The sequence below is a fragment of the Pseudoliparis swirei genome, chromosome 21, assembly GCF_029220125.1.
Source record: "Pseudoliparis swirei isolate HS2019 ecotype Mariana Trench chromosome 21, NWPU_hadal_v1, whole genome shotgun sequence".
NCBI lineage: Eukaryota > Metazoa > Chordata > Actinopteri > Perciformes > Liparidae > Pseudoliparis > Pseudoliparis swirei.
The window spans coordinates 5568672-6143279 of NC_079408.1; the positions used below are offsets into that span (position 1 = coordinate 5568672).

The following is a 574608-nucleotide window of genomic DNA, read 5'->3' on the forward strand; positions in this document are numbered from 1 at the left end:
AAATGGCCGCTCAGGCTGTAACGAGATGAACTGGAATGATGAAATCATCCCAAACGAACTCTGTCTTCCCAATTAAGAAACGTTTTGGTCAGAAATGGGAGCGACAGTTAACACAATGGTACAACACTGTAGTTTTAGCATTGTAGCATGGAGTTGGGAAACTGACTCAATTAAAGCCACCACAGAGGAATATTTGCCTAAATGGAAGGAAGCATGAATAAAGGAAATTATTATTTCTAGAATTAAACGTCTTCTATTGCCAAACGTTCAGATTCAGAAACAGTTAATTGCCAAGTAAGTTTGTTCGGCTCCATGTTTTTTGTTACTATCTTCAAAATAGAAAGAACGTAATCAATAACAATGAACTGGTTAATGTTAAAGTTACATGTTTGTTTGTTATCTGGTAAATATAATACAATAAACATGTGGTTGGCTCAAGGTTGCATTTCGTATTTTGCTTTTCTGCCTACAGGTGTTAGAGTGTGTATGTTTTATTCTACTGGTGTTAGAGTGTGTGTGTTAATCCACTGGTGAAAAGAATAGAAAGCATGGAAGAGAGCTATAGTACAAAGGTTTCATTACACTTTATCTAATGAAATCCGAAAGTGAAAACAGGCCGAAAAAAAAATCTCATTCCATTTTATTGATATGATCATCATTATAAATATCATTACCATTATCATTGTTATTAACTAAAATAATTCACCTTCAATTAAAAAAAAAAAAAAAAATCATTGAGCACCATCAAACCATCAAAGTTCATAAATAGCATCGCTTGTTATTCTGTGCCGACGTCGCCGTGACTCCAGGTGTTTCAGAGTAAAAAGAAACTCCCTGAACTCACATGTAGCCCCCTGATCTAATTCATCTCATGCCGAGTGTAAACTGGGATTCATCTCCGCCATTGTCACGTTACGCCTCTGTCCAGCAGGACTCCGAATGACAATGTACAAAAGCAACAAAACAAAACAAAAAAGTCCCTAAAACTTTACCAGGAGAACAATAATAACAATAACCATACTTATAATAACAACACTTTCCCATAACGACGATAATAATTAAAAAGAATTGCACTATACTGTTGGAAACTGTACCGCTTTCTGACACTTTTTTTTTTTTTTTAACCAGCAGCTCTGCTCCTATTGGTCAACAACAAATGTACTGGAATGTTTTAAATCGTCACGTTTTTTTTTTTAAAGAAAAATATTTTTTCCCGTCTGACTGCTTACACGGAAAGAAGAGTGATGCTCGTGAATCAAGTTGCGAGTTAAAAACACACAAAGACAAATCGCCTCCAGCCGCCACGTGACGAGTCTGACTTGTGGACGCGATCCTGGATCAACAAATCCTGGATAAACAAATCCTATCCCTGCATGTTCAAAAGTCAAAAGGAGCTGATGGGAGAGGATCTTCTGAGTAGGGCTAGGTATCACTTTCATATGTTCTATGCTGGTGTGGATACCGATTACCGATATCAAAACAATATTTGAGAAATAAGGACATTAATAAGAAATGCTCAATAAAATTGGCAGAATTCTTGTATAAAATCAGAAACTATTCAATGAAAGTAAAATAAGTAGACAAGTTTACGTATATCTGACCATGAATGTCATGCCAACGTGATAGTTGTAATGCATTTAACACTCTTCAGGAAGAACTAGGTCAGCATGATGTCAGATACCCAGCCCTAATTAGTGGTAAAATAAAAAATTAAAAAACAGTTGATGAAATACTGCATTGCCGAATATCAAAACTTTTTCCAAAACAGTGGATTGTTTGACAGCAAAAGTATCTCAGAGCAAAAACTCCGGACAGAGGTGATGAATTTCGCGGGTAAAACCCAAAAGTGAAACACAGATCTCATTCTTAGACAGGAATCAGACAGCAGTTCAGCCGGAGTCGTCCAGTTAAAGTTAAAGGAGAGGAAGGAAGGAGGGATGTGAGAGAGGAGAGGCGGGAGGGAGGGAGGGAAGTCGTTGACGAGTCTTTGTTCATCTCTGAACACAGAGCAGTAAATACTAACATACTAACACATTTTCCTGATTTCAGTTTCTAGGGCCTTTTTTTCCTTCTCTTCCACCACCACCAACCTCTTAACACATTGTCCCCCCTCCCATCCTCCATTATTTCTTCCTCTTCCATTTCTTCCTCCTCTCAGTTTCCACCTTCACCCGGCCCTCGTTCTCTCTCTCGCTCTCTTCCCTCGTTCTCTCTCTGTCCCTCTGCGGCAGTCTGTCACTCCCCTCCGTCTACACCTTGTCCAGGAGGGATCTCTGGCAGTAGAGGAGGCGCCGAGGCGTGCCGTACTTCCGGAAGAACAAAAGCGCTCCCAGCGTGACCACGACCAGCACCAGCAGGAGGAGAGGGATCACCACGGCAACCGGCCCGGCCCCGCCCTGCGACTCCTCCACCTCGATGATGATCACCTCCTCTTCCCGACCCTTCTTGGGCTCCTCGCCTTCGCAGCTCATCCAGTCGCTGAGCACAGACTTGGGGTAGCCGGACTCCACCTTCATGTACTGGTTGTTGAACTTCCAGTACTTGTTGGCTTTGTAGAAATAAGTGTAAGCTGAGGAGAGAAAGAGTTCAGAGGTCAATATGTCACTTATTAAAGTCTATTGTTTGGTTTCTCATCTTGAAAATTAAAAGAAAAGAAGTAAATCCTCAAAATTGAGAAGCTGTATCTTTCATACAGTGTCATATTCATTAAATGTGGTTATGTAACTCTGTAATTCTTCATTCTGGTCACATGACATCTATTCTTCTGTCCATCCTGGAGAGGGATCCTGAAGGTTTCTTCACTTTTTTTCCCCGTGAAATTGTTAGTTTTTCCTGATCCGATGAGAGGTCAAAGGTCAGGGATGTTGCACGTGTACGAATTGAAAAGCCCGCTGAGGCAAATTCTTAATTAGTGATATTGCGCTGTATAAAATAAACTGAATTAATTTGAATTGAACTGTATCTGACAGTTTTTGGTGTATTTTTCCCCCGGATATGATGAATCGATCGTCAAAGTAGCCGCATGTTGATTTCCCGTTGTCGCTTTTGTCTCTAACTGGGATTCAGGAACACTTACATCCGTCTTCACTCATGATGACAGCTTTAATGTTTTCCGGCGCACCGCTCCACATGCTGATGGGCTTCGGATAACCGCTGTCCACGGTGAGAGTCTGCTCGTTGAAGCGGTAATACCTGCAAGGGACACGAAGACACAACGCTATTAGAGATGTGCCGTGTTAGAAGGCGTTTCCTAGGAAACAGCGAGCTTCATGTCCTCGCTGTTGTTTTTTTGGGAATGTGAGTCTTTTTTCTACAATTACTCTTGATTAAAGACGAGAGGGGCGAAGTGTGAGTCAGATAACTGAAATGTGGGATGCTACCGTCACAATAATTTTCAAAGATAACCACGGTAGTAGTACGAGTTGTAACAGGTTACGACAACTGTGCTAAAAAATATGAGAAATACATGTTTGGACAATATGGAAAGAGATTGCTGCAGGAATGCTCCCAATATGATTTACAGAAAAGTGATGAGGAAGTAGTTCCAGTCTTTTGGGATTTGAGATGAGGAAACACTTGTTTTGACTTCTCTTTAAAGATAATTTTTAGTCGAGTAAATAGTTTTAAATGTGTAAGAAACCCTCAGTCGAGGGCAGACTCACTTGTTGCCTCTGAAGAAGTACGTCTGTCCCGTCGGCGTGTAGAAGAGAGCGGCGTCGATCTTGTCTTTGGGTAAACCGGTGCCCAGATCTTTCAGGCTCTTGGGAGAATCCTTCTCCATGTTGGCCTCGTTGAAAACCCAGTACTTGTCAGCTGGAGACGGAGAAGATGGTCAGATAGAAGACGGAGAAGGGAAAAGATGAGATGAGATGAAAGAAGTCCCGTCATAACATCATAACAGGCGTTTGACTTTTATGACAAATATTCCTCTTTACCGTCGCATTGAAAATGCGGAAGGTTATGTTTTGATCGCCGTGTATTTATTTATGTGTATGCGTGTTACTCGCATAACTCAAAAAGTATTAAACCGAATCGCATGAAATTTGGTGGGATGATTGGTTATTATCCGGGGAATATTTGATTAGATTTTGGGATTGATCGGGTCAAAGGTCAAGGTCATGAAAATGTCAAAATCTTCTTTTTACCATAGCGTGGTCAATTTCTATCCAATTGGCATGCAACTCATGCCAAAATGTTCATAATTCAATGCCCAATCTTGTGATATGCGAAGGTATGAGCTCTACCGAGTGCCCGTTCTAGTTTATGATAGTTTTAATGTGCTGGCTCTGTGGCACTCTGAGATTCTTGGCTGAAGAGTAACGTACAAATGGAATCCATTATTATTATTATTATTATTATTAGTTCATCACTCAATCATCCCGAATCTGGTTTCAATCAGATGCGACCGACCTTTGAAGAAGACGAATTTCCCGTCGTCCCTCTCGTAGGCGGCGTTGATGTTGGAGGGCAGGCCCTTCCAGAAGTGACCGATGGTCATCGGGTAACCCGGCAACACCTTGTTGTTACGCACACGCCAAAACCACTTGTCCTGCAAACGCACACACACGCACGCATAGATTATACATAATCGTTAACGTCGTCACTAACTAATCCTTTCGTCTCTTCTGAAGCTTTGAGAAAACGTTGGTTACCTTGAACACAAACTTCTCCCCTCTGAGGATGGCGATGGTGTCAAAGTGTCCCTCGCAGATGTCCGGGCCGTTGTCCGGGGTGGACGACTTGGTGGGTCGGGGGGGAGGTGGGGGAGGAGGGGGAGCCCCAGACTTGGTTCCTGTGGGGAAGATATTGCGAGAGAGAAGTGTGAAATATTTATTGCCGTAGTTCAACGTACCTGTGCACCACCCACTCACACACTTTGGTCCAGATTGAGATATCAACTGAGTTGCCTTTAAATGTAATTTAATAAATAAATGTAATCAATACTTGGTTTGACTTAATATCTATAGCCAGATGTTTACATAGCATTTATCTCTACTGTTGCATATTCTACTTTGTTGTATTGTTTTAATGTTGTTTCTATCTTTCATGCTTTTATCTTTTATTCTGTATTATTTTATTGTAAGGTGACCTTGGGTGACTTGAAAGGCGCCTCCAAATGAAATGTATTATTATTATTGTGTATTTTGTATATATGGATGTTCCTTGAGGCTCATTTGAAGGTATTTGGAGTTTCTCCGAGATGATGTTTACATGCTTTAGTTTTTTAAAAAAACTTTATTTTTCTCATGCTGTTTGTCTGAATAATACCTGAATATCTGCAACGCTCCATTTTAGCCCCTGTCTCTTTAAGCCCCGCCCCCAAAACCCCCAGTCTGCTCTGATTGGCTTGTGAGGAACATCGCTGCAGAAACCTCCAATAAAATTCCCTTCTTCTTCCTGGAGCAGAACAACTGACCGTAGATCGTCTGGATGCCTCTGCGGTCGTCGTACGGGATCTGGAAGTTTCCCGTCTCAAACCACTGGTAGAAGGGGGCCATGATGGCCGAGGGGTCGTTGGAGTGCTCCAGACCCAGAGCGTGACCCAGCTCATGGACCGCCACCAGGAACACGTCGTTGCCTTCGGAGAGACAGATCACGGTTAGGTTGTTGGTTTTCGTTTCCTCCAGGATCTGCACGTGGCCGTCCGCTCTCCTCCGTCTCACCCCCCCGGTCCGTGGTCCCGGCGGTCCAGGGCTCGGCGAGGTCAAAGTGCGTGTCTCCGCCGATGCCGTGGCCGGGGAAGTACGCGTGAGCCAGGAAGCCGCCCTCGCCGTCGAACGGCGTGCTGTCGCCGTGGAAACCCTCCGAGAACGAGAGCATGATGTCCGCGAACTTGTCGACCTTGTCCCTGATCTGGCTGTAGGGGATCTCCCTGAAGGTCAGCGGGATCACGTCCTCCCAGACCTTGAAGGCTTTTCTGATGGCTTCGTATGTGCCTTGCTCCCCGATCTTAGGGGTGTAGTTCTGTATGCTGACAGGAAGGACGGAGAGACGGGGATTCAGGGCCGACTCGAGAGGAGCAAGTCAACAAGTAAAGCAGCTTTCAAAATAAAAGCTACGTAGTGCTTCACAATAAAAGCCTGTCAAATATGACTGCAGTGTCTAAATAAAGCAGAAATTTAAAAATAAGTCAAAACGCATTCTTTTATGGCCTGTTAAAGTAATATTTAGAAATTTTATTTTGAGTTTAAATGTAATTCTATTTCAGCTAAACAGATAAATTAACTGGCAACAAGTTTGATAATCGACTCTCAGCGGGTCCCACTTGTTATCTCCGATAGAAAAGTGAATATCTTTAGGTTTTGGACTGTGGCTCTGACAAAAATAAAAGACTATGAATATTTGAACTTGGAGTTTATGAATTTGTTTTAACAATGTTAACGATTAAACAAGAAAATAGTTCAACGAATGAAGACTTGAGAGTGAAAAACCACTAGTTGTGTATCCTAATAAATCAAATTCACATGTGAGATTTTTGTAGCAGAAGCCGTAATATTGCTCGGCGTGGGCGTGTACCTGAAGGTCACCTCTGACTTGTCCCACTTCAGACCCTGCACCGCGTATCTCTTCCTCCTCAGGTTGGTTTTCAGCTGCGGGCCGAACTTGTCTGGGACGCCACACCGGGGGCGGCTCATCGCCCTGGCAACAGCAAAATATTTTAAAAAATTAATTCTTCTTTTGCTATCTTAAACGACCTTAAGGCCACTTCTCACTCGCTGTAAATCGGGACTCACTCTAACGTGTTGGAGTCGATGGAGCCGGTGACGGTCAAACCGTAAAACCTCTGCATGGCTGATATCGCCGTTTCAATGGACTTCGGCGAGCGGATGGCCTGGGCTCGGACATCACCTGGAGGCAGGTAGCCATACTGCTGCAGCCAACCCTGCAAGAGAGAGACGATTATGAGTGTCTGTTGGTTCACCTATACATGGAAACTGGAACTTGTGTAATAAAATCCAAAATAAACCTTCCAGACCAATTAGTTACAGGCAGAATGAGCAAATGATAAAGTATTACAAATATAAGTGTTTTTTAAACCAAATGAAACAAAGAAATGTTCTTTATTATAATTACAATGTTTACTTTGGCATCCTGTTTCATTACTTTTACAACCGCGGGATTTCAGGTCGGTAAAAGTGCTTCTCCTGCTTGTTTGTTCTGATTTGAGTTCAATATTGCAATCTTCATCGCTTTGATTCAAGTGTATTTTCAATTATGATTGGTCGCAAAACAATCAATTCTTATTAATATATAAAGAATGTTCGAACAATTTTATCAATTTTGTAATGTTCAAAATTTAATTTTTTCTACGTAGATTGGTGTTATGTAGTCAATTATTGCATTAAAGGCTATTGTTACATGCAAGAATTCTTGCATTTGAATTTTCTCTAAGTTGCGTCAGGCATCTTGATGAACGTCGCGGTACGTTAATAGTGTTCTTGAATGATTTGCTCGAAGGATGAATGTTTCGACTGAGATCATTGTATCTTCCTTGAATTAATCTGCAGGCAAAAGGGGAAATGCGTGCCATGTGTCTCATTGTGTCTTAACATGTGTTGTATTGTGCATTCATATTATCTGCTACATGATTACTACACTAGCTGACATTAGCTGTTACATATTGACAGCGATGATGCAAGACAGCTTAATATCTCGCTGTTTCAGACACTACATATTTAATATGTTTGGTTTAACTGCTTACTTATATTGACTAACACTGCTGACTATTCCAGTCAATCAGCTAGTCACGGCATAGTTACACGGTCCTAATCTCGTAATCTCCACTCCCGTCGGCAACTTCGTGACCACGTCGTCGCATGGTTGTGTCGGTAGTGTCAGTGGCCATGTACTGCAGACGATGGACGACTCACTGTATCTCAGCGTCTCCCGCAGGTGCGAAGCGGTGGGCTCTGCAGTTACTGCGGAAAAGGTCACCGGGCCTGACTCATCATCAGCACAGGGAGTATCGCTGAATGCGGGATAATGTGTTTGCGAGGGACCAGGTGCTTTAACACTGTTTGAATCTGGTGTCGTCACAACCGCGAGAATTTTTTGAAGCAGAAGGGATCTGGCAGTGATCGATCTTAGGGGGATTTCCGCGATGAGGTCAAGTCTACACGAAACGGACTAAGAACAACGCGTTTTTAGCCGGTTAAAACGCCTCATGCTATGACAGCCACAAGTGGCTGGTTTGTGATGAACATCTGAAATGCGTTTTAACTAGTGGCTCTTTTTCTGAATATTCTTGAATATTTAACTACTGTAAAGATGGCTTGAAATGGATCTGTTTGATACGCTAGTAATGTGCTGCGTGTATTGCTTTCGACAGATTGCACGCGTGGCATCGAATCGCGTGTCGACTGCGACCAATGGCCGCTTGGAGCTTGGACGACAGCCGGAGGACAGCGACTCATTGCAGGCTGAACTCTAGGTAGCGTGCGAGATCTGCGGTGGAGGATTCGACAGAAGCCCCAATCGATGACGGTAAATGATACTGCTCTATGAGTGAATAATCATCGCAGCTAAGCAGGTCTTAGAATCTCGCGTCAGCTTAGCAATGCATGTACTTCAAACTTTGCAATCTTGATTTGCTAAATATTTATATGCATTATTTTGATGACTATATATCAGAAATGATTTGAATTCTGAATAATTGGTGGGTGACACGATAGTAAATTATCCATCCTTTTGATAACTATGGTATGGTACATCCGGCATTAGATTAGATTCTTGAATGATCGATAGGATATGACGGTCAAAGTCTGAATGCTGAAAGGCATGAGTATATTGATGTAATTGTTCTTGGTACGATTGAATTTATATTCAGCGGAACTCAATGGTACTAAGCTGTTATAATCCTTCATTTGCATAGAGCGTAACAGTCAATCTATGAAGTTGCGTGAGTTCTAGTGCTATTTGTCATTTCACATATTTGTGTAACTTCTCTATCATAATTTGAACATCATCTTGAACAAATTGACTATTAATACATAACTGTTGAATCTTCTTCACAAACTAACTTGACCCCAAACATACGGTGAGCTTACTTTTCCTTAAAATCCCTACACCCGAGAGCATGCTATCATGAGCTTCAAGCGCGACAACCGAGTTAAAGCCAAGTGAAAGTCTATCGCACCTTCGTAAACTGCAGTCACTGCCGATTATGTAACTTCCTATACAGGCAAAGCCTTGTACGTGCATGCTATTGTACGGTGTCGACAAGTCCTACGGCTCTCTATTGCAGAGCCGCCGTGTCTTCTCTCAGCAATCGCCCCAGCCCTCGGTTCCGGAGCGTGCACCTGACGGCGTGCGTGCCGGGCTTTCGCGTGCGAGGACGGAGGACAGGTGAGTTGCTGAGACATCGTGGTGAGTGCGAGCATAGTCATGGTCAAGCCGTTGACTACTCCGTCCCAGATCTGGTCGATCCACGTTGAGTGATATTTAGGCCAGCTGTGTATGATTGCTTTATCCGTCTTAGGCCGTCCTTTCGCCTCCGCTCTCGCTCTCGGCCTCTCCGATCCCTCCGCCGGCGCCCGACTCGACGCGCCGGCCTCATCCGGCTCTCGCCGAGGGTGGCCGTCCCGCGCCGCGGCCGGCGGTCGCAGCTCGCGGCTCGGAGCCGCTCTCGCCCCAGCCCCGTCCCGCTCCCGTCAGCCGTACATCAACCACCGGCCTGCAGAACCGCGTCAGCCAGTCAGCCGAGCGCCGCTCCGCCTTCCCTCCTCCCGTCCGCGCTCCAGCCCGGCCTCCCCCGTCGCTCCGACTCCGCGCCCCTCGCCTGCACCCTCAGCTGGCCTCATCCCTGTGACACTTCACTGCTCTTCCGTCTGCACTCTCGCTCACCGTCCTCCCGCTGATCTCGGGTCTCTGCCCACGTCGAGGAGCGTCCAGCTGTGATGCTAGCCCTGACCCGTGATCCCGCTCCTTGCATGTAACCACTGAATACTCTTCCACTTACTTGAACTGAAGCCCAGTCTCGACCGCATGATGCAGACTGTGCTTGCGACTTTGATAATTGCATTTCGAAATACACGCAGTCGATGATAAGTATTTTATTACATGGACTTTAACGATATATGCAGTTGAATAGTACTAAGTGATGTAAACGATCCTTGAAACTGTGTTGATGGCACTATTTGGAAGTTTGTCTTAGCTGTAAAGGGTCATTTGTCGATAGTGAAGTGATGCATGATTTTCGCTGTTGATTGGACTGATGTAGTAGTTTAGACTGCCAAATTCTTGTGATATCACTATTCATCAGTGTATAATGTATTATCTTTGGGATTCTCAACGTATCTACACCACCAGCCCTTTAACAAATCCATCGAGGAAGTCCTATTATAGCCCATGATCCAACGCAGGCCACAAAACAAAACTGAACCAACAACTCGCACGAGTTTAATTCCAACGAATAAGAAACACAGATCAATCAACTTGAAAAAAATCTGATTTCTACGTGGGAAAACAAAAGAATGATGGCGTATTCTTAGGATGTGAAACTGTTATTGCGTCTGAACATTTATCATGTGGGTGCTTGTCTGTATTTATGCAATATATACTGAACGAAATGAGGAATGAATTAGGGATAAGGATGTGGGTTTGTGTATATTTAACCACGTTTAACACGGTGCTGCAGGAAGAGTGGCTTTTTGTGTACAACAATGTCAAAACACTATTTGTTTCAAGCTGCGTCGTTTAAAAAAAATGTCAATAAGTATTTTTTTTGAACCAGAAAAGTTATGTGGACGCTTTAATTCCTGCCTTTAAAATCTCAGCAGAAGTTGACGGAAGAAAACAGAAAGAGGGAAAAGGACAGAAGGAGATGATCTAAAGCGCAGAGTTACATTAGCAAAAGGGTCGGTAAAGACATTAGAAGGAAGAGCGGTAAAAGAGAAGTGGGGTGAGAGAGAGAGAGAGAGAGAGAGAGAGAGAGAGAGAGGTTAGGCTGAATTTAAATGTGAGGGACTGAGTCAGTTGTTCCTCTCACCCGGTGCCAACGGAAAAAACAGAGAAGTCTGCTTATGAGTGGCTGAATCTCACATTGCCTTCATTTCTTGGCGTCTCTGTACCAACTTAGCACTTTTTAGAGCATTTTTTTCTTCTATTTACATTTCCGACAAACAGGTCAATTAAAATCACATATTCTGCTTCGTGGAACCTCATTTCACTGATGCATGGCCATCTGTCACTGGGCTATGAATAAGATGTCTTTTGTGACAGAGATGCAACTGCAGTGATAATGAAGAGAGATGTTGCTTGTATGGAGAATATTTCCACTAAAATAACCAGTTTTACTCAAGTGCTGCACAGAAGCACCATTTTAAATGTACTTAGTGTACTCAAAGGCATGTATTGTGCTGGTTACTGCACTTCATTTCACAGAATAAACCGATTAAACATTAACGATGCAATATCACGTTTATGCATTTGGTTAAGTGACAAAAACTGAGCCGTCTCCATCGGCTGATGAAGACTGTGAGATGCAGTTATGGCTCCAAAAGCTAGGAAGTAGAGTTGAGATGGATTTCCTCAACAATTAAAAATGTTGTAATAAAAGTGGTCGTGTAAATGTACTAACAGGCTATAACGAGCTCGACTTAGATTATGGCAGTGCATCCTAATTTATAACATACAATAATAATGTACGTCGTGCAGTAAAAAGTGTGTCCATGATGAAATGTAGTGGAGCAAAAGTATGAAATAGCATGAAATGCAAAGAGAGCTCTCTTCCTTGGGTCTGTAAACTGAATTTGCTTGAGCACACCTGGCCTAAATGAAGTTTAATCCCACCATCTGAGCACCTGAGAATATAAATGTATGTTGAAAACCTGCATCATCTTCAAAACCTGCACTTCTAACTGTTTCCTAGGATTTGGGACAAAGTAAATAAGCTCCCTTTCTCCCTTTGAAGTCCATCAGTTTCTCATTAAGGCCGATCCAGCTGATTATTTTGACGTCTCTTAAGTGTCAGAGCAGCGAGCGTCAGATCTCGAGCGAAGCCTTTTCTTTTGATGCTCCATCAACAGCCACTCGAGGACAGATAAAGAGAATTGAACCCAGATGTGTTTGGAGCGGATCAGTAACGCTCTGCTGGGATCACGAGACATGTGTCTCCACATGGCAACGGGAAATCTCCAGAAACATTTTTTTTTTTCCAGCCAGATATGGAGAAATCCTGTTTTAGACGCCGTTGTTTTCATTGCTGCCCGCTTCCTTCGCTCCCCAGGTCGCACTGAGCTTCTCATTGAAGTCAAGGAAGGTTAGACGAGGCAAAAAGTGTGCGAATGAAAACATGCCGGAGGCCGCAAAGGTAAACTCCATTTCCCCAGGAGTCGTTTTCAGAGAATAGTGGAAGTCTTATTTCTCTTTTCAGTGGAGCTGCTTCTCTTTTCACTCAGTGTGGATTAAGTGGGTTTACTCTGTCAGCGTGAAGTCAGGCAGGGATGTTCAGATGTTGAGCAACGAGGATAAACCGCAAAATTCCTCTAAACTCAGTTCCTCTGGCGGACTTCTGCTTCCTCCAAGCCCCCCGAATCCCCTCAAAGGAGCGTCAACGAAACTTAAATGAAACATTTGTGCCACTCAGTTGTTGTTCTGGACTCTGCTTCCCGCAAACAGACACGTCTACCTTTTGATCACAGGGTTCATAAACAGCGTTTAGGTGATGTCATCCTGAACCCATAATTGATCCAGAGGATCTGAGGACTCTGTCTATCACAACGTGTATCATTCATTTGATTAATAACCTGCACAGTGGGTCATCATCATTTCAGCACTGAGGTGATACATGTTAGAGGTGTTATAAACACTTATAAACAGTCACGTTGTTTACAGACATTCATCACCGTGTCGCTGCGTCGGCCTCAGGAGGGCGGCCGCCTGCGGCGTCTCGTAAACCGCCTGACTCTCTCGAGTTATCCACCACGTCTGGCTTGACTCACACGCCGGCTAACGTGCGGTCGGTGACCGAGGCCCTCCTCCGTACGTCGTCAAGTGGACTTTTTGCTCCGTGAATCAATTTCCTGTGACGGCTGCCTTTTTTTTCTTTTCGTGGTGCATCTTGTCTTTTGGAGAGGAAAACCTTCGAATGTGCGGTTCCTGGCAGGATGACTGAATACGGATGAGGCGCTGTTTCAATACTAACACCAGAAACACCCTCATGACCTCTGGGACAACACACGGCATTAATGTAAAAGGGAGCTGGGAGACGGAGGCGCCCGTTTACGAAAGCTGCCTGCATCCCGGTGACAAAATATGTCATTTATTCGGAGGCTTGATTTCACTTTAGTGTCTCAAGGCCGGGGTTTCACAGCCTGAGGGCTTCAGCCTCCCTCGATGGAGCCACTCATGTCCGGCTTGTTGTGAATGCAGCTTCCCAGCAGTTTCCTCGGGCAGATGAAAATCATTAACCCCCTCCTCCAAACCACCACTACCCCCTTTTTTTTTTCTGCGAACAAAGCGACTCAGCTGAGGTTTCCAAACTTGGCACTGCCCCTGAGTGGCTGGATCTCCTCCTTCACAAGCCACAAGAGTTTTGACTCATGACATTCTTCCTCTGGTTGAAGTTTCATCTCTTGTTACAGACGGCGTCTTTTAAACCGGCACTCAGTGCAGAACGATAAACGTCAGGAGTGTTTGAGGAAGGCAGAATAAACACGGGGGACATAAACAGTTCCTCCCTGGCGAGATTAGAAGAAGAAAAAAAGCTATAAACACAGCACAGACCCTACAGATATCAGTGAAACTTTAATTTCCCCTTGTGATACAATAATGGTGAACAATCAGATTGTCTTGCTTTCTGCAGCAGAACACTTTAAATTGATATCCTCCAGGAATATCCCCTTCATGTGAATTGCAATAACAGCATCAAGTCAGACTTTCCATCAGACTTACCTCAGCTTTGAGTACATTTGCAGTGACGGAGGTAAAACCAAAGCAGCAGAGACCACAGGCCAGGGTGAGGATCTGGGGCAGCATTCTTCTCTCTGCAGACTGCCCCGAAGAAGAAGAAGAAAAAAAAACCTTCAGCAAACGATTGACGCTACTCCGTTTTGTGCTTTTTAAAATTAAAAACAAGGCATAGGCTACAACTTGTGCTCGTATCCACATGGACACTCGGAGCGTGACCGGGCGGCTTTTCTGCACGACAGAGAGACTCCCTTGAAGTCGGAGCTGAGTTTGGAAAACACTGAGCAAAATGACCCCCCCCCCAAAAAAAATCGTCAGGCTGCGGCTCAGCTGGTGTTCGCTAGAGCTTCATAATTTGGCTTCCTGTCCTCTGGAAGGATTGTCTGCAGCGCGTGTGGACGTGGTCACACCGGGGGGAGAGAGAGAGAGAGAGCGCGAGAGAGAGAGAGAGAGAGAGATTTGTGGAGAGATTTCCTCTGAGTCCTCCTCCAGATGTGCATACGTCATTTCTTTTTTAATGGCTGATCAGAAATATCAGTGTACCGATTATTGACACTGAGACAAGTCACAATCTGAAGAGACTAAACTATTATAGGCACATTTGAAAATAGTTGTTTTATTTGGCACATAAATTGCCAATATTTGTTATTATTTATTTATTTTTAGGCTAAAAGATAATTTTTTACATTCAGTATTTAAAAATAAAATTCAAATACTCTATCAGTTCTAAATATAGAATTCTTAACTCTCCATCTGTATTTAAGTAAAAGCCATATCCATCTTTATACATTTTAAAACTAACTATAAGATACTACACATTCATGCATCAGTAGATGAAGATATAACATAATCAGAAAGATATACAAACAAGAGATGTGATAATATATAACACTGAATACTATAGGTATTGTTGTACTTTTAAGAGGTAAATTACCGATTGTTAAACTGCAATATTGCTATTTCCACTTGAAGTCTCCACTCAAACACGTGTTTGCTTAATAGATGTTTGAGTTACTGCAGAAGGAAACGTGCAGAGTTTGTCACGAATATGTTGACTTAAAACCTGGAGTTTACATAAACTGAGAATGGACATTTTGCATCTCGCAGTTGAGTTTTTTAAAATGGAAAATATTTACACAATCATGTCTGGATAGGTAGAAGCATAATTTTAGAAACTTTCAACGAGGTAATTTAACTTGTTATAAAGAAAAACACATCAGACCCACATTATATTCAAATCAGAATAACGGGGGAAGAAGTATTGAAATTCGTTGTAATACTTACGTAAAATACATACTCATTATAATGTTATATCATAAAACATGCATTGAGTTATTTAAGCAAAGGATTTGAATATATTTTCTCCCCATGCTAAAATTCGATGGAGTCGAAGTATAAAGTAGCATCAAATTAAAATAAATATAGGTCCCTCCTACATTTTTGTGAATTAAAACTAATCTTGTATATTTTTCTAAACCGACACTGACACAGTGCGTTTAGAAATAAACATTTCACGCTAACTCTTTTCATATATTAGCCACCTTTTAGAATATTTAAAAAATATATCGATATATATTTACAGTACGCTGACTAACGCATGTATTCAGTATAACACGTTTAACGTGCAGAGTAACGTTAAAATGTATGAATGAAAAGAACGACGACGACCATTAAGCCCCGCCCCCTCCTGTCACAGGCTAAAATATACGGAAGTAGATCAGAACTTGTCAACAAGAAAGGCCGACTGACATGGTAACGTACTGGGCGCCTGTCCTTTTTCACAGAAAGCCTCTTTATTGCCTCGGTACCGCTTCTCCCCTCCATGTTGTGATTGTGTCGGGCACTAAAAGCCTCCGCGTCGGGCTCGGAAACATTTCCTCGTGGTGACGTCGTCCGTAAAAAAGCTTTTTTAACGAAAACAAAAGTGAGGATGTTAGCAGTTAGCTGCGAAGCTAACTAGTTAGCTGTTAAAGCTCTTGTGACTGAGGACGTCGAGCAGCTGCCCCCCTCCCTTTCTCCCCCCCCCCCTCTTAAACCGAAACTATCTCCTAACGCTGTTTAAATTAACGTGTGAACTAAACGACTGGTTACGTGTCCAGAACACGACTGTTTTATAGTTTTTACTTTACTGAGAAAGACGGAAATACTTTGAAATACTTTGTGTGGCGAGGATTTCGCTCTCGGAAATGGTCACGAGCGCTACAGGCGTCATTGTCAAGGTGTGTGTGTGTGTGTGTGTGCGCACAATGTTCAAGGTACACATACCTTTTTAAGACGTAATACCAGTGGCGGCTGGTGATTTTTTTTTTGGGGGGGGGCGCAGTTTAAATAGCACTCAACAATGAGAAGAAAAGAGGTTTTGAGTAGAATATTGTAAAAAACAAAGCTTTATTTCAAGAACACAGCGTGCTCAACACTGTCCAATAACAACTATCAACACACTGTAACTTTAACATGAGAGGTTCAGAGCAGCTTTAAGGAACATTGGGTTGGGTTTCAGGGGTTTGCAAAATAAAAGAGTTTCACCCTCACATGAAAGAGGTTCAGAGCAGAATAGAGTCAGAAAGAGATCACATGTTACATTGGGTGACAGAGTAGACTCACTACTGTAAAGACAAGTAGCCTCCTCTCTTTAAAGTTGGCAAACTTCTCAATAACTCTCTGGTTAAAGTCAATCATGTCTGTAACCAGCCTGTTTCATTATTCTTGAGGAATGTGTCTGTTTCCAGAACTTCTTCGTTGTGTTTCGATGCCAGTTCGGTCTCCTACTGCTCTGCATGAAGCTAACTCGCTAACAGCTGTTAGCGAGTTAGCTCCATGCTCTTAGCTAGATAACTGCGGCAAGATTCGTGCTTTACACTTGTCTGAAGCTCTGTAGATCCCTCACCCCGTTGTAGTCCAGAGAGTTTCAGTCCCAGGACTTTGGAACAACAGACAGGGGGAACAAAAAACGAATTACTCATGGAGCATTCAGCTAACCAGCTCCGGTTAGCATATCGGCGTGAGGAGAATCTCCAGGTGTACGTCCTCCCGCGGTCAGCGATTTGCTGCTGAATTTTTAATTCCGGATGTTCGGGTCCCAACTCTTTCAGCCTCTTCTTATCAATATCTGACCGTCGATTGAAAGGTCTTTCGCGTAGAGATACCACAGAGTTTTCAGTCACCGACGCCATGCTAACAACAAGCTTCTGCTAGCTATGTTGCTCGCGTACCTGCGTGGAGGTGGAGCTCCCTGGCAGGGTTGCCAGGTCTGTGAGATAAAACCAGCCCAATATCAGAACTCAAAATATGCCCGTGCCAAACCATATACACTGCACCTAAATTCCAACAGCATTGCTATCATTGCCAAATGTATTGTAATATCTACAAAGTAACAACATATGTTTAGTTTGCCAGCATTAAAAGCAGTTTTCCCTCAAGTTATTTCACCTAGGTCCTAAAATGGCCTTGTGTAATTAGATACAGTATATTATCATAAATAAAATGTGTGCACGTGCTGATCTGGAGTCAGTTTGGTAGGATTTGGGTATGAATAAATTATTTCATTTAAAATATGGATTTTTATTTAAAGATATTCATGTAATTTGCATGCAAAATAGGTCTACCGAACCAAGGACACAAAATTCAACCAGCGCAACACTTCAAAAGTGGCCCGATTCCGCAGGAAAACCGCGGACCTGGCAACACTGCTCTATGGGCTGAGGAACATACGGTCTCTGATCTGCCGAATAATCCAATCGCGCGCACATTTGTGCGCACAAGATTCAGTTTCATCCGCCAATGTGAAGCCGGTCATTGCCAAAACGACTGAAATGTTTTCTCGATGCCGTACACACACGTTAGACCAGCGCCTCGGAAAAGGGGAGGGGCTTCTCTCCGTGATAATGGCGATATATTATATTTTTTCACATTAATTTAAGTGGTTGTTGACAGGGGCTTACGGTCTCCCACACACATTTAGCGCGTCAACACGGTATATTTACTATTTAAATGATTTGGCATATAATGTTTTTTGACAGAATTGTTTTTTTTTTCTTCTTCTTTTTTCATCTCCAAATTTTAAGAGGGGCGGCACACTAGCGCCCCCTATGGACGAACCGCTACTGCGTAATACTATTGTGTTTGGATGCATCGCAGTAATGCATTGATTTAGGTTATTACTGTGTGTATAAAGCCTCACAAGTGAAGTGCCTTTGGACTCAATCAGGGATAGTTGTGTTTATTGATCTAGTAAATAAGTCTAAAGCAGGAGCACTTTAGCAGATTAACCAAAATAAATTATGAAACAAAGTACCACACAAATAGATTGCTTACAAATGTATTGACATCCAGTTATTTTGATCAGGTAAGAATATACTGGTATAATTCTGTATATTTTCCTAAACTGAGGTCTTATACTGAAATAGCCAAATACTAATTTACCACTGATTATTTTTATTAATAATTAATCTGCTGATTATTTTCAAAATGTTTGTTTGAGAAAATCTCACTATTTATTCCATAGTTTGAATTATCTTTTTCAGATGACTCGTTTTGTCAGACCGATGGTTAGAAATCCAAATATATTTTATTTTAGTCACATAGAAGACAAAGAGAGCAGCAGGTGAGATCATTTGAAGAGGAACAAATCTATTGTCATGACAGTTGGTTTCCCAGCGACATAACGCTAATTATAAATAAATAAACTCTGATGATTCATTTTGTCGCCGCAGAAATAACAATATGATTAATTTTATGCTGCACATCCAGATCCAACACTCCTCATTCATCTTTTTCTTCTTTCACTTCACAGGTGAAGTCTTCCTGAACAAACCTCCCGAAAATGGCCCTTTTCTGACATTTGTTTATACTTTTTAAGTCTTCAGTTTTTATATAATTTCCGACATTTTAGAGGGGACGCGTTGCCACGATGACGGTCACGTACAACCTCTGCACCCTCCTAGTTTTCACCCTCACAGGTGAGTGAAGTCATCGAGGTGTTTGACTGTGCATCCATCAAAGGTTGTGTTTACACGTCTCGTATAATATGCTTAGAATCTGTCCGCCGTGGTTATAAAACTCCTGTTTGACTTGTTTTGCTTATTTCCTCCTCAGCGTGCAGCCGCTTTGAGCCGGCCCTCTGCTCCGGTAAGGAAACGATATAGTCGGCGCTGTCTTGTGCCTGCGGATGTCACGGTTTATTCTGGTCACATACTTTTTCTTTGACGTACAAATGAGGAAATAATATCTAACAGACCTGCCTTCTGGTTTCTGCTCCACGCTACTTCTTCAAACACCAATTTATAAATGTGGTGTAATGCAATTAGGCTGAATTGGAGGGATACATTATGGTTTATTCAAAAATAGTCAAGCAGCAACACCTCACATGTTTTCTTTAACCCTCCTGTTACCTTCGGGTCAATTTGACCCCATTCAATGTTTAACTCCTGTTACCTTTATATTTACTGACATATTTTACCCGTGGGGTCAATTTGACCCCAGCAATTAAAACCTCCAGAAAATTATTAGAATTAATATTGTTTCCCAAGTTTAAGTGTGAGGTACTTTATGTTTGTTTGTTGACTACCTAAATAGCCCTTTAAATATATAAAAAAGTTGATATTTCTTATATGTTTGCCTGGGGTCAAATTGACCCGAAAGAACACCGACATTAAACATTGAATGGGGTCAAATTGACCCTAAAGGTAACAGGAGGGTTAATCTTTTCCCTTGTGTCCTGCAGCTCGCTGTGGGCATTCCCTTCAAGTCTTGGACAGCAAAGTGGGGGAGATCCAGAGCTCTGCTTACCGCAGCTGGTCCTACCGCTTCGGCTCCACCTTCGACTGCTGGGTCATCACGGGTTCGGAAGAAGAACCCATCGTTCTCAGGTAAAGGCACGAGGGGAATCTGAAATAACCATCCGATGCCGACTGTGGTAAACACACACATAATTTAATGTAATATGAATATGAGATGAGCTGTACAAAGTATTGTCTGTATTTATTACATAGAAAATATTGGGTAACATCGATCTTGCTTGAGTGCTCAGTATGCATTAAAAAAAACAATTGAGAAACAGTTCATGGATGAATTAATTAGATCGGGAGGCTATTCCAGCAAATGAAATACTCAACAGATGAATACGCATGATTACATTTGTGCCGGAATGCATATAAACATCAAATATCATAATGTACTGATGCACTTAACATTTTTGGGTCAAATGTGAATCACTTTAATATCGCTGCCTCATCTCTCTGATCGTTAATCTAAATCCCTTTCTCAGCTTTTCACAGTTTTCAGCGCTGTGCGGTCGGAAGGAATGGGTGTCTATAAAGTCTTCAGCGGGCAGAGAGCCGGTCGTCCTCTGTGGCTCCAAGTTGCCGCAACCGATGGAGTTCTCTGGGGGAAATATCACAGTGATGCACCACTTCTTCCCGCACCAGTTCCCCGTGTCGTCCTTTCTGTTGAACTACGCCAGAGGTATGACATCTTTAGTTGAATTCAATCAGCGTTTGGAAATAATAACTGCATTAAATACGACGTTGTATTTTCGCTGCAAGTTCCAGTTATTCTCGTGAAAATCTTAATTTTGCTCTTATTACCTTCGCATTGAAAATGCGGAAGCTAATGTTTTGATCGCCGTGTATTTATTTATTTGTATGCGTGTTATTCGCATAACTAAAAAAGTATTAAACCGAATCGCATGAAATTTGGTGGGATGATTGGTTATTATCCGGGGACCATTTGATTAGATTTTGGGATAGATCGGGTCAAAGGTCAAGGTCATGAAAAGGTCAACATCTTCTTTTTACCATAGCGCGGTCAATTTGTATCCAATTGGCATGCAACTAATGCTAAAATGTTCATAATTCAATGCCCAATCTTGTGATATGCGAAGGTATGCGCTCTACCGAGTGCCGTTCTAGTATTCTTCTGTTTCTACTCATTCAGACTCTGGTGAATGTCCAGCAGCGTCCTTCAAGTGCCAGGGTGGCCGCTGCCTTCCTTTGTCTTGGCGCTGCAACGGCCAGGTGGAGTGTCTCGGGGAAGGCTCCGATGAACAGGGCTGCGATGCGGAAGCGGAGACGCCCGCGCCCCCAAAGCACGGCTTCACGCCGGCGGAAGGAGCCAAGGCACGGGCGTCCTCGGAGAAGAACCTCGACGGGGACTCTGAGAGGCGTTACGCGACGGATTCTGAATCTGATCTGTGGGCGCTGCTGAAGGAGAGGGACGAGGTGGCTCGAGAGCAGGCTCGCCGGCAGCTCGTTGTGACGCCCGTGCCCATCGAGTGGCCCTGCGGGGGCCTCCTCCAGACCTTCTATGGCACCTTCTCCCCTCCAGCCACCCGGGGCCCTGCGCTGTTCTGTGTCTGGACTGTGGACCCTGAGGACTCGAGGCCTCTGAGACTGGACCTGCAGCAGCTGGGGCTGGGACGCGGGGATAGACTCACCGTGTACAACAAGGAGCAAGGCAAAGGAGACGTCATCAGAATTGTGAGTTATTTTAAACTCTTAAATCGATCCAAACACTTTTTACCTTCGCATTGAAAATGCGGAAGGTTATGTTTTGATCGCCGTGTATTTATTTATTTATTTGTATGCGTGTTATTCGGAAAACTCAAAAAGTATTGAACCGAATCGCATGAAATTTGGTGGGATGATTGGTTATTATTCGGGGACCATTTGATTAGATTTTGGGATCAATCGGGTCAAAGGTCAAGGTCATGGAAAGGTCAACATCTTTTTTTTACCATAGCACGATAAATTTTTGTCCAATTGGCATGCAACTAATGCCAACATGTTCATAATTCAATGCCCAATCTTGTGATATGCGAAGGTATGCGCTCTACCGAGTGCCCGTTCTAGTTTTAAATGTATTTACGATATTTTAAAAGAGCTTTTGGTGACATGATGTTCCCTTCCTGCATCTCGACAGATCACCAGCGCGTCCAATTACAGATCGATCCAGGTGGAATCCCACACCGGCCTCCTGTCGATGAAGTACGAGACCCTTCCCGGCTCGGAGGGGAGCGGCTTCAACGCCACGTTCCACGTCGGGACCTACTGCCCCCCGTGGGAGGGCCGCTGTGGCGGAGCGGCGGGCGGATGCTTCACCCAGGAGCAACGCTGCGACGGGAAATGGGACTGTCCCGAGACGGGGAAGGACGAGGAGGGCTGCAGGGGATGCGGTTTGAACCAGTTCACCTGCGGGGTGGCGGGGCAGCGGGCCGTGCCTTCCAGCCACTTCGCCGGCAGACCGGTGTGCTACCCGGTCACGGAGCGGTGCAACTACCAGCTGTACTGCGCCGACGGCAGCGACGAGCGGGACTGCACCGTGTGCCAGCCGGGGACCTTTCACTGCGACAGCGACAGGTCGGTGAAAAGCTGCTTCTGCCCCCCCGGTCGCCTCCTGTTTGGTCTTTCCTTGACTTTGGGAACAGTTTACAAAACAATCTCGCCTCGTTTAGAAGTTCTGGAGCGTCATATTCTCACAGCTGCTTGAGTCTCACGAGAAGAAATGCTGATTAGCTTTAATATCAATTTAGTCATTAGTGTTTGTCGACAAAAAGTTGTTATTTCAATCAACTTTTTGTCTCAATTTGGTTAATTTTTTTTTTTGTCGTCAGATTATATTGGAGATTTCAGCCAAAATCAATAATTTTGTGACTCATAGAATAATTAACAGAATTGACACTCAGTCTTCATAAGGAGATTGCGTTAGCTCGCTCTTGAACTGTAGATGTCTAACTTTTAATAAGTTTGTTCTTAGAAGAGGCTGATTCTCGAAGCAGCGGAACCGTCTCCTTGACGACCATTTAAAAGCTGTTCATCTACTTACGTCTTTATCATAGATCATGTTGTCAAACTAACATTTGGTTTGGCTCTTCCCTGTGGATAGTTGCATATCAGTGCGAGGTGCATCTTGAATATGTGTGTGTGTGTGTGTGACAATGTGACCATCTAATTGATTTTTCTGAAGCGTGAGTCTTCAACTTTGTGTATTTTTCGTATTTAATCTGTAGTTGAATTTAACTTGGGGCGCAATGAGAGAAAATACAGTCTCATATATTCTCAGTCGTGTTACATTTCCCCAAAACATTTACATTTTTATTGTATTGGAGTCAGTTTGCATATATTTATTAGCTATACATGCATTTATTATACTACGGTACATTTAGCTGACACATTTGGAGCATCGATGACACAAAACGCAGAACCGAACTATATAATAATAACTACCAAAGACATATTTTCAGCACTTAAACAATATTTGAGTCAAATATTTTGGTGTTCAACTCTTACTTATTGATTCACACATAACCTCTCCTCGCTCGTACACTGTCAGTGTCTAATCATCATCGTGCGGCTGGGTTACCACCGCGCGGCGTCACAATAACGCTTCCCGTGGCTCGGGCTGAAGCTTCCCGTGGAGCCGAGTCTCTCGCGTTCGTAACTCCTCGATGACACGCAAGCGGCCCGTTGTCCCGTCTGCAGGTGTGTGTTCGAGAGCTGGCGCTGCGACGGCCAGGTGGACTGCAAGGACGGAACGGACGAGCTCAACTGCAGCGTCATCCTGCCCCGCAAGGTCATCACCGCGGCAACGGTGGGCAGCCTCGTCTGCGGGCTTCTGCTGGTCATCGCCATGGGCTGCACCTGTAAACTGTACTCGCTCAGGACCAGGGAGTACAGGTGACTCTTGAGTAACTGCTGTATTTGATGTGTTTTCTGAACGCAGGGTTGCTCTACAGACACTCGCTTTTGAATTATCTCGCGTGTTCGATCCACCGCAGGAGGAATTTATTATGACTCGGAGGGATGAAGTGGTGTGAATAATCTGCGGCAGTGAGTCACGAGTTTGTTTTCCTTTCTATGAGCGCCGGTGGTTTCCAGCACCAGACGCCGCCTCACAAACGCACAGCAGAAAGTCTCACAACAACAACCGTCGGTACACTTTATGATGAGAGCCACGAGAACAAGCTGGCGGTTGTTGTTGTTGTTGTTGTTGTGAACAGTCGGCCCATTGTTCTGGCCAGAGTGGGTTATGTGATGTGAACTCTTTTCATGAACTAATCTTTTAAACTAATGCAGCATCTTTTAACGAAGTGGAAACGATTCTCTCACAATATGTTAACGTGCTGTGAAAGGTCGCGATGAAAGATTGCATTCTGTCTATTTGCTTTTCAACAGAAAATGTGCCGACGGTAGAAAAAGCGACGCGGCAGAAATCCGCGTGCGACTGCGTCTCAATGTGTCCGTTTGTGTCCGGCAGCTTGTTTGCACCAATCAGCCGCCAGGAAGCGGCGCTGATCCAGCAGCAGGCTCCTCCCTCCTACGGTCAGCTGATTGCGCAGGGCATCATCCCGCCGGTGGAGGACTTCCCGACAGAAAACCCCAATGAGGTGAGAGAAAAGTTGTTTACTGCTCTCTGATGATGAATAAACCTCATGAGCAATGCAGTCGATCATTAGAGAGCTACCGGCGTGGCCGAGGCGAGAGCATCCAGTCAAACGCTACCGCTTGCAACTTGTTTGGTGTATTTCTTAAAATATTTGCTCCTATTTCTATATACACGCATATATGACACTATATCCCAGAACTGATTATTACCTTCGCATTGAAAATGCGGAAGGTAATGTTTTGATCGCGTGTATATTTGTGTGCGTGCGTGTTACTCGCATAACTCAAAAAGTATTAAACCGAATCGCATGAAATTAGGTGGGATGATTGGTTATTATCCGGGGACCATTTGATTAGATTTTGGGATCGATCGGGTCAAAGGTCAAGGTCATGAAAAGGTCAAAACATTCTTTGAATCGCATGAAATTAGGTGGGATGATTGGTGACCATTTGATTAGATTTTGGGATAGATTGGGGTCAAGGTCATGAAATGGTCAAAATCTTCTTTTTACCATAGCGCGGTTAATCTCTATCCAATTGGCAACTAATGCCAACATGTTCATAATTCAATGGCCAATCTTGTGATATGCGAAGGTATGCGCTCTACCGAGTGCCCGTTCTAGTTTTTCTTTTGTCTTTAACCTCGGTGTCTAGTTTTTAACCCTGACTCAAATACGGCTGGATCCGAATATTTGACTATGCGCATATTTTTTGTTGGGAAGATATTTAGTACTCGGATATCCACCAAACCTTTTTTGAAAATGCTTCTTGTAAACAAAAAACGAGTAAGAAAAACCAAACAACACTAGATTAACAATACCCTTACTTCTTTTTAATTAAACCAAAAACACGTGTGGGGGAAGCCTCCGCAGTGAGCGACGGAGGATATTCGTTGATGATTACCGTCAAAGACGTAAAGACGAAGAGTGAGACTAATCTATTGGCACCTCACAGTAAAATCCTCCTACCGTCTACCCCGGACTTAAGGCAACACCTCCCCCAGAGTTGTAAAGCACCTTGACGACTCATTCAAATGCTTTGAAGAGGACAGGCGTATTTCAACTGTCCTATAAACTGAAAGTAGAGTGCATTGACAATATATTGATTCACGGGGAGAGAGAGAGGCTTCGTTGTCTTTCTTGAGACCTCATCTTCATCTGCGAGCAGCAGCCCTCGTGTTCTCTCTCTTGAAGTCGTGCCCTCCTCTTCATCAGCCGTAATCGACCCCCAGCCGGCTGCGGGTTGACGTGGACGAGCGTTGAGACGTGCTGTTGCCGTGCAGGTCCACTCTGAGGAGCTTTATTGTTAGTTGGCGAGGACATACGAGGTAGAGGAGGCAGAGGGATGAAGTGCATGGATCAAAGGCTACTCTGTCTGAGCGACTCACTCGTTCCCTTGGATCTACGAAGTGTCATATTTCAAATGATTTGAACTTGAGGATACATTTAGGAGCACGAGTTGTAGTTGTTGTTTTCTTCCACTCACCGCTCCTTTTACGCCTCCTTTACAGACGTCGTCTCTTTCTCTGAGGGGAATTCTCCAGCTCCTCCGCCAGGACGCCACCAACTCCCCGCACCGCCGGCGCCGGCCCCGATTCATCCGCCGGGCCGTTCGCCGCATGAGGAGGTGGGGCCTGATCCCCAGACCTCCGTCCAGGCCGAGTCAGCCGGCGAGCTCCGACGAGCAGTCGGACGCCGCTCCGCCCGGGCAGGAGCCGCCTCGCTCCGCCCCCACCGGCTCCTCGTCGGCCGTGGAGGCGGTCAACCAGCCGGTGCCGCAGAAACTCGGCTTGTCGGCTCAGTCGGAGCAGCGGCAGGAAGCGCCGCTGCCGCCTCCCGCTTCCCCTCCTCCACCTCCGTACGCTCCGCCGGCTCCCAGCCCGGTCGCCCCTCACTCTCCTCCGGTCTCCGTGCCCCCGAGCAGCCCCTCTCTGGCCTCCATCTTCCACACGCTGGGCCTGAGCATCTCCCTCTTCAGGGCGTCGCCCTCTTCCTCCTTCACCAACTCCATGCCCCTCTCGGCCTCCCCGTCTTTCTCCTCGTCCTCCTCGGACGACGAGGTGCTGCTGATCCCCCTGTCCGAGGACGCCGCGTCGGAGGACGACGTGCCCATGCTCACCTGAATGACTTCCTCGCCCCACCCCCGGTAACCCCACCCCCTCTTCTTCACACACTGATAAAAACTGAAACCCAGTCTTTCCACGGTTTTGATTGAACTTGAAGCACAGGAGTGTCCCCCGGCGAGACTCGCCCGCACTGAGCAAGTCTGGTGCCTTTGGGAAATAGCTTTGAGTTGGATTTGTCGATGTATGGAATCAAGTATTTTACCTTTTTTCTTCTTTTTAAAAAAACAACCCACCTTGAAATAGTCCCAGTTTTAGATGAAACGCATGGGTGACGTACGTTTGAGATGTAGGCGAGTATCGGACACTCACTTCACGCTAGTCTGCACATATGAAGGTAAACTTTTGCACAGGTGAATCTTCCCGATCCAGAAACTGAGGCGGGCGACTGGCCGATTTGAATGATTTGAGTTTTTAGAGAACGTGATGGAAAGTATGTGTGTGACTGCAAACCGTGTGAATGCATTTGCATTTTAGTCTTACGTTGACAGTGGAGTATGTTCGTATATGTGGATTGTCTCCACGTATTTCTGCCACTCGCATCCAGTCTCGTGTTTAATCACAGCTAATCCCAATCAGAAGATAATAAATCTCCCCTATTTAAGTGCCTTTTTTGAGGAGTTTCCTGTCGACGGTTCCCTAAACACACACACACACACACACTGCAAACCAAAACACACGCAGGAGGCACATGTTAGCTCACATCATAGCCCGCACCGACACAACAGTGATTTTATTATAACGTGAACAGAAATGCATGAACTCTGCAAGCTGGCAATAACTTTTTCGGGACCTGTATTTTAGTGCACACTGATTGCAACACACTGTGTTCTGAGTACACACACACACACACACACACAAGTGAATGTATGTAATCTGTAAAAGCAAACGTGTCAAAAGACAATCTCGTCTGTCTGAGTGTGTGTGTGTGTGTGTGTGTGTGCCCTCGTGACGAAAGGGGCCCTGAATTCACTAAATAACTTGACTTTAGCCCTCGAGGGGAATCGATTGCATTCTGTCACATTTTGACACAACAGACTTGTGCTGTGCCATTTGTATTGTACATTTTATGGTGTGTGTGTTTTTTATTTCAGCAAGTTACTTTTTTTTTGTAAAGCCGTTTTGCTTTGTTGAATGTATTTGGGTCGATGTCGGACGTTTTAAATACGCAATTTAATAAGGTTAAATAAGAGAGAAAGTGATTTTATGGTTTATTACGGTCAACTTCACTGTATATAAGTAACAAAATGTGGCTGAGATTAAACAATTTGCACTTTTAGGTGTTGGGTATTGTGTGTTTTTTGTATGTGCATTAGACGCACCTGACGCCTCCGCAACAGGAGGACCGAGTCGTGGCATTGTGCTCTGTATTCAAAGCCCCGGGGACGGTCACTGGGGGGGGGTTTCGCTCCCGTGTCCAGGATAAAAGGGGGATGCAGAGGACAAGAAGCTGTTTGCCATTCAGAGTCCACGTGGCCATGGAAAGGTAATCGTAAGGAATACTTTTGATATTATTTGATTGATGTTGCAGGAAAGTGATGAAAATGTAGGCAAAAATAGCTTTTAAGTTTGTAATATATTTTCATGTTTGTAGAAAACAGGCATTTGAGTCCAGAACATTACATCTAGCTTCTTTTTTATTTATTTTTTAATTGACATATCTGTGAAAAGTACACCAAATAATAATTTTTTGCCGTTATGACCAACGCTTAATTCACAACGTAAAGTTCAACCGGCGAAAGCCGTGAAACGAGTAAGCTAAACAAAGTTGCGTGACTTTTGAATAAGAACTTTAACTTTATGATATTATACACATGGTCTGCATTTAGTTTTATAATTTATGTTGTGTTGGAAAAGTCATCTTTGCGTTGGTTTAACATGACGAACAAGACAAGTGCATCAAGTTCCTCCTGATGCTATTCTTATTTTATTATTATTATTATTATTATGCATGTTTTATGAAGGTCTCCAAATTTCTATGACAACCCTTCAAGCTCACTAACTCCTCCTCTCCAATCCCTGGGTATAAATACTCCAGATGTGAGCTCATTGTCCTGAACATCTGCTCCTTCTCTCCACAGAGGCTCGAAGGATGAAGTTGGATGACGTTTCTTTGTACGTTTCCTGCAGCTTCGCAAAAATCCAAAATGTCCAACGACTCCTCATACGCTGTGACCCTGAAACGGGGCACAGCTGTAATTATGGTTTCACCTCCATCCCAGTGGTTCTGGGTGGGGATGTTGGCGGTGCTGCTGGTGGTGGAGCTCCCCGGAGTCCTGCCGAAGTGCATCTTTGACGAGGTTCAGGCCGAGGCCCGGGTGGTCCGAGCTGCACCCGGCGAGCCCCGACCCGGAGCCCGGGTCGCTCCGGCCTCTCCGCAGCCAATCAGGATCCAGACCTGGATTCCGGTGGAGGGCGACGGCCTATCGGAGGCTGAGAAAGAGAAGCTGGAGGCAGCGGTGGAGCAGGCTGTGAGGATGGTGTCTTCTTTACTGTCAGGTGAAGCACACGCATTTACTCGATGCCTCTTTTGGGGAAGTTCCATAGACCTGCATTCATTTCCTCAAGGAAGTGACGTTTAGTCTGTAATGTGTCCGACGGCGGCGAACATTCACCATCGTGACCTGTTGACCTTTCTCTAGTGAACAGAGCGCCGGGTCCATTGCTGCTCAGCAGAGACGTCGGTAAATACTGCAAGTTTCTGTGGAAGGATTCAAGGACTGCAAACTACAACAGGTGTGTGTAGTGTGTACTTTTAGTCAGATTATCTGATTACTGTAAACATGCTTTTGTGTGTTTTATACATTTTTGTAGTTTATCCAAAGTTTTCATCTTTTAGAGAATTTTGTAACTTTACTTTATGGCATAAAATGAACAAAATGTGTATTGAATAAACAATCTTCTCCATGTATTTTCGCAAAAGATGGACACTTTCACGGCTTTCTTCTTTCAGGTGTGGCCGGGCCAACACCAACTACAGATCTGAGACCTGCCTGGATGTGACGGTGAGTGTCCGTTCTCACTGTATTCACACACAAACGACATGAAATCCAGTGGATCTTCGATGTCAACAGATCCCGGACGATCACCTTGCTGGTTGCGATGTTTACCCTGAAGCCGGTTCACCTCGAAGGACTCGGCTTCGTCCTGAAGGGGCGGGACTCCCCGACACCGACTTCCTGCTGTACCTCCACGTTCAGGCCACTGACAGGTGCAGAGCAGAGGTGAAGAAGACAACATATCCAAGACTTGGTTTAAAGTTGAATATTTCAATTAATGACAGAATATAATTTTATCTTGAATGATAAAATATGATATGATATTCCTTTATTTGTCCCACAATGGGGAAATTTCAAAAATCACAGCAGCGGTGCACATCAGAGAATCAATGAAAATAAATATAAAACTAAATACTAAAAACTAAATACTAATCCTAAATATACAGGGGGAAAACAAAGTAAAGTGCTGAGTAGATTAAAGTGCAGAGTTTGCCAGGATCTCCAGCGATCTACTGCAGTGTGTTGTGCAGCCTGACAGAAGCAGGAAGGAAGGACTTGTGTTACCTTTACCTCAGATAATTATCCCTTATAAACAAGGGAACAAGCTAAAAAAGTAGAGGAAAAAAAGGCTGAATAAACACGTTAACTGACTGTCTTTACTGTGTTCTAAGCGTCTAAAATAATATATATAATCTTAAATACTCACTGCTTTCATGTGTTTCCCTCAAAGCTCAGACATCACTAGTCAAACCGTGTGAACAGTATCATGACATTTTGCTTCCTTGTATTTTTTTTAAATGTTTCCTGCGTTAAAACATGAAGCTGATGAAATGTTTTAGTCGTCGTGTCCTGTTCACCTCTCAGCCTCACCTGTTGGCCTACGCTGTCCACTGCCAGACGGACACCTACGGACGACCTCTAGCCGGGGTGGTGGTCCTCTGCAGGGGCCGACGGGCAGCGGCCCCCGACAGCCAGCGGGCGACTGTGCAGGTAAAGTGTCTTTATTGTTATTGTTGGTGATGCTTTTTAATCAGTTTTTGTTTGTAACCGTGTGAATCGTCTGTTTCCCAGACTGTGATCCATGAGCTGTTCCATGCACTCGGTTTCTCTAAAGAGCTCTTCCACACCTGGAGAGACTGTTCCTCCACTCCTCAAGGTTTTTAAATCATGTTCTGGTATTTTTTTACGATAACTTTACTCATAAAGCACCTTTTTTAACGACAGAATTTAGAAAGTGATTTGACAGACAATGCAATAAAACAACAGAAAGCCCAAAGCAGTACAAACTGAGGTACAGTTTAAGATGAAACAACAAATATACAATCAATGTAGACAACCAAATTTTAAAAAAGAGAGAATTTGAGTAAAAAGGCGACATAATAGCCAGCCTCTATAAAATAAGTTTTACTTAAAATCCCCGTTTGTTTAACTGCATGGTTGAGTTGCGACTTAACTTTTATTCAACTTTTATACTTTGAGATCTGTTTTCGCAACACGCACATCGACGTTACAGGCACAAGCAACTATATACAAATGTAATTTAAGATGCATTAAAAAAAACAATATCAATGAGTGAAAAGTAGTAAAACATACTATTTATATTTTCAAATACACAAAAGTATTGAATATAGTATATACAGGAAGATTAAAAGAGAATCAGGCAAATTAAAGTATATGAAAAAAGAAATGAAAAACATGAAAGTGACTAGACTCATTGTAAAGGGAGGAAGAGCAAAACGATCATCGTCCACACGCGGTCCAAATCCTCTTTTCTCTCTTAAAGTAAAGATTAATTGACGATCCTGTGGTAATAAGAAGCGTTTCCTCCAGCTGCAGCGGGCTGCTCTCCTCGAGGCGGAGTGACTCACGCTGACGCATCGGGCCAGATGAGGATTTACACCCCGTCTGTTATCTCGGCGCTGCAGAGGCACCTGGGGTCCACTCACCCTGAGCTCGGGGCGCCGCTAGAGAACCTGGTGCTGAGCCACTCCAACATTATACATTATAGATATTTGTTTTACACATCCATCCGGTGCTCTGCTCACATGTTTCACGCTTCCTTCCTGCAGGATGTTCCTCCAGGCAGAGTGTCCTCTCACTGGGAGTCCCGGGTCCTGCAGGGCTCCATCATGGCGGCGGTGCTGGGGGACTGGACCACGGTTCGGATCGACCCAGTCACCCTGGCCGCGCTGCAGGACACGGGCTGGTACGCTGTCGACCTGAGTCGAGCTCAGAATCTCGTCTGGGGAGACGGTGAGGAAAGATGGAGATAGTCAATGTCATCATATGAAAACAGCTGCATTAACATTATTATATTTACAAAATATGAATGTGTTTTTGTTTTCTAGGGGAAGGAGCCATGTTTGGTTCCCTTTCAGCCTGTCTGAACAAGTCCTCGTCCTTCTTCTGCACCGGCAGGTATATTTATAAATATATATACTCTACATGACAGCTTGTGTTTTTAAGTGGAATGTGGGTCACTTTTCTCTTTTTCATCCTTTCTTTCCAACACTTTTCTTTGCTTTATCACTTCTTCTCAGTGGGTTTGGGTGTCATTATCTTCACCTCCACAAGGGGGAGTGCCAGACCGACGCACACCTGGAGGGATGTAGAGTGTATAAACCCCTCAAGAATGGAGTAAGTAAAATTAAAATAAAGTCTTTTACATCATCTTAAAATGTCCAAGATGATCAACTCTCTTCAAGCTGTTTTTCTAAATTTAAAATATGGGTTATTTTCTATTTCTTTTGCCTTTTTAATGTCAATGTTTGGTATTTTATTGCCATTTATTGTGTATTGTCACTCCTTTTCCTCCTCTTGTTCTTCAGAGTGAATGTTGGAAAGAGGAAAATGGAGGAGAAGAGGATTGGAGCGGGGAGGTCTTTGGTTTTCACAGCCGCTGCTTCTTCTCAAACCTGACCAGACAGGTGTGTGACCATGTACTTTGTGTGTGTGTTTGTGTGTACACATGTGTGTGGATTTTGTTTCCTTTGTTTGACATTAATTTCTTTCTTTTAGAACCGGAGTCCGGTTCCTTCACTCCGCAGCTCTGTGGAGGGACGTTGTTACAGACACAGGTGTACTGGACTGAACAGGTACCAGATCCAGGTGTCGGGCTGTGAGTGGGTGGACTGTCCAGCAGGGGGCGCCATTCAGGTAACATGCCACTAACTGTAACTAAATCAATAGACTGGTTGACTGCTGCTGTGAATCATAACCACTCAGTGGAGGAATGTGGGAGAGGAATTGATATTAACTGTTATTTTGTGGCCTGAACACCTGAATCAATGTTATCTGTACGATAAGATATTTAAAAACGTTATTAATCCTCTATATTATATATATATTGGTATGAATAAATACAGTATGCCTTATAATAAAAGTGTTACACTGGACATATATCATATTGAATATACTCATTATACAGGAATAATACTATTAAGTATATACAATAGAAAAAAGAGCATTTTTATAACAATTTATTAGTGTTATAGTATTATTTATGTGATATACTGCAGTGTAAATATATGAATACATTGTGTACATGGTCTTGGTGTATGGTAGTGCAACATTAAGCTGCTCATTGACACACACAGGAAGTGATAACTGAGCCAGAGGGTTTGTTTACTGACTGTATAGAAACGTCACAGTTGATATAGTGATTGGCACCAAATGGATCTCCAGTTATTATGAGAATTTGAATGATTTGATGTTCGAAACAGATGAAAGGTCACCGGGGGTCAGTTCGCTGCCCTGACCGGAGGTTGTGTCTGCACGCCGACGTCGCTCCTCCTCCAGGCGACGTCGGTCCACTTCCTGCTTCTCTCACAAGGCAAGTGCGACTTTAAACGAGTGGCCTGTTTCCATAGCAACCTGAAACTCTTTACTTTACTGCTTTTTCGAACAGTGGGACTTTACCTCCAGCCCAGAGCGGGACCCGGCCGGCCCTCAGATGTCCGGCGGCCTCGGTGCTCGGCGTCGCCGCGGCCCTGTGCCTCCTGGCTGCAGCCGCAGCGACCTACAGGTCACGTGGCCTCTGCAGGACCCGGGTCCACGTGACCCCGCAGGAGCACACTGACCTTTAGCGGGCACGGCCTTCTTAAAAAAACGTTGAATAGACACTCTCGGTGTCCAAGAAACTGTGGCTTTCCGTCTTAATGATTATTTTAATGAGAGGAATTATGAATTCAATCAGATATTGTATTTTTATTTTACAGGAAATGATTATTTTAATGAGAAGAATAATGAATTCAATCAAATATTGTATTTTTATTTTACAGGAAATTAATATTTTAATGAGAGGAATAATGAATTCAATCAAATATTGTATTTTTCTTTTACAGGAAATGATTATTTTAATGAGAGGAATAATGAATTCAATCAAATATTGCATTTTTATTTCACAGGAAACGCAGCAGAGTCGTGAACCGTTGAACGTTTATCAGCTGGTTTCCAGCACAACATATAATAAGTGATTCTAAAAAAGCGTCGTGAGAAACACAAACGACAGTAAATACAACATAAAAGAATGAATAGAGACACTGAGGCATTGGGCTGAGATGAAGATGACAGGTGACTCACAATAGACGGTGGATTGTGGCCCCTGATCATGACGTTCACATGGTTTAGTGCATTGCTTACAAAGAAGCAAAGTTAATGAATAACATTATGGAGTAATTAATTGCCTTTTTATGATCACCGTGTTCGGTGCTGATGTAAACTACAACACTAATGGCAAAGCAACAATTAGTACCACAAACAACACACCCAAGACAACGATGAGTGCAATCCAAAGAGGATGCATCTTGTAGCGTGGCTGAGGATTCTCACCTGGTGGGAAAGTAAAGACGGAAGTTAATGATCAAGCTCTTTAAATAAAGAGGTGTGTCTCCTCACTTTCTTTTTTGCAACCTTTGTCCAGCATCACCACCTCTACACTTCCGTCCAGCGGTTGTCGACTGGAGTTGATCGGGACTGAAACATCGCCTTGGATCGTGGACTCGGAGAAACTTGAAACTTCCTCTTTTTTCTCATGGCTTTCTTCTAAAGTGATCGTGTCGCTCCGGTCATCTACTCCCGGTTCTTTCCCCTCGTCTCTCGGACTCCCCGAGGCTTATTTTTTATGATAAAAAAATGTATAATAATAAAAATTAATTAAATTAAATATGATATCAGTTATTTTTGTATTATTTTGACGCTAATGATTTCTTGATGGTTTTTGGTGAACTCACCTCTGTACACGAGCAGGTAAGCAGTCCTGGAACTGTTGAACAACCATTTAAAAAATGTTTTGTTTGCATATAGAGCAATACAAAAAGTTGAAAGCACACAGTAAACATTTCTAGATATATAATATCTCAGGTTCATTTTGGAGGCGTTCTAAAGCATTATATTATTTTAAATTAATTTTAAATCCTTTTTTAAGTGTTTCACAAATGAGAAAATTGAACTTTTCTGTATCGGACGTGCTGGAAAATGGAAATAATCGAGCATACCTGTAAATCCCGGTTTCTGCAAATGGTTGTTCCTCAACCTGCGACATTTATCAGAAGAAGCGAGTGAAAAACAAACACTTTTTTTAGGTTTTTAATACGTGTCACATAAATCCTCACCTTGTTGACGCGAGTGTCGTCGAACTCGTACCAGGTGTGGTCGACGCTGGACAGGATGACAGCCGTGTAGTGGCCTCCTCTCAGGCTGCCCATGTGATTCACCATCCCGTACAGGTCGTACGTCCTCTCCTACGAGAACAGTGTGTGTGTGTGTGTGAAACCATGTTTAACGCCAACACAAGGAGGAGCTCCTCCTTACCTCTATCTCTAACGCACGTGGCACATCCACAGTGCGGTTCGTTTGCGTCATGTTGATGGAGTCAAATCTCTTGAGGAGTAGAGTCAGAATCTGAGGAAATGCCACCATGTCGCATCCCTAAATAATACAAGAGGCGTTATTATACACCACAGACAATATTATCAACAGACAACGGGTTCGGGCTCCATCGGGTGTCTCACAACTCACACTTTCTGCCTCTGTTTTCTCTTCACACTCGCTGCAGTACACCATGTTGGAGCCATTGAATGATTTAGGCCGGAAAAACTTTTCAAGGCCACTTTTCTGTAAAAACACAAAGGTTGCTTGACCTCTGTGACCTCTGGCAGCTTTTCCTGTTACTGTAATAGTGAGTTGGAACCACTTTCTATCTCTGCGTTATTAATAAAGAAAACAAGCTGTAATAACCGCTTTATTAATGGTTAATGCAACATGTGATATTGCTTTACAGATCAGTTATAAGCCATATTATTGAGAATTCGTCTTTATTCAGACAACTGAACAACTTCTTATCTTAAACATGGAAAGGCTCCCCCACCCACGACCTGACTATCACCTTCAACAGCTCTGTGTTGGCCCCTACCCGGACTGCCAGGAACCTCGGGGTGACACTCGACAGTCAACTCTCCCTGACGGCCAACATCGCTGCGACGACGCGTTCCTGTAGGTACATGCTGCACAACATCAGGAGAATACGTCCTCTTCTTACTCAGAAGGCGGCGCAGGTTCTGATCCAGGCTCTGGTCATTTCACGCCTCGACTACTGCAACTCCCTCCTGGCTGGTCTACCTGCTAAGGCCATCCGACCCCTGCAGCTCATCCAGAATGCAGCAGCTCGACTGGTCTTCAGCCTCCCGAAATTCACCCACACCACTCCGCTCCTCCGCTCTCTCCACTGGTTACCGGTGGCTGCTCGCATCCGCTTCAAAACACTGGTCCTGGCGTACCGTGCTCTAGACGGATCGGGCCCCGTCTACATCCGGGATATGGTCACACCGTACACCCGGCACGTTCGCTCCGCTCGGCAACAGCCAATCGACTTGTGACTACTGCACCTCGAGCTAATCACTCGAAATCCAGACTGTTTGCTGTCCTGGCTCCTCAGTGGTGGAACAAGCTCCCCACTGACATCAGGACAGCAGAAAGTCTCTACATCTTCCGTCGGAGACTGAAAACACACCTTTTCCGACTATATCTGGATTAAAACACAGATTAGCACTTCAGTGGCACTTAGATAGCACTTACTTATGGTACTTTTGTAGTTCGACTATGTTGAGGAAATGTTACTTCCTGTATTCTTGTTGTTCTTAGTTTGTACTCTAGGTTGAAATGCACTTATTGTAAGTCGCTTTGGATAAAAGCGTCTGCTAAATGACATGTAATGTAATGTAATGGAGCATTTCTAAGATAACTGCTATATTCCCATCAACATTTCACTCCCCATGAATTCTCTTGATAAGCATTTCCAATAACAGAGCAGGATAATCACCACGCTGAAGGTCGTGTCGTGGGAGTCCTTCAGGGACAGCGGGAGAGTCCAGAATGGATTTGTCTCCTCGATGATGATGTGGCCGCTGGAGCATCTGGTCGTGTACGTCAGGTGACCTTGGAAAGCCTTTGAGACAGAAGTACGTCTACATCACAGCTTTCTGGCGCGCTAGCTGGTGGGTGGAAGTCTGGATTTCAGGGGTGCTCACCTCAGAGGCGCGTGGGCTGATTTTATTTAGAATCAACTCCAGGCATTCGGCAGCATCACACTGTTGGAGAACTTAAAACATGGATATGTTCTTTTACATCCGCTCACTCCAAATCGGTGAGTGTGAATGTTCTCGTGATGACAGCTCACCGTCCTCTATCCCTAAACTCTGTGTGATGTTTTCTGTTTTGCACGTTGTTTCCTTCAGTTTTTTAAAGATTTTTTTCAGCGCTTGATCTGTGATCTGGGCTCTGGGCTCCAACCTATCGATAGAGGTCAGTTCATTATTGACCTTTTTGCTATTTTAGTCATTTTGCATGACTATTTTAACCATGACATCATCACCAATAGAGTGTTATTTAAGCACACGCACACATTTATTTGTTAATGAGCTTCATGGTACTGTTGAGATATTAAAAAACACATGGCAGATGTTTCTTGCAGTAATCATGTGGCTCAAGTTCTTGATGCTATAGTTCTTGATGCTATAGTCACAAATCAAGGAATCTTTAACCAGCGCCATTGACTGGATCACTTTAGAAAACAATGTTGAAGTACTTGTCTTCCGTCTATTGTCTATAATAAGCAGCCGTTTCAAACCTGTCGTGGATCTCTGTTGTCATGGAGAGAACCTGCAGGACACTGTTGAGGTAACATGTGGCGCCCTGGTTATACAGACCATAATGAGGAGTCACTACAGGGAAATAAAAACATAGTGTCAGTTCATCCACAGTAACTTAGGGATGTGAACAAATGAGGAGCAGCAGGGGGCCAAGTTCACAAGTGTTGGATATAGGAATCTCCAAACATGCACATTAATTTGATGACTCAATCCTCGACATACTGTTTATTGTGTTGTTAAATTGTGTTGTTAAATAACCCTTTTTGTACACCTTAGGCAGGCTGGACTCTAACACTCATAGGAAATATAATTAGTGAGAATTAGTGCTAATTTTGTAAGTTTTCCCATGAAATACAATGCATTATTTTTGTTTTATATATATAATTATATATATATATATATATAAATAATTATATTTGTATGTATATATATTGTTTATATATGTTTAATTTTATATATATATATTTCATTACATATATTTAATTGTATATATATATATATATAAAAAACTATGAATGCATTTAATTTCTTTGGGAAAACTTGTATGTCCTGCATTTTAACAGTTTTTTGAGACACTTGACATTTGTTAATGGTGATATATAGTGGCAGTTATTCAATATATATATATATATATGTGTGTGTATGTATGTATATATTATTCGTATACTTCATCTGCATCTTTATTACCTTTTTGTTTCTTCGACTGTTGCTCTGCGTCCTTGACATTCGATCGTTTTCTTGAGCTGCTCATCTTTCTTTGTAAAACGAGAAAGTAACGCCTTATCCTTATTTATTTAGGCGAGAAGAGAACAAAAATCAACTCCTGTGTAAAGTATATTTTAGAAACACACAACAACACCAGAAATTTGATAAAGAAGGATAGAAAATGTATTGTTACCCTGTAACGTGTTTTCTTTGACTGCAGAGGAGTCAGACGAGACGGTCCTCGTGTATCAGAGGAATTTAAATGTATCTTACAATCACTGACAGAAGAGGACAACCAACCTGTCTTTTCTTTTCAGGTCTGAAGTTTCAACCACGAATGACAAATACTTTTTCTTTCACTTCAGAACAAAAAAAGATGCCTTTCATTTTTTTACAGGGTGTGTGAATCTGGCATTCGTTCCAGGGTAAACCCAATGTCTGCCGAGTGCCATCAAACCTGTGGCAGCTTCCCCCAAACAGGTTTTCAGTCCTTCTCAGTGTCACTCTATCCAAACTCAACTCAAACTGTTTGACTTGTTTCTCTGCGCCTCGCATTTACACGTCGCCATGTTTTTATATCTTTATGTTACAATGTCGACCTTTCTGTTCAAACACACATTTCTTTTCTGCCCTGTAACTCTTCTCACTGACTATTTGGATATTTATTTCCCCACAGTGTGAGTCCTCGTCTCTTTTATACTTCTTTGTTCCTCATCCTCTGCGATGGACTGGCGGCCTGTCCAGGGTGTCCCCTGCCTTCGCCCTATGTCAGCTGGGATCGGCTCCAGTGCCCCCGCGACCCTTATGAGGATGAAGCGGTGTTGATAATGGATGGATGGGATGTTCCTCATCCTCTTCCCTGTCACATCTCTCTGCATTAACATCTTTCTCTTTCCTGAAACATCTGGACTATAGTTTGATGGCCCGGCATGAGACTAACTGCAGACACGTAAGTTCCAGGAGGGGGCGCTGTTTCCCTCTACATGACACCACAGCAAAAATGTAACATATCGAAACAAATCTGTCTCAATGAAATGAGCTTTCTCAATAGGAAGTCTGGGAGTTGCAACAAATAATTGCTTGCAGATACTTTGTCTTGCAATTTTGTTTTGTAAATTTGGATTTAAAATATTTTGACTTATTAATTTGTATATGTTTGTACTGTCGATTTTTGAGAATAAGCTCACATTTAACTTGTAAAATATGTCAAATTACTCCAGTCCAGTAAAAGCCTAAATAGACAGACTTTAACATCTGCTGCGGGAACGTGTATCAATCGAAAGAAATGTATTAAACATAATGATTAACGTACAAATAAATATCAGAAGTTATCTATCATTAGTATGCCATTCAATCTGCAGCAAAGTATATGAATATAGATCCTACCACCAGCAGTAGTTATTAGATGTTAGTTCAAAGACTTAACTAGAAATAACTTCACAAAGTTCAGGTTGTTCACTTCAAAACAGACATTTAGGAAACAAAGCTTGATGACCTATACTTTAGTTTTGCATGGCGTGCAATGACAAGTTGTTAATGACATAACACAGATTACACATACACACAATTCATATCTGCACAGATTCAAAACTAACGCATTAGAATAACTTTAAAATGACACTGAGATATTAGAGGAGTAATCTGGTACTTACTGCAGCTGCCTTCACACAACGAAGCAGGACGGTTTCATGGAGGACGTGTCGTCCTCAGCATCAGTTTACGTCATGAGCCGTATACCTACGACTTTGTGTTGTTGTTTTTTTATGGGAGGGAAGAAAGCAACTTATTCTCAGAAGGAAGTAAAGAAACAAGTTTTCCTGCATGATATCAGGAATATGGAAACCACATCCCCGTTCTTGTTGTTTCATTCCACTGACTGAATGTAGTCCAACTTGTCTTGTACTCTCAGTTTCTCTCCTCGTTTCGGTTCCTCATGAGCACATATTGTTTTATCATGTCGATCAGAATTCTTGTTTTCACTGAGGGAGATGACTCAGATGATAATTATTCAATTGTTGGTACACAAACTATTTGTTCTTCACCAGGAAGAGAATGCTATAAATATCTTGACGGTAATAACGAAGGATTTCCTCAAGTCTTAACCGTAAAACCAAAGCGTTCCTCAGTACCAACAGGCTTTCATTCCTCTTGGATTAACAAACTGATCCAACAAACTCATTGAGAAGAACTCCAGAAGAGTTCAGAGCTCTACATTCCTATCGTTTATTTACAACTCATTCAAAGTCATAGTCAAAGTCATCTTTTTTCACTTCTTATTTGTGCAAATAGAAGATCTAAAAGTATGTCTCTTGTCCAACATATTGTATTGTTGTAGTAAAATTATTGTCCATTATTCATTCATAAACATAAACAAACATGGACCCGCAAAAAAAAAAACAGTCTTCTGTAACCCACGAGCGGAAGAAGGCAGCTTTAGGAAATACTTTAGGTGTTTAAGTATTTTCGTCTCTGCATCTAATGAACACACCATGTTATATGTATGTGTATGTATACTATATATATGTATATATGTGTATATGTATATATATATATATATATATATATATATATATATATATATATATGTATGTCACATTTATTTGAGTAACTGCCACTTTATCACTTAAAACAGTTCAAGTGCAGGACATATATACATTTCCCCCAAGAAATTAAATGCATTTATGGTTTTATATATAAATATATATTTATATACATATTTAATTTGAATAACTTTTGTTCTCATTCCTGAAACTTCAGCAAATAAGTAAAACTACTACACACCTGTAATTAAAACTCAGAAGGAACTATTAAACTTTTTAGAGGCACTATGCCAACTCGTTTTCTAGCTGGAGACAGTTTTATTTATCGATGCATCCAAGAGAAATATAGGAATCCTTTTTAAAATGTTGAACATAGCCGTAAAAACAAATACGAATCATGAGCATACACCGTATTTATTTTATATTATTCAGGTTTGACATTATTGCTATGTGGTTGAAGCGGCTATAGGATCGAGTCCCGGTGCGTCTCCGTGACGTCAGATCCCTCCGCGCAGCATCAGCAGCGTATAGATGGTCGACATGTGCCGGATCCCGTAGGTCGACAGCATGGCCGAATCCTCCAGCTGCTCGGTCCTGAAGACCATCCGGATTTCATCAGCTGCACGACAAGAGACTGTTTACCACCAAGACAACTGATCCCCCCAAGAGAACATCACGTCAAAGTATGTTTAACTGTGTTCAAGCTGGACCATAACGTCATAAAACACGACTCGACTCGATAGTTAATGTGTGCATCTCCTTATTTATCGCGTTTCTGTGCACGTAGCTTGCAGAGATAAATACATCCGGGATCATTACAATTGCAGTGTATGTCATATAAATATAAAAGGTATTTCATATTGATTATAAAAAATTATGTAAAACATATTAAAGTTAATATTATTAATAGAAAGCCTTCGGACCCTGATCTCGAGGGTAAAAAAACCTTCTTTTTTTACACATAAAAGGTATATTGGCCTATATTTATTATTATAGGCTCTGTTATAAAAGTTTCAAAAGCCTGTTTAATGCATAATAATAAAAAACATATATAGCCTACTTATTCTCATCTCTTGAGCGATCTTCTTTTTGAGCTGGTGCACCGTGATCCTTCCCATCTCCTCCTCGCTCTCGCACAGGTCGATGATTTGTTCTTCTCCTCTCGGTCCATTTATTTTCAGCTGGAATTTCATTTAGCCACCGGGTCCGTCCAGAGCGGGAGGCTCAGGCTGCGTGTGTCCAGGTGAAATAATCCCGCTGTATATGTACAGGACTGTCTCAGAAAATTAGAATATTGTGATGAAGTTCTTTATTTTCTGTAATGCAATTAAAAAAACAAAAATGTCATGCATTCTGGATTCATTACAAATCAACTGAAATATTGCAAGCCTTTTATTCTGATTTATTGCTGATTATGGCTTACAGCTTAAGAAAACTCAAATATCCTATCTCTAAATATTAGAATATCATGAAAAAGTATACTAGTAGGGTATTAAACAAATCACTTGAATTGTCTAATTAACTCGAAACACCTGCAAGGGTTTCCTGAGCCTTGACAAACACTCAGCTGTTATAAATCTTTTTTTTTACTTGGTCTGAGGAAATATTAAAATTTTATGAGATAGGATTTTAGAGTTTTCTTAAGCTGTAAGCCATAATCAGCAATATTAAAAGAATAAAAGGCTTGCAATATTTCAGTTGATTTGTAATGAATCCAGAATGCATGACATTTTTGTTTTTTTAATTGCATTACAGAAAATAAAGAACTTTATCACAATATTCTAATTTTCTGAGACAGTCCTGTATATATTCAGGTGATGCAACATTTAAAAAAAGGACGCCTAATTTCTGGCAACTTGACGTCACATGACTTCACGGAAAAGGCGGCCCCGCGCACTCAGCGCGCCTTAAATGCCGCGCGCGCTGCTGCTGCCTCACAGCTGAGTCAACATGGAGAGCAAAGAGGAGAAGGAGCGTGTTGTTTTCAACGAAAGATGCATCGGACACGAAGAGGAGCTGAGTCGTCGTCATCGTCATCCTCCTCCTCCTCCTCCTCCTCCTCGTCATCTTCCTCCTCCTCCTCCTTGGCATCCTCGTCATCGTCATCCTCCTCCTCCTCCTCCTTGGTATCCTCGTCATCGTCATCCTCGTCCTCCTCCTCCTCCTCCTCCTCCTCCTCCTCATCCTCATCCTCCTCCTCCTCCTCCTCGGCATCCTCGTCATCCTCATCCTCCTCCTCCTCCTCCTCGGCATCCTCGTCATCGTCATCCTCCTCTTACTCTTCCTCTTCCTCCTCCTCCTCCTCTCCTCCATGAGAGGTGTTACGACCCCGACGACATCACTGTGACGTTTGTAGACGGAGATGACGATTTAGATTGTGAGTGGTTATTTCTTACATTTACCAAGCAAGAGTTGAACGAATAATTATATATATAATTAATGATTATCTTTTGATAAGAATGTAATGCTGATGAAATAATTAAGACATAGAACAATGATGTCGTTTGATGATAATAACAAACTCAAATGTATTAGAACATTTTTATAAAACTCAAATTGATGTATTGATTACTCTGTATTTGTGTGCATGCAATAATTAAGATATAGAATAATTAAGATAAAGAAACACAATTATGTCGTTTGATGATAATAACAAACTCAAATGAATTAGGATTATTTTGATAAAACTCTGTTAAATCAAACCAATGTATTGGTGACTCTGTATTTGTGCATTAAGAAAATCAATGAAAAAAAGTGGAAATATTAAAACAAATTCTCTGTAGTTTCACTTGAAAGTGTTAATTTTGCACTAAAGTTTCATATTTAATAGGAAAATACCCATGACTTTTTATTTGTCAAGCACTCTGTTCACACAGGAGTATCCAAAAGGCATTTATTACATATGGCATTTATATGTAACCGTCACTAAATGTACTTTATCTTGATATGCATCGCTATATATCGGGATATGAAATAACCGACATGGGGAAGATTTTGCCATATCGCCCAGATTACTTTTCCTTTCTTACCTTGCTGATACATTTGATAAAGTCTATTCGTAACCAGAGTGATTGCTGATATAACACTGCATGTCTTTTCATCTTGTCTCATAGTTTTTTGCGCTGACTTCAAGTCTCTCCGAGCTCAGATGTCCTGCGGTCATGCAGTCACTCCCACGTCTCTCACCGACTGGTGCCGCCATTTGTTGGATGGTGGATTTTGTTTTAATAATCACTCATCATCATTTTTTTTTTTTTTTTGAAACTGAACAACTGACAACATTTTTTTAGCGAGCTGCGAGCTGCATCACACGGTTCCCAACAATATGAAAAATTTTTTTTTTTTTTTTTTTGCTTTAAACAAACGCAAAAAAAAACGTAAACGTACGATTCTTCTTCTGTTCTCACAAATGAAGTTCATTTTCATTTATTCTTCATGTACAGGGTTGTTGCAGAATGTGCCAAATGAAAAAGAAAAAAAGAAAAAAAGAAGGGTGGAGGATGAGGTGGAGGGATGAGGTTGTGGCTATTGTTTGTTTTATTATTTCTGGCTTTTTGCAGCATATGAAAGTTATGTTGTTAAGTTATGTTGTTAATATTATTAATTATTATTAATTATCAGCTCCTCCTGACAGAATTCAGAAACACATTTCATGAAGAAACTGAAATTTAATATAACTGATAACTGAAAATGCGAAATAATTGTTTTTTCTCTTTCTTGTTTTCTGATTTTCTTACTTCTGGGTGATTACTTTTGTGTGATGTTGTCCCGGTTGTGATGACTGTGAGGTTTGAGGTTTGGCCCTTCTGCTTTCCTTCCCGACCCAAATCTGAGAGAGACTTTGAGAAAAATTCAAAACTGAAAACAAACAATTTTGAACATCAAACGTACCCCAACAAACAACATTACATCGAATCAACAAATAACACATCAACACATATCGCTCACAACAGTAGTGTCTGCAAACCTTAGTCCAAGTGACCGTGAGGCGCGCCGTGAACCCGTGTGTTGAATGCCCGGTGTCTGTGCTCAGCGGTGTGTGTCTGAAGCGAAGCGTGCCTCTGTCACTCTGGGGCTGATCCGGATCCTCGTTCAGACCGCTGTGCAAGTGCAAAAAACCAAACCGCTGAACAAGAGCTGCCGCCTCGAGGCACTCCCCAACACCTTGGAGGTCCTGAACCCCTGCTCCGTGCCCCTCCCACCGTGCTGCTCACACCACCGGTTGCCTTGCACGCGTAAACCATCCACTGTGCAAAGCATCCCACGCACCTTTCCTGTACTGTACTGACAACCACACCTGTGCTGGGTTGCGTGTGCCCTTGCAATGACCTTCTTCAACTCTGTGCGTGCAACGGTGACAGGAGGCACCGTGTACAGCCTTTGTGGATGAGGACGTGGGCGTGGCAATGCAAATGCACCTTTTATTTTTATTTGACTTGCATAATATATTTCAGAAACATTGCATTTCAGACAAGTCCACCACGTGTTTATTGTCTTTGAAATTCTTGTCTTTGATCATCGAAAATGTTTTGGTCGCATTTTGATTGTCCACGTCTTGTGTCTTTGCATGAGAAGTTACCGCATTGTTGAAAGTTAATTGAAATTGGTGATGATTGGTCATTAAATCGTTTTTCTATTTTGATCCGCATCTTTCAAAGGTCATGAAAAGGTCAAAATAGGTCAAAGGTCATGGCATGTCAATTTTCCTCATTATCCAATTTTTTATCAACCAAATGTTCAAAATTCAATGCCCAATCTTAAATATGCAAATAATCTTGCCAATTGAAATGTCATGCTCTAATCAATTGGCATGCAACTAATGCCAAAATGTTATTTGTGTGTGTGTGGGTTGTTGTGTTGTTGTTTGTATGTGTTTGAGTGTTTGTTGTGGTTGTTTGTTTGTTCGTTGTTTTGAGTTGTGAGATTGTTGTTGTTGTTGTTGTTCGTGTTTGTTTTCGTTGTGTTTGTTTCTGTTTTGAGTTGATTCTGTTTTTTGTTTTTGTCTGATATATTTAGAAAAGTCAAAAGGAAGTTCGTGTGTATTGCAAAAAGTGAAGTTAAACCTGCAATGTCAAAGTCTTTACTATTTATACTGTTTTGTTTATGTAAATAAAAACATAATCATTTAACTTCACAACAATAACTACGCATAAACCTGCAATGTCTGCTGGTCTTACTACACACACTACGCTGCTCATTTACTGTGTTTTCGGTGTTTCTCTACCCCTACTGCTTTATTGATTTATAACTATAGGTCCTGTCTTGTTGCTGGTCACTAACTTTACCAAAAACTCGATTCTCATTGTCTGTATATAAGTCTCCAAATTCTGTATACTCTATTTGTCATGCAAGTCTGAAACTATGTGTCTTTATATGTAAGGTGATGGTCGACCTGTTCCTGTTCCTGAAAGTGATATAGAAGAGGTGCCAAGAGATTGTTGCTGAGGGAAGAGGACATAATCAGAGGAAGGTAGCAGCAGCCGAAAAGGTGATGGTCGACCTGCAGTTAACCCATGAGAGAGAGTAAGGACTTTTTTGTTTGTGTTGTTGACTACAAGTTTTAAGTGAACCTATTATTTAACTTATAGTTATATTTGCATTGTGTTTGTTATGTATGCAACATTTTATGTGCGAAGGAATATTTGAATGTTTTTATGTTTTGTAAACAACCATGTGTGCTTAGAGAATTAGGAACCTTGTGTACTTCGCATGCCATGTAGCCATGTTCAGTTGTAATGTAGGAATTTAAAGATTACTGTCAGCTTTAAATTTGTGTGTGTGTGGTTGTGTTTGTTTCATTTGTGTCAGCAACTGTTTCATACTCCATCTGTGTGTGTGTGTGTGTCATGTGACATGTTGACTGTGTTGTACATTTTGTGTGTGTGTGTGTTTGTCAGGATACAATTGTGTGTGTGTGCATGTTCTTATTCCCATCGTGTGTGTGTGTGTGTGTCATTTACTTCCGGCATGTAAGGACATCGAAGTACCTCAGTCATTCATTTACTTCCAATAGGAGGAGGTGAGGTCATTCATTCCAGCATAGAAGATGCCTTTTGGGTCACCTACTCGAAAGAAATAACACCCTGAAGTATGCTTTTTTTAAAAGCGGGAAAGTAATACTGGAAAATTGCTGAGCTGAAAAGCAGAATAACAGAAATACCAGTTTTGAAAAGCTGTTAATTGCAGAAGAAGTATATAGATTGTGCTGCTCTACCAACTAAGAACTCTTGTGCTAGCGGGTGTTGAGTGAGTTCATTTGATTCCAATAAACTGACAGTCTTAACTGATATATAGTCATCATTAATTTTATACAACAGTTTCAAACGTATCAAAATTTTGACGGAAACTACAAATCACTCATAGCATCACAAAGGCCTTGAAACACAAAACCAAAGAAGCCAGAAGCAGACAACGAAGCACAGAATCGATCTCAGAGATCAGTGACCACTCTTTAGCCACTGAAGTAACATCAAGGACTTCGGAGAGAAGGACAAAACTGGATTAATCAACCACAAAACACAGCTAAGAATTCTTTGTAATGGTTTTTTCTATGAGACTCAGGAGGACCTTAAGAAAAGTAAAAAATGTGTCATCTTTTAGACCGTCAAATGTATTTGTAAAAAAACGGTTTAATGTTGGTCACAATAAAACACTCTTCCTGTTCAAAAATGTCTGTCAGTTTTTGTTTTGCATGAAAGTTCATCCAAGTGAATAACAGAACTAACTGATGGCTAATGTTGCTGATGAATAATGGTTTAAATAAACTAGGGGTTAACATTGTACTTAATTTGTATTATTGTTTATCCCTTCTTGGGTGAATAAAGTCGTCTCAATCAGATCTAATATTTTAAGGGGTTTTACACATTACATATATTTACTTCCATTTATAATTAAGGTGGAAGTTGTAACATTTTACATCTAAAGGGACTAATATGCTTCCATTTCGATTAAGAGCATGCAGATGGTCCATTAAAAGCAGAGTTTACTGTTAAAATGTGCACATTTTAATTTTATTTACACTGCAGAGTATCTTAAATGAATAAACGAACAAGAAAACGTGTACGAGCGAAGCGAGGTCATGAGAATTGACTCTTTACGCTTTCCGTAGAACGCCTTTTCTCTCCTCCCCTCAAACATGGCTGCCATCAGGAGCGGGGTGACACCCGGTTGCCTCGCAAGATGTTTCCTGAGACATTCTGGAAAATTGAGCCGATGCAGCCGTCCACTTACAGACGTCGGGATCCACGTATGTCTTCTTTACAGTATCCCATCCGGCGCTTTATCCCTGCTTTTGAAACAAAGACGTAAACAAAGACTTTCGGCCGCTAACGCGCTGGCCGGCTAGCGCCCTCGCGGCGCAGTGTGAGTGCCTTCTGCGTGACTTTGACAACCTCTGGCTCCTCGGATCTTAAACAACTGCTAGATATCCACGGTTTCAAGCAAGAACAACATTGCAACTCAATCCCTTGAATACGTGCTAAAGACCACCAGGAGTTTTCTGACTTATTGACTCATAAAAAGGTGCTTCTGTGTGGTTGTGCAGGCAGCCCCTTGACAAAGCTAGCCCTGCTATCTGAGACCTGCTGCTTGTTTAGGCTATAAAGTTCAGATACATGGTAGATTTCTACAGCTCAGATAGTTTAATTATTTCCCCAAATTTCAAATCTTTCATTACGTGAAGGCAGAATCGTTAAACCATTGAAGTATTGTGTGTTGTCAGGTGGATCACCTGCGAATTGTTTAATTATCTGAGGTTATGAGTCACTGTAGAGGTGCTCTAGTTATTGATGCTGCAATACATTTAAAGGAAACTGTTGTTATTGTCACGATCAAATGTTTCACGATAAGATTTACGCTTACTTTTAAAATTATTCTGCTTTAATAAAGATTAAATTTTAATGGAAACTAGCCCATAGATGCATACTTTCAGTTCCGGTTGTATTTCTTAATTTTAATTCTTACAGGGTTTGTACGGTCATGGAAAACCTGGGAAAGTCATGGAATTTTAAAATGGTCATTTCCAGGCCTGGAAAAGTCATGGAAAAAACTTCTATCATAAAAGTTTTGGAAAAGTCATGGAAATTTGTTATAATCGCAGCCGAGTTTGAAATAAATAATGTTTTTAAAGAAAGACGCTCAAAATATAAGCCGACATACGCTCTCAATACACAACATTTTTTAAATTGTTCATGTTTATACTGAGATTTCAGTTTGGTCATGAAATTTGGTGAAAAGTCCTGGAAATCCATTGGTCAAAATGTGTAAGAACCCTGTTCTTAATATTTGAGAAACTGTAACTAAATAATGTAACATTTTTGCTTGATAAATTACTTCCATGATTACTTAATCATCAACATATTTGCTTCTTAATGTTCTGTCAGACAATGACGCAATCTAAAGTTTCAGATTTAGTTTCTGCTCTAATCGAGTTAATTTTAGAAAGCAACGATGATTCGTCCCAACGAAGTGATGCTGTGTGACGCGGCCACAGCCCTCACGCGTGTCATCAGAGTGCAGATTGTTCTGTGAAGTGTGTGTGTCTGACACGCTGTCCCTCTGGTTCACAAACAGCGGTCGCTCCAGAAGTCCCAGCTGCACACGGCTCTCGAGTATCGCGGTCCTGCCGCCGGGACTCTGCTGGGCCGCGGGCAGCAAGGGAAGTTCCTGTGGGTGAGCGCCGTGGCCGTCAGGCACAACAGCTCCCAGGTCAGTTGTCACGCAGGTGAATAGACTCATGGCGACGCGGCTGTCGAGAAGCGTCGGCGAACGACACTTTTGAGACCAAACTCGGGTCTTTCTTGTTTTTTTTAATCCATGTGATTAAGGATAAACTATATTATAGGAGTTTGAATGTGGATAATATTGATGATATGAGTAGTGTCATAGTTGCATGTCTTTATTTCTATGCACTAAATGTCTGTTTAAACTATTTGTTGATATTCGTAAGCAATTTCGGTTCAGCCTTGAAAATAATTTTTTTTATTGCATTAGGACCCTCAGTTACTTCTATAGTTTGTATAGCAGTTGCATTTTCTCTGTGTTTTTATATTAAAATCTATCAAATTAAATACATTTCTTTGACGGTCTGAATGTGAGATTGTAGGATGCGTTGAATCTTTGCTGAAGTCAAGTTTAACAACTGTTTGAACAAACCGTCACACCGCCACCTTGTTGTTATGGATATTTCCAGATCCCACCTGAAGATGGCACCGGGGCAGCTTCAGTCCTGGACTCCTCCCCCCTCTCGCTGCCCGCCGACCCCGCCATTGCACAGCTCATCACCGAACAGGTGGAGCCCTCATCCGAAGTAAAATCGTCTTTCCTGAGGCTTTTACTTACCGTCTCACTCGCATGATGTGATTCCTTTATCAATATTTTCAGAGCGCAGCTGAAACCGTTTCCATGGCAGCACCATTAGTGGACCTCTCTCCTCCGGTCTTGAGTTCCTCCCTGGAGCTTCTGTCCGCGGACCCCGTCGCTGTCGTCGAGCAGGCGCTCGACGCTGCGCCGACTGCAGTGGAGGTCCTGCAGGCGGCGGCTACCGAAATCAGTTTAACGGAGCTGGGATTGGCCGCCCACACGCCGGTGGGGCTGGTGCAGCACCTGTTAGAGTTCATGCACGTGGACCTTGGTTTGCCCTGGTGGGGGGCCATTGTTGTAGGTCAGCAACCTATACTTATAAATCAATCTTTCAACAGTCAGGCATTCTGTTTTTTGTCTTTTCTGATCCTGTTCTTCCTGTTCACGGGCGTAAAGGGACGGTGTTGGCTCGTATGGCTGTGTTTCCGGTCATAGTGAAGGGCCAGAGGGAGGCGGCCAAGCTGAACAACGTGATGCCCGAGATGACCAAGCTCACTTCCAGGATGAACGATGCCAAACAGAGTGGAAACAAATTTGATTGTAAATGGTCTTTCTTCATTGCGTTTGTCTTTCCAGTCACAATTTAAATGTGTGTGTGCTTGAGGAAGACAAACTAGCCACATCAACTGGTCCTGAGCTGTTGTTTACATGTTTCAGTTGCCAAAGCCTACTCTGAACTGAACTTGTTCCAGAAGAAGCATGACGTGAATCCTCTCCGCGGCTTCCTCATTCCGGTGGTGCAGGTCAGTTGTTGTCTTTTTTTAATACTGGTTTTACTGTTGAATTCTGTTTTTAGGACCCGCAAGTCACATTGATGTCTGTTCCTCCAGGCACCAGTCTTCATCTCTTTCTTCATCGCGCTGAGGAAGATGGCGTATCTGCCGGTGCCCAGCATGCAGACCGGAGGCCTGTTCTGGTTCACTGACCTGACGGCGGCAGATCCGTTTTATGTCCTGCCGCTGGTCGTCACTGGAACCATGTTCTTCATCCTGGAGGTTCGCCAGCTTTCGCCCAATTTAGGGGTCGTGGTAACCGTTTAATGTAATCAAGCTTTTCCTTAATAATCCTCTCATTGTCGCTCCGTCTCTTTTTTAGTTGGGGGCAGAGTCCGGTGTCGACAACCCCAACCTGAAAGCCATGAAGACCGTGTTCAGGATCATGCCCTTCGTCATCCTCCCCCTCACGATCAACTTCCCCACGGTCAGTCTCGCATTCACGCACATCAGTTTTTATTCTACTGGGTTCACCTCCCCCCAAATCACAAAGAATGGATTCCAGCTGCTGATGGCGCCGTGAATTGCAAATCTTTTGCACCCACTATCAGTCTCGAGGTTCGATTCACGAAAGATATTTTGGTAACGATAGTGCAATAACATCCGTGTATTGTTGTAGAGGGAGTGGGGTTAATTAGTCTCTATAATAGCCTTATTTTTCATTAATTCTCTTAAGAGTTTAATTCAATTAAATGTATTAAATAAATTATTATTTATTAAATAAATTTTTAATTTAATTAATTATTACATTATTAATTATTTAATTAATTTATCTCTTCTCACAGCTTTGAGAATTATACGTTTTTTTTGTCTAGTCGGCACAAAAGCAAGTCCTGTGTTCTTTCTTTCTCAATCCTCCCTCAGGCGGTGTTTACCTACTGGCTGACGTCCAACTGCTTCTCCTTGGGTCAAGTCGCTCTGCTCAGACACCCCTATGTCAGAAACAGGTTGAAGATCCCCGAGAGGATCAAACACCCGGCCTCCGCCCTGCCCGAGACCGACGGCTTGTTCAAAAGCATGAAGAAAGGTTGATGTCTAACCTCGCATTGACTAGATTAGGAGAAATGTTAAACTATCGAGATATTCGTGATGGAATTATTTGTTGTAACTGTGGTTTGGTCTCCAGGCTGGAAAAACGTTCAGCTGGCTCATCAGCTGGAAGAGAGGGAAAGAAGAATCAAAAATCACCTGGACCTCGCTAGTAAAGGTCAGTGCCTCCGCTACGTCAGCTTGACCTGAGATTTAGCTGGTTATATTGGCATTATAACAATTATATTGGCATTATAAAAAATGTATGGTTGGAAAAAGTGATACCAACATATGATATTGACTATACGTATGTATTTAATATCAGAATCAGAGTTGTTTATTGCCAACTAGGTTACACATACAAGGAATTTGAATTGGTGAAAGGAAAATAAGATTAAACTAAAAACAGTGCAATAATATATAATAAATTATAATACTGGGTTGCTGGATTAAAAAAGAAAGTTTGATTTGTAGCTACAAATAACTGAGCTGCTTATTCAAATTGCCATTGACTTTTTAACAGTCTATAGTACTCCTTTATTTAGAAATGGTAGAGGTGCTCCCCCTTGTGGCCACGGCCGTTTATTGGCAATAATATGAATTAGAAAATATTTGTAAAACATGAGATTATGAGTGATTATGATTGTGATATTTTAACTAATCATAAATCAATTACTTATTTTTCTCACAATAATCACATTTATTTAAAGTCCTTTGATTCCAGCTTCTCTAATGTGAACACTAGTTACACTAGTTTTTAAAAATCTTCTATAAGAGTAAAGTTAATATAATTTGGATTTTGACTGTTTGTCAGACAAGACATTTCACATGCGTCACTTTTTCCTGAGGCTTTATAGATCTAACTATTTAAGTAAAAGTAAACAGTTGCTGGGAACGCTGCTTATAAAGTAAACATCCTGTGCTGTCCAGGCTTTGACTCTGTGGAACTAGATGTATTAATGTCTTCTCTTTATTTCTCGCTGCAGGGCCACTGAGGCAGACTTTTACCCACAATCCCCTGCAACAGAACTCGCCCGTTGCTGCATCACCCAAAAACAAGCAGGCTAGTGGCAAGGCGAGGCCATGGAAGGACACTATTGGATGAATCGGACTGATAGCGCGACAATAAGGATTAATGTAAATATTTATGGATTGGAGGACAGGATGCAGGTCTTTATGTATTCTAATTAAAATGTAAAGTCTTCATCAAAACTACCGATTTGCTGTTGTGATTTGAGTCCACGATATCTTAATTCACTTTCCTGTACACATCCGTGAAGCAAAAAAAGAGAATAGAGTACATTTGTGTTGTCAATAGGATTTTTTTAAAATTAAATACATGTTTTCAGTCTTTCACAATTCACAGCCTGTGTTTGAGTCGGACGCTGCAGGAAATAGCCCTTCGTGAGACCTCTTGGCTGACTCTATACAACCTTGTATGAACCCTTTCCTCCACATTGGTGGACGTGGGAACATATAATATAAAATGTATAATATTCTAATCTGATTTCCTTCATGAAAATAACAATAAAAATAAGTGTTTTAAAGCTGCTCTTATGTCCACTAAAACAATTTAACCAGAATAATAAATTGCAAAAGCTGTTGCACGTATGTCATTTCACACAAAATACTTTGTCTTGATATCAATTAAATAATTCTCTAATACGTACAGTTCTGTGAACAGGTGTTGATTGCATTAAAATGTTCTCTTCAGTGAGACGAGCACCCGGGCGCCAACATTCATACGTTCATTAATACGACCACCGGGTGGTGATTGACAGGTCAGAGAGCTGTGTCCAGCTCCAGCACAAATGTTCTGTCCAGCGAGGCCGGTGCAAAGCGTCTACTCGTGTTTGTCCATCTCCGTCAGGACGGAGAAGCACACCTTCTGAATCACCACGCCGCATTTAGCTGAAAGAGATGGAGGCGGGAGAAAGGTTAAAGGTCAAAGTCCTTTGCAGCTGCGATACCTGGTTGATTCAATGAGACTGAGCCATCCCTAGCACTCTTTAAAATAATACCCAGGGTGCATTTCTGTTTCTGAAGCAGACCATTTCAAGTGTTTTCCTTTCAAGAAATGAGAATAAATCACCATGTGTGCCATTTGTAGTGGAAAAAAAAAAAAGTAAATGCACTGAACAAAAAGATGGAAGACTAATCATGCAATATAAATGATCATGTTTGTATTGGATTATTATTATTTTTTTAATAACCAAAACTGGAAAGAATCCTGATTATAAACATTTTAGAAACTCTTTTCTCCTGCCTCATGTTACCTTCAATCAAATGATAAGTGCCTCCATGGACATTATAGCCCCAACCAAAGTTTCTTTAAATATTTGGGACACAACTAAATAATCGTTTTAAAAAAAACACGTGACCCTAACCTAACCCGGTTATTTGAGTTTGAACCCCCCGCGTCGTCTCACCAATGATGCTGCGTAGCCAGAGTGGCCTCTTTTGGGCCGGCGTGTAGATGCAGAGGAAGTAGACGGGCACTCCCGACAGAGCGATGCCGATGCCGATCAGGGAGTTGACGGTGTCGCTGTAGAGCGGCACCACCACCAGGAAGACCGAGAGCACGCAGAAGGTGATGGGGAAGAAGAGACTCAGCTGAGGAAGGAAGAGGCGACATCACGGTCAAAACGTGCAGGTCCGTCAACTTTGTGCTCGCGACAATCTGGTTTCTGGTTTCTGCTTCTCACCTTCAGCGGCCTCTTTCTGTCCGGCTGCTTCCAGCGCAGATACAGCTGCCCCAAAATGGACAGACCGACAAAGAACCAGTAGCTGAAGCTGTAGTAGTTGATCAGCCTGAAGACGTCCTCTACACACAGGTAGATCAGAGCCATGATGCCCTGCGGAGGCAAACGTGAAACACCGTAAGTCAGACTGCAAACTGGCGGGAAAGCAGCTCATGGAAAATCTACTAGACTGCAGGAAAGAAAACGGACGTTGAACAGCAGGGCGGGGACCGGCGTGTAGCGGTGGATGTGGATCATGCACAGGTAGTCGGGCAGGTGACCCTCTCTGGAGCCCACGAAGAACAACCTGGTAGAGACACAGAAACACACGCGACAGGGTGAGCGGGGCCGATAACGCACGCGTGACGCGGGCGCTCGACGGACACCGACCTGGAGGATGCCAGGATGGAGGCGTTGAGTCCTCCGAAGCAGGAGAGAGCCACAGCCAAGGGGATGGTCCAGTTCATGACCCCGAACACCTGGTCTGCAAACGTCTGGAGAGAAAGAGAGAGAGAGAGAGGATTATTACACGGTGCAACACTGCACTTACCAGAGTGAAGTCGGTTTTTGAGGTTTTTTTTGTGTGCGCCTACCACAGCCACGGCGTCACTGTCCAGGATGGCATTCATGGGGAGGATGGCGTAGTACGCCACGTTGGTCAGGATGTAGATCACGGTGACGACGGGCATGGAGATGGCGATGGCCAGCGGCAGATTCCTGTAGTTCACAGGGACGGGCAGCAGAGGGAGGCAGAAGAGATTTTTGAGACGCGGAGGCTTTAAAAACATGGCGAGCGAGATCGAGTCTGTGGGGTCGAGAGCAGAACGACCCCGTGGGTGAAGGGAGGAAGGGGATTGGGATGAATTGAGAGGGGGGGGTGTTTGTCACTTAATCTGCCTGGGAACTCCGGGAGAGGCTCGTGATCCGATCACACGTGTCGTCTGGCTTCATTCGATCGACGCTCGTCTGTGGGAACCGCGCCGAGAGGCCCGAACACGCTCTCCATTTGGCGGCGATTGTTTTCTAACCTGTTTTCTAAAGAGTCGATCGAATCGCACCGGAACTGGCAACCTGCTGCGGCGTTATGTTTCATAAAGAAAGTGTTTCCTTTGGCTTCATAGGAATGAATCACACACGCTTGACTGTCACAAGTGTTCACCTCCAAATAGGATGTTTGCAGCTTCACTCTGATGACAGTATAAAATACATTTTCCAACATGAATGACATGATGAGAAAATTTAAGATGTATTGCTCCTCATGTTTGAACCATTTCCAGCTTAGAATACCTACTTACCCATATATGTACATTGAAACTATCATATTTATCCTGTTTATTCTGGACACTAAGAGCAAAGTCCTCAGTTCAGAAAGAGGAAACTTCTTTTTTTAAAGACATTCCCTTTGGAAGATGCTCCCTGTATTTGGGTAACTCACACTATCCTCAGCTTAAGTTTACAGTGTGTCATTCAATCGTTTCACCATTATTCCAGACTAAAGATTGGCATTTTTTTTGCCTGCATTATGTATCGGTTACACATTCCAAGTTTGTTTGTTTGTGTATTTTATTCAGTCAATCAAATCAAATACAATACAATATAATTCTATATAATATACAAATATAGGTAGAAGCAAAAAATGCTTAGAAATTCCTATCCTAAATTAAAATCAAATAAATCAGAAAATTAATATAAAATAAAGAAAAAATGTAAAGAAAAAACAAAATAAAAACAATATTATACATATCCATATATCCATTCATACATACATATATATACATACATACACATATAAAGTGCTCCAGCCGGTGCACCGTTGAACTCTCCTCACCTCTCTGGGTTCTTGATCTCCTCTGTGACGAAGTTGAGGGTGTCCCATCCCGAGTAGGAGAACAGAGCAGCGTACAGAGCCAGAGCGATGTGTCCCGGGTCCTGAGACGAGCCTTCGAACAGGCCGTCGAAGTTCTGCGTGTGACCTGGAAAACGCCGACGTCATAACCATTTTTATTTAAACACGACAATCATCACCGTGAACTGAAAAGTCTGCCGTTTAGCATCGAAGCCGTAGCTTTTATATTCCTAAATCTTTAAGACGTTGTATTGTCACCTTGTCCGATCTTCACCAGGCCGGTGATGATGACGGCGATGAGAGCGATGACTTTGGCGTAGGTGAAGAAGTCCTGGACCCTCATGCCCCACTTTACATAGGCACAGTTCACGAAGGTCAGCAAACCTGATTGGAAGCAACCGAAGCAGATGCATCAATATACATATTACTCACACACACACACATTTGGGTGATATTTGCTCTGTAAACAGAGTGTGTGCCCGCATGTTTCTGTGGGAGTGAGCGTGGCAGACTTAAGGAAACGCTGCTGCTGACTCAGCAGACCGGCGGCCTGTTGTTTCTCAGATGAGGAAACAGCTGAGTGCAGCACGTACAACATCACACAGAGACACACGCCCACACAAGTGCTCAAGGGTACAGTCGTAAAAAGTGAGACACCACTTTTTAAAAGCTTTTTAAAAAAAAGGAGTGTTGTGATATCGCGGATCTGACGACTGGGACTTTTTCTTTATTGCCCTCCTTCCCTTTCAGCAGCGGTTGAAGTTCTTGGGAAACGTGTCTTTTGGCCTCGTATCAGAAAGTTCGTAAAAAAGTGTCACGTTTGTTCTTTTTGAATGTATAAAACGTGACGACTCAGTTCACGAAGCCTTTTTTCCTCCGGTGTAAAGACTCCGCGAGTCTCGTAAACAGTGATGAAACAAGCGTGGCTGCAAAAACAGCTGAGTGGACGTATTTTTATCAGTGAGTTGACTGTTAAAGCCCCCCCCCCCCCGCTATCTTGTCGCTCAACAGTGACCTCCATCAAGCAGACCTTTGAGGAAGAGACCAGAATTACATCACCTCATCCTCCTCCTCCTTGTTGACCATCGTTATGGAATGAATCATAACACTATCGTCTTCCCCTCCTTTGACAGGCGGGGGATCATAACAAGACCGTTTCCCAACGGGAGGCCCGGTCAAGTACAACAAAACACACAGAACCCGGACAGCGGCGACCGGGGAAGAGCGATGGAGACGGAGACCTCGCCACACAGAAGAAGAGGCGTGGCGTGTTGACAGTGAAAGCTTAGACGGGTGGGAGGTGTGAGATTGGGTTCAGCGGGCCGGCCGACTGGTAGTGGAGGTCAAACACAGTGAAATGGAGATCTTTAAAAATGTACTCAGTTGCACACGAACTGTGACCTCATGTTTGTTTGTTTTTTTGTTACATGGCGAGCGAAAGGGTCGAGTCTGAGATTTGATGAAACCCACTTGCTGTTGATAGAAAATGTAAAAGTACAAAGTCAATCGTCATCAAATGAGAAAGTTAAGACGTTCACTTACTTTAAGATATGAAGTAAACATCTGGATTTAACATTTGTGTTATGAGGGGGAAAAGTTTGGACCCAAGAGCAAAAACGATCTGACCCAGATCAAGCAGGAAGACACAGACTATATACACTGGGGAACGAGACACAGGTGGAGACACAGGTGGAGACAATCAGGGCGTGGCTGGAAACAATCAGAATTGAAACAGACAATCACAGGGAAGGAAGAGCAGGGAAACAGAGGAAACGAGACAGGGACTTCAAAATAAAACAGGAAACACTCCAGATCATAACAATTTGAAAATATGGGAGTCAAGATTATGAGATTACTATTCAAGTCCGTCAAGAGGGTTAGAATTATTACACTTTGAGTAAATATAATTTGAGTACATTTTTTTAATTTGATCTAATATGTAAAAATATGATTTTAAAAATCAAAAGTTTGAATTACTAATCTTGTAATTTTTAGTTTATTTATTTATTTTTAACAAAAGCATTAACTAGGTCTGTTTAGAGAACGAGGCCCAGTGTCTCAATGAGATATAAAGGGTTAAAGAATAAATAAAATATTTTATTAACATCAATCACTTTTTTTTTTCCTCCTACAAAAATATGTACAACTTAAATATATTTTCATAAAAGAAAAGAAAAATAAGATGTAAAAATGAAATTTTCACAATAATAAAGTAACCAAAAGTTTGTCCTAAATAAAACATTTTTTTTTAAAGTACAGCAAAGAGGCCGAGTGTCCCAGTCGCCGTCTCCCGGGCTGTGAAATTCCGTCACGGACCGGAAATTGTGTTGTGCTTGTTGTCGGGGTCAGAGTCTCACCGCGGGACTTTACCTCGCCGCTATCAGCCCCTTTCCCAGTAAACTGCCTGTCGGCGCGTGTATTAAAGTGCGTGCGAGTAAAAGTGATCGGAAATGATCCCTGCGTACATCCGTTTAATCTTGAACATCAGGGCTTGTCTGTGAGATTGAACCACCTCGTCTCAGCGTCCGGTTGCCCGAGCGTTGGTACTTATCTCTTTGTGCTCGGTTGCCCCGGTGAGCGGGTTCACGAATTTATTTGTTTGATTAATTCAGTTTGGCAGCTTTGCTCTTTTCTCCTTTGTGTTCTCGTTACCTCGGCAAACTTCGCTGGGTCCTTTTTTTGAAAGAAAAATATTTCTTGCCGTTTCCACAACAACGAAACACGTGCCGAGACATCGTTTCTAAATCTGAGATTGAGTAAAATGGCTTTTTCCCCTTACTCTTCCTAATCGTTTTCGGGTTCGCTCACTTCCTCTTCTTCCAGCCACGGACATGCTGACTGCAGCACTGGTGTCACCATTTTTCACTTCTCTAGTCTAAAGAGCTCACGTGCTCTCATCTAGATGTGGACGCTTACTCCGACACACACACACACACACACACACACTTCAGATGTGTACTTACATATGCAGCCAGCAGCCAGCAGCCTGTTGGCGGCGTATGGAGCGATGCAGGTGGGGAAGACGGGCTGCACCATGTAGTTGGAGAACGTGATGGCGATGATGGCCTGGCTGGTCGGCTCGATGATCAGCAGCGACGTCCACAAGCGGATGAAGGCCAGGAAACCCCCGAAGGCCTCCAGGATGTAGGCGTAGGAGGCCCCCGACTTGGTGATGGTGGTCCCCAGCTCGGCGTAGCACAGGGCCCCGAACACGGAGAAGATCCCTCCGACGGTCCACACCACCAGGGAGAGGCCGTAAGAGGCGCTGTGGATGAGGACGCCCTTGGGCGAGATGAAGATCCCCGAGCCGATCATGTTCCCCACGATCAGGCAGACCCCGTTCAGGAGGGTGATCTCCTTCTTCAGCTTCATGGACTCCCCTGGGCCCTCAGATGTCTCAGATGGGGGGCCACCATTGTTCTCCTCTTGTGTTCGGGCGGGGCTGTAGGACGCCATTGTTTTAAAAAAAAATAGTTTTGTATAAATACGGGACTGTTTTCTAAAATGTCCGTCACAATTGAGGAGTTTTTTTCTTCTCGAGAGACAGAAGACTTAAATGTTCCCCCTGGTTATCTGTGGCCGTCTCCTGCCATCTGTGGAAGGGACACGGGGCATATCAGTGATGCTGTTACCATGGCAACATACAGAGAAACGACGTTTCAATCCAGTCTTAAATCGTGTCAAAACGAGAGAAAAAAAACATATTTATATGTTTTCTGTCGCTCTGGTGGAAACAAACGTGTAAAAAAAAATAAAAGTTAAACACCCCACTGGTTTGGACGCGGTCGGATTGGATTGGAGCGCCATTAGGGCGCTCGGCAAATGGCCTTTTAAGGTTGAGTGTATTGACAGAGAGAAGAGAGAGGGGAGCAAACACCACACATGCCTGAAAACACCGGCTCTTCATTAGTAACCTCACGAGCTGAGGAAGAAGTACCGACTGAGACGCACAAACATTTTGACTCCTCGCTGCCCACACACACACACACACACACACACACACTCACCGACACACGCAGAGTTTGAGTGTCAGCATAGTGGCTGGTCACATGTTTTCCAAAGTTCATCATCTTCAACATTTCTGCGTGACTGGTTTCAATAAGGTGATGTGACTCGGATGGACAAGCACAAAATTCAAATTATGAATTACCCACCTTAAAATTGTAAGAGTTTTTAACGAAAAAAAAGGGTGCTGCTTTGAGGCAAAGAGAGCAGTGATATTACAGCTGGATTAAAATGTTTTCATTTAAAAGACACTTTTTTGGGGGTGATTCAAAGGGTGAAAAGTCATCCAAGCGCCCGTAGAGTTGGTTGAAATCTATTCAACCAAACCAATCAAATCCAGGTGACCTTTCAGCTTCAAAAATCACCATAAATGTCTTCACCGTTTCTGGATCAGCAGAGCGAAACAGAGATTTTTTTTAGATAAACGGAGCTTGTCAAACAAGAATAACTCTAATAAAAAAAGATTATTAAAAAGAAAAATTAAAAAGATACTAGGCACTGGATGCTAATTAAGAAATGAAATGGGCGAGATCCACTGTAGATTTAACTGGAAATAATGAGATTTAAAGACTAACCAGTTAGATAAGTTCAGATACCTTAAGGCAGCGACAGATCAGCGGCACGTGGGCTCTCAGAGGAGTGACTAGGAGAGTGAGACAGGAGAGTGAGACAGGAGAGTGAGTTCCTGCATGTGATCAAACGTGCGCCACAGACACTGAGAGGTGAGGCTCTTACAGAAGAAGAGTGCAAGGTCCAAAAGCTGCTGATAAGTATATAGTGCTTTTTGAGTTACTCAAGGTTACCCTCTGAATCAGAACAAATCCTCTCAAGTTGGTGGTCGTCAGCTCCTTTTTTGTTGTTGCCCATGCAGGGATCAATGACACTTTGACCTTTTATTATCACGAGGAGTAATGGCATTGAGAAATCAGGGGGAAGCCCCGGGCTGCAGGAGGTCTAACTTACTGTTACACTACAGCTATAAAAAAAGGAGTCCAATAATAAGTTTATAGGCTGAATCTAAGAGCATCTTTAGTCACTGGATTGGATTTAAATGACAACACACACGTGTGCTGACCTCACAGGTTGTATTTAGGTGTATTTTTTATTATTATCTTGCATCAGTGCACAGAAGCCCTGGTGCCACACACACACACACACTGAAGGGGAAGCAGCTGCTTCTCGGAGAGACTCACCTTCTCCAGAGCGTTTCAGTCTCCTCCTGGTGGGAGTCCGGCTCGATCCCAAATAGTGTGTAGAGCCCTTCTCGCCCTCTCGTCGTGTCTCCTCTCTTCTTCTTCGTGCGTCCTCCTCCTCCTCCTCCTCCTCCTCCTCCTCCTCCTCCTCGGGTTCTGACTCTGCAGCTCTGCGCTCCTCAGCTGATGCACTTGTCATATATGTACTTCTGGTTTCTCCCGCTCTACCTCCGAGGAAACGAGTCACGGAAGGGGGGGGGGGGGGGCTTGATTACCTAGCATTGTATCTCCGAAGTGAGTTATTAGAATGAAAGGGGGTTTAATTAGATTAGCGCGCGCACAGAGGACCTGAACTATCACTGGCTGCTATATTGCTTTGATAATGTCGAGGCGTCTAGAGATATCATTATAGTTTTATGACAATGAAACAATCATATGGGTTGTAAACGCACTAGTATAAACTTGGGAAGCAACTATAAGTCTCCATGTGTTGCATGCTAATAAAAGTGCCACGTTGAGTTACTTTTACGTGTAAATTTTTAAAAGTAAATATACTGCAGACTACTACTGCACTTAGTTAAAAGTGACTTAATAGATTCAGTTTTATATCAATAAATCAAACTTGTATTTCAGGCTCAGGGTCCAGATAAGATTGAAAATTAAATATAATAAAATAAATACAAAAGCAATACATAATGACTTATTATTAGAGAATAAGCCACACAGCAGTATAAAAAGTCATTATATTATACTGTGAAATGGACCACTCTGCATATTAAGCACTTTTACGTTTTATTTTTTATTTTTTACTAGGATTTCTTTTAGTCCATCAGGTCTATTCTCCAAACATAAAAACACTACTTTAATAGATACAAATAGAAACAATTAAGAACTTAAACCCACAATTAACTCATATATATACACATTACAGGACATAAAAAACATTAAAACAATGGATGCTGCAGCAGGAACCCATGAATATTATGAACTACCTATTTCTATTATCTCAAATTAACCTACGGTACTTTTAAAAACTATTCTTAAACATTAACGTATTGGCCAGATAGTTTTTTCCTTCATTGACAGGCTAATTCTGGCGTTGGCTCACCTTTATAAAAATGTTTTACTGCTGTTTGTTCTTTTCTTCTGATTTGTGTTTAATTTGAAAGGCTTACGTAAATTAGTTATACTTCTTTCACCACTGAGTAGAAATTAAAGATAACGATATCATAGTAATTACGTAATAATCTGAGTAAAATAATGCAAACTAAAATATATTGAGTCTATGCTGTCAAACGCCTTCACTGGTTTGATGGATGACGTCTGGGCCACAGCGCCCTCTTGTGGATTAAAAACAAACTGAAGAACATAGTTAGTGAGGCTCTCACGTGGAGTTTATTCTGACTTTGAGTGTCTTTTACAAATTAAAAAGCGGAGTTTAAAATGTATAAAAAGAAACGTGTTGTTATTAACAGTGTCCCCATTGAGGTGTGTTGCTGTAAGATTGACCTTCTCTCTCACAGGTGTACAATAATACCTGCGTCTCCCATGGTTTGTCCCTGCACCTGCAGGCTCGGTACAATTGTGTTAATCATTAACAACAAAAAGCAATAAAGCTGTCATAAAAGCAAAAGCTTGAAACCAAATGTAAAATATCACACTTAATACATGTAACAGGCATGTTTTCAAGTGCTGTAATGTACAGTATTTGTCATAAATTACCATATGAAGTTTGACTATTATTCATTATCTGTTTTCGAGCAACCTCACATTGGAAAAAGATTTGATAAATACACTAATAAACAATCTAATAACTATTAATTATGTATATTATGCTTTATCAGTGCCTTTATTTAAGTGTTAGAAATCAGTTTCAGCAAACCCTATGCTTTTCTGATTTTACGTTAGGAACAAGAGTGTGTGACATCACATTTGAATGGCTGTAATTACCAAAATCACCTTAATCAATTGCCAGAGCGTGAATCAATAACTTCTTTGTTTTCCAAAAGGTGTTGATTCTTCCTATAATTGTTGGCTCAATATGCATATTACATGACATGCAACGCCTTCAAAACATTGCGTCCTGATGTTTGATGTCATCAAAAGTTGATGAATGCGAATTGAGGAGTGATGAATCTGTGACACGTGATCGGCCATCTCTATCACACCTGTGGACCTTTGCATTCACCTCCACCTCCCTGGTCCTTTCTTATACTGAAAACTATTCAAATGACTTTCTCTTTTGTCTTTTTTTGTAGTTTTCTTTTTTGATTGAGACACATCTCTTGTCGCCCACTAACGCATGTGGACAAACTTCTCACACATGGCTCCTTTCACTCCCTTTTGTCTCGCTCCCTGCCCTGAGCATTCTTTACCTTGGTTACCGGTTGTCATGGTTTCAGAAGCCCCTGTAGGCTAAAAAACTGGAGGGATTAAAAGGCGGCCATTTTGGGGACAGCTGGGCCAGGTTGGTCCCTGTTGCCCCCTGTCCCGCTCCCAGTCACTTGGGGGGGAAGAGGGGTGGCATTGTGTGAGGATTAGAGCTTCCTGTGTGTCAGCTCATTACATGGGGTGCGAGGAAGGGGAGGGGGGGGGGGCGGTGTGCGGGTGAGCAGAAAGAGTGAGGGAGAGAAATGAAAGAGAAAATGAAAGCGAGTGCTTATGAAAGAGCGTATGACACACTGAGAGGGGAGGGGACGGCGGGGGGGGCTCTACAGCTGCACCCTCAATCACACTCATACAGGCTCTGATTATCCTTTTCACACATACACACACAAGTGGGGAACTGAAACATATTAAAAGACATTGAAGGCAAAAAAAGGCAGAATTAGGAGACAGCTAGCCCAGCGCCCCAGACAAAGGACCCCCGATCCAGACACGCCAAGAGCTGGAACAAGCAAACTAACCAACAGCGTACATGCACACACACACACCACGAGTCATGCAAACAGAATACTTAAACAGATAAATTAAGTCACAAAGACGCAGGCTTAAAGTGAACCCGGAGACACACACACACACAAACAGATGAGCAACAAACTTCTCCTCTTCTCATCACCATTGTTTTATTTATCTTTTATACATCACATGGGAGGGATGGGAACAAAGTGTGTCTTTGCTACAAAAAAGAAAAGAAAAAGGGGTTACAAAGAATACGAATACTAAACTGGGCGACGCAGGAATGCAGCGAGGGCAGACAATTTCTGCAGCAGCAGAAAACTCTCAAGTGCTTTGAGAGAGGAGAGCTGGAGGTAGAGGGGTGGGGAAATAGAGGTGGTGGTGGTGGGGGGGTTTCACGGACAGGGCTCATCCTTGTTGTCGGTTCGACACTCCAGATAGCATCAGCAACAAGAAAGAACATTTACAATCATCAGTATGAATAAGGTCATTTGCTGCTCGCAAATGTTACAGCTATAATTCCAAGGACTGTTCACAAAAGTAGGAACACAATCATCGCCATCATTATTATTATCATCATCATCATCATTGCTAACGTGTTCAGGGAGATGTTTCGGCAGCACAGGACACAGTGCAGCTCACAGTGCAACTCAGCACATCAGAAACATGCTTTCAGCAGCATGGCATTGAAAAAAAAGAAAGAAAGTAACAATAATAAAGGCATCGATTGTAACTGAAGCTAAAATTTACAAACATTGGCCATTACCAAATGTATGGCCCGTTTTGGTATGGGTTTAATCTTGTAAGAAAATGCTGGACCGTCCCTCTTATTCAAATCAGCTCAAACAGAATGTGCTGAAATAGGTTTCAGCAACGGAAAAACAAAAAAGGCGCAAACAATTAATTCTCATTGTGACAATTCTATGAAGTGTGTAAGATAAGGCCTCACTGTGGTCTTTGAAATACAAAAATACATAGCTAACATACTATGGTCACAAATCTCTTGCAATGCGACTACGATACGAACTAGATCTATCTCCCCCGATACAAAAAGGTAAACATGAATTCGAATCAATAACTCTAGAAAACGATTCTCATTCTATTGGAAAAGAAGAAGAAAAAAATACATTCCTTTGTCAGGACCCTTTTTTTAAAGACTGACTGCAGCCACTTAACGAAACTAACTCTACACGGTAGTGTCCATCGGCTTGTCCGCCACGCTAGATACCACACCGATTGGTGGTAGAGGATCTGTGCATCCCCTTTCTCAGGGGATTTAGCCAATCCCTGCTCTTCTTCCTTCTGTACCCGATTCTTCGTAGTTGTGCTCTTGCTGCGATCCTCCACAATGTCTGTGTCATTGGTTTGAGCCTTGGAGGGGGTATTGGGCAACGCTGCAGGGTGAGTTTTCATGTGGCCCTGTTGATGAGAGGAACAACACATTAGCAATTTACTGACAAGTCCAGAAGGATTCATTAAACCTTCACTTGACATAAAACGGTATTTCCGCTTTTTAAAAAAAAGTCATATTACGACATAAGAATCCCCGATCTCTTTAACTCTTACCTTAAGTCCGCTACGGCTGGCGTATGCCTTCCCACACTGCGAGCAGCTGTAGGGTTTGTCAGAGCGAGGAGGCTGGGCCGGTGCTGGGACAGAGGGCTCTGGGTCCTCTGAAGGCTCTTCTTGCACGCTACATTCCTCCTTCACTGGAGCATCCTTCCCTTGAGCATCCTTCCCTTGAGCATCCTTCTCCGGCTCCGAAACTGGCAAAGGCTCTGTGGGTGTGGTGGTCTCACTCTCGCCACTGCTTTGGGCGGCATCTCCCTCTCGTGCCCCCTGTGGTGCACCGCCACAGGCCTCTTCTGCGTCGGGGATAGCTTCGGGGCCGAGTTCAGGCGAAGCATCTGCAGCCGGGGGTTTGGGGTTCGAATCGGGACTCGCGGTAGGTTTGTCTGTAGAGGCGGCGTCATCATTATGAACATCTGCATGCGGCGTGTCATTTTCTACCACGGGCTTGGAAACGCAGAGGGATAGAGGGGTGTCATCCGCGTCTCCATTCACTACAGCTGCATGAGAAGCATCTCCGGGTGCTTTTGAAGGGCTGGTGCTGCCCAGGTCAGCGTGGGTCTCCTCCTCGGAGAACACGGCGCTGTTCACGGGGCGACCATCAGCTAGGGCGTTGTTTCTCAGACGCAGGGGGTCCTGGGCTCCTACTGAGGGGGGATTACGGGTCAGGGGTGGGCTAACACTGGGCGTTGAACCCTCGGATTCCTCCGTCTTCACCGAAGTGGCATCAGCAGCTGTGGATTTCTTAGAAGCAGACCCTGAGTTCAGAGCATCAATTGGAGACTTGGAGCGTGTCGTTAAAGCCAGAGGAAGGAGCTGTTGGGCTTTTGTCGGAGAGCTATTCTCACGCTCGTTGAAGACGGCGTTCTCCGTTTCCTCCGCGTCTTCAGCGGGCATATCTTCGTCGGGAGGTATCTGCCCTCCCAGGTGCAAGCGGATATGGTGCTGAAGAACCAAGGCGTTGGTGAACTTCCGCGGGCACAGCGGGCAGGAGTTCAGTGCGCGCAAGTTCGCCGGTCTCGCCCGGTGAGTGGCCAGGTGGGCTCTGAGGCTGCCCTTCGTGGAGAAGGAACGGCCACATAGCTTACAGGGGAACGGGCGCTCGCCCAGGTGCGTGGCTTGGTGCAATCGCAGCGCTCTGGGGCAGCTGAGGACGCGCAGACACACGGCGCACTGATTAGCCGCCTGGGCGCCGCCAGAACCCGAGAGTCCCTGGCCGGCCAGCAGTCCAGCAGCGTTGGCGCTCGGGCTCAGGCCGAGAGCGGCCAACATTTCCCTGCGGTAGGCGCTGGAGGTGGTGGACAGGTCATGGCCGTGTGCATCAGCAAGGCTTTGCGAGGAGCTGAAGGAAGACGACGCCCCCTTCTCGAGCTTCTGCACCAGGCGCTGCAACTTGGAGGTCTCCGACGTCTGGGTAGAGGTGGCGGGAGAGGACGAAGAGGGGGAGGAGGTCGATGGCTTGGGGAAAGGCGGAAACGGAAAGGGGAGCCGATGAGCCGAAGTGAGGTGCGAGGCGGACGGGTGGCCCGGGGGCCGGAGAAGTGCAAGGTGGTGAGGGGAGGTGCCGTCGGGGAAGAGGATCTTGGGGAGGTGGGCCAGCTGGGAGTACGGAGCGGTAGTATGGAGGGCAGAGTGAGGAGGTGTGTTTTCATCAAACCGCTGCTGCTTCGCTCCTTTGAACTGGCTGCCCATGGAGGAGGAAGACGAAGAGGAAGCAGGCAGTCCGGTGCTCGACGCGTTGGCGGCGGCTGCAGCCGAGGCTCGGTTGAGCTGGAGCAGCGAGTGGGCCGTGGATAACAACGCCATGTCCACGGACGGCGGCAGAGGGAGAGAGGAAGGCGAGGGCCGGGCGGATGCACCGGACAGGAATCCTAAAGCCATGTTCTCGGGCATCCCAGGAACGCTTCCTTTCACTCCATTAAATGACTCGTCATCATCAGCTCGCCGCTTTCTTCTTCTCTGGGTCGAGACGGGAACGATCTGCGTTTGCTCCGATAGCGCTGGGGGAAGCAGGGAGAGGGACAGCTCTGGGTTCTGCTCTCTGTGTCGCAAGAAATGGGCTTTGAGGTTCCCCCTGGTTGTAAATCGGCTCAGGCAGACCGGACACTGGTAGGGCCTCTCCCCTGTGTGCGACCTCAGATGGATCTGGAGCGATGAGTCGCTGCTCAACACCTTCCCACAAAAACGGCACACATGTTGAGGGCGACCCGCTGAGGAGGCAGAGCCCAGAGAGGAGCTGGGCTGGAGATCCTGGGAGTGGCTGGTGGTGGGAAGGGGAGGAGTCGAGAAACTGAGACCATTGCTATGACCAAACGAGGAGGTGTTGGAGGATTTCTCGTGGAGGTGGCGAGGCGGCAGGCCCAGTGACAAGGACAGAGGGTGCAGGGAGGCAACAGAGGAGGTCATATTGGATGAAATGGATGAGGAAGAGGTAGAGGAGGATTGAGCTCTGCTGCCGTTGACATGTGAAGCACCTGATTTGGAGACAGAGGGCTGGGGGAAGAGAGAAGATGGAAGGCCAGTCGAAATCAATGAGGCTGGGGTCGCTGGCGTGGCAGTGGAGGGGTGTGTTGGCGAGGAAGACGCTGCTCCTGAAGGCTTACGGTTGCAGTCTGCGCCACTCGCCTGCGTGTTATTATCTTGGCCAAAGACGGCGCCTCCGAGCCTCAGAACGTGCCGACAGATCTCCTCTGTTATCTGCATCTGGTGGATTTGCCTCTGCTGTAAAACCCTCAGCTCCTCGAGGAGCACCGCCAGGGTGGGCGACACATGGATTTGTCCATGCTGCCCCGGAGAGCCGGAGGGCTGCAGCTGAGATGGACTGATGCTGTCGCGGTGCAGCTGCACACACTGAGAGGACGAGGAGGAGGAAGAGGAGGAGGTAGTTCTGGTGGCTGAGCTGCCCATTGGTGGGGAGGTCATGGTGGAGTGAGAGTTGCCTTGGTGGGACAGGCTGTGGGAACCTGAGGTTTGACCCAGGGGAGGAGGCGAGTGAGTCTGGGATGACAGTGAGGGGTGAGGAAAGTCTGGGGAGAGGGACGAGTGGGTGTTTGGGAGGGAGGTGGTGAAGGGAGCGATGTGGCTGGGCCAGTGGGGAGGAGGCGAGCTCTCGCTGGGCAAGGAGGGCGCGTGGAGCCCACCAGGGGATGGGCGAGGGGCCAGAGGCGGCTGGCAGTCCTGGAGAGAGGTGGGGGATGAGGAGGAGGAACCTGACGAGGTCACTTCTGAGCCAAGAGAAGTGGAAGGGGATTTCATGCCCAGATGATCATCTGAGGATTGAGGAGGAGAAAAAAAAAGGAGATTTAAAAAAAGATTTCAACATACATTTAGTTTGTTCCTTTGCAGGTTCATTATTATGCAATCAGCCCAGACAGCCAGGTATGTAAAATTCATTCAAACTCTCCACTTCCCGTCTGTTTATTTCATTGATTCCAATTATTGTTTACAAGTTAAAGTTTGCAAATGTATGTGTGCATGCCAAAAGATCCTGTTACGACTTCAAAAGAAAATTCCTGCTCGGAAATGGCCTTGAACAAGCAAATAAACAAGTGGAAGAAACTTTGCAGTCGATGAGTCTTTGTAATGTCTCGTCTCACTCTGTGCTCTCTGGAGCAAAACTACTCAAACATCTTGCACACACAAAAAAGCTAACAGACCACCTTGCTGCTATGGCAACACATTTTAGAGGACAATGGGCATCACCAAGACAACCCATAACCCCTCTTAACCCACCCCCTCCCTACAGCAGTTACGTCTTTCATCTCCCTATTCACCCTTCCCCCCTTACGTCACAGTGGAGGTTAAGGGTCAGGCCACGCTAAGGGTTCTGGGCACTGTCCAGACACTCCGATTGGTCAACTAATCTGACCTCTGCTGCTAAGGGGTCAAATTCTTTCAGAATCTTGAGCACAGAGTGAGAAAGGGTAAAAGAAAAAGAAGGGGGAGGGTAACAACAATGGAGAGACAAACTAACTATTCCCTCCTGGAGTGATATAGTGATGGAATGAAAGACTGTACCTCAGTAAAATTCCTTCACTGTGTGACTTCAAATCTGAACCTGCAGGAAATGCATGAATAACTCCTCGGCTAAAACTTTCTTTTGTGGAAGTTTACCTGCAAAAAGTCGTAGGTGCATGCACATGAAGATATGACCTACTGCAACACAAAACAAGTGCGAAAGCAATCTCTTTATCCCCTCTGAATCTTTTTTTCTCCTTTCTCATCCATCTGAGCCCCCCCCCCCCAACTGTGTAGGAGTATACAGTCAATAGGGTTGAGGGGGCGAGAAAGAGGGAGAAAGAAGGGGATGGGAGGTATTGAGAAGGTGGAAAATGGGGGAAGAGGGGTGCATAAGAGAGAAAGGCATGAACGAAGAGCAAAAGAAGAGGAGAATAGACGGGTGGGAGATTAATCTTTACCAAAAACACTGCCTTCCCTTCCCCCACCCACCCATGCACCTTATTGTGAGCAAATAAGAGAGTGCGCTATAGGCTACTAATCAAAGACCTCCAGCAGTCAGCGCTGAGCAGCCTGTTGGTTTCCTAGAGGACGAACAGCACATGAAAATGGCCACAGATGTATGTTAGTTAATCCTACTCTATTCATTTAACAGGGACGCGTTTATTGGCCCCGACTAAAGGGCCCAGGGTTTCCATTTAGTGGGGCCTATGGCAATGAATGGCCGAGCAGAAGGAGTTGTCTTTAGTTGACAAAGTCCGATCTTTAACTTGTCTGTTAAATCAGGTGCGTTTGTCGGAATGCGACCACGCACAACTAAACTTGCTAAAAATGGCCGCAATCGAGCGGAAACCAAACAAATAAATAGCGCACACAATTCGTGCGGGTTTGCGTTTAAACCGACCACAAACTTTTGCTTTTGTTGAGCGCCCCGAGACGGCGAGAGCGAGTTCCGCGTGCAGTGTTGTGATGATCACCAGCAAGTCGCGAGACGGGTTGCACTCTTTCAATGAGAAATCCCCAAAGACCGAAACGCATGCACACTCGTAAAATATGTTTACTCACCGTGAGATAGCAGCCTCGGGCCCCCCGGATCCGCGTTAACTAGATGCTGGGGTCGCTTCTGCTTCCGGCGTGACATGATTCACTGCGACCAGACGGAGAGGGGGGCATCAGTCGGTTCACTGGCAGTAGGCACGTTTTTGCGCACTTGGAAGCGCCCCTTAAACCATCCAACCATCTAAAGTTGAAAAGACGCGCACATCCTGCAAACCCCGGGATAAAAAGGAAATGTTTTTTTTTTTAAAGAGTAAGTTAACTTCTAAATGTAAAAAGAACGTCTTTTTATAGACGAAGGTTGAAAAAAAAAATAGCACATAGGTGTTGAAAATCCGCAGGTCCGCACCGTGTCATATGAAGCTGCTGTGAATGCGTGTGTGTGGCTGTTTTCTAAAGTCTCCTCTCCCCCAAAAAACTTGTCCAATTTGCGCCCCTCCTCTACCACTGCTGTCCCGCTGCATGCACATACAGGGAACACACACACACACAAACACGCACGCACACACATACAAACACACACACACGCCATACACACTCACAGACACAGAACCACTCCTTGTTCTTCAATGATATTTGCATTTCAATGGCGTGTAACACACAGCCTCCCTGGTTCTCTCTTTCTCTCCAGCTTTATTTTTCTTTACACACTCACGCAGCAGCTATAAACGTTCAATAAAACATGACAATTAGGTGTCAAAGCCGTTGGATTGCTTAAAAACTCTTCTAAATAGGCGTTAGAATCGACAATTTAGCTAAAGATATCCCTAAAAGATGCACTACCATAAATATGGGTCAAATTAAGATGCAACAATTGTGTCTAAATTAAGTCTGAACAGGTGACTTATCCATCAGGTGACATCTGTTCAGGACCCCCAGGTGTACTGAAGCTACTTGTTTTCAGCAAGGTGGATACATAATTAAACCATTGCCATAATAATTGACTTGCAAAGTCAGAACTACGTGTTCAGTGTTATTGTGCCAGATGAGGAGCGTATGGGCAATATTTCTACCCTTTGATTTCCATATGGCCAATTACCAATAACAGTGCAGTGAGTTATGCGCAAGTGGGGCCACACAGCCATTCCACATGGATGTATTTGGTGTGTTATCACCAAGCGTATAATAACCCCCCCACATCAACTCCCCCCATCCCAAAAAAAAGCATCTTACACTGGAGCTCTATTTAAAAGGCAGAGAATAGATGGGAATCTTTGACAATGGCGTGCTGGACACAGTTGAGTGAGCATCTCCCCTCTCTCACTATGAACCCCCGGATCCACTGCTGCACAGCACAATGCCCCTCTTTCACCCTCCGCCTTTACTCCTGTACCACGTGGAGAAATGGATAAAAGAGAGAGAGAGAGAGAGAGAGAGAGAGAGAGAGAGAGAGAGAGAAAGAAAAAGTGGGAGAGGAGGAGGAGGAGGAGGGGAGGCCATATTTAAGTAGGTGTCTCACATTATACATATAACCACTCAGAGGCTGTGTAAGAGTGGGTCATTATTTTATTTGGGGGAAATAACTGTCATTTTATAATCGATGGTTATAGTTTGGGGCATAAAGTCACTTCATATAGCTTGTAAAATTAATAAAACAGAACATGGGGATGTAAAGTCGAAGAACAGGTGGTTTTCATGAGTAAAATAAGTAAACAAGTATTCGTCAGATTATTAACTGAAGTAGGTATACCAAATATCAGTTCAGAAAAGGTGCAGAATCCGCCTGCTAACTTAAAGTAAAAGTAGGCTACTATATATATATTTATAATAAAAAATATATATAATTCAGTAATTCAGTATACAATTCAGTATGTATAGACTTTATGAAGGTACATTTTTAATATTTAAAGTAAATGTTTTGAGTTTTCCGGTTGAGAGTTGAGTTGTAATCAGCCAATCAGATTACAGGATTCATCTCGCGTCACCTCCCGTCACCTGCGGAGTAAAGCGCTAACTGGCAGGTTAGTATCTCACGATTAATTAGTGAGAAACTACACTTTATACTCCGTTAAGGTTTCTGTTAAAGTTTTAAAAGCAGATTTAACAGTTCTGTTTCACCAACGGGCTCATAAATAACCGTTAAAAAAAGGTGAATGCTCATATTTAATAGCAGTTGGTATAGCATTAAGCTAGCTATGTAACAGTTATACTAAAGTTACCTTTATACAGGCGAGTTAGGATGTATGGCATTTAGTATTTAAATATCTATCGTGTTCTCACCTATAATGTGAAATAAGAGGACCAAATGCCCAGAAATATTAATGCCATTTATCCAATATGTGTTGCTTTAATAAGAAAAGGGGTCAAAATAATGCTTTACTCCAAAAGAAATCATGAGAAATATCTAACATTAGCAATGCATCAACTAGCACACGTCAATTAATACACACACACACACACACACACACACACACACACACACACACACACACACACACACACACACACACACACAAATATGATTTATTTGTCAGTTGCTCCCAACTTGATGTCTTTATTTGCTCCACCGTGACATGTTTAAGATCTTTCAAACTTCACATGTTTTGTGATTGCTTTACAGACCCTTCAGTGAACGACTCGCTGATTTCGATTACTAAATTATTACTGCGCTTTCCCCAGTCGTGGCCATGTCTCTCTGCGACGACACGCTGCTGTGCAACTACCCAAAGTGTCGGGCCAAGCTGAGCGGCTTCGCCTGGGTCACGGCGTGCTCGCACGTCTTCTGCGACCGGCACGGGTCCGGTGAGTTCAGCCGCTCCCCGGCCACCTGCCCGGCCTGCTCCTCCGCGCTGTCCGGGAAGCTGGACATCGTGAGGACGGAGCTGTCTCCCTCCGAGGATTACAAAGCCATGGTGCTGGCGGGTCTGCGACCGGACGTAGTTCTGGACATCAGCGCCCGCGCTCTGGCCTTCTGGAGCTATCAGGTCAAACATTTTATTCGTGGTGTAAATCGTCTCTTGAAATCCGGTCGTCTTTTCCCTTTTCTCGTAAAACGACGAGTTCGTGTTTTTCGTAACCAGGTCTATCAGGAGCATATGTATCAAGAGTACAGTCTGTCACGGGCTGAGGTGCAGCTGAAGCAGATGGATAAAGTGCTGACTCAGCAGAACCAGAGCAGAGAGCTGGAGCTCACCGGCATGAGGGGGGAAATCGCCTCCCTGAAGAAAGTAAAACTCAAGTCTTAAACTCAAGCGCAGAGCTCCACTGTACATGAAGAAATAGAAAAGGGAGACGCAAACCGAATGTTGCATATTATCTGGGCTCCATTAATAAAAGTAGAAACGCATACACTACCGTTCAAAAGTTTGGGGTCACTTAGAAATGTCTTTATTTTTCAAAGAAAAGCACTGTTTTTTCAATAAAGATAACATTAATCAAAAATACACTCTCTACATTGTTAATGTGGTAAATGACTATTCTAGGTGGAAGTGTCTGGTTTCTAATGAAATATCTCCAGAGGTGTATAGAGGCCCATTTCCATCAACTATCACTCCAGTGTTCTAATGGTACATTGTGTTTGCTAATCGCCTTAGAAGACTAATGTCTGATTAGAAAACCCGTGCAATTATGTTAGCACAGCTGAAAACAGTTATGCTGGTGATATAAGATACACAACTGGCCTTCCTTTGAGCGTGAAGTTTGTAGAACAAAATTAATACTTCAAATATTAATCATTATTTCTAACCTTGTCAATGTCTTGACTACATTTTATATTCATTTGATAAATAAAAGTGTGATTTTTCATGGAAGACACGAAATTGTCTGGGTGACCCCAAACTTTTGAACGGTAGTGTACGTCCAATATAATATATAAACATTTACGAGATCCTATCTTCTCCAGGTGATGGAGGAGTATAAAAGGAAGTACAGCGAGGTGTCCGAGAGGCTGATGGAGAGGAACCGGCAGTACCAGAAACTACAGGGTCTGTACGACTCTCTGAGGCTGCGCAACATGGTGGTGGATGTGGGGGAAAGAGACTCGCTGCCACAACCAGGACACCACGACTTCAACACGGGTAAGAACAACATGGGAGTAATGGTCACGATTTTTTGGTCTTTTTGTGCAGGAGAAAAAATGGTTTCGCAATCAGCGAGGTGGGTAGAGATTGTGGTTTATAAATAATCAGGCCACAATTTACGTCCTTCCGTATACACCAACGTTTTGATTGTTGGTCTTTGGAGATGGGGGAAAACATTAAACACAGAACTTTAAAAATTAAGATCGATTGACAGATTAGGCTACAGATTAATGGGTAATCAAAATGGGAAAATAAACATTCCTAGTTTTATTAAATCACTTGGCGTGTCACACTTATTAATGTTCGAGGGAGGAAGCACCAAAGAAGACACAGACATAGAGGTTTTGTCAAGCAGTGGTCATTTAACCCTCCTGTCGCCTTCGGGTCATTTTGACCCGATTCAATGTTTAATGTCGGTGTTCTTTCGGGAGTCAACAAACAAACATAAAGTACCTCACACTTAAACTTGGAAAACAATATTAATTCTAATAATTTTCTGGAGATTTTAATAGCTGGGGTCATATTGACCTCAAGGGTAAAATATGTTAGTAAATATAAAGGTAACAGGAGGGTTAAACATTGAATCGGGTCAAATTGACCCGAAGGCAACACAAGGGTTAAGAGCCGAACAGTGGGAGTAACGAGCTGATGGTCTATGTACGAACATTTAACTCAGTATACCAATAAGAGACGTCCGTCAACCTCCTGCGTGTCACCCAGGGGCGGCTCGGCATGCAACTCCCCAGAGAAGCCCTCAGTTCGTCCCCGCGGGCCACGACGGGGACAGCAGGTTCTTCTCCTGCCTGGAGGCCGACGGAGCCAAGACCTTCTTCCAGTTCAGCTCCCCTAGCCGGGAGAGAGGCCGGCCCTTCATGAAGAAGCACTGAGACACGGGCCCGATAACCCCAGAACATTTACATTGGTTCACTAAGTGTTAGAATGTTGAGGTAGTAATTTAGCTGGCAGTGTTTTTGCCCCCGAGCCATTTAGTAGTATTTATTGCAATATTGAACCAAACTTGACATGGAATCTCTTGTTCAACTTTAACAAAATAAACTGTTTACAAAGAGCATCGACTTCGTCTTCTCTCGTCAAATTCATGTAATAAGGAGGACTTCACCTTGATCCTTTCAGTATTTTCATGTCAGGTGTATTATTTAGAGGATTGGTCTAATTTACCATATCATTTATTTACTTTTTTAGTAAAAAACAATCATACATTCAATTGACTGATGCAGCACATGCTACTGAATTAATAGCAGTAGGTGTTATACACAATGGGTCAACTATTTAGACAATTTGGGTTCAACCCGAGCAAATGTTTGGTTGTTGATTGAAGGTAGAAGAGACCCACTGAGGTCCAGACTGCAGATGGCCAACCCGGACTGCAAAAATAAGTTTCTTTTGTACAAATGTTAAAACTTATGTAGTGAGCCAGAACGTATCGATATCTCTGGTCACGGAAGACATTTCACGGTAGGAACAACACCGGTATAAATCATATTATTAGCCTATTAAAATTGTTTTAGGAACACTTTTTCCAATATGAAAAGTAAAAAACGTCTACTGGAACAAAAAGAAAACAATTTCCCTTTAAAACAACATTTGCGGGGACCTCGTGTCCCAATGGTTTAAAAAACGTCCGTTTTAAAAGACACCACACAAACAATGCGTTTCAGATAAAAAGGATTTTTGTTCAGGGTAAACTTAAATCACATTTTTGACATAGAATTATCCTCACCACAGGTTAAATCATTTACAAAAAAAAAGAACTGTGTCTGCATACAACAGAATATAAAAAAAGAAATATTTTTAAATATGAACAAAATGTCCCTCTAAAGACAAAGTAACAGGGTAAACCATCTATTTACAAAACAACACATAAACCAGGCATACACTTATCCAAACTCGGAACGAAAACATCGGTCCTCTCGCTGAACTTCCGGTTCTGCGTTCGGCTCATTCGCTCTGCGGCTTGTAGCTGACGGAGGCAGCGATCTGACTTAGGACATTTTGTTTCTTGCCGTTGACGATGAGCAGCAGAGGGGAGTCCACTCGTATGCTCCTGAAGTCAAACGACTGCCGGAGGGAGGAAATGCAAAAGTCAGACCCTTCAGGAAGACATTGCCGTTTTACGTTTTTAGAACTGCACAAAACGAGACACTGACCTCGTCTTTATGAGTTATGCTGTTCCGCTTGACCTGAGGCTCAGGAATGACCACAGTGTCTCCGATGAGGACGCCCCAGCTGTCCGCTGTGTTGTACACCATCACCACGATACACGACTCCTCGCTGTCGACCATGCCAAATGTACTGCAGGGGGGGGGGAAAGAGTGCAAGGTGTTACATCACTCCAAAAATCTAAACGCTCACACCAGGACAGAAGCGAGCAGCATGCGTATTAGTACGTAAGTAACGTTTATTTCTATTTCACTTATCACAGACAAAGTGTCACAAATTGCAGTAAAGTAGTCAATTAAAACAATTTGGCAATAACGGGGGAGTTGTTAACTTGTTAACAGTTAAAAGAGCAAAGCAACAGTAAAAGATGGTGCAATAAAATAAATGAAACAGAGAAGATGAAAAGACGATATTAGTCGAGCTATTGATGATACAAAAAAAGCGCCACTCACAAGGCCATGCGCCCCTCGGAGGCCAGGCTGAACACCACCTTGCCAAGGGCCGCCGTCCCGGCGTTGTGACCGTGCGTGAGGGCGGAAAGTGTTCGAGGCTCCAGGCTGCCAACGCGGCCCGTCTGGGAACGAAACTGAGGGGAGGAGCAGGGCCCCAACGCCGACGTGCTGAGGTTGGAGAGCATCGTCCTTAACCTGCGCGCCTTCACCTTCCCCTGAAGAGATGGAGAGGCTGAAGGTTAGGGGCGAAAATAAAAGAGATATGGCTGTGCTCTGCTGCCCCCTTGTGGTGGAAAAGTGATTCATTGTATCGTACTTTTATTTTTTAAGTACAAAGCAGGCGGATTCTGCACTTTCAACATACTCAAAGATGACATTTAATCAAATAAATGTTACACTTTTTCAGACAAAGGCGGTGTCACATCAATGCAAATAGCTCCTATTGTTTAATTTTTAATCTTAAATCAACAGCAAGATTTTATTACATATTTCAAAGTGGGGGATTTTGACCAATTCCAGTGTATGTCATTCTTAAACTGAGGTTTTTTTGGCAAGGAATATAAAAAAGGAAACTGGAGCTAAAACGATTTGACGACAAATAAATAATAGGAAACCATTTTGAGTTCATTAGAGAACTTTTTTAAGAAGAATTTAAATAATTCACTGTATCCAGCGACTCAAATGTGAGGATTACCTGGTGTTCTTAGTCTGCTATGACAGCAATCTAAATACCTTTGGCTTTTGGACTGCAGATCTGAATAGACAAGACCTTTAAATACACACACACACACACACACACATACAGGACTGTCTCAGAAAATTAGAATATTCTGATAAAGTTCTTTATTTTCTGTAATGCAATTAAAAAAACAAAAATGTCATGCATTCTGGATTCATTACAAATCAACTGAAATATTGCAAGCCTTTTATTCTGATTTATTGCTGATTATGGCTTACAGCTTAAGAAAACTCAAATATCCTATTTCTAAATATTAGAATATCATGAAAAAGTATACTAGTAGGGTATTAAACAAATCACTTGAATCGTCTAATTAACTCGAAACACCTGGAAACACATTTTCAAATGTTTGATTTTGTTTTGCTGTTATAAATCTTTTTTTTAACTTGGTCTGAGGAAATATTCAAATTTTATGAGATAGGATTTTAGAGTTTTCTTAAGCTGTAAGCCATAATCAGCAATATTAAAAGAATAAAAGGCTTGCAATATTTCAGTTGATTTGTAATGAATCCAGAATGCATGACATTTTTGTTTTTTTAATTGCATTACAGAAAATAAAGAACTTTATCACAATATTCTAATTTTCTGAGACAGTCCTGTACACTATTGGCTGTATGAACTAGAGCTCTGAACCTTTCTTCATACCTTGTTCTGTATGAGCTCTGTGACTTTCTCCAGATACACAAGCAGCTGCTTCTCTCTGTCCGGAGGCTCCGCCCAGCCCGGGTCGAGCGCCGTGGCTCGGCTGTAGCCGCCGAGCGCAGACCCGAACATCTCCTCGTACTGGAACAGTGTGGCGCGGTTGAAATGCAGCTCCGGGTAAGAAGAAGCCGCTTTGTCTACTTTCTCCTACAAATTGAGGAAGAGCGGAGTAAAACACCGTCGTCGCAAAGCTACAATAGTGCAACTGGTGCCGATGGATCGTCACAGGCTCAGGACTTACAGATTGGGTGTAGGCGCTAAGAGCTTGTTGAGACAACTGGGGATTCTGTCCGCAGGTGAAGAACAGGGACACGTAGGCATTTCCCAGGATGTCTGTAAAAACAACAACATGAAAGACGATTTTAGGACCGCATACTTCATTTGTACGATTGTCCCTTTCCTCTAACCCAGACGCTTTACTCACACCAGGACGTCCCGTCTGTGACGTCCAGCTGGACAGCCTGCCGGGCCATGTCCACACTGACCATCACCTGCTTGGTATGTTTGTCGCTGTCTGCCGCCGGAGACTGCCTCAGCACCATGGACAGGTTGCGTAGAGACACCTTGTTTTTGCTCTACAGAGGTGGCAGGTGCAAGAAGTGTTGGCATCCACGTTTTCTTTTATTTTTTTAGAATTTTTTATTTTTCGTTTTTGGACAGTATCTTAATTTACAAAGTATACATCAGCACAGGTGTAGTATTCAATATATACCATCCAGTCTTTCAAATTAAATAACATTGAACATTTTTGGGAGAGTGTACATACAAACAGAGAAATACACGTTTTAATCCAGAAAAATATATTTACAATACCTTCTGTGTCACAGCATATGAAGGTATGTGGTGCTTAAATTATGGCTTTTATGTGGAAAGCCAAGGCAACAAAATGGAAAAGAATGCTTCAACCCTCTCTTTTACAGTCCTCCATGTACCTGTTGCAAGGCTCCGGTGAAGCAGTTCTTGGCACCCATCAGGTCTCCTTTCTTCCAGTACTGCTCCCCCAATGTGTTCCAACCTTCAACCAGACCAGGCTCCAGCTTCACAGCCCGGGAAAGGCACTCTTCTGCAACGGGACTGAAGTCCGGAGCTACATTCAGACACCTGCCCTTCTGCAGCAGAAACTCTGCTTTGTGTTTAAAATGATCTGTGGGAAATCGTAAACACAGAGATTAGGTAAGTGGGAATGATAATCTGCAAATTAAAGACTAAAGCCCTGTTGTGTAAAATGAAGCACTCGCTTTCTTTCTCCTTCAGCTTCTTCAGGGTCTTTTTGATCTCCTGCGCGACATCGCTTTGTTTCCTCCCGGCTTCCTCCACACTATGAGCCTCAAGATAGCAATCTCTGAAGTTATACAGTTCATCCACGAGCTCCTGTGATGGGAAGGCACATAGGAGGGGGAGGGGGACACGTTGTGTGTGTTGTACATTTTTAATAGTTAAAAATAGATCAAAGGGACATTTCTCAGAGTACAATATTAAGTCAGTGGGGCAGCTATTCTTCATTAACAAAGAACCAATATAACAAAAATAATGTTATTATATGATACACACTTTTGTGATTGTTTTTCGAAGAGTAAATCACGTCTTAAAAACCTTGGCCGTATTTGGTTTCGATTAATAACAACCGTCATACAAATTATAAATAATACTCAAAATGTTAAGCATTGCATTAAGATCCAAATTCTCTAATCTTTCGGGTTTTTTTTACAGAAAAGCTGCTTCACAGACTTAGCCAGTGGAGTCTTTAAGAGACGCATTAGCCAGACACAAAGGGTCTGTGAGATAATCTATTCAGTTGCATCATGGGAGTTGTAGGATCCACTGTTCTGGATGCTGGCTTGACCCATAGTTGGGTAGAAAAGTCAGGATATCTGAGCATCTGTTGCTTTGATTTTGTTTTGTTTTATGGAAGCACACTACTAAAATGCTGGAGAGCTCCTTAAAAACTATCAAACCAGTAAGAAAACAACAACTAACCTACCACAGTTGTTACAGAACACACAATACAGGTGCATCTTAATAATAGGCGTTTCTAAAAGGTGTACTAATCGATAAGGGATGCCTAAGAAATCAAATCTTGGTCCGTATTTCAAGAACATGTCAGTGCATCTCTCGTGCATTAAACCAGGCACACTGACAACATGTGACCAGGCAAGAAGTGGGTCGTTAGATGCAATGCAAGCAGGCATGTGCATAATTATGTATCTGACGATTTGTCAAGTTATTCAACCCATAGAATAAGAAGTATGGCACTCAAACACACGACACGGTATCGGAAATGAAAGCTGTGCACTAGGTAGGGCTGTTAACATGGCAGTTGTTATAGTAACGAGTCGTTTCCAGCGAGCAATCTGTGAGGAAACGCGCGACGCTGAGCTCACGATAAGTCAACAATATGTAGATGCCGATGTGAATGTTCGTGTGAATAAACGGGAGCAAATACCTTCATAACTTGCAGCTCGCTGTTCTCTTTCACAGGCTCGCCACTCTTCTCGTCTTCCGCCATCTTTGCGCTTGCTCAGCAGAAACAGCCTCGTAACGTATCGCTAGCTAAAGCCGACGAGACGTCGAGAAATGTCCAGTTACGAGAAGAGTATTACATATGACGCGCTAATTATAATATGACGACATAATATATTTATTAAGTGAAATAGCGCCAATTACATTATTTTTTTCACCGGAGAAGAAATAGGCTTTTAATTTGACTGACGCCGGAAGTTTGAGACCGGTAGTCGGTACGTACTCAAAATGAATCCGACAAAATATGTATTTGTAATTTACTAAATTATCGTTGCTAAGATAAAGATTTCAGAACAGTTTGACGAAAAGTATGTTTACGTCCTTAAACATACTTTTTTGAAGAAGTTATTTATTTATTTCAGTTGACAGACCATAATGTTTGTTCGTTAACAAAGAGCTAGTCCGCCGGAACCTTTCTCATTCAAGATGCGGGTCCGACGACATTTCGGTACGGACCGTGCGTTATTCGCTCCCGTCAACAAGGCGGAAAGTGGTCAACTTTTGTTTTTAGATTCTCTCTCCAGTGTGACCGGTGGCGGTGTTGGATCCAGCTCGTTATGTCGGACACATGGAGCAGCATCCAGGCGCACAAGAAGCAGCTGGACTCCCTGCGGGAGAGGCTGCAGCGGCGGAGGAAAGACCCAGCAGCACTGTCCTCCGGTACGTTCAGGGCCACAGAGCGCGAACCCAGCAGGGCGACAAAGAACGATTGTTGTTGTTATTGAGTATCAATGGAGTATTTATCACGTAATTATTGAGTCTGAAAATGTGAACCATATCAGGAATCAAGACGCATGCTCATGTTGTGTAATTATTGTTATTTGATAGTTCTACTTTCTATGTTTAGGGCTATTTGCACAATACATTTAAATGACGATTGTGTTTTTAATTAATCGATAATTGTTTGATTTATAAAACGTCAGAAAATAGTCCCAAGTCCATCATAATTTCCCAGAACCCAAGATCAGATCTTCAAATAACTAGTTATGTTGTACTAATAGCTCTAACTCAAAAGATACCAATCACAGAATGGAAAGAAAAGCAGCAACTATTCATTTGGTGAAACATTGTAGAAGCAGCCAGTGTTGTAGCATAAAGAATAACAAAGAATTAGTTAGTTGTTCAATTTGTTGTTGATTAATTTCCTGATGATTGACTTCTCCAATCATTATGTTCTTTCAGAGGTCTGAATTGAAAAGATATTTAACTTTTAACATAACATCCTTAAACTTAGAAACTCAAACCAACTTAATATTTACACTTTGCTTGATTGATGAATAATAAATACATGTTTATTTACTATTTGACGAATAGTCTTAGCTTGATTTGAAGCAACTGAAAAATGTGGAAGTGTTTCATCCCTGTTGTGTAGTTTTTCTATATTACAAATATGAATAGAGAGAGATTAGTCAACATATACATTTTTCAAGATGAAAGAGAGCCCGGAAAATGGCAATCAAGGCAATCAATTGAAAGCTTTTTAAAATTAATACATTTTCTTTTGTTCTAACATTGTTGCACCAAAATTCATCGTTATGCTTTGTGGACTCTTCCCCTCAGCAAAACCCCCACATCCAGATGAAATACTTAACAGCAGGCTGGAATGAAATGTTTTCATGTAATTGGTTTCACATTGTCACAATTGAAAACTCCTTTTAAATTTAATAAATGATCAGCACAACTTTTTCAAAATGAGCACGTTAACCTCTGTTGTCTCCTCTCGGTCAGATGGCAGCACAGACGGTTCCACGGCCAGGAGTGACAGCCCGGCTCCGACAGCTCCGCCCCCCACTCAGGAGGAGACGGAGAAACCACCAGACCCCGAACTAGAGAAAAAGCTGCTGGGATATCTCTCTGATCTGAGTCTCTCAATGCCAACAGACTCCCTTGCCATTACAAATGAACTCAGCGTGAGTCCTTATCTCGGGCTTTAAGCACAGAAAAGCTTGTGGCAAATATTAAACACATTTTATAGAGGAATGTAAAAATAAATGTAATGTTGAGCTTGGCCGTATGATAAGAACAACGTCTTATTTCTTTTTTTGTTTGCTCCTAGTCTGAATCAGCTGTCAGTCATGGAAGCATCCAGAGTCTGCTGCTTAAATTCTCTGCTCAGGAGCTCATTGAGGTCCGGCAGCCCACCTCAGCCTCTTCTTCTACTACTGCCTCCCCCTCAATCGTGGTAGCAGTGGACCACACAAAACTATGGGCCATGATCGGGACTGGGGCCGGAGCCCAACGGAGTGGAGTCAAGAGAAAAGCAGAAGATCAACACCACCACAAAAGAGCTTCGGGCCTCTCGCCCTCACTTCAGAGTATTGCTCCTCCGCCGCCTATTTCCTTCACCTCTGTGACGCCGGCTTCCTCCTTGCATCTGGCGGGGCCTTCGGCGTCAGGGAGCGGGGCTGACAAGAAGGGCAGGAGCAATAAAGGCCAGTCGTCCCATATGGACATGGAGATAGAGAGTCTCCTGAACCAACAGTCCACTAAAGAGCAGCAGAGCAAGAAGGTAGGAAGGTTTAGGGGACCGACCAATATCTCTCTTTGCTTCTTACAGCAACCAGTGTTATTGTAACCAGTTAACTTTTCAACGACTTCATGTTATTTGTGTCCAGATGAGCAGAGAGATCCTTGAGCTGCTTAATGCCAGCACAGCTAAGGAGCAGTCCATCGTGTTGAAGTTCCGGTCTCGCGGCCGAGCTCAGGTCCAGGAGTTCTGCGACCACGGGACCAAAGAGGAGTGCTCGCGCTCCGGGGACACGCCACAGCCGTGCACCAAGTTACACTTCCGGTCGGTGTTCCTCAGAAACTTTTCCTTTTTTGTGTTTGTGTCAACCCACACAATAACATCTTTCTATCCGTCAAATTCAGATGAATTATGCATTTTCGTGGCAGTTAAGTGTTTAAAAAATACACCGGGGACACCCTGGGGGCTTTAAGGGTGGAGACGCCCCGGGGGGCTTATGGGTGAGGGCACAGACCATGAACTGCAGTGCCACTGATTCGTGTTTACCACGGGGATCATGTCATGTCATTCCTTATCTGCCCTTCCCCTCTTTTCCTGTCGTCTCTCTAGTCTAGAGCAAATATTTAATGTCTTGGAAGAAGTACCCCCATTGGCCTGAAGAGGTCACTATAACAAAGCTAAAAAAGAACTGGCCTCATGCTCATAATTTCAATAAAGCTCTACATTTAAAACTTAGAAAGGGCTTCCTGCTACATTTAAGGAGAAGACATCTTGGAGGTTCTTCACATTCTAAATGATGGTCTATGGTCTTGAGTCCAAAGAATTCTTCTACATACAGTTTAGTTAAAAAAAAAAAATGTGTATATTTTATATTTTCCTGTGAAATGTTTGATGCGGTAAAGCTTTTCAGGTACATTTTTTAAACAATCAATTAAAGGCGTGTTTCAGGGAGAAAATGTCCAATTGTATTACCTGACATTAGTGAATGCAGATCTCACACGTTTGTATCTGCCTTCCTGTATTTCACCTGTGTGCTAAAGAAGTTGTTCAAGTAAAACCATGATGTTCCACAAATATCTTCATGCCGCTGTTTTTATTTTAGTCGCATCATCAACAAGCACACGGACGAGAGCCTCGGCGACTGCTCCTTCCTCAACACGTGTTTCCACATGGACACCTGCAAATACGTCCACTATGAGATCGACTGCCCTCCGGAGGCCGAGGGGAGCCTGCAGGGGCCGCAGGCCGGGAGCACGGAGCTCGGCCTCTGTGCGGGGGAAGCCGACAGCAACGTGGGCAAGCTGTTCCCCTCGCAGGTGAACACACGGAGAAAGGACGGATGAGGAAAGAAGATCCTCAGAGAGCGATTTCTTGACCGGGCTACGAATCTGACGGAGGCCGTGTTTCTCCTCTTGCAGTGGATCTGCTGCGATATCCGCTTCCTGGACGTGTCCATCCTCGGGAAGTTTGCCGTGGTGATGGCCGACCCTCCGTGGGACATCCACATGGAGCTGCCTTATGGAACACTGACTGACGATGAGATGAGAAAACTCAACATTCCCATCCTGCAAGACGACGGCTTCCTCTTCCTCTGGGTCACCGGCAGGTAACCATAGCAACCCGACCGGTCTGAAGCGCGTGGCTCCATCCACGCTGTTTGATGCCCCTGTGTATCCCAGCTGCACAGACACCATGTTTCTCTGTCTCTAAGTATACTTTTTCTGTCTTCAGAAATATTGTAGTTTAATGCACAACTAGTGGTGATTACCATCTCACAACAGGATGGATTATAACAGGTCAACAGTCATGTATCCATCGTTCCTTCCTTCAATATGAAGATGTCCTTAGACTAAACACATTGTTGAATTTTCTTCAGCAACAAACCTAAAAAAAAACGTTTTCTTCAGCTGAGACTTCACCACTACTATATCATGTGCCACAGTAAATGTCATACATTTTAAAAATAGAAATACACTCTACAGGTTTCCTCTTTTTGTTTTGGAGCGATAGCTTGGTGGTACTCTATTCCCATTCTTCCAAGGTTCGTCCACAAAGGGTTCAAGCTTTCTCCATTAATTTAAGTAGTAGTAGTTGGATTTCTCATAACTTACAACACTTAGACTTTTACAGGTTGAACCTGCATGGTGATACATTTATAAGAGAAGGCCGGGACCTAGTTCTGCACATCCAGATCGAGTTGTGTCTTCTCTGCTTCTCAAACCCCCCTGTGGCCAACTCTTCTTTCAGGGCCATGGAGCTGGGCCGAGAGTGTCTCAGTCTGTGGGGGTGAGTCTCCTTCGGTGCATCCACGGGCATCAAGCCGTCATATTAAGGACACCCATTTGATTTCTTATACATGTTCTGCTTTTTAAAATGTACGTATATATTTGTTCTCCGTCAGTTACGATCGAGCTGATGAAATCATTTGGGTGAAAACCAACCAGCTGCAGAGAATCATCCGCACGGGAAGGACAGGCCATTGGCTGAACCACGGGAAGGAGCACTGCCTGGTCCGTTTGTCCTCGTGACCGCTTCACTTCATATTCTGCACGAGCCTGCATGACACTGCGAAGCTCCGAGCGTCAGGGATCTAGCCTTCGGGAGTTCCTACTTTTTGCATGTTCATTCTCAGTGGTTAGAGGTCCAACCTTAAGCAACAGAGTGGCTTAGTTACAAAAAAAACACCTGAGAAATCGTCATTGGACATTGTTGAAATACTTGGCTGATGAACCGTCTGTCCATCCCACTATTGACGTAGCGAGTAGAGCAAAAACATCTCATTCACCAATCCCCTCACGAGAGGCCTGACGAGGTGGATTTGAGTGTGACGTGCGATCCTGCGATTCTCACGTGTTTTTTTTCCTCGTGATATCGTGAGAATCCAGCTGCGGCGCGAAGGTTAAAGAGAAGTCGCCCGATCGCCGTAACGCAGTTTGAATGGAGACGCTGCGCTGCTGCAGGCTCGTTCTTCGTGGATGCGTCACATAAACGCCTGTGATGTAACACGTGCCGTTTGTTTCCCTTCAGGTGGGCGTGAAGGGAAACCCTCAGGGATTCAACCGAGGTTTGGACTGCGACGTCATCGTGGCCGAGGTACATTCTTTCGTCCTACTTCTTGTGTTTAGGATATCTCTAACCAGAAAAAAAGGTTCCCTCCAGATATGCAACTCTTCATTCCACTTCAATCACTCGTCCAGGTCCGCTCCACCAGCCACAAGCCGGATGAGATCTACGGCATGATCGAGAGGCTGTCGCCCGGCACCAGGAAGATCGAGCTTTTCGGTCGACCGCACAACGTCCAGCCCAACTGGTAACGCGCATCACGCTTTCATTTGCAACGCCAAGAAACTGTTGGGGCGTCACATGTCCTGATGGACCCGTTTCTCCCCCTCCCACCATCTCCAGGGTGACTCTTGGAAACCAGCTGGATGGCATCCATCTCTTGGATCCTGATGTCGTGTCCCGATTTAAGAGCCGTTATCCGGACGGCGTCATCTCCAAACCCTAAACCTCCCAAAAAAAACATGCAGCGATGACATCACCGTCTGTCACAGGGTTGGAAGGAGTTTGTCTAGACTGTTTTTTGTTTTTTTTATACCAGTGAACTCATTTCTTAAATAAATGTTGTCAACAAGATGCATTGTCGGTGTCTTGGTTAAAAAAAAGGATAAATACATGAAACATGATTGTTGAGCTCTTTTGGAGCCATGTTTTCATCTTTCTGTACATTACTGTATGTAATCCCCAAATCTAATTCTGAAAAACTTCACATTAAACAAAAACACAGGAGACATTTTTAATGTACATTTACAGTTAGTCAAGAATAAAGATACTTTGTGTTGACGTTCTATAAAGTTGTATCACAAGGATCTTTGCATCAAAGGGCAAATATTTAATTTATTTTCTTTCAGCAGATTTTTCAGTTATTCGGGATCAGAGCGTGACTTTCATATCTTTGTTTTAGGCAAATACAGAAACCTGTTCATCAGTTAAGGTTTGTTAAAACATGTATCTAATGAAACCAGGAGTTTTGTTAAAGTTATCAAATATTAAAAGGCAAATAATTGGCCTGAGAGCTGAAGCCAAACATGGACAAAATACCTAACAGAAATATTTTATTCCCTGTGCAAAGTTTGCTTAATGCTTTCAAAACAAACTAACTAGAAGGCAAAAAGAAAAAGTGTTTCGTAACTGGGGTTAGAAAGCAAACCCAGTCCTGGTTATTAATATCCCCTCATGATTAGGGCGGGGTATTGTGAATAAAGTGACAATAACGCTACCCGTGAAGTAACGACACCAATACAGCGCTTCATTTTATACCTTCAACAGTCAGTTAAAATGCCACCACTCCGAATCCAAATGTTTTAAAAGAAAACATTTTAAAGTCTACAAATTATAAAAATTTGAATTTAAACATGTCCCATTGAACGTCTTTTCTAAATCTTCAGTCCAAAAAGGAATTTATGTCGGCATCATTGGACTGGAGAAGTTTCGATACCCCTTGGTGCTGGGTTGTTACGGTAGATACCTTTTTATAAAAAACTAATACGGTATAAAGTACTCGGTCCTACTCGTGATATTCATCTCACTTTGAAAGTCAACGCCCTCGTCTTGCTTTGTGGAACACCCCGTTATCTCAACAGTGAATCCAAAATAAAAAAGTTAGTAAAAAAAAAAAAAGGAAAAAAAAGCACTTTTTGGTAGTGAATGGTGTAAGCAAGTCTTGTGTCTTCCCTCCCATCAGCATTGGGACTGTTAGGGCAGCGGATCCACTCAATCCCAATGCACAGAGATGGAAAACCAGGTCTGGTTCAGTCCGTTTCGCCCGGTCCCGTGTTGAATCGGATTAATCATGGAGAGTTCTTTGTGGGCAGTGAGCAGTGAGGGGGTTAATTGCAAACTGTGGATCCCATCTATGCTCTTCCTCCGCGGTCAGGCTCCCCGGTTTGCGCCGCAGGGTCCGAGCACGACCGGGCAACAGAACAACCAGGATGCAGGAATCCATGCATCTTCTCCGCGGCCCTGCGTCCTCCTCAGTAGGTGGCGTCCACTGCGTTGATGTTGCTGTCCAGCTGGTGTCTGAAAGACAGCCTGGCCTTGGTGGAGAAATAGATCTGGGAGCCCCGACTCAGGCCTCCTCCTGCTCCTTCGCTCCCACAGGATGTGGTGGAGCGCAGGCGGGGCTTCATCTCCTCGATGGGAACTGAGAGGGGAGGGGGGGGGGGAGAGATGGACAGAAAGTCGATCGCTATGAAATGTTTTTTTTTTTTTATTGGTCGAGAAATATAATTTCTTGGGAGTGTAGCTGCCTCTCACCTGCCGCTGGGGGGCACTGTCTGCTCTTGCAGCGCTCTTTACAGCGTCTGTAGAAGGGGAAACACTGCAGCATCTTCACACCCATGGCAGAGACGTCTGGAGAGAGAGGAGAGTGACCAGAGACACGCGTTTAAGAGAAGCAGTCAAAAACACTTCAACTAAAATACAAACAAATACCTAAAAAGTGTTCAAAGGGAAGGTAAACACATCTGAAATTGAGTTAAAAGTATGATTGGAAGCTGCCCGGTCACAGTGAGCGCATGTCCGAGGCTCCTCAGCTCATCACCAGGTTACAGTTCAATAGAATTATGATCGTGTGCACTTCAGCGACATGATGTTTTAACGTAAACAATGCAACAGCACCGAGTCCCAGCACCCTCCAGTCAGTCAGTCGCCTAATCCTGGAACAGGACGTCAATGGGCCACGGCAGCCAGACGTGTATTAAGGCCTCCCGAGTCCCGAGCACCAGACAGATTACACAGAGGTCGATTGATGCATGACTAACAGACAGACCGGTGCATATCCCAGCTGAAGCTATTGTTTTCATGTTTAAGAACCCTAAAAGCTTAAAAATAAATAAAAAATGTTCCTCTCAGCCAGCAATTGTGAGATCCGGTCTGATACACCCACTCGTTGATCTCATGCTGCAGGTATAGAACCGATCCATAGGGCAAAGGGGCGGTGCGTTTCCCAGAGGATTGCCCCTCGATCTGTGACCCCACTGAATGATAAGATAAAGCCAGGGCCGCACGCCCGCGCTGAGCTGCATTCACTGAGAGCGCGGGAGAAAGAAAAAGAAAAAAAGGGTGTTTGTTTGAGTCTAATCGGGTTAGGAAATGGGTCAGGTGAAATGGAGCACATGGGAGGGGGTGGTCTCAATCGTTTCTATTGGGTTTGAAACAGTTGTACAATAGTAAACATTTGTATGTAGGCCTACAACCTTTATTCATTCAAAGTAAGATCGTGACAAAAAGACTCAAAAGAGACGCACAACAACCACAGGGACTTAAAGACAACAACAACACTCTAAATAAGAAAACAGAACGACGTGAACAGGACTTAACGCGACCACAACATTGCAAAACTATCATAAAAAGACTGGCGAAAAAACGAAATCCAAAACTATGGCAACAAGACTAACGCCCGGTGAGAGACACCAAACGAGACTACAAACAGCACGAAGAGACTACAAAAGACCGTAAAAGGACCAAAGAGGCTGCGCGTCTCAACAGAAATGCCCAAATCAGTCTGAGAAATTAAGAAGATTTGAATAACTGACGTCCAACAGTGAACTGTGATTGCAACATGAAGGAGAACATGTGTGTGTCGGACATCTCCCCCCCCCCCCCCTTGTTTACTCCGGATTCCTCGTGCTGCTCGACTCGGGGAGGGGTTCGTGGAGACGTGACAGCTCACACATACGCACAGCGGAGACCTTTTGGTCAATAAGTGAAACGCTTTCCTTTAACGGTCTCTTTTGCATGAATTCAAGCTACTTTTTTTCTCTCTCCTCCAGTTCCTCAGCATCCAATGCACCTCCCTTCTAATTTCTCTCTCTCTCAGGTGTGGCTGTGAAATCCTATCCCATTTTACAGACAGTGAATCCATTATGCGTAAAGGTCAATGTGGAGGTTCTGCCCGTGAAACGAGAACTCGGAGTATAGCTCACATTGTGGAGATAAGAGAATGGGGACAGTGCCAGCCAACAATGCGTTTCCTTATAGTAGCATCATAGTTTGCTCCTACAATCATGCAATAGGGTATTTCAGAATTAACGCTGGCAAGCGGGCAAAGTACCACACACACAAACAATATTGAAAGTCCTGGTCAGTGGTGAGGAATTTTGGGCCAAGATCATGATTGGCTGTGGGGGTCTGGCAGCAGCTTAGGAGCCCGGAGGAGAAAAACAACCTCAGATGGCAAACTCACTCGTGCACGCCCATGCTCAGAAAAGCACAGAGACACATTGATCACAGAGAGGAGAGGGTAAAAAAAGAGGAAATAGAAAAGGAGGTGGGTCAAGAATGAAGCTCCAAGTGAGAAAAGGAGGAGGAAAAAAGTACAAAGTTGTGCCTGGAACTGCTTTCTCCCCAGCCTGCAACGTGCATAACCTGAATAATGTTGTTTTTATTGCTCAATCAGAGGCGACTCGCTGATGGGAGCTGGGAATTGCGCAAGTTTGAGGTATTTTTGTGTGTTTGTGTGCATGTGTGCGCTTGCAGGGAGATCTGTGGGGAGAGTTAAACAGCCTGGGAGCGTTGGCTGAGCACGATCCCTTCGTTCTCACTTTATTAAAACATCAGTCGGACTTTTCCCTCTTCAAATCAACCAACACAGACCACACTTCGCTTCTCGTTGGCTGTGTAAACAACGTTAAAGCGAGCAGCAGAGCACACATGCGTACAGTAATGTGATAACAATCTTGTCACAGCTCCACATTTCCCCTGAGCAAACCCCTTCTCCAGGCTCTCTGGGGTTTCATGAAAAAAGAAAAGAGCAGTCTGGTGTCACAGCCCTCAACACAAAGCCTCACACAGGCCTGCCAGGCTGGATGACGCACACACTGCTGTGTATGTGTACCTGCACAAGTGTGTGTGTGTCCATTAATAGCATACAATCCGCTTTCATTAATATTCATCACAACCAGTGAATAAAGCCTCTTTTAAGGTGTTTCTATAGAGCTCAAACCAGGACTTTATACTCAAATAGTGCTTAAATATACTTATGGTGCTTAATACTATTACTTTAGGGGCAACGGTTATATTTATTTACAATTAATTGAGAGTTTCTTTACTGGTGCAACGGTCACACACATGTTTAAATGTGTTCTATACACCCAGCTCAATATAAAGTCGTTAAAATGAGCTCCACCTAATACATAATTAGCATGCCGACATCAATGTAATAATAATATATTAGATAGAATAATATAACAATATAAAAATGAGAACGTTTTTAATGCAAAACTTTTAGGGACTGCATGAAAGTTACTGGAGTGGTGTGGGGTCAGGGATGGATTAACCAACGGGCCTACCGGGCTCAGGCCCAGGGGCCCATGAGCTCAGGGGGCCCCTGGGCCTGAGCCTCCGCGCCGCTGTGATTAACATTGTTTGTGATTGTATTGATGATATGATGATGATGCGACGACACGATGCGCCGGCTTATGTATATGCTGGCAGTAACAGCATAGGTAACAGGACCCAATCCGGATGATGAGGATGGATTGGATTGCGCCCCGGCACCAGGGGCCCATTCCCCCCTAGGGGGGGGCCCCTAAACCTCCCTCGCCCGCATTAACATTGTATTTGTATTGATGATATGATGTATGATGCGGTATTATGCCATGTATATGCTAGCTAGGCTATATCATAGTGTCATTAAGTCATTTCTGTCATGGTCATATAATTTCAGTTATATTTTGCTCAGCTCGTTGACGTTTTTGTTTTTTTATTTTTTTAAAAATATTTTTTTAAAAATTTTTTTTTTTTTATGTTGTTTTTTACTTCGGTGGGGAGGGGCGTGGGGAGGGCCGTGGCACACATGTGGGGTAGATATTATTTACTTTGTAAAAATGGCCATGTTTATTTCATGATTTCTTTGAACCTTCCTCTTAAAATAAATTGGTATGACAACCTCAATTTAAACTAAAATATATTTATGGAACTACTATTGTGTGTACATTAATAAAACACGAATAAAGCGACCCTATAGATAACAAAAAGTAATGTATTGTTATTCACGAGAAGGTAAAAAAGGGATATATATATATATATTTTTTTAGGGCTGTCAGCGTTAACGCGTTAATCTATGCGATTAATTTGGCCGCGTTAACGCACTAAAATATTTTAACGCAATTAACGCACTTTTTTCCTTTTTTTAAACCGCGGCAGTACGGTTTGACACTGTTTCCGTTTTTAAAACAATCATTTCTCCGCGAAAATAAGGAGCAGAAATCAGTTTAACTCGTGGATTAATCAGTCGGGTTTCCTCCTGCTCCTCCTTCCTCCCGTCTCCCCCTCTGATACACAGAGGAACGGAGGGGCGACGTGTCGGGTGACGCGGCGGAAAGAACTCGACACACGAAACCTTCAACGTGATTGGTCAATCCGTTTGTCTGTCAACATTTTGGGAAAAAACAACCAATGAACACTCAGTAAATCACAAAGGACCTCCCACCTCACAGGTAAGGCTCATTTAGCAGCCTGTCAGTCAGAGAACCAGAGAACACGGCGCGAGGACAATGAGGCTCATTTCAGAGCTGAGATTGTTCTGGAATGTTTGATGTATAACACGTGGGGGTGTGTCACATGCAAAAGACTTTAAACGGTGAATTTAATTTATTTTGTAAAATGTATAAAATGCCCCAGCCTCCAGAGGGTTAACGTGACATATTTGAATGTCAGTCAGTTACCAAGGCCACTGGTTCTGCTGCTGTTCAATGTTAAAGATGACAGGACCAATGGGGTCTCAATATATTTTTTTTTTTACTAATCTGATGTTTCACTGAAGAAACAATTTATCATCCACGATATTAAATACCTCGCTGGCACTGTATATGTAGGAGCCTCTTTGAAAACACAGCTCTGTGTGAAGTTTTGTCTTTAAAAGAATGAAACACTTTTAACTGTTGCCTTGGTCATTTGACCCCGATTAAATATAACCCTCCCGCCTTTGGGTCATGACCCCGATTCATCAATCACCACCCTCTTACCTTTTTATATTACTAATTTTATTTTTACCCTTTGGGTTCAAATTGACAATTAAATTAAAAAAAAAATTAAAATTTTATTATTATTTGTTTTTTTAGTGTTTAAGTGAGGCACTTTTGTTTTGTTTGTTTATTGACACAAAGAACACCGACACATTGAATTGATTGGGGTCAAATTGACTTGAAGGCTGAAAAGGGTGTAATATTGATATTGAAAAAAACAATAAGAAAGATAACTTTTAAATTTTTTTTTTTGATTTTTGTTTTTTATGTAAAAATGATAAAATGAGCCAGCCCTCAGAGGTTTTTTGAACAGTTTTCAGTTACCAAGGCCTACCAAGATAACTTTTAACTTTTAATCGCGATTAATTAATCGCAATTTCAAAATGTGCGATTAATTAGTTACTTTTTTTTAATCGATTGACAGCCCTAATTTCTTTTTCTTTTTCATTTATATATTTTTTTTCAGAAGGAAAATCTAAAAAGTAAAAATGCCCTCCCGTAGCCCATAAATTAAACTATCCCAGTTTTAGAAAACATAAAATAAAACATATTCTCCCCCTTTCCTGACCCCTTCTCTTAACGTTGACAGTCCCTAGCCTGTGGTATAAAAACCACCACTAGTTGTGTCACGTGTGTCTCATGATTAGACACACGTGACACAAATAGTGGTGTTTTTATATATATTACCAACAGGTGTGTTGATTAGACTCCAATCAACACACCTGTAGTTGACAGTTTCACATGCTAATTTCAGATGCGTGTGCATGAGGTGCAGGCCGATTAACAACCTGCTTGGGTACATATGTGAAGTGTCACAAGTGGAAACATGTCCTAATTTAAGTGTCAAGTAAAGCCTGCAGACGATATAAAGTCATATATATATATATATATACATACATATACACACATATATATATATATATAGAGCTTTTATTTTTAAAGGGTTCATTGAACTAAATCCGGCCCAATCAGGGACGCCAATTAAACCGTTAAGAGGGCAGTCGGTGGTGCATTCAGGCGAGCAGAATAAAGTTCTTCAGAAACAGAGGCACACAAGTGGAGCTCTAGAACTCCTCCACTCACATGTTCTGCATCCAGCGCATGCACCACCTTTTCATTTTCTAATGACCCACCTGGTGAGTGAGATGCACTTGAAGACGCGGAGACAGAGCAGTGGAAGGTGGTTAATTTGGAGAATTCCCAACACAGCTGTCCTCAGTTCCTCTGCGTTTTATTGTCGCCTCCTTGGTTCAAAACGTGCGTCCTCGGAGCTCCGGCGGCTCCCTTTGCGGCTCTTGTTGCGGCTGCTGCTGGCGGAATGGAAAGGCTTCCGTGGCGCGGAGCAACTGAACTTTAAATAGCTAATCCCCGGAGCATGGCGAGTGAGAGGAGGACACGCCTGCTCTCCCTCCCTCCGAGCTCCCCGATTCTCCTTTCCTCGTTTGCTTCCTCTCACCCATGCATCCACGTAACCCACGTAACGCACGCACCCACCGCCCCTCCCACACACACACACACACACACACATACAATATTCCTCCTGCATGCCTTGTTGTGTTTTGCCTTTATCTCGTTTTTCGCATATTTGTTGATACAGATAACACAAAATGTTGATCAGAAATAGCTTTAGAGTATAAATAGACACTCTTCAAGTGAGAAAGGATGAAGTCACGCGTGATAACTGATACAAAATCCCTCACTTTAATCATTATTCAAGGTGATTTGACCTTTTAAATCAACAAGGATCAATAGGACGTAATACTTGCTTTTAAAGTGTATTAATCACTGATGAAGTTATTTTCACCTGATCCATATACTGACCTCTGACCCCGTGGAGAGGTCAGAGGTCACCATCACCAGACTTTTTCCCTGGTGGTGATATTGTTTTTTTATTTTTTATAATTTCTTTGCTGTTTTTTTATTTGACTTTTTAATTGTATTTTCCTATTCAAACTGTCTTTTAAGTAGTCTGCACTACCCAGAATAATTTACAATCAGCCTGAAAATCCACTTTATGCATTGCACAGCCATTTTGATTGAAACAAATTTCTTCTCACTGCAAACGTACCTCTTCACAGAAGGGAAATCAAAGACCTGAATCAACACTTCGATCTAATCTCATGTATCTTGGCTCACATCCACCTCAGCTCATGCTAAATGTTTTAAGAAATAGCAAGAGCCCCAAAAAAACCCACAACATTCTCATTGGGAGTAAAATGATCCTTCCAAGGAATAAAGGTGCTTCCGATCCAGCACAAAAGAGTCGTGCAGAACTGGTTACAGCCTGCTGGCTGATAAGATTTTATGCAATGTCAGTACATGCAAACACTAATTGGCTGAACCTCAAAATGTTCTACGCTGAAGTTGCACCAATTGTCAGGATTTGACGTGATCTCCATGTTTTTTTGGGGCTGGGAACTAAAACACTATAGGAGGCAAAAACCTGGAGGATAAATAAAAGAAATCTGACTTTGCAAGACAGTTCTGAACAAGTAGATTCCCACATCAGCGTCTCTGTAAAGACGAGTAGATAGACAGAGTTCTTGGCCCTCTGGATGTTTTATTGCTGCTTGTTGTTAGCTTCTTGGACAGGGTTTAGGGCTCATTCAGGTGCAGCTCGCTGGTTGGACGGTATTCGTCAGAGTGGAAATTTACCCAGATGAGCTCTCAGAGTGAGTCTGCGCCGCCTGGTTGGAAATCACCGTGGAAACGGTCTGTGAAGCAGCGGGAACATTTCTGTTCTGTGACCGCGGAGAACAGTCCTGTGTCACACGTTCTCCTTGGAGATGAACATGCAAAGTAATGTAATCTGATCAAGTTGAAAGATGTGTGTCCTAGAGCACCGTTGAATAGAATATTGAATATAATTATTTATAGTGAGTAATAATTCACTCTAATTGGTGTCCATAGGCAAAAAGCATCTATCCAAGACTTTTTATCATTCAAAACCACACAGATACAAAGATTTTATATTTCAACATTCAGTGCAAGTGAAAACAAGTGATAATATGAACTGGGCTGCAGGGGGAACACACGCTAGATTTGTTATTTGGAATGAAATTATACAGATGTATAGCAGATCTTAAACAGTGTTATTTCCCCCAAAATCTCCCTTGGGACATGGGTCTCTTTTTGGATGATTGACAGCAGAGCAGCAGACTTGGACTCGAGTAGTTGAGCAGAGTTGTAGCTTTGATTTAAAATATGAAACAAGCCTAATTTAATCTTACTATTAATACGGGTGACAATTCTATTACAATTAGGACTTCTTCTTTTCCCCCCCACTCAACTTTAACCTCCCGGATGAACATTTCACAATAAGATAAATTGGGAATTACAAAAGCGTGTTGAACAACAGCCAAACATTTATGTGGAGCAAATTCCAAACATGCACTTGTGTCACGCTGTCGCAGAGAGTCAAGTGGTCCCTCCGCGGTTTTCCTCCCCTTGTAAGGTGACAAATGCCCCCTAGCAGTGTGCCAGTGGGCCCCGAGTACGATTATGAGGTAGCACAGTCACTTCCTGTGAGGAGGAGGAGGCTCCGGTATCAGAAACTGAACCTCAAGTTCAACTGGATGGCGAGTGGAAAGCGATATTGTCATTATACTGACATCATCATGTGTGAATATTTGCCCCCTTTGGTAATTGAATCCCTCGCTGCCGCTGCTCTACTGGACGAGAGACAGGAATAGCAGCGACATGCAGACGGAAACAGATCGAACGAGAGACATGTGAGGGTCAAAAGTATCCCGCACGTATTCTAAAATGACTCCGTCTGAGGGGAAAGACATCCATTTAAACCCGTAGCAAAGTCTCACAAGTAGAGGGATCCACAGGAGGTGCCACGACTTCAAAAGTGAGCTGAAGTGATTGAGAAAAAGCTGTTACAATTATTAAAATGACCCGTTTAACCTTTACAGGTCTTCAACGGTGTTTAAAGCAGAAGGAAATATATCCCCGTGACCTTTTTATACATTATCCCAATAAGGATGATGATGATGATGACGATGATGATGAGTCTCATTCAAAGTACTGTGAGGCCATGTTTTTAAGTTGCAACATTTCTAAATGTTTCTCTATTGACTGTCACTATAATAAGATAAGATAAGATAAGATAATCCTTTATTAGTCCCACAGTCGGGAAATTTCAGGATAATGTTGTCGTCTATGAAATATTAATATTAAATCTTTTTCATCATTTCACGACCCTTCAGATTTGTATTGTGACGCCTTGTAGGGTCCAGACTCCCAGGTGGAAAAGCCCCTGGTTTAAATCATTTTAGGAGTTAAGGATGATACATTTTATGTGGAAGTTAATGATCTTACATTGCATGAGAAAGATATATAAGTGCAGTGTGCAGGAGCTTGAAATAAATATATTAATAACTCAAACTTGCAGTGGTTTATTCTAAATGTTTAAAAGAAAATCTATTTGGTTCATATCTTGTTGAAAAATATACACGCAGGACATTATGTTCATTTGCCTAAAATCTCTAGCCACCCAGTAACTCGTTTGCCCTGAAAAGTATTTCAAAATGAGGTAATTAGATTGAAAACACACACGAGTCATTGCCGACTCAAACCAGTCGGCTCCTCCCACAGCGTGAGTGTTTACTGGTCCCCAGCAGCCCACAACCAGACATTCCCACACCCGTGTTGTTGATGTTCTGTTGGTGCTGGCATGCCTCTGTGGAGCCGGGACCGGCGCCGACGGGCGGAGCTCGGTGACCGCTGGCTCCAGCCTCCTTTTATTCTCCTCGGCTCGCTCCTCCTGTACATTATCCCGATATATGCTTCTTTACCGTGCACGCTTTTTACATTTGCCCATTGCACAGACTGTACTATTTATATCACTTTGCACACATTGTAATTATCTGTATAATATCTGTATACACCCTGTGAACATGTTCTCCCTATGTGTATTGTTTTTCTGCTGTGATTTGTGTTTGTATGTTTGTGAGTTAAGTTAAGTGTATAAGCTACGGGATGACCTAAATTTCCCTCGGGATTAATAAAGTATCCATCTATCTATCTATCTATCTGTCATTTATTGTTCCCGAAGTGCGCAGACGAAGAGGCCTAATGGTTGTAGCCTAAATGCCATGGAGATCAGCTGATAATGCAGAGTGTCGTAAACGGACAATTTGAGGGCAAAGGTCAGACGTGGCAAAATAAAGTCACATACGATGTCTGGCTTTAAAAAGAAAAGGATGCCTTTACAAAAAAAACATGTTCTTTCAGATGTTTTGGTCATTTTAATTTGTTTTAGAAATGAACAGTAGTTTGATTATTTACAGTTCATCGAGTCAAATTATTTTGTTTTTGCTTGCTGTCTGTTTGTATATATATATATATATATATATATATTAAAAACCACTAAATCATCAATACATAAACATACAACCTAAAACATTTGAATATACAGTATGTAGCACATGATTCAGGGCTTAACTCTTAAGTTTTGACCTAGTTAATGCAGATTTTGGGGTTCTTTGTGCACGAGTTGATTTAACCTGCTGGATTTAAACCTTTCATGCAGAGCAGAGCTCACACATTTGGTGAAATACTTCTCCTCACTTCGAGCCTTCACGCTGCCGTTTAAGTAGTGATACAAAAAAACAAAAAGTGACGCAATGTCTTGTTGGTAATGTGGGGTTGCAGTGTAAAATATCACGTTTCAGTGTTATGTGATGATATGGTGCCAGAAACACAGACAGGTGCTGTCAGCATCTTTAAGCAATTGTTACCTAAGCAGAACTCACAGTCAGTTCAACTAAAATGATGACCTGGCAAAGAAGCTCAATCTTCATAAAATGTCATTTCCACTTGGTTGAATATCAGTGCAGAGTCGATGTATTGTTGCATCACATATGCAACACCAAGACGCTTTAACAGGGATATTAAAGTCAAATTGGAATATCAACAAAAAGGTAAGTAAAAGGTACAAATGTAGCTTTTAATTAAAACTGATTGATTTTGGACCAAGATGTAAATAAGCTTGCAAACCTGCTGAATGTGCCTGACTGTCTACTTTGTGGCTCGGCTTAGGTCACTCATACTGTGGCGGAGTAATTATTGGGTGGTGGACTCTGCTGAATTATCACTTACGTACATGTGTGAGTCTTGCCAGCATGACTGCTGCTTTTAAACGAGGCTGCGGTTGTTGTGCCGAGGAGATGTCAACACATGAGAAAACAGAAACAGGAGCACCATTGTAGAAATGTTAGTTCCACTAAAAGTTGTTTTTCTGAAGTTGCACAGATTGATGATTTGTGATATTGTCCTGCTCGGTCCAAATGCTGCTCTCATTAGTCCGGCCCACGCCGGCCAGTTCTGCTTCATGTCCTCTTATTTTTTTCACCTCTTTGTTTTTGTCAGTCAAGCTTGAAAAGCAGGGAGGAGGGGCTTAATTTTGGGTACATTGCTAAATAATGGCCTCACCACAGGGCGGATGTAATTTAGTGCTTGAATAACCGTCTTTTTGACCTGTTGTCGTTCCCTCTCTCCGTCTCTCTCGTCTCCCTCTGTGCATGCATGGCCTCGCATCAGTTTGAGTCCAATGCGTCATTAAACACCACTTTATGTTGCTCTCCGGATTCTTCAAGTGGCCACGGCTTGCATGAGAAGTGGCTGAGAATGGGCCCCCTTCCTGTTTTTCCTCCTTTTGTCCCGCCATTCTTTTATTCCAAATTCTTCTCACTGATGCTCCTTCCTTGCTTTGTGCTGCGCGTTATATAAGAGAGCTGCTCGACACCAGCCAATCAGTTAAGATGGCCACCTTATTTTCACAGCGACACAATTTCCCTCTCACCCTCCTGGAAGTATACGTGCACACACAGGAACTTGAAATCTGCGAGACATTGAATGGTGAAGAAGCCAAAGTACACAGAAAAGCTGACATGCATAATTGTGATGCACCTGGCTGCACACAGAGACCTCACCTCTTTTATCTGCACTGCCATGGAGACGTATACTAGCTTTAGCTTTGGGTTGATTGGCGTCTATATTTACCTCTGTGCAGCTCTGCAACAAGCTTTTAACTTAAAAGTTAGGTAACAATCACCACGAAGGAGCTCCGTGACAGCGAAAGATTATGAGCTTAACCTGCAACTTCAGTATGCTAAAAGGCTGTGTGCTGTTTAGGCAGCTGCAGTGTTCACATTGTCCACAGGGGGGCATTCTGACCTTTGACCTGGTCTCAGAGCACAATAATCCTGTTAGATCTGGCTGTCTGGCAATGAGGTGAGTAATTGACAGAGATATTAACAGTGAGTCTGAAGACGTTTTTCCACTGGATGATCAGAGTTATAGATTTACATAGTTGGTGCACAGGGTTCTGTATTTATTAGAGGGTTTTTGGGGAGGGAAGCAAAGCTCAAATAAAAACGGATCAGGAGAATAAGCTTATTTATGTTGATATTCACAGATGACTGATGTCACGTTCACCTGATATGCAGCACAGCCCAAGTAGAGGCACATTTGAGAAAGGCGAATAATTATTTACAATTATACTTTGATCAATATGTTCCATGTGGGATCTTCAGTTCTGAAATTACTTATAAATGACTTCAATTATATGTTCAACCAGAAAAAGGCGAGGCAATTCACGGAAACCACCAGCTAGAATACAATTCAAACAAAATGGAGTGAGGGTTTTGACATTAATACAAAATAGCCATAAGACACAGACTTGATTCACAAAAGAAAACCCCATCTCAAATAATTAAATGTAGAAATGCGTCCCGGCCGTACGACGGCGGGTTACAGGCAGGTCATCTTCTTCCCTTTCACAAGCCACCGTCATCCTGCAACAGCACAAAAGTCGCATGTTTATTTCACATTTTGGGACAGGAAGCTCTGAGATGACTGACCGAGCTGTTAATAAAGGTGAGCGCCATGTTAATGTGTCGATATTCGTTGTGACGTCGGCATTTTCCTGGGAAATGTTACAAATATAGTGCAATGATGTTTGTGTTTGTGAGAACAAATGCAAGTCAGCAAAAACATTCTGAGCCGTCCTCACTATATGTTCCGCCGTGTTCTAAATCTGAGTTTAATGCTCAACCTGTGTAGATAGTTATGTTCAAAAAGACACGGAAACGAGAAATGATCTTTGACTTTTCCCAGTTTTGCTGCCACGCTGCCAGTTTACTTATTATACATTCATAGATCAGTCGCTATATTGCTGAATTTTTAGTGAACCTTTCAACTATTTTATCCTGAAAGTGCAAAATCGGTCTTGCCAAGAGTTTTTTATGACTATGTTAGCAAAGACTTGGGGAAAAGTTATCCTGGCTTTATTATAAAAGAAAATCCTTGAAAAGAAAAGATCACTATTTTGGGTAATATGCTTCATCACTTCCTTGATTGATACCACTCTTGCGTATGAATTGAGCATTTTAAGATTAGCCTAGCACAAATACTGGAAACAAGAAGAAACAGCTCGTCTGACTCTGTCCAAAGCAAACAAAATATACTGACTGATCAGCACTTTATAGCTTCTTTTACTTTCCACACTAAAGTTTAAAAACATCCCACTCCATCAACACGGGATCAAAACTACAACACATTTTCTGTTTTCTTGTTTTACATCAGTGGCAGACTTCATACAGATCCAGAACTGCCATCAAAACACCACTAAGAGTAGCTGTCTAACAACTCTCTTGTTTGATTAAATAGTTTCACATTTTATCGCTTCCCTCTAAATCCTCCGTGCAGCTTTCACGACCTCCTGGACTTTTTCAAATACTCATTTCAAAGATACCTATGCATCCTCTCCTGACTCGTGTGTACTTTTTCTTTTACGTCTGGAGTTTCAGGACTTGTTCACCTACATCTTTGCTTTCGCGACAGTCCCCACAGATGCATCCCAGGCAGCCGTTGACCACCTGGAGGCCGCAGAGCACCAGCTGCACCACCCCCACGCCCAGCAGGATGGAGAACAGCACCACGTGCCACATCACCGCGTTGAGCGGATACTCGCATATTGTCCACAGGGTCTGGTTTACAAGGTAGCTGGCATTGCCGCTGTGAGGGGGAAGAGCAGGAGAGCGTGAGCACTGTGCAAGACACACACACACACACACACACAAACACAAACAATATTTGTGAGGCCGGCCGAGTTTGGGGTGCAGGAGGAAAAAGGGTGATGACTGAGTCGAGGAAAAATGTGTCAGTGAGAAGGTCAATGGAACAAGTGAGGAGTGGAGAAAGAAAGCTCATGGAAAATAGAAAGAGAGGAATTAGGAAAGAAGTTCTTGTCGAAATATGAATGTTTTTGTTTGAGAAAAGTAATCAACTGATTACAAACAGGCTGACCAGCACTGTTAAACGTCCCAGATTAACACGCTATTCCTTATTTCTGCAAAATACTAAGTTTAAACAGGACATATTATGAGGGCATTTGTTACTTTGGCGTGAACAAGGCTAGCAGTTTCCCTCTTTTTCAGTCATTATGCTAAGCTATTGACAATAAGGTGTTTAAAATAGACATTGTTCTGTCACATTATTGATATTTTAAGAAGAAATAATTCCAATATTATACAAACTGATAACACTGATATTTATGTTACTAAACAAACAATTATTTTCTATTATCTATTCATCTAAAATATTCAGATTGCTAGTTTAGCCGGACAAACAGCTCAAAACTTAGACATTTCATTTACAAGGATATGAATTTGAAGAAAGGAGCAAATCCTCACATTTGAGAAGCATGACACATGACATTGTTTGTCATCCTTCACTTTCTGTAGAACGATAAGTCTGTCAATTGACAAATAATTGTTGTCCGATTGGAAATATTTGAATATTAACGCTAATGCTGGTTCATGGTGAATTGTGTAACAGACAGTTGAACGACAGAGAAACAGGAATTGCCAAAAAAAAGAAGAAAAAGGGTGATTGAGGTTTGCTGACGGAAGGACAATCATTAATATCCCACCATGCATTGTTGGTTCTCTCCCTTTTAACCATTGGTGCACTTTAAATTGCTGTTGTCATGACCAGCAATAGCCTACATATTAACAACATGTTCATATTTATTAACTATTGTCCCAGTCACCTGATGAGTCTCTCACGTGAGTCAGTGAGTAAAATGCTTTAGTGTTGTGTTATCTTCACAATGTTGTCGCTCGGAGACTAATATATCTCCTGAAAAAGCCAAGAACCCTACTATTTTTGCGTACCATGAACAACAATCAAGATAAAAGATTTGAATGTTTTACATTCTTGTTTTTTCACGTTTGACATGAAGACGAGGACAAGACTAAGGAGGAAGAGTTTGTCACAGTTTTGCTCCACGCCTTCCTTTTTGTAGTAGTTGTTTTCATCCTGTCACTCACTATCATCATGTCATTCCAGATCCTGCTTCCCATCTCGTCAATCCGACTCCCTTCACCTGGTCCTCACGCCCTTCTCACCTGCAGCCCATCCCCTCATTAGTCCCTCACTTCCACTTGTCCTCTGCCAGATTGTAATGTCACGACGGGATTAGGGTGGACCCAAATGCAGGAGACAGATAATTCAAATAAAGAATATTTACTGAAAGCGTTTGTCAAGATCGGAACAGACAGAATAATCAAACTATGGAACGCTTGAGGGCTTGGTGGGAAAAACACAAGACAATCTGGCAGAGGACAAGTGGAAGTGAGGGAGCTAAATAGTGAGGGACTAATGAGGGGATGGGCTGCAGGTGAGAAGGGCGTGAGGACCAGGTGAAGAGAATGAGGGACTAACGAGGGAGTGATCAGAGGCAGGTGAGGGGAGTTGGACTGACGAGATGGGAAGCAGGATCTGGAATGACGTGATAGTCAGTGAGACAGGATGAAAACGACTAATACAAAAAGGAAGGCATGGAGCAAAACTGTTACAGAGTTGCTGCTGCATCTGAATTCCCAGACTCATCAATAGCACAGAATAATCAGAGTGATGGTCCGGCCTGCCACCTACTGGAGTTTAAACAATATTGCATTTGTTATCTTTATAATCGAGCACCGAAAATCCTCTGCTGCTCTCATAAAGATAATAACTGATGGAAATAGCAGATATTCAGTGTCTTTAAAAAACAGTCCATTTAAGTGTGTGACGATGGGAGGAACACTCACGTGCCGAGGTTCTCAAAGGGGTATTTCCATGCGCCACCGGCCACCATACACTTGGGTCCGATAGCCAGACCAGCAGAGGACACGCTGGTGCAGTAGATCGCTCCAACCAGGCCGAACGCAGAGGAGAACACAGAGTTCAGCATCTAAAGGAGAGATAGCAACACGTTGTTTACGTGACATTTGTGAATTACTGGCTCTAATCGCAGGTTTCCTCTTCAGGGCTATTTAAAAAAAATGTTTTAGGGTATTTATTTTCTCCTCTGTCAATGTTTCTATCGAGTGGGCCTCCATTGCCCTTTGATAATTAATGTGACCACACACAGTCGACATGATTTATGACAGACAACACACACTCCCGGCAGCCTGGTTTTAGTAAGTGGAAAGATTTTATCTTGTCATTGAATAAGACGCAGCAGGTGTCTATATTAAATACAATCCAGTGGTGGAAAGAGTAGATTTTGTTATGATATTTTAAAGGTGAGATGGTAGTTTATTTGGGCTCACTCAGCACTTATCTCATGTATAAAAGACTATAAACATGTTTAAAATAACCAAGAAATAAAATTAATAGTTTGACACTATAAGGCTCTACTGACTGCTATATTAAAAACTATTTAAACAACGATGAGGAGTGCAAAATTACACATAAAATACACGAATGAGGTTAAATTACACAACTTTTCTTGACTGAAAAAGCCTCCTTAATAAGTGTTCTTAGCTTCTTTATAAGTTAATACTTTTCATGACCCTACTTCTGTGAAATATACAAAAAAGTATTGACTTTGAATAGTAATTCACATTAGTGTGAATACGATCGTATGATAGCGTGATGGTGTTTATAAAATACAGTTAATACATGAGTCTCTCCCCCCCCCCCTCCTCCCCATCATTGCAGCCACACTGGCGCATACGTGTAAATCTTCCAAATGACATATGCTCACCCGGCAGCGGTTGCCACAGCAACCATTTCCGCAGCAACCCTTGCCCCCGGCCCTGATAGCCGAGCAGCTCGGGCACAGCATCTGAAGAGCAAAGAAAGAAAGAAAACATTCATCAAGCGTGACATTCGGGGCACAAATAGTGTTTGAGTATACTTGAAATGCAAAAGTTACTCCAGAGCCGAGTCATTGTACAGCTCCACATTCACACGTGTCCATATATGCGCGTCTCTATTTATGTTCCCTTATCTCCTCGAGCAAATATTTGTGAAAGCTGAATCGATGGTTTTATGTAAAAGAAACCAGCTTCAACTTCCTGGTCCATGTTCCAAGCTGTAATGTCCCGGCTATAAAGACGTGTCCTTTCCCCACGACTCAAAGGTTTCTCTGTTCCTTTCATGACATCAAATATTTATGGTAATATTTATTGACTGCTATCAGCTTTTTTTTAAACGTTGAGATAATGTTGGTGGAAAGTTGCAGAATAAGATCTGCTGTGTGTTGGTTTCAGTGGGTGTTTCAATATCTTAAAGGTGTCAAAGATAACCTAAATAGTATAACATGTACACCACAGTGTACATATATAAGGTACACCAAGTACAGTGTGTCGTGGTTTTATCTTGGACCTCCTCAAGGGGAGACAATACTTATACATATTGGGTGGTTTTATCTTGTGTCGAGTACATTTTATCTGAAAGATAAATGTAGTGTCGTCAATTGTAGTGGATTGGCCATATCACATGACTTTAAATGGAAATACTGAAGTGAAAATACCGTAAAACTGTGCCTGATAATGTACTTTGTTTTTTAAATATCTTAAAACAGAATATTGCATACGTTGGGTATATTATAATATTGTAAGGCTTTTTTATATACCAGTGTTATATATTTACCGGGAAGAACGGAATTTGGGTATCAAAGGATTATAGTCCAAGTAGAGTCAATTGGGAAGAATAATAAGAAATAAACGAAATAAATACAATTATTGTTAAACTACAAATGAAAATAAAGTGACGAAACAAAAAGATCCCCTAAAAGTAATAATACTTAATAAAAGCGGCATTATATTTTACAGGTTTACACAGAGCCGAGTCAATGACTATGAAAATCCAATAAAACATCAAACCTGTGTAAATACAGAGATCACAATCGTGTACTCACGAAGAGGCCTCCTCCGATGAGCCCCCCCATGAGCCAGACCTGGAGGGAGATCTGATCGTTATCCAGACTCTCCCCATTGGGGAAGAACAGCAGCAGGTTGGCGATCATGCAGATGAACGCCGTGGGCAGCAGGATCAGACCCACCAGGCGGGCACACTTCCCCGTACAACACATGGTTTCACCTTCTTTCTTTTTTAAAAATGTCTTTTTTCTTAATCTCACTTCGAGTACTTTTTCCTCCCAAAGTCGGACGGAATGCGGACGGAACAAATAGAAGGAGGCAAATGAGAGAGAGAGAGAAGCTCACCGCTGTCCCATTGGGAAAGTCAAACACGGCGGTGACGGTTATAACAGGAAGCAGAGAGGGAACAAAGGCCAAGTGGTGTGGCAATCTGATGTCAGACCTGAGTACCTTCTAATGAGTCAAAATACACATCAAGAACACATTATATTAACACACGTACCCTTTTAAGGTATTTGCAATTAATTATTTACATTTTCTATTCATGTTTTCTACTTTAAATTCACAAATCAGAGGGCAATACTCCTTTTTACACTACATTTGATGTCAGATATAGTTACATTAAATACAAAACACATGATGACTTGTTATGGATGGGGACCACACTACAAGTGTCAAGGTGCAAGGAAGGACACACATTGAGAGGTACCCCTCTCCTTCCTGTGTGTGTTCAGGGGGTTCGACGCCCTTTGTGATGATATCAGTCTGTTTGTTATATTTATGGCCTACAGTAAACACAAAAGTGGGATAGGCCTGCAATAAAAGCAAGTCATGCCAACCAGAGATACAAAATCTGACTCACTCGACCAGAATGAGGTTTAAATTGATAAGTGTGTGTGTGTGTGGTTAATTTAAAGCATCACAGACATGAATATTAAAATGTCCTCTCCTTTGGAGAATTTAGAGATCAGTTATTTAATGACCTATTTTTAGTTGTTAATAAATGCATTTTAAAATTGTATATATATATATATTTATTTATGTATTTATCTCAGGGTTATATGTGTGTACTTGACCTTTCGTATGTTCTAGAGAGTTGTTGGTTGTAGAGTAATGCTTTAATAACAAACAAATACTTCCATGAAACTAACACATCTTCTGATGGTTTGATTTTTTTTATTTTATCTTAGTGTCAGCAGAAACTGCCCGTCTCGTTTTCAGTGTTTGAATTGAGTATGAAACAATACAAGAGAATAATAATGAACATGTTAATATTTGTGAAGGTATTTGTTCCCTGCAATGTGATTAATGGGACGACCCAGACATGAACTAGATGAGGTGCAGAATCTGAAAAATAATATTGTTTAAAGCACACCACATTGTTTTTTACTTTCCCTCTACTTTCACAACATGTAACAACAGCAAGTGACTCCACTGTGGGAGAATACCAGTGTATATGTTAGCTCTTTAGCCCCACCTACAGGCCGCCTAGTGACATTACCTGTGGGAGAAGCCAGAAACAAATGAGAAACAATAGAATACAAGTGTATTTATTTACAACCTGTAACATGTAATCCTACCTGTGACGCCATCATGTGATCATGTTCTGTCATATCACAATTCATAGTATGAAGATTATTTACTTAAGGTCTGATTAGATTTTGTGTATTTTATTATTTCTGTAAAACCTAAAAAAGTTCTCTATAATATCTTTCTGAAATGACCATAAATGTGCGTTGAGTCAGTTTGGGGATAAAACCAAAAAAGTAAATAATCATAATTATTAGCAATATATATAATACAAAATATAATATTACTTTTTTCTAATTATTATTATTATTATTATTATTAGTGTATTGATAATAATAACCTTTAAAACAAAAAACAAACAAATTACTTTTTCTTTTCTTTTTTAATCATTTTCTTTTAAGTTTTTACAAGTTACACCAGTCAACCAAAAACAACAATGAATAAATAAAAATGACATAACAGCATGACAACCAACTATACGAACAATCAGACAAGGACAAAAATAAAAACACAAACATAAATCATTCCTTTTTTAATGTAAACAGATATTATACACAACAACTATGTAATTAATGTGACTATTTGAATCTTCTTTTTTAAATCTTCCTCCTCTGTTGCAGTCCTAGTAGAAAGGGCTGTCCTCTGGTACGGTCACCTTTGATCAATCAATCAATCAATCAATCAAACTTTTATTACAGACTCAAGGTCCAGATAGGACAACATATTAAAATAGAATAAAATACATACAAAACCACAAGTAAAAAACAAAGAACTGCACATGCTTTATAAATAAACAGCTGTACCAGTGTCTCAATTCAATTTTATTTTTCCCACAGCTGGGACTGGTAGTGCATTGTTGAATTTTATATTTGATTATGATGATCTCATTTTCTGAGTCATCAACCCGCCAGATACATTTGTTCATTTGAAACCTCTTTGAATGTATCGACTCCTGCAGCCACACACATCTCACCTGTCCACCTCGGGGTCAGTGTCCCCCTTCATTAACGCGATACGTGCCGTCCTTCAACAATCCTGCAATGAGACATTGCTCAGGTGTTGTGTATTCCGGACTGCCCTCAGCGACCTAACATTCCCAACTACCTGTTGGCTTTGCTATCGCTGCTGATATCCTTGGTGACACAGCGATGCAGAGATGATTCCCAGAGGCTTCAAAGCCCGTCCGCTCCGTTTGATAAGATATTATCTCTATACTGCTGGATACCGGCAGGTAAGGATGAAACATATCCCAGATTCTGTGATTTACAGATACAGAATGTTTTGTGATTTAGACCTTTGTGATTGTTTTCCTCCCGGCCGGACTCTGCAAAGGCCTGATGTGTTGTTGATGAGTCAACAAGGGGAGACTTTAATGGGAATGTGTGAGGCATGATGGAAGGATGCAGCAACGGTTAATGTAATTATATACAAACAAAGATATTTCACTGAATTTGATATTGATCTTATCATGTACAGTTATGAGAGAGTCTGTTTTTCTATATTGCTAGAAGTAACAATTATTTTCATTATCGAACATTTTATCAATTATGTTCTTGATTTTTATTTTATTTGTTTGACCTATATACAATATAAATAATGCTCAGCACAATTTTCGATATAGGCAGATATTAAGTTATAGATTATGTTATCAAACTGCTTGTTTTGTACGACCAATTTAGGTTAATATCACAAAAGAAAAGAAAAAACATGAAACTTCAAATTAAGAAATAAATCAATATACCATTTAGTTACCAATTAGGCCTAATATAGTCATCTCAGCAATTTTGAGTTTACTTCTGAACTGTGTTTTGTTACATTTCTTTGTCATTAAGTGTTTTTCCAACAAATTACAGTTTGTCTTATTTGTTTATGATAGCATTTGTTTTTGCAGGAATTTAAATATAGCTTAATTTTATTTTGTTTGTTCATTTCTTTGAACTTTTATTCGATATCCTGTTTTTCTCGCGAGATTACGCGGACAAAAATCGTGTGACACATGTGTGTCACGCCACATCAAATCCACAGCTCTCCTCCCAAACTGATCAATGACGCTCCGTTCGGCCAGCCAATGAGGTGAAGGTAATCAATGCGCGTGCTGCGGTCGTTAACCGCGTCGTTTTTTGCTTCCTGTTGACAAACCTGCCGGGTTGAATACAGTTTGATTTATAAACATTAACATACAGACATTTGTTTCCCAGCTGTAAAAGAGGATTTAACTTTAATCCAGCACTTTAATCCAACAAGCGAAAACTCCTCATCTGCAATGGAAGGCAAGTATTCAACATCCTGGTCATCTGCACGTGACAAATAATTCATCTCGTCATACATGCCGGCTCACCTCGTCCCGGTAACCGCCGGTGGTCTCTGTCCTGCTCAGATAAAGTCAAAGAGCTCGTGTCAAAGTGTCTGCAGGCCCGGGACATGGCCTACTGTCCGTACAGCCGGTTCCCCGTCGGTGCCGCCATATTAACAGCAGATGGCGCTATAATCACAGGTAACAAGCCAACAGGTGTGCGGCATCCATTCTAAATGCTCCATTCAAGACTAACCGAAATCTGGAAAAGAGATATTACACATTTACTCAAATACTTGGAATAATTTTGATGCAGGCTTTATACTTATATTTGAATATTATATTTTTTAATTGTAGTTTTGCTAAAAAAACCATTTGTTGTTGTTATTCTGCTCCCTATCTGATCTCATCTCACAATAGCCTACGATTCTGTGAATTTAATTATCATTTATTAAATTAGATTACCCCAAAGCTTATGGACCAGCTACCGCAGTAAAAAGCTGATAGGCACACACATGCATCGGTAATAATAATAATATTACAACAATACATTATGAGTGTGATGCATGATATGTATTTTTTAAACTTTTAAATCAAGCATATCTTATTCATAAAACTTTTTTATAGGACTTCAAGATGAAAACAAGAAAGAGCGGAATAGAGTAAAGGTTACAAATATAAAAAGCAAAGGGAATTAAGTTTTAAAATGTATTTAATGACAAAAAGGCCCAAATAAACTAAAGGATCTCAACACTTGTGAAAAGAGTCTTCAGTATGTGTGTGTGTGTGTGTGTGTGTGTGTGTTTTCAGGCTGTAATGTGGAGAATGTCTCCTACGGGCTGACGGTGTGCGCTGAGCGGACGGCCGTCCAGCGGGCCGTGGTGGAAGGACACAGACAGTTCACTGCCATTGCTGTGACATGGTGGGAATAAGGCTTAAGCTTTATGTACAGCTTTTATAAGCTTCGCAGTTATGTCTTGTCAAATAATGTAAAAGACGGCTTCCACACCTTCAGGATATATTGTTGTGAGTTTTGTTTTCTAAAACAAATCTGTTCCATCTTATTAGTAGAAAGCATTTTCGTTGAGCAATCTCCTAAAACATGGAGACTTCCTGTTTAGTCGTTTTAGCTGCAACCGTGTCAAAGCAATCAGATATTTACAAATTACGGTCTGGCTGGAAGTTTATTTTATATTGTTTACTCTACGTCATACCAGAAATGACCCCGTACTGAATTGTGCCAGAATAAGTGCGATGGGGATCCTTCGCTGATGCCACATTGATCAATTTGGGAGAAATGGATTCAGATACTTTGCTGAGTTTGCTTTAGAGTAAGGGAGTCTGTGTAATTTAAGTAATCTAGAAGTACTCAACATAACTTCCTCTGATACTGCAACAAATGTACAGCACATGTTCGGATGCATTTATCCTCTCTTCTGTGCAGTGATATCAAAGACCGTTTTGTTGGGCCATGCGGAGCATGTCGACAGGTTCTTATGGAGGTGAGGCATCTCTCTTATGACCAGCACAGATCATCAAGGAATACTCTGCTTCACTACTGTGCATCTCTTTCTCTCTCTCTCTCTTTTACTACAGTTTGGATCAGACTGGATCGTATACTTGACCAAGCCGGACGGATCTTACAAAGAAACCAGCCTCAGTGAACTGTTGCCTCTCCCCTTTTCTCCGGCCCACCTCGCGAAGAACTGATGAAACCTCAGCATCCTCTTCAGACGTCACTTTTTTTCAGACGTCACTCTTTTTTTTCTCCAGCTGCAGTGTCTCTTAACCCTCCTGTCACCTTTAGGGTCAATTTGACCCCATTCAATGTTTAACGTCGGTGTTCTTTGGGGTCAATTTGACCCCAGGCTGTTTTTCACTGTGTCAAACATATAATAAATATCAACTTAAACTTGGGAAACAATATTAATTATAATAATTTTCTGGAGGTTTTAATTGCTGGGGTCAAATTGACCCCGAGGGTAAAATATGTTAGTAAATGTGAAGGTAACAGGAGGGTTACATTATGTTACAGCAACACTACAAATTAAGAAATAAATAAAATATTTTTTTCTCCCTTCAACATGTCTGATTATTATTGAAACTGTATTATTTATACTGTATTATTTATAATGTATTATTAATTATTATGATAACAGGCTTTACTGGAGAGATCTCTCGATGACGTCGATTAGCTATATCACGTGATAAGATGGGCGGAGCCGAGATCTGTTTCCGGAAACATGGAGGCGGTTGTCAGCGATGTGGTAGCTCCAGAGGACCTTAAGGTACGTTTACAAATGATTTAACCTCTTTATTTCATAACACATACATAAAAAGGTATGTTCGACACATACGTTGTGTCATCTAAACGTTTGATATCTCGTTAAAGGCTGATACTCGCTTAAAAAGCGACGTGTCGGAGGATACTTTGAAGCGTCACCTAGCTGGCTAATGCTAACGACCGTGTTTACGATCAGACATTAGTCACGGGGACATCGGTATTTCCGTTTATAGATCGATATGACTCATGCTAACAGATTGTGACCGTGATGTCCTCTTTTTTTAGGTTATAGTCAGGAAACGATACATACAGAGTGCTAACTTTACGCGTAACGTCTGCCAAAACGAACGCAGTAACATTTGCAAAGTGTTTCGGTTTCAAATCTTCAAATTTTGTGGTTGCTTGATTTCTGCTTTGTTTTGCCAGAAATTTGAGAAGAAGTACAACAATGAGCTGGTGAAGGGAGCCGTCTCCAAGGAAACGAAGTTTGAGTATGCCTGGTGTCTGATCCGGAGTAAATACACAGAGGATATCAAGAAGGGGATTGTGCTCTTGGAAGGTAAGTTTATGTGCTTTTGGGGCTTATGTTTATATTTTAAAGTTTGAGAAATACACAATATTGAAGAAGGATGGTTTAAATGTTGTTCTTAAATAATTCAGGTATGTACCGGAACATATCGTTAGGGTCTTTATTGAAAAATGTGAACATTTGGACATTCAGCAAGATTTATGTGTATTTATATATATATATATATATATATATATATATATATAAAATAATATGGTATCTCAACATAACATTAATTAGTGTATTTTAATTTGGGGCTCAAGGAAATAATAAATACTTTAAAATAAAACGGTGTGCATTCCCTTTTTTTCAAAGATTAATCTGTGTTGAACCTTTTTATTTAAACTTGTAACATAAAGATTGGGATGAACTCTAAATGTATTATTATATGTGAATTAATTAAGAATGTATTTAGGTATAATTGTTAAATATACGTCTGTCTGTATTGACGTATCTGTAATCTTAAATCATGTGGTAATGTTGATTGTGAAATTGTAAGTGACTCTTACGGGGCGGCTTTAGCTCAGTGGGGTAAGAGGGCCCGCAACTGCAACAGGGGGTTGGTTTCCTCGCTCGCCCCCCCATTAGCAGTAGTGTTCCTCCTTGAGCACTGAGCAAGGCCCTGAACCCCCAGCTTCGCGACCGCTTCACACTGCCCAAATAAACTAAGGATTAAATGTTAAGAAAAAATTTTGGGGGAATTTAAAAAAATATAAAAAAAATTCTATACAAATAGCTCTTTGATGTTCTGATTGTTACCAGGAACATATCAGACAAGGGATGTGTCACCATCACTGTTTGCAAAGTCAGACTGTTTTTTTTGTGTTGGTCCTAGAACTTGTTCAGACGGCATCAAAAGATGACTCCCGGGACTTCTTGTTCTACCTTGCAGTGGCCAACTACAGACTCAAAGTTAGTGCCCATTGTCTTTTGTCTATTGTAGCATCTAATTTTCAATGCAGCCCTTGCATTTTGTTAATTAATTTAACATGTTCACACTTCAGAGAGTACTTTATATTTCCTCTCTCCTGTTCTGCTCCCAGGAATATGAGAAAGCCCTGAAGTACATTCGGACCCTCCTAAAGAACGAACCGGGCAACAAGCAGGCTCAGGAGCTGGAGAAACTCATCGTCAAGGCTCTGAAGAAAGGTACGAGCCAATCTGAGTCGTGACGTATAACAGAATATCTTTGGTTATTTCACCCCGTTTGTCTTTTTACCCACGATGCTGACATTCACTCGTTAACGCAGACGGCTTGGTGGGCATGGCGATCGTCGGGGGGATCGGTCTGGGCGTGGCCGGTTTGGCGGGCCTCATCGGCTTGGCTGTGGCGAAGGGAGCTGCTAAATCCTAACCTGGCCGTGGGACGACCTGTTTTCACTCTGCTGGGCTGACGGAGGGACTCCTCACCTGCATCGATAACAATAAAGTGTGTGGCGGGAGCTCGATGGATGTAACATTTTGATTTGAAGTCGAGTTTACTCCGCAACACATTAAAGGGTTTGAATAACGCCAGTGAATAATCATTTCTTAACAGGGTTGAGATTCACCATACATATGCCATTACTACGCTTTCTATTCACCCACCATAGCATTGCACTTTCTCATTATTTGTGTAAATAAATTAGGATAGTCATATGCAGCTTAAGTTTTATGTAATTTTTTTAAAACATTTTGTTTGCACCTCCTGCGTGAACTTCCCAAGTACAGAAATATCTTTCTAAAAGTGCAGTTGCGGTTGTGCAACTGTCTGTTTGATTATTTTTGTCACATAATTGTTAAGGAGTGTTATAGGTGCAGGTGGAAGTGTGGCTCGTGATACCAGAAGCAACAGGATGGTGTGTTCGCGGCCGTAATGCAGGCAGACGACTGAATGGACGAGGAGGCAACCAGAGGTTTGCTTTTATTTTGGGCATGTTTCTGTCTTTGTTGGTTCCAAATACTACTTCAGATGAAGGGAGCTAACACAGCTGTTTAAAATGAATATCTTGTCATTTAAAATGCATTTACCTGTGCTACGTTGTGTGTTTCATTATTATTAAATAAAAAGATTTTGAACTGAAGTTTTTGTCGTGCCGTTCATTGACAAGTGTCTCGCTGTCGGAGTATCACGCTCGCTGGTGTTTCTCTTGAGAGCCGAATACAGCGGAAGAAATAAGTGCAGAAGAAGAAAAAGTTTACAGTAGATTAAGGATCATTTGAGCACTGATGATTCTTTGGTTCATGAAGTAGGTTTGTTTGTTTAAAGTCTTTCATGTGAACCTTTCGTGTTTTAATCTTTCTTGTTTTTATGTAATTAGTGTGAGGTTCTTGTATGAAACCTTTAAACTGTCATCTTGGCCAGGGCTCTTGGACATGAGCTTCAGAATCCTGGCTAATTGAAGGTTAAATAAAAAATACTCAAATGCTCCAAAAGAAACCCACACTTATCCATATGATATGTACGAAGTGACACATTTACATTGTGTTTTGTCCACAATAAAAATAACATAATTCAAATAATTACAAGGAAAAAGTAGCACATTTTTCCAATTAATTCAAAGGCATGAAATGACAACATTATCAAAATAGTTTCCACTTTCAATTAATTATTTGACTTCAGCAAATTGTTTATGATCTTGATTAGTTTAATCTAAAACAAAGCACAGTTGTTTTTTAACAAGCTTTTTTAATGTTTTCGACTGATTAGTAGCTACGTCTGTTAAATAAATGTGCACTTGGTTTAGATGTCATCTGAAAATATAAAGACATTATAGGTGCTTTATGTTTTTAACTGTTATGAAAGATCAAGATACTGGGACTTCCCATTGATGTCAACCTGCATCTCATCAATTTATCAGTCATTTTAGAAGATTTTTTTTTTGATCGAGCAAAGTCCAATTCAATTCTTATCTTATCATTTATTGGTTAGTAAATTTACAATGCTGTTGTGGTAGAAACTGATCGATTGTGCATTGTGATCAGTGAGAGTTAGCTCCAGCCCACGGATTGGGCCCAGCCTTTTCCCCTCGCTTTTCAATCATCCTCGTGTAACCCACTGATTGGCTCAGGGAGGAAAAACTTTCAATTGGCCAATCCAGGACCCGAGTCCTAATAAATGTCCGGGTCAAGGGAGGTCACTTCCTGTTTCGTTTGGGTGCAGACAGCGGTCAGGTTTTTGAGATACAAACTTTGTATCCGATGAAGATGGCGCGCTACCCACGAGTTGGATGAACGCAACTGCCCACTGTGACAAAGTTTCTTTTCATTATAAATATGTGTACTTGATTTATTTTTATGTTCAGTAAAAGCCCTTAAACTTAACCATTTGATTTTGTGTTTTTCACACACGACTTGAGCTCCATAGCCGAACCTGCGACAACATCATAGAAATTAGAAATTAAATCTTGAAATTGAGCCACAGGTTACACTCGCATCTTGACCCACAGACCGATGCAAGTCTATGGCACTGTTTTTTACGACGGGAAGGCTTATGGAGGCTATCAGTTGTGTGGGGTGTTATCAGCCTCGTGGGGTGTTACTCATTAACTCATCTGACAGGACCGAAACTCCCCAGGGACAGATCAGTGAAAACATTAATCTTCTTTGGTGTGAAAGAGCTGATTGAGAAGAGAGAAAAGGGTGGGTAAAGGAAAAAGGGTAGGTAAAAGGGCTCAAATTTTTTTAAATTAATATCCAAACAGAGGAGCAGAAAAGAAAGTAATCGGCCACCAGAGCCGGAGTGGTTGTCAGTCTCATCCTGTGTGCAGTTTTAACACACGTTAACATTAATGATTCATCAAAACCCGTATAATTCAGATCGGCTTCAGTGAGTTCCAGTTACGAGGGCCAATGTTCATTGAGTGTGCGCTGGTTTAAACACATGGCTGAGAAATATTATTGTGTAATAATCACCATGAAGACATAGAAAGCATGAGGGAACATGATGTATTGGAGAAGCTACACCCTGTTGCTATGGATCATCACAGTAATATGAAGTTACTGTATAATCCAGTAGAACAGTGGTTTATTGTCACTTTATATCACTGCAGGTAGACATGGAGGAAAAGACACGAGTTGTGTCTTATGTGTGTAGTTAATGTGTAATATGTGTTCCCTGCTGGGACTATCTCCTTTTTTTTTTTACTGATCAAATTCTGAGATTGTATTTGCAGAGCAGCGTCAGACTAAAACGTCGAAATACCAACAGTGGGAAAGGAAAACCGTCCGGCAGACTGCTGCTTGTGTCCCGTGTGCACTTTATTTTGCTTAAACACAACCAAGTAGTTTTGTGGCGTTTAAAGAAAAAAATGAAATCGTAATCCAGGATAAAGTAGGTTTCCATCAAATGTAAAACGAGAGTTTGGTTGTATAGTGATGCTCATTTGCAGGAGACAGGCTTGCTCACACTATTCGGCTCTACGGATGGGCATACCGGTCTGTTGGTGGTGTATAATCAGTCAGTCGGCCCACCACTTTGGTCCAGATTGAAACATCTCTACATTAATTGGGTGCATTCGCAGACATCGTGGTTCAGGCATTTGTGATTCCCAGAGGATGAATTTTGACTTTGTGATCAACATTTTAATAACCAAACCAAAAACAGAAAAACACAGACTTCTCTCATCGGAAACAACTGAAACTGTTTCATCTGGCAGATCATTTGTGTTGATCCTCAATGCTCTGAGTAATAAGCCGATTTATGAAAGGTAGTTTTAGGGCCTTTTCAGGGCCAAGCATCTTCTAACATGTGTATCTTAAAGCGTGTTTGTTAAAAGGTTAAATTCTGTTTGATCTGAAATGTTTTCCCAAACTCTCCACACCGTGCATTTCATAAGATGTATCACTATAGCTGTAAAATAATAAAATCCAACTATCTGCACCAAGACTGAGTGATTTTTTTGATACATGCCTAAACCACAGAATAATAAATAAATAGTAAATAATCTAGCAGACACATTTTTTAAACTATGTTCATCTATTCTGTTCAGTCATCCATTGTGCCATGTGACAAGTAATGTATGGAAAGCACATAGTGAAAGGATGGAACACATAAACTTTGATTTCACATGTAATATCACAAACTCATCAGCAACAAATGCTACGAAGTGAGCTATAAAAGTTGGCTTTGTAAACAGCTCGGCCATAAAATTAGATGTTTATGGCGGCGCAGGATCCAGTTTTCAGAGCTCAGCAGGAGTTCAAGTAGATAAATGGTCAAATAATTTAGGGTTTACCCGTAGTTTGAATTTACGCCTTTATCTTTCATAAACTGAGACTCTGCAGAACCCAAAAATGACCTCAAATACTCTCAAAGTGTTTATAATGTTATGTATTATTCCTGGAACAGATTCATTTACAAAATGTCCTTTGGGATTTACTTTTCTTGATCCAAACACTCTTCATATAAAACATCTAACTCGGTAATATATCAACAAGCCTTTATCACAAAGACATTTTGACATGTCACGGTACAAACACCGTTGTAAATACAAAAAATTAACTGATTGATTGACAAAAGTTCCTTTGCAAAACACTTCCCCTCCCTTTTCCTTCAGAGACCTGATGATCTGAGGTCAGGTTTATGGTTGGTGCACTCACAGTTCATCTATTTCTGGAGCCTCATTCTTGACCTTTATACAAACGAGTTTGCCGGTTTACAAATCTCCTCACCTCTTTACACTTGAAGGCTTTTTCTGAACTCCTTGATAAGATTTATCTTAATATTATCAGTGTGTCCTGGATTTGGCAACACTGACCCATTTGCTGTCAAGAGGATTATTAATTAAGACAGAAACACGGAAACTAAAGGGTGAACTCGATAACTTCATACCCTTTTCATTTGCTTTTACCTGAGACTTTTGGTCTCAGTTAGACCAATTACACCCTGATACCTTTCCAAATTGATTCAAAATCGTGGTTGTGGCGCTCAGTGAAGCGTGACCTTGAGTCTTGAGATTTCTTAATCACTCCATTACTTTACAATCACATACGTAAACTAATTTTACAACCTGGTAAGTTTCCTATAATTTATGAGGGCTATTGTCTCCATGACACTAACTAGCATTCTGTTTGTAAATGATTTCATCAGCTAACGCTATGGAGCAACCAACGGCAGCTCCATGCAGGGTCGCTAGATGACAGCTAGCTCGCTAACCTTATCGCTTTACATAAAGTTAGCCAATTGTCTGTGTCTTCCTTGCATCACTCTTGGCTGACATAAAACAATCATTAAACCTTTCCTTGGCAGCTTACTGTTACATCGTTTATTGTTTGCTAAAAATCAACGCAGTTTGTCATGCGTTAGGATCGTGGATCACGTGAGCCGGTGGAGTTTACACAGCGAGCTGTAATCCAGCTACGCTGCATGGTTGCTTTGGCGTTGGTTTCTTCGTGATGTTAGCCGATAGGGTAATTTGTAAACAAGAAACTCAACACAGTTGGTGCTGCTCAGAGACAAGGCAGCTCGGGACAGCACGATTACGTCCAATTCTTTTAATTTTGCAGGGATAAATGGGCCTCAGTTTTGAGTTCTGTTACTGTCCGCTGACAGATTGGCAAGACAATGTGAGTCATACTGTTGATGTGGAAACAGGGTGAATCTTTACTTAGATGGATAATAGAATATCTCGGTGAGCCGCAATTGTCCTTCCTTGAATAGATATGTAGAAATATGTTTGTTCTTGGCACCACGTGCACGTCATTCCAAAAACTTAAAGTAACAGGACATTCAATTCATTTCATACACGTCATTCACAATCACTTATTATCACACTACCTTTGCAGAAGCAAAACAATGGTGTGTGTGTAATCCCTGGTTCGGACTGTTCAAGTCAGGAATATCTACAAAGTCCTAATCTTATTTTAACCGCCAGACACACAGATCCTCCTTACACAAGGCACGCCAAGCGTGAAGAACTCTGAGGACTTTCAAAATGCTAAACAGATGACAAAGAACTATTAATGCGTGTATGATGCCATTCAGGTGTCCAAAAAAAGTAGTGTTTAAAGACGCTTCGGTATGCAACTTGGGGTAAAATGGTACATTTTTGTGAAAGATCCAGCATAAATGAAAGAAAGTTAAATTGCTTATAATGGTCAGTTGTTCATGAAAGAAAACAACGAGGTGAAAAATGTCAAATAAACAGTGCAGCGTCATTAACAGTGACCGATGACCATTGGACCCTGAGAGTGAGCCGATAAACACCTGTTGAGTTTCAGGGGTGTAAAATATGAAAGAAAGAAGAGAGAGAGAGAGAGAGAGAGAGAGAGGGAGAGGGAGAGAGGTAAAGGGAGGGGAGGAGGGAGGAGAGAAGGTCATATAAATCATTATACATATCTGTAGAGCTGGACACATCTCACAGTGGCCGGACAAACACGCCACGCTCTCGCACCAAAATCAGATGTTCTGTTTTTTATAACAAAGTTTTTATTGATTTCAAAAACTGAGATCTGGATATACTTTTGCTTGACTGCTGGGCCGAGGTGGGGTCATGGATCAGATTGTGGAAGTAGTGGCTTTGTTGCTGTCGTTCGTCGCTTGGGTGATGGTGGGGGTCACCCTGCCGAACCGTTACTGGAAGATCTCCACCGTCGACGGGAACGTCATCACCACCTCCACCATCTATGAGAACTTGTGGATGTCTTGTGCGACGGACTCGACCGGGGTGCATAACTGCAGGGAGTTTCCTTCGCTGTTTGCTTTGAGCGGTACGGTGGCATTAAATATATGATGTAATCTAAATGAATAATTAGAATGGGTCGACTGTGGGTCAGTGGTCTAGGGTCAGCAGGTCCGTCTTTCAATCAACGGGTTGACGGTTCAATCCCCGTCCTAGTCGATGTGTCCTTGAGCAAGTCACTTAACCCTGAATTGCTCCCTGTAGCTGTGTCTACGGTGTGCGAATTAAAATCGCTTTGGATAAAGGTATAAGATAAATGTAGTGATAGAGAAAAAAAATGTCATTCTTGATCCACAAGACATCGATAGATCATTGTCACGTAAAAAAGTAGAAGAAAAAGAAGATGATTACATTCTATCACACAGGGGCGGTTTTTCCTACAGGCGGTATAGTTTATATTTTGACATATAAAAAATAATCTAACATTAGGGTAAAATGAGCCAAAAATCGAAAACGGAAGGAAACAGAAAACAAAAAAAACATTATTTGCAGGCGACGAGGGAGTGAATGGTTGATCAGGGGGGCGTGGCCGGAGCGTAGTTCAGCACAGACGTGACATTTTCTCAGGGATTTTGTTCTTTATTTAATGTTTGTTCATTGTTGCGATCGTTGTTCTGTTTATTTGAAAGAAATTCAGTCTTGCAGGGCAAAATAGCGTTTGAAAGTGCAAAATCGGTTTGGGGGGGGGGGGGGGGGCGCCACGAGTGAAGCTCGCCTAGAGCGCCAAATGTGCTCGGGCCGCCCCTGCTTTCACATGTTGCTTTGTCAGAAACACAGATGTTAAAGAACAATCCTGGAACATCCTGGACTTTTGCTTCTTTAAACTTTCAGAACAATTTATTGCGTTTACAAACCGGCCGTAGTCTCGTGACCCCTTTTCAAGGCAGGTGACACGGGAAAAGTTGTGAATCGACGGATGTTTTTGTCTTATTTCCAGGTTACATCCAGGCGTCTCGTGCCCTGATGATCACGGCGATAGTGTTGGGCTCGTGTGGACTGCTCGCGGCCCTGATAGGAGTGCAGTGTTCAAAGGCAGGAGGGGAAAACTATGTTCTCAAAGGGAGGATTGCTGGAACTGCTGGAGTCCTCTTCATACTTCAAGGTAACGAAGATAAGAACACATATCTGACCAGTCTGACCTTCTTATACACTATCCTATAATGCTTTATTGCACATTCAAGTCATTCATACATTTCCTCCTCCTGGTTATCTGAAGACATTTTGTGCAACTATCTGTAAGCTTCCTTCCGCTGCTTTCCCAATTACTAAAGGAGAGTTATTTTTCTATCAAAAGGTCTGTGCACAATGGTCGCAATTTCCTGGTACGCCTTCAACATCACTCGGGAATTCTTTGACCCCTTCTATCCCGGGACAAGGTAAGATGACGCGACGCTCACATGGGCCGACTGACAGTCCGCTGACAATCTGCCGTGTGTTGCAGGTATGAAATAGGAGAAGGACTTTACATCGGCTGGTGCTCCGCTGTGCTCGCCATTGCTGGAGGAGCCATTCTCACCTGCTCCTGCAAAATGGGCACAAAGGAGAAATAGTGAGTTCAATTCTTATGGTTGGATCCCTCCCCGTCAGACAAAATATGTTAATCATTTATTTGTTGATGGTGTTAATAGGTATAAGGCTCTGTAGTTCCTCCGTACACTATAGATGTAAAGGTGAGAAGGTTAGTTTTACATTTTAGGTCGTGAAATGAAGAATATAAGTATCTTTAATGAGATTAATTAGTATTCAAATGAATGGAAATTTGTGTAATAATAATACAAAAATAATAAAACAACTAATACAGCTAGAATAAGTAACACATTGATAGACTATCAACATGAATAAATTTATAAATATATTTAATAATAAATTTAGGAAACTAAATTGATTCTTTGTATTTCAGCTGCGCATTTATTTTGACATGTTTTTATAACACGAACACGTGTGATATTGTGGAACCTTGAACATCGTTTAGAAATGAATTAATGTCACTCTGGTGCCTTGTTGTGACAACATTTAATTAATTCACCTGAGGGATGTTTAGCAACTCCTATATTGGGCATCATCATCTGAAGTGGGACCATTGTATTTCTGGTTCCCCCAGTGGTGGATGAAAACACACTGGTGCATAAAAAATGACAACGGCACACTTTTTTTTATCGCCCTTATGATTTGATTGTAATATTATTTTTTAATGACATGTCACAAATAGGAAAAGCCTGAAATCCATATAGCTACTTTATTTCCAGGGTCCAGGTGTACTGCACTCATCATCAGTGACCTGTGTTTTGGTTCAACCTTCTTGTTTTGCAGCCCGTTGCCTCTTCACACCAGGGGAACGGTGTATTCTGGAGCAGCACCGTCCCGGAGCCAGGCTACCAGCACGTACGGACAAAATGTTTACGTTTGAACCAGAAGTGAAAACTTTGGACAGAAATCTCATCTCTTGATAAATCCTGGAGTAAAATATATTTGCATCAGTTTTTTGTCAGCATGGTGCTCAGCTTTTCTAATTCTTTGCCATGTGGAAAAGCTACAGGTCCATCATAAAGTAACACAGCACCATCAAACTGTATATAATCACATTATATAAAGTGTGTGCTCTGTAAAAATGATAGCATTGAAATTATAGAGTTGAAGTTGTAAAATTTGTAAAAAGCTAGCTTCTTATCACCTTATTGCCACACAGATGTGTGCAATGATTCTATTTATGTTTCGCACAAATACATTTTCATAGTCACTTATATCCAAAGAAATTGAACCATTTGATGATCCTCATACACACTTCCAGACATTAATTAAGGGGAAGGTCAAAAACTGTGATAATTCAGATATTTGTGTGTTGTTTTGTACAGTTTTATAGATAGTACCTGTGAAAAAGCGTTAGGGCAAGTTATCTTTTTTTTGTTGTACGATGGAGCACAATAAAAAGTGTTATGCTAAATATTTCTGTTTGACTTTGTATTCCCGTGATTGATAAAGAAAAAAACCAAAATTAAATATAATCTAATTATCATTAATGATTGGCGTGAAATATTGCACATTAAACACATGTATTTCAAATTCAAACAATATGTCATGAAACACAAATTATGTCGGCCACAGCATATTCAGACATTTTGAGATCACATCATGTGACTTAAATGTTATATTTTATTTTATAATCGTAAAGTTGTGTCTTTATGTTTACATATAATATGTATTACATTGTGCTCTGCTTCCCAATTAAGATATATATGTCACAATGAAATATTTAGCTAAATTATATTGAGGCCATGTTCTTATAGGAATTTGGGGGGGAAATGACATCAACATGGCTTTATATTGTACACAGGCATATTAGATTTTTCTTCAATTAGAATTTTACAATCTTAAAAATGAATACATTAAATAAGCTCATGATGTTTGCAGCAATAAGCCTCCATATCAGAGCCCCATTGGGTGAGTTCACTTTCGATGTCTGCCTCCACGACTCTTCCTTAGTGAGAGCGCGCGCCGCCTGTCTGGCCCATGCAGGGGATCGGCTTTAAAATAGTCCCTCCAATGAGAGCAGCCCACGTTTGGGCGTGTCATGTAGGGCGGACCATGTGGACCAATCACGGGAGTGCTGTGCAGAAAGGGAGGGGACGACAACCAGGGGAGAAAGGTTTTGTGTACAAAGGGCTGTCAGCTGTTCGTCGGCATGTTAGGTGAACTTGTTTTAAGTCACGTAAAGTCCGCCGAGTCGCTGTCAAGGCGGAGGGACTCCTGTTAAATCAACACCATTTTTTTTTAGGGGGGAACCTTTCAGCGGGGTGCCTCATTTCTACACGGAATTCTATCACACCGGGACCGTAAATACACCGTCGTAGCTTGTTCCTGCGGCCCGGCATAGACGGCGGGGGGGGGGGGGGGGTGTGTGGTGGGAAACGATGAGGATTTAACAAGAGAACATCGCCGTGTCAATGACACGAACCGATATCTTCCCCTCGACGTGAAAGCAGAGCCGTTAAGTTCGCGGGTTCCGGTGTGAAAACTCAAACCGAGGGATGGAGTCGTGTCGGCGGACGGGACTCAGCGGGGTCCTGTGCTCCCTGTCGCTGCTGTGCGTCGTGCTGGACATCCAGCTGGACGGTAAGCCCGGATCTACTTTCTCAAACAAGTGTTTTAAAAAGGACGAAAAAAAGCCTCCGCGGACGCAAGTTCGGGTGCCCCCGTGTGTAGGTTACGTCCCGCCCCGCCCCTTCGAGACTTGCTCACGATAGTCTGGTTATTTATTTAATAAGAATATAGTTTCAGGGCCCTTAAAACAACATGTAACAGATGGTTAAGAGGATGTAAGGCGTTGTCGGGAATTAAAAGGCTTTTTCGAGGGGTCCTCCCCCCCCCCCCTCCCGGTTACCAGGACTACACATCCGTGATTAAGTTAAGTAAATACTAAGTAAATCAAACTCATACTCCAGGGTGACGCCTTCGAATATCTTATTGTGTCCAATCATCTGCCCCAGAGATATTAAAATGTCTGACATGAAATCAGAAAGCAGAATGCTTGGCATTTTTCTTGTTAAATGACTTAAATAATTAAGGTATTTTCTAAATGTAGCTGATTATTTCTTCTTGTCGATTAGCAAATCATATTAGCCCTAAACGTGTATAAAACAACTCCTGTATCATGCTGTGTATTAATCCAAGTTATGTCCTCTTTCCATCAGTGTGAAATATTATCCTGATTTTAGACTTAGACAAAAAAGCTGTTAGTAGGAATATAAATCATAATGTAATTAGGTGAATATAAGCATAGTGTTATTGGATTAATTAATTTGAGCGATTGACGATTTGTGTGTTCTCAACACTCACGATTCAGTAATTTCCCGTGATGTCCGACTGTATTTTGTCTGTCCGTCCAAACGTTGTCTCCGAATCTTCGTCCCTGAAGTATTTCTAGCGAGGCTCAAGCGCCGCTCTGTGTCTCAGGTGTCCTGGGGGCGACTCACGTCGAGATCGAGCACCACTTGGAGATGGGTCGCAAGCTTTTGGCCGCCGGTCAACTGGCTGAAGCGTTGTCCCACTATCACTCTGCCGTAGGTAAGGTCGCTCACGAACTGACACGCATGTATCCTGGCTGACGTGCTCCACCGACGCCGGCCCCTCCACTGCAGACGAAGACGAAAGAGTGCTTTGACAAACTGTTGTGTTTGTTGACGTTTGACAGAGGGAGACTCTAAGAACTACCTCACCTACTACAAGCGCGCTGCAGTGTTTCTGGCTATGGGCAAATCCAAATCTGCCCTGCCAGACCTGACCAAAGCCATCCATCTGAAGCCTGACTTCCTGGCTGTAAGTTCACCTGATCACAACCAGAAAAAATCTGTCGCCTCAAGTGTGTTTATGTATTGATTTCCATCTCCCGGGTCTCTCTTTTGCTCTCCTACGTCTCCTCTTGACGTCACGTCTCTTTATTTTCCTGCATTTTCAGGCCAGGTTGCAGAGAGGGAATATCCTGTTAAAGCAGGGCAGCACACAGGAGGCCTGGGAGGACTTTGAAGCTGTGGTAGGTTTAAAGTCCGACACCACTGTCTCTACCTTAGTGTTTTACCCGAGACTGCAGTTTAACAGAACAATCCATCTGTTTTATTGTTATTTTTAGCTGCAGCGCTCTCCAAACCACGAAGAAGCTCGGGATCAGCTGATGAGAGCGAACGAGCTGGAGGAGCTGCAGGAGGAGGCCCACGCTGCGTACCACCAAGGGGACTACAGCACCACCATCAACGTGCTCGAGAGAGTCATTGAGGTGTGTGTCTTGTGACATAAAATGTCAGTTTGTATCTGTTGTCTTATGTCCATAGTACAATATTAAAAAGGGCATTTAACTGTAAGTTTTCTTGCCTTTTTTACATTTGAGGTGACTCCGTTTGCACACGTCTCTTCACTCTTTTATAAAAGCTGCCGTCCTTCCCCAGATCTCTCCTTGGGATCCTGATTCTCGGGAGCTTCGCGCTGAATGTTACATCCGAATGGGAGATCCGCAGAAAGCCATCCAGGACCTGACGCCGACCACGAGGCTACGCAACGACAACCGCGCCGCCTTCCTGAAGCTCAGCGTGCTGCACTACAGCCTCGGAGATCACAGCGAGTCTCTCAAGTGAGCGTTTTGTTGTTCCTTGAATAAACAAACCGCGTTGATTTAGCCGGCAGGGTCATGCAAATCGAGCTGATTTTCATCTCGAGAGCATCGTGTTCGCGGCGTCGTTTCCCCGAGGCCGAGACGTCCATCTCACTCGTCTGTTTCTGCGCAGTCACGTCCGAGAGTGCCTGAAGCTGGACCAGGACGACAAAGAGTGTTTCAGCCACTACAAGCAGGTGAAAAAGCTCAGCAAGCAGCTGAACTCGGCAGAGGAACTAATTCAGCAGGAAAGGTCTGTGCTGTGATCCTGATGTATTGAGATGCAAGTTGGCAGAGGCGTGTGCATCTGATGAGGCGCGGCATACACCTGCACCCTAACCAACCCGGTCATCTTCTGTGTACACACTATTAGGCACCAGGTAGCCATTGATAAGTATGAATCGGTGATGAAGACGGAGCCGAACGTCCTGTTCTACACCAACCTGGCCAAGGAGAAGATCTGCTTCTGCATGGTCAAGGTGTGAGAGAGTGAGTGAGAGAGAGATTACGTTTCTGTGATGAATGTTAACCCTTTGTCTCGCCCCAATTCCAGCTCCGATTGGCTCTGGAGGCCATAGACGTGTGTTCAGAGGCTCACCAGAGAGACCCCCGCAACGCCAACGTCCTCCGAGACCGAGCCGAGGCGTACATTTTCAACCAGGAGTACGGGAAAGGTGACGGGACTCCCTCCACCCCTCAGTGGATGCCTTTGACTTCAGAACTATACACTCCTTACAAGACGGATCTCACGGGAACGAATATATATGTTGTGACTTTTTAGCAGGTTCTTCGTGGAGTTAAGATAATACTGTGAACCATTGGGGCAAAACAAAGATTCCGAAGATTAATTAAAAGTCTAATTAAAGTATTTGTGGTTGTTCTTAACGTCTTTTTCTTATTTGTTTGGCTTCAGCTGTGGAGGACTACCTCGAGGCGAGAGAGTTTGACAGCGAAGGCGAACGCATGGATCTCAAAGAAGGACTGGATCGAGCCCAGAAACTTCTCAAAGTCTCTCGTAAGAGGGACTACTACAAGATCCTCGGGGTCGGCAGGTAACCAGCCCGCCCAGTTCACTAAGAGAACTGGCTCAACTTCCTTAACGCGAGCAAATCTGTCCGTCATCGAGCGGATCGCTCCAGATGACTCTCGCCAACATTGTTTTTTTTTTCTTCTTCCTTCTCAGGGGTGCAAACAAGCAGGAGATCATCAAGGCGTACCGGAAGCTGGCGCAGCAGTGGCATCCCGACAACTTCCAGTCGGAGTCGGAGAAGAAAGAGGCGGAAAAGAAGTTTATCGACATCGCGTCGGCTAAGGAGGTCCTCATTGACCCAGGTCAGGAGCTGACATGGCTGTTGCATCTAGCAGACACTTCCTCCACAAGTCAGCCGCTTGGCGTCGCTGGAGAACGACGAAGTTCTCGCGCAGTTTATGTCAGCCGGTCACATTTTGACACCTAGCTAATCTGAAAAAGATTTGGAAGAGAAGGTTGATGCCATTCTCACGCGTTAAATAGGAAGACGGCGGCATAAAGTTGGAAATGGCGTAACAAAATCCACTCATCGGCGTCTCTGAAGCTCACCGATTAAACGCTAATATCTCACACGTTGTGTTTATGTGCAAGACTTTTGCTTGGTAAGCTAATAAACTCGCGACTGGAGCTTCACATTGGACCGTCGTGTGGAGAACGAGACCATTCCCCCAAAAAAGGTCAAACTATTCCTCTTTAATTCACACCGTTATCAGGCGCCGATGTTGGACGTAATCGAACGCGTGCGTCGTGTAAAACGATGATTCAGCCTCCCGTTGTCTTGAGCGTGTCCCTCCAATACTTCCCGTTGTCTTGAACGCGTCCCTCCAATACTTCTCGTTGTCTTGAGCGTGTCCCTCCAATACTTCCCGTTGTCTTGACCGTGTCCCTCCAATACTTCCCGTTGTCTTGAACGTGTCCCTCCAATACTTCCCGTTGTCTTGACCGTGTCCCTCCAATACTTCCCGTTGTCTTGAGCGTGTCCCTCCAATACTTCCCGTTGTCTTGACCGTGTCCCTCCAATACTTCCCGTTGTCTTGAACGCGTCCCTCCAATACTTCCCGTTGTCTTGAACGCGTCCCTCCAATACTTCCCGTTGTCTTGAACGCGTCCCTCCAATACTTCCCGTTGTCTTGAGCGTGTCCCGCCAATACTTCCCGTTGTCTTGAACGCGTCCCTCCAATACTTCCCGTTGTTTTGAACGCGTCCCTCCAATACTTCCCGTTGTTTTGAACGCGTCCCTCCAATACTTCCCGTTGTCTTGAACGCGTCCCTCCAATACTTCCCGTTGCCTTGAACGCGTCCCTCCAATACTTCCCGTTGTCTTGAACGCGTCCCTCCAATACTTCCCGTTGCCTTGAACGTGTCCCTCCAATACTTCCCGTTGTCTTGAACGCGTCCCTCCAATACTTCCCGTTGTCTTGAACGCGTCCCTCCAATACTTCCCGTTGTCTTGAACGTGTCCCTCCAATACTTCCCGTTGTCTTGAACGCGTCCCTCCAATACTTCCCGTTGTCTTGAACGCGTCCCTCCAATACTTCCCGTTGCCTTGAACGCGTCCCTCCAATACTTCCCGTTGTCTTGAACGCGTCCCTCCAATACTTCCCGTTGCCTTGAACGTGTCCCTCCAATACTTCCCGTTGTCTTGAACGCGTCCCTCCAATACTTCCCGTTGTCTTTCCAGAAATGAGGCAGAAGTTCGACGCGGGCGACGATCCTCTGGACCCTGAGAACCAGCAGGGGGGAGGCGGGGGACAGGGCTGGCCTTCCCACTTCAACCCTTTTGAGTCCGGCAGCAACTTCCACTTCAAGTTCCACCACAACTAGAGAGGAGGACTTGACGGACACCACAGGGGGGGGGGAGATGGGGGAGAAGAACAACAACAACAACTTTCGGCGGATTAATGGAGAAGTCTTCCTCGGAACTTGTGCTTCAGCTTGGACACAGTTTTGTCGGTTACTCTGAGATTTTATTTTGAATGCAGCGGAGGCTGGAGCTGCAGTGGACAGGGACTCGAGCCAAGGTCTGCCGGCTCCCGTCGAGGCGACGAGTCTCGCGTCGACACTCGGAGTGGAAAGGCGTCGGGCGTCGACATTGAGGCGGGGTTGTCCGGATCTTATAGTTTCTTTCTTTGTGCCATTCTTCAAACCTTTTATCGAGGAACTTTTTTTTGATTTTACGCAGTAGCTGCTTGGATGTGACGTAGGAGGACTGTCGGTGCGTTGATTTCCACTCGCAGTGTTCTTTAAAGGAATTGCTTGTTCACCGATCTCGGTCTACGTTTTTGACCGCGTCGAACCACGATTTTTATACATCATGGCAGCAAGAGGTTCACGTTGTTGAGCTCGAACGTGAATGGGAAGTCCGCGCGTCTTCCGCACTAGGAGAGGAAACGTGTCGGTGTTAAAGCTTTGAAATCCTGTGGATCTTAAATCAGTGCGGCGCCGTGATTTTGTTTTAAATTCTTTTTGTTTTTCACCAGCTATCTCATTGGAATGTGATCCTAACATTATGGATGCAACTCTATTATGAACACTCGGCCAAAACAAACGACTAATATTCTGGACAAAAGTGTCGTCATCGATGAGTCGAGACGTGTAGTATTTAGCTCCTTTCCTTTTCACTTATTTCGAAGCAAATCTTTGAAAACTTGCACTTTTACCCTTTTTGTTGGACAAACTCCACTCCTGAAATGTTACTGCAGGTTTTTCAAAAGCCTCTTTACAAACTAAGTGTGTCTTCGATGGTTATCTGAGAGCCTAACTCCCACAGAAAAGGGCACATTTCAAATGTTATGCTGAGCTGGGGTGGAACATCAGTTATATTTATATATGTATTATATTTGTAACAGGATGCTTAACCTTTAAGTTCCAGATAAAATCAAACTTTTTATGAGGCTCTAGTTTCACAACCAGGAAAGACGCACAAAAGTTTAACCTTAAACTAAGATGACATTCTTTTAAATATTTTACTTTTAAGTTATTTTGTCCAAATAGGCTCGAGGATACAGGGAATCTAAACGTCTTTGAATACCGTCAACCGCCCGACTGTGTGAACCAAATGTGACCGGCTCTTTGTATTTAAACCGACTGAATGCGACTGGTTTTCTTTCTGGGTTTTTCTTTTTAGGGTTTTCTGCTGTTAGTGGCAGCGATTTTACTGTTGCCAAACTGAAATCAGCTGACATGCTCCAGCGTATTAAAATATTGAAGCAATCTAATGTTGTCCTAATTTCATGATGCATGGTATAAAGAAGTATTTAGATTTCTACGCTAAAGCCGGATAGATGATCGTCCTCATATTTGAGATTCCCATAATCGGAAAGTTTCCTAACTTCCAGAGCACACCCACAACATCAGACTCACGACTAAGAGTAAAAAAACAGAAATCAGATAGTCTTTTTTATTATTCGACACGTCAAAATCTTTACTTCTTTCCAACTGCGAACCGTGCGATTTATTTTCCATCTTGAAACTTCTAGTCCCGTGGTGTACGCAGTCGTACTCCAGCTCCTGTTAACCGACTGACTTTTAGAAAGCATGTAGCTCCTGACGCATAATTTAAAACGAATAGCACAATGTATTTTAAAACAACATGAAGCAAAGAAACACCGTTTCCACACACGTCCATGGATCTGCCGTCTGCGTCCCCATCTCATACTGCTGTGTCGTACAGCCGTCGCTGCAAATGGACGCCCATCTTCAAGCTTGGAGGACATGGCTAAAATCCAGAATGTTGACACGGGAGTTCTGCATCCGTAGAGGTGAAGTCTGATAAAATCCTCCGACGAAGATGTCCACTCTCCCTTGAGCGCGGCCATACGTCTGCCTCCCTGAGAGACGGTTGCGTCGAGTGTGTCGTCCAAACGGGAAGGGCCTTCAACAGCGGTTGGATCTAAATCCTCGTGCTTCTTCCAGACTGTCTGCCTCCACCTCGATGGATACCACGTGGTGACCGGGGATCATGGCCAGGCCCAGGACTCTGGGTTCGGCCTGGGAGAATGTGTCTGAGGACAACATGGAGAAATAAATAACAAAATAAAAAGACACCCCCCCCCCAGTTAGTTACACAAAACCTGAGTTTGCACTGAATTTTAAATTCCCACGGTTCATTATCGAAGGTGTTGCTGGTTGTAAATCCACCTGCACCTCTTTCAGATTGCTCGGCCGTCTTTAGTCTTCACCTGGAGACTTACCTGTGGATTTGAGGAACTCCTGCGCTGATCCGAGGATGACGTTGCAGTCTCGGTCCGTGCAGAGGAAAAGCCCCACCAGAGTCCGTCCGTCCGTCATGCGGATCTTCATGTTTTTGTTCAGGAGCCCCTCAAGTTTCTGCCGGGCCTGGAGCCACGGGGACACTTCCTCCTGGACGCGAGCAGAAAGAAAACACTGAATTTACTGGTGGAACGAATTGTCAATTTCTTTATTAGCTGGAATATATATATATATATATTTACACACACACACGTACAGTTTGCACTCGTATGAAGAAGTGCGTTCTGCAGTTGCCAATACAAATAGCTATTTGGAGGCTAGGGTTAAAAAGCATTATGTCTCCACATATTATCTGGTAAATAATATGCCCTGACGTCACACAATGTTAACCTCACTGGTGACAGTTGTATTAGCTAATTCGTTAGCCGTCGGCTAACATAAAGGCTTAACTTTGACTGTTTTCTCTCAGTAATAACGCGTCAAACAACGTGAACAATAATGTAAAATACAACACAAATTAAATACGTAAAGCAAGATGTACATACATGTGTGGAAGGACCATTTTCCTCAATCATTGTTGCCATAATGCTTCTTGTTCCGCGACATTTGCTTTCCGGATCAATTTGTCTGACGGACCAGCGAAACCGGAAACGTCATATCCGTCTCTTTTTTTTAATTTTTTAAAGGGAACGACACCAGATTATACGGAGCATTATGTAATCTAACATTGAGGTTTAGTATGACAATGCACCACAAAGTGAATCATTATTTTACGACACAGAAGCGCATAAGAGGAAGCAAACAACGGAAAGGAAGTCTATTTAAAGAAGTCACTGCTAAAGTTTCACACCAGACCTTTTAATGAACGTTTTTACGATATTTCAAGTCCACGGAAATACAGAGAGTAAAGTATTTTCAAGAAAACCTTTGTAAATGTTCAAGGATATTGGCTCATTGCATTTCCTTTAATCTCACAGGACTCTCCTGAGCCAGTTACTTTAAACACATCAGCTTACATCTTGTTTTATTTTTCCTCATAATTATAATAATTAGCTTTACTCCATATACAAATGAACATTTACAGATGGCAAATGCTATCTAACAAAGTTACGAATACCAGACTAAGTGAGGCTAAAGCAACAAACACTTTGAGTGTATAAAACACATACATTTTATGGCCCGTCAATACAAAATGTGTCATTTGTAAGCGAGAAAGATTGTTCTTATTTCCTCTTTTTTTCAATTCCATCGTCTCACAAGGACACAATGAGGGCCCAGATTTCACGAATTGTTGTATACCTGGTGTATTTGTGATATGTGAAGCCTTTAGTTTGGTTGTACGACAACATAAGGGGATTTAAAATCATGTCTTGTTCAAAAATAAATTGGAGTTCAGATATTATCTTTCCCCAACTTCCCTTTAAACTTTAAAACAGATGTATATACCGATGTTAAAATATGCATAATTTCATAGATAAGAGTATTGCTATGTTATGATGTTAGCGGAGATGATTTGGCATCCCGCCATGCAGCTATTTACTGTACCTGTCCTAAATATTGAATTGTGGAGGATGGTCTTCAATAATTACAGAATTTGACAAAACAACAGAAAGGCTTTTATTCCCAACTAAACATAATAAAAAGAAAAACATTTCTACAGACATAAAAAAATATTTAAAATAAATTGGCCACTTGGTTTCGGAAGAAATAGTTCACCAAAAAAAAGATGTTTAAACATTTTTGTAAGCTTACAAAGCACGATATTCATGTTTTAACCCTCCTGTTACCTTCACATTTACTAACATATTTTACCCTCGGGGTCAATTTGACCCCAGCAATTAAAACCTCCAGAAAATTATTAGAATTAATATTGTTTCCCAAGTTTAAGTGTGAGGTACTTTATGTTTGTTTGTTGACTACCTAAATAGCCCTTTAAATATATAAAAAAGTTGATATTTCTTATATGTTTGACACAGTGAAAAACAGCCTGGGGTCAAATTGACCCCAAAGAACACCGACGTTAAACATTGAATGGGGTCAAATTGATCCTAAAGGTAACAGGAGGGTTAAGTTCATCACCAAAAGAGTTCCATAAATAAAGTCCACAATATGTGTTTTGGTGCGATTTAGTTGGCAGATGGCCTAAAAGTGACTAAAGCTGGGAGTCAACACGGCTCTGATAGATGGCCACCGTCTCTCTGTGGCATGGCCGGCTATTTACACTGTAAGCTCTGCACTGTTTACGTTTGGACTTCTTTTCGGCGATAAAAAAGATTTAAAGGAGGTTGTTTTTGCAGAGATGTGCTAGAACCAGAACAATCTAAAGCAAATCCAACATGATTCAAGTCTCACCGGGTAGAAGGAGCCATATTTGGAACCTAACTGGCTCATATGCAAGAGAATATACCATTACTTTCCCTCCCACGCGCACCACTGCATGATGGTGCTTCAGCCTTATCTGCTCTCCGGGTCTCCTCGGCTCAGGCGGCTCGGCCCTGAAGTGATCACTGGGGGCCGGTGTCTTCCTCTGTGTCACACTGCTTAAAATCTGGGTTAGCTACAGCGCAGCACCCAGGGGGAGGCTCTTTGCCATGTCTCCCTGTCAAATGGACACAGTGTGGGAAGAGAGGAGGGGGGGGGTGCAGACTCAGCACAGAAGTGCAGTGTGTCAGGGCCTGCAGCATAAGAGAGTCCTGGCTACGTTCACCCATTTGTTTTGCATATAGACACATATGCACAGTCATAGCTACACATCCCTCAAGACACATCGGATGCTGTGGGTGACGGCGTATTAAATACAGCAGGCACACAGCCAGTCACCTCTTGCATTGTGTCTCTCGTTGGATCGGACACTAACAAATTCCCCTCTTGTCGCCGGAAGCCGAGCTGGAGTGCCGGCGCAGGCACCTGTTGCAGCAGAGCAGGCGAGGCGTGATAGAAATGCTTGTTTACACGAGAGAGAGAGTGATCGGTGTGAAAACAAAAAGCTGCAGGTGACGGAGTGACGAACACTCGACAGAATGACGAGTGGAGGAAAAAGACAAGGGGAAGCTTCACACACTGTGGCGGCTGCTGTTTTCCTCGTTTTCTTGACGAAAAAAGGCAGAAATGCATTAAAAATCCTGAACGTTCCTAAGATTTATTCCACAAATATCCCATGAAAGTGAGGATACTGTCACTCATAACATAATTATGTGTGTGTTATGTTGCTATATTTTAGCTTGGCAAGCGTTTTTGGTATTTTGTGGGTTGAATTATGTTGTCTAGGTTTCATAGAATACTATTGCAGCGAGCAGCAGCATTTGAATTGCGTGAATATCTTTAAAAAAGAAGACACAACAATACTTACACGCATGCAGTGAGTTCAGGCTCGTTAACTCACTCCTCCAAGTGTTGCTTCATGCCCAGCTGTGTCCAATTAACTGATTGGGTCATTGCTTATGTTGTGGAAAGTAGTCCACATGTGTACATATTTAAGAAGAATATATTTAAAAAAGACCTATTCCATAATGAAAATAATTTTTCTAATTCTTCATTAATGGTCATACTAGCACATCTCATGGTTTTCTGATGTTGGACACGGTTAAAAGCTCCAGGAACACCTCCACAGTGAATGTTTTATCAAGAGTTCTTTTGAGAATTAAGTTTTAATGAACCTTTAAACATATTTATGGAATTTGTAGGATTTAAAGCCCCTTACTGCTAATAAATCAACCGTTGCTGCTTGAGGCGATACATCTAGTCATTATTATAAATATGATTATCACATTGTTATTGCTCATTCACCTGCTTTGTTGTTGCTTTTCATTGACATAGTTGTAATAAAATGCCATAAAACTGGTCAAATGCGATGAAACCATGACCATATCAATTGTTTCTTCCATCGTGGATGCAAACGTTTAAAATCAGATAATTCTTCATATTTCATCTGCCACGCGTTCGCCCGTCTGACCCCGATTTGGTCGTGTGGGTTGAATGTTTCTTTTGTCAGAATAAAAGTGCCCCGAGCAGCCATCGAGGGATTCCCGTGGCCTTACACTGCCTCACAGCCTGCTGCTGATGAGGTTTTATAGAGTTACAAAATAAAAAATAAAATAAAAGGTTTTGTTTTCAACCTCTGCACCAGAGGTGGATAAGGCGCTCTGAGCTGTTTATTATCGTGGTTTATAAAGGGGGGGGGGGGAATATAGTTTGCATACTGTGAATTGTTTCCATCCCCACCACAAGTAGTTAATTTTTAAGCAATACAATCTGATGTAAATCTGGGCATGGCTGCGGCAGATTTTCCCAACCCCCCTCTCTCAATCCCTCCCCAACACTCGCGCACGCACACGCACACTGCTGCTCCACCAAAAATATTTTTTTATACAACGGTGGGGGCTCCGGAGAATATAAGGTGGCCATATTTGATAGATTTGTGTCGGGCTCTGCAATGCAGAGAGAGAGGAAGAGAGAGAAAGAGAAAGAGAGAGAAAGAGAGAGAGAGAGTTGTTGTGTGTGATGTTGCAAGTGACACCGACAACAGGCAAGTTTGATTCGGACTTGGAGGGGGGGGGGAGTAACACACAAGTAACACACAAGTAACAATGTAACTTACATGCAGTCACACACCCCTTTCTCTTGTAACAATGTGTACGTTTTTAAGGAGGGAGGGGGCGCGCACAAGGGAGAAGGAGAGACGGAGAGAGATAGAGAAAAGAGGAGGGGGGTGCGTTCTGAAATAATAGTCAGCCATTTTTTATGTAAGGGGATTTTTTTTCTTATTGGGGGGGTTGTTAAAAAATAAATATAAGAGGGCGGCCATCTTTGTTGCTCTGCCTAGTGTAAAATATTTCAAAACGCCCCCCACTTTTTTTTCCGTGCCGATTTGAATATTAAATAAATATCACACATTCGGGGCAAGAATACGCTTTTTTGAATACGAGGACGGATCCGATGACGGGAATATAATAATGTCCTCTCCTCTCCGGTCCTGTGAGGAAGACGAGGGCATGGTGGTTAATTCCGAAGGAGGCGATTTTGATGAAGAAGACGACGACGGAGACGGAGACCAGAACGCAAGCGACATAAACTCGCCGGCGGCGCCTCGGGAAACTGCAACACCAGCCGCGGCGCCAGGTACGGTAAAGAAAAACCGGCGGAGGAGTCGGGGGCGCGCGCACACCAAATAAAAGCACACTTACAGGCGGTAATATGTCGGTGAACTGGCGTGTTAGAAGTGGCCGGGACCCGCAGTTTGTGCCCCGGTTTCGGTGCAGGTCCAGTACGGTACAGTAGAGACCAGCGAGGAATCGGGTGCGCGCATGAAAAAAAAAAAATACAAAACATACTTACAAGACTAGATTTTTTTTTTGTCATCCAAAGAAAAAGAAAAAAAAGAGGCAGATTTTAGCACCTTAAACGGCGTTAACCCCCCCCCCTTCTCCACACCCCCGTTATTGCACCTATGTGTTGATTTAGGTGCCATGTTTGCAGCTTTAAGAGAGGCAGGGAAGATTTAAAAAGAGAAGACGAGAGCGCGCTTTGAAAATATAAACATTAAACTCCTCTCCAGTTTTGCAACAATGTGCAAAAGACGTGTCCTGTCGTTGTCGTACAGGACACACACGCTCATGTATTTGGTCCCCACTCCGCTTCCTCGTCTCCACAACATCCCGACAAAAGTTTAAACTCAATTTGCCAAGGCTGATTATTTTCTCCCCACAACGTCACAAAAGTCGCTGCATGTTTGTCCCCCTGTACGAATTCCCGCTTTGGCAGCTCGTATAGACTCGGGGGATGTCATGGAAGTGAGCAAGGAAACAAGGTCGCCCTGAAGGGTTAAAAAAAGGGAAAGCTCACGGCAAGAAAGGCTGGCGAAAACATGGACTCCCCTGGCCGGAGGCTACATATATAAATATATATATAGCTATATCTGGAGAGGGCGCGTGTCGCTTTGCAGACATGATAATGTGACAATGTGAACAGCAACTTGCCCCCCTTTGCCCCATGGCCGCTGTGACAGGTCCAAATGGCCCCTGCTGCAGGGCGGAGAGGTGTGACGGTTCTGCTCTTGTAGCTTAGCACACGAGCACTAATTAGCTAAATGCCAGGTTTATTACATGTATTTATGTCCCCCAGAACACGGTGTTTTTGTTAGCTTTGTTGCTCCTCTCAGCAGCAAGCGTGACTGTAGAAAAGAGGGTTGAATGCCGACATGACATTCTGGAAGTTTCTGTGACCGTGGAGCTGCGCGGGGTTGCAGTGAAAGTAAAAGGGTGCAGAAAGTAGTGGTTGGTTAACCACACTGCAACAGTCAAAAAATATAGCAGTGCAGCAGCCTTAAAGGTTTGCAGTTTATCCATGAAAACAAAAAATAACAACAATTATATTTGGGGTTTAGATGCAGATGTGATGGAGCTTTAAAGTGCAGATGTCACACGGGAGAAATGTGAATTAACTCGAGATAAACGGGGGACACGCGCGTGTCATTTCCTCTCTGAATATCTCATCCATGCTTTGTCTGCTAATTGGCTTCCACTCCGGACCCGGCCGCCGCCATGCGGGGCCAGACAGACACATTAGTGTGAGAGCCTCCCGTCGAGGACCGTAACCCCGTCGCGACCTCTGCGCGGCGGTGGTCGCGGTCCCCCGTGTGGGGAGTAAAAGGGAGGAGCGGGGGGGAGCGGAGTCGTTTCAGTTCACCGCACCGCCCGTCCCGCCGGCGGCCTCTGGATCACCGAGCTCTGCGTGCGTGTTGCCGCCGCCCACGGCGCGTCTTCGGCGGTTGCGCGCCTCACGGACAAGCGGGGTTGGTTGTTGAACGGGGTGGGAGTGAGGAGGAGGAGGGGGGGTGGAGGAGGAGGAGGAGGAGGAGGAGGAGGAGCAGCGGGGTGGAGGGCTCACCAACAAAGGCAGACAGACAATAAAAAACCCGACAAAAATAACGTGAGCCTATCAAACAGGCAGTTTGGTCCGGACCGCAGCCCATATTTTGGTTATGCTTTAATGCGTTGCTGCATTTCCCCATTTGTAGCAGTGGATGCTGCTATTTCCTCCATCTCTCTCTCTTTTTCTCCCCACTTCAAGCCAGATCAGGTTGCAGGTTAAATTGCTTTCCCCGTGGTCATGATATTGTACGTGCACGTGCAGAGGAACAACTGGGCCTGGTATTTTAATTTGCAGTGAATGCACAGATACAGTGATGCATTTTTGATATAAGACATTTTTAATAATAATATTTTTCTTATTGTGTTTTCTACACATCATAATTTATGGAAGCGTTGCTGCTTTCTTTGTAAGAAAAGGGTGCAGGTCACACATTTACATCGACAATAAACCAATTATCCCCATGCTATGGAACCCCCGACACCAGCTGTCAAATCGACTTACATCGCTCAGGCAAACTGTATCTAATTTAGCATGTGTCACAATTTAGACAGGGGTCAGAGGTCGCTGCTGCCACTGTGACTATCATGCAGCTTTTGTTGTGTGTAATTATGTTCTGTGGGGATTAGCCGAGTGGGAGGATGCGTTTGAGAAGTTCACTGCTCATCGGATTCGAGTAGCTGTCTCTCTTTCACGCTTTCTTTCTTTCACCCCCACCCCGTCCCTCCTCTGCTTTTTGTCCCAGCCGAAGAGCCCAAGATACCAGACAGAGACGTCCCGTGCAAAAAGAAAGGACGACCGAAGAAAAAGAAGGACACAAAGAAGAAAGACAAAGAGTTGAAACCGGTGAAAGCAAAAAAACGCAAGAAGATTGTAAGTCAGTCGCACTTTGTCTCTCTTTTTCCTTGCCCGCTACACGTTTTAATATACTCCTCTCTCGTCTACTTCACAGGGCACTGATGTAGAGAGAGACTCGGACCGAGAAAGAGACTTCGGAGAGAACTCGGACAGCGTCGTCAGCGACTATGGCTCCGGAGAGAAAAAGAAGAAGAAGAAACATAAAGAAAGGAAGGAGAAGAAAACCAAGAAGAAGAAAAAGGTCGATGGGGACAGCAGCCAAGAGGAAACCATCAAGGTAAAGAACAATACAAATAGTTTAATCCACGACAAGTCCATTACCTTTGGGTTCTGATTGGTGTGTTTTTCCAGCCAATAGAGCAGAAGACGTCAGCGCAGCTGGCGAAGGAGTGGGGTCTGGAGGATGTTGATCATACCTTCACAGAGGAGGACTACAGGGAACTCACCAACTACAAGGCCTTCAGCCAGTTCACGAGGTGCAGCGTCCCTCTCTTGTTTCCACACAGCGTTGACACACACACACACACACACACACACACACACACACACACACACACACACACACACACACACACACACACACAGGTGTTCAATTGGGATTTCAAACAAGCTCTATTTTGATGCTTTTTAATGCACTCTAGCTCTATAATTACATCTAAACTAAGCATCTCAATCATTCCATTGGAAAATATATAATTATTAAATTGAGATGTTAGTTAGTTGAATTAAAGTTCATAGAAAAAAATCAGTTGTTGGTATTTAGTAGTAGTATTAAGTTATATTAGAAGATTTTGATTTAGAATGTATCGCAATTTATAACCAAGTGTTGGAAAAAAAGTCGTTGAATGTGTTAAAGGACTTTTTCTCAAGTACTGTGCTTGAGAAGGATGACATTTTTAAGTACTTGAGTATTTCTGTTTTATGAGGTAAATATTGTACTTTATACTGCATTATTTTGTATGGAACAGCTTTAGATTTGTAAATGAAGTGGAACCTGCAATCACGATGAAGACAAATCCATTTCATCTTATAAATCACATAAATTGCTTTTCTTTTTTGGGAAATAAATACATAAATGGTTTTGGACCTGTAGCTAAACAGCATTTAAAGTTATATCTGGGGCTGCACTCAAAACGTTCGTGGCATTCGTCTGTGCAAAATGACCTGGCGGCGCTAACATAGAAGAGTCTATGTGCCACGGCCCAATTTAACCCCGGCGTGGACCCAGTTATTCTATTTGCTGCAACTCCTGTTGTCACTGACGGCGTTACAGTCATGTTTTGTTCACTCTCAAACACCGTGTTTGTGTTGAAGTAACAATTACGATTAAATTAAAGCCCGAGGGAAGGATTTCAGAAATTAAAGGAAAGTGTTTCTGCTATTGCAGAACTGTAATATTATCCACACTATTCATAATGACAGAGAACGTTGTTTTCCTCCCGCTTAACCCCCCCCGGCTCTCACTTCGTGGAGCGGGATCTTGTTTTATGGTTCTACCTCTCAGGTCGCCCTCTTTGAAATCATGTATTCCTGCGAGCAAACGTGTGCACATGTGCGGTTGCAGTGCACAACACGTCCGTCTGCTGGCGCGCGGTTAAACCTGCCGACACCGCGGTGGAGCTACCGGCAGCACATCGACACAAATACGAGGAGGCGTGGGCTGAAAACAACTCGCCTCTGCCTCCCCCTGGAAGCTGTGTCTTCATCATCGCTGCCGGTTGTGGCTGACTCGCAGCTGCTCTCACTGTGGCGACGTGAAGTCATCCATAAAGCCCTCTGCTCGTGTACGTCGGGGCGTTATTTAGTCGCCTGGCTGTAGTGGAACACTGGATTCCTGTGACTACATTCAATTTACCTTCAGCAAACAATAAAACATCTTTAGTCAATGCAATATACAGAACATTCGGTCCACCACCGCTCGGAGAATTGAGTGAAACCTTCCTGCGTTTTGCTTATGAGGCTTCTCTTTCAAAAGCGTTTTAATAAAAACAGATTAGCGGCAGTGGCACTTACTTTTGCTTTTGGCTCAGCAGCATCTCCCTCACCGCCTAAGGGCAACACACACACACCGGACTCTTTTAAGACTGGCCTAGAAACCTTTTTTATTCAGGAAGGCGTTTATGTCTTTGAGTTGAGTTTTATGACTGGTGTCAACTATTCCTTTTTTATTATAGTTTTGTCTCTTTGGCACTCTGAGGTTATTGATTGAAGAGTGTCACGCACACAAGAAAGGTAGTCCTTTTAACCCTCCTGTTACCTTTACATTTACTTCCATATTTTACCCTCGGGGTCAATTTGACCCCAGCAATTAAAACCTCCAGAAAATTATTCTAATTAATATTGTTTCCCAAGTTTAAGTGTGAGGTACTTTATGTTTGTTTGTTGACTACCTAAATAGCCCTTTAAATATGTAAAAAAGTTGATATTTCTTATATGTTTGACACAGTGAAAAACAGCCTGGGGTCAAATTGACCCCAAAGAACACCGACATTAAACATTGAATGGGGTCAAATTGACCCTAAAGGTAACAGGAGGGTTAAACTTGTGTATTTACTGTGTCGGTGTAATCGTTCAGATTTCTCTTCCTGTTTATGACTTTTAGTTTTTTAGGGAGACTCGTAGGTTCGATATGTGATTAAAGAGCGATTTTACCAAGTTGTCTTCAAACATCGTCCATTATGAATTCCAGTTGATTACCAACATTATTTTAAAAAAAATCGAATAAAATGCATTATTGTAATTATTTGTATTACTTATGGTATTTTTGTAGTTTGGCTTTCTTGAAGAAATGTTACTTTCTTGATTCTTGTTGCTCTGAGTTTGCACTCGTGGTTAAATGCACTTACTGGAAGTCACTTTGGGTTAAAGCGTCTGCTAAACGACATTTAATGTAATAAATGATCCTCGAACTCTCTTCCCCCCAGACCGTTGATCGCCAAGAAGAATCCTAAGATCCCCATGTCGAAGATGATGACCATCCTGGGGGCCAAGTGGAGAGAGTTCAGCACTAACAACCCCTTCAAGGGCAACGCGGCCGCGGTGGTGGCGGCGGCCGCGGCTGCCGCGATCGCCGTCGCCGAGCAGGTCTCTGCAGCGAACGCCTCGCCTCCGCCGCCGCAACCGCCGCCGCAACCGGTCAGAAAGGCCAAGACGAAAGAGGGCAAAGGTCAGAATTCATTCCCCTGTGGACTGTTTGTAATCCAGCAGATGTGATCACACAACTTTAATGTTGACCCCCGAGCATCAGGGCGGTGTGCAGACTGAGAGGCGCATGACACAACAACAGTAACGGTCTTTAACACATGCTGGTGGTTTACACGACAATATGAGATACAGACAAACAGACCTTATTTATTCTCTCCTGTGAAAACAATATACACACGTCTTTGTCTTTCTTATATTTGTGGTACTTTCCATCCAGGCCCTGGCTTTAAAAAGCGCAGTAAAAGTCCTCGAGTGCCAGACAAGAAAAAGGCTGCGGCGGCCAAGGCTAAAAAGATGGCGCCCATCCGCATCAAACTATCGCCGATAGGCGCCAAGAGGAAGAAGAGTTGCTCGGTGAGTATATACACCCCCCTCCCCCTCCCCCCGCCATCTCTTCGATCCAGCTTCTCTTCCACGTTCATAACCCCTTTTTTTTGTTGTTGTCTTTGCCGTCCGGCCAGAGCGAGGACGTGGAGGAGGACGAGTCCGAGCAGGAGGACTCCAGCGTCCACAGCTCGTCCGTTCGCTCCGACAGCTCCGGGCGCGTCAAGAAGAACAAGCCGGGCCGGCCCGCCAAGCGGAAGAAGAAAAGCACAAGTCCGAGCGCGACCTCGACTTTTAAATCATGTTTCCGATAACATTTTTTAAAATGTAAAAAAAAGCACATTTTCATCTATAAATATATCGATTTAACGTCCTTTTTGTGCTGGTGCCTCCAGTCCCGGGGGAGGAGGAGGGGGGCGACGGCTACGAGACGGATCATCAGGACTACTGCGAGGTGTGCCAGCAGGGCGGGGAGATCATCCTGTGCGACACTTGTCCTCGAGCTCACCACCTCGTCTGCCTCGAGCCCGAGCTGGACAAGGCCCCCGAGGGCAAGTGGAGCTGCCCGCACTGCGTGAGTACAACGAGAACGGACGCTGCTTTCTATTTGTGATTTTTTAAATTCACACGTTTATCTGCAAAAGTGTTTTTGTTTGTACCGGATGAAATGAGGCTTTGGTGCTGCATCACATATCTCAGTGGGAAGCATTTAGACAAACACACTCCGGTGATTCATTTAATGAATCTCATTACATTATTAATCACCAGTCCCGAGAAATTGCAGCTTTTTATGATTTTTTCCACCTTTGTGTATGTGATATTGCGTTTGTGAAGCTAAATAAACGGCTCACATGCTGCTTTTATACAGTTTAATACATCATTTTCCTTTTAGATTTATATCTTTAAACTAGCCAAAGGTATTCTTCTAGCTGGAAATGTTGCCATGCCCAAATAAACAATGTTGTTATACCTAGATATGCTCTCTACTGGAACAGTGCTGTGCAAATCTGGTAGATTTCAACGTGCGTTCTCCTCCTCGTTCTTATGTTTTCAGTCTCATATTCAGAGGCAATAAAACTCCATCACTTTCACTTGGCTCCACCTCGACGGTTAATGAATCCACTCGGATGTTTCTTCCGTCCCGTTCCTTCCCTCCCAGGAAAAAGAGGGAATCCAGTGGGAAGCAAAGGACGAGGACTTTGAGGACTTCGAGGAGGAGAGCGAGGACAAAGTGATATCCGAGGTCAGCGTCGGGGTCCCCGTCGAGGTGGAGGACGAGGACGACGACCACATGGAGTTCTGTCGGGTGTGTAAAGACGGGGGGGAACTGTTGTGCTGCGACACCTGCACCTCCTCCTACCACATCCACTGCCTCAACCCGCCGCTGCCAGAGATCCCCAACGGAGAGTGGCTGTGTCCGCGATGCACGGTGAGCAGCTCCTGTTGTACTGCACGCCCCTCCCAGTGCTCCCTCCATCTAGTTATGCATCACTTATTGGTGTATAGGATGGAAGTACATTTGGGTCACTTAGAAAAAGAAGAAAAAAAGTAGAAATGTCCTTATTTTCAAAGTAAAGCACTGTTTTTTTTCAATGAAGATAACATTAAATTAATCATAAATACACTCTATATATTGTTAATTTGGTAAATGACTATTTTCTGGTTTTTAGTGAAGTCTCTACATCGGTTTATAGAGACCCACCTCCAGTGTTCTAATGGTACATTGTGTTATCGCCTTAGAAGACTAACGGAGGGGTATAAAACCCTTGAAAACCCTTTTTATGTGAGCGCAGCTGAAAACAGTTATGCTGGTGAGAGAAGCTCTAAAACTGGCCTTCCTTTGAGCCACAAGTTTGAGAAACAAAATTAATATTTCAAATAAAAGTTATTATTTCTAACCTTCTCAATGTCTTGACTATATTTTATATTCATTTTGCAATTAATTTGATAAATAAAAGTGTGAGTTTTCATGGAAAACACGAAATTGTCTGGGTGACCCCAAACTCTTGAACTGTAGTGAACTTATTATTCAACTGTGGGGAAGACTGTTTGGGACTATGGATCTGACTTGGTCCGCCCTGATACTGGGCGGATACCTGGGCTTTGGGTACCAGCTGATACAGAGTGCGGGTCCAATAGCAGTATTTTATTAATAAGCTGCCTCAACTGTGTGGAAGTGACTGACATCATTCATATGTCACTGACATAAACACTGCTTTCCCACCTAAAGTAGACACATTTTTTAAAATCCATAATACGCTTAAAATGCAAAGATTTTGGACATTAACATTTTTAGTTCGTCAAAATAACTATAATTGTGATTTGTGCCCCCCAAGGATCCTTTAACCCTCCTGTTACCTTAGGGTCAATTTGACCCCATTCAATGTTTAACGTCGGTGTTCTTTGGGGTCAATTTGACCCCAGGCTGTTTTTCACTGTGTCAAACATATTAGAAATATCAACTTTTTTATATATTTAAATTGCTATTTGGGTAGTCAACAAACAAACATAAAGTACCTCACACTTAAACTTGGAAAACAATATTAATTCTAATAATTTTCTGGAGGTTTTAATTGCTGGGGTCAAATTGACCCCAAGGGTAAACTATGTCAGTAAATATAAAGGTAACAGGAGGGTTAAACATTGAATGGGGTCAAATTGACCCTAAGGTAACAGGAGGGTTAAAAATCTCTCTTATATGAGAGAAAGTCACAAAAAAAATTAATTCACTGTATGAAGCCCAAACAACAACAGCAACAACAACAACGCATTCCTTATATCCCTTGTCTTCTCCCTCTAGTGTCTGCCAATCAAAGGGCGAGTCCAGAAGATCCTCCACTGGCGATGGGGCGACCCTCCGCCCCCCATCCCCATCCCCACCGCTCCTGACGCTCCGCCCGATGCCCCCCCGCCGCCACCATTGAAGGGCCGAGCCGACAGGGAGTTCTTCGTCAAGTTGATGGGGCAGTCCTACTGGCACTGCACCTGGGTCACTGAGCTGCAGGTGAGAGAGAGAGAAAGGATGCAAAGCTATCGTCCAATCGAGTCGAGAGCATATTTTGTTCTCCATCCTTCTCTTCCTCCTTCCAGGTCGAGATCTTCCACTCTGTGATGCACAGAAACTACCAGAGGAAGACGGACATGGACGAGCCTCCCTGCCTGGATTACGGGTCGGGCGCGGAGGACGAGAACGCCGTGGGAAAGAACGAGAAGAGGAGGGCCAAGGACCCCCAGTACGCCATCATGGAAGACAAGTACTACAAATATGGCATCAAGCCCGAGTGGATGATGATCCACCGCATCATCAACTACAGGTGAGGTTTGCGTGTGAGCAGCTCGTAACCGGTCTTCTTCTTCTTCATGTTGGAGATCTTAAAGGGGAACTTCGGTTTCTTTCAACCTGGAGCGTATTTCCACTTTTTGCCTCAGTGACTAATGGGGAAAACTATTTTATTAACTGCTCCAGAATTGAGGGAGAACGCTGCGGCTGCAAAACGGGCTGCTGTGTAATCAATTGGGGCGATTCGGCATCGCCAATTAATGTCGATTAAAAGTATACTCGTTTCTGCCGCTGTCCGGCTCACATCGTTATTACGGAAAGGACTACAGCCCGTTTATAAGGACTCGTGTTTACCCTGTTTGTCGAGGCAATGAATCAAGAGAGAAGTAAGGTTATTTTATCATATTATTTCATATAATCTAGCTTCTTTCTGCAAACCGGAGGAGTCGCCCCCTGCTGGCCAGTAGTGATATTGCAAGTTAAATGACACGCAGGCTGCCGCCCGGAAAAAAGGACGGTTCCGAGAAATAAAACGGTTTTCTTTAACTTCCGCTTGATCCCGTCTGTTTGTTGTTGTGTCGCGTGACTCGTTGCCCGAGAGAGAAGCGGCGGTGTTGTCGGTCTGTTGTGTTGGAGATCAGAGACCGGAGCTTAGTCCGATCCGAGAGATTTACAATGTCGTGCTAGAGTATTTAACTCATTTCCACATTCCACATCCGGCGGGATTTCAAAACGAGACCTCTCGTTGAGCGAGACTCGGAGAGACGCAATAACGAGTAGACTGGGTCGACCGAAAGGGGAAGAAGAACGCTTTATTTATCAGAACAATCTGATCCTGTCGCAGGGAAAGAAAACAAGCGCAGCTCGTATGTTTCTTTTGCTTTTTATAGCTTTTTAATGTCTTTATCGAATTGATTTATTTAGCTTTTGTTTTATTGCCTCGTGTCTTGCTTCTGCTGTGCTTTGACTACCTTTATAATCTCTGTTTTTAAAGGTGCTATATGAATGAACTTTTTTATTATCATGATTATTATTACATTCCCTAGCAGCTCGTCTACCAGTCGGCCTTTTATTACCTCAAAGAAAGCCACGCGATACGTCTTCAGCTCCTGAGAAGCGTTGCTATTGATTCATAAGACGAGCCGCGCGATTGATTCACATCTCGAAACATAACTCATTGCAGGTGGCAGGATTTTTTTGTTTTTTGGGGCTTGTTGAAGTGCAATCATTCAAACTCTGTGCTGTCCTTGTGTGCCCCTGGCAGCGTGGATAAGAAGGCGACGTACCACTACCTGGTCAAGTGGAGAGACCTGACCTATGACCAGTGCACCTGGGAGAGAGATGACCTGGACATCCCCGACTTTGCTACTTACAAAGGCAACTACTGGAGACACAGGTGGGAGCGGGAGGCGTCTGCCCAGGAGCTCGTTCGTCACTCGTCTGTTTGACTCACCGCCACTTCCTTTGCAACAGAGATGCGACAACGAAGGAGGACGCGGAGAAACCCCGGAGGATGAGGAGCAAGACCCAGGAGGGCGAAGAGGAGCCTCTGGCCTCTCCGGTAACTGATGTGAGTCTTCTGTAGTGTTGGTGTCATGACTTCTCTCCCTACTCCTCCCTCTCTCTCTCCCTACTCCTCCCTCTCTTTCTCTCTCTATCCCTACTCCTCATCTCTCTCTCCTCCTCTCTCCCTACTCCTCCCTCTCTTTCTCTCTCTAACCCTACTCCTCATCTCTCTCCCTACTCCTCCCTCTCTCTCCTCCTCTCTCCCTACTCCTCCCTCTCTTTCTCTCTCTATCCCTACTCCTTATCTCTCTCTCTCCTCCTCTCGCCCTCCTCCTCTCTCTCTCTCTCTCCCTCTGTCTTTCTGTCTCCCGACTCCTCATCTCTCCCTCCTCCTCCCTCTCTCTCTCTCTCTCCCTCTGTCTTTCTCTCTTCCGACTCCTCATCTCTCCCTCCTCCTCCCTCTCTCTCTCTCTCCCTCTCTCTGTCCCTACTCCTTGTCTCTCTCCCTACTCCTCTCTACTTCCTCCTCCTTCTTTCGCTCTCTCTGTCTTTCTCTCTCCTCCTATCTCTCCCCCTCATCCCTCTCTCCCTCCTTGTCTCCCCCCCCTCTATCTCTCTCCCCCCTCTCTCTCATCCTCTCTCTCTCTCCCTACTCCTCGTCTCTCTATCTCCTCCTCTCTCCCGCCTCCTCCCTCTCTCTTTCTCTCTCCCTCTCTCTCTCCCTCCTCCTCATCTCTCTATTCTCCTCCTCTCTCCTTCCTCTTCCCTCTCTCTCGCTCCCTTCGTCTTTTGTCTCTCCCTACTCCCCGTCTCTCTCTCTCCTCCTCTCTCCCACCTCCTCCCTCTCTCTCTCTCTCTCCCTACTCCTCATCTCTCTCTTCTCCTCCTCTCTCCCGCCTCCTCCCTGTCTCTCTCTCTCTCCCTACTCCTCATCTCTCTCTCATCCTCTCTCTCTCCCTACTCCTCATCTCTCTTCTCCTCCGCTCGCCCTCCTCCTCCCTCTCTCTCGCTCCCTTTGTCTTTCGTCTCTCCCTACTCCTCGTCTCTCTCCCTCCTCCTTCATCCATGTTGTAAAATGAGGGATTTTCTTTTAAATGTACTTATCCTGACGCATACTGCTTTACTACCTGTTCCATATAAGATTAACTTATATTTTCTTTCAATAAAATGTCCAATACATTTTCAAAAGACTAATATAACTACCTTGAATTGATGAATGCAAATGTTAACTTGACTCATATAACACTGTAATATCGTGGTACTTCTCATACTGTAAACTACAATAAATGAAGATAACTTTTCCCGCACTTTCTTCTCTCCGTCCAGCCAACGATAAAATACGAGGAGCAGCCCGACTTTGTCACGTCGACCGGCGGGACGCTGCACCTGTACCAGCTGGAGGGTCTGAACTGGCTCCGGTTCTCCTGGGCTCAGGGCACAGACACCATCCTGGCCGACGAGATGGGCCTCGGCAAGACCATCCAGACCATCGTCTTCCTCTACTCGCTCTTCAAAGAGGTACCGGAGCCTCCCCGCGGCCTCGTTATCGTCCTCTCTGGTTTCCCCCGAAGCGCCGCGTGAATGGCCTGCTCCTCTTCCGTCCCTCAGGGCCACACCAAAGGTCCGTTCCTGGTCAGCGCTCCGCTCTCCACCATCATCAACTGGGAGAGGGAGTTTGAGATGTGGGCGCCCAACTTCTACGTGGTGACGTACACGGGAGACAAGGACAGCCGAGCCGTCATCAGAGAGAACGAGTTCTCCTTCGACGACACGGCCGTCAAGGGAGGGAAGAGGGCCTTCAAACTGAGGGTGAGGAAGGAGGGAGGGAAGGAGGGATGGTGTGGATAGAAGAACGATTATCCTGTACTATTTAATTTACATTTTTGTGTGTAATCGTGTTGTCATTGGAGGATTATGTCATGTTATTGTTTTATAGGATTCCGGGCAAGATGTGAAGAGGTAATATTTATATTGTATTGATAGTAGAAACTATTCTAATTAATATTGTGATATGCATTGTATGTAAGCTCTGAGACATTGGGAACAAACAAGATTATTTGGATCTCCTTTTCAATTAATTTTCCAAATTCAAACCTCTCTCAAAGAGTTACACACGAACCACCGTAATACAAAGAAACGCACGATTAAATAATCTTAATATAATATATAACATCCTGTCCTCCTTCCTCTCCTGTGTGTTCTCTCCGTCCTGCAGAGAGACGCTCCGATCAAGTTCCACGTGCTGCTGACCTCCTATGAGCTGGTGACCATCGACCAGACGGCGCTCAAGTCCATCGACTGGGCGTGTCTGGTGGTGGACGAGGCCCACCGCCTCAAGAACAACCAGTCCAAGGTGCTGTAGCCAGTGTGTGTGTGTGTGTGTGTGTGTGTGTGTGTGTGTGTGTACATGGAAACATCAGTCCTGTTATAAGATTTATTACATAACAGCTTAAAGATAAAGAGCCTTACAATTGGTGTTTTAAAGAATTGTGTGAAGTTTCACAGTTGAAAAATATACATGTCAGCGCCCTCTGGTGGACAAACTATGTCATGGCAACACTTTATTAAGAACATATTTCTGCAGGTTCTTGTTACTTAATTAAAATTAACTTTATTATGCTATAACAATGAATCTATACGGCTATTAAAACATTGAAATCAGTAGTGGAGTTATCGTAGTACAATGAGAATGAATAATTTAATAGTGCTGCTTTTACGTGCAATGAGGAAAAGAAAAATATTGTTAATCATGAATGAAATAATTTCAGATGTTTGAGTTTTTTTATTGTCGTTGCAGTTTTTCAGGCGTCTGAACGACTATAAGATCGACCACAAGCTGCTGATGACTGGAACTCCTCTCCAGAACAACCTGGAGGAGCTGTTTCACCTGCTCAACTTCCTCACACCGAACCGCTTCAAGTAGGACTTCTCACACACACACACACACACACTCACACGCACACACATAAGACACTTAAACACAACTACACACCACGGATGTTTGCTGCTGGAGCGAATTACGAATGAGCATTCTTCTATATACCGGATATCTTTCTTTCCCTTTTCTTTTATAATTGAATTGATGCAGTCAGATAATAATACTCGTGATTTGAACCAATGACCCAGAGATACCGGTGTTACCAGTCCTTCACCCAGTCCTCCACCCAGTCCTCCACCCAGTCCACCACCCAGTCCTCCACCCAGTCCTTCACCCAGTCCTCCACCCAGTCCTTCACCCAGTCCTCCACCCAGTCCTTCACCCAGTCCTCCACCCAGTCCTCCACCCAGTCCTCCACCCAGTCCTCCACCCAGTCCTTCACCCAGTCCTCCACCCAGTCCTCCACCCAGTCCTCCACCCAGTCCTTCACCCAGTCCTCCACCCAGTCCTCACCCAGTCCTCCACCCAGTCCTCCACCCAGTCCTTCACCCAGTCCTCCACCCAGTCCTCCACCCAGTCCTCCACCCAGTCCTTCACCCAGTCCTCCACCCAGTCCTCCACCCAGTCCTCCACCCAGTCCTCCACCCAGTCCTCCACCCAGTCCTCCACCCAGTCCTCCACCCAGTCCTCCACCCAGTCCTTCACCCAGTCCTCCACCCAGTCCTCCACCCAGTCCTCCACCCAGTCCTCCACCCAGTCCTCCACCCAGTCCTTCACCCAGTCCTCCACCCAGTCCTCCACCCAGTCCTTCACCCAGTCCTCCACCCAGTCCTCCACCCAGTCCTCCACCCAGTCCTCCACCCAGTCCTTCACCCAGTCCTTCACCCAGTCCTTCACCCAGTCCTCCACCCAGTCCTCCACCCAGTCCTTCACCCAGTCCTCCACCCAGTCCTCCACCCAGTCCTCCACCCAGTCCTCCACCCAGTCCTTCACCCAGTCCTCCACCCAGTCCTCACCCAGTCCTCCACACAGTCCTCCACCCAGTCCTCCACCCAGTCCTCCACCCAGTCCTCCACCCAGTCCTCCACCCAGTCCTCCACCCAGTCCTCCACCCAGTCCTTCACCCAGTCCTCCACCCAGTCCTCCACCCAGTCCTCCACCCAGTCCTTCACCCAGTCCTTCACCCAGTCCTCCACCCAGTCCTCCACCCAGTCCTCCACCCAGTCCTCCACCCAGTCCTCCACCCAGTCCTCCACCCAGTCCTTCACCCAGTCCTCCACCCAGTCCTTCACCCAGTCCTCCACCCAGTCCTCCACCCAGTCCTTCACCCAGTCCTCCACCCAGTCCTCCACCCAGTCCTCCACCCAGTCCTCCACCCAGTCCTCCACCCAGTCCTCCACCCAGTCCTTCACCCAGTCCTCCACCCAGTCCTCCACCCAGTCCTCCACCCAGTCCTTCACCCAGTCCTTCACCCAGTCCTCCACCCAGTCCTTCACCCAGTCCTTCACCCAGTCCTTCACCCAGTCCTCCACCCAGTCCTTCACCCAGTCCTCCACCCAGTCCTCCACCCAGTCCACCACCCAGTCCTCCACCCAGTCCTTCACCCAGTCCTCCACCCAGTCCTTCACCCAGTCCTCCACCCAGTCCTCCACCCAGTCCTCCACCCAGTCCTCCACCCAGTCCTCCACCCAGTCCTTCACCCAGTGCATCTCTCTGTCCAGTAACCTTGAAGGCTTCCTGGAAGAGTTTGCCGACATCTCCAAGGAGGACCAGATCAAGAAGCTCCACGACCTGCTGGGGCCGCACATGCTGCGCAGGCTGAAGGCCGACGTCTTCAAGGACATGCCGTCCAAGACCGAGCTGATCGTCCGAGTGGATCTGAGCCCGATGCAGAAGTACGACACACGTCTCCCTCTAGCTTACGTTTTATACGCGAAGACACCGTGAAGTTAACAGTGGAGGAGTTTTAGCACTTTTTAAATTTCTAGTTCGGTTGAGAATTTGGTTGCTAAGAGGTTTCTTTTTCTTCATCGATGATAAAATGTTACAGTTTTTTCAACACTTCTTGAATGATTATGTTTTAGATTATTTAAAGGGGTTGATTTGTCAAAAATAGTGCCTGAAACAAGTCCTCACAAATGGATGTTATTGTTTGCATTTTGAACCACGCCTATTAGAAATGGGTAATATTATTAATTTAATAGACATTACCATGTCCCATATTTAAAATGTCATTGATGAATACAATTTTATTTATTTAATCAATCATAAATCCTCTATTTTCCACTGATTAAGGTGGTTGAAAGTGATTTATAGCTATTTGTATATTAATATTTTGCAGTAAATATAAAATATATAATCTTGAAATAATTACAACTCTTTAGGATTTTTTCATTTGGAAAGTAAAAATTGATGGTGGAGAAAATAAAAATGAAGGACATTTATCTCATGTACCTTGTGATAGATGATTTGATGTTGAATATGTAACGTCACTGAGGTTATTATGTCATCACCTGTCTCAATGTTTTTAAAATACAGGAAATATTACAAGCTGATTCTGACCAAGAACTTTGAGGCTCTGAACTCGAAAGGTGGAGGAAACCAGGTCTCCCTGCTCAACATCATGATGGACCTAAAGAAGTGCTGCAACCACCCCTACCTCTTCCCCGTCGCCTCCATCGTGAGAACAGACACACACACACACACACACACACTCACACACACTCTTCTTGTCCGAGACAGTAACACAAGCCCTCTGTAGCCAGTTATGATGCTTCAGTAGAAATACAACAGAAGAAAACCAATGACGGTCCTCCATTATCTGGGAGTGTTTCACTTCTTTTCAAACCATCTGCTTTGATTTACTCCTGAATTGCAGAACAGCGACACCTTGTGGTGGCGTCCAGTAGTGCTGTTCTAGTCATGTGTACTTTCAAGATGTAGCATCTGGTTAAAAATCACAGATGAGATGCAGACAGTAATTTGTTCTGTGTGTGTGTGTGTGTGTGTGTGTGTGTGTGTGTGTGTGTGTGTAGGAAGCTCAAAGAACTCCAAACGGTGCTTACGAGGGGTCGGCCCTCATTAAGGCCTCTGGGAAACTGACGCTGATGCAGAAGATGCTGAGGAAACTCAAAGATCAGGGCCACCGAGTATTGGTCTTCTCACAGGTACACACTCACATGGACACACATAGATAGCATGCTTGAACACACACACACACACACACACACATACACACTCACACGCCAGATGGCCACCTCCCTTCACAGATGTTCAGTCCCATGACACCTCTGAGCAGCCGACTGATCGCAGCTGTGCGTGATTAAAGATGAAAAAAAAACCTGCACACACATGACTGGTCATTCTCTTTCTTTCTCTCCTCCGCGTGTAGATGACTAAATTGTTGGATTTACTAGAAGATTTCCTGGACCATGAAGGTTACAAGTATGAAAGGATCGATGGAAGCGTCACAGGGGCGATGAGACAAGAGGCCATCGACCGCTTCAACGGTGAGATACCGGACGCTGTGCACTCAGACAAGCTGCAGTACGACACCTCAAACTGCACTTTGTTCCCCTCGGTAGTTCCCTAAAACTGAAATATTATATTTTACTTTCCAAGAAGATGTTGTTTAAAGTCAGCGGACTGCTGCGCTCACTAAACAAGCGCTATCTAAACAGCAGAACTTCCTGTTTCTTCAAAATAAGAGTTCCTTCCAAACCATAAAATCAAGCTCGCTGGGCTTGATTTTAGACCTCCGACCTGTATTTCTTTGTTAGATTGTTTAGAGTGAAACACAAGAGATGATAGATGGTATTAGGAGATGGAGTCGGGCAGTAGGATGGGGACTGTGACGGACGCCAAACTGACATTTTATTCAGAAAGGCGTTTATCTCTTTTTAGTTGACTTTTTTTGTCGAATATTCCTTTGTTATTATAGTTTTAACTATATGCTGGCTCTGTGGCACTCTGAGATTCTTGGAAGAAGAGTGCGTTACAAATAGAATCCATTATTATTATTATTAGTTCAAGGATGAATAGCACTGTGTCGCATGTTGACACATGGCATTTAGTTGTATTGTGAATAATAACAATAAAGTCTTAGGAGGGTGCTGAGGGGGAATGTAAGACATTTGGTTCAATCACAATACTGAATAACATTTTAAATAAACAAAAAAACTCTCTGAATGAAATGAAATAACACAATAGATAGGTTTACCAAAGGGATAAAGTCAAAATCCTCACTCTCTACTGAAGTGAAATCTGTTCGACCACCTTAAAGGTGACGTCAGTGGCATCAATGGACTCCGGTCCTGAAAGAGAAAAGACTAACACGACTGGCTGCTGTTTGTTCTCCGTGTCTCCGCCTGCAGCTCCTGGTGCTTGTCAGTTCTGTTTCCTGCTCTCCACCAGAGCCGGAGGTCTGGGCATCAACTTGGCCACCGCGGACACGGTCGTCATCTTCGACTCCGACTGGAACCCTCACAACGACATCCAGGTACGACACGCCGGCCGCCTCGGGGCCTCGGGACGAGACGAGTCGACCCCGGCATAGAGTTCACGTCTGTTCCCTTTCTTTGCAGGCGTTCAGTCGAGCCCACCGCATCGGGCAGGCCAACAAGGTGATGATCTACCGCTTTGTGACGCGAGCCAGCGTGGAGGAGCGCATCACCCAGGTGGCCAAGAGGAAGATGATGCTGACCCACCTGGTGGTCCGGCCAGGTCTGGGATCCAAAGCCGGCTCCATGAGCAAACAGGAACTGGACGACATCCTCAAGTTTGGAACAGTGGAGCTCTTCAAAGATGAAGTAGAACGTGAGTTTTTATTTATTTATTCCACTTATACACTTTAACACACACTTACAGTACCCTATCTATATCACTGTTATCTGATTGTGCACTTTTATTTTTTACCATTGTAAATTTAAGGTTTAAATTCTTGCACTATGTTGGTATTGTGTATTTTATTCAGTCAATCAATGCAATACAATATTATTCTATATAATATACACAACAGAAAGACTGAAAAGGTATAGGTAGAAGCAAAAATGCTTATATATTCCTATCCTATAAATTATTATAATCAAATAAAAAAGAAAATTAATAGAAAATAAAGAAAATAAGAAATTATATTTATACATATATATATATATATATTTACATACATCTTCCATATGCATACGTTTCAATCACATTTATAACCCTCAAAAATGTTTTTGAAAATAATCCTTTTGAAAAACAAAAACCAGTTGACCATTCTTATATCCATTTTAACGTTGTTCCATGTTGATTGTTGTTGGTTTGTTTGTCTGTCTAATGAACACAAATTCTTCGTGTGTCTAACACATGTAGCAAATAAATGTTTCTTATTCAAACACTCTGATGTCCTTTCATCTTGACACGTTTGGTCTTTCTGTTTTTTAAATAAAAAATGTTGACAAAACTTTATTTGTGAAATGCATCCAATAGAACCAGACAAATATTTCCCCCCTCTTTTTAACTCAGGCATGAAGAACAGCTCGGGGGACAAAGGCGACGACGAGGGCAGCGTGATCCACTACGACAACGTGGCCATCGAGCGGCTGCTGGACCGCAGCCAGGACGCCACGGATGACTCGGAGGTCCAGAACATGAACGAGTACCTCAGCTCCTTCAAAGTGGCCCAGTACATGGTCCGAGAGGAGGATAAGGTGAACAGGATGCGACAATTAATATGAATTCATATTATTTAGTTTATATTTTGTATTAATATCTCCGCGCCTGACTTAATCGAGCTTACTAAAGTTGTATTATAGTCTCTATCTATAGCAACTCCGTCCTCACAGCTTTCATAGGGATTATTTTATCAATAAACTGACAGACAATGAAATATATTTTGATTATAGATTATTTCTGTCAGACATTTCTGAAACAAAAAGGCCAATAATTCACTGGCTAATGCTTTTCAAATGTGGTGATTTATTATTATTTTTGTCTTATGATGATGATGATGATGATATTCCTTTATTCGTCCCACAGTGGGGAAATTTCAAAAATGACAGCAGCAGTGCACATCAGAGCATCAATGAAAATAAATATAAAACACAAAACTAAATCCCCCCAAAAAATACTAATACTAATACTAAATATACAGGGGGAAAATAAAGTAAAGTGCCGAGTTTGCCAGTTTATGTGATGCTGAATCGAAATGTGTTGGGGGGGAAAAAAAGGCAATTCAAAGATGTCAGTTTGGGTTTTGGGAAATTGTGATAGTAATTAATTTAGCCACGTTTGAAAGCTCAGAAAAATAATCGAAGGTTATAAAAAGTCCACCTCTGTCGGGGCCTTTGAGCATCCCGCATTGTTGCTCTCCGTCTGTTTCCACCGTTCACCTTCTCCGTCGCTGCAGGTGGAGGAGGTGGAGCGGGAGATCATCAAGCAGGAGGAGAACGTGGATCCGGATTATTGGGAGAAGCTGTTGCGGCACCACTACGAGCAGCAGCAGGAGGACCTGACCAGCAAGCTGGGCAAAGGCAAGAGGAACCGCAAGCCCGTCAACTACAACGACGCCGCTCAGGAAGACCAAGGTAGGGACTGGGGGCGTGGACCCGGCGCCGTGTGGACCAGTAGCTCAAGTAAGATGGACGATCTCCTGCCAGTTGCTTTCTATCGAACCCTGAATTCACAAAATGAACCGTGAGAAACGTTTAGTCTTGTGTTTTGAGTCGTAAACCTGCACAGTGGACGTGAATGGGCCCGGCCTATTGACAGACCACCGTGTGCTGTTTCAGAGTGGCATGCTGACATTTCAGATAACCAGTCCGAGTATTCAGTGGGCTCCGAGGAGGAGGACGAGGACTTTGACGACCGGCCGGAAGGTAAGGAGAGATCTGAATTCAGGAACACAGTGAACAATGACGGCGGCCACACACACATGCATACATGCACACGCACACTCAGGTCTGTGTTGAATTATGACAAGTTGGAAATGATTTAGTTGTTACAGTTGCCTGGCACGGTCGGGATGCGTCAAATTGCCAAAAATGCAAACCGCCGACCCCTCCATCCCCCTCCCCCTCCCTCCCTCCCCATCCATTCCCTCCATCCCTCCGAACGTTCTGAGGAAATTGCTTGAAGCATTTCAGAAGTCTCAGATTTTCGGGTTGATGCACTGACAAAATACTCTTTTTAATTAAAAGAAAGCTCTCCCAGCTTGTGTTACCCCGTTCTATGTTTTCACCATCGTGTCTGACCGCCCCCCCCCCCCCCCCCTGTTATCTGCAGGTCGAAGACATTCCCGTCGCCAGTTGAGGAATGAGAAGGATAAACCTCTGCCTCCACTTCTGGCCAGAGTGGGAGGCAACCTTGAGGTTTGTACGACTCTCTGGAACCAGTTCCGCTTTCATTTTTTGTGTTTGTTTTATATATTTTGACATTTCTGGAATCTGTTTTTAAACTGAATTTGTGCTCGTAGATATTTTTCTCACAGTACGGATAATAACGGCCGCGCTTCATAATGGCCTGCATTGTTCGAGGTTTACTTTAGCGTTATTAGGCAGTCAAAAAAGAAGGAAGTTGGAGAAATACACGCATGTCTGCAGGAAAATTTGTTTTTTTCTCATCCTGACATTTGAGGTCTTCCAGAATAATAATCAATAACTGTTTAATAAAAGGTCAACACTGAACATACTGTCATCTCGTTAGGTGCTGGGCTTCAACACACGCCAGCGGAAGGCTTTCCTGAACGCGGTGATGCGCTGGGGGATGCCGTCCCAGGACGCGTTCTCCTCTCAGTGGCTGGTCAGAGACCTCAGGGGCAAGTCGGAGAAAGAGTTCAAGTAAGGAGAAAAAAAACACATGAAAGTCTTGATCTATTTCCATCCGTCCCGTAACCACATTCTCATTCTTCCACTTCTCCATCTTCTCGACCAAGAGCGTACGTGTCTCTCTTCATGCGTCACTTGTGCGAGCCGGTGGCCGACGGAGCGGAGACGTTCGCGGACGGCGTGCCGAGGGAGGGCCTGTGCCGCCAGCCGGTGCTCACGCGCATCGGCGTCATGTCTCTCGTCAAGAAGAAGGTCAGAGCAACGGAGACACACGGGGGGGGGGCGGCTATGACACTTGAAGTCCTTAAGACTTCCGTCCTGGTTATTAGAGGTTTCCCCAAACAGCTCAAATAAGCCGTTGCATTGCCTGTGATTGCTTCACAATAAAAGCCAGCCTGTAAGTTGTAACTGATATGATGTTCAGAGAGTGGAAATCATCTAACACATACATGCATCATTTCCTGTAAATCCCTCATGTGAAGGTAAGAGTACCAAAAACAGGGTTTGGATTATATCTTTAACTCGACACCTCCATACAGGAGGGTGTCTACAGCCCCATATGAAGTTATTAAGATGTCTTTAATTCAACAAACTGCAAGACAATATAGTCTTTAGTCTTTTTCCACGGAATAAATCAAGCATTACCTCTTTAAAGATTTTCTGATGACCTTGCAGTTTTCAGTTTGCCAGACATGAATCTTCAATCCAGTTTTGAGTCCAACGTGTTCAAACGTGCTGACATCCTGATATGCTATCTGCGCCAGGATGTATGGTACGCTGCCAGGCGAGCAGGGCATGTGGGTGGTGAGTTTAAATAAGGTGAGCGTGTGCCAGGCGTTTTATTTTGCCGAGCGTTTCTTCTCCAGATCCAGGAGTTTGAGCACATTAACGGGCAGTGGAGTCTTCCAGAGCTCAAGTCTGAGGTCCTCATAGACAAGTCCTCCTCCAGGGCCTCCTCTCCTGCCGTGAAGACCACCACGCCCACCTCCGAGGCCAGCTATAACAACACACCTTGCACCTCCAAGCCAGGTAACCGAGCGTACCGCACGCGGTCATATTTACCGGGTCCAGCAGGGGGCGCCGCGCGCAAAGGGAAGCGGACACGGTTGGAGTTGTGTGTTTTGTGTTTTGTGTGCAGCGACCCCTGCTCCATCAGACAAGCTGGAAAAGAATGGAAAGGAGGGAGAGAAGGAGGAGGAGAAAGAGGAAAGCGAAGCCCAGGCTGATAAAGAGAGAGTGAAGGAGAAGGAAGAGGGGAAAGAGGGGGGCAGCAACAGGACTGCAGACCCCGACGAGGTGGGACACGTGTGGTCTTCATCAGCCAAATCTTTTCTTCCCATCGTCATAGAGATTTCAGTTTTTGCATCTTATGTAGGACAAATAGCCTCGTGCATGTTTTTTTTTTTTTTTTACAAATCCCTTCGACTTTACATTGCTTTCAACATTTTTCCAGAGCTTTCTGTGGTTTCTCTCTCTGTTCTTTCTTCCTTCCACTCAGCCACCGGTTTCTGTTCAATTTGAAACAGCTTGAAAATCAAACTGTCCATTTTTATTATGTAGCAAAGGGCGCAGACTCTAAGATATTTATGCTTTCAGTGGATTCATGGCGGCATTTTCATATCATTAAGAAACCGCAGCATCTTGAAAATGTTTAGAATATGAAATGATTAACAAAAACATACAAAGTCACTGATGGGGCCTGTATAATACACTACTATACCACTATTATATATGCTACTATAAACTTTATAATCAGAATACATTGCTAAATAATGATTCAATAAAACTCAGTCCTGTAAAAAGTGATTAAAAGCAGACATTTGAATATTCAACTCAATGAGTGACTGCATATTGTACTTCTCTCCGCAGCTTTCCTCTTTGACTAAAGACGTGGCACAAAACGTGTCCCCTTGTCAAAGAAACGACGGCAAAGAGGACAGCGACCTGAAAGAGGAGGGGAAGAGAGGAGTTGACATTCTCTCCGCCACGACGGAGGAGAAAAAAGCACAGGAGGAGAGCAAAGAGGAGACGAAACAGGACGCAGAGGTCAAGGAAGAGAAATCGGGTAAAAACCAAAACACGGAAAAGAAACTCGACGTGATGAAATCCGACGTGCACGAACGGATGAGACGGGATGCTGTGGAGAAATGTTGCCCGCGCTGATGTAATGTCTGTTTTATAGAAGGAGGAAAGACGGAGGGGGAGGAGAAGGAAAAAGAAAAGCGGGAGGAGACACCGACGGCAGCTGAAGCGACGGACGCCACGGATAAGGCCGAGGTGTCGGCCGTGAAGAAAGGTACGCTCCGCCGCCTCGCGGCACGCCGCCGTTCTCGAACGGGCGCAATCCGTTCGCTCGAATGATAACGATGTCGTCTTTCTCCGTAACAGAGGAGGTGAAAGGCGAGACGGATGCCGGGAGAGAAGTCAGAGCAGCCAAAGAGGATGCGCCCAAGGCCGACCTGAGGCCCCCCCCCGTGGAGCGGCCTCGCTTCATGTTCAACATCGCAGACGGCGGCTTCACCGGTCAGTGCCGATGATCTATGTGGTGGCTTACGGTAACAGTAATGCGTGTTAGGACTCTATGCCAGGACTTCATTCACCTCTTCCTTTTAGCATCTACATTTACTTCTTCAACATGTATAGAAGCGAATTTTATTTGGTAGTTATCCGCAGAAGAGAAAGATCATGACAGGCGGCTGTGGGTCAGTGGTTAGCAGGTCCGTCTTTCAATCAGGGGGTTGGAGGTTCAATCCCCGCCCTAGTCGATGTGTCCTTGAGCAAGACACTTAACCCGGAATTGCTCCCTGTAGCTGTGTCTACGGTGTGTGAATGTAACAGGATTGTAAGTCGCTTTTGTTAAAAGCGTCAGCTAAATGACATGTAGTGTTATGTAATAATTCTCTTGCACAAACTTCTTCAGGAAGCGGTTCTTCTGAAAGGACAACACATTGAATGGATCTCTCAAAATCCCCCCTTTTCCTTTTTGCACTTCAATATTGTTTTAGAGCTTTTAGAAAAATGTGGATCTTAACCCTCCTGTTACCTTTAGGGTCAATTTGACCCCATTCAATGTTTAACGTCGGTGTTCTTTGGGGTCAATTTGACCCCAGGCTGTTTTTCACTGTGTCAAACATATAAGAAATATCAACTTTTTTATATATTTAAAGGGCTATTTAGGTAGTCAACAAACAAACATGAAGTACCTCACACTTAAACTTGGGAAACAATATTAATTCTAAGAATGTTCTGGAGGTGCTGGGGTCAAATTGACCCAGAGGGTAAAATATGTTAGTAAATGTGAAGGTAACAGGAGGGTTAACAAGAAGTCGATGTACAAGTAAGATACGGCATGAACGTGACAATATCCCGTTGCTCAGGTGCAAGGGATCCCACTTGCTAAGGGCGTTTGGTTTTTAGGTCTGGATGCTTAATTTCAGATCCCACGGAATCCCTGATAGACGACGGGAGTAAAGGTGAAAACGAGTGACTCGGCAGTCTAAATAGCATAACACGTTCCCCATGCTTTCCAGAGCTTCTGTTTGAAAGACAAAATGATCTCCGCCGTGACCACAAACCCCCCGGGAAACGCTCTCTGTGCCGTGGAAACACCTGCGGCCGTGTTTCAAACCGGCCGAGCACTTTCTCTGAGACCGGCCACGTGTTTACGTTGTGTTGGCTTCACCCTGCAGAGCTGCACACTCTGTGGCAGAACGAGGAGCGGGCGGCCATCTCTTCGGGGAAGATGAACGAGATCTGGCACCGCCGACACGACTTCTGGCTGCTGGCGGGAATCGTGATGTATCCTTTTGACGCCGGTTGCCCGAGCGATGACCCCCCCCCCCCCCCCCGTGTTTATTTTTCTGTGCGCCGGCAGAAGCCCTGCGTAATATGTCAACAAGCCAGCCGAGAGCTCAGTAAACAGCCGACTGCAGCGGGTCATTTAGTTCATGTTGTTCCCACTGTTATGGTAATCGAGGCCGTGCATCATTCTGTAATGAGAGCCCCTAAAAAATAAAAAGGAGTGAAATGCTTTGTTTGCTAAAATAACTGCAATGGTTTGTATTTTAGGAAGATAAAACAATCTAGTTAATCACCCTTAAGAAACAAAATCAATGTTCAGCTTTAGGGAATAGCTGAAACTTTTGGCTCAACATTTGCTTTCTTTCTAAGCGTCAGATTGATTTCACTCTCATGTTTTTTGCTGCACTTGGCACACAAACTGGAGTCGGGGGCAAACGGCGAGTCTGGCTGGTTCACGATACCCCACCAGGGATTATTACTGACGTTTTTTATATTTCTGTTTGTGAACGCATTTAGCAAACGAGTTCTCATGAGTGATCTTTAGCGTGAAGCTGTAGCCTAAAGGTCCCTAATTCATCCATCCAAAAACAGAAATGTAAACTTTGGACAGCCTGGTTAGTTGGTTCCCGTTGTTCTTTAACCCCTCGTCTCCTGGCTGCAGCTTTATCGCCATTACAGCATCTAACTCTCATTTCCCACAATGTTGAACTCCTTTAGTTCTGGTGTGCATTGTAACTTTTTCCATTGCAGAAGTAGTTTAAAAGACGGTTACTTTGACCCCGCAGCGTTGCTTCACGCTGTCTCTCTCAAGTGTTCCATGATCCTTGACCCCTGTGCCAGTCACGGCTACGCCCGGTGGCAGGACATCCAGAACGACCCCCAGTTCGCCATCGTCAATGAGCCTTTCAAATCACAGGCGAATAAAGGCAACTTCCTGGAGATGAAGAACAAGTTCCTGGCTCGACGCTTCAAGGTAAGGCGAGACATAGCTTCACCTTGACAAGGGGGGGGAACACCACAAAAGGACTTCAATTACAATTTAAAAACGGGCATTAAAGAGCGTTAGACAATTAAAACAAGCAAAAATAGAATAAGAAAGTTACAGGGCAGTCTAAGGCATTATGAATTGATTTAATTAAAGGCGGCTGCTGAGAGAAAGATATTCAGATTTGGTTATAAAAGAAATGAGAAGTCAGAGTACTGGGGACAGAATGCTGACCTGTCCTAAATGGATGGTCCATAATGTAGAAGATCAGAAATGTTTTTTTGCTTTTTTTGGCGGAAACCAGTGAGTACTTCATAAACCAACAGTAGTATTTTAAAATAAATTCTTTGGCAGATAGAGTCAGTGAAAAGACGTCATAACTGGTGTGATGTGATCTGGACTCGTGCAGCAGCGTTCTGAATCAGCTGCAGCTGTCTTATCACTATTTTTTTGTGAGACCTATAAAGACGCTGTTACGGTAGTCGAGTCTACTGGAGATAAATGCACGGTCAAGTTTTTCCAAATCCTGCTGAGACATAAGTGCTTTAATGATATATTCCTGAGAGTAGACTGATGTAGTAATCATCTTCGTGTTGCTGTTGAAATGCAGGTTGGCTGTCTGAGATCATTCACAACTCTACTCACTATCCAGGGAGCTCTTCTGCGCTGATTATTACATAATTGCTGACCTGAATGTAAGCAGTGATGCAGCGAATATGTCTCTCTGCCTTTTATTATAAGTAAGAATAAGTTAAGAATGGAAGGAGTAACAGAATGCTCTTCCCAAATAATACTTTGTGGCCGTTGGTGTTATAGTTATTCTTACATCACAACTCATGGATTGTCTAAATCGCGTTACTCTCTTTCCTCTCGGCTGTCTGCTATTTTTCCTTCAGCGCAATGCATGATGGTATATATTGTTTAGTAGTAAGTGATTTCAGACAGAGCCCACAATTAAACCAGGTTTTCTGTGTTTTTTAACAAGCTTTAAAATATTCCTCCTTGGCTCCAAAAACAACTTCTTTAGTTGTGCTTTGTTTAATTGAAGAGCATTTTGGAGCATCCCATTGTTTATTTGTTCAATGCACTAACTCAGTGCTTGTAATTGGAACATAGTCTCCTAGTTATATGGTTTTGTAAATGTGTGTGTGCTGTCTGCATAATTCTGGTAACTCATCTAGTTGTTTTCCATAATCTGAACCAGTAAAATCCTAAAGATGTTAAACAGAAGAGGCCCCAGAATGGAGCCCTGGGGAACTCCACATGTCAATCGTGTCCACTCCGAAGTGTAGCTAGTTGCCTATAGGCACAAAGTAGTCCCTTTTCTTCTCGTGGGATTCAAACCACCTATGTACTGTTCCAGGAGGCCCCACGCAGTTTTCCAGTCAGTCTAATAATGTGTTACCGTGTCAAATGCAGCAGTGAGGTCCAGTAAGACCAAGGCTGAAATTCTACCATTGTCTGTAATTGAATAGATGTTACTTAGGATCTTAACAAGAGCAGTTTCAGTGCTGCGGTTTGGTTAAAACCCTGACTGGAAGATCTCAAAACAGTTGTTAAGTGCCAAGAAGTTCAATGATTTGACTTAAAAACGCATCATTTTTTAGATTATATACATATCAAAATACGATTTCTTTTTTTTTCGCGGCTTGCTGACTGCTGTTTTTGGGACTGTGGGATGACACATGAGAGAAGATACATGTTTACAATTTGTAGAAGATCTGGGGCAATGCAATTTAATTTTTTTTTTGAAAAGCCTGTTGGCAGAATATCATGGCAGCAGGACCAGGATTTCAGATGTTGTATAATGTCCTCCAGGTTTTTATGGTTGACCGGATAAAGTTTTGTCATGGTATTTCAATTGACTTTAAGTGGACCCAGGGAAAACACACATCTTGTGCCGGATATGGAGGCACTGGCTGCTTGTCCGAATTTCCGAATTTTGTCAGTGAAGAAAAAGGCAAACTCATTACAGGGCCTTGTAAGAAGGGTTTTTTGGTGGCAGCTCTACTTCCACACAAACAAACTATTTTAGCTAAATTTCGCAGTGTCTTTGATCACCTGACTCGTTTGATGGTCGGATGACAGATGCCCCTACACCCACATGTTGGCGGTACTGCTGACCGCTGCATTTCTGGAGGAGTTCTCATCCTGTTTTTAAGCAGCTCACATGTTTCAGATCCTGCCCTCAACATCCTCATTTGCTGTATCTCTGACTCTTTTACTTTACTCGTTATCCCTCTCTTTTTTTAATGTAAATCTACCATCACGACATTTCCTTTTTGAATATTTTTAGCTGTAACTGGTTGTGTAACAAACTTTCCCCCGTACACACTCCCATGTCTGAATCACTGTATTTCCCTTGAATGTCAACCAAGAGAGAAAAATACATGTTGTTTAAACATATCAGAAAGAGAGGGACTATAATAAGAGCAGGTTGCAAACAAAAACATTATTATTATTATTTTTGTGTGTTCCTTTGTTTAAATGTAAAGTGAGGAGCATACGTTTTTCAGTTCCATCTAAAATGTGTTAATTTACATACATTTCTTCAAATATATATAAATTTTTTGTGTTTTTGAAGCAGATAGTTTTTTAGAATACATCAAGTTGTTCGTGTTTTGGGTGAATTTATTTTCCTAATTGTTTATTTGCCAAGTACGTTTCACATACAGTGCAAGAAATTTGAAAAGTGCAGAACAATAAACATATACATAGAATAAAACAATAGAAAAAAAATTTGACATCTGGCTAGTTTGATGCACTTATTAATTAAATGTGTGCAAGAATCTACTTTTCTACAAGATGCTAAGCTAACAGGAAAACACATATGCACACACACACATGCACACACTCGCGATAATAAAATGCCCTTATATAATCCCTTATATAATTGATAAACAAACCCATTGACCTGCGTATTTGACCTCTCGCCCTCCAGCTGTTGGAGCAGGCGCTGGTCATAGAGGAGCAGCTGCGACGGGCCGCCTACCTGAACATGACCCAGGACCCCAGCCACCCGGCCATGGCGCTCAACGCACGCTTTACGGAGATGGAGTGCCTCGCCGAGTCACACCAGCACCTCAGCAAGGAGTCGCTGGCGGGCAACAAGCCGGCCAGCGCCGTCCTGCACAAAGGTCAGGGACGATCGCAACGAAAAAAATGTTTCTCCTTTAAAAACAAACACACGTTGCCAGAGACAGGCGGGCGTATTTTGAGAAAGTGCGAAAGCTCGGCAGAAGACGGATAACCGCAGCCGTAGAATAAAAGAGAGTATGCATCGACGCATCTCGCGGCGCTGTTGTGCAATCCGTCTTCCTTCCTGCAGAGACCATATCACTCTGCCTGAAGCTGACTTCAGTCGAGCCGAGCAGATACGCTTACACGCTGTTAAGCGATAGCTCCAAACATTTCCTCACTGGCGAGTCTGTCCATGTTTATGTTGTTCTGTCCAACAGGAGAACACGCTCAGCGCGCTGCTGTCGTTTCTGTCTTTCTGCACGTTAACTGTGCTGAACATTCATAACATTTATTAATCACGTTGCACAGCGACTCTGCCGGCGTCTAATCAGTGATTAATTATACGCAGGGATGTGATGACAGAGTGAAACCTCTTGTAAAAATAGAAGTAGAAAAGTGCTATTTGGGAAATTAAAATCCACAAAGCTCTGCGACGATGAGACTGTTCGTGGAATACTTTACAGCGTGACTAATGGGAGGTTTAAAAGAAGCAGGAAGTAGGAGCGAAAGTGTGACGTTATGGATCGGGAGGGAAGCGGTTGATGTGTGTTTGGTTGCTGTTGCAGTGTTGAACCAGCTGGAGGAGCTGCTGTGTGACATGAAGGCCGACGTGACCCGGCTACCGGCCACGCTGGCCAGAGTCCCGCCCATCGCCGCCCGCCTGCAAATGTCCGAGAGGAGCATCCTCAGCCGGCTGGCGAGCAAGGGCACTGAGATGCACACCCCCCCGGTCAGAAGCCTGCTTTTAAACGCACTCTCTTAAACACACACGGAAAAAACCCTCGCAAGACGAAAACTGCTCGAGCTGCCTGCAGACAGTCGAAAAAGAATAGATGGAGGACACCCAATAAAACTGTAGAGCCCATTATCTTGTCACCCACCTGTGGATTTTTCCACAAAGGTCTCGATTGTTTTTCAGCTTGCATAACTTCAAAGTGGTTTGTCTTACTTCCCCCTTTCATTTCATAAATCGTATCCTCTATTCACAAAAATAACAACGTCCCTTCCTCTGTGCAGCCCATCCCTTCAGGACCCTACGCCACCCCTCACAACTACGGAGCCCCCTTCACCCCCGCACCCCCTAGCGCCCTACTCATGGGAGGAGCCAACTACGGTCACATGTCGCCCGGATCCTTCATATCAGGTCAGTGTTTGAAGTTCCATTCACATCCGCTGCTGCTGTCAATATTGGCTTCGTCAGACGTCGGATCCGTCGTTGTAGACGGAACATGTGCCGACAAGTATTGCTGAGAGGATCTCAGGATTTAAAACATATATTGCAGGATTACGAGCAGAATATGTTTTTTTAAGTAATGCCTGAGAAACCTGGGGGAAAAGAAAGGTCCAGAATTCTTCTGTTTTGAGATCTCACTTTGAAACTGCTGAGCGGGCAAGTTGAGAGCTCACCTGCCTGTGTGTGAACCTGTGGGTGAGAAAGTGAGAAATGGATGTGTTCCAGTTGGTGATTAAAAAGAACACATCAGAAGTTATTAAGGCATCCGTAATTATCGCATTCAAGGTGATATTATTCAAGCGTACCAGTTTGTTTGATCTCTCTGACAGTTGGCAAACGAGCGGTCTGATTTATGCTCCCTTGCGTGGGTGAAGGATTCCTTTGAATATTCAGCCTTCTTTTTTTGTGATCGAAGATAATTTTGCCAAGATTTTTGGACAGGAAATGACTTTGCGAGCTCAAGCAGAAAATACTAATGTATCAAAGTAAAGACATTTAAAGGGGCAGTGCACCATTTCTACACAGGACGTTCTGTTTACTTGTCCGCCGGGGAACACTGTGATGTCTTCTGTGGCTCCGGAGGGGGAAAATAACCCAGGTGATGTCCGAGTGATGTCATCGGGGCTTGAAGATTAGGTGAGGGGGGGGCATGTGGTTTGATAGATGCAGGGGAGGAGTGTCTAACTGACTGCGTTGCATTATGGGAAGTGTAGGATCCAGTGTTTTGGAGCTAGAGCCATATTAGGGAATCTTTCAGCCTGTGATGCTTTGATTCTTTGCAATGCGTTTCTTGAAAGTCTCACATAAACATGAATTATGTCCTGCTCCTTTAAGTTCACTTCATGACTGAGTATTGATTTCAGCATGGAGATTTGCACATCACACAATATGTATTGTCTAACATCACTGAAAGGAGACTTTTCCCATGTTTTCTTTTCTTATTTCACCATCAACAATCTCAGTGTCATGAATCTGCATTTGAAGCACTAATCACAGCTCTGGTGGATTCTGTAGCCTCAGCGCTCCACGACACCCTGACAGAGGAGCACAACTCCAGCTTCGGAGATCTGGACTTGATTACTTGGCAACTTGCAGGGATGATGGGCAACACCAGTCCAAAATGTTTCTTCTATTTAAAGATATCATCTGAGGAATTTTCATCTTTATATGGTTATGTTGCAGCGGAAAAACATTCAGCGAGGAGAATCAAAAATGACTTGACTCCGGGAATGTGGTTTGTCAGGAAAACATCTATGAGCGATAGTTCTGTGATCCAGTACAATGGTATTGAACTCTTCAATTTCAATGTAAGCCTTTAATATGTGGAGAAAAGGTCTACCGCGTGGCTTCTAAAGCAGCGCTGTTTAAAGCACTTTGAGGAGACACTCTATCTCCCCGAGCGGCTTAAGTTGGGAAATCTGCGAAGATCTAGAAAGGAGTGCATGCTGGAAAAACACATCTGCAGCAGAGGTTTCTGATGTGGTTGCCAGACACACACCTGAAATAGACATTTCCAAAATCAAACACAAACGTGCTGCATTGCTATATTAAGGCATTTTCATCTCCCGACATGTCCAACCTCAAAACCTCCATACTCGGCAGTAACGACACATTGCGCAACAACAAAAATATTCTTTTTTTTCTCAAACATATCATGTCTCTCATTACGTATTGATTAAAAAAAAAAAAAAGCGTCAGAGTTCAAATGATAAAAAAAGAAAGAATCTGTTTTGGCCTCCCCACCTGCAGTCTGTCAGCGCACAATTTATTTTCTTTGTGTAATCGGTTTTGGTAACGGCAGCATGTGCTCACCAGACGCACTCTCCGCTCTGCATGTGTGTTTGTGTTGGGAGATGTTTAGATAGCGGCGATGTGGCAGAGATAACTGGTAGAACCTGATATTCCCCAATAGCTTTGCCCTATAAAAAACAAAACCCCACAACACCCAGCTCTCTCCACGCCGAGCCGGCCTCTCACTCGGTGTATCTTGATTTATGTAATTGTAGACTTGAGACATCTGTCGAAGGCATTGCGTTTGAGCGAGCGAGAGCCTATCTCTGAAAATGTCATTATGCTCCGTGTCTGGCCAACGCCAAGAAAACATTCGGACTTTATACCGAGGTATTTCGAGAGGGACGGAAACCGCAGAAGGAGTTTGGTTGTGTAAACGCCGTGTCGTGACTTGTGAACCGGCAGGAGGGCGGGGCCTCAGCGCCCCGGCGGTTCAGAAATAGTCGCGCGTGAGTTGTGTTGTTCCGTGTTTTTTTTTTTCACTTGCGGGGAGCCTCGCCGCCGGGCCGCCGGGAACATCCCGGACTCTGGCAGGGGCACAGAGCGTGCAGCGAACGAGGCCACGTTTATGGTCTTGATTGGGGTCGCGCTGGTTCCTGACCTTTTTAGACTCAGACGGGGGGGAGGGAAGAAAGTGAGCCGCAAGAAATAGTTGAGTTAAAACAACACAATTCTCTGATTTCGTGACCTCCTAGCTTCCCTCCATTAATAGCTTCTCTCTCCCGAGAGAAGCTCCCTCGCTTGAGTACACAAAACATATCCAGAAATATGCATGTCTGCCGTGGCACTCTTTAGACTACACATCCACTGCTTCAGCTGAGAAATGTAACAATGCTCCAATGAAGGATTGTTTTGTGCCATCTCACGCATGGCAATATCTCCTCTGCATTTGCACAATATCTTGTATTGCTTTTTTGGAACACCCCGTTTCAGCCGGCTGTTCTGCCACGAGGAAGCTACTCATCTGCACTGAAGGAGTCCCACGTTCTACTTCATCCTCTGGGGGCGTAGAAATTAGGCAGATTTGCCCTGCAAGTGGAACTCACTGGTTCGAGCCCCCGCGACTGCCAGCGCCCGACCTGCTGAAGTGTCCTTGAGCAGGACACTGAAACTCCGCCAGCTCCGGTAGCTCCCCCACTGACCTCTGACCTCCCCGCATTGGAAGGGAGGCAGGCGAACTAAAAGAGAAATCCCCTTCGGGGACCAGTAACGTGTGACATTATCCTGCTCCCCTCTCCGAGTCTCCACTACAGTCTGCCGCTTGTCTGCCCCCACAGAAGCCGCCGCCGCTGCTGGGGCCACCGGGGGAGCTGCTTGGGGAGCTGCCGGAGGGCCAAACGCTGCTTGCCAGAAGACCAAGGAGCACGATGTGGTGCAGCGGCAGCGAGTGGTGGACCTTTGGAAGGACGGCAAGTCCGAGGGGGCCATCGGGCAGGAGCTGAGGATGCCCAAGTCCACGGTGCACAGCATCATAGTCAAGTACCGTCTCAGCAACACGGTGGAGAACCTGCCGCGCAACGGCCGACCAAAGAAGCCATGAAGGAAGGACACGTGGATGAAAACGTCCAGGAATGTAACCGAAACGGAGACAGTGAAAGCTGAAAAGGAGAGATGAATGCCTGAGGAAGAAGTCCAAAGAGGACCCAAGGACAGAGCACTTTGACACTGCTGGAATGTGGGGATTAGAAAGGGAGAAGTCGAGCTCACTGGTTGGATGCAATGAAGACGGGAGGCAAAAAAGGAGAAGGACATGAAAAGTGAAAAGACGTGGCGGCACTTGAAAGAAAACAAGCAATCAAACTGCAGAGCGTGAGGGAGAGAGAGGGCCAAGAAAAGGAGGGAGAGGTGAAAAGCTGGCTCTGACATCAAGCACTAATGATGCATGGGAGGCTGGAGGGGGGGGGGGAGCCGGAGAGACAGAAAAAAAGGAGAGATGACCTGTCTGGAACAAACATATCCTTGAAGGGAAAATGCGCTGCTGAAAAAAAAAAGGAGCCCAACAATCTTACTTTGAGGGGAAAGACGTCTGGACCGAAGGGTGGAAGAAGAAGAAGAAGAAAGACAGTGTGTTAATGTAATCACAGGTTTTCAGGAATTCAGATATGCAGGGCGAAGTGGAGAAAAATGCAGAACAAAGAAGGATTTTATTTTCTTTTCTTTTCTTTTTCTGTTTTCTGCCGAAAGAGATTTCCCCCCCGGATCAATTCTTCATGGGACTGAACAAGCCCGTCCCCTCGCCCCGACCCTGTACTCCCTCATTCCTCCGTCTCTCTTTCTCAGTATCACGGACAGACACATACATATATATATGTATACAGCTATACACACTGTGGACCTCACACACAACCTGAAAACCTTGCAAAGAACTTTATTTATAACTCAAAATGGAAAAAGGGATGAACACTCATTTTAGATTAGATACATTATCTACCAGAATAAAAAGGAAAGAAAGAAAAAAAGAAGGGAATAAGAGAGTTTTCTACGTATAAAACACGGACTCTTTTGCTCCAGCATTCCTGAGTCCAACCAGGCATAAAAACAAGAGCCGTCGATATGAGAAACGAAGCCGTTGCCTTTGTCCAACAGTCAGTAGCAACGTTGCTCTGAGAAATGTACTGTATTAAAAAGCATATTTACTATTGCACCTTTGTAGGGGGGGGGGGGGGGTCACTAAAAGGGGAATATCACTCCACGTATCATAATATCACAAGCCTCATTGCTGCAACAAAAAAACATATATATATATATATATACAAAATCTGTATATACGAGCTGGTCTTCCAAAAGTTTAAGACTGTCAGGAGGAAAAAAGGGAGACTCGCTTTGAAGCTCGAGGAGACATTTTTCGTTCCTCGAGCTTCTTCATTGTGACGGCGGTGATGGATTCCACGACGGAAAATGTCCCCCGATCCCCGAGAAAATAAAACACTGTCTACCGAGCCATCGTTTTTTTTCCAGCTCGGTGTGACATCCCAGAGTAAAGAGCAGGGAAAACTCCTCCGCCTTGTTTCTGGAAGGAAGAGAGGTGAACAATAAGTTTTTCAAAATGTCCAAATATAAGGCGTGTGAGTATTTTTAAGCTAGAATTGAGTGGTATTTCCCTTTTAAGCTGAAGGGACATAAAGACCAGAGAAGTGTTGCAGTGGTGCGGCCTGCAATGAAAGATGAACGTTTGTGTGAAGGAATGTTGTGTGTCTGTGAGTGAGCTTTGTGTGTGTGCATGGTAGCATTTAAATGGTATTGTTAAAAATATAACAATGTTTTTCACAAACCGGAACAATATTTAACTTTCATCCGAACACAAATGCAACCGTACAAGAATTTGACTAAAGATGCAGTTTGAGGACCCGATCACACCCAGAAAAACATCACCAGCTAAACCAATGAGTTTCCAATGGGATGGATGGTGCTTGCACTGCTCTTAGTTTTTAAAAAAAGAAGGTTTTCATGAAAAAGTCTAAATATTCTCAACCTTTCAGCAGGCAGAGGAGCAATGTTCCTGTTTTCATGTCGGTAGATATATTAGCAACATTGGGACGATGATAAATGCTTAATATCAGGAGTTTTAATGATGATGAGCTAATTCAAGTACTATTATATAATGTGTCTGCTTGAATCCATTTGTCATCCCTGTCAATCCAATTGAGATCTCCCGGTTGTCCGTTTCACCGCCTTTCCGCTCATTGTTTTGGTTTGTACGTCTTTTTTCTGTTTCGGTTCAGTCTCACCGGTCTCATCGACGTCGTTAACCAGCTGCAGGCAGCTGTTTTGTGTGAGAAAGCTCTTATAAATCCACTGTATCCTACCCGTCCAGCCCTCAAAGACACACACAGACACAGTTAGCGACTAGCTGGGGAACATAGCGTAGCATCGAGCAGCTAACGGGACAGAAAAGTCCTTCAGGAGTCGGTGGAGACCAAAACCGAGCTAAAAGGAGAGAACGTGCACTCGACTTGCTCCTTGTTGAATAACAAGCCCACGAGATGATGTGTGCATAGTGCGCTGCCCTTTAAGTGCTGCAAAATAATCCCGTAATGCAATAAATATCTGATCAGTGAATAAGTGACCAAGGCTAGGAACCTCACCGACATTCAATACTTGATGATGTCCAATACTCTCATCATGAGGTGAGATTCCCAGTCTGAAAACACACATTTAACACACACACACACAGGAGCATAGAACTATATTTTCCCCAGTAAACTTCTCGTTTGATTACTTACACATTCTTGCGACACGTGGCTGTATGCCAACCGTCTCAAGTTTCCATTGAGCAGACTTTTAAAGCCAAAGTCGAGCTTTTTTTGGGGGGGTTCCTGACCACTTGCCAGTTCGGAGGCAGAAGGTTGTCCCCGACGAACGCTCTGGGCAGAGATACACTCGCACAAAGCTTTTTTTTCGGCGAGCGAGAACGCTGCGCTTCCTGCCAAGATGGCCGCGTTCACTTCCAGCAGATAGTAGCGGCCAAGAATGTTTAAATTGTCTTTCTGGAGTGCAGATGCTCTACCCGGTGAAGTCCCGGAGCGCCAGGGGGAGAGGAGAAGAATACGTTTGAGGAATTCCTGAAGATAATGTCCAGGTGTGGCCTGTGGGATTCATCATACCTTTTACTGTAACTGTAGATATCGATGCCAACCCGATGCGTTGGTGAAACAATGTGCGCTGCTACTGAGAAGGGATGGAGGAGTGTGGCTCCGCAGAGGGATTCTGTCATCAGGGGCCACCGCGTCTCGTTGGTCGTGAACCGTGGCTTCCTGTTTACCTTCACGGCTTCTTCACCTCCTTTGCCTTTTATGTCGAGTCCGAGTCGTTCGGGATCACCGCTGGTGATTTAAATATGACGTCCAACGGTGAGCCTGTTTACAGTGGAATCAAACTTGTGTTTTGCATTAAGAAATCCGGCAGTAATCTAAACAAGATGCAGTGAACTATTTGAACTATCTGAATCCGTGGTGGATTACGGCATAAACAATGACATCTACGATCTACAGTGGAATGTGAAGACGTTGAATAGCTATTACAAAAATATTTAACAAATAGCCTCCTGTCCTCAATCAGGTTTGATTTCATGAAAGTCGAAAAAGTGATTTAAAAAACAGAAATATACTGGTTTATTTATAGATTTTGTTGTTATAATTTGACGTTCGTCCGTCTCGTGAACTCGTGATCTCAGGAATGCCTGGAGGGAGTTGCTTCAAGTTTGCCACCGACGTCCACCTGAACTCAAGTTTAACCGGTTTTATAATTTGAAGGTCACTGTGACCTTAGAAAACACAACCATGGCCACAACTCTAGAATCCATCTGCTAATTATGAGGCGCAAATGTCGTGATGACATTTCGTAAAAAGACGGATGGATGTAAACTGCAACTTGACGCCGCGGTATATATATATATTTTTTAAATTAAATGTACATCATACATTTATTTTCTTTTAAGTATCCTTTTTACTCGTTTTTTTTTTTTACATTTAGGATTAAATGTGGGACGTTTTACAAAATGTACCAATAAGCGCTCTCTAGTGGACAAAGTGTGTCATCACATCTTTTCCATTTCTGCACTGCACTTTCTTGATGTTTTAATGGCGGCGGCGACACATCGGACGGGCTCTAGTTTCTCCGTCCTCTCCTCTTCCAGAGCACTCGTTTATTTTTTTTTCCATCTCACGATCCCTCTCTCTTCTTCTTGTTCTTCTGCCTCTCTTTTTTTCCTCCTCTCGCTCTACTCCTGTAATTCCTCGTGCTCTTTCACCCAGTCTTCACCTCGATTTGTTTTGCTTCTTATCAGATTGTGTCCGCCCACACACACACACACACACACACACGCTCACTGACTCTCTTCTTTCTCTTCCCCTTTGTTGGCCTCCTTTGGCAAAATGCCACCAGCTTCCCCACCTCTGGTTCTAGAGACACACACATAGTTAGACCCCTCCCCAAGCGTCTTCAGCTCAATGCACTCCTTATCAAGGCTTTGATCTGCACGGGGGTGTCACGACAATTTATCTTTCCCCCGTGGCGCGAATGAGAGAAGTGCGCTGTTGGTCTATTCCTGGCTTTGTTTTGAAAGCAGCGCTCCGCTCGCCGAGCAGATTCACGATAGCGCACAAATGCAGGAGCCACAGATCCCTCTCGCCGGCCAGCTGTGCAGTCGTGGAGAGAGAAATTAATTTCCATGCTTGTGTGTGTGTGTCTGTGACCTCATGTGCCTGTGTGTGTGTGTGTGTTACTCATTGCAGGCCTCACTTTCTCCAGGTTGACAGTTATGCATTCTGGGTATTGTCATTATTGTAAACATGCTACTTGTGTATGTAATGAGACATATTGATGAACTGTTTTATGCAAGTTTGCTCATTATAAAGATGATCAAAGTATTATAAGCGAGGCTGGATGCAGTTTCATTTCCACACCTCGGTGGCATGACCATAAATACACGGGAGATGATTGGCAGCTTCCCATTTCATTCCTTGATCCCTTCCCCTAGCAGAGGCTAGGAAGTGAGAAGGAACTGTTGCGTATGCGCTGCAAGTTGTAGTTTCGTCTTTTCTTCCTTTTCAGTCAAATCTTTTCACCATTTTTTTCAATAAGGATCAGAACGTGAAGAACGACGAGCACGTTGAGCCTCTCTGTCGTGGGTCTGGTCGACTGTCATGACGTCTGGCCTGGTCACGGTGTCAGAAATACTACAAGTACTGCAGAGCCTTTCAAACTGTGACCCTGTTCTTGGATTACTTGGAAACATGCAACTAAGAAACATCCACATAACATAGTAGTGGTAGTGGTAGTGTTATTAGTAGTAGTGTTGTTAGTAGTAGTGGTGGTAGTAGTGGTGGTAGTGTAGTGGTGGTGGTGGTGGTGGGTAGTAGTGGTGGTGGTGGTAGTGGTGGTGGTAGTGGTAGTGGTGTAGGTGGTGATGGTAGTGGTAATGGAGGTGATGGTAGTGGTGGTGGTAGTGGTGGTAATGGTGGTGGTGGTAATGATGGTGGTAGTGGTGGTGGTGGTGGTAGTGAGTGGTGGTGGTAATGGTGGTGGTGGTAATAGTGGTGGTGAGTAATGGTGGTAGTAGTGGTGGTAGTAGTAATGGTGGTGGTGAGTGGTATGGTGGTGGTGGTAATTGGTGATGGTGGTGGTGGTGATGGTGGTAGTGGTGGTGGTGGTGGTGGTAGTATTGGTGGTGGTGATGGTAGTGGTGGTGGTAGTGATGGTGATGATAATTGGTGGTGGTAAGTGATGGTGGTGGTGGTGGTATTGAAGTGGTAATGGTGGTGGTGGTGGTGGTAGTAATGGTGGTGGTGGTGGTGGTGGTGGTGGTAATGGTGGTGGTGGTGGTGGTGAGTGATGGTGGTGGTGGTGGTGGGGAATGGTGGTGGTGGTGGTGGTGGTGGTGGTGGTAATGGTGGTGGTGGTGGTAATGCAGTGGTGGTGGTGGCAGTGGTGGTGAGTAATGGTGGTGGTAGTGGTGGTGGTGGTGTAGTGGTGGTGGTGGTGTGGTGGTGGTGTAGTGGTGGTGGTGGTAGTGGTGGTGGTAGTGGTAGTGGTGGTGTAGTGGTGGTGGTAGTAATAGTGGTGGTAGTAGTAGTGGTAGTAATAGTAGTAGTGGTAGTAGTAATAGTAGTGGTAGTAGTAGTAGTAGTAGTAGTGGTAGTGGTAGTAGTAGTAGTAGTAGTAGTGGTAGTAGTAGTGGTAGTAGTAGTGGTAGTAGTGGTAGTAGTAGTAGTGGTAGTAATAGTAGTAGTAATAGAAGTAGTAGTAGTAATAGTAGTGGTAGTATTAGTAATAGTAGTAGTAGTGGTGGTAGTAGTAGTAGTTGTAATAGTAGGACTTCGTCCAGATGTCAAACCTATTATATTATTATTATAACCTATAAGCCTATTGAGTCTACCGTGTACATAAATAAATACATCCTTTCATATCTAGAAAATGTCCCACATTCTGAATCGGGTCGGGACTACCGCTCCTGTGAAGTGTCATGTATGAATGTTTTTAACGGTCATGGTTGTTCCTCAGTTGTTTCCTCAGTGCGTCGCCGTGTCAGCGATAACGTCCTCTGTGAGGGACGGAGACTCGCTGAACTGACCCGTCTCTCCCCCTGCAGTGTTGAACGGGCCGTCCATGTCTGTGAAGAAGGAGTGGGAGGCCGAGCTGCTCGTCAACCGGCAGGAGCAGCGCAGCGGAGAGGTCATCTGCATCGACGACTAGGCTGCACACACACACACACACACACACACTGAAAACCATCTGTTACAAGATATCGTGGTAAACGCTGTTCAGAACATTGGACTACACAAACAGTATTAAAACTAATTGATTGACTAAGGGTGCACTCATTGACCCGCTTGTTATTGTACTTCACACACACAGACACACACACACACATATATTCACGCCTCTGAAACTTTGCAGACTGGTACACCCCTAAAAACTACAATCACACACACATACATACAGTGCATAAACACACACACACACACATATACAGTGCATACGATCCATATTGTTTCATAACTTCTTGTGACCTTTTCTCGTCTGCCTCAAACCATTATACTCCTCATAAGTGGGCCTCTTCACACAGGCCTCCTCCTCTTGGGATGCGTCTAACCTCACACACACACACACACACACACAACGCTCAACCAACCTCAATCCGAGAAACCTTTAGATCTCACAATAAACCATTTAATCCTCCTCCTCACGTCAGGAAGCTGCATGTAAAACTAAAATAATTTCTTCCGCCTCACTCCATCCCCCTGACGCATGCGCTAGTCACAACAATGCTGTCTCGTGGAAAGGGGGGAACACAATTATAAATTGGCGTCAAGCTGTGCCTACAGTCGTTTTAATTCTGTTTCCAATTCTCCCAGAAGTCCGAGCAGCTCCTGGTTTTTTTCTTTCTTTTATCAGAGGTACATGTTCGGATGAAAACAAGCGCAGATACGATAACTATATTCAGGACTTGTTTGACCACATTACTTATTTGCCCCACCCCGCTTCCCGGGTTCTAGTTTATGTAAAGAGCTTTGAGGTATTTTGGGGGTTATGATGCTATTTTTCAGTAACCTCATATGAATGTTTATTACCTTTTTAATAAGAAAGTCAGTGTTATTAAAACCCATCCATCACCTTGAACTCTCCTCTTGATGACCCTCTCCTCCCTCCCCCCCCCCCACCCACAAGTTTCTATTTCTTTCTACAAAATCCTGTGATATACTTTGCATATTTAAACAGCTCATTCGTGTTCTCTTGTGTTTTTACTCCCGCGATTATGAGCATTGTCGTCGTCGTCGATGTCGCTGTCGTTCTCGCCGTCGCTGTTTGAGAAAGAGCTTCTACCAAAAGAGACATTTTTTTTTTGTTTTGTAAGGATAAACGATGGGAAAACGATACAGTGTGTGCGACACGCCAACGCACCACTTCGCCATGTTTGTCCCATAATTACAAGAGAACACAAACGAAGAAGTTGAGCTAACTTCAGAGGTAGAAGATATATTACAAGAAAACGTGCTTTTCTTGCTTACTTTTTAGATTTGGGGCTTGCAAATGACATATACATATTTAGATAATAGGCCATATGTAACCCTAAATGCTTCTATGGGCAGAGAGAAAATGTATACTATCTTACATGAGTTAAAAGACACAGTTATTATCTGGAAAATCGAAGGCTGGAAATCCATTTTATATACCGCATCATTAAAAAAAACGCCTTAAACATAGCGGAAGAAATGTAAAATCATCAAACTGAATTAAGAACCTGATGTCAACCTGTAAATCCAAGTCAGAGTCTGCTTTTAAGTTACACACATTTAAAAACAGATAGTTACTGTAGGAGTTAATTTATCTCATGAACCCAGGACATTTTGCGCTGATCTTTCCAGGTATTAAGTTTTAAAAATTGTGTTTCATATCAAAGTTTTTGCAACCCCTGAACTAAAATGTTCAAAAGCACTTAGTTCTTTTTTCCACTTTTATTTTGTCCTCTCTCCAGATTTCTGTGTTGATTTCTAGGTATCTCGTGTCACTGTATGTCGTGGTGCCGATGAACTGATGAGTGGCAGTGAAACATGTCGATGATGATGCATCTTTTTTTTCTTTCTTTCTTTTTTTGTTTGTAATAAAACTGAATGAAATGATACAAAGCACCGAGTGTGTGTGTGTTATTCTTTTGAGAAGTGTTTTATGAGGATTAAGGATAAATTCTAATCATGTTGGTGATTCCCTGACTTTAAATCGAGCCCCATCATCAAGTCAAGTGTTATTCAAAGATGTTCTATAACAAAGAGGATGCATTACAAGCAACGCTAATGGAATACGATTGAAGTTGTATACACTTCCTGCTTTCTAAGATTATTACACAGCCAACATCCATATTTAACATTAAGACAGATAGTTATTCAGATCTCGCACAAAGTTCAGTTGAGTGAGCGAATCGATCATAATCTGTGTTCATCTTCATTTCTCCCATTGGAGTTATTATAATGTGCAGGTCTCTTAAAGGGCCGGCGCGGTGGCAAAACCCACGTACCCGATTCAAGAAGATGAAGCTTTTTTCTTTTTACACGCACACTGTATGTAACGTACGTACCGCTGCATGCAGTGTGCATTCAACTGGGACGCACTAATTATTACTCTGCGTTCCCACACGACGCTTGACTATTTAGCGTGCCAGAAAATGATTTAGTATGTCCCAATATATAGTATGTCAAATGCAGTATGCCAAAATTACCAGGATGTGGGCTAGAAGGTCAAAGTGCAAGAAGCCATGTTATGAGGAAGTAGATTTAATTCATCCTGCATGAAACAGTGATAATCAATTGTATGCACAGCTGCAAATGTTTTCTCAGAGAGGTTACTAAGTTATGTTTTTACTGACTTAGACAAGTTACAAAAGTAAAATGTCTTCAAAGTAACGTCTCTGCGTGGCTTGATTTCATGCCCTCACTTTTCATGACTTTACTCATGTAAATGCAGATTGGAAACGACACTTAAAACTCCAACTTTGGTCCAGAAGTGATAAATTAAAATGTTCTCTGGCCCATTTCCTGTGAATATTTCAACTTAACGTGAAAGCTTTTGTCAGCGTCGATCTAATTCAGATCCCGAGTGTGAATGAAAAGCCCGTAGACTGACACAGGCTGAAGAATGGAACATTCATAAAGCAAAAAAAACCAACTAAAAGTACTCTTATTTATCTTTTGGTTGATAAATGAAGGCAAATCAAACTCCTCAAATTTAGCGAGCGATATTAACACACACACACACACACACACACACATTCCTAAGGACAACCTTGAGTACGGCATATGGTTCGTGATTCACGAGGACCAAAAGCAAAGAGTCACCCGGCTCAGTTCACGGTTCACTATTTAAATGTTATCTCAGCTTTATGATTCCCAGAGGCCTCTTTGGGGTGGCTGTGGCTCAGGAAGTAGAGCAAGTCGTCCCACTAATCAGTGGAACGGCGGTCCGAACCCCGGCCAAGTGGCTCTTTTTAGGGCAAGATCTACTGAACCCCAAATGGCTCCCGAAGGCCGAGCCATCGGGGGCGAGTGTGCGTGAATACGAGTGATCGCGTCGGCTCCCGACGGGCAGGTTGACACCTGCGTGTTTCATTACGGCGCTCAAAAGGCCATCGGCCGCCGTGGAGCGGTCTGGAGATCGACTCCCATTCAGCGCACGCTGACGGCTTCATTAGAGAGATAAGATAGTGACCGTCTCCATGCCGACGCTCCTCTGTGCCGTACAGTCGCACACTTATGCTTTCGGGGGGCACCACGTTTTTATGTCGAGGAGCTTAACAGCCAGTGTACTTCAGTTATATCGTTGAAAATACAATTAAACCAAAGTATGTTGTGTTTGTGATTTACGTTTGTCTGAGAGAGTCGCCCCTCCCCCCCCCCCCCTCCCCTCCAGATAAGTCTGAGGGGTCAATGCTTCTCCGTTACCCTCTAAAAGTCCTTCAAATGCGACAATTTGAGATGGAAAATATTTTGTTTTGTTTTAATAGTTGGGAGCCCAACCAGGATTTTCACCACGACCAATTAAAAAGTCATTTTTGACGAAACTGTGATACAAAGTTGGTCGTTTGATCAATTTGATGAAGTTCTAAAGTATGTGCGGCACTATTTTTGATGTATTTTTCCAAAGCTAATCGTTGGTCGATGCTCGGCAGGTAGCGTCTTCTTTCACGGCACGTTGTCTATTCATTGTACATCCCATCCAATTTGGGAAACTCATTAATTTTCTTTGCTCACATTCCTGGAGCTGGGTTTTTTCTCGACTTGTTTCCGAATTTTTTTTTGAAGTAACATGTCCAAAACGTCAACAAAAAAAAGTTTATTCAACATGAAGAAAAATAAATCGCCGAGGCATCGATTGCATAAATCATCCTTTACAGAAAACTTCTTCACAAGACTTCACACTGGATTTCCGATGTGATAAAATACACGTTGACATTAAGAAAAATAGGAATCGGGGCAACGAAGCGTGTGTGTGTGTGTGTGTGTGTGTGTGTGTGTGTGTGTCTTTCTTAAAGACCTTCAGCTATGTGGTTCAGGTTTAGATTCAGGAAGTGAAAATGTAGACGGCTGCTGGGGTGTTTGTGTGCATGTGTGTGTGTGTGTGTGTGTGTGTGTGTGTGTCTGATCATTGCTGACAGGGAAATATGCGTGGGGGGGGGGGTGATGGTGGGGGTGGTGAGAGGCACAAAAATGGAAGAAGAGGAAAACAATGAGGATAATAACACAGGATAATAACAATCTACATTTCAAAAAAATCTGACATCCATTTGAAAACGTGAATGTTTGGCTCCAATTAAAAACACGACGCTCGCAGCAGTAAAGTGCTGAGGAGGAACCAATGCGGTCCGTCCACAAAAACTACTTATAAACAAGAGTGGGAGTGCTGAACCCACTGCTGGAAATACACACTGTTTGTATTGTAGCGGGATTATATTACAGAAAGCAGCAGCGTTGGAGAGAATGGAAGGAATGTCTTTTTAGACAATAAAGAAGTGAGTGAGGAACGTCTGGGAGCAAACGGCGCTTCATTTGATGAATATTGGATTTAATTTGGATTTTTACAAAGTCAATCATTTCCCAAACCTGCAGGTTCAATCTGTCAGATGTGCATTGGTCAAAACATTGTTTTTACTTCGGAGTTTAAGAAAATAACTAAATTTTGGTCATTGAAGGGCAAAAAAAAAGGAAATATATATATTTTTTGGCCAATAATTTGGTTTACTGTCTAATACCTGAACAACCGCTGACATTCCCATCAGCCTCAGCTGTACTTTGAGTTGAGTGCTAATAAGCAAAAGCATGTATGAGCACGTAGAGGCCTTCATGCTCATTATTGATCCATATTATCAGTATTATTAACGCCAATATTACGTTTTTCTGATAGAAAATCTCAAACGATGTTTTATTTCCAATAACAAAATCTGTGTAATATTTAATATCAATGAGAACTATTCCAATACCGTTGAATGACGAGTTGCAATACGTCCTGGAGATGGTTATTGTGCCATCGAACAGATAAAAGCAGAAAAAAGAGACGGCTATATTTAAACCTGCATATGCTTTGCTTACTTAAACTTGCAAGTGCTCTCTCGAAAAAAGGCAAGCCGATAATACTTACACACACACACACACACAAATACCTTACAATCAAATGTGACCTTTAGAAAAAGAGCACACATTCACATCCATGTTATTTAAAATTAAAATAAAAAGTTAAACGAGTGCGAAGTACATACAACGCGTTGAAAGAAAAGACCTCGCACTCAATGTAAAGATCATATCAGCATAAACAAGAACTGCTTGATTCAATACGATGTCACACACACACACACACACACACACACAGAGAGGCTGCATTGTATAAAATAATCATCACGTCGGCTGTTTATAGTGTCGAGACGCGTGCAGACGTGCTCTCAGCTCTTCGAGGCACCGGTGGTATAAAAGTGGAAGGTGCATGCACAGCTTTACCGTCAGTCTTATAAAGGGAGTGTAAGCACATTTTATGACATGATACGAAAGACGAAGATGAATGCCGGGTATTCCTCTTTTTTTTCTTTTATATGAAGCCCTTTATCTACATCACAGCTTCCAACACATCTGTTCTCTCGGCAGACGTTCACCGAGGCATTTTTTAGTCTTGGCTTTAATCCAAACGTCTGTGTCTGATGCGTTCCAAAATGGTCAAAAAAATAGAGTTCCAACAACAACTTCGAGACGTCTGTCAAATCAAAGTTTTTTGGGGGGGGGGGAGGGAAAGAGGCCGTGTGACGAGATGTGAAGCCCACGACTTGCTCTTGAAAGAAAATGAAAAGAATCTCATCCACACGAGAAAATAAAATGTAAAAAAAAAATTTGTAAAAAAGAAGTTCATTGAGTCGTTCTCTCGGGGGCGGAGTCTCGTCAGTTGACTTTAAAGATGCTGAAGATGTGAGGCGAGGCGGAGGGGTTGCCCAGCGTGTGGAGTCTGAAGGACGAGCCCGTGATGGCCTGCAGCTCCGTGCCTTTGTCCAGCCGCAGGAGGCCGGACACCTGGCACGGCTTCAGGAAGTGGAAAGGGTGCGGCCCGGCGGAGGGGGTCGTCCCGTAGCCCTCCATGCACTGCAGCTTCTGAGGCCGCTGGCCGCTGGTCACCACGTCCAGCTTCACGTACTGAGACTGCTGCTCGTTGAACAACACCTGAGGAGACGGAGAGAGAGAGAGAGGGGGCGGGGGAGGTTAGCGGACACATGACGAAGGGGGGGGGGGGATGCTTCTCAGATATTTCGGATGAAAAGCTAAACGGAGCGCCTCGGGGTTCTCCACAGCCCCGCTATCGTCACGCTTTCTTTCTTTCTTTCTTCTTTGGCTGAGATTTTCTCCAGACCTGTCAACTTGACAAGATGTCTGGCAACATGAGATTAAACCGAAACCTGCTATCCGACGCTCGAAAGGAACACGATGTTGCTTGTGCAAAATAAAAGGCTGTTTTTAGTTGTTGCGTCCCGAGACTCGGCAGGGAAGCCAAATTCGAGAGAGGAAAACAATTTAGTCTAAAAAAAAAAGAAGAAAAATGAGAAGCGCATGTTGCTTTTAAAAGACATTTCAGCGACACTTGTACGAACTGTTCGATACCGGCGGCGGCGGTTTGGTACCGATCGTAAATACCTTCGTTCGACACCGATGACGTGAGGATGAATGAATAAATGTCTTTACATTTGAGGAAATGGTCTCATCTCGGCCTTTAAATATCTTCAATTAGCAAAGTTATTGATTTCCATGAGCTCCAAATGTTCGATTGTTGATGAACTACAACTCCCAGCATAACCTCACCTGGCAGAACAGGAAGTAGACGCCCGCTTTCTCCACGATGAAGGTGCCTTTGTCCTTGTTGTACCTCACCGCTTTGCTCATATTCAACGACCTCTCCACCCAACCCTTAATCACGCCGCCCTCTCCCACTGACACACACACACACACACACAGGCATGGTTAATCGTCCCGCAGACAGAAATGTCACAGATTATCTTCCATCCCTCGTATTTACGACTTACCTTGCTGAGAGGAGACTTTGGTTACTGGTGGAAAGTAAAAGAGACATTGGAAGAGAGAGAGAGAAAAGAGGAAAGTCAATTAAGGTTTTATGAGAGCGACGGTATTGGGGTATATGATTGAAACCTCTTCAGCAGATGCTACGCGAGACGGCTATAAGGGATCTGCCAAGCCACTTACTCTCGAAATGAGACGCCGCTTTCTTTCCGTTTCCATTCCTCCCTCGCAGCGCCCTCCCTTCGGAAGGCAAAGGAGAGACAGAAAAATGAATGGCAGAGAAAATACTTCTGTGGCTTTTTTTCTTTTTTTTGACAAAACAACCATTACCATCTGTATCTGTCTAATAACACGGTATGCTAATTTGCAGCCATTTAGATTCAACATGGCGTTTGGTAAACGCGGTTAGCAGATGGGCAAAGGATTTCCTGTCACATGCTTCAATATATATTTCCTCAAACTGTTATTTTCAGTCCAAAAAAAAAGCGTGTGCCTCCTTTTTTTCGCCTGTGGGGGCTAATCTTAGTGCCAGCTGGTTGCAGTCATCTAGAAAATACAGAGAAAGAAGAAAGATGGGGTGAAGGAGGATGTGGAGCTCTGTGCTCTGTGTTTGGGGGGGGAGGCGAAGACAAGATAGACAGTGGAAAAGTGAAAGCACGAAATGCAGCATAGAGAGACAACGCTTTAGAACACTAAATAAGAGAAATGAAGTGCCGGAAAAAAGAGAGTCAAAAAGGTCTCTGGCTGCTCTGTGACCCAACAAGAGTTGATTAAGAACAGAGCGAAGCAACGGCTCCGGCCCCTGCTCGGATAAATACAATAAATAAAACACAACACTAAAAGGCCGGCGCTTGCAGAATGCCTGCTCTTGTTACTCACTCGAGGTTTATTTTAGCTCTCGCAATCCGGTCTACGGGGAGCGATTTCAGACACAGATACAATTCAAATACTGTACGTACGCGCTGAGAAATACACACTTTATGTTTGGAGACGGAGCAGCCAAACCCCTCCCCCCCCCCCCCCCCACGACCCCAACGCCATCACATAGGAATATCAAGTCCCTGCTAAAATAACTCACAGGTGGGTGACCTTGTCGATTTAGGAATTGCTACGGGCGAGCGTAAAGCCCTCAGGCGGGCCCGGGTTTCCTGACTCGGGCTGTCAGTCATCCGGAGGGAACATATCAGCAGTGTCCCGCACGCCGACGCTCCGCTTTACGCAAACTGGAAAAAGCTGTCTGGGCTTTATTTCTTGAAAGACTATAAAGTCAGATATCATTTCCTACAGAAGAAAAGAAAAAGGCGAATATCGACACGGACATCGATACATAGATATGTTGGCGAAGGCCTCTCCGCGAACCCTCTCGTCCCCTCCGACCGGAACCCGGCGCCTCGGAGGTTCGCTCTCGGGCGGAATGTGAACAATCGAGCGATCCCGTGACGGGTGACGCAAGCGGAGGCTACGAATACTGCAATGATAGGTCATCAAATATCACCCGTTTCACAACAAATCATTGGCGTGTCTGAAAGGAAGGAAGAAGAAAAAGAAGAAGAAGAAAAAATTCGATTTAATTGCCCAAAAGCGTGCAACAAGGAGCTCGCTCTCGCTCCAGCTGCCTTTTCTGGGCTTCGAGGGCCGTTCTGGTCAGACCTGTAATTTCTGAAGCAGTCATCCAGCTGCCTACTTCTTCTTTTCCTGTGTCAACTTTTAGCAGCGGGTTGCGCCTGCGGCCCCGCGGGGCCCGACCAAAGTGGCATGTGGGGCCGAGGCCGGCCAGCGTTTGTGTTAAATGTTCTACCCACCCCAACGAAAACAACAGGGCGCACAGTCGGTAGTTATTGTGTCTGTGGTGATTCGGGGGGGGGGGGGGGGGGGGTTGTGCAGAAGTTTAAAAAAAAGAAATGCCGTGGAAGACTTTAAGATTTGCGATACCGTCTCTCTTCACTCGTTGTCCCACCAGCAGCTCTCTCTTCTCCAGAATGAGCTGAACAATGGCCTTCCTCTGTGTGTTGACCTGTTGAAAGAGAGAGAGAGAGAGAGAGAGAGAGAGAGAGAGAGAGAGAGAGAGAGAGAGAGAGAGAGAAAAGCGCACTATTAACAAACGTCCAATAAGTTTATTATGACTTTTGTCTGGCACGGATCCCACGCAGCCACAGACGGCCTCCTCCAGCCAGCCACATAAACAGGCTCGTCTCCTCGTCTCCTCGTCTCCTGCCGCCGCCGCGCTCGCTTCAGAATAGGTCGACCACTTCCTCAGAGACCGGTTGCGACACCTAATGCATGTTTTTAGTGCTTTGCATTCCTCACATCTTTACTCCCGTTTCTGAGAAAGAAATTAACTTTCTTTCTTTTGTCAAGCCAGCAAAGTGTTCAACCCGTGGCTGGGGGCCCGCCGAATGACTGATGGAGGCCTTTGTGAAGTCAGAGGAACGGCGGCTCGGAGAAAAAAGTCTAAATTTACTGCTACTGTGGAAATGGAGGCAGCGAGTTGCTCTTCGCTCTCCAGACGTTCGCTCGCTGGCTCTCATCAGTGAGTTGGCCAACGGTCAAATGAACAGAATGGGGCCCCTCGGGAAAGGCTCCAGCAGCAACACTCCACGTGTCCAATTGTGGGGTCTATCCGTGTGTGTGTGTGTGTGTGTGTGTGTGTGTGTGTGTGTGTGTGTGCAGGTCTGTCAACACAACCTGTCCCCCTGATCTCAAATCTAGTGCAACCTGGCTTTGTAAATACTGTGAACTTGAAACCAGAAGAGTTTCCATCCGCTCCTTTTAGAGAAATTCATTTGGCCTTGCGATGCAACCTCGAGCTGGAGTCCGACACGTGCTGCAAGTGCAAGAAGTATATATATATTTAATGCACTGTGCATTGACATCGCACTGCAATCCTGCGCGTGCACGTCGCAAACGCTTTTACACTTGCCACACAGTGTCAGCCGGCCTCCTTCATGCCTCGGGCCTCCGCTGCAGTCGGTCGGGTATGAAGTGCTCTCGTGCCAACATAGTTGAGGCTTTCCAGTAAATTGAGATAAAAGTGGAGCACTATGGCACCAGAGTAATTAAACATGGCGGAGGGGTTGGCCACACACACAATACGCTGCGACTGCACACAACCTGACTGCACTTATTGGGAAGCAATACAAGTGCCAAGCAGAGACACGGTGCAATAGAATAGAGTATACGTGAATGGGTGGGTGATGAAGAGGAGGAGGAGGAGGCGGTATAGCGTGGAATTCCATTTTGTTTCTTTTCCATATCTCCCCCCCCCCCCTCCCGCGAAGATTCCCGTAACCGCAACACACACACACACACAAACACACACACACACAAATAAAAGTCACATAACAAAACACTTGAAGGTCTGCACTAGTTGCCGGCCGTGTAAATATTATGGGATGTTTTGTTGGTATATAAATATGCTACGCGGGGTTTCTATATGAGTAGGACACACCAACCTGCTCCATGCGGTCCTGCAGGATCTTAAAGGACTCGGACAGGTCCCGCGTCTGTCGCCAAGTCCACGCCGTGAACAGCGCGCTGCACGCGGCCAGAGACAGCGCCAACAGGGCCAGAGAAGCCCAGACGACCCGCAGCTTGCGCACTCGCCTCCGCTGCAGAATCCGATGCATGTTGGCGCAGACTGCGCTGCTACTCGCCGCCGCAGACCATCCGAAATGCCCACTCCAACTTCATTCCGGCAGAGCATGAAGTCCCTCCAAATGCGTTTCTGTCCAAATGGCCATTTCGGCGAGAAAGACGCTGCGCGCGCGCGCGCGTGTGTGTATGTGTGTGTGTGTGTGGGCTGCCTTCAGACCTTCGCTTTAATTCTCGGTTTTATCTGACAGATGAGTTTTGTTTTTTAAAGCGACCAAACATCCGCTGTTTGCTCCTCGCAGATCAAAGACAGCATCCTTCGCGTGCCTCCAAACACACGAGCGCTGCTCCTCGCGCACATCAACTGTTGCATCCTGCGCCTTGTGATTCGTTGACTCAGCTCTCTCGGCTTCCCTTTAAACAGCGCGCTGGGGGGTCACTCCATTAGACTGAGCGACTGAGCACACGCGAGCGTGAAGAATTCACACGCGCGCACACAGGCACGTGCACTGACTTGGCGGTGAACTTTCCGCGCGCGCCCCTGGCGAGCCCTGACGATGAGATGCTCGCGCGCATCCGCCGTGAAAAAATAAATAAATAAATAAAGCCAACGAGGTGCGCGTGAGGAAAGCACGCGAGGCGCAGCGGGGCTTCCTCCGTCATCAACTCGCATGCCGTGGAAATATGTGCCAGTCACGCGTGTAACAGTTCCGTTTGTGACCACGCGGGGGCGCTGGTGTATAGGCAGTGGTGGCGGCGAGGCTGGTCATCAAGTGCGGCATATGTGTCCGAGCCAACCACTGCTATTGATCCTAATAGACCATTTATTAGTGACTCATATATAAGAGAAATTATACCAAACATTTTGATATTACACTTTTCTGGGCATCGCATAGTTATAAATTCTTAATTTCTAACATCATTTTGTTGAAGTGTGTGCGTTGATGCATATGTGTTATTGTATTTTACTGTGTGTGTGCATTTTTTAAAAACAATGTTTGAGATGTAAGTTGCATTTTAAATTTTGTTTTACAGGAGGTGTTAGTGGCCCCCCCTATGGGCCGAGTGCCATTGCATACAGCCTATGTGGCGTCACCTTTATATAACAATTTGTTTTCTTTTAAACCTCAAACTATGTCTTTATATATTTTATTTGAAGATATTTTTCCAAATGTGAATCATTTTGAATTTTGAATTAACTTTAGAAAAGAAAGGAAAAAGCATCCATCAGCCGGGTTGCAGTCTGCGGTTTTATTCTTTTGTGTCGACAAGAATACAGAAGAACAGGGTTTCAAGGGTTGGCGACAACAGGAAGGGTGGAATACATTTATCATGCCGGCTCGAAGCTAAATGTAACATGGTTTGCAAATGTTTTGAAGCATCAGAATGTCTGGAACAACAAGGTGTACTTGTCGTGGCCCCTTCACACATGTTGCCGGCCACGTGAAAACAACTTGAGAATCCCAGAATGTATTTCCCCCAAATATGAACCATCTTTATTTTCAACCACCTTCAGAGACTTTTAAAGGAGATAGATACTTCTGATGCATTAACCTTCATGCCTCTGCTGGCAGAAAACCTCAATGACAGCACGGAGCATTGGAAAACACAGGGTACTAAGAAATAATTCCACACACACACCAAGGTGCTTCCTTAACCTCACCAACGATTAGTTAAACTGACTGTTACACTGCACACACGCTGGAGACTAAATATGAATCATCTCGTATCGCCTTTTGTATTATAAGTTGCTTTTCAAAGTCAGATTTATCGCCAATATTTGATAGGGGTCAGGTTTGAGGAATGCATGCTGGGAACAAAGCTAAGTTATAGATGGGGGCTGGAAACCTGAAGGGAAGTTGCAGCCAAGAGAGGTTATAAATACCTCTGTTGCCTTGACTCTGTATTGATTCTTTGAGCATGCACTCTCTAATAGCATTAAATGTATCAGCATAAACTTTAGACCGTGGGTCCAAAGAATACTGGAGCACAAATATATTTCTCTTACAATATTTCCCTTTCTGAGAGCAGCAGTTGGCCCAAATATTCACCCTCTTCCTCCGCAGAAAATTCCATATACTTTAAAAGGTAGGTTTTGCACATAAATCTGCAAACATATCCAATATCCCAACGATTTAAAACAAATCTGCATTCTTTACTCAACGTGATTATTTTGTAAACAAAGGATGAAATGCAAAAAGCAAAAGCGACACAAGAGGTTCTTACTTGTTGAGAGTGATGGAAAAAAAATGCTACTAAATATAATCCACAACTCAGACTGTTTTCATTACATTGTTGGAAATGATACAGAGAGCCCACTATTTCTTTTTTCCCCTTTTTTAAAATGAGACTGGATATAAAACAGAAGTGCAGACCAGAATTATTCCCTTTTTTGTTTGAGCAGAACAGGTTCAAAGACACAGAGCCCAGTGCCAGACTTTTATTTTCTTAAATTCCACCAGATGGATCCTTTATGTCTGATTCTAGGCACATTTCTTTGAAACCAGTCCACAGTTTGTTATATTTTTCTCTATTCCAGTCCAACCCAATTTCATTGTTTCGTACATACAATAGCCCACACAGCTCTAAAGGGAGAACACAGTGTAAATACCTGTAAATACCTGTGCATTGTGCTACACAACAGCTTTACAGCACCCCTTCTCTGCTAGACGAGGGAAGAGGTGACTGACTCTTGGTCGTTGTCATACTTTATACATTTAAAGGGATACGATACCCACAACTCACTCTTTTCCATCACTCATACAGTAAGATGTACAGGACATCTCGGCTTTATGATGCATAAGGTTTTTGTGGAATTTTGTGCAAGATAAAAAAAACAATTTCCAACATGATTATTGTGCTAAGACTTTCCTCTAAAAACCCACCGCCCCAAACACACACACACACACTCCTGTCAGACCGTTCTTGTGCTCATATGTTCAACATTTCTCTCAGGTTATGTTACCGGATCCATTAAAAACAAAAATCCAAAAGGTGCTCGGATTTAAAATATATCACGAGGGAAAAACAAACACAGATTACAGTGCCTGAAATGTATTGCGTATCGGCCCCGTTCCAATATTTATAACTGCAGCTTTGACGTAATAAGGCAACTGTCTGTTTGCTAAACCCCATTTCAAACCAGAACAATAGGCCCAGCAGGTACCCGGTGCAGCGGTGAGCATCAGGCTGTAAAGTAACGCCGATCCTGCGTATGTATGACTCTAAAGTGTCTTTTTGTTTTTAACTGTACCAAAACATGTACATGTTAGCTGCATTAGCATGCCTGGCTATAGCTATCAGTTGTAACTTAGCATAACTGAATTATTAAGTGAAATTGAGATGAAACGTCAAACGTGTGGGAGACTAAACGGCCATATCAGAGTTCAGGCTAATTCTGTCCTGCTCATTAAAGGATTTGAAGTTTTCCCTCCAGCAAATCTAGTAAACTGACATCTAGCTTCATCTTCTGTCTTTTAACTATAAATAGTGTAGGGAGCGACCATGTGGATATTAAGAGTGAGCTGGAGGTCGACCAGTTAGATAGCCACCTTCCAGGTGATTGTTACACCGCGTAGTAATCATATACACACACCCTGCACACTTAAATATTAATTTAAATCTTTTAACTATCTATTCTTGACGTTTGTTTACAAAGTTGCTCCTCAAAGTCCAATTTATTGCAATTAATGGACAGGAATCAGGGTTGAACTTAGCCTTTGACATTTTAAGGAATATTAATTTCTATAATGTATAACTTGGACCGGCCCTCTGGTGGGAAGTTGCAGACAATAACGTTCCTATATCACTTCATGTTCACTTGGAGTCTATAAGAACAATACTATTGTACTAATAATACTTAATATATGTAGTACAGCACCTTTCAGAGGACACAACTCACAGGGCTTTACACGATTAAAATATCAGAAATATAAATTAGGCTAAAATGTAAAAATAATTCAAACAGATATTAAAAACACAGAAATTACAAACACTGGGAAGAACAAGATGACACAAACGCCAGTTTAAATAAGAGATGTTATTTAAACTGGACATATTGATAGTCTTGTGGCATGCACTATGTAATAGCACGATGACACCACATTAAATGTACTTTTGTGGGTGTAGATTTTGCACATTGAAGCAAATATGTAAACGTGAATGTTTTACAGTTCAATACCCCCCCCCCCCCCCCCGAGAAAAAAATAATACTGAAAATGCTGCATTAGCCAATAAGTAAATGCTCGCTAACAGCTAATAAAATATTACAGTTGTCATTTCAAGTCGTCCGCGATAAATGAGGTTTTGTTTACCTGCATGTTAAGAATATGTCACTTGTAAGTCTGCCGCTGTTAATATTGTAAACCGCATGTGTGCTGTGCTAGTAGTAATAAACAGAGTAACGGTAACTTAAGAGGGGGCGGAGCTTAACAAACAGCCAATTATTTTTGATGATCTGCATTTAGAGAAATCGGCTTTACGATTGTCATGGTCAAGTTTTGAAACGGGGCCCTTTGGTGCTCTCGCTCTCTCTCTCTCTCTCTCTCCCTCTCTCTCTCCCTCTCTCTCCCTCTCTCTCTCTCTCTCCCCCTCTCTCTCCCCCTCTCTCTCCCCCTCTCGCTCTCTCTCTCTCCCTGCACCGAGTGACCTCCCGGCTGCCGAGGTCACGTTAAGGTTGGGCCAGGTGCTCCAGCGCCTCCCCCTCGCAGCGCATGCAGTGGTAGCCCATGCTCGCCGTGATGTCCACGCTGCCCTGGCTGAAGTAAAAGTCCAGAGATTGTTTGTTCCAGTCCAGGACGGTGAAGTTGAGCTGGTTGCAGCCGGCGGCGAGGCCCAACTGCGGGAGCAAGAAGACAGGCGGGAAATATTTGAGACGTGTCGGCAACTATTTAGCGAGAAAAAAGGCCCAACATGTAGGGAGCATTTCCACATTCACTCACCTGAGCCACCTTACTCATAAGTGCTTTACCGATGCCCTTCCCTGAAACACAGAGGTCATGAATTACTTGTTTTTATTTATGTTTTCACCATAACCGTTATATTTACTTAATTACCTTCGCATTGAAAATGTTGATCGCCGTGTATTTATTTATTTATATATTTATTTATTTGTATGCGTGTTACTCGTATAATACAAAAAGTATAAAGCCGAATCGCATGTAATTTGGTGGGATGATTGGTTATTATCCGGGGACCATTTGATTAGATTTTGGGATCAATCGGGTCAAAGGTCAAGGTCATGAAAAGGTCAAAATCTTCTTTTTACCATATGGTCAATGTTTATCCAATTGGCATGCAACTAATGCCAAAATGTTCATAATTCAATGCCCAATCTTGTGATATGCGAAGGTATGCGCTCTACCGAGTGCCCATTCTAGTTATTGTTATGTAGTATCAGTAATGAAGTAGATATAATACACATAACAGATGATGCGCTGTACCTCTGAACTCAGGCATCACGTACAAATCCTCCATATACACGGCTCTGCCTGACCATGAGCTGTAGGAATAGTAGTAAAGTGCATATCCAATCTTCGTGTGGCCTGAAAATTAAAGAAAATATATATATGTGAAGAAACTGGTTATTTGAATTATATTAATTCACTTTTAAAAAGCAGCATACCACTTGTTTATTCATTCTATTAAACATATTCAACTTAATTAGCGACATTGCGCCGTCATGCTTGTAGTTTCAGACGCTGGCAAAAGAGATATTCAATCATGAATTTGTCATCCAACAAAGGAATTAGATACATCCATATATTGTTGATAGCGGCTTAATTTCAGGTTGGCAACAACAGACTTCTTTCTTTTTTTTTACCAGTAGAAATGACCAGCGACTTTTGTCTTTCTTCCGTTCGGTGCGGTTATTTTTAGGCTGTTTATAATTCAGTTTGGAGTCAGATATCTGAGGACTGGATGGAAAAAGGTTGGCGTCATGGAAGAAAAAGGCCCAGCTGGGCAGCAGAGGGTCTGTGAATGTTCTCATCGCTGTATTCTGAGGAAAAGCAGTGCGTTAGCTTTGGTTATATAAGCATTTTTTTACGAGCGAGAGGCCACATAATCAAGGAGTCGACATATTAGGCCACATAGCTCATATATACAGACGGATGAGCCTGGGAACTAGCTGACAACAAGTGTTACACGCACATTCGTTCATTTCATTCATTCGTTTTGAACAAGTTGGGGGAAACTAATTCAGAATATTTAATGAAATAATTCAACCGGCATTTAAAATCAATATCTTTATATACGTGTGTAGTGCTGAAGTCATTGAAAGGACTAATTTATTGGCTCTTTACTAATGTAATATAATCTAAAATCATTTATGAAATGACTAAATGTTGTGTGAAATCGTGACACGCCCACTGAGAATGATCAGCTGACTCTGCAGTTCCTCTCAGAGCGTTTGAGTGTCTTTCAGATCATCGTTTCGGTTTAACGTAGCGCAGCTTTCCTGTTCGGCTTCGCTCTCGCCGGCTTTGTTTTCAGACGCAGGCAGCTGTTTTCAGCAAAGAAGGCGACGCTATCTCGTAAATATCGAACGAGCGGGGAGCGTTTAGCTACTTAAGAGCCAGACATCTCCCTCAGGGGTTGGTGGAGACCAAAAATAGAGCTAAAAGAGAGGGAATAATGGATTCACGTTCACCAGATTGCCTAAAGGCACGACTAATGTTGCTCTCTATCCGTCTGTAAAATCTTGTTGATTGAATCCGCAACCGTGTGCCGACAGGTTTGCCTTTTCAATAAGTCAAGTAAACTAAAATTCAAGATTTTCAAGATTCAAGGATTCATTCGCCATTTGTGCCCAGACCATTCAGTCCAATCTAGTGCAGGTCTCTCCGAGTCAACAGTTTAGAAATAACACAAAAATAAGAAAGAAAAAATACAAAGTATACAAAAAAAAACACTCTACAGAAGGTGGTAATATGTACAAGAGCAAGAAAGGTCTTCCTGCGTGAGGACTCAGGCAGGTGGAGAAGAGATAAATGAAGATAGAGAGCAGGAACCACAGCTGTGTGAGTGTTGACATCTCAGAGATGGACTATTGGCCTCCAGAAAGGAGGCTTTTAAAACACTTCAGTAAAAAGCTGTTTGTATAGAACCTTAGAGACCTTTATGGTGTCATACACATGTCATTTTTAGTTTCTTTAAGAAGTATGTTACATATTTCTCTCTTCTTGATTTCCTAATAATAGACGTATAACTAGATGCACTCAATACAAGTGCAGCCGTGTCTGCAACCACCACTGGGATGCAGTTTTCCTGCAGCAGAATGCAGAACACAAACAAATCTTCTTTTTTTCCTTCCCCACTGCAGTGCACATTTATCTTTGTGAGCTGAGCCTCTTATTACACAATCTTTATGGTGAAGGACAAGACGTGATAATAGTATTTACATCTGCAAAACGATTTGAAACAATCATTTGGGTGGGCCGGATGTATGGTTTGGACTTTTTAAAGGAGCCACTTTACGCTCAAACTCAAATTAAAGGATTAATCGACGTTGAAATTGCAGAGTCGGGGAAAAAAATGCTGCGCGTCAAGCTTCTGGCCACATTCCAATCAGCGATGCACTAAACAGGCAAGAGGTGATAAAACCTGCTGAGACGTAAGAGACGTGGGTCTATCACGATGCTTCCTGTGCACGAGAGGCTAGCTTTTGTTTTTTTGTTTTGTTTAAGTTGCATGACATTGAAGACCTGTACAACTCCGTCACTCACACACACACACACACACACACACACACACACACACACACACGTACACAGTTGGAGACGCTAAGCAGAACGATGCTATTGGTGGTTCCTCCTCACCGTCTTTGGTTTTGTGCTGTTCCGGCACCTCGGCGACGATCCCATGGAAGAACGGGTTCTTGGAGAAGCCGTCCTGCTCCAAGTCTGCATATAAAATATTAAAGTCATTTCACCTGGAATTAGGATCAATACCCCAAAGCCTCCACAGTCGTGATACTGTGGAGGCTTTAAATGTTGCTTTGCAACTGCATTTAGTCCTGTTACAGTCATTTACTTCTGCAACTCTTAAATCGACGGCAATTCTACCACATGTATATATATATATATATATATATATATATATATATATAGTATTACATATGATAATAGTATTTACATCTGTAGAACGATTTGTTTAAAAAAGAAAAAAAAGATTTACTGAAGCATATGTCTATATATATATATATATACACATATATATGCATATATATATGTATATATACTGTATGTATATATATATATATACATATATATACTGTATGTATGTATTTATATATATATATATATATATTATTTTTTAATTGCCATGTGGTATATAAATGCATTTTATCTTCCTGTGAAACTAATTGTATGTGCTGGCATTAAAGTTTACGTTGAACTTTATCTTTAGAGATAGCAGCCACATATCTCGCTAAGAGGTTCATGCACTATCTGCCCAGGAGCTGTTGATCCTGTCACATAATCTTAGTTCCTCCTCACCATAAATGAGAAAATCTATAGGATAAACATACTAAAAGTGTCAGGGAAGATGGAAAAATGTCAAGTTTCTTACATTTTAACTAGGCAACCTGAAGATAATGTGAATCATTTAAAGCTCCAGAACGGCTACTAAATGGACTTTATGGTCAGATCTTTCTCAAAAGGTCAAGATTGAACTGTCCTATGAGGATACTGTCTGACATGGATTTCCCCTCATTTTCGTGTGCAGGTCAAATGAATATAATCATAAAGTCAAAGCAGAGAATATAATATTGTGCACAGCTGTTACCTCTCTGTGTGACTTTCACTTGTTCTGATACCTTCTCATGTTCAGACAACTCCTGTGGAAAACATACAAACATGACATCACTCATTGAACACGTGTGAAGAATCACAAAGTTCCCTGAAACATGTCAGTGAGCTATACGTGACCAATGAAATGATTGACATGAACAGCGGCGCAACCAATAATATCATGAATAATTAATAATTCTATTACAGCTACGTCGTGTATTAGAGGTGACGTGCGCGCGCGTGAGTCACGCGAGCTCTCCTAATTGTCGTGCGACGCACGTGTCTCGCTCACCAGGATCATCCGCGCGATGTCCTTGCAGTCCTCCACGTTGGCGGCGCGGATCGAGTAGTCCATGTTGTGTGGGTCTGGCGGTGATGATGAAGATGACGATAACGGTGATGATGAAGAAAGATGATGATGAGACGCGGACGAGTGTGCGGCGGTCCTCCGGTTGGTTGCTGTGGCTGCGGACGGATGTGCGTAACGCGAGCACGAGCACTGTGGAGGTCACCGGCTGCGCGCAGGGCTGAGCTGAGAGCGCCCTCACCCAGGAGGGAGGGGTCTGTGCAATACTTGAAGAACCTGAGAAACCTATTCATATGCATCAAAGCTATCCGACCTCAGTTAGTATGATTAGATGATATGTTGGTTCAGATGCCTTGCAGCCTTTTCCTATCCAAACCATCTCGGGTGTGTTCTTCACAATGTATTTGAACTTTTCTTTACGTTGTATAAAGCATTAGTACGCCGTAAATACACTGTGCAAAATAGTTGTAGTACTTATTCTGTCTGTATACTATTCAGTTATTGTGGATTCTATACTGTTTTTCATTTACTGCTTTTTATACAGTTTATTATACTACCTGTTTTTATTATTATTTGTTATATATATATATATATATGTTGTTACTAATATATTCTATATGTTAATAAAAAACTAAACACTTTTAAGATAAGATAAGATATTCCCTTATTAGCCTCGAAATGTACAGGATTACAGCAGCAAAGGGGGTAAAGTGCAAGATACATCATAAAAAACAAACAACAATAAAAACAGGTAGTATAATAAACTGCAAAAAACTGCAAAAAAACATATATATATATATATGATCATCATGAGGAAATCAAAAGAGGGTTATTATATATATATATATATATAATAACCCTCTTTTGATTTCAAAAAGAGGGTTATTATATATACATACAAATATATATATTTATATATAATAACCCTCTTTTGATTTCCTCATGTTGATCTTTACATTTTTGCTAAATAATAATAATTGTGTATGGTGTAATACACATTGAAGCCTCTAGATGGCCCCACGCGAGGATTTAGAGACTGTTGGTCTTGTTATGTCAGTTCAGATTACTGTATGCATGTTTGTGGGATCAGTAGCAGACACAGTGCACCTGCTCCATTGCAAAAGCTTAAATATATTGAGATCAGAAGCCTCAATAAATAACTTTCAATTGATTTTCAGTGCATACAAAATATATATTGTAGAGGATATCTCTGGAGAAAATCCTAACTCAGTCTAAATTAACATTTCTAAACTTAAACTGTAGATTAATTTGAAACCCAATGACGCTGATATACTCTAGATGTCTGTGTGGTGTATTATTATATCCTGTTTCATCCGATACACTCATGTGTGAAGTTTATACATATGTCATTTTATAAAGTTTTATTCCAGAAACCAATTCAAACTGAATTTCTCAAAAGGTGTCCCCAACCGGAGAAGTTATATTTCGTGCGATGACGCACAGCGTGGACATGTCATCACACTGTGAACCTCGGCACCAGAAATCAGATGATCTCGAGAATGAATGTTTCTCCCAGACATCACGGGGAGTTCCCACCAAGCAGACTGCTTAGTTTGAGGAACTGAGAACGCCTTCTTGGGGAGAAACAACGATCGCATGAATGAACTAGAATAGGCACTCGGTAGAGCGAATACCTTCACATATCACAAGATTGGGCATTGAATTATGAACATGTTGGCATTAGTTGCATGCCAATTGGATACAAATTGACCGCCGTATGGTAAAAATAAGATGTTGACCTTTTCATGACCTTGACCTTGACCGTTGACCCGATCGATCCCAAAATCTAATCAAATGGTCCCCGGATAATAACCAATCATCCCACCAAATTTCATGCGATTCGGTCTTACACTTTTTGACTTATGCGAATAACACGCACGCATACAAATACACGGCGATCAAAACATAACCTTCCGCATTTTCAATGCGAAGGTAATCAGTCTCAATGAACTACGCATATATATCTGAATAAAACAGATATGAAAAGGGTTGGAATGACGTGTCTATCCTCTTGGAAGCCTGTGAAATGAGTTTCTCTGACTCAAGCATCCAGTTTGACACAAATAAATTAAAAGTTCTCATGAAAAAAAGAAGCAGTCCCATCAAGATACCTCATTCATGACCTCATTCTCTGAGATCAGCTGCTCCATGATGAGTGAACTCGTGTGTCGCCCACACATTTTCTTTTGGTATTATTTGCCTATTGAGAGCACATGACGAAGAGGAAATGGGGTTCCTAGCTGGTGTCGATTAATATTGATGTTGCGGTCACGTGGATCTTGTACCTGGAGGCCGTGGAGACGCCCAGAAAGAACTTCAAACAATGTTGTGAGACCCTTATTGTGAGTCTGAGGCAGCGAGATGTGGTCAAGCCAAACCTTTGTGTTGACACTAAAACAAACACTCAAAGAACTGATACATGCTCTAAAATGCAAGAAACGGAGGTAGGGTCCCAACAATGTCGATGTTTCTTAACCCTCCTGTTACCTTTCGGGTCAATTTGACCCCATTCAATGTTTAACGTCGGTGTTGTTCTTTGGGGAATTTTTGGACCCCTTTTCACTGTGTCAAACATATAAGAAATATCAACTTTTTATATATTAAAAGGCTATTTAGGTAGTCAATAATCATTTTCTGAGGTTTTAATTGCTGGGGTCAAATTGACCCCGAGGGTAAAATATGTTAGTAAATGTGAAGGTAACAGGAGGGTTAAATTAACCCTGTTATGTCACTGTTTTTTAAAACTTTTAGTGTCTTTTAACTCATCTTGTTCTGTGTTTTTTGTTTGTAACTACGTGTTTCATATGTTGCTGCCTGTCTTGTTCAGGTCACGCTAAAAAAAAGAGATTTTTAATCTCAGTGGGATTCACCTGGTCGCAACAGTCAGACATTTTATTTTCGTCCACATCTTTATCTTAGGATACGGCTAAAATAAAATAAGAATAGTCAAAGTTATGAACTCGGACGAAGTTATTTATTACCTTCGCATAGAAAATGCGGAAGGTAATGTTTTGATCGCCGTGTATTTATTTATTTATTTGTATGCGTGTTCTTCGCAGAACACAAAAAGTATTAAACCGAATCGCATGAAATTTGGTGGGATGATTGGTTATTATCCGGGGACCATTTGATAAGATTTTGGGATCGATCAGGTCAAAGGTCAAGGTCATGAAAAGGTCAAAATCTTCTTTTTACTATAGCACGGTCAATTTTTATCCAATTGGCATGCAACTAATGCCAAATTGTCATAATTCAATGCCCAATCTTGTGATATGCGAAGGTATGCGCTCTACCGAGTGCCCGTTCTAGTTTATTTTAATGTAGTTTCATAGTTTTGTCTCTCCACACACAGCCACCACCCTTTGGCTAAGCAGCCGAGTGATGCATCTCAGTGGAGCCACAGCTGGCTGAGCCATTTGTGAAGTCTGCTTTAAACTAATAATTAATGAAGGATTCAGCCGTCAAATATCTCAGAGTTGATGTTTAACGTGCAGAAATAGAAATAACGATCTTATAGCTCTGACCTTTCTCCGGTTCCACGTGTGTTCATTCTAAACAAATCACAGTATAAATGGGGGGCGGCTGCGGTGAGCTGGAGGCTAAAAATACATTTATGAGCGATTTTACACAGTACAAGACATTCTGCAGAGCGGAGGGTGTGGAGGAAACGAACAGGGAAAGGGGGGATTTGGCTTCAAATGCCAGCTTTCTCCTGAAAAACCAGGGCTGTCTGTGTGGCTATTAATAGCTCCAGCAGGACGGCGTGGCTCTTTAAGACTGACTAATGCTCCCTTCATTCGGACGCATGCAGAAAAAGCCAACGCTTTGCCACCGTTCTCATCAGCCAGGCCTCTCCGGGAGCTGCTGATGACGTGCTGAGACAACCCATGACAGCTTTTACAGACGCACAGGAGGACTCACAGGCCGCTGGAAGCAGACACATAGTAGACGGCGTTAGTCAGTGGCTTGTGAGTACGAGAGAGAGAGAGAGAGAGAGAGAGGGCCTCTCGCTGGTATTCACATCTGACAAATGCTTCTAAAACTAAGAGAAAATGATGGTCTGTATAAAAGTAAAGCGCCCGCTCAGCGTTTGTGTGGGTTCTGTGATCTTTGGGGTGTGTGTGGGGGGGGGGGGGGGGGGTATTAGGACACAATCCATAAGGCTGAGTGAGTGTGTCTGATGGAGAAAGACTGGAAACCCCTGATCATCCCAGATGACATCACTGATGACGCGCCGTACGCATCTCAGATATCTACATGTTTTTGTCAGGTCTCTTTATAACAATAGTTTAATGTTTGAACTATACGCTCACTCACTTTCTTGAGGGTGAGATGAAGAGTGACTTAAATGAGCTTAGCTTAGCATAAAGACTGCATGCAAACTTTGCAACAGAAACAAAAGCTTCTGAAGCTCACACATTACCACAATATAGCTTGTTTGTTAAAATCCGCACAAAAATGAAAGTCTTTTATGGGACTTATGATTTTTTAAGTCAAGACTCAGAGCTCTACACTCAAAAAAAGAACTTTTTGGTGTTGTAAATTATACTTAATTAATACAATGTAGAATATATACCAGTCTTTCTCCATCAGACACATAGATCTCTATGCATTCTGGAGCAGTTACAATGCAGTTGTCATTAAAGTTTAGAGATTGAATTTATATTATAGGAAGGTAAGGTAGTTTTCTCCAACGTGAATATTATTTATTTGCTATACAGAGTCATTTCAGGAACACATTTAATGCAGCAACTTCAAGAGAAAATATTGTTGTTAAAGACAGTTTTATTTCTATGACTTTTCCGCGTAGGTAAACCCAGTAAACCCAAAGTCGTTTCACGTCTATTCAGTCATAATGAATAGACCCCTTATTGCATAACACTGACATTATTCACACATCTGACTACATTTTTTTAAATATGTCATTCTGTGTGCCAACGTTAGAGGGTACATTTATAAAAAACTTCACGGCCAAGTTCTGTTAAAACATCCAAAATACTGAGGAAATCTAGTAAAAAACACGCCTGTATTCTGGAGACATTGGGAGAAAAAGCTGCTTATGTGATAGCGTGAAGTGTTTTTTGCTTTAACTACTAAGTATCTCATTCAAATACGTTATTTTTATCTGGATACTTTTTGGTTCCCTGCTGAGAACACTGTTCCAGTACACTGCCATGTACAGATTCTGTGCTGGATGAATTGGTCTCCTTCAGGGTTAGACAGGAAGCCTCCTCCTCTTCCTGTTTAGTCTAGATTCTGATTGGTCCCTGGGCTCGAGAGTATTTCCACAACAAAGTAGTCAACACCACATTTATCAATTTCTAAAAAGAGCTAAAAGTGCCACAAAAAAAGCGACTGAAATACTGTCAAAACAAAAGACAAATTGCTGCTGACATCTCCCACCCTCAACTTCCATAAATACCTATTTTGGACATGAGTTTTCTCTCAAAATAGTTTCCTTCCATAATATATATTATGGAAGGATATATATATACTGTATATATACATATATATATATATAATAAGAGCTTCCAAGTAGCTCAAGGCTTATATTCTACCTCATAAAAGGCTTATAGGACCGGGGTGTCAACCTGATTCCAGTCCATAGACTGATCTAAAGTAAAAAAATATATATATAATATCATTAATAGAACCTCCAAATGTTTATTATTTAAACAATTGAAGACGCTTTCAGTTTTCCTATCTTGTCCAAGTATTTTTGACCATCATAATAATAACAATAACAATGCATTACATTTTTATAGCGTTTTTCGAAGTACTCAGAGACGCTTGAGTCTGATAAAGGCGTGGAGTATCATATTCCTTGAGTCATGAAAGGTGCTGTGAACACACCAAGGACATTGACCTCTGTGAGGAAATAGGAACCGAAATTAGAACCGGTCAATTTTTCTTCGAAAAACTGACGCTCTTCTCTTTTTCGACAAATACATTTTCTACCAGCGGCTCCTGCATTTACAGTGTTGTGTCACGTAGCCTGTACACAAGCATGTGGGATGTATAATAGTATATATACAATAATTCTACCATATCATACTCTTATTGTAGCAGGACATCGTATAAAAAAATGGAAATCAATGACTTCTCTGAAATGTAGTCATCAAGTCGGCCTGATTTGACCCTGTTGCGGGCCAGTTCTGTCCCTCGGGCCGCGTATTTGACACCTCTTTTCCACTTCGTTCCATAATGGTCATTTAATAAATCTTTTAAAATAAATAGTTTCCTTTGGCAAATGGCTTTATTAATCACATTATTACATTATCAGAGTTAGTATGGAACTTGAAAGTAAGGCTTTTAAGTAATCCCCCCCGGACAAACGCTTCCTTCTGTCTGGCCTGCTCCTGTTACTCCAGTTAACCCCCAACCTGAAGCTCAGCCTGCTATAGGAAAAGAAAGGAAAGGAAATTAGCTCATCCGTTGACTGACGCAACCCTCATGTGAAGATAACCAGCGGAGAAAAAAGCAGACGCGTTGTCATTCCCTCTGCTCCACACGGGCCCATTAACATGCCTTAAAAGGGCCTCTGCCGCCGCTCGCCAGGCAGGCAGGAGCTGCTTTTTGTTTTTCTGTTTTTATTTTCTATGCTTCAACCTGCCGCTCATAACCTCCCTCAGACGGTCACGTGATTCCCGCGAAGGCAGGTCCCTCTGGCCACTCATCACGGGACTTTGGCCCGGGGGGGGGGGACATGCAGTAATAAATTAAACAATAACACCTCAGGTTTTCACGGTTACACATTTTCGGGTAAATAGACCACGAGCTTTCCTGTAAGGAAGAGACAGACGTGTTTTTTGAGCCTGGCGCTGATCCACGGCAGCGTCCAGTTAAACGGTCTCGGAAGAGGCACACTTCACTTTCTGTAAACTACTGGCAAAGATCCCATCGGAATGAAAAACACCTCATATTTCTAACACCTATAGCTTCCCTTTCTGATCCCAGGTCTGTGCATTTAAAGCATTCACCGTCCTGTTTTAGCCTCGAGGGCAGGTGAAGACTGAGGTCGACAGAGTTTACAGACAACACCGAGAAACGTCGAAAGCTTTGAGTGTTTTTGAAGCTAGTAATTTTCCGACAAGCCTTAGTTCTTCTCCGCACAAGTTAAGCTGTCTTGCTTAGTTTCTAGCAGGTAAAGCACACAGATTAGCGCTTCCTGAAATAGACCTTTTTGTACATTGATCAAACCGGTTTCTTTGTTGTTGCTGGTATCAGCCGCTGACGGGAGGCTCCTGAGCCAAAAAGACTCCGATATGTATAGAAACAACACGTTAAAGCCTTGCTAGCAGCTCCGAGAGGCCTTAATATTATAAAGTTGATGTTCAACTTCTTAGTTTAGCATACTAGCATGCTAACGTTAGCCAATTAGCATTAATGCAACATTCACATCATGTGGGATGGATGTGTAGGAGGACTGACCAACAGACAGGCAGCTTAAGATAGACCAAAAACTAAGCAAATCAGGAGCAATAGAAATAACTACCTGTAAGATGTATTTATTGCGAGTACAGTATGGTCTCTGTGGCTTGACCTCGACAACAGCCTCTTGTTCTCGCGGACTGTAAACATTACACAAACTAGAACGGGCACTCGGTAGAGTGCATACCTTCGCACATCACAAGATTGGGCATTGAATTATGAACATTTTGGCATTAGTTGCATGCCAATTGGATAGAAATTGACCGTGCTATGGTAAAAAGAAGATGTTGACCTTTTCATGACCTTGACCTTGACCTTTGATCCGATCGATCCCAAAATCTAATCAAATGGTCCCCGGATAATAACCAAGCATCCCACCAAATTTCATGCGATTTGGTTTAATACTTTTTGAGTTATGCGAGTAACACGCATACAAATAAATACACGGCGATCAAAACATAACCTTCCGCATTTTCAATGCAAAGGTAACAAAGAGCTGCACGTCAGATCCACGGATCCCTTCATTTCCCCCAAAACCAGCAGCTTGAGGAATGCACGCAGCGTCTCTAAACTCCAAACACATAGCAGCACATAAGCAACATCCTGAGGAAATCGCCTCTCCTTGAAAGCACAACTGCAACCAAACATCAAAGCTCGGACTGCAGGGGGAAAAGTTGGACGTGTGTGAGATTGTGTAGGTCACGTAGTGGCAATGAAGCTTCGATGAAGACGTTGAACCTCTCAGACTTTGTAACTAAGAATTCCCTCTTAATTTCAATGTTATCAAAAGTAGGAGCCACCCAGTTCTTCTCCTTCTTTAGTCATTTCCTTAGATTTGATTCCTTTGAATAAAGTAAATAACAGGAAAACCTGACGATTGAGACAGCCGATACAATGAACCCCCGCCGACGACTTTTCATCTGAGTAGCCGAGTCACTTCCTCAATGAAACCAGAGGCCTGTTGTACTTGTTCAGGAGGTGTAGCCGGGTTGTGGGTAAAGACTTAGATTTACATGACTGACGACGGTCCCCCTTCACTGGAGGGAAAGCTGTTGTCACTTGAGTGGGTCAAACACATGAAAACATACGAGCTACGTGGGATTAATTAATCCCACTCACTCTCTTACTGTTGCACAAGAACATTAACATATTCTCCTGCATTATTAGATTCCTTATACCACCAGTTATAGCATATTTATTCGGCTTTTCAAGCGAAACTTTAAAAATCTGAACACATATCAGTTCACTGTTGACAGACACCTTTTCAAAACTTGAATTACATTTTTTAACACACCAAAAACATAAAAATCCTCCTTCTACTGATAAGATAAAGTTAAGCAACTTTGATAATGAGGATACTAGTGATAATATTATACTTATGGTGTTGCTATTGTCAGGTTAATATTTTTTTTAAATATGTTGCATGGTTGACTTTGAAAATGTACCTTAATCTGGCAACTTCTGACTTTGATTTTATTTATCTTTTGAGTTTGCGAGAGTATTTAATTCTGTACACAAATAATATTTAAATTTAATTCTGGGGGGATTTGAACACGACTATAAGACTACAACAGCCTTGCTGGCAGCTCTGTGAGGCTTTACTAATTAGCACACTAACACTTAACCCTCCTGTTACCTTACCATTTACTAACATATTTTACCCTCGGGGTCAATTTGACCCCAGCAATTAAAACCTCCAGAAAATTATTAGAATTAATATTGTTTCCCAATTTTAAGTGTGAGGTACTTTATGTTTGTTTGTTGACTACCTAAATAGCCCTTTAAATATATAAAAAAGTTGATATTTCTTATTTGTTTGACACAGTGAAAAACAGCCTGGGGTCAAATTGACCCCAAAGAACACCGACGTTAAACATTGAATGGGGTCAAATTGACCCTCAAGGTAACAGGAGGGTTAAGTAGCTAAACGCTAACGTCAACATGCTCACATACTCACGAGGACTGGCTTTAGTGTGCTAGCATGCTAACAGTTGCTACTTCGCACCAAACACAAATTCCAGCTCACACAAGGCTTTTGTTTTCACGCTCCCAACGTAGCTAAAACGTGATTGCGAGCTCTGATAATAATCCGAATGTGTGTGGCGTTCGTGGCATTTAAAGCACTGGTTGTAACGGTGCAGGGACAGATTGTGATGTACTTTTTGCTTCAATAGTCCTCTGAGATATAACTGGAACACTGGAGACACATTGATATTTGATTTACAGCAGTTTGGAAAAAGGGAACTGCTCATAAAACATTTCTACCATAGATGGATGGGAGCTTACGGTATCAATTGACTTCCTAAATTTCACATGCTTGCCCTTCTTCCAGCAATAGCATTGTTCCATCCCAACGACAGCAGAGGTCACGACCCCGTGGATATGATGGTGACTGCTGTAAGGGAAGCTGCAACGCCCCTCATCTGCACTTTGAATTGAAATATGATCTCATCACCAAATGCTTAATTCTCTCTCTCTCTCTTTGCCTGAAATCCCCACATTTTCCTTCAGCTTAACTGTGTTGACTTTGACAATACAAGGATCTATCTGCCTAGTCACGGGGTGTTGCTTTCTTAAAGTCCATTTTCCTTCGCCCTCTTGCTGTAGAGATTGTCTTTGTTTCAGTTACAGCCTCCCGAGAGGGTTGGAAACTTGGTTTCAGTCACAAGTGGCAGTCAAGACATCCGTTAATGGTTGCCAGTTAGTTTCTGAATAGCTGGGCGTGTCTGTTAGAGCATCCACACCCACTGATAATGATGTGGATAATTGTTGAATTGGCTCTTTATGACTGTAAAAAAAGACTTAGGTGGTTGATATACAAATTATTCTGTTACATGACACAAGTCAATAGCAGCCAAACGCTGGTATAATATCCGTTATGGTGTTTCATCACGGTCATGGCATCAAGCTGTCGAGACATTACCCTGAAAAACTAAAAGTTTCAACCTTATGGTAGAGGAAAAGTCATCGAATTACCAAGATCATTAGGATACATCGCTTGGGAACCATAAATATCTGTAGAAGATTTAATGTACATCCATTAAATGTTATGGCAACCCATCTGATAGAGTCATTGTGAAGATATTTGTTTGTATTTTTATTTATTTTTTATTTTTTATTCAGTCAATCAAATCAAATACAATACAATATTATCCTATAAAATATACAAAAGAGAAAGACTGAAAAGGTATAGGTAGAAGCAAAAAAATGCTTATACATTCCTATATTTCACTCTGTATATCATGATCAACCTCATTAGGAGCTTGTAGAAAGTCAGGGTATCATCATCAAGGTAGTAGGATTCATCAATCCATATTAGTTCATACAGCATCTTTACCAGAATACAATTTTGTCTCAACCACCAAATAGGGCTGAAAAACCCGAGCTCCAATGGTTAATGCGTTTGATAAACAGTGAACGCTTTAAGGGGGATTGACCCAGTAAAGTCACGAGTCGCAGCTGCACTCCCGCCTATGCTACGGTTCGGATGCTGACTGTGTGTGTTGCCCGTTGTGAGATGCGTAGGGAGGGAGGGTGCCTGTCTGAGATGGTCCATTATGTCACCGGTGCCCCGAGAATAGCTGCAGTGTGTCCTTACAGGCACTGAGGCGAGTGTGACGTCCAGCCCTTAACTGATGTTGGGCCAAACCCAGCCGAAACAGGGGCCCTACTGTTTCCCTACATCAGGCACACCCACCAACCCACACACACACACATGCAGATGCACAGACGCATGCACACATGGAACCGTTTAAGGTTTTCCCTCTGCCACTGTTCAAAATGCCCCTCGAATAAACAGTTGAGGCAGATCTGAGCCGGTGAGGCCAGTGATCCCCATTAGAGACGGGCTGTGACGCAATGTGGAGGCAATGGAGGGTGGAGAGGGGTTCAGAAGTTTCCTCCGCCTTGTTTCGCTCATGTAGGTGAAGTAAGTCATGTAAATTAAAACATTTTAAACATCTTCATTAATCATGTTAATGCCAACATATGTGATGTTTTATTAAAATGTATTCAGACAAAGTTGTTTCAGACCATAAATGACAACAAATATTAGCGTCTGTCAGTTTTTGGGGGAAATATTGAGAGGATGAAACAAGATGTCATCTTGGGGAAATTATGATGGGCATTTTTCACTATTTTCAGATGTTTAAATAGACTAAATAATTAAAAGACAGATTGATTGTTCATTGCAGCTCCCAATTAAAATGGTAGTGATGTAATTGCCCTACTCAGTCACTATGCTATATGAGCATTTCATTTAAACATGGCATTATAATGTATCAGAAGTCATAAATAGGCTTACATTATTCAAACCCACATAACTTTATTTTTAGTTTCCACGGAAAAAAAATAATACAAAATATGTCAGGCTGAATTCTTTGGGGAAATAAGTGTGAAATTTAAAGAAACCATTATGAAGTCGTGGGTTTGAATATTTCACTTAGTGTACATCCTATCGCTTCCAAGGAAAGCAGAAACAGTATCAACAGAATATATATATATATATACACACATATAATACTGTCACTCAATGAGAGATGTGTTGACTTAAACTCACTTCAGGTGACATAACTGTGAGGAGGTATAATGTGCACACGAGGCATACATCTTCATAAAAACACCAGTGCCAGTAAAAGATAACATGTTTGGTAATAATTGTCTCTTCTATTGTACCGCCCCCCCCCTCCTCCACCCCCCTTCCCCCTCCTCGCTGCACTGACTCAAATGCTCGTCCACGTGTGCGACGAGCTCGCGCCCCCGCTGTTTTAAAGCGGTTGTTCAACGAGCGCTCTGATTCACTCACAAGCGTCCGCGACCACCGGGGAGCGAGGAGAGCGTGACGAACGGGCTCCGTCTACGAACAACGCCTCCACCTCCTCCACCACCACCACCTTCACCTTCTCCACCACCGGGTTAATATTCAGTTTAATTGAAAACGGCGTTTCGTGTGCACGTGCGGGATCGCCGACTTCTTACCTGTCCGGCGTGTTTAAGGACATCACGGAACTCTGCGGTTCACCTGAGACGCACGAGGACGTCGTTTGCATGAAACTGTTGCCAGGTAAGATACATGTCTACGTACGAATGATGATGATGATGATGACGACACTTTTGTCTTATTGTTAAAATGCGCGGAAAGTGTGTCACTTCTTTTTGACAGTGCGGCATGTTGGACTCCGAGGCTCAGCGAACCACACACACTACAGTCATCTCTCTCATGGTCTCACACCGCATATTCATTGAGCACTTGAAGTCATCACTTAATCCGACTCAGATGGAAGGAGAAAATAATGTTTAAAAAAACAAAAAAAACATCTTGCTTCATCCATTAATTTTTAGTTGAAATGAACCAAAAACGTGTAATTTAAATGTAAACTTGTATGGTGAATCCTGAGTTAGCCTGTGTGTGTTGGCTGTAGTTGTGTGTCTTTGTGTGTGTGTGTGTGTATATATGCAACACATTTAGACTGAGAGCAGCAGTATCTTATGATGTATGGCTGCTACAGAACAAGTGTTTAAAGAGTTAGGACAGTTATTTATTAATATTCCATAAAGTTACTTTGATCCACACGATGAGCCCAGTTAAGAAGAAAGACTAATGATAAATAATAAATATCCCACCACTTAAAGTCTGATTGTTTTGTTAGAGCCATGTGTCTGATGACGGGGGAACTCAGTGTTGTACAGTAGCCTCGGTTAAATGCAAATATGTAGCTGACTGTGTGTGTGTGTGTGTTTCTTAGTGAAAGTTGTGTACATCTTTGTAACACACACGTGAGACTGTGCATGCCCTGGATCGGCCGAGGCTCGAGGTCACCTTGCATCTCTTTTCTCTTTTTTTCTTTTTGGTGCTGTGACACACTCTCAAAAGCATGCCATTGTTTGTAGGAGAAATATTTTTCGTTGGGGGGATGCAAAGCTGTTTCCTGCGTGGGGGGGGGTTGACTAACAATGGCGGCCCCCTTAGAACAGTCGGCGGTTCTCTCCGCACCTCACTTCTAAAGGAGCTGGGATGATGAAAGAATGTCCAAGAAAAGAGAAAGGGGAGCAAATGAACTTTTGACGACACAATGGAGAACATGCAGTTCTGTGGGTGTGAAGGACGGGAGACAATGGGAGGCCAGATGTGGACGTTGCAGAAGACTCGCGTTTGCAAGGTCACGAAGACCTTCACAGGGGCGCTTGTGATGAGGTTAAGTTTAAAGAGTGCTCTTTACCTGTGATTATCAGTGTGAGTAGCCTATCATTTAATATTGGCTCCTTTGTAGTTCATCAGTGCGTCTTTTAAGGGTCACAGCTGGGAGGACGGAGCCTCACCTGAGTGTAAATATTTAATGGCCGGTGTCTGTGGTGAATGTTTCTCCCTCCCGTGTCACCTTCGTAACTGATCCTGTTTTTCCATGCTGCAGTACGAGTTGTGCTGACTGCATGTTTTTGTGTGCTTTTTTTCTCTCTTCTCACATTTGGAAACATGAGTTTGTACAACACACAAAAGAGTTGCTGTATACTTCCTAAAATCCTGTGTCGAAAAACGATCCGTTTCAAGGATTTCCCGCCTTAAGCACCCATCCCGCTCAATTATTCATCTCTAACGTCACCATCTTCATCTCCCTCATTTCAGATAAAAGCAGTGGATGCACCTCCGCTCCTTTTATCGAAGAGAGGTGGGAGAGCGGGAGAGAGCCTGAAGAGGACCAGCTGACCTCCGGCGGAAACCCCTCGGCAAAGATCCCCCCCAAACCCAGCGCGAAGACCACCATGTCCCTGAGCACGTTCCACCTCATGCAGACTCTCAAGAACTCCCCCGCCGCGCTGCGTCGCCGCTTTCGCCGCGACCGCACCGAGTCTTTATCCCACGGCGACCCCCTCTTCAAGGTCCACTACTTGGGCACGGAGAAGATCTTCTCCCTGGACCGAGAGCAGGCCCAGGACGCCATCGGCCACCTGCTGGACGGCGTCTCCAACGGGAAGAAGCTGAGCAAGGACCACGCCCTGGTGGTGCGGCCCAGATACGTGGAGGTCAAGGAGCTGAGCACGGGCCGGCAGCTCACCAAGACGTACCTGCAGGACATCGCGTACTGTGCGGCGGACGCCGCCCGGCCCAACGTCTTCCTCTACATCTGCAAGCACCAGGGGCAGCAGCTGCAGTGTCGGGTGTTCTGGTGCAGCCGGGCCGAGCGGGCGCGAGACATGACGGCGTGCCTGGCGCACTCGTTCCAGCGGGCGCTGAGCGACTGGCAGCAGGACGGCTCGGCCACGCTGCCGCCGCCGCCGGGGGAGGGGAAGGGGAAGCGCGCGGAGGAGTCGGGCAGCTCCCCCGCCACCGTCGCCAAGAGCTCCACGCTGCCCTCCAGTCTGGGGAAAGGTGAGACCTGCCAACACCGGCTATCTGCTTCATTAAAATGCATTTAAATATATGTGTAGTGTAAGATTTTCACTGCAGTATTTTATATTTTACTTTGTATACTTTGCACAGTCATTGTATTATATGTGTTTGTGTGTGTGTATATATACACTACCGTTCAAAAGTTTGGGATCACTTAGAAATGACTTTATTTTTCAAAGAAAAGCACTTTTTTTCAATAAAGATAACATTAAATTAATCAGAAATACACTATACATTGTTAATGTGGTAAATGACTATTCTAGGTGGAAACGTCTGGTTTCTAATGAAATATCTCCATAGGTGTATAGAGGCCCATTTCCATCAACTATCACTCCAGTGTTCTAATGGTACATTGTGTTTGCTAATCGCCTTAGAAGACTAATGTCTGATTAGAAAACCCGTGCAATTATGTTAGCACAGCTGAAAACAGTTATGCTGGTGATATAAGCTATACAACTGGCCTTCCTTTGAGCTTGAAGTTTGTAGAACAAAATTAATACTTCAAATATGAATCATTATTTCTAACCTTGTCAATGTCTTGACTATATTTTATATTCATTTGATAAATAAAAGTGTGATTTTTCATGGAAGACACAAAATTGTCTGGGTGATCCCAAACTTTTGAACGGTAGTGTATATATATATATACTTCATTTTATATTTTACTTGTATACATCTATATCTTTCATCCCTGTTTTTTATATTTTATTATATTTATTCTTGTGCGTTTAGTTTATTGGTGCTGCTACTGTGACGACAAATTTCCCCTTGGGGATTAATAAAGTATATATCTATCTATCTATCTATCAGTCGTGAATAGTCACGATTAGATCCCGGTAAACGGATGCTCTCACGAGGACACGGGGTTGACACACCGGTGTGGCCGGTTGGATTTTCTTCATGAGCGTTTAAACTTTTAATTTCCATCTGCAAAGCTGGACCCCCTGACTCATCCCCCTTTCTTTCTTCTCCTTCCAGTTCGCTGGAAGAAGAGGGGCAGCTCTGTGTCTCACAGCCCCCTCAGCGTCATCACGAGAAGAGGATCTGACACGGACAGCTGGAGCTGAACCCCCTCCACTCCCCCCCCCCTCCCTCCCTCCCCTAGCTTGAACCCCTCGGGAACACGGGGCCACATTAACCTGACGACAACCTCGAGGATGGCAGCGCCGGAGGCAGGGAGGTGATCACGCGACCGAAGGACGGACAATGGGGATGAAACCGGGAAGTGGGGAAGTCCATATATGGATGCGAGAGGACTGGATGTTGCTTTAATCGGTGACCATGTGGACCTGAAGGTTTGCAGCAAAGTTTGTCGGTGGACTTCCGTGGAACAAAATGCTGTTGACGGCTAACTTTGGTCACACGTGAGGACTTGTGACCGGCTCCAAGCCTTCAGACGACCCGGACGGTTCATCTCTGTGGCTCTTTTTGGCTTGTTTGCCTGAACGACTCTGCTTATTGATATTTTAGCCACGGAAGAGTTTTTTTTCCAGTTGGAGAGAGACGATTAAAACAAGGACAGCAGCTATAGGCCAAATGAGCCACAGATGGCGACGGAAAACTGGAAAAAGAGGACAAAAGCTTTTCTTTTTTTAAGGCTGATTTTTATTTTACTGACATCTGTGACGGGTCATGATGATTTTATTTTATTATTATTATTATTTAATTTTTTTAACCCTTTGGCACTCGTATGTTTGTCTTTTTAATTATTTTAATCGGGTGGATAAACCACCCTTTTTAAATTACGTTACGAGAGCTTTGGCCAAGATTACATCGATGTCGAGATACAGACGGAAATGGCAGACACGTCATTTAAAATGTTCAGTGAACGTCTGCGATGCACATTATGCAGTTTGTCATTGTCGAGCACTTTCTGCAAAATTTGAGGTCTTAACACATCGGTTGAATTCATCGTGGAGAAATCAAGTTTTATCATTTTTTTATTTTTTTTGAAGTCAGTAGAAGTAGCACCTGTATTATAAAAAAAAAGACTCTAGCAGAACCTGCGGGGTCAACAAAACCCTCCCTGAATGCACCACAACAGCATCCTGCAAAAAATACATTTAAAAAAAACAAACCGATCCTAACTGTCCACTGCGATGAATTAATTTCATTGATGTGGGGAACAGCCCCCTCATCATGACGTGCAGGGTTTGATTGCATCCGGACTGAGAACTCTGTGTTCCCCCATGTGGCGCGGCTGTGGAATGCATGACCATGCACCTGCATTCCACTAGGGGGGGGGGGATTTCAGAAAGGTCCAACTGTGACTGCATATTGAGCAGCCTTGTCAGTGGATGCTGCAATGTGCTTTTAACGACAAGGCGTGGCCTCGTTCACGTTATGAAAGCCATAAAAGGGGCCCGAAGTGTGTGTGTGCCCTATTGCATCAGATGCTCTCATGATGGAGCTCTCTGTCTTATGGTTTACAACTTTAAGATCAGTGTTACACCCTGAGGTGACCATTCACTATGTGTGAAGTACCAAAACTAAGCTAGGTTTTTTTTTTTTATAAACGAAAAAGGTGTTTTTGATGTGCCACGAGGATTTTATCCGTTAATTTTAACATTTTGTACTCGCGATGCGTCTTTACAGTTACAAACGGCACAGCCCCGATCTCAGAAAAGGGGTCCAAGTTGCCTGCTTTAAGGTGTATTTCATTAGTGTACTGTTTTTTATGTCCTTGTACATATTTAATTAAATATGTATTTTATGAAATATTAAAACTTTTTATACAACATTTTTGTCTCTACGTGTTTTCATCCCTGTTTTTTCAAGAAGACAAATATATGACCACCTTTTAACTTCTGCAGCTTTGACCCTGATAAAAATGGCCGTTTCGCTCAACTGAAAATGTTATATTTGGCCTGAAGCCTGTGTGTGGGGGGGGGGGATATTGACGGGTTTTGGGGGTGTCAGGTCAAGACATTCAGACAGGAGGTCCTGGGATGTTTAATCTGTCATGTGACTCATTTCCCAGGGTTATTTCTCCCAGCGTTTTCATATTTTTAACAACTCTCATACATGTGACTACCTTCCAACTATAGTACAAATACACACGCATATCTGAACTGTGTAGCCTTGAAAGAAGCACATTAGTCCACACACAATAAATCACCTAAATGTCAAACATTTGAACCCATTTGCAATGTCTTTTTGCCAAGAAGTCAGTAAAAGTGCACATATCTCATCTGCATGTGGATCACACATTAAATATTCTCTTCTCCGGAAGAGTCCTGCTCTGCGGGACTGCCGGCCGCCCAGGAGCTCTCCCTGTGTCGCTGGAACTCCAGCAGGGACTGGACGTGGAGACGCCTCAGAGGCCTCACCTCCTCCACCACTGAAAGGAGAAATCTATTGTCAAAAAAAGACAGAAAATCACCTGTGCTTCCGATTCCTGTGTAGCTAAACAGCACCCCCTGCTGGCTTCAACGAGAACTACAGTCGCCTGTACTTTCCAGGACGGCCTACCTTTGTCGTAGTGCAACTCGTCCTGGTTGCCGTACACCACGTACATCTCCAGGAAGTTCAGGAGAGCGCCCGTGACGAGGAAGCGGTCGGGGAGGGGAAGGCTTTGGATGTAGCGCACGTCCAGGGCGAAGGGGTTGGAGGGAGAGGGGACGGTGCACAGACACACCAGCTCGCTGATGACGTCCCACACGCGAATACCTCAACATCACAAAGACAGGAACACGTATTGTGACAGATGGGCTCATGTGTTTGGGTATTAGAGATATGTCCCTTCGGGGTTGCCGTAGAGGAAAAGTTAAGGGACTTGGGGGGGGGGGGACAAATAAAGAGGGAACCCTACTCCGTTTATTAACCTGTTATAAGTGCACATCACACTATATATATATATATATTTCTGCAATATATATAAATAAATAATAATAATAATTTAAAAATAATAATAATATATATATATACATATATTTTTTTAATCGTTTATATATATATATATATATATATATATATTTTATTTCTTCCAAATATTTGTAAAAGTCTTGCATGTGTGGTCATCTTTCTAAGAAAAGCGTCTGGGACTTTTTTCTTTTCTTTCTTTCTTTCCAGAAACCTAATCCACACCAAACGGTAGTCCATAAGAAGTTCAACATCTGCGTCTGATTTTTGCTCGTGGAAAAAGTTGTAATTATCGAATCTGTGCAGTGAAACAATAGCTCTCTCTCTCTCTCTCTCTCTCTCTCTCTCTCTCTCTCTCTCTCTCTCTCTCTCTTGTTATGAATTCCTCAGGTTGTTTCCATACCTCGCGTCTGCCAGTCTGCGATGGACTTGAGTTTCATGGGCGTGTCCTTGACCATGGAGTCGGTGCCCCCGATGTTCACCAGGCGCTCGTGATTGGAGCGAATCCACGCGTAGGGCCGGCCGTACCTGACGTAGCCGGCCAATAAAAACAGAGTGCAGTTGACCTCCTGTGGGCGGACAGAGTGGAGGCCGTGAGACTGGGAGAGCGAGAGAGAGAGAGAGGTTAGAAGTTGGTACAAAGTAAACTCACCGGCACTGCTATCTCTCTTTCACTGGGAGAGGCTGGGAGGAGATGCTCCGCGCCGCGGGGCTCCCTGAGGACAGAGAGAGAGAGAGAGAGAGAGAGAGAGAGAGAGAGAGAGAGAGAGAGATAGATATATTGGGCGTCCAATGGGATGGGGTAATATCTAAGCTGTCACTCATACCTCTGCACCTGGGAGATGTAAAACAACATTATAATAATAATATCTAAGCAGCATTATAGTGGCTTGCTCATCAATTTAACTTCTTAATCAGTGTATAAACAACAACAACAACAACACAAATGGATGTCCGCCACGATGCCACCCCTATAAGCACGTTGCCTAATTCCAAAGTGTTGAACACATCCCAACAACAACGAAACACACACTACTTCACACTCTCACCTGACCGCCTGTGGCTGCGCCCTGGTGTGTGTGTGAGACGGCGGCGGCGGGTCTCGGGGCCCCGGAGGCTCCCCGGGGAGGGGAGAGCTGCCCCGGCTGCCCAGGCTCGGGGAGGAGCTGCTGGGGGAGACGTCGCTGCTGTTACAGCTGCTGGTGGAGGAGTAAGAGGAGGCTCTGGAGACCGCGAAACCCGGGGAGCGCCAACCCTGCAGGACAGGACATGGGAGGGCTCATGCATGCATACTGATGATGATGATGATGATGATGGTGAAATTATGATGAATACGAAATGCATATGTGTGCGTGTTTTTTGGATTATCTTTTCCTCCAGAAACTCACCAGATCTTCATTAACAACCGTCAGCAGCAACTCCTCCTTCCCTCTCAGCCACGGCTGGAAGTATTTAAAGCCCTGCAACACAAACAAGCTCATATACAAGCATCAGTTTGACCGAAGTCCACCGCGGTCATTCATGTCTGACCCTTCACTGACCTGCAGGGACCCGAGTAAAGCCAGGTCACTTAGAAAGTGCTGCAGCCTCCTCCTCTGCTCCCTCTCTCGTTTCTGTTTGCACATACAGTCAACCGAGGATGTAAAGGTCAAGATGCACATATAGATGCACATTAGCCCTGGAGCTTAATGCTCCCATCGGCACTGTATCATAGCAACAACGCCTCCTCAGCATCCAGCATAAAGACTCGCGACGGGCTCGTTAAACGACAGCACAACAGCGACAATGCAGACATTGAGTCCAACACAATGCAACTATCTTATATATATATTATAATCTTTATCATAAATAACAATTATAAAACCCAGAGCTGGTAAAATAGCACATTATGAAGGGAACCGGACTCACGCTGCCACTGCTCATCTTTTGCAGGCGTCGTCTCCTCCACAGGCCATGACGTGTTGTATTGTCACATTAACACATCAACAGATACCTCTTTATATATCTATACCGCCTTTGTTTGATGCACAGACAGGCAGGCAGACGGGTGTTGCCTTTTCGACTGTCGCAGCGTGAAGTTGTTTTGGGGAGGAGGATGTGAGGCCTCTAGTGGCCATGTTGGGGAAGTACAGGTTACAGCTGGAACCTGGCAGCGAAGACGATACAGTTCACTTTGTTGAGGCAATTTGCATGATTATCACTTATCAGATAACTGCGAGACACAAACAACAACAACAACATCTTTTAAAAAAAAGGCTAAACAATTTTGTATTTTGGCTATTCACACCACTGTAAATAAAAGTATCCAAAATACACAGTTCGGTGTTTATTCTACCCTTTTCTCCTGCAGTTTTTTGATTTATATAACATGCTTAAGGATGTTGACAGATGCAGTCGCAAAGAGATATCCAAAATCCCTTTTGTAAAAACATTTTACTCTAATATATGAAGAACATTTTTTGGGTCTCCCAATGTCCAAATTTCCGTTCCTGAAATGTATGCAAATCAGCAAACACATTGTAAAGGACAATGCCTCCTTTGCATAACCAAACATCACATTTCATTAAACTTGTTATACAAAATTAATTGTCTTAGTGTAAGTAATAAACTGGGAAGTATCATGGTGACATTAGTCAAACATGTTGACCCTATTCACCTGCTGTGTGAAAATATGGCCATAAAACATGAAATATATTGTCTGGCTTACTGTTTCTGGACTAAACATGAGCCTTTATTTTTGGCCCGAGTCATCAGTGGTCCATCTAGCTTGGCCTAAAGAAGTTTACTGGAACTATATACACTTAGGTCCTTGTATTTCGATCAAGTTTGATATTTTGTGGCACTTAACGCCATGTAAAACCATATCTATTTTATATACATTTAGAGGTGCTATTAGTCATATTTGTAACTATTATAATTTATAATTATATAAATGATATATTCATAAGAAAATATGCCCATGAATATTATATAAAGTTCATTCTGTGTATTATCTATTCTGTTCTACATTTCTCATCTATAATTTAATGCAGCTTCAATATCAGACACACGACCATGTTGTTGGTCAGCCAGAGAAGTCAGACATTTAAAAAAACATGGCAAAAATAATCACTTTATTCAATCAACGTGCACACCTAATCAACGCATCAGTGCATTTCAACAAATTAGCAAAAATATGTATTAATTAACAGTGTAGAAAAATATCAAATGTTTAAAAACATCGACATTTTCTCTTTAATGATCGTCTGTCTTCACAGAAGACTGAGAAGCCCAAAAGTTCCTGGAGACAAAGTGAACGAAGAAGGTCCTGATCTCTTTGGGTGAGATGGTCACAGTGAACGCCTCTTCTCCGCCACTGGAGCAGCTGTTGTCTGGATGAAGAAAAACACACGAGAACAAGGCGTGTAAAGGGATGAGGAAACTCGTAATTCATACAATGTACACATTAAAGTCTTCTTCACTTGTTTTGAAGTCCTCTGCAGTCTTCCAGTTCCACCTCTGCAGACGGGTGATATCCCAGGTTCCCGTGAGAGAACGCTCCTCCAGCTCTTTTACTTCCCCAATGCCCTGCAGAGCATCCTGTCCACACAGAAAATAAAATAATGTCATCTTTAAATGGTAAAAATCCAAGTTTTTTTCTCTTGCAATACTATAACATTCATATGTGGAACGTGTTTTTGTTGCACCTTCAAGTTGATGGTGACTGGCTTTGAAAGCTCAGGGTCTTCTCCCTCCTCAAAGAGATGCATGATTCTCAACAGGACCCGATCGAAGTCTGTCTCAGAGTGCAGATCTTGACCTAGAAAAATAAACCAAATGCACTATCAAGAATTTAATCCCCAGGGCAAATATATGTTTATCAATCTGCTGGAGATGAATCAGAGGATTTCAAAACCTCCCGATATAACCCGGAGTATTTACCTGAGTTTATGTGGCTGAGGTGAACATCATGATCAGAGCTGTAGTTCCATCCAGGGATGCTGAGGCTGAGCAGGTGGAGGTTGGGCGGCAGCACCACCGAACGCACAGGAGATCTTTCCCTGGGTTCCTTCTCCCGCCCGGATCTCTCTAAGTGTGCATGACGAAAAAAAAAACAAACAAAATCAAAACGTTTTTTTTTTAATGTCATGCAGAACCTAAAATGATAAAGCACTCACGAGGTCGGTTGATGGGCATGATGAGCGGCCTGTGCTGCAGCTCTATTGCCTCCCTCTGGAAGAGCTTAGAGGTCACACCGATGGAGCCCAGCATCATCCACAGGGTGGGCCTCACCACCGAGCTGTCGTTGAGCGTCAGGTTGTAGCCGAGGTTCCAGGGTAAGTTGTTCCAAAGTCGGCGATGGAGCATGACCTGAAAGAGAAGGGGGGGGGGGGGGTAACAGACGTTAACGTATGTTTCTTTGTGAGTCGACACCAACCGGGACATATCCGTTTGGTATGCATGCTTTTCGGTACCTCTAGTTGTCCGTTGGCTTGGCTGGAAACCCCGTGAGCCCTGTCGCTGACGAGCACCAGCCTGCTGAGCTCATCCTCTATGTAGGCAGCCCGAACCATGGGGAAGTAGTTCTGCAAGATGCACATTATATAGAGATTATTCTATTACAAAGCCAGTATTTAGTTTCCTTCCAGAAGTCCAAGTACTTACTCTTGCTATTGTGTTATTGTTGAACTTCCTGTATCTCCTCTTCATCATCTGAAAGCCATTGTCATCTGTGTACAGGGTCCTGTTGCTCCTCAAGGAGGAGCTGGTTCTGAGGATGACCTCGGTGTTGAGACGAAGGGGGCCCAGCGAATAGGTCTGCTCCAGCCTATGACACCGCAGCCTGCTCCCAAAGCATTCTGGGACTCGGGTGGTGATGGAGTAGGTGTAGTCTTTATCACTCTCCCCTCTAGAGAATGCAATACATCAAATCATAAGCTCAGGGTTTTATTTAGCTGCACAACAAGCGGTTCCCTCGGACCCACCTGTAGAAGCGCTGCCGGATCTCAGTCACGATCTTCCCGGGGATGACCTCCATCTCCACAGCCTCGTACGCCCGCACCGCCGACCCGTTGGCACTGAAGATGTAGTTATCGGAGATGGGCCCTGCTTTCGTATCTCCATTTGCGTGGTACTCCCAGAAATCCTGCGTCACCAACACTCTCCTTTGCTCTTGACTGCCGAGGACGACGGAGAGGTCAAAGTTTAGAGAGTTACATTGACATGTGGGGGAAAAGCATTTTTTAAGTGGGCTGTACAAATGTATGCAAACATTGATTTTTGCTTATAAATGAGTCATTATCAATCTAATTCATGTAAATGATGAACTACTCCCTGTTTATAGTCAACAATGACTTCAGTATATCGGCATGCAGTGCAGCATAATCTGTAGACTCTTACAGGTAGGTGATGCTGTGCAGTAGGTTTGTATCCTGGTCAAACATCAGCCTGTAACATTCATTTATAACAGGCAAGAGTCTCCTCCCCGTTTCCATCGAGGCCCAGATGTGGCGTCTTTCAAACGAAACTCTTTTGGCTTCATAAATCCAGCCACACTTCCTCCCAGAGCAATTCTTCTCGGAGGACTTAATCAGGTATTTCCTGTGCTGAAGGCCTCCAAGTTCCACCACCATGAAAAGATCGTAGGACACGTTGGACTGTGCCGACATCTGGATCTGCAACGGACAGATGTGGAAGTTATTACTGTATGTACCTTCATCTCGTCTTTCTCTCGTGTCTGTTTAGTGCCACTGCTAAGCCACGAGTTAAACTTCATCCGTATCCTGTAACTGCTCCATGTAAAACACAGTTCACCAACAGCTGCATCGTTCAGACAAGATTCAAACAATTGTTATGTTCAGTCTTCTTCTTTTTTTAAAAACACCTGTGCAGGCACTGGTTGTCCGTCATCATCAAAGACGGCTGCAATGGGGAAGGATACGGTGACGTTGACGATGGTGGTGGTGTTCCATGCCAACGGATTGTAAATGATGATGTGCTGCTCCAGAGGCTGATACACACCTGGCATGAGGAGATTAGGGACTTTGTTTATTTAAATGATGGCCCCAAACGTGTTGACTCCTCTTCATGCGAGTGTTCGCATTCTGCTCAAAGCACAGGTCATAAGGTGCGTTTAAACCTTTTCTCTGGTCGCGGTTGCCGAGGATGCTGGGTAATCCGAGGTTGTGGGGCAGCAGGATGAGTGCGGCCAGCAGCTCCTCCACTCCCATCGAGGCCTGCACGAGATGCTGCAGGTACATGTCGGACACCTTGGGAGACTCAGTGCCAGTGATGCCATCATGATGCTGGACCTACAAACACACACACATAGATAGATAGATACTTTATTAATCCCCAAGGGGAAATTTGTCGTCACAGTAGCAGCACCAATAAACTAAACACACAAGAATAAAATATAAAATATAAAAAACAGGGATGAAAGATATAGATTTATACAAGTAAAATATAAAATGAAGTATATATGTATATAAAATGAAACATATATGTATATATATACACACACAAACAAATATAATACAATGACTGTGCAAAGTATACAAAGTAAAATATAAAATATATATGTATATATATACAACATATATGCATACATAATACAAGACTAATGACTGCAGTGTAAAATTAAATTAAATATTAAAATATTAAATATAGACAGTGTGCAAAATGCAAAGTGTGTGTATGTGTGTAGTGTAAATAAATTAAATGTGTGAAGTGCAGATCAACAAAGTGTAAATATGAAGTTATTATTACAGTTATTGCACTATGATCTGGCAAGAGGTGATCTGTTATAGAGCCTAATAGCCGTCGGCAGGAATGTTCTCCTGTATCTGTCCTTGTGGCGTACACACACACCACAACACTTTTGTCATTTGCATCATGTATTTGACAACGAACAGGCACGATTTGCCTTATTTTCTATTAAAGGAGTCAAATATTTTTGACCAATCACCTCTGAGACAGCCCAGCGGAGCGCCCTCAGTTTACCCAGGGCCCAGTCTTTGGTTACGGGGCCGTCAGGGAAGCGGACTCGGTACAGGGTGAAAAGAGTCTCTGCTGCGTGCAGCTGGGAGCTGGCTTGGCGTGCCACTCCCTTCAGAACATTTCTGGAGGCGTAAAAGCCCGTCCACGCCTGGTGCGGTTCTAGTAAATAAATACGATTTTATTTTGTCCTTTCATGTGAAGCGGGCGGCGCTTTATATTCTATTTCAGGGTTTATTCTTACCAGTGGAATATGGTAGAAAATCTTCATTCCCACGAGGCTCCCAGGCAAGATTTGATTGGTGGATGGCTTGGAAGTATTCACTAAGAGTGGCATACTGGACTGTCACCCCAAACTCTTTGCTGTTCTGGTTGATGTACTTCATTAGAGGATCCATGTTGTTGAACTGGACAGATGAGTTGTAGAATTGTTTGTCACAGCCCTGAAACATGAGGATAGTGCGGGATATTTTAGTTACATGATCATTTACTAGTTGGAAGAGTCCAATATTCTTTAAAAAGGGCCTATAGTCACCCATGGCCAGAGCACATGGTTCGTCCTGAACCAAGCAGCCCTCTGCTTGATGTTCTCCACCATAGTCTTGGCATAGGCCTGTATCGTTTCCTTGGTGACGGGCAGGCTCATGTTGGGGTACACTCCGTTTTTAGGGGGATCGGGGAACAAGGCAACTCCATTCCAATAGAAACCAGAGCTGAGACATAAGAATAGGTTTCCTTTTGATGAAAACAAATCGGGATTGTCTATTCAAGCATACACATTTTCAAAATATGTATAAAAAACTGAACTGAGTAAGTCAAGAGTTGAAGACACTTCCGTCTGTGTGACCAATAAAGAGTCAAAACATGGACTACCTGTTGGAGAATGGCAGGTGAGATGGGGAGCAATAGCTAAACTGGTCCATAGTGTGAGTGAAGATCTGCTGCTTCTCTTTTAAAGAAGGAGAACCTCTCCAAACAAACTGAAGTTTCTGTACAAAATAAAACGACAAAAAAAACGGACTATTCAATACCACTTGAAGGTTAGTTTCACAATGCCAATTTACTTTTCTGGCGATGACGTTTAAGAACAACTTCAGAAGAAAAGTGTTCTTTTGGTTGTAAATGTGCACTCTGGTGGAGCATGATCAATTTGTGAATTTGTAAAAGTATTCCCTTCCCTGACGGCAGTAGTATCGACTCACACCTTGTTTTTCTGCATGGTGTCTTTCAGGTCATAGTCAATACGGGAGATGAGGTGGGCGTTGAACCCAGCCAGGGCAAAGAGGACCGGCGTGGTCGCGGAGGCTCCAAATGGATCCACGTGCCAGGAAAACTGAGGACGCACCCCGAACGTCTCGTAGAGGAAACCGTGTCCCTCTGAGACGACGCAGAAAAAACAAAAGGCAACTCCATATCTTCTTTTCTCAAACGGACATTTAAAGGCGCAGGAAACGTGGTGCACTACCGGTCATTTGTAGTATCTCGTCGTCTAGATCGGTTACAGCCTCGTCGTGCATCACTTGGCCCCCGATGATGAACTCAAGTCGACCCTCTTTAACGAGCTGTCGTACCTGTAAAGCCGAGCAAGACATACCATGTTAAGTACAGTATATGTAAAGGGTCGCTCCAAAAAATATGCTCATGGGACGAAGGACATCAACTAAAACCAGGATATCTCAACATCATTATGTACCCAAACTGTATTAATTACGACTGCAATATAGGAGAATTTAGCTTGATTTATCGAAACTATCTTGAAGTATTTCATGTCAGTGCAGAGTATTAACACATCCTGTGTCCTTACTTGTTTCCTATGCGAGTCCGTGGCCACAGTATCCCACCACAGTCGAAAGAACTCCTGCTCCACAGCGATGAACCTGCGGTCTGCAGCCTCCGACAGCTCCTCAGTCACACTGGTGTACACATTGGCTGCATAGGCGTGCATACTCTCCTGTGGAAGAAGACACTCATATATAGTATCTGACATGATACGTTTGGTTAAAGGACAAGCCAAACTACGAAAATCCACATGCATGAATATGTGTGGATGGATATTAGTGATTTTTTGGTGGAAATAAATAGTGAAACAGCAGGTTGAACACGATATGCGTGTCAAGTTTAATACCTTGGTGACATAAACTTACCTGTATAGTGTACACCCAGCCAACATCCATGTGGCTGTGAGGAATTACAAATGTTTGAATTGGTTCGTTTTCTCCTGCTGTGTAACAGCAACAAAGAAAAAACACAACAACGGCTAAATTTCCCATCTTTTTAGCCCGTGAATGTCGCGAAAAACCCCAAGTCTCAAGTCTTCCCCCAGACTTCCTTATTATTGTTATGCTGCAGCACGTGACTCTCTTTTCAACGGAAGCCCAGAATAACCAAACCAGCGTGACTTCGCTTTTGTCTACGCTTGGTTTTAGTGACCTTTACACCGGAAATACATTTAGTAAACAGTGCGTACACTTGGAGGTGAACGTGTATCACCCGATCCAACATTAAAATGTCCAAAAATATGAGAATAACGTTTATATTTGGAGGCTTTGTAACGGCGGTTGCTGCGGCGTTTTACCCCATATTCTACTACCCGCTCACACACAACGAAGAGTACAGTAAGTGGCTTTTTACACGTTCAGTTACACAACAGACAGTTCACGAATGTCACGTTAGGATGCTGTTTCCTGTAGTAGTTATACATGTTATGAGTGTGCAGCTAAGCTCAATTATGCTTTATTTAGCGAATAATAAATTAAGCGAGCTAGCTGCATATTTAAGGTGCCATTAGACTTAGTTAGGTTAGCTAGTTCGGTTAGTTTGTTAGCTGTAACCTGTTTTGAGATTTTTCTCATTAATATACCATAATTATTAATGAATTGGGTGTTTTATGTTCCAAAATCTTACATAGAAAGTTATCCAGAAGGGCTAATAAACGGAACAGTGTTTAGTTAAATGTGTGCAGTCCTGTAACCGGACAGACACCCACAGGTTAATTAACTTTCCACTTTCCCCACAATCATAAACAAGTAAACAACTAACACAAGAGTGAGTGATGCCAGGAACATTAATTTGGCTAAACAGATGTGGTTTCTGTCTGTCTTTGTGAATGCACTCAACCTAATGGACAGTCTTTTTAAAACATTTTTTATAGCTGTGATAAAAAGCTTTAGTCAAGAGATTTGCAGAATACTAAATATTGCAATGTGAATCTTATTCATGACTTCATGACCTCTGGCATTACCTCTTCTCTCTTTGCTAGGAGACGTCCAAAAGATTAACCGGACAGGAGTCAACCAGGCAGATATCCAACCCATAGGTAAGGGCACATAGTAGATAGATTTATATGTGAGGTCTACACAACAGGTATGATATATACCTTCAGAAGGTTATAGATGAAGTTCTGTTTCAATATAGGGCTGCAACTTATGATCAATCCACGGATCAATTTACAGATGAATCGTTCAATAAAATGTTAGAGGAGTGAGACATGTCCATCCCAGTTCCTCAAAGTCCTGAAATGTCTTGTTGTGTCTGTTGAAAGCCCAAAGATATTCCGATTAATATGATACTAAAATAACTGAGAAAAGCAGGACATCTTCATATTTGAGAAGCTGATAATGTGCCCGATTGTCAAAATAGTTGTAAATTATTTTTATGTCGAGCAATCATTTTGATATTCAGCTTTTTATTTGAGTGCACATTCTGTTGAAACAAGCGTAGTAAGAGGAGTTATCACCCTTTTTCATGTGTATTAAAGTGTCTAAACGGTGGTGTGGGTTGCAGGTGCCGATGTTCATTTTGTTATGTTTTATTATTTCATCTAAAGGGTTGAAGATATGGTCTGATCCATTCAAGTCTTCGGGAAAATGACAACCAGTGACGGCTCACCCTTCACGAATTCCTCTGACACCGATGCTGAAGAAGACTTTGAATGGAGAGCGCCCGTCTGATGAGTGCTTGGTGTGTGCGTGAGTGAATGCTGTCCAGAATGTACTTTAGGTTATAAGTGACTCCTTAAATCATGTGAATAAACTGTTAAGCTCTTATATCTAAACCTTTGTGTTCATGTTTAATATATTGTGATGGCAGACAGAACAAAAAAATGTTTTTTACTTTCCGCCTAGGTTCTTCTAAACGTGCCGCAAGTCCTCTTTTGTCCACAAGGGGGAGCTCCATGCCTATCTTTCTTCCACAAAAGGAACTGAGCTATGTAATGTTTTGTTTGTGCATCTTGGATATTTTGGAAAAACCACTCTATTTCCAAAACTTGCTCTGGTATGCAGCCTGTGGAAATTCTAATAAAACACAGTGGTTTTGTTTACCCGTCTTATTCACCCGAATCTCTTCTGACATTTGATTTTGATTTAGTCCATATTAAAGTGATAAAAACGGTTCAGCAGATGAGGGACAATGTCCAGTAATGTGCGGTATCATTTTCCGTAGTGGAAATAGTCGAGCCGTAGTCATCCGGGGACACATCACTCTGTATTCTCTTTTCTCCGTCACAGACACGGTTTAACTGTTGCTCCGCTGTGTGAATGGCATCTGACTCCAGCTGCGTTTCGCCCGTAGGCCGAAAAGGAGCGCCGCGGTCGTCTTGTTTAAAATCCCACTCGACGTGATCCAGACTCGCTTTACGAGTCCACGGATGCTGCAAAAGCAGAGAATACCAAAACTACACTTTTTTTTCCCTTCTTTCTTTCTCTCCCTGTACTTTTGTGGTTTCCTAACATTGACCAGCATCCCCCTTTTCAGAGTTTGGGTCATCAAAGTCCTCTTGGAGGAGAAAGATAGATGTAGAAAAAAAGCATGTGTTTGTGGTCCTTTAGAGATTGTGCATTTTTAAAGTTGCCCTTAAATCTTTCACGGTCCCCACTGCAGCTTTTACTTTCGGACATTTCGGGCCTCGTGGGGCCTCCAGCCAGCAAAACCGAGTCCGCTGGCCAGCAGCGGCCGCTCTCCTTCTCAACCCCCCAATCAACAAGCCCCATTGTTTATGAGAGGTTGTTATTGTTGGGCTGCATTCAGAAACAAGAGAAAACTCAAGAGCCCGGCTGTGCAGAGGCGTCCAAAGTAAAGAGAGCGAGGGGTGAGGGGGTGGTGAAGGAAAAAAAAAAAAAAAACGAAAAGCAAAAATTCCTCTCATTCCCCGCTGGTGTTTTCCAGATTCCTCAAGCGACAGCTTCTCGGCTGCGTGAGTGAAGTAAGCGAGCAGAGGGGAAATTGAAGCTAACGGCGAGAGGAAGAGAACCACATTCTTGAGGGGACGCGTCACCTACACACAGAAGAGAGAGAGAGAGAGAGAGACACTCAATCTCACTCCGGCTTTGGCAAAGTAAGTAACAGGTTGCGCAGCGTGGCCTTCAGCCTTTTTTTAGTCATTCGTGTCCCTGAATCCGTGTTTGAGTCCCCCGGGGTTTGACACCGTGACATTTCATTTTCAAACGCAAGTCCGTCTATTCAAGAGAAGAAGGGCCTCAGGTCTGCACCCGGATTTTATGGCTCCGCTTCGTCCTTTTTTTGTTTTTTGTTGCCGCCGTCCCATTCAGCAGAATATGTAGATAGACACCCATCGCTATAACACATTCAATAGGGTCAGAGCGCACTATAAACCAACATGAACTCCGCCGTGTGGCCCCCACAGCACTTTTACGATCCCGCTATTAACCCATCACACAAATCTGCCGCAGCTATTGAGCTGTGAGCGGTTTGCGAGGCGTGTGTGTTCCAGAGGGGCAGATAATTGGCCACGGTTTCTAGCTAATTGCCATGGGAACGGGGGTTGACGGACAGGCCACGAGGTCGGAGTAACGGCCCGTGTCGGGAAAAGGGGCGGGATGTAAAATACGAGCGGAGCAAAGGCCTCGGCTCGAGTCAAGTGTGGAAAATAGGAACAGCTTTAAAGAGCCTCTCGATGACACGGCGCCATTTGTTTCTATTTGAAGCGTTCGAGTTTCGGGAGGACTTGTCCTTCTTTTTATGTTCTTATCGACAAATACACACTTCGTTAATGAGGCCCATGCGTGTAATCGTCAAAGTATCCCCCACATTCATAACTATGATGACTCATCACTCAGTCTTATGGATCAACATTGTGTTACACATTATCCTTTTTAAAGATGAAAAGCATCTCGTTTTTTCTTCTTCCTTTGGAACCAGAAGTGACACGGGGAGTTACGCCAGAGATTTTTAAATGACCAACATGTGGCAGTTAACGTTCACAAACTGACAACACACTGTAAATAACAAGGTAGCCGTGCCTTAAAGCGTCGTTATTACTCTACATGGGATCATGATTTATGAAATGAAGGCCACGCTGTGTTGAAGAAGACTTTAAACGACCAATTGGGACCATAAATCCGTGTTTACAATGTTTACAGACGTAATAAATAGATTAGAGTCGTTTTACCTGAGGCTTTTATACAATAAGACTTCTTTTGTACAACTGGAGGAGTCGCCCCCTGGTGGCCAGTAGAGAGAATGCAAGTTTAAGACGCCTCGCATTGGCTTTGCTTTTCAGAGCTGGAGGTTGCCCCTGGGATACAAGTTAGTTACATGTAGAGATGATTCAAAGCATTGGAAGTAAACATGAACCTTAAACTCAGTCCATAGAGTGGTAATTCAGAGCCAAAAAACAGGACTCCAACATCAGTATATCCACGTTATAAGAACCAGCAAATACAAAGTGAAAATATATGTATATAGGCATGTAATTTTACACATAAAACATTACAAATGTGCATCTGATGAGCAACGGTTGAATGTATATGTTGTTAGTACACAATGTGGTTCCAAGCTCAATAATCCAGTATTTGCAAAAACAAAATAACAGGAGTGGGAGATTTAAAAAATATAAGCAAAAAAATTAAGAAAATTCCCCGTCTCATTCAAACTTGTAGTCCCAAGGGATGCTGCCTCAAGTGACATCACTTGAGGCAATTTCTCAGATTTGGCACACCTCCATCTTGCACACAGACACACACACACACACACACACACACGTCGTACTCATCAAGACCTGTGAGAGGACTGATGGGTCGACCCTCCGCGCTGCTCAGCCTCTTAAAACGATGCACCGGAGCGCCGTCCACATTCTTGGGTCAGCAGGCGCACGGCTGTGGAAACAGATCGCACCAGTCTGAAGCAATGTCGAGAAAAAAAGAAAATGTCTCCGGCTCACAGCAGGCGGGCGAGGCACAGACAGTGTGGTCGGGAGTTACATTTAGAGTGTGTGTGTGTGTGTGTGTGTGTGTGTGTGTGTGTAGCATCCCCCGGATACTGAACTGTGGTTGTGGAACTTACTGGAACTCCAAACATCGTGCTTTTGTACTCTGCTCATGTTTTTGTCTGAAGCAGGACCATAAATAGATAATTATGGTGGGCTTTCGGCGTTCCCCGTTGCCCGGTCGTGAAGGCGATGCCCATGATGCAACGACGGCGTGGTGGTCTCTCTCCTCGCCGTGGGCCGGTGAGACTCTCACAGGAACTCACAGTTATAAACGGTCTGCATCGCTGTTCGGCCACCCAGAAAAGTGTGAAACCACGGTGTGCTCTCACATGGTCCTTTTAAAAAATATTTAGAATAGCATTTAGCACAATTATTTATTTTAGTGGCACATAACTGATGCTGAGCATTCATTCCATAGGGATTTTTTTTCTTAACAGACATTTTTTAACACATTTGTGGTAATCTGATATTTCCTCATTACAGACTTTTTTTTTGGGGTGAAATATAGAAAAAAAATTAGTTGGATGGATTGCCATTAAACATGTTGTACTCACGTCTATGTTTCCCCCAGCTCCATGTCAGATGTTTCATATGTCCAATATTTGTTTAATACCAAACATAATGATGCAGATGCTCCGACTGAATGAGCGACGGGTACCAGAACACCTGCTTCATCAGCATGTTGCCGTCGTCATAGTGACGGCAGCCTCCCAGAGCAGCGAAGCGTGGCTGTGAAAAGATGAACGCAGGCGCGGAGGACACTCCGTCAGTGTGTGTGTCTTTGTGTGTGTGTCTGTGTCTGTCTGTTTGTTACATAACATACAGTATTTTTACTATTTCATCATTTTATTGTGTTTTTGGTTTTTTAACCGCATATAGAAAAGGTGTCCAGGAGGAAGAGATACACCTCTTCAAAGTAGTTCATTACAAAACAGACCTTTTTTTTAGAGGCGTACAACCCCCAGTAAAGCCACACCGAGTGTTCTCTGCAGTTTCTGCTTGAACTCTCCTCTCCTCTCCTCACAGCTCTCCAGGCAGCCGGTCAACGTGATGAAGCAACGCCTCAGGATCGGGTAGGAAATTCTCAAATGCGGCTTGAAGGTTGCCAAAAGCCTGTCGCTTGGCCGATGTCCTCGTATGGATCGGTAGAGGAAATGTTTAAGCAATTAGACTTAGAATTTACGGCTGGAAAAAATGTTTTATTATTCCCCAATCCATCCTTTGTTCAATGTGGAGGAAAATCTTTGTGACGGACCGGCGTGATCTGGCAGAACCTCCTTTCCTGCTTCAACGTGTTGTCTCCGTGTTCCACTGATTATGTGGATCCAACATGTTGAAACCGCAATGACATTTAGCTCTGGACACACACACACACACACAGATTGAAATATCATCGTCACCCCTGCTGAAGGCACGCCATCACGTGGCACGCCGCCGTCTGAGCTCGTGCGAGCCTCGGGGCCCGTCAATCACGCTGCACGGCGGGTTTCAGTCTCACAGCGCCATTATGATCTTAAACATTTGTGATGCACTAAAATAGCACGGCGCGTTTTGTTGATTCAGGTTACTGACGAAGAGGGCCGGAGCTGTAAGCAATCACGCCGGGGTGTGTGTGTGTGTGTGTGTGTGAAATACTCGACGGGTTCATTCGTGAAAATGAGTCTGCGGCCTATCAAATCCGTCGCTTACATAATTTTTTATTATTTTTTTAAACACGGAGAGACCTCTTTTCAAACAGCCAGTTTTCGTTCATATTTCCTGGCACGCTGCTCTACCCCCCCCCCCCCCCCACCAACAGTCTGAGGGACCGTGTTGTAAAATAAACAGTTCAACCCCTAGACGGCGTTTAAAAGATGACATCGTCGGTGAACAATACAGAAGGTATCTGCAATTCCACGGAGCGAGCTGTTAAACAGCGGGCTGCGCAGTAAAGAGTGCAAAAGAATATATGCAAAAAAAATCGCTGTAATATTATAATCTATATGACATACTGAGTCTGGTTTGAGTGGGACTGCATGCACCAGTGGGCTTGATGAATCACACTGGTGATAATAACCTGCTATTTTCATGCAGCTCGATGAACTACATCCTGTTATTAGTGGTTAACACGGCGAGCCAATGAAATCAATAAGTCCAACCAGCTTCCTGCGGCACGCCGGCGGCTGCATGGAAGAAAATGGCTTTGATGGATATTAAGCATGCACGGCGGTACGTCATATTTGGTGTGTATTTTTTTATTGTAAATGGCGTGTGTGTGTGTGTGTGAAAACGGTGTGCCTCGGTGTTCCTCTGTGGTTTTCATGAGGGCCTTGTGGACGACAACAGAATATATGACTTGGCTCCGGACGGGAACTCGGAGGGGGAAAGTCATGGAATTTTGGACGACTTGACGGAACACAGGCTGTCCGCTGCTGGCCTGGAGGAGGAGGAGGAGGAAGAGGAGGACGAGCGTGTGTTTTGTGTGTTGAGCCTTAAGGACTTCTTCGGGGAGCTGACCCAGAACAATGACAGGTTCACAGCACCAGGCAAGGCGGGCTCACATGTGGCTAAAATCAAACCGGGACCCGGCCCGCTCTGAGCTGTAGCAGGTCTGACGCGATCCGGATCGTCCAGACGATCAGGTGACTCCGGTCATCTGTATTTCTGCCGATGCAGGGAGTCTACTGGATCTGCTCGATGCATCTCACTTCCTCACGCGTAGTCCAGAGCTCCGAGGAGAAGAACTCCGTGAGGAAATCACTCTAATGCCTTTTGTGGATGGCTTTGCTTTCCGAGCCTCTCCAGGAAAAACCTGCCGACTCGCATTATCGCCGAGACTTGCTGAGTTACTCGAGATGTGGCCTTACCTGAGACCTAAACACAAGTTCTGACGTCGTAAAATCCGGAACATTTTCAAATGTGTCGCGTGTCACGAAAAACTGACTTGGAAGTAGCCAATGAAGGCCGGAGGACTCGAATCCTCAAATGTCCTGTGACTTAGTTTCACTCTTACCAGACACAGGACTCCACTCAGACTTGCTCTCACAAGACGAGACTTAAACTAGAAGTAACTTTGCTCTTAGTGGTTTGACTTGGGGCAGATTCTTGAATGTGAATTAAGACCTGACTTGGGAGCGTCTCGGATGAATTGACTCGAAATGACTTGAGACGACTTGGTTTCAACTTGAACAGGATGTGAGACTTTGTACTTAAGGGACTTGGAATTGCTTGACTTAAATCCTGAATTGGACTTAAATCCTGAACTGGACTTGTCTCCTTGGGACTAGCCACTACGAGAGTTGAGACTTGACTTTAAGTCGTCCTAAATGAATTGTGTGATCGTAACTGACTTGAGACTTGACTTGACTGACTTGAGACTTGAATTGAATGACTTGAGACTTGACTTGAATGACTTGAGATTTGACTTGAATGACTTGAGACTTGAATTGAATGACTTGAGATTTGACTTGAATGACTTGAGACTTGACTTGAATGACTTGAGATTTGACTTGAATGACTTGAGACTTGACTTGAATTTCTCGAGATTTGACTTGAATGAATTGAGACTTGACTTGAATTTCTCGAGATTTGACTTGATGACTTGAGACTTGAATTGAATGACTTGAGATTTGACTTGAATGACTTGAGACTTGAATTGAATGACTTGAGACTTGAATTGAATGACTTAAGGTTTAACTTGAATGACTTGAGACTTGAATGTCTCGAGATTTGACGAATGAATTGAGACTTGACTTGAATGACTTGAGACTTGAATTGAATGACTTGAGACTTGAATTGAATGACTTGAGTCTTGACTTGAAAGACTTGAGTCTTGACTTTACCCTCAAATAGCTCGACAACATCTCTGACTGCTTGTCAGATGTCCTGTTGAGGCCAGTGTTATCGGACTCTTCTGAATACAATGATTTAAAGCCTCGGACAAGACTTTCTTTCCACAACTGCTCAAGAACCTCTTTATTTCCTATTTTTGTTCTCCCCGGCTGAACGTGCGATGGCGGGTCAAAAATAAACCGTGTTCATGTCGTGTGCGTAACCCTAAACCCAACCACAGGATTAAATGCACTGATCTCAGTCGGAGATTTGGCAAAAAACGATAGAATTGCGTGATCATCCTCATATTGTGTCCGCAGGGGAAACAGAAAGCCACCCTGACATGAAAGCGGAGTCATATCCCACCTGAGCTCCAAATGATCTCTCCCTTTGGGCTGTGAGCTTACTTTGTGGTCTCCCCCTTTTTCCTGCTCCCTGCTCTCCTCATCCATCTCTCCCTCTGGTCCATCCATCCAGAGAGAGAGAGAGAGAGAACAAACCACATGTTTCAGGGAGGAATCCTGACCGGGCAGCATCCCAGACCAAAGTACCTCCAGCTCTCCTGCCCCATGGCATCACTTAGCTCTACCCTGTCATTAAGGACAGGGTCGGATGATTTGTGTTGGAACGCTGCCTCTTTTTTTCCCTCTCAAGTCTGTGCAATCGGAGAAAGACAGGGAGCAAAAAAGGGAGGATGATGTCACCTCAGGTCGCTGCTGGATTTGAGCCGGGGATGTAGGGCGGCACGAATGTCGTCTCCTTCCTTTGGTGCGAAGACAAGCGTGTGTAGATATCCATCTCGTACATGTTCTGGCGTCTTTGTTTCAGTGTTTCTTTAATCTGGCCGGATGGTTGAATGAATCCTTCGAGGTATCAGGAAAGAGGTGGTTTGGCTCGGCAGGCCGGGGAGAGACGAGAGAGAAGGAAAAGCGACTCGCACTTGCGGCATCTGGATTCCTAAAGCACGCTCGCGTGAACGTCCGCCTCCCCGCCGCTACCTTCAGCACGGCGCGTGGAACACATCCGATCCGCCGCGGACGGCGAGCACCGAGAGTCACAGCGCAAAGCGTTCCTGTGCGAGTATTTAGCGCAGAGATTTGTGGGTATTCTCGGGTTTTCGGTGACTTATTACTATAATTTGGGGGTATAATATGCGTAATTCCTTGTAATAAGTAAATTGCTCAAATCTGACTCTTTGTTTTGGTATGAGCTGTGACGGGGCATAATAGTTATTAATTTATGAGTCACGGGCATAAAAAGGATGATAATCACCATATAACCACCGTAAAGCACCGTAGGCCTTCAGAAGGAGCTACGGGAGGATTAACTTGTGATATACGAGTTATACTTTATAATCAACCGCTGCTTCTTTCTATAATTTACACACTTTATCTTATATTTCCCACCTGCAGTGTGGCTGTGATTTTTATACCCGCAGTTCCAAGTTGCCTCACGGGACTCCCGCGTAAGCATGATGTTGTGCACCGACAGATATGCTAGAGAGGTTCATGACATTTATGTTCGCTTTCTCTCATTCCAGGCTTCCTGATTGTGTTCACCTGTCATCACACCTGTCTCCTATGCTCATCAGTGTCAGCCCCGCCCCTGATTGGTCCCACCTGTGTCTTGTTACCATGTGCTTAAATTCCCCTGTCTCCCAGTGTTCCTTGTCAGTTCGTCTGGTCTTTTGCCATGATCAGGTCGGGTTATGTTGTGCTCTTGAAAAGTTTTTGATCCCTCACTACGTGAGCGCTTTCATTTTGTTCACGGCAGAACCGAAAAATAAAGTACTTACAAATACTTTATCTCTGTCTCCCGGGTCGTGCAATTGGGTCCTACTTCCTAAGTGTCTGAGATCGTAACAGAACGAACTGACCACATTATGGACCCAGCCGACCCAAGAACGCTTCACGCCGCTCTGTCGGTACAGGGCGTGACGATTTTTCATCACGAGGAAAAACTGGACAAAGTCAGCCGGGAAATACAAGAGCTGAGAGGACGCCAGGCCGGGGTTCAGGAAGAATTATCTACACAGATGCAACAACTGGTTGCCCAAATGAATAATTTTTTCACTCATCAACAGACTGCTCCTCCGGTGACGTCATCCACAGCTGAGAATTTGCCTGTCAATACTCCAGCTGACGACCCAGGTCAGGCTGTTTCCTCCGGAGAGATTTTCCGGAGACTCTTCGAATTGCAGAGCCTTTCTGGTACAGTGTGATCTGCATTTTCAACACAACCCAGCAGCTTTTTTATCTGAGCATGGTAAAGTGGCGTTTATTGTGTCTCATTTAACGGGAAGAGCTGCAGCCTGGGCTACTGCAGAATGGTCTAGAGACACCGAACTATGTTACTCATTGGCCGATTTCATAGAGACTATGAGGCGCATTTTTGACCACTCATCGCCTGCTACGGAGGCCAGCAGAAGACTGTTTCAAATACGTCAGCTCAACCGTCAGGTGGTTGATTATGCCATCGAGTTTCGTACAGCAGCAGCGGACAGCGGATGGAATGTTCCGGCTCTTCGTGACGCCTTCATGACAGGACTTTCGGAACCGATAAAGGACCAGCTGGCTCCACTGGAGACACCCCGGGATCTGGAATCCCTCATCGCTGTGGCCATCCGGATCGATAACCGTCTTCGGGAAAGAGAGAGGGAGCGTCGACGCAACCGAGATGTTATTCCCAGCTTCCAGAATTCGCCTCGGATGGTCGCGCCGCCAGCGGAGGATTTCCAGCTCATGTTACCGGACCATCAGAGGACTACACTTCCGAATGACTCCGGTGAACCCATGCAGCTTGGAAGAACCAGGCTTTCTCTGGAGGAGAGGCAGCGCCGTCAAGTGGAGGGTTGCTGTTTCTACTGCGGCCAGCCGGGTCACCAACTCGCTTCATGCCGGGAAAGATCGTGCTCACCAGTCAAAAGGAGGCGCTGGTGAGCAAGTTTTCCGCAGACTTCCCTCCTCGACCTGTTACTCAGGTAGACATTTGTATTAACAATCAGACCATTGACCAGGGTGTGTTAATAGACTCAGGGGCTGACGAAAGCCTTATAGACTGGGGCCTAGTCAAACAGCTAAAAATAAAAACTGTCCCGCTATCTCATCCTGTTAGTGCCAGTGCCTTAGACGGCCGCTTGTTGTTCACAGTTACCCATTGCACTGAGCCCATACGGATTACTATAAATAAGGACCATACCGAGAGCATGCAATTTCATATTTTGAGTCGACTCAGCACCCGATTATTTTGGGGTTTCCTTGGCTGAAGATCCACAATCCTCACATAGACTGGCCTTCAGGGAAAGTTAAGGAATGGGGAGAGGATTGTAAGGGCAGGTGTAAACTTTTGCAACCTGTTAATGCACCAACAGACTCTAGTAGGATCATTATAGATCACCCTGACTATCCTGATCTACACAAGGTACCTTCCTGTTACCATGATTTAAAGAAGCGTTTAACAAGTCTAAAGCCTTGTCGCTACCTCCTCACCGAGATTTTGACTGTCCCATTGATCTCTTACCGGAGCCCCCATTCCCAAGGGAGACTTTACTCGATTTCGAGACCTGAGAGAACAGCAATGGATGAATACATCTCCTCTTCACTCAAATCAGGGATTATCCGTCCTTCATCGTCTCCAGCCGGAGCGGGATTCTTTTTTGTGGGAAAGAAAGACGGGTCTCTGAGACCTTGCATAGACTACAGTCCACTAAATGACATTACGGTGAAGAACCGCTATCCTCTGCCACTCATGTCATCTGCTTTTGAACTGCTTCAACGGCCAAGATATTCACCAAGTTGGATTTAAGAAATGCATATCACTTGGTTAGAATAAAACAAGGCGATGAGTGGAAGACTGGATTCAACACTCAGAATGGTCACTATGAGTACTTGGTAATGCCTTTTGGACTGTGCAATGCACCGGCTGTTTTTCAAGCTTTTGTGAATGAGGTTTTGCGGAAATTCTTGAATATTTCAGTGTTTGTGTATCTGGATGACATACTGATTTTCTCCCCAGACGCTAAATCTCATGTTAACCATGTCCGCCAAGTTTTGCAGAAACTACTGGATAATCAGCTATATGTCAAGGCAGAGAAGTGCGAGTTCCACACAGAAGAGGTGTCTTTCTTAGGATACATAGTCTCACCTAATCATATCCAAATGGATCCTGCGAAAGTCAGTGCAGTATCCCAGTGGCCCACACCAGACTCCAGGAAAAAGGTTCAGCAGTTCCTAGGATTTGCTAACTTCTATAGGAAGTTTATTAGGAATTTCAGTTCTGTTGCTGCTCCTCTGCATGTTCTGACTTCTCCTAAGGTTCCCTTCAAGTGGACCCCCCCAGGCGGATCTTGCTTTCAAACTTCTCAGAGATAGATTCACATCAGCTCCCATACTCACCATTCCAGATCCCCAGCGCCAGTTTATGGTCGAGGTGGATGCTTCCAATGAGGGAATTGGAGGAGTACTGTCTCAACGTTCTGCAGAAGACAACAAGATGCATCCATGTGCTTACCTGTCGCGGAAGTTGACAACGGCAGAGCGGAATTATGACGTGGGAAACAAGGAATTGTTAGCTGTAAAAGCTGCCCTCGAGGAATGGAGACACTGGCTAGAGGGTGCAGAGCAACCGTTTTAGTCTGGACAGATCACAAGAATCTAGAATATATAAGAAAGGCTAAGCGTCTCAACTCCCGTCAGGCCAGGTGGACACTTTTCTTTAGTAGATTCAACTTCACACTCTCTTTTCGTCCCGGTCTCAGAATCAAAACCCGATGCTTTGTCTCGTCTTTACGATCCCGAACCACTTGCGGTAGAGCCCAAGACCATCCTTCCACTTAACCGGGTGATCGGAGCCTTTTCCTGGCAAGTGGAGTCAGACGTTAAAGAGGCAAATGTCATGAATCCAGCGCCTAGCGAGTGTCCCAACAATCTGCTGTTTGTTCCTGAGGCTCTTCACTCCAAGGTCATCCACTGGGCTCACTCATCTGTGCTTTCGTGCCATCCGGGAGTAGCAAGAACAATGTTCAGGATTCAACAACGTTTCTGGTGGCCATCCATGAAGAAAAATGTGGCCGAGTATGTAGCGGCTTGTCCGGTGTGTGCGTGTAATAAGACCTCATCTCAAGTTAAGATGGGCTTGCTCCAGCCGCTGCCGATTCCCCATCGTCCTTGGTCACACATTTCGATGGATTTTGTGACAGGATTTCCCTCATCCAGAGGCAAGACTACGGTTCTAACAGTGGTTGATCGATTTTCAAAGATGGCTCACTTCATCCCATTGACCAAGCTTCCCTCTGCCAAAGTCACCGCAGAGGTCATGATGAATCACGTATTCAGGATCCATGGATTCCCTAATGACATTGTTTCCGACAGGGGTCCACAATTCATTTCCGCCTTCTGGAAAGAGTTTTGTCGACTCATAGGTGCCACCGTCAGCCTGTCATCAGGATATCACCCTCAGTCAAATGGACAGTCGGAGCGTCTGAACCAAGAACTAGAGACTACGCTCGTTGTCTCGTCTCCCGGAACCAGACCACCTGGAGTGACCACCTCACATGGGTCGAGGTTGCCCACAATACCCTTCCCACGGCGGCCACAGGTCTCTCTCCATTCCATTGTGTCAATGGTTTCCAGCCTCCACTTTTCCCTAACAACGAGGAAGAGGTGATGGTTCCATCGGCACATGCCATGATCAGACGTTGTCGCAGAGTTTGGGCTGGTGCTCGCCAGTCTCTTCTCCAGTTCAGCTCGGATGAAGGCTGTTGCGGACGTTCATCGCAGGGTCGCTCCCTCCTACAGTCCAGGCCAAAGGTTTGGCTCTCTACCAAAGACTTACCACTCCATGTCGCCTCAAAGAAACTGGCTCCGAGATTTGTGGGTCCGCTTCCAGTGTCCAGAGTCATCAACCCGGCCGTCACGCTTGCAACTCCCAGGACCTTGAGAGTGCACCCAACGTTTCACGTTAGTAAAATCAAGCCGGTGTGTGAGAGCACACTTGTTCCCGCCTCAAGCCCCTCCACCGCCCCAGTTCTTTGAAGGGGTGACGTTTACAAGGTCCGTAAGCTACTGGAGGTCCGTAATAGGGAGGGCAAGCAATTCCTGGTAGACTGGAAGGGTTACGGTCCTGAGGCTAGAAGCTGGATAGCTGCTTCATTTATCGTAGACAAGACTCTTATCCACGACTTTTACAATCAGCCTGGGCCATCAGGAGTTGGCCCTAGAGGGGTACTGTTGTGCACCGACAGATATGCTAGAGAGGTTCATGACATTTATGTTCGCTTTCTCTCATTCCAGGCTTCCTGATTGTGTTCACCTGTCATCACACCTGTCTCCTATGCTCATCAGTGTCAGCCCGCCCTGATTGGTCCCACCTGTGTCTTGTTACCATGTGCTTAAATTCCCCTGTCTCCCAGTGTTCCTTGTCAGTTCGTCTGGTCTTTTGCCATGATCAGGTCGGGTTATGTTGTGCTCTTGAAAAGTTTTTGATCCCTCACTACGTGAGCGCTTTCATTTTGTTCACGGCAGAACAGAAAAATAAAGTACTTACAAATACTTTATCTCTGTCTCCCGGGTCGTGCAATTGGGTCCTACTTCCTAAGTGTCTGAGATCGTAACACATGACGCATCTCTTGACTCGCTGCCATCTCTCAGAGCGGTCAGATCGACCATACACGGGGGGGGTCGCGGACAATTTACCCCGGGGGGACGACTCGGCGGATCTCTAACGGCTTCGAGATGAAACACCTCCGTACTCTGAAGCGCCGCGGCGTTTTTTAACCGTGACCTTCTAACTTTCCAATGCCGGTGACATCAAACCGCACCACTGCGTTTTGAACGGAGAGCTCTTGGTTTTTCGGCAATTCCACCGAGCCCCCGTAGTCACGCGCGCGCACTTCACACGCTAACGCCGCATATTTCGACGTAAAGTGCCGGGGAAACGGACTTCCCGATGCTATTTCACATATTTATTGCAACTTTTACGATCTCGGTCTCCGATAATAGATAGATGGAAGGGGGGTGATCGGGGCAGCGTTCCAATAACGGAGATTAAGTGCTCTGGTGGGGATGGGGGGGTCGGGATGGGGGGCGGGGAGGTTTTTTTGAGGAGAGAGGCATCTGCTTCAGTAAAGTCGGTCCAAGGCTGAGGAACTGCGCTCCGGAACGTGGTGGTGTAACCGGAGCGAGGGGTTGGGAATAGCCCGAGGGAGCTGGGCTCAGTTTTCCAAAAGCCTCTATCTCCTGCCGATATGTAGTGTGTGTGTGTGTGTGTGTGTGTGTAACAGGGGAAGTGGATGGAGGGCTTACAGAAGGGCTAAGTCAGGAAAACAAGTCTCAGGAAACCCAATACCTCGTTCTGGGCACCAGCACAGACGTTGTTTTCTTTCTCTTCCTCTGTCTTTCTTTTCGTTCTCTCTCTCTCTCTCTCTCTCTCTCAGCAGCTCCTGTCTTGCTGTATGTCTCTCTCTCTTCCGCTTTCCTTTACTGGAGAAAAGAGGAGTGAAAGCAGAGCAACAACTATACACAATCTCTTTTTTTTCTTTGTTCTTTCTTGATTCTTTAGAGACACATCTATATTTAAATGTTCAAGAGGAAACTGTATTATCAGATAATAGGAACAATATATGAGAGATACATACATGTTGTCTTTTTTTAAACACAGACCATCATCACACTAATAATAAGAAACTAAAGAAGCAGATATTTCTCTTGCGGGAGACCAAAAACGAGCTCAAACAAAACCAGAAATGACGTGACCACTGCGAGGACATGAACTCAGGTCTCCTGGATGAAAGTCCTGTGTTTGTTTGATCCGTCCTCACTGGTGTAGCTCATTATCAGACGACTCCAATGCTTTCATATAATACATCAAACTGGTCTGCCGGCCCCCGTCCCCCCGGCCGTGTAAACGAGTGTTCTCTCTAAACATCTAAAGATAGTATCTCCGTGTCGTGTTTCCGAGTGGCCAAACAAATCGTCCGTTTCAGCTTTAACGACCCACAATGCACCGCGGCGTTCGGCGTCTGGGTCTCAGCCCTTGAAGAGGATTCAAATCCCCGTCGCTTCAATTTTTTCCTCCACTCTTTTTATCACTTCCCCCTTTTTTCTCCAATTTCCTGCCTCATCTCGTCCTCTCTCTCTTCCACACAAGTGCTCTCGTCTCCCTATCAGTTCAATTAAAAAGATGCTTTGTTGGCCCTCAAACCACTAAAGTGTATCACATTAGCTATCTTTGTCTCTCTGCCTCTCAAGCACTCACACACTTCCTGCGCCTGCACTCTTGTATCTTATCCCTTTTCCACTCTCCCCTAGAGCCCTTGTCTGTCTCCGTCACCCCCCTTTCCTTTTTACACAAAAACATTTTCCACTGCGATTCCCCTCTTTTCTCTATCTGTCTCGCTCCGCGTCTTTCGGATCCCTCGCTGCTCCTTCCACGGCAAACACACCTCCTTATAACACCCCCCGGTCATCTTTCTTCCCCTCTTTCCATTTGTTTGCTGCCATCTTTTGTTCCCCTTTACACCTCATTCTCTCTCTGTTCTCCTCCATCTATCATTATCAGCCTCTGTTTCCGTGTCTCTCTTATCAGCCTGTCCTCTCTCTGCTCTCCCCCACCTTTCTCTCCCCCCTCCCTTTTCACCTCTTTCTGTGTCCTCTGTCTCTGTGGGGGCAGCGAGTGGTCAGGTCCACCTATAGCCATCAACAGCACAGGGCCACTGCCTCGGGCAGAGAGAGAGAGAGAGAGAGTGTGTGTGTGTGTGTGTGTGTGTGTGTGCTCGGCTGATTGGCACAGTGCCCAGACTCACCTCCTGTGGTGAAACCCACTCCTTTCCTTCTTAGCTGTGGAGTGATACCCAGACTAACACACACACACACACACACACACACACACACTCCTAACTGGCTCACAGACGTGATGCATAAATACACACACAGAAACATCTCATGAATACCCAGAGAGCAGAAAGCCAACTCTTCTATAACTCTTTCAACTGGCCTCTATGAACTGTGCATGCATGTCTCCTCTTTTATTGTGCCTACTGTGTGTGTGTGTGTGTGTGTGTGTGTGTGTGTGTGTTTCTTGGCAGACAGTGTGTGTATGCATATCACACACAATGGGTCTAACTTCCCCGTACTCCCTTTCTACAAATTGACGTGTGTATCAATCAATTTAGCATGTTTGGATTTAATTGTATGTACAAAGAGTTCTTCATCACAGTTTGGGACACGAGACTTAGAGCGCAACTTTATTTATATTTCCATTCTTTTTGGCTAAAAACTTCAGGCTCACAGATTATTCTCGACCTTTTTGTTTCGAACCTTTAATCGGGAATTTGTGATGAAATCTATTTCCCAGAATACTTCTGACAACTCACAGAGAAGTGTACTGGACCAATATCACTGTTACTGGATCAATATCACTGGTACTGGAGCAATCACAAAGAGGCCCAAATATAATGAAAAGTAATTAAGTTAAAAAAAGTAATTAAGATTGAAAAAGTTATGAAAAGTACAAAAAAGTAATAAAAAGTTAAAAAGTAATAAACATGTAATAAAAAAGTAAAAATAAGTAAAAAATTAAATTAAACAATTTAAAAAGTAATAAAAAAAGGAAAAAAATATATAAAGTAAAAAAGTAATGAAAAGTAATACAAAAGTAATAAAACAATTTAAAAGTTTTTTAAAAAGTACAAATATAATGACGAATTAAATAAGTAAAACAAAAGTAATACAAAATTAAAAAAGGAATACAGAAATAAAATTAAAAAAATAATAGTAAAGTAATGAAAAATAATAAAGTCATTAAAAGTAAAAAGTAATGAAAAGTGTCTTCTTCTTAACTCTGTTGCTTCATATTAACAAAGAAATCACAAAAAACGAAATGAAACCATTGACGTTCTTTTTTCTTTTCTTTTTTTAAAATCAACTGCCCGGCAGCTTCATAGAGGACCTATAAGAATGAAAGTGCTCATGTATTTATTGAACATTACACATTAGGAGTCAGCATTAGAGTCCTGCAGCTCGATGGAGGCTGGAAATAACGGCGTACTTCAAGTGTTTTGATTTGCACTCGGCTCACTAAGTCTTCTTCCTGACAGCCGAGGGTTTATTGGGGGAAGTGGGCATGTTGAGTCTGCATTGATTTCTGCTGCTTGTTTCGTGATGACTGCCAGCCCGTACAGTGAATCCTTCTTCCCTATATCATCAGAGAGGGTTTCTTTGCATGCCGGCAGCCAAACCAAGCTGTAATTCAGAATCTAATGATGCTCTCTCGGGTTGCTCTGGTGGAACATCGACACCATAAAAGTCATAACAAAACTTGTGGCAGGATTTTATTTTCCTAATCTAACAACTAGAAGCGAATAGGACCAATACGCCAGCTTTGGGAAACCGAATAGACGTGCATCTTCACGGTTATTAGATTTCACAACACAGAGTGGAACCACGTACATGTAAAAATTTTCATTTAGAATGAATCAACAATACAATGAGTTCATCATCACATTTATTAAGCTTCTCTTTGACCAAGAAAGGGGCTTTTAGAATGCTTTCTTAAATATATATTATCCGAAGATATTAGTGCGGTGATAATGTTTTTATATTAATTAAGAGGGCGTGTCTAAATAGTATTAATACTGATTTATTATTCAAAAGAAACAAAAGGTTCAGACCTCCATCCCACCCTTAAGAATTTTCATATTTTAAGTTGAGTATTCAGCTGAAAAACGTTTTTCGACCAAACTTTGTTGTGACTGAACTTGTATCTGTTGAAATGCCAAAATATTAAAAAAAGGTGCCTTAATCTAAATGTTTTTGGTTACTTTAAACCTTATGAAGAGGACAGGGAACTGGGACAGCAAGGAGTTGGAGCTGTAACGGCAGGAGGAGCGCCTGGTGTTCTATCAGTCCTCTGGCACATCTTGCACAGCTGTGTCACTCTTTCCATGTCATGGTCAACTGGCGTGTGGCTGCTGGCCTCCGCACACGCTCTCATATCTGCTCCTCGAGGCCTTCGGGCCAGACTTAAAAAACGTGAAACGCTGCGTTATTTATTCTTCGCTGTCTGTTGCGGTCTCGGTGTCGCTTTCCGGGTTTTTTTTTTTCCTTCTTCTTTCCCCCCTTTCCTTTTCCTCGCGTCCCCGTCTTTTTTTTTTTTTTTTTACGACTCCATTCCCTTAATGAGGCCGCCGCTGCTCATTTAGCGTAAGAAGTGTAACAGATAGACCGATACACACGGGGATATGTATGGAGAGCGACCACAATTTGTCCCAGATCCTTTCCCCAGTTACGGTGCAGACGAAGGCCACCGCCAGGCCAGCAGCTACCCCCCCCCCCCCCCCCCCACCCCGCTCGTTCCCTTACACTTGGACGCCAGCTCCTCTGTGGTTCCAGCCAATGAGCTCACTCTTATTGAAAATAACAGCGGTGACATCACCGTTTTTTTGGCCCGTCGCTGCTCCCACCCAGTCGGGAGTCAGAGGTAGTAACCCGCAGCGAAGGCTGGAAGAGGCACCAAAAAAAAAAAAAAGAATGAACAGAAATGAAAATAGAAAGTGGGGAGAGCGGGGAGGCGGGAAGATGTTTTTTTATTTAAAGGTAATAAGGTTGCCCTGCAGTCAGGAGAAGGGGAAGGAGAGGGTGAGGCCGGATTCAGGACAGACAACGGAGACACATTGACACGTTTATAAATAGATGCACATTTCTCCGTTGGCCTCCGCTGTGTTTTTGGCTCCGGCCACGTCTGCATCTCCCAACGTTTAATTTGTGTTGCCGGAGCGGTTCTGTTCCAGAGAGGCTTCGTCTTCACCTTTTCATACCAAACTTCCCTCGCTTTCTCTCCCCCTGGGGGTCATCAGCAGATGTACCAGCTGGTGTTCATGATACTACCTCACGTTGATCTCCTGACCTTTCCACTTTGACCTCTCCGAGAACCCCCCACACAGACGCACACACACACACACACACACACACACACACACACACACACACACACACACTTGATTTAAAGGCCAGTAGGTCTCATTCATACCGAGTGACACATTTACAAGGACATAGGGACATGTGTGCGAGACAAAATGCCTAATTAGCTTCTCTTTCTTTTGCATTGATGCGTTTTCAACACGACGACATAGGATGAAGGCCTATTAAACCGTAAAGATGTTATTCAGATAAAACCATCGCAGGTACGGGGGAACGGTCAACGCTGGACTCCATTCGGTCTGCCGAAGAAATCATGTGACCCGACTTCAACGAGGTTTCCATCTGAGTGTCGCAAAACATTTAAACACATTTTTTTTCCCCCTGAGCTCTGTTTTGAATCCGTGACCCCCCCCCCCATCCCAGAAGGAGACACACCTGTTGGTTCGCCAGTTTTGAGATTTACGAGCCATCCAAGGCATATAACGGCAGACACACATTTACATGTTGTGGAAAGCGTGGCTGAGTTTTTCTGTTGTTGTTGTTGTTGATGTTTGAGCTCATTGTAAGACCTGGAAATATGTCTTTTAGATTGGATATTGCCAAGAAGAAGCTATACTGTCTCCACAATTGTATCATCTGCATATAAATGTTCCCATCATCAAACGTCACGTCGGAATCAGGGCGTGACGGTATTTTAGAGTTTCATTTGGAGGACTTCCATCTCGAGGTGGTTCCTAAACCATGAAACTGTAGTGCCATCGAGGAAATGAGAAAAGTGCGTGAAGGAAATGATCGACTGTGTGAAATGCTTTGCTCGGATCGACAGAAGATGTCAGCGCGGTTTTGTTTTTCATTTTTTTTTTAAATGGTGTCGCCGCCGCTACTGGGTAAAAACCAGCAGCGTCCACATGAAGTCCCATCGTCTCGCCTCGGGGAGCACGGGGACAACGTTTCGTCTCCTCGTTGCCGCGATTTGAAGCGCCAGCCCTCGCGGTCACGACCTCACTTCATTAACCTTGAGAGAGTTAGTGTCACCCTCTCCTCCCTGTGATGTCATGTTGGGTGATTGGGCCTCGGGAGGGGGCTCAGAGGAGATTTGCATTTGTGTGTGTGTGGGTGGGAAAGATGGGGCGGCGGGGGGTCAAACTCTGTGGTAGAAAATAGGGGGAAGACGAGGGCGGGGGGGGGGGGGGGGGGTCCTATTTGTTTGTTTTGCCCTCCAGACGTGTCCGAGAGCAGATTAACCCAGCTACAGCCCTCTGGTTGACGAATACACACAGAAACGCACCCAGGAGGTCAAAGAAATCAAGACGTTGTCTTTTGTTGAAGATAAAAGCGACGGCAGCGAGAAATATTTGAGAGATAGGCTACGATGGAGGGGCGGGAAAAAGAAGACAGGAAGTCATGCGTTGACACTGTGGGACACCTCGTCTGATCTTCTTGTTTTAGTGCTAATCTTAAACCCTCAGTACCAGCAGCAACAGGGACCCCACATCTTGAAGATTTGTCAGGCAATGGCCGTCTTCGAGAACAGCAGCTCCACTGTTGCCAGGCAGAAATATTCTGCACGGTTCTGCAATAGTTTGAATGCAATGAATTATTTCTGGCATGATTTAGAAATTTTGGGGCATTTACGTTACTTTTTTTCTGTGCATATAAAAATAATTAGTTTTTTGGAAAGTGTAGTGTAGTACATTCTTTACGGTGCATTTACTTCCCTGAGTATTTTCACTTAATGGTACTTTATTCTTCCATTCAACCACTCTTTAAAAAGAAATTCAAAATCACATAAAAATTCATATATCACTTGCATGGAAATACATCAGTAATAATAAGCCTAAATAATAATAATTATTATTATATCATAATAATAATAATTCGTAAAGTGCATTTTTCTAATACATCTAGACATTTAAATTAAAAAAATGTCTTCAGTATTTTTACATTGTTTTCTATTCGAAAAAAGGTCTAAATACCTTTCCAACTAATGGAAACAGATTATTTTATCTTAAAAAAAATTATGTATGAATGTGTTAATGGTTTATTGTTTATGGTTTATTTTAAGCCGAGGTGACGTCTTGAAGTTGCTTTTTTCGCTCTCGCCAACAGTCCAAAGAACAAAGATATCACATATGCAAAAATATGAAAACATATTTTCCCTTTTTAAATGCTGCAGCCTGTGTATTTGGCATTTTTGTATGAAAACCAGTAAATTAGGGTTTAAACTGAACCTGAATCAAACAAACATTTCAAACAGCTGTTTTGTAATGTATTTTTTTACTGCATTTAAATGTGAACACCACCACCCAACACCAGCCTGCCACGCGTGCATGTGTGTGTGTGTGTGTCATTTCAGTGGGATTAAGAGGAAGGAGGTGGGATCGGGGGGGGGGGGGGGGGGGGGTGCAAACTGCAAACAAACGAATGAACGCCAAGCTCAAATTCAACCGCAGGTCGCCGAGGCTGGGCCCGGGGCCGACCGTGGTGTGGCTCTTTTGTAATGTATATCAAGTTCACCAAGGGCCTTTTCATCTGACAGCCCATTGTTAGGGGAGGCGAGCCGGCGTTCTGCTCCCCTCTTAACCCCTCCCGCCCGACACGGGAGCAGGTTGGCTTGCAATTGTTTTATGGAAATGTACGCGGGCCTGGCCGGGTGTCTGCCAGGCGAGGACGGAGGGAGGAGGAGGAGGAGGAGGGGGGGGGGGGTACTGTGTATCTGTGTGTGTGTGTGTGAGTGTGTGTGGGTGGGTTGGTGGGCGGAGGGGGAGCAGGGGGGGGGGGGGTTGGATGTGACGCCGACCCCGGCAAACGCCCCTGACCCCGAGCAGATGGCGAGGCAGCCTCTCTCCGCTGAGCCAGAATTAATAACGTGTACCATGTCACATTGTCTGAGATGGGCCTGCTGAAAGCCCCCCCCCCTCCTTACCCCCACCACCCCCCCCCCCCGCCTCCCACTTCTATCCTGATTTCTGCTCCCTCCCTCCCTCCCTCCCTCTCCCTCTCTCTTGCCCACCTTTCTTCCACAGTTCCTTCACCATTCCCCTCTGCTTCTATCTTTTTTGTCCCCCATGTCCTCCCATACATCACATCACTTGTCTCTTCCTTCCCCCCCCCCCCCCCCACCCACCATCTCCTCCACAGCTTCCCCGCAGAGTGCTTACTCTTCCAGGCACTCGTTCAGCTCATTCAGTCACTCACTCATTCATGTATTCACGTGCGCCTCATTCATCCTTCTTTTTTTTTTTTAACAGACACTCATTCACAGGTTTGCCCACTCGCCGAGGCTTTATGGGAGGACAATTAAGGCACCTGCGTTTCTAAAGCTCCCCCCGCTGAATGCCCGCCACCCAATTTCCTCACCCGTCTGTTCACACCGCCACACGGCCGTTCACTCGCTCACTTGTTCTCGTACCGGGCCTCGCTCGCTCGCTCGCGTACGGAGTCGCTGGCTCAGCCCGATTCCCCTCCGTGGCGCTCGGTCACGCCGCAGATGAATCTGAACACACGCCTTGTTTTTTAAACCAGTGTCGGTCTTTCATTCATAATAACGCTCCCCGAAATAGGCACATTTGAACATTCTGGTCCCACGCGGCCGTGTGGACGGGGAGTTTTTGTCGAGGGGCGATTTATGGCCGTCGTGTGACACGTTTTGGGAGAGTCTTATTTTTCTGGTGCACATGCTCGCGAAAAACATTTCTTGGCAGAAATGGTCCAAAAGTGCAGGTGCAGAGACTCAAGTGACCAGCACGCGGCCAAAAGTGGGATTTCTAATTTTAGTGAGGACTAATGTTCAATAAAATGAGCATAAATCACCATGACTGACGCGTAAACCCAGACAGAAACTACGACTTTATCTGAATTTGTTAGGATATGGCCTTTAACAATTTAATTCCTACATTTCTGTTCTCAATTCTCAAAATTACAATAATTCTGAAGCTTTCAACCACATTTTGTGGTCTTCTAACCACAAAGCACAGCACAGCCGTAAACTAAAGTATCAATTAAAGTGAAACTTTGACCCGTCGATGGCATTATAATGTCAGAGTCACCAAAGTTATTACAATTCCTCCTGAGGGGGACATGAATGTCTCTCCCACACGTCATGGCAATCCATCCCATAGTTACAATACTTCGGTCTGGGGCCAAAACGTTGTGTGGATGTCCGCTATCTACTCTGTGGGTGTGGATCCATCACAAATATTTGCGGGGCCTCCCTCTCTCGCTCGTTCTCTCCTGGCTGCCAGGAATGGATAAGAGGGTCAGGGGTAAGTTCACCCCCCCCCCTCCTCTCCATCCTAATCACCAGTCCTCTTCCTGCCCCCCTACCTGCCCCCCCCCCCCCCCCCCGCCTCTATCGGCCTCCAGACAGACTGCCTGGGAGATGGAGGAGGGGCCACCGGGTCACGGCCTCAGCGCCGCAGTCACTTGGCCACAGAGTGTGTGTGGGCGTGCACATGTAGCTCGCTCTCTATCACCTCTTCCCCTTTGTGTGCGCGTGTGTCATAGAGTCTTTTTTTTTTTTTTTTTTGCGGACGAGGCAGGCACCGCAAAGTGTGTGTGTGTGTGTGTGTGTGTATGTGTGTGTGTGTGTGTGGGCGGTAAAGAGGCAAAGGCCAAGGTTTTAGAGGTTCACTTGGCTGAGGTTTGTCCCCCTCTAAACCCCCAGCAGCCAATCAGGCAGCGGTTAAGAACACACAACTGACCAGTAGGTTAAACAACAGCATGCACGTCCCCACCGCCCAAATGCACAGGCTCTGGTAAAGCATGCCCCACTAATCACAACACGCATATCGCTTCTTCTTTTACACTCTTGACCTCCTTTTATGAAAGGAAAGGAGATAAGGCCGCCCCACAATTTTTTGCAGGCGACCACATATAAACCATAACAACAAAGAGGGACATGAGGTCGTGCTTAATTCAGCATCTTTGAAACTGAACAATGAGGCAGTTTAGTCGTGATAATTCCTTTATATTCTACTTTCATTTATATTCTCACCTCGTTAACCCTCCTGTTACCTTTACATTTACTAATATATTTTACCCTCGGGGGTCAATTTGACCCCAGCAATTAAAACCTCCAGAAAATTATTAGAATTAATATTGTTTTCCAAGTTTAAGTGTGAGGTACTTTATGTTTGTTTGTTGACTACCTAAATAGCCCTTTAAATATATAAAAAAGTTGATATTTCTTAGATGTTTGACACAGTGAAAAACAGCCTGGGGTCAAATTGACCCCAAAGAACACCGACGTTAAACATTGAATGGGGTCAAATTGACCCTAAAGGTAACAGGAGGGTTAATAAAGTAATACTTTCTACTTTCTGTAGTCCATCTCCTGAACATCGTAGTTTCACGACTTTACGACATAATAAATAAATGGGAGTAAACATACAGAAGCGTCATCGCGGGAACATTTCATTGGACGTATTTCTCCGGGTTTGAGTTGATCTGTCCAAAGTACTTTGTACCCACTAATAACTGTCCATAAATCTCTTCTGCCGTGATGTAATTCATCCGTCACTCGCTCTGGTTAAAGCAACATTAACATTATGTATTGCAACACTATCGGGCTGCTCATGGGAGCCTTCACCAGACCCGGGCTTCAGAAGTCTTAACTGACCGGGGCGAGCGGCCAAGCTAAACGAGTTATGCCCTTAGTTCACTGGATGTGAACGTCCCAAGAGGGTTTTCACAAAGTGGAGAGCTTTACTTTTGTTGGAAGGGTCCATTGTTATGACATTTTGACCTTGTTCCCGATTGGTCTCTTAAGGGTTTGAATTTTGGTCGAGTTTTTCGCTCTTTTTTTGTTGTCGTGTTTTTTCTTCCTTGGGCATAACCTCTCTGAAAACACTGGCTCCCGGCCTAGCCGACCGCGATACCGAATATTTAGGCCGAGGAGATGACGTTTCAACCGCATCCCGACAACAAACGACAGAACCAGTGTCGAGGTTCGAGGATTCTCGAGGCCTTTACGACCCGAAATCCAAGGCCTCGGACTCGTAGGCAAACAAAAAGGGGTCGTGTGGAGATTTAGTTTGGGGCGCTGCACGACGCATCGGCTCATATTTTCCGCGGTGGAACGTGGACGTCACTCACAGAAAGCGAAAGTGACCGCGTGCTTCGCAGCCGACTCTCCGAGGAAAATCGCTGACGCGGCGAAAAGCAAAAAGACTAAATCGACTCGTGTTACCCCTCCGTGTGTTTTACGGTTAACTCGACTCTTTTGTATCGCTCTCGCTTGTCTGACGTCAGTCACGTTTTTAAGATGAGTCCACAAGCTGACATAAAATGAGGAATCCGTGATAATTCCCGTTTTTTGGGGGAATCTTTTTTCGCCGAGTGGACCGTGTGGCCCCACAAATAAGGAACGGCAATGTTTTTCTTGAGCTTCACTTAAGGAAATCAAATATATTATCAATACGCTGCTCAAGGGAGTCTCGGTGAAAGCTGTCAAGGGCCTGGAGGGGCGTTGTTTTCCCATGTGGACCAGGAGTTGGAACCAGCAACCTTTAAGAGGTTCTCGGGGATCCTAATGCACCTATTTCCTAAAAAGAGCTACCAAGCTATCGGAATTAAGCTCTTATTACAAGTTTGCTTATTTGCTTTCTTTATGAGAGTGAGACTATCTGTGTGTTACGTCCAGAGCTGGAGACGGGTCATTGTTAGCTTAGCTTAAAGTCAACTAGTCTCCTCTGGTCGCCTGGCAACCAGATTGAGCAAACGGCACGCAATGTTTACCTGGTTATTCATTAATGCGCTTGAGAGTTGCTGGGAGGCGGATTTGGAAACATTCTCTACGCCCATGTCTACAATGCATTATAAACATTCCTTTATTCAGCTATTTATAGCATCCTATAATTAGTCATACTGCTTTCCAACAATCATAACACTTTACAAAGCATTTTATAATTACCTTTAAGGTCAAGTATCCAAGTAGCTCACAATAGCCGTTCACTCACTGACATTTTGATTTGCCAGGATTAGTGTCTTTATGATATTATGATCTTGTTATTGTGCATTAGGATCACCGTTATAATGCGTGATATTGTTATTAGAAGTCACTTTTGGGTGCTCCTTGTGTTCTTTAAGCGACGTGAAGTCGCTCCTGAGGTGGAGGCCGACGAGCAGGTTATAAGCGGTCCGTGTTCGTGATTATTTATATATTATATTGGCTTTCTGTTGATTAATCCACAGAAAGGCTTTAAATAACTCTTGATTCTTTAAATAAAGGGGTACAAATATCAAGAACAACGCACAAAAAATGTTAAAAAACTGATTAATTAGTTTCATTGCGACAGACGCTCCGTGTTTACCGTGCAGACGCGAGTGTGTTATCGATCTTCTTATCTAATTCTTGGCAAGAAGAACACATAAGCATGTATCTCTAAAATGTTGAACTATTCCTTTAACACGTATACACAAGGTCAACATTCTCTTCTCACTCTTACTGAAAGAAGTACTATAATTTGAAGGATGTCGGTGATCATGATGATGAAATAAAACACTGTATATATTATTATGTTCCGGTGAAATCTTACGATACAATGCGTCTCATACAGAGCGAGTGAAAAACATATGTTTTGATGCCCCCAAATATGGGATTTCACTTCATTTCAGCACGCTGGTACGCTTTGAATCCCAGAAAATGTCAAATTCTTCAAGGGACAGTTCGCGAGCGCGAGTAAAATGCCTCGATACTTTCCATTACATAATGCATTCGACATATTCTCAGAGCTCGTGATCAACTACCCGGAGGCTGATTCAAAAGGATGGCGACAGGAAACGGAGCCAAGTCGGACCCAGACCTGCCGCTCTTCGATGAAAAGGCCGAGAGGGAAAGCTGTGTATGCGTGACGTCTCCCTTCGAGGGACACACATGCTGTTTTTGTGCTTATTGTGGCGATAATCAGATTGTAATACGACAATATGAAAGGCTGTAACATGTAGAGGCCGTGGATTGATTGTAAAGGCTTTTTATTAAAGCTATAAACTGTATTTTTGTTTTGTTTTAAATGGGAGAGAGCCTTCAAAGCCGCTTCCAGTCAATCATATCACATTGCTTATTTTCATCTGTCATCTACAGGCTACATGTCAAGAGCTGCCAAAATAACCTGTCCCGGCACAGTTCTCACCCCCGTGTCCGCGCGGCAGCTTGAACTCACCGTGAACCGAGCAGGTCGAGGGAAAGGGGAAACGTCTCTTTCCTCACGCCTCCCATCGGCCCTCCCGTCTTTTCAAAAGACTCGAGGCTTGCAAAACAGGCTCCATCGCTCCCCTGACAGTCTGCAAACTTATCACCCCGGCACCTTTTTGTTCTTCTTCTTCTTCTTTCCTCTGGCTCTGTGATGTCTAATTGTAATGACAGTCAGGTGATAAAAAATAAAAAAAACAGAGTAGAAGGCGTGCCAACTCTCGGACTCGTCGGCCTCACCATTTGTCAAGCTGCCTGCCCCCCCCCCCCTCCCCCCCGGGCGATCAAGACAGATGGAACGTGGCGGATGGACGGACGGGGACGCCCTTCCCTCGGCTGTGAACTCACTCACACGAGACGGACTCGTTTCATTAATCTTGCCGACGAGGGCGCGCGATACCATCACGTTGTTGCCGGGCCTGAAAAGCTTGTTTCCCGCGTCGATGTCAAACTCAGATTTCCTGTTTTCTGTCTGGCAGCCGGCCGGCGCTCTCAGCGTCCACGTTATCGTTGCGTCTCGTCTCGCTCTAACATTTGACCCAGTGTCTCCCTCGCCTCTCTCTTTCTCTCTCGGTCCGTCGCGCTGTTTTTCACTCTGACTGTGCGTCTGCTCGTTTCAGGAAGTTGCGCCACCCCTCCCCGGCTCTGTCGAATGACTTTGAGTCAAGGAGCGGCTCATCAGGAAACTAGAACTAGAACTTCCTTCATCGTCTCGCTCTCTCCCCGCGAGGGTTGCTGCAGGTACTGGAACCCAAAAGCACGACGATCTGTGCCATCGCAACGTGACTCTTTCGTAGTTTTTATGAACGAATACCGGTGTTGGATGACAATTATTTCATTCGATGAATTGACAGGAGGCCAAACCAGCGATCAGACAGAAGGGCCGATCGACACCGATGTGTACAGTTTCCACACGAGGACCAGAATCGTTCTATCATCTCCCGTTCCTTCTGATCCGCGGGCTTCAGCAGTGAATTTTTATAGACCCGAAGCTTCTGGCTTAGTCATGATTGCTCGAATTGGCTGCGTCTCAATTAAAATACATGTTTTTGTTCCTCCTAATGAGAGAAGGGTGGAGTGGGGGAAGATCGAGACAGCTGTAGAAGCTCACTGCGTGCTCATTGATTTAAATAAATGCACTGGTGAAAGAAATGTGTGCTTTTTGTTCTGCCAATGAAGACTATAAAAAAATTAATGTTTCCAGATGCATGGAAATGTCAAGGAGGGCCTCTAGGAAAGCGTAGTTCATATGTTTGAGGGGTCTTTAAAGCATGTTGTGTGTTTTACAACAGCCCAAAAGGTCAACGTTCATATCCTGAATACCACTAAATGTAAAAGTTAACATATCCTCCAAAAAAGAGGCCTCTTCTCCTCTCCTATTTTGCTCCCATTCTTTCTGAAAAGTACTTGCACTTGTGTCGCCTTTTTTCTTTTTCTTAACTGTGTTCAGCTGTAAAACATTTGAGGAAACTTTATGCTTCCCCATTCAACTGAGTGTAACTGGAGGTTCTCCACCGACTATAAAAAAGCGAGGGAAAGGAAAAATGGTTGAGGGCAGGATGAGGTCCTCGTCTCTGTGTCTTCACAGTGCGGGCGGCGGGCCAGCCACTCTCATGCAAAACCTCATCCCCGCAACTCTTTTCTCTTGATTTTTTTTCTCTCTCTCCCTCTTTTTTTCTGGCAGAACAGTCGAAGTTCCATAAAAATGAGTTATGCATCTGAAAAATATGAAATTAGTACAGTGTACGCTGGAGAAGACTGCGTCTGCTACTTAATACAGAGGAAGTGTTGCGGTGTGGGAATAGGTATAGCTACAATATTTTTCTTGGTTCATATTCAAAAAGCTCGTGGGCATTTTGTGAAGTACGCTTCTAAGCTTTCTTGGCGGGAGTTGAATGAGGAAATGTATGCCGCTCTTATTTATGTCTGTAAAGTAAATAAAATAAAGCTGGAGCGGCTTATTAGCTTAGCTTTGCACAAAGGAAACAGTTAGCACGGCTCTGTCCAAAGATGACCAACACATTGAAAGATCAACAATTTAAAATGTTATTAGAACATTTCTTTAATAATTACAAAAACCAAAAACAACAATTTCTGGGTTCCAAATGAGCGTAATTCACATAAAGTCAAACCCTTTAAACATATAACACCCAAATATTTCAAGATATTAAAAAAAGCTACTAGTTAAGATAATTAATGCATTTAAATATTGTGCAACTCTGCCAACTATTTGTGTTTTATGTCAGTGTTGGTCTTTATTCCTTCAGCCAAACACATTTACAAGACGACTGCAGCAGAGACAACAAAACAGACCTACGTGAAGGTTTATGGCTTTCTGACCCCTCCCTGATAAACAAGAATGACCTGACCCGCTCTATGGAGGACTCAAAATGACTTAAGTATAAATAAATAAATAAATGCATGAATAAATATAGGAATAAATAAATAAATGCTTAAATAAATGTATACATAAATAAATGCTTAAATAAATGTATAAATAAATAAATGCTTAAATAAATGTATAAATAAATAAATACAGTAATGAATGCAAACAGAAAGGCTGATCATTCTCTATCATATGGCCTCCCTCGTACTTTGGCTGTGGTTTGATCTGTGAGGACGGTGGTCATGGGACTCCCCAATGTGATGTCAAATGCACTAATCTGTCCTGTATTGCCCATTCACATGTGTTTACACCATTGTTTCCACTCTCTAAACAGGAACTGCAACGTTACCCAAGGGAATTGTAAATGTGATGTGGAGAAATCCCTTTAATTCCCACTCTTATTTAGAGTCAGCGTGTCCTTACAGTCTCATAACCTCTCGTGCACGTTGTCTCTGGCACTGGGAAGTATTATAACATTTAAAAAAATTTAATTGCGTCTGTAATCACATGCAGCTGTCAATGCTGAATGCTGCAGAGACGCCACCAGGAGACAGGATGCGCACTGCACACGTGTGTGTGTGAGAGCCTGGGAAAACGCGAGTGGTTTACTCGCCTCTCGCGTTTTCTCCCGCGAACTGATCCGTGCCGTATTGTATTATCCGGTAAACACGTGGGAATAGTATTTCAGCGCCACAAGATAAACAACTTCCCCGCTTCACGCACATCTCGCGATAGGGGACGCTCCCTCTGCGCTTGCCTATTGTGAGAGTTTTCCAACTCTCGCGTGATCTTCGAAGTTTCCCACGCCTGTTGTTGTGGCGTCTGCCCTTTTCGCTCACTCTCTCGCTCTCTCTCTCTCCCCCCCCCTCTCTCTCTCTGTTGCCGCTACCCGCCGCCTCCCCCTTTTTCTTCCTCCCCTTTCTCTCCGTCTCCCCGGTCCCTACACCTCCAGTCTGCTTCTGTTGTCTCGGCGGATTGTTGGGCGGCGGGAGAGAAAGGATATCGCGAGTATTGGAGTTTTGGTGAGAGTTTGTGGAAGATGGCGCCTGTTGTGACAGGGTGAGTCTGAGATTCGGGGCTGGTGGTTTGGGGGAGTGCAGTTGAAGAGAATACAAGTTATTACCACGAAACATCTTGATTTTAACCCCCGCGCTGTAGCCCGGTTACACCGGAGTGTTTAGACCCCCGGTTTAACCGCGAGAAGCCGTTTCTTTGTCTCAACGTGCTTCCGTGCGAGTGTTTCTTCTTCTCTGACTGTTAACGTTACTTGACTGTTGCTGCAGTGTTTGGCGAGCTAGCTCCAGCTAAGCGACACTTCACCCGCGGTGGTCTTTTCTTCTTCTTCTTCTTCTTCTCTCCCCTCCCCAGACAACGGCGAGCTGTAAGCTAGCAGGCTAAAACAGCGAGCTAAACACAACCCATTGAAACATGTTTTTTTTTTTAAAACACATTTTTTAAAAACAATTTAACGTGTGTATTTCGTCTCGCTTCACGTGACTAGTTTACACTGAATCTTATTTAATAATCGCCGGGTCCGGTATTTATTTCCGCCAATGTGCTCGCGCGCAGCACGTTTACTAACCGGATTCACGACTCGGCGCAGCTAGCTGTCCGATAATGGACGTTAGCTAGCGATAACCGGACTGAAACACGTTGCGGCTTTGTGAGCAAGGCATACCCACTTTTGGCAGTGTTTTTTGTTATACCGCTGACTCTTATTTGTAAAGGTAGTTTTTTTTAACGCTTTGCTGTAAAAAAACAAACGACAACAACCTCCAACTTGGAGCCACCGCATGCAGTGACTAGCCGGGCACTTTAACGACTTGGTTCTCCGCGTAAGTGGACGACAGCGCTGGGAAACTGTATTTACTACTTTAAAAAAAAAAAAAAAAAAACGTTTTTCTTGTGTGAGCAGATCGCCAGTGAAAGCGACAACCTAACCCCAAGGTGCATCTAATGACACAATTCGCCGATACACATTTAAAAAAACCCTACCACAGTGTGCGTAACCCCCTCACATCACCGCAGAAATGATCCACATCTTTCATTTAGTTTCATATCTACTGGTGAGGATCAAAGTGAAGCTTCCTTCCCCTAAACAAGTTGAAATTATTTCCTCTAATATCACAATAACTATCTGCTCACACCCCGGTGCATGGTGCACATTCAATAATTACTATCAGATCATAACATCTGTAATATGCATGTGATCCAAGGGGTGTGTATTGGGGAAATTATCCTAGTTAGAGAATATCAACGATGTATGTTGCATTGTTTTGTTATAGCCTCAGTAGTTCAACCATATTATTCAATGTAAATACACTGTAGCCTGGACTTGGTTGCTGTGTTTGAGCCGATTGTCTTTTCTGCTTTGGTCAGTCTGTGGCGTAAACCCTGATTAACATGATTTTCCTGCACATTAACGAGACGCAACCTTTTTATTATTATTTATAATCCCCACAGACAGCTCAGTGGGTGACAGACATTATCTGCTTCTTGGAGGTGTGTGTATGTTGGAAGGAGAAGGGCGGGGGGGGGGGGTAGCTGTGCATGTTCATTTGGGGCTTTCCAGCAGACCTGAACTGATTTCAGTTGGGGGGGGGGGAGAGTAGGCAGAGGGAGGGAGCAAGCTAGAGGGCAGGCGGGTCAGGTCTGGGTGACTGGCCACCTGTCCAGATGATATCTTCACATTCATGTGTGTTTGGCTGTGTGCTTCTCTGTGAGTGGGGGTCAGTGTGTGTGTGTGTGTGTGTGTGTATGTGTGAGTGTGTGTGTGCTTGGGTGAGAGAGGTTTAACAGAAAATTAAAGTGCCATACGGGGTATTTTTTAGCTGATGGCAGCCCGTGTTCACATTAACGGTTTGGAGGCATCACAGAGCCTGACCACAGCCCGTTTGATTGGCTCTGCCGTTACACAGGGAGGGGCTCCACAACCACCGGCTTGTTAACGGTATTACGCCTCCCTTGTAATCGCATTGCGGAGAGGTTGTAGTTATGTTTTTGTCGTTAAATTCAAAGTCACGGGTCAAACCGATTCTACCGTCGTTTAAGGAGTAACATTTTTTGTTGTTGCTTTAAGACGTTGCTTATTGTACGTTTCTTTGCAACATGTCACGAATATACACGCTGCTTTTAACAATTCTTCTCATTCTCGAAATCTCCTCAGGTTTAGGCAACTAACCCACTTGTTTGTGTTCAAATAAAAACCTTCCGGCAGAAACCGCTGCAAGCAAACTTCTCCCGTCACCTTTTTGGGGCGGCTAACACATGTAAGAATCTGGAACTGACAAATGTTTGGCATTTTTGCTTAAAACATGTCTCAAATGATGAATCAATCGCCAGAATTCATAGGGATGCCCCCCGAAATCCAGTTGTAAATGGGAACAAGTTCTAAGTCCAATCCGGAGTGTTGGTAAGGTCCGGAGTCGACGGTTCTGCTATCTGGAAGTGAGATTTGTCGAAAACCTCTCTGTCAGTGTCTCTGCACAAGGGACACACACACACACACACACACCTACTACCCCCGGCTCATTATACAGCGTGGAACGCACATCATGGCAGAGAGAACAACAAGATCGAAAGTGTGGCGACGGTTTACTCGATGAGAATACGAGAATAAATAAAAGCAGATTTTTTTTTTTTTAAGCTGCAAATGAATTTTTCAATATTTAAGAACTTTTTGCATTGCCGCTAAAGAAAGTGTATTTGTTTACTTACCAGGTTAATAAAGCAATGTTGATTATTTCTTAAATGTCATTTTTTCCCACAAAAAATCTTTAAAAAAGACCGATAAGGGTACGAGGAACCGACTCGATACGATAGGAGTACTAGTATCGATTAAATTCCCAACACTAACCGTCCCCACTGACTAATCATTTCATCTCTCGACGACAGCTACTCTTGTGCTCGGGTTTAAATGACCGTTTGCAGCGTTACACACGTGCTCCTACGCTGCTGCGGCACATGTCGGTTGCCACAAGAAAATGAAAAAAGTGGCAAGTGGCAAAAAAAACCCCGAAGAAACGGTGTTGCTTTTCGTAATTCTCCCTCCTCTCGACCAGAGAAACCGACTGATGGCTGAAAGAGCGGCGCTGTTCACCTGGGATGACACGCATGAATCACTTATTTCAACACGGCTCTGCCTTCGCTATGGGATTCCATCTTGCTCCCCCCCCCCCGCCTTGTCCCTCCGTCCCTCTGCCAAAAAACAAAACGGAAGAGCGACGGCGTCTTTCATGCCAAAAGCCGCGCGTCTCCAGTAATGCTGCTGAGGCTTTCTGTGGGACGCAAACCGGGCGTTCTTGTATTTGTGTAAGCGTACGAGCGAATGAGCGGGCAGTTTGTGAGTGTACCTTACAGAAAAGTTGTGTGTGTGTGTGTGTGTGTGCATCCATCCCCCCTGAGTCCTCTCCTCTTCCCTGCTTCCCTTTTTCATGAAAGGAGAGGCACAGAGGGAGAGCAGCAGATGTCGAAGCGCTGACCTTTCCGGGTGGCAAAGGCTCGGGCTCGAGTCAAAAAGACATGCTGGGTTACCCCACCCCTCCCACACCCCCAAAGCGGCAGCCCCACGTCATCCCAACCACCCGCACCCGCCGCCGCCGCACCGATGGATAGGTTAACAGCGGAGATGACACGAGGCATCTGATCCGCACGTCACCTCGGTATCCAGCAGCCTCCAAAGCTGCCCTATATCCACCCAGAGCGGTGAAGATCTTCAAAGTGGGGGTGTGGGTGGGGGTGTGGTCGGGGGTGGTGCAAGCCAGAGGGGGATCTGTACAGAAGTCACAGGCGTAGCTCCAACGCGCCACCGCCAGACATCTTTCGGGCTCTTGCTTTGGAGGTTCACGCGTATCCATTACTTCACACGATTGAAATATCCCCCGAAGCCGCCGGTTCCTCTAAGGGTTCAGATTCAACTCGTTCGGCGGAGCGACGACGCGCCTCTCAAAGCACCGCACGCCTCCGGTCCGCTCGATGTCTCCGTTCTCCCGTTTCTCTGTTCGCTCCGTTTCCGTCTCGGGGGAGAAACCGCGGGAGACGTCCGAGGGGATAGAAATGCACATTCCTGCGTAATCTGGCTTGGCTCGCCGCCAGCGCGGCGCTCGTCTATTCGCGGTCGTCATCCGCGCCCTTCAGCGCGCTCGAACCAGATCCCTCCTGCTTATTTGTAGTCGGTTCCTTTTTACCTTCGCATTCGAGAATGCGGAAGGTTATGTTTTGATCGCTGTGTATTTATTTATTTATTTATTTATTTGTATGCGTGTTATTCGCATAACTCAAAAAGTATTAAACCGAATCTCATGAAATTTGGTGGGATGCTTGGTTATTATCCGGGGACCATTTGATTAGATTTTGGGATCGATCGGCACAAAGGTCAAGGTCATGAAAAGGTCAACATCTTCTTTTTACCATAGCGCGGTCAATTTCTATCCAATTGGCATGCAACTAATGCCGAAATGTTCATAATTCAATGCCCAATCTTGTGATATGCGAAGGTATGCGCTCTACCGAGTGCCCGTTCTAGTTGGTAATGCGTTTGAGCGATGCGTTGGAGGGCATTGCGTTATCTCATTTCTCCAAACCCAGGGCCTGATAAAAAGGAGGTTGGATTTCTCCCACAAAGGCCTCGCCGAGGGGTCCTTTATTTACTTGTGCGAGACTTGGAATGTGCTAATCTGAGCACACGCTCGACAGCTTTTTTGTGTGTGTGTGTTTATCTGCGGCTCTTCCAAAAACACGACCGGGCTGCGGCAGGTCCGTACTTATATCCGCCGACTCTTGTTTTGGAGAGGGCTCGTCGTCTTCCTCACTTTTACTCCCCTCTTCCAGGAGAGTTTCCTCGCCCTTGTTCCTTCGCCGTTTGTAGCCATTACAGCTTCTACCAAGGGAACGTCGGGTTCTACCGCGTCAGCAGTTTTTGCTCCCGCTGTCCCCCCCCCCACGTCCAGGATGTTTCATTCAGAAAACACGAACAGATTCCCCGTGTCTGACTCCTGTTTGCTTTCGTTCGGGCCTCAGCGAGCAAACTCTCGCCCGCTTCCGATGTCGGGGGCAGCTGAAATCGACAGGAAAAAATATGAACTCTACAGAGACTTGTGTGTTTGTCCGCTCCGGTTTGTTCTTCGTTTATTTCCTTCCCAGGGAGGAGGCGGGTCTGTCTTTTAATACAGGACTCTGACGTACTCGATGCAACGAGAGTTTGCTGCTCAAAGCTTTCAGGAGAGTTCACCAGAGAGCAACGCGGGCGTTATTTTGTTATTCCGCCGGCCCAGATCGTCGCCTGGTTCTTGTCGTCTGTGGTCGCGAGGGTCTCGCTGCCCGTCGGCACGTTCTACCTGTTCTCTGGCAAACCACTCTGGGCCGCTTCATCCATTCAGAGGAAGGTAACACACACACACACACACACAGGATCTCCCATGTTGGGAAACCCCCCACACCAAGCCACCTCCCAGGGTTTAAAGCAACTGCCACTATTACTGTATGAGATTAGAAGGGCGTGGCCCGCAGTAAGGCGGTCTGGAGGGAACCGTATAGAGCAGAAATGTCGGGGAAGCCCTGGTCCTGTCGGCGACTTCATGTTCAGTCCCGTCCTCTCAAGGTTAACGGTTTGCGACTGATGACAACTTTGCTTTGCTGTTGATCCTTGCAAGCCTTTGTGGTGATATATATATTTTTACAGATCTATAGCCACAACTGTAGCTTTAGGAATACGATTAGATCATATATTCCTTTCTCAGTCCCACAGTGGGGACATTTCAGGATCACAGCAGCGGGTGCACATTAGAGCATTAATAAGTGATGAGATTCATAAGCTTTTAAGTGATCTAGTCTTTCTATGCAGAACTTTGGTTCCCCTAATTTAGTTGTCTGTTTTTAATTAATTAATTTTTTATTTTCCATTTTATTTTTTATTTTAAAATATACTTTTAAATGTAATATAGGTTTCTTGCTATTCCATTTGTTTTGCTTTGACTCTCTGTGGAGCACTTTGTAAACATTGTTTTTAAAGGTGCTATATTTAATATATAATAATAATGAATTTGAATAATGAAGTTATTATTATTATTAATAAAAGATAACCACGAAGGTGCTTGGTTTTTGGTCGGGACAAACAAATTAACCATCAGAGAGATTCTGTGTCATATTTAGTGATCTGGCGTAATTTTTTGTGTACACATTTTGCACCATTATGCCCCCAAAACGATGAACGCACGCAAACCGTTTCGTATTTTAAACCGTGATATCCGCAAGCCATCCTCCGTGGACAGCGCTGCAAGCAAGTAGTGGAAGCCCTTGTGAGACATTCCCCCCCACCTACACACACACACACACACACCCACGCCCACCTGCAAGAGAGGTGTTGTTGAGAAAGTGCAAAAAGGATTTATCAAGTGTCGGGAAATATTAAAGCAAAAAGAACAAGGAGGGGGGGGGAGGGAGAGAGAGAAGGGTTTTGGATTCCAGGAAAGCCACGCTGTTATCTCCAAATGTTTCTTTGCATTGTCTGGTTGTTTAACTCAGGCTGCCGGAGAGTTTTACTGAAGAATCCGCCTGGTGGCATTCCTGTGGCTGTTGACGTCAGGAGGTTTTGGCCTTCGCTCAGGATCACAATGAAGTCATGTAGATGTGTGTGTGTGTGTGTGTGTGTGTGTGTGAGATTATTTTTGTAGAACAGTTTATTGAACGCGGTCGAGGAAACAATGCCTTCTTTTCCCACTCCTCTTTCCGCCCTTGATGACAGGGTTGCTCATGTTGCGGTCGATCGTCTCGCACTTGTGGCTGCAGCTCGATGTTCTTGCCATCATTTTTTTGGAAGCGCTGCGGAGGAATGCACGTGAGGTTTCACATGAGCTCATGGAAGGAAACTAACTTGTTTTCTTTATATCTGCCGGTTCATCCCGAACAAGTCACCGGGCAAAGTCTCCGTATTTATCGCCCTACTGGATTTATTAGAATTTAACCTCAAATATTCTGACCTCAACCCCAACTCGCCAAAGTGTCTGGTAGACAAATGAACTCGCCGTTGCCAAAATGTACCAACTAAAATGTATAATTCCCCGCCTTGCAAGAGAGCCGGACATATTCCACTTTCTTTATATTTTGAACCATACTGGTTTCAGAACAAATCGATGTGTGTGTGTGTGTGTGTGGTTAGGATCCAGGAAACCATCTCTTGTCTCACTTCTTGTTAATGACAGTCGACTATTTTGGAAAAGATGGCATGTTTTTGAAGAGGAACAAGTAGCAGGAACAACAACAGCCCCCTTCCTCCTCATGACAACAACACTGAAACCAGACGGCAGTCTTGAGCGGACAACGTCTAAACCGCTAAACTACACACACACACACACACACACACACAAGCGTGCCGCAGCCTTTGCTTTGGTTTGCTGAGGATCATCTCGCAGCATGTGGGCTAAAGGTCATCGCTCTCTCTCTCTCTCTCTCTTCTCTTTCTCTGGTTTCTGCCAGGAATTCTATTTTGGCTCTTGTCGCAGCGCAGTCGGTCCTTTCGGGTGGATTCGGAGGCGAGGGCGGGGCGAGGCTGTGGTGAGTTTGCCCGTCTGCGCTCAACCCCGTCCGGTCCCGGTTCACAACGAAGGCGTGCGCAGACGCACTGCTGCAGAGCTGGAGACGAGAGGCCGCTTCAATCGAGCTGTCAATCGGCAGAAAATGCGCCGTCGGCTATTTTGACGATTACTCGCTTCAAACGTTTTTTTCAGGTCGCCGCTTCTCCCAGTTTTGAGGATTACGATGAGATATGAAAGCGTCAGATAGGTGTGGAGTTAATACCCATTAACGTGGCCCAGGGCTCGATCTTCAGCGGCTCATTTCGCTTGAGGAAATTGAATCAATTCTAAAAGGAGAAAAATCCTCACATTGAAAACCAGATAGTGAAACCAAGACAGTCCATTAAGGATTAAATAGGTTGTTTTGCAAACTAACTCCGCTGGCATTTGGAATTGAAACCACAACTGCATTTCACTTCCTGAAATCCTGCTTGGCTAATCTTCTCTTTTATGGATTTAGGGAAAAAACAACAGAATTTCACTCGAGAAGAACAAGAAAAAGAGCGTTTGCTGAATTGTTTTGTCTATTGTTTCTCTTTGTCAATAAATAAATGAATGCTTCTTTGTACTGAAGCAAAAGGGACTTTTGTTGAGGCTCATGGTGTAGACACTATAGTATATAGTCGATCCATAATTATCAATGGAAATAAAATCTCTCGTTTCCTTACTGAATTGTGTTTTTATGGAAATAACCACGAGAAATGATGAATAACAGAATATTTAAAAAAAAAGCTTCCATTGAGAATATTTGTGACTTCTGACTGGCCGCTTTTAAAGAAACCGAGTCCACTGCGCGCCGTCTTTAAGGCCTCTTGATCCCCCAGAGCAGCCGGTGTGGTTATCGTATTTTTTTTTTTTTTACAAGAACCACTACCTGCTCCCTCATTTACGAGCGCTCCGCACAAGAGCGAGAGCCACGGCAGTGTTGCTGCGGTCGATCTCGACTCCTCTCAACTCCCCCCCCCCCCCCCCTGGGTTCCCTCTGTTCCAGCAGTGAGTCATCAGCTCAGCAGAGTGAGAGAAAGGGGAGCGGGAAAGGGTGGTTCATTCAGGGTTCAAGGCTCTCGCTCTCTCTTTATCTTTCTTTCTTTCTCGCCTCATCCCCTCTTCTCTTTTCTGACAGTTTCCCCCGAGCACACGACCCGTCTCAACCCCTAAACCCCAGCCGCTCTGTGTGGGTCCTTTTGGCTACTCTTCTTCTTCTTCTTCTTCTTCTTCACTTTCAGTCCATTACAAACCTATCACTTCCATGTTGTGGTGTGTAGTACAGACAGACCGTCGCAATAGTGAATATTTCATCGTCTTCCAAGACGTACTGTGCATATTTTAAATATATAAACAATCTAATCAGGGCAGCAATATTGGCGTACTTTTTAATATAATGCTACATTAGAATAGGACTTCAAAAGAGGCGTGTCATAAGGGAATAAAGATAATTTCACGCGCACATGAACCACAATCGCTTCGCTATCGCACTATCTCTGCCGCCCGTCTGTGTCTGAGGTGTGACAATGCAGCGCCGCACACCTCCTGACCGCTTCCTCTTTCACCCGTCCGCCCCGGCGGAGAACAACAAGCCCACGCACGAAACCCGACTCCGCCGAACATCTCCGGCGTGACCGTTTTAATGTTTACAATCGCGAGCTTGAGCGCTATCGAACCGGAGGGGAAGTGATTTTAACGGCGCGGTCCATCTCGACGTGTTTCTAATGTAGGTAGATCGCTTTAGCGACGGCCCATTTGTGGATCCGCCGGGACCGGTCAGACGTGTCAGACTGTCTCAATTTAGGACATATGTTATCTGAGGACTGAATGACGCCAGATGGCAGGCGGTAGAGGGGAAACCGAGTCACAAAAGAGACTTCATTAAAGATAGAAGAAGCATCGAGTGAGTGTGTGTGTGTGTGTGTGTGTGTCGAGGTGGTTTCCCTACGCACACACTGGAAATTTCATAACTTTGTGTTTAGGATGTATTATATGTGTACATGGCGTATGTTCCAGCCTCCGCCAGATTACACTGTGTGTGTGTGTGTGTGTGTGTGTGTGTGCACGTCTAGATGTCTTATTGATTGTGTGCCAGGCCAAGACGAGTTTAAAAAGTCTGTCCATATGGAGCATTGATGTCGGAGAGTGCGGTCAAGAGGGAGAGAGATGGTGGGAAGGAAAATGTAGAGAGGGAGGGAGAGAGGGAGGGAGGAAGAGAGAGAGAACGAGGAGGCCTTTTCTTTGGCTTTTCTGCCTCTGTCATTAAGCTCTCGCATGTCAAAGACAGATGGAGCTGGTGCCCCGTGTGTGTGTGTGCTCACTTGCAAGTGCAGACTGATGTGACACACACACACACACACACTCGCACTCGCACACGCCATTGAGCCCTGCCCTTGATTCTGCCTCCAGCGGGCGTCTCGGGGCGGCTCCCAGACCTCTGCCATCTGACAGCTCGTCAGCAGTCCGTTAGCTCGGTCGACCGAGCGCTCTCCGTTTCCGCTCGTGCAACATTAAACTTTATAAAAAAAGATAATTTTCGAGGCCTTTTGTGATTCTGATTGCATCGTCCTTCATTCTCCAGTTTCTTCTCGCCCAGAGAGGATTAATGTGAGGGGCAAATGTAGAAAATAGATTTTTTTTTTAAATCCCATTACAGCAACGTTTAACTCTCTTTCTGCGAGTGGTTTTCCACACACCTCAAAATGAAGCCATTAAGCTTTACCTCTCATGTACGACAATAACCAATATAGATTTAAATTCCAGTTTTCTCATAGATTAGGTTAAAGTATAGTTTATTACCCCTAAAATCCAAGGCAACCATGATTAATATATATATATGTATATTTATATATATATGTATGTGTGTGTAATACACACATATATATATATATATATACACACTGTGTATATATATATATATGTGTATATATATGTTTTATATGTATGTGTGTGTAATACACACATATATATATATATACACAGTGTATATATATATATATATATATATGTTGTATATATATATATATATGTGTGTGTATATATATATAGCCACAATCATTCATTGAGCCTAATTCCCTTTATGTGGACAATATTATTCCTCCCCGTGCATTACGAAGGTTGTCATTATTGTCGTATCCAAGTCTGGCCTCATTTATTTATTTAATACTCTATAAATACTATTCCCTCTCCAAGTCACTCCATTGGAAAAGCCCCAAAAATATTAATTCCTTACGAAATTCAATCTACACATCGGCCTTTAACTGACCGTCCTCTCGTTTCCTCGCACCCTTCTTCCTCCTCGTGGATAACGGGCGCTCCGCAGCGGCGACTCCGCCCTCGCCACGCCCACCCGGCTGCCGCGACTGTCGACGCCAAGCGCGGAGCGAGAGCCTCCAGACTCGAGCCACGTCTCCGCCGTCTAGGAGACTTGTCTGTCCCCTCCTCGTCTCCTTCTCGTTGTCCCTCCTCCCTCCCCGATCACGCTTGTCCATGGCCGCCGCCGCTGCGATTTTTACTGCAGGCCACACACAGCATGGCACTGTGCGGCTTAGGAAGTGAGCGTGAGCGTGTGTGTGTGTGTTAAAGTAAAAGGCTAATGTTTACGCCCGGTGTGCGTGTGTTATAACTGTGTAGTGTGTGCCGGGGCTGTGACATCAGTATGCAGGTATTTTTCTCAATAAGAAAGCCAGCGGGCTCTGATTTCTCTATTTCTCTCACTTACTCTCCTCCACACAAACGGGTTCACTTGCTTGGTGAGACATGTTATTACTTTCCACCCATTTTTTCTCTGTCCGGTCTTGAACAAGTTTGAAGGCACGTCACACACACACACACACACACACACACAGGTAACTGCAACAAGGAGCGCAGTGTCTCAATCGCTCCCTGTTCTTGTCTTTCGAACAGCGCTGTTTATTTGGCAGGGCCTCTCTATATACAGCTCGCAGGCATGAGTGGCTACTCCACAACACAAAAGTTGGTCTTTCATAAGCTCTACGACGCGTTTGACAACTCGAGCCCGTATTGTTGCTCTACTTATTGTGTCTGCTCAATATTGATACGCTGTTTGACAGGTGTCAGTTATCGTAGGCCGTACAATAGGTGGTTGTCAGTTTTCCCCTCTCACTCAACTTTCTGCTGCACCTGACGGGGATGAGTGCACCACTCGCTGGAACGCCATTGGTCATTGTTTAAAAACTGATGGACTCCTCAGCAAATGTCTAGAGGAGAGTGAATGAATCTGCCATCCAAATGCAGTTTTCCCTCGGCAACTCTTGTGTATCAGAGTGCGTGTTTTTAGCTCTGGTCTTCTTCTTTTCATTTCACTGAAGCGTGATAGTTATATGGCAGTTTCCCATTTCTTTACACAGTCCTTTGCGTTTTTGTTGACTACGGCAAGGTCTTTTGGGCTGCAAGGGTCAGGTAGTAGAGGGCAGACAAGGCAGTGCTCCATTGTATGGTCTGCTTGTCCACATTCACAGGTGGTTGGGCCAGTCTTGTAGCCCCATCTGACCAGAGCATCTTTGGATCGTCCCGTTCTCGTTCTAAGGCGGTTGAGTGTTTTCCATTGAGCCCATGATGCCTCTTGGCCAGGGGGTAGGTTTTCAGTGGGGGGTATTCCCATGTCAGTTGGAGGTGGGTCATTCTCAAGTTTTTCCATCCAGAGTTGTATTCTGGTTTCTTCCCGAGACTTTGTTAGGGGCCGGACCTGGCTGAGAGAACTTTTTCTTGACTTTAGCCGTTGGTGAGAGCAGAGTTCCTACATGTGGAGGCGGGTGGAGGCTGTGAGGGAGCGTGGTGTTGATAATGAGGTGCACAGCCACTCTGAGGAGTTGTGATATCTGCTATCAGCCCTCAGGCAGGGAAACCAGACACCTTTTTATAGGCCTAATCCCTCTTCCCATCCCTCATCGTTCCCTCACACCGAGGGTTTGTGTGCTATGTCCCCGGAGCTCCGTGTGTGCAAAGTGTGTGCGTGTGCGTTAACGCACATCCAAATACACAGGCGGTGCGTCTCGTGTTCGCAGCGCAGTTGACCCGCTGTGTGTCGGTTGGACAGATGTGTGAAAAAAGGTTTAATTGGGTGCAGATTGAAGAACACAGTCGCCAATCCCAGCGCAATTTACATTATGATCTCTTATTTTAATCCAAAATATGTCTTGATGAAGATCTGTAAACAAGAGAATCTATGAAATAATGATCAGAAAATAATAGTGTCTTAACGAGACACATGACAGAGGAGGCAGATGGCGCCTTGTGCCTCTGCTTAGTACCTCGTACCCATTGAGAAAGTAGAGTTCATTAAAACAAAATAAATACGTGGTTCAGTAGGTACCACATTGGCCTTAGTTTGAGCCCAAAACATCCCCACTTATTATTTTTTGTGACTCACTTAAAGTAGTTTAATACTGACCCATCTCTGTACAATAGCACAATGTGTTTCAGGCCACATCCTCATCCACACACACTCACTGCCAGTTGACCTCAGAGGTCACGCGGTAACCCCTTGACCTTGAGCGTATGAGTAATGGCGCCTGTGGGCTGTGTGTGTTTTTTTATTTTATCCCCTGGGAAGCACAAGATCGACAAAAGATAGATGTGTGTGAGCTGTAGACAAAACATGAAAGCGCTCAGCCAAAGGTGACCAGAGATTACGTTTTTATAATGATGCCAACTTTTTTTTATGTGGGAAAAGTCGTCTGTTTAACTAAAAATATTTCAGGAGATTCGAAAATGTCTTGTTTTTGATTAACGCATAGATTGTCAGCACGATCGAACCAGCGTTTCCTTTTTAATCTTCACATTTTTAACGAGAACGGGCACTCGGTAGAGCGCATACCTTCGCATATCACAAGATTGGGCATTGAATTATGAACATGTTGGCATTAGTTGCATGCCAATTGGATAAAAATTGACCGTGCTATGGTAAAAAGAAGATCTTGACCTTTGACCCGATCGATCCCAAAATCTAATCAAATGGTCCCCGGATAATAACCAATCATCCCACCTAATTTAATGCGATTCAGTTTAATACTTTTTGAGTTATGCGCGTAACACGCATACAAATAAATAAATACACGGCGATCAAAACATAACCTTCTGCATTTTCAATGCGAAGGTAAATATAACACGGAAAGCATATAATGTCGCAGCTTTTCGTAAACAATTCTACGATATCGCCCGGTGTCACGTATTCTTGAGCCACGCAGAAAGGCCCGATCGTGGACGGCAGTAAACACCTTATTTTCAATCTGTCGTGCAATATACAGGGTTCGTACGGTCATGGAAAACCTGGAAAAGTCATGGAATTTTAAAATGTACATTTCCAGGCCTGGAAAAGTCATGGAAAAAAACTTAAATCATAAAAGTTTTGGAAAAGTCATGAAAATGTGTTATAATCACATGTTCATTTACGCCGAGTTTGAAATAATTAACATGTTTTTCAAAGAAAGACGCTCAAAATATAAACCGGCGTACGCTCTCAATACGCAACATGTTCTACATTCTTCATGTTTATACCGAGATTTCAGTTTGGTCATGGACATTTGGTTTAAAGTCCTGTAAATCCATTGGTCAACATGTGTAAGAACCCTGAATATAGTAAAGTCTCACCTTCTTTTCTTCAGGATAATCATCGTGTCCCTGACATCCATGCATGGCTTGTGAACTGGAGGTGAGAACATGTAACCGTATCCTGATACGCACCAACTGGAGTGACTCCTGGGCTTTTCTTTGGTCAACTGCCTCTAAAATTGGCAACGCAGCCTGTGGTTTCTGCGCTTAAGTTGTCGGCGGTGTTCCAGCGCCTCGATTCCTGCGAGGGGAACAAATGGGTTGCGTTGTAATGTCTCCCGGTTCCCATGAAGAGGAGGGTTTTGTTTAGCGTTTCGTGTCTCTGGGGAGACGGGTGGAGGGATTTACGCTCCTCCGTCGGGACGCGACGCGCGGTCGCTTCGTAGCTTTTGCAGATTTACAGTTCTAGGTGGAACGCGCCTCCTTAAAATACCATTCGGAAAACATTTCGGGCCTGAGGGGCGCATCACGGCGAAGAAATGCCATCGTTTCTTTTGATTCCGGTACTTAGTGTTGATGGGGACGAAAACACGGAGGAGATTGAAGGGCGCCGACATCTATTTTGTTTTGAATGTTGGGATCCGGCTCTCTCCGTCAGTGTGAGACGGAGAGAGCCCCGTACCTCTCGGTGTTTCACGTGTTGCCCTTCAGGCTCAATAATGTGCAGCGCCACCATCGACTCTAGAGCTGCAGCCCGGACCCCGGGTGCATATCTTAAGCAGCTCCTTAACTCGATTGTTGGCCGCATCAATCGATACACAATAAAAACGTACCTGACCTGCGCGATATTGCTTTCTCGAAGCCTAACGACGTTAATCCGGCCGTATTGTCGCGGCGCTGCAAAAAAAAAAGTTTGCGCGTCGCCGAAAACCAAATTTTGCTCCTGTGCGATTTGATCCGAGGCGTTTCCAAAACACGCCTGAGCAACAGAGCAAGAAATGTATCTGTGCACCTTTAAAAAAAATATATATATATATTTATTTCTTGTTGCAGAGGTGCATGCGTCTGTTCAGAAGTCGAGGACGCGTCACGGTGTGTATTTCGGTCTCTTCTGAGCCTTTTCGGGTGTTACATTTTTCATTCCCCTTCTCCTCCCCGGCTCCGTTTGGATTGTCAGTCTCAGCCGTCAAACACATCCCCGTATGAACGGCGGGCCCGGGTTCACACACTCGCAATCACCCCCCCCCCCCCCCCGCACGTGCCGACGCCCATTAGCGTGCGTTTGTGTGTTGGCGCGGGGGAGGTGGGTGGTCGACGCTCTATTCATAGCAGCTGACATCCCTCTCTGTCACCAATACCTCATCTGTCACGCTACCTGTCGGAGAGCGATGAGAGAGCCCCTCGAGTTCGCCCGCCGTGCGGAGCTTAATTCTATTCTCATCCGAAAACACATCCGAGCGTCGCAGATGTGTTTGCATTGTTGCAACGGGAAGATACGACCGATGAAGGCTGTGACGTACAAAGTACATTTAATGTGAATTAGTTTCGCCAATAACTCTCGGCACAAATCGTATTCCAGCTCCAGGAGCTCGTCAAACATTCATTCATCGCTTGAACTTCAGACTGATTTAGAAAACTGCTTGAACTCTTTAGTTTTCAAAAGCGTGTTTTTTTTAGGTTCAGGGCTTTAACAGGGTTCGTACGGTCATGGAAAACCTGGAAAAGTCATGGAATTTTGAAATGGTCATTTCCAGGCCTGGAAAAGTCATGGGAAAAACTTAAATCATCAAAGTTTTGGAAAAGTCATGGAAATTTGTTATAATCACGTGTTCATTTACGCCGAGTTTGAATTAATTAATATGTTTTTTAAAGAAAGACGCTCAAAATATAAGCCGGCGTACGCTCTCAATACGCAACATTTTCTAAAATGTTCATGTTTAGACCGAGATTTCAGTTTGGTCATGGACATTTGGTTAAAAGTTATGGAAAAGTCCTGGAAAAGTCCTGGAAATCCACTGGTCAAAATGTGTAAGAACCCTGAAAACTGCATCAACGCTTCAGCGATTGGATAAAGTAGCTTGTGGGAAATAAGATGTGAGATATTTCCTCTTTTCAGATACATATTTTTTCAAAACTACAAAACTTTATGTTGATCTGTGTCACTATTTCTATGTACACAACACTTAGCCCTATGAATTTAATTCTCTCCTGTTTCTAATACCCAGGTTTTAGCTGCAGGATGTACTGGGCAGCCGTGTCTTCTCGGTCAATATGCGTATTACATCGGGACATCCCAAATGTTTTAAGTTACAAGCGCGTTGCTACCTCACACGCCTCGAAATACAGCAAACAAAAAAACCCGAAATAGAATTGTTACGCATTCCTTCCGATTGAAACGAGCTGCAGTCTATGGAGGACTCAAAATGACTTAAGTATAAATAAATAAATAAATGAATGCATGAATAAATACAAGAATAAATAAATAAATGCTTAAATAAATGTATAAATAAATAAATAAATACAAGAATAAATGTATAAATACAGAAATAAATACAGAAATTAATAAATATAAGTTATAACTCAACAGGACATCATTAAATAAATGTATTTCTACATTTCTGTATTTCTTCATTTATTTATATCTCTATTTATGTGTCCACACGTATTTCTTCATTTATTTATGTGTGACATTTACGTGTCCGTATATTCAAATGAGCTGGGCGGTCCGAACCTCATTGTTGAACAGGATTGGTCAAGTCAGGGAGCAAGACAGAAGCAATCGATCCCTAGCACTTGGATCTGTAGACGAACAGCGTTTATTATGCATTCTTGTCTGTACATTCTAAATACTACTGTTGTTGAGTCACGGAATGTAATTTAAGGATGTTTTCAGCCGAGAAGTTAGTAGTTTAAGCATCAAATCTGTGGTCTGTTTATCGAGATTCAGCCGAATAAGGATATGCGACGGAGATTTGAGGTCCTGCTCGCGGGACCTCTGAGCTCCGGGCGCCGGGCGCTCAGCGCGCTGTGCGGCCGCCGAGAGCAGCCTGATCTCGGCAGGACTTTTTGAAATGCTCCGCTGGCTCTGACGTCTCCTGTAGCGGCTAAACATGAGATATAATTAGGTTTTGGAGGATCTAAAGAGCACAACGAGTTTATTATTTCCTAAAAGATAACATTACGTCAATTTGACTGAGGGTTAAGATTCATAACTTCATATTGTAGCGACCCTGGGTCAGGAAGCTACGAGACGTTGTATAGTTATTACCGTTTATTCGTAGCCTACGCCAAACAACAGTGAACACTGCAACACATTCTACTCCACTGTAAAGTATTTTACAGTGAATAATTGGAATAAATTCATGCGCAAGAACAGTTGATGTGGTGACGTCACAAGACCAGAAAGACCGTCCTGCGTCCTCGAGAGTCCGGACTCCCAAGACCAGATTCCAAAGACCAGACTCCAAAAGAACACAAGTCTGTACTCGGTGTTCTTGGAATTGATAAACGGCTGAAGTCAAAAAGCTGTCGAGGCTAAGTTCTGCCAACGGTGAGCTGAGCGAGTCAACTTCAGCGTCATGTGCCAGGCAGAAGTAGTAGAGCACAACACACCAGGTGCATCACACTCCTGTGACCAATCATGCTTTAGACAGAGGTTCGGACCGCTCAGCTCATTTGAATATACGGACACGTAAATGTCACACATAAATAAATGAAGAAATACGTGTGGATACATAAATAGAGAAATAAATAAATGAAGAAATACAGAAATGCAGAAATATATTTATTTAAAGATGTCTTGTTGATTTATAACTTATATTTATTCATTCCTGTATTTATTTATTTATTTATACATTTATTTAAGCATTTATTTATTTATACATTTATTTATTCATTTATACATTTATTTAAGCATTTATTTATACATTTATTTATTCATTTATTTATTTATACTTAAGTCATTTTAAGTCCTCCATAGCAGTCCGCCTCGTCTGATTGTATTTATTTTCGCCCTGTGTGAGTTTGGAATTTCTCGCCGCGCTGATGGGCCGTGACATCTCGGTGTGCCGCAGGTCAAAGCAACTGTTGCTGCAAGTTTTGCTTGTGAACAGGGTTGCTGTAAAGCCCTCATAGACCGATGAGTCAAAGGGCAACACGGTTTTAAAGGATCAATGTTTGGAAAACTTTACTCTGAACAGTTGCATTGCTGGCACAGAAAACGTGAATACAAACCAATACACTTGTTTTCTCTCTGCTACAGAGCTACTAAAGGAACTTTTCAGTGGCGCTCGATGGGCTGGTTGAACAAGCGGGCATGTCGGACGATTACTCTATTTAATCGAACTGTTGAGAGAATTGAACAGTCAGTTTTGTCATTTTAGAAGCTGGCGTCTCAAATGTGAGGATTTGATGCTCTTCTTCATCACACAGGATACCTTCCTGAATTTTGGGTGATTTCCGACAAAACATTTGAAGTAGGCACATTTGTCCGTTCGAAATGTACAGTACAGTCATCAATAAATGAATCAACTAGAACGGGCACTGGTACAGCGACATACGATATCACAAGATTGGGCATTGAATTATGAACATTTTGGCATTAGTTGCATGCCAATTGGATATAAATTGGTATGGTAAAAAGAAGATTTTGACCTTTTCATGACTTTGACCCGATCGATCCCAAAATCCAATTAAATGTTTTTTGAGCTATGCGAGTAACACGTACAAATAAATAAATAAATACACGGCGATCAAAACATAACCTTCCACATTTTCAATGCAAATTAATAATGACCAATTGTTAGTCGCAGCTCTATTTTTATATAAATTCAATTCAAGAATTGTTTTCCGATTCTGGCTTTAGTTCACTGAATTATCCGACCAGATAATACAAAGTGTGCAGAAGCATCTTTTGCATTTGAGGAAGTCAAAAGCAATAACTTGGAGTCACGTGTTCTTAGATTCGGGTGATTTAACCACCTCGTGTTTGATTTAGCTAAAGCAAAACTCCATGTGACACTCTTGGCTCTCTGGCTTCTCTTTCATGCCGAATCGGCTGCAGGCTGCAACCTGGCTGACACGCTGCCAAAGCTTTGGAGAAAAAATGAAAAAACAGTTTAAAATTGTGCAAATAAATTAGTTTAAGGAGAAAAAGAGAATGAAGTGCTGCCTGCCCGAAAAGGTGTGGCGTGTCACACCTCAACCAACGGTGAGACACTCGGCTCGGCGTGACGCGCTGAGTCGTGTGATCTATGACGATCACAGTTGAAGCAAATGTCATCCTGCTGTTAGGACAGACTCTTTGTGATGAGTCGAGACACGCGGGCTGTTTGTAACGCTGGAAACGGAGGATCAATCGATGCTACCGTCACAAAGAATTGAAAAACAGAATTGAGAGGAAAGTTGTATAAAAAGAAGAAAACTAGAACGGGCACTCGGTAGAGCGCTACCATATCACAAGATTGGGCATTGAATTATGAACATGTTGGCATTAGGTGCATGGTCATTTCCAGGCCTGGAAAAGTCATGGAAAAAACGTAAATCATAAAAGTTTTGGAAAAGTCATGGAAATTTGTTGTAATCCCATGTTCATTTACGCCGAGTTTGACATTAATATGTTTTTTTAAAGAAAGACGCTCAAAATATTAGCTGGCGTACGCTCTCGATACGCAACATTTTCTAAATGTCTCATGTTTATACCGAGATTTCAGTTTGGTCATGGACATTTGGTTTAAAGTCCTGGAAATCCATTGGTCAAAATGTGTAAGAACCCTGTGTGAAGTAAAAACGTCATCGTCGTATCGCTGGCCACTATTGGCTTATGTGTGTGTGTGTGTGTCCTGATAAAACTGACGAAGAAAAGCACCTTTATTCTTTTCCCCTCTGATTTCCAGATGACGGGGTATCTGCGTCTTACCCTCAGCTCTGGTTCAGATTTCACACGTCTTTTTTTTTTTGTGGTCCTTCCTCTTAAGAGATGATCACGATGACTCGAGTGTTTGCGGTTGCGAGTGTTCTGCGAAAGAGGCCCGAGGGAAGGTGTGGAGTTTCACTGCGTCTTGAGAGTCGTATCTGTTGCTGGTTAGAGGTGTTGGGTTTTAATAGGTTACCACAGAAATACAGTCCGTCGCCCTCCGGCTGCTCGCGAGTTCAGCCTTTTGAGAAATTAAGACGTCAATCCGGCATTCTCTGCATATTTGTCGACACCTGTGCGTCGACTCGAAAGCGGCCAAAATGAAAGAAGAAAAAAAAATGCGTTCTAGCTCGTAATTAGGTAAAATAAACTATTGTTATATAATTATATACAATTATAATTGCATCCACGTTTTGGACTGGTATGCAGAAAGGCCATACACGTGTGAAGCGACTCGTCTGAATCACGTTATTAAGTAGCCGATATTTCAACGTTTTATTACCCCTGAAATATCGTAAAGTGTTTCATTTTCCCCGCAGCTCGTCGTTGTTGGCGGGCCGGAGGCCCCTTTTATCGCTCGTCCCCGCGGCACTCGGGCTTACAGTTTTGTTCCGAACGGCGTAAAGGAGAGTTTGGTTTGCGAGCGTAATCCGTCACCGCGAAACAGAGGCCGACATTCTCGGTTCGCTGGGTTGCATCTAACGGGAAATACCAGGCTGTCGACTCTCGCCGGGATGATGCTCCCCTCGCCGTCTCCGATTAACGCGCCCGGCCGAACGAGCCGCTGACGGGCGCCCATTGGACGACGCGACGGGAGCGAGCGCGTCTCACTTCCACGTTTTACTTCTCCGATTTATTTTCTTCCTTTTTTTCACCCTCCCCTGCGTCTTAAACGTTCAACCCATCGCTGACGCTTCGGTCGGGACCCTCATTCTGTCGGTCACGAGTCGGCAGGTGAAGCCAGCCGTCCTCCGTGAAATGAAGTTTGAAAAGAAATGCTTATTTGCGTTTAATAACATCGTTTTTGCAACTTTGGAGAAAAACTATCGGCTATAACTCCTAAAACTTGGAATGGCTCCAGAATATCTGCCGGTCGACACGATTTCTATTGATTTGTTTATTCAATTGGGGCTCTTTTGTATAAAAGTACCAGGATACAGATATCCACACTGGTCGTGAAAATGATTTGCAAACGACACAAAGAAATGGTGATTTTAAAATAATGGTAAAATGAAAGATAAGAGAAAGACATTAGATTACATGATATAAAAGCATTACATCCCATAGAAGCTGCAACCAGTAACAGTTCTGCTCTAGAAATAACCAACGTTTTTAATCTATATCAAAATAGCTGCAGATTTTTTTGTGTGGAGTTATTAGCGAGCTGTTGCAGCTCTATTTTGAACCATTAATGTTCCCTAAACTATTCCCAATAATCGGCCTCGGCCCTCTTATCTTTGCTCACTTGGCAGTTTACGCTTTTTTTTTAACCCTCCTATTACCATTGGGGTCAATTTGACCACATTCAATGTTTGACGTCTCTAAAAAAAATTATTGACATTATTTCATGACTTTTCCTAATTTATTGGGAACAACTGGGAAAACATAAAATTCACATGATATGTTTTCAATGTCCTGTAAACAACTTGTACGCATTGGTGTTCTTTGGGGTCAATTTGACCCCAGGCTGTTTTTCACTGTGTAAAAAATATAAGAAATATCAACATTTCTATTTATTTAAAGGGCGATTTAGGTAGTCAACAAACAAACACTTGACACTTAAACTTGGGAATTCTAATCATTTTCTGGAGGTTTTAACTGCTGTGGTCAAAAAGGGTAAAAGATGTTAGTACATTTGAAGGTAACGGTAGGGTTAAAAAGCAGGGTCCGTACGGTCATGGAAAACCTGGAAAAGTCCTGGAATTTTAAAATGGTCATTTCCAGGCCTGGAAAAGTCATGGAAAAAACGTAAATCATAAAAGTTTTGGAAAAGTCATGGAAATTTGTTGTAATCCCATGTTCATTTACGCCGAGTTTGACATAATTAATAAGTTTTTTTAAAGAAAGACGCTCAAAATATTAACCGGCGTACGCTCTCAATACGCAACATTTTCTAAATGTTTCATGTTTATACCGAGATTTCAGTTTGGTCATGGAAATTTGTTTTAAAGTCATGGAAAAGTCCTGGAAATCAATTGGTCAAAATGTGTAAACGTCTGTTTTGCTTTAATAATCACGTCGTAAAACAATTCGGCGACTCGAGACCCATGCGCTGGTATTTAGCAATACAGCCGCCACCGTCGGAGCGCCTCTGGAAGCCAACAGTGAGCTCACTCTCACTTCCCAGTGGAAGGCCAGAGTCCGGACATCCTCCACCACTGGTTCACGTCTACTGGAGATGGAACAACTGGTTTTTTCCCCCACCTCAAACCAGTGCGCTGGCCTCGGCCCGGTCGGCCATTAGTCACCATGCCGGGCTGAGCTACCGGCGCGTTGGCTTGGCGGCTTCATGGACCTCTCGGGTTCCTCAGAGGATATCACCAAAGTGAAAAGAGCTCATTACAGGGTGCATAAACAGACTGTAAATGAGTTTGGTAGTTCACAAGTCTTGATGGGAGTCGTGTAGATTAGTGGGAGGCGGCTGTGTGGGCCGTTGTGTAGACGTATTTACAAGCAATAAGCAGCAACGCTGGATAAGTTCGGAGAAGAAGATACGGGGGACGTGGCGGTCTGCAGGCGAGCTGGTTAAACTTTAAAGTAAATGTTGGTAGTTGGACACAATCAACTTTTCGATTTATTACTTCCAGATGTTTTTCAACAGTTTCACGGCATATACAAAATGAAGTTTCCATTTGTTTTTCATCGTGCTATCGGCACACTCTAAAGGGGCCACACTAGTCACTGTCAACTGATGAAACCACATTGGAATAAGTAAATAAGAATAAAACATAAATAATTGGCTGTATATCAGAATATCCTCCTCCACCTGATGAGTGAGACCGGCTGTGAGCCCAGTTCTCCTGTGTCTGTTGTCGTGAATCCCGCCGCCTGATTTCTCACCACTGCCTTTTAGCTGCCGTGTTACTCACCCTCATTGTGTCCGGTGGAATCAGTGATAGTGAGCAGGAGGTGAGGAGGGAGGAGGAAGGAAGGGAGAGTAGCGATAACGGATGGAGAGCAAATCAGACGAAACTCCTCTCCTCACGGCTTCCTTTTCCTCCATTGACCTCTGGCCTGCTTTGAGGGTCGGCCTCTCTCTCTCTCTCTCTCTCTCTCTCTCTCTCTCTCTCTCTCTCTCTCTGTATGTAAGAGGCAATAAAAGTCTGTTTTAGTGCTCACAGTTGGCTGCGCTCGGTGCTGCAGCACACGTCATAGGGCATCATCTGCAACGGGGGGGGAAAAAAAGACACATTTTGAGCGCAAGCTCTTTTGCGGAGAGACGAAATGGGATTAAAATGAAGAAATGAGCCAAATTCATCGAGCGAAAATACGCCGTCGGAATAAATTAAGTCCCGTGGTGGAGAGTTGTCTGTCGAGTCATTTCGAGACCGAATCGTAGTCTGAGCTTTTGAGCGCTTGCACTTTCTTCAACTTTGCCACCGTGCATGTCATTTCAAAATCGAGCCGGGCCTGAAAAAAACCCTAAAAAACCCGCAGATGCAACAGTCAGCGTGCCGCCCTTTTTTTTTTTTGCCTTAGCAGCTCTACCTTCTCGTGGTTTCCTGCGTGCGGGCCTCAGCGAGTTCAAGGAGGGCGATGCTCACCGAGCGGCGTCTTTTCACAGAACTTGCGAAACCCAATACTCGGGATTCGCCTTCTCACGCGCCGCCTCTTCAAAGTAATACCGCTCTCGGAACAGGAAGTACTTAAAATCTGGTAGAGAATAGGGATGTGACTTTTGATGCATGCGTACTGTTAATAGTAAAGTGTCACGAATACAACCAGTGTGCATCCTAATGCCCCCCCCTGATGGATGGATGTTTCACGATGTGAGGCGAGGAGATGCAGCCACGAGGGTTTCATGTTTTCTCCTTAAACTCTCGCACTTCATCTCCGCACAGATCCCATTCTCCCCCTCTCCACGACACGCCATCCACCTCTTCTCGCCTCGCCTTTAATCTCACCCCACACCTTACCCGCAGTATCCTTCCCTCCGTCGCTCCCCGTTTGCAGGGCGGGGGGGGGGGGGGGGGGTGGTTAGAGGAGAGGGAGAAGAGAGAGCCGTCTGGAATCCATTAGCCGGTCGAGCCATCAGTGTTTCACTGTGGGAACCTTATTGATTGCCCTCCTTTCTAATTATTCCACCGCCACTCCCTCCTTCTGGCCGGTGCACCAACCACGCGTTCAGTTTCTCTCGCTTCTCTCCAGCCCTTCATCCCCACTTTGGTGTTTTTTTTCTCCCCCCCGATGCTATTTTCATCCCTCTTCTTCTCGATCTTCTTTTTTTTTTCTTCCTTGAATCGTGTGCCAAAAACCTCGAGTGATGCATTATCTGCGAGTTTATCGATGCTATTAAGACGTATCGACAGACTCTTCAGCGGCGTGCAAAGCTACCACATCCTACGCCAGGAGAAAGTCTCACTCACTCTGACTCTCCGTGTCCGTCTCATCCACACACACACACGCACACACACACACCGTACAGTCACCGCCACGTGTGGCGCCTCTTTGTGCCGGCCATGCGCCATGCGCTGCGTGTTGCTGTAAAGCCCTCATAGACCGATGAGTCAAAGGGCAACACGGTTTTAAAGGATCAATGTTTGGAAAACTTTACTCTGAACAGTTGCATTGCTGGCACAGAAAACGTGAATACAAACCAATACACTCGCAGTTGTTTTCTCTCTGCTACAGAGCTGTGCGCACTAAAGGAACTTTTCAGTGGCGCTCGAATGTGTCGCCTACGAGTGAGTATCGTCACGTGCCTGCAGCGACGAGCACGCCGACGGCTTGTGATCGCCGCTGCAAGAGGCTGGTTGAACAAGCGGGCATGTCGGACGCAATTACTCTATTTAATCGATCGACGGGAAACAATTCTGCGACTGTTGAGAGAATTGAACAGTCAGTTTTGTCATTTTTAGAAGCTGGCGTCTCAAATGTGAGGATTTGATGCTCTTCTTCATCACACAGGATACCTTCCTGAATTTTGGGTGATTTCCGACAAAACATTTGAAGTAGGCACATTTGTCCGTTCGAAATGTACAGTACAGTCATCAATAAATGAATCAACTAGAACGGGCACTCGGTACAGCGCATACCTTCGCATATCACAAGATTGGGCATTGAATTATGAACATTTTGGCATTAGTTGCATGCCAATTGGATATAAATTGGTATGGTAAAAAGAAGATTTTGACCTTTTCATGACTTTGACCCGATCGATCCCAAAATCCAATTAAATGTTCCCCGGATAATAACCAATCATCCCACCAAATTTCATGCGATTCGGTTTAATACTTTTTGAGCTATGCGAGTAACACGCATACAAATAAATAAATAAATACACGGCGATCAAAACATAACCTTCCACATTTTCAATGCAAATTAATAATGACCAATTGTTAGTCGCAGCTCTATTTTTATATAAATTCAATTCAAGAATTGTTTTCCGATTCTGGCTTTTTAGGGTTTTTTAGTTCACTGAATTGCGAAATGCAACGTATCTTAAAGGGAAGCCAACCGACCTGCACGAGGAGCTTATCCGACCAGATAATACAAAGTGTGCAGAAGCATCTTTTGCATTTGAGGAAGTCAAAAGCAATAACTTGGAGTCACGTGTTCTTAGATTCGGGTGATTTAACCACCCCTCGTGTTTGATTTAGCTACTGTCGCCAGAAGCAAAACTCCATGTGACACTCTTGGCTCTCTGGCTTCTCTTTCATGCCGAATCGAAGCTGCCGGCTGCAGGCTGCAACCTGGCTGACACGCTGCCAAAGCTTTGGAGAAAAAAATGAAAAAAAACAGTTTAAAATTGTGCAAATAAATTAGGATACGTCGTGACGTGTTTAAGGAGAAAAAAGAGAATGAAGTGCTGCCAGCGCTTTGGGCTCCGCTTTTCTGTCCCTTTTATTTTTAAGTACCTTTTTGCATGCAGGCCCGACTGTGTTGCCCGAAACAGGTGGTACGTGTCACCGCTCAACCAACGGTGAGACACTCGGCCTCGGCGGTGACGCGCTGCGAGTCGACGGCCGTTTTCTCCACACGTGGTTGGAAGTGGTTTCCTCGCTATGTGTGATCTATGACGACGAGTTTTCAGCTATGACTCGATCACAGTTGAAGCAAATGTCATCCTGCTGAAAGCACGACCGTCTTTAGGACAGACTCTTTGTGATGAGTCGAGACACGCGGGGCTGTTTGTAACGCTGGAAACGGAGGATCAATCGATGCTACCGTCACAAAGAATTGAGGGTGAAAGTAATAAAAAAACAGAATTGAGAGGAAAGTTGTATAAAAAAAGAAGAAAACTAGAACGGGCACTCGGTAGAGCGCATACCTTCGCATATCACAAGATTGGGCATTGAATTATGAACATGTTGGCATTAGGTGCATGGTCATTTCCAGGCCTGGAAAAGTCATGGAAAATACTTAAATCACAAAAGTTTTGTAAAAGTCATGAAAATGTGTTATATCCACGTGTTCATTTGCGTCGAGTTTAAAATAATTCATATGTTTTTGAAAGGAAGACTCTCAAATTATAAGCCGGCGTACGCCAAGTCCAAACAGATGGATTTGCACATAAAGGATAATAGTTTGATTAAAAGAATAAACATTTATATAAGTGTTTCTAAGAATAAACATGTATAGTATTGTCTCTCATTCATTTGTTTCATTTGAGGTATATTGTATGCTTTGTAATTCTCATTGTTTGAATACTACATTTTCAAAAAGTTTTCATCTACACACCGAGATTTCAGTTTGGAAATTTGGTTTAAAGTCCTGGAATTCCATCGGTCAACATGTGTACGAACCCCGCTTTAAGTTCTCGTCGACTAATATTTGCGTTTCGATTCACTCGAGAAGGGTTTCGCCTCGCAAGCGATAACGTGCTGTCGATAATAATAGAAAAGGTGTTTTTGGTGAGTTTAAAACTCGGATGGATTCAGCGTCGCATCAATGAGGGCCCGCCCCTCCCCCTCTCCCCCCCACACACACACACTACTACGACTTAGTAGACGATTAAAACAGCAGGTCGTAAAAACCTAGACGGTAAAGATAAGTGTGTGTAGCGACTGTAATCTCACGCCGCCCACGCCCTTTACCGCTGGCCGTCTAGGAAGTGTCGGTTAAGCCGCTCTGCGTCTGTTTGTTGACGCTCGGCGTGTTTCAGCGTGATCGCCGTCTGTCCACCTGCTGACGCCGGACACGTCCCTCGTCTGTGTTTGAGCTCGCTGCCGCACAACGCTTAAGGCCACTGTGACAGGCTTGTGTGTGTGTGTGTGTGTGTGTGTGTGTGCACCATTGTGTAATGCAGTGTTTACTCTCTGTGTGTTTGTGGTTCATAACCAGCCCACTCATGTTGTGTTCTCTCACTTTGTGTTTCCAGGAAGTTCGGGGAGCGCCCTCAGCCACTGCGCCTAACGAGGTGAGTGTGTATATGTGTGTGTGTACTGTTGTGTTTGTGTGTAGTCCGCCTATAATCCAAGAAACTCCGATGCGCTTTAGAATATAAAGGTCACCGCCTGTGATTCGTTCCAAGACGTTCGCGTTGCCGCGGAAACCCCTGTAATTGCCGTTCGCCTTCAGCAACAGAATTTGACTGCGATCCTAATCGTTGGATCTGCGTGCAAAGTGTCGTAAAAAAAAAAAAGAAGAAGTTCTCAACAGAGTAGGACAGAACCAGGGTGTGAGAAGCTGCACGCCCTTTTGTTTTCCTCATTGAAATTCCTCACGCAGTCGGCGGAGAGTCTTCGGTTTGGATTCGTGCAACGCTCGGAAGTTCACGCGCTTGTCGGAAAAAAACTGCATGAAACTCAACTCTCTGTTATCCTGTTGTTGATTGTTACCTTCGCATTGAAAATGCGGAAGGTTATGTTTTGATCGCCGTGTATTTATTTATTTATTTGTATGCGTGTTACTCGCATAACTCAAAAAGTATTAAACCGAATCACATGACATTTGGTGGGATGATTGGTTATTATCCGGGGACCATTTGATTAGATTTTGGGATCGATCAGGTCAAAGGTCAACGTCAAGGTCATGAAAAGGTCAACATCTTTTTTTTTTACCATACCACGGTCAATTTGTATCCAATTGGCATGCAACTAATGCCAACATGTTCATAACTCAATGCCCAATCTTGTGATGTGCGAAGGTATGCGCTCTACCGAGTGCCCGTTCTAGTTTATTAGTGCGATCGCTGTCGTTTTTCACTCTCCGAGACGCGCTTTGATTTGCGTGCGTTAAAAATGAACCCTGTGTTTTGTTGGAGAGCGAGTCAGACATTCAATCATTCATCTCTACGGAGGACTCTCTCCGCCTATCGGATTCTGTAGCGCAGCGTCACTTCTACCGGCAGCACTGCAAGGTTTTGATTATTCGGCTCCTCTCATGTCCGTGCCAAGTCATTTGGGCGAACGCACAATGTTGATGGATGTTGTGGTTCGCTTCTGGGTGTGTGTGTGTGTGTCTGTGTGTGTCTGTGTGTGCACTTGTTTGCTTGTTGGCGTTTCTTTTTGTTCCTGGGTGCGTGCATGAATTTGCTTGTTACTGTGTTTTAATTTGTGTGTAATGATTCCTTCTGGTCACATGACATCTATTGTTCTGTCCATCCTGGAGAGGGATCCTCCTCTGTTGCTCTCCTGAAGGTTTCTTCCCTTTTTTTCCCCCGTGAAGGGTCGTTTCGGAGTTTTTCCTGATCCGATGTGAGGTCAAAGGTCAGGGATGTCTATGTGTACAGATTGTAAAGCACTTAATTTGTGAAAATGGGCTACACAAATAAACTGAATTGAAATGAATTGAATTGCATGTTAGTGTGTGCGCTCGTCATTTGCGAGCGGCACTCGGCGAGTCGGCGGGAAAGATGAGGGTTTGCACACCGCCCCGGAACAGCCGAGCATGGTTTTGGAAATAAAATGGGGCCCCGGCACCTTTTGATGCGTCGCCCATCTTCATTCATGTGCTGCCAGTCCGCTGGCTTCCACGGGCCCTTCCATTGGTCCGGTTGTTCCCGGGGCCATAAAGCAACAACAGCCCCAAGACTTTCCGTCAGGCAGCAGCGCAGACGGCTATAACAGTGCGCCGTCCTGCAGCGGCTTCTCGGGGAAGCTCACGCTCCGGGTCCTGCAGGGCCGCCCTGTCAGGAAGGCTACTCGACTGGAAATACACACACACACACACACACACACACACACACACACACACACACACACACACACACACACACACACACACACACACACACACACACACACACACACACACACACACACACACACACACACACACACACACACACACACACACACACACACACACGTACACAGACGCACGTACACACACGTCGATCGGGGGCACCTGTCCGCAGCGGGTCGCCCGGCGCCCAGATTCACAGGTGCACCGCCGATTTCAAAAGGAGGGCGAGCGGCTTGTTAACGCCACGGCTGTGTGTCATCAGCCTTTTGTGATTCGCAGGGGCGCACGCTGATTTCAGTCTGATCATCTTAATTGAGCTATTTCTCTCTCTGTGTGTGTGTGTGTGTGTGTGTTCGTGTGGTCACAGGGGGTCGTGTGACAGCGCTGCTTCGCCGTAGACGCCGTGGCAGATGTACGGGACAGATGCCCGTCTGCTCTGCTGCATCTGTAGCCTGGCTTAGCCTAGCCCCGCCTCTCTCACACACACACACACACACACACTCACACACTCACGCACCCTCGCGCCCGACCGACCCCCCGTCGTGCCGGCTGTTGAATATTTGTCTCTTCTTGTAAATCTGTCTGGCACATTTTTGTCTCACTTGTCATGTATTTCCCATTTATTTCTCTATCGTGTTTATCTCTCGTCCTCATTCTTCTTCTTCTTCCTCATTCTTCGTCTATTTGCTGAATGCCCTTGAGCACATTTCTTTATTATGAAAAAAAAAACGCAGCTTGTTTGCTCCTGTCCTGTGTTGGCTCCGCCCCTCCTCCCTTTTTATAACTTACATTTTGCATATTTGGCCTAAATAACTGTGCGTGTGTCTCGTTGGTGAGGTCACCGTCTCAAGCAGGTAAACACACACTGGATCCCAGTGGCTGCTTACTGACGATCCTTTGTTGTTACCTTCGCATTGAAAATGCCGGAAGGTTATGTTTTGATCGCCGTGTATTTATTTATTTATTTATTTGTATGCGTGTTATTCGCAAAACTCAAAAAGTATTAAACCGAATCGCATGAAATTTGGTGGGATGATTGGTTATTATCCGGGGACCATTTGATTAGATTTTGGGATCAATCGGGTCAAAGGTCAAGGTCATGGAAAGGTCAACATCTTTTTTTTACCATAGCACGATACATTTTTGTCCAATTGGCATGCAACTAATGCCAAAATGTTCATAATTCAATGCCCAATCTTGTGATATGCGAAGGTATGCGCTCTACCGAGTGCCCATTCTAGTTACTAGTTAATAGATGTGGGTTACTCTTTATTATTCATGTGTATTGCTTTGTGTGTATTGCCAACTTACCCCAACGTACAGTCTCGGATCATTAGTTTGCGTTCTTGGTTTGTTGTTGTTTTATTCCTGATTCTTTTCATGCGTCTCATTGTTGTCATTTTGTGCGTCTGCACTCGGTACGCTACCCGCTCACAGGAAGTCAGGCTGTGCGCCGGTCGCTCTCACTTCTCCTTTTCATCTTCGGCTTTCAGAAAAGAGACCAAGTCTTTCACGTCATCTCGGAAAATATATTGTTGACTGAAATTATTTTATTTTTTTACATTGTCGCTCATTAGTGGAGTCATTTCCTTTACTTCTCTCTATTGTAACTCCTCAATTACGTTTAGTTGCCGCTCAAATATAGATAATTATAGCTGAATGGTGCACAGAGTATGGAGCCCATTCATGCTTATTAGTGAATGGGCTCCATCTCCATATTTTTTTAATATGTTAAACTGTTATACTATGAACAGCCTTATTAACAGATGTTGCAAACATCTGGATTTTATACATTGGGTGTGTCAATTAGTTTTTCCGTTCTTTTGCGCGGGATTTTTATCTCTTGAAGTTCTGAATTTCGCCACCCCCCCCCCCCTCTCTCTCTCCAAAGAAAAATGTCTATAAATGTTCATAAATATTTGTTGTCTTCTATTCAAAATAAAGCCACGTTTGTATGGGTGCAACATTACGTCAAATGGAGCTTTGTCATCTTCACATTTTGAAATATTTGGTTTATTTGTAAACCTTGGCTCTCCCCCCCCCCCCCCCCACCACACACACATCGGCAACAAGGAAATAATCTGATCACGCGAGCGCATACCAGCGGGACAGTTTAGCATCGAGCAAATGGGACGGCTGGACTGGTCCGGTTCTTTTAACTTAGGGTGCCTTTTCACACCGCCTGTCTATAAAACCGAATATATATTCAATTTCAAGAAGAAAAAAAGCGTCAGATCCTCACATTGTGTATGTGGAACGTGGTTGACTTTCCTTCTCTTTTTTTTTGCGTGTGTGTCTGTGATGTCACCCTCGCTGGAAGTCGGCACCGGAGTGCGGCGGGTGTTCTGCTCACTCCAGCCACACAGGAAGGAAGTCAAAAAAAGTGCATCCTCCAAGAAATATGGTCAGATGCGTCTTAATCAAACCGCGACCTTTGAGAAGCTCGAGTTCTACCTTTTTATCTATAAACTTCTTCTCCCGGATTTAGGAAAAGAAAATAATGTCCTCCATGTGGTGTGTAAACGGTATCGGACCGCATCGGATCAGTTCAATGGCCTCAAGTGTTTGGAATTCCAGGATTGGACTTCCTTTTTTTATTTCCGTTTGAAAGTGGGAACGATACCGAGTGAACGAACCGTTGATTGATGAACCAAAATCCCTCTCCGCCTTCCTCCTCCCTCTCCTCCTCTGTCCACCCCTCCCACACACACACACACACACACACACACACACTCACACACACTGCGAGGGGCCCCTTGCTTTCAATAACAAAAGCCTCGTCTAACCCGAGCATGCGGCCCAGTGTTGCGTGGCAGAGTGGAGAGCTGTGCGTCTGAGTGGGAAGCCCTCGCGTGTCAGGTGTCACTGACATCTGCGCCCGGGCGCCGATCGGGTCGGGGTGTGTTGATGTCCATGCGTGTGATGCGTCTTAATTGCGCATCCAAGCGCGATCTTTGACCTCTTGTCTTTTCAGCACGGCATAAGGTCTACTGGTCTCCCCCCTCCCCCCCCCCCCACCCATCTAAATGTTTTTTAGGCTCGTGTGTGTAAAGGAGGTTTAGTGGGGGGGGGGGGGTTGGAGTTGACAGAAGTAATTGGAGAGCAGATCTTGCAACATTTTGACACGAGATGAGGAATCTTTGCTGGTGAGCTCAGCTCTGTTTGTTTTTAGTTTTTGTTTTTTAATAGTTTTTCTTTTTTAGCTCTGGTGTTTTCTTTTCCCTTCTTCTCTCTTTACCTCCCTCCCCACAACCCCCTAGTCACCCTCGTCTCCCCCCCCCCCCCCACGCTGTGCTCTTCACTGTCCCTCTGAGTCGGTCATTTACGTCTCAGCCCCCCCCCCCCCACACACACACACCGCAAACGGACCCAGCTGGGGGAGAACGCAGCATTTTTGGCAAGCAGGCTGTGTGAGGCTCTCCAGAGGTCGTTGCGAGTGTACCGAATGTGTGTGTGTGTGTGTGTGTGTTTCTGTATGTTCTCACTCCCCACGTTCACACGTTTTAATTTGAATCTTATTATTTTTCTTTACACTAAAGCGTTTCCCAAACCTGCTCGACGATACACGGTGCCCCCCCCCCCCTCCCCCCCACGGTGACCCCACACGCTCCCCCTGCTTCGACACAGCCGTTATCACTTCACATCATCATGCTGGATCACGAAGTGGCTTGTTAACGAAATTCTCTCTCTCTCTCTCTCTCTCTCTCCGTCCTGCAGAGAAGCGATGAGGAATTACCTGAAGGAGCGAGGTGACCAAACCGTCATGATCCTGCACGCAAAGGTCGCACAGAAATCCTACGGCAATGAAAAAAGGTGAGTGTCCCCCCCCCCCCCCCACACACACACACACTCTGGTATGATGCCTCTTTCCTCGGTCCTCCAGAATAATTGGAAGTTGTTGGATTCGAGAGAATAAAATGAGTCGGAGAAGGTTTTCACAGGTTCACCGATGGAAAATGCTCCCAATTTCATCTGTGTGTGTGTGTGTGTGTGTGTGTGTGTGTGTGTGTGTGTGTAATCACTTTGGATCTCTCTCCACTGTAGGATTAACGCGTCGCATTCTTAGAGCTCATTTCTTCTCCGTCTCAGAGGAGTCGTTCTTCATTTCGGGAAAATATGCTCTGTGTTTGATGAATATGAGGCTGTAGCCAGCGGCCGGTTACTCGAAGAAAGGCAACAAAATCCTCCTCCCAGCGCCTCCAGAGTTCATTAATTAGAGGGGGGGGGGGGGGGGCATTAACGTACCAGACTATTTCTTGGCCGGGATCAATCAGACTCTTCATGCTCAGTGGCTGTCGAAAAAAAATCTAGTTTTGACCATTGTTATGCCTCGGTCCGATTTTGATCCCTTGTTTTTTTCCGAGTGGTAAAAAAAAAAAATTGAGACAATTGTGTAAACGTGTCAACTTGTTATTGTGAACGATGCTGAAGAAGCCGTTCTGCTCCTTGTTCAGGACTCTGACTGCAAACGGCTTTAAAGGAGGATATTGGCATCAGGCAGGAACACACACACACACACACACACACTTGGCCCCTTCACGGCGAAGTGTTTATGGAGAGGTAACGTATGTCACTCGAGGGGATCCGGGCTAAGGAGCGAGTGAAGAGCACGCATTCCAGCTCGCCTCGGCGGTGCCGCGACCCTTCTTGACCTCCCATATCAAAAGAGGTCAGAGGAGGAAGCGAGCGAGGCCACGGTCAGGTGAAGGCGGAAGGAAAAGGGGGAGATAAATGAAAAAGCTCCTGGGTGGGGGTGGGTCGGTGTCCTGGCGAAAGCCTGGAGCATCTAGGAGTCAGGATTCAAGGTGAGAGCACACAGGTCTCGGAGGTTCTTGAGCGCGGGATGATCACTTTTTCCTCTGCAGCTCATCTTTTCTTCCTCGAGCCCTTCCTGTAACTCTGCTCTCACCTTTTCTAAACTTTTTATATCCCTTGCAAACGGGCTCTATTTTCTCTCTCCGTCTGCGCTTTTTATAGGAGGTGAAAGTAGACAAACACCCACAGAGACAGACGTTGCGAAACACTGACGCACACCAGTTAGTTTGAAGTTCTGCTCGACCAGTCACGAGTCGATCCCCCCCGTTTGATAAGGCTAAATCTGACTCTTTTTACAAACACAATAATTTGCTTTTTGGTTCGGTACTTTATGTTCGAGAGGAGCGGAGCAGGAGAAGCGCGGCATCCTGAAGTGGAAATTGTATTTCAAGAGATCGGTTTCATGCAGGGCCGCTCATGTTAACATCTGCTAAACGAGACTGGACAGCTTAAGGACAGAGTGCTTAGTTCCATTGTATACAAGCGAGTTGGGAACCCTCCCTGACCCTCTGGATGAGGCGAAGCACAGCTCTGCCCTCTAGTGGCGGAAGCGAAGAGATGCACGCCGTGTCTTTAACCCTCCCGTTACCGTTAGGGTCAATTTGACCCCGTTTAATGTCGGTGTTCTTTGGTGTCAATTTGACCCCAGGCTGTTTTTCACTGTGTCAAACATATAAGAAATATCAACTTTTTTATATATTTAAAGGGCCATTTAGGTAGTCAACAAACAAACATAAAGTACCTCACACTTAAACTTGGGAAACAATATTAATTCTAATAATTTTCTGGAGGTTTTAATTGCTGGGGTCAAATTGACCACAAGGGTAAAATATATGAGTAAATGTGAAGGTAACAGGAGGGTTAAAGAGACGTTACACTTGTTTTACTGTCATGGTTTGTGTCCTTGAGATGTATTATTATCCCTCTGTTGATGTGGCACTTTTGTATTCCCGTTTAAAACATACTTTACTTTCCAGTAAGGGACTGAATCATTAATTACAAGGGGAAGAAGAAGAAGAACAAAAATATATAATTTGACCCACTCGGCGTAAGTGAATATCGATGGAGGCCCAAACAGTCACCGACGTACGTGTTTGTCCGTGCGTTCAGGTTCTTCTGCCCTCCTCCCTGCGTATACCTGATGGGCAGCGGCTGGAAGAAAAAGAAGGAGCAGATGGAGCGAGACGGCTGCTCCGAGCAGGAGTCGCAGCCGTGCGCCTTCATCGGCATCGGCAACAGCGACCAGGAAATGCAACAGCTTAATTTAGAGGGAAAGGTACAACACACACACACACACACACACACAGGGTTACGCTGTCACTTCCTTTCACACGGATACATGTGCAGTTATTCACGAGAAGCTGACTCGGCTGCACACCTTCCCTCCAGGCGCTTGACGGTAACGACACTGGAAGCCGTGTCACTCGGCTTCGGTGCATCCGAGGCTCGTTTTCTGTGTACAGTGACGACACGGGGAACATGTGACATGTGAGCCGGGGTCCGCTGTCACTTTGTGTGTGCATCTTTTCCAGGATTTATTCATATTCAACAGGGGAACTTTAAAAAAAAATTACATCTAATGTGTTCTGATTGCTGTCCTTATTCTGCCCCCCCCCCCCCCCCCAGAACTATTGCACAGCCAAAACCTTGTACATATCCGACTCCGACAAGAGAAAGCACTTCATGTTGTCCGTCAAGATGTTCTACGGCAACAGCACTGACATCGGTGTCTTCCTCAGCAAGAGGATCAAAGTCATCTCCAAGCCCTCCAAAAAGAAGCAGTCGCTCAAAAACGCCGACTGTAAGTTTGTGTGTGTGTGTGTGTGGACAAACATTTAGCCTCCATCTTGACCTTTTGGGTATTTTCTTCAGTACATTCTATGTCCACGAAGATAGATTTCTAACAGAAGTGTTATAAATGTGTCAATTATGGAGAATTTTTTTTAAATAATTTTTTATTTTTCGTTTTTGGACTATCTTAATTTACAAAGTATACATCAGCACAGGTGTAGTATTCAATATATACCATCCAGTCTTTCAAATTAAATAACATTGAACATTTTTGGGAGAGTGTACAAACAAACAGAGAAATACATCAGATAAGGGGAGACTAGGGAGGGAGAGGTTTCCTAAACTAGAGCAGCGTTGCAGGTCATTCATTCATTATCTCCACAGGAACATATTTTGAACACATGGTACATTCCTACTCACTTATGGACTGAACTGGATGGTTAAAACAAAAGTCTTCAAATATTATGTTTAAATGAAGCTGAAGGGACGGTTATAATAGTGTCGGGACCTTTTTATTTAACAACTATGGGCTCTGGAGGTCTGAATCTCCTTTTTTAGTTTTTAAAGACCAAAATATCAACACAATTTCGATGCACACACCAACACAGACTTCATAGCTTAATAAATAAGAATAGAGGCTAGAAAGAGGGGAATAAATTACGGAGAAATGGGAAATGCGTAACACTTTTTACGAAAGAAAGGAAGCTTGCACATTTTAGTTGGATATTTTTTTTTCTTTATCTTGATTATTTAACAATATGCAATTCAGACTTTTATTGCAGTCTTTTTTAAAGATTTGAATGTCTTTCAATTTGAAATGTTTGATTTGTATTATTATCATCACTATTCGTATAGTTGATGAGAACAGTACCGTGGTGTTATATGTCCAGCCACTAGAGGGCAGCGTGGCTTCACTCGAGTGTCCAGTAACCCGGTCGCGTCACGTGATCCTCGCCTCCTCGCCCCCGTCGGGCGGTTCTAACCGCTCCGCGTGTTTCCGCAGTGTGCATCGCGTCGGGGACCAAGGTGGCGCTGTTCAACCGGCTCCGCTCCCAGACGGTCAGCACGCGCTATCTCCACGTGGAGGGCGGCAACTTCCACGCCAGCTCCCAGCAGTGGGGCGCCTTTTACATCCACCTGCGTGAGTCTCGAACCGGAACCGTGCCGAGGCCCGCGGGCCATTCGCCGCACCGCTGACTCCTTCTTTTCCGCATTGTGCGTTTCCAGTGGACGACGAGGAGTCAGAAGGAGAAGAGTTCACCGTGAGAGACGGCTACATCCACTACGGCCAGACGGTCAAGCTGGTTTGCTCCGTCACCGGCATGGCGCTGCCCCGACTGGTAACGGCACACACGCCATTTTGGAGATTAGAAAGGGCGACAGCATGGCGACCTTCTCGTCTAATCCCCGTCTCTCTTCTTCTCCCCCCCCGTCAGATCATCCGTAAAGTGGACAAGCAGACGGCGCTGCTCGACGCCGACGACCCCGTCTCCCAGCTCCACAAGTGCGCCTTCTACCTGAAGGACACGGAGCGCATGTACCTGTGCCTTTCCCAGGAAAGGATCATCCAGTTTCAAGTTAGTGGCTCACCCTTCCTCCAAAGCCGAGCCAATCGGCGATCGCTGAATCTCTTTTATCCAACTGGACTGAATTTAATGAGATTTGTTTCGGTGTTCTTCATCTTTACCTTCGCATTGAAAATGCGGACGGTAATGTTTTGATCGCCGTGTATTTATTTATTTGTATGTGTGTTACTCGCATAACTCAAAAAGTATTAAACCGAATCGCATGAAATTTGGTGGGATGATTGGTTATTATCCGGGGACCATTTGATTAGATTTTGGGATTGATCGGGTCAAAGGTCAAGGTCAAGGTCATGAAAAGGTCAAAATCTTCTTTTTACCATAGCGCGGTCAATTTTTATCCAATTGGCATGCAACTAATGCCAAAATGTTCATAATTCAATGCCCAATCTTGTGATATGCGAAGGTATGCGCTCTACCGAGTGCCCGTTCTAGTTTTTATTATGTCATGGGGATGCTTCAGGATGGTATTTTGTCTTTTAAAGAAGATGTGATTGCGGTCCTGATGAGAGTGATCCGTTGGCGGTTATCTCTGCACCAGATGTGCATTAAAGGTCGCGACTCCTCCCTTCCGCTAGGCCACTCCATGCCCAAAGGAACCAAACAAGGAGATGATCAACGACGGCGCCTCCTGGACAATCATCAGCACGGACAAGGCCGAATACACTTTCTACGAGGGCATGGGCCCGGTCCACTCGTCCGTCACCCCCGTGCCTGTGGTGGAGAGCTTACAGGTAGACGGAGGCTTCCGGGTGCCCCGCGCGTGTCGGTCCGCTCCCCCGTATATCAGCGGAGTCACTCGGCGATCCTCTTGTGTCCGCAGCTCAACGGCGGAGGCGACGTCGCCATGCTGGAGCTGACGGGACAGAACTTCACTCCTAATCTGCGGGTCTGGTTCGGAGACGTTGAGGCGGAGACCATGTACAGGTGTGCCTCCTTGCTTTTTAACGCCGTTCGCCCGGCGACACGGCGGACTCCCATTAGACCCGATGTCTTCCCCGGAAATTCTCTTTTTCTTTTCACATTAGCATACAGATTGTCTATTATAACTAATTCAAGGATTTTTTTTAGGGATCACGCCGTCATAGAAAAGGATAGGCTTCATGTTATAATGCCTATAATGGAGATATGAATTAGTTAGAGTAATTTGACTTGATAAAAGCTTTCTAATTACTCTGGACTCGACTCGCTTTAAGAGCCAAGTTACTGCAATGTTATACACCCTTGTAAAAAGACCTGAGATGTTAATGAGGCTTCATTTGTAATAAGAGTCCCCCGTTCTCCATGACATGTCAGTGAATAGGACAATTTGTCACCTGTCAGGTATTTTGGATCCGTCCCATGGACGTATCTACGCTCTCCCCTTTCACGATCTCTTGTGTCGGCTTGTTGTGGTTCTGTTGCCAGAGATCATCGGATCCATTCACGGATCCAGAGAGAGTTTAATTCAAAACACCCCGAGCTAAAAGTTCAAGTTCGAGTCGATTCACAATTCCTTTTGTTATTTAAGCCATAAACAAGCTTCTGTCATTTCCTTCCACACATATCTGTAACTCTTCTGATAACATCTGTGATCGTATTATTGCGGTAAGAAAAAAACAAACGCACGGTGTGTTTCTAGAGCACGCCGGAGGCTCTTATACACATCGCCTCCTCCAACGCAAGTTTAGTCTATTGATGGACAATTAAGGAGAAGTAATGCATACAAATCACATTTTTTGTATTTTTATTTTGAAATGTACATATTTTTTAGGAGAGCAATTTTTCCCCCACCGACTGAAATCCAGGGACATTTAAAAAGAAATTGGGGGCTTTTTGAAACTTGTAAAATTACATTTAACCTTTGTTCAAAAATAATAAATACACTTATTTATTGACATAAACATGGCAATAATAAGACTATTAGGCAGTAGGCTACAGATTCATATTCAAAACAAACAGAAAATATAAATCAGATTCAGTTTATTCTTATTTATTTGTGGTTATTTATTGTTATTACGTTTCTTTTAACAACTATTAACAATTATAACTTATTTCTTTGTATTTTTATAATTCACAATAATTTGTATTTATTTTGTGTGTGTACTTACCTAGTTCAGGCAACGGATAGGACACACACAGCAAAGACCGCTATTAAATTATTAGAGGAAATTACGGTGTAATTTGTTGCCCCCCCTCGTGATATCGGGGGCAAAATTATAAATAAAATTAAATAAATAAATAATTGTATTATATAAATAAAATTATAAATTATATTTCTTATCGGCAGTTTTTCCTTTTTGTTCTCGTGTATTTCCGACGCTGTGCGTAATGCACGTCACAAATCTATTTGTTTTGTTTGTTATATTTATCAGAATTATTGCACTACCTGCTACTCCCATTTGTCTGTAGTTTAGTTTATTATATGTTACTATATGTGTATTATATGTTATATGTGTTGGAGTAGAAAATGTGTTAACAATTATCTCTCCCAAAGGTCTATGAGGGAGGAAGCTAAATCATTCATAGGGGTCATGGGAAAAGGTCACAACCAAGAGGTCTTGAGGTAATGACCTTTTCCGAGCTTGAACTAGGCAGAATAAACAAGCCTTCAGGGGTCTCCTATTACTTATCGAGGGGGAACAGATTCCTCTGGAATGTGCACGTCTCGGCGATGTGTATAAGAAGAGACGAGTCGACGAAGAAGGCAGCATTAAGTCGGAGACTTCTCATTCGGAGGGTTCAGACTTTGCTCCACTCAGCTGGGTGTTTCCATGACTTGTTTGATGTGATTACTTATATGTCTGATGACTTATTTGTCTAAGTTGAATCACTTGTCCACTTGTTTGTACCTGGCTCACATTCTGATCATTTGTGAACTTGTTACTATATAATAAAGTGTGATAAGACCACCGTGCTTAAAATACTTTTGATTATGTATATATGTTAGTATTATATGTATAGGTTGGTATATGTTTTAGCATATTGTATTGTATATTTATCCTGGATATTTAGTAAGGTCATTATATGTTATTACATGTAAATTATGTTCAGAGTACTTGTACAGAGTGTATGTTATGTTATGGTAGTTGTTGTGTGGTGCCTTGTCCTAAGAATGTCAGTGCCCAGTCTGACCCTGTGTCATTCTGTGCGTCTGACAATAAAAGACTTGTAACTCGTAAATCTGAAAACGTAACTGTTTTTCCGAGCCGACATTTTGGAGATGCACGGTTTTTATAACTCCCTCCGAAACTAAGACGGACGCGACCTTTCAGTCTGACGTCGGCCCGTTTCTTTCAGGTGTGCGGAGAGCATGCTGTGCGTGGTGCCCGACATCTCCGCCTTCCGCGAGGGCTGGCGCTGGGTGCGGCAGCCCGTCCAGGTGCCCGTCACGCTGGTCAGGAACGACGGCATCATCTATTCCACCACGCTGACCTTCACCTACACGCCGGAGCCCGGGCCGCGGCCGCACTGCAGCGCCGCCGGCGCCATCCTGCGGGCCGGCAGCTCCACCCTGCTCAGCAGCAGCAGCAACAACAACAGCCAGGAGGCGGGCCCCGGCGTCTACGGCCCCAACAGCACCTCCAACGCGGGAGTCGTCACGTCCTCGTCCTCCGCCGCCGCCGCCGTGGTCTCCTAACGCACGCAGGGGGCCACTCCATGCGATGCGCACGCCTCGAGAGCAGATGTACCACGAGGTATATGAAAGACTACGGGAAATAATAAGAAAGACAGACTCGCTCGAAAGTGCTGCGCATTAATTTTGGATACAAAGAAGCTGAAATGGAGAGAAAAGAAATGGGTGTTGGGGGGCGGGGGAAAAGGAGCGAAACGCAGGGGAAATCTGAAGGAGTGACATCGCAGCGCTGTCAGCCAATGGGAATAAGCGAGGGGGGGAGGGGTGCTCCTCGACACGCCCCCCCTCCCCCCTCCTGTGGCTACTTTAGGGACCTGCCTATCCAGCTCCGGGATTTTTTTTGGAATGAGTGACATTCCTGCAGACTCGGAGCACCAGCACCTTTCTGCGACCCGTGAGAATGGAAACCACGACAACAACAATACACCCCCCGTCCTCCTCCTCCTCCTCCTCCCGTGGATGAAAAAAAAAACACAACGGAAAGAAAAAAAATCTTTTGAAAGGAAAGTATATTTTTTTTGCGCCCCCCTCCTCCCCCTCCTCCTCCCGCCACTTGTTTTTATAATTATTCCTTTTGTTTTTTGCGTTGCTTCGTGGTTTCCTGAAGGGGGCTGGGTGCATCGTGGTTGGAGGATGCAGAGGGACACACATAAAACGTGACGATAACATAGTTTTTATGGACCAAGGATCTTGTATAAGCTTTAGTAAAGGTACATTTTTCTCCATACCTTTTTTGTATTAAACATATAGTACACTTTTGTTACCAAATAGTTTCTATTCTTCCTCTGAGCTCGGGCTTTGTTTCCCCCCCTTTGAGGTCCAAAATACCAACCTGTCTGTTATTGTGACCTCACGACCGACGCCTGGTCGCTCTATTGGATTGAACTTTTTTTAATTTGTTTTTATACTCTTGCTTCTTCTGTTGGGGGGAAACAAATCTGAAGTCTGGGTTGTTTATTTACATGAGCGATGGTTGGGTTTTGTTTAAAAAAAAATGAAAATTGAGGATTAACCTCAGAGGGCCTATGTTTTTTTTTTACCATTGGTTTTTATGAAGTCTTTAAAAAGAAAAGCTTTAAGCAACGCCTCTGCCTTGCCTGCAATACTCTGTGCGCTATGTCTCCTTTTGGAAAAAAAGTATGGAAAGTATTCACATCAGTACATCTCACACGGAGCCATAGCTACATTTGCAGAATACGTGAAAACAAAAAACGGGAAAAAAACGAGACTTCCACGGTTACGAAAAGCAAGTCAACCCGACGTCGTCGTCGAGGACAGCCTTAGGTCGAACCGCTCGCATATCTGACACCCTGTACCTGTTGCTCTGTGGGTCGCCGTGAGCCAATCACAACGTAGAGAAACTCCAAAAGCTGCACCTCTCCCACAGGTGTCTTCCATCGTGTAGCTCTGGTGGCGGGTTTCCCCCAAAAAAATAAGAAAAAGAAAGAAAAAAAGTTCAGTTTGATGTGGCCTTACCGATAACTTCAATTACACACAAAAAACACACACACACAACAACAAGTACTTCACCTTTTTTTTTTTTTTGTTGGTACCTGCCGTTTTTTCCCTCACCTTCGGGAGAACCCGTGCGTAGCACAGAAACGAGCCGCCGCCGCCGCCTCGCTACTCGCCACGCGGAGCGGCCTTCCGGAAGGTTCTCTCCGGCCTTCGTACAAGTACAAAAAGCCCGTTTTTTTTATTTTATTTTATTCCCATGCGGTGCCCAGCGCCTTTCCACTTTTTTGGTACAACGTCTCTCGCGAGCGCCGTAAGCTCTTTACAGCCTTCTTTTCTTCTTTTTTTAAAATCGAGAACAACAAAAAAACACACACACAAAAAATAATCTCCTGTGGATTTTATTATCTCTGCAGAAACAAGCTCGTGTACGTCGTGTACTCGCTGTCTGAGTAGTTGCACTCATCCGTGTTCGTGGTGACCGCCTCCTGTCGGAGTATTAAAGCCTTCTAAGTGTGTGTGAGATCCAACATGTGCATTTCCAAACAGAACAGCAATATTGTACAGGTCATTTCAGCCTTTCTTTGTCCGCCTGAGCACTAGTTCACCAGCCAGCAAAGCGTGCGTGTGTGTGTGTGTGTGTGTGTGTGTGTGTGAGAGAGAGTGTGTGTGAGAGCGAGTGTGTGTGTGTGTGTCGTATGTAGTTGCTGTAAATGGAATATCGAGTCAGACTCGCTCCATTTTTAAAGTGTGTTCCGACTGCTCTCCAAAAAAAAAAAAAAAAGAAGAGAAGAGAACTCGAGGTTCCCGGTGTTTCTGTCTTCCGCCACGACCCGACCGTCTTGATTCGTCGTGGAGGAACGTTCGAAGGCAATACTCGTGGTCTAGTATTACAGTACAACTGTATACACTTCCGGGGGAGGGGGGACAATACTGTAACTTGAATGTCTGCTTAATGAAAGTGTTCCAGAATCTTCCTACAAATCAAACCCTTGAAATAGGAACAAAAAAGGATTTGCTTGCACCTCCCCCCCCCCCCCCCCCGCATTGAAAAAAAAAAGATTAAGTTATGCCCCCCCCCCCATTTCGCCACCCTCGCCCACCTGTCAGTCATTATTGTTAAATGTTTTATATTGTAATATTGATATTTTTTAAATTATTGGTACAAAGTCTCCCCTTGTCTTATGTCGAAAACAAACAAACAAACAAAAAAAACATAAAAATAAGAAAAGTGCATTATCGCCCGTGCTGCCTCGGTTGGCGTGGGAGTTTATTTTTTCAATTATTTTTTTCTTCCTCGTTGCTCTTCTTTCAAAGAGGCCACTTCCTGTTCACGCCGCGCAACCGCCGACGAGTCGGCGCGGCGGCGGCGTTCGCAGCCGCGCCGACTCGACCTTGAACCCTTTACTCTGCAGGATGGAGGTCACGCAATCTTAACTGTAGATCTTTATCTCTTCTACTACTAGCTCTCAAGTTCAGTGAGTTTTTACATTTAAAAATATATTTTTTTTACATAGCCTCCCCCCCCCCCTCCTCTTAGAGCTTGGATATTTTGGGGTTTTTGTTTACATGCTGAGTCGCCTCTAAATCTCCCCACGCGAGTCTGAACAAGGCAGCTTTGTTGCATTGGCTCATACCAATAAAGAGGGGAGGGGGGGATTGGGGGGGGGGCGATGCATGCTTTTCAAAATGTGTCGCCTTGACAATCTGAGCTGGTTTACAGTTTTTATTTCTCTCTCGGGACGTTGGGAGAGAGGGAAGATGTTCCGAATAACTTAAGAAAAGGGGACGAGTCATCGTCGAAAGGGGTACAAAAAATAAAAGTAACACGCCTTCTTTAAAAAAAGCACTCTGTATCAACCACAAGGAGAGAGACGAGAAAAACTACAACCCCTCCATCTCCTCAGCGATGCGTTCACACGTCATCAGTCTCGTTCTCTGGTCACATTTGTTTTACTCTTCCAAAAGCAGCTGTTCTCGTCTGTTTGTTTTTTTTAAATTTCATTTTACTATAATGAGCTCTGAACAATGTATGTATCCTCTAATATGCCAAATGTCCTTTTTTTTATATAACGTAGTTTTCATGCACTGCTCAACGAAACGGAGTGAGAGGCAGCTTTAAACGGACACGAAAGAAAAATGTTTTAAAAGAAAGAAAGAAAAGAGGAGCAGTCGGAGCCCTCACTCCGTCAGACTGTTGCGCTCGCCCGATCTTTTTCTCTCTCGCATTTCATCCTCGCTCTCTACCGCTCATGTTTGTGTGTTTGTACATTTGGAGTTCCACGTCTCCCTTTTTTATTTTTTAACACGCGGCCTTTTACGCATAGCTTCGCTCCAGTTGAATCGGCTTCTCGGCCTCCTCTTCTCCTCCTCCTCTTCTCCTCCTCCACGTGCTTTCACTCTCACTGCGTCTGTGTGTTATTCTAGTGAGTGGTGAGCAGAGGTGTCCTTGTGGTAGTGTACTCAGAGCTCAAAGGGTTGCTGATGGTAGAAACCTGTGCCGTTTTGTAACATTTAGCAATAACGTCAAAACAAAAAAGGGGACGGTGTTTTATTTCAATTTTATTTTTTTACCTTTTTTTTTATATAACATACTGTTAGTTTGTTTTTTGTTGTTGTTGTACATATTGCAGCTCCGGATCGTGCTCAAATCTGTATGTCATTAAAAGAAGAAAAGAAAAGGAGAAAGAAAGGATGAAAAAAAAAAACTTGCAATATTGGCATACAAATGAGAAATAAAAAAAAAAAGTGATATAAAATCTCCCTTTTTGTGTAATGTTTTTTTTTGTGTCATCAGTTCTGTACGCATGTATTTTAATAACACGCCAGACCCTCTCTCCTCCAGTGACGGTGAAGGGCCCAAATGGAGGAGTCCCAGCAGCCCCCCCCCTCTTTTCTTTCTTTCCGCCACTTGACGGAGCCCTAATGCCCTCTGGGCTCTCGATCCACTTTATTAAAGCCGTTAAAAGCTCCAGGTTTCTCCGGGCCCCGAGCCCTTTTCTTCAAATGCATTTGCGCCCTCGGGACGCTCGACATCTTTATAAGGTCAACCAGGCGTCCGCACATAAAGAACACTTTTAATACGATACCATTTACATTCAATTACGTGTAACGTGACTTCCGTCCAGACGGGCACGCCATCGGGCGACTAAAACCAAATCTCTTATCGATGCATTTAAAAAGTATATATATATATTTATATAAACAACAGTGTTATATTGTGACATGTAGATAGAGAAGAAAACAAAAACAAATGGGAACTAGCACGGGTACTCGGTAGAGCGCATACCGTCACATATCACAAGATTGGGCATTGAATTATGAACATGTTGGCATTAGTTGCATGCCAATTGGATAGAAATTGACCACGCTATGGTAAAAAGAAGATTTTGACCTTTTCATGACCTTGAACTTGACCTTTGACCCGATCAATCCCAAAATCTAATCAAATGGTCCCCGGATAATAACCAATCATCCCACCAAATTTCATGCGATTCGGTTTAATACTTTTTGACTTATGCGAGTAACACGCACGCATACAAATACACGGCGATCAAAACATTACCTTCCGCATTTTCAATGCGAAGGTAATAAGTTGCTACATGAACGCTGTAACATTGGACTGGAAACCAGGAGGGCGAGGTCGGGAATCTAGCTCTTTGAAGAAGAAGAAGTGATACAGGTGTTCACTAAATGATAAGGCCTCTGCAGTTCCCATAGCACACACACACACACACAGTGTGCCAAGGACGAGAGCAGAACTACTTGTGCTCTGCAGGACTGTTTTGATGCTGATTGCGGTTACATTGTGACATGACAAATAACAGTTTATGAGTGTATATACTGAGTATTGTTGGTATATTTAATAAAACTTCCAGACTGACGTCCGATGGTTACGCTTTGAGCGAGGATGTTCGGGAAGCAGCGAGTGTGAAAAGACGTTTCTGATATATTTTGTTAAACTCAGACCCAGTTTACTTTAATATAAACGTAGTTCTCGGTTCAGTTTTCTTAGAGAATCGGAGGCAACGTGTGCGTGAGGAGTTGAGAATACAAATTGTCAATAATATCACCCTCAACTTCCAACGCTCTTTCTTTCTTTTCTTTCTTTCTGTGAAAGCCGACTTCAGAGTGAAGTCAGAGAAGACGTACTTTTCTTTCTCATTTCCCCCGATTGTGGTTCGTGGATATTTCTCACTGGTGCAAAAACAATGAACGCGTAAAGAGGATGCGGTCGCGATGCAGTTGCTACGGTTACAAGCCGAAAGAGAGCGCTAAACGGCATTAATTAGTATTCTGCTTCGTATGAGCGTCGGACTCGAGGCCCTAAGACATTTCTACACGACCGGCGGCTCAAAGGCTCCCGGACGCCGCGGCTTGGATCTGTTGGTCGCGACGGGCCTTCGCGTTGAAACCTCCCCTCTGAAGTGTTTGCACTCGGCCCGGACCCCCCCCCCCCACACACACAGGTGGCGGTCCGGTCTAGGTCAGCTCGCTCCAGGCCGAGGCCCTGATGCCGGTGTCGGTGAAGCGCGTGCCGGCTCCGCTCGGCGGGACGCGAGCGTCCTGCTCGTTGACCTTCGACCTCGCCGTCGCCCCGCCCGCTCTCCCCTCGGCCTCCCCGATGCCGGGTGACCTCCCCCCGCCCCCGCCTCCTCCTCCTCCTCCTCCGCCTCTCCTCCCCAGGCAGCGGCAGCAGGTGAACGTGGCCAGCATGCCCCGGCGGAAGCGCTGGTTCATGAAGCAGTAGATGATGGGGTTGACGCAGGCCGAGGTGTAGGACAGCAGGTGGATGTAGGAGATGGGCGCCCCGGTCAGGCGGTAGGCCGAGCGCCGGTCGAACGCCTGCCACACGTTGACCGCGAAGATGGGAGTCCAGCACAGGAAGAAGAGGAAGACGATGACCAGCAGCATGCGGATCACGCGCTTCTTGGCCGTCAGGTCGGCCGTGGAGCTGCTGGAGCGCACGCGGCCCACCGGGGGCTTGCTGGCGGGGTTGCCGGTCAGCAGGGTGGCGCTCTTCTTTTTAGACGGCTGCAGGTAGCAGCCGTCGCTGTCACCGGGTTTGATGCTGCCGGTGCTGAGCTGTCTTTCTGGGGAGGTGGGGGGGGGGGAGACCGGCATGTCAAGAGTGCAGTTTGAGATTGAAATTGTGTCTGCCACTTTTAGAATTATACATGTAAGATGTTCCTGAAAGCCAGGGATGCATTTCCAAAAGATTACGGTGAACAAATAAGGATTATATCTGTCAAGGTAAAGGATAATGAGTAAGGTGATAGTATTTCTCTCGACATGAACCTCCTTTTTGCTTTTCTTTTGGACGTTTTCCCTGTGAACCCTCACTTGAACGCCACATTTATATTTGTTTGTTTGTATTTTTTATTCAGTCAATCAAATCAAATACAATCCAATATTATCCTATAAAAAAAATACAAAAGAGAAAGACTGAAAAGGTATAGGTAGAAGCAAAGAAAATGCTTATAAATTCCTATCCTAAATTGAAATCAAAATGAATCCGAAAATTAATATAAAATAAATAAAAAAATAAAAAAAAATAAAAAAACAAGATAAAAAAATATATATATCAATCCGCAGCTGAAAATAGTCCCAAAGAAAGAGTTTTACTTCCGTTTCAGTGACGTCGGCTCACACCTACAGTGCCCGTGTTTTAGGGAATTCTTTCGCCTTCTTAACCCTTGTGTTGCCTTCGGGTCATTTTGACCCGATTCAATATTTAACCCTCCTGTCGCCTTCGGGTCAATTTGACCCGATTCAATGTTTAATGTCGGTGTTCTTTCGGGAGTCAACAAACAAACAAAGTACCTCACACTTAAACTTGGAAAACAATATTAATTCTAATAATTTTCTGGAGATTTTAATAGCTGGGGTCATATTGACCTCAAGGGTAAAATATGTTAGTAAATATAAAGGTAACAGGAGGGTTAAACATTGAACCGGGTCATATTGACCCGAAGGCGACAGGAGGGTGAAACATTGAATCGGGTCAAATTGACCCGAAGGCAACACAAGGGTTAAAAGAAACATAACTATGAGCTTCTGATGTGTTTTTAAAGATTCAAGTCTTCAGTACAAACCAGTGGGCTGGGATTAGGGAAGTCGTAAAGTATTCAGACATGGACTGAGATGTGGTTGGTTTTTGGTCATTTCGTATAATTTATTTACGAAAGGAAAATGTATAATAACGCTCTACTTTTTATTTCCGTACCTCGAGTAGATTTCCTGCTGGACAGCTCAAATGTGATGCCCCGGTAGAGCTCCAGGCAAATGAGTCCGTAGGCCGACATCATGACGATCCCGGGGATGAGGAAGAGCAGCAGCACCAGGGACACGTACCTGCAAGGACGAAGTCAAGGCAGTAAGACCACGGCTGTTATTGCAACCATTAATATATATATATAAATATATATATGTATATATTTATATATATGTGTATATATATATATATGTATATATGTATATATATGACAATATTAGTATACCCTGCCTTTCACCCGAGACGAGTGTAATCATACATCACATGTATATTGTATTTTATGGGTCCTTGGATATTTTCTACATTGTTTTATCTTTTTTTCTTCTTCTTTTAGAGCAATTCTAAAAGTCTGTTGGCCAACATGTCTAGCTTTCTCCAAAAGTTCTGATTTCAGTAAATCAAACCTCACAAATTGATTCTCGTGATTTAGAATTGCGTGCTTTTGTTTTGAAGGGTCGGATCCGTGTCGCGCCACCAGCAGCGGCAGACTGAGAAAAATCAATAAAGTGGAAATTAGTGAGGTGCTACTTCACCCCCCCCCCCCCCCCCCCCTGCCCACTCTGAGTGCATCTGAGTGTGAATGGCGCCCTGCCGGGACCGTAAAGGTGTCCGCCGCTCCTATTCGGGGGCTCACCACGACTGCTGGATGACGTCGTTGGGCCACACGAGGCGGCACATGAACCCGGTGCTGTTGTTGTGGCGGGTGAAGGGCTTGAGGACGCTGGAGACGGGGTACGGCAGCATCAGGATGAAGGACACCACCCAGGTGGCGGTGATGACCTTGGCGGCGTGGGATTTGGTTTGCCACGTCCTGGAGGTCAGCGGGTTGCAGATGGCGCTGTAGCGCTCCAGGGAGATGGCCACCAGGTTGAACGTGGACACGCTCACGGAGACGCCTGCGAAGGGCACACGGCCGACATGTTTACGCCTGATTCGTCGAAGGATGATCGCCACGGCGATCAAATACACCGGCAACTTTTCCTTCTTTTTGAAGGAATAGTTTGACATTTTGGGAAGAACAAATCAGAAAATAGGATTTATGTCAGTCGGCGAGACATGGGAGTGGGTGTCAAACTGAGTTCATTTCCCAGAATGCAACTTTTCCTTTAATTTGGTATCACATCCATCCATCTTCTTTTTCTGGTCAGCATCCTCATTAATATTTAGTATACATTCAATCACACATTAATAAGGCGATACCACACCCGCTGAGGGAAAACAACGAGACGTATAAATACATTGAAATGATGAGAAGTGACACGGAAACAGAGGAACACGCGGAGGAATGAGGCAATAACCCGGGATGAGAGACGGAGCGACGGGAAGTGAGCGGAGAAATGAAAATGTGATTTCCTCGCGGCCCTGTAATCGGATGAGGATGAAATATTAGTAATGTGTGCGCCATCTGTAATGACTACCTTGTTACAGAGAGAGAGAGAGGAAGGAACTTGTGGATTTCATCATGTCTGCGGCTTCCACTATTTATCGTTGGAGAAATCATCTGGAAGTGATTTAAATCATACAAATGGACTTTGATTAAAAGCGTCATTTCAGTCTTTAAATGTTGTTCTTGTAAAAAAAGAAAGAAAAGAATAAGGAAGTGATCAGGAACATGAGCACAAACTCATATTACATTATGATTGTTGCATGTTTAACTAAAAGCTCAATTAAAAGCAGGCATTTTGGTTTGGTTATACATTTTGTGCATTATAGTATATATATATATATATATAATTATATAAATAATTATATATATAATTATATAATTGTTGTTATATAGTGGGACGGAAAGTATGCAGACCCCTTTAAAATGTTCCCTCTGTTTCAATACTCATGACCATGTGATATTTCAGTTTTTCTTTTTTAATAAATTTGCAGAAATTTCCTCAATTCCATATCCATATGGGGTGCTGAGTGAACATTAATGAGAAATAAAATGAACTTTTTTGATTTTAGCAAATGGCTGCAATGAGACAAAGAGTGACATTTAAAGGGGTCTGAATACTCTCCGTACCCACTGTATATAGAATATCACCGATCCCCATTACAGTGAGGGGGGGGGGTGATGCTTTACAAGTTCAGAGGAGGGTCTTTGTCTTCCTCCTGCCCTGACTTGATGTGCCTGTGTGTGACTGAAGTGGGTCAGGTTGTGCTGCTACATGCCGGAGCGCTCCTCGCGTCTCTTACATCACACATCGGCAATTTGCATATCGGTTGGATTGGCTGCGAGTACCAATTTAGCCCCCCCGAACCCCGAGCTCCGAGCCCCGAGCTCACATTCAAAGTGAACTTTTTCACAGATGTGACTGTGAAAACCGCCTTCAGTGTCAAACTCTGCTCAGACATCATTCTGCACAGTGGAGCTCCAACACACAACGTTAAAGTTGGGTGGAAAAGGGCCCTGAACTCATCGCACCGGTTCAATTCATTTCTAATTGGACATTTGTGATGAAGCCGTCCATCTTCTTTTACTCGAAACTGATTATAACTAGAATGGGCACTCGGTAGACCGCATACGACAAGATTGGGCATTGAATTATGAACATTTTGGCATTAGTTCCATGCCAATTGGATACAAATTGACCGCGCTATATGGTAAAAAGATGTTGACCTTTCCATGACCTTGACCTTAACCTTTGACCCGATTGATCCCAAAATCTGATCAAATGGTCCCCGGATAATAACCAATCATCCCACCAAATTTCATGCGATTCGGTTTAATACTTTTTTACTTATGCGAATAACACGCATACAAATAAATAAATAAATAAATAAATACACGACGATCAAAACATTACCTTCCTCATTTTCAATGCGAAGGTAATAAATAAATACACGGCGGTCAAAACATAACCTTCCGCATTTTCAATGCGAAGGTAATAAAGCCTCTGTGTACATATTCATGAGGGGGAATGTACTGGAGAAAAAAAACCCAGGAGATAACAGTCAAGATTGCACATAAAGGATTGTAAATATTGAAGCAGGGAAAACTGAACTGTGGCTTTAGGTAAATCTACACTTTTTGAGGACATGTTTACTTTGACTAGAGCTATTAGTTTATTTTTAACTCACTAAATCAACATGAACATGCTGCAGTGCACCTTTGTGCAGGACATGGCCTTGATTGTCGATGTCCTCTCTCCCCGACACAATAATTATCATATTTAAAAGACATAATCAATGAATGTTTTTGCAGAAATGAATTGTTATAGACGTCAATGAAGCATCAGTGCAACACTTTTACACATTTCAATAGAACTTTATTGAAACGCCCGACATGGCGAATATTCTATTTCCAAATTGTCATTTTATTTACTTGAGGATAAAAGAAAGTCTACTTTAGAGATCTGAGTATTATTTTGTATTTAGATCTCAACAATAGATGAGTGATATGGTCAATTCGTCTTTTAAGTTCAGAAAACTGTACAATTTAACTGTTAAGATCGATTTAAAACCACAAAAAGACAACAATGATATATCTCAAATTAAAGATGACCGAAAAACAAATCCAACGCCACTGTTTCACTCACCCATGAAGTACATGAACAGCTTGCACATGCCGGTGCCGAACACAAAGTCCTTCATGAGGTTGGGGATGAAGGTGAAGGGGATGCAGACCAGAGACACCATCAGGTCGCTGATGGCCAGAGACAGCAGGAAGAGGTTGGTGACGGTCCTCATGCGCCGGTTCCTCACCAGCACTGCGATGATGAGGCTGTTGCCCAGGCCGCTGAGGAGGAAGATGAGGCTGTAGAGGACGATCCGCACCGACTGGTTGATGTCTGAGAGCAGCGGGAGACACATGAGGGAACTCTGTCATTCTTACAAAGTGTGCTGGTTACACTCACACTCGCCCACATACGGATTGATTTGCATTCTCAAATGCATTAACACCCTAAATCACTATAATATTTCTAAAATATTCCTATTCTTTAACTTATATATCAGAGGGCATCTCTTACTATAATTAGTGTTAGGATCTGTGTGTTTCCTGTTTTATGTTGAAGTCCCTGTCTCGTTTCCTGTTTCCCTGCTCTTCCCTCCCTGTGCTTGTCTGTTTCTTTCCTGATTGTTTCCAGCCACGCCCTGATTGTTTCCACCTGTGTCTCCACCTGTGTCTCGTTCCCCTGTGTCCTTCTGTTTGTCTGGTGTCGGATCGTCCTTTTTGTTCCTGTGTGGTGTTCGTCCGTGTTCCTGTCGTGGAAATAAAGCTGATTTCTCGTAAAACTCCGGCTGCGTTTGAGTCCTCCGCACCACAGACCGTAACAATTAGACTGCAATTTAAAAATGTTGCATCCTTGCTCTTAGCTTTTCTCCACAGAAATGTGCATTCCTTGTGCCATTTAATGCTATATATTGTATTCATAACGTGTTTAATGGCATATCAGTGTTCCCTGACACCATATGTGTCACTTATGGCACACTGTTGACTTTGTGGAGCTCCATATGCGTAATGCGCTTTGACGCAATGAAATGCCCAAAACAGTTGCTCTTTTGGCACAAACTGGAGACAATTTGGTTGCATTTGGCACAAAACATGACATCACAACTATAAATTCAACTATTTGCTATTCGACAGAATGTTACATCTCTTTTTAAACCCACTGTACCTTTCGGGGAAGGTTCCTGCTCCTCTCGCACTCCGAGATATTCTTGATTCCAAAATTACATAAAATCTTGTTCAGGTCCGTTGAGTTGATGAGCATGTCGTGTATGGTAAACGTCTCCATGGCGCTTTCTCTCCTGTAACCTGAAGTCAAAATCAGTCTATGATATGAACAGCATGCCTCGTGCACGAAAAGAAAAAGCTCCAAATAATGAGATGCGTCCCAACAGTTCGCCTCAGTCGGATTAAAAAAAAGAAAAAGAAAGAATATTTATGGACTCTACAAGTTTCCGTACGCTCCCCGTCTGGCGCGTTGCGTTCCTCTGGTGCTCAGCATTTCCATCTACTGAGCATGTGCACGGGCTGCATTCTTCAGCAGGTCTGTCAGCATCTCGCCCCCTTTTGATTTCCCCCCCAAGGTGTATGTATATATATATGTACAATTATATATTTATTTATATATATTATATTATTATTATATTATATATATATATATATATATTTTTTTTAATTATTATTATTTTTTATTATAATAAATCAGTCGTAAATTATTTTTATTAATTGAGATGCTGCACGGCGGTAAGTTAGCAATATATTGTCTGCGTTGATTCTTTATTAATATTATGTCCAAATTCCATCATTTATGAGAGAGCAACGATGGACCAACACACATCAAACCGAGGTGCAACACTGGAATGCATTTCTAAATATTAGACGTCTGGAGCCATTGTTCTGCGTCGAGACTTCTCCATATTTCAAAGCTCTGCCTGCAGTGGCATGTGAGCACGTCAACAGCAGTGTGTAAGTCTGTTGACTCGTGCTGTAATTGTTGTGATGGGTGCAGAGACGCTGCTCTGTCATTAGTGCCCATGAACCGACACAACTCCAACACTCTGGCTTCTGAACTATATGTTGTCGTACTGGCTGCAAGACTATTATGAGGAGGGTTAGGGTCAGGGTTATGTGTTTTTATAAACTCTCGCGTATGAAGCTATATTTGCAAAGAGAAACAACCGGTATGTCAAGGCTGGTTGTGGTTAGTCAAACATGAAGATGAATGTCAGCAGTGTTTCACTGTCACTTGTAAGAACGCATGCAGATCAATCATTGTCACAACAGATGCGCCTTAATGGCTTTGAACTTGGAGGTATAAGGAAGAAAGCACTATTGCTCTCTAATTCGCCATTTCAAGTTTTGCTTGAAAAAAAAGCACATGAGGAATTCATGTAGGCTATGTCACACATGCACCTGCGTCATGTGACTCTTTGCACATGGAAAATGTTCAAACACCACATCTAACATGTGAGTCTTTACTGAGTGTGATTAGCAATATCCAGAAATATTCCATCCTAGTAAAAGTCCTGCATTAAAAATCTCACTTGTTAAAGTGCAGAAGCACTTTCAACAAATGTACTTAAACCATCAAAAGTACAAGTATTCATGCTACATAAAACTAACTGTTATTAAGTATAATATGAATATATATATGAATATATATTGTATTATTTCATTGTCACACAGATGCGTTCAGGTGTAAGCAGCGTTTAATTGATGCTGTTGAGGTGGAACTATATTATAAGATGTTGGATATTTCAATTTATAACTATTGAGTTATATTTTGTTATCCGAACAAATAAAAGTCACATCTCTTAAATCTGCCAAATATATGTGGTGGGGTAAAATATGCAATATATATAAGGGTGATATTATATGCAGTGGTAGAATGGAAAATACTGTATTTAACTCACATGTCCAGCTACATTATTTAAGTATTTATAATGTCATTCTACTTCATACTTAAAAAAAAAAAAGAAGAGGAATCTTCGTGTCGGAACCAACGTGTCTTGGTTCTTGTTTCCCCCTCGCGCGCGCACCGCCCCCTCGCGACACCGCTGCAGGGGGCCCGGATGCTGCGGATGTGCGACACCTTCCAAAATATCGGCGCCTGCTTCCGACGCGACGCCCGGCTCCGGAGGATGGACGACGGCTCCGAGCTGTCGCCGAGCATCGCGCTCATCGTGCGGCGGCTGAGGGGAAGCCACCTGCACTCCCAGATAGAGAGGAGAGCCAAAGTGAGCGAGGCGCGCGGCGCGAGGCTCGTGAGCTCGCGGCTAGCGAGCCGGTTGCTGTGCACCTGCGCGTCGCTCCTCCGGCAGTGAGACGGTTCATACAGCGCATACAAAACTACAACTTTTAAAACGATGGTTTCTCAAATGTCCCGCAGGAGTGTTTACATCAGCCTGACATCAAGTTGGATTCCCTTAAAGAAGACGTACGCAGTTTTCTAAAAAAAACAGGTGGGCACATTATCGACTGTCTTCTTCTTCTCCTTCTCTCTCTTCTTCTTCCCCCTCTTTCTTCTCTTCTTCTTCCCCCTCTCCTTCTCTCTTTCTTCTCTCCTTCTCTCTTTCTTCTCACTCCTTTTACTTCTCTCTTTCTTCTCTCCTCTTTTCTTCTTCTCTTCTCTTTCTTCTTCCTTCTCTTCTTCTTTTCCTCTCTCTCTTCTCTTTATTCTCCTTCTTCTCTCTCTCTCTCTCTTCTTCTCTCCTTCTTCCCTCTCCTTCTCTCTTTCTTCTCACTCTCCTTTTACTTCTCTCTTTCTTCATCTCCCTCTCTTTCTTCTTTTCCTTCTCTTCTTCACCCTCTCTTTCTTCTCTTCTCCCTCTCTTTCTTCTCTTCCTCTCTCTTTCTTCTTCTCCCTCCTTCTTCTCACTCTCCTCCTCTCTCTCTTTCTTCTCCTCTCTTTCTTTCTTCTCCTCTTCTCTCTCTTTATTCTCCTCTTCTCCCTCTCTTTCTTCTTCTCTCTCCTCTCTCTCTTTATTCTCCTCTTCTCCCTCTCTCTTTCTTCTCCTCTTCTTACGTCAGTGTGGTGATGACGTGTCTCAATGTGTTGCAGGCTGGGAAAGACAGCTGCAGAATGCAGTGTACAGGGAGCTGCATGTGTAAGACACACACACACACACACACACACACACACACACACACAAACAACAACATGACATCATCCCACTGGGGAGGCGAAGCTTTGCCACTGTCATGTTTCAAAAAGTTATTACATAATTTAGGTATCGTAGATCATTTTGATACAAAGTTGCCTCGCGCTAGTTTCTGTAAACAATATTGTTGTCCTTCACGTTGTTGTTGTTGTTTATCTGCTCAGCGTCTCGTTTTGATCGCCTTCTTTCAGTGCTACTGGCTTCGTAGTTATTTTGTCTCTCGCGAAGAGAAAGTAAAGCGTTGCCGACGACGCCATAATAATCTGGATTCGTGTCCCTTTAGCTCTCCTGTCGTCTTTATTTGAATCCAATCGCTCGACAGCCGGAGAGGAGACCACTCTGAACCTTCGATGAACAGCCTTCAAAGGGGTTGCTCATCTTACCTCCGAGGGTCACATGCCTCTCTCTCTCTCTCTCTCTCTCTCTCTCTCTCTCTCTCTCTCTCTCTCTCTCTCTCTCTCTCTCTCTCTCTCTCTCTCTCTCTCTCTCTCTCTCTCTCTCGACGACTCATGCTCTGCTTTTTGAAGGATGACATATAACTTTTTGACTGATCCTCCCGTCGGCCGTCAGTCAGGCCCGCGTGCTCCTCAAACGGATTAGTCTGAACGTTGTTTAAGGCCCCGACACCGTGAGTCATTCAATCTGCCCCGAGCGCTTCCTCGGGGGGAGAAGACACGAGACGCTTCGGGTGGAGGCGTCGGGTGGAGGCGCTCTGACTCCTCTGGCTCTCACGGTGACGGACTGCTCTTTAAAAGAAGAATCTCTCAATGTGATTCGCCTTTTGCTTCCATCCTCGGCCTTGAAGCAGTTCGTATCATTTATATTTTCTGCGTTCGTCGCGGCTTCGATCATCCAAACACACGTCTGGATGCTCTTGATCAACCCTTCTTTTTATTGCGCCGCATCGCCCCCTGTGTTTGCCTCCCCTAGCCAGCTGCCCCCGAGTCATCCCGCCGCTCCTCCAGAGCACCTCAAAGAGCCGCTGGCCTACATGCGCAAGGCTCAGGTCAGTCTGTCTCTTCTTATCCCCGTCACTCCTCACTCTCCTCTTTCTCTTCTTCTTCTGCTTCCCCCTCCACCTTCTTCTTCTTCTTCCTCCTCCACCTTCTTCTTCTTCTGCTTCTTCTTCCCCCTCCACCTTCTTCTTCTTCTTCCTCCTCCACCTTCTTCTTCTTCTTCTTCTTCCTCCTCCACCTTCTTCTGCTTCCCCCTCCACCTTCTTTTCTTCTTCTTGCTCCTCCACCTTCTTCTTCTTCCCCCTCCACCTTCTTTTTCTTCTTCTTCCCCCTCCACCTTCTTCTGCTTCCCCCTCCACCTTCTTTTCTTCTTCTTCTTCCTCCTCCACCTTCTTCTGCTTCTTCTTCTGCTTCCCCCTCCACCTTCTTTTTCTTCTTCTTCTTCTCCACCTTCTTCTTCTTCTGCTTCCTCCACCTTCTTCTTCTGCTTCCCCCTCCACCTTCTTTTTCTTCTTCTTCTGCTTCCCCTCCACCTTCTTTTTCTTCTTCTTCTGCTTCCCCTCCACCTTCTTCTTCTTCTGCTTCCTCCACCTTCTTCTGCTTCCCCCTCCACCTTCTTTTTCTTCTTCTTCTTCTTCCTCCTCCACCTTCTTCTGCTTCCCCCTCCACCTTCTTCTTCTTCCTCCTACTCCTCCACCTTCTTCTGCTTCCCCCTCCACCTTCTTCTTCCTCCTCCTCCTCTTCCTGGCTCTTCTTCTTCTTGGTTCTTCTTCTTCTTCACTGTATTCACTGCATTTTGTGGGCGCTCCCCTCTCACACAGGCCAGCTGGGAGAAGCGTGTCCTCAAAAGCCTGAACAGCATGAGCACCGAGCTCGGAGTGCCTCTCGCTCGCATGGTAACGAAAATATTGTCAATTCCCCGTCGGACGGACGGTGTATAACTACAACGGCGCTTACTTGAGATTCCCTGGCAAGCGGCCTTCGTAGTCGCAACGCGCTAAAATATTCTTACGCCCGTATAGTTTTCTGACTGAGCTCTGAATCGTGGCTGAACTGAGGCGAAGCTTGACAACAGTCCAGTTACGGTTAGCAATGAGCTTTATAATGAGTTGTTGGGGATGTTATGTCCCCCCCCCCCTCCTCCTGCAGAGGCCCGCAGCGGAGCAGAAGGAGCTCGCCAACAAATGGAACGAGATGGGCGCGGATGAACCAGGTCTGCAGAACATTACCCAGGGGCCCCGGCCCCCCGAACGAGTCTGCCTTTTACGAAAGATCAGTGTCGACGCGTCTGTTCGCCGGGGCGTCGGTCGGACGTCGGGCGTACGTCGCATCGGCTGAACACGTCTCCGGAAAACCGGATCTAGCGCGCCCGCGTTATCCGGGAAGGATTTTCAAGAAGCGTCGGGTCACTCGGAACCATTTGAGCAGTCAGGGTTCGTACGGTCATGGAAAACCTGGAAAAGTCATGGAATTTAAAAATGGTTATTTCCAGGCCTAGAAAAGTTATGGTAAATACTTAAATCACAAAAGTTTTGGAAAAGTCATGGAAATTTGTTATATCCACGTGTTCATTTACGTCGAGTTTAAAATAATTCACATGTTTTTGAAAGGAAGACTCTCAAATTATAAGCCGGCATACGCCAAGTCCAAACAGGTGGATTTGCACGTAAAGGATAATAGTTTGATTAAAAGAATAAACATTTATATAAGTGTTTCCAAGAATAAACATGTATAGTAATGTTCATTCTTTTAATCAAACTATTGTCTCTCATTCATTTGTTTCATTTAAGGTATATTGTATGCTTTGTAATTCTCATTGTTTAACCCTCCTGTTACCTTCACATTTACTAACATATTTTACCCTCGGGGGTCAATTTGACCCCAGCAATTAAAACCTCCAGAAAATTATTAGAATTAATATTGTTTCCCAAGTTTAAGTGTGAGGTACTTTATGTTTGTTTGTTGACGACCTAAATAGCACTTTAAATATTTAAAAAAGTTGATATTTCTTATATGTTTGACACAGTGAAAAACAGCCTGGGGTCAAATTGACCCCAAAGAACACCGACGTTAAACATTGAATGGGGTCAAATTGACCCGAAAGGTAAGAGAGTTAAATACTACATTTTCAAAAAGTTTTAATGTACACACCGAGATTTCAGTTTGGTCATGGAAATTTGGTTTAAAGTCCTGGAATTCCATCGGTCAACATGTGTCCGAACCCTGAGCAGTAAACAGTGGTTTCCAGATGTGGATCCTGGTGTTCTGGCTTCACATGTCGTCGGAGGCTCGGCCTTCGGGGCTCAAGCATTCAGCGTTTCGCATCATTTAGTCTCCGGAGACACTCGGTGAACCAAACCTTTTGCACTTTGAGGCAGCACAGCGACAGAGAGCCCGGTGACCACCGGGCCTAACGATGCTGTCGCGGCTCGCCGCCATATCATAACATTTAGGATGCGGCTATAAACACGTCGTGCGCGTTGAAGCTGTCCAGACCCGTCGGGACGGAGCGGCGATAACGAGCGGCTCCCTCCCGCTCCGTGCCCTCTCGCTCTGGAAGTCCCACTTAAAGCTGCCGGAGCGCACCGTGACGCTTCCTCTACGCTTCTCGCGCGGCCAAGACGAAGCCGAGTGTCACAAATGAATTCCGGGAGCGCGTTCGAGTTGAAGTTGATTAAATGGACTTCGCGGTCGGATTCGTTCGCGTAGTCTCGTTTTTTTTTTTTTAGGCCGCTGAACCTGTTCCGGAGGAGCAGATGTAAACATCGTGCACACGCGTCGGCTGCGAGCGCCACGCACTCCTCAGAAATTGAGGTTTATTTACGTCTTTGTGTCTCCTCAGATCTCACTAGCTTTCGGCCTGTGTATGCCCCCAAAGACTTCCTGGAGGTAAGCACAGGGTTCTACGGTCATGGAAAACCTGGAAAAGTCAAGGAATTTTAAAATGGTCATTTCCAGGCCTGGAAAAGTCATGGAAAAAAACTTAAATCATAAAAGTTTTGAAAAAGTCATGGAACTTTGTTGTAATCACATGCTCATTTTCGCAGAGTTTGAATTAATTAATTTTTAAAGAAAGACACTCAAAATATATGCCGGCGTCCGCTCTCAATACGCACGATTTTCTAAATTGTTCATGTTTATACCGACTACCGAGATTTCAGTTTGGTCATGGACATTTGGTTTAAAGTCATGGAAAAGTCCTGGAAATCCATTGGTCAACATGTGTAAGAACCCTGTAAGCAGATTTCTGCAGCTCTGAGTTTTCAGTGCACAGCAAGAAAAACCTCAAATATATATAATTACATGCCGCGTTGTTGCAGGTGTTAATCGGCCTGCGGAATCCGAATCATGACGTCAGCGAGGACGTCGGCGTCAGGAGCCACTGGGGTCTCGTCCAGGTCCCCCTGAGTGTCCGGGACATCCCTCAGCTGGTAGGGACCCCTGTGGAGGGTTCCTCCTCCGTGTGTCTTGGCTGCAGTTGTTTTGTCCGTTTGTGACGCATATGACGGCGTCTCCTGTTGAGCTGCCCTGGGAAATGCACAATGTATTTAACATTTTTGTGTTGTGTGTTTAATTTCCAGAGGCTGGCCTTCTCGGAGCTGAGCCTGGCCAATGGGCAGTTGGGGATTGATGACCATGCTCACATCAATCCCGGTATTACTGGATAACTACACACATTCATTCACCATCCAAGTGAAAGAAAGCCTTTTACTTACACATTTAAAAAAAAAAATATATATATTTTTTAATTATTATTTAATTATTTATTATTCTTAAATTCAATATGTCCTGCTCTGCTATTTAATTTAATTTGAGTGTATTGTATATATTGTAAACTAGTTTGCTGCTGCTACAAAGAAATGTCCCCTTGGGGATGAATAAAGTATATATATATATATATATATATATATATACAGGACTGTCTCAGAAAATTAGAATATTGTGATAAAGTTCTTTATTTTCTGTAATGCAATTAAAAAAACAAAAATGTCATGCATTCTGGATTCATTACAAATCAACTGAAATATTGCAAGCCTTTTATTCTTTTAATATTGCTGATTATGGCTTACAGCTTAAGAAAACTCAAATATCCTATCTCTAAATATTAGAATATCATGAAAAAGTATACTAGTAGGGTATTAAACAAATCACTTGAATCGTCTAATTAACTCGAAACACCTGGAAACACATTTTCAAATGTTTGATTTTGTTTTGCTGTTATAAATCTTTTTTTAACTTGGTCTGAGGAAATATTCAAATTTTATGAGATAGGATTTTAGAGTTTTCTTAAGCTGTAAGCCATAATCAGCAATATTAAAAGAATAAAAGGCTTGCAATATTTCAGTTGATTTGTAATGAATCCAGAATGCATGACATTTTTGTTTTTTTAATTGCATTACAGAAAATAAAGAACTTTATCACAATATTCTAATTTTCTGAGACAGTCCTGTATATAATATGCAGACGTAGCCAGTGACTGGTTAGCTTAGCTTAGCATAAAGACTGAAAACAAGGACAACAGCCCAGCTCTGCGCGTTTGAAGCTCAGTTAATATCACATTGTATTTTTTTGGTCTGTGCTAAGCTAAGCTATGCTAAGCTATTTTACGCTAAGCAGCTGCTGGCGGCGGCTTCCTAGTTAATCGACACACACAAGTGTAAGTGTCAGGAAAGCAAACTTCCCATAATGCCTCAAATGTGGAACTATTCCTTTTGTAAGTGGGTTGGTTAACTGGTTTGTGCATCCCGTTACCATGACACCAGCCACGCACGACATTGAGCCACAGCTGATTCCCAGTTGGGATACTGGTTTGGACATCGAGCAGCATAATTGTCTCTGTACAGTATTTAACCTTTTTTAGAGTTATTTTGTTTAGTATATGATTATTAATAAAAAAGAGGGAAGGCGTCCTTTCAGTAGCTTTTTAATTTGATACCTAAACACATTTTCATTCTAGAGGTAATTAATCAGCTATAACAAACACAAATGTGTTTACCTCATGGACACTGGGGGTTTAATGGTGTGTTTTCCACTCCGGCCTCCAGTGCCACATGGCCGTCTGGGTTTTGTCAAACAATATCTCTGTTGAGTCCAGATATTGACATTGTTGCAGCCGGGTGTTTAGACTTTAAATAGAACTGTATCCACCGCCGCTGTGTTTGTAAATCAAAGAGATAACATTAGTTTGAGAAAGTGAGGCACTGCCGGGCGATTATTAATCTGTTTCGTTCTCTCTCTTCTTCTTCTTCTTCTGCAGACATGTTTGAAAACGAGTACGTTCAAATCGGGAAAAAAGGTCGGTGTTCGCTTATTGGATTTAAATTGTGTCCGAGATGCGTTGCTGTCATCGGCTTTTTTGTTATTCTAATTCTTTAGTTGAGGAATTTAAATGTGCAATCTTTTCTCCACAAAGTGATCAAAATGAAGTACAAATACAAGACGTAGGGGTGCATAGACGTTCCTGAAAGCAAGGGAAGAGGACTCTATAAAAGAATAACAGGGTGCATGAAATAATGCATTAACTAGAACGGGCACTCGGTAGAGCGCATAGCTTCGCATATCACAAGATTGGGCATTAAATTATGAACATTTTGGCATTGGTTGCATGCCAATTGGTAAAAAGAAGATTTTGACCTTTTCATGACCTTGACCTTTGATCCGATCGATCCCAAAATCTAATCAAATGGTCCCTGGATAATAACCAATCATCCCACCAAATTTCATGCGATTCGGTTTAATACTTTTTGAGTTATGCGAGGAGCACACATACAAATAAATAAATAAATACACGGCGATCAAAACATAACCTTCCGCATTTTCAATGCGAAGGTAATTAGTTTGACTGACCGCCACGTGGTCAGCTGCTGGCGTTAATGGATCTCCCTCTTCGCCGTCTCCAGTGCAGCAGTCAGCGCGATATGCACGTTTGAGTCTCACCCCGTTGCTCCGCTTTGACCCCGGTGTAAACGACAACCGCATTCTGGACGCCAATCGCACATCGACGGGCGTCTGAAACGCACAAGCTGCGTTTCATATACACAGCTCGGGGCCCCGGTCCAGTATTTCACCCTCGGCTGGCTGCGTGTCGGGTCCAGAGCTCCCGAGTCGTATTCCAGGCCGAGTGTTAAGTGCACTCAAATAGGAAATTTAAGAGCCGAGGAGTGTGTTCGTTTATGTTATGACTGGCCGGCACCTTGAGTCAAGGGGCCGCGTGTCTTTTGGCTACCGTCACAACAGAGATTTAGGGTAATATGGAGATGTGGGAGAGGTTGCTTCCAGAGGGTTTTTTTTCGGAAAGCTCTGCGATTATCACCGTTATGGGAATGTCTGTGTTATGATTCATTCTGTTTATACGTTGTCAGAGAGGATGGAAATGAAGTCGGGAGCCACTGTGTGCGTTTGAACACGCCCGTGGAACCCAAACATGTGGGATACGGAGCGACCGCTTGCCCGCTCTTTGGGATGAATCACTGCCATGGCATGTTTGTAGCAGTTTGAATAACTTATGTTATTGTTTTTGGGATGCATCAAAGTCCCCGTTGGTAGATGTTCTATTATTGTCTAAACGGAGGCCATCCTCTCCAAGTTCTCTTGAAGAAAACAAACCTCTTGACCATTCCAGCGTTGTTGTTGCCAGTCAAGATGGGCAGGTGTTCATTTTCACAGCTGCTGTGTTCACATATTATATAATTTTGCCAGAAAATCTCGAGGCTTTCTATGAATTCTGGCTGGTCCGATGCGGTCTCGTTGGCAGGTCAAATTTAAGTTAAAATCAATATAATTATTTTGACGTCATTCAATTTAATGGTTGATTCATTTAAAGTAAATTTGATTAATTATTTATTGATTAATTAAGTAACTTAAATTATTGATTAAAATGAATAAAAAACCATACATTTGAAGTAATTTCATTTAATATAGTCATTTTAATTGAATTGATTAAATATAATTATATTTAATTCATTTATTGAATTCAAATGTATTTAATATAAAGACAAATACTTAATTAAATAATGAATACATTTATTTATTTGACTATCTGGTTAGAAACAAATAATTGTACTTAATTGATATTTATTTTAATTCGATTTAACTTTATTCAAATAATTTAGAGTTTATTCAATACATTTTTTGTTTTAATCAAATGTATTAGAAAAAAATGAATGTAAGATTTTCAGCACTAAAACGGGCCATGGAGGAACTATATATAATATCTGTCCATGTCTTTCTGTCTCCTGCAGCTCTTCCATTGTTCACTCTTTGTGTCTCACTTCTTTTTCTCTTTCTTTAACTAGTGGTTGTTGAGCAGGACAGTGCAGCAGCGCAGCAGTACAGCAGGCAGGGCTGTTCTACTGGGCTCCGTGCAGACCTGTGGGCCCTCATCCTGAACTCTAATAACCAGCCACAGGTACTACATGCGCACACACACACACACACACACACACACACACAGCTGGAGGCGGCCGTTAACCGTCAGTGTTTCTTATAAAACAGCCGAGCACACACAGCTGCACTGATTCCCAAACTGCATGTTTACTACAGGGGGAAGTTTTCACAGTTGATGTTCAGGTCTTTTTTTGTTGTTTTTGGGCCCTCTTGAGTATTTTTGTTTCAGATATGGATTACAATTGGTCTGTTTTAGAAAGTATCCTGGGATTGACACTTGACAGTGAAATACCCGAAACACTGACCTGCAACATAATCTGTGTATTAACCCCCCCGGTCCTGTTTATTGTAGCTGTGTCTTGTCCCGCGTGTGCGAAATGTAAAGATAATCAAACGCAGGCGATCGAGCTCAGTCAGCCCAAACAGAGCGGCCGCCGGTGTGTGTGGCGAGTCCAGAGTCTCCCGTTGAGGCCGAGTTGATAAAACAATGCTCGCTGTGGGAAGATTGATTCCTGAGGGACCCGACGGAGGTCTGGAGAGTGTTACCGTGGCGCTGGACGTCAAAGGGCAAACACATTAAACAGTCAGCGTCGGATTGGCTCATTGCGTAAACCAGCATTTTGGTTATTACCTTCGCATTGAAAATGCGGAAGGTTATGTTTTGATCGCCGTGTATTTATTTATTCATTTATTTGTTTGTTTGTTTGTATGCGTGTTCCTCGCATGACAAAAAAAGTTTTAAACCGAATCGCGTGAAATTTGGTGGCATGATTGGTTATTATCCGGGGACCATTTGATTATAGTTTGGGATCAATCGGGTCAAAGGTCAAGTTCAAGGTCACGAAAAGGTCAACATCTTCTTTTTACCATAGCACGGTCAATTTTTATCCAATTGGCATGCAACTAATGCCAAAATGTTCATAATTCAATGCCCAATCTTGTGATATGCGAAGGTATGCACTCTACCGAGTGCCCGTTCTAGTTGCTTAAGTTTTACCGACAAAATAACCAAAGCAAGGTTATTTATCTGTTTTCTCCTTTTGACCCTAATTAATCAGTTTCAAGTATTCTGGCGGAAGTCATTTCAAGTGTCTTCTTCTCTTGACGCCGCCCATACTACCACAGAGGGTTAAATGTTCTCCGTCGGCTGTCAGAAGGTCTCTGTTTCTGTTCTCCTCGCGATCTGATGCGACCCGCCTCAAACCGGAGACACGTTTTGAGTTTAACCATGCGGTCGGAAACGAGACGCCCATCCCTCGAGCTCGTCGTAATCCACTCGGTCGTCGCCGTCAGAACACGTACACTTGAGTTGGCGGTCAAAAGGGCGATCCTTCAACGTACCGCGGAGAACTGGAATTTGATTTTGTCCAGATAGTCCCAGTTTAGGTCCCTGCATAGGATTTTTTTCTTCACGCAGGTTATTGTACACGTAAACCATGTTGTATCTTTGCTGTTTCAGGACGTGATGCATTACGAGCAGCTCACGGCTGGAGTCATACAACACGACCTGCTGGTGGACAACCTCATCTACAAGGTACGTTCAAAACAGACGCTGAAGCTTTGGTTTTAGAGTTTCTTTTAGATTCCTCATCACCGAAATCATTGGCACTGCGCGACATGAACACCAAGGAAATATTTTCTGGTACACAAAATCTCTATATGCATGAATGTACTGAACTGTTATTCCCAACGCCCTCCAGGACGTGAAGCTCACTGCCAGTAACGACGACTACTACTTTGTGTTTGAAGATTTCCTCTATCAGGTAGGGTCTCCTCTCTCAGTTCCACCATCATCCCCCCACCATACCGTCATACCACCATACGATCATACCACCATCCCACCATCTTACCATCCCACTATACCACCATCCCACCATCCCACTATACCACCATTCCACTATACCACCATCCCACTATACCACCATTCCACTATACCACAACCCCACTATCCCACTATACCACCACCAAGGTGACTACAAATCAGTTTTTATACACAACTTTTAGAGTGTGCGGAGGATAGAAACACATTTTCCTTTGGGGACGGATTCTCATTTTAATACGGTTAACAGCTTTTTATCCCGTCCCTTTAAGTAGTCACCATAGTTACATGGTCTCCCACAAGTGTTTAACACATATATATCACTTGCTATTCAAAATGAAACGTTTTCATTCCACTAGAGCGGAGCTGAATTACTGCTCTCCAGCGTTCCTCTTCGCCTCCAGTTGCGTATAGAGGATACAATCCCGGCAGTCGGCGCTCTGTTTGCCTTCACAGCCGATAGACGAGCGTCGGCGTACACTCGGCAACGCGTTTACTCAGCAGCTGCGAACATGTCGCGCTCCTCGGCGGCTGACCAATGAGCACGCAGGCGTAGCGGGAACAAAGCGCCGGTATCGCTGTCAATATTGACCGATGGTAAACTCACCCGGCAGTGAAAGAATCCACTCATTCAAAACAGGTTGCACTGGAGGAAAGTGCAAGTGTTTTTTAAAGGGCGACATTGTCGTGTTTTATGTTGTCATTAAAAACAAATAACGCTCATTATAGCAAATGGAAGAGGAACACGTAGAAACGTACATCATTCAAACAATTTAAATGACTATTTATGTGCATTATTTATATGGCATTTACTTTTAAATAGCTTTAAACTCCCATTCATTTCATATCGCCAGGGTTCGTACGGTCATGGAAAACCTGGAAAAGTCATGGAATTTTAAAATGGTCATTTCCAGGCCTGGAAAAGTCATGGAAAAAACTTAAATCGTAAAAGTTTTGGAAAAGTCATGGAAATTTGTTATAATCACATGTTCATTTACGCCAAGTTTGAAATAATTAATGTGTTCTTTAACCCTTGTGTTGCCTTAGGGTCATTTTGACCCGAATCAATATTACACCCTCCCCACGCCTTTGGGTCATTTCATTTGATTCAATGTTCACCTCACCCTCCTGTATTTATTATATTTATATTTTTGCTTTTTTGGCAATTGTTAGCCAGCAATTAAAACCTCAATTAAAATTAATATTTATTATTATTTTTAAGTTTAAGTGTTAAGTGTGAGTTTGTTTGTTTTTTGACTACCGAACCGACAACGACATTAAACATTGAATGGGGTCAAATTATAAGGGGGAAAGGGGAAAACTAACAATTCAAATCAACAAGAAAGACGCTCAAAATATAAGCCGGCGTACGCTCTCAATACGCTACATTTTCAAAAATGTTCATGTTTATACCGAGATTTCAGTTTGGTCATGGAAATTTGGTTTAAAGTCCTGGAAATCCACTGGTCAAAATGTGTAAGAACCCTGTATTGCAAACCAAGCAAGTACACTAGACGCATGCTATAGGCCTCTCCTATTCATTTACGCCTATAAATAGCTGCCGGCTCCTTTTGGCCCCGGAGAGTTTATTCCCCCCCCCCCCCCCAAATGTAATTCGGCTGAAGTGGACGCTGGAAATGAGACGGGCTCTCAAAAAATCTCCCGAGATGTGAGCGTAATGGAAAGAGCTCCTCTCCACGCCCACTCCGGCCGCCGCTACGCTTAATGTCTGCGTCGGACATCCTGGAGGGCTCCAGGTGCGCATTACTCCATCACACACACACTGATCCTAATTATTGCATATTTTAATGAGTTTGCGCACCAGATTGTAAACGCGTCGAGAAGGAGAATTATGCTTCCTGTGCGATTTTTAAGTCTGTAAATAGCTGTTCATGTTTTAGACCGAAGCAATTAAGTATAATAAAACCATATTAATTATTTATTTATGAATTGACTCATTCACTGTACGGTTTAATGTAGCCTATTGTATTAGAAACATAAATGCAGGTTTATTTTGACCAAAAATAGGTTATTTTTAGGTGTAATGTCTTCTCTAGACTATGTATTGGATTAAATACAATTATTTATAGACATATATGGCAAAAATGATTCTGCACTGCAGGGCATGACCTCTCAGCTTAGTGCACACACACACACACACACACACACACACACACACTCGTATAGAGCATGTGGGGGCGGGACCGATGCAGACCTTTAGACGTGTGTCTCCATCGTCGGGTTCACGATGGTCGAGGTGCAGGTCGGTCAAATCGGCCACTTTTTAATCAAATAGAATTTTATTAGAATAAATAAATCCTTTGTAAAGTAGCCGGCTGGACTTGAAACGATGAGTCGGCGGTTTATGGAAAGCGGTGCCGGTGCGACGCTTTAATAGAATTAATAAAGGCCATCACAGGCTCCCGAGCTAAAGAAAATACAAACACTGTATTAACTTCTCACTCCTTTATTCCCTGTTGCCAGGCACGGATTATGTGACATAGTGTGTGTGTAATCCACGCCTTGTGTGTGTCTGTATGTGTGTGTGTCTGTATGTGTGTGTGTGTGTGTGAGAGTGTGAGCCTGTTTAATACCATACCTGTGTGTTGCCAGGTGTTGCTGTGTTTCTCTCGAGACACCGCCGTCTTGGAGAACTTCAAATACAACAGTGCCACTCCGCCCAGATCCTTCATCCAGGGTGAGATGATGTGGCCCTCACCAAGGACACACACACGCACACACACGCACACGCACACACATGCACGCAGACGCAGCACACATCACATGAACTCAAAAGAGCGCCACTGTACTCGGATGGCTTGACCCAGATACCGCTGCATTAGTACTAGTACTACTACTAGTAGTAGTACTAGTAGTAGTAGTTCTAATCTGTGGCTGCCGCTTATTGATCTATCTGTGTCTGTTCCACAGGGAAGGGAGGCGAAGAGGAGTGTGCTGTCGTTTACCCTCCCAACGGTGAGCCTGCAAACATCGTCGATACAGAGAACCACAAAAACACAATATGTGACTCTTTATTGATTACATTTTTTCATGTAGACTAAATTATACGCCGTTTATCTACATTCATGACACAATGATTTACATTCTAAGATTCATTTGACGTGTTTCTGAGACGTACATATTTAAATTGACATTAAAGAACAACTGTTAAATGGCTACTTTGGGCCATTTAGATACTATTAAGTGTTGTTTTTTTAATGCCATTTTAATGTTTTTGATATTTTCAAATTGCGTGCAGGGCCTCATCCGATGGGGCTTATTTTAAATACATAAATAAATACATTTGCATTGACTGAAACATCTCATTTTCACAGGTGTCATCCCTTTTCACGGGTTTTCAATGTATGGTGAGTACATTTTGCCCCTGTTATCACATTAAACTCGCAGGAGGAATACCGCAACATCAATATATAACAATGTGTGTGTGTGTTTGTGTGTGTTGTTCTCTAGTGGCACCTTTGTGTTTCTTGTACAACGAGCCCTCCAAGCTGTACAGTGTATTCAGGGAAATGTACATCCGCTACTTCTTTAGATTACACTCCATCTCCTCCTCGCCCTCGGTAAACTCCCCGATTATTACTCATCTTTTCATACAACCACACAAACCAAATATCGAGATCAACAAAACATCCTGTGACGTCGGTGCGCCTTCCCTCCCGAATGTGCCCCGCTCCTCCTGCAGGGCATCGTGTCTCTGTGCCTGCAGTTTGAGCGGCTGCTCCAGACACACCTGCCTCAGCTCTTCTACCACCTGAGACAAATCGGGGCGCAGCCGTGAGTAGCCGCTCCTCTTCGTTGAGTGACAGTGATCATCATCATCATCATCATCAGATCTAATGGTCTAACTTGGTCCACAGTCACAAATTGAACATAAAGATGTGATTTCTTGTTCAATATTTTTCTCCTTCTTCATCCAGGTTCTTAAATTCCCACTTCATTTATATTTCTGTATTTAGCTTCGTTTTTACATTACATTACATGTAATTCAGCAGACGCTTTTATCCAAAGCGACTTACAATAAGTGCATTTCAACCTAGAGTACAAACTAAGAACAACAAGAATACAGGAAGTAACATTTCCTCAACATAGTCAAACTACAAAAGTACCATAAGTAAGAGCTATTTAAGTGCCACTGAAGTGCAAATCTGTGTTTTAATCCAGATATAGTCGGAAAAGGTGTGTTTTCAGTCTCCGGTGGTTTTTCTTTCATATATAGAGTTAGGCTACACCTTGCACAGACACGCGTCTTTTTTCTATGATGCGCTTCTGCCATCTTGTGGTGAACATGTGTTCTCACAACTTCCTAATAATAATAATACACTCGGCCTATTCCTGGCGCCTTAAGACGTGATGGTTTTGTCCCCAGGTTGCGTATCGCCTTCAAGTGGATGGTTCGGGCCTTTTCTGGCTATCTGTCCACTGACCAGCTGCTTCTGCTGTGGGACCGGATCCTGGGATACGATTCACTGGAAGTAGTGGCGGGTAAGAGTTGTTGCACGACAAACTCTGCAGTAAGACACTCTTAACTTTCTCTATTTTAACCCCCCCCCCCCCCCCAATGCCTCATCTCTGCCGCCACTCCTCCATAACGTGTGCTCCCCGAAACCTCCTCCAGTCCTCGCGGCCGCTGTGTTCGCCTTCCGCGCCGAGAACCTGATGGAAGTGACGTCCCTGGGTTCAGCTGAGGTATGGCTGTCTCCCATTCGACTCGTGTGTGTGTGTGTGTGTGTCTTTGACACTTTGGTCCTCTCCCTGTCCCCCCCCACATACTCCTGGAAGGCTGCAAATAGCCGTTATTGACCAGCCAGGACCAGTAACCCGGTCTTCTGCATGCACATGTCTGAAAAATGCCTCGCTGAGCACTTCAGGATCCTCACTCTTTGACTTCACTCCTTCCACTCCCACAAACCAGAGAAGATGTCGTCTTTTTTTTTAACACATTAATCTGAATTCCGTCACGCAAATGTGGCGTACACACACCTGGGAGCTGAACTAGTGCCTCCTCTTATCAGCCTTGTGTTGCATTAGGATTCTAACCGGCGATGTTATTCCCGTGCCACCGTCACATGACTGACACCAGGAGTAACCCATCCGATGACTCGCCCCCCCCCCCCCCCCCCCGAGGGCGAGGGGGTTAAACTACAATGTGACGCACGGGCCGACCGGCTGATGTGTTGCTCCGAGGTGCTGGCGGGCAATATCTGGTTGCTCATTTACCACCTGCCCCAAGCAGGGAGAAGATATCATAACATACTGCTCCTTATCTTATATTTAGACCCTCAGGGCCAGCGTTGAAATGTTAAACCCTCCCGGTAAACATGAGAGGGTCCCTAAATTTAATCTCCCTCCGATCCCAAAAGGACAGGGTCGGGGAGCTGTCGGGCGAGGGGTCGTCGCTGCCCAAGGATCCTGCACTGTCATCTCGCATGTTGTTCTGTGGAGATATGCATCTTAAAAAGAGGGCGTGGTGGGCCGCGGCGGGCAGTCTAGATGACGAATCCCCTTTGCGTTTTCGTTTCGACACTGCAGGCTGTCCTCGCCGACCTTTCGACTCTGAAGGTCATGCCGATCATCCAGGTCTTCCTGTTCGCCACCGCCATCTGAGGAGCGCGGAGACTCCGGGACGGGAGCCCATAATGCCGCTTTGCGCCGCCACGACCGCAAAGACGCAACGCCGGCAACCCTCCGTCGAGAAACCCCCCCCGAGTGCGGCAGATCCTGCGTCTCTCGCACGAGCTCAAGCATCAAAGCCAAACCCCTCTTTAGCATGGATGTACCCTGAATAGCGGATCCCCGCTATCATACGCTATCAGATATTATACAGGTGTGCAAGTGAAGCCCGCCAAGCTAACCTCCTTAAGCACGGAGCGGCAGCCGTATCGCGAGAGGAGAGCAACGGTCACGCCGCCGAGCTCGGCTAACGAAGTGCTAATTAGCTCCTGCAATTTACTCTGCTGCTTCTCACGCTGTTAGAGGACGCCGTCGCTGATGAATGAGGAGATGGGAAGCATTGAGCGCGTTGAGAGGAACAAACGAGTCAAATGTAACTTATTTAAATATATATGTCAGAAGCTGAGGTGTACACACATAGTTTATTGTATTTATGAAGAAATTGCATATTCCTGCTGACGGGATTTTAGCAACTTTATTGCCAGTGTTTATGACTTCTTCATTCAACATCCTGCGTTTTATTCCTGAATGTATCCAGCTATATCCAGTGTATTTCACCTTTCATTTTCAATGCGATCAAATGATTTTTCTATATTATTAACGGTATTCTTTGTCAGCCAATGTCTTTTTTTGTCAATGAAATAAAATAGTTTGCCTCCATCCTCTTGGTTATTGAGTACCACCTTTTAAAACATTAGACCTTTTAATGTTTGGCCGCGCTGCAGACCTCTGCTGGCTGATTTTTCCTGCTCCTTAATTGCATTATATTTTCAGCTTGTGTGTGGACGGGTAGATATTTGGAATACTGTATTTCGAGAGCTCACTAGAGAAGGCTGAAAAGCTAAATGACAGGTTGGGAGCCTTGAGGGACTTGACCTGCCGTGCCCCCCCCCCCCACACACACACACACACCCCCACCCACCTCCTACATGAAGCATCTGCTCTATTCCTCCCTCGTAGTTGGCTTCCTTCCTTCCTCCCTCCCTGCCCCCTCCCTCCCTCTTCTGCGGGCACGTATCGAATTATGCAGTTCTTCTCTTTCGTCTCTCCCTCTCTCTCCCCCGCTCTCTCTCTCCTACACCTCCCACCTGTTCACTCGGGCACCCATGGGTGACTCTTTTATCATGCACCTCCTTCGCCCTCCAGGAGTCTGTTCGTCCTGAGACAACACTGCTACCTGCTGTGTGGTTCACTCACACAGGGGTCGCTCCTGCTGGCAGGGAGATATGGCTTATACTACTAAGTGTTTGAACGACTGGTTATATTTCCAACGATATCAAATTGGACATCAATTGTTGTTTTTAGACAGCTTACAGTTGTATACCAATAAAGTTTCATCTGACCAAAAGAAGAAAAATGAGGAATATACAATTGAAAAAATTATATTTTAACAGGACTTTATGAAATCGCTTTCCCGAAACATGCAAAGTTCAAGTTAATTCATTGTATTTCTTTTATTATGCAGACTTAATGTAAATAAGTTGGTCTCATGGCAGGTTTTGGCATCTAGAATCCCTTTGACAGAATCCCCTCTGTATTTGTTGGGGGACTTGCTGTGGAAATGCAGGGAAGTTCATTCTTAACCTTGGAAAGAGTCACATTTTTGTAATTCCTTTTGAATGAGAGTTAAAATTGTTCATGATTTTTTTTTCTTTTTTCCATCAAACTTGCCCTTTTTTCTTTTTCCAAAAACATCAATGTTTACACATCTCAGTCAATAATGTTGCCGTGTGTTGTGTCCAATTAGAATGAGACTGATTTATTTTATATTTACTTAGTTTATTATATTTGTTATGGACTACAGGATCATAAATATAATTGTTATGGACTCCAGCATCATAAATATAAAACACCTACGCACAGGGACCAGATGCACTGGGTTTAGTGACTGTAGCAAAACACAAATATACAACACCTGTATATTGGTGTATATCATTTTATTTACACAGCAAATATTTGAATTATTCTTCAAAATTCACCCACATTTCCCTGTGTCGAACCTATCTCTAAAAAGCTGCTTTCTCAGATAACAAAACCACATAAAACAAAAAGAAGGATGTTTGCGATTGGTGTCTCTAGATGTTGTTTTATGTCACATTATCATTGCATTTGGTAACAGTAACACAAACCTAATAATAGCGTGGTAGTAGTGTAAATAATGTAATGTAGTTGTTAATAGTAACACCATTATTACTGTTATTCATATCAACACCATCATTGCCCTTTAACGTGACTTCATTTCCCGCGCGGAGCCTCTTTAAATGTGACACACAGAGTGCTGCCCGAATCGACCAATCAGGTGCTGCCATGTTGGGACATTCTGACCAATGAGAGCGCTCAGCCGGGAGGGAAAACTTGCGTGGCCCTCGGGCGGTTGGAAGTGAAAAAAAAGAACAAGTGGCGATCATCCTCCGCGTCATCATGACAGGAAGAAAAAAAAAGAACTAACACTTTAAAATAAATATTTAAACCCAGTTGTGAGTCGCGTCGCCATTGTATGACTACAAACGACTACGACAACCCTGTTGAATTTCTCCACACACAAAAAAAAAATCCTCCCGCTCATGCTTTTACAGGCATACATTTGTGGCCAGATTAAGCCCCGCCCCCTTCTCTCCATCCTGATGTCAGATCAGTTTGCGCACGGACTTCCGGTCCGCTCGCCCTCCCCTCCCTCGGTCTGCGTCGGCCGGCGAGCAGCCGATATGACGGGAGGCATCGCAGTGTCACGCCGAGCCGTGAACGGCTGCTGACTTGAGGGGGGAAGAAGAAACAACAACAACTTCGTCTCTAAAGTAGCCGGACGTCGGTGTTGATATAGGTCGCCGGAAGGATTAGGGGAAACGGGAAAGAAGAAGAAGAAAGAGGAGAAGAAGAAGAAGTGTGTGTTTTTCCTCTTTTTTTTCTTTTTTTTCTGGGATGCGATGGGATTTGCTCCTTTCGCGTGAAGAGGCGGACCTATGAGACGCTGCGAGTTCAATATGCCGAAACTGTCCCCGGTGTTTGTGTACTGTACGTGGAAGTACAGAGACAGTTTTCTCCCCACTCACAGGCCCACGTAAGGATTTAACACTCGCACCGGGTCGTGTCATTTTCTTCCCCGGCACACAGAGCTCTTCGCCGGGATCTGCTTCTGGTCTTGGACGGTGGGGGGTGGTGGTGGTGGAGGAGGGGGGGGGGGATTCCTCCAGACGAGGCTGCATGTGCGTTTTTGCTCCTCTTCGGCGGCTGTGTTCACTACTACTTTATTTGGTTCGCCTAATTATATAAATATATATTTATTTTAAATCGATAGAATTAGAAATGGGGGACCGGCTCGTCGTAGCTCGCAGCAGTCACCCCTCCGGAGCAGCCGGTGAACCCTTAGGGTAATAACCGGATCATCATCTGTTTCGAGGGGGGTGGGGGTTAATATTTCAAAGTAGTTCTGGCCCAGGGTGAACTATTATTTTGAAGGTATCTCATGCTCCTCCTTTGTGACAGCAATCTCCCGTTTGAGCTGCAAAGTCGGTCGTGTTTAAAAACTCAATATAATATCTCGTCTACTGCGGGGATTTTTCTTTATTCTTTAAATTGGTGCATTTCCAGGTGTCTCTTTTTTTCTCGTGACGCCCCCATATTTATCCTAAAAAAAGACATACAATTTAATTTTTATTTATTTATCCACTGGTTTTTTCCCAGACTGAATCAGACTTTTTTTTTTCTTTCCTCTCCGGGATTGCCCCAGTCATCCCCAACCCCACGGATAGGAATTACTAGCTCCTTCACCACCTCCTCCTCCTATTTTTTTGTTTTTGTTTTTGTCTTTCTTCCACCATGAGTTACATCCACAAGATATTGTATGTTTTGCTACGTGGACTCGTCATCTATGCGGTACTGGGCTCGGAGTGCACTAATTCGAATCATCTACCCGGCCACGCGTCGGATGCTGCACATGGAGCCGCCACAGGTAAGCGCAATGTCGTATACAATGTCCCCATGTACCCCCCTCCTCCTCCTCCTCCTCCTCCTCTTCCCCTTCGTGCTCCCTGTGGCTTCCTCAGGGAAAGCCGAGGAATGACCTGCGCACGGGGCTTAATGGGAAGTGATGCATTTTTGGCACCTTTTTTTCTTCATCCCCCCTTCCTTCCTTCCCTCCCTCCCTCCCTCCCCTCTGTACATTGCCGAGGAGCGCGTGACATGACAGGAATGCCTGATGCACCCTCGCCGTCGGGGTGTTTACGGTAATCGTGCCCTTCACGTGTCACCGGTGGATGCTGCGGAGGGCAAACGTACATCCGTAAAATGATCACACACACACGCGCGTGCACACACGCATCATTTTGCACGTCAAATATATAGAAGCCCCTTCTAAATGTTCCCTTGACATGAGCAGGTGTTTTGTTGCGTCATTGTCAGAGTCCACAGGTGACCCTCCTCCTCCTCCTCCTCCTCCTCCTCCCATGAGCTGATGGGAAGAGGATTTCCATATATTTGCATCTGTTTAAAACGGGCAATAATGCCTTATGTACACAATAGTTGCCATAACCTATTATTGAAATACTATGGTTAATTATTAAAGGCACGCACTTGTCGAGAAAAATGAAAGGAGCATTACCTTTATTTTATTTTATACCTTTGATTATTTCAAATATAAATATGAGTGTATGTATTGTTTAAAAGGCATCTAGTTGAAGCTAAATTGCAGGAATTTGGGTCAATTAGGTGAAAAATAACGAAGACATTGTGACGGATACAAAGGTCCATGTGCACGTGATTGTGTTGACATTAGTGACGCGTGTACATGTGTCCGTGTCCAGTATGTTCAACTTGCATGTCGATAACGTCCCTGCCGGCGTGTTCTCGGTGCGAGGTGTAACCCGCCTGACTGAATCAGGTGCTCGGCTCTTTTAAATGTGGATTAGTTCCTTTTTTCAATGTTCTTTGCGTCTGCTTTCAGTCCCCACGTAAAGGACTTGGTATCACCCACTCGGGGACGACTTCAGTCGATAGCGACCACGGGCTGAGGTCAAACAATATGCGATGTGTCTGTAATAACAGGTGGACATGCAACTGCATATGGACATTCATTTAAATACATTATAAATGACATTCCTTGTAAAGTATTTTGACGACCTTGCAGACATTTGTTTATAGATGTTGAACTTGTTTACGCCTGAGACGTTCGTGAGGAGCTTTATTCTCTCTTTTCTCTCTGTGTTGGAAAAGCTGGACATTTGGGGATTCTAACCTTTGTTTAGTTTTTTTGTACGAATTAAACAAACCAGATATTATCTGTTGCATGCTGGGAGCTGCTCGGGACATTTTAGTACCTTTTGGATGAAAGCAGTCCGGTTTCCAGTCTTTGCGCTAAGCCAGAATAAACCGTGGCCATGCCCTCCTCTACATATATACCACCGACTGTTATCACGCGATGACAACTGGACCGTCTCCATGACAACTGATCAAACTCCACACGTGGGGGGGGGGGGGGATATATATCCCAAAAAATGGCCTCTGCACACTTATCCTGACAGGCAGACTGGCGGGCATGAGTCGGCCGAGGTGTCACTCAGGCAAATATTGGCCTTTCGCTCTGCCGAGGTTATCCAATGTTAAAAAAAAGAAAAGAAGACGCAAATTACAAGTGTTTGTTTTGAGTCATGTGCACTCTGGGCTGTCAGAAAACTGCTAAATTATCCCTGTGTTGACACTGACAGGAGACCGGTAGGTGCGGCAACTTAAGACACACACACACACACACACACACACACACACACACACACACAAAGCCTGGTAACTGGAGGCTTATAGACTCATCTATTTGTGTTCATCTAACGCATCAACCCCCTGCTGGGTCGAGGCTGCATGAGAAAGTAATGACCCTCGTCCCGGACAGCTGTTCGTGACTTGTCTGTTTACAAGTGTGAGGCGGCCCCGGGAAAAAAAATCAACCGGCGGATGTACAAATATATTGATTATTCAAGAAAAGAAACGACAACAAAAAAGGCACTCTTTGCCCTTCAGCACTACAACAGGTCCCCGGGTACAACGGAGTGGATGCAGGCACAGCGGTGATTTAACAGTGTCGGTTCTCATGACCGCAGCGTTACCCATTTCCCAGCTGGCCGCGCGGAAAGGTCAGCTGCCCTTTTCCCTGGTCTCGGAGTCAGGCGAGAGAAAATACATCTCTCTCTGTGTGTGTGTGTGTGTGTGTGTGTGTTAATGTAGCTCCTGTTTATGCCGAGTTGACTTGACAGATTAATAGCCGCCCGAGTGATCCTGAATGCGTGTTTGTGTTGCTACTTCGTCTTGGTATTGAGGCGCGATTGTGTTTCACTTTAAAGCGGGTCGGTTTCAAAGCTCGAGAGCGAGACTGTAACTTTTTAAGAGACGCGCTGTTCCTCGCACTCGTTACACGTTCAATTCAGATTGAACTAGAACGGGCACTCGGCAGAGCGCATACCTTCGCCGCAGCCACTTATTTTTTTGTCCCCACACTCTCGGCTGACTCATCGCTTGATGTCTTGTGAACATTTTGGCATTAGTTGCATGCCAATTGGATACAAATTGACATTAGTAAAAAGAAGATTTTGACCTTTTCATGAGCTTGACCTTGACCTTTGACCCGATCAATCCCAAAATCTAATCAAATGGTCCCCGGATAATAACCAATCATCCCACCAAATTTCACGCGATTCGGTTTAATACTTTTTGAGTTATGCGAATAACACGCATACAAATAAATACACAGCGATCAAAACATAACCTTCTGCATTTTCAATGCGAAGGTAATGAAACATATATTTTTTTAATTCAACACACCGGAGGGATTTAGCTGCTACGACTTTAATTGGCCCGGGTGTGACTGAGCTAACTTTAGGCAACTGTTGAGTCAATTTGCTTTAATGTCTTTAATGTGTTGAGTTTTACGAGTTCACGTCTACACTGTCCCTTTAATGACACGGTTATTAACATCTGTGACTAAGAACACTGACTCAAGGATGTTTGCACATCAAGAAATTAGGTGACACTGCTGAGTGATGCTCTTCTTGGGGAATTATTCATTTTGCCTGCAAGTGAATTTCCACACACACACACACAGTTTGTGCGTGTGAAATGTCACACACTCATTAGCGATGTATAATATGTTTCTTGGCCCGGTGATTGAGGTCAGAGAGGAGGCTGTTGGCGGTTGTGATTGAAGCAGTTTCGCGGCCTCCCATTCATCCGACGGGAGGGCACCCTGTTTGTGTTCGTTCACAGATAATTACACCAGTCGATATTTACCGTCAACATCTGTATTGCACTCCAGTAAAAGGGTGCGTCATTTAAAAAACAGAGGATTAACGAGAGGTTGTTTTTTTTGAACGTCACAAGCCTCCATCCTGAAAGGAAGAGGACGGCGAGTCGGGCGCCGAGGTCGTGACTCATCTGGATGTTGTCTTTCTTCTCTTGGTCTGAACCAACCGGAACGTTGCTCCGGCCTTTTTTCCTTAGTTTAGTTTATTTTGATCAGCAAAATATACAAAAATCAAAATTCAACACAAGAAGAAAGTGGCTGACCGAAAGGGTCAAGGCTGAAGCTATCAAGCTTATAAGTGCCCTAACCTGTAATTACACGAAAAAACATATTTCAGAGAACTATATACCTATATATATATATACATAAACATTCCTGCTCCTTCCTTTTCTTCTTTGGGCTAAAACTCAGAGTGGATGTAAACAATAGGAATCATTAAATCATCTCCATGGAGAAGACGGAGTTCGATCAAATCATAGGGGGAAGGCAAAAAAGAGAGAGGCGTGCGTAAAGGGGGGGGGGGGGAGTTTCGGGAGACAATTTAAGCTCCGTTTGTAAAAATTAGAGTCGACGCCGGCTATTTGAGAGCGAAGTGACTGCGTTAATAAAGAGATTTGTTTGGAACCAAATCCCTGGGCACGCAGGAATTTGCATTTCGCTCTATCGAAAGCAGCACGCTCGCCCGAGGAACGCCCGGCGCTCCTGCTTAGTGTGGCTCCGGAGCTTCGGAGCTTCGGAGCGGGCTCCGGGTTCACTCCAGGGGCCGATAGTGACAGAGTGTCAGAGGGAACGTGGAGCGGGTCGTAATGTCCCGGATCTGTGGCGAAGCTGTTTCCTTTCCCCCGACTAGGACACGCTGTTCTAAAGGAGTTCCCCATGAGCAACAAAAAAAAGAAAAGAAAAAGTCAGACTTTACCAGAACTTCTGTCACGACCCCTGAGAGCTCTCGCGTCTAAGAAAAGCAGAGTGACTTTTGTAATGCGGTCACTGGATAGGTACAAGGAGTCCGTTTTGTGTTTCCGGCTTGTTTGTGCTGCCTTCAGGGACTCGATATCCTTCGGTGTCTGAAGCGGGTTGTTCATCACTTGTTGGCCCGCCGGCCCGTGAGGAAGAGGGAGGAGTCTGCATCCACGGAGGAACCAGAGCAGCCGGTAGAATAGGTTTTTAAAACATGGCGAATTACCGCAACCACGAAAGGTCATCGAGCATGAAGCCGTAGATGTCTGATCGAAAGATAAATCAATAAATCAACTAGAACGGGCACTCGGTAGAGCGCATACCTTCGCATATCACAAGATTGGGCATTGAATTATGAACATTTTGGCATTAGTTGCATGCCAATTGGATACAAATTGACCGCGCTATGGTAAAAAGAAGATTTTGATCTTTTCATGACCTTGACCTTTGACCCGATCGATCCCAAAATCTAATCAAATGGTCCCCGGATAATAACCAATCATCCCACCTAATTTCATGCGATTCGGTTTAATACTTTTTGAGTTATGCGAGTAACACGCATACAAATAAATAAATGAATACACGGCGATCAAAACATAACCTTCCGCATTTTTAATGCGAAGGTAATTAGTCGGGGGGGCTTCAGCGCTTGTGATCCAACTCTAATGAGTCCCGCCACCAAACAGAACCGACCCGGATGTACTTATAAAGCCACTGGTTGAAGTTTTCCACGTGCATTTTCCATCGCGCCCGACATCGACGCGGCGGGCTCCTTATCGTCACCGAGATCGCGTCGTCGGGCCGGTCCAGTCCGACTGGTCTCACTGGGGGATGACGGGCTTTGTTTAATGGTTCTCCCCTCTGTGCCCGAAGAGATCGGGTTCAAACTCCAACCAGCACCGAGACAATCGATGACCCGGTTCACTGGAACGGCTCTAATCTCCATCGAGTGGTTCTTCTTCTTCTTCTTCTTCTTCTTCTTCTTCATCTTCTTCTTCATCTTCCTCCATGAGGCAGACAGTGATATGTAAGGTGTATGGTTCTTTTTTTCTCTCTCACTCTTCAAGGTCATTTTTGATGGAAAAATGCTCAACATTTGCGGATTTCGAGTTCCTCTTGTGTGAGAAAATGCAAAGTAGCCGATTACGTAACATTTTTATCATTGAAGACAAGCAAACAAGAGGCTGTTAACTAAATGCCGATATACATTGATCTGTTTTTCATTCATACGGCATTTAACATGTCTATAAAATGCTTTTATAAAAGTGAGTACCCCCAAATTAAAGTTCGGGAAAGACAATATCCGGATTTAGTGCAACAGTCACTGTTCGGTGCATCCTTAAAACATAGAAGGACGGACACTGTTTGAGAATAAAAGGCGGTTAGGGGTCGCCGCTAATACCATAATACCTGTCACCTTAACACAGGAAGGAGCTGACGCCATGCCCTTCACTGAAGACTAAAATTGCCACTGTGGCTTTTCTCACTTTGCATGTCACTTCCTGGCTACTCACTAGTTGCTGAGGCGGTAGTTTTCCCAGCACTGAAAATAAATCCTACATTTCACTTGTCTTTATCCAATCTCTCGTTTTTTGGGGAAATGAGACAGGTGAACAGATGTGATGTCCCCGGCTTATTCTCATATTCAGGCCGAATATATATATATTCAAAGTTAGATACTGGACGCAAGGAGCAGTCCCCTCTGATTTCAGGGACTTTCCCTCGGCAGATGACCCTTGATGTGGTGACCTGGGCAAGAGGGGCACAGAGTAGTGTGGATTTCTTTCTGGTATGCTCAAGTCTATGGCGCCCCCCCCCCCCCCCCCTCCGGGTTCTTGACCTGCACTCAGCGTCGGAAATACACAAGGGCAAAACTGCCCTTAAGAAATATATATATTGCCCCGGATATCACGTGGAGAGGCAAAAAATGCCCCAATAATTTCCTCTAATACTTTTTTGGTGTTCTTTATTGTGTCCGTCCTATCTGTATTGCCTAAGAAATCAATAAATATAATTTTTAAATTATAAAAAAAACTAAGAAATAAGTTCTAATTGTTAATCGTTATTTAAAAAATGAAATGACAATAAATAACGACAAAGAAATAACAATAAAAATGTAATACGATTGTCCGATTCAACAAAGGTTCAATGTTATTTCACAAATTTCAAAAAGTGCCCCCAGATTATTTTTAAATGCCCCTGGATTTCGGTCAGTGGGGGCAACAATTGCCCCCTAAAAATATATATAAATGTCCTACCCTGCCTGCACTCGTGACAAACTCATAAAAAGTAGAGACCAAACAAAACGAGGAGACACCGAATCCATGAATGGGATTCAATAAAGAAGAAATCAGTGTTGCTTTCCCAGCTCGGCTTTGCTATTGTGCTGAAACGGTGGCATTTATTCTTAGCGTCCATATTTAGGAGCAAAAACTCATCAGAATCCCGTGACGCAGGAAGGTGCACGACATACACAGGAAGCTGGCGGCGAGCCAAACGGACATATCCAAAACCAATTCATCACTTAGTGCTCGCCTATTGGCTGGTTTCGACAAACCTATCACGTTTAAAGTTAGCAGCGAGAGTTTGAGCAGGATGCTAATGCCGCGTTAGATCGTTCTCTTTCAAGGCCGTGCGGAGGTCCGAGCTGCGCTTTACTTTTTCGATGTATTCGGAAACCTCTTGAACAAAGTCCCCGTAACGTAATCGCACATCCTTCACAGAGCGAGCGCGGCGTGCAGTCTTCTGTCTCCTTGGCTGCTCCTCTCGGCCGCCACGCCTCTCATGAGATCCGGTTTCTTTTACGACAATGTACTTGTGTACATATGATCGTTCTTACCTGAAGCCGTTGGGAACTGATACTCAACCTTACATTCTCTTCCCCAACCGAGCTGTAATCTCCACCAAAATCCCCCCCCACCCCCCCTTGCTTAAATTGGATCAGGTTCACGGCAATCTCCAGAAAATGTCATACAATCTTTATTTTGTGGGCAGTACGCATTTTAAAGCCTCGTTAATAAAGTTGACGTTCAAATTTAAATACACATTTTAATGCTGCGCCGCATTCTATTTTTTTTGTGTGTGTCTGTTTTAATCTGTGAATAAAACCCAGTAGGCTGTTTAACTGCACAGTTGCGATAAAAAAAAAAGAAGGCAAAAATAATCTATTTATTACCTTCGCATTGAAAATGCGGAACTTTATGTTTTGATCGCCGTGTATTCATGTATTTATTTGTATGCGTGCTACTCGCATAACTCAAAAAGTATTAAACCGAATCGCATGAAATTTGGTGGGATGATTGGTTATTATCCGGGGACCATTTCATTCGATTTTGGGATCGATCGGGTCAAAGGTCAATGTCAAGGTCATGAAAAGGTCAAAATCTTCTTTTTACCATAGCACGGTCAATTTTTATCCAATTGGCATGCAACTAATTCCAAAATGTTCATAATTCAATGCCCAATCTTGTGATATGCGAAGGTATGCGCTCTACCGAGTGCCCATTCTAGTTTTCTATATTAATTCAGCAGCAATCACGCGATCATTAATATCCTTGTGTCTCGCGTCTCACCAAGCGGGGGGTTAGTGCGCAGAGCAGCTCGCCACACACGGCAGAACAGATGCAGACGAAGTGAGGATAACTGTGTCGGTACCGGTTACAAACGGGCTTGGTCCTGTAAAGAAGCCCATTATACTTATTATACTACTATTAGAATGAGATTCAATAACTCCAGAGCATCCAAAAGGGAAAATGGATGATGTTTTGGTCATAAGTCTGCGCTATTAAAGGAGATTATTTCCATACCAGAGGAGAGATGGTAATGCTAGCTGTTGGCACCGTTATGTAGGCCGCTGCTAACGGATTACATAACCGAGGTTACATTACGATGCGTTCAAGCTCTAATCCATGAAAATCGTTACAGGGCGAAATGTAAATTGTGTCATCATCATGTGTTCAAATGTAATCTTGTGAAATTTAGTTATTTAGGTGTGCACGTGGAAGTACGTAGGATTTATTGTTTAGTTTATTCGGATTTTTTATGGTGGAATCCAATTGGATATTGAGAATCGTGAAATATATATATATATACAATTCAATAGGATATTTTGTAATAAATTGAAATTCACAGTTCTAATTCAGATCGACATTTAATGTGTACAGTATAAACAAAAACAAAGTTGCACAAATTGAAGCTAATCCAAACATTTCAAGTCAGAATCCGATGTGAGGTCCTGGGACAGGGCTTTAAGCACTCCTATTCGAGCAGTCCTTTTTTTAAGCTGCGGTACTTTTCAAAATAAAACATTTCAATGGCATTCATTCGACAGTATCAAATGCCTCCAGCTATTATGTGATTCGATGCACATCTGGGTTCCATTTTGTGTCGTTTTCTTCCCATCTTTTGTTCGTTGCACCAATCCGTGACGAGGTCAGGGAACACGGGTCCCAAACCCTTGAAGAGATGCTTCTCAGAAGTCCCTCAGCTTCCTGGTCCCGAGGCAATGACACGGATCAGGAACACTTAATCCAGACTAAAACCATTTATTCTGCCTCGTCATGCCGGATGTTCATGAGTTGCGCACTAGCACTGGATCCCATTACGACGTGGCCGATGCGTATGACGTCTTCATCACGCTTCCCGTTGTTCATTGTCAACTGTTAAGAGTCCGGCATGTGATCTCGGACCCTCCGCTCCCCGTCTCCCTTTCCATGGACGCTCAATCTACCAACCGTGTGTCCAGCGGAGCGTGTCGGAGGCCGAGCGGGCTAACGAAGCGAGCGCCCGACCTCCTCTTCGTCTCCTCAACCCCCTCTCCTCCTCCTCCTCCTCCTCCTCCGACTTCTCTTCCACCGCCAGCCACCTTCATCACATGTTATTCAAACATTCCTGGGATGCCCCGAGAGCCCAAAGAGCGTCTCCTTTTCTGGACATTTCTTGATCAGACTCGGTGGGCCTCCACATTTACTTGCTCCAGCCCCCCCCCACCCCCTTCCTCCCATCCCTCCCCCTCCTTCTTTTAAGCTGTGGCCTAAGCGGGAAGGATTACTGATGCCCATTAAGGTGGTTTAGATGGGTAAGGGATACCATGTTCCAGTGGAAAGGAGGTCAAACGGGTCAAAGACAAAGAGCTCTCTCTCCCCGATTGAATACGTGGAAGGCTTTTATTTACGTAGGACAGATGCGGTGCCAACACAAACACGAAACCCACTCGTTAAAAAGGTTGTCCCGAATTCCGCAGGGCACACGTGTCGGGCTAAAACAGAACCGAGACTTCGGAGGGACCGTGGGGCCGAAAATGAACGAGTCAGACCTTTTTTAAAATTTGATTTTTGTCTGTGTGCGGTTTTGGATTACGGGGATTTGAGAAATATGAATGATGGCCGGATGAAGTCTGGTCAAGGAGCTATGACGTTGTTGCTGTCGGGAAGTGGGCGTGTTTATGCATCGCACCATGCACTGCGTTTGCTAGTCGATGATTTTGCAGTTGCGCTTTCTTCCGGCACCCCGGGGAGCCTGACGACTCACCTGTCAGCACCGCGGTAACTCAAATATGAAGAAGAAAAAAAACCACAACCCCGTTGAACCTCTTTTTCAATTGTATCGAGACGGAGAAATATCTCGTCTGATTTCCGGATCGAGACGTTTGCTGTCGGATGCGTCGCCTCCCGCTGGCTTCTGGTTTCCTTTCGAGCCTCCTCCGAGCTCTTTCCCTTGCATCCCTCGAAGGGAAAGAGGTCATTTTTAAACGTCCATTTTCACAGCTTGTGCAGACCGAGAGGAGCCTAGAAACACTTTCTGTATCTTGTTTCTACATCTCTCTCTCGCTTTAACTCTCTGCTCTAGCCGCTGGCATTTGCAGGCGGCTAATGATATTTGTGTCTTATTAATGGTTGCTGATGAGCTGAAACGGTAGACTCTCCAGAAGCTTTATTTACTTGCTTTAATACTGACCTGTCAACTTGATTTACGACGCTACCATATCGGCACTGGTTGCGGGGGGGGGGGGTCACAAGTCCCCCCCCCCAATGCAATTAGAATTGTTGTGCTTTATTTACAAGACACTTCGGACGTATGACTTAAGTAATCACAAGACGGGGTCAGACGGGTCAGACAAGGTTCAGGCTGACTCACGGCTGCTGATGGCATCAATTACAAAGCAGGAATGTCTAATGTACATAACATCGAACTCATCCGCTCGGTAAGTGCAGACGTCGTAAATGCGAATTTCCGACGTAACCGTGACACAGTGTGGTAATACTCTGGTTGACCTCCAGGAGGTCGCCTCAACCTGTAGCGGCCGAGGAGTCGCGACGTCACTCATCGAGACCAGACGGTAAAGTCTTTCAACTATGACTCGCCTGCACAGCTTTGACACTGAGGGGACATTTCAGACACACAAATGCAATCGCTGAGAGTAACTCTTATGCGGGGCTCGCCGATCATCCACTGTGATCGGTGAATGCAGTCACGCTGCAGGTAAAGCTGCGAGTCTGCTCCACGCGGTTGTCGGGTAAAAGAAGCCGTGCACGGCGGGACACGGGGCAGCTTTTAAACAACTTGTCAATCACAAAAGCATCTGACGTGGCTTTTTCATCTCGATATTATCAAGATAATTCAAGACAGTTCTCCCCGGCCTGTGGCACTCAAATACGCCTTTTCCCCTTCCTGGTGAATATGGGTCACACGTAAATGGGAATTTCAATACGCAGTGTAGTTTTAAGCTAACGTTAATCAAACTGAAATATATATCCCAGGAAGTGGGTTTACAGTATTGGTTACAGTGGCAAATTCGACTGGAAATAAACGGCATTGCGAATGTTCGTCGCGTCGAAGGAACGTCTCGCCGACGGGGAAGCTCGTCGGTGTGTGTTTATCTTGAGGTTTATAGCACAGAGACAAACTAAAAGAAAATCAAATTACACACCCATACGGTCACTTCTATCGTATTACCACCTCAAAGAAGACGGAGCTGACACTCTCTCACACCAGGGCTCTCCTGTATGGATGCAGGCGGACTCACACATCCATGTGTCTCGAGGGTTCACGGGAAAAAGTCCTCCGTACCCACATCGGACACACGTTCCTCGTTGTCTACTTCTCCTGTCGCCGACGAAGCGGCTTATCTGGAAAAAAAAGAAGAAATTCTTAAAATAAAGACTTCTTAAAGACGTGATTTTTTTTTTTTTTTTAAGCTTTAACTTTAAAGGCTGCAACTGACAGCGAAACGCTTTTGTGATCCGATTCTTTTGAACAAAACGTGTGACAGCTCGCACGCAGTTTTGAGATATGGCAATGTGAATTACTGTACGACTGCTTTGGACTTGCGTTAGCCTGCTGTGTGCGTACTTAACGTGTGTGTGTGTGTGTGTGTTTAAACAAGGGAGACTTCTGCCATTGTTGAGCTTTTACATCCTGACAACTGGGAGCCTGATGGGTTAAAAATAACCCAGTGCTTTCCAATTTAGTCATCTTTTGGGCCCGCTTCTCCCAGCTGTTTTCGTGATTTGGCGTGCGTCCCCCTGGAATGCTCGGGGTCGCCAAAGGCCACTTCCTGTCGCATTGGATCCCGATTGTAGTGCTCGCGACTGTCCCGAAAAGTACTCCAGCATACTCAAAAATAGGACGCCCGGTACGCGCTGTCGTCTTGTGAACGACGGCGTTGTTTTCCTGCTTCTTTCATCTTGGAATTATCTTTCCTTCAATGAGCTTCAGACGATAAGTTGGTTCATGAAGAGTTCAGCACACACGGCGAACAGATTTAGGCCACGAGTGCAGAAAGAAATGAGAAAAAGAACAACATCATAGAGATTTGTTTGTATAAGTATTGCGATGTCCCCGCGAAACAAAGAGAGATGCGCGGCCGCCGTGTTGGTTGTTGTGCATGTAAAACACAAGTAAAGTATTTGAGTTTTGTTCTCATTTAAATAAGCAAACAGCCAAATAGATATGCAAGCTATGCAAACAGCGGGCTATGTAAACGGCACTTCCAAGCTAAGCAAATGCGTTATCTAACTCGCTCTCAAGTATCGCTGCTTTTTTTTATTGACGTAGAGACAGACGGACGCTGCTCAAATAAGGCCACTAAAAAAAAGAAGAAAAAAAAACCTTATTGTGCCGTCACTCATGGATGAATATTTTCATCTGGCGTTGTTAGATGTTGAGAATAAAGTTATTTTTTGGGGTTGTTTTTAGAGTTTCACGGTGTGTTTACAGTGTGTTCGCTTGTAATAATAATAACTAGAACGGGCACTCGGTAGAGCGCATACCTTCGCCGCAGCCTTTTTTGGTACTTAGCTTGATGTCATGTGAACATGTTGGCATTAGTTGCATGCCAATTGGATAAATATTGACCGCGCTATGGTAAAAAGAAGATTTTGACCTTTTCATGACCTTGACCTTTGACCCGATCAATCCCAGAATCTAATCAAATGGTCCCCGGATAATAACCAATCATCCCACCAAATTTCATGCGATTCGGTTTAATACTTTTTGAGTTATGCGAATAACACACAAACGCACACACACAAATAAATAAATAAATAAATACACAGCGATCAAAACAGAATGCGAAGGTAATATTAATAATTTACATTTCTATAGCGCTTTTCTGAGTACCCAAAGACGCTGCTTGTACCTTTTTAGCACACAGTTGGGTGGGGGTCAAACCGGCAGCTCTTAAGTCTTAACAAGCAGCGACAACACTGAAATATTTATTTCACCTCAGCACATCGTCATGTTAACAAGAGGCGATGCTAAAGCAGCCGTATCGGTTTACACAAACACAAATGACGGCCGTTTAATTTTTAATATAACCCCTGGCGCCGTCTCCGCCGCCAGGCTCAGTCGAAGCCAACGCCGGGCTTCTTCTCGTCACATGGACCCCCAGTGTCCTCTCATCCAAACTTAGCTCCGGGCACACGTCCAATCAGATGTCTTCTTTTCGCTTCACTTGCGGATCGCCGAGCGGCGGCTCGATAGCGAATGTGTCAATTCTCGTTTCAGTAATCGGACCCGTCGTCACAAAAAATAAAAACGTGCAGAAAATGCTAAACTGCGCGTGTCTTCTGGACCTTTCTGTTGTATTTAAGAATAGAACAAGGGAAAAAAATCAATAACATATTTTTTTTCTCCCACTACTGCTTGTGTATCGGTTAAACAGCCGAGGCGTAATGTATTAATTATTGAGCTTTAGAAGTGCTCCGATGCTCCCCCCCCCCCACACACACACACATATGGACAGAGCCTAACTGCTCCGTCTGCAGTCTTTATGCTAAGCTAAGCTAACCAGCTGCTGGCTCCAGCTTCATATTTACCGTACACATGCCGGGGTGGTACCGATCCCAAAGGATTTCATCAAAACGTTAAACTTTTAAACTCAACTTTTAACAGCACCTGAAACAATAACATTTACAGATCGTTTGTTTTGTTTTGGCCAATGAAGAAGAAGAAGAAAAAAAAGTGTGCACCCAAAAGCATATTTGACACCACAAGACTTTCTATTGTCCCTTGTTCACATGCTGTGGTGGCTTTAGCTCCACTCAGAAGCATCGCTCTCTGCCAGAGCCTGATCCGTGTGTGTGTGTGTGTGTGTGGCTTTGTGTTTGCTCTGAAACTCTTGCCAAATAGAAAGCGTCGTCATTTGTCGGGCTCGCCTTTGTACGACGTGGCAGTGACATTAATAGGCAGTTACGGGCTTAAGAAATCGCTTCTGTCATTTTGACGGCGGTTTATGGGATATATTCAAGACCGTGACTTAAATGTGGTTTTGAGTTTCTGCGTGTGTGTGTGTGTGTGTGTGTGTGTGTGTGTGAGCCGCTGTTTTCTGTGTGTGTGTTTTGTGGCTCCTTTGAGACGGCTTGGCGCCTTGCCAGCTCAGGCTGCCCATAGCTTGGAAGGCTGGAAGTAATGGGCTCGTTTTCCCAGTGGAACGGAAGGCGAATGGGTCGGGAGGGTTAGGACTGGGGGACGCTGCAGGAATGACAACCACACACCGGAGTCCAGCCCGAGTGGACCGACGGCGTCGGGAGGACGCTTCGGAAGGCGGCGTCAGCGCGGCGCGTGAGATGACGCCGATGAACCGCCACGTTCGCAAACGGGACTCTCGTTCGCGGCGACCTTCAAAGCGCAAGGCGGCCGATGGACTCGTTCCAAATCACACACGCGGAAGTCGTGTCGTGCATTTTCATAAACGCCTCCGGAGAGGGATGGAAACGAGTCCTCCGCTCCTGGGAAAACAAACAAAGATGTTCCCTCTCAATCGTGCATCTCGAAGGAGACTCCGAGGCCCGACTCCACCTTTGACCTGATTGAGTGAATTACTGTCAGTCAGGGGAGTCAAACTCATCAAATCAGCATCATGGCCGCTTTCTTAAAGGGCCGGAAACACTTTATAAACTCCTCGAACATATTGTTAAATAACTCTCTTTGCATTTGATTATTGTTTATTTGAGTGTAGAAATATTGTACATCAGAAAATGTCTCTAATATTGCAACATTAATTCAGTTGCTCTAAAACCTTCAAAATAAAAGCACGGGATGTTTCTTTAATTTCGTTAAGAAAAGGTGATCACGTGTTTTTAAAGTCTCCAGGGGCCACATAAAGCGATGCGACGGGCCGGATTCGGCCCGCGGGCCTTGTGTTTGACACCTGTGCTCTATGTGATTCGTTGATTATTAAAGTAGATGTCAATAAATGTGTGGTCGAACAAATATGGGATTAACTGATTTAATTGTTGCAGCTCTGTATGTCAAAAAAATGGTCATGCTTATTTTTAAGTAAAAGATAATTTCTCACATTAATGCTACACAAACATGGACTGTGTGACTGAATGTCTCTTTTGGAGCAGCGCGTATCATCTGTGCACCGAGGATGTATATCACGTTCACGATGCAGCAAAATCTCGAATTGACATCTGTAATGGATATGATCTTAAGTGCTCTCTGCAGATGCACCTCCTGTATAGTTTAGACCGGAGGTTCTCACATGGGGGGTATGAGAAATATATTTAAAATTTGCATTCATAGAAAAACCCTTTAAAAAATGACGTAATGCATATTCAATAAAATGTAAGTGCATGTTAAGAAACTGATTCATATATATTTACCTTCGCATTGAAAATACGGAAGGTTATGTTTTGATCGCCGTGTATTTATTTATTTGTATGGGTGTTACTCGCATAACTCAAAAAGTATTAAACCGAATTGCATGAAATTTGGTGTGATAATTGGTTATTATCCGGGGACCATTTGATTAGATTTTGGGATCGATCGGGTCCAAGGTCAAGGTCAAGGTCATGAAAAGGTCAAACTCTTCTTTTTACCATAGCGCGGTAAATTTTCATCCAATTGGCATGCAACTAATGCCAAAATGTTCATAATTCAATGCCCAATCTTGTGATATGCGAAGGTATGCGCTCTACCGAGTGCCCGTTCTAGTTGTAACGTGTGTTCCCCTCCCCCTCTGACCCCGCAGACCCCTGTCTCGCAGCGATGCCGCCATGCATAGGCGAGGACGACCGCTTCAGTCTGGAGGCGCTGCGGCTCATCCACAAACAGCTGGACGACGACAACGACGGCGGCATCGAGGTCAACGAGAGCGTGGAGGTGAGCGTCGGGCTTTGCGACGATCGGGCGCTTTATTTTTTTCGGGGGAGGTGTAGCCGTGGGTTTTTGATCGTCTCGCACGCTGCCGTCGACCGCGATCGCAGGCGCTGTCGTGCTCCCAGTATTTCCTGGAACATCGGGTTAACCAAACCCAAGTGTTTGTGATTTATTGCGCAGCTCGTGGCAGCGAGTCAGGCGGTGGAGCCGTCCGAGAAGTCCAGCACACGGGAGAGAGACGACTTGGTGTCGGCATCATTAACGCTCATAACGTAACACTGATCAGAAACACATGTGTTCAGATATTATGCTGTCATTTGAAACATTTGGTTGGTATTTATAGTTTTATATAAATACGTGCACATGCTCACGTGACCATCCTGCCAAAATGAAAAGCATATACAGACCTATAAGGTTATTTTTTCAACTAATCGTGTGTGTGTGTGTGTGTGGGGGGCGGGGGGGGGCAGCAGCAGAGTTCACTCTGACCCACCGTGGCGTCTGTGTCTCTCGGTAAGCAACAACCACTAGGAGCCATGGCCACATTCTGTCTGTCTCTGTGTGTGTGTGTGTGTGTGTGTGTGTGTGTGTGTGTGTGAGTCATCTCGAACTGGCTGAGAAGTGCTGGTGTGAGAAACAGTTATACCCTCCGGACCTTCGGTGCCCCCCCCCCCCTCGGCGAAGAGCTGGACGCCGTCTGAGTGGACTACAGCGTTATAACTAGCTCCTCCCAAGCGTCTCCTTTGGGCTCCGGCGGTGGGCGGGGCCAGGCTTCATAACACGATGGACGCTCCTCCAACCGCATTGGCGTCCGTCTGCCAGTTAGTTTTGTGAAAGACGGACATTGTCGCGTCGCTGAAACAAGCGGGGCGTTGGAGCGCCGGCCGGACTGATGCGAAGTGAAAAGGGTCGATTGTCTCTCACTCGACTGTATCGAGGTCGCATTTAAAAAATGTGTCACTTAATGAATTTCTTCAGATCGACTCGTCACTAGCGGGAAAAAATAGCATTAAGCTTCATGTTTTCCCGGAAAATATCACTTTTAGAAATTAAGTAGCGGCGTTATTAGTCGTAAAGTGTGAACCTTTCCATTGGTTCTCTCGCCCGTACCCAGAAGTTGGCCATTTAACCCTCGTGTCGCCTTAGGATTAATTTGACCCCATTCAATGTTTAATGTCGGTGTTCTTTCGGTAGTCAACAAACAAACATAAAGTGCCTCACACTTAAACTTGGAAAACAATATTAATTCTAATAATTTTCTGGAGGTTTTAATTGCTGGCGTCAAATTGAACCCAAAGGGTAAAATATGTTAGTAAATATAAAGGTAACAGGAGGGTGAAACATTGAATCGGGTCAAAATGACCCTAAGGCGACAGGAGGGTTAAAAAAAAAAAAATGTATTCTGTGGATGTCATTCGAAACAGTAGGAGTCGGCTTTACTGTATATAGAAGGAGAAGGGTTGGGGTTGAGCCCCCTGCTCCTCCTGTTTATAGGCTGACATGTCCTTGAGCAAGGCGCCGGACGGACCCCAAATTGCCCAATGTTTTTGCATATGAAGCAAAAAAGCTAAAATGGCTTTATTACAATGTCGTTATCTTCCTGACGGCCTCCACACAGCGTGATGAGGGAGGAGGATGCGCGTGGTGTCGGAGGATGTCAGCCCATATGGCCTTCGCCCCCGTCCACCTGGTTGAAACCCGACACTCGGCCAACAAAGATCTTGCTGGCACTTCCTGCATTTCCTTCTCTTATTCTGCCCCCGTGACAACATGTATCACAACATTTGAGAGGATGACTAAGACGGGAGGACGCTCGTATATCTGGAATATTATAGCCGCGGTCACGATATCCAGGTTTTTTTTGCGCACACTATATGAAAAATAAGTCCCAGTTAGATGGTGAAAAGGACAGGCTTGTCTTTTTGTGTTTTTGGAAGCATTTCTGTTTTAAATCTAATTTTTTTTGGGGCCTTGAACTCGATAATGCTATCGGATTCATTACCTTCGCATTGAAAATGCGGAAGGTTATGTTTTGATCGCCGTGTATTTATTTATTTGTATGCGTGTTCCTCGCATAACAAAGAAAGTTTTAAACCGAATCGCATGAAATTTGGTGGGATGATTGGTTATTATCCGGGGACCATTTGATTAGATTTTGGGATCAATCGGGTCAAAGGTCAAGGTCATGGAAAGGTAAAAATCTTCTTTTTACCATAGCACGGTCAATTTTTATCCAATTGGCATGCAACTAATGCCAAATCGTGTGATATGCGAAGGTATGCGCTCTACCGAGTGCACATTCTAGTTCATTCATGCATTGATCAGATATTCATATCAGATAGTGATATACAGGACTGTCTCAGAAAATTAGAATATTGTGATGAAGTTCTTTATTTTCTGCAATGCAATTAAAAAAACAAAAATGTCATGCATTCTGGATTCATTACAAATCAACTGAAATATTGCAAGCCTTTTATTCTTTTAATATTGCTGATTATGGCTTACAGCTTAAGAAAACTCAAATATCCTATCTCTAAATATTAGAATATCATGAAAAAGTATACTAGTAGGGTATTAAACAAATCACTTGAATTGTCTAATTAACTCGAAACACCTGCAAGGGTTTCCTGAGCCTTGAAAACACTCAGCTGTTATAAATCTTTTTTTTTACTTGGTCTGAGGAAATATTAAAATTTTATGAGATAGGATTTTAGAGTTTTCTTAAGCTATAAGCCATAATCAGCAATATTAAAAGAATAAAAGGCTTGCAATATTTCAGTTGATTTGTAATGAATCCAGAATGCATGACATTTTTGTTTTTTTAATTGCATTACAGAAAATAAAGAACTTTATCACAATATTCTAATTTTCTGAGACAGTCCTGTATATTTAGTGTGATGAGGCCTCACACATGACATAATGATCTCAGCCACTTCAGACGGCTTATTAGTTCAACACTCGTAGCAGATCAGTACAAAGCCCAGCTGTCGGTATTTGGGCTTAAAAAAGGTCAGATTGGTGCATTCCTAGAACGGTTTAGAGATTTAAAGGACATTAGAAAGATTATAAAGGCAGACGGACACTATTTATACTATTTTAACCATTTAATATATATTTTTTATAATCTGTTGCAGCTCGTCGAAGACTATCTTGACTTTCACGATTCATAATCCTAAATATGTAAAACCATTTCTAGGATAATCAAGAAAATAATCATGGTCTTCACATGTCTTCAGAGAGGAACAACATTCCCCGCAGGAGGAACACGACCCGCTTAGTTTGGACTTCAGCGCGATGTTTCATTTGAGCTGACGTGAGTAGTTTGTCTCTGTCATTTCATAAATACAACTGGCTGTAAACGAGCAGGAAGTGGCGTTCTCCCCAAGTCACCTGGCCGCGCTGAAGCGCAGCAATTTGTTTGACCCTTTAAGATTCCTCCGTAACTTAACAACAGTCAGTGTTGCTAAATTACAGGGAAATGAACCCCCCCCCCCCCCCCCCAATGGGCGTATTAGTGCCGTGTTTCATAGTTTCTGTCACCACACACAGATAACACACACACACACAGATCATTTACAGGTTGCTTAATCACCGACACAGGATTCATTGGTCCCATTATTCAGTTATCAGTCGCAAACAAAAACTCTTCACACAAATGGCTCTCTTATATATATATGTGTATATATTTAAATATTTATATATATATTTTTATATATTTATATATATTTTTATATATTTATATATTGTTATATATTTATATATATATTTATATATATTTATATATATATATATATATTCTTTTTGTCAGAATCAGTTGGCATGATAAAGGTAAAAGGTCTTTAATACGTGGCTTTACCAAAACGGCTATGCACTCACGATATGACATATTCATATGATATTTGAAGTGGTGTAAAATAAAGTCTATTTATAATCGGTGCCCAGAAATCTCCCAGGAAGGGATTTTTTTAAACCTGTCAAGTTGTTCTCAGATCAAAACTGTCAGAATGCCTCCCCCCCCCCGCCCGTCGTCGACATCAGCCGAAACGAACACAAACCAGGACCCCGGACCCTCTTTTCACGACGAGTATTTATAGTCTCAAAATCTGAAAGTAAGAACTTAAAAAAACAACTCCCAAGCGTATCTGTGCCCGACTACCGTGGAAGAATTTCATTAGGGATCAAATCCTGTTCAACATAATCCCGCCGGGAGTCGCCAGGGGGGGGGGGGGGGCTGGAGTGACATCAGGGGGGTTAGGGGGAAAGGAGGGGGGGGGGGTGTATGTTGCTGAGCACAGTCGCTGGGGACAGGTGCACATCCTCTTCCTCGGGGGGCAAGGAGACGCTCGGCTGGATCGTGTTGCATCACTTTGGAATCGCAAGAACCCAACCCATGTCACAGTGTGTGTGTGTGTGTAGTTTATTAGTTATTGACAGGCCTTGCATAACAGACTTACAGGGAAAAAAGGCGCCCATGTGAGTTCTCCGTCTGTGTCAGCAGACTGTATGTGTCGGCCTGGAAGGAACCGGAGGAACCCGAGGAGGCTCCGGGAGGTTCTCTAGAAGGAGCGAGTTGACCCGTCTGCGAATGTTCTCGCGGGAACATTCAAGTTCAGCCAACTGTCAAATTTATTCACGACGCACCGCTTTTAATTGAGTCGTCGGACTCCCGCCCCACGGGGTCGGCCCAAGAAGATAAATCCCGTGGTCACCGATACCCGCCGCGTGAATCGCAGCTCGGATAGAAGACGTTTGACGACCGGCGTAGATTCTGAGAAACTAGCTCATAAATAATCAATAAGCTGTGGTTCATAACGATATTAGCATTAGCTAGAAAGTCACATTCTGCTTCTTTCATCCTTCATCCACGTGGTTTTCCAGAGAACTTCTTACATCATGGATCCCAATACGTTGAGTGTATAACATCACACTGTGATGGATGATTGTATTTACACCCAGCAGCCTAAAGGCCTCTCAAATGAAACCAAAAAACTAGTGGTGCCGATATATTTTCATAATTTAAACCCTGGAAAGAAAAGAAGAAAAGTCTCTGAAAGGAGTCGTTCCAAACTTCTCTCAACGTTGTTATGAAACCCGGCGATCGATTCCCCCCGGGATGAATCGAGTCGTCCACGCTTTCCTTGAATCACACGCACGCCGTACCGTTTGTCCCCGACATTTGTAACGGATTGATAACCACGAATCAATCTGACAACCGACTTCTTTTGCCATTTTTAGCTCGCTAAACGGGCTTGATTAACGATGAAGCGCGCCTCGCGTTGGGCTTGCGATGGATGGAATGACTCTCGGTGAGTCGATGGCCCGATGGTTCATCGTGTGAACTATTCCTCTGTTCTCGTGCTCTGTGGGCTGCTGCGCTAATACATATCGACGTATGCAGAACGCTCGCCGGCGGCCTCGGTGGACCGCCGGCGAGGCCAGAGGCTCGTCGGAAGAGCTTCGGCCTCTCGATCCGGAATCTGACGGCAACAAACGTGTCTCTTGATCCTCCGCCGTTGCTCTCCTGAAGGTTTCTTCCATTTTTTTTTTCATGTAAAAGTTTTTTTCCCGGTTTCTTGGGAGTTTTTCCTGATCCGATGTGAGGTCAAAGGTCAGGGACGTCGCATGTGTACGGACTGTAAAGCCCACTGAGGCTAATTTGTAATTTGTAATGTTGGGCTGTATAAAGTAAACTCAATTGAAAAATCGAATCTATCAAACCATCCAAACTGCGGACCACAGAGTCTGCAGCCCCCCCCCCACACACACACACACACACAAAGACCGTTTAGTCTTTTATATGCGCCGCTCGCCACATATGCCACAGAGCTGTCTTTGACCGTATGCAAAGCTGCTGCGCCGCAAATAGAAGTTTTATAATGAGATTACACCAATTACACTTACTTTTAATAGTCAAATTATTGCTTTCAGTCACGGGAATCTGTTCTTTAACAAGTGCAGTTAAAGATTAAAAGACCTTTTTTTTTTAACACGAGCGCAGTTCAAAAAAAACTTCCAGACACTAGGTCTCTGTCACGGACATCAAGAACCTCGAGGTTCTGCTCCTTCATTTTGCATAAACACAGCGAGCATTAAAGGCTCCGGCGAGACGTCGGTCGCACACGGCGTGGCCCCCGCAGTGACTCAGCGGGCTCCTGTCGCCGGCTCCTGGCTTCACGTCGGCCGGAGGAACTCATTTGCATTTGTATTGAGGGAGAAGAGGACGGATGAGAAAAGGGGGGAGAGAAAAACAACAACACTGAGCAAAAGGATCAGTAGTTAGTTCACTCCCGATGTGCAGAGAGAGCTTTTCAGACCCCGAGAAAACATTTAGAACTAGAAGGGGCACGCGGTAGAGCGCATACCTTCGCATATCACAAGATTGGGCTTTGAATTATGAACATGTTGGCAGTTGCATGCCAATTGGATAAAAAGATGATTTTGACCTTTCCATGACCTTGACCTTTGACCCGATTGATCCCAAAATCTAATCAAATGGTCCCCGGATAATAACCAATCATCCCACCAAATTTCATGCGATTCGGTTTTAAAACTTTTTTTGTTATGCGTATAACACGCATACAAATAAATAAATAAATACACGGCGATCAAAACATTACCTTCCGCATTTTCAATGCGAAGGTAAATATCTCAACGGCTACCGGATGGATATGAATTGAATTTTATAGTTTAATAGACTTTAAATTATTTATTTATGACTTTTCTTTTTTAGCTTACCTCAAGCTAAAAAAGAAAAGTCATAAATAAATAACTTGTATACCCTTAAAATAAAAGGATTGAAAGAAGGACAATGCGTTATTTTGTATTGAATGAAGGCCGTTAGCACTTATAAGAAGACGCAAACGTATTCTGGGGGTGAATTGTTCCTTTTAATGACAACATACCTGTCAAGGTCAGATTTTTTGTTTTATTTCAACTTTCTTTTTCTCACAAAGCAATCGGGTCGTCACGTGAAGTGTCGCGCGCGGGGCGGGCGGTTTGAACGTGTGTGTGAAGGTTAAATTTAACTGCTGATAAAAAAAGCGACTATTGTGATTCATAATGGAGGAGAACGTCAGAACGCCCTCAGCACTTTTTTTTTTACACGATTTTTTCAAACTTCTGTCGTCTCTCTTCGCTGCTGCTGGATTTCTGTTGCGCCTCCCTCTTGCGCTGTTGGCGTGTTGGAGCGTTCGGCTCCCCCCATTCGAGGGTTTACATTTGAGCTCAGGCGTCTTAATTAGTCGTTCTACCAGCTAAGCTTCTCTTAATGTACCGAGCAACAATTTCCGTCTCTTCTAAAGCGGTTGAATCTCCATCTAACGTGTTTTCTGGAGCGGCCGATGTTAATTTACATGGGAAACACCGACTGGATGCTAATGCTGGAGTCCGGATAATAACAAAGCTGAAGCTGTTGCCATCGGCAGGAGAGCATCGCGATACCTCACTGCAGTAATGCTGCATACTAATTAGTTTTCTAAAGCATGAATGGAGTGTGAATTAGACTGGAGGGGCACACACACACACACACACACACACACACACACACACACAGGTGGAAGTAGTGCCTCCACCATGGGTCTCTTTCTCTTTTCAAAGTCCCTAAAAGGAAGAAAGGCGAGCGAAAATAACGCGTGTGTGTGTGTGTGCGCTCCAAAGCCAGACTTTTAGGCAAAGCCAACTCTTTACAGCTCTGTCAAAACCACACATGGACACACACAGGCGAGCACATCTCTGAGTTCTTAGCGGCTCGGTTATGCAACTTATTTTAAAGCATTTTTTTGTGTGGTTATATTTGACTTCCGACGGCAAACAAAAAAACTAAAGCTCTGATACAAAAACAAAGAAAATCTACATCATTCTGTATCTTAGGACTGTATCCACTTTCCCAACACGACTCGCCCGGCAGCTGTGAGGACTCGCCGTGCTCGTTGTTTACGTTCATCGCGGTTCTGTTTTCTTGTGACTGCGATTCTCTCTCACTCGTTTTTTATTCCAAAGTCCACGTCTGTATGTGTTGCGATGTTTCTGAAAAGCCTAAAAAAACAAACTCAATGCTGTCCTCCTTCATATCCTAGTTCATAATAGAAGACATGAAGCAGCAGCAGACCAACAAGCACAGCAACCTGCACCGGGAAGACCAGCACATCACCGTGGAGGAGCTGTGGAAGGGCTGGAAGAGCTCCGAGGGTAAAGAGGGAGAAGTGACTCCGCCCCCGAGGTCACGACCTCCGATACTTACAAGTCCTTATGGTCGTTCGTTTGCTCGACTGCCTCCACATCAAGATATCTACTTCTATTTACATTATTACTGTGACATATTGTACTTTCCACTCCTCTTCCTTTATCTGATGATTTTAGTTACTTTTAAGATGAAGATTTTACACCAATGCTTGTAAAATTTGAAAAAGCGTTGCCGTAGGTGGTCCACGAGAGGTTCCACAAGAAGAGGGATTCTCTTTTTTTTTAAAAACCTGGCACTATTTCAAAAAAGCAATTAGATTAAAAGTCCCAAACTCTGTTTATCTCGTAACCCCGTGGAGGCCGCTGCATGTGGAGGAGTCCAAAGGGCGCGCTACTTCTTCACATCTGGTACAGTTTGAGTTGCTCTTGATGAAAGCGTCCGCCGAGCGCCGGCTGACAGGGAAGTAGTGACTGCATCTCTCTCTCCCTCTCTCTCTTTCTCTCCCCCCCCCCTCTTGTTCCTCTTCTCCCTCTTCCAGTCCACAACTGGACCGTGGAGCACTCGGTGCAGTGGCTGAAGGAGGCGGTGGAGCTGCCGCAGTACGAGAAGAACTTCCGGGACTTCGGGGTCACGGGGAACACTTTACCTCGGTCGGTACCGCTCACCCGGAGCAGTTCGACGCATCCCCGTCTATCCGTTTGAAAAAACCCCCAAAAGATGATGAACATCTTTATCCTTCATTATTAGCTGCTTACGAAATACATCATGTAGTATTGTAGTTTCTTCGTCTATTTAATTACTAAGTGATGCCATCGGTGAGCAAAAGTGTTCCCGAGCAGCAGCAGCATGAGGACCTTCCTTCCAGTCCTCAAAGGCACCTTTTTAGTTTCCATTACTCAGTTTGATGCTGCCCCCTGCTGGCCGCGAAAGGTAACGCAGGGGGAACTAAATTCTGGTAGATTATTTCCCTCGCCTCGCCATTATAGTCCGTAAATTGTAGTTTTCTGTGGTTTCTGATAATTTCATGATTTTAGTCTATATCCAAAATTCATGAATAAAGATGGAATTGGTTTGAAGTAATCTCAGGAGCCGGGACGTCGGCGAGACGCTCGTGTAGGAATGCGACGACGTTGTCGAGGGGTTTCACGTTACGCCTCCGGGCCGACGGCCGCTGACTCATGAAGTGATGTCACGGCACGGAGGGTTACAGTTTCCACCGGCTGCCATGTTGTCTGAGCCTTTAAGATGATGGTGGCGAGACAACGCCTTTAGAACTCGTTATGACATCGAAGTGACGGCGGTGGAGAACGCATTTTTCATAACTCATTCAGTTACTGCTTTTTTTAATTTTATTGAGCTGACCACATTATAATATTTTCTCACATGTATATACTTTCTCCTCCGGGCTGAATAAACTCTTGGAGTTCCAAAGGCGTTTCATCTTCAACTACTAACTCGTCCAGCAGGAGAGAACTCCTTTTCTTTTATGCTCTAATTAATTGGAAACAGTAATTTCCAGTAAATATTCCCCAAAAACGGCAAAAGTTCAATCATCTTAGTTATTATCTATAAAATCCAGATACACTCGTCTACTGATGTATTTCTCCCTTATTTGATTCAGCCTGTAACCATCCATCATCATCCACGGTTAAACCACATGACCTCTAAACGTCAAGGTCACCCTTCAATAAATTAACATTTTGTCCGTGAAGACGCAATTTCTAATGCAGGTTTTTCTATTTTCTCCATATTTAAGAATGGCGGCGAATGAACCGTCGTTCATATCGATGCAGTTGAAGATATTAGAACAGCGGCACAAACAGAAACTAAACCTAAAGGCGCTGGATGCAGTGCTGTTCGGCCCTCCTCTCCGTGAGTACGCCGTGCATTTATAAAACCAGAAGCACATCGACTCAACCGTAAATATACTCTCGTGCAGTCAGAACAATTCAATGAAATATGCAGCGTGTCCCGACGCCACCCATCTCCTCCTTCCTCCCGCCGCAGGTCCGCAACACAACTGGATGAAAGACTTCATCCTCATGGTTTCCATAGTGATTGGCGTCGGGGGCTGCTGGTTTGCCTACGTGCAGAACAAGTCCAGCAAGGTGCACATGTCTCAGATGATGAGGGATCTGGAGAGCCTGCAGAACGCAGAGGAAAACCTCCTGGACCTGCAGAGCCGGTAAGACGAGGGAACGCAGCCAACGCACGCACGGGTCGTTATCACGGCGGCTCGTGTTCAGGCTGGTCGAGAAGAACCGGAGCGAAGTTATTAAGAACCTATAGGGACATTACGTACAGCAAATTACCTTTTTACACACACACACACACACACAGTCCTGATGAAGTTGGGATCAGATTGTCTCGAACAGGTTGGATAAGATACTGTTTACGACTTGTGTGATCCATCTACTCTCCAATATCTCCACAGCGTCGTAAAGTAAAACATAATAATAATCTAAATTAATTAGAACAATTAAAATGGAATAATTTAAAAAAAAATACAAATATTTTGGATTAATATTTTGCATTTTAATGTAATTAAATTCGAATTAAATTGAATTGCAATCAATTATTAAAATAAATTCAATTAATTGCATATCTCGATATTTGCGTTCCTTCTCATAAACATTAACTTAAAGCACCGTGTAGAAATATATCTTGGGGATATTTAGAAATTATTTATTGATTGTCTTTATCGTTAATAATAATGCTTACTAATGTCACTTAAGCACCAATGTGGCCATAACACAATTATAATAGACACAATTTAACACGGGCTGCTCACGGTGCTTCTAGAGGAGGGGGGTCAGAGCCACGCCCCCTGGTCAGTTGATGGAGGGCACACACACACACACACACACGTACGTCAGCGGTGTGGTCCTGCAGCAATCTGACAGCACCATCAGTTACAGTTATATAACCTCTAGAACTCAACCATCTTGTTTTTCACATATGTATTCGGGCGACAACATAAAAAATATGACGACAGACATTCAAAGCTTTATTGGAAAACATCAATATGAGCTTTTTTTAATGTCAAAGAAATGACATCCACACAGCCCCGTGTGTATGTAATGATCTTCTCTCCAGCCCGCAGTATAAATACGGCGCGTTAACGTTCGACTGACTCTACATCTCGTCTCAGGCTGGAAAAGGCTCAGGAGGAGAACCGGACGGTGGCCGTGGAGAAGCAGAACCTGGAGCAGAAGATGAGGGACGAGATCAACGGGGCCAAGACGGAGGCTTACCGGCTCCGGGAGCTGCGGGAGGGCGCCGAGTGCGAGCTCAGCCGGCTGAAATACGCCGAGGAGGAGCTCGTACAGGTAGAGCGTCTCCAGACTGCCCACTGTCCCTGAATGCCTCTTGGGGGGGGGGGGGGGAGGGATTTATAACAATTATTCGCATGTTCAAATGCACGGCATTTACATCTTCAACTCGCATGGCTGATGTATTCCACTCTGTATGAATGGAAATGTGTTCATGCGGGAAAGATTATTAAATCTTATTAAAATTAAAATAAAAAAATGCTTTTTCCCCCCCGCCCAGCGCCGCCACATCGAAGAGTTCCTCTCTCTAGCATTCATTCATCTGAAAGTCAACTTGAAGCATTTGACCAGAGGCTTTAAAAAAAAAGTGTCCCCCCCCCCCCCCCCTCTGCAGGTGCGTAAGGCCCTGAAGCGGGCGGAGAAGGAGATGCACTCGGAGCGGTCGGTGCCCGAGGCGCTCCAGAAGTGGCTGCAGCTCACGTACGAGGTGGAGGTCCAGTACTACAACATCAAGAAGCAGAACGCCGAGTTTCAGCTGTCCGTCGCCAAAGAAGAGGTGACGCCGCCGTCCGCTCGCGGGCCGAGACTGAGATTTATTTAACGTGTGGAACACATGCGTTAGATTTCTATGCATGTTTTGATAAATCATGTGAACTTTAGGATCCAAGACGCACATCCACAGGCCCGACCGGCCTTTAGGTACACGGCCGTCACACTGAAGTACTCTAAGCATTCAATCATATTTACAGGGTCCGTACGGTCATGGAAAACCTGGAAAAGTCATGGAATTTTAAAATGGTCATTTCCAGGCCTGGAAAAGTCATGGAAAAAAACTTCAATCATAAAAGTTTTGGAAAAGTCATGGAAATTTGTTGTAATCACATGTTCATTTACGCCGAGTTTGAAATAATTAATGTTTTTTAAAGAAAGACGCTCAAAATATCAGCCGGCGTACGCTCTCGATACGCAACATTTTCTAAAATGTTCATGTATAAACCGAGATTTCAGTTTGGTCATGGACATTTGGTTTAAAGTCATGGAAAAGTCCTGGAAATCCATTGGTCAAAATGTGTAAGAACCCTGTATTTACCACGAGAGCTCGCTTGTTGACGGCCGGTGTTGTTCAGAGGCGGTGAAGTGTCATTTATGCGATATTTTTGCTGGTCGGGTGAAGAATGACGTGGATCCGCTGACGGCAAAATAGAATTCTTTAGCCGAGCGCCTAAAAATGAAGAAATGTGTCTTAATATGTATTTTAGACGTTACTCTATTTAAAATGTTAATATATTTGATTCATTTTCAAGTAAGATTTCAAATTATTTTCTTTTATTCAATGTACACTACTGTTCAAGAGTTTGGGGTCACTTAGAAATGTCTTTATTTTTCAAAGAAAAGCACTGTTTTTTCAATAAAGATAACATTAATCAGAAATACACACTATACATTGTTAATGTGGTAAATGACTATTCTAGGTGAAACGTCTGGTTTCTAATGAAATATCTCCAGAGGTGTATAGAGGCCCATTTCCATCAACGATCACTCCAGTGTTCTAATGGTACATTGTGTTTGCTAATCGCCTTAGAAGACTAATGTCTGATTAGAAAACCCTTGTGCAATTATGCTAGCACAGCTGAAAACAGTTATGCTGGTGATATAAGCTATACAACTGGCCTTCCTTTGAACTTGAAGTTTGAAGAACAAAATGTATACTTCAAATATTAATCATTATTTCTAACCTTGTCAATGTCTTGACTATATTTTCTATTCAATTTTCAATTCATTTGATAAATAAAAGTGAGTTTTCATGGAAGACACGAAATTGTCTGGATGACTCCAAACTTTTGAACAGGAGTGTATGTGATACATATAACAGAATTTATATTATTAAGGGTTACATGTTTCCAATTAGTTTCTCATTAATGTGGCCAAATTCTGTTTTTCTTATTTTTTCAAACCCAAACTCAATTAAATCGTAAATTCCCATCAAAGCCTTGAAGTTGGGTGAACTCGAAACAGATTTATTTGGATATAAATTATTTGATATGAGCCCGATGAGGGTTTCAATGAAAAACGGTTCTGGGACCTTCCCGGGCTTTTCCACCATGTTCTGAATGTCATTTCTATTTATCTCCAAAACAAGAAAACCCCTTTTAAAGCATTTTATATCTGAGAGAGAAAGAAATTAACCGAGTTAATCTTGCACAGTTCAAATAGTGTTTTCCAATGCTTCGTGTGTTTATCAATCCCAGGCAGAGAAAATCAAGAAGAAGCGCGGCTCTGTGTTCGGGACGCTTCAGGTGGCCCACAGCTCCTCCCTGGACGAGGTGGACCGCAAGATACTCGAAGCAAAGTAAGAAACAACGTGCGGAAGTGCTGCGATGGAATTACAGTCGTTATTAATACAAAATATGACAAGGAAGGTCATATTGAACAGCGGCTTATGTTGCGATGGCACATCACCGAGACGGCCGTATGGGAATCAATCGATGGAGGAGCAGCGGTCGTCGTGCTGTTAGCGGTATTTATTACGGTACACGTGGAGTCGGGATCAAATGACCCTTTTGATGCCATCTTTTGGGATTTTTTTTTTAGGGCATTAACTGTTTCGTACTCGCAGCATTTAAATAATAAAATAAAAAATGGTGATAATATTTGACGAGTATTTCTAGTTATTTAACCGCATCCTGCTTTTACACTTATAGCACACACGGCACATTGTATTCCAGATATACGTTAAAAAAAATTTATATATATATATAAAAAGAAAATTAAAATATTTTTTTTAATATAAAAGAAGTCTTCTCTGCCCACCGTGATAAATAATTTATTTGTGTTTAAAAGCCTAAAATAAAAAAGGGGGGAAAAAAGCACCTGAAAGAGAATAAAGTCACGTCTTACTGCGGGACCACTTTAAGAGGCACGAGTCCTTTAGACCATTACATGTCGGAATAGAACCAGCAGGCGTGACAACACTGTCCGAAACCTGATAAATCAAAGCAAAGATGGCTTCTGACAATACATGCAATAAGTGCACAATAAGAGTTGCCCCCCCCCCCCCCCCTCCCCTGCAGGAAGGCCCTGTCGGAGGTGACGGCGTGCCTGAGGGAGCGGCTGCACCGCTGGCAGCAGATTGAGAAGCTCTGCAACTTCACGGTGGTCAACAACTCGGGGCTGCCGACGCTGACGGCCAGCCTCTACTCGGACCACAGCTGGGTGGTGATGCCGCGGGTCTCGGTGCCCCCCTACCCCATCGCCAGCGGAGTGGATGACCTGGACGAGGACACGCCTCCCATCATTCCACAGTTCACGAGTGAGTAAAGCGGGGGAAATCCGCGGGGGAATCGATTCACGCAGACGGACGCCGTGAAGTGTTTTTTAAAATGACCCCTCCCTTCCCCCCCCCCCCCCCCAGCGGCCACGCTGATCCGGCCCTCGCTGATGCGCAGCAGCAGCCTGTGCCGTTCCCGCCGCAGCCTGCTGAGCTCGCCGCAGTCCTCGCTGATGTCCGCGGACCCCGACCTGCTGTCCATGGCCGGCTCGTCCCTCTCCTATCGCGCCGAGGCAGACGACGAACATATCATGTTCAGCTCGGATAGGAGGGGGTATGTAGCGGTGGCCGGGACGCCGCGGAATGCTTTTACAGTTTGGACTCACAGGTGTTTCATCCAGACATTCACACAGACGCTTTGAGCTTGAACTGCCATGTGTGACCCGGTGTGTGTGTGGAGGGCGGAGAGACACGCCGTCTTCAGTTCACGTCAGATAGCATCAGTTTGTCCCCGATTTCACTGACTAATGTATTTAGTTAAGACGAAATTAAACCCCAATAAAAGTTAGATTCATGTCAAATGCGTGACAAATAATATCCGATAACTAACAAAGAGACAAAAACAACCAGCAAGCTTTTAATCTTTTAAATGTCGCCTTAGACCGGACAGGATAAGTTTTAGTTTCGCATTTTTATGAAATAGGCAGCCCTTGAGAATTGATTTCCAAAACTAAACTTGTATAGCGAGTGTCAAACATTTATTAGAGCCTTTAATATATATATATAATAATGCAGTAGTGGGGGAAAAAAATAACACGTTTGTCACATATTGCATCATGTGACAAAGACAAATAGTTACACATGGATGTACTTGTTTTGGGCGGGGCCGACTACCTGTGAGCTCATTAAGAGCAAACAGATGACATCATACCCCGGAGACCAACCGGCTGGAATATAACCGACTGGCTCCAAGTCGTTTCCTCTTCAATAGTTTGTGGTAATTTTTTTACGTGTCACATGCGAGCAGAATATAGATTTAAAGGATTCAGACAAAAGGCCACACAATGCAGCTTCTTCTTCTTCTTCGGTTTTTACTCTGGAAGTTGTACAAATCCCCCCCAAAAAATGTGTATATATATAGTCATATTAACAAAGTAGTTCAAATTAAATGAGCCGGTGGAATTCATATGATTATTTTTGTGATTTTTCTCTCTCGTAAAGTTCCACGCGAAATTTAAAAATGACATGCCCTCCTTTATTAAGACGGGCGAACTAATGAACACGTGCTCTCCTCAGGGAACCGGCTCAGGACTGCAGCTCCGACACGGACTCTCTCGGCTCTTCCTTGGGCCGCAAGCAGCTGCACAGCCCCTGCACGGCGGGCTCGGAGACCCCGTACCGCCGGATCTCCCGCGAGGAGCTGCTGCTGTTGAGCCAGAGCGGCGAGCTCCCCGCCTCCTGCTGCTCCGCCCACACCAGCAGCACGGGCAGCCTCAGGGGCTCCACCCCGCCTCCCGCTCCCCCTCCCGGCACCCCCTCCGGCCCGCCCTCCACCTCGGCGTCCCCTGCCCTGGAGCGCCGCCCGTTCGCGCACAAAGGCTCGCCCGACATCACCCGCGGCATCCCCGAGTCCCAGAGCCTGACCTTCTCGCAGGGCGGCGCCCCCTCCGCGTCCAGCAGGGGGATGTACAACGGCATCCTGGAGAAGTCCTACAGCTACGGCCAGCTGCCCACCAGCATGCTGCCCCACGCGGGCCGCTACCCGTCTCTGACCTCCCTGGACTCGGAGGGCCGCGGCATGGGCAGGGAACACAAGCTCCAGAGCACCTCGTCCCAGGACTCCAGCGACAACGGAGAGAAAATCAAGCGCTCCTCCTCGAAAATCAAGAGCTTATTTAAGAAGAAGAAATAAAAAAATAAAAACTTGCAGAGGTGAGGTCGTGTATGAGAGAGAGAGAGGAATAATATAAAGAGTTGTTTTAGCCCTAATACACACACACAAAAAAATATTGACATCACTGTAAGCTAAAACATTACATTTTCTCTCATGTTTTCTTCATCAAAGACGGAATGTAGTCTGGGCGTCTTTAAACTCTTCAGACTGGTAGCCTTATTTTTCAATAATGCCTTTTTATTTAGTTCACTCACGTGGGAAACTGACATGGGTCAAGGAAAGGTCAAAGGTCATGATATAGTCATCCAGACACCCCCCCGCCCCAAAAAAATAAACGTGACCCGTCTACAGTCATTTGAACCAAAAGGATGTGTGAGGGTCTGATGGTGCAGTCCATACGTGTGTTTATTATCAAGTACATAAATATGTTCGGACTCTGTGGCGACGGCGTTACATCACCGTGACAACCGGCTCATCGGACGTCCGACGCGCTTTCCTCCGCCGGTCGAATGGCGGATTCCGGCTTGCGAAGCGATCGAGTCGTAAACTCACGACCTCGATCTATTCGCCTTCAGAAATAATCCCGCTAAAAAGGTTCGTTGCACTACTGCTCTCCTGATATTTCGGGGAGATACGTCGTCCGCCGCTCGCGAACGAAATATTGAATATAGGTATAGAGGTGAGAGGCGGCGTGGCAGTGGAGACGCAGCACAGCATCGGCATGGGTCTCTCAATATATATATAAATTATATATATAAAATGTATATATATATAAATATATATACACACTTTGTTTTCACGTGGTTATGTTCTTAGAGATGTTTTTAAAAAGATTTATATTGGTGGGGATTCCTCCTGTATGAACTGATCCTGACCGGAGAGTTTATTGAATATGCAGATTTAACCCGCACCAGTCAGTTTTCGTAAAAATCTAGCCGTCCCGTACTACTTGACCCCCCCCTGTAGGCAAGCCAACCACCATCTCAAGTAGCCTGTCCCCTTGTGCAGATTTGGTAAACATGTCTCGTCGTGTTCGGAGGGCCGTACTCATGCCACATCTTAGGGATACGCGAGTTCCAAGAAGTCTAAAAAAAAAAAACATATTAAAAAGTCTAATGTAATGTGACGACATGGGCCTCTATCATCTGTGTTTCCAGGGTTTTATGTACTAGACAAACACTAAGGATTATATTTCTATAAAGGAACTATGTCATCAAGATCTGACGGACCACCATCCTCTCCCCACCACACACACACACACACGAAGCTCGAAGCCGACCCATGCAATACGGTTCTGTTCCTCTGGGCCCGCGCCGAGCGCACTGATGTCAAGAGCTCCTGCTTCACACTGACTTCTGCCTTCATCCGGGACCTAGTCCGTCACCGCTGCAGCTTCATAACAATAAATAATATTTAAAGAACACGTGACGGGAGGTCGGGGGCACGAGGCGCGACGCGAGGATCCGGTGGTTTCTGTTTTTAGGATTAGGAAAACGAGCTTGGTGGCAATACAGCACACAATGAAGGAGATGGAAGAGAGACGTGCGAGGCGAGGATGTATATGTTTATGAATGTTTACGAGACATTAGGGTGTTTTTTTGGAGAACATTTTCTGTGTGAATATTTGTATACTGTAGAATTAATAATAAAACAACAATGGAGGCATCATAGATGTTGCAGAGTCGTGTTTGAATAAAGCACTTTTATTTTTTAGAGGTTATGATTAGATTGTTTAATTGTCACCATATCGTCAGAATCTCTAAATTTGTGACTTTTTTTCGAACTGGGATTTTTGGAGGCCCCATCCTCACGGCAGAGGGCAGAAGAGTGGGGAAGGGGAACAATACCATCATCATCATCCTCCTCCTGACACACCATTTGTCTCGAGAGTGGGGAAACCGCGATACACCGAAGGAGCGCGTGCATCATCGCTTTATCAATATAGAGTGCACGTGACGGTTCATCCATGCAGCGCGGGCCGGGCCGCCGGTGATGAATGGCTTTGTTCGGCTTTCCCCACCGTGAAGCCTCGCAGGTGCAGTTCCCGCGGTGGCCACCAGATGGCAGCAGCGCGTCAAGTGAAGCCTGCCTGCTTCCTGCTCAGGGTCACAGTCAGAGCTCACATGGACACGTGGTCAGTCCTTTCATTATCTCGTTTTCCAATATGAAACCAATATGAATATAAATGCACATTTTTTCCAATAAAGACGTGACACAATTTATAAGCTTCAAGATGGCGAACCAGAACAAGCGGCAGTTGGGAAATACCCTAGAAGTCTTGGATCAGTTATCGATTGGCCGCTGCAGCTTATTGATCCGATCTGATTGATCTAAATGTCATTCCAGAGTGAAGACCATAGCTGAAGACACACAGATCAAAATCGAGTGCATCACTCCCGAGAGTCATATTTTATTTGTTCAGATTCATCATCTGGGTTAAAAAAAGAAATTTAAAAAGGAAAATCAGCACTAAACACTTTCTACATAATTCATGTGATAAATTACATTTTACTGGTGTTTAAAACCCTCATGATCCTCTGGTTTATTAACATCTCAACACGTCTGCCTCTCAGACGCCGTTAACCGGCGACATAAATGAACTTAGGCAGCGATAACTCTATGCGCATCAGCACATGTGTGCAGACACAACATCAAAGGTCTCTACAGCTGATCCAGATGTGATGAGCTGCCGCCGCCACTAGAAACAGACGTTGCTTCACGATGCGTCAGATGAAAGGAACTCACATTTCCTCGTTTCCTTTCTCCTCGAATGGTTCTTCCCCGTCTCCTCGTGAGAGACGAAGGTTAGAGAGCTCTGATGGTATGAGGTCCACGGGAAGATGGCTCTCCTCCTCTCTCGACTCATTCCCTCCGTAGACATGATGAAGAGGAGTTTATGGTCTCAATCACTAGTTTCAAGTCTGCAATTTTGAAAATGATGGACCCATTTTGAGTGAGAGACAATACAGGAGGAAGCGCTGTGCCAACGGCTGCTTGTTTCAGTAGTGGCGTTTTGCTTTTATTTTATTGTCTTTTTTTTGCACTTTTCCTCTCTTTTTCTTTTTCTTCTTCTTTTCTTTCACGTTTCCTCTCTTTCTCTTTTTCTTCTTCTTTTCTTTCACGTTTGTCTTAGTTACGGTCGGACACTGGACCATAACTACTTTTTTCGATACTTCTACTGTGGCTTTTGTTCACTTTGTCGTGAGTATCGGTGAGCCGCAGCATAACAATGACTGGGACCGTCGCCACTGCTAACAGCTGATGCCTGGAGAAAGACCTGTGATGGAGAAGGGCTCGCGGCTGCAGAGCGGGTGTCAAGCGGAGGGCTGAGATACAAACCCTCGGGGCCGATCATAACGGGAACGTGAGGTCTTTGGCGAATAAGACGGATGAGCTCGGCGCTGGTAATGACCGAGAGGTCTTCCGTGAGAGCAGTCTCTTGTGTTTCACTGAGACGTGGCTGCACGCGGACTATCCGGGTCACAGCGCGACTTTGCCCGGCTCCAGGACTGTTCGGGCTGACAGAGACGCCACAGAGCGGTAAGAAGAGGGGGCGGATCGCTGTTTATGTGAATGAACGGTGGTGCCACCCGGACCATGTGTGCGTGAAGGAGCGCTTCTGTAGCCCGAACATTGAACTGTTGGGATGCGCCCGTACTGTTTGCCGAGAGAGTTCACGTCCGCCATTTTGGTTGTCGGTACGTGCCGCCATCAGCTGACGCTGAGGAAGCTGTGGACACCATCCACTCCACTGTGTCTGCTCTGCTGAATCATCAGCCTGGAGCATTCATGGCTATCACTGGTGACTTTAACCACACCACACTGGATAAAGCTCTGCCAACCTTCCATCAATACATAGACTGCCCAACTAGGAACAATAAAACTCTGGACTTGCTGTATGCTAATACTAAGGACGATACAGCGCCACTGCCCTTCCCCTCGGCAGGTCTGATCATGACCTGGTCCGCTGACACCCAGGTATGTTCCTCTGGTGAAGAGGCTGCCGTGACCACCAGGACTGTGAGGAGGTGGTCTCTGGAGGCTAACGACGCCTACAGGACTGCTTCGAGTCAACGGACTGGGATGTGTTGTGTGGACCGCACGGGAGGACATCAACAGTATGACCGACTGCATCACGGAATACATCAAGTTCTGTGAACACACCACCATCCCATCACGGACACAACAAGCCCTGATCACCAGGGACCTGAAGGCGCTTAACATGAAGAAAGCTGCTTTCAGGTCTGGAGACAGGGATGAGCTGAGGAAAGCCCAGCGCAACCTGAAGGAAGCTGGAGGCCAAACTCCAGCTGAACAACACAAGGGAGGTGTGGTCTGGCATGAAGCAGATAACTGGCCCTGGAGAGGGCCAACGAGCTGAACTGTTTTTCAATAGGTTCAGTTCCACATCACACCTCCCAAACACCTCCCCTCTGTCCCCCTGCTGAGCTGCACATCCACCGAGCCCTCAATAACAATGGGCTCCTCCACCTCCCTCTCTCTGTGACGACTGACCAGGTGAGAAGACAGCTGGAGAAACTACACCAGCGCAGAGCTGAAGGTCCTGATGGCATCAGCCCCAGGGTCCCGCCACCCAGCTGTCTGGTGTCCTCAACCTCAGCCTGAGGCTTCCCAAAGAAGTCAGCACCATCTGGCCTCAACGACTACCGACGGTCGCCTCACCTCCCATGTGATGAAGGTGCTCCTCTGCAATTTGCTTACCAGCCTCAGTCGCACCTGGATGGAACCACCATCCAGCCACTGCTGCTGAGTGAGAAGCTGCGGGTGGTGTGTGTGGACCCACCATCTCCTGGATCACTGACTACCTCACAGGCAGACCACAGTTTGTCAGAATGGGCGTGTGCTGTCTGGAACGGTGGTCAGTGATGCTTCACCCTGTACACCAGTGACTTGCCATCTGCAGAAGTACTCTGATGATTCTGCAGTGGTCGGGTGTATTAGGGATGGACGGGAGGAGGAGTACAGGGCAGTGGTGAGTGACTTTGTAAAGTGGGCCGATGAGACCCTCCTGCAGAGATGGTGGTGGACTTCAGGAGGAAGGCGACAGCTCCTACACCTCTGAGTGTCCTGGGAGACATGGTGGAGGAGTACCTGGGCGTCTCCATCGACAGCCGACTGAACTGGAAGGCCAACATCAACGCTGTGTACAAGAAGGGATGAGTCGCTTTTTCCTGAGAAAGCTCGATCCTTCAACGTGTGCAGCAAGATGCTGGAGTTATTCTACCAGTCGGTTGTCGCCAGTGTGCTGCACTTTGCCATTGTCTGCTGGGGAGCAGCATCGAGCCGGTGACACCAGCCGCCTTAACAAACTGGTTAGGAAGGCTGGCTCCATCATCGGCTGCCAGCTGGAGCACCTGGAACAGGTGGTGGAGAGGAGGTCGTTGAAGAAACTGGTGTCCATATTGGACAACCCGGACCACCCTCTCCACCACCTCCTACAGGGACAGAGGAGTACTTTCTCCAGACGCCTCCTCACGCTCCGCTGCCACAAGGAGAGATACAGGAGAACATTCCTGCCGACGGCTATGAGGCTCTACAACAGTTCACCTCTTGCCAGATCACCCTAACCCTTCTTATATTTTGTGTTTTGTTTTTTTATTCTTGTGTGTTGCTGCTACTGACTCGACAAATTTCCCCTTGGGGATTAATAAAGTATATATCTATCTATCTATCTATCTATACAGGGGATTATGCTTTAGGGGCGGGTCTTATGTGATTGACAGGTCGATGGTAACATCCTTTCACCGGTTGCAAAAAGTCAAGATGGCGACGGTCAAATCTCCAAACTCGAGGCTTCAAGAAACCAGTCCATACACACCAACGGGCGACACAATAAACGCCATTTGAAATAATGAAATAAAACACGTCGGTGAGCAAAAATGTAGAAAAACAGAAGGGAAGTGCAGAAGAAGGTATGAATGAATATAGCTCCAAAGTTGAATCCTTTAAGACGTTTTCTCTGCTCTCCTGTATAACTCTTTGGCATCAACCAAATATAGAAAACACACATCTTCTATCACGGAGGTTTACATATTCTGAGAGGCGTCGGCTTGTTCTCCGAGTCGATTACCCGATGAAGTCCAGACAGAGCTACGATTCAACTAGAATGGGCACTCGGTAGAGCGCATACCTTCACATATCACAAGATTGGGCATTGAATTTTAAACATTTTGGCATTAGTTGCATGCCAATTGGATAAAAATTGACTTCGCTATGGTAAAATGAAGATTTTGACCTTTGATGACCTTGACCCGATCGATCCTAAAATCTAAGCAAATAGTCCCCGGAGAATAACCAATCATCCCACAAAATTTCATGCGATTCAGTTTAATACTTTTTGAGTTATGCGAGTAACACGCATACAAATAAATAAATAAACGGCGATCAAAACATAACCTTCCACATTTTCAATGCGAAGGTAATTACCACCCTAAGCACCCTAAGCAGCCTCAAAGCAGTTGCATCCTTATAGTTTGCTTACATTTGACCGCCTGTGCATTTAATGAGTATAAAGGCATGGCGAGATTACATCCTTTTCTTTAAAACGACCTACATTACACATGTGAGGGCAGCACTGTCGGCTGATGAGATTATATCCATTCGACATCAGGATGTGTGATCATAAACTGCTCAGAAGACAGAAACACTAAAGCATCGTTTCTTTAACGGTCTTCAATCACAGCGTATTCTCACATATGGGGTATTAACTAGAGTGTCAACCTTCGGTTATAAAATCGTGATGATGTGAAGTGCCGGTCATGAAAATCTACCGCGGACTTTAAAAGTCGGTGATTTAAGACCTCAGACCTCGTTTCAGTGCAGCTCACATGCCAGAAAAGTCATTAAAATAGACATTTAAAATCCAAATAGTGTTATGCAACTGAATACGTATTAGACTACAGCTAAACTGAAAGGTAAAACTAAATATAAAAACTCCCATCTTGACTAATAATGGTAAAGAAAAAAGTCTAACTTTACGATTTATTAATAGATTTTAATTAAAAACTAGAAAATGCGTTAGAATGGTAACATCTGAAAGCTTGAAGCTGAAAAATAAAAACTAAATTGCTGAAAATGTGAGGCGACAGTCCTAGCCACTCGACCACGGTGCAGCCCCACCAATCTAACCTTAAACACTAACCTCCATATAAAAAAGTTAAATAGTAATAAAAAAGATAAAAAGTAGTCAAAAATAAAGTAGTCAAAAATAAAGTTATAAAAAAAAATGAAAATGTAATAAAAAGTACAAAAGTAATAAAAAAGTAAAAAAGTAAAGAAAACGTACAAATGTAATAAAAAGTACAAAAGTAATGAAAAAGTACAAAAGTAATAAAAAGTACAAGAGTAATAAAAAGTACAAAAGTAATAAAAAAGTACAAAAGTAATACAAAGTACAAAAGTAATAAAAAAGTACAAAAGTAATAAAAAGTACAAAAGTAATAAAAAGTACAAAAGTAATAAAAAGTACAAGAGTAATAAAAAGTACAAAAGTAATAAAAAAGTACAAACAAAATAAAAAGTACAAAAGTAATAAAAAGTACAAAAGTAATAAAAAGTACAAGAGTAATAAAAAGTACAAAAGTAATCGAAAAGTAATAAAGTAATAAAAAGTACAAAAGTAATAAAAAGTACAAAAGTAATAAAAAGTACAAAAGTAATGAAAAAGTACAAAAGTAATAAAAAGTACAAGAGTAATAAAAAGTACAAAAGTAATCGAAAAGTAATAAAGTAATAAAAAGTACAAAAGTAATAAAAAGTACAAAAGTAATAAAAAGTACAAAAGTAATGAAAAGTACAAAAGTAATAAAAAGTACAAAAGTAATAAAAAGTACAAAAGTAATAAAAAAGTACAAAAGTAATAAAAAGTAAAAAAGTAATAAAAAAGTAATAAAGTACTAAAAAGTACAAAAGTAATAGAAAAGTACAAAAGTAATAAAAAGTACAAAAGTAATAAAAAGTACAAAAGTAATACAAAGTACAAAAGTAATAAAAAAGTAATAAAGTACTAAAAAGTACAAAGTAATAAAAATTTAATAAAAAGTAAAAAAAGTAATTCAAGTTTAAAAAATGTAAAAAGTTAAAAAGTACTAAAAAGTCATAAAAAAGTAATTACAAAGTTTAAAAAAGTTTAAAAGTTATTGAAAAAGTTATAAACAATTTTTTAAAAAAAGTAATCAAGTAATACAAAGAAGTGAACTAAGTTATACAGTAGTGAGGTGGGGCTGCACGGTGGTGTAGTGGCTAGCACTGTCGCCTCACAGCAAGAGGGCCGTGGGTTCCCTCTGTGTGGAGTTTGAATGTTCTCCCCTTGGCAGCGTGGGTTCTCTCTCCAGCTCCCTCCCACAGTCCAAAGACATGCTCAGGTTAATTGATCTCTAAATTGCCCATAGGTGTGAGTGTGAATGCTTTTTAATACTTTATTACATTTTTTATACTTTTTAACCGTTTAACATTTTTTATAACTTTTTGTAACTTTTGTATAACTTTTCATACTATTTTACTAGCCACTACACCACCGTGCAGCCCCACCCATCTAACCTAAACAAATCTAATAGAAAGAATTCCTACATTTTGTGTTACACCCATTAAATATAAATATGTTCATTTGTGTAATTGATTTAATTAAATGTATCAAACCATATTTAAATGTGTCACCTCTCAGCAGGGCTTGGATCGTTTTGTGAGTGCTGTAACTGTAAAAAAATATAACTGTTATTGTATCAATATCACTGTAAAGTAATACAAATGAGTGTTATAAAAAATAATAAAAGAAAAAAAATTAAAACGTAATAAAAAGTACAAAAGTAATGAAAAAGTACAAAAGTAATAAAAAGTACAAAAGTAATAAAAAGTAATGAAAAAAGTACAAAAGTAATGAAAAAAGTACAAAAGTAATAAAAAAGTACAAACGTAATAAAAAGTACAAAAGTACTAAAAGTACAAAAGTAATAAAGTACTAAAAAGTACAAAAGTAATACAAATTTAATAAAAAGTAAAAAAAGTAATTAAAGTTAAAAAAATGTAAAAAGTACTAAAAAGTCATAAAAAAGTTTAAAAGTTATAAAAAATTATTAAAAAGTAATTACAAAGTTTAAAAAAGTAAAAAATTCATTAAAAAAGTTATTAACAATTTAAAAAGTAATACAAAGAAGGGAACTAAGTTATACAGTAGTGAGGTTCATTCTTAACTAATATGAAAAACAAATACAGCTACTAACCAAGTAATTTAGTTGGTATGAGTCTGCATTAATCTTCAGTCAGGAGCAGCCCCACCCATCTAACCTAAAAAACTAACCTCCATATAAAAAAAAGTTAAAAAGTAGTAAAAAAGTATGAAAAGGTATAAAAAGTTACAAAGTTATAAAAAATGTTAAAATGTAATAAAAATGTAATAAAGTATTAAAAAAACATTCACACTCACACATATGGGCTATTTTGAGATCAATTAACCTGAGCATGTCTTTGGACTGTGGTTGTGATCCCATTCAAAATAATAACCATAAAATATTTATAATATCAACAGCTGAAAAAAAAGTAATTCCCCTCTATTCCTGAAGAAGCTGAATTTTTTAATATTTGAATAGTTTAAATAGCTGAATATATGAAGGACTAGAAGAGGGACAAAAAAGGTACGGAAGAAATAGAATAATAAGTTTATTAAAGAAGACGAGAACAATAGTTGGACTGCTGAAGCATTCCAACTAATTATGTTTTAGTCAACTTGAGAGGTGAAAAGTAAACGGATGACATATTAGCTTCTCATAAAGTAGCATCAGGCACATTATACCTGTGTTATTAACAAGCCGACAGCCCTGCAGTGACCCGATCCCATCGTGAGCCCGGCTGACACTCAAAGTCGCTGCTGTGACGAGACAATGGAGTCGAGGGGTTTAAGTTTAATTTAGTTGATGAAACGCAGTGAAACGAGATGGAAGATAAAACGAAAAATGATGAATTTGACATATCAGATGAGATAAAAAGAAAGAAAAAAGGGCTTAATACAAATTCACGCCTAATCATGCTAAATTCCTGCAGGGCTGAGCTCAGGGTTTAGTGAACCTTTGGAGCGATGACACCTTTCTGGATTATCACTGTCCAACGCAAGAGTAACACAAACCCCCAAAATGTCTGCAGGTCACATCCAACCTCACTTTTTGCCGCTCAGAAATATCTGAATTTCTTTGACAGCGGTATATCAGAGTTGGAGAAAAAAGAGGGATAGGAAAGAAGAAAAAAAAATCTGAAAGGAGAAAGAGAAACACACTCCAGATGAAAGAATCACAACACAACAAGGGAATCAGCAGGGGGCCATGGTCACCTGGCCGACTCGGAGACAACGCGGCAGCAGAGGAGTGCGAAAGAGTGAAAAGCTGAAGAGAAAGATGCCGTGGAAGATTTAATGGGAAACATAAACAGAAATAAAACATGTCCGGCTAATTCTCACTTCTTTGTCTCATTAATCTCCCTTAAAAACATCGCCCTGTCCTCTAGGCCACACAACTGTCTCCATTTATATATATATTTTAAGGCCAAAACATAAAATCTAATCATTTCTATCACATCAAACCTGGAGCCCGATCCCTCAAACAAAGGCGGGCGAATCTGATGCGAGTGAATTCAGGAGCTTTGTGCCGATGAATAAAACATGGCTTCTTCCTTGATGTTACCCAGACTTATCAAGTCACAGATTCCCCCCTTTGGGCTCGGCGGTGACAGCGAGCAGGAAGCCCCTTGCACAGGATGAAACCACCCCCCCAAAAAAAGATGAAGTTTCTGCTGTATATATATATATATATATCTTCAGCTTTGACTGCGAGGGGAGATAAGTGCACGGGAGGTATGGTGCAACACCCAGACATGATGGAGGACGACTTCTCATCAGTTTCTGTTGGATAATGCAGAGAGAAGAAAAAGAAAAGAGTTGATCTGGATCTACGCTGGGATTAAAACTACACAGAATATGAGGATTTATCTTCCTTAATCCACAGACTCACTGTGATAAGGGACTGTGTGTGTGTGTGTGTCATACATATTTGAGTGTGCTGAAGGTCAAATTAGTGATTGAAATGCAATTTACTTTCTCTTGTAATCAATCACAAGTGGGTTGAACAGCTTCGAGCCCATATATATATATACACATATACACATATATATATAAAGAGGAAACCCACTTGGAATTATTAAAATAAATTAGTATTTGTATTCTGTGTCCGGTCCAGTGGTCAGTGATGTACATGGAGGCGGCTGCAATGCACCCTTGTGGAATGATATCTCCACTTGATCCCTTTCCTTAACCCCCCCCCCTCCTCCTTCCTTCTTTCCAAAATTGGATATGATGGAGATGGAATAAGATAAAAAGACGAAACACGCGTTAGATAAGGAAAAGAACACAGCAAAATGATCAAACCCTAATTTCCACACGTGATTATTGGGGGGGGGGGGGGGGGGGGTGAAGAAGAAGGCAACTCTTTTTGAAGTGTTGGTATTTTAAGACCGCTGTAGTTTTAGATTCAGGCCACGTGAGCAACTCGGCTCCAGGAATGGCAATTAAGAAAAGTTCCCGCACTAGTTTACTAAACTAAACCGGTGGAAATGAGAAACATTACAGCAGCTAAACATCTGCATGATGGCATCATCATCATCATCATCACCGCTGTGCACAACGGAGCCGCTAACATGGCTGCAGACACGCTGGAAGATGGGGACCAAATGTTAAGAATATATAATACAATGATTGAGAAAGGAAACTTTAGCATTAGATCACTGCTCGTACATCTTTATACCTTTTGACATGAAAACATCTCATAAAACATCTCATAAATAATCTGTCGTACTCCAAGCTCTTAAAAACTCCCTGTATACATAATCAATGATCCGTTTGCTTAATGGAATCAGTCAATATACATTTACTAGTTTTGAAGAACCAGAATATTAAGCATCACTATATTGGATATGAGAGTGAATGAATTTCATGTCAACTCATTTCAGATATACTGACAAACCGCTGTAAAAACAAGAGATAAATATAGCTTTACTTGACAGCAAATTATCAACTAAGTTGAGATGCATTCAGACTTAAAAAAATAAAAATAAAAATCACACTGAGCAACATTTAGATGAACTTCTGTGTTGGAATAAAGAGCCCATTGGCCTCCCAGGAGACGTTGCAATTCTCCTCTCAGTAGATGGCAGGCTTGCCCTGCGCGTCGACTTTCAGGCTGCTGGCATCTGACCGCAGCATCCGGATATGAATGAGAGAGAAAGATAGAGAGAGAGAGGATGGAGAGATAGAGAGAGATTGGATGGATAGATAGAGATAGAGAGACAGAGGATGGAGAGATAGAGATAGAGAGGATGGAGAGAGAGAGAGAGAGAGGATGGAGAGACAGAGAGATAGAGAGGATGGAGAGACAGAGAGATAGAGAGAGGATGGAGAGATAGAGGGAGAGAGAGAGAGAGAGGATGGAGAGATAGAGGATGGAGAGATAGAGAGACACAGAGAGAAAGGATGGAGAGAGGGAGAGAGAGGATGGAGAGAGAGAGAGGATGGAGAGATAGAGAGAGATAGAGAGAGAGAGAGGATGGAGATATATATATATAGAGAGAGAGAGAGGATGGAGAGATAGAGAGAGAGAGGATGGAGAGATAGAGGATGGAGAGATAGAGAGATAGATTAAGGGGAACAATTTAAAGTTGTATTTTTCGGACTACAAAACAATGTTGGGACTCATTCAGCTTTTATAATACACCTCATGATGGATCATTAATCATCATCATCACGTCAAACAGTCTAAATCTGAACGCATGTCCACCTTTATAAAATAGGTTCTGACATCTTTAGACTTACAGAATTAGAGGGGCGTCTACATGCTATAAATAGTCTTGATAAATCATCGCACGCCGGTGACGCTGCTCAGCCGTCCTGATTAAGACGCCGCCGTCAAAATCAACGTGAACGCAGACATTTAGCAAAAATATAATCATCCCGGTGATGAGCTGACCTTAAGCACCAGCGGTGCTGCGGGGAGTATCCAAAACAAGCTCTAATCGAGTATCTAAGACGCTTACATTTAAATAGTTCACAAATGGTACATTAAATCACATATTTTGTGTAGAAAATGCATAATAATCATACATTTAGTACGACCTCAAGCAAATTTAAAGGGGTGGCGGCGCAATTCACTCTCATAAAATTGGGGTGTAGGTCAGTTCCCATGAAAACATGTCTTCAAATCCTCAACGTTGATCATGTTTCATCATTAAATATAAAAATAAGCAGAAATCAATGTATATAAAAAGAAATACAGAGAGTAAATTACTCTAGAAAGAAAATATGTGGTAATGCATGAAGACATTAGCAGTTAGACGAGATTGAGATCATTTAAGGGTATTTGAATCCCACATCTGTATCTTTGTAGCACAGGAATCTCGCAACAGCTGTTTCCCCCCCAGCTGTGTAAATACTCCCCGTGACTGGTAAAACTGAAAGTTAAACAAGCTCGACGGTGATCTTGAACAATGAGTATACTATAGCTTTTAGAAAAAGTGTGTTCATAGTCGCATCACTTTTGGAGTCATACTTTGTGTGTGTGTGGCTGCAAGAACACACACACACACACACACACACACACACTTATTCTTCATGGCGCCCACATGGAAATTACGCTCACACAAATCAGAACTTGTTACAGTCGGCCGTGAATTGAAAAATGTCCCGCTGGAAACGTCCAATCACCACGTTTAGCATTTCCTTTGACTGCGCTGCGATTTGGTGCAGCTTGCACCAGAAAGACAGACGCGCACTCGAAGGCAACGCTGGTGTGAGAAATGGGGGCAAAGTGCTCCGCTTTTCATGAACTCCTGTACTAGCGAGGACTTTGTGTGTCGGCGCTGGGCTCCTGCACCGCGGAATATCTTTGAATAATCCCACGCGAGGAGGAAAAGCCGGCTCAGTCGGCCCGGCGTGAGGCGACACTCGCGGGGTTAGTGGTTCGATTCCCTAAAATGTCAACGCTACTGACGCCGGCGGGAGAACAGTCCTGCACCTTCAGAGAGTAAGGAGCGTGGTTTGAGACAAAAAAAGGTTAAAAATAAAGTGCAAGAGGTGAAATGATGGAGGGAGGGAGTAATGCATTTGAGCAGCAGCGTGGTTGAAAAGTAAAAAAATGAATAAACTCAACGAGTTTTGCGGTTGAAGAGCGAAGACGAGCGAGAAGGTACGAATGAATGATGAGAAATAAGATGAAGAATGGCCTTTGGAAAAGACAGGAAAAAGAGACATTAATGAAAACCATTGTAAATGTAAGATTAGCTTTTTCTGTCAAGAACCCATTTAAAAATGAAAGAGTTTTTTGAAAGAGTGGGAACTATAGCGGGTGAAGAGCAGGAAGGAAACACCGGGTTTAAGATCAGGGTCTTTATTTTAGCCCCCCCCCACACACACACCTTGTGTTTTTCTGTGTGCATTCAGTTTGTTGTTGCCCTGCTTGCTCCTCCATTATTCTCATGAAGCCAGCTTTAAATCATCGAGGAAACGTATTCACTTTCAAAGTGAGGCCCGCTGAGGTAATTTAGGGGCTCACTGAGGGCTTCTAGATGCAGCTTCTTCCTGTCCCTCACATTAATAATCAGCAGAAAACACAAATAACAAAACCCATCTTAAACTTATTTATCATATTTAGGCATTAGCCATCACGATCTATGCCAGAAAAAGTCTAGTCATAATTTATGATCTGGTAATAAAAAAAGCTGATACAAATGTGAAATAAAAATACTACTGAATATATATATATATATATGACATTAATGTACACACTATTCCAGTTCTTTTTCTCTCAACAGTGAATGCTGACGTCACCAGTTTGATAAAGACCAGTAAAGAAGACGTCATCTCCCTAACTTGGGCCACTGGAATTATGACTATAAAAATCACACAACTGGATATTTACTTTTTTTCTCTCTCTCTCTCTGTGTTCATCTTCTGCAATTTTAAGATGCTGCGTCCCAATCTATGTCCCGACGCCATCGACGTGCCCATCACCGGCGCTTTGCAGCGTGGACATTGCTTTGCAATAACCAGCCGGCACCGAGGGCCCTCAACAGCACATTGTAGTTCATACTCTAATGGCTCGTGTGCGAGGCAAATGGTTGTTGGCCATTAAATATTCAACACCAGCATCGACCTCTGCAGCCGAGCTGCAGCCTGGGAGTCCGAAACAAAGACTGAGAGGAGATGATATCCAAAAGCCACTCGGGTTCTTACACGTTAGACATTTTACGTCAAAAGGATCATATTTGACATCTACATGCGAGTCCTGACACCTCTATATGTGTCAGGTTCTAGTGACGGGGTGAGGCTCAGGCGCAGAGTGACAAGCTGGCTGCAATATGATTAACAAACAAAAAAAGCACTCTTTAATGAGGCAAAACAGTTTACAAAAAACAAGGTCCAAAAGGGGCAGGCAGAGAATCCAGGTTCAGGGCAGGCAGGGTCAAACAGACAGGACGACGGGAAAAAGACACGGAACTATAGACGACAATCCAACAGGAGACACGGGAAAGACTGACACAATATATAGGAGGGAAACACAGGTGTACGACATCAGACAGTAACGAGACAAGAGTGGCTGAGGGCAGGTGCAGAGAATTAACCAATCAAGACAGGAGACATAGGAGACACGGAACAGGGTGTTAGAATATGTAGTCATCTCCACTACAAAATGTTGGGCGACTTAGAGGGGAGACACTTAACCCCAAATTCCTCCTGGAGGCCGTGTATGAATGGGTGTGAATGTTAGACGGTCCCGATGAGGTCATCAGTGTGTGAGGTGTCCATTGACCGTACAAGTGAACAATAATCAAAATTTATCCATTGGTCACATTGGTTCTTTTCTTCTTCTGTTGAAAGGTGCCGTTCAGAACCGCGACCCTGCGCCATAAAAACACTACAAAGCGTGAAAAAGGTTGTTATAAAAAAAGGGAGACTAATTAAAAGACAAAAATGGCCGTGTAGGTACAATTGCCATGTTCTTCAAAGCATTAAATGAAAAGACAGTCAAACTTTGTTCGACGCCAGACGGCAGCAGGACACACCAAAGGCCGTTTTCAAAGCACCGTCTAATGATGAGAGTGAAATGGGCGGATGATGTATCTTCAGCAAAAACACAAAAGGTTGGAAGTAAAGACAACCCTGGAGGTGGTTCGTCTTTCCATAAACCTTCGTGTTTGTGACTTTGCGAGACAAACGCGGTCAAATCATGAAAACGGCGAATTTTCGGTTGTGTTGATAATCTGAAGCCAGTGATGTAAAAGTAACGTTTAAGAAGACGGAGAACAAACTAAACGCGCAGGAGCCGGGTCGAGGGAGGGTCCAGTCGCCATCTAATGACGCAGAACAGGACACAAAACGATTCATTGCTTCCTCATAATGCTTTAAAAAAGTGCTCTTCAAGGAGGTGTGACCTTGACGGAACCCCGTCATTAACGCTGAAACAGATATGTGTTTGAGAGTTGCGCTTAGAGGCGGGTGGAATGCAAAAAAACCAACTGTTTTTAGATTATGGCTCATCAACGTGACCCAATGTCAGTCTCTGAAATCAAAGACAAACGGTGGAGGCCAAACACGACTCAATCAGCTGCTTTCCAAAAATGTAGGATAAAGATAATAACATTTACCATGTACATTTTTATTTTATTTAGCGTGTTAAAATGCTACTATTAACTATTTAGCACCAATCCAGGAACAACCGTGCGTTCCTAATCAAGGTTGTTTCTAGATTGTGATAAATAGTTCATGTTAGTCAACTATTGTTTGTTTGTTTGTTTGTGTATATTATTCAGTCAATCAAATACAATACTATTCTATATAATATAAAAAAGAGAGACTGAAATGCTCCCAAATTGAAATCAAAAATAAATCAGAAAAATATAAAAGAAAAAAACTAAATATATTTACTACCACATACATCTTCCATATAAATACGTTTTAAATCACATTTATAACTCAAGAATTGTTTTATAAATAATTCCCTTGAAAACCAAAAAGGAGTTCACCATTCTTACATCCATTTCAACATTATTCCATAATTGGACCCCTACAACAGAAATACATCTTCTTTTAATCCTTTTTGTACCGTGAACTTACAAACATCTCTCAAATCAATTAATAGCTAACTAACAGTTAATAGTTTGTTATAAGTGAAGTTATAATCCCCCTTATATATATTTTTGAGTGGCCTCAAAATAAATGTCAAGGCTGCTTTCCCCCCCAACTTTAGAGGAAATATAGTTGTTAGATAAAAGAAAGTTGAATTTTTGTAAAATGATTTTTACCAGGAGAGTCAGCTCCTAATTCCATATATCAGATAGAACTATGCTAGAGTGGAAATGCAAAGCGATGGACTGTTTTCAGTCCACCGCAGCAGGATTACGCGATAAGAAATGAGTGTACGCATGATAAAACAACATGACAGCCGAACGCCAGAGAGTGACTGCAAATCAAGCTAGAAACGAGCTACGGCGCCACCCAGCTGACTGAGCTAATATCTAATAGCTCTAAATGCTGCGGTTGTCAGAGGGAACATCAATATGGAACAGAACGAGAAGGGGGAAAAAACAAAACAAACACGGACTGGAGAAACGGTGGGAAAAACAAATGGGGAAGAAATGAACGCAGCCAAGTGGAATCCACAAGCAGCACGAGGGAAAGATGGACTCCGCGGGCAGATCGGAGAGCAATGAAATGATGAAGGACAAAGAGAGTGCGAGAGGGTGACGCGAGAAGAATTGCAGAAGCAGGGAAAGAACAAAGTTGGTCCACGAGAGAAAGAAAGAGAGGGGGAGAGAGAGAGAGGGGAAGAGAGAGAGAGAGAGAGGGGGGGGGAGATGTGATTCAAGATTCAAGATGTTTTATTTGTCACATACACACACAGGGTGTGCAGTGAAATGAAAGTGGCATGCTCAGAGGGAATGTGCAGGGCAACAAGCACACACAAATTAAAAAAAAAAAACAAACAACACAATATTGTGTGTGTGTGTGTGTGTGTGTGTGTGTGTGTGGCAGGGGAGGTGGGGTCTGTGGGTCTATGGGGGGGTCGGAGTTCGAGAGTCCTGATGGCCTGAGGAAAGGAAAAAAACTCTCAGTCTCTCTTCTCTGCTCGTGAGCGTGACTGCGCCTGCCTGACCGCAGCAGCTGAAACGAAACAGTCTTGGGTGGGTGGTGATCCTCCCTCCTGATCCTGCTGGCTCTGGTTCTGCTGCCTCTACAAGTCCTGCAGGGTGGGGAGGAGTGTTCAAGTGTGTGTTCAGCCGCCGAACTCCTCTCCTGTGAGCAGCTCTGTCTCCCTGGAGTGAGCTGAGCAACCAGGCTGCAGGCTGCTCACTGCTCCAGAGTAGAAGAGGTAGAGATCTCTGGAAGGACCTCATGGACCTCAGGTGCCTGGATCCTCCTAGGTGGTGGAAGCTTCTGCCTTGCCTTTTCTCACCAGAGTGCTGTTGTCTGTGTTCATGTGGTGGTTGTTGATGTGGACTCATGTATTTATACATCCCTCCCCCTCCCTCTCATACCCCGTGTAGTCCCAAGTGGTGAAGTACCCCTGTTGTTGTACCTTCCTAAAGTCCACAATCAGCTCCTTGTTGGTGTGACAGTCTGACATTCATGATGAGTCCAGCACCAGAGTGACAGATCAGCACTCCTCCTCAGTCGGAGATCAGGCCCACCACCACTGTGTCATCCCCCACCACTTGATGACCACTGTGAGTTGAACCTGTCCACCACTGTGTGTACAGATTGCAGTCATGTGTGTACAGGGAGCAGTAGGGGCTGAGGGCCAGGGGGGGGCTGAGGACGACCCTGTGGGGGATTGTGTGGGCAGTGAGGTGATTCTGGATCCCTGCCCACCTGACCCCACAGTCCAGGGTGGCCAGCAAGCACACAGGTAGGTCAGGCAGGGCTCAATCAAGCTCAATGCCCCAATCAACTATAATCAGAGGACTATGGTGTGGTGCAGAAAGCTGAACTCTAATCAATGAGTGTGTCTCTCCTCCTCTGAGAGGTCTGGTGTGCAGTACAGGTGTGGATACACTGGAGACAGCATCATCCGTGGATCTACCAAGGCGCATAAAGGAACTGCAATGAGTCCATGAGGGAAGGAGGAAGGCGCAGATGTAGTCCTTTCCATAGTCATTCATACATGCTGGAGGGCATTCGTCCACCGTCATTCAGGTCAATCTTGAAGCAGGCGGGACCACGGACTGGGCCAGGGAGAGGTTGAATATTGGACCACGGACTAGGGCCAGGAGGGTTGAATATTGTGGTGAACACTGGCAGGTTGACACCAGCACAGGTCTTCAGTCCTCAGCCATATGCCATCTGACCTGCAGCTGGGCTGGTTCAGTGTCACAGAGCCTCCCCTCGGTCACACTTCACTGGTCACAGAGAGTGTGGTGTTGTTGTTAGGAAGAACTCACCGCTGTTGTAAGTGTTTGTTGTTGTTAGCTTGCAGTTGTTGCGCTGTTAGTGCTCGCCCTCAACCGGGGTAAAATGAGTTCAGGCGCTGGGCTAGGGATGCAGTTTGTAGCCCATTGATGCTGCGCTGCTCAGTCTGTGTCGGTAGTCCGTAGCAGCTGCATAGGCGCCTGTCCCGCTGTCTGCCCCATCTGTGATTCCACCCTCTCCTCCCCCTTGATTTGGCGTCCCTTGCCTCCTCCGTCCATAGACCGCTGGCTCCCACTATGTTGCCATCAACCCGGATTTTGGATGAAAGACCTAGCCACTTACCGTTCACTTCTTGATTCTAATGGATCCATCTTGGGACGGCTTTTGTGGTACTACAGGCTAACTGACATTACTGACCCTAACTTCTCCCGCTCCTCTGGAACTCTTCATTGCTACAGTTCAGAGGCTCATAACTACTTCCATAACTAGCTCAGCTCTCTCTGAGCTCCACCGTGATTCAGCCAGATCTGATTACCGCTTCGCCCTGTAGCTCAGCCCTCCATTGGTCAGCTTCGCGATCCTGACCGCCCTCAACGGAGGATGAAGAACCTCCGAAGCACTCTCTTGCGGCTATCGGAGGGGTCCTAAACGTTATTCCTCTGTTGGAGGAGAGAGTGACTTTGAGCCGTGGTCTTTTTTTCTATGTCTTTTCTCACGTGCAGTCCCCTCTTTCAGCAACTGGCTTTTGTTTTTTGTTCTGAAGACAACACAGTCCCACCAACACATTGTGTCCGCGCGGGGCCCCAGCCTTGTGTCAGATAAATGATGCATGTGCTGATGTGGTGTGTGCGCCACCGTGATGAGATCGCGTGGTGTCCCATCGTCGTGTGAACCAGGAAGCTGGAGATATGGACGGCTGGGGTCGCAGATGTTGTTTGTTGTGGAACAGGGCGGCATGAGATGTGTAGAGAGTTTTCCAGTTTCTGTACCCGATGAAGGAGGTTTAATGTTCTTGACGTACCACCACATGATGTTTGCCAGAAGCAGACAGCTCATAGCACCAAACCAGAGGCAGGACAACAGCAGACCCTAAATCCCTCTCGGAACCTAGAATCCATCTCCGTTTCACAAAAAGATGTTACAACTCAGATGTCCCTGCGATCTGATCCTCCGCAATCCATCATCCAAGAAGGATGCCGGAGATCCGTGCCGCTAATCATCTGGGCCTCTTTGTAGGTGGGCTTCCGCTTCCAGAGGATGTTTTGCGGTTGTGTTCCCCGTTAGCTCTGATGTCTCTGTCCTTTCGCATTCGATCATCGCTGTGCGTTTCCGCTGAAAATGGAAATGCCGAGGTAATGCTTGTTGCTGCGAGTGTTATTAACGTGTTGTGCTAAAGAAAAGTAAAAAAAAAAAAAAATAAAAAAAGAAAAAAAAAATAAGTTTAAACGCAAAAGATTAAAAAAAAAAAAATAAATCAAAACTAAAAACCACGCCACCTGAAGCTGCAATACTTATAATTCTAATGCAAGTGAGCTGAGCGAGTACAAACAAAACGCCGACGTCGTTCTGAGGGGAACGCAGACGGGTAGAGGATCATTTACCTTTAGCCAAGCTAGCTGGCTTTTCCCCTTTATGCTAAGCTAAGCGGCTCTGAATACATTTTCTCCATCTGTGCCATGAGGTATCCATCTTTTCATCGAACACGCACAAGAAAGCATCGTTGGTTAATTAACAAAATATCAAACGGTCTCCGGCATTTAATTTGAAATTTTCTTCACATGACTGCGTTCCACTTAGATTTGTAGAAGGATTGATAGGATTAAGAAAAATCAGGAGAGAAAACCAACATGAAAGCCAACCATGACAATTTACACCATTGCACAAATATATTAACTTTTATGGCTCAGGTCCTTTTTGTGGCGATAAGCCAGTGAATGATGCTTTCAAATCATATTTCCTCCAGATAGTTAGAATCTCAGGAGCATAATTTGACGAGAAGAGGCCGACCTTGCTCAGGTGACCTACTTTCGGGTTTACTTGGAGCACACTGTGGAGGATGCCGACTATTACACACACTTTATTCTTTACAACAATTCAAAATCAGGGATTTCTACCCAGTGTAATTAGGATCATTTATTTCTGGAGGAGAAAATGAAGGGTCAAGCACATGACGTTATGTTACATCAGTTATGGGATGGCCCGGTCATCACACGGGGTTCTTATTAAACGTCGAGACTAAATATGAGTGTGAAATGCTGAATCCTGTTATTTGTTTTATTATTTCTTTCCCCCTCTGTTCACTGGTCTCAGTCCAAACACACGGCCACTGGGACACAATTTAAAACGAGCAGCGGCACTTTTTCCTGAGTTTAAAACTGTAACTTTAAAAAGGTAATGGTCACACAGGAAATAAATGCATGCGCTCGTCTGCATAGGCTGAAACCCGAGGGCCCCGACTAGCAGCTAAATGTGTTTTTTGTCTGTGTACCATTAGTGTATCCAGCATGTCCTCTAAACTTTTTCAAAATCCTAGTTATGGCTTTATTTATTCACAAAAATATCTGCAAACCATGTCTTCTGACTGAGGAGTGCTGCAGGAATAAGTCCTCATGCTCACTTCAAGTGCTGAATGTTTATTTTTGTTTGTTGGATGCCTGAAATAAGGTATGAGATTTTTCTGCTTTGTTCGACAAAAATATGTCAATACAGACTTTTTATACATCTTTAAAAAAGGCAAATACTTATATAAGTGGCATCACCACTAGTCCACCTTTAGCTCCGCGGCGGCTGCGGTGCAATTAGTTCACATTGTTAACTTTTTGTAGATTGCATGTGCACTTCAAAAATCATAAAACGTGCCGTTCATTTGTGAAGATTATCTTGCCAAAGAAAAACACGTAAATATCATTACATGTAATTTGCCACGGAGCTTGTTTTCGGCAATAATCCAGTTCCCACTGGGAGAATCCCGTTGGCTTTTTTACAGGGAACTAGGGAAATGCGAACGTGCACGTTGGCCTCCAAACATATACGTCATTCATGCATTCAGCTGCCAAAATACAGATATTATTACCGTTACACGTTGCCTTCAAAGCCATGATTTTTTTTGTAAATATGCATACTGAACATTTCCTGGAATAAAATGCCTCATTATACAAACAATCAATGCTGCATGGCTTTGAAGACTGTATGGCATTTGAAAAGGGGATCATCAAAGGCTAACGCACATTTCTCATGATTACCTGTCGGAAGAAAAATCCATACGGTGACCTTCGAGGTGCATCTTCCTCCTCTTCGTGTCCTGCCTCTCTTTATTAATCATCAGTGAAACAGTAACGTTTGAAAGATTTACAGACCAGGATAGGACACGTGGGTGTGTGCTGGGAGAGGAGATGTGCATTTTTTAAAAAGGGGTGGGGGAGGGGTGATTATTACCTCCAGGGCTGATGAGGGTAAGTGGCGACAGGTGTGTAGATGGGCAGGTATGTCATGTGACCAGGAGGAGTGTGACACACTGGGAGAGGAGTGTACCTTTAAAAAAAAGAGGGTGGGGGAGCGGTGATTATTACCTATAAGGCTGATGAGAGTAAGTGGACACAGGTGTGTAAATGGGCGGGGATGTCATGTGACCCGGAGGAGTCTGAGGGCTTCTCGTGGGTGGTTTGAGGGTGGCGGAGTGAGAGTGGACTGGAAACCAGGCAAAAGAAATCTAACGAGAATGTCCTCATCATATCTAGTCGTTTTTAAATGTTTTATTCAGCTCGGTGCTAAAAGCAATTACAATCGCCCTTGTAATCCAAAATGTTGCAGATGAGATACGAAGGATATCAAATATCCACTGATTCTAGTAAGATTTGAGTTTTCCTACACCACTCATTAGCATTACATTAGAATGATCTCTGCTCATTAAAATGCAAGTTATTTGAAAGTAGCCAATTAGCCTTTATATATTTCTGCTTCAATAAAAGATTTACTTTCATTCGGCTCAGTGCTCCTGACCTATGTTTTTTGAGAACAGGTGGAAACTCTCATTTCGTGATATTCGAACCTGGGGAAATGAAAATTATCTGGCATCACTTAAAATCAACTTTTCAACCCGTTTTTTGTTGTTGTTGTTGTTGCACAGTTGACTTTAAACATGTACCAATTTAGATTTATCCCCCACATTTTCCTTTCATCATCTTCCCCCTCATCCGCATCTGTTATTTAAGAGAGAAAGGGATCTGATAGGTTGACGAAATGAAGAATGGCAGCGTTACTGGAAATGTAGCGTGCATTCTGAAACTAAATCCTCATTTTTCATTTTCCTCTTTAGCTGCACTAAACATCCCAATCTAATAAAAGCACTAGCCGGTTCGAAGCAATGCACCTAATATACCGCCGGATCATAGTTAACAGTGAAAGCACTGAAAATGAAATTTTCACAGTGATAAGTAGATATATATGACCCAACATGTGGGCCCAGCCTTCTCAAACTATAATGAGTTTAAGTCCCTTACTGGCTGACTGTACTGGCTCGTTGTTTGATATCAGTGTTATCCACACTCACTTACCCTTTCTCTGAGGCGCTGCTGGGCCTCGGGGACTCGGCTCGTTTTGTGTGTTTACCAATTCCCACAACCTAGCCAGCACTCTCGGGCGTCTCTTGGAAATTGCATTCCGTAAGGTCTCCGAGACTATTTAGCTGGCCGGGCGGTAATAATTGCAAGGGGGGAAAATTCTGAGGAGGTGCAACTTTTTTTACGTACACTATATATATATGTGTGTGTGTGTGGGGGGGGATGTTGGATGAGTGCACTGAGAAACAAATTAAAACGGGCCTTTCAACTTGCGCAGCATATCCGACAAGTTTGAAAGAAATGTAAAGAAAGGGAGGGAACGATCACCTCAACATCGCTCACGGTGTCGGGAGCCTTTTTTCCTGGTGAGCAGCTGCCTGCTGCATCTGTTAATAACTGGGTCTGAACACTTGTCAGTTTTTGAGCTGAAAAAACCCCAAAACGGCGAGTTTAAAAAAACAACGCAGGGGCGCTTCGGAGGGTTTGCGAAAACCGCCGATTCGGTAATTCTCTGCGGGGTTTTCGCGCAAGTATAGTCATTTGATCCATTTGTTTATGTGAAACCAACATTGATATATGAGCGGCTTTTTTTTCTTTGTACATATGCATTACCATTTATAACACTTCCCAGACGTATAAGAAGCGCTGACCGTGATATCTTGTCTTTCTAAGGCTGAATACATTTCGCCGCCCCAAAATGTGGCGGTTAAACGGCCAACTTAATCTTTCTACTCCTCTCCAGCGCATTTCTTCTCATGAAATGCCAAACGTCTGTCTGTTTGACCTATCTCCCCGCTCCGAGGAACACAATGACTGACTGACTGCAGGAGCCAAAGGTAAAGGGAGAGTGTCAGGGGAGGGAGGGCAGAGGCGGATAGAGCGAAAGGCCATTATTACACTCATTCAGCATTTTTTTTTGGTGGTGGTGGTGGTGGTGGGGGGTGGGGTGGAGAGCGGCTCTGGAAATTGGAATTTCGCGTCCTGCCGGCGACCGATAGGAGCTCTTTCGGCGAAATAAATAAACCAACAATAAATAGATAACCCAGGTTATTTTTTTTAAATTAAAACAATCAATCAAAAATTGGGGGGTGGGGTGGCAGGCAGAGTGTGCACAGACTGGCCATTAAGAGCATGGCGGGGTTGTTATTACCCCACCTTTTGGAAGGGCATAGCTCAGCTATATGAAGCTGAATATGAATGCACACGCAGCCACACTGGACACTCGCCAGTGGCCATTATCTGCTCCCAGCACGAGTTGTCGGGGAGCTCGTTTCATCTCGAGGTGGTAAACGTCTCTGCTCACCGTCACGCCGAAGACACACATCATGAATTATGCTCAATCGCCCAATGTGGGCTTTGTTTTTTGTTTTTAATCATCTCAGGGTATTACAGTTCCTTGTCACATTTACTCACTCGCACGTGGGCCGGTTTTTTTCCCAAATAAGCAACACGACATGCGAGAATTGACATTCAATTTTAAATAAGGGCTCACTGAAATGCCTTCAAGCTCCTCCCCCTCCCAGTGGATGTGCAGCAATTTAGACAGTCTGAAGGGTGGTCAGATGAAGCTGCATCTGCTTTGCTGTAATGGAGTCCCATGTGTGACCTTATCACCCTGTCACACATTCGCCATAACAAGGCTGTTGATGTTATTGTAAACAACTGATATTGTTAGTCCCCTCAGCCTCCTGTCCTCTCCACACAGCGCAGGGTCTAATTAAGGCTGTATTTAGATGGTGGCATTTGGGTTTGCGTGGGCTGAATGATGCTTTCTGGTAAATGACCGCATTAATGCGATGATGTCGTCGGCCCTCCCTCTCCCCTTTCCCACCGTGGCCGCGATACAGCCAGTGATCCATGCAGATGTGAGCCCCCCCCCCCCCACGCTGCGGGGCCTGTCTAATTGTTATCATATTTTGTCATCTGCAGCCTGTTATTTTAGCCATCGGTTACGGACACATATAAATACCCGCTGACGTTTATTGAATGTCAAAGGCCACCGGGCGGCTGATTGATTTTGACCCCTTTTCCGCGATGTCAGAATGTGATTTGTTGCCACATCATGGCAATCTTAAAAAGCTATTTTCCCCGCCAGTGGAAATACTAACTATCACTCTGAGGGGAAAGCGAGATTCGTATAACTCCGGAAATTAAGATTAATGGGCATTTTAGGAAGCCTGCCAGAAACTATGAAGATATTTTTTTTGACACATTTAAAATAGAAAAGGGAATGTCACGGACGGCAATAACTAATAGATTTTGGGAAAAACTTTGGAGAGAGGGCAATGCCGAGGCATTTCCAAAGGTGTGTGTTGAAGCATCTAATGGGGGCCGGCAGCACATATAATTATAGTCCTGTGGATTATCCAGTTATATGCTGATGTTTCCATTTATACTTTCCTGGTTGAATTTAAAAATATTTAATAAAGTCGCATTAATATTTTACCATCCAGTTTTGAGAAATATATATAATAGGGCTCTAGAAAAACAACCCAAGCCACAAATATATATATATATATATATATATGTGTGTATGTATATACAGTATATACACAGTATATGTACTCAATATATAAATATATGAATATTTATATATATAAATATATATATTCACAGTATATGGACTCAATATATAAATATATGAATATTTATATAATATATATATATATATATATACACAGTATATATGCTCAATATATGAATATATATATACATATATATATACAGTATATGTGCTCAATATGGATAATATATAAATAAATATATATAAAATTCTATACATATATTTATATATATATTTGTTGTCTAAAATTGTTCAGACTGTAAATGTTTGTATGCGTAAGTCAGTGTACGTTATATTGCAAAGTATTCTACACAATATATCTACACATTTATAAATACCAGGTCATCAGTTCATGAACAACGCATTCAAGTTACTTTTTCAAATTAATACACATTAAAGTGATATTTTGCTCGAGTGATCTGTTGCAAACTGTTTTTTAATGTAAAATAAAAAATAATATATTTCCGACACAGAAACAGAGAAGATGAGAATGTAGAGAGGAAAATACACACCGTATTGAAACAATACCACCAGCACCTGCACAGGCAAAACTTGACTCACATTAGGTGTGACAGACAAATCAACAGGTGGTCTCAGGGGGCAGGGATTTCCCCCCTCATATTACCTTTGAGAATCCCTGATAGCTACACTACGACCACGGAGAAGCTCATCGGGACTCTGCACGGCTCCTCTTCTTCAACTTGGTTTCATTTCAGCTTCTATGCCTTTTGAAAAAAACAGCATCAAGGCCCATCCATCGTGCGGTACGAGCGATTTACCTCCTTACCCGCCCACGTCGTCGGTCTCGTCACTTCTTCTTTCCCGCCGACGGCGATGCGAGGGGAAGACCGCGTGACATTTGATAACACAGATTAATGAGCGCGGGAGTGTCGAGAGAAGTGGAGACACGCGACAGGGGTCAAGCGTGATATGATTGACCTTAAATTCAGGGACATCAGAGAGGTAAAGCAAATGTGTGTGCATGTGTGTTTGGGGGGGGGGGGCCCTTCCAAGAAGCCTTCACACTTTATTTACCATCTGCCGGGGTTTTCAGGAGGCAATAATGCCGGAACATGTCAGCTGTCAGTGTTTGGTTTAGTGCTTTTGGCTGTGATTTAATAACTCACATGTAGAATACATTCTCCTCACTAGAATTCACCCTGACCTTTATTGAAATATTTCATCTTTACAGCGTACAGATCACTGATACTCATCTGAAATATACGTATTAATGCGATACAGGTCACGGGATGTCTGCTGGCAATCACAACCTTTGTGTTCACGACGGCTAAATCATTCTCCCTCTGCGGGATTTTAATTTTTTTATTTTTCGCATTGCATTCATTAAGATTATTACTTCATGAAACGTTTTTTTCGAGACGCTGTCTTTGAAGCCGGCGCTCGGCCGCCGGACGCATTTGAAAACTAAAACTGTGAAGAGTCGGCTGGTGTTGCTCTGCTAGTTCACAAGCGTCCCCGGAGAAGCTAAACTCCTGGACCCTTCAACCATTTGGGGTCTCGACCATTTTTTTGACAGCTTGAAGTTGCCATGACAGCCCACATAGACCCACAGGGTTGAGGCTCCACCCCCTTGTTTGCTCCTCTTCCTCCTCTTCCTCTGCCTCTGAGCCTACAACCTGATTTCAATCACAGCTTAGTGGGTTTGCAGAATTAAAACAGTAAAATAAAAAAATCACAATGGAGATAAATGAATATCACAGGGCAGGAAGAGAATATCTAATATTAAAAAATTTACAAAATTAAAAAACATAGAATGACAAATGCATCAAAAGAAGAAAGAAAGAAAGAAAAGAAAGAAAAATAATGTAATTATATCAAGTATGTGTGTGTGTGTGTGTGCATGTGAAAGTCCTTTTTTTGTGTACTCGTGATGAAGCTGATGAAAGCCGGTCTGTGGCCACTCGCTTTGGGCGAATAAAGGTCTAAGCAGTGATCAAAAAGGCAGCCAGTGATGTCAGTAACACTCTCATTGTTTTTACATTCTTCTCCAGCGTCTGAATCGTTCAGCCTCAGACAGTCGAACCCGAGCAGAGATCACCGATTTCATGGCTCCAGAAAAAATGGGCCGAGCCTCCACCTGTAAGAGCCCTCTCTCTCTGTCTCTCTCTCTTTCTCTTTGGGTACACGGGAGGACGAGAGACAGCCCAGTTGTGCTCGGGAGTCGTCTCCCTCCTCTAACCGTAATAAGGCAGAAAAGTCTTGTATATTCGGGAGAGCAGGATGAAAATAGACACGTGCGAGACAGGAACACTTTAATCCTCTCCCTGTTTCCCCTCTCTGCTTCCGCCACACAGCTGAACATAGGAGAGGCTATAGGAGTTTGGGATTCGATGAAGAAGAAGAAGAACTGAGCCGAGAGAGGGCGTTCGCAGGCCGCTGTTAAATAGCGCCGCTCTGCTGGGGGAAGAAGGCATTTCCGTGGGAGGCGATTTCGGGGCGTGCGGCGAGGAGAGTGACCACGTGCAATCTGCTCGGCGCCGGAGGTGCGAGCCAACAGCCTCGTTTGGTATTCAAAGCAGCGGGCCCTAATGCATTGATCCATGAAGGGACAGGCTACACAGACAGAGCAGCACATGACTATAAATCCACACAGCCAGCCGGCTATTAGGTGGCAATAACACTTACCGGGAGGCGCATATGTCTACATACAGAGAACCTCTGGAGAGGATGTGTGCGTTTGTATTCAAAGCTTTCGACACGGGTGCAAACACAAGTCCACACACACACACACACAGAGGCAAAAGGATGTTAGTTGTTTTAATGGTTGGGGGCTCATTTGTGCTGCTGTAAAATGTAATACTTTGTTGTGTGTGTGTGTGAACGTGTTAAAGATTCATGAGGAAAACAAAACTGCCTTCCACTGCTTTCCCCACCGGCTCCAACTGACATCCCTCCCACGCGATCTTTATATTTGTTACCATCTCACACACCCTCACCCATTATCAAAGCTCTCTTCTTCTTCTTCTGGAAAAGAGAGGGAGAGGTAAGAAGAAGAAGAAGAAGGTCATAATATTCTGTGTGTTTTTGCCTTCAAATCCGCAGCCTTCCCACGGGACCATGGGAAAGAGACGACAGCCAATGGTTTTCACGTGATCGAAGGCCACGTCAACCCGTCGGCTGGCGAAGGGGGGGGGGGGGAGTTCGGTGGTCCATGGATTAGTGTGCCAAGCCGGGCGTCTTAGTTTATGAGCGGCTAGGAAAACTGCCCCATTTTTAGGCAACAAATTACCTCCGGGCTCCCCCCCCCCACACCTTCATCCTCCCACCCATTCCGGTCCGGCTGGATTTACTGCACCCAGTCCAGCACCTGACACTGAGGATTTACGAAAGGTGTGTGTGTGTGTGTGTGTGTGGGGGGGGGGGGGGGGGGGGCTGAGTTTCTCTCTCTAGTTGAGTTGAAAAAAAGGGTTTGAGGACACAGCAGGAAGACGCCCGTTGACGCACACTGCACAGACATATGTGCATCAGACACACAACCCATAAAAGACAAGCAGGCCGATGCGTCATTAAGACGTACGACGTCGCCGCCTTCAAAGTTCTAGATACAGACGTGTGTGTGTGTGTGAGTGTGTCAGTTGTGTTTCCATCTGACAGGACAATGCCGAGTGCATTTTAATCAGCCTATTAACGGGCTTCAACAGCACCTGACACGAGCAGAACTGACGCAAGAAAGCGTCATTTTGAAGCGTTCCACTGCAATCGCACGTGGTTGGGGAAAAAAACACAAAAAAACACCTCGCATTAACAAAAAAATCACATTTCCCTTTAAAAAAAAATATATTTATTTTTATTTTAATTTTACAAATTAACAATACAGGACTTTAAGGTTACAATACAAAGGGAAAGGAGAAATAAAAGGGTAAAGAACAATAAAAAAGACGAAAAAATAATTAGACAAACCACAGCAAATAACACAGTCGCATCATCAGTCTAACATAAGTACATATTTAAGGTTACATCATCAAATCAAGTCAGCATCGGTACCAGTGCTTTTAATCTGGCAGGGTAAAGTCCACCCCGGAGGGGTCCACCACGTCAGACCGGTTTCATGGAGGGTGTGGGTCAACTCTTCCAGAGGGAGAACTTCCAAAATCCCCTTGTACCAATCATCCAAGGGGTATCTTTAGAAATCCAGAGTTTAAGGATATAGTCTTTCGTGCAATATACAATAGTATAGCATCAGTTTAGCGTCGCACGTTTCATTTGAACGTAATAAAGTAAACGCATGACTTTCAAGCTGAAGGTAACGCTCCGGGCAACCTGCAACGACCTGACCATCACGTCGTGCGTTGCAGGAGCACTCGGACACGTTGGAAGGCAACACACACACAACAGCCACGAAAAGAGAGGTGATGATCCCACAGGTGTGTGTGTGTGTGCGTGTGCTATCTCCTCGGTTGTCAGCTCTGCTTCATCGGGGTTAGTCATGCACACCGACCCTCTTTGTCTTCTCCCTAAGCCTCGCGCTCAGCGCCGCTCCTCTGGACACTAAAAGGCTGCACCGTATATGTCACATCCCTCTTCCTGTCGGGCCCGGACAAAAGAGATGGAGCGTGTTTGTTGACATGTTCGGAGAGGGCCAATTTCCCTCTTTTCTATCTTTAAGCGAGTTTTAACATAAAAAAAATACACACAACAAAAACACCTCTCACCCGTGCTGCGGTTATGAGTCGGTGCTGACGGCTGGATAAAAGCGCTAATGAAAAAAAAAAAAAAAAGTCAAGCTGCACTATATCTTCATCGCTCCCAGTGTGTTTATTAAAACTCTTCTTTCAGTCTGAGAACGCAGAGGGAATAGAGAATAGAGCTGTTTGACACAGCGGCAGCCGTCTCTTTTCTCCCAGCCCCCTGAAACGATGCTACCTTCAATCAAACGGCACAAAAGCAGACAGTAAAAAGGATAAAGTCAGAGATGGAAACCCAGTCTCCATTCACGATGCGCCTACAGGAGAGGTGCTTGACTTCAGCTCAAGGATTCTCTGTAGACGGCTTGTGAGTCGTTGCTCCATTCCCCCCCCCCCCTATTCATAATCCTCATCTTTCTATTAGGAGTCTAACAATGTATTAAGATTAGATGAGACTTTAATGATTCCCGTCGGAAAAATGGGTCGATGCGGTAGAAAAAATGATAAAACGTTGAATACTATACAAGAAAAGGAGCTACTCCAAATACTCGAACGAATAGAACAATCAATTTAAGAAAACAATGTTTCATTGTCATGGATGACTGGCAGCTGAATATTAAATGACGTGCACTGCATCACGTTTTTTAGAAAATACATCATTCTGGACAAGAAATGGGTTTCTAGAAGTATTTTTATTTTTATTTGAGGTCGCATTGCTTCAGAAACCACTTATCCGTTAGTTTAATCTTTTCAGATAATGTACAAGCGATGACTTTAAATCCCAAAGGCTTTTAAAAGCAGCTCCTGCATCAGCATCATCTCATTATACGCTGCTTTAACACATATATATTCATCATACTGTACGAAGGAGATGCTGGACTCCGCCTCCAACAATGAAACCTATAAATGCAGAATATGTTGGATTTATTTGGCCACTAATATTGGATTAATACAGTGTTAATACAGGTCTAATGGGGTGTTAATGATCGATAAATATCGATATTGAGATGAAAAAAAAAGTAATCGCAGGGGGATTCACCCCAAAGTAAAGACATGAAAGACACAAGGTAGACTTCATCTCTGAGATCTACCTTTGCATCAATCGGCACCCATCTGTCCCTCCAGCGGGAGCACCCCCACCCCTGCACCCTTCAGACCTCTCCAGAGGCCGCCGGAGACCATCCGAGTGAACGGGAATCAATTCCACCTTCGATGGAGCTCAAGAGGAGCGTTACGGCGCTCCCCTCGCGCCGCCCATCCATCCCGCTGCCGTGCACCTCAGCGGCAGCCGGCTGCGCCACACAGATGGGCCTCTGCTCTGCCATGAAATGAGCTCGGTTTGTGCGTCGTGGACGCGCTCTGTGCATACTGTGTATGGATGTGTGTGTTTTTTTGGGGCGCATCAGTGGCTGGTGAAGGTGATGACAAACTGTAATGTATCCCAGGTGTGTGTGTGTGTGTGTGTGTGGGGTAGGGTGGTAAACATATTTTTTAGGGTCAATTTTCCCCCACTGGAATCCGGGGGCATTTAAAAAGAAATTGGGGGCATTTTTTGAAACTTGTGAAATAAAAGTTAACCTTTGCTCAAAAATAATAAATATACTTATTTAGGCTTACGGCATATGAGCAATTGTCATAAACGCGGCAATAATAAGACTGTTAGGCAGAAGTCTACGGATTCAAAGTGTTTTCTTCGATTTTTTAAAACAAAAACAGAAGACATAAATCAGACAATCATATTCAATTGTATTTTTTATTATTTTTGGTTATTTATTGTTATAATTTGTTTTAACAACTATTAACAATTAGAATTGTATTTTTTTAATACAAAATTATATTTATTGATTTTTGTACCTACCTAGTACAGGCGATACAGATGGGACACACACAACGAAGAACAACAAAAAAATGCTATTAAATGATCAGAATTATTAGAGGACATTCAAGGGGTATTCTTTGCCCTCTCCTAGTGACATAAGTGGCAACATATTTTTTCTTAAGGGCAGATTTGCCCTTTGCCCTCGTGTATTTTCGACGCTGGTGTGTGGCGGCGACACGGGCGTGGATTCACATTCGACCCCGAAGGATAACGGGGGATGATATTGATGCTTTTGGTTGTCGTGGTTTCCAGTTTGTCTCCACTCAGGCCGTGTAGTGGAGGAATCAAGGCTCGTTTCCTTCCCTCCAGCAGGAACTGCTTGATGCCGTTTCCTGCTGCTACCGCCGCAGCGTTTACATTTCCGTAGCCGGATAATCTATCGCGGTGAATTTGCTTTTGTTTCAAACGGCCCTTTTTTATTTTTATTTCATGGTGGCCAGACTGATTGCTTTCATATAAGAGACTACACATTGGACCACACGATATTTTAGGCTGAAGGGAAAAGCTGGAAAGTGTTCCCGCCGCCACGACGATGAGTTTTTTCTTTTTCGCTGGTGGCTTTCAATCTTTTTTTATTATTATTACAAAGTATAAAAACAGAAGTCTTCACGAAGAAGTAAATGTTCAAACTAAACTAAATGCAACTTTTATTTGGCTTCGTCAAAGCATCCGTGTCTCAGACGTTCACGGTTGATAGCGATAATCGCCGATAATATAGCATTGCCGTGGCTAAGCGACGCCGTGACAGAAAAATACCCAAGTGGAGAAACACGAGGCGCTTCCACAAAGGGAACAGCTGACTGCTTTCATGAAAGTGAAAACGATGTGAATCATTTCTTTTGGCCTTTATTGTCGCGTGTACGCGTAAAAAAAAATTCCACACATTGGACCCATTTTAAAGGAACGGGTCCCCGCACTGTCGTCAAAACAATCACACACACACACACAAACCCACACACACACACACACAGCTCACGTGCTAACGCATATGAGGCCTGTCTAAGCGGTGCACTGGATATACATTAACTCCCCCCCCCAAGTGGAGTCTCCTCTGTGGGTAGGAGGCCGGGAAGTGCCACTGTGTAGTTATTTTCCTGCCCGGAAACAGATACATATAATTAGGGCGGAGAAAACGTGGGGTGAAATGGAGGGTTATTTGACACGTCGGTGTTTACTCTGAACAGCTGCTGTCAGAGAGCAGGGAAACAAGGCGTGGTGTCAAATAAGAGCGATGAAAATGAGCCGCCGGGACGCGTTTCGTTGGGTGTCTGAGGAGAGAAAACTGATTTGTGCAAACGGCGGAGACAAAAGGAGTGAGAGGAATGAAGTCCATCTCAGTGGCAGATGGACCTCGAAAGGAACGTGTGCTTTAAAGAGTGTATTCGTCGGGAAAAACGGGACAAATTCAGTTTTAAAAACGTGTTTTTTTGGAATACGGTGTGTCCATTTCTTGCTCCGCGGACGTCCCTTATGAAGCTCGCGCTCTACGCGTACGCACCGTAGCTCACGCTCTCATTTCACGACCCGCATTAAAGATTCCAGACACAGTTGCAAAGACTCAAGCTTTGTTAAATATAGCGGCGGCTTAAGCTCCCAGATATATGACTTTAGAGTGCTTGTGTTGACACAGAAGACATTACATATGGGCTTCCAGCGACATGCTATCAGACCTAATTGATGCTCCGGTGCCCTCAGAGTGCAGTCTGCTGGTTACCTGTCCCGCACAAGAGAGACGGTCTCCAGCTCCCGGATCGGGGAAGCAAATTCTGCAGAAGGCTTAAAATCCAGACTCACAATTTATCTGTTTTCATTTCCTAGCAAGGGACTTTTAAAGCATTAATATAGCCTAGTATAAACCTTCTTTTGGGAGCCTCCTGGTTACTGCTTCTCCACTGTGTGTGTCTGTATGCGTTTGCCCAAAGCTGGATGTATTTGCTCCGAGTGTGTGTGTGTGTTTGTGTGTTGTGTGCTCTGCTTATCATTTACAGGCCTAACACATCTGTAGTGGCAGTGAATACAGATGTTCTTGATACTGCATCTAAATCTCTTTGTCAGGACATGTTTATCTTCATTACCTTCGCATTGAATATGCGGAAGGTTATGTTTTGATCGCCGTGTCTTTATTTATTTGTATGAGTGTTACTCGCATAACTCAAAAAGTATTAAACCGAATTGCATGACATTTGGTGGGATGATTGGTTATTATCCGGGGACCATTTGATTAGATTTTGGGATCGATCGGGTCAAAGGTCAAGGTTAAGGTCATGAAAAGGTCTAAATATTCTTTTTACCATAGCGCAGTCAATTTCTATCCAATTGGCATGCAACTAATGCCAACATGTTCATAATTCAATGCCCAATCTTGTGATATGCGAAGGTATGCACTCTACCGAGTGCCAGTTCTAGTTCAATAAATGTTTGTTCATGCATTGGCCAAAGTGACATGTACATTTCATGGTTAATTTCAGCCTTTTTTTACAGAGTAAACAAACACATTATGATAACTCACTCATTTTCTTTATTAGATTATCTTGGAGCGACCCCGTCTCCTAGGAATTACATTTATTTCAATGTTTTTGGACGAAACATGATTGCTTTCCTGTTCTCTCGCAATTCTCTCTCTAGTTCGTGAAGTAAAAGACGAGGACGTCAGTGCGGATGCTGGGTCGGCGAAGCCAAGAACCAGAGCCCGTGTCTTGTGTGTGTTACTTCAATATTTTAATAAAGTCAGGAGAAATATTGTGGTTTGTGTTGGGAAATGAAAAAGTAAACACCGGCATGACTCTCTCCCTCACCTCAGTCAAGTGCCATTTGTTTACTTTGCCGACACCTTCATTAAAAACATGACGTTGACGTCTCTTCCCGAGCAGTAATTACGTGTAATCGGTGACGTGGTGACCTTCCATAAGCAAAACAAAAGGCGCCGTGAAACCGATGATCCGACGCTCAAACTGGTAACGCGCCGTGAAAGCAGAAGCACTGTTGCTATGGTTACCTGCCGGGGTTAAACGCGTCCGACGAGCTCGGGTGTGAGCTTACGTGGCGCCTGCAGACCGTTCTAACCAGTTTTCACGGGGACTATTTCTTCATTGGAAAGAAGTTCCGGTGAAAACTCGTTGGATGTGGATTGTCCGGAGTAACGATGGCGCCGGTTCTGGAAATGGTACAAAGCTTCGCTCTCCTTCAGGTGTGCTGTTGTTGGACCGATCACCTGGCAGACGGGTATTTTTTCCCGATGCTATTTCAATCAGGGAGAGACCAGGTAGATGAAGAAAGGATCATGTTTATTAGTAACAGATGATATGCTACGATGTCGTCTCAGAGTCTTTGGCGATTTGTAATTGAGGGCCGACCCAATCAGCAACGAGGTAACCCCCCCCCCCACACCCACCGTGGAGTCCAGACCATGATGGGTTGAAGGTGATGGATCCGGAAAGACTAGGTGGAGGTGGAGGGGGGTGGAGGGGTGCGTAATAGCGACATGAAGGAGCTGAAAGTAGAGAGACATATTTAAATGAGACAGCAGCGAGATGATTGGCTCGCCATGTCCTCGTTTCCCCCGAGCTTATTGGATAGAGCGGACCGGGAATAATTTGTTATTATTATTATAAGACAAAAGACAATACATAGAAATAACACCTAGTGGACGACGAAACAGTGGACACAACCTCATGAAGTCAGAGTATTGTGAAAAAAAGAAAGAAAGAAAAAAAAATTAAAAAAAATGCATGTGTACATGTGTGCGTGAGTTAAAAAAATATATTTTCATTAATTTTTTATTTAACCCTCCTGTTACCTTTTCGGGTCAATTTGACCCCATTCAATGTTTAACGTCGGTGTTCTTTGGGGTCAATTTGACCCCAGGCTGTTTTTCACTGTGTCAAACATAACAGAAATATCAACTTTTTTATATATTTAAAGGGCTATTTAGGGAGCCAACAAACAAACATAAAGTACCTCACACTTAAACTTGGGAAACAATATTAATTCTAATCATTTTCTGGAGGTTTTAATTGCTGGGGTCAAATTGACCCCGAGGGTAAAATATGTTAGTAAATGTGAAGGTAACAGGAGGGTTAAAGAAACAAAATGCATTGATGATGGCAGATGTATATGTAGCCGGCGTCACGTTTGACGGGCCGAGCGACGACGGCGAGCGAGAAATGATTAGCAGACATACGAGTTCATAAAAAATGGCCGGCGTGAGGGGTGTATATGGCGCTGTAGCTGCATGTAGCATCTACGGCAGTGGTGTATAAAGTACCCAAAAGTCATACTTGAGTAAAAGTAAAGATACTTGACTGGAAAATTACTCAAGTAAAAGTAAAAGTCACCTATGAGAATACTACTTGAGTAAAAGTATAAAAGTATCTGATTTTTTTTGTACTTAAGTATCAAAAGTAATTTTCTGATATTAAATGTACTTAAGTATTGAAAGTAAAAGTAAAAGTAAATGCTGTTAATAAAAAAAACAAAGGGTCAGAATTGTGAGAATTATGAAGTTTATTTGTTTGGGTGCTGTGGCCGCCATGAACAAGGAGTATGAGCTCGGATGAACTTAGCAATATATGAATACTATGAAATTACTAAAATATAAAAACACGTTTAACACAGAAAAAAGCAGAACCAAAAGTAACAACCAGAATCATCACTTTAAAGTGAACAAATTCTTGTTCATCTTCAAAAGAAGTTGATTTTCAAAATGGACAGATGTCAGTCTCGCTCTTCTGGGGCTGAAGACGAGTCCTGCGATGCTGAAGAGCCGTTCACCTGGTGCAGGTAGAGTGTGTCTAGCTTCACAGGCCCTGGTGCAGGTAGAGTGTGTCTAGCTTCACAGGCCCTGATGCAGGTAGAGTGTGTCTAGCTTCACAGGCCCTGATGGTGCAGGTAGAGTGTGTCTAGCTTCACAGGCCCTGATGCAGGTAGAGTGTGTCTAGCTTCACAGGCCCTGATGCAGGTAGAGTGTCTAGCTTCACAGGCCCTGGTGCAGGTAGAGTGTGTCTAGCTTCAGAGGCCCTGATGCAGGTAGAGTGTGTCTAGCTTCACAGGCCCTGATGGTGCAGGTAGAGTGTGTCTAGCTTCACAGGCCCTGATGCAGGTAGAGTGTCTAGCTTCACAGGCCCTGGTGCAGGTAGAGTGTGTCTAGCTTCACAGACCCTGGTGCAGGTAGAGTGTGTCTAGCTTCACAGGCCCTGATGCAGGTAGAGTGTGTCTAGCTTCACAGGCCCTGATGCAGGTAGAGTGTGTCTAGCTTCACAGGCCCTGGTGCAGGTAGAGTGTGTCTAGCTTCACAGGCCCTGATGCAGGTAGAGTGTGTCTAGCTTCACAGGCCCTGGTGCAGGTAGAGTGTGTCTAGCTTCACAGGCCCTGATGCAGGTAGAGTGTGTCTAGCTTCACAGGCCCTGGTGCAGGTAGAGTGTGTCTAGCTTCACAGGCCCTGGTGCAGGTAGAGTGTGTCTAGCTTCATAGGCCCTGATGCAGGTAGAGTGTGTCTAGCTTCATAGGCCCTGATGCAGGTAGAGTGTGTCTAGCTTCACAGGCCCTGGTGCAGGTAGAGTGTGTCTAGCTTCACAGGCCCTGATGCAGGTAGAGTGTGTCTAGGGCCTGATGCAGGTAGAGTGTGTCTAGCTTCACAGGCCCTGGTGCAGGTAGAGTGTGTCTAGCTTCACAGGCCCTGGTGCAGGTAGAGTGTGTCTAGCTTCACAGGCCCTGATGGTGCAGGTAGAGTGTGTCTAGCTTCATAGGCCCTGATGCAGGTAGAGTGTGTCTAGCTTCATAGGCCCTGATGCAGGTAGAGTGTGTCTAGCTTCACAGGCCCTGATGCAGGTAGAGTGTGTCTAGCTTCACAGGCCCTGGTGCAGGTAGAGTGTGTCTAGCTTCACAGGCCCTGATGCAGGTAGAGTGTGTCTAGCTTCACAGGCCCTGATGCAGGTAGAGTGTGTCTAGCTTCACAGGCCCTGGTGCAGGTAGAGTGTGTCTAGCTTCACAGGCCCTGATGCAGGTAGAGTGTGTCTAGCTTCACAGGCCCTGATGCAGGTAGAGTGTGTACAGGCCCTGATGCAGGTAGAGTGTGTCTAGCTTCAGAGGCCCTGGTGCAGGTAGAGTGTGTCTAGCTTCACAGGCCCTGGTGCAGGTAGAGTGTGTCTAGCTTCACAGGCCCTGGTGCAGGTAGAGTGTGTCTAGCTTCACAGGCCCTGATGGTGCAGGTAGAGTGTGTCTAGCTTCACAGGCCCTGGTGCAGGTAGAGTGTGTCTAGCTTCACAGGCCCTGGTGCAGGTAGAGTGTGTCTAGCTTCACAGGCCCTGGTGCAGGTAGAGTGTGTCTAGCTTCACAGGCCCTGGTGCAGGTAGAGTGTGTCTAGCTTCACAGACCCTGATGGTGCAGGTAGAGTGTGTCTAGCTTCACAGGCCCTGGTGCAGGTAGAGTGTGTCTAGCTTCACAGACCCTGATGATGCAGGTAGAGTGTGTCTAGCTTCACAGACAGCAGCACACAGTTGGGAAGCATTTCAGCAAGTCACCGTGATCCACGTCTCCATCCAGCTGTTTGCTGCTGTCACGCGCTTGAGATGACGAAGAAGAAGTCCTCTTCATCAGATGAACTGGACCTGGTGGCATCACATAGCTGCAGGCAGGGTTCTTCCATGTGCTGCTTGATGTAGTCCATTCCTGAAATAAAGTGAGAGTATTACAGACATGATAGAATTAATAACACTTCCTAACATGTCATGACCCCAACCAACAGTTTTGTACAAAATAGTTTGTTTTAATTTGAGGTTTATACATTTAGTTTCATGCACTGTCCGTGCATCCAGAGTTGATTTGTGAATATGTACTTGTATCTCTGCAGTTAAACACAACAACAGTCCCAAATCAATATCGTCGCCATTACTGGACCGTCACTCTTATAATATTAATATAAATAATAATAATGCTGTAATGATTAGCATTATATTTTAGCTAAGACGACTCAAATCAACAAATTTTCACAACTGTCAACACTTCTTCAGCTCATTAACTCGCTAGAGATCCGTCTACTCCACTCACGCTAATTGTCTCATTAATTGACGATAGCTAGCGAACGTTAGCCTAACATACAACATGCGTAGGACAATCAGACACCTGCCTCCCCCCCTCCTGCCAAAGATATAACTTACTCCAATCCTGAGGACAACACTGCTAGATATCTTAACAGGTTTATGATGACTAAACATTAACGTTGCGGCTCATGGGATTAATCTTAATTTACCTCAATGTGTTTCCTGAGGTTGGTGAGTTGTTGAAGGCCAATATCTCCGTAGCTTTCCGGCATAAGAGGCACTTCATCCGGTAGGAAGAAACTTTCACTCCGACAAAAGAAAAGAGTTCGCCCAAATATGGCCACGGACGTTGATCTTGGTCCCCGTGGTTGTTCGAGTAGCTTCCATTGCTGCTCCACATGAAATGAGTCGTATCTGTAGCCGCTCGCTCGCTAGCATCCTGGGCATCACTGGGAAGAGAAAACACGCGGCAAGGACCCCTGATCCCCAACCTGGTGTTCGTGCTTGCGTCGTGCTCAGGTGCGCTGCGGTGTGTTCCACAACAGTCCCCGATGTTTCTCATGATTATTTTTTTCCGTAGTAACAAGTAACGATACTGTTTCAGGGGAAATGTATCGGAGTAAAAGTACAAGTTTTCATTGCAAAATGTAGTGAAGTAAAAGTAAACAGAAATATAAGTAGTAAAATAAAGTACAGATACCCAAAAAAACTACTTAAGTAAAGTAACGAAGTACTTCTACTTCGTTACTATACACCACTGATCTACGGGTTGTTGACGGTTTACACGTTCACTGCGGACACGTGGAGGGTGTGTTCACGTTGCTTTATAGAGGAATAATGCACCTCCTTGTGACCGCGACAGAGTGCTCTCAGAGTTCTCCTGCACGAAGGTCTTCTTCTCCTCATTGTCGCTTTAGAGACGGCTGTTTTATTTCTTCTTCTTCTGCGTCCTCGCGACGGCTCTTTCACAACGGCTCCCCCGAAAGAATGTAAACAGGGAGATAAGTGACAATTTCAAAGTTTTTTTTTTCACCGCATAATTACTTTTCAGTCTCGAAAAGCTGCCGACGCATCTTTTCGAGACTGCCGTTTCATCTCCGGCTGCTTACATTTTCGAAGTCCCGATGCGCTATCCGTATCGCAGCCGACGCGTTTTTAGGCAGACGAACGCTCGCGCGGCTCAACTGTGATTTGTCAACGCGATTTCCGTCGGCGGGATTTCACTTCTGCTCGTAAACAAGCCGACGCGCACAATAACACGGAGACTCCATCCGAAGTCGATTCTGTCAAAGTACACTTGACTTTGACACAATTAGTGAACGGATGCGTGCTATTCGGTGAGTAAAATGCACAATTTGAAAGTTGTGTTGAAGGCTTTATGAGTTCCGAGTTATGAGGAGGGTTTCAGCTCGAGGCCGGCGGCCGCCGCTACTTTCTTCCAGCCCTTGTGTGCTAAAGGTAAGTGTTAAAGATAAGTGGCTTAGCCTGATTACCGTTTAATAACTAGGAGGTGTCATAATTAAATTTCCATCAATCATGTTACTTCCCCTCTAACAAATGTCTGGATCATCTGAATCATTATGCAAATGAATAAGTAATATTCGCAGAATAAATTGGTCTATTAACCAGTGGTACATGCTGTATCTGGGTGGAGCTCAGCGGCTCTGGGGCTGCGTGTGTGTGTGTGTGTCGTGTAATTGCAGTGACTACACCGTCCGTTTTTTTCTACTTTCATCAGAAAACAGGCCGCCGCCGCCAAGCTTCAGGCTTGCTTCGCCCATGAGCTATGAAACACGAGGCGAAAAGAAACGCTGGGAAAAAAAATTCCAGTTGGAAACATGAAGTCCTCTGCAACCTTTTCATTATATATAAAATAAAATAAAAAATAAACAACGGAGCAAAACACCTTCAACTAGAACGGGCACTCGGTAGAGCGCATACCTTCGCATATCACAAGATTGGGCATTGAGTTATGAACATGTTGGCATTAGCTGCATGCCAATTGGATAAAAATTGACCGCGCTATGGTAAAAAGAAGATGTTGACCTTTTCATGACCTTGACCTTTGACCCGATCGATCCCAAAATCTAATCAAATAGTCCCCGGATAATAACCAATCATCCCACCAAATTTCATGCGATTCGGTTTAAAACTTTTTTACTTATGCGAATAACACGCATACAAATAAATAAATAAATACACGGCGATCAAAACATTACCTTCCGCATTTTCAATGCGAAGGTAATAATTACGGCTTCAAAGTTAGAACACAGTTTATAGGAGCTGAGAAACTTTCCACGCCGCTGACTGAGGCTTCAGGAGCATGAAGGAAGGACGAGTAGAGAGAGAGAGAGAGAGAAAATAGGGCACGGAAAAATATATCAATATGAGATATGAACGATGGTGGGTTGCTGCTCCCTCCCTTCAAAATGCTGGTGCCACTCAATATTCATCGATTAGAGACGCTGCGTCGGCGGGAGAGAGAGAGAGAGAGAGAGAGAGAGAGAGAGAGAGAGAGATTGAGGCCGCGCAGTGAGAACGCTCCTCATCGAGTTCCTCTTGTTTCTCGAACCCCGCGAATTAGTTCTTTTGTCTACAGGGCAATTTATTTAGGAGATAAAACGGGTTAATCCAAGATCCCACCGGCGCCATTGTTCCCTTTGTTTTCTTGTTTTGATTTGGCCTCTCTGCTTACGCACAAACGGTACCCTCTCATTCTAGCCTGACCCCGATTAGTTCCACTCTTCAGCCGAGTAGCCCGTCAAAAAAATAAAAAAAGACAATGTTGAAAGACAAAAGGAAGAGAGGTGGCTGTTTTAGCTGTTTCCTACATCCTCGCTGACTTAGCCTCGGCGCTCGCAGGTGAAGATGAGGCTGCGACTCCACCTCACGCTGGCAGCTCTCTGTCACTCACTCGCACTCTCGATTGTCTCTTTTCCTCTCTATGTTCCTCTTCGGGCCACTCGCATGCTAATATAAAGCCGCCGTATTCAAACCACTGCCACAGAGGGGAACTCTTCATAACGCACCACAGCGAGCGCGTGCCTCCGCAAGAGAGATGGAATCTGGCTGCGCCTTTGATTACCGCTGGATGTGTTAGCTCTCTATCTGTGGCCACCATGCAGCTAAGCTCCTCCGCTGCATGAAAGGCGCTCGCAAACACACGTAAAGTACAAGTAAGAGAAGAAAAGGAAAGCGTGCGGGGATATATGCATGCACACAAAAAATAACACACACACACACACACAGTGAGCTTAGCTGTCTGTCTTTGGCTTTTTTCTTTCCGCCTTATCGGCGGCTGTGTTTCAAAGCGAAGCGTCTCGGCTTTCACATGAAGGGAGGAACCTTTACACCTTCCACCTGCTCCTCTCCTCTCTCCGGCTCAGTCGCTCAGCGTTATCTCTCTTGATTGCGCCGGTGCCATCTGCTCGTTTAATTGATCAAAAAAAGGCTCAGAATGTTCCTCGATGTTTGCTTGATTGAATTCGGGACAGCCGGAGCCGTCATATTCTTTCACCCTAACACTTTCACGCACTCTTCGTCTGTCTCCTCTTCACTCTCGTTGTGCCTTTTTCATTGTCGCTCTCTCTCTCTCTCTCTCTTTTTTGAAACATTTTCATATCACTTTTTTTATTTTAACACCTACACATTTGGTTATATCCCAGAGAGGATGTGACAGAGGAGGAGAAGAAGAAAAAAAAGGACATTTATGTGGCAGGTAAAAAAAGCATTCGCTCCAGACTTGGTGTCTTGGCCGAGGGAAGGACAAGTGGCTAAGTGTAGGAAGCAAAGGACACATGAAAGAAACACTTTAACCGGGTCTGGGTGTCCTTGTTAAAAGAGTAGATGTCATCGTCTTTTGGTTTGATACTTTTTTTGCGGCAACAATAGCACAAGAATAATTATTTGAATTTCTTTTGTAATTTATTCCAGTAAAATCTCATATTTGAAGATATTAAAAAGCCAAAAGTACAGAAATGTATTCGATGACCAATTCAGAGCCGTCTTTAATAATAACCTCATCATTTATTCAACTTATCTACTTTATGCTTTCGCGCCACTGGAATTTCAGTTAGATGAATTTCTTTAATCTCTTCAAATCAATGAATCGGGTGACAACTTGTCAAAGTGTATCCATGCATTCTCCAATAAAGTGCATTCATAAGCATGCAGACGACATTCTGCACCACAGTCCTGCTCACTCATCGGTATCAACATATTATCTATGACCAATCAGTAATAATTGATGATGATCCTACATGTGAGATACAGGTTTATTATGTGCGATGAACATTTGAGTCAAACTGCTCTAACAAAAACACAAAGAAGGACATGCGGCCGCTTTTTGGTAACCTTTTTGGAGAAACGTGCAGCCCGGGAATACGAGCGGGTTTCACAAGCGACCCGCTGTTAGGATGTCGAACACTGAACGCATCTCGGGAGGGTCTTGAACTTGTAACAAGTGGATTTTGGGGACGCCCGTGGTCGCCCGTGGTCGCCCGTGGTCGCCGTGGTAGCGGTACGTGCAGTTAAAACGACATTGGACCTCCCTCCAGCGGCGACTTTGTCGGATATACAATCGCCGAGCGTTGTTTACAGCCAAACGAACAAACAGGAGAAGAAGCAGCAGTTGGATGAGAGTGTGAAGAGAGAGGAGTGAGAGAGTGATCAGCAAACAGGGATGTTGTTGTCAGGACGCTTTAATTGCAACAGTTTACCGTGAGTTTTTTTTGCACGTCCGTCCCCGGCGAATTAATTACAGCGTTGTGTCCCAAGCTTTTTGCCTTATCACAATGTTTGATAAGAAACAAGCTGATAGTAAAGAAAGGAGAGGTGGGACTTCTGGATGTGATTTAGGAATTTAGTTTTGTTATTAAGTTTTCCAGAACGTGGTTGCTAAGCTCTGCAACTCAAATGTCATAATGATATATTAGAGCAGTGGTTCTCAAGCTTCTCTCAGGGACATATGTTAAAAATATATATAATACACAACGCTGGGCCATCTGTGTCTGATTTAGAATATAACACATGCAATTAAGTTTATGAACTTACATTTATATTTAATTGAATATTTATGAGATAACTGTTCTTAAATTATTTTTTAATGGATACTAATTTGTAAAATATTTTTGAAAAATCTCACGAGTGCCTTCACGAAACCCCATTTGAGAACCACTGCATTAGAGGCACAAAACAAGGGGGTGAACACCTTTTGACCTTTGACCTTATGAAACCCTGTTTAGACCTGGCGATGGAAGAAACACCAAGCCTTTGCCGATTATTTGACAGCAATGTCAGTTTTTAGCAGAAATAAAATCTAACTTCACCCGACTCGACCGTGATCATGAGAAGAATTGGAGACCTAGAAGAAGAATAGCCCTGAAATAAGACTGCAGGTGTGAACCGATATTGATATAGCTCCTGGGAGAGAGAGAGAGAGACAGAGAGCAAATAGAGGGATTAGAGATGGAATGAGGGTCGTGCGAGAAAAAAAAAAGACAGGGAAGATGCTAACTCTAAGAGATCAGTGAGAAGTGTGTATTTGTGTACGTCTGTGCGCATGACAAGAAGAAGAGACGCAGGAAGAGAGAGAGGAATGCAATCAGCGAGCGTGCGAGGGTTCTCCAGCGTGAGGATTTAGGTCATTTGAGAGAATACAGCTGAATCAGCAACTCTGCTGCCACCGCTGAACTTAATCTACTGAACAGACCTGCAGGCGAGGAGACTGAGCGAGGAGGAGAGGAATGGGAGGAAGGAGTGAGGATGTCAATGGGAAGAGAGGGACATAGAGGAGAGGAATGGGAGGAAGGAGTGAGGATGTCAATGGGAAGAGAGGGACATAGAGGAGAGGAGGAGAGGAATGGAAGGAAGGAGTAAGGATGTCAAATGGGAAGAGAGGGACATAGAGGAGAGGAATGGGAGGAAGGAGTGAGGATGTCAATGGGAAGAGAGGGACATAGAGGAGAGGAGGAGAGGAATGGGAGTGAGGATGTCAAATGGGAAGAGAGGGAGTGGAGGAAGGAGTGAGGATGTCAATGGGAAGAGAGGGACATAGAGGAGAGGAATGGGAGGAAGGATGTCAAATGGGAAGAGAGGGATGGAGAGGGAGAGAGGAGAGGAATGGGAGTGAGGATGTCAAATGGGAAGAGGAGAGGAATGGGAGGAAGGAGGGAGGATGTCAAATGGGAAGAGAGGGATGGAGAGGAGAGGAATGGGAGGAAGGAGGGAGGATGTCAAATGGGAAGAGAGGGATGGAGAGGAGAGGAATGGAAGGAAGGAGGGAGGATGTCAAATGGGAAGAGAGGGACATAGAGGAGAGGGAGATGAGTAGAGGAATGCGAGGAAGGAGTAAGGATGTCAAATGGGAAGAGAGGGATGTAGAGGAGGAGATGAAACAAAAGGAGAGGTAAAGAAGGGGGGGGGGCAGCGATAGATACAGGCGAGATGGGAAGAGACAGAGGAGGCGCAAAGCAGTGGGCGAGAGATTCATCAGAGGAGACTGCAGCAGTGGGAGGGGAGATGGGAAGAGGAAGAGGAAGGGGAAAGCAAAAGAGAGAGATATAGAGAGATGAAGGGAGGGACGGGAGGATATATGGGAGACAAACAGAGAGAGAGAGAAAGCTGCCGCTGCTGCTCACTGGTGAATGTCCTGCCCAGGATCACATGTGTTCAGTCACCTCTCCATCAGAGTTCATCTCTACGTAAAGAAGATTCTTCTTGGAACAAATACAAACTAGAATGGGCACTCAGTAGAGCGCATACCTTCGCATATCACAAGATTGGGCATTGAATTATGAACATGTTGGCATTAGTTGCATGCCAATTGGATACAAATGGATCGCGCTATGGTAAAAATAAGCTTTTTACCTTTTCATGACCTTGACCTTTGACCCGATCGATCCCAAAATCGAATCAAATGGTCCCCGGATAATAACCAATCATCCCACCAAATTTCATGCGATTCGGTTAAAAACCTTTTGAGTTATGAGAGTAACACGCATACAAATGAATAAATACACGGCGATCAAAACATAACCTTACGCATTTTCAATGCGAAGGTAACAAAGAACAAGAATTATTTGCTTTCCAGAATCAAATCGTAATCTTCATGGATATCACACTTCTCCTTCATCTTGAGACAAAGTTACTACCGGAAGCCATTTTGTCTCAATGCAGACGTCTCATGCGTTGGCAGAGAAGAAGTTAATGACCTTCGTTGACCTTTACAACAAACAATGCGTGCCACTTGTAAACAGAAGCTTTTGACTTTTCCCAAATGAACAACCAGCTGGAGGATCGTCAGACGCAGATATGATCAACTATTTTACTTAAAAGTGAGTTTTATAGTTGATGATATTGATCAGAAACTCTCTGAAGATCAGAATCAGAATCAGTTTTATTGGCCAAGTAGTTTGCACAAACAAGGAATTTGACTTGGTAAAGTGTCTCTCAGTGCTTACACAAAATATACATTACAGCACAATACAGAACAAACAAAAACAAACAGTGCAGTACAGATACGACATGGTGTGGTGTGTGTGGCGGGGGAATTGCACTTGGAAGTGTCTTTAGTTTCATGAAACTGTCAGTGTGTGTGTGGAAGTGACGCACACTGCCAGCTACGAACCCGGCTGTCATTTAATTTAAGGAAAACTAAATAGTTCTGAGTGGCTTATTGGATCTGCACGTTATTAATAAAGAGCATATGAGGAGGTTCTGGTATGTACAGTGACGACCATCAGGGCCAAGTGTCAACCAACATGGCGCGTCTTCAAATAATCGGCAATGAGCAAGACCGCCACCTGCAACTTGACAACAGCACGAACTGGAGCCAATTCCAATCAGAAAACAACAACAACAAGATTAGAAAATCTAGAAAACTAGTGCATTCTCTCTCTCTCTCTCTCTGCCTCCTCGCCACAAGATGGCAGCCATGCTATGCGCCGCCGCCGCCCCTCTCCCTCGGCTGAGCCTAATGGCATGTGGCGGCTGGTGCCTGTGAGTAATGCCGCAGGAAAATACGTTCCATAACCCATTGTTCTTATTGGAAAAGAGGAGGAAGAGAGGAGAGGGACACAAACAAAACAAACATGAAGAAAAAAAGAGACGAAGAGAGCGAGAGAGGAGACACAGAGAGGAAGAGAAAAGCGAGTGACACCAGGCGAAGTCCAATCTTCTGACACGAGGGTGGGGGGGGGAGGGGGTCCCGGGAGATACAGAGGCAGAAAATGAAAATGGTCTGCTGATGTAGTTTGTGTATTTAACACACACACACACAGAGACAACACATGCTCGGCTCGGAGATGCAGAGAGCTCCTTCATGGCGGGAACATGTATTCTTCTTCTTCTATGCTTTAATGCACACTTGTAATTGCGGGACACGGTGGAGCTGGTTCTGAACGCTGATCCTGGACCAGCTCTCAGCGCGCCGCTTGCTTCACTTGGCTCGATACACAAATCAATGAGCAGGTTAAGGCTGGTTCTCTGTTCCTTAATGAGCGTGAGTGACTCTGAATTTTTTTTAAAAAACAAACATTTTCCTCATTGATGTTACTTTAAAATGTTTAGGGAAACTTAAGATGCTGAGCAACACAAAAAAAAACGGCCCCAAAAGAAAAGAGAAGTCTCTTAGGCTGCGATTAGCCCCGCGTTATCGACCGAGAGCCACGAATATACGCAACGAATATCGGAGGTAAATAACCTCAAAAAGTACAAATGATCACGAGGCGATCGAGAAAGTGAATGAAGACGCATTTGTCGTGGTTAGAGTCCTGATGATGAATTATTTTTAGACTCACTGTATTTGAGGACCGGGGCTCAAACAGGAAGTGGGCGCGACAGTCATCACGCAGGATGCACAGAACACGTCTGACTGCAGTGCACAACGTGGGCTATGTGCAAGAACACAGCGCGACAACTAGGAGAAATGTGCAGATCATCATCACCATCATCATCACCATGACGTTTACATGCGTCTGTTGACGTACGTATTTCTGTTAACGAATTCAAAGCAACTAGTTTCAATCATCTTGTCGTTAGAGCCCCTCGTCTTTGGAACGAGGGGATAAGGCTTGCAGAATCAGTAACTTCTTTTAAATCACTTCTTAAAACCCATTTTTATAGAACAGCTTTTAAGTGATCTAGTCTTTTTATGCAGAACTTTGGTTCCCCTAATTTAGTTTGTCTGATTTTAATTTATTTTTAATTAATATTTTTTAAATAATTATTATGATTTTTTAAATTTAAATTTAAATTTAATTTTAATATATATTTTTAAATGTAATATTAGTTTCTTGCTTTTCCATTTATTTTGCTTTGACTGTCTGTGGAGCACTTTGTAAACAGTGTTTTTAAAGGTGCTATATAAATGAAGTTATTATTATTATTATCTTTTTTATCGTCTGTACACCTGATACGTCAGATTTACGTAAACTTTGCCGCATTTTCACAATTTCACCTACGGGAATTATCTTCGAGGAAAAGTTTTTGTTGATCTTAAAAAACCCGGAATACACGCAGCCATCAATCACCCGGACGCCCGCCCACACGTGTACGGCGTAACGTGTCGGCAGCCGCGGCGGCGCGAGAGAAAGAGGGGTCCTCGTTTGTCTCTGCCACCCTCTCGTAAATCCACCTCGCGCCTTACTCACGCATCCTCTTTTCCCCTTCCTCTCTCCGACGTCGGATTAGATTGCGCAGATACAATAAATAAAAGAGGGCCGTGACTCATGTGCTCGGCTTGATTTCCAGATCGTTAGATCCTCCTGAGAAGCTCCTGCATTCAGCCGCTGCAGCTTCACTTTGCCTCTTCCCCCCCACTGCTGGCTGGGTCGGGGTTCCCCATTAAAGTGCTTGTGACCTTTGGAGGAGAGGGGCAGGGGTTTGATTGGGCTTCTTTTTGGATTCTTTCTGTGCTACAGGCACAGCGAGGGCCCAGATACTGGCTGCAGCCGCCCGCCTGCGAGGCAGCGGGCTGTGGAGCCCACACACTACTCGTGCTCTGAGTAGTCGGCTGCAGCGCTGGGTTATTTATATTTTAACATTCTGCGGGACAGATGTATGATAAATAACACTTTTTACTGTTTACGCTCGCAAAGCTTTTACACGAGTCAAGTTTCAGGCCTTTCGCGATACAGAGAGATGCTTCTTGGCTCATGTGTTGGGGCTGCGGTAAAAAACACATTATTTTCCATAGCGATAACATATCATCGCCCCGGGCAGACGTTTTAAGGAAAATATGATGAATTTCTGATTTAAAAAGGTGCTGTGAGTAGCATTCGAAAGCAGAATTAATTGTGCTTTTTTTTGGTCGCAGCAGAACAAGCTGTAAACATCAATATTGACGTGTTATCATCTTCTAAAGTTGATGTGCTCTCCTTTAAACTCTGTTTTGGTCTCCACCAACTTGTTTGGCTGCAGCTGTCTGCTGCCAGAGACCCAGTTATTTTCATGAAGCTCAAAGCTGCTTTAAAAACAAGCAGTGAACCAAAAACAGCGATAAAAACTAAATAAAAATGCATTTAAACTGTACGAAGACAAACGGAAAAACAGATTCTCAGCAAATAAATTTCCACTGTAAAATTTTTTTATTCTGCACAAAATATTAAACAATTGTACCGTTTAAATTCTACATATAGCAGCTCTATGGAATGCCTTGTGTATATATTTTGTTTCCTCTGTATATTTAGTATTTGTATTGTGTTTTATTTGTATCTTATTTTTATTAATGCTCTAATTTGAACCCGCTGCTGTGATCCTGAAATGTCCCCACTGTGGGACTAATAAAGGATTATCTTATCTTATCTCATCTCTAATAAACTCATATACCAATGCAATAAGAGCTATACCAACGCTCTCCACAGCAGCGGTTTTGCCAATTTATAAACAAACATGTTACGGATGGCACCGAAGATGCACTTTGTCAAGCCAATGGCATTAGTGTCTCTCTGAGTGCTTCGGATTTCTCCAAATCACCGCTTCACCGTTAAAATGTGCATAATCTTGTCAAAGTCTCTTCTTTTCTGATTTTATCCTGCACCCGCACGACCCGACACGCTGCAAATCCACTTAAAGGCCGATTCTCGTCAACGGAAATCAGACAAAAAGACCTCGTGGAAAAGTAATCAACACTGTGCATCCATCTTCCTTCTCTTCTGTACCACTCTTTTCTTTTTATTGCCCTATTTTACTTCACTTTGTCTTCTCTCATTTGTAGCAGTGGTACTTCTGCGCCCGCGAGAGAGCGCACCGCCGCGTGAGCCAGATGTGGAGCTGCTCCTCGCATCCTTGTGGAGATAAATGCACCTTCACCGTCGCTGTCATGGGCTCAGTTGCATGATAGAAACAAAACCATACAGTTCACTTACACACATTTATTTGACGTGCGTAAACACACACATCACTGCCTGGAAACGCACTAAATTGTAAAGAAAAAAAAAGAAAAAAAAGAAAATGTGTTTATCTCCGCCCTCCATATCACGATTTCTCGAGGCAAAGTGTATGTTATTACAACGGAAACCATAAATCAGGAACATCCTTGAATAAGGAATATATATATATATAGGAATGTAAGCGAGCGTGTTTGACAAAGGAGACGTAGAAAAGTAAAGAGACGGAAAGGTGATCTCGGAAGAGAAGAAATAAAAGTGTACAAGAAGAGACATATATACGTCGTAAAGATGAGGACTTATGGCAGCGCTTGTGACTAACTTAGCTGAACCACTCCTCTGTTTGGGCTGCACAGCACATAAATTCTGCCCCTGGTGGGGCGGCGCTGTACCTTCCAGTGGAGACCTCTCCTTGTGCTTTCCGCACCTCCTATTCATCAGTTTCAGGCAATTCAATTATATCGTCATCCAATTCATCGATACGGGAAAAAGCGAGAGAAAATAAAAGGGACCGAGGAACAACAAAAAAATGATGGATGGCGAAGTCGACGGACAGATAATCCGCCGACCGTTGAGGCGATGGGAGACGCGAATGAGATACGGCCGGGGCCAGGTGAGGCCGCAGTGGCCTAATGGTCAGAGAAGCAAGCGGTTCGATCCCAAGACCGCCAGGGTAAAATCTGGTGGGGGGGGGTGGGTGAGAGAGAAAAGCAGCACTTCCTCATGACGACCAGAGAGGAGCAGCGGGTCAGACTGGTATGTCTTGAGCAGGTGTGAATGTGTAATTGTGAGGACGCGATCCGAGAGGTCGTGCAGAAACAGAGGCGTCCTCTTAGTGCAAAATAAAAAAGGATAAAAAAAGTACAAACTAGAACGGGCACTTGGTAGATTGCATACCTTCGCATATCACAAGATTGGGCATTGAATTATGAACATTTTGGCATTAGTTGCATGCCAATTGGATACAAATTGACCGCGCTATGGTAGCAAGAAGATGTTCTTTTCATGACCTTGAGCTTGACCTCTGACCCAATCAATCCCAAAATCTAATCAAATGGTCCCCGGATAATAACCAATCATCCCACCAAATTTCATGCGATTCGGTTTAATACTTTTTGAGGTATGCGAGTAACACGCATACAAATAAATAAATAAATACACGGCGATCTAAACATAACCTTCCGCATTTTCAATGCGAAGGTAACCAGGCACTTTTTTTGGGTTCTAAATTCAAAAGAAACTTTTGATTGTTGCTGCGCGTCTGTAAGTAACTTCCCCAGATCCGCCCCCACAGTGTAACCGCCACGGTGTTTAATAAATGAGGCGCTGTATCCATTTCGCACGCACACAGACACACAGAGGCGCATGTGCTAATCCGAAGCGACATTGACTTTAATAGCCACTTTAAATGTCTTTATTATTTTAGAGCACTTTATGAGTTACCCTTGGCGTGGAGGAGCACGGCGTGAGATTTCGACTCGAATCACGGCAACAAAAGCCGCCGCCGCCGACTCCTTTTATGTGCCCTCGTGCCATTTGCAGGAAGATTCTGGTTTATTACAACTTTAAAGTGGTCTGCCAGAGATTGCGTTATTGCACTGCCATAAAAATTGGAGATAAAGTAAAACAAGCAATGGTCGAAATCGTAGTAACGGTGGCAGACTTCGAGTCTTAAACAAATCCTGTTACCTTTGGGGTCAATTTGACCCAATTCAATGTTTAACACGTCTCAAAATATATGATTTGCTTCATATTTCATGACTTTTTACGAATTTACACAAAGTTGTTTGGGATGATATTGAGGTCACTATAACATGCAATTTTGTAATCTTCAAAAAAGTTTAGGGCCCTAACATAACCATAGTTGTAGTAGTGCGAAAACCACTGATAGTTCACACATGATGTGGGGGAGGGGAAATATGGTTCCCATGGAGATATTGATAGTTCTCACAACATGGGCAACATAGACAAGTTTGCACAGCAGCCTTCTTAACACTTTTTTTATTTATGTAAGGGGTTATTTAGGGTTATCTGACACTTAAACTTGGGAAATCATTTTAAATATAATAATTTTCTGGAGGTCAAATTGACCTCAAGGGTAAAAGATGTTCGTACATTTGAAGGTCACAGGAGGGTTAAAGAAATCCTGCATCACCACAAATCCTGTAAATAAATTTTCAAATTACAATCTTGCTAATAATCCCTCTTTATGCTAAATGTAGTGCGTTCTGATCATCTGGTGTTTTTCCTGCAACTGTCCAAAAGCTGTAACATCTTGTTCACGGAGCGAACTTTCGGTTCAATGTTGACCTTTTTGTACTCGTGGTAGTTTTTCTTGTTGTTTAGATAATCTGGAGGAACCGTGTTTTCTTTACAGCCAATTAAGATTGTCTGACAGTCCGCATTGAGAACGTTTCTCTTTCCCCTCCTTTGCATCAATTGACACAAATCCACGTTTTTTCCCCCCAGCACCTACATAAATCATTCAAATCTCACAAATCTCCTGCTGTCTATAAGTAGAGAGCCGATTACCGCTATCTATAATCACTGATCAAGGCCCCCCGTTTCACAGTGGGCTTTCCAGCTTCACTATAGGCACCAATCAATAGATATATATAAACATTATGCTATTTTCCTTTTTTTAAATACTATTTTTCTCCAATACATTTCTGACATTAACCCATGGAACTGTTTCAGCATTCACATTGGAGAGTTTAATGTTTTCATAATCGCAATAATGACCATTAATTATTTATAAAACAATTCTTGAGTTATAAATGTGATTAAAAACGTATTTATATGGAAGATGTATGTGGTAGTATATATAAATATATTTTGTTTTTTATTTTGTTTGTTTTTTCTTTATTTTATATTGATTTTCTGATTTATTTTGATTTTAATTTAGGATAGGAATTTATAAGCATTTTTTGCTTCTACCTATACCTTTTCAGTCTTTCTCTTTTGTATGTTATATAGAATAATATTGTATTGTATTTGATTTGATTGACTGAATAAAATACACAAACAAACAAAACAAACCATCAATTATGAAAATAAGACAACAGTGAAAACAAGCCCCTCCAGAGGCAAAAGGAGAAAAAAAGAAGTGGCTCCTTTTGTGTATATATAGAAAACACGATTGAATATATTGCGTAATATTATTCTCTCCGGAGGCCTAACTTGCAACTATATAAATGAACCCACAATGAAGAATATAGTGAGACACACACACACACACACACACACACACGCAGTCAACCATACATGTTCAAACAAACTTACGCGAAGGCCCCAGACCCGAGGCTAATTTTCATCTCTGCATTTTGCCGCATCTTTGCCACGTTTCTCCCGTAAGTCTCCATTCTCGGGGGCCGCGCCGGCAATCGACGGGGAGCCGATCCACCGCGGGGAAGAGGTCGGCGTCGTCTTGGTAAACACAGGAATAGTCTAACCCTCGCACGACCTTCCGTCTCATCGGCGGTTTCCAACGCGGCTCATGTTTACCTTTTTAACGCATGACTGAAAAGCTGCCTCCAGATCATTAAAATGTTAAGTCACTTCCTTATCCCGATGCTTCTTTTAAAAATAAAGGGAGACTTTTTATTACGAAAACAAATCCACGTGTCTAAACTGGAGACGGAGGAAGATTAGCTCCGTCGCGCCGTGTGCGAGGGAAACAAAATCACACACACATCCGCACATTTATCGGCTCCGAAAGGACACAATGCTGGGACCAGGGGGACTTAAATATTAATTCCCAGAACTGGTGAATATAAAAATAAATCCTTTTGCTAATCATGCCGGGAGATGCTCGGCGGCGGTAAAAGGGTTTTGTGTAAATTACTAAAAGATTAGTTCCTGGCGCCGGTTTATCTACAGGTCCAAACCACCGAGGTGCACCTAGAACTCCTCTCTAACTCCTGAACAGGAAGTAGAAGGATTTACCATGTGTGTGTATGTGTGTGTGTGTGTGTGTGTGTGTGCTGTAAATTTCCCAGCGGCTCCTTTTGAATCCTGCGATTGTCTCAGGTGGAACAAGATAAAGGTGGTGCTTTGAAGGTGCAAAGCCGCGACAGGACAGTATTACCCGCGTGAGATATGACGACGCGGGAAGTTTCGGCCGGACGGACGCTCGTCACGCGTGACGAAGGAGGTGTGTTTTTTCTTCTTCTTTTCCACGGGATTAGAGCGCATTAGCCAAGACGGGTGCCAGTCTAGTTGTATTTACTTATTTCTTCCTAATCTTTGCCAGGAGATAAACATTTACGGCGACACAGATTTAAGCCTCTTTCTCTGTCACGAAGCTGAAACCCATAAACACTGAATATCGGACTCATTTCGTGGCCATTTTTGCTTTGGATTTAGGGATCGAAAAAGTAAAATAGAAAAGTGCAGAGGACGAAGGCCTCCCTTGGATATGATAACATACCGAGGGGCCATTGAACAATGTCTTTAATCATGAAATAGCCTATTTTACAGGATGAGACGGTTGTAATATCCCAATAGAAAAACATTCTCCACAACCGACCATCATCGCCACCGTTCCGGGGGAAAAAAGACGTCCTTTTATGTCATGATTTTGCTCCTTGTTGCACATAAAAGTTTATGAATGGCTTTAACGCTCGCTGCACTTGGGTTTTACGGCCTTCCTCCAGCTCCCCGAGTAAAAACCGTGGGACTGGCTTCTTGCACGAGTCAGAGCTGATCAATTAAAAACGTATCGATCTGTGATGGAGGCGGCCGGGAGAGATGGTGGCGGGGACGTGGGGGGATTACTTTGCCACCTCCTCAACATTAAACACGCACCCTGAATTAGGAGGTAATCCAATAACGTTCATAGCGAGGAGACTTTAGAGCCACGCGTGTGCTTCATGTATGTTACTGAGCCGACGTGTGATTAGAAAAGCATGCTCAAAGGCACGTGGCCAGCAATGGGAAGGACATTCTCTCTGCAAAATATGATTTTTTTTTCTAGAGAATCCACTGTTGATGTGCTATATTCTCCCAAACAGGCATTGGTTGCTCACGGTTACTCAATATCATACAGATTACAGTGACGTGTGCACAACTTCTATCCATGCCCCCTTCAGAATTTAGAGCTTCGGCCAACACACCTTTTCTTGCAACCTCTTCATCCCTTGGTTATTCCTCTTCCTCCTTTGTCACACAGACCCCTGGAGCTTAATTTGCAATAGAAGACTACTTCATTTGAATGTCTTTGATGTTGCGTGGCTTTGCTGAAATGAAGTATCTGATCCCAATCCCCCGGACGGATCCATGTGGGCGTGTCTACATGGATCCCTTCTCCTACCAGCTCCTTCTTCTTTGTGTTTCCTCACCTACAATTCATACGCCATCCCCTCTCCGTACATACCCGTCACCCGTCCATCCTCCCACAATTTAACTAATTTACAATTTTAACAAGCACGCTTAAGTATCTCGTCATCCGGGTAATTTATGGAGATGGGGTCTCAGGTTTGGTCCCCTGGTTGCCACACAGCCTCGACATGTTGCTGAGCTCGCGCTGACCTGTTTGGGATTAAGGAAAAATGTTTCATGAGAGATGAAGTTATGGTGAGCATAACCAGTGTTTTGTCGAGTTTTCCTTAAATACAAAGAATCCTGCTTACTAGTTAAAAAAAAAAAACTACATTTCCACACGATGAGAAATACATCAACAAAACAAGGCTGGTCAAATTGTATTGTACATAGTATTTGTCATAAATAGTTTAAAACATGCACACTTGCTTCTATGTGAGCTGAAAATGTGAGTGGTGTGAATAAATATATAAATAAATATAAATATATATATATAACAATATGTATATAAATATGTATATATAAATATATACACACATATATATATAAATATAAATAACAATATGAATATAAATATGTATATATAAATATATACACACATATATATATATATATATATATATATATAATCTTACTACTTTTTCATTGTTACTGCCATTTTATTTTTAACACACAAAAGAGGTCTTCTGTTCCACAACCTGTTTTCAGCTCTAAAAGAAGGTGATAATGTAATTCAACTACTTGGAAATTAGATGATTCCTTGAAAACTAGCATACATCCCAAAGTGTTAAACTATTCCTTTAATTATTTTGACACTGAATGACTGTTTGTGTTTGTGGCAAAGTCTCTGGGTGACACACACACACACACACACACTGATACAGACACGTGCCTCTAACGCCAAAGCAACTGCCGCCGAACAAGAGGATTAGAGCCTCCCGAAGCTCAGGTTTGTCATTGACTGTGAACAAAAAGGAGAATAAAACAGAAATAAAAAAAGGGGGAGCTGAAAATGCGCAGATTAAACCAACAAATGCGCCGGTATTTTCTAGGTGCTCGAGTTGCACGCATTCCTTGGAGTGGCACAGAGCAAGAGTAAATATGCACTCCCGCTTACACATCCAGTCTCAGCAGCAGCATCTTGCTGCGTCTCATCGGGGGTAATCCTGTGTGTACACCCTGACAGGCTTACCGAGGCCCCCGTAGACTCCACCAGAGCGGCTCGCTGAAGTTCTGCATTCGGAGCGTGGACGTGGAGCAAAATGTGCTGGAAGGATGTGGAAACAAGCTGGCAACCAGCAGCCCCACACGTACTAATTATGATGATGAGGAAGTGGGCAAACACTGAAGCATATTAAATGGCATGTGTTGCACGACAAGGAATCTATTTGTTGGACTAGTGCTAAAATAAATGTTATTTGAAGTTGCCATGGTCAGGCTTTAAACCCAAAATCACATGCAGGGGTCAGTCTTTTTAAATCATACTAAATATATTAAAGTGACTGACTATTTTTAACACTATCTTAAATTAAGTATCTGTGTGTTGGCTGGCATGGAGTGAATTATGGATTTTCTGTTAGAAAGCTTTAAAAAATACTTCAACATGATTTACACTGACGGTTTCTTTGCATCTATTCATCCATATTTTTCCTATTGTCATATTGTAAGAGCTAACACGTGTATCATCCATCAAGTCACTCTTTATTCTTTAGAATCTATAATTTGGAGCTGCTATTTTTTGTAGCTTGAGGCAACATCTGCTCCGGTGTCGAGTAAACTTAAAATATTATCCTGACTTCAATGGAAAATTGAGACGCTCATAAACCAGGCATAAGATTGAAGGCTTTCCCAAATTATTCCGGACATATTTTCAGTTTAACTCAAATCTCCCCTCTTACTATAACCAGACAGCCTGTCGTCATATTCACACTCTCCTCACACTCAGTCTAGTAGACCCACATAGGGAAACAATATTCATCCGCTCCCTGTCAGTGCCTATAAACACGTAAAGAACACTTATATTGACATACATATTCTTAAAAATGACATTTAATAGTTTAAAAAACGTGATAATTTTTATCCTGGTTGATTTAATTCAGATTGTCAATTTAAGACATATATTATTAATTACATGATCTTTTTATTTTATGATTATTCAGTTTAATATTACTTGTGTTTTTCTTGTGTGATTTTTTTGTCAATCACAAGCTAGCCACGCCCCAAAGCATACCCTGCCTCAAACTATTTTATTCAAAATAATATAATAATAATAATAATTTACAAAATGAACATCATGGTGTGTAGAAGAAGAATTTAAACAACCAGACTTCTTTCTGCAACCAGAGGAGTCGCCCCCTGCTGGCCATTAGAGACATTGCATGTTTAAGACGCTTCAGTATTGGCTTTACAGAGCCAGTGGTATCCACCTGAGTATCCACGTTCTCATCCACCTCTATGCAAGAAAGCAAGTAGGCATATTTGCAAAAAAAGTAAAAATATTCCTTCAAGCTGGTCCTCTCAGTTTACATTTTTATTTTTTTAAATTTCCTTGATAGTTTGATTAACAAAAAAATAAAATATTAAACAAGTCATTACAGAGTATTTGTAGAAAAGATATTCCTGTCTCGGGTCCATCATCAAAGTCAAACATTTCAAAGACCCCCCTTGTGTGATCCCCTCCCTTCAAATGTCATCTGTAAATGAGAAAATCCCACCTACAGTTTCCCTTTCTGCCACAACCTACTTGACCTTCAGGAGTGTACACAAGCTCTAAGTGCTCCTTCAGTGGGGTTGAGTGTGAAGTGCAACATTCGTAGAGGTCAAACCGGGTGAAGGGTCGGCGTCAAAAGGATGCGAGTGCCTCATCATACACGTGTCCTTGAACCGGGAATGCAACAGGAAGTACAACAACACGGATTTTGTACATCAAATCTATTCGGCCATTTTCGACATTTAATTTGTTGTTTGCTTCCACTCGCATCCCGCCGGTGGAGAACAAGCTTTCCCTCTGGCTCTCCATCCGTTAGAGGAAGGGCTATCTGGAGTTTCACTTTGACTGTTGTCTGGCTGTTCTTGTTTACCTCTGAGGACCGAGGGGAGGCCGATAATGGCAGTGGAGTCGTGGCCGCTGGCCCTTTTTGATGAGGAGAAAGGTCTGTTTGACTAATTACCCCGGTGGTCTGACCACTTGTTTTTTTTTTTCCGATGCCACATTTCTACGTCCGCTCGGGTTACATTCCTCCTCGGTTCCTGGGCACAGGCGCTGGGCCGTGACATCTGGCGCTGATATTTGCATTTTAATTAGCGCTTCGAATCGCTCGCTATTGATTCCCTGCTATCGGCTTTTTTTTCTTTTCTTCCTGGTCTTTAGTTTTTTTTTCAGGTTGTACTTTTCTCCTCCTTTCACGGAGTCATTTTTTAACCTCCTTCCCCTTTCTCCATTTGCTCTTCTTGGACTCCGGAGTTTGGGCCGGGCTGAAGTTCACCTTTGTCACAGGTGAGTAATACACAAAGCATTCTTTGACGTGAAATCCATAATCTGCAAAGTGGTTCAAATAACTGGTAAATGCATACATCTGCAGAGAGTTATTGATGGCTATTGCACTGGTCTGTAGGGGAGGGGCAGAATAAAATACTATATTTATATGGAAATGGTGGGATCACACAGTCAGAGTTAAAGACTGAGCATATAATAATAAGAAATGGAAGATCTGATGTTTCATTATGAATTATCTGTATATCAATCTTCACGTTCATGTGATGACACCATATTGAAAGGTTGGGCCTCATGCAAGAACATATTTTATTAAATAGATTTTTCAGGATTAGTTGGACGTGTTTTTGATATTTCTTTTTGAATCTACACGCCCAATATGCTCTACAAGGCTTCCGCTAACAGAGCCAAACACCGGATAAGTTTCATTCACAGAACAGCTTGTATATTTTGCATTGTTGCATTTTTGACATTTGTTTGAAGTAATTTTGTGAACACAATCATATTGATTATATGTCCTCCCTGTGGAAAAAAGGCCGACTCTGCATCGCTGCCCCGACAAGCTCTCTTTAAGCGCTTGTGTGTACCACTTAAGAATTACATTTTTTGTTTTGAAAGGCACAATCTCAGAGCACGAAAGAGTGTGGGGTATTTTTAATCTCGCAGAGAAAACAAACAAACAGTGGCCTTAAAATACTGTATATGAAACCCCCCAAAAAACGTATTTCACGGTGCACAAAATACAACCAAGGCAACTTGAGAAAGTCCACATCACTGAAGCTCTTCTCGACCACAGACGGCTGCCTTATTATGCCCGCCCGCCCCGCCCAAATTGAAAATGACCGTTGCTATTCTCCGGGCACACGAAACACCACCTTGGCCGAGTCGCGGCCCATTTTCAGGAGTTGGGTTCCATCTCGTCTCCGTGATGAAGAGCTTTGTATGGACCACCTGCGCTTTTCGGTCTGGACGAGCACAAGTGATTGCGAGGTGGACGGAGCACACACATCCAGGGGAGCGGCGCCATGCCGGGGCTAAGTGGCACTTTAACACACAACGCATCCTGGGGGGGGGCTGTCCACCTAGAGCGAGGCCCACGGCGCATGTGATTGGCTTGTTGAGAGACACGGGAAGAAGCAAACAAACCTGAGACTTGAGCACAGGGGCGGGGAGCGGGGAGCCAGATTAAATGCTTCAAATTACGATAAAATCCAGACGGATTGTTTTTTCTTCTTCTTTCTTTCTTCTTCTTCTCTCCTTTTAAGTGTCTCCTCTTTGAAACACTGTGATTAAGCTTTAATTCCCGACCAAAGCGACGCGGGCACTGCTCGTCTTTAGATGAATGTGTGTCTCTGTGTGTGTGTGTGTGTGTGTGTGTGTGTGTGTGTCGGGACAGATGGCGTCTGTGGAGGTGGGGAGTGATAAAGTGTTCACCTACCTGATAAAGACAGTACGAGTTGTGAGCGCTGCAGGTGGCTCATCGTGATGTTTGCCCGCTAAACTGCTGACTTACGTATGTCCCGGGTTCAAAGAGAGCTTTTTATTTACTGGCAAGAGGGGCGATTCTGTTGTTCTATCGCTCCGCTCTTTCTATATGGTGAAGAGTGAACTCTCACTCTGAAGAACAGGTCTTTTAAATTGTTTTAGAGACATGCAGATGACGGTTGTGTTGATCGGAGGGTGTGTGGAAGTCGCAGGGATCACATGCTTTTGTCGGGCCGAGCCCCGGAAGTTTGGTTCCCTCCACAAAAAAAACATAACATTTTAACATTAGATTTTGGATAAGCAATTACATTTTTTTCAAGACTAAATCTGCAAATCTCACGAGACGAATATCGACTAATGAATTTGATATTGTGGGACAAAACACTTGAAATCTCTTCATCTTGTGTTAACCACACACCTCATTTCCGGTATCTAACCAAAAAATAAACCTTTCACTTGGAGATGAGGGAACCTGGAGACTCATTTCCTGCTATGAGGACTCATTCCCGCAGCACTCTTTTGGGAGCCGTGCACTCACCCATTCCAATATTGTTTAAAACACTCATCGTGTTCAAGGCTACCTTGTGTAAATGACGTCTATTTCCCAGAAGAAGAATAAAAAGAAAAAAAGAGCTCAAGCGGGGTTCTTGTTCTCAAATTATTTCGGCTGATCGGTACAAAACAAGCTGTTTATTGAACACTGGGTAGAATATATTTATTTTGTTGTTCATGAAAATGAAATGTGGACTCGGTGCAGGCTGTGAGTCGTCCAGCACCGAGTCATACTGCTTGTGCAGTATTGCTGCTCGCAGGAGTTTTTCCGGGGAAATGTCAGCTTTTAATTTGTTCAGTCAGACGTACATTAAGGAATTGATCATTTTGGCTGAGTTCTGTTTTTAAAGGAGTCTTAGCAGGAAGGAGGAACAAACATGACATCTTAATTGGAAACCAGGTGTATTTCCAAGTAGGCTTCACATAGGAATTCTCTGTTTGGTTTATTGCTTGTATTTTGGGTTTCTACTAGAACATCTGTACATGCTTAAATGTTTAAAATACACTTTATTTCTCTCTTACCATCAGTCTACGTATACATGTATTCCCCCTCGGTCCGTTTTAGCCCCCGTGTCTACAAGCCTCCTGAAAATAGCCCAGTCCGCTCTGATTGGTCAGTTTCCCTCAACAGCCGGGGACTAATTGTGTGTGTCGGCTAGAGTTTAGTGACTTTATAGTTGTGACCTTGAGTCCTGTCGGCTCGTTTAAAGGCACAGTGTGTGCAATTCTCTGTTGATTGAGCATTTTGAAGAAAAAAAACTCTCCATTATTCATGCAGCACCTAGAAACGCTTCACAATGAAATGGAAATCTTACTTTCTAAAAACTTGAATTTGTATGTATCCCTTTTTTCTAATACAGACACATTTAGGGTTAAAACACTGTAAAAGGTATAGTGGATGATTCTTTGGACCTCAGCGCTTGATGGATGGAGGGCGGATGAAGGGAACCAGGTTGATGCTGTAAACAGGTTGGGGGTCTTCGAACCTGAGCGATGAAGAACATTCCTTATGGCTCTCAACACACGACTCAAACCTGAGGCGAGGCCGACCCTGGACCGGACAAGCCGAGTGGGAGGCTCATGAGGAAACACTGATGAAGGGGAAGAGAAGACCAACAAAATATTTAAAACTAGAATGGGCACTCGGTAGAGCGCATACCTTCACATATCACACGATTGGGCATTGAATTATGAACATTTTGGCATTAGTTGCATGCCAATTGGATAAAAATTGACCGCTCTGGTAAAAAGAAGATTTTGACCTTTTCATGACCTTGACCCGATTGATCCCAAAATCGAATGAAATGGTCCCCGGATAATAACCAATCATGCCACCAAATTTCATGCGATTCAAGAAGATTTGGACCCTTCCATGACCTTGACCATGACCTTTGACCCTTGACCCGATCAATCCTAAAATCTAATCAAATGGTCCCCGGATAGTAACCAATCATCCCACCAAATTTCATGCGATTCGGTTTAATACTTTTTGTGTTATGCGAATAACACACATACAAATAAATAAATAAATAAATAAATAAATGGCGATCAAAACATAACCTTCTGCATTTTCAATGCAAAGGTAATCAAACACAGAACACAAGTAGTGTACTTCACAATGTGCTTTCCTTTCAAAGAAAAGGAATGTACTCTATATGAAGTCCTTTTACTTCGTGGGTCGACCGTAATTGAAGTCCAGTCTTTTGGCCGTGTGGAAAGAAGTCAAAAAGTCAGCTCCGCATTGTGAAGAGGTTACTGGAGAATCCTCGAAGCTCAGATCGGACTCTTGCCGACACGATGAACTCGTGTCAGCCCCTCAGACTTCTGGGCGAGCTTATTATCCTCGCCATCCAGACGAAAAGCAACGGCGCCGTATCGCAGGAAGTACGGCGGACGCGTCGATAACGTCTTCACACCGACGTCATCGCACTTCCCGTTGTATCCGCGCGGCTGCGAGGACTTCGCAGAAGTTGAGCCTCCTCAAAATAGATTGCATCCGAGCGCTACACGACCGTTTGCTCAAAGAAAGATAATTACTGTCACCGGCCGTGACCGAGCTGACGAGCCCGCTGGCCTCGCATGGTGCGCACATTCATCATGTTCACGGCCGAACGGAGATGAAGTCGCCCTCTCGCCGTCACGCCGCATCTGATGGCTCCAGGTATATCGCGGGAAATGATCTGGTTTGTGTAGGCAATTAGCTCCAGAGCACACGAGTGGGAGTGCATTAAAGACATGTCCGACCAATATTACGAGAGAGAGAGAAGAGAGGGAGAGAGATGGAGGCTGGATTGGCTCATGCGTGAAGAGATGGCCCAGAACGTAGATGGTGGAGGATACATTTATATAACCCGGGTGGGAAAAAAAGAGACACGGCAGCGAGGTAGAAATGGGAGAGGAGTGGGGTGATTAGGTAATTATCCTTTCAAGCCTAATTTGAGGTGCTGTTTGAAATTAACCTATGCAAATGAAGTGACTGAATCACATCGAGGACCACATGGAGTCAAACTCCACAGGATCAGGGTATTTTGTTTGTACTCCTTATCACAATACTATGAAATGCAAATTCTGAACTTGATGGGATGTATTGATGCACTTGTTTCCATACCATGTGAATAGGTCATATTGCATGTTGTATGGCATGTTTTTCTGCATAATTAGCAGCCGGGGCTAATTGATGAAGACCAGGAGAAAAAAGATTGAGGCCCATGCAGGGAAAATTAATTGTACCATAATGGCTGAAAAGATAATCATCGATGTACATTCCCACCACACTAATCATGTCGGTAGAAAAATGAAGCAGTTTCTCTTCTTCAGAGAAAGTGCTTTGTTGCCTTCGTCCATTGCACACAACAAAATTCAAAAGAAATCAATCAAATTCAGTTCAAAAAAATGGAAAACTATGAAGTTGAGGTAGATACTGATGACCACATTTTGAGAATCAAGAGAGATCTCCACAGAGGTACAGGATGAACGTGAGTAATTCTCATGCACAGGGGCGTCGTTAGGCCTATTTTAAGGGGGCTTTATCAAACGAGCAAATTCGAAATACAAGAAAGAACTATCGACATCTCTCTATTCTTAGCATTAATATATTATATTTTAATATTTCTTCCCATTGAATATATATTTGACACTGAACTAGTTCCTCTTTATCTCAGCGATAGTGTCCAAATGAGCATCAAATATCACGATGACCCTGAAATTCTGTCTCTTGTGTTATCGTCTGCTGAACGCAGCAAAACTACAGCGAAAAATCACTTTATGACCGAACCAATCTATGAACTGTCGGAAACAATGGATATCTGCCCCCCCCCCCCCCAAAAAAATTGCCCGGTCCTGGGGCTTAGCCCCCCGCCCCCTTTCTTTGAATCCTACAAACGCCCCTGCTCATACAGAAACTGCACAAGAATCATCAATGATGGAACCATCGCCTTCTCGTCACGCACACACACGACAGTGGATCAGAATATCGTCACGTGGCATCGCAGCCCTGAAGCTGGCACAGGGCCGACGCCGGTGACCTTCTGCAACGACCTGAACCAGTGCAGCGTCCCCAGTGCGGAGAAAGAGGAAGTGAGGCGCACGTCTTTAACTGGAGGAGATGAAATTAAAAGGGATGATTTCCCTCTCGACTGCTCCCTCTAAGCAGCTGCTCGCTTCTCTTCATGGTGAGGATGTCGTTATTATTATTTTTTTTATCACGCTCTTTCACCCCTCGCAGCAACCGCTCGCCAACGCTTCCCGTTTACTCAAGCTCGCATTCGTCCAGATTTCACTCTGCTCCATCCTTCTCTCTGTAAACACTTTGAATTCTTCCTAACCAGATTGAATGTCACCATCGAGAGCTCAATACAAGCTCAAGGAATTGTCCCGGAGACTTTTACTCTGGCGACTTACTGTATCTTGGCACACGGCGTTCGGCCACAACGCGACGTCCCATTGCGCAACGGTAAGAGACGGTGGAAATCAATCCACGTTTATACACTGGCTGTTGTGCCACTCATGCAATATGGCGATACCGCATGGCTGCAGCTTTAGGAAGGGATGAATGGACATCATGAAGAGCTTGCTTGGGATCATCTTGCGATCTAAATGCAAATTCTTGGGAAAGGGTGTGAAAGCACTGAGGAAGTTATTACCTACATGGCTGGCTTTGATGAACAGCTCCCGGCATTTGAGGCAAATACCAAAGTGGAGGATTGCGTCCGTGTGATTAGGATGATTAATTACTGTTTTAAATATAACCCGATTTTTTTTCTTCTCCCTTCTTCACACCTCCTTTTAAGCAATCAGAGGAGGTGTGTGCAGAACTCGCGGTGCGACTTGGTTGAAAGTGTGTTGTGAATTCAAGTGTTGCTGTTGTGGCTGAGCATGGGGAGCCCACATGTAATCAGTCCAGATGAGTGGAGAGTCAAAACCATGCTCTTGCGTCAGGCCAATATTTATGATTTTAATCCGAATATTAAAAAAGGCTTTGCTTGTATATTTAAAAAAACAAAATCGTAATAAAAAGAAAACCCCCATGAAATGATGTGAAATCTTCAAAAAGTAACATTCAAAATCCTTACAGCGCTGATGAAAACTCTGTCGTCATGGCTCTATTTAAATCTCTCCCCAAAAAATTGTTGGAAGCATTACTGGTTTTATGTAATAAAAAAAAAAGCCTCGAATTTGTGCCAGGGATATTTCCAAAGACAGGCCAAAACATATGCCGATGTGACATCACTCAGCGACGAACCCACTTAAAGATAAACTCTCTGAAGCGCACTTTGAGAAATAAAAGTCACCTTTGGGAGGGGGCTGGGGGGCGGAATACTGAATGAGGAAAAATGAAAGCGACCTTTCTCCTTTTGAAATGTAAATGAACAGCGATTTTGCTCAATACCTTTGAAGAAAATCGCGTTATTAAGAATAAGGTGTCGCTGTGCAGCCACCGTTGATACGGAGTTCATGGTTTTAAAAATGAAATTGTTCTCTTGCTCTTGCAATTTCTCTCACCCTTTTCACTTGTTCCTAAGTGGAGAGCAGGCTTTTGTTTGAAAGAAGGTCACCCCGCCCTTCACGGAGCTCACGCTCACCATCTGACGGGCGAATGCCGCCGCATTCCTTTAAACTTGGCGCTGAAATTACGCAGAATTGGTAATCCAGCTTCAATGGCATCCTTCTGGAAAGGTAGCTTTGAATGGATTGGGAATGCTACATAGCAAAAAGAGAGAAAAGAACCCAGTCTTAACATCCTGTCTATCTATTCCATTGACAAGCGGTTGCACCGCCACTCCTCATGAATCGTTGGTCGAGGACGAGCATACAGCTGTGAGGCGGCATCAAAAAACACAATGGAAGAATGGCCCATGGGAAAAAGAGGTCCCTCAACAGTCTCACCACCAGGTCGGCTTGAAAACCGCTGCATGCAGCAGACGTCACGCCATCCCTCCTATTTCCCTCGTGGACATCGGTGAGGGAGTACTTTGAAATGGCTGAGCCGGAGAGGAGATCAGTAAACGCAACAACAAAAAAATCACAAAAAACAAACCAATCCGTGAAGGCGGGCGCTCCCTGGAGATCAACTCGGTTCTCCCTCAGGAGTCCCAGCCACATACGGCAAAGAGCCCACAGGTGGCCAGAAACATCACAAGGCGCCCCGACACAGCGGCAGATGTCTGGTTGACGGGGCGAGGCGAAATAATGCAGCTCTGCTGGTCTGATCAGGCTGTAACAATCATGGCGGAGATGGTGGAACCAAAGGGAGGGGGGGGCACCAAACCGCAGTGTCGGTGGTGGGCTTCCGGAAGAGGCCGGTGGGATACTGTCATCATCTCGGAGTGGAGCGTCACATCGAAAACGAAAAAATATTCAATGCATGCTCGTCACTGGAGGACCGTATTACCCAGGGAGTCCAGTATAGGGGGCGCCTGCGTGAGTTAGACCTCCCTTGAAAATGCCAGTGGGTTAACCGTGCTAATCTTGGGAGAAAGCACGGTTCCAGACTTCCTTCTAACAAAGGCTAACCACTTCTTTGCTGCAGCTGCGTTCTTAATGCACGAACATGATAATGAAATATGTCTTCTCATCCAACGGTTGTTAAGAATCAGAATAAGCGTATTTCCCAAAAGGTCAAACTGTTCCTTTAAGTGCTTAGCGACTCGCTCTATGCTTTGCTCAACCTCACGTAACAAAGTGCATCATGTGACCCGGGTTCGGGTTGACTCATCACAACCCAAAGACATATTTTTCCACCTTTTCTGCCGACGTGGGCAAAAAAATGGATTTCAGGTGGGAGCGAGAAGGAGAGAATAAGAAGGGGAGTGTCAGTCTGCCAAGATCAATAGGTGAATCAAAACCGCTGCTGATGTTTCACTCCTCACTTTTCCTCTTTTATGTATTCACTTTCTTCTTTCTCTGTCAAGTCTTTCTTTCATCTGACGCTGCCAGAAAGCAAAAAAATGCTGACAAACAGTTGTCTGGGCAATTCAAGCATCTTTTATTTGCACTCGATCCAAGAAAAAAGAACTCGCAACCTCTAGCAGCCCTACACATCCCTCTTGAAGATGTCGTCTCTCCAACAATCTCGCAAAACTCGGCTCCACGGGCGATCAAACCTAGAGTGCCGCTGATCTTGAGCTGAGGGACCTTGCTGCCACTTTCCTTTCTTTGGTCTCATCTTCAAACTTTCCATCTCCAGCTAGCCCCTCCCCTCGGCCTCCTACGCTGTGAGGTAAGCGCCTGCTGCACTTTTGTTTCATGCTTTTTTAACAGATTCATTAGGGTCTCATTTAGCAGACGCTTTTATCCAAAGCGACTTACAATAAGTGCATTTCAACCTAGAGTACAAACTAAGAACAACAAGAATACAGAAAGTAACATTTCCTCAACATAGTCGAACTACAAAAGTACCATAATAAGAGCTATTTAAGTGCCACTGAAGTGCAAATCTGTGTAAGTACATCTGCTGTGTAGAGTAGAATGCATAAATATAGACGGGTGTCGTTTTTGCCAGGCCTTCTAACAACATATCAACTGGTTTACTTCAGGGAAGCAATCGTCATACGCAACCATTATAAGCAACCATTATAAGCAACCGTCATAAGCAACCCTCATAAGCAACCGTCATAAGCAACCATCATAAGCAACCGTTATAAGCAACGGTCATAACCAACCGTCATAAGCAACCACCATAAGCAACCATCATAAGCAACCATCATAAGCAAACACCATAAGCAACCGTCATAAGCAACCGTTATAAGCAACCGTCATAACCAACCATTATAAGCAACCACCATAAGCAACCATCATAAGCAACCGTCATAAGCAACCGTTATAACCAACCATTAGAAGCAACCACCATAAGCAACCATTATATGCAACTGTCATAAGCAACCATCATAAGCAACCATAATAAGCAACCGTCATAAGCAACCGTTATAAGCAACCGTCATAAGCACCCATCATAACCAACCGTCATAAGCAACCACCATAAGCAACCATAATAAACAATCATTATAAGCAACCGTCATAAGCAACCACCCTTAGCGTGCCAGAGCGCCCCCCCCCCCACTGGCCTATCCAGACTAATGTTGATGTTTTGACGAACGTGGACTAACAGTCTGCTTTTCAAACTGAAATTTGATTTGTATAGAGATCAGAGGAACAGCACAAATAACTTAACTCTGTCAGTTGCTCTCGGCAAGGATGAATTCATTAGAATCTGTTAGAGGAGGAGGAGGAGGAGGAGGAGGAGGAGGAGGAGGAGAAGAGAGCCATGAGGACTACACTTGTACATTTTATATGTAAGTGAATGTAGAAAATTTTTTTTTCCATATTCTAGCAACCACCGGTGGAAGGAGCTGTTAAATATTTTACTTGGTTAAAGTCATTAGATTTTATATTAAAAGAGAACGTTAAAGGACACACACACACAGTAATAATGCTTATTTTGCCCTCAAAGTATATACAGCATTCAGCAGGCCGGCGGGACACTTAACTTCCTCATATATGGATTTCATTGGATATGCAGTGGACACAGTTTCTCGACATCCATCCTGGATAACTCTGCATCATTAAGTTGCTCGTATAGTTGTATATATTTCCATTGTTTCTTTTCAGATTGGGTTCATCTTTCTCATTTCCTTTCCACGTCCATTAAATATCAGCATTTCAGAGACGGCATACATCTCATCTTGTAGATCTCTTCCAATACCGAACCTTTTCTCTTACACCAAAAAGAGGAAATGAAATGCTTTGTTTACCTTGATGGGTCAGCGAATATGCACCAACAATATATATACACATATATATATACACATATATACACATATATATATATGTGTATATATACACATATATATATACTGTGTATACATATATTTATATATGTATATATATACACATATATATATACATATATATGTGTATATATACACACATATATGTATATATATTGTACATATGTATATATATTGTACATATATACAATACATATATATATGTGTATATATAAATATATATATATATATGTATTCATATGTTTATATCTATAGATACAGTTTCTCTACAACTGGAAGTGGGATTGTCATCTATTAGATTTAAGTCGAGTGCAAGACGTACATACGGTTAAAAGTAAAATTGATAAGAACAATCATTAAATGTAGTAAGTAAAATGAGTGAAATAGATGATAGAAGAACTTTAAGTTTAGCAGGCACCTTCTCACACAGATGGTTTATAACGAAGCAGTGGCATCATAATCCAATGAATGGATTAGAGCGATTAAATTCCAATCATGGAGCTAAAAACAGACTGCACGTGATTCCTCTTGACAGAAGTGTGTACTCCTGTGAGGCGGGAGCGAAATCCGTGCCCCAGTTCAGGATTCTCATCAAATTCAGACATCCCCCTTGCCACACTTCACTTGTCGCTTCGGAAGAGCCCCGCTCCTCGCGTTTTCTGACGAGACCCGGATGAATTTCATCTTTTGACCTCGTCACCCGGTTCACACATGACCCGCGCTGGCCTGAACCTCCGTCGACACGCGCTCCGTCTCTAACAATCACCACCGCCGTCTCTGATGGACGGACTTGGCCCCCGGGATCCACGGCAGCCGAAGCCGAGATGATGCCAGCGTTTGACCGCGGATCAAAGACGCGACGGTCGGTCCAGAGCGAAGCGCTGCGATCTTGCTCCTGTCATAAAAAGTGACAGGTCCCTTTGATCAAGGGCAGCACCGCCTCGCCGCGCCCCGCGACTTCCGCGTGCGCCGCTCGCTGTCGGTTCACCCCGGGGCCCTCCGTGGGACCCCGGGATCCACAGAGTTGTCACTCTTGTCAGAACGATGCACCGCAGAGTCCTCGTGAATGTTGACTTCTGCGGTATGACCATGTTTTCCATCAGACGCGGGTCATCCTCTCACGCTTTATGGAATATGTTCAGTGGAATGCATGGGAGGTGGTTCGGGTCAAAGGTCACCGTGGAAGTCAGCGGGGGATATTTTGATCAGCGAACATTGTCGTGTGCCTTCTGAGCGTGAAGTACTTGTTGTTGTTGTTGTGTATTTTATTCAGTCATTGCAATACAATACAATATTATTCTATATAATATATAAAACCGAAAGATTGAAAAGGAATAGGCAGAAGCAAAAAATGCTTATTTATTCCTATCCTAAATTATTATAATAAAAAAAATCAGAAAATTAACATAAAATAAAGAAAAATAATAAAGAAAATAAAAATATATAATATATATATATATACACATATCAATCAATCAATGCAATACAATACAATATTATTCGATATACTATATAAAAAATAGATTGAAAAGGAATAGGTAGAAGCAAAAAATGCTTATATATTCTTATCCTAAATTATTATAAAAAAAAAATCAGAAAATTAACATAAAATAAAGAAAAATAATAAAGACTGTAAAAAATATTATATATATATACATACATATCAATCAAGCAATGAAATACAATATTATTCTATATAATATATGAAAAAGAGAGATTGAAAAGGTATAGGTAGAAGCAAAAATGCTTATATATTATATATAAAATAAAGAAAATAATAAAGAAAATAAAAATAATATATATATATATATCTCCACATACATCTTCCATATACATACGTTTCATTCACACTTATAACCCTCAGTACTTTCAAGTACTTCTTGAACATTATTTCTTACTGAATCCTTAATAAAGAAAGGTTTTCTAATAAACTTAAATAAAATATACCTGCAGACTGAAACAAACCATCAACCATAAATATGGGAACTAGGGAAATAAATAAATAAATAGTAAGGTTAAGAAATGGAAAGAACGTGGGAATGTGTTCCCACCTCTCGGTGCTGCAGTGTGCACCGTCAAATTCTTCAACCGGGGGACTGTGGAGCACTTAACTTCGTGCTGTCGTGATTTCTCCAATTACGGATGACAGCTTCCAATCCGCGTGGGAGGTGGATCACCTCTGGAAGTGCCAGGCAGAATACGAAGCGCACCACAACATTAATAATTCACCGGAGGAACATTCATATTCAGTTTAAGCGCTGCAGTTTGGGCCCCATTAGCGATAAAGGCGAGCAGACGCCGCCTTATACCTTTCAGCTTGATGTTCAATCGCAGGTATAAAGCCCACATATTTGATTTTTACTCGTTGAGATGCTTTCATTTCATCGTCTGACTCTGGAGCAACCAGAGGAACAAACTTCACGACTGTTTTTTTGAGGTTTTTTTTACGATTACAGACTGGTGAGATACTTTGAGGTACTTCCAGGAAGTTTGTTAAAGTGTTACCTTTGCTGCTGAGAAACACCCGGCAATTTTAGGCTTGAATGTTTGCCTTAGCAATTTGCAAGGAGCAGAAAGTGTGAAGACAAGTAGAATATATGTCAAGGAAGTAAAATAAGTTTTAAAGAGTACCAAATAGGTCTTTAATCGTGATAACCAATATATCATCCATGCCAGACGGCAGCCTGCGCTCAGCAGGCGACAGCACACACCGCTTTCCCCTCAAAAACCAACACCCCTCTTCTCTGGAGGAGCAAAAATAAATAAAAATGGGCTGAAACAATACAGAGCCGGCATGAAAAATGGATTGCATGTGGGACGGTGGTAAGAGAAAAGCTGGAATGGAGGTCACAGCAAAGCAATGAGCCTCGTTTTTTTAAAGAGCTTTTCCAATTGTAAGTCTGGATTGTAGAAACAATACTTGTGAAGTTGACTCTGAGGTGGGTGTAAAGTACACCTAGAGTTGAATTGGGATTTGAGGGAGCCTTGATTCACCAGGATTGACAGGTTGTTGAATGTGTGGGCGGTGGCAGCAATTACAGGGCGGAGGGTTATGTTGTGTAAATGGTATACTCAAGGCATAATGATCTTCTTTGGAAGTGAAGGCGTAAACCTATATGTTACCGCTTCAAAGGCAAAAATAATAGGTCATGTTCCAGGGTTTTCAGATACAGTTGGAACTTTTAGGCTATAGTGTCGAGTAGAAGTTCATTTGTGATACAGAATGTGTTACTGACTCTTACATCGCCACCCAAATGCACGTATCCAGGAGTGCATTTGTAAAAGAAGAAACATATATTTAAGTTTTTACATGAGGGCTTTTTTCTAACTGCAGATATGTTGACTTCTAGTTGGAAAAGCAAAGGTTATAGAAATAAAATGAACAATTCCTCTGTTCTATTGTGTCTATGGTATATTCTACCGAGGACCAGGAGCCTGAAACTGCTAAATGCATCATCAATAGTTTTAATATTTACACTTTTTTTTATGCTGCCATATGTCAAATAGCTGGAAACCCATTCAAATTTAACAGAAGTATGTTTATATAACAGCTGATCAGTAGCTAGAGAGTTAGCTTGTTGGAAGAAGTTGATCGTACCTGAAAGTTGTAATATACATACACATATTTATATATATAAATATTTATATATAAATATATATTTATATAAATATATATATTTATATAAATATATATATATAAATATATATATATAAATATATATGTATATTATATATATATAAATATAAATATATATATGTCCTGCAGGCCTTTTACAGCCAAAATCATCAATAACTTCTGTGTGCACATTGGCAAAAATTGGCGAGCATTAAAAAATGAACTACAACTTGTAAAAATATCAAAATTTCTGATAGTTGAATGTTAGTTTTTCATAAACAGCAGAGTCACGACCGCTTGTATTACACACCTACACGTTCTGTGTGTTCTATTCCACATCTAAACCACATATATAATACATTATATATACAATAAAAGCTATACATGTGTGTTATGGAAAACCAAATCCAATCAATTAAAAATACAGACTCATCCGTCTTCGTTATCTCTGCCAACCATTTATACAAGTTCACTTCATTAATTTAGAATGCCAAAATATATGAAAGCAGCTAGGATTTAGTAGCAAAAGCTGCCCGGCAACTCGATGCTGTAGTTTAGGACTTGTCCCCAGTGCACAATTCTTCTCTGTGATACTTTTGCCCTTCATTTTGCTTACTTTAATTACATACAGTATGCGTTCTTCTTATTACACAGCAAAGGGAAGACTTGAAACGTGATATATTCTCATCCACTTCACACTTAAGGTGCATTTGAACAACGTATAAGTGCCTCACAAGTGTAATCCAGAGCAGCGTGTGAATCCCAAGGGCAATAAAACCACAAAGCTCCTTCACAACTGCCAGCGATGACATGAGCTCAGAGACACTTTTTTCCTGAGACGCTGCAGAAAAGCAAACAACCGCTGTGATATCCTCGCGCATCAGACCAGAGAAAGACAACACTTGAGCACCCCTGAGTCACAGATAAGTGGATTCTGAAACCTTGTTTTGCTGGGAACAAACAGAATAAGTCATCCAATCTGCTCGAGTTTCATCTCAATGGAATCGTCGTAGTTTTCATGACAAATTCAACTCCGCCCGAGGAATATGGACACAGTTGGAATTGGAAAGAAGTCGCTGTGACACAAGTTGCTCGAGTATCATTTTCACCGTCAGTGAAACATAATTTACTGCTTTGAAGATGTTAACTAAAGATAGAAGGTCAAATCAAAGTGGTGTTTTTTTTAAAGACATATTTTCCCATCAGCTCCAGCTGGGCTTTGTGTCTGGTGCTTATTGATAATTATTAGCATGGTTACGAACTAAACTACAGTGAAGAACAAAGCAATCATTGTACCGCTCAACATTAAACCCTCAAGCATTTTCTTTTAGCGTTAAAGAACCACTGCACAACAAAGAGTTTTAATGTCATACTACATATTTTTACATACCTAGATGAAATGTATTCTCTGCATTTGACACCTTATTTATTAAGGAGCAGTGGGCTGCTGTGGAGCAGCTGGGGGTTCATTGTCTTGCTCAAGGACACTCCGACATGCAATTTATGGGTATAGGGGGATCGAACCGACTACCTTGCAGTTGCACGATGACCACTCTCCCCACTGAGCCACCGCCCTCTAGCTAGTCATACATATATATATATATATATAAATGTATATTTATAAATGTATATATATATTTATAAATGTATATATAAATATATAAATGTATATATAAATATATATGTATATATAAATATATATATATATATATATAAAAATGTATATATATATACATAAATATATATATATTTATATATACATATTTGGTGTGGCAATTTATTCTTTAGAGTTTAACTGGCCTGTACAAATGCACTTTAATTATTTCCTGATGTTCTAATTTGACCAAATAAAAATTGCTCCTGAGATTGTTAATTTAAAAAAAACCAAGAGAAGAAAGAGTGATTGATGTCGTCTCAGTCTGGAATCAGTCTGTGATCTAATGTGAATAAATGGCCTCATTGTGCGGCGTTTGATCTCACACACACACACACACACAAACACACACACACACTCATGTGACACACCAGGTCACACCCTAAAGGCTAGAAAATATCGACTAATTTGATATTAATAATCCTGTTGAGTTACTGGTGTCGCTGATGAGCACCAACATAAACAGGTTACATACTGCATCAAGTTCTCACAATGACATCATTGAATTGATGCCGTCAGTTCACACACACTTATAAATACCTTGAGAAATCCCCACGCTGAGGTGTTGAACGGTGCACACCTTCAGGTTGAGGTGACTAGCAAACACAGGAATGTCTCCTGACCGCGGGAAGGACGAGAGACAAAAGGTGCAGGTCATTTCCTCACTTCTGCCATTTTGGATTCAATCCATGACACAAGCTGTCGAAGCCAACACAGCCTGTGCAGCCGTCTGCTGGCGGCACACACACACAGATGGCCAACGTAAACTATCCGCCCAACGCCACACGGGACGATTTTAGGATTCCAGCATTATTTTGCCTAGCTCTAAAAATTAAGCAGTTCGGTCAAATTATGCATCTAGATTTTTAGATGAAGGTGAAATGTTGCCTCCTATTTCTTTGGAGGAGAGGTGATAATAATAATACATATTGTTATTTCTGTATAGTACATTTACAGCTGAACCAGCCGCACTGTGCTGTGGTTCCGGATCATTGAAGTGGATTAAAGGCCCTGAACAAGTACTTCTTCAATACAGTACCATGAGCAGCATACAATATGTTCTATAATGTCTGGTATATTATGGTCTGGTGACACTCTTACTGGTTGGTTAGTCTCAATCATGGGGGTTCACTTTTGCTATTTTCTGTCGCTTATTCCAGGTCAGAAACAGACGATTTCGACTGCATTTGAACTAAATCTGTAATTTTCTTTAGAAAAGCATATTCTTGACTGACACTTAAAATGGTAGCTCCATTGTTCTTCAGTTAGGAACCATATTAGGCATTTATTCAGCAAAAAACATACCAATTATCCACAGGCAATGTATTTATTATTCTTCATAATTAAATTGAACTCTGAAAGCAAAATGTGCAAATGGGAGCATTTGAAAACACTTTTCTTTCACAATGTGACACATTATAATTACATTTAAGTGTGTGGTAACTTCATCAAGCGTTAAGGTTTTGGTGAATACAGTTCACGCCGGAAGAGACTTCATAAAAGGTGCTTTGTTCAGGCCGTGTCGGCCTACGTTTGTATTTTTCTCCACTAAATATCTGCGCTCACAATGTTTTCTTGGATATTTTCTATAAAAGCCTGTGTGGAGAAAATAAAATTGTCGTACTCATAATAGATTAGTGAGGAGCCATTTCATTGTTCACACGAGTAGCCACACGAGCCTCGTGAGAAATAAAAAGGTCACGCTTTGGACCAAGGCAACAAACACTCTAAACGTCTGTGTCCTTAAACCTCTCGCTCTTTTACTGAAATATCTCGAGAACAAACGGCCGTAACGTCGTGATATTTACCGTTCGCGTACATCCTCGTTACGGGAAGAGAAATATTGAGAACGGTGACCCTGTGTCTTTATTCTCCGGCGCCACCGTTAAAGCCGATCGTGAACTTTCCCACCCAAAGAAACGATGTTAAGGTCGGCACGGCACGCGAGAGAGAAGCGGAGTATCGATTCTGGTTAAACTCGCGTCTCCAAATCCATAACTCACACACCGCTGTACTTTCTGTGCACGTTTGAGCTCCGAAGTGGAGGAAACGGATTCAGTCGGGGACCTCGTGTTCTTCACCATCGCTCCATTTATACTGTATCACCTGACCTGTCAGTCACGGATGCTCAATGTGTTGCCGTGCACCGTATCCACTGTATGATCTGGAGTTTGTCTTTGAAAGTCATATCTGACGCTGGAGATGAGGCCTGGGCGGAGGTCTGCAGTGTTTTGAGTGTGTTGTTGTCGGCCGCAGGGATTCTTGACCCTGGTGTTACTTTTGAAGAACAGCTGAAAAGAGGAGTGCGGTCCTGCTTATAGGAATCAGAGACGACTATTTGTTGTATTCTATAAAGGTTTTTTGGAAAGTTATTTGGAAAACATCGGATATTTTCCGACGTGAGCGTTTGCAGCCGAGCGTGGCTTTTAATCTTTATACTTTGCAACTTACTTAAAATTCACCACCATTTCCAAGAAACTGCAAATCAAATTCCTGTCAAGCCAAGTTGACATGCAGGAATATTTACTTCAAAGTTGCTTCATCCTTTCGGCGTAATCTTTTTAATCCGACGGCAGGAAATTTAAAGATCAATCATAAACATCCTTGACATCCATGTAAAGAAAATGAGTAACTCATGTCTGTGTCATAACCATGCCGTCCCAAATATACTGGACAGTAATTGAATTTGTCTACAGTATTTTTTTTGAAGTATGTTTTTATTAGATTGAAAATAACGCCTCGTGATTAACTAGATTTAATAAGCTCGTAGTTATTTTTATTTTGACAGTATTCTACTCGCCATCGCACCACCTGTGTAAAGGTCGGCATCGGTTTTATTTATTTATGATGCCCTCGATGGCGACCCGCCGTCATATATCACTTCCTTATCAAATGTGTCTGATAGTCACTATTTTAATATGCAAAAAGCTTTTAGTGTTCGTGCCGCACACATTTTGACTTTTCACAAAACATTTACCAACGCAGATTTTAACAGTTCTAATTGAATTTAATTACGATCTGTTGTCGTCTGCTTATTTGTTTTCTTGTGCCTATTTATTCAGTTTTAATTGTACACTCAACATCATTAATCGTGACAGAAGGCCCTCAATGATGTCTCAAGATTTAAATAAAGGTAGAATGAATAAAAAAACAACACAAGAAAAAATAAATAAAAAATACCTCACGTTTCTTGATACCATAAATAAAGCCACATTTCATGAGCAAATAAAAAATAAAAAATATAAATTTAAATATAAATTGCATAACAGCTTGCAAATAATAGTTGACTAACATAAAACCATACCCCCTTTATGAGCTAATATTTTGCATTCAATAACCATCACACAATGAAGTGAACCTGATTTTAAAAAAAATGATAATGTAGTAAACAGATTATTGAAGGTTCTCTCTCTCAGCCGGTTTAATCAAAACGCAGTTAAACATCAAACATGTCTTCATATCAGCGGCCCGTGTAAAGGGGAGCGGGTTCGGTTACTTTCATTCATAGATCAATAAGTCATAAAGAATGTTCTGAAACTTCTCCCTGGAGATGTACAATAATGCTGTTGGCGGTGATTTAGCGTCCGGATATTTGTTGCACCAACTTCCTCCTCCGCAGCGATTTCCATCCCACCACTTTCGATTTTTTATTTTTCTTAAAACTAACTTCCTGTGTGCTTCAAAGCATTTCCTGTTTGTTCTTTGTGAATTTAATGAATGTCTTTTTCGAGAGTTTTCATGTTCTTTGTCCCCGTATTAGCCGAGCTGCAGAGATGGTCTTATATAGCGCACCACAGCCGGGTCTTGAATCTTTAAAAAAGTATTGTATTACTCACACAGCGGGATGTATCAGTGAGAATGTATTTGAATTTATTTGTCACTAGAAGAGAGCTAAAAAAAAAAAAAAAAGCACTTTATTTCCTTCAACAGCTGGTGTAGATTAATCTCCATCCTCGCAAGACTGTGGGAGTCGTAAAGTTCCAAAATCAAAGTCTTGCAGGTGCAAAATTGAATCTTAAATGTAAATTGATTTGGAGATCAAACATTCTCGTGCCCCTCTATCATTTTAATCAGGCAAAGTCGAGACACTGCCAGAGCAGAGAGGTGCTTGAAATTCTGAATTCACCAAATGCATCTTCCAACCTTGATTAAGGGTGTATGTGTGTGGAGGCGGAGGAGGGAGGAGGAGGAGGAGGAAGAGCAGGGGGGGGGGGGCTCAGCTGCCACCGTCACCTTCTCAGGACAGGTTTGAGAGCGCGATAGCGGCACATTTCTGCATGTTCTGTGGCAATTTGAGTCACGCAGGTGAGGTCAGCAGAGTTAAGTGCGGCGTATTGTTTGCGGTAATTGTCGGAATCAAATGGAGCCGGTGGAAATTACAGAGCAGCCGCGTCGACCTCCTGACACTCGTTTCAGATGATTTCAAACGAGGGGACGGAACGATCTGAAATCTAATCTAAACGTAAATCTAATCTCGACCGGTTAAATGCCACCGTTTAGAATATTGTCTTATATGTATGAATTTAACCCTCCTGTTACCTTTAGGGTCAATTTGACCCCATTCAATGTTTAACGTCGGTGTTCTTTGGGATCAATTTGACCCCAGGCTGTTTTTCACTGTCAAACATATGAGAAATATCAACTTTTTTATATATTTAAAGGGCTATTTAGGTAGTCAACAAACAAACATAAAGTACCTCACACTTAAACTTGGGAAACAATATTAATTCTAATAATTTTCTCGAGGTTTTAATTGCTGGGGTCAAATTGACCCCGAGGGTAAAATATGTTAGTAAATGTAAAGGTAACAGGAGAATATGATCGTTATAATAACAAGGTTACAAATCGACTGGGCTGAGCAGACCCAGTGATGGTATTCCCCACTATTTGAATCAGATTATTGCACTGTGTTAGTTTATCTGACCTGCTTTTTATTCTGATTCGACTGACAGTTTTCACTCAAGCAACTCCCCGACATGTCCAAAATAAAACCTTTCTAAAACTCCTGGGAAACTTTCTAGTGGGAAAAGTTTGAATTACGTTTAGTACAAACCTGACATTGGGCTACTGGGCAATAATACAGCTTTTGCCAGCTTAATAAAAGGCATATTGGATAAATTTCTGTGAAAGCGGGCCCTGACACAAAGATAATGTGGTACTCCTCCGACACCTCCGGGTCCAAACGGGACCATTTGGGCTGCGACGCACGGGAATGGACTTCACACCGTTGTTCCATGAGAAACCACCGAGCTCCTTTGGTCTCTCCTCTGAAAATGAAAATGTCTCATCTACCACTTCAAGTCTCATGTGCTCTACCCCCACCCCCCCCGTTAAAGGTGTTCGCCCTCCGGAGCGCGGCCTCTCATCCATGATCCGCCCAGCTAATTACCCGACTGCGGATATAGCTCCACCCCCCCCCTCCCCTCTCTCTCTCTCTTCCAACCTTACCCAAGAACAGATTAAACACTTGGGAATGACCTGCCCTACATTTCATGCTACATTGAACTCTTAACAAATTAGAGGAGGGTCATCCACAGACAGCTAATTGCAAGAAGCATATGGCGTATTAACTCATAATCAAGATTGAATCGCACGTTTACAACTCGGATCGGCATTTGGCATCCATCAGCTCGCTTTTAAACATTCTCTCATCTCAATTACAAATATATCAGTTTTTGGTATGAATTGCAACTAAAATCGCAGCGGAGGAGCACATAAACACAAAAACTGAGGATGATGCAATTACTTTTTCAAAAAGGCTAATTACGATGAGATTATAAAAAATGACAAAGAAAGTAAACACAGTGAACTGTCATCTGAAGCCCTCGTTATCCTCCATTTAGCAAATCAACAAGGAATGAATTAATCATACGTTTTAAATCTCTTTTGGCTTATTGTTCGCAAAGACAGTTTTTAAAGAAACTGTTGACAAAATGAATAGATGAGCATGTGCGGGTTTCATGGGAATGGCAGATGGAGGCAGAATCAAAGTGACTGTAAACTGTATACAGAATTTATGAAGGGGGAAAAATAACCAAACAATGCAGACATGCCAGAACAAGAGTTTATGATTCAAGTCCTCTGTAGTACAGTAAACTTTACTCTAATGCGTTTAGTTTTGCCAGAATACCAACAGTGCACGATACATAATTTAGGAATGGCAGTTGAAGTTATTAAACAGAGGTTTTAAATAAATGAATAGAAAAATGATAACTTGAAGAGGAAATGGTCTGCCACGGTGGAGACGGTTTTAAGCCCGCCCTCTTTTTGTGGAACACAACGCTGATACTCAAAAGGCTTCGCCGTTCACGTTGGTCTTTAACTGGCCTCTCGCTCCTTTTTCTCCTTTTTTCTTGTGGAGAACGGTCAAAAATAGGTCATATAGACGAAATATACATATACACACACACAGATGTCGTGCTTGTTTTTTGGAAAGAGTTTGTTTGCGTCGCCGTTTAAGAAATCGGAAGAGAGGTTCAGGATGAGGTCGACGCTCCGGGGTGAAGCGAGAGAAAGACGAGCCGAGATCCCCCCCGCCTATGAAAGTGACATTTCTCCTCTCTTCGCTGCAGCATCTCACCAATAACAATTAGCCCGGTAATTGTTTGGTTAATTATGATTAAATATCTGGCGTGGTGCCAGCAAAGCAATCTTTCCGCCGCGGCTGGTGCACTCTCACTTTTAAGAGTGCATCGTCACCCATAAGTAATTTTAGCGTTAACGTCATGTTTTTGAATCCTCATCGTACAAAGACAAAATTCATTCTTGACCTGTGGTAAGAAAACCATCAAAAGATTGATTGATAATAAAAAAACACACATTCTCGTCGCAGCTGTATCTTCTTCTGGCCCTTTGACAAACTCACAATAGCCCCAAATAAACTGCATCAGAAAGAGGACAGGTGAACACGCCACGGGGGCCTCACCGGGTCTTCAACCCGCGGCTCCAGCTGTGTCGATGTTGCTGCTGTTCCAGTCTTGAGTATTACCCACCCCCCCTCTCTCTCTCTCTACGCCTCCCTTTTCCCGCTGTGGGCCGCTCTTCGCCCCGCTCCTGTGGCGGAAACCGCCAGCTCCTTTGTTGCTCGGCAACCGCTGTCTTAAGATTTTCCCAGTAGAGTCTCGAAGGTAATAAAACAATGCCCCGAGACAAACAGCGACTGGAAACACCCGGAAAGGCCTCGGGGAAAAGAGAGGAAGAGAGAGAAGGAGGACGAGAGAGACATAGTACCTCGTTCACACAAACTCTTTTTTTTTTCTACATAAAAAAAAATCTGGCCATAAAAAAACATTTATAACACCAAAAGGACATCTGAAGGGAAGTTATTGTATAATCGTGATGCCAAATATGTGGGTTATTTCATGTCCCTTGAGATGATGATGAAGAAGAAGTTTCGAGTGACACAGTACTTGATAGGAACACAAAGTTTATTCTACAAGGTACGTGCCAAAGACAGACGTTTAGAACGACTGGAAACTTTCGGGGTCCGGATGAGAAAGTTCAATGGTTTATCATGTTGTCACGGGTTATATAGACAGAGGAAAGAGGAGGCGTCATGTTCGAATCTATGGGCTGGCCATGGTTTCGAGCGGGCTTCTAGCCCCCCCTACTATGATCTCATGCTACCTAATGTAAACCATCTGGTCCAGCTCTAAGCAATGGTATTCTATACCATGGACACCTTGTGGGCCTCTGGAATCTTTAAGAGCTGTAATGCAAAATACACGACAAAGTCCATGAAATCCATTCCACATATTTTACACCCGCTGTTACTTAAATTGAAATCTTATCTCGTGATGACGGCGCGTCCCAGCTGAGAGACAGCTGTCTTTTACGAGGTCACTCAGCCCCAAGGTTATGCAAAAATATGGTAACGTGTATCCATCCATGTCTATTGATACGTAATCGTACTCGCCTTGATGACAGTCACATGTCTGCGTGGGAGTTTGATCTTCAGCGAGTTCCCAGGCGACCTCGCAGAGGATGGTCAGCCTTACGTTCAACCCAATTTATTTCAAGAAAAGCCTGATTGAGATTAAAATGTTGAGATTTTTTAGATCACAGCATGAGTTAAACCAAAACTAAGACTCAAGTCATCATATCCCAGTCCACACAGGTGCTCATACCTTAGTCAAAAAAACATCCACAACCAGATGAACCTCCCTCCAACTCTTTTAATCTATTTTTAAAAACACACCCAAAGCGACCAATGGGACGGCTCGCTTCCCACAACTTAAAAATGGAAGGTGAATAAACGCGAGCGAAACAAACAAACCGATTTGTCAGGAAGACTTGATCAGAAGGAGATGTTTCTTCTTCTCTCTTCACGAGACTAACAAAACACAGATCCTCTTGGCACGCTGAGTTACAGCGAGGCACGAGGGAGATAACAACTTTTCTTGTATTTCATTCGCTTGTTTTCCTTTCTCTCCAGCCACGCTCTTGTGAGAGATGGCACATCAAAGGCGAGCTCTTACTATGACTACAAACTACTCCCATAAGGTTTGCTTTGAATTTAGCCCTCCCCCCACCCACTGCAGCACGCTCTGGACCACTGCTACACAACAATCAGCAGGGCCTATCACGCCGTCCCTCGAGCTGCACTGGGAAACTCTGACCACGTCATGGTTCATCTGATTCCCTCATACAGGCAGAGACTAAAGCTCTGCAAACCTGTGGTGAGGAAGTTCAAGAAGTGGACCAGTGAGGCTCTGGAGGATCTACGGGCGTGCTTTGACTGTACTGACTGGGATGTCTTCAGGACTGCTACCAACAGCCTGGATGAGTACACAGAGGCTGTAACTTCCTACATCAGCTTCTGTGAGGACAGCTGTATTCCATCCAGCTCCAGGGTGAGTTATAACAACGACAAACCCTGGTTCACAGCGGAGCTCAGGAAGCTAAGACTGCAGAAGGACCAGGCATTCAGGAGTGGGGACAAGGACCTGTACACAGAGTCCAAATACAGGTTTAGCAAGGCGGTGAGAGATGCTAAACGACTGTACTCTGAGAAACTGCAACAGCAGCTCTCAGCAAACGACTCTGCTTCTGTCTGGAGAGGGCTCAGGCAGATCACCAACTACAAGCCCAAATCACCCCACTCCATGAACAATGTGCTTCTGGCAGACGAGCTCAATGAGTTCTACTGCCGCTTTGAAAGACAATGGAGCAGTCCTGAGACCATCCCCCACAGCCCCACCAACAAGCCACAGACCATCAGCCCACCCTCCCCAGCCCATCAGGGGCTCACACCTCTGGAGCACCCTGTATCAACTCAGCGACGCCTCGTCATCCTGGGAGAGCAGTCAACAGGCTGTTTAAAAGCAGAACCCCGCAGCAGCGGGCCCGGACTCCGTCTCCCTCCAGCCTGAAGCACTGTGCTGACCTACTGTCACCGGTGTTCACCGACATCTTCAACACCTCCTGGAGACATGCCACGTTCCAGCCTGCTTCAAGGCCTCCACCATCATCCCGTCCCCAAAACCCAAGATCACAGGACTCAATGACTACAGGCCCGTCGCCCTGACCTCTGTGGTCATGAAGTCCTTTGAACGCTTGGTCCTGTCACACCTCAAGACCATCACCGACCCACTCCTGGACCCCCTGCAGTTCGCCTACAGAGCCAACAGGTCTGCAGACGATGCAGTCAACATGGCCCTTCACTACATCCTCCAGCATCTGGACTCCCGAGGAACCTACGCCAGGATCCTGTTTGTGGACTTCAGCTCTGCCTTCAATTCCATCATCCCGTCCCTGTTGCAGGACAAGCTCTCCCAGCTGCACGTGCCCGACTCCACCTGTCGGTCCGACAGGAAGCAGCACGTGAGGCTGGGGAAACACGTCTCAGGCTCCCGGACCACCAGCACGGGTTCCCCCCAAGGCTGTGTTCTCTCCCCTCTGCTGTTCTCCCTGTACACCAACAGCTGCACCTCCAGTCACCAGTCCGTCAAGCTCCTAAAGTTCGCGGATGACACCACCCTCATTGGACTCATCTCTGGCGGGGACGAGACCGCCTACAGGTGGGAGACTGACCACCTGGTGACCTGGTGCAGCCAGAACAACCTGGAGCTCAACGCTCTGAAGACAGTGGAGATGGTTGTGGATTTCAGGAGGAATGCAGCCCCACCCCCCCTCTCATCCTGTGTGACTCCCCCGTCGACGCTGTGGAGTCCTACCGCTTCCTGGGCTCCATCATCTCCCAGGACCTCAAGTGGGAGCTGAACATCGGCTCCATCTCCAAGAAGGCCCAGCAGAGGATGTTCTTCCTGAGGCAGCTGAGGAAATTCAACCTGCCAGGGAAGATGATGGTACAGTTCTACACGGCCATCGTTGAGTCCATCATCTGCTCCTCCATCACCGTCTGGCACCCTGCAGCCACAGCCAAAGACAAGCGCAGGCTGCAGAGCATCATCCGCACGGCCGAGAGGGTTATCGGCTGCAATCTGCCTTCCCTCCAGGTCCTGTTCACTTCCAGGTCACTGAAGCGGGCCGGAAAGATTGTCGCTGACCCCTCCCACCCTGGACACTCCCTGTTCGAGTCCCTCCTCGGGAGGAGGCTGCGTCCATCATGGCCACGACCTCCCGCCACACCAATAGCTTTTTCCGACGGCGGTCGGGCTCATCAATGGACCCCGGGACTGACTGACTGTCACCCCCAGGACTACCACCTCTTCTTCCACCTTCCTCTCTCCTCCTTCTTCCCGCTCCTTCCTCTTCCTCCTCCTCCCTCTTCCTCCCACTCCTCCTCCCTCCTTGCGTTGATTGTTGTTTGTCATGTCCAAATGTTGCACCTTCCACCAAAAAAAATTCCTCGTTTGTTTGTGAAAACATTCATTCTTTGGCAATAAACCTGTTTCTGATTCTGATTCTGATTCTGATTCTGATCTCTTCATGACTGACGCGAGGCAGCGCCGACGGGAGCTCTCCCTCCCCCTCGTTTAACCGCCGAACAATAAAAAGGTGTCACCGATTCCAAACCTTGAAAAAAAGCAACGGGTAAACACTTCTTCCCAAGTAATCATCGGACATGACATTGAAAGAGGTCTACAGAGCCCCCCACCACCAGCATCCTTCCCATTAGATTCATTATATAATTGTACGGCTTCAATCTGTGCGGTTGGACCGTCGTCAGCGTTACCGCGTGGAATCGTAGAGAGAGAGAGAGAGAGATAGAGAGATAGCGAGAGAGAGAGAGAGAGAGAGAGAGAGAGAGAGAGACGTTGGCCCACGCTAATCAAAATGCAAATATCCGTCTCCCTGTTGGGGCATTAGTGCACCTTGGGGGGAGGGAGGGTGGGGGGGGGGATCTCGAGGCTCCAAATTGAAAGATGATGAATGCGCAAGTTGCTTCTTTTCTTTCTTTTTTTTCACGCCTGCAATGCGAGGCCGCTCCGAAAATTGTAAAAAAATCACGGAAATAAATAAATAAAAAGTAGACAGAAAAGGTTGGTGGTGGTGGTGGTGAGGTGGGGGATGAAAAAGGTGCGGAAGAAAAGTGTCAATGATGGATTTTCTTTTTTTACAACAGCATGCTGCCAACAACCACGGCGGCGGTTGACAGGCACCAGGTAAAGACTTGATTACAGCCGGCTGCCATTCACTCCTGGAACATGACAGCCGAGTCATGTCACCAGAGGAGTTCCCGCCCATCTGGCAGAGCGTGCAATCAGCGGATGATTTTTTTGAAGCACATACTTCAGTATTTTTTTTTCGAGAGCCAGATTCATTAATCTGAGCTGAGTATTGATCGTACGGAACGTGTTTTTGACTGATTGATTGTCATCTGTGGAGGAAAACTTCCCGAAGGCGACGCGCAGATGTGTTACGCGGATAAAACCCGTGCAATGAACTTACGTTCAGCAGCGTGGTCTCCAAAGACATCCTCGGTGTTGTTGCTTTGCATGTTTTGCTCGATGCATTTGACCCGGAAGCTGCTGCCGCTGTGAAGAAAAGTGCTCCGGATATCAGGTGACGCGATATAAAAAGCATGAAAGTTTGCAAAGATGGAGGTTGGAGACAAACACATGACTCTCAGTCTCCAGTAAGAGTTCTTTTCACTGTGATTGTATGCGTAATACTCCTCAGTTGATCTCGGTATGCATACATATATGTGAGCATATTTTATTTCATCTTATCATATATTATTAAATGCAGTTTGTATGCATGTTGGTTCATAAACAGACACACACACACACACGTGCAAAACGCACACAGCTGCCTGCTTCTGTTTCTCATCTCCCTCAACACATCTGCTCGTGTTATCTCAGTCCGTGACTCCTGATTTCGAGAAACACAACGTCGTCAACGGCAACAGAAAACGGCGCGCGAAACCCGCCGTGAACACGCCAATAATAAGTGCTATGTCAGGGTTTTTCCTGTTATGAATTACAATTCTTTTAATAAATATTACTGTTGAATTAATGTGCATTGTGTATTTTACTTTATTTAAGGTGGAATTTTTTGTTTTGCTTAACAGATATTGTTCTGTAGTGATAACGTGTCATTATATTTTCGATCGTCATGTGTTTAAAGAATTGCTGCCGTGAGATAACAACGGATCTTACGAGATAAGTTATTCCTCATCTGTCACACAAAACTGTTGCTTGTGACACGCACACATCTTTTCAAAATAAACTCACACTTTTAAATGAGGGCAGAAGGGGTGTTATGACTATGAAGTATTGTGACCTTAGGTTTATCGAAAGTACATTGCATTAATTTTCCGAGGCATGGCAACCAACATTGGTTGAGAACCGGTGTGAATGATGTTAATTTGACGCTTTCCAGGAATGTCTGATTTCTATTCATATAATTTGTACATAATATTTGAATAATCGATGGTGCTGTTCATATGCAGTCGTACTTTTGTTATTTTTCATGCACTTGTGACACATGTGCAGTCACGTCTATATAATTAGTCTTTCACGTGATGGAGCCAATGTGTATCGCCTTGAATTGAGATTCAGGGTTGAAAAGTTCTGTAACACAGTAATAAAGAACCCTTTCTCTCGAAGAAGACGTCTGATGGTGACTTAGAGGAAAGTCCTCTCTAAAAGCACCTTTTATCATCATTCAGCCAGTCGTCCGCTGTCCTTTTAGGCCCAGCTCCTCTCGCGGGGTTCCGGTTAGTCTTTCACTGATCCACTGTAGAAATCTTCAAACATCTGGAGCACCAATTAAAGAACCCAACGTCCTCATCCTCGAGCCGGCGCGAACGCGGCAATACTTAAACCCTTCAGATCCCGAGGATCTTTTATCCGCTGACTCTTTCTGTCCTTTTCTTGCAGACTGTTCGCCGCGAAGGCTCTCTAGACCTTCAGTAATGTATCCTCACTTACCATTTAAATCACAGCAGGGGGGGGGGGGGGGCCTTCGTGGAAAGTCTCGCCGTAAATATCTTTTTAATCTGGGGGGCAAATTCTCGAGCGGGGCGACGTGTGCCGGAATCCTTTTCCGTCGAGCGCCATCGATTACGCCCCGTGAGATGCATCGGTGTTCTACAGCGATCAGAATGAGCGAAAGACCCGTGACTAGGGATGGCTTTCGTTTTTTGTTTATTATTTTGATACCGGTGCTAAACCGTTACTTTTAAAACGATACCGGTGCCTAAGCTGTGCCTGAACCGATACTTAAAAAAAGAAGAAGCGCAGAACGACGATTGACAATGACGACTTTAAAAACCTCTTCGGCCATATTCCCTGTAAAAGCCGTTGTCATGGAGCGCTGAAAGAAAACGGATATCAGACTGTCGCTCTCATTGTTGGCCTACTTTTATGAATGGAAGACTTGCGATCAACGTTACGGTACTAATCTGAGTTAATGCTGCTCTTGTCATCACCGGTCTCCACGTTTTCAGGGGGACCGTCTCCCCATCGCCACATTGGCACCGGACACGTCGGCGGTCGTCCCTCCGTCGATGTTCCGCACGCGGACGAGTTGCGGCAGCATCCGGACGACAAAATGCTGGATCAAAGAGTTTTTTCGGGGGAGGAGGCATTCTGGCATATTGACGTGTCAGATGGCGGTGGCTCTTCTCCTCCCGTCCCGTCGCTGAGCTACTACAGGAGGGTCATTAGAGGCAGAAACATATGCCTTTCAGCATGCATGGTCTGCTGTCCAATTAGTGGCTGAAGCCAAGCACAGAGAGTGGCAAAACACACACAAGTTGGGAGCAGTCTGTCCCACACACACACACACACACACACACACACCGTGTCCCTGCATGTTTGAGCAGCTGCACTTCCAGGTTTTCCCCGAGTCGCATCTTCAAATTTGAATGCGGCGCGAGGAGGAAGAGAGATTTCATCGGCGCCTCGACGTCTCCTTTCAGGAAACACACAACCAGCCTCGCTGCGCGTTTCATGAATCTTTTAAACTCCTGTCAAGTCACACCAATATTCCCCTCACAAAGAAAGTGTGTCGCCGCTCCGAGACGCAGTAAAATCTTTGAAGAAAAAAAAGAAGTTTTTTTTCCCCCCCAGCTATTTATTTGCTTCTCTTTCTCCCCTCGCGCACTCACAATCCTGCCAGTTTTCTGCTCCGCATGGGGCTGATATCCAGGATTTCAGGGATGTGGAGCTTTTCTTATTTGCCGTCAGGAGGCGAGGATGAGGCTCAGATAGTCACAGGGCAATATCCAGCCAATCCTGCAGTTTGAGTTTGATATATATTGTTTGCACTACAGCAACAATAGACACAAACAGATGCTGAGCAATTGGTGCTCATGGCCCTCTCACAGGCCACTGTGCAGGAACCACTATCTGTCATGAATCAAGGGGGAAACAAGTGAAATGTTATCTTTTAATTGTTCATTTATTGAAGGAATAAACCAGCATGGGTTTAAAAAGCCAGAGATCAATGCTGAGGGATGACAAAAAAAAAGTGCTCTATGATAAAAGTTCCATTCTCGGGGTTAGAAAAGCATAATCTGAAGTAATATTCAAAACGATTACAGGTCACTGTCCAGACGTTCCTAAAGCGGTATGGTATTCTCGGAGGAGGCGATGGAACTTGTTCTCCCCCTCGAGGTTCTGCGACCGGCCGTGAGAGCTTTTGAAGTGCGGCACACGGTCTCCTTCAACTCAACACAGACGATGTCACGCTCGGCTAATTTTAACGTTAAATGATGGGAGATTAGGGTAATTTATGTATTTATATACATCTATTTCAGCCTGAACTGACAGTAGGGGCTCTCACAGCTGATAGGAAGCACTGATTTAATTAGACTGGATGGTACTTTATTGATCCTCTAATGGTAAACCACATTTCATCCCAATGGCCATGAGATATCAGGAAATAATATGTCTAAAGGCAGTGATTGTTAGAAGTACTTATAGTTGATTTGACATTTTAATATCAGTGCAGTGATATTATGCATACTTTTTTTAAATGTAAAAGAGGTTCTTCAGCAAATGACAAAGAACAGGACACGTGGTCGCACTGGAGATGCTTTTATCCTTAAGTAAAAAGAAGTAATGTGGTCTACAAATGAGTTCTAGCGGATCGTAATTACCAAAGTGCTTTTTGAGTGTAGGTGTGAAATTGGTGAAACATGTAAGAAGAACATGTTCTTTTGCAAAAGCTGAAGAGGCCCGCATGCAAGACTATTATTTAGGACCTCTAATTAAGAGATTCAGTATTGCGCCCTTGTGGGAGTCCTCAACTTTTGGCATAAAACTAAGTAGAAGTAATAAATACAAAAAAGAAAACCAGAAAAAAGAGGGGTTCCGTTTGGGATCACATCCGTTTAGTTTGGGCACCAATGACCTCAGAGGAGTCGAGGACTAGCGGTCCAACTCCCCGAGAAAGATGGATTCCGCTGCTGGGAATGGGTCTCGGGATTATCTCTCTGGCACAGCAGCCGGAAGGAAAGGGAGCGACCGAACATCTCCGGGTGGTGAGAAATGAAGAAGAGAGATACCATTTCTCCTTTAATTCACACGGGGTGGCCCGGCTCTGCCCGAGATAAGACACGAGTGATCAACGTCCTCCGAGTCGGCGGAGACTCGGCCTCCTAGCCGCTGCCCGCTCTTCTTCTTTATGTGGATGTGTGTAGGATATATTTTGCTTCCTCCAACAGGTACAAGGTAGAAAAGGAAAAGGAAAGGAAGGATGGGGGGGGGGGGGATGTAAAGGCACAGAGCTACCATACACTGCAGAGCCCACATCTGAATTTATGATCATGGGCGGTGGAGAGTGCTCCATTGGGCCTCGGGCGACTGTTGAGACATTTGTAGGGTTCCTTTTTTTTTCTCCACTTCCTGTCTTGTTTCCACATTCTTTGCAGTGTACACGGCATTAGATCCAAGGACGAAATACCCCTTTAAAAACACCTCAATCCTTTAACTTTCCTCCCTTAATGCGAGCGCTGAACATTAATGAGTAAATCTACATGCCTGGTTGCATTATAGCTTCACAGATTGGAGGAGTTTTACACTTCAGTCATTTCTTGAAGGGATATTCGAGCATCTCGTCAGTCGTTTCTTTTTGTGAATATTCAAGTGAGAATAATCTCACCTGCGCCATTTAATTAAAGCATTGTCAACACCCGTCACTTACACTTTGGTGGTTCGGTTTGCTCCAGAAAATGCAACGTGAAGCATTCCGGCGAAATCAAGCAACGTTTGATGGAACAATATCACCTCATTTTTAAGTATTGAAATAAATTCTCCATTCGCTAAATGTCGCGTGATTAAAAAAGACACAGAGCTACGACTCCGAAACTGCAGATGACACATTCTTTGTTTTGAACCAAAGAGCTACCTTAATTAGACAGTCTGTAAGTAGTTAGATCAAATGAAGAATTAGCTTGTTTGTTTCGCGACATCGATATCAGCCTCTTTTCACATTAAAGACTGGCGCTCTGAAAAGAGTCGCGAACAAAGCGATCCCATCAGAGATAGAAAAGATCCACCCTTGTGTTGCCTTAGGGTCATTTTGACCCGAATCAATATTACACCCTCCCCCCGCCTTTGTGTCATTTTGACCCGATTCAATGTTTCACCCTCCTGTTACCTTTATATTTTCTAACATATTTTACCCTTTGGGTTCAATTTGACGCCAGCAATTAAAACCTCCAGAAAATTATTAGAATTAATATTGTTTTCCAAGTTTAAGTGTGAGGCACTTTATGTTTGTTTGTTGACTATCGAAAGAACACCGACATTAAACATTGAATGGGGTCAAATTAATCCTAAGGCGGGGGGAGGGTGTAATATTGATTCGGGTCAAAATGACCCTAAGGCAACACAAGGGTTAAAGACATGATACATTGAGAGAACTCAGTTGTTTCTTCTTCTTCTTCCCTCTCTCTTTCTTCTCCCTCTTCTACTTCTCTCCTCCTTCTCCTTCTTCACTTGTTTTGGGTTTACGAGGCATTCCAGCTGCAAACATTCAGAGTGAGCCGTGTGGTGGAAAGCCCAACCAATGAAAGCGTTGGTCTCTCAATGCGCCCAGCCGTGATTACATCTCCACCTCTGAATTACAAGTTTGGGGTTTGGCGTCTACTCAACACAGGCTGTTAAATAACATTCCTCGAATTTATTCATCACGACATGATCCGACTGTTTGATCCATTGCTGCGGGGTCGTTGGGACGGGAAAAAAAGAAAAGCTCTTTTCCAAACTAATGAAACAAGTGCAACAACAAAAGATTAAAACATTTTTAGAACACTTCACCAAAATGCACTAATTATATGAGTCCTTCAAAAGCGTTAATTATTTGCTTCTCCAGTTTCTGAAATAACTCAAGCATGATGTTGCAATTCATCACAGCCATCAGAGGAAGTGTTTCCCTGTTGGATCAGTTTGGTGAGTAAAAACAAAGATGAGGTGCACGTATTAAAAGTTCAATGCACAATGCAGATATTCATGTTTCATAACTGTCCTCCACATCCTTCCACTTTAGAAAAGACCGATTTACTCATCGCCATGGTCTGTTTGTGTGTTATTTTAAAGGAATTATCAACTCTTTTCCAATAATAATCTCATTTGGATGCATTCTTGTCATGAATTCCACATCGAAAACACAAATTCAACCTAATTTCTTCAAAAGATGATATTCATCGTGATCAAAAGCCAACCCCATGCTTCTGAGGAAGAACAACGCTTTACATTTAAAACATCACCAAACGATTTCTTCACAGTTTCATCTTTTTGGATGGAAATGCATCTCATCTGATTGCTTCGTAACAAAGCTCACCGTTCCTTTGAAAGATTCACATTCTTCCGAGTTAAGGTGGATCTGCGATGCTTAAAGGACTTTCAATGCATCATATTATACACATTCCACCTTTAACACTTTATGATATATTAACAATACATACACAACTTGAGTGAACGATCTTGAGTCTTTTCGTACATCTTTTACAAGGATCGATACATAACAGGGTCTCTCATCTAACCCCGCCTTCCTCCTCCTCTCATTGGAGAGTTGACATCGTCATAATCCACAGAGAGGTCAGAGGTCAGCTCCTGAATAGTTTCCCGGGTCCTGGCAGTGATGTTGGACAATGACATTAATGCTGAGGCTGAGAAATCTCTTGTAACGGGTGCCCTTCAATTTGCCAGTCAAAAGTCCTATTCATACGGACCTTTTATTACCGCGGGTGCTCCTGTGATCTTTGCTAACTGCAAAGGTTGTCTGTGTTTTTAATCCTTCCGTCACATTTCCAAAATAAATGACTTGCCATTTTAGGACAGAGGTCATATGATAATATCACACTTGTGTGAATCTGCACTTTAGTTCTTTTGAGTTGAATTTCTTTTTGCAGGGAGTCTAGGTTGCCCCCCCCCCCCTCCTTTCTCCTTCATGTCAAGAATTATGGAGTCTGCAGTGGAAATTATTAATGAGAGCGTTATTAGATTTTCCGATTGCAAATTCAGAGGGCTCTTCCAGCTATTCAGCATTTGGAGAAAGCTCAAATTATTTCATCAGCAATTCAAGTGAAATATGAATACGACTCTCAGTGGGTTGGAAGAATCACAGACACAGGGAGGGGTTGGGGAGGGGGGGTTACATTCCCAAAGTTCCCAATTCACAGAGTAGCTGTAGGACAAAAACATCTTCTTAAATAATAGTAGTCGTGGCAATTCATTCAAAAGGTAGGGGGGGGGGGGGGGCATCTCAGGAATTGGACCTTTATTCAGGATTCTACAGGACTAGGAATTTAAAAAAAGAAGGATATATATATATATATATTTGTGTATATATATAAATATATATATTTATATATACATATTTAAATATATATATATATATATATATAGACACACCCCTGTTCCAAGCCACATAGCAGTCTGCACAAGCGCTGACCCTAAACAGTCATTGTTTCACATTCATCCTCTTAGTAATATACCTCCTCTTGCCAGCGTGTATTTGAATATTTCATTCAAGACAGATGGAATCCTAATCTTAGCTCCAAGCTGTGGCGTTTTTGTCACCGATCCATTTTCCAATCAGGCAGTCTCCATCTTCTCCTCCATTTTTCCTCGCTCGCTGCTCGTTTTTGTCCTCCTCTGGCTCCGCCACCCATCGCCACTCACTCAACTTTCTTTTTGCCCTCTTTCTTCCCCCCCCCCCCGCCGACACACTTTGCCGAGGTGCGTCAGTTTCATACGCTTGAATGTTTAATTCTCACCAACATATATTATGTAGAAAATTAATGAGCATGAATTAATGTTACGCCTTGACGTATCGCTGGCTTAAGGGAGTGGGTGGAGAACGTCGAGTGATGACTCACGTCGTCGGAAAGGAAATGATTGCTTTCTTATTGAAAAAGGGCGGCTAGTCGAACACCGTAGTACAAATTAAGTATATGTACACTTTATTACGTGTATTTGAATGCAACCAAAACAATAGAAAGAGGGAAAAAAGAGAAAAAAGATGATAGAAATCACACTGCATGTGCTAATTGCTCATCATCTGCTGCTCTGCAGAGCGGAACCATTTCATTTTTCCACCGTGGTTTCAGATTTGCATGTGTTAAGTAATAGTCTCACCCAAAATTGTTAGTTACATGATGGTAAGTACCTCATGAATAATGAATACAGAAATGGGAAAGAGCACTCCGACAAAACATAATCCGCCATGGCGGCGCCAAATTGTTGCTCGAGCTTTCCCGATGCACGAGGAATACAAATACAGAGAGCAACCAGGTAATCCGTCACTAATTATTGGTTAACATCGTTTGCACGATCATCTAACGACAACCAAGAAAGAAAAAAGCAATAAACAATTTATTAACGTAGTTAAATCTTAATTATAGTACTCGTCTGTCCGAGGCTTCCCAATCGAATCAAGTGGAATAAAAGTTGTTTCCAATTACATTTTATTTTTTTTAGGGGTGAAAATTAAACTTTTCTCATCAATCCTTATCGGCCACTCACCCGTAATGATAGATACGGGTTTGTTTACCTAAATCTCTAATGGTTCATCTCCCCGATGAGCGTTATTTTTAATTTTTTTTAACTCGCTGCAATTAATTATCACTTTTAAATTCATGGAGGAGAGCAGCATCCAAATAATTGCAGCTTTCATTTCGCGAACCGAACAAAGGCCTCACATTGAGATTGGCCACCGGGACAACAGGTCTAGTCTGAGGTCTCCACGGCGTCCCAGGACCATCACCAATGAGCTCAGGAAAGGTGTCTTTAAATGTGTCTTTAACACATGTTCCATAAACGTGAACCGGGGGAAACACATATATTATTATATATATATATTCTATTCTTCAAGTATTTGAGGAATAGTCTGCTCAGTGTGTGCGGCAGGTCTGTATTTAAAGCGTGTGACGGTTGCACGTGTGTGTTAGTGTGTGTTAGTGTGTGTTGTGTATCCTCTGGCTTGTCAGATCCTGTTAATTGCAGCCTTCCTGCGGCTTGAAAAAGTTGTGACTCGCCCCCACCTCTCCGCAACCCCCTCCCCCACCCCTGTCACTCGGCTTTCATTATTCACCCGTTCAAATGAGAGCAAAATGTTCACGTCGACATTAATGACTCCACGCGAGAGGAAGAAGAACGCCTAAACTAATTAAGGCAACTGACTCACCATTACAGAGAATGTACAACCCCCACCCACATCTTTTAATTACCGAATGTTTTTCTTTCAAAGTTTTCCACTTCCGACAAACAACCAGCGAGGGATGAAAAGTGGCTGACTGGACGGGATTTTTTTTCTCACAGCAGGACTTTGTGATGTGTGTGTGAGCTTTAGCGAAGTGAGTCGCAGATATCAACTTCACGCTTTGAAGCACGAGAGCAATTATGCAACTGTTACTCGTGGCCAAACATTTATTCGTTGCGATTGTTCATTAATATTGAGAGAGGTAAGTCGGGGAGCTCCACCTGTATTACCTGTCAACATCTGTTTATGGTTCTCGGGGAACACAAAAGGAAAATACTAGTTCATTACAACTTAAGTATGATTTTTAGGGTTTTTCTTCATCATTTCTGGCAGTTATGATAGAAAAATTCTAACTGCAAAGGTTGTCTGTGTTTTTAATCCTTCCGTCACATTTCCAAAATAAATGACTTGCCATTTTAGGACAGAGGTCATATGATAATATCACACTTGTGTGAATCTGCACTTTAGTTCTTTTGAGTTGAATTTCTTTTTGCAGGGAGTCTAGGTTGCCCCCCCCCCCCTCCTTTCTCCTTCATGTCAAGAATTATGGAGTCTGCAGTGGAAATTATTAATGAGAGCGTTATTAGATTTTCCGATTGCAAATTCAGAGGGCTCTTCCAGCTATTCAGCATTTGGAGAAAGCTCAAATTATTTCATCAGCGAATTCAAGTGAAATATGAATACGACTCTCAGTGGGTTGGAAGAATCACAGACACAGGGAGGGGTTGGGGGGAGCGGGGGGGTTACATTCCCAAAGTTCCCAATTCACAGAGTAGCTGTAGGACAAAAACATCTTCTTAAATAATAGTAGTCGTGGCAATTCATTCAAAAGGTAGGGGGGGGGGGGCCATCTCAGGAATTGGACCTTTATTCAGGATTCTACAGGACTAGGAATTTAAAAAAAGAAGGATATATATATATATATATTTGTGTATATATATAAATATATATATTTATATATACATATTTAAATATATATATATATATATATAGACACACCCCTGTTCCAAGCCACATAGCAGTCTGCACAAGCGCTGACCCTAAACAGTCATTGTTTCACATTCATCCTCTTAGTAATATACCTCCTCTTGCCAGCGTGTATTTGAATATTTCATTCAAGACAGATGGAATCCTAATCTTAGCTCCAAGCTGTGGCGTTTTTGTCACCGATCCATTTTCCAATCAGGCAGTCTCCATCTTCTCCTCCATTTTTCCTCGCTCGCTGCTCGTTTTTTGTCCTCCCTCTGGCTCCGCCACCCATCGCTCACTCACTCAACTTTCTTTTTGCCCTCTTTCTTCCCCCCCCCCCCGCCGACACACTTTGCCGAGGTGCGTCAGTTTCATACGCTTGAATGTTTAATTCTCACCAACATATATTATGTAGAAAATTAATGAGCATGAATTAATGTTACGCCTTGACGTATCGCTGGCTTAAGGGAGTGGGTGGAGAACGTCGAGTGATGACTCACGTCGTCGGAAAGGAAATGATTGCTTTCTTATTGAAAAAGGGCGGCTAGTCGAACACCGTAGTACAAATTAAGTATATGTACACTTTATTACGTGTATTTGAATGCAACCAAAACAATAGAAAGAGGGAAAAAAGAGAAAAAAGATGATAGAAATCACACTGCATGTGCTAATTGCTCATCATCTGCTGCTCTGCAGAGCGGAACCATTTCATTTTTTTCCACCGTGGTTTCAGATTTGCATGTGTTAAGTAATAGTCTCACCCAAAATTGTTAGTTACATGATGGTAAGTACCTCATGAATAATGAATACAGAAATGGGAAAGAGCACTCCGACAAAACATCGTCGCCATGGCGGCGTCAAATTGTTGCTCGAGCTTTCCCGATGCACGAGGAATACAAATACAGAGAGCAACCAGGTAATCCGTCACTAATTATTGGTTAACATCGTTTGCACGATCATCTAACCGGCAACCGAAGAAAGAAAAAAAGCAATAAACAATTTATTAACGTAGTTAAATCTTAATTATGAGTACTCGTCTGTCCGAGGCTTCCCAATCGAATCAAGTGGAATAAAAGTTGTTTCCAATTACATTTTATTTTTTTTAGGGGTGAAAATTAAACTTTTCTCATCAATCCTTATCGGCCACTCACCCGTAATGATAGATACGGGTTTGTTTACCTAAATCTCTAATGGTTCATCTCCCCGATGAGCGTTATTTTTAATTTTTTTTAACTCGCTGCAATTAATTATCACTTTTAAATTCATGGAGGAGAGCAGCATCCAAATAATTGCAGCTTTCATTTCGCGAACCAAACAAAGGCCTCACATTGAGATTGGCCACCGGGACAACAGGTCTAGTCTGAGGTCTCCACGGCGTCCCAGGACCATCACCAATGAGCTCAGGAAAGGTGTCTTTAAATGTGTCTTTAACACATGTTCCATAAACGTGAACCGGGGGAAACACATATATTATTATATATATATATTCTATTCTTCAAGTATTTGAGGAATAGTCTGCTCCGAGGTGTGTGCGGCAGGTCTGTATTTAAAGCGTGTGACGGTTGCACGTGTGTGTTAGTGTGTGTTAGTGTGTGTTTGTGTATCCCTCTGGCTTGTCAGATCCTGTTAATTGCAGCCTTCCTGCGGCTTGAAAAAAGTTGTGACTCGCCCCCCCCCACCTCTCCGCAACCCCCCCCCCTCCCCCCCCCACCCCTGTCACTCGGCTTTCATTATTCACCCGTTCAAATGAGAGCAAAATGTTCACGTCGACATTAATGACTCCACAAGCGAGAGGAAGAAGAACGCCTAAACTAATTAAGGCAACTGACTCACCATTACAGAGAATGTACAACCCCCCCCCCCCCCCCACCCACACATCTTTTAATTACCGAATGTTTTTCTTTCAAAGTTTTCCACTTCCGACAAACAACCAGCGAGGGATGAAAAGTGGCTGACTGGACGGGATTTTTTTTCTCACAGCAGGACTTTGTGATGTGTGTGTGAGCTTTAGCGAAGTGAGTCGCAGATATCAACTTCACGCTTTGAAGCACGAGAGCAATTATGCAACTGTTACTCGTGGCCAAACATTTATTCGTTGCGATTGTTCATTAATATTGAGAGAGGTAAGTCGGGGAGCTCCACCTGTATTACCTGTCAACATCTGTTTATGGTTCTCGGGGAACACAAAAGGAAAATACTAGTTCATTACAACTTAAGTATGATTTTTAGGGTTTTTCTTCATCATTTCTGGCAGTTATGATAGAAAAATTCACAATATTTGCGTAGGTCTGAATACATTTTAATGATAAGGGGAGGAGCATGAGCGGAGAGACAATCAGACCGGTTGCAGATTAAATAAACAATTTTATTTGGAGATCAGTGGCAAATGTAGCATCCAGCTAACAGGCAGCGAGGTCAAAGTGTAACCAGGAGGTTCGTTTGTAAACAGCGATGGTTTTTCTCTTAATAATCTAATTAAGTAATCAAATAATAGTTCTAATGGCCCATATACTTGGCTGGATGTATAAACTGTACATTTGAGTATTTATAGTATGTATTTATGCCAAGTGAGTTCAAAATGAATGACCTGTGAATGACAGATTTCCAAGCTCATGAAAAAAAAAAGTGGAGAGGGGGATTGAGATGAAATGGCGACGCAGAACCGGAGAGACTGATCTCCTCTTTCAGCGGAGGACACTCCAACAGGAGAACTGCGAAGCAAATTTATTTCACTCGAGTTTAATGCCGCCGACCTCTCCCTGTTTTCCTATCTCTCCCTCTATCTTTCTCTCTCTCCCTCTCTCTGTCACCCCCTTTATCTCTCTCTCTTTCTCTCTCTGTGTCATCCCCTCTATTGTTCTCTCTCTCTGTCACCCCCTTTATCTCTCTTTCTCTCTGTGTCATCCCCTCTATTGTTCTCTCTCTCTCTCTCTGTCACACCCTTTATCTCTCTCTCCCTTTCTCTCTGTCATCCCCCTCTATCTCTCTTTCTCTCCCCATCTCTCTGTCACGCCCCCACCCACTCTCTCTCTCTGTCACCCCCCTCTATATTTCTCTCTCTCTGTCACCCCACCCACCCACTCTCTCTCACACACACTTCCTTGAAGCCCTTTCACAATACTTCCAAGACAAGCACTTTCTCCCCTTAAATTACATCCCTTTATTTGAAAGCCAGACACTTTTCTAAAGGCGGGCTTTTAAGAAATTAATCTGGATGTTGAAAAAAACAAACACACTATTATACCTCCACAGACGGTGAGAAAGACGTATGCTGACTCTTGAGCGGGTGGTAAATTGCCAATTAGTGGGTAACATTGTACTGTGAGGCCTATATACATTTAATATAAAGGGGCTTTCCTATGTTGTAAGACTGCCTGTCCGTCAAACAGCACCTGGGGCGGTTTTGTATTTCATTAAGTAATAATAAATGAAGAAAGGTATTATTCGCTTGCATCAGGACAAGAGAGACTTGGGCTTCGATCCCGAAACTATATTTCCAGAGAAAGTATTTGAAAACAGACGATAATTATCCGTCTGTGCCACATTTGATGATCTTTGTGGCTGACGCACACGTGAGGAAGTGTCACTATGTATCCGTCATCGTCATCTCATACCCCCATGTTGCTTACAGTCGCTGCAACTGGAGTCATACTTGTGCTTTTGCAGCGTGTGTGTGTGTGTGTGTGTGTGTGTGTGCGTAGATGCTTGGAGGGACACTGGTGGTAACAAGCTCGCAGCCGGAGCAGAGAGGTCGGCATCCAGGGCGTCGGGGTTAAACCGGACACAATCAGTCACACAAGCGTCTCCCGTTTGGTCTTTTTTTTCGGCTGATGGAAAGGGGGATGAATCCTCGGGGCCTTTTCCGCATTTGCCGGATGATATGGATCCGGGAAACATCCGGGACAACTTACCAACTAACTTCACGAATGAATTAAACAAGAGGTTTTGACAGTTGACAAAGACAGCTGCAGTGTACTGTGTGTCAGAGTGTGTACTATATGTGTGAGTGTGTAGGTGGGTGGCACAGGTACGACTACGTCACATGCCCGTTCGCTTCACACCCTTTAAATTGTGCGTGTATACACTACCGTTTTATTACATTATTTTATATATATATTGTCATGATGTATATTCTATTACATTGTTTTATATATATATATTGTTAATACTTTCTTCTTTTTTTGTGGATATTGTATAGTTTATTCTCATTCTTATTCTTTTTTTAGTCTGCTACTGCTGTCGGGTGTTTTGCACATAAGAATTTCACAAACCGATTATACTTGTATAAAAGGGGATGTGACAATAAAAACTTGAAACTTGAAACTTGAAGTTTGGGGTCATCCAGACAATTTCGTGTCTTCCATGAAAACTCACTTTTATTTCTCAAATAAATTGAAAATTGAATAGAAAATATAGTCAAGACATTGACAAGGTTAGAAATAATGATTAATATTTGAAGTATTAATTTTGTTCTTCAAACTTCAAGCTCAAAGGAAGGCCAGTTGTATAGCTTATATCACCAGCATAACTGTTTTCAGCTGTGCTAGCATAATTGCACAAGGGTTTTCTAATCAGATATTAGTCTTCTAAGGCGATTAGCAAACACAATGTACCATTAGAACACTGGAGTGATAGTTGATGGAAATGGGCCTCTATACACCTCTGGAGATATTTCATTAGAAACCAGACACTTCCACCTAGAATAGTCATTTACCACATTAACAATGTAGAGTGTGTGTTTTTGATTAATGTTATCTTTATTGAAAAAAAAGTGCTTTTCTTTGAAAAATAAAGATATTTCTAAGTGACCCCAAACTTTTGAACAGTCGTGTACGTCTCATTGTGGTTCTTTGGTTGCAATCAGAAAGCAGGAATAGCTTTTAACTTGACATAATAATAAGAAAACAAACCTTAACACACACACACACACGCCGATTTCTTCTGTTTCAGTGTCGTTTCTTCTCTTTTTCTTAAAGTAGTACTCAAACAATTTGACTCAGAAAGCAAAGTTTACATGTCACAAAGCTCCTCTATTTAAAACTTAATACGTCTTGCTGGGGATTTCTATATAACTGATCTTGAATTCGGCTTCAGACTTTAGGTACATGACAGAAAGGTCGTGTTATGAAGTGGTGGCACACAGTTTGGAGTTTGAAAGACAATTGCCAGCGAGAGTGGGATGAACGAAAGATCATCGGGTTGCATTGTGGGTATTTGGGGATTCAGCGTTTTGGCGCCATAAGTCAGGATGCCTCTTTCGTCATTTCCTTTTTACATCGGTCTCATTAGTCAAACAACTTAATGGAAGTGAAATGCTAAAAAGCAGAGTGTATTAGTTTGCACACACATTTTTAAGGTGTACATGACAAAGATGAAACCAGGAATAAGGGACATTATCCGTCTGAGGGGAATACTTTTCTTTTCTAAATTGTTTGAATTGACTCTCTAAACTCGCAAATGTGTTTTCCTAAACCACAGAAAACATAATTTCATTTGAAGGGAGAATGTCACACACCCCAAACACACACAAGCAAAAGCATATATGAGAGCTCTCATTGGCCGATGTGCACACACACAAACACACACACACACAGGTACATAATACCACTTTATCTTGACTTATCTGAGGACATTGTGTTCTCTCCTCAGGTTTATTTTACGCTCTGTTGTCTGGTTGAGGAGATTGGATACAGTAAATTCTCACAAATAACATTAATTCATGAAGCCTGTGAACGACTATCGCACACTGGAGTGCATTCCAAACCCTTTGAAATCATATCCCATTATCTACCTGACAGTATACCAGGAATAATGTGAACCTCCTCATGCCATATAATATTTCGATCACGGTCGGAATGCATATTACTCAGTTTTACTTTTTCATTTTGCAAACTCTTGTCCCGCGTTCGTTCCTAAATTATACGCCACAGCAATTATACTTAAAAAACAAACAAAAAAACAAAGCATATGGGATATACATGTATATACATCTACGGTACGATCCAGCAGGCAGTGATCTCCCAGGTGAAAATACACGGGCAACTACACAAGTTAACTAGAACGGGCAACCGGTAGAGCGCATACCTTCGCATATCACAAGATTGGGCATTGAATTATGAACATTTTGGCATTAGTTGCATGCCAATTGGATAAAAATTGACCGTGCTATGGTAAAAAGAAGATTTTGACCTTTTCATGACCATGACCATTGACCCGATCGATCCCAAAATCTAATCAAATGGTCCCCGGATAATAACCAATCATCCCACCAAATTTCATGCGATTCGGTTTACAACTTTTTTTGTTACGCGAATAACACGCATACAAATAAATAAATAAATGGTGATCAAAACATAACCTTCCGCATTTTCAATGCGAAGGTAATCAAGGTTTGCATGTTTACCCTCCGGCTCTGCTATGGCTGCCTCCAAGATCTCTCGCTCACTCAAAGCCTTATCGGATTTACGGGGGGGGGGCAAAATGTTTCGAGAAGATGTGAAGGTTCTCTGAACATTTGAAAAAGTGAGACCTGAGGTGATGTTTTCCTCGTGACTGTGATAGAAGACGACAACAAGAGAACTGCAACTGTGTGTGGGAGGGGTCGGGAGGAACAGTGGATTGTTGTTGCTTGATGGTGAAACAACACCCCCCCCCCACAAAAAAAACAAAGGAAAAATAAGAGAAATTCCACCGTTGCAATAGAGTTTAGTTTGACACATCATCGCTGGGAATCTGCGGCCGTGTTTGACAGACGTGCACAGCTGGTCCCATTTTCTTTAAAGAGACAGGCTCGCTTGGTGAAAACAGCAAAGTTAATGTCAGCGTTCCTAAAGGTCTGGAAATGTTTTTTATTCAGGAAATATAGTTATTATAGCAGCAGATGTATTTTAAATTAATTTATTTCCGCAGATTTGTTGAGGAAAATATTTTGTATTAATATACAACAACACAGATAAAGCCGTCTAGAGCAGCCTTTTATATTTCTTCTTTTTTTAATATATATTTTTTGTGTTTTAGTGTTTTAGACGGCCGAAAAACAGGAGGGGAAATGAGAATAATAGCTGTATTTCCTCCATTTAACTTGTGTTAACACATTTTTTCAGGTCTTCCTACCGGTTTTAAATATTGAGAACTGAGTTCACTGCATTCTGGTGATTTTTAAAGAATGAGAGTACAGGATAACACGTAAACTGAACAGAATTTAAATACATTCACTTTACCTTGCTTTTAAATCTTGGTGAAAGATTATAATTTGCCTCATATAACTTGCATGAATCTTCATTTATTCTTTTATTTCCATACATACATTGTTCCCATTGCTTTAGTATATATTTATTTTAATATTCTCCCATTTAGGGCTGTAACCTTTTAACCAAAAGTATAAAAATTATAATGTTTTTCCCCTGGATTCTGTGGGCCCAGACGTGTGTATTCTTTTCCATTTTGAATTACTCTTCCCCTCACAAATGTTGAGCAATCTATACTTAATTTGGCCGGGAACATCTCTGAACCAAGCCGTAAAACCGCTCCTAATTTAATGTTCCATACAGTTCGACAAAATCCTCGTCTGAAATGCCGTAGGCGATGCTTAAATTACAGGAGAAAAAAAAAAAGTGATCTCATGATATTGCAGCCATATTTGCTGGACATGTGTAGATGTAATGTCCGAGTGACCGTGACAAATTTGTCATGTGGCCAATAAAATCGGGAACCTCCCGTGTATCGTACGTGCTCTCGAGAAGCGGTCATCCGATCTTGTTCACGCTTAGTGGGGGCTTTGGGCACCGAGCACGTAAAGGATATAGAAACAACATGTCCGTCCACAGCTACCCTCTAAACCGCCGCGGCTTATTGACCTTTGCTGCCGGACGCACAAACGTTACCGAAGAACTCATCTTCCCTTCCCTGGAGTCATCGAGCGATTCTTAGCATTTCCAGGGGGCCGAGCCGATTGGCCCACCTCGGACGGACATGCAACGAACAGTAAGTGCACTCGTATGTGATAAGAGACGGAGGGAACCCCCAAGGCTCTCTACTCTACTCTATATATCATTCATTAATAATAATAATAACTTTACTTAAACAGCACCTTTAAAAACAGGGTTTACAAAGTGCTCTCCAGAGAATCAAAGCCAAATAAATGGAATAGAAAAATACAAATACAAAATAAAGTACAACGGACAAACTAAATTAGGGGAACCAAAGAACTGCACTTAAAAGCAGTTATATAAAAATGGGTTTTAAGAAGTGATTTAAAATAAGTCACTATTTGAAGCTAATCTAACAATCCTCCACTAGATGTTTCATGGTGACTTATTATTATTTTATTACTTTTAAATCACACCAGACATACCGGAAGAGACAGAAAGACATCTCATTTGTGTTAAAAAAACCATTTCTGGTTTAATATACCACACACACACACACACACCTGTCACATTACATCAGGTCATGTGAAACAGAACGATCCGATAAAATGTATCAGTGTCTTCTGGGGCAAATAAATTCCAGAGCCTTTCATGATGTCAGTCTGATACGTGCTGGATATCTTTGTCCGGGAGTCAATCCGTGAGGGTTCGTGCAAGAGCCACAAAATAAAAGAAGCTCTTCCTGAAAGGTATTCAGATGTGTTTTGTTTGTCAGTGAAGTCGGGGGACTTTGTCAAAAGAATTAAAAAGTATGGAAGGAAATGAGACTTAACTCTTCGTGCTCCACAGCTTGCCCCAGATACAAGAATGTGTGTGAGCGGTTTGTGAGGCCTGTGCAACGTGAAGGCCCGCTCCGATGATCCGTTTGACCTTTCAGTCATTTACCGTTTAAAGTCCACCAAGCGAGATTATTCTGCTAGTTTTATTATAATAAGATTTATTTCTATCATTTTAGACATTCCTAATTAGAATTTTAAATTGTTCTCTTTGCATCTAACCCAATAAAATGGATTCTGAGACAAGCCCCTTGATGCTGAACTTGAAGTACACATTTTCCACGTTTTTTTTTTTCGGGGGGTATTTTGAGTCTTCAACCTTGCTCGTCCCACCTCCTCCCGTCCTCTCCTGCCAGTTGGAAGGGGGTTGCCATGACAACGCCCATTACCTCCTTGATTGGAGCTCTGATGTAATGAGCGGGCCCATTTATCCGCGGTTAACACAGCGGTCGCGGCATTAGCGGCAGTCAGAGTGGCACAGAGAATGAAAGTCGTTAGAGCGAAAGGGATGTACCGGAGACGCCTCCACGCCAAAGAGAAGGATTGAGCGCTTCTACGATTTCACACGCGGGGGGCCGGACCCGGCGCCCGCAGGGCTAGAGTGCACGTAGAGCTTTTTCAATTTGTTTTTACTTCCGTCGTTTTGCTTTGGTAGAGCAGCAGGAGCGATCTTTTCCGGCCCAGCGTGACTCGGCGGCCAGCGCCCGAGCTTCACACCGCGGATTTTTGCAGCCGACTGAGCTCGCGGCGCACCAAGATAATCTTTTCACTTTCCTCTCTAGCTTTCAGATCCCCACGATGAAGCGGGACAGGATTACGGGCGAGGGACGTCGGGCGCTCGCTGCGAACAAATCGCTGCAAAAATCCGCGTACAAAACAACGTCGACAGTCAAAGTTTTCGTCGCTAACAATCTGGTGGGCTACGTGAGGCGCCAGCCGTGCTACTCCAATTACGTTGAGCGACAGAATAAAGGGATTCGCTGCATGGCAAATTACAATATTTTCTCATTCCTTCTCTTTGTGTAACCCCCCCCCCCCAAAAAAGTGTCACTGTAAATCAATTCTGCCACCTCTCCTAGATATGAAACAAATAAAAAGTGACATCAAATTATTTCCAAGCTGATAGATGTAACACTGGCTGTATCAGTGTTGTCACCTCTTTGGAGAGATCTTTTTAGTTTATAATAATTGAAAGAGTAACTTTGTTTTCAGGCAAGTCAAGAAACGGTTGACAAGTTGGCACAGGCAAGATTTCTTCCTCTCTTTCTCTTCTTCTGTTGCTATCATTTCATTCTTTTTCATTCAGGGGGGGTAGAAATGAATGATATTGGACTGCCACGGGCAAATAAATAAATATGAAAAAGAAAGGAAATTAACGTAAAATGTGACTTCAAAGTCGTGACACTGACGAGACAACAAAGCCACGCCGATCGAGGTACTACACACCTGAGGTTTCGGTATTCGTCATTAAAGGAAAAAAATGAGAAAACTAACGTTGTTAAAGGACAGCGACAGTATGAGATGTTGACTGCTTTCGGTTTTATTGCCCCGGATTCCCTCGAGTCGGCTGCCAAAAGAGTTGTTTTGATGAACAATATGAGTGATGGGTCCTCTGCGCCCGTCTAGATTGCATTTACACCGAGAGGACAAAGTTCATGCTGCAACGCCTACTGTGAGGATGTGATGCTGCAGTCCAACACTCGTACACAGCAGAGCAGTTTCGGCTAAATAGCTGTGGATATAATACCGAGACATTGGATGAACTGAATTAAAAGTTGTAAAAAAATAGACCGTAGACCGGTGACCCTGATCCGATGTGAGTTCCTGGGACAAGGATGTCGTATGTGTTCAGGTTGTTAACCCCGCTGAGGCAAATTTGCAATTTGTGATATTGGGCTATAAAAAATAAACTGAATTTAATTGATTTATCTCCTAGTCACCGCAACTTTAACCATCACTTTAACAACCTTTCACAGTTTCAGCTATTCTCACCCTATATATGACAACCTTTTAATCCATTACTTCACGTGTTCATTTCTTCTAGCTGTCTATTGGAAGCCTTTATCCTCTACATCTAGACGTCTCCGTCGGGTTGTTATCTGGTTTTCAGGCCGACTTCTTACGTGGATTTATTTCTCCGGCGTAGAAATGTATATTTTCCCATCATAGCGGAGCTACACTCAACAATCTTTGCACGTAGCCCGTGGCAACTGCAGAAGTAACCCCTGTGGTGCGAGTTGGAAATCCCAACCATAGACAATACTTCACACACACAGGAGTTGTAAACAAACAAACATCTTCTCTCTCCTCTACTACACAAACATCTGTGTGACATAAACTCTCCACAACCCCCCCCCCAACATGACCCTTAACATATCTGCAACGCCGCACATCTTGCGTGTGTGTGTGTGTGTGTCGCTCCATTGGGCGTGCATCCAATCAGTCACCCGAGCAGCGGCCTGTAACCCGTCTGTCAATCAACCGGCTGGAGTTCATTAGAGACGCTGGGAGTGGCTGACAACTCCCCGCGGATCTGACTTGCGTATACAAACGCATGTGATCTGACCCTCTGGGAGGATATGATCACACACACAACGATGTTGTATCTCTTGGGAGGCGTGAAAATATGAGCAGGAACACCCGGAGATCCATAAAAATAATCGTTGTGAGAGACAAGTAGGAGGGAAATTGAAAAAAAGTTTTTAGATAAGGAATTAATTATCAAGCACAACAAATTGAAGTTAGCTGCAGTTTATTTGTGGCCAAACAGACATTTAGATTCAAAGAAATCCCATTCAGTATTAAGGAAGCCAAGTTGCTCTCAAGCTGCAAATACATCTTCTAGACCAGGGGTGTCAAACCTTCAGCATCATGCTCTTAAAGGGCCAGTGTACCTGAAACTGTATAAACTACTCCCGAACATACAGTTAAATAACTCTTTGCATTTGATAATTGTTATAATATTGTGCATATGAACATTTGTCTAATATTATAACATAAACCCATTTAATTTGAAACTTTCAAAATAAAAGTATAGGATTTTTTTTTTTTTTACATTTCTTTAAGAAAAGGTGATCGTGTGTCTTTCAAGCCGTCAGGGCCCCATATAAAATGCATTGAAGGTCAACGATGGGATTTATTTCTATTGCATACAGACTCAAAATTCTATAAACTGCACAAATGTTGTTTTACAGGGCGAGTACCAGGCATGCCGACGTCTCCACTTCATCAAACTGAATCACATCGGAGGAGGCTGCAACCGAACCGCTTCATCCCGGCTACAAAACAAGTCATCTGTTGTGTGGCTGCGAACGTCTCCGCGCTACTTCCCGTGGATAAGATTGGAACGTGAAATATTAATTGAAAAAAAGGCTTAATAATAAATGGAGTAGTATTAAAAATTAAATAAATTCAAATTCCATCCATGAATTGTTAAAGGTACATTAATAAGAGTGCACCAACAAGGCATTTCGTTGATGTAGTGCCGTACCGCGGAAGCCAAAGTCCCACCTCCTGCTCCTCCATTCATTCCCCACATGCTCAACAGACGTCTTTAGGAAAGACTAACGGCCAGCTTGACAGCGAGGTGAGGTAAAGCGCCTCCACCGCTCCAATTAGCATTAGCGCTCACACCTCCTTGTAAACTGATCGCTGACAGGAGGCGAAAAACGTGGGCCCAGGGTCAATAATTTGAGGAACTTGAGGCTAATTTTAATCTATTACCCTGCCATGTGCATACAGTGTGTCAAAGGCAAGGCCAGAGAGGGATCCGTCATGTGATTCATACTCCGGGGTAGAGAATTACTTTCATGACACATCATAATTTAATGAATTTTAAGGGAACTCAGCATGACTTTTGCCAGGCTGATGGAGGGAGGGAAGAGAGAAAGAGGGGAGATGAAGAACGAGAAGGATATTAAATTATGAAGCACCTTAACAGAGCAATCTGTCTTAAAGAGACATGATTGCTTTACCTCTGGATTGATGATAATCTGTTTGTAAGGGGCCTTGTGAAAGCTACACAGGCTGTAATGGGTGGAAACTCTAGGCTCCGCCTCTGACCACAGCAGACCAGTGTGTGTGATACACCTATGGAGTACATTGAAATATGAACTTTGTAATTCAGCACCACTTTGTAGCAAAGTATACTTAATAAGGGGTAATGGTAGGCTATGATATAATTAATGGTTAATAAATCATTCGTTAATGCTTTGTAGGTCAATGACAATACAATGATTAATTATTGGTTTTCAATAAGAACAATTTAAACTCTTTATTGACATTGACCAACAATAAAACTGATTTAAAATCGAACAAATAAATAACACTGATAAGAAAAGGTAATATATAATAAACCACGTTATTCTTTCTGGTAGGCAATCGAGAGTAATGACAGCATCTAGTCACGGGGTATTTTTACCAACATATCAACTTAAATAGTTATTACTGCTACTCAAAGTGCTATGGAGAGTTCCTGCCTTGCTGCTGCACGGGCTGTAGCGGGCAATAGTAAACTGGCCTATCGCTGCCAGGGCTTACTTCAGAGAGCAGGACGGCTTTGGCTGTCAAAGGCTCTCAGGATCAGAGCCGAGAGCGGGGACACTTCATTTGTCGGCGCTGAGGAGGAGGAGCGGGGATGGGGAGTTGGGGGAGTTGGGGGGGGGGGGGGGTGCATCTGCCAGGGCCAAGTGCTGTGGAAAAAACGCCAGGCAGTTATCCAATAGAGCTTTGCTCTCCCCTCCGCTCTCTGTTCGAGTCTTATGCGGCCCACGCTGTCCCCGGGTTTTTCCGGGCTTTGCCGATTCTGTTGTGGCAAGGGCATCCTGGATCAGCATTCGAAAGGCATTAGCACTGGAAGGACTGGAGCGGGTCTGTTAAACCTGCAATCCATCAGCAGTTCATGTGATGTGAGAGGCCCATCCGAGGGAAGCAAAGCATATGGATCAGATGCCCTCGTGGGACTGTCTTTTTTGCGTGGAACTGAACAGAGATCAACGTTTCCAAAGCAGAATATCGAATGGCGTCTAATCAGAAAAGTCATTATGTGAAAAAAAAAAAAAGGGATTCAGAGGAATCTCGTCCCTCATTTGCAGCTTAATTGCGTGTGCAAACTTCTTCATTTCAGAAACAGAAGGGACGGCGCTTTGGTATTGTGCTGAACAGGTGCTGCAGACGAAGGAAAAACAGAAACACGTTCAGGTAATGCGAGCGTGAGCTGAGGAGTTGTCGTCGTGTGTGACAATATTCATGGAACGAGCGAAAGAGGACGAAGAAAAGCGAAGCCTCGTGACTTTCTTTGTGCGAATCCACGAGTAAATGCTCAGGGGGGGCAACGCGCCTCGTACATCCATCCGCACACCTGCTAAGCCAGCCCCTAGTGGCAGTGATGGGCATCGTGGTGCCAACGCGGGCTGCTTGACAGGCAGACGGGGGCTAATCCCTCCTCGCCAGCTGCACACAAGCTATTTGTCAGATCCCACTTTTCATTCTCACTGGTTTGACCCGTGCACACACACACACGGGGGGGGGGGGGGGGGGGTGCTGGAGGGGAACACAAATACAGGAGGAGGATAAAGAGGAGAGAGCAGATCAGAGAGCAAAGAAGTGAGAGGAGGCAGGTGGAGAAGTCTGAGCAGTGGGAAGGACAGAAGGAGGGGGGGGGTGTATAACACATAACTCACTGAGCCATACACAGGATGTGGTCATCGGACAAACTTTAAGCCCCATCTGCCACCTAGAAGCCGGTCCGACTGGTCAAACTTCAGGTCAAAGTCAACGACGACTCGTAACTTTTTAAGGTTTTAACATTTTGACTCTTCAGTTTATCCAAACTTTGGGTTTTGCTGACCGTTTTTATGGAAAATCTGACAAATCAAAAGGAAAATAAAAGTCTTTTCCCCAGTTACAGTACAGTACTGTAGTATTTATGACGTAGTGGAATGGCCACAATGCAAATGCTAGAATTACTTTCTTATTATTATGTGGTGACTTAATGATTAATCACTGACTAGAGCCACTGTGTGACTAAGTTTGAGATGTAAATATGAATCCGCTCTTGCCCCTTTACTATTTGATAACACAGTAGATGCAAATAAGTATTTTTTTTTAACAATTTTGCTTTGTGTTGCACAACGTTGAGAACCTCTCACCATCTGATCAGAGGTCACTGACATCATCCGTCTGTCATCTTAAAGAAGGGATTATACGAAGATATTCGATCAACTTGAGAAGAGCAGTTGGATAATTAAACAAAATTCACTTATTTACTTTATTCCTGGGAATTTAACAAGAAGATCGATACATTTCAGGGCTTGTTTTATATGAATATGAATCCTGAGCTCATGCAACAACTTAAATGAGCGTGTGATAAATGTAGCTTTATCTTGGCGTCAAACTATATTATTTATGCTGTATTGTATTTGTACATTTGTATTTATATCCTCGTAAACTCCTCCAAGGCGGGCCCCTTTATTTTCAGCTGGAGTGATCCCGACGCGGCAGTCGAGGTCGCCATCGCCACCGCCACGAACACGTCCTCTTTCACCGACATCGCCACCTGCATCGCCATGACTACCAGCAGCGTCACATGAACCACCATCCCCTCCTATCGTCGTCGCCATCAAAACGCCTCACGACTCCCGACACAGCGGGCACGGAGAACCGCCTCCGCAACGATGAAGGTCAGAACCTCGCCGTCGACCTCGCGTCTCCGGGCTACTCGAGAACAGACGGCACACCCGCTGGAAATCCCCAAATCCCTCACTCCTATTCCCAACCAGCCGAAAACCGGCGCCCACTGCGCCCCGAGAAGCATTCCAGGAATATGTTCTCTTTTTAATTAGTTTCGCCCCCCCCCCCAAAAAAAGCAGACTTGTAGTTTTCAGCCAGCGACGGCAACATATTGATCAGAGTGAAGCAAGCATTACAAATTATGATAAACGTGTACAGACACGACGCTTGGGATCAGTTTAAAGTCTTTAAATTAAAATGTATTATCCACGGTCTGCACTTTTTTAGCAAAGACTATAATATCTTTTAGAGTCTGTAATTACCTGGATTCAATGACCTGAACAATGCAGCATGTAATCCACCTTTTACTGTACGACTCGTATTTGTTGGTAGTTCCTGGTATAGCAGATATACCCAATGAACTGTAGACAGTCACATTAATATCATGCATATTATTTCCATTCTTCTCTTGTTATTAGACTGGCAGCACTGCCCTTTTTCAGCAGAGAGGGGCTTATTAACACACTCATAATGCCCCCTTGTTTTTCTTATGAATTTCTTTTGTCTGGTATAATTACTCTGAGACATTTTCTTGATTAAAACTTGATTAAAACGCAAAATGATGATCGCCAACAGAAGTTTATAGTTTTTAAAAAGGAAGATTGTTCAATAGTTAATCTGTTTCCGACAAAAAGAAAATTAAGAATCTGTGGGGAACATATGTGGGGAATTATAGTCATAGAGTGTGTAGATAAATGTCCACGTTAACAACAGAAGACGTTTTTAAAGAGAATTGCTCCACATGAATGAACTGGTTTGAAATTCCTCCTGTTAATCTACGAATTCTGCAGGTACATTGAACAGCTCGCGGGGGGGGGGGGGGGGGGGCTGCCTGTGTGTTAATGCTGTGCGACTTTTATCACGAGAGGAAAAATGAGACTAGAGCTGGCACAAATATGCAATATCAACAGGCATTAGCAGAATAAATCAAATATAGAATCAAATATATGATGCAGAAAAATATTGCTGGCTTTGAATAGAATCAAATATAAATGTGATTCTATTCAAGGCCATGCAGCAATTCTTCTGCAATACCTACTTTATCCAGTGTTTACGCATATGTAATTACCTCCGGTAGGCGTCAAAGGATTCAAGTTGCGTATTACACATTAAAGATTCACAGGCAATGTGGGATGCATTGTCCCCGGTATCAACCTCTGTTTACTGTTCCCTCTCCTAACACCACGTCAGAGGTGTATTACTAATGCAAACCGATCACCTCACTATTGCTGCTTCACAACTATAGGTAAACACAGCATATCCTTCACTGTGACCAATTAAGGCCAACAGCAAGGTAGTTTTTCAGCATTTTTCTGACAGCAAATCAGTTTCAGCTCATAGAAAGGTCCAATTATTCTCTGAATTATTTATTTATTGGTTGGTTTTTGGCTCCATTGTAAAGAGATAGACCAGTTTTTTAAATCTTTTGTTTTCTGGCAAAGAGTATTTTCTGTTTCCAACAACAATCACAGGTGTTTCTGAATCAACAAGGATGGAAATATTTATGGTTGTAGCATTTTACATTTAAAGAGAAGTTCCCATCAGTCTGGATGCAGGTTCCGGTTGGTCCGTTTTGAAACCGTATGAAAGGAATAACAATCAAAAACAATCGTTTATGCTGATTAAACCTGGCATGCTAGTCTTTCATTATTTGTGTGGTTAATAATCTTTATTCACATTCCAAATAAACTGTATTGCTCACAATCTGTGACCTCTCAGCAGGTTTATTTCCTGCAAATAACATTTTGAAAAATCACTGTTCCAACTCTTCCAAATGAACCAAACAGTAATTGTTGCAGGTTATGAATACACTGCTGTAAAGAGTGAGGATGTGGCCTATAGGCGTGTAGACATACGGTGGCCCTTTAAATGACACCATGACTCACCTTCCATCACAAACTGGCAGACGACTTTAGGGGCCGAGAACCATTGGCACAGTGGGAACACTTTTACACGAGATGTCCATCCATTGTAACAAAAACTAATCAATTCAGTTGTTTTCGGGGCGATTTTGAGAAAGATTACAGCTAACACACAATCAGTCATTAACGGTTGTTTGTTTTTCTCCGATGACAGAGCGACAGCACGCGAACGCGACGATAATGAGGAGCACAAGTGATGCAGAAAGGGCACCAAAAAGTCTCCACTTCTGGTTATGAAGCTGCAGATATGAGCCACGGTGTGTTTCACGCCTCCTGCAGTGGAAGATTTTCTCTGTTAATCTGGAAAGAAGGGATGAAGTCTCTGAATCAAAATTGCCTTCATTTGTTTTATTCCTTGCAAGGAGGAAAAGTCCGTCACAGCTCTCAGGGAACTCTGTGACACAAGATTCAACGAATCACAGCCTTCTTTATACGGATTTAGGTTCCACCTCCTGGCCCCGGTCAAACAAACACAAGCGTTGATTCTAAATTATATGACTGATTCTAAATTATATGACAACTTCAAATTAGAAGTCCTCTTTCCTACATCCTGAAAGGTCAGCATCTTATCTTGATCAGGCCCCCGAGAACTTGTATCTGCTCCCCCTAACACTATCTGGTTCCTAAACCCCCCCGTAGTGAAAAGCCATTAGTTTTATGACGGCAGGCTGGTCCATCGCTTATGTTCCCGCTACCCCAAATCACTCTCCCAATAAACTACTGATCACCTAAGCTATACTTTCACATGACTATATTTTACCATTACACTCCTCGCGAACAAGCACATCATTTCCCAAAGTGCACACAATGGTGTCAAATTGCCGGGATTACTGCGGGGTGATTTTTCATATAACTTACCCTCACTAAGTGGAAAAGCACAATCCGGATTTGCATTTTAACTCCTTCTCCTCGTCTCGTTATCATTGTCCCAAGAACAAAATATGAGTTGTGACCGCCAAGCCGTGTGCTGCAAATGGTGTTCGTCTTCAAGTTGGCAAAGTTGCATTGCGGGTCAAATCCCTGTGTTAGGGATGCAGTTGACGTTCTAATAGTGTTCGAGTTTCTGTCTCTTTTTCTGAGTGATTTTTCTTTGGGGGGGGGGGGATTGACACGCCGTGCATCATTTCCACATCCTTACCTCTTGTTTAACATCTCAGAAAGGACAGCCTGCGATCACTATTATTTTCTTGCCGAGTGGATTCTCCTCTGAAGCCAGACCCATCACACACACACACTTGTGCTAATAAGACGGACGTTTTCTTATTTTTTTGGGGGGGGGGGGGGGAGATTTGCATGCCGACATTCACAAACCACCTCCTGCACACACTGTGCCGTGCTGGAAACAAATACAGTGCTTTCTGTAAATGCCGAGCGCCACATTGTCGCAGCCATTACAAACACTTTGTGTGCAGGACAATAACAGGGTGTCAGAAGGAGACGCGGTTACTTCCACTCCTGCAACGGCTCAGTCGAGTTTAACGTCACAGTGCGACGGGGCGGAGGTAACCTGAATAGATACGGCCGCCGCTACAACCACTTTATTTACCTCTCCGAGGGCAGTGATGCCTGGGTGAGTCATGCTAGTGACAGGCTGTGTGGATGCTAGTGCCGGTCTGTCGGTCAGTTGGTCCACAACGATATTTGTCTTTTCGATAAGATAAGATATTCCTTTATTAGTCCCGTAGTGGGGACATTTACAAGATTACTGTAAAAAAAGGGGTAAAGTGATGTAAAGGATCTACATTTACTGAATATTATACACTACCGTTCAAAAGTTTGGGGTCACTTAGAAATGTCCTTATTTTTCAAAGAAAAGCATTGTTTTTTTCAATGAAGATAACATTAATCAAAAATACACTCTATATATTGTTAATGTGGTAAATGACTATTCAAGGTGGAAGTGTCTGGTTTCTAATGAAATATCTCCATAGGTGTATAGAGGCCCATTTCCATCAACTATCACTCCAGTGTTCTAATGGTACATTGTGTTTGCTAATCGCCTTAGAAGACTAATATCTGATTAGAAAACCCTTGTGCAATTATGCTAGCACAGCTGAAAACAGTTATGCTGGTGATATAAGCTATACAACTGGCCTTCCTTTGAGCTTGAAGTTTGTAGAACAAAATTAATACTTCAAATATGAATCATTATTTCTAACCTTGTCAATGTCTTGACTACATTTTATATTCATTTGATAAATAAAAGTGTGATTTTTCATGGAAGACACAAAATTGTCTGGGTGACCCCAAACTTTTGAACGGTCGTGTATTTACAGGCAGAATACATATAACTATATTTCACAGTGTAATTGTATTGCACAGGTTGAAGTGTTTGACTAAATACTTGCAAAAGCAATAACATTTCCGTCAGCCTCAGCTGGGCGTCGGCTTTAATGCTAATTAGAGAACGTTAAACCAAGATGGTGAACATCGTGAACAACACACCTGCTAAATGATCAGCTCGTCAGCGTGTAACTGTGGGGACCCCGGCTCGGTCTATGTCGGAGCTCTTTGTGGTACGTAAACACAGGATGGCATTCGCTTCACCGACACACGCAGTTTCTTTTGCCCCTCCTCTTTCGTACGGCGGAGAAAGTCAAACAAAGCTCGCCGTTAACCGAGTTCACGTTAAATCGTACATTTGTGGTCGGATGTCGGTCGCTCACACACACACACACACACACACACTTGTTTTGTGAGTGTCTGGCTCCAGCCGGTTCTGACTGAGTGACAGTTTGGCTCTGGTTAGTTTCTCAGATTGCACAGTTGACCAGAAAGTGCAGGTGAATCAATGCGCTGCTGAATCATGCATGGATGAAAGCTATTTTGTAATACATTGATGAAACCGTGAGTGCTTAGAAAAGATTTCCAGGCAAATTGGTCCGTGCGTATCAGCTTTGTTCAGTTTACCATCACGCTCGCCTCCACTGGTGATGCAAAGTGAAAACGCATTGGTTCACCTCGCGTATCTTTTCATCCGGCATCATCCCGTCTGCATTCAGCTGCTCCAGCTGTGTCAGCTATAGTCCACGTCCTGGCTTCATGTCCACATCAATCTGATCGTAACCTATGGATACATCAACAGTAGAATTCAATGGAGGCAACCAATCAGCCAATTAGCCCAAGATGTCTTAGGAGGACGTTGTTGGTCCAATACAATCTTTACTGGCCATGGAGTGATGGAGTGGGGAATAAACAGTCATATTTTCGCCGTGGCAGCAGTTATTCTAGCATTAGATCAATCTCTGAATGATTGCTTAGTTTTGGAGTGAAACAAAGGAATCTTGTTCCTTTTGTATCCCTCTTGGGTGCACAAGGGCCGGTTATTAGCGCGTGCTGCGGCAGGAAATGTTTATTTTTTAATTTATTGTTTCATTTAAATACCAACAGGGCTTTTAGTTTGGAATTTCCAGACAACTGAATGGGTTTTGGACTCTAAATGGGCTTAATTGTCAGTATTCATTGTCAAATGATAAGATCAGGAGAAAGGGTAGTCAAAGAATGCAGTCAACAGTATTTCATCTTTTGTCTTCAATTTATTGATTTCATATGAATAAAAAAGATCGAATCATGACATCAAAAAGGTTTATTTTTGATGGTTTCTCGCACGCCACCGGTCATAAAACTTGCAATCGGCCGTATGCCGTGGAAAGCAGTTAACGCTGCGATAAATAAAGTCATTGGGAGTTTCTGGTGAATGTAATTCCAAAATTCACTCTTTTTTATTTCCGTTTTTGGGTCTCTTACTCCTCCTGAGGGAAATATCTGTCTCTTTAGCAGCTTAATGCTCCACTATGTTTCTCCAGCTCGTTGTTACTGTGTCAGTCTACGGTGTTGTGCTCAGCAGGGAGTGTTCACTTATTATAAAAGCTAAACAATAAGCTGAACCTCGCCATAAAACTCTTCAAAGACGAGAGGAGCGGCGGATCGAGGTGATTGTCCTCTGTAGGTTCATCATGAGAGTCCTCCTCTCAGGTATAAAGCTGCTTACACCCAACATCAAATCGGTTCAGTACACGCCCTGAATGTAACAGTTTAGCTCCACGCCTTCCTTTTTGTAATGGTTGTTTTCATCCTGTCACACCATCTCGTCAGTCCAACTCCCCTCACCTGCCTCTGATCACCTCGTTAGTCCCTCATTCCCTTCACCTGGTCCTCACGCCCTTCTCACCTGCAGCCCATCCCCTCATTAGTCCCTCACTATTTAGCTCCCTCACTTCCACTTGTCCTCTGCCAGATTGTCTTGTGTTTTCGTGCCAAGTTCTCCAGCGTTATTAGAGGATATTCCTGACCTGCCTGTTCTGACCCTGCCTGCCTGCCCTGACCTCTGATTCTTTGCCCCGCCCCTTTTTGGACTTGTTTGCTTCTTCGACTGATCTCCCGGTTTTGACCCAGCCTGTTTCCAACCAAAGACAGTAATCTTTGTTACTCCTGTCTGAGTCGTGCTTTTGGGTCCACTCTAATAGCGCCGTGACACTGAATGCACGAGTGTCTCCAACTTCGATAGTGTTGGTATTTAGCCGTCGGGCCACAGAGGGGCCATGCGGAGTCAAAAAATCGTCAGGGTGGTGGCGAGCCAAATCCTGCAGGAGCCGAGGCATGGCTCGCTGCGATTAGACATGGTTCCCATTCCGGTGCCAGGCGGAGAGGACGCCGAGGTCAAACGCGTCGCACCAAATGATCAGGCGGGTACGGGGATGCTGCTCAGGTGTATGTGGATGTAAATACGGGTAAAGACAGGCTAGGTGCTCAGGTTGTCACTTTCATCAGGCAGGGGGCTTCCTTGGCCCTCTTACCCGCGTTTATTTTCTATATAATTGGTTGACTCTCGCCATCTGTATCAAACCCAGGTAAAAATGTCGAGGCTTTGTTCAGTTTATGTGTACAGCGCCTTCCAAAAAAAATGTTTCATTAATAATGTATAAACATGCTGACGTGAGAAACCTATTAGTACCGGACACAAATACTGCCGGGAAGGAGCGAGAACAGGGAGGATTGGGACTTCCCAGAATAACTTCTGAACTATTATAATGTCTTTTCCCCTATTGGATAAAAATGCTGAATTCATAATGAAATGAAGTTAAGAGGGAAAAACTGTTTGCTGACTTCTTTTTCCTCAGTGTGTGGAGACACAGAGAAGAAAGACTAAGAGCAGAGGAAGTGGATTTGTTGCCAGGGCACTTTTGGGGGAATCGATACGGAATATGTAAACTACCCATTTATTTCCCCTCAAGCTGGCACTAATGTGAACGTATGTATTTACGTGAAAAGGCATCGTTTCATTTTCAAGGTCAAATGGGTATCGGTAAGGTCATGTTAAGGTCACGACTGAGGAATACAGTCAGCAAGACTGGGTTCTGGTAAGTCATGCAGCCCATTGCTAATGCATAGACAAAGAAATTAACAATAACAAACCAATAACCCCATTCAAGCACTATCCCCCCCCCCCCCTCACATGGTGCTATGAAGACAGTTGGCAGAGGCGTAACTTTATTGCATTTATTTTTCATCCGTCTGTAAATGCCTCCTGCGAGTTTCGTCCGGATTAGAATCTGCCTGTCCATTTTCTACGTTACAATACTGAGATTACCGGGCAGGGTGTGCCTCGCCTCACAAAAAACTGGTGGCCAGAGCATTCAGCTCCCTTATCGCTTTGTTACTAATGCCAATATTAATCTGGCTATGTCACCATTACAAAAGGTGTGTCGGTGACGGTTAAGGCAACTGTGGAAAGAGGAGTAAGTCTGTTGTAAGATCAAAGTTAGGTAAAGGAAGACAAACAAGCTGCTGTTGTATCTGTGGCCTAGAGGCATGTTTACGCGTTTCAGGTAGGAAGACATTCTTTGTCACACAGGATGTGATGGGACTGTTTCCTGATTGGCTGTGGACAAAAGTTGAACAATCACCAATCTTTTGGAGTTTAGCCCCACTTTGCTCCACAACATGTCCGCAGCTGGCGAGCATGCTAATGTTTGGTAGCTGTCATGTTTACCGTCTTAGTTTAGCGTGTTAGCATGCTGACTTTGGCTAATGACAGAGCTACGAAAGAAAAACACAAGATTCAATTTCAACCTGCTGGTACAAGAGAAAAAGTCAGAGCATCACCCTCAAGATCAACGTATACAGCGTAGCTAAACATCTGAAATATATGAATTCAAAAGACGCGTGTCGGGTGTTTTCTTCACTCCAGAGCTCCAATTCCAAATTTGTCGGAGCTCTTTTAAATTACACTCTCGCTTCCTTTCGTTCCCACGACGTTATAGCCTCCTGCCGCTGTTACGAAACACGATTCTATTGCTGCAATCTTTCCCACAGAGGCTGTGCAACCTCCAGCTCTAGAGAATGGGAGAAAGTTTACAAAAATCTGAAATCAAAGCCGAAATAAAACCCAGAGAGATGAAAGAGGAGAGGTTTCTCTCGTCTTTCGCTCCTTCTCACTCTCAGTATTTCTGGCGGAGGCGGTCACGATGAGATCTCCAGCCTTCGCCTGTCATCCTAGCACAGCGCGGAGCGACAGCGCTCGGTGGGAACTTCGGGCAAAATCACGTGAATTAAAGAAAAACCTTTTACGACCTGGTGAAAGTTTCCATACCTAAATGTCTCTTCTCATAGTCCTCTCCTGCCTTTCCCCTCCTTAAACCTCCAGACCACTGCCGAGCTCTCTGAGCTCCTGTCATTCCTCCGGTTCGTCTCCTCAGTGCGGAGCTCTTTGCCGGAGCTCATAGATCCCTGCAAAGCATCCATTTGGCTTCCGAGGCCGCGGCTGCAGTTGAAGTCAAGACCTCGGATGAATTCAAAACGTGCGCTCTTTAATTATCACTTGCAATACTACCAGCTGGATTCATACAATTGTGAATTGTTTTCATCAATAAAGCAACCTGAAACTCAGCAAACACAAAGATGTGTGACGAGTGGATCCCCAGCAGGCACGTGCACGGACATGTTGGGGGGCAGGTCCTCAAACCAACAAAAAAAAGGGCAGCCATCGCCAAGATGATTCATCTATTGATCACTGTAACTTGAAGTTAGCAAGTAATTTGTTGCTAGGCAACACCTGAAACACATTGTGTCGTGAGAAGTAATGAGAGCTGAATAAAATGACATGTTTTATATTAACACTTACAACTTATTTCCATTTACAAAATGATAGCAGCAAAAAATGCCCTATAATAAATGTGCGAGGAGGAGGAGGGAGGGGCGTGGCTGGGGCTTGAAAGCGCCGCGGAGCATATCGGGGGTGGGGGGCGAAATTCTCACAAGAACTCAAATAAATGCCCCGTCAGATATCAAAACACATTTGGGGGGAATTGATGACAAATTGTATTCTTCAATACTTATTAATGAAGGAAACAATGTGGCTCCAGCAGAAGGGCCACTTTCCTCATCCAGGGCAAAAGGGGAGGAGCTTGAGCACCACTCGGGGTCCATCTGTGCACGCGCCTGATCCCCACTATTGATGCGTGTTGTGATTTGGAGCTTATGGCTCTTTTTGCATTGTGCCGTTCTCTCGCTCTCTTCTCCCTCCCTCTCTCTCGGACCTTTGCTCAGTACGTTGTGTTCACCTGCCTCGTCACGGTTTGAGGTAGAAACACAGAGATGCCGCCTCACAGATGGCACATGTGTGCCGATAGCAGCAACCCCCGTGGTCTGCAGTCGGGTGTTTTGCCGTTGCAGGGGGAAGCGATTGTGTGGTGTATGAAGAAAGAAGAAAAAAACAGCCCCTCCTAATCTTCCATCCAATCTGCAAATAAATCCAGATCAGAGCCACTGAACCAAATCTTTGTTTTCTCTGCTTCCCTCAGTGCTCCTGAGGAGCGGAGCTGTCAGCAAGGAGCAGAGAGAGACGGGGTGAAAAGAGAGGGAGAGAGAGAAGAGGAGCACCGAGAGGGGAGAGGCATGCAGCGAAAGTGTGGGGAAGAAAAAGGGATTGAGGGAGGGGAAAGCGGAAGATGGACGGAGCGCCACACTGCGAGTGCTGTCTGAGGATGTTTACGAAGCCAGAGAAATGACCTGTGAAGAAGCTCTCCGAGAGGACGGAGGAGGGAGGAATGAGCAGGAGGTAAGCAGGGAGGATGAGAAGGAGAATTAAGAGAATCCTTCACAACCAGATGGTGCCACTGGGCAGGAGATGGTGTCATCTGCGCTCCGTTGCGCCTTTGCTGTGATGAAAGAAAAAAAAAGAGGAGAAGAAGAGGAAAAGATGCGTATGCAGGCGTGATGAACAACGCGAGGTAGACGGCGAGTGCCGAGGCGGGCGGGGGCCAGAAATTAGCTGATCACCGGGAAAGGAAACAAATGAGCCAGCGGGGCAAATTAAATACTCATCCTGGACGGTTGAGCTAATGGGCAAAACTTTATTTTTTCACCGCCGTGATGTATTAATCATTGTTGGATTCTCCCGCCCCGCTAGACAGACACGGATGCGTGGTGTTTTTATTTTTTATTAACTTACACGTTTACAGGAAATGTACAGGATCTGCTATTCACATGCATAACGAGGCTTTTCAAAATAAAATTCCCACGAAGGTTTACTCACACAACAAATGTACATGTTTAGGCAGTTTGTACGTGACATAATCACAACAGTAAGGTCAAAAAGGTCAGCGCTGACTTGGTTTCACATGGGACACAAACAACGGTCTCCTGGGTGAAAGTCGTGTGGTTGTTTGACCCCCTCCCACCGCTCTGATGCAACAGTTGCTCTGACCGTCTAATACTGACATGGATGGTTCAACATTTGAGGTGGTTGAAAAAGCCCGCTGTGTTTTATACAAGCGCCTCGGTGTGTCGGAATCAGACGGCGAGACACGTTGACCAGGCGTCGGTACTTCACGAAATTGTCAATAAAACTGCAGCTATTTGGTGTAACCGAGGTCGAGCAGGAGCCGGTGATTAACCTTGACTTTGTTGTTGTCCACATGAACCAGTTACAAGCTGTTGCAGGGCTACACTGGCTGGGATTAGATTAATCCCACATCACATTACCAATTCATGGCTACAGGATGCAACTACTTGCCTGCGGGCGAGAGCTGTTTTGGCATACACCCACCTTCGCTTGCCTCAGTCGGCCAAAGTTCAGCTCAGACAGCTGTCACTCATCCTGATGAGATGTCTTTTTAAAAACACAGCACCTGCGGGGGAGGGGGGGGGAGATTTTGCGCGGATGTAACCGGCGTCAATAAGGAGGCAGTCGGCTGTGGCTTTGAACTCACTTGATACTCGTAACTCACATCATCGCTTGGCATTTCAAGCGTCAATGAGAAAGCCGATGAGAAGCTAAAGGGGAGTTTAGAGCGATTCGCAAAGGGACGCAGCAGCACTTTGTGTTTGTGGTTCATTTTTGTCAAAATGCAACGAGTCAAAGTTGTAGCTATAACTTCACACACCGCTACATACACCTGAATATGAATAGATAGAGTTCGTAAGAGTAAGCTATCATCATTGGCATTTGAATCTGCAGTAATCGCTGTTTTTTCTTTCTGTTTATCCAATTGGATTTTCATGAATAGTGACACCTTCTGTGCTCGTCATTTGGGCTAGGAAAAAATATATATATATACATACATATAAATACATATATATACATAAATAAATACATATATAAATAAATACATATATATATATAAATACATAAATACACATATATATATATTTTTTCACCCCACCTCATTGGTTCAGAATTACAAAGCCACACACTCAATGTCATACCTGGAACCCAGCAGAAACTCTTAGATGTTCACCCTGAGTTGTATTCCTTAATCTTCGCTCTGGGTCTCTCTATGGTTCTGGAACTTTTCTGTATGTCTGGAAGGCTAAAACGTGTAAAACATGCAACACAATGGTGTCTCTGCATTCACGAAGCCTAGGTGGAACAATCATTTCATACAGAGCAAAGACACACAAGTTAATGTTATACTTGACGTGCATCCACCAAGTGGTAATAAAAGGTATCGTTTATTTTTATTTCAGAAATTAGCATTGTGAACTCAATAACGGATTCATAGAACCAACCACTTTTGCCCTCTAGTGGTGTGACATCAGCTAATATCAGCTTTAACATACACATACAAACCAAATAAAACCCACATAACTTCAACTTTTAGCCACATTTTGTTCAGTTTGCCCATCCAACGTGTTCACGCTGCAATTCGACTCTATTCAGTGCTCCTCGATCACTTCCATCGTTCACACCGAGCCTCCTTTATCCAGTCGAGTTCCCGAAGCACAACGTGTGGAAAGGCTTCTGTAATGTAGCCTCAATAGCCGCCGCCCCTTATTACAGCGGTTAGAAACAGATTACCTGCATCTGTATTCCAGGCCCGCAGCAAAAAAAACGAGTCCAGAGAATATTTTTGCCCTCTTTGGCGTCTTATCTGTCACAGACGATGCCGGCACAACTCCGGGTCGGGGACACATTCCCACCGCAGAGAGCAGCGCCTTTACTATGTATGTATGTGTGTGTGTGTGTGGGGGGTTGTGCTTGTGTGTTCTGGACAGGAGTTAAATGGGTTGTAGAGTGCCAACAATGTGCGAGTGTGTGTCCTATAAAAAGGTTAAATGGTTAGTGGAACAACACCACTGACCGTGTGTGTGTGTGTGTGTGTGTGTGCACCCATGCGGGGCCGTGCGCGTTGCTGTTGACAGATGCGTTTTTCTGCCGACAGCCGTGATCAACGGTGAGCACCCCTGGCCTGCCACCAAGCTATTACTTAATTCATTGACATTTTGTGTAATTGCCTCGGGGCAGTTTGCAGAGGAGGTGCGAAGTTCTAATGGGATTAGATTAGAGAAATACAATTACCATTTCACATATAAAGGGAATCATCTTTAAGCAGCTCTGGGGAGGTGGGAGAGAGAGAGACAGAGAGAGAGAGAGAGTGTAAAGTATATATGCATATCTTTATGTGCGAGTGTACATCCAAGAATGAGTCAGAAGAAGATGATATATAATATTTCTTTGTCCATGCATGTGAGTGTGGAAGTGGGTTTGGGCTTTCCCTTCCCCTCCCTTTCTCTTTCCCGGGGTTTATCACCGTGGCTTGCCATGGCAGCCTCAGAAATGGCCTGTCAGGGCGCTTGGAAATGTCGATGTGCAGATAATGACATGCTGAAAGCCCTGAACCTCCAGCTTGTCACCTGCTGGTAATTGGTTCTTCTACCAGTTTATTGTCTCCAGCTGCACTGCTCATCACTGATATTCCTATTTTAGAAACAGAGGGAAGAGTGAGAGAGAGAAAGAGACCGAGAGAAATATGAACATTTCCATATGCGTACGGGTAAGAGAGGCTGCAGGTGCACATTAGCCACTTAGGATATGTATTTTTGCACCCGATGATTATTTGGCAGAGTACAGTAAAAAAAAAGAAAAGTTAAAAGCATTAGCTTACCACATTTAAATAGTTGAAGAAAACACGGGGCACTTTATTTATCTCATCTTGCCGGCGGTGTTTGTAACTTTGCGGGTGCCGAGCGCGATAACCCGAGCAATCCTCGAGCCGTTTCAATATTTCAAACCATAATCAAACGTCTTTTGGCATTGAGGAGATTGCATTGGGGCTTGGCATCAACACCACTGAGGTTTAATCTGCTGTGAAGGCAGAGCCCCTGTGTTGAGTTTTTTTGGGGGGGAAGATAGGAGAATCACATGTTACAGAGCAGATATTGCGCTTCGTTGCTGGACGTTGCCCTCTGGCTGCTATCGTATGCAACATAACTCGCCTTTTGTTACTAAGGAAGCGCCCCCTCACCGTGATAATTTACCTTCGTACTTTCAAACTGTGGATTGTGTGCGAGTGCTAAAATGCTAAAAGGCTGTTGCACCACATCGTATCATTACCATCAAAAAACACACACAATGTCATTCAGGCCATTCTTACTTAATTAGCTTGACGCTTTTACATTTTCAGTTTAGGAAAGGGCATTGAAGTTAACATTAGCAGCAATTGCCATCTTTGCTGAAAGAAATCAAAGTAAAAAAATAAAAATCTCATTACCCGTTTAACCCTCCTGTTACCTGAAGGTCAATTTGACCCCATTCAATGTTTAATGTCGGTGTTCTTTCCGGTCAATTTGACCCCAGGCTGTTTTTCACTGTCAAACATATAAGAAATATCAACTTTTTTATATATTTAAAGAGCTATTTAGGTAGTCAACAAACAAACAAAGTACCTCACACTTAAACTTGGGAAACAATATTAATTCTTATAATTTTCTGGAGGTTTTAATTGCTGGGGTCAAATTGACCCCAAGGGTAAAATATGTCAGTAAATATAAAGGTAAATTGACCCTAAGGTAACAGGAGGGTTAAGACTTGAAGATATCACCAAAAACACCCATCGAGGGCAGTGGAAATAACCTGTTAGCTCAACGTTGACATTTTATTACCGTATAACATTATGTCGCCAATGCACCAGCAAACAATCGTATATTTACATATCCAGCAGGCATGAGCCCAATACACATGTACTGACAAATAGACCAGTGAGTCAAATATTAACTCTTCTCCTTGGTTTCCACCAATTCCTGAAGAATATCTGCTTATAAATGTTGACAATGTTTTCATCCTTTAATTAGTTGCAAATGTTGTCTGCCAAGTTTTGCTGTTGGACAGATAACATTCAGAAGTTTTATTGGAATTTATTGAATTATTTATGATTTTTTTGGGGGGCTGTAAAAAGGTTGCTTGCCACTGCGTAAATCAATGTTCATGAACGCGGTGAAAGTGAACCAAAATGCGACGCCAATGTTATCGGCCGTTTAAATAATGACATATGACGGAGCAGCAAAATATACAGTTGGATGATGATTTTCACCAATAATCACGAGAAGCATCCTCTCACAAACATTCGATTCGACAAGCTTGTACGCTCAGACGCCACTACGCATTTCATCTCCAGTGTTACGCTGACGACGCCAAATCCGTGGCTGCCGCCACACTCGCAAACCGATACGATGATGTGGAGGCAAACCGACCTGACCGACTTAACAGCCGTGAATATGAAATCGTCATCGGACCCAAATCTGTCCACGGATCCTGCCGCAATTTCCGCACACATCCGTAACCTCGGTGTCACCTTCGATCAAACCCTCTCCCTCCACCGCCTCGTCGAGCACATTACAAAAATAGCTTTCTCTCATCTCGAAAATGTTGCCCGTCTAGGCCCCTCCCCTTTCCTCCTCAGCCGACTGCTGCAGAAGCATCCAGAACGACACCAAAGCGTTGGTACAGGTCCCCCAAGGAAAACATCCCAAACAACCACTCCTGCACTAGAGGTCACGACAACGCTGACCTTCAAAGCCTCCGTCGGCTCCCCGTCCAGCCCTCTGCTCTCAAAACTCACATCATCTGTGGTTCATTATTGTTGTAATAATTAATGCAATATAATAATAATTGTTTTAGTTTTTTTAAACTTTTCTGATATTCATTTGTGTTGTTTCTCCGAATAAAGTGGCTTTTTAAAGGGCTGTACAATTAAGATATATAACTAATAATGATGATATTTACATGTATTCTGTATATAATAATAATACAGCAGTTATCATTCTTATTAAGTGGTTTGCTGAATTTAATCAGGCAGTCATGCTGTTCTGGTTGAATGCCCTGAAATGCAAAACATACTTTTAATAGCAATGTACGTCAAGGCCTCTTTCAATTCCTGAAAGTAGTACCTTTAATCATCGACCTCACGCTCTACAGACGCTAACCCTGTTATGAGAAACTCCAAACTATAAAGCCATTATAGGATGTTGAATACTCCCAAAGCCAATATCCTTTGCCAATAGGGAATAAATCAAATTAAGGAAGCTATCTGCACTCTAATGGCTGTTTCTTTGCCACTTGAAGTCTCAATCAACAGAAGGCTCCTATTTAACAACTAGTTGCAGCTTCATTTACGACAACCGTTTCTTTCTTCTGGGTCAAGTACTGGTCGGAGTACACATTGTACAGCAAGGTTTAGCTCAGGAGAGACCAGATCTGCAACAAGTCGTGGAAATGAAATGACATTATTGAATGATACACACACACACACCTCCTCGTCCTCGTTCATCTCGACCTTGCAGTCAGCATGTGTCTCTATTCAAAGGGCGCCGACGATTATGGCAGTTCAGTGATTTTGTCAAAGGAAGGCCCAGGTGATGATTTATCAGCCACCGTCTATTAATTTTTCAAACGCAAATGACGGTCATGAATCACGCTGCACGCTGACCGCCCCCTTTCTGACCAATGTGGACCTTTGCAAACATCTTGAATGGATCATTTGCTGACACTTCAAAGTCGCCTGCATGCTTCACCTCACTTAACATGGTGACTTTGACTGGGTTTTTGTTTGGGGGGGGAAGTTTGTAAAGAAGATATTTATAGCAAGAAACTCACCAACCTGAACATGGTGGCGTATAGTGAGCTAGCCATTACATATAGCCCTCTTCAATAGCTATAATTGTGTTTATATGATGTTGATGATTGGATGTCCAAGCTGCCCTTGACCTTTTTGGATCCAGACTGTGCAATTCTATTTTAATAACCATCATAATACTTGTGGTTTCAGAGAAAAGATTAAAAAAAAATCTTGAGGACTTTACAGGGGTCAACAGCTTCTCAAAACGCTTGTTCGTGCAAGTCTAAAAACTCGAGATGGAACGTGTTAACAAGGTTACGACAGGAGGCGGGCGGGGGCTGTATTTCACACCAGTTCATCCGTCATGTAGGGATATCAGAGGTTTAATGGCGACTGCTCTCAGCCGGCCACGTTTAGAACCGGCTTCCATTATTAGAACTGTTTCACCTTCTGATTTATCTCTTCATTTTGACCATTGGATTTTTTTCTTCTTACCTCACCAATTTCTCCGGCGGGGGGGATCGAAAGTGGTGAATCTCAAGTCGTGATCTTGTCGGGCGTAGTGAAAACCCACTTGGCCCAGCAATTCATCAGTATCCACACTCTGCTCACACATCCCTTCATCTATCTCTGCGGTACCATAAAAATCAATTGATTTGTCCCACAAAGTGCCCCGTTTTTTATTTTTTATTACAGTTTCTTCTGATTTCCGTTGAGAAAAGGCTGCTGGAAGCCGCTTTACTGCGACAATACTTTAAAATACGACAATACCACTAAAAGGACTAAACATACAGAATGTCAGAAGGGGTGAACATCAATATTTTAAGAAATATGGGTAGACAATGTGGAAAAAGTTATACCTTTGGGTTTGCCTTATGTATATATATAATATTCACAATAAATATAGCATGTAAGTGATAAGAGACTGTACACAACATATTTGCAATAGGAGGAGGGTTTAATCTTAGTTTTAGCAACTGTACATTTTCTGACCCAAAGTGAATATTTTTATACAGTCCATTGCTGCAAGATTTTGTGCAGATTGTGGCCACTTGGGGGCAGCAAAACTAAACATTGACATTATTATTAGCATATGCAGTTGTCCACTGAGAGCAACTGACCTAGTGAAGCGAGATCGTCCACACAGGGCAGGTGGAAATGGTGATGAATGAGTTAAACAGGTCAGTCAGTCTGTGGTTTGCTTCCCTTATAGCACTTAAAAGTAAAAAGTTGCCTTTTTATCCAGTGAGTCACAAGTTAACGTCAACCGCGCTTTTACTCTGAACCTAACAAAGTGCTTTTGTTCCCTCAGCTTACATTCCTGTGAAGACAGAAGTTTCCTTTGAAAAGATGCAGGTATGGAGCGGAAACCACCCAAGACTGACGCTCGAGGGAGAAACCAGAGCGCCATATTTTGCGGCTTAGGGCCAAACATCAAGCCGACGTATTTGACGAGTTACGAGCGAGGATGTTTGCGGCAAAAATAATGAAGTGAAAGCTGTTGAAAGTCTTCACAGATCTGTGGAGGACTGGAGAGTCGGGTGAAGTGCCTCAGTGGGCTCGTCACTGGGAATGACACCGTTCACATTACTCATGCTCGGAGAGACACGCCGATGAATGGAGGGTTGAGGGTCTCGTCGTGCGTCATTGTGGGTTGACGCACATCAACTATGCAGAAAAACAGAGTTTCTACCATTCTCTCCGCAAACTGACACATCCTAGTTACTGTGCCATGAGTCATGTGATGTTTGCGTCTCTCAACTGTGGGAGTCGATGGACGTGTGAAACGCACTTTAGAGGAATTATTAGTTTCATTTGATTATGTTGTATAATCAGGAAAAAGTTGTACAGTTCATTTGATTGAACCATGGCACAAACAGAAATAAACAATATGGGTGAAATAATAGTGGGAAAAGGATTAACGTATGCCTTAAAGCAGGGGTGTCAAACTCATTTTCCCCGTGGGCCACATCAGCATCATGGCCGCCCTCTTAAAGGGCCGGTTGTATAAACTCCTGCCGAACATGTTGTTGAATTACTCTTTGCATTTGATTATGGTTTTATTTCAGTGTAGAAATATTCTACATGAGAAAATGTCTCTAATATTATAACATGAATCAATTTATTTTGAAACCTTCAAAATAAAAGCACAGGATTTTTTTTCTCCGATTTCTTTCCAAAAAAAAGGAGATCGTCTTTCAAGCCGTGTGGGGGCCACAAAAAATGACGTGGCGGGCCGCATTCGGGCCCGCGGGCCTCGTGTTTGACACCTGTGCCGCAAAGGTTCTTTCTTTCGTGGCGATCACCGCTGAGAAGCAATAAAAAGACTGTTTACAGCAGCGCAGCTCATTAAAAGCGGCACACGGTTACATCTCATCCGAGTCCGGCGTCATTGTCTAGTTTCTCAAATAGAATGGTCACCTTGCAATTAGGCTTCGGGTGACACGGAGACCTAAATGCCATCGAAAGGGAGCCCGACTGTCTCGGGCTTGTCTCGGTCGATGCTTATTCTCAGCCGAGGACAATTACTGAAATACCGACTCATTAGTTTCCGTCACATCCTTTTCAACAAAGCGTAATCTATCTCCCTTGTAAGCACATCCTCTCCGGGATGTTTTCAATTGCTCACTGTGTCCCATTCTGTTTTACAATCTCCTCCCTTTAACTGTCCATAGACGACCGCTGATAACTGCCTGTCCGTGTACATTATTATGCCTCTTGGACTATGTAGCAGCTCCATGGCCACTACCCGTGGGTTTCACCCCCCAGCACCAAGGATCAGCCCGGAACCACGAGGTTTGGTTGAAAGCCATCATTTATTCGTCAGCAAACAACGCACAAGCAGACCGCAAAACCTGCGCCTCTGCTCACTCTCCCGTCCCTCCAGCTCTGCTGCCCTTTTATACAGGCAGCATCGGCTGCTGACTGATTGCCAATCAGTCAGAGCAGCTGACTGATTGTCAACCAGCCAGCAGCCGAGGCCAGATTGGGGACAGCTGCCACAGACTATTTCTCAATCCACAGAGAAACTCTCTCAATACTACTTATGCTATTTATGTTGTTTTGACGGAATTGTCCTCGTTCAACCGTGTCAATAAAGCAAAGCACGCCTTTCCCGGACCAGTCGTACCATAATATATTATGCATAACGTGGAATATTTGAAGATCGTTTTTTTTTTCCTGTGAAGAAAAAAAAAGAAGCTATATTTGTGTTTTTTCCATTGACAATATTTTCGGTTTCAGTAACCTTGCTTATTTTCCTTCCCCTTCAGTGGTGCGTTTTCACAGGATTGCCGGTGTCATTATCTGCCCGACAGCAAAGTCCCTTGTATTTTTGACTAAATGTATGTATTTGTGATTGTGGCGCTGCGGGGTGCGGTGATATCTGCCACTCTCAGCAGCGCTCGGGGGGCTTTTGTGTGGCGCTTCAGAAAAGGTGTCGTGTCCCTGAGACTCGACACCTTACCGAGCAAGACGGATTCCAGGCAGCCTGCCTCACGATAAGCCTCTGTGAAATCCCAGAGAGTGGATTCGATTAAAATAATCAACAAGGTAGGTGAGAATATCTCCATAATTCTCGGTTTGGTTCTCGACATTGTGATGGAGGGCCATTCGCCGCGGAAAAAAAAAACGCTTCTCGTTGAGCTCGGAGTCGGCGTGGTGAATTAACCGTGGTTTTTTTACCCCAGTATTTGCGTCCGCAGCACGAAAACAGTCCTTTCTTTCCTTTCTTTTACCCTTTTCCCCGTATGTTCGTGCATCTGTACGCGTGAAACAGTCGCAGGCCGCTCGCTGGAGGAGAGAAAGTGATGCACGCTGCCGAGATGAGTCATCTTCACGTTCGGTGTTAACTTTTACAGCTTCCGATCCTCAATATTTATCCCGCCCCAAAAGTGTCACTTCAAAGTGATCCAAAATGTGTCCGTCGATACGCGGCAGACATCCACCGTTTTCTAGGAAGCAATAAGCCCCCAAAAGCTGCTGTGAGGAACCAGAAGAACGACTCCAAGGTAAATATCTGCTCCTTTAAACAATCTCATCTAAGTGCTCTGGTGGTTTTTCCAGAGTAGCTGAAGACCACTGCGAAATTCATGACTTAAAATGGAAAAAAAACGAGACTGATCAATAACCGACATTAGCGTTTCCCACATAGTGCAGTGACTGCAGGCAGAGGATCTCTAAAATAGATAAACAACACGGGCAACACTTAAATGATGGTGGGGAATTCATCACGGGGAATGGAAGACGCACATTAAGGCGTTACGTAATGACTGGAGCCCAAATATAATTGTTTCCCGTGTAAATTAGTGTGAAACATCCGTGTTATTAAATGCACTGCTGACTGACGTGTTGCAACGACACATCGAGAGAGAAAAGAGCGAGGTCTGGCAGCGAGAGGCGCTGAAGACCAGACATGTTTTCAGTGTGTGTGGCTGAGTGTGTGTTTTCAGTGTGTGTGTGTTTTCAGCGTGTGTGGCTGTGTGTGTGTTTTCAGTGCATGTGTGTGGCTGTGTGTGTGTTTTCAGTGTGTGTGGCTGTGTGTGTTTCCAGTGTGTGTGGCTGTGTGTGTGTTTCCAGTGTGTGTGCTGTGTGTGTGTTTCCAGTGTGTGTGCTGTGTGTGTGTTTCCAGTGTGTGGCTGTGTGTGTGTTCCCAGTGTGTGTGGCTGTGTGTGTTTTTTCAGTGTGTGTGGCTGTGTGTTTCCAGTGTGTGTGCATGTGTGTGTGTTTCAGTGTGTGTGTGTGTGTGTTTCAGTGTGTGTGTGTGTTTCAGTGTGTGTGTGTGTGTGTGTTTCAGTGTGTGTGTGTGTGTGTTTCAGTGTGTGTGTTTCCAGTGTGTGTGCGTTTTCAGTGTGTGTGGCTGTGTGTGTGTTTCCAGTGTGTGTGACTGTGTGTGTTTCCAGTGTGTGTGACTGTGTGTGTTTCAGTGTGTGTGGCTGTGTGTGTTTCCAGTGTGTGTGACTGTGTGTGTTTCCAGTGTGTGTGGCTGTGTGTGCGTTTTCAGTGTGTGTGGCTGTGTGTGTGTTTCCAGTGTGTGTGGCTGTGTGTGTGTTTCCAGTGTGTGTGACTGTGTGTGTTTCCAGTGTGTGTGGCTGTGTGTGCGTTTTCAGTGTGTGTGACTGTGTGTGTTTCCAGTGTGTGTGACTGTGTGTGGCTGTGTGTGTGTGTGGCTGTGTGTGTGTGTGGCTGTGTGTGTGTTTCCAGTGTGTGTGTTTCCAGTGTGTGTGACTGTGTGTGGCTGTGTGTGTGTGTGGCTGTGTGTGCGTTTTCAGTGTGTGTGTTTCCATTGTGTGTGGCTGTGTGTGCGTTTTCAATGTGTGTGGCTGTGTGTGTGTTTTCAGTGTGTGTGGCCAACCCTGTATCACAAAAATTACGTTCCCCCAGACCTAAAATGCAATTTGCAGTTACGTTTGACTGAAACATGTTCTCTCACGTTTGACTGAAACGTATTTCTCTCCAGATTACGTTTGTATTTGACGTATTATAATAACAAATACGTCTCTGATCAACGTATCTTTGCCGTTTGTTATCTCTCTTTTCTACAATGCTGTTATGAATTGTAAAAAGCGTCCTCTAGTCTTATTTATTATTATGTTATATATGTTGTTTCGCCTGCGTATTCTGACAGCAATAAGCGTTGTCGGATCATATGAATTGACGTGAAGACTTGCTGCTGGTGACTCCTTTATTTTCTTTTTTTAGGTGACAATACATTAATTAAAACTCGTAAACTATCACCACCTCATCACCACCTTAACAGAGTCAGTCCCATACGGGTCAAATCAACTATTAAACTTGTTATAAAATGCGCATCTGTCCGTAATCTATACCATAAAGTTCGCATTTTAACCTAAAAAAAGTGCGCTTCCTTGTTACCTTTCAAAATAAAAGTCCGATTTGTCTGTTAAGCGGAAGTAGTATAAAACGTCTATATTTATTCAAACAATACAATATAAAAGGCATACATCAAAATCAATAAGGAAAATGCTGAACAGTCAAACAACTCAAAACCATAAACCCTTCATGGGGTTATTTACAGGGCGTGTTTACTTCTCATCAAACAAAAAGAGCAGGTATCTGGAAAAATCTGGGAAATAATTTGGGAATTGTTAATAAAACATGATTTACCCTTCAACTTCCACTGATATGCATGCAAACTAATACATCGCTTCACACACACACACACACACACTGACAGAAACACATAGACACTCACATACGTACACACACACACAGGCAGAGACACACATACTCACACACAGAGACACACACCGTCACGCACACACTCTTACACACGCACACACACACACACTCACACACACACACAGAATGACAGACACACACAGACACACACACACACTCAGACACTCACATACATACAAACACAGGCAGAACCCTTGTACGATCCTTAAAACCAGTCTTTTAGTTAATTTTGCACACTTTCAATCAACTTAAAGATCTGGATTCTTTTCAGATTCAAAGAGGGGCCTCTGAATATGAATACCCTACAGTTTTGGACCGATAGCTCTGAGCTAAGGGCCCCAAAAACAGGTCCAAAGGGTCAAATTGGGTAAACATGTCAGAGCTTAGCTTTCTTTTCCAGGTTGTAGCCACTCCCAAATGGGGTAGAATACAATTGAAATTGTTCATATAGTACAAACATTTGAGGAGTTGTTAACCTTTGAAGGAAGGAATTTTGTTTTTTTCCGGGTTTTAAACCCTTCCCAAGCAGGGATGCTAAGTGCTATATGTGGCCAGCCTACATGGTTGGGACCCATTTGGGAGGGGCTACAACCTGCAAAAGAAAGCTAAGCTCTGACATGTTTAGAAGAAAAAAAAGCTAAAATCAGCCCAAACTCACAACAGGGTCTCAGATTTGTTAAACCACACACTCTTCAAGTCCTGGATTTCAGACAGCCAATTAACTCTTGTGGGTGTTTCGGAGGAAATTTCACCCCATCACCTCATTGTTGGCTCTGTCCTGAGTGTCTGTGTTCAATTTGGGATTTCCAGGACTAATATTTAGGAGATTATGGCCATTTTGCACTTGTCAAAAATATGCAAATTTAAGAGAATAAGGCCCAATTTGACCCTTTAGACCTGTTTTTGGGGCCCTTAGCTCAGAGCTATCGGTCCAAAACTGTAGGGTATATCATATTCAGATGCCCTTCTTTGAATCTGAAAAGAATCCAGATCTTTAAGTTGATTGAAAGTGTGCAAAATTAACTAAAAGACTGGTTTTAAGGATCGTACAAGGGTTATTGGCACGGTGACAATTTTCTCTTGTGAATCTTTTGGAGGGGATTCCCCCCACGACCTCAAAGTCTTATATTTAGGTAAATATAATATATTTAATATATAGCAGAAGGGTTATATCTGAGAGACAATTGGGAGGTCAAAGGTCAGTCTGCAGAGTATGCGTGTGTGTGCATGTGTATTTGTGTGTGTGTGGGTGTGTGTGTGATTCTGCCTGTGTTTGTATGTATGTGAGTGTCTGTATGTGTGTGTCTGAGTGTGTGTCTGTGTGTGAGAGTGTGTGTCTGTGTGTGTCTGTCATTCTGTGTGTGTGTGTGTGTGTCTGTCTGTGTGTGTGTGTGTGTGTGTGTGTAAGAGTGTGTGCGTATGAGAGTGTGTGTGAGTATGTGTGTGTCTCTGCCTGTGTGTGTGTGTGTGTGTACGTATGTGAGTTTCTATGTGTTTCTGTCAGTGTGTGTGTGTGTGTGTGTAGCGATGTATACTTTGCATGCATATCAGTGGAAGTTGAAGGGTAAATCATGTTTTATTAACAATTCCCAAATTATTTCCCAGATTTTTCCAGATACCTGCTCTTTTTGTTTGATGAGAAGTAAACACGCCCTGTAAATAACCCCATGAAGGGTTTATTGTTTTGAGTTGTTTGACTGTTCAGCATTTTCCTTATTGATTTTGATGTATTGTTTGAATAAATATAGACGTTTTATACTACTTCCGCTTAACAGACAAATCGGACTTTTATTTTGAAAGGTAACAAGGAAGCGCACTTTTTTTAGGTTAAAATGCGAACTTTATGGTATAGATTACGGACAGATGCACATTTTATAACAAGTTTAATAGTTGATTTGACCCGTATGGGACTGACTCTGTTAAGGTGGTGATGAGGTGGTGATAGTTTACGAGTTTTAATGAATGTATTGTCACCTAAAAAAAGAAAATAAAGGAGAGTCACCAGCAGTAAGTCTTCACGCCAATTCATATGATCCGACAACGCTTATTGCTGTCAGAATACGCAGGCGAAACAACATATATAACATAATAATAAATAAGACTAGAGGACGCTTTTTACAATTCATAACAGCATTGTAGAAAAGAGAGATAACAAACGGCAAAGATACGTTGATCAGAGACGTATTTGTTATTATAATACGTCAAATACAAACGTAATTTGGAGAGAAATACGTTTCAGTCAAACGTAACTGCAAATTGCATTTTAGGTCTGGGGGAACGTAATTTTTGTGATACAGGGTTGGTGTGGCTGTGTGTGTGTTTCCATGGTGTGTGGCTGTGTGTGCGTTTTCAATGTGTGTGGCTGTGTGTGTGTTTTCAGTGTGTGTGGCTGTGTGTGTGTTTTCAGTGTGTGTGTTTCCAGTGTGTGTGTGTGGCTGTGTGTGTTTCCAGTGTGTGTGGCTGTGTGTGTGTGTTTCCAGTGTGTGTGTTAATTTCCAGTGCGTGTGGCTGGCAATATGAAGAAAAATGATCTGGACACATTGTTTTTAATTGGATGTGAAAGAAGAATATATGAGAAACAGGTAAATATTTACGACATGAAACAATGGCCCTCCACTACTCTATTCAGAATGCCTGAAGTAAAAATATAATCCCACACACAGATAAAGTGAAGTGCAATACACATGGTTGAATGTGTTAAACTTGTACGTATGCATTTGCTTTGAATTAAAAACAAGACATTGCTTGCCGTTTACTTTTTTGTGTGCAATACCTTTGCCAATGTCTTTCTCATGAGTTTATTTACTTTCACTTCACTTTTACTCCCTCGTTCTATTTGAGTGAAGTCCACATTTAGAAGAGGCTTCGCTGCAGGTCTTCTTTCACCCACAGGAACAAGGTGCACAGAGACTTGTGATGCTCTTTCAATATATATATATACATACATATATAAACCTGAAATCAAATTAATGAACTTTAGAAGTTGTGCAAGTGAATAATTAAATCTTCCATAAGTTATTTTCACACTAATCAACTTCTCCTTTGAGAGAACAGCTGGTGTGGAGTGTCACATACTGTACAGCGGATGTTATGTCTATTCTAAGTTTTGCCACCTTTACTGAAATATCCCTCCAACTCCCTCTGTCTTACACATTGTTTTGTTGTTGTGCAAAAAGGGCGTTTCCACAACCACACAAATTATTCATGTCAACATCCTCATAAGAAAAAAAGCTACATTTGCCCGATTCACATATTACCACGCCTGACATTTTCAGATTCGCCCTCTCTTCCAAGGGTTAATGCTGGTGTGCGAAAAACTTCAGAGTGGTGGGAGACCAGATTGTTTGGGAGACCAGATTGTTTCGAAAGATCATTTAACACCGTGGACTCGGGACTTCAATACAATGAGGAATATAATCCCCCCCCCCCCCCCCCGGTAACCACTCCGATGCCCGTGGACCCGGAGCGCGGCACGCTGAAGGAATGATGGAAAAGGACAGCGAAGCAGAAGGAGCCAAGATGGATGACAACAGAGGGAGGGATCTTCTCTCGCCCAGATGTCCTCTGACTCCTGCACGGCTCTCTGGGAAACTTCTAGTGATCGGCCCAGACACAAGGAGGTCAGCGGCGCGCTATTACCTTCCGGAATGTGCACAAATGTTGTTATTAGCCCGTCTGTTCAACCAAAAGTGGTTCATGTACAGTAAAAAGGATAAATTGAAGGGAACAAAACAACAACAACAAAAGAGCCACACAGCGACTGAAGTTACTGATTCATTTGCCCTGCTTTCCTCCCGTAGCTGCTTTGATCTATGCGGGGCAATATTTCAGACACCACAGCATATGACTGCCATAAATAAAACAGTATTAATCATCCCAACTCCCATTTGAGGCCCTTCTCACATTTATCAGGCTTTTAATATTAACATAGATTAAGGGCATGTCACACACCTTCAGTCACTGTACATTCTCTTGCTCGATACAAAAAGGATTTTATTATAATATATATATATTGCTACATATATATATATAAATAAATATATAGATAAATATATATATATCTATATAGATATATATGTGTGTATGTCAATGCTAGAATAATATTGGGGGATTTATAGTAATTAAAGTGATTTAAGCCTCAGTTCTTGATATTTTTAAATGAAGGCTTAGTGTACTATACTTAGTGATGAACTTTATACAAAGAATAGGTAATATAAAATATTGTATTGTTTATAGACTGAAATAGAAATATGTAATCTCCTTGCTAGTATTTACTGTGTATTTCTTACAACTATCTATTAAAAACCGAATCATGTCACACCTCTTTTCTTCCGATTCCATTTCTCTCTCCAATACACCTCTTTTTTTTCACGGTCCCCCCTTTCTTTCCCGGCCTGGCACGAGTCGTCCAATCACACGGCTACTCTGCTCCGGGCCGGTAAACCTCTAATGCGAAGGAGGGTGTGCGCGTTTGCGCCGGCGCTTCACACCGGGTTCTGATATAGCTAAAGTGGTACCATTTTAGATGAAGTCTACATGATAATGAGCAGGTGTGAGTATGTGTTTATGTGTGAATGTCTGTGACTGCCATTGTGCATCAGACAATAGTCCTTGATTAAAGTGATGGGAGACTGAAGTTTAAAGTGGGAAAAAGGGATGAAAATGGCGCAGGTACAGTCAGTGTGCGCTCACATATCGGGCCTGCCGCTCACTCAGTCGGCCTATGGTACGTGTAATAAATCTTACTCTGAAATGCAATACTTCTGCAGATATTGGCATTAAAAAATATAATTTTTTTCGTTGTCCAAATAATAATCACAAAAAAGCCAACAAGACACGTTTAGCCACAATGCTGTTGAGCTCATATCGTATCTTATTTTATCGTGTCAACATGCAGATATTTGCGATTAGCAATATGTTAAAAGTATAGCGGAGGATGATGGAAGTGTTGGTATTTTCACCTGATTGTGGTTATAAAGGAAAACTTAAGGGATCACTATATTTATTACATTTCAGCCTCAAGGAAACATACATATCTGCACTAAATTTCATGGCATTCAACATTGTTTAGATATTTCATATAAAATCTAAAGTCATGGTCCATGTGGTGATTCCTCCTCTTGGCCAGCGGTATTATTCTACTCTGGATGAGTGAGTAATGCATTTGTTTCCTATAAGCAGGGTTCGTACGGTCATGGAAAACCTGGAAAAGTCATGGAATTTTAAAATGGTCATTTCCAGGCCTGGAAAAGTCATGGAAAAAAATTAAATCATAAAAGCTTTGCAAAAGTCATGAAAATGTCTTATAATCACATGTTCATTGACGCCGAGTTTGAAATAATTAATATGTTTTTTAAAGTAAGACGCTCAAAATATTAGCTGGCGTACGCTCTCAATACGCTACATGTTCTACATTGTTCATGCTTATACCGAGATTTCAGTTTGGTCTTGGAAATTTGGTTTAAAGTCATGGAAAAGTCCTGGAAATCCATTGGTCAAAATGTGTAAGAACCCTGTATAAGCCAGTGCAGGGACCAATCAGGGAGGAGCTGGTTACTGTTGAACAAAAAACATCTGAAAATGATTATTTTAACTATCTTTTCAATAGCTGTGATGCATTCCGTCTGCAAAATACAGATGATACCAAAAATGAAAATGTAATGTTCATCCCCCCAAAATAAAGAATATGAAAGCAACCGCTGTTACGAAACAGGTGATTCTCAAGGATGAGTAGACAAGTTTACTGGTTTATCTTTGTGGAAATGTGAATTTACAAACATCCATTACAGATATGGTAACTGGCGACCACAAAGGTGAACCTCACAGTAGCGTGAGAGAAAAAGAAAGGCATTGTGGTTCATCTTCTGGGCACCTCGACTGTAATTGTGTCGCAATCCATCATAAAGTTGTTGAGGTATGTCAGTCGAGAGTAAAGTGGTGGAACATTCGTCAATTCTCTACCAAAAGCCATTCACTCCCCTATTAAGTGGTTAAATATGTACACAGAGGTAATTCATACTCTGTAAATCAATTTCCTAAATTCAAAACTCTTTCAAAGTGTGCATTTCATCTCCCGAAGCAACAAACGACGTGAACAACTCCATTAATTGCCGGGTGGATCAAACATAATTTGCACCGTTCACAAAAAGTAGGTGACTCATCATCTAATAATTATTATGACAAGAAAGGCTATTCATTTCCCCCCGAACCAGCGAATGCACTCTCCCTCCGTCTCTCGCTGTGAACACCTGCTTCATTTGTGGAAAAACAACAACAACAACAACAAAAATCACTCACTCAACACGCCTTCATTTCAGCCTGACACGCGGCGCCTTTTAAGCGCCAAACATCAACCAAAGAGACGGAAAAAAACCTTCAGATGAAAGCCAAAGTTTAATTATTCCACCGCTCCACTCTCTCTGTCTCCCTCTCTCTCTGACTTCCTCAGTGCTGACAAAGAATGTGTTCAAATAGAAATGAGATGAAAAGAAGAAAAAAGCTATTACCTTGAATTATAAGATTGGTCTTGTTTTGCTTATCTCGACTTCTGCCGAGGACGTTTTCACTGGAGGTGAAGACGTGTTAAAGCGTAAGATTACCGATAAAAACACAAACCGAGAGAGAATACTGAGGAAAAATGATGCGTTCAACATATTTGTTAACGTTTAGTTTATCGTGATTCAATTTGAAAGACGGCTCGTAACCCCGCCGCATTTCATCCCCCCCCAAAAAAGCACTTTGTAAAAGCCGAGGTCTTACTCCGTAGGAATCAATAGTTTGAGGCATCTGTCGCGAGGCTTTTGTCACACCTCCGCTCCCTTTAGGCGCCACACTTCCTTCACACTGGCCTTTGCACAAAATGCGCTTTGTGCCTCCGCCTGGCTAATGGGGAATTCTCTCCAAAGGTCACATTAGGATGGCAAGCCGAACCGAGAGGAAGAGGATAATCCCTCTCCAGCAATTCAAACTCCTTCTCCTGACACATTTAGCCAAGTCAAAGCAATGATGCACACACACAAATATGGAGCCCTAGAAGTGACAACATTTACTGTTTCTGGTCAAATGTGGTGGATACTGTATTCACTTCTTTTTGTTGCCCCCAAGTAGCCAAAGATTGGCAAATTAAATATTAGCTATGCATGTTGTTGTAGTTACACGAATAGTTACGTTTGAATTAACTGTATGGTTTCTTTTATCTTACACTACCCCATTTAGCTTTTCAGCTTCCATCGTTTGAATTTTCATATTTTCTTGGTCTTGGCGCCTATTAAATTATTTATCTATTTTCCTCACGAAACACTTCAAAATGTCTCCCCGTTTGTAATTATTTGGTGAATATTTAACATCGAGAAATCAAAGCCTGGCTTTGACAAGTCAGCAGCGAGTGCAGGAGACTGGCGCTGCGAGGTCGAGGCCGCACAGAGTCAGTTGCAGTCGTTTCTCCAAGAAGCCACATTGGCGGCAGTTAGAGATGCAGCCGCAGAAACTAACACAACATGTAGTGAAAGAAAAAACTTCTCTGAAGAGATCTCTCCAACAGTGCAAACTTAGTGTTTAGTGTGTATAAAAGTTATATATATATACTGCATTTATTCACATATCCTAGATGCGTGTGATTTAAAGTCTCTTTCCTAACGTCTAACAAACTTCCACACCTTCGAGTTGTGTGGGAAATAACTTTTTACTGCATTGTGTCTGGGCTCCATCCATATGTATGTATCGAGCAAAATTGCTATTACCATCTATTCCCTGCAGCTTTACATTTTTTTCAGAACTTTTGGTACTAAGGAGTCCACAAATGCACAGATGCAGACACAATATACAACACCATCATGATATAACCTCAGAAAACCCAACTTTTACAAACTGCACTGAGTCTTCCCAGCAAATGTACGATACGCCCCGTGTTAAGTGAGGACTTGGGAACACAAAGACCTTTTTGTCGGAGAAAAATAGAGCACCCTCGAGACGGGGGTCCTTGATGCAAAGAGATCGGCTTCAGGTCCCAAAGGCTCACTTTTAAGTCCTTCTTCTCGCAGTAGATCCGGCTCCACGCCTGAAGTTATTGGAAATGTCAGAAGAGACCCATTAGCTTATGATAATGGATGCCACTATGCAGTATGTCACATACCCTTATTCCTGTCCTGGGTGCTAATGAGACATCTTGGGAATGAAGCACATTTTGATCTTCAGGTGAGAAAATCACAGTTGCCACAGGTGTTGATTCAATGCACCAAGGTTACCATTAAAAAAAAACGGTGTAATAACTACATGATTCGTCAAAATTAGCCGTTGTATTCTTCCACGTGACGCTTACAATTGCAGACACCCGTCGCGTGTTTCGAAGACGGATTTATTTCGAGCCTCGGAACGAATTGCGGCGCCATAGATGCATCCCAGAGTGTAATTTCTCGTATTGTTTTCATTTTGGCCTCGAGAGGCCGCGGAGAGTAAAAAAAAAAAAAAAGCGTGACGGGTTCACAGAGGTGGCTCTCGTAATTGTTGGCGAGAGTCGGGGGTGCGCGGTTCTGTTGCCGCCAAAACCTCCTGTGAGATTCACAGCTTGGGCCTTGGGACCAACGCCAAACTAGTTTAAAGGTCACCTTGCTGAACAAGCTGGCAGGAAGCAGAACGCTCCCGTACAGCTGCTCGTCCAACGAGCCTCGCTCTCTGACATTCAGCTTGAAGGGGCGGGTGGAGAGTTTCTGGCAATCACCGGTCTCGCGCCGCTACCTGCTCGTCGGCACGCCGACGCCTACGCCGAAGCGGTTTAATTTCCTCACCTTCCCAGAGTGCAGCTGTGGCCGACTCGTTGTGACCCTTCTCTGAACTTAACAAACCATTTCCCATCGCTGTTATGTCAAGCCCGTGCTCCACCTAACAAGGTCCTGCTGACCTCGAGCTCGTGTCCTCTTCAGTCCTGGCCTTGGAAGCCCGGTACCGCCGCAGGGTTTGCAAGTTGAATTAACCCCGAACCGGAATCGGGCCAGGTTTTGAAAGCTTTCTAGCATCTGGACTGCTTTGCGAGCGGCGGAGCAATAACGCCAACGCACCCTTCTGTCTCGACTCAGCGGCGGGACGAGGACACGGTGAGAGTGACGGCTTACTGCTAGATGTCGGTCTTTGTCAGAAAGTTTTGAAGAGAAGAGAATATTTGAAATTCAAATAAACATGTACTACTTCCGGTCGTGTGTACGTCTCTCAACTCCAACTCCGGTCGATTATCTCAAGTTGACAATTACACAGTAAACGATGGCCCTACTTCTCTCTTGAAACATTGTAAACATATATTTTGGATTTAAATTGCCTTCAAAAGTCTTCTTCAAAACATCATGATGGTCATTTAGTAAATTATAGTCCAATTTAGAATATAAAGCAGCATATACTTAAAGGTGTGGCTACCAGGTGATAGACAGGTCCCTACCGCGCCGGTCTGGGAGTTTTTTTTTATCTTCGAGCTTTAACCCATTCAGTGTTTTCAAATCATGATATTTAACTCTAAACATGTTGGTCGCCTACACTTGGCGTATTCAGCCTCCGTTTGTACCTCCACCTTCTCGTTACACTTCTGGTTATAAACATCAAAAATGGCTACAGACAAAAAAAACGAGATCCTGAATTCAATATATAAGGTCCGAGGTAAATATCCAATTATTTCAAACCCCCCTGGCGTGGAACACAGGCATCCTAGCATTCCATTCTCTCGCCTTTGGAAAAGCTCCCCTGCAGAGGCACAGAAGAAATGTTCACAGTCTAAGTAGCACTTAAAATGAGTGAAATTCAAGGGAGAGCCAATTCATTAGCATAACGTGTTGTTCAACTCTTAATTTTCAAGCACTGCTGCTACGTGTGACATGAATTGATCTGCCCGCCTGTTAAATTTGACAACAGGTGGGTTTAACAGACGCACTGAAACAAAACATTATTTGACTCATTCAAATGCCTCCAAATTTAAATACTGGCACAGCTTTTCATTTAAGTGAAAACATTTCAAAACATCATCAAGTAGCCCAGACTCTCAAAGTTCAGCAGTTAAATGAAGAGATAAGAGTGCTCTTTTTTCTTACCCCCTCCCCCCCTTCCTTCCCAAGATTGATCAAATGGGCCTTCATTTGCATGCATGAGAGTTGAAAGCAAAACATATTGAAGGAAAATACGACCCCGATCTCTCTTCACAGATATGAGTCAGCTATATTTCAGACATCAATAAGATTTTCTTATTTCTGGACATGTGCAAGGGCAAGGGTTTTTGGGGAGGGATCGTGCGTTTTAGCAGCCCGGATCCTGTATTCAACCCACAGCGGAGGACGCGAGTGAAGCTAATCACCGGCAGACAGACCCAATTCAAAGCTGACTTTGGAGGCACAATCTAATTAACATAATAACGAATGAAATGGAGCGAGAAGAGGAAAGGGGATTGTTTTCATCTGCCGTTTGGAGAAGCGGGGTAATCACGTCAGGACGTTGGAGAGAGGGAGAATTAGCCTCGTCGTTAAGCTGCGGAAGGTCAAAGGTCACACTGAGAAATCTGTGTTTTTATTATACTTATGAACGCTGACTAATGTCTATATGTGATAAAAGTCGCGTTGGAATATGTAAAAATGAGTCGGTCATGTCGAAAGTTTTTTAATTTTTTAAATTGTAATAATATTACATTAATGTGAACGTCAATCACCCATTCGTAAGAGGAACAAGTAATAACTGTACTTACAATTGAGTATTTCCATTTAATGCCCACTTTAAACTTCAATTAAACTATAATTTAGAGAGAAATATTATACTTTTTACTCCACTACATATATTTAACACCTTTAGTACTTGCAGATTCAGATAACTAATAGAAAATATATTATTAGTAGTATTATTATGGATAAATATTCACAAGTCACCCAGCAGAACATAACATTATTACAAGAAGCCCCACATTTATCAGCTGTAACATTAATAGTGATTTAGATATAAATGCATCACACAATATCTGATAAAATGCGAATTCTACTTTCATCAAAAAAGTTATTTAACTTTTTGTACTTGTATGTTCTTAATGTAATTGTATGCCAATACCTATGTTGCAGAGTTAACACACGACTGCTATACTTAATGAAACATTCCAATGAATGACATTCACTTTTCCCCACTGTTATTTGTAAAATAATCGGAGTTCTTCACGACTAAACTTTTGAAACAGGAGATGATTTAGCTTTCATATTAGCCCCCTGTGCCCTCTCGTCCCAAACTCGGCTGACAGGTGGAATCTCATTTGTGAGAGCTTTGCGAAAAAGTGAAATAGGAAGAGGGAAAAAGTGAAAAGTCAGCAATGCTCTGTGAATACCTGGGCAGTGCGGCACCTTGGAGTTCTTGTCACTGCTGTCACGCATCACTGTCTCATGAAATTGGAAACAGAGAAATACAAATCTTGACATTGCTGGGTATCTGTATGACATTGGGCACGTTAAACTAAGTGCCGCAGTCTGCATATGCAAGCACTTACCGGTGTGCATACCAAACAATGGCTTTTTGTGGAGGCACGACAACTCAGACAAAGAAGAAGCAGCCGTGAATTTAACTTTTTTGTCCACCCTTACAATATTATCCAATAAACCAAATCTGCATCTTACGCCTTCTCATCTGTGACGGACGAGGGCGAGCCGGGCCTATGCATTAATTATAGCTTCTTTTCCAGGTCACTGCCGGGGGCCAGATGACATGGGGAATTATTCATGGCGTCAGCGGAGCCGTTGGACCCCAGTGGCTGGGCAGACCTGTTGATGAGGGCGCAGGGCACAATGCCCTCCTCCCGGAAGACCCGCGCTCACAAAGCCTCTGGCTTGCTGCTTCCTGCTCCTTTTATTTTTTGGCCTTCTTCCCCTCTTGCTCATTTTCCAACTTGCCTCACTCCCGGATGTCATGGGGGTGTGAAGGAAGAGACAAGCGTGTCTTTCTTTTTCTCCTCCCTCGGTGGGAAGCTCTCTTAAGACATCGATTGTTATTCTCTACCTCATCCTCCTCCCCGAGGCCTCTTTAGCGAGCGACTTCGACCTTTTTCTCGAGTAAAGTTGCCTCATTCTCCCCCCCGCCTCGGTCTGATGGAAGTGAATAAGTGCAACAAAAGGGAGAAAAGAAGGTGGTGATGAGCTGAACTTCCTCTCAACGACTCCTTGTCTTAATGAGATCCGTAAGTGTGTTAGCTCTGAGGTTAATTTTCCCCTAACGGCGCCCGCGCAACATGCGCCTCTGGATTTACATTTTAATAAATGAGGAGGGAAATTGCGAGTCTGACCCAAAACACGAGTAGTACAAATATTTAAAAAAAAGGATCTGCAAAGTTGCCCAGCTTGGATTCAAGTTGTAGATATAGTTTAATATCGAACAGCATCAAATCCTGTGTGTGCTCGGTTGAACAAAAGAGAGGAATCAGACGCGAGGGGGCCGGTAGCTCGGCGCAATCAGGGTGTTCAGCTAATGACAAGAGTGCCAGGTGTATCGCCAGGTGTGGTTGATTAGAGGGAGTGCAATTCACGGTGAAGGTGACAACCGGCACTGGGTTCCAACTGGGAGGGGAAGGGAATTTACTGATCCAAGTGGAGCAGAGGACCAAAAACAACAACTTAACAATCGGAACGATCTACAAGCCGACATCGACAACAGCAGAACAAACTTTTCCCTCGATCATGGATTTTCACACGTGTTTGATTACATGTGACTGAATTTCCGAGGTGAGACTAAGGCCACATTTACACATAGCCGGGTATTTAGAGAAACAAATATTTCTGCCCCTCCGTTTTCAAAAATAACGTCGTACACACAAGGTCGTTTTCAAAAAAGGTTTCTGTTTATATGAACCTGCACAAATACGCCCCCGGGCGCCATCATAACGATGCCAAACCTGTAGTCGGCAGTGTAACGAGAAGGATAAAGACATGCAAACCAATCAGAATTCTCAAACCAACAACAACTACGAAAAACACGATCAACTTCCTTTTCCTTTAGAGAGTAAATATGGCGCGAGGTTCATTTGTATGGACAGACAGCGAAGTGGAGCTGCTGCTTCGAGTCGCCTTAGATTATAAGGCAAATAAAGCACTCGATAATGTGGATTGGGAATCATGCCAAACTAAATATAGGGATATGTTGGCATTGTTCTGAGAACAGTACCCGTCCGAGACCTCCGAGGAGTATCCTCTTGTCAAGGAGGAAATAACTCGGGCGCACCTAAGCAAACTAACTGTAAACATAGGACGCTCACATGACGTGAAGCATTTTTAGTCGCATACTGTGACGTTTGACAACCTAAAACTCCGTTTGACCTAGTTCACACGCAAACACAAAAACGGAGTTTTCAGAAATCTCCACTTTGGCCGGAGTTTTTAGAAATGATCGTTTTCCGTGATAAAACCTCCGTTTTTGTGTAAATGGAAGGCCAAAACGCATGAAAATATATGCGTTTTCCCATCGTGTAAACGGGGTCTAAGATAGGGTGACCAGACGTCCTCTTTTTGAGACCTAAAAAATGCGTCCGGCAGGGATTCCAAAAATGTCCGGGATTTTGCTTCGGCGGATATTTGTGTTTCTCTGGGTCTTTCACAAACTAGTTAGTAATTACCCCTTACAAGTTTTGGAAATGGTATCTCCCTTACGTTCCACCTTCTTGCGCGAGCTCTGACTGTAGAGAGAACAGTCATTGGTCCACCGATCTCAGTGTTGCCAGATACACGATACTTATCCTCCAAATACGACCATTTTGAGCCTTTGGTACGATACTTCACCATTTCCAATCTGGCAACACTGAGCACCTTGCCGCCTCCACTTGTTGCATTGTTGTTTGTGCGGCATGCTATACACTACTAACCCCCTCCCCCCCCCCAGAACGAAGTGTTCTCTTTTTCACAAACTCAAATCTGGTCACCCTAACTAAGACGAACACTGAAAGCAACCGACAGTCTCTTCTTTAGATAATAATGTCTTGTACAGCAACATGACAATATCAAAACAATGTTTCAACTTATTAGCCGTTTGGTTGGCGTCATTTTTCGGGCTACGGCGGTTTCAATGGTAAAAAAAAAAAGAAAGGCTCTAAAATCCCACTATGCAATACCTGCGGTGGTGCGTAGATTGAGTTTAGCAAATCAAGGGTCCCTACCAACACCAGACAGACAGGCAGCTGGGGAATAAAACATCTAATAAGTCAGATATCTCTCTCAGGATATGAGATACAAACAAACACAGCAAAAATAAATTTAATATTGGTCCTAAATTGCTCCATCTGCTGCGGTTAGCCTTAGTTACTATGTCACGAAGCTTTTAAAGCCTAACATTTCATAGTGCCAGTAAAGATTAGAGCTGACCTTTACATATGTTGGTGTTTCTGAATCAATAATCCATCATTTAAATTATTCTACACTGATTTAACAATTTTTTAGTGGATTCATAGGACTTGACTGAACTTCTGGGACACAACGTATCGCAAAACGAGGACTTTCTCCTCACATCTTTGTGAAACGAGTCAAAGTGGATGAAGCACTCCGGGTTCAGAGGTGACGGCTCTTATCGACTCCCGGTCCACATAGTGCCTTTTTAATATTTGATCACAGTCGATGGTGAAATCAAGAAAAACTGTCTGACGACGTTCTTCTCTCATATCTACACGGCATTAATACAAACGTCTACGACGCTTATGTCTGCCTTTTCTTTTTGGTCTCAGGAAATAATCAGAGAACTGTTGACAGAGCGAGATGAATAAGTCCGACAGTACGGTTGATGAATGAGTAAAAGGGTTTAAAGGAGAGAGTGAAGTTTCTCTTGCATACATAAACTAGAAAATGCATTTCCTGCTGAAAATGCGTTGGAATGCTAACATCTGAAAGCTTGAAGCTTAAAAATAAAAAACAAATTGCTGAAAATAGCTGAACATGTCTGGAAAAAAAGCTGAAATATGAAATGAATAACTGAATATTTTTGGAAATAGCTGAAAATTAGCTGATTTAAAAAAAAAAAGCTGAACATAGCTGAACATAACTGCCAACACGGGGGCGGAGTCTGTTTTTTGTGACAGGGGAGGTACCTGTTTTTTGTGACAGGAGAGGAGCCTGTTTTTTATTTATTTGAATGGTTTAAATAGCTGAATATATGACGGACTAGAAGAGGGACAAAAAAGGAACGGAATAAATACAATAATAATAAAAAAACATTATTAAAGAATGTATTCTTTCAATATTGTCAAGTTTAATATGTGAAAAGAGAGGGATGAGTTTTGTTCATGAATGTGTCTCAGGTTAAAGTCTGCCAAATGGTAATGAATGCATCAAACCTTTTCAATGGAGAGTTTTTGTGGTACTGAGTTCACAAAGTTCCCTCGGAGTTGAATATAACAACGTTTATGGCCTCAATAGGTCTAGATAGTTCCTGTACAATAGAACTATTTAAGTGGCCCCATGCTTAATTGTTTTTTTTGGAAATGAGCATTTACTTTTAAAACACTTTGTTGAGACAAGAATGATTCTGATAGTTTCAGTAATGGTGGTGATGATAATGTGGTTCGTGGTTCATATGTTTCACCCTTAAAGCCTGGTGCTTTGACTTAAATACCCTCCATGAGAATCTTATCTGTTTAAAAAGTAGAATACAAACACCCAAAAGCTCTCCCCCATGCTCCTGCGTTCACGGACCTGCCATAATCCTTAGCTTTTCCAATAATTGTATATATCTTTCCCATGTCAAACAACCATTATGGTTTACGAATAGAAGGCTGTGTGATATTTAACGAGATGTGACTCAACATTTATGCTGTTCTCTGCAAACTTTTAAGTGCTTTTTTCTTCAGGCACAACTATACACTGCAGAACAGTTTAATTCAATGCATTGAAGACCATTTTTGTACAGTCACACATCGAGCATGAGTCAGTCGCCTTAAGTCTGAGTCACGACTTTTGAGTTCGCATCAAATCAGTTAATTTGCACATGAAATAAAGTAAATACTCCATTCTGTGCCTGAATGTTCCTTTTTCAGTAATGAATTGGTCCTATTAGCCATTCCTCTCCATCATTTCCGCTGTCTTACCCGACAACAACGTGATCCAATGAAGCACTTTTAGGGGGCATTTGGCCGTCCCCAGGTCCTATGATGCTGCGAATGGAGGCCCACATACACGACATAGCTGTCCGCCTCAGGCGATGTGCAGTCATGTACAAGTGGGAATGCAAGTTTCTCCCGCAGTCCTCCTGAGGGCATACAATTGGTCAGTGCCACGAAATGGAATGAGGTCCCCTTTTTTCTTCAAATCCAGCAAAAGCTCAGTCCAAAAACCTCAAACTTTTTCAGAGAAAGCGTCTGGGGAAAGGGGGGGGGGGGGGGTGATGCGGGGACTCTGACAGCTGAATGAAAAGGGTTGTATGCAAACAGTGGAAGAAAAACAAGACCCATAAATGTCAAGATTCCTAGAGATATCTGATATATCCCCGGCGCTGCAATCCGTTTCATCCGATGGAAATACTGTAGTTCGGCTCAAATGAAAACGACGTGTGGGCTCCGAGATTGGGAACGAAGACAAAGGGACACGGAGCCCTTGTGTGTGTGTGTGTGTGTGTGCGAAAAAGAGAGGGAAACGCAGAAATAATACAAGGTGCACTGTCGCCTTTCGTTTTCAGAGATGAGAGAATATCTATAAACAGACAGTTCATTTTGACAGAAAAAAAAAAAACCTTTTCATACCGACTCCACACAACACAACAGCTGTAGCTCTCTTTGACCTTCCCGGGTCTTCGTCAAGGTCATCAATGTGTGCACAATGTCTGGCGCGTGTATGAGGCCCGAAAGCACATCAGCGAGTGCACATGTGCGTGTGAAATATTAAGCGGCGATGGAATTGGACGGGGGCTTCAAACTGCTTTGAGCAGATGCTCTCTGCTTTTAAGTGCTGAATAATACATTTTGGTTCAACGTCTCCATTAATGCACCAGCTAAACGCTGCTGGGATTCGGCCCGTGCATTATTATTTCTCATAAACACTACTCACACCCTGACAATCAAGATACGTTAGCACTCTTGCTAGGCGGAAAAACGTGCGAGTAGACACGCGGTCGTGCACGGATGTGTGTTTATGCGCACACACACACACACACACACACACACACACAGAGCCATGCTCACATCTCTACCGTTACACGGTGACGACGCTCTGCTGCAGAGCCAGTCGGCCGGATACCAGCACGGTCAAAATCACCTGCTGCCCCCAAAAGGAACATTACACCTCATTTCAAAAATAATAGATCCCATCAGTCAGTGAACCGAACGCATTATAGTTCGGGCACGCATGAGCGCACGGCCATTAATTCAGTCGTGGCGATACTTTGTCACCGGCGCCGATTGCCTGTAATTACAGCACCCGGTATATATTTGATATGTACGTTTTTCCGTTTGCTTTAATCATACTTAAAGCTATATTTTCTTTAGAACAGTGCAGCTCTGCTTGGGCGAGCATCCCATGAGAAGCTATTCTTCTTTCATGGTTCATACGGGGAGTAACACGCTATTATAAAGCCACATTCGGCTCATCGAGATGGATGACGCACGGGCACGCGATGCCATCGCTTCCCGTCATTACTTTTATTTTTCGGCATTGCCCCCTCGCTCTCATCACACAAGAGTCTTTTATTTGTCTCTCTTTAGTCATACTGTGCGGCATCTTTTATTAAGCTTTACCATCCACGACCCTTTTGTGTGCGAACCATTTATCATCTAAGTGGATTGACGGAGGGTGGAGCACATCTCCCGAGCCCTGCTGATGCAGCCGCCTCACTGTTATTCAATTACAGCGCAGCTGGCTTCCCGGAGACCACAAAGGCTAACAAGCCCCCTATCCTCCGAACTAGGAGCGGCGATGATGTGCAGTTATGTCATGGGGGTCAGCGAGAGCCAGCGCAAAGACAGTAACCACCCCCCCCACGACATTTCTAATCCCTCACCGGCCGGGGTCGATCCGTGCGTTGCAGATCGATGGGCATTGACGGGTCTAATTGATTTCTGTGAGAAAGGGATGTAGGCTCATCCAGCTAAAAGCCTGCAACCACCACACAAACAAACTGCACGTTTTGGACATACTGTACGCCCACAGAAAAACGATGCGGACCGAGAAGAGATCCAGAGACGCTATAGTGGCTGATCAGACTTGATGAAAGAGAGAGAAAAAAGAGTTAAAGTCGGACCTTTATAGACAGGACTTAATGGAAATAATGGGAAATCGGTATGAGACCGACATGTGATTTTTTTTTTTAGGGTCTAATCAGAATTCGTCATGGTTGACGAAAGATCATTTGTCATTCAGCGAAGACACAAGCGGGGAGCACCCGGGTGAAAGAGAAACAACCGCGCAACCTTCTACGGCGCAACTGTTAGCTTCTGTGCGTCTCGTTGTAGCTGTGTTTGCTGCCGGTACACACACACACACACATTCGTATCTCACGCTTGTGTGCTCAGACTGAAAAAAGGCCGTGAGACCGAGTCCCAAATGGGAAGCATTTATCTCGCCTTTGGAAATTTGAACATCTTAATCAGAGAGTTCAGACCTCACCTCACCACTGATGTGTTATTTACACGGCGGTATTGAACTGCTCGTGGGCCCCGGGGCGAGCTGCTCGGTCCAGATTAACCCCATGCTCCAACTACTCGCCGTTTAATATCATGTATGGGCTTCTTTTATGCTACCATACACCACTTTGAGATGCATTTTAAAATATGCAGAAACACTAAGTGGATGAATTATAAAACCAACCAACAAAAAGGTCGTCAAACTAGTTTTTGACCTTATTAAAAGGCTTTAAGGTAGGCAGCCTAGGCAGGTCTAGGCAGCCCATCAATAAATGACAGGTTCCTCTTATTTCACAGTTCGGGGTTGAAAAACATCGGGAATATTCTCCGTTCTATAAACTCTGGACATGTTTCACCGGGAGCTGGCGCCGACGTACCCATTGGATCTCGATACATAGCCTGGCTCCAGATCTCTGGACTCACCAACGACATTTCAGAGTGAGATGCAAATGTTCAATGTGTTCTACCCAGACTCCTCAGCACCAGGTAATCCATCCTTTCCGGTCCATTCCTAAGCATCATTGTCTGGCTGAATCACAAGCACAGGGACGGCTTGTGTTTCTTTGCGTACGGATGTCAGGCGTGTGACCCCCCCCCTGCAAGCGTTCAAACGGTTATAAATAAACTCGCTTATCGAGGCCCGGCCCGTGCAGAGATGCATTGGCTGTACGTGAAGCTCGGCACATTTAAAAGATTTTCTTGGCAAACCAGCTCCTTTTGGTTTATCCCTTAAAACGTGATCACATAAATGGCAGACATGTTTTGATTGCTTGAGTCTGCACACCATTTTTTATACAGACCAATCAACAACATTGCACTGCCTAATTAATCTCCTTGAAGTTTTTTTGGTGATTCATCATTTCATATCTCATTGATGTCTTTGGTGTTCAATAATATGATGATTTCTTGTTTTACCTCAGCGAGCAGATGGCGGGGAGAGACATGCTGTCGGTTTTTTGGATGACTGACAAAGCGTGTGGAGATATGCATTCGAGCTCAAATCAAAATCTGTGGAGGAAAACGTGGAAGGGATCCGATTAATTCGTGTCGTTAAGCGGAAATAACTAATCAAACACGGCGTGAAGATGTTGATACGCAGCTATAATGTAACGGAGGAGGCCGGATGGTCAAATAAACACAGTACTTTCACACGGGAGAACACGCCGAGTCAACGTTGACTCTAGGTGATGTAGTTTTATCTCATAACTTTAATAATATTCAAATCACAATGTTTTTTGAGGGGACTGGAAACTAATTATGTTGAAAAAGACATTATGCATATAACGAGCAAAACAAGGAACTGATGCTTGAGGGGGAACGAGTGTCAATAATTGTATCTACTGACGTTGATTATTATTGATTTATAAAGTATATCACATTATAAAAATATGTTGTATGTATATAATATATTCATAATACATTTTTTAAAAGTTAATGGCTCCACAACAAGTTTGCCAGACGTACAAGAAGCTGTGTTGTGCATGTATCATATTACTTACTGTAGTTTGGCAAAGTGAATTCAGGTCTTGTAAAAGCACCTCCTCCCTGCTACACGTTAATATTAAACAGTTTGAATTTAATTAGAAATATGATCTCGAATACAAAGGAAATGCTTTGATTATTGCAACGCTGTTTTTTTGTTTTGTTTAACTAGGCCCCAGAAAGGAACATTTAATTAGCCTTTTATAATTGCATTAGTTTTTTATAAGTTAAAAACATCAGTTGACGATTAAAAAAAACACAAATTATGGCGGTTCATTCTTCATTATAAAGAATCAAATGTGCCACACATTTATGCACAAACACACAATGTGGTGTGGTCTTGTGTGGTTTAATATTACGCTTTTTCTTTTACCGACTTGATCTAATATTTAGTTTTGTGTTGTGGAAGTTAACAGGAAGTCACCTGCTGAGCCTAACCGTCAGCTTTGCGCTCGCGTAACATTAACGACACATGACTTTAAAACCCGGTGGAAATGTTTCCTGCCACGCGGTTCATCTTTCACGGCGCACCCGCTACGAATTAATTGCATTCGCACCTCCGCATATTCACATGCAAACTGCTTTTAATACAAATTACTTCAGACGGCAAGTAATGACTTTCACAACAGTTGCAGTCTCGAACATCTTTCATATTCAGGGCTCGAGAGAATACACCCACGGCCTTCTAATCAGAGCTCCTTCCCCCACGTCTTTCACTCACGCTCGTGTTCTTTGCCAAATGTCACATGGACTGCATTTCCCCATCTAAAAGATAAATTAAATTCAGATCCGTCATAATATTATGAAGATATAAACATGGTGGCAGATTGAACATCTTAAGGCAGGCCAGACTAATTATGCAGCGATAGTCTCTTGCTTCTTGTCCACGGTCCCTTTATTTATTTTTGACCCATCAACCTCAAACCCCTGGCAGAGAAGCATGGAGCGGCCCTCCGTCACGGCCAGCTCTCTCCTTTTCACCCACAGGTCAGGCCATCTATTTGAAATTCAGTGGGAGTGTGTCTGGGACCTGGCCTCCCTCACCTGGTTCCCCCCTTTTGTTCTTCTCTTCCAAACTACAGGTGTCTCTTAAGGTCAGTTGGAGGGAAAGTGGCCAGTCTGTTTGATTCAGACCCCCCCCCCCTCCCTTCCTCATGGCCAAATGAATTAAGAGACAAAACAGAATCATTGCTGCAGTGCGTGAGCTAAAAAGTAGAAATATTCAAATTAAAGCAGCCACTACTGATGACGGATGTGTGAGACCACTTGGAGTACAATGATGTACTTTTAAAAACAGCCCCAGGACTTATTCCCATTCTAGAAACAAACGAGTGCGCAACTAACGGGAAAAAAAAACACAATGCAGATGATTCAATTTAAAACGAGGGGTCGCAAAGAGGTTTGATGATTGTGAAAATGATCATTGGCAGGCGGCGGTCCCAAGTGAACACTTGTTGGGCCATTTTAAATGCAATGTTTTTCTGTGCTTTTCACTGCCACCCATAAAAAAAAAAAACAGCAAATGAAGGGATTTCGTCAGGAAAAAGGAGTCGGGCAACATTCAAGAAACAGGTAGAAACCAAGCGAAGGAGGGCCGAAGCCATTCTGTCGGCTGGTTATGGCACAGAACCTCAACAAGACCCTCGTCTGCATCTAGAAATATGCTGTAGCAACTCAATAGAAGCTGAGACGTGTTGCTTTTGCTGACCTCTAATGGCTAGATGTCACATTGCAGCGATGATGGGTGTGGCAGAGCACAGGGACGTCACTGCTGGGTGTCAAGAGGGTCGGAGGTGCAACCGGTCAGACACTTTCAACCAGAGAGGGCAGGGATGAAGGAAGATATTAAGTTACTGTCAGGTGAGCAGGTATGATGGAAGGTTGTTGTGGTCACGCAGATATTTATACATCCAGTATTGATGGATTTAGTCATTTGCATGTCTAGACTAAAACTCAAACAACCATGTCATTCCCTCCCTTTTTAAGTTGATGCCTCTCTGTTTATTAAATTCTTAAATCCCCAAATTCACACAAGTTGATTATTCACTATTTTCTCTTACGGCCTTTTAAGATTCTCCCAGTCTTAGATCAAAGTCTGTGAACGCAGCAGGAGGTCCGTTTTCCTGATGGCGGGGAGTGTCTAAAGAGGGAGAGGTCAGTGGCAGCGCTGCGCCAGCCTTCCCTTCTTAATGACGCCTCAAAGTGAGAGCCCATTATTCCCCCTAATTATTGTTGATTGCATTCATTATGTCATGTCCTGATATTGTGGAGGCGCTGTTGGTGGTTCGGGCGAAACGGCAGCTACAGGTTAGCTATTTTCTTGAAGCTAATTGGTCGTCAGCGTGGAGGGGGAGTGGAGGAAGAAGAAAGTGCCTCTCCGCAGCAGACTGTCCGTTGTCAAATGTATTTTTTATGAGCTGGCGGACCCCTGGCAGAGCAGACCGAGGCCCAGATGTCAAGCACCTCGTCGTCGAAATCCCCCAAGCTCTCTTTTATTGAAATTAACATGCCTTTGCTAAAAAGTTGTGTGAAAAAAAAATCTGCTGCATCGACATGTGACACAACAGTGGACTACGCCGCTTAAATAAAGTTTGTTCGGAGTAGCAGGAAGTTCACGGCGAGCTTAATGAGAATTTTAAAAAGAAAGATTTTCATTACTGCAGCATCCACCGCAGAGTAGGTTTTTACGCTCTGGACTAGATCTTCATCCATTACTCTTAAACTCTATTAAATGAATATGAATAAAACAGTCAGTAAATGCATCTAAAAGGTACCGAAGGGAGAATTAGTTTTTTTCCTGCGGGTTACATTTCCACCCGAAAACAGAAACAGAAAAGATTAGAAAAGCACTGTGGGAGCAATTCTAAATCTCACAGATCAGCAGTGAAGGGACAGCCAAGCTGGCAACGGAGATACGGAGGCACAATGGTGAATCACTCCCACACGTCCCACAACAATGCAAGACGGGGCCAGTGACTCACAAATACGGATTCACTTTAACGTATGTGCGCCCACACTCCAACATCCTCCACAGCCCCTTTGAACATGGAGCCTATGCATTGGCCTTGCCGAGGCTGGAGTTCATGTCTGTCCTCAAAAATCTTCTTTTTTTCTAATATACACTTATTATTGATAATGCACAATATGGTATACAGTGATCAATTAACAAGTATTTTCATTTTTTTTTTGTCCGTTTCAATCAGATTCCAATTGTAAAGAGGAAAAATAAAGGACAAAAACAAAATGTAATAATAATTCTGAATAATGAAACACCCACCCTCGGACCCACCCCACCCATGGCCTTTATATTCTTTCACCTTTTGCGTAGTACAATATTGTAAAACTAAAGTTAAGTATTTAGGTTTAGTTACAGTTTGTCAGACAGATAAGGACAGAGGGCCAGATACATGCAAACAAAATAAGCGTCTCATTCAGTAGGCAACACCCTGTCCTCCAAATCTCGTCAAAATCATAGAGAGATAAGAATTTAACGCCGGGGGTAATTCCTCTAGGAATATTAAACGCCCAAGTACTCAATTACACCTCACTGCTGTTGCTAATGTCCCATTTAAAAGTGTGTAATATCAGTTGAGCCAATAGACATCGCATGCATTTATTTTGCAGAGTTTACTTTCATAAGGTGAAGCAGAGAAATTCCTCCCTATTTTTCAACATTTGGTTTCCCCGCATCAGCTTCCTTCTCCAAAGAAATCTCCTTTCGGTCCCCTTAATGCCACTTTTTGCTTGTGTCTGCACGTAAAAGAGCTCAGGGCTCTTCTCCGTATTACTGGAGAGAGAGAGAGAGAGAGAGAGAGAGAGGTGATATTCCTTAACACACATTACAAACACGTCTGATGTGTGTATGCACCCCCACTTACTGAGAGCCAGCTGCTGTACAGTGCATGATAAATACCGTAAGCATACTCTGCATGTCCTGTTTGTAGGGGGGTTGCATGCATCTTGGAAGAGCCGCACGTGTAAACCCCCCAAATTGCCATCTAAAGCTATGAGAGAATACAGGGCTATAGCAAAGAAGCACTTCTGAGCCAGATTATACAACTTTAAAAAAATATATGGAAATTCAGTAGCAGTGATATTTTTTCGACGCGTTCATTTACGTACTTGCCGAGAGTCAGATGCAAAGATGAATGCACATTGTGAGGACAGGAGGCAAACATCCAAGCACAGGAGCAGGGAGGTCGCGAGCAACTGTGCAAAGTATTACATCTACCAGCAAGTCTAAAGCTGGCTAATCCAAATGTCATATCATATTTGTTTGATCTGTAAACAGACTGAGCTGTGTGATGTGGTGAAGACATTTTAAAAGTAATGTTCCCAAACCCAAACCTGTCTGTCTGAGTCACTCCCGGCAGCAGCAGAACATTGACAGAGATGTCTCAGTATTTCTACCGGGGTCTAAACGTGATGGCTCCTCCCCCGGGTGGCAGCAGATAGTGTATCTATACCTCAGGCTCACACACACACACACACACAGAAAGTATCCCTCAAGCACCCATACAAACACATATAGGTGCTGCATTCCAATTCCAAATTGCTTCTATAAATTAAGGGACACCTTGAAAACTGTCTTAACCCTCCTGTTACCTTCACATTTACTCACATATTTTACCCTCGGGGTCAATTTGACCCCAGCAATTAAAACCTCCAGAAAATTATTCGAATTAATATTGTTTACCAAGTTTAAGTGTGAGGTACTTTATGTTTGTTTGTTGACTACCTAAATAGCCCTTTAAATATATAAAAAAAGTTGATATTTCTTATATGTTTGACACAGTGAAAAACAGCCTGGGGTCAAATTGACCCAAAAGGTAACTGGAGGGTTAAGAACACCAAGAGACAAATGCAGCACAGTGTCCCGGTGCCCTCAGAGTATCCTAGTGTGTTATTTATACATGTACTCATTGAGGGGGGCCAATTTGAAGAAGATGGTTACTGACGATGGCTCTCGTTGCCACATGGCACGTCAGGGCCTGTGCTGACATGCGGGACTGAGGTGCAACTCCTCCCAGCCGAACCCTCGCATACAGAGAGATATATGGCAGGTAGCCTTTAAAAGTCTGCCACTTGGCAACACTGCATCATTAACAAGCCGGCTGAAGGCCCGAGCTTGGCGGGCTTCCAAGGGAGAGTTCAGCCCCGGCTCACTACCCCCCCCCCCTGACTCCATATATCATCCTCTATCTTTAGAGTACTACGCAAAGTCAGCACTCTTCAACCATCTACCTTTAACACATCAAATGGATGCCCGACAACCTCTTTTTCAAACAGTTAGAAAAAGAAAGGACAACAGGAGAGTGAAGAGAAAGTGGCAGAGGGTAACCATTAGGATAGCCACCGGGTGGTTGATGCTGCTGCTCTCATTTCATCCCCCCATTCTCTCTCCCGCATCGTTCCAATTCCACTGAAACACACCAACAACTCAAGTTCAATTCCCCATCTTGAGTTTAGATCAAGTGGCTTCTCCCTAATAAAATCCAATTCACTCTCAAATACCGTTTACTGTTTAAAAGAAAAAAGGCCAATCCATTTAAAGTGAAAGTTGCATTATTAGAGTAGTGGCCTAAGTGGTGTCTTCATGAGATTGCAGGCTTGGCACAATTTAACAAGCGAGGCAGCTAAGCGAAGGACATCAAAGAGGCGGTGGGCATAACTCGCTTATCATAATTATCACCGCCGCCTCCCAACCCCAGGGGTGTACGCAAGAAGACAAAGACGAGAAGCAGTCATGGTCCCAGGCCACATTGAAATGCCACATTCGTGAGATAGTTGAAGCGGAGTCCACGGCATGAAGAGAGAGTGAAATGAGAGACGCCATTTACAGGATACAGTAGGTGTGATGCCTGGTGATCACCGAAAGGTTACCTAGATGAGATGCAGGAACCGGGAAGATACACACCTGGGAAGGGTAATATAAAGAATGGGGGTCGGTGTTTGTCCAGGGGGGTCATCTGATGAACCGTGGCCTTAACCCCGCAATTTATGGATCATTTGGACGAGCAGCGGGAGAAAAGACGCGTTGGGTGAGTTTCATGTGTTTTATGGGCCTTGCAGGCCGCCCAGTCTGTGGCCATTACGGGAATGTTAGAGCGTAATCCATGAAGTCGACCCCTCCCATAAATGACTTCCTGACACCGGCTAGTTGCTCCTCAGCCACGTTTTTGACATGCGAGCAAACCTCATTCCTTACAGCCTCCGTTTCGTGAAGACTTTTGAGCCGACCTTCTAGTCTACCGGCATCGTGTTGTGCATTATTACCTTCGCATTTTAAATGGTAAGGTAATAATCGCCGTGTATTTATTTGTATGCGTGTTACTCGCATAACGCAAAAAGTATTAAACCGAATCGCGTGAAATTTGGTGGGATGATTAGTTATTATCCGGGGACCATTTGATTAGATTTTGGGATCAATCGAGTCAAAAGTCAAAGTCAAGGTCATGAGAAGGTCAACATTTTATTTTTACCATAGCACAGTCAATTTTTATCCAATTGGCATGCAACTAATGCCAAAATGTTCATAATTCAATGCCCAATCTTGTGATATGCGAAGGTATGCGCTCTACAGAGTGCCCGTTCTAGTTTTATATCTGTTTCTTAACAGTGTGCCAACTATGACTGTTTTGACAATGGGGCCGCCAACGAAGTCTTCCATTACATTGGGAGCCATCTGTTGGCCCTGGGGAAGATTGACAGTTGGACGTTCTTTCCGTTGAGTCTTATTTCACAGTTTAGAGTGTCGGTTGTTTCCCAAAGGCACGACTTCCAGTTATGATGGAGGCCGACCGCAAAGACAAGCTATGCATGCGACTTGGAAGAGGAGGAAGCAAGAGTGGCCGGTGTGGCGAGGAACGTTTCACAGGTTTCTAATATTAGATGATATGGATTTGCATCTGTGCATATAAGATTGTGTATTCAGTATGCGCATACATTTTTAATTAGTGTAGTTCTCAAGAAATATTGAGTCAATAATGCCTGGATGGCCAGCTTGGGAATTGAAAAGAGAAACCGTGTCCCCCGTCGCTTGACATATTACTGCAGGTTGACTTTCTTTGCTCCATTAACAAGAAGCACCAGATTTGTCCAAACATTATAAGGTCCATGGGTGTCGAGTCCTCAACGTTTATCATGGAAGCCATTGTGTTCATCCCACAGGTACTGCATGTTCTCCTGTAGGATCTACTGGTTGATGGATAAAACCTACATTGATTAATATGCTCATATAAACAATGGAGCAAACTAAAAGAAAGATGCCCACAAAGACCCATCAGCCACCACTTCTAATGTCACAAAATATCTCATCATAGAAAACACCTCCAAATAAATGCTAACGTTATTAAAATACATAGTAGTCAATGTTTTTTCAACTTTTATACTGAGGCTGTTTGACGATCTCGGTGGACATTTTTAACGATAACTGCATCGAAGACCGTTTGGTGTGGGGAAAAGACGGACGACGACGCTGCCTGCACATCCCAAATAGAATGTGCTAGGAGACATTGTGCTGAAGGTATAGTCAAGTCCACGTCTTCGCCGAAGCCCGTTAGAAGACGTTTGACATTTCGGCATCGATACCTTTCCTGTACTTTTCGCTCGACACAAGTTCCTCCTCCTGTCTTTATATCCAAATGGGAAACTATAGCATCTGAACCAGCACAAAGCACTTTTTTTTCCCTCTAATCACGTGGCTCTACTTTGAGATTATTCTCTGTAGATATCTTGTGAAGTTCACATAATGTATTTTGTCCTAGATAAGCAGCAAAACAGCTGAAATAGCAACACAACTCTGTTCCCATTGTGTGCAGTGATGACGCAGCAGAGAGAAGGAGAACATATTCGTAGAGGCTTCAAAGAAATGTCTGGATTAAGTTGCTTAACCTCGTACATCTGTGCAGTCGGTACAAACACAAGCTGTAAGATCTACTGCATAGTCTCACATGACTCATACATCCTCAAAGAAACATCCACCGCTGGCAAGTAGTGTACCTCCGGCTTCCAATTATATCATTATACCATTTATGTCACGCTAAAACATGCAGGCGATTTCTTTTTAATGGTGGCATGACATGTAGATGACAGACTATGCCAACATGCTGTGGTAAATGTTGGAATTCTGAGACGCGCAGGTAGTGCAGCGGATGTATGATACATTTAATTTAATTAAGTAAATCAGGCATACTTCAAAAAGTGAAAATCACCAACTTAAAAAGGGAAACGTTGGTATTTTAAAATCTAGATCGGTCTGGTTCGCACGGAGAGGTCTCTTTCTGAAACTGCCGTCCCATCCACTTTGTCGAGATCATCTAAATATTCAGGGATGGTGTCGACCATCGTTGAGATATCGAGATGAGCTTTGTTTTCTGAGCTCAACCAAACAAGCTCCGACATCTTCCAGCTCTTAGCTCCACCGCCGTTCAACAAGTCGCATGACTCGCAACAAACAGACCCGATCAAGCAGAAGGTAAAGGACATTGTGCTTCTGTTGGGTCGTTTCCATAATGCTGTCAGATACTTGTCGTACGACTCTGGCAACAAAACAAAAAAACTCTTTTAGTGGCGGTACATTGACATTATGGAGTCGTCCCCAAGTAATTACATTGCAGCCCGTTAAGAGGATGCTGTCTGCAGCGCATTACTGGACCAGTTTCAACAAGTGTCGTTCCCAACACAAAGAAATGAGAAAATAGGGTCCAGTTTGAAAAATACCAGTAACCCTTCATATCAATCTCCTATGATTCTCTGTATGCCATATTTTCATAAAAAACTCAAAGCAATAACTATTGTGAAAAAAATGACTTAATTTCAATAAATTAAATAATTCCGAGTGTTAACAGAATATATTTAATTGCCACTTTTTCAAAATAACCCAAAATAATTGAAGTTATCCAAGATTTTTGCAAAAACAACAACGACAAATGGCCCAATCTAAATATTTCACACAACAGTGAGACAGTGTGACCGTTGGAGAACTCGATTTCTGTGTCTCGGCTGTGTGTTCAAGGGTTCTTGCATCCTTCCTGCCACCACCGAGTGTGATCTAAGACCCCGTTTACACGATGGGAAAACGCATATATTTTCATGCGTTTTGGCCTTTCATTTACACAAAAACGGAGGTTTTATCACGGAAAACGATCATTTCTAAAAACTCCGGCCAAAGTGGAGATTTCTGAAAACTCCGTTTGTGTTTGCGTGTGAACTAGGTCAAACAGAGTTTTTGGTTGTCAAACGTCACAGTATGAGACTAAAAATGCTTCACGTCATGTGAGCGTCCTATGTTTACAGTTAGTTTGGCCGCTCCTACCAGGGTTGCCAGGTCTGACAAAACCAGCCCAATATCAGAACTCAACATATATACACTGCTTTTAAAGTGTGTGTATGTGGACGTGTCCAATGTCCATGTGTGTACGTGCTGATCTGGAGTCAGTTTGGTAGGATTTGTGTATAAATAAATTATTTCATTTAAAATATGGATTTTTATTTAAAGATATTCATGTAATTTGCATGCAAAATAGGTCTACCCGAACCAGCGGACAACAAATTCAACCCGCGGCAACACTTCAAAAGTAGCCCAATTCTGCGGGAAAACCGCGGACCTGGCAACACTGGCTCCTACGTCCAGTGTCGACTGCCTTCATTTGCGTTGTCAGGTGCGCCCGAGTTATTTCCTCCTTGACATGAGGACACTCGGATGTCTCGAGTCTTGAGCATTCTGATTGGTTTGCATGTCTTTATCCTTCTCGTTACACTGCCGACTACAGGTTTGGCATAGTTATGATGGCGCCCGGGGGCGTATTTATGCGGGTTCATATCAACAGAAACTTTTTTGAAAACGACCTTGTGTGTACGACGTTATTTTTGAAAACGGAGGGGTAGAAATATTCGTTTCTGTAAATACCCGGCTATGTGTAAACGTGGCCTAAGAAGGAGAGGAGATGAGGAGCTGACGCAATGTAACAATAGTCATACCCTGTGCCAATTATTTCACACGTGTGATGGGGGGGGGGGGGGGGGGGAGAAATGCTCGGAAGTGCTAAACTATTTTTGACTTCTGCTCCATCCTCTTGCGTTCATGCTCGGCTTCTCCCTGGCCTACCCTCAAGCATTGATCACGGCATAGTGGGATCTTTCTAACAGAGGTTCGGCCGTGGGTTGAGACCAACACGGTGAACAAAATAATAACGAGCAAAACCCAAAGAAGAGGTCTTCCATCTGACCACACCGAGTATTCCCTCGATCCAAATCATCCAGTATAATCCCCCTGCCGGAAGAGACGAGCGCTAAGTGTAAAGTATGGGCTGTTGGTTAACCGTGACTGCAAAGTACAGGAAAGCTTTTTGAAAGATATCAAGACTTTTTATGCTTTTACGATACGAAATCATCACAGGCTGAGAGAAGAGGCTGCGATAGCCAAAACAAACATGGCAGGTGAACTGAACACCACTCAGCGCTGCGCCATACGGCGGCCACCGTCCACGGCCGTCTCATCCTCTTGTATTTGCGACTTGAATCTCCCCGTGAAGAGCTTTCGGCGTGCCAGCAAAAGCTGTTGAAAAGCAAATACTCATTATCTCCTACCGAGGCAACTTTGAGCAGCTTGTTGCCTGGCGTGAGACCGTCTGTTGATGTCAGCCTAGATGCACTTCACACGCACCTTCAAAAACACATTTGATCACCTGACGCAGCGCTTGATCGATTACTTTTGTGAATCATCTCACACCTGACCAACGCATCTACAAGGACACCGTCTGAGTTTGAAAATCAAACGATACAAATGATAGAATATCAATTCCTCGAGCATTTAAGACTAATTTAATGGCATCAAGCCACAGCGGAACAACCTTGATGTAATGCTCTGTGTATTGCAACGGATACAAGTATATTTATTCAAGTGCTGCACTTAACTTCAAGCAGAAAAAGGGTTCCGCGAAAGAGGGAACCTCTTACCCTCTCGGATCATTTCATTTAAAGGGAGCCAATATACATTTTGATGAACAGCAGCCAATGGGACCACAGCTGGCAATAACAAGAGGGTGAATGATAAAAGGTAGTCTGACAGAACAAGAACAACAGACTCTTGGGACAGTAATACCAATCTAAAGTTTGCTAACATTTGCCACCTTACGCTAGTCGTACCAGATTGTGTAAGGCTACACCAACAGAACCCCTGGGTATATTTAAATAAGCAGGTTGTGTTTTATTGCCTGCGGATTCCTATTTCAATCTGCAGGAGGAACAATGTGTGGTCGGGACAAAGTCTCACATCAAATGGGTCAAAGATTAAGAAAGTCAAAAAATAATGAACAATGTTGTAGCGCTTTGTTGTCCTTCCCTACTCCAATAACCTCTCAACCCCCACCGATGTATCTCTGAGTTTGGGAACCACTGGATAAGTTCATGATAAAAACTAGCTAACCACCTCCACTAGCGACGGCATTAAAGTGATGCGACAGTATGAATAGTATTGGTACTTTTATTTCAGTAAAGGATCCGAGTGCTTCTTCCACCAGATATGCTTTAAAAACCATCGACACTCTTCACTTCTCACTCTCCCGTTGCGAAATTGGTTTGGTTGCATCTTGTACGGAGTTAAAGGAGACCGTTGGATCATCGTGGGATCTTGTTTTCAACAAAAGGCAGTGCTGACCACGCTGACCAACTGAGAAAACAACAAGGAGGCTGGCACCTACACCAAGTGGGTTTAGTGTAGAGTTCGGGAAGGGTTGTGTTTTCCACTTATCGGACTTCAGCCCTGTCGCCTTTCAGAAAAAACTCACTGAGTTGAAGAAATTGCACTGATTAAAGACTATTTACATTTTATTTGAATTACACTGAAATCAAAAGGAAGATTTTATTAGGATAAACAAGAGTTGTAAAAGCCCAAAATTGCATCATTAAAATGTCATAATCCACAAGGGTGAAACAGATCTATTTCATTTAATCAGAAAATGACTGATTGAATACATAGAGAAGGGAGGACTGACTAAAGGTCATTTATCAAAAGACCAAACTGAAGGACATTTCTTCAGTTATTGGGTCTGTTTGTAATGGACGTGAAAAAAAGGGTCTCCTATCTATAGGGTGCCATATATCTCTCATGGCAGCACTGTCATATGACATTCGAAGGCCTCAAACTGACAAGATATTTACAAGTTTAATTTAAGACGTCATCATGCCCTCCATGGCAGGGAGAAAAATAGGTGCTATGCTAGCATGGACACTGGGGATATGACAAGCCATGATTAGAAATGGATTTTTTTCTTTAACCCCAGGTTCAATTATCTGGGTCTATGTTTGATGGCACCATAATGGTGCCTATCTGCACATACAGCCATGCAGTCGCGGCTCATGTCATTCTGTTTTCTTTTCCATCGGGTTTGATCGAGCTGTAATTGATCCACTAATTGACTTTAATTATAAAGTAAATGACTTCTTTCTACCACAAGTTGGGTTATCTGCTTTGGTGGCTATCAAAGGAGAAGTTAATAAACTGGATGATAGGGTTAATAATGACAATCAGTGCTGTAATTCTCATCAGATCCAAATACGCATGAAGCGATGCAATTACTTCATGAGCATGTAACCGCTTTGTATATCATCTGCAATCTTGATCACGATTATATAAAATTGTTTGCAGAATTTAACCCCAGAATCAATCATACGCTACCTTGAATGTCACCATGGACATTGTTATTTCTTGAAATAGAGATATTAATAAAAGAATCTCCCTCTTTGTTTGTTCTGCGGTGGAGGTTACGGAGGAACAGCTGCCACGAAGCTATTTGCGGCTCATTTAGGAAAATAAATCACAGGACGGACTCATTATTTTCTAAAACAAAAAAAAGTTCCACCGCTCGTCGCGAGCCGAGGAAAAAAAAAAGAAGCATGCTGAGATTTCTGCTGCTGTTGCGGTTGTTGTCGAGTTAAACACACCGCTTGCTTTGCCATCGCTGATAAATAAAACATTGAAGTGCTTCGGGAGAAACGGGGACTGCAACACACTTCCCCTGAATACACTATGGACACAGTCTCTGCTTTGACACACACACACACACGCTGGTTTTCACCCTTCGGCACTCACCCCATCCCCACGTTCACATTCCCCTATATGATAGTCACTCGGAAAATATTCATGCTTATTTTGAGATATTCGCTTGTAATCTCACCAGCGTGTGCACAGCCTTGCAGGGAACCCAGAAAAAGTGCTGTGGCTGTAATGCACAAGCATTTGCATGAATGCCGGCGCACACACACACAAAGCTGAGATTGGAAACAGATAACGCCGACGCGTTAGTCCCTCGCTTTAATGTTTGAATAATCCCCTCAGACATGTATTGGTTTTCTTCCAGATAATATCATTAATACATGTTTGAGGAACAAAGCACGAGTTAAACTGCAGCTGGGAGACAAAACAGGGAGGCGCCGTTTCACCTCCTCACCCACGGACCACAGACGTGACCATTCCTAAACTAATACACGCCGCTCAGGCACCAGCAGCGTGCTGTCAGACTGCTCGCCAAGTCCCGTACACACACACACACTTACCGAGTGCTTTCTCCACAGTCAAACATCATGTATTCATAGATAAGACCCACATGAATAATTGAGAGCGCTGAATAGCATGACATGAGAGGGAGAGAGAAAAAAGAAGAAAGAAAGCCAACGCGGTTTTGGCTCGGCACCTCCTTTTTTTTCTTTCTACGACCTTGAAAATAAAGAAAATTAACAAAATGGGGGCCCAGAAAAGCCGTATGAAAATGTAAAGGCTGGATATTATTTAGCTGAGCCTGGCTGAATGGCTGGGGGAAGGTTTAGTTTATGTTTAGTCTTGGGCGAGGGCCACATTGTAGCACACGAGCTGAAGACGAGGGTTCCCGCTGTCGGGATTTGTTGAAGAGTCGGTGTAATGGGGAGACAGAGTCAACCGCCTGGTGAAATGCATTCAGCTCAATGTGATGCGAAAGCTGGTTTTCAGAGAAAATAACAGTTTTGTTCCAGAGAGCTTGTTTCTTTGTTGTAATAACGACAGACGACGCGTCTGCTTTCCGTCCAATTACAGTTTCTGCATTGCCCCGCTGCGAGGAATTTAACAAACCCTTCAATTATCTGCAAATTGTAGACTCGGCGCATAAAAAAAAAAAGCCGAGGTGTTTTCGTGGCACGTCATTATCACTCGCGCACAAGCACAGATCGAGTCTTTTTCGTAGCTTTTGGATTTTCCATTCCCCAAGGGGGGATTTTTTCCCCGATATTTTGAGAAGTACGCTCAATCAATTACGTGCTGTGGTTAGCTTAGCTTCGCATAAAGACTGTAAACAGGGGGAAACAACTAGCCTGGCTCTGGTTATTGAATCCAGTTAAAACCCAACATGTAAAAAGTGAGCCCTGACTTCTTCCTCTGCTTGTTGCCTGGCAACTGCGCCCACAACACTACAGTTTTTGACTGATTAAACACATGAGATATAACGTGTAAATTAATGAGCTTTAGAGGGTATTGTAGGCGAATAAGAGAAATATCCTCACATGATTCTGTCCAAAGGTAACAGAATCATGTGAGGGTATTTCTCTTATTCTCTGGTTCATAACAAGACAAACTAACCAGCAGCTGGATCCAGCCACATACGTAGCATACACATGGGAATGTTGCATCAATCTTCTCATCTTCAGTCGCTACAGGAAAACACGAAAGCACATTTCCTGACATGTGAAACACTTCCTCCCGTTTTGCAATTGTGAATTACTTCAGATGAGCCGTCATTAGTAACCGTCATTTCAATCCAGCGAGACGGAAAGATGCCAGTAAGTAATCTTCAAACTAAAAATGGCAAAATCCATTCGGGACATTTCAATCTCAGAACGAATAATTGATTGACACCGGAAGAACCTTCTGCAGCATCAATACTTGTAAAGTTCGGTTTGCTACTGATCTGCTCTCGTTTGCTCCTTTGCAATATTAATGACAATTTAATTGCTGTGGGGAAATCAGTCACAAGCATATCATAGCATAACCCTCTTTACATCGGCCACCCGTCTCTCTTATTTCTGCCACTTCCAAGGATTGGTCCCTGCTTAGTGGCAGGTTGTTTGCACCTTAAGATGGCTGCCATCTGTTCAGAAACCACTAAGGACATCCTCCTTACCACCATAGCATATCTAACAGGATGGCATGATGGATTACCTGATTAGAGAATATAATGACTCACCACCTATTTCAAACACTACATTAATGCTGATTTATTTTAACGCTTGCGGTTCATAGGTCACTTCACAGAGAGGGTGTTATTGGCTGTTCTGCAGGTGCAGATGCCACTTTGATTCAACGGCGGAATATCTTGCAGCAAAAGTTGCCATCCCAGCAACGGCCTACACTTTAAAACAACCCCAAAAAAGGAAGATAGACATGTGAAAAAGAGAGTGTGAAGATGATGCGTAGCATTGCGGCGTTGGAGAGAAAGGGTTACTGTTCACACTGTGTGCACAAGGCCGTGCTCGGACTGCAAGGTGAGGGCTGCAAGATGAGGGATGACTTCTCCAACTCTGACTGACTACCCGGGAACAGCACCTTGATTACAGTGTGCTGAGAAGTTATTATTGTATTTCTGGTTATGAATAAATTCATAGTGTACCAAGTCACCATAACAACGTCACTGGGTTCAAATCTCCTCTAAAAACTAAGCAAGTCAATTTAGAGCTAGAAAAAGTCAAATTCATTTTTTTTAATCTTTAGCAGATATACCTAATCTTGATCTGATACCTGCATCCATTTTTCTATTGTTTCTTTTGTTTGTTATGAGGGGCATTATGACCCACTTTTTAAATAAGTCAGTAATTTGGACATTTATATAGTTAGGGCCCAAAGACAAAAGAGTAGTTCATGTTTAATGCAGTTCATGGAGGGTATTCAGATTAATACCTTCATAAATATCCAAAACAATATGATATATATTAGTTGGCCTGTGTTTCCAACTGCATGCATAGAATGCAAAACCTTACAACTTAGAAATGACATAACGGCGTAGAGAACAATAGTAGCCGGACTCCGAGTCAGCTGCCAGCAAATGTTTCTTCTTCTCTCTTTATATTTTTGAACTGTACCTAGCTGAGAATGTGTTGTGAGGAATAACGGCTAATCCACTGGGAGGATGTCTTAGACTACTCCGGGAGAAAAAAAGACTACTTCAGCAAGTGGCAAAGTACCGGAGCAATGACAAGGCCCTCCCGCTCCCCCACACTTTACATACAAATAGCTGTCAAAACAAAATTGCTTATAATAAGAGTATGCCCGGGACGAAAACACAAATGTGAAAGGACAAAGCAGCCCAGTGGAACAGACGGGGAAAAAAAAGCATGAAATAAGATAGTAATGTGTTCTAAATTGAAATACATTGCGTTATGACTTTGGAAATAAAGTAAACTCATGTCACTTTCATCACTTTAATATAAATGTTATTATTAGCTTTGATATTTTCTCCCTGGATGCCTCCTATTGGGGACATATTTATGTTTTTCATTGCGAGAGGTCAGCGTGGGATCTTGCTGGAGGTCAATAGACAGTTAGCCTCTTGAAAAACCAAGAGGAACTATTTACTACAGAGACCATGTTAGTCTAATGATATCAAGTGCTTATAGAGTAACTATATTCACCATTATGGAAACAATAAAAACTACTCATGCAGCAGGCTCTCCCTCATTCACATCTCAAATAGTTATGGGAGGAGTCAGTTTTCAATTATTTTCTAACATATGTATTGTGTCTGGAAACAAGTTTATTATTTTACTGCACCCATAATTTAACTGCATCAAAACTGCAAACTATACACTTCACTATCCACTCAATCTTATGTGATCCATATGACAGCCCTAGACACTTCAATATCCACTCAATCTAATGTGATATGACAGCCCTGCCAGAACATCTTTCTTTGGGGAGCTCAACTTTTTTTGGTGACATTATCATGAATGTTAAAATTCCATTAAATATTTACCATTGAGCTGAATTTCATCAGAACAAAGCCTGTGAGGTTAAAGGTCAAATTGCACTCACTCTTCTATACATCACTTAATTTGGTTTCTAAACGACCATAATCACCGACCATAATTAGCTTAATCACATAACGTAAGATATATGAGGCGAGAATGATTGGGGCATTATGTTTGTGATATTCATTTTGATTTCAAGTAACAGCCAAATAGATAGAATAATCAAGAAAAATGAGATGATTATCCATCAAGGGCATTACACGAGGCAGGAGCCAATTTATCCCCAACGAATGGGCTGGATAAATCATCAAGAAAGGGGATATCATTTGGCCTCACAGCGAAGAAAACTATAACGCAAGCATATTTCAAACCATAAAGGGCTAAAGTTAGCTCTTGCCCCCTCCCCCCACCCCACCTGACAATCTATCAAAGGGTGTGCAGCCTCTAGTGTGGGCCTAACAGCAGGCTCCTAAAGAACAAACGTTTCAGATTCATTAGTTACCGGGTAACGTGGGCCTCGGGGCAAAGGCGGGCTTTCTCAATGCCTCGAGTGTAAATCGCATTCTGTTGGATAACGGATGGAGAAAAGTTTTTAACCACTTTTTCAATTGGAACAAGGGTGGAAGTGTCACCGGAGAATTTGTGAATGTCGTAAGAAGATATTCGTCTCACTTTGGCTCTTTTTTAGTGCCGCTGGTATGGCTTCCTTCTGCAATGCCCATGAGTATGTGGGCCCAGATACAGGCCATGTGATGGCAAATAGGAACTAATGATCAACCTTTTGGGTTTAACAGTTCAGCGAATCAGCAGCAGCCATCCAATGTATTTTCATTCGGTAATAACTTCTCTAGGGAGAAGTTTTGTCTCGCTCGATCCAAGCTTGACATGTGGGGAATTCACAGATGACGCATGCATGTAATCATGTGTTAGGGTTTGCAATTTAATCTCATTAATATCAACCAAAATAATAACTAAATGACTAAAATAGGCGCTACTAGCATAACATAGCCACGTCTAAGACCAAACTTACCAGTGAGTTGCATCTGTAACGCCTTGTTCCGTTTCTCCTGTCTCCTCTGTCTTGATTGTTATGTCCCTTCACCTGCCCTCAGCCACTCCTGTCTCCTTGATTGGCTTATTCCCTTCACCTGCCGTTAGCCACTCCTGTCTCCCTGATTATATCATGCTGCTTTCGAGCCAGAGTTTTTATGGTTTACTTTTTCCCTGAAGTAGTGTTTTTTTGGTTTCACAAAAAAAAAACACAATAACACTATACTTCGGGAAAAGTAAAACATAAAAACTGGAATTGGAATCACCATGCGAACAAAGACTGAGAGTGAGACATCAAAACAGAGCCACTATGAGATTGAGATAAAGACAACACACCGACAGCAGACAAGGGAAAGACTTGCACAATAGAGGGAAAAACACAGGTGTACGGCATGAGACAATCAGGGAGACAAGGGTGGCTGAGGGCAGGTGAAGGGAATTAACCAATCAAGGATACAGAGGAGTGGCTAAGAGCAGGTAAAGGGAATGAACCAATCAAGGATAAAGAGGAGTGGCTAAGAGCATGTGAAGGGAATTAACCAATCAAGGAGACAGAGGAGTGGCTGAGAGCATGTGAAGGGAATTAACCAATTAAGAAGACAAAGGATTGGCTGAGGGCAGGTGCAGGGAATGCACCAATCAAGACAAAGGATAAACAGTAGAGACAGGAGAAACAATTTTTATTCATTATTTATTTGTTTTGTAGTTTTCTTTGTTTTTGTTATTTTATTTAGTAATATTTGGTGTAGTGATGGTGAGATGAAGCCTCATGAGGCATCGAACCACTTCAGCCAATTGGTTTGAGAAAGGGTTCATTTCTCGAAGCTTCATGTGCTCACGGAACCACCTACTGGCCAAGTGCATAATCACAGGCAGCTGTATCTGAACCACATAATGCGATGCATTGAATTTTTGTGTCTGTTTTATTTTATTAATTTTTATTCAGAAATACCAGTTTCTCAACAGTTCCATCTTATCACCTATCCTTCTCTCCTCACTCTCCTAACTCTCTAAACTATCTCTCTCTCTAAATTCTCCAAACTCTCAACCAACAACCCACATGTTGAATGGATCCTGAGGGGTTTATATTGCTGTCAAACCTCCCGGCAATATCTGAACCACTTCCCGAAGCAGTCACGTGGTACAGCCGGGCAGCGAGGCTTCGGACGTCATCATTTTTGGCTCCTCCCCTAAATGAAGCAAGCCTCGATACGCGCTTCGAGGAAACGCCCCCTCCATTACTCGACACACGCTTCGAAGCGTCGGCACATCTCGTAACAACACTAATTTGGTGGTAGGGCAAGAAGGTATAGTCATCCTGATCCACACTCCATTCCAGTTGGTGGCGATAATGCACCAGACAATTGTTTGCCAACCGCCAATAAACCTTGAAGAAGAAGACAGGAGAAACAGAACAGGGCGTTCCAGCATCAAGGGTAAGGTGGGCAGCTGTTTTTGCTATATCGGTTCTTCTGAATCGATGTCAATCCTTTCTTTTTCATCTCGAGCCCGATAACCTAACAGGAGGTGCGATATAAAATCAATGGAGAACTATTTTAATCGTCAATAAAAAAATTAGCTTAAGTCGCAGCCCTGCTCTGGAGATAAAGTCATGAATAGGCAACACGCATATATAATCTTCGACGATGCTGCCTCATGAGTCGTGAACTTTCATAAGATTTGCATCAACATCAAATTTAACGACTGGATTTCGTTGCGTAAATTGTAAATGATCGATGCTCCTCAATTCTTAGGATATAATTGGCAAACAATTTCATCATTCACCTGTTGGCTTATCTCTTCTACCTGACATCCATGTTACCGTCGTTGACTTGGTAATCCCAGGTCTATCACCCTTTGTGCTATATTTCTCCCCTCTTCCATCTTCTGTGAACCTGTCCACAGGGCACCCGTCACCGCATGCCATCGCCTCAGGGCCAAATGTAGATGAAACAAATGAAAGGAATTTAGACAAATGTGCAGGTGAGACAAACAACTCCTAAATGCCTGAGGGGCTCTGCGGTTTTGTTGTTGTTGTTGTTTCTGTAATTCCCTTCCAGAAAAGTAATAACTTCATCTCGGAAAAGGCTTATGAAGAAGAGAACCTCTGTTGGTGGATTCTGACAGGTCTGGTGAAAAGTTTTTTATTTTTTATGGGTCCCTTTCATTTCCTCAGCGCTTGTCCTTGCGAGTGCCACTTGATTTGTTGTCCCGCAAATGTGCCGTGTGGGCGGCACTCCGGAACATACTGGGGAGTGTCAATCTTCCCCTGAGATTAGTTGGAACTTCTGAGGCTGCTGTGAGTTGAACCCCCCTGGCTGAATTGAAGCAGTTATTTATTTATTTTTAGACATATGTAAGCCTGTAGCATTTATTGTAAATATAAACTTAACAACAACAAAAAAGTGAACTTGTGAATATAGAAGATCATCATAACCTTTTTTTCCGCTATTAGTTATTTTATTGTACGTTTTAAAGTGTTGTACATTTTAATGATACTCACAGACAACACAAACAGTGGGTGGCACGCGCATAATAAAAGCATCATGCTGAGAAGCTTATACTTGTGTATCTATTTCTAAAATTGCAGGTTTTGGTCAAGCTGAACAATCACAATGGCCTTTGGTGTCAAAGCAAGCCACACCCTTGGTTGACAAATTACAATATAGCAAAACTGTTGATTGGGTTTCTTAACAGGCAAGTGAACCTGAAATGACAGGTGTGAGGAGACAATTTACAAATCAAAATCAGGTGACAGCTCCGCAATCATTCTGTTCTCCATTCATTGGCTGCCGTTCACGTTCAAGGGGCTCCATTGCTACAGGAAAATGAAACAAATACATGGCTGTATAATTGCACTCTATAAAGATATGGAGAGGCCCACTGCCACATTGATGCACTTTCCATGATTATTGATGCCTGTAATTGGACTGTCAAAAACTGATATTTGAAATGGATAAAGCAAATCAAATAATGTTATCGGCAGATTGGTCATATTTGTGCATATGCATTGTTTAAAAATGAAATAAATACTCCAATCTTTTATTTGAAGTACCAAAAAAACAATAAAAAACATTCTGTTACATGCTTAAAAAACTAATTAAAATTGTACTTAAATTAGTATATATATATATATATATATATATATACACACACACGACACAAGGGCCCATCCCAAAGTAATGACTGATTTTAAGTTTTAGGGGATTATATACTATTGGTAATATGAATACCATAAATAAATCACCAAACCCAACCTTTTAAAGTGAAGCGCTTCAGTAAACAAGACTTTTAAAATCACAATCCAAAAATGTGGGTTTTGATATTATGACCATCTTATAAAATATGAATAATATGATTTTCAAATCATTTCAGCCCATCCATTAAGTCCACTTCTTTTTATTTAAATATTCCACTTTAATCATTCATCTTTACTGCTGTAGATGAAAGTGTATAATTCAGAGCGAGAGTGGCTTTACACTGCTATATGTGATATTATCCACAATATCATTCCTCCGCTATAAAGCAGCATGGACCGAGGATGATCACACCCGGTAGAGCTTCTCATGCATTTGTAACCGCGCTGTACGTGAACCTCTCCCATCTTCTCCTGTGCTTGTTATGCATTTGGTCAAAATGGAGATTATTTTACAGAGTTGAGCAAATGCGCAAATTATTAGTTAGAATTATGTATCGTGCAAGTAAGATGCATTTTTTTAATGCAAAGAAAATTAAATGAAAATACACTCTGATCTCATTTGATATGCCTGCCATGTTTTGACCATTGTTTCCAAGTCTTCAACAGTGACACATTTCTATATACTCTTGTAAACATTTTTGAGAAGCGCCCAAATTGTCGTGGTCATTTTCTCCTTGATTGGAGCCAAAGAGAACAGCTGTCAATGGGAAAGCCCCGAATGATAGATGGCCTCCAGCAAAGGCCATTTGAACTTGGGGACATTCACTTAGGACCACCCTGAGTTCTCCTGGAGAATTTATATCCTCCATCCTCTCCCAAATCAAAATCTGTCTGTGTCAATGTCATTTTCACAACAAGCCTTTAGCATGAACCACAAGAGGTGTGAATCAACTTCCTTCGTATAAAACAAATAAGCAGCACAACACAACCTCCCAGTGGGGAAGTCTTGAAATGGATTATCTGTCTTTAAACACCCACACTCCTTTCTCAATTTCGCTCTTTTTCTTCTCGACATCTCCCGATCCGAGATCCAAATTATAAATCTCAACTGGAGGGTGAAAGATAAAAAGTTCCCACAGGAAAACAGCCTTTATGTAAAGAAGAGGGAGCAGCATGTGGTTGTTGATGCAACAGGGGAAGACACAGCGATGGCTGTTTAACTACCAAACCACATGAGTGTTGCTCCACTTGGGTGTTTATTTTTTAATTCCTCACATCTTTTGATTGGTATGGCTGCAGTGCAAAAGGATAGCCGTGCTGTAGTTGTATTGGGTTGCAGCCGACTGTATATCCTCCAATTCATAGCAACTGCATTCTTCTAATGGTGCAAATGTATCCATAATCAGTGCCAAACTTTATATTCTGCAATACTTTTTACTGTTATCTTCTATTTCTCGGTGAACACCGGCCCACTTTTGTTTTAACCCTTGTGTTGCCTTAGGGTCAATTTGACCCGAATCAATATTACACCCTCGTGTCGCTTTAGGATTAATTTGACCCCATTCAATGTTTAATGTCAGTGTTCTTTCGGTAGTCAACAAACAAACATAAAGTGCCTCACACTTAAACTTGGAAAACAATATTAATTCTAATAATTTTCTGGAGGTTTTAATTGCTGGCGTCAAATTGAACCCAAAGGGTAAAATATGTTAGTAAATATAAAGGTAACAGGAGGGTGAAACATTGAATCGGGTCAAAATGACCCAAAGGCGACAGGAGGGTGAAATATTTAATCGGGTCAAAATGACCCTAAGGCGACAGGAGGGTTAAACGAGTGCGTATCTTTATTCTTGGAAAATACACACTTTTTTCCACAAACCACACTACCTATCATTACCGCCTCCTCATGACCGGATAACATTTCTCCACATGCGCAGATGGGCTTCCGTGGCAACGGGCAAAGGCTCACATGAGCCGAGGCTCGGCCTTGTTAACCTCAGGGCTGCATCCGACTGGGAAACGGTGCAACCCGATGGTTCCCACGCTTAAGTCAACCCTTAGTGGGTACATGGAACTGACCTGTGAAAGACAAATACCAGTCCAGAGACTATGAGAATGCCTTTGAAAAAAAAAAAAAAATCCCAACTTTTTGTAGGAGAAAATAACTAATAATATCACTATTGTGCTTACTTTTCCATTTCTCAATGTGTTTGACTTCATGCCAGTGTGGCAGGGCCTAAGGGGGGGGGGGGGGCGGAATGAAAGGGAACCCACAACTCCACCTGGGAACTTACACCAAGAAATATAAGTTTAATGACGGCAAGATTTAGTTTGGGAATTGTTAAGGACACAAATTATTGACTGATGTTTGGCCGATGACGTTTTTAGTAAAATTAACCAGAGAAGTTTATTACAGGAATCAACAACAACCATCTTAACCCTTGTGTTGCCTTAGGGTCATTTTGACCCGAATCAATATTACACCCTCCCCCCGCCTTTGGGGCATTTTGACCCGATTCAATGTTTCACCTTCCTGTTACCTTTATATTTACTAACATATTTTACCCTTTGGGTTCAATTTGACGCCAGCAATTAAAACCTACAGAACATTATTAGAATTAATATTGTTTTCCAAGTTTAAGTGTGAGGCACTTTATGTTTGTTTGTTGACTACCGAAAGAACACCGACATTAAACATTGAATGGGGTCAAATTAATCCTAATGGGGGGAGGGTGTAATATTGATTCGGGTCAAAATGACCCGAAGACAACACAAGGGTTAAAACAAAAACAGAAGCAAAACAGACGCAGTAAAAAAGGCAAAATGGAGGCAGCAAAACTGCAGCAGGTGAACCTACAAATAATAAACAGAGTTTAAACTGTAACACTATGCTGCAAAAATAATACACATATTCAATCTGAACCTCGCAGTGAGCCCCCAGAGGGCGAGGACCATGGCCAAAAGGGAGTGAAGCCATGACAAACGGGTGCATTTTAAATTTTTTGGGGAGGAGCCAGCCTGAGGGCTGCGTTCAAAACCCGACCCTTCCTTCTCTGAGGAGCGTTCCCCACGACACTAACGTCAGGGTCTCTGGGTCTTTAGTCGACAGAGTACTGACTTTTTTTTGCCTGTTAGCAATTCAAACTGCCTCTTTATAACCCACAGAGTTGGGTCCAGTTTTGGTGACATAAACTGACCAGGCCGTTAACCTCAGCACGCGGTGCGTTACCTCGTGACTCTCAGAATAATTGTACGTACAGTAGCTCGGCGTATCGTACATCGTGCTCACAGACGGTATGAAGCAACGGCTGACAATTTCTAGTTAACCTCAGAGTTTTATAGTTTATGAAGAAGTATACATCCCTGATCTTTGTCTTTGACTGGTGAATTTACTGCCAGACTGTGTACAAAGTTTATTTTCAATACATGAGTGTAAATATGATTTGAGAGATGTTTGTAAGTTCACAAAAGGCTAAAAAAGGGATTAAAAGAAGATGTATTTCTGTTGTAGGGGTCCAATTATGGAATAATGTTGAAATGGATGTAAGACTGGTGAACTCCTTTTTGGTTTTCAAGGGAATTATTTATAAAACATTTCTTGAGAGTTATAAATGTGATTGAAAACGTATTTATATGGAAGATGTACACTACCGTTCAAAAGTTTGGGGTCACCCAGACAATTTCGTGTCTTCCATGAAAACTCACACTTTTATTTATCAAATGAATTGAACATTTCATCGAACATATAGTCAAGACATTGACAAGGTTAGAAATAATGATAAATATTTGAAGTACTAATTTTGTTCTTCAAACTTCAAGCTCAAAGGAAGGCCAGTTGTATAGCTTATATCACCAGCATAACTGTTTTCAGCTGTGCTAACATAATTGCACAAGGGTTTTCTAATCAGATATTAGTCTTCTAAGGCGATTAGCAAACACAATGTACCATTAGAACACTGGAGTGATAGTTGATGGAAATGGGCCTCTATACACCTATGGAGATATTTCATTAGAAACCAGACGTTTCCACCTAGAATAGTCATTTACCACATTAACAATGTATAGTGTGTATTTTTGATTAATGTTATCTTTATTGAAAAAACAGTGCTTTTCTTTGAAAAATAAAGACATTTCTAAGTGACCCCAAACTTTTGAACGGTAGTGTATGTGGTAGTATATATAAATATATTTTGTTTTTTCTTTTTGTTGTTTTTTCTTTATTTTATATTAATTTTCTGATTTATTTTGATTTTAATTTAGGATAGGAATTTATCAGCATTTTTTGCTTCTACCTATACCTTTTCAGTCTTTCTCTTTTGTATATTATGTCGAATAATATTGTATTGTATTTGATTTGATTGACTGAATAAAATACACAAACAAACAAACAAAACTTAGAAGACAATTTAATCACATTTTTTATATTTTGCATTCTCGAATGAACGTGAATTCCCAACTGTCCCGACTGACAATCAGGTCCTGAAATTGTATTGATACAAGCAATACAAAAAGTTTCAGCACTTCCATCCAACGTCAACGTCCATTTTCTCTCTCATAGTGTTCAAAATATGTCGATGCCTTGTTTGTTTCCTCGCTGACCTCTATTAACTTTTGGCAGAGGAAGCCCCTTCTCTATCCACAACGCTCGTCTGAAATTGTGACCGGCTACAACATCAACATTTTCAGCTGACTTCCTTCGTATCAATCCGAAGTGCCAAGACGCAAATTGGAGCCAAAAGTTAAAGGATCAAAACCCCCAAGAAGCGCAAGAGTGTATCCCATCAAGGATACTTTCCTGGCAGACTCGCGGTAATGCACTAGACGACCTCGCTTAGTCGGCTTCGTTGGACGCCGCCGCTGATTCACTTCACAGTGAGTGACTTAGCATTTCATTTTTGATCCAATGGAGCTGAAGACACATTTAATTACATTAAGTAGAACCCCCGGAATGACTCCGTATGGAAATATCTGTTTGAATGCCAACCTGCGACGCAATTAAGAATTAACTTTGGAGAATGTTTTTAAATCGTTGTGCTTGATAAAACGCTGTGAATGAAATCATAATAAGAGACACGCAACGAGTCAGAATACCTCTCGGTCGCGTCCGTAGTGTTTGCCGCATTGCCAATACATTTATATATCGTCTCCGATATATTAAAAACGGATTAACATGGAAGATGTATGTGGTAGTATATATAAATATATTTTGTTTTTTATCTTGTTTATTGTTGTTTTTTTGTTTTATTTTTTCTTTATTTTATATTAATTTTTTGATTTCAATTTAGGATAGGAATTTATAAGCGTTTTTTTGCTTCTACCTATACCTTTTCAGTCTTTCTCTTTTGTAGTTTTTATAGGATAATATTGTATTGTATTTGATTTGATTGACTGAATAAAAAATACAAACAAAAAAACAAAAAACAAACAATATATTCAATATTCAACCCGCTGTAACTGAGGTAACTATTTGTGGGCTCAGTAGCATCCAGTGGCATCCGGGTATGTTTGCTCTGACTGCGCCAGCATAAACTCCTCCTCCTCCTCATGTCTCCATAACTCTGTGGGAGTTGATTAATGAAGCAGATTCCCAGCTATCAAGCTGGGTGCAAACTGTTCAATTATGCATCTTGGAATCTCCTTATATCATGTTTTAGTAGCCTCTCTAGCTCCGTGGGACCGACGTGTGTGGGAGGCCCGGCCAGAGACGAGCCTCGCCGACACCAGCTGTATTTGTCTGAGCGATGACCTTTTGCCACTGCGGCAAATTAAAGTGCAGTGATTGGTTGGAGCGCTGTCATTTTTTCTCCTTTTTTTCACGGTGTCTTCGAGGTCCTCGCCGGGTTTCGTCGCGGCGATCCCGGCAGGACTCGATTCAACATTCAGAGTTAATCAAAACGCGCGACTCGGGGCGGGCGAGAAAGGCAGCCGGCTCGCGCCGTAAACGGTAAAGAAGCCGTTTACAACGTGACGCAGACATCTGTCCTCATCGGGCGGGCGCAGCCGCTCGGAGAGCGCCTCGTGATTGTTCGCCTGCATTTTGCAAGACACTCGTTCCACTTTCGGATTTTATATGAGTACGCAATTTGTTTTACAGCAGTCTTTTTAGCTAGTAGAATTCTGTGAGTGGATAAAAAGCCTTGGGTGTTTTGCCGGTGGGCTTTGAGAAACAACACATCCCCATCCGAGCAGGTGAACGTTAATATTATAGCTCGTTTACTTATTAGCATTTTGAATTCTCATGATTCAACCGTGAGCGGCCTTATAGAGCCGCTTCTGTTTGGCTCGTCCCACTATGTGGCTGTTATGACGGGACCTTATCTGTAAAGACAGTTTGATGTAAAATCAGCATGGATGAAATGACGCTTATAGTACATCTGAAGCGGGGAAGCCTCTCGGGACATAAAGCTTGGAGAGCTGTTGGAGGGTTTCTACATTTCTAGCCACATGAGGTGAGGCTGTAAGTTTGCCACTGTTGGCTGGTTGGTGAAATTAATTTGTAACGGATGTTCACAGTCACCGAAGGATGAATTCTAATGACTTTGTTGATCCCCTGACTAATCATGAAGCGCCACCTGCAAGTCAAAGCTTTCAATTATTAGCTTTGTAATGACACAGGTAATGACTGACAATAGCTTTCAAGGACACAAATATATGCTGGTATCATTGAAGCCGCAATAGCAATGCTGCTATTGTTTCCACTCTGTCGATCTATGTGTGTGTGTGTGTGTGTGTGTGTGTGTCATCATGGCAAATTGTGTTCCTGGAGACGCACACTGCAACAAGACCGACCACTGAAGCAGTTTTTTGTTACAGTTTAGCTCCTCACCTTCCTTTTTTACCTTCGCATTGAAAATGCGGAAGGTAATGTTTTGATCGCCGTGTATTTATTTATTTATTTGTATGCGTGTTCCTCGCATAACTAAAAAAGTATGAAACCGAATCGCATGAAATTTGGTGGGATAATTGGTTATTATCCGGGGACCATTTGATTAGATTTTGGGATCGATCGGGACAAAGGTCAAGGCCATGAAAAAGTCAAAATCTTCTTGAATCGCATGAAATTTGGTGGGATGATTGGTTATTATCCGGGGACCATTTGATCAGATTTTGGGATCGATCAGGTCAAAGGTCAAGAAAAGGTCAACATCTTCTTTCTACCATCGCCCGGTCAATTTCTATCCAATTGGCATGCAACTGCCAAAATGTTCATAATTCAATGCCCAATCTTGTGATATGCGAAGGTATGCGCTCTACCGAGTGCCAGTTCTAGTTCATTAGTTGTTTTCATCCTGTCTCACTAACTATCATGTCATTCCAGATCCTGCTTCCCATCTCGTCAGTCCAACTCCCTTCACCTGCCTCTGATCACTCCCTCGTTAGTCCCTCATTACCTTCACCTGGTCCTCATGCCCATCTCACCTGTTGCCCATTCCCTCGTTAGTCCCTGTCTACTTAGGTTCCCTCACTTGCCATCTGCCAGATTGTCTTGTGTTTTTCTGACCAAGCCCTCGAGCGTTCCACAGTGTGTTTGATTATTCTGTCTGTTCCGTTCCTGACGACGCTCTCAGTAAAGGATCTTTATTTGCATTATTGTCTCCTGAGTCGTGCATTTGGGTCCACCCTAATCCCACCGTGACATTTTTACGGTGTTTGGGGGTTTATATGTTTGTGGACTGATTTTTTGCAAAACGCAGTGTTGCAAGTTGTTACACTTTATTCGTGTGTAGTCGAGATCAAGATGAAGGTTGAGTTTGAAGATGGGTGTGGTCTGAAATAAGGGTGCTGGAAGTTGGGGGGGGGTTAAAAACGACTCGCGTGGAAGCGCTGCTGACCCAAAGAACAGAGAAGCTCCGATTACAACACATACAGAGGACGTGTGATGTCATTCTATAAGAAAGTTGACATTACTCCAGGATATCTTTACAACAAAAAAAAGTTTCTCGCTGCTCCATATTGCACCTTTGTGTTCTCTTATTGGAATCCAACATTCAACACAATTTCTACTTATGATTCAAGATTCAAGATTCAAGATGTTTTATTTGTCACATACACACACAGGGTGTGCAGTGAAATGAAAGTGGCAATGCTAAACAACACAAGTGTGTGTGTGTGTGTGTGTGCCTGTGTGGGTCTATGTGGGGTCCTGGTGGTTCACAGTCCTGATGGCCTGAGGAAAGAAACTCCCTCTCTGTTCTTGCAGCGTGACTCTGACCGCAGCAGCTGAAACAGTCTGTTGTTGGGGTGGTGAGGATCCTTGATCCTTCTCCTGTCCCCAGGCTGTGATGCTTCCTGCAGCTGCCTGAGGTGGTCTCACCAGAGTGTCTGGACTCCTAGGTATTTATACCCGCTCACCCTCTCCACAGTAGTCCCGTTAAGTAGTCCCGTTAATGATTGCTTTACAAAGAGTTCATGAGGAAATGCTGAATTTCAAACATTCAATCATTAACACGACTGAAGAAATCATTTCAGATTTTCCATCTCATAGGCTTGTAGACGTGACTGTAATGATGTCTGAACAATAACCCATTTTGAAACAAGAACCACATCAAAATCTTAAGCAATCATGATGAATTGTTGTCTTGCGGATTTTTTTCTTCTGTTTAATATATTCATATAAATGTGTGTCCTAGATATACAAATATACATTCTGAGTTTCCAGTGTATTGGGTACACCTAGCGACACTACAACACAACATCCCTACACTATTAGTCCCACCTTCATGAAGGTTATGTCAACATGTTTGTTATTTCAGAGTTCAACTTTCTGGTTATTTCTGAAGATGTAGTCTGTGGTGCTTTTGCAGTTCACTGCAATATACTGAAAAGTCCCTCTATTATGTATTCCATCCTTATGATGGCATTGGTGTGGACAAAATATCGTCTTCAAAAAGAGAGAGAGATAAGAAAGATTGCACGACCAACATTTTTTCTCACCGAGCATATCTGTGTTTGTGGTTGGTGATGATTCCCCTGCGAGCCATGTAACAGGTGGTCGGAGGACAAAACAGAAGATTAAATCAATAGTTTCAGCCACCGCTTAATTGCACATAGGGAGCCAAAGGGTTTTTTATTACGAGCCCCGGTCAAACTTTTAATATACCTCCAGCCTCTAGAGTACGGTGTACCCAAACACTCGGCTTCGTCTACAAAGACTTACTCTCCTGTTTCTTGGTTTTTTTTCCCACCCTGACTTACAGTCAACTTTCAGTTTTCAGGAGAATAGTTCACAAACAGCAGAGAATGTAATGGAGTCACAGTATCTGAATTAAGCCGCTTATGAGATTAGAGTACTCGGCACCACCTTCTCCGGCGTGGAAATTATTAGAAAACAAAAAAAAGGTTTTACCAAGCGAAGAGATTTAAAGTGAACTGGAGATTTTCCTCCTCGCTTCAAACGTAATGCCATTGAAATGTGTGCGCCGCGAATTAGTAATGCAGTGTAACTTGTAATCAAATGTCAGATTCAGAGAGAGAGAAACAAATAAATATAAAGGAGTGCACCTCTGAAAACACTGGAGGTTAACTTCCCCCTGTACGCTCCACTTTTTAATGTTATGGTTATATGCGATTTGATTCTGAGCTTTGGATGAATTTGACAAAAACAATCAATCATGAGAATATCATGGTGAGATATTGAGGCTTCTTTTTGAGGCAATCTCAATTTCAAAAGAGAAGCGCGAGAATGTAATGTGCTCCGAATGTGACACAAATGATCCCGGATCTATGATCCGAGATTAAACCCAGTGAACGCATCACCGCGAGTCTCATTCAACTCACTCGGCTATCACGATAAGGAAAGTGAAGCGTGACCCATCAATTTTATAAATCATGCTTCCGCTGACATATTAGTATACTCTCATTAGCTGAACGACTCAGCCGACGGGCAAGCTTTTGGAGATGTTGTGCTTGATAAAGTACACATCTCTGTTTGTGTAAACAGCTTGTTCCTTCAGACGGAGACATGAATTCAGATTGTGTGATGACTTGGATGTAAATAATGCACGAGTGGAAAGCACCATGATGGAGCATGCAGCGTCTCAAGAACCTGGATGTCCTGGGATGTTTTTTCCCCCCCCGCTCCCTGGCAAAGATTCAGAGCGAAGCAGGAATGTAGTGCCAGAAATAAAACAAGATTCATCCCGGCATTCAGTCTCCAACACGACTAAGAAGAGTCTCCAGCTTGCAGGCTCAGTGGCGCTTCTGAGCTAAATGCTCGTGCCACGAGGATGACGGTGTGCAGGAAACGTGCTGATAACCGGTGTCACATTTACCATATGAATTATTTTAGTAGGTTAACGTTTGCTTTTTAGCACTAAACATAAAAGCACAGCCACCAAAAGCAAAATGGGCCATTTTTAAATGTTGACCTCTGGATGGCGCTAGAGAGACGGTTAGTTCATGTACCACTAGGCGTTTAACTTGAGCCTAGCGTTTCACGTTGACTACCACTTTATGTAAAAGAAGAACTTAACACATTTGATAATATTACTTTGTACTCAGACAGATGCTCTTTTCCGATAAACCATGAATAAATAAGTCAATTTATTACTATTTTACTTTATGTCGGACAAAAGAGACAAACACATTTTTGATTTTCAACATTGGAAAATAGACAATAAAGATCATTTTGAACTTTGAAAACAGCATCTAAAGCTTCAAGCAGTTCAATCCAAAGAAGATATATTGTACACATTTGTTTTAGTATCTAGAACCTCATACATATGTTCATTATAATTTTCCTATTAATACTTTTAACGTGTGCACCAAACCTCAGGGCAAATTCCTTGAAAAAGAAAATCCTCCTTGGTGATAAATCTTTTTTCGGATTCCGAGCTTTTGAACTTTCTGAAGCAGAACCACCCGGCGGTACGTCAGAACGCCCGTCTCCATTCCACCCACAAAAGGCCAGTACAGTGATCATCAGTGGTCAGTACAGTAAACAATATCACGTGCATTTTGTGGAACAGTAAATATATTTATTTTCCCTTTAGATGCTCTCGCTGATACAAGCTCCCTTGGTGACTACTCTCATCGAGCCCACACACACTAGCCCAAAGATCTTTTTGAAAAAAATAAAAAATAAATCTGTGCCCTTATCAACTTCCTTTACATAACTTCAGTTGCGTGTTGGATTTGGACTCGTTTCATGCCAGCTGCTCGCGGCGTAACGTTAGACCCGGCGGTCCTCACCGTCCAGCCTCTTTCCCCTTCGGCAAACAGATGTGTGGGCAAGGCACAAACAAGCTCCCCGAGCTTTGCTCGGTCCATAAATAACCTGTTTGTCTTAATCCATCACGTTAGTGGATGGAGAAACCGGTACCTTTGTAGCATGTGGGGGCTGAGCATTAGCTGGATGTCTGCAGTATCATGATGTATAAGCTTATTCTTTCAACAGGGTCTGGTCCACTACGGGGCCATTATGCCAGGCTAGTGCCACCAATCCATCACGCTTAAGCACTGTGCAGCCTATTTCACTCGGCAGCCCGCCAGCGTCACCCTCTGCTCACCTATTTTCATACTTCAATCTATGGATGTGACTTATTTATATGGTGGAGTTTTTTTGGGGCGAGGAGAAATGGTCAGAAGGTCACAGGGATACATGGGATTTAGAACATGAGGGAGAAAGTCCAATCTTTTTTTATTCTCGTTGAAATAGCAATCCAGCGATGTGAAAATAATCCGGTGAAAGTCCTTAAATCAAAAAGATAGGTCGGAAAAATGTTAAGCTTTAAAATAAAACAATAGCATTCTATCATAGGTGGTCGATGATGGAACTGGTTAAACGGTGTACTAGTTAGTCACTGGTGCTCCCTAGAGGTCAAGCCCCTCCTGAGGGTCACGCTACTATAAGGCCCAAAGACAATACCCTTTTTTTTATAGTGGTCACAAGTAAAAAAGTGACACCGTGTTTTATAAACTCAGTATATGCTCTGGTTTGTAAGATCTTCATATGAAAAGTGTCGCTGTCGACTAAATTCAGAGGCGTAAAACATGATGATATTCCCTTTTCAATAACCTTTTCATAGGAAATGAGCACAAACAGCTAGACTACCTTTTCAACCATATATGACACAAAAATGTCACCTCTGGCTCCACGCAGCACCACTGTTGCTCAGGTGCGTTTTTTTCCTTTTTTTTTTTAAACCACTTTGGTTGCAGAGACAAAAACAGTAATTTTGCGTAAACCGAGCAGGAAGTTTTTTTCCACTTTTTAATTATATCCTTTTATCAGGCCACCCTGTGATTGGTTTTGTGTGATAAGCAGGGAGTCACAGGGAAAGAAACAAGGGATTGTAATGTTGAGAATTAGAGGTAGAAAACCGCTTTCTTGTTATCTCACCGGGGAGTAAAGTAGAAGTCGATTTTTTTTGAAATGTTACGTGAGCGTTACTGCAAGGTGACGAGGTGTTGAATGGTAATCAGCGTCTCGCTTTCTCTGCCTGGAACTTGTATTCTGTAATACTCTTTGCAAATACTTTGAGTGCAAAGATTTCTCTTCTTTTTTTTTCTCTCTCCGGTGGAACTTTGTTGAAAAAGGAGGTTGTCTACTTTTTCAAAAGAAAAGGAGAAAGTCTTCTGTGAAGTTTGATCACCTTCTCGTGGCAATCACCTCGCTGATTATCCCGCTGTAAGATCAAGACGAGCAGCTTCCGGAGGTGGCGGCGGCGGTATTAGCCGCAACTCGTGCAGGGTGGCGGTGGCGGGCGGGGCACATTTGATGCATAACTGCTCTTTTTGTGGAAGTTTTGGTGGAGCTAGGTGGGAGGATGTGAGCACAGCTGCATTATTCAAGCAATTCCCTTTTCACTTAGACTTCACTCGGGGGTGAATTAGCATTGCTAATAAGTGACGGTTTAAGGGATGTCGCCAGCCACCTACGTCGTGATAATTCAAAATGGTTGTAATCATAAAGATGGAAGATATTTTCAATGGAGTATAAGGAGAAGCAGGACAATGCTTGATGAGGATGTGCATTGTGTGCAGTGTGATCTTTTAAAAAAAAAGAGAAGAAAGCAGCGTATGGTGTGGAGACAGTAAGAGAAAGAGATGTCTCTCTCTTTAGAGGCCTGCTGAAACTCTGGAGGCCCGACACTACAGTCTATTTGTTTTTGAATCGACTCAAAAAGAAACTCCAGATGCTAAGTCGGAGAACAGAATGAAACTACAAAACAGCAGACGTGTGTTGGTTTTTTTCCCCATCCCCTTCCCAGCTCTGAAATAGTTGCAAATGGCTTTTCGGTGCCAAGGCACATTGTTGGAGCGTTGATGGCTGCCAAGTCGTTTTGGAAATTGGCGACGAAAGGACAAACATCTGAAGCAGTCCGTTTTGTATATCAAAAATACGACATCTAAGTATAATGAGACGAAACGGATATTAAAATGTCATCTCACTACTTGTGTTCATACAGGTTTGTTGTTGCATGGCTGCGATCCACTTTGTACTGTTTCACCAGCACGTTGGTGCTCACACTCGGAAACTAGGAGAGACGTGCCAGTTTCCTATACAATAATTACCCTTTTCATATAAATATATATATGTATCTATATATTTATATTTATCTATATATATATATGTAAATATATCTATTTATATATCTATATATAAATATATATATATATGTAAATATATATATATGTAAATATATATATGTAAATATATCTATATCTATACAGGACTCTCAGAAAATTAGAATATTGTGATAAAGTTCTTTATTTTTTTGTAAAAATTAAAAAAAAAAAAAAAATCATGCATTCTGGATTCATTACAAATCAACTGAAATATTGCATTTTTTTTTTTAAATTTTAATATTTTTTAGAAAATAAAGAACTATATATACTGTATATATATTTATATCTATGTAAATATAGATATATACATCTATATATATATATATATATATATATATATAATGCTTTCTCTTTGTCAGGGTGCCCGAGCGGCCATGGAGGCAGATGAAGAGATAGTCAGCATTCAGGAAGAAACTCAAGTTTATTTCATTCTTCCATTTTCCCAGCCCCTTCCTAAACCAAAGTGAGCTTATATATATGTACACTATGTCTTGCCAATTAACCGAGACCAACCATCGCGAGGTGAGTCTATGTAACACAATATGTGTATCCTAACTATTTACCTAATCCGACTAAACCCCAAACTATTCAAACCAATCTACCAGCACATGTGTCCATCTTATTAATACGGTACATTATAACTCCAGTTATATTTAACGTAAACAGCAACACACCTCCTTACCTCCGCCCCCCCTACCCGCATCATCCTGTTGGTCTCTCCCGGAACTATACCTGGGTGTTTCGGCCCCTGGGGAAGTCTTTTGCCCGAACACTCTAGGGAGGAGGAAACAGGTAGAGCTAAGTTTAACTATATATATACACACCCAAAATATTATTCTAATAGCACTGCCATTGCATACACTCTTCTAAGTGTATCAACACATAGAAGTATATTCTAAAACATATGACTCTGATTCACAGTGTAAACTTCTTGTGTCCCACTTGCCTGAGCAGCTTGCCAGCGGAGTCTACTGGGGTCAATAGACACTCTAAACACACATGTTGTCTATCTTTCTTTTCCCGAAATGAATCAACAGTAAATAGATGCCAATTATAATCACTTTATCCTGCCCTTTTATTTTGAAGCTCCGAAGCTACTTTGGACCTTACCTTGCACTCCAGTAACAACACAGAAGGCAAAATATAATTATTGTTGGCCAGAGTAAAGCCATGTGCAATTAAATGAGCACAAACAATGATTCAGCTGAGGGGTCCAGCAGTATGTCTGATGAGATGTGGATACACACACACACACACACACACACACACACACACACACACACACACACACATATATATGTACACCTGCTCATACAGACAACTAGAACGGGCACTCGGTAGAGCGCATACCTTCACATATCACAAGATTGGGCATTGAATTATGAACATGTTGGCATTAGTTGCATGCCAATTGGATACAAATTGACCGTGCTATGGTAAAAAGAAGATGTTGACCTTTTCATGACCTTGAGCTTTGACCCGATCAATCCCAAAATCTAATCAAATGGTCCCCGGATAATAACCAATCATCCCACCAAATTTGATGCGATCTGGTTTAATACTTTTTTAGTTATGTGAGGAACACGCATGCAAATAAATAAATAAATACACGGCGATCAAAACATTACCTTCCGCATTTTCAATGCGATGGTAACAAGGAAAATACATTAGCTCCTGGCTACTACAAAGATGAAAGACTTTATGAGGTTAATTACAAAAATTCCAGTGTCATAGACATGCATTGGTTTATGGAAATTACAAACTGTTCTTGGCATAATCTTATTTCATTTTTCCTCTTTCATTACTGTCATCGAAATGATTGTTGGTCGTTAAATAAATGATCTTTGTTTTTATGAAATGTCATTACTTTGTTTGTCTTTATTTTTGCTTTAATATGATTCCAATAACATCTTTAACTATCGTACCTATGTCAGAATCCATATCAACACACTGGACATAATGGAAAACAGAAGCCGGTTTGATGTCCATTTCTCCTCTTCTCTACTTATTCATCTCCAACGTGGTGTTCCTTATCGCTGTATGTTTGGAGGAATAAATGAGATTCTTCCTCACAGGGGGATTTACAACAAGTTGCATTCTGATCAGCAGCCAGCTGGACCTGTCCATTCATCAACTGCCCTGGAGGATTACTTTTTTATTTACAATTTCAGAATTGACACCCACCTGCAGCTCCATAAAATGGAGTTATTTGATTCGGTGTATTGTGCATTATTTGTAACAAACCAATAAAGGAGAGGTAATATGCTGCTTTCAAACCATCAGGCCTCTGTCACGTATAGCACAAGAAGGTGATGGTGCCATCTTAGTACTTTGGTTATGAATTCTACGATGATTTTTATTCAGAGGATTGTTAGAAATGCTACTTGAGCAAAGGCAGGTACGTATTAATAAAATGTAGAAATGCAGTAATGTGTCTGTGGCGTTGTTGTAGTTGAGTACATTAGGGCTATATTGCATATACTTTTGTATATTATATTTATATACCTATAAATATGTACAATTCACCCTACGACCTACTGTACATAGCACCACAATGGTCCTATGTACAGTAGGGCTACTTAAAACTTGGAATTGTATCGAGCTTCTCCAGACAGGAAACTCATATTATGATCCAGGATTCAAGGATATGCTGCCAAGGACGGGAGATATTTCTTTCTATTCCCTTTCATCGGTATATTGAAAAATGTGTATTATAATAAATCCAATAAAAAAAAACCATCGTGAAAAGCTTCATTAGTGTACTACACTTGACTATTTTACATAATTGTGGCACAGTGGGATAGTGAACATCTGTATTATTTATTTGTCAAGAGGATATCTGCCGAGTGATTTTTGAATATTGTACAAATTCTATGAATACTTCAGTCGAGTTATTTCACCAGTAAGCCACGAACGCCACGATTCCACCCGACGCGTCAGCGCATCAAACAACATGAATCCTCGAGGAACGAATATGCCGGCTTTGCACTCATCACTCTCTCTTCGAACAAAATGGATGGTAAAGCGTGCTCTTGTGTGTTACGAAAAGCCTTTTTTTTTTTTTACTCTCAAACGAGTCAGTTCAGCATTTAATTTCCAAAGAGAAGAATAAATGCACCGAGAATGTTTGGAACATTTTACTCTGAGAATAACCGAGGGAAAATGAGGGCTATTGCATCAACGTGTAATGCCAGTATGAATGCCCAAGGACGGGTTACGGTGTCCCTGCTATCTGGGAGATTGAGAGCTATAACCATCCTGGATCTGTTTACCACGCTATCGTCATGGGACCTCGTTTGAGCAAACACATCTGAAAGCAGCATCTGAGAATATACTAATGGCTCATGCTCGCAAGACCCACACAGGTCAAATCGATTGGATGCTTCGGCTTCGAACTCTTCTAATGTATTGCCAAGGGTTTTCCCATGTCGTCCAATTTACAAGTTGGGAGATTTGTATACGCCGATAAGCCGGAGCTCAAACTTTTGATTTTCTTGCCCTTGCTCATTCTTAATGGAACATTAAAAGTGATTCAAGCAAAACGATGTATGTTGTGTGTGTGTGTGTGTGTGAGTGCAGGTCGATATGTCTTGGATGTTTTATGGACACTATCTATTGGCATGTTTACTGTATATACTGTGTACTATGAAACCCTGGATTGACATCTGTATATATGAATATCCATAACTCACATTTTATTTCCTGTGAGAAGTGCAAGAAGAAGAGCTTAAACTGTTTTAAACAGAACTCTGTGGAGAACTGTTTAATCTGAGTATGTGGTACCAACACAGCTCCCATTGTTCACTCTGAATTCATCTATGATTACCAAGAAGAAAGGAGGAAATGATATATTTTTTATAAACGACAGTGTAAAGGCATTAAAGTTGTTTTTGCTAACGACCGAGCGGTGTTCACCTGACCACTGTGAAAATGACTGCACTGATCTATGAGCGAGAAAATCTATTTCTCAGCATGCATGAACCTTTCCTACACCTGACTAAACAAACATCAGCAGTCATTCATCTTTGCTTTAAATCTTTAAACTGAACAAAAAAAATGCGATTGTTCTGGATTTAAACTATATCAAAATCGAACGATAAAAATATAGAGCGAAAGATGGGCCACGCAGTTGCAGTGTCATTTTAACACCCACAGTAGTTTCTCCGGTGGGAATTGTTGAAAAATATGACTTCATAAATTATCAAATTCATATCTCACGTTACCAGACAACTGCTTATTTACACATTAAGCAGATCCAAAACAGCCAGTTCTCAGTAAATACTTTTTTTGTCAGTGCCACTTCCTGTTCAGGCATACGTTTATTTTTAAAATGGCACTATTCATGTCACCAGTATATTGTTATGCCATCCATGACATGTCCATCGCTAGAGGTGTAACTACAGCATCATAGTTTGAATGTATATTTACATATTTTGATTCCCCTAAAAAACATATTGGTAAGATACTTGTTCCACATTAGTGGCTGGGCTTGGAATATAAAGAAGAATAACTAGCCAGGAGGCAATAACAGCTGCAGTGACTGAACGGAGAAGAGAGCAGCATCTACAGCGCAGCGCTTAAACTTAATCAGCTCAAATTCTCTGGGAAAAAAATATTATTATTATATTATTATAAACTGATATATTCCTCAGAGGAAAGCAATTCTGTTTAATGTGAGGCCCCAAAATAACTTGGTGTGGTTGAGGGAAACAGTGATTTTAGTCAAAAGGACCTTCATAGTCATGATTTTAATAACCATGAACCTGGTTATGGTTATAGGAAAGACTCATGGTCACACTTTGACTCATCAACTATTGTACAACGTCAGGTTAGAACTTCACACCTGATATAATTATTCTGCAAAGCTCTATTTATTTTGTCTTGGTGATTTCTGAGAGCGATTTCTAAAAGTTATTGTTGTTGCTTTCTTAATTCATGTGCATTTCAAGCGTATGTATAAGCTTCCATTGATTCATTAAATCTTGTTTGCGGGTTGTTTGTTATGGTCATCCCTTCAGTATTCTCAGAAGGAAAGTCCAGGCTTGTTTGTTGGGGCGTTTGGGAGCTGCTGTCATTTCACTGACATCAGTACAGTACGAAAGACACTGTTGCCAATATGTAAATACGTGTTGCCAATAGAACAAATTAAAAAAGCATGAAAATGAAAGATTAACAGTCAAATTTCATTTAATTAAAGCCGGGGGAGCAGGTTATTTTGGGAATCATTGGGCGAATCGAAAATCCATAATAACCTTTCAGCATATTGTAATTTAAGTGGTCCTTCCTCGTAAAGTAACCTCTTCCAGTGCTCGCAATTCATAAAAAAATATATAAAAAAACGATCCCACTTGTCATTCAGACGCTTTCATATGGAATGTTATGTATGTATAAAATGTTGTTAATTATTTAGCATCTACATTGGTAGAGCAGCCAATAGCGATGCCCTCTCTCCGACCCGACCTGTGATTGACCCCGAGCCTCCCATCACTAAGCTCGCTTTTCGGAAGCCTGGAAACGGAGCCAAGAGGAGGTGCAGAAGCCTACTTTTCTCTCAGACCACTTGAATTATAATATGCTAAAAGCTTATAATGGAATTTCTGCCCAATAAGAAACATACTGCATACCCGAGCTTTAAAAAGACAGTACAGTGTGTTAGCTCCACTCTCAACTGTATCTAAAACTTCTTCCTCACAGATGCAGCAACTGTGATCGACTAGCCTTTCTTAAAGCTTAGCTTTAAGTATTATGTAAATTGTTACCATACTTTTGTTTTATGTCAGTCCTGAGTGGCTTTGACCATTACTACCATCAGCGTTGCCCACCCTTCCCAGTCCTTCATGCCAGAAGAAAATTAGCTCAGGGATGAAATATTCATAGCAATTTTAAGGATTCAACTTTTGAAGTAATTTGCCATACTTCATCTCAAGTGTGTCTCGATTTCCTAGATGCTTTGAAGTGAGTGTTTTTTCTTTCTATTTCTATGTGTATAGAGAGTGACGGAGCGCCGACATGCACATGAGGTCCTTGAGGGTCTCTCAGCAGCCCCATTTGCTCCTCGCTGACGTTCATTTCCCTTTGCTCGAGAGTTATTCCTCCCCCCCGCGGACCCTTGAGGAACCAAAATACCAGTGTTTTATGTACACTTTATATCGCAATCTGAGGGGGGACCTGGACTGTTATCCCAGCGGAGAACAGCACACCATTTTCTCCTGTCAAGTCTTCTGTTAGGCCTCATCACGGAGAGCAAGCACTCAAGAACCATGATATTATTAGTCTCCCAGGGAGGGTTTTCATTCAATTTTCCCCACAACATTGCACTGTAGTGAGGTCTCTTCAGCGTGGTGAGAAAAAAAAGAAGTGAGAAATAAGAGATAGCGCAGAGGGAAAGATTGTGTTAATCTCTGTGTTGGGATTGATATCTAGAAAACAAGGTGATCCAAGAGCCCCGATCTTTGAAGAAGAGCTGGGCAACATGTATGGAAGGTTCTCACCCACTGCCCGCTCACTACCCTCTCGTCCAGGGGCCAGGAACCTTTTTGACTGGGAGAGCCATAAAAGCCAAATATTTCTAAATATATTTCATTGAGAGCCATATAGTATTTTTAACGGATAATAAATATGTCTTGCTTTTAATGTGTCTTCTGGTGCTGCATGATGCTAGGGGGGGGGGGGACTTTTTCTTTGCTCCGCTCCGATGCGCGCACACGCCTGCATCGGATTGCCGGCGAGCCGAGAAGTGTTACCGCGACACGTAGAGACAGAAGTGACATGCTGCTGTGTAGATACGATCAACAACAGACGTTTAGTTTAATAAAAGAACAAAGACGTTGTGGCAGCTGTCCCCAATCTGGCCTCGGCTGCTGGCTGGTTGACAATCAGTCAGCTGCTCTGACTGAGTGGCAATCAGTCAGCAGCCGATGCTGCTTGTATAAAAGGGCAGCAGAGCTGGAGGGAGAGGAGGAGTGAGCAGAGGCGCATGTTTTGCGGTCTGCTCGGTGTTGTGTTTTGTGAAATAAAAGCATGTCTTTCAACCGAACCTCTTGGTGCCTGGCGGATCCTTGGTGCTGGTGGGGGAAACCCACGGGTAGCGGCAGCAGGCCTGCTACAGACGTCTTTAAGAAAAGGACCTGACATTACTTCTGCTGTAATCTGGCGTGATAGAGAAAATTACAGGGGGGCGGGCGGAGATTTTTATTTTTTTTAAACTAAAAATTATCTGCGAGCCATATGCCGTCACCGGAAGAGCCATAGGTTCCCGACCCCTGCTCTAGTCCCTGCACGTTCCTGAGGGTTTGGTTTGGGACACTAGTGCTTTCAGTGCTAGGCTCCTGTGATCAATGGAAGCCTTCAAAAGTCTTTCACAGAATGCTGTGACACGGCCAGGGAGATCCTCCAGCTCGATACAAATATTTGCACCTCAATCGACGTCGGAAATGTTGCTCGCGAGCAACTTCAATAAAAAAAGGGAGTGGATTTATTTCCCCAACGTACACCAGATCCAATCTGATGCATCTGGAACGTTCGGAAAAAAAATGTGGTGCTGCGCCTGTATTTTCAACAGGGATGCACAGTTCAATCCGACTCCAGCTTTCACAGCCCAAGGCTTAATCCCCTCACCGGCGGAGGCGTTTGTTTGAGGATCGCCCTCACCGCCGACGCCGTCCTTGCAACGCCCTTCCAAAGGCATACTGGCAGATCTTCACTCAGGATTCCTCTTAACAAATAAAACTCTCTCCCAAGTCTACATTGCCCCCCCCCCCATCTTTTAATCTATCCCTCAGTTTTGTCTTGTTGACAGTTGGCAAGTGGTATCTCATCGCACAGCCTGCTAAATATTGCCCAAATTCCACTGAGATATCTGAGGCCTGAAGATATCTGAAGTTTGCTTATTTCGTTAATAGTGAAATTGCTTAAAATAGTATCAATGATGCAGAACCAAGGCCATCTTATTACTTTTTGACATTAAGAGAGCAGTGAATGGGTTTTCTTTGATGAACTCGTGGCCTTTACAATAAACAACAAGCTATTATCAAAGGCCACTGTCCAATAAAGAATAACGGTATGCTTCGAAATTTTGAGAGGTTATTTATTAGAGGCAATACAAAAGTAAATCATATTGACCTCTAATTTCTTTGAGGTAGAGAGATGAGCACAATGGAAAATCCCAAATAAATATACATTGATGTATTTATGATGACACAGAGTAACCCATACCCATTTGTATCGAGGAGAAGAGTGGCCTGGTCTTTCTAGAATGTGTTATTCCTATATTTATTGATCACAAGGCAAGCTTTCTTGGGTCATCAGTGACTTCATCACTTGCTTGAACAAGTGTGGAGGATTTTTCCGGATGCCTAACGAGCTATTAAAGCAGCTGCAGTCGCCCTTGGAGAGATAGTAGGGCTCAGGAAGAGGAATAATGTACTCATTCAAATTTGACACACTTGAAGTAAAAATGCTGACCATTTTGAAGGCATACAAATGATAAGTGGGTGAAGGCGACACAGCCTCACAGTTAAGTTTCACTCCTATTCAGCAGTTTCAGACCAAAGGGGTATTAGACAGGACTTGTCTATTAGATTTAAGCCAAGCCGCTCACCAGCCTGGCGAGAGAAATTCCCCCAATGGTCTGCATAATCAAGGAAAAATAATCTCAATCCTTGCATCAGTTTTCATTACGTCCCACTGCTAAGATTGGGCACCAAATCCCATTTTTTATTTATTTATCCAAATGTAAATTAAACTATCCACGTTTAAATCTCTCCTCGCGACTTATTATGGTTCAAAGACGGACATTTTTTGGGGGGAGATGCTTCTCTAAATTTAGTTGACCACATACGCAAGGTGTATTTCTATACAAATAAGCGGTGAAGTTAAAGTAAACATTTTGTGCGAGTGTGTGTCGACAACCCAGATAATAAAAGTTTATAATTCTTGAAAATCTGGGCTGACTCACACACACACACACACACACACACACACACACACACACACACACACACTATAAGGGATAGAGCAGGAGAGGAAGAAGGAGAGCTGCCAGTGATTGATCGCTGAGCCGTCGAGCGGAGCTGCGGACAGGGGATTGGAAAAGCTTGGATTTGAGAATATGCCAATAACTAATTTCCTAAAAAATAAACATCAGTTGCATTTACAGAAAATCAGAGATGCATCGGGAAGGAAAACATGTTCGTATTCATCCACAAATGCCAACTCCTTTTGCACAAGGCAATTACGTCATAAAATCACTAACACAGCTGTGGAAGATGTGGATCGCTATGAAATATGTGGGTGGCGATTTGGTTATTCTTGGTCTGTTGTTTGGTTAAAATATTTATCAACGCAATGATTCAGATGCACTATATAACTCATGTGTAAGATGCTATACATTAAACATTGATAACAGGTTGCACTTCCAAGAGTAATGTAGCCTCGGAATGTGACTAACAGATGTCTCTGGTGTTTTAATATCTATTCATATTCATGAAACCTCAATTGGGAGAGTGCTTCCTGCTTTATTATTGTAGACATATTCTCAGCGGGATTATTAAAACACCTGAACCACTCGGTCAGATATCCTCCTCAGGCTAATTGGGGATTGACAAATACACACCAAAAAAATCTGAAATATTTTCCTGCAATTATGTTGAGGGATTTCCTCGTGGAAAATATAGAAAATACACAAAAGAAACAAAAGAATAAGCCGATGACTACAGATGCAAAGTAGCCTCGTGCTAATCTAGTTTTAGGTTGGTGTTCATTGAGTTAACTCGGCTCACATTTAACTGACACAATATGAAATATAATGCAACGCTTCAGAAATTGCCCCTTAAGTTTTCGTATCCCTCGTTTCCTTTCCTCTGTATTTCCTTCTCTTGTAGCGTCGGGTGATCCCGCTGACTTCTGGGTTGTTTGTCTCGCAGCAATCTGAGAATCCGAGCGAGTGCTCAGTGGAGCGGCTCAGTGTCTGCCCAGTGTCAGAGGCAACCATGTGGCTCAGAGAAACCTTTTCTCACGCAACAACAGCTTTGTTTATGCTTGGGTAGAGTCTTGACACCATACTGTAAAATAGGATTATGCAATCATACAGGTAGCGATGAATGTTTTGCCATCTGCTAACCTCTACCGAGCCATCAAACTCTTTTGGACAGTTAACAAGAAAAGTTTAGATTTTCCTAAAAGCAAACAAGTATATTTTGTATTAAGACAACTCTACTTTTAATGAAACTGGAATTAGTGGACAGATTTACTTCCTTTTAAGCTCATCTGTCCAGCTTCTGTCAGTTGTTTAACCCTTGTGTTGCCTTAGGGTAATTTTGACCCGAATCAATATTACACCCTCCCCCCGCCTTTGGGTCATTTTGACCCGATTCAATGTTTCACCCTCCTGTTACCTTTATATTTACTAACATATTTTACCCTTTGGGTTCAATTTGACGCCAGCAATTAAAACCTCCAGAAAATTATTAGAATTAATATTGTTTTCCAAGTTTAAGTGTGAGGCACTTTATGTTTGTTTGTTGACTACCGAAAGAACACCGACATTAAACATTGAATGGGGTCAAATTAATCCTAAAGCGGGGGGAGGGTGTAATATTGATTCGGGTCAAAATGACCCTAAGGCAACACAAGGGTTAACAGCCATTGGTGCAACATTATTTGCATAAACTGGTTTTGTTGAATTCATTGTGGGCAGCAATCTGATTGGTCATGAACACGGTGTATTAATTAAAGCCTTTCTGATACAGGTCAAAACTGTTGGATGTTAGAAATATCAAAATACGTACTTAGCCCAAATATTACTCACTATATATTGTCTAATAATCCATTTCTTTCTTACATAAATGTTAAACAAACATTATTGGTTAGTTAATTTGTTTATTAAATAGATATCCTAATGCATGCAAATAAAAATAACTACAAATAAAGACAGTTTCAGTGGCAAATACATTAACTTTAAGAATAAAAAAACGTAAAATGCATTACAAAAATGTGCTTAAACATCTACTTTATTTCTCCATGTACACAAATATGCCAATATTTACTATCACAGGGACATAAATATTACAAAGCTAAAACCTGGCAGCAGAAACGAAACAAACAAATGCTGTTTATTCCTTGGCAAGAGGTCACATTACAGCAAGCAAATAAAACGGATATTATGTACTCCTGCATCCTGGAAGTGTTTGTCATATTTACAGTAACTGTACTTAAAACATCTACTGTGAAGCTGAGATCATGTTTGTTTCTCACAGTGATCGGCTCCCAGAGAGCAGGAAGTCGACTCGTGGCTGAATGCGAGCCAACACTCCACTATACTGTGCACTATCGCGGAAAATGTAGACATGCATTATGATCATGTAATATTTTGTTATATGATCATTTTATTTGACAGCATTTCAAATTCATAAAGACTGCGATAATGTAATAACACTGACACGGGCCAGTTTACATTCTGTACCACCTCAACTGGAGTGAGTGATGTGAAAGTGGAAATAGATTGGATTTGACTCAAAAGAGGAAACTTCTGAGCCTTAATTCCTCAGAGGAAACGAACATCTGTATTTTTATCCGTTTCATTTCTCTTTAAAGGCCCATTTTCCATTTCCCTCCGGAGGAAGAACAAAACGTGTCAAATGTGATTTGTTGATGTGTTCTTTCATTTTATCCTTTAAACCTTGGCGGCTTATATCCGAGCCGTCAGACTCGGTTATCGGAACTGAAACCGCGGGTTTTTCAAATATAAAGACCGTTCACCGTCTGTCGTTGAGCGTTGACATTTACGCCGTTATTAGGCGATTACTCAAATAATGTCTCGGCTGTGATTATGCTCGGAGTTCAACAGAGAGCATGGGGCAATGGGGAGGTCGGAATAGCCGAGCGACGAAGGGCTCGCGTAGCATATTCGGTTGCGACCAGTTTACTCCGATGGCTTTGTTACTGTAGCTCTTTCACTCCCACGCAACATTGCTGCATAAACCCGATAGTCCTCTGAGTCAGAGTTGATGTAAACAACAAGAGAGCTTCATGTCCAGCCAGAGCCGAGCAGGAGAATGCATATCAACCCGGCGACATGTGATTTGCAAAGACAGCACAGAGGGATTAGGCTGTGATCTGTAGCGTCTCAGAAAATGGAAAGCAAAAAAAAAAAAAAATGTGTTGCTGTAATTCGTGAGCACCAGAAGCCCTCGGATTTGTTTTCATGTGATTCCAACCAGCAAATCCCGATCAGACAGTTATCCTGATAGGAGAAAAAACATCCCGGCTTCACATTTGAATATCTGTTGTCCCAACTTTTATCAATGACAGACAGACAACGGCATGTCAGCAAGCATCACTTGGTATTATGTTCTCCTTTGCTCCATATCCGTGAAGGCTGTGGCGTAAACAAACAACAACAGGTCTCTCAATTTCTCATTTACTTATGACTTACTTATTTTTTGTCTGCTTTTTAATTTAATTTTTTCATCATCTCCTGCTGTAGCCCTTTGAGAGGCCTGCAGATAAGTCTTTTTTTTTAAAGAAAGAAGATATAACGTCTTTCAGCCTGTGAGTGTATTTTTATAGGCGTGGGGGGCTGAGGCTGACATTACACCTGCTCCTGCAGCGCGAGCTGAAGGGGAATCCCCCAGTGGCACCTTGTCGAGCAGCCATGTCAACTGTTTTTGTTTGCATACTGCTCCGGGCACTGTGTTAGTGTAGCTTGGAGAATAAGCAGCTCATCACTACCAATGGACCATCAGGGTATCTGGATGCCAACTAGGACAATTCACTGGGATCGACAACGATGTCACTGTCATGAAAGGTAAAGGAATCCATCGGCTGGGAGTCAGAAAAAGACTGAAGTTAAAAGTGCACTCGGGATTGACATATGGGGACGATTAGAGTTGAATTAGTGGATGGAATGGACAATTTATCTCATAAGGAGTTTATTGCGCAGCTAAATACACTTGAGAGGTTGTTGCTCAGCTCCCGTAGCAATATTATTACCCTTGATCTCAACTGAAAAATGTGGTCATGAAGATGAAAAGCAACTTGTCACAGAGATGTTGCTTGATAGTTGCTAAGGTCACATCGTGTGAGAGCTCAACGTGAAAGTAGCACTTATTCTTCAATGTGATGATGCACTTTTTTTTTCAATTGGTGTTAACCCCACAGCTCAGAAACTTCCTAAAGGGTTAAAAAGAATGACGAGTCTGAGTTGAAGTGGATATCACCTTGCACAGTTAGCACTGATGACTAAGTCACCAAAGAAAGTGCAGCCCTTCTTCTGTCTGGTTCTGAATGAAAGGACTTTTGAAAATCAGTGATAGCTTAAAAAAAAAAAAGACGTAATAACACACTCAGCATTAGCCATTTCTTGTGCTGTAGAGTACTTTGAATTGACCTCTTTGTGAATTTAATAAAAACTTGAAGATGACCATTTTCCATTTCATGCCCAGCTAAGAAAGAATTATATTTATATATCTTTCCAACTTCTCCAGGTCAATGTTCATTCTGGTACTAAACAGCCATCTCAGTGAAGATATGTAGTAATAATGCCTTTATTTGCTTGGGGTTACACATAGTGACCCCTATGTTCTCATTTGTATGAATGCATCTCATGGGTTGCCTGACTGCATCTAGGCCATTCATAGTGACTTTGAGGAACTGCAGAGTGCTTTTGCTTGATTCGTATAATAAATATAATTCTGTCCACACATTGTTACCAAAACTACGACGTAACTTAGTTACCACTGACATTGTTCATATCTTGACATATCTATAACATTAAAGTACATGCTGAGACCTAGATAAAAAATGTAAGCTCCCATAAATTGTGCCAGGTCCCTACCAAACACGACAAGCTGTCTTTTCTTTTGTTGCAGCATGGTGTAAATATACCCTATGTATGCTGTAAATGTACCAATTTGCATCTCCTGCACAGCTCTTGCATTTTTTTTGTTTTTTTGCACAGCTTCAAGGAGAGTGCTATACGGCTGGTCCACTGGGCTGCCAGCTACCTTCCCTCCAGGGAGGATTCCAAGTGCATCTCATCTCAAAACGCTACTTAGATAGGCCCTGAGGGACGTGGGGCTCTGAGGGGCCCTGTCTTCTGGAGGAAACACCAGCTTCTCTTTTTGCTTGGCTGCGTATAAAAAGAGTCGGCATTGTTCTCACGGCATTTCTTTTTTTTAATCGCCAAATGAAGGTTTTTTTTTATGCCTAATATGAAATCCAGTTCCAGTTTTTAGCTGTAAAAATAAAATGTAATGTAATTGGTTTTCTTCTTTGATGGTTAACATATTTAAGTTGAAGCAACTTCCAAAGAGAACAACTTTTTTTAATGATGATGTTCAAACTAAGACAGAAGAAATGTACACTGTTATTTATTCCTCTCTGCATTTGACCCATCCTTAGTTATTAAGGAGCAGTGGGCTGCAGCGAAGCGACCGGGGAGCAACTGGGAGTTCAGTGTCTTGCTCAAGGACACCTCAACATGCAACTATGGTATGCAGGGATCGAACCGGCTACCTTGTGGTTGCAGGACGACCACTCTCCCCCATTAGCTACAGCCGACCCTGAAGAGTGCATCCAATCCAGCTCGATACAATACGTTATGAATATTGCTCATTAAAGTGAGTGTTCGACAATTTAGGAAGTATGATGATTGTCTTTCTTGCTAAGAGTTAAGAAGGGGTGAGAAGATTGATGCCACTCACGTGTCTGCTGTACGTTAAGAACGTCGCTAGGGTCTTAACGCTGGTTAGCTTAGCTTAGCCTAAAGACTGACAACCCTGGAGCGGTTGTCTGACCGCCAACTAACACATGACCCGCAACAACATAGTTTGGGCTTATTTATGTTTAGTTAAACTAACACAATCTCATTTGTTAGTTTGTGAGCTTTTATAAATGCTTGTAGAGTAAATCTATTAATTTCAGATAAAACCGGGCTATCTGTTTTCCTGTTTCCAGTCTTTTTGCTAAGCTAAGCTAAGTGGCTTTTGCGGTTGTTGCTCAATGGCACTGCAATAACTGTTTTTTTTTCACTTCACGGAAGCAGAAAACAGCTTTGAACACAATATTCCCATATTGTAAGTTGGTAAAACACCTTTTTCGACAAACGGGTCTCTCTCAGAATCCAATATGATTAAATATTATTCAACTCGATTAAGAGGCGGCACTCAACGTTGCCCTGTTCCATCTCGTTTGATGCATCTTGCTTTTTTATTGCCGACAATCTTATTTTGACATTATTTCAACGTTCTCCCCTTGCTTACTGATGCTCAGCACTCCTCTCTGCAGTTCAGTTGCTTGATATTTCCCAAGATAATTTGAAGGGAAATTTATTTCATTTACACATCATTCCACACTGGTTGTAATTAATTGTTCTGCTGTCTGGTGTACAATAGTTCAGTGACTTCTTTGTGTGACTGCAGGCTTCTTACTGTTCCGTGATATGTGGTGCCACGCTGAAACTGGCAACAGATGCTGCTGTCACCGAAGAAATCCACCGAGGTGACTCCAAACAAATAATCCCTAGAAATATACAGCCTGTATTAATACATCAAATTATTTGACAGATAGCGTATTGAATGCAAAATGAAAAAGCCCTCTGATTCTATAATGGCCATTAGTGCTCGAA

The 574608-nt window shown here is 43.4% G+C and overlaps 28 protein-coding genes across 43 annotated transcripts; 15 read left to right on the plus strand and 13 right to left on the minus strand.

The window, feature by feature from the left end:
• Nucleotides 1-623: 623 nt before the first annotated feature.
• On the minus strand, nt 624-14259 carry mmp14a (matrix metallopeptidase 14a (membrane-inserted)). Its single transcript, XM_056443011.1, has 10 exons — nt 13894-14259; nt 6735-6883; nt 6517-6639; nt 5664-5971; nt 5417-5578; nt 4653-4792; nt 4411-4549; nt 3663-3813; nt 3077-3192; nt 624-2569 (listed from the first exon to the last, which is right to left on the minus strand). The coding sequence occupies exons 1-10, from the start codon at nt 14107-14109 to the stop codon at nt 2250-2252; spliced, it is 1824 nt and encodes a 607-aa protein (XP_056298986.1). The 5' UTR covers nt 14110-14259; the 3' UTR covers nt 624-2249.
• A 3541-nt stretch (nt 14260-17800) lies between these two features.
• Nucleotides 17801-27688, plus strand: lrp10 (low density lipoprotein receptor-related protein 10). 2 transcript variants are annotated; one of them, XM_056442913.1, is made up of 10 exons: nt 17801-18511; nt 18701-18866; nt 19003-19035; nt 19631-19775; nt 20174-20370; nt 20842-21383; nt 21826-22262; nt 23385-23579; nt 24160-24289; nt 25798-27688. In XM_056442913.1, the coding sequence occupies exons 2-10, from the start codon at nt 18818-18820 to the stop codon at nt 26407-26409; spliced, it is 2340 nt and encodes a 779-aa protein (XP_056298888.1). In that variant the 5' UTR covers nt 17801-18511; nt 18701-18817; the 3' UTR covers nt 26410-27688. The 2 variants fall into 2 exon arrangements, with proteins under 2 accessions (XP_056298888.1, XP_056298886.1); XM_056442911.1 differs by having other exon boundaries at nt 17801-18866.
• A 958-nt stretch (nt 27689-28646) lies between these two features.
• LOC130212135 (ciliated left-right organizer metallopeptidase) lies at nt 28647-33693 on the plus strand. Its single transcript, XM_056443276.1, has 14 exons — nt 28647-28908; nt 29052-29145; nt 29363-29414; nt 29484-29633; nt 30273-30398; nt 30480-30564; nt 31239-31384; nt 31478-31661; nt 31757-31826; nt 31949-32045; nt 32237-32335; nt 32427-32564; nt 33131-33240; nt 33316-33693. The coding sequence occupies exons 1-14, from the start codon at nt 28647-28649 to the stop codon at nt 33491-33493; spliced, it is 1791 nt and encodes a 596-aa protein (XP_056299251.1). The 3' UTR covers nt 33494-33693.
• Nucleotides 33694-33790: 97 nt separating this feature from the next.
• On the minus strand, nt 33791-39685 carry si:ch211-212k18.13 (uncharacterized). Its single transcript, XM_056443123.1, has 12 exons — nt 38454-39685; nt 38243-38340; nt 37534-37627; nt 37084-37196; nt 36935-37005; nt 36727-36852; nt 35220-35336; nt 35021-35149; nt 34904-34941; nt 34640-34671; nt 34320-34520; nt 33791-34238 (listed from the first exon to the last, which is right to left on the minus strand). The coding sequence occupies exons 2-12, from the start codon at nt 38304-38306 to the stop codon at nt 34129-34131; spliced, it is 1095 nt and encodes a 364-aa protein (XP_056299098.1). The 5' UTR covers nt 38307-38340; nt 38454-39685; the 3' UTR covers nt 33791-34128.
• An 8249-nt stretch (nt 39686-47934) lies between these two features.
• On the plus strand, nt 47935-53178 carry oxa1l (OXA1L mitochondrial inner membrane protein). The gene is made up of 11 exons (XM_056442909.1): nt 47935-48046; nt 49372-49506; nt 49991-50089; nt 50182-50461; nt 50557-50700; nt 50818-50903; nt 50991-51155; nt 51256-51360; nt 51798-51960; nt 52060-52140; nt 52949-53178. Exons 1-11 carry the CDS (start codon nt 47936-47938, stop codon nt 53065-53067), a joined length of 1488 nt encoding a protein of 495 aa, XP_056298884.1. The 5' UTR covers nt 47935; the 3' UTR covers nt 53068-53178.
• On the minus strand, nt 53089-61823 carry slc7a7 (solute carrier family 7 member 7). 3 transcript variants are annotated; one of them, XM_056442906.1, is made up of 11 exons: nt 61748-61823; nt 61151-61197; nt 59513-60142; nt 56808-56933; nt 56532-56676; nt 55297-55420; nt 55094-55197; nt 54914-55010; nt 54668-54817; nt 54392-54575; nt 53089-53873 (listed from the first exon to the last, which is right to left on the minus strand). In XM_056442906.1, the coding sequence occupies exons 3-11, from the start codon at nt 60003-60005 to the stop codon at nt 53806-53808; spliced, it is 1491 nt and encodes a 496-aa protein (XP_056298881.1). In that variant the 5' UTR covers nt 60006-60142; nt 61151-61197; nt 61748-61823; the 3' UTR covers nt 53089-53805. The 3 variants fall into 3 exon arrangements, with proteins under 3 accessions (XP_056298881.1, XP_056298883.1, XP_056298882.1); XM_056442908.1 differs by having other exon boundaries at nt 59513-59991; nt 61130-61197; XM_056442907.1 differs by having other exon boundaries at nt 61130-61197.
• Nucleotides 61824-64795: 2972 nt separating this feature from the next.
• On the minus strand, nt 64796-71312 carry si:ch211-212k18.5 (sal-like protein 2). The gene is made up of 3 exons (XM_056442897.1): nt 71237-71312; nt 66212-69483; nt 64796-66064 (listed from the first exon to the last, which is right to left on the minus strand). Exons 1-3 carry the CDS (start codon nt 71310-71312, stop codon nt 65726-65728), a joined length of 3687 nt encoding a protein of 1228 aa, XP_056298872.1. The 3' UTR covers nt 64796-65725.
• Nucleotides 71313-73854: 2542 nt separating this feature from the next.
• Nucleotides 73855-76158, plus strand: LOC130212016 (E3 ubiquitin-protein ligase CCNB1IP1). The gene is made up of 4 exons (XM_056443104.1): nt 73855-74151; nt 74248-74394; nt 75069-75243; nt 75967-76158. Exons 1-4 carry the CDS (start codon nt 73855-73857, stop codon nt 76131-76133), a joined length of 786 nt encoding a protein of 261 aa, XP_056299079.1. The 3' UTR covers nt 76134-76158.
• A 257-nt stretch (nt 76159-76415) lies between these two features.
• ttc5 (tetratricopeptide repeat domain 5) lies at nt 76416-82127 on the minus strand. 2 transcript variants are annotated; one of them, XM_056443102.1, is made up of 9 exons: nt 81764-82124; nt 80559-80691; nt 80253-80464; nt 79745-79895; nt 79562-79653; nt 79264-79467; nt 77880-78094; nt 77415-77559; nt 76416-77325 (listed from the first exon to the last, which is right to left on the minus strand). In XM_056443102.1, the coding sequence occupies exons 1-9, from the start codon at nt 81824-81826 to the stop codon at nt 77206-77208; spliced, it is 1335 nt and encodes a 444-aa protein (XP_056299077.1). In that variant the 5' UTR covers nt 81827-82124; the 3' UTR covers nt 76416-77205. The 2 variants fall into 2 exon arrangements, with proteins under 2 accessions (XP_056299077.1, XP_056299078.1); XM_056443103.1 differs by having other exon boundaries at nt 77237-77325; nt 77918-78094; nt 81764-82127.
• Nucleotides 82128-82268: 141 nt separating this feature from the next.
• mettl3 (methyltransferase like 3) lies at nt 82269-87943 on the plus strand. The gene is made up of 11 exons (XM_056442920.1): nt 82269-82500; nt 83569-83750; nt 83897-84349; nt 84456-84631; nt 85410-85623; nt 85726-85913; nt 86555-86593; nt 86709-86817; nt 87335-87400; nt 87505-87617; nt 87713-87943. The coding sequence occupies exons 1-11, from the start codon at nt 82398-82400 to the stop codon at nt 87813-87815; spliced, it is 1746 nt and encodes a 581-aa protein (XP_056298895.1). The 5' UTR covers nt 82269-82397; the 3' UTR covers nt 87816-87943.
• A 146-nt stretch (nt 87944-88089) lies between these two features.
• Nucleotides 88090-95751, minus strand: LOC130211887 (uncharacterized protein C17orf114-like). Its single transcript, XM_056442921.1, has 3 exons — nt 95469-95751; nt 89624-89719; nt 88090-89510 (listed from the first exon to the last, which is right to left on the minus strand). The coding sequence occupies exons 2-3, from the start codon at nt 89706-89708 to the stop codon at nt 89341-89343; spliced, it is 255 nt and encodes an 84-aa protein (XP_056298896.1). The 5' UTR covers nt 89709-89719; nt 95469-95751; the 3' UTR covers nt 88090-89340.
• Nucleotides 95752-101655: 5904 nt separating this feature from the next.
• tm4sf5 (transmembrane 4 L six family member 5) lies at nt 101656-107865 on the minus strand. Its single transcript, XM_056442720.1, has 5 exons — nt 107540-107865; nt 106382-106462; nt 105441-105583; nt 103170-103362; nt 101656-102140 (listed from the first exon to the last, which is right to left on the minus strand). The coding sequence occupies exons 1-5, from the start codon at nt 107711-107713 to the stop codon at nt 102123-102125; spliced, it is 609 nt and encodes a 202-aa protein (XP_056298695.1). The 5' UTR covers nt 107714-107865; the 3' UTR covers nt 101656-102122.
• Nucleotides 107866-111112: 3247 nt separating this feature from the next.
• zgc:103586 lies at nt 111113-113407 on the plus strand. Its single transcript, XM_056442635.1, has 5 exons — nt 111113-111301; nt 111409-111525; nt 112135-112246; nt 112769-112826; nt 112921-113407. The coding sequence occupies exons 1-5, from the start codon at nt 111295-111297 to the stop codon at nt 113032-113034; spliced, it is 408 nt and encodes a 135-aa protein (XP_056298610.1). The 5' UTR covers nt 111113-111294; the 3' UTR covers nt 113035-113407.
• A 98-nt stretch (nt 113408-113505) lies between these two features.
• On the plus strand, nt 113506-116239 carry fis1 (fission, mitochondrial 1). The gene is made up of 5 exons (XM_056442634.1): nt 113506-113612; nt 114035-114167; nt 115012-115088; nt 115220-115325; nt 115427-116239. Exons 1-5 carry the CDS (start codon nt 113568-113570, stop codon nt 115528-115530), a joined length of 465 nt encoding a protein of 154 aa, XP_056298609.1. The 5' UTR covers nt 113506-113567; the 3' UTR covers nt 115531-116239.
• A 5305-nt stretch (nt 116240-121544) lies between these two features.
• cldn15a (claudin 15a) lies at nt 121545-124784 on the plus strand. Its single transcript, XM_056442797.1, has 5 exons — nt 121545-121865; nt 122775-122939; nt 123132-123213; nt 123279-123386; nt 124148-124784. Exons 1-5 carry the CDS (start codon nt 121649-121651, stop codon nt 124242-124244), a joined length of 669 nt encoding a protein of 222 aa, XP_056298772.1. The 5' UTR covers nt 121545-121648; the 3' UTR covers nt 124245-124784.
• A 703-nt stretch (nt 124785-125487) lies between these two features.
• dnajc3b (DnaJ (Hsp40) homolog, subfamily C, member 3b) lies at nt 125488-132219 on the plus strand. Its single transcript, XM_056443016.1, has 12 exons — nt 125488-125947; nt 126788-126898; nt 127026-127150; nt 127290-127364; nt 127461-127604; nt 127774-127955; nt 128110-128229; nt 128350-128455; nt 128530-128650; nt 128890-129028; nt 129160-129308; nt 130688-132219. The coding sequence occupies exons 1-12, from the start codon at nt 125863-125865 to the stop codon at nt 130828-130830; spliced, it is 1500 nt and encodes a 499-aa protein (XP_056298991.1). The 5' UTR covers nt 125488-125862; the 3' UTR covers nt 130831-132219.
• Nucleotides 132220-132392: 173 nt separating this feature from the next.
• Nucleotides 132393-133894, minus strand: naa38 (N-alpha-acetyltransferase 38, NatC auxiliary subunit). The gene is made up of 3 exons (XM_056442199.1): nt 133764-133894; nt 133200-133368; nt 132393-133010 (listed from the first exon to the last, which is right to left on the minus strand). Exons 1-3 carry the CDS (start codon nt 133800-133802, stop codon nt 132883-132885), a joined length of 336 nt encoding a protein of 111 aa, XP_056298174.1. The 5' UTR covers nt 133803-133894; the 3' UTR covers nt 132393-132882.
• A 103-nt stretch (nt 133895-133997) lies between these two features.
• chd3 (chromodomain helicase DNA binding protein 3) lies at nt 133998-181119 on the plus strand. 6 transcript variants are annotated; one of them, XM_056442197.1, is made up of 40 exons: nt 133998-138336; nt 140831-140958; nt 141038-141220; nt 141295-141419; nt 143868-144109; nt 144365-144501; nt 144609-144744; nt 144867-145045; nt 145631-145900; nt 147272-147475; nt 147562-147785; nt 149016-149147; nt 149225-149321; nt 150584-150775; nt 150866-151066; nt 151473-151610; nt 152055-152176; nt 153857-154030; nt 154674-154815; nt 155171-155302; nt 155527-155644; nt 156509-156633; nt 156719-156950; nt 157641-157825; nt 158524-158749; nt 158906-158992; nt 159399-159484; nt 159819-159952; nt 160048-160192; nt 160807-160969; nt 161079-161236; nt 161810-162005; nt 162123-162236; nt 162329-162463; nt 163630-163738; nt 164582-164714; nt 167668-167863; nt 168533-168696; nt 168984-169110; nt 179081-181119. In XM_056442197.1, the coding sequence occupies exons 1-40, from the start codon at nt 138171-138173 to the stop codon at nt 179182-179184; spliced, it is 6261 nt and encodes a 2086-aa protein (XP_056298172.1). In that variant the 5' UTR covers nt 133998-138170; the 3' UTR covers nt 179185-181119. The 6 variants fall into 6 exon arrangements, with proteins under 6 accessions (XP_056298172.1, XP_056298167.1, XP_056298168.1 ...); XM_056442192.1 differs by lacking the exon at nt 179081-181119 and adding an exon at nt 172269-172849; XM_056442193.1 differs by lacking the exon at nt 179081-181119 and adding an exon at nt 172269-172849 and having other exon boundaries at nt 162126-162236.
• A 2181-nt stretch (nt 181120-183300) lies between these two features.
• On the minus strand, nt 183301-190563 carry tnfsf12 (TNF superfamily member 12). The gene is made up of 6 exons (XM_056442636.1): nt 189980-190563; nt 188460-188541; nt 186711-186767; nt 186533-186556; nt 186312-186439; nt 183301-185678 (listed from the first exon to the last, which is right to left on the minus strand). Exons 1-6 carry the CDS (start codon nt 190151-190153, stop codon nt 185403-185405), a joined length of 741 nt encoding a protein of 246 aa, XP_056298611.1. The 5' UTR covers nt 190154-190563; the 3' UTR covers nt 183301-185402.
• A 4204-nt stretch (nt 190564-194767) lies between these two features.
• LOC130211848 (thialysine N-epsilon-acetyltransferase-like) lies at nt 194768-199365 on the minus strand. The gene is made up of 6 exons (XM_056442871.1): nt 199200-199365; nt 198903-198954; nt 197936-198019; nt 195560-195661; nt 195059-195099; nt 194768-194955 (listed from the first exon to the last, which is right to left on the minus strand). Exons 1-6 carry the CDS (start codon nt 199260-199262, stop codon nt 194788-194790), a joined length of 510 nt encoding a protein of 169 aa, XP_056298846.1. The 5' UTR covers nt 199263-199365; the 3' UTR covers nt 194768-194787.
• Nucleotides 199366-211409: 12044 nt separating this feature from the next.
• si:dkey-19b23.8 (uncharacterized) lies at nt 211410-216793 on the plus strand. Its single transcript, XM_056442789.1, has 3 exons — nt 211410-211728; nt 213289-214032; nt 215032-216793. Exons 1-3 carry the CDS (start codon nt 211713-211715, stop codon nt 215118-215120), a joined length of 849 nt encoding a protein of 282 aa, XP_056298764.1. The 5' UTR covers nt 211410-211712; the 3' UTR covers nt 215121-216793.
• Nucleotides 216794-217063: 270 nt separating this feature from the next.
• On the minus strand, nt 217064-219539 carry si:dkey-19b23.7 (uncharacterized). Its single transcript, XM_056443277.1, has 7 exons — nt 219456-219539; nt 219303-219374; nt 218964-219169; nt 218567-218630; nt 218318-218483; nt 217525-217722; nt 217064-217393 (listed from the first exon to the last, which is right to left on the minus strand). Exons 1-7 carry the CDS (start codon nt 219537-219539, stop codon nt 217263-217265), a joined length of 921 nt encoding a protein of 306 aa, XP_056299252.1. The 3' UTR covers nt 217064-217262.
• Nucleotides 219540-221005: 1466 nt separating this feature from the next.
• On the minus strand, nt 221006-256224 carry man2b2 (mannosidase, alpha, class 2B, member 2). Of its 3 annotated transcripts, none has more exons than XM_056442285.1 (19): nt 256005-256224; nt 226694-226840; nt 226355-226460; nt 226094-226266; nt 225763-225878; nt 225425-225602; nt 225134-225332; nt 224861-225051; nt 224033-224204; nt 223778-223914; nt 223294-223568; nt 222879-223070; nt 222559-222802; nt 222369-222479; nt 222072-222264; nt 221836-221982; nt 221601-221713; nt 221376-221493; nt 221006-221285 (listed from the first exon to the last, which is right to left on the minus strand). In XM_056442285.1, exons 2-19 carry the CDS (start codon nt 226832-226834, stop codon nt 221149-221151), a joined length of 2943 nt encoding a protein of 980 aa, XP_056298260.1. In that variant the 5' UTR covers nt 226835-226840; nt 256005-256224; the 3' UTR covers nt 221006-221148. The 3 variants fall into 3 exon arrangements, with proteins under 3 accessions (XP_056298260.1, XP_056298259.1, XP_056298258.1); XM_056442284.1 differs by lacking the exon at nt 256005-256224 and adding an exon at nt 227034-227267 and having other exon boundaries at nt 223778-223815; XM_056442283.1 differs by lacking the exon at nt 256005-256224 and adding an exon at nt 227034-227266.
• Nucleotides 227342-229210, plus strand: smim20 (small integral membrane protein 20). Its single transcript, XM_056442289.1, has 3 exons — nt 227342-227504; nt 228149-228205; nt 228716-229210. Exons 1-3 carry the CDS (start codon nt 227396-227398, stop codon nt 228757-228759), a joined length of 210 nt encoding a protein of 69 aa, XP_056298264.1. The 5' UTR covers nt 227342-227395; the 3' UTR covers nt 228760-229210.
• Nucleotides 229309-304772, plus strand: rbpjb (recombination signal binding protein for immunoglobulin kappa J region b). Of its 3 annotated transcripts, XM_056442286.1 has the most exons (13): nt 229309-230224; nt 233144-233190; nt 286942-286980; nt 292467-292562; nt 294675-294840; nt 295191-295365; nt 296359-296496; nt 296583-296695; nt 296792-296932; nt 297517-297672; nt 297762-297865; nt 299415-299483; nt 300218-304772. In XM_056442286.1, exons 2-13 carry the CDS (start codon nt 233168-233170, stop codon nt 300555-300557), a joined length of 1560 nt encoding a protein of 519 aa, XP_056298261.1. In that variant the 5' UTR covers nt 229309-230224; nt 233144-233167; the 3' UTR covers nt 300558-304772. The 3 variants fall into 3 exon arrangements, with proteins under 3 accessions (XP_056298261.1, XP_056298263.1, XP_056298262.1); XM_056442288.1 differs by lacking the exon at nt 299415-299483; XM_056442287.1 differs by lacking the exons at nt 229309-230224; nt 233144-233190 and adding an exon at nt 259379-259478.
• Nucleotides 304773-306491: 1719 nt separating this feature from the next.
• cckar (cholecystokinin A receptor) lies at nt 306492-313013 on the minus strand. The gene is given in 6 exon segments (XM_056442915.1): nt 306492-307102; nt 308236-308363; nt 308918-309179; nt 311814-312065; nt 312894-312917; nt 312920-313013. Coding segments are annotated over 6 exon segments (1371 nt in total).
• Nucleotides 313014-314808: 1795 nt separating this feature from the next.
• tbc1d19 (TBC1 domain family, member 19) lies at nt 314809-332397 on the plus strand. The gene is made up of 21 exons (XM_056442932.1): nt 314809-314961; nt 315114-315186; nt 315786-315831; nt 316816-316891; nt 317663-317737; nt 317991-318054; nt 319684-319730; nt 320162-320272; nt 320423-320495; nt 322099-322137; nt 324137-324249; nt 325687-325761; nt 325928-325990; nt 328660-328744; nt 328978-329022; nt 329382-329414; nt 329518-329627; nt 329750-329841; nt 330434-330549; nt 330683-330753; nt 331597-332397. Exons 1-21 carry the CDS (start codon nt 314866-314868, stop codon nt 331669-331671), a joined length of 1578 nt encoding a protein of 525 aa, XP_056298907.1. The 5' UTR covers nt 314809-314865; the 3' UTR covers nt 331672-332397.
• Nucleotides 332398-334939: 2542 nt separating this feature from the next.
• On the plus strand, nt 334940-369866 carry stim2b (stromal interaction molecule 2b). 3 transcript variants are annotated; one of them, XM_056442604.1, is made up of 12 exons: nt 334940-335686; nt 351453-351583; nt 359656-359767; nt 360301-360412; nt 361519-361634; nt 361770-361947; nt 362914-363091; nt 363429-363590; nt 365284-365384; nt 366106-366344; nt 366447-366690; nt 367599-369866. In XM_056442604.1, exons 1-12 carry the CDS (start codon nt 335554-335556, stop codon nt 368212-368214), a joined length of 2322 nt encoding a protein of 773 aa, XP_056298579.1. In that variant the 5' UTR covers nt 334940-335553; the 3' UTR covers nt 368215-369866. The 3 variants fall into 3 exon arrangements, with proteins under 3 accessions (XP_056298579.1, XP_056298580.1, XP_056298581.1); XM_056442605.1 differs by having other exon boundaries at nt 366447-366636; XM_056442606.1 differs by lacking the exons at nt 334940-335686; nt 351453-351583 and adding an exon at nt 354835-354893.
• The last annotated feature ends 204742 nt before the right edge of the window (nt 369867-574608 follow it).

What these genes read in the sequence shown, in the direction of transcription:
- si:dkey-19b23.7 (XM_056443277.1), bottom strand. Translation starts at nt 219,539, where the DNA reads ATGTGCAAACAGAAACGAGAGAGGGAGCAGAGGAGGAGGCTGCAGCAC. An exon ending in GCGCAGCCACAGGCGGTCAG is followed by an intron (nt 218,631 to 218,963) that starts GTGAGAGTGTGA and finishes CTCTGTCCTCAG; the next exon opens with GGAGCCCCGCGGCGCGGAGC. An exon ending in CGAGTTGCACTACGACAAAG is followed by an intron (nt 217,394 to 217,524) that starts GTAGGCCGTCCT and finishes TTCTCCTTTCAG; the next exon opens with TGGTGGAGGAGGTGAGGCCT.
- LOC130211887 (XM_056442921.1), bottom strand. Translation starts at nt 89,708, where the DNA reads ATGGGTGTGAAGATGCTGCAGTGTTTCCCCTTCTACAGACGCTGTAAA. An exon ending in ACAGTGCCCCCCAGCGGCAG is followed by an intron (nt 89,511 to 89,623) that starts GTGAGAGGCAGC and finishes CTCCCCTCTCAG; the next exon opens with TTCCCATCGAGGAGATGAAG.
- tnfsf12 (XM_056442636.1), bottom strand. Translation starts at nt 190,153, where the DNA reads ATGCATCGGATTCTGCAGCGGAGGCGAGTGCGCAAGCTGCGGGTCGTC. An exon ending in TGCAGGACCGCATGGAGCAG is followed by an intron (nt 188,542 to 189,979) that starts GTTGGTGTGTCC and finishes CTCTTTCAACAG; the next exon opens with GTCAACACACAGAGGAAGGC. An exon ending in AGCGGCGTCTCATTTCGAGA is followed by an intron (nt 186,557 to 186,710) that starts GTAAGTGGCTTG and finishes ACTTTCCACCAG; the next exon opens with TAACCAAAGTCTCCTCTCAG.
- stim2b (XM_056442604.1), top strand. Translation starts at nt 335,554, where the DNA reads ATGAGTTACATCCACAAGATATTGTATGTTTTGCTACGTGGACTCGTC. An exon ending in TGCACATGGAGCCGCCACAG is followed by an intron (nt 335,687 to 351,452) that starts GTAAGCGCAATG and finishes CTGACCCCGCAG; the next exon opens with ACCCCTGTCTCGCAGCGATG. An exon ending in ACGGGGAACACTTTACCTCG is followed by an intron (nt 360,413 to 361,518) that starts GTCGGTACCGCT and finishes TCCATATTTAAG; the next exon opens with AATGGCGGCGAATGAACCGT.
- LOC130212135 (XM_056443276.1), top strand. Translation starts at nt 28,647, where the DNA reads ATGTTGGCGGTGCTGCTGGTGGTGGAGCTCCCCGGAGTCCTGCCGAAG. An exon ending in GGTGTCTTCTTTACTGTCAG is followed by an intron (nt 28,909 to 29,051) that starts GTGAAGCACACG and finishes ACCTTTCTCTAG; the next exon opens with TGAACAGAGCGCCGGGTCCA. An exon ending in TCTCAAACCTGACCAGACAG is followed by an intron (nt 32,336 to 32,426) that starts GTGTGTGACCAT and finishes TCTTTCTTTTAG; the next exon opens with AACCGGAGTCCGGTTCCTTC.
- tm4sf5 (XM_056442720.1), bottom strand. Translation starts at nt 107,713, where the DNA reads ATGTGTTGTACGGGGAAGTGTGCCCGCCTGGTGGGTCTGATCCTGCTG. An exon ending in GCTGTGGCAACCGCTGCCGG is followed by an intron (nt 105,584 to 106,381) that starts GTGAGCATATGT and finishes TCTCTCCTTTAG; the next exon opens with ATGCTGAACTCTGTGTTCTC. An exon ending in CCCTTTGAGAACCTCGGCAC is followed by an intron (nt 103,363 to 105,440) that starts GTGAGTGTTCCT and finishes TCCCCCTCACAG; the next exon opens with CGGCAATGCCAGCTACCTTG.
- oxa1l (XM_056442909.1), top strand. Translation starts at nt 47,936, where the DNA reads ATGGCTGCCATCAGGAGCGGGGTGACACCCGGTTGCCTCGCAAGATGT. An exon ending in TCAGGCACAACAGCTCCCAG is followed by an intron (nt 49,507 to 49,990) that starts GTCAGTTGTCAC and finishes GGATATTTCCAG; the next exon opens with ATCCCACCTGAAGATGGCAC. An exon ending in TCCTCATTCCGGTGGTGCAG is followed by an intron (nt 50,904 to 50,990) that starts GTCAGTTGTTGT and finishes CTGTTCCTCCAG; the next exon opens with GCACCAGTCTTCATCTCTTT.
- ttc5 (XM_056443102.1), bottom strand. Translation starts at nt 81,826, where the DNA reads ATGGCGGAAGACGAGAAGAGTGGCGAGCCTGTGAAAGAGAACAGCGAG. An exon ending in TCCGAGGGGCGCATGGCCTT is followed by an intron (nt 77,560 to 77,879) that starts GTGAGTGGCGCT and finishes CCCCCCCTGCAG; the next exon opens with TACATTTGGCATGGTCGACA. An exon ending in GCATAACTCATAAAGACGAG is followed by an intron (nt 77,326 to 77,414) that starts GTCAGTGTCTCG and finishes TCCCTCCGGCAG; the next exon opens with TCGTTTGACTTCAGGAGCAT.
- man2b2 (XM_056442283.1), bottom strand. Translation starts at nt 227,159, where the DNA reads ATGGGAAATTTAGCCGTTGTTGTGTTTTTTCTTTGTTGCTGTTACACA. An exon ending in ACAATAACACAATAGCAAGA is followed by an intron (nt 222,480 to 222,558) that starts GTAAGTACTTGG and finishes TGCATCTTGCAG; the next exon opens with AACTACTTCCCCATGGTTCG. An exon ending in AAGCCAACGGACAACTAGAG is followed by an intron (nt 222,265 to 222,368) that starts GTACCGAAAAGC and finishes CTTCTCTTTCAG; the next exon opens with GTCATGCTCCATCGCCGACT.
- LOC130211848 (XM_056442871.1), bottom strand. Translation starts at nt 199,262, where the DNA reads ATGGACTACTCGATCCGCGCCGCCAACGTGGAGGACTGCAAGGACATC. An exon ending in AGTGAAAGTCACACAGAGAG is followed by an intron (nt 198,020 to 198,902) that starts GTAACAGCTGTG and finishes TTTTATATGCAG; the next exon opens with ACTTGGAGCAGGACGGCTTC. An exon ending in CGTGATGCCTGAGTTCAGAG is followed by an intron (nt 195,100 to 195,559) that starts GTACAGCGCATC and finishes TCTGTGTTTCAG; the next exon opens with GGAAGGGCATCGGTAAAGCA.
- chd3 (XM_056442192.1), top strand. Translation starts at nt 138,171, where the DNA reads ATGTCCTCTCCTCTCCGGTCCTGTGAGGAAGACGAGGGCATGGTGGTT. An exon ending in CAAGACGAAAGAGGGCAAAG is followed by an intron (nt 144,110 to 144,364) that starts GTCAGAATTCAT and finishes CTTTCCATCCAG; the next exon opens with GCCCTGGCTTTAAAAAGCGC. An exon ending in AGAGGAAGAAGAGTTGCTCG is followed by an intron (nt 144,502 to 144,608) that starts GTGAGTATATAC and finishes CCGTCCGGCCAG; the next exon opens with AGCGAGGACGTGGAGGAGGA.
- smim20 (XM_056442289.1), top strand. Translation starts at nt 227,396, where the DNA reads ATGTCCAAAAATATGAGAATAACGTTTATATTTGGAGGCTTTGTAACG. An exon ending in CACACACAACGAAGAGTACA is followed by an intron (nt 227,505 to 228,148) that starts GTAAGTGGCTTT and finishes TCTCTTTGCTAG; the next exon opens with GAGACGTCCAAAAGATTAAC. An exon ending in GGCAGATATCCAACCCATAG is followed by an intron (nt 228,206 to 228,715) that starts GTAAGGGCACAT and finishes TTTCATCTAAAG; the next exon opens with GGTTGAAGATATGGTCTGAT.
- si:ch211-212k18.5 (XM_056442897.1), bottom strand. Translation starts at nt 71,312, where the DNA reads ATGTCACGCCGGAAGCAGAAGCGACCCCAGCATCTAGTTAACGCGGAT. An exon ending in CCCGAGGCTGCTATCTCACG is followed by an intron (nt 69,484 to 71,236) that starts GTGAGTAAACAT and finishes CTCAATCCTCAG; the next exon opens with ATGATCATCTGGGCATGAAA. An exon ending in CCAGCCGTAGCGGACTTAAG is followed by an intron (nt 66,065 to 66,211) that starts GTAAGAGTTAAA and finishes TCTCATCAACAG; the next exon opens with GGCCACATGAAAACTCACCC.
- lrp10 (XM_056442911.1), top strand. Translation starts at nt 18,818, where the DNA reads ATGACGGTCACGTACAACCTCTGCACCCTCCTAGTTTTCACCCTCACA. An exon ending in AAGGAGACGTCATCAGAATT is followed by an intron (nt 21,384 to 21,825) that starts GTGAGTTATTTT and finishes GCATCTCGACAG; the next exon opens with ATCACCAGCGCGTCCAATTA. An exon ending in CTCAGGACCAGGGAGTACAG is followed by an intron (nt 23,580 to 24,159) that starts GTGACTCTTGAG and finishes TGTGTCCGGCAG; the next exon opens with CTTGTTTGCACCAATCAGCC.
- LOC130212016 (XM_056443104.1), top strand. Translation starts at nt 73,855, where the DNA reads ATGTCTCTCTGCGACGACACGCTGCTGTGCAACTACCCAAAGTGTCGG. An exon ending in TGGCCTTCTGGAGCTATCAG is followed by an intron (nt 74,152 to 74,247) that starts GTCAAACATTTT and finishes TTTCGTAACCAG; the next exon opens with GTCTATCAGGAGCATATGTA. An exon ending in ACACCACGACTTCAACACGG is followed by an intron (nt 75,244 to 75,966) that starts GTAAGAACAACA and finishes CGTGTCACCCAG; the next exon opens with GGGCGGCTCGGCATGCAACT.
- cldn15a (XM_056442797.1), top strand. Translation starts at nt 121,649, where the DNA reads ATGGATCAGATTGTGGAAGTAGTGGCTTTGTTGCTGTCGTTCGTCGCT. An exon ending in TTCGCTGTTTGCTTTGAGCG is followed by an intron (nt 121,866 to 122,774) that starts GTACGGTGGCAT and finishes TCTTATTTCCAG; the next exon opens with GTTACATCCAGGCGTCTCGT. An exon ending in AGTCCTCTTCATACTTCAAG is followed by an intron (nt 122,940 to 123,131) that starts GTAACGAAGATA and finishes TTCTATCAAAAG; the next exon opens with GTCTGTGCACAATGGTCGCA.
- rbpjb (XM_056442286.1), top strand. Translation starts at nt 233,168, where the DNA reads ATGAAGCAACGCCTCAGGATCGG. An exon ending in CAGCCACTGCGCCTAACGAG is followed by an intron (nt 286,981 to 292,466) that starts GTGAGTGTGTAT and finishes TCCGTCCTGCAG; the next exon opens with AGAAGCGATGAGGAATTACC. An exon ending in GCATGGCGCTGCCCCGACTG is followed by an intron (nt 296,696 to 296,791) that starts GTAACGGCACAC and finishes CCCCCCCGTCAG; the next exon opens with ATCATCCGTAAAGTGGACAA.
- fis1 (XM_056442634.1), top strand. Translation starts at nt 113,568, where the DNA reads ATGGAGGCGGTTGTCAGCGATGTGGTAGCTCCAGAGGACCTTAAG. An exon ending in TAGCTCCAGAGGACCTTAAG is followed by an intron (nt 113,613 to 114,034) that starts GTACGTTTACAA and finishes TTGTTTTGCCAG; the next exon opens with AAATTTGAGAAGAAGTACAA. An exon ending in GGGGATTGTGCTCTTGGAAG is followed by an intron (nt 114,168 to 115,011) that starts GTAAGTTTATGT and finishes TGTTGGTCCTAG; the next exon opens with AACTTGTTCAGACGGCATCA.
- si:ch211-212k18.13 (XM_056443123.1), bottom strand. Translation starts at nt 38,306, where the DNA reads ATGAGCAGCTCAAGAAAACGATCGAATGTCAAGGACGCAGAGCAACAG. An exon ending in ACAGTCGAAGAAACAAAAAG is followed by an intron (nt 37,628 to 38,242) that starts GTAATAAAGATG and finishes ATTTCCCTGTAG; the next exon opens with TGACTCCTCATTATGGTCTG. An exon ending in ACAACAGAGATCCACGACAG is followed by an intron (nt 37,197 to 37,533) that starts GTTTGAAACGGC and finishes CTCTATCGATAG; the next exon opens with GTTGGAGCCCAGAGCCCAGA.
- mettl3 (XM_056442920.1), top strand. Translation starts at nt 82,398, where the DNA reads ATGTCGGACACATGGAGCAGCATCCAGGCGCACAAGAAGCAGCTGGAC. An exon ending in TGCACCAAGTTACACTTCCG is followed by an intron (nt 84,632 to 85,409) that starts GTCGGTGTTCCT and finishes TTTTTATTTTAG; the next exon opens with TCGCATCATCAACAAGCACA. An exon ending in TTCCTCTGGGTCACCGGCAG is followed by an intron (nt 85,914 to 86,554) that starts GTAACCATAGCA and finishes CTCTTCTTTCAG; the next exon opens with GGCCATGGAGCTGGGCCGAG.
- zgc:103586 (XM_056442635.1), top strand. An exon ending in AGATGGCGCTATAATCACAG is followed by an intron (nt 111,526 to 112,134) that starts GTAACAAGCCAA and finishes GTGTGTTTTCAG; the next exon opens with GCTGTAATGTGGAGAATGTC. An exon ending in GTCGACAGGTTCTTATGGAG is followed by an intron (nt 112,827 to 112,920) that starts GTGAGGCATCTC and finishes CTTTTACTACAG; the next exon opens with TTTGGATCAGACTGGATCGT.
- tbc1d19 (XM_056442932.1), top strand. Translation starts at nt 314,866, where the DNA reads ATGGACGACGGCTCCGAGCTGTCGCCGAGCATCGCGCTCATCGTGCGG. An exon ending in CAGTTTTCTAAAAAAAACAG is followed by an intron (nt 315,187 to 315,785) that starts GTGGGCACATTA and finishes AATGTGTTGCAG; the next exon opens with GCTGGGAAAGACAGCTGCAG. An exon ending in CCCCCAAAGACTTCCTGGAG is followed by an intron (nt 319,731 to 320,161) that starts GTAAGCACAGGG and finishes GCGTTGTTGCAG; the next exon opens with GTGTTAATCGGCCTGCGGAA.
- dnajc3b (XM_056443016.1), top strand. Translation starts at nt 125,863, where the DNA reads ATGGAGTCGTGTCGGCGGACGGGACTCAGCGGGGTCCTGTGCTCCCTG. An exon ending in CAACCAGGAGTACGGGAAAG is followed by an intron (nt 128,651 to 128,889) that starts GTGACGGGACTC and finishes GTTTGGCTTCAG; the next exon opens with CTGTGGAGGACTACCTCGAG. An exon ending in GGAGGTCCTCATTGACCCAG is followed by an intron (nt 129,309 to 130,687) that starts GTCAGGAGCTGA and finishes TTGTCTTTCCAG; the next exon opens with AAATGAGGCAGAAGTTCGAC.
- si:dkey-19b23.8 (XM_056442789.1), top strand. An exon ending in GCCCTCCAGTCTGGGGAAAG is followed by an intron (nt 214,033 to 215,031) that starts GTGAGACCTGCC and finishes TTCTCCTTCCAG; the next exon opens with TTCGCTGGAAGAAGAGGGGC.
- slc7a7 (XM_056442906.1), bottom strand. Translation starts at nt 60,005, where the DNA reads ATGGCGTCCTACAGCCCCGCCCGAACACAAGAGGAGAACAATGGTGGC. An exon ending in GAGATCAAGAACCCAGAGAG is followed by an intron (nt 55,421 to 56,531) that starts GTGAGGAGAGTT and finishes TGTGAACTACAG; the next exon opens with GAATCTGCCGCTGGCCATCG. An exon ending in TCCCCGCCCTGCTGTTCAAC is followed by an intron (nt 54,818 to 54,913) that starts GTCCGTTTTCTT and finishes TTGCCTCCGCAG; the next exon opens with GGCATCATGGCTCTGATCTA.
- naa38 (XM_056442199.1), bottom strand. Translation starts at nt 133,802, where the DNA reads ATGGCAACAATGATTGAGGAAAATGGTCCTTCCACACAT. An exon ending in AAAATGGTCCTTCCACACAT is followed by an intron (nt 133,369 to 133,763) that starts GTATGTACATCT and finishes GCTCGCGTCCAG; the next exon opens with GAGGAAGTGTCCCCGTGGCT. An exon ending in GGAGTTCCTCAAATCCACAG is followed by an intron (nt 133,011 to 133,199) that starts GTAAGTCTCCAG and finishes TGTTGTCCTCAG; the next exon opens with ACACATTCTCCCAGGCCGAA.
- mmp14a (XM_056443011.1), bottom strand. Translation starts at nt 14,109, where the DNA reads ATGTGGATACGAGCACAAGTTGTAGCCTATGCCTTGTTTTTAATTTTA. An exon ending in CAAATGTACTCAAAGCTGAG is followed by an intron (nt 6,884 to 13,893) that starts GTAAGTCTGATG and finishes TCTCTCTTGCAG; the next exon opens with GGTTGGCTGCAGCAGTATGG. An exon ending in CATCATGAGTGAAGACGGAT is followed by an intron (nt 2,570 to 3,076) that starts GTAAGTGTTCCT and finishes TTCTCTCCTCAG; the next exon opens with CTTACACTTATTTCTACAAA.